General features: G+C 36.6%; 32 protein-coding genes, 1 non-coding gene and 1 pseudogene across 60 annotated transcripts in view; 18 read left to right on the top strand and 16 right to left on the bottom strand.

Moving 5' to 3' along the window:
• Positions 1 to 1237, top strand: part of LOC132702371 (uncharacterized) — a 4624-nt gene extending 3387 nt beyond the window's left edge. The window contains exons 3-4 of the mRNA XM_060670958.1: positions 673 to 1163; positions 1231 to 1237. Coding sequence (XP_060526941.1) covers positions 673 to 1163; positions 1231 to 1237 — 498 coding nt within the window. The remainder of the gene's footprint in view (positions 1 to 672; positions 1164 to 1230) is intronic.
• A 38060-nt stretch (positions 1238 to 39297) lies between these two features.
• LOC132702056 (zinc finger protein 41-like) lies at positions 39298 to 46070 on the bottom strand. Its single transcript, XM_060670467.1, has 2 exons — positions 45849 to 46070; positions 39298 to 40413 (listed from the first exon to the last, which is right to left on the bottom strand). The coding sequence occupies exons 1-2, from the start codon at positions 45975 to 45977 to the stop codon at positions 39772 to 39774; spliced, it is 771 nt and encodes a 256-aa protein (XP_060526450.1). The 5' UTR covers positions 45978 to 46070; the 3' UTR covers positions 39298 to 39771.
• Positions 46071 to 65359: 19289 nt separating this feature from the next.
• Positions 65360 to 81252, top strand: LOC132702336 (engulfment and cell motility protein 2-like). 5 transcript variants are annotated; one of them, XM_060670914.1, is made up of 13 exons: positions 65360 to 65619; positions 73919 to 74159; positions 74219 to 74481; positions 74547 to 74800; positions 74944 to 75135; positions 75329 to 75456; positions 75536 to 75626; positions 75718 to 75913; positions 75968 to 76087; positions 77610 to 77765; positions 77830 to 77993; positions 80825 to 80946; positions 81000 to 81252. In XM_060670914.1, exons 2-13 carry the CDS (start codon positions 74054 to 74056, stop codon positions 81197 to 81199), a joined length of 1992 nt encoding a protein of 663 aa, XP_060526897.1. In that variant the 5' UTR covers positions 65360 to 65619; positions 73919 to 74053; the 3' UTR covers positions 81200 to 81252. The 5 variants fall into 5 exon arrangements, 4 of the variants coding, with proteins under 4 accessions (XP_060526897.1, XP_060526896.1, XP_060526895.1 ...); XR_009618877.1 differs by lacking the exons at positions 65360 to 65619; positions 81000 to 81252 and adding exons at positions 68223 to 68424; positions 78103 to 78410 and having other exon boundaries at positions 80825 to 80910; XM_060670913.1 differs by lacking the exon at positions 65360 to 65619 and adding an exon at positions 68223 to 68424 and having other exon boundaries at positions 75332 to 75456.
• Positions 81253 to 81379: 127 nt separating this feature from the next.
• Positions 81380 to 82641, top strand: LOC132702072 (presenilin-associated rhomboid-like protein, mitochondrial). The gene has a single exon (XM_060670484.1). The coding sequence runs from the start codon at positions 81461 to 81463 to the stop codon at positions 82499 to 82501; it is 1041 nt and encodes a 346-aa protein (XP_060526467.1). The 5' UTR covers positions 81380 to 81460; the 3' UTR covers positions 82502 to 82641.
• On the top strand, positions 82618 to 85652 carry LOC132702071 (zinc finger protein OZF-like). Its single transcript, XM_060670483.1, has 6 exons — positions 82618 to 82867; positions 82921 to 83559; positions 83625 to 83958; positions 84644 to 84772; positions 84844 to 85028; positions 85080 to 85652. Exons 1-6 carry the CDS (start codon positions 82760 to 82762, stop codon positions 85272 to 85274), a joined length of 1590 nt encoding a protein of 529 aa, XP_060526466.1. The 5' UTR covers positions 82618 to 82759; the 3' UTR covers positions 85275 to 85652.
• A 111-nt stretch (positions 85653 to 85763) lies between these two features.
• LOC132702073 (small ribosomal subunit protein eS6) lies at positions 85764 to 86661 on the top strand. The gene has a single exon (XM_060670486.1). The coding sequence runs from the start codon at positions 85872 to 85874 to the stop codon at positions 86610 to 86612; it is 741 nt and encodes a 246-aa protein (XP_060526469.1). The 5' UTR covers positions 85764 to 85871; the 3' UTR covers positions 86613 to 86661.
• A 629-nt stretch (positions 86662 to 87290) lies between these two features.
• On the top strand, positions 87291 to 88118 carry LOC132702218 (glutaredoxin-3). The gene is made up of 3 exons (XM_060670720.1): positions 87291 to 87405; positions 87458 to 87886; positions 87941 to 88118. Exons 1-3 carry the CDS (start codon positions 87359 to 87361, stop codon positions 88116 to 88118), a joined length of 654 nt encoding a protein of 217 aa, XP_060526703.1. The 5' UTR covers positions 87291 to 87358.
• Positions 88107 to 89277, bottom strand: LOC132702217 (valacyclovir hydrolase). 2 transcript variants are annotated; one of them, XM_060670718.1, is made up of 4 exons: positions 89058 to 89277; positions 88742 to 88999; positions 88288 to 88694; positions 88107 to 88236 (listed from the first exon to the last, which is right to left on the bottom strand). In XM_060670718.1, the coding sequence occupies exons 1-4, from the start codon at positions 89139 to 89141 to the stop codon at positions 88143 to 88145; spliced, it is 843 nt and encodes a 280-aa protein (XP_060526701.1). In that variant the 5' UTR covers positions 89142 to 89277; the 3' UTR covers positions 88107 to 88142. The 2 variants fall into 2 exon arrangements, with proteins under 2 accessions (XP_060526701.1, XP_060526702.1); XM_060670719.1 differs by having other exon boundaries at positions 88742 to 88917; positions 89084 to 89277.
• Positions 89278 to 89358: 81 nt separating this feature from the next.
• On the top strand, positions 89359 to 93641 carry LOC132702216 (protein FAM91A1). The gene is made up of 12 exons (XM_060670717.1): positions 89359 to 89556; positions 89612 to 89696; positions 89751 to 89960; positions 90013 to 90197; positions 90261 to 90361; positions 90417 to 90576; positions 90631 to 90785; positions 90975 to 91328; positions 91617 to 92420; positions 92487 to 92709; positions 92773 to 92879; positions 93019 to 93641. Exons 1-12 carry the CDS (start codon positions 89482 to 89484, stop codon positions 93197 to 93199), a joined length of 2640 nt encoding a protein of 879 aa, XP_060526700.1. The 5' UTR covers positions 89359 to 89481; the 3' UTR covers positions 93200 to 93641.
• A 2359-nt stretch (positions 93642 to 96000) lies between these two features.
• Positions 96001 to 137827, bottom strand: LOC132701986 (uncharacterized). 6 transcript variants are annotated; one of them, XM_060670361.1, is made up of 22 exons: positions 137084 to 137827; positions 132831 to 133013; positions 128547 to 128687; positions 128242 to 128277; positions 125195 to 125377; positions 123079 to 123222; positions 122706 to 123020; positions 122336 to 122650; positions 121970 to 122284; positions 121268 to 121912; positions 120934 to 121214; positions 120580 to 120802; positions 117093 to 117224; positions 116773 to 116842; positions 116519 to 116712; positions 113633 to 113959; positions 107776 to 107928; positions 103205 to 103637; positions 102870 to 103075; positions 102274 to 102597; positions 98061 to 98292; positions 96001 to 96512 (listed from the first exon to the last, which is right to left on the bottom strand). In XM_060670361.1, exons 1-22 carry the CDS (start codon positions 137295 to 137297, stop codon positions 96374 to 96376), a joined length of 5205 nt encoding a protein of 1734 aa, XP_060526344.1. In that variant the 5' UTR covers positions 137298 to 137827; the 3' UTR covers positions 96001 to 96373. The 6 variants fall into 6 exon arrangements, with proteins under 6 accessions (XP_060526344.1, XP_060526341.1, XP_060526343.1 ...); XM_060670358.1 differs by having other exon boundaries at positions 116519 to 116842; XM_060670360.1 differs by having other exon boundaries at positions 107818 to 107928; positions 116519 to 116842.
• A 1709-nt stretch (positions 137828 to 139536) lies between these two features.
• LOC132701665 (2-acylglycerol O-acyltransferase 2-like) lies at positions 139537 to 143166 on the bottom strand. Of its 4 annotated transcripts, XM_060669757.1 has the most exons (7): positions 142525 to 142750; positions 141057 to 141133; positions 140630 to 140887; positions 140434 to 140570; positions 140114 to 140364; positions 139797 to 140034; positions 139537 to 139743 (listed from the first exon to the last, which is right to left on the bottom strand). In XM_060669757.1, the coding sequence occupies exons 3-7, from the start codon at positions 140878 to 140880 to the stop codon at positions 139586 to 139588; spliced, it is 1035 nt and encodes a 344-aa protein (XP_060525740.1). In that variant the 5' UTR covers positions 140881 to 140887; positions 141057 to 141133; positions 142525 to 142750; the 3' UTR covers positions 139537 to 139585. The 4 variants fall into 4 exon arrangements, with proteins under 4 accessions (XP_060525740.1, XP_060525738.1, XP_060525741.1 ...); XM_060669755.1 differs by lacking the exons at positions 141057 to 141133; positions 142525 to 142750 and adding an exon at positions 142872 to 143166; XM_060669758.1 differs by lacking the exons at positions 141057 to 141133; positions 142525 to 142750 and adding an exon at positions 142872 to 143164 and having other exon boundaries at positions 139797 to 140022.
• A 92-nt stretch (positions 143167 to 143258) lies between these two features.
• On the bottom strand, positions 143259 to 145272 carry LOC132701668 (protein kish-A). Its single transcript, XM_060669762.1, has 3 exons — positions 145102 to 145272; positions 144920 to 145029; positions 143259 to 144860 (listed from the first exon to the last, which is right to left on the bottom strand). Exons 1-3 carry the CDS (start codon positions 145102 to 145104, stop codon positions 144755 to 144757), a joined length of 219 nt encoding a protein of 72 aa, XP_060525745.1. The 5' UTR covers positions 145105 to 145272; the 3' UTR covers positions 143259 to 144754.
• Positions 145273 to 145442: 170 nt separating this feature from the next.
• Positions 145443 to 169578, top strand: LOC132701664 (ras GTPase-activating protein 1). Its single transcript, XM_060669754.1, has 13 exons — positions 145443 to 145942; positions 145992 to 146145; positions 146773 to 146911; positions 146968 to 147084; positions 147580 to 147791; positions 147849 to 147983; positions 148056 to 148223; positions 151648 to 151997; positions 157829 to 158020; positions 160299 to 160716; positions 162760 to 163251; positions 164244 to 168251; positions 169497 to 169578. Exons 1-12 carry the CDS (start codon positions 145635 to 145637, stop codon positions 164325 to 164327), a joined length of 2769 nt encoding a protein of 922 aa, XP_060525737.1. The 5' UTR covers positions 145443 to 145634; the 3' UTR covers positions 164328 to 168251; positions 169497 to 169578.
• On the bottom strand, positions 168250 to 168950 carry LOC132701667 (uncharacterized). Its single transcript, XM_060669761.1, has 2 exons — positions 168690 to 168950; positions 168250 to 168630 (listed from the first exon to the last, which is right to left on the bottom strand). The coding sequence occupies exons 1-2, from the start codon at positions 168715 to 168717 to the stop codon at positions 168332 to 168334; spliced, it is 327 nt and encodes a 108-aa protein (XP_060525744.1). The 5' UTR covers positions 168718 to 168950; the 3' UTR covers positions 168250 to 168331.
• On the top strand, positions 169239 to 170323 carry LOC132701666 (uncharacterized). The gene is made up of 3 exons (XM_060669760.1): positions 169239 to 169578; positions 169632 to 169842; positions 169894 to 170323. The coding sequence occupies exons 1-3, from the start codon at positions 169388 to 169390 to the stop codon at positions 170005 to 170007; spliced, it is 516 nt and encodes a 171-aa protein (XP_060525743.1). The 5' UTR covers positions 169239 to 169387; the 3' UTR covers positions 170008 to 170323.
• Positions 170324 to 170703: 380 nt separating this feature from the next.
• Positions 170704 to 177278, bottom strand: LOC132701941 (ubiquitin-protein ligase E3C). The gene is made up of 3 exons (XM_060670286.1): positions 176108 to 177278; positions 174530 to 175510; positions 170704 to 171767 (listed from the first exon to the last, which is right to left on the bottom strand). Exons 1-3 carry the CDS (start codon positions 177116 to 177118, stop codon positions 170862 to 170864), a joined length of 2898 nt encoding a protein of 965 aa, XP_060526269.1. The 5' UTR covers positions 177119 to 177278; the 3' UTR covers positions 170704 to 170861.
• A 29-nt stretch (positions 177279 to 177307) lies between these two features.
• On the top strand, positions 177308 to 180719 carry LOC132701944 (large ribosomal subunit protein bL33m). 3 transcript variants are annotated; one of them, XM_060670289.1, is made up of 4 exons: positions 177308 to 177441; positions 177499 to 177583; positions 179286 to 179389; positions 180578 to 180719. In XM_060670289.1, exons 1-4 carry the CDS (start codon positions 177432 to 177434, stop codon positions 180625 to 180627), a joined length of 249 nt encoding a protein of 82 aa, XP_060526272.1. In that variant the 5' UTR covers positions 177308 to 177431; the 3' UTR covers positions 180628 to 180719. The 3 variants fall into 3 exon arrangements, 2 of the variants coding, with proteins under 2 accessions (XP_060526272.1, XP_060526271.1); XR_009618835.1 differs by lacking the exons at positions 179286 to 179389; positions 180578 to 180719 and adding an exon at positions 177656 to 177897 and having other exon boundaries at positions 177315 to 177441; XM_060670288.1 differs by lacking the exons at positions 177308 to 177441; positions 177499 to 177583 and adding an exon at positions 179111 to 179228.
• Positions 180720 to 180751: 32 nt separating this feature from the next.
• On the bottom strand, positions 180752 to 203403 carry LOC132701940 (myosin heavy chain 95F). Of its 6 annotated transcripts, none has more exons than XM_060670282.1 (18): positions 203311 to 203403; positions 197046 to 197233; positions 195492 to 195565; positions 193407 to 193750; positions 189675 to 189882; positions 189383 to 189617; positions 189153 to 189327; positions 188404 to 188561; positions 187956 to 188344; positions 183430 to 183621; positions 183155 to 183379; positions 182746 to 182953; positions 182441 to 182682; positions 181933 to 182384; positions 181748 to 181795; positions 181211 to 181456; positions 180977 to 181152; positions 180752 to 180922 (listed from the first exon to the last, which is right to left on the bottom strand). In XM_060670282.1, the coding sequence occupies exons 2-18, from the start codon at positions 197224 to 197226 to the stop codon at positions 180774 to 180776; spliced, it is 3702 nt and encodes a 1233-aa protein (XP_060526265.1). In that variant the 5' UTR covers positions 197227 to 197233; positions 203311 to 203403; the 3' UTR covers positions 180752 to 180773. The 6 variants fall into 6 exon arrangements, with proteins under 6 accessions (XP_060526265.1, XP_060526263.1, XP_060526266.1 ...); XM_060670280.1 differs by lacking the exon at positions 203311 to 203403 and adding an exon at positions 203057 to 203231; XM_060670283.1 differs by lacking the exon at positions 203311 to 203403 and adding an exon at positions 202892 to 203010.
• A 109-nt stretch (positions 203404 to 203512) lies between these two features.
• LOC132701939 (bromodomain and WD repeat-containing protein 3) lies at positions 203513 to 218728 on the top strand. The gene is made up of 21 exons (XM_060670279.1): positions 203513 to 203779; positions 203834 to 203892; positions 203948 to 203977; positions 204029 to 204088; positions 204145 to 204364; positions 204421 to 204731; positions 204785 to 205284; positions 205866 to 206138; positions 206193 to 206337; positions 206401 to 206626; positions 206753 to 206852; positions 206907 to 207017; positions 207073 to 207235; positions 207990 to 208108; positions 208166 to 208319; positions 209727 to 209970; positions 210029 to 210329; positions 210388 to 210554; positions 210617 to 210756; positions 214078 to 214761; positions 217834 to 218728. Exons 1-21 carry the CDS (start codon positions 203716 to 203718, stop codon positions 218530 to 218532), a joined length of 4770 nt encoding a protein of 1589 aa, XP_060526262.1. The 5' UTR covers positions 203513 to 203715; the 3' UTR covers positions 218533 to 218728.
• A 3313-nt stretch (positions 218729 to 222041) lies between these two features.
• Positions 222042 to 228126, top strand: LOC132701943 (solute carrier family 25 member 35-like). The gene is made up of 4 exons (XM_060670287.1): positions 222042 to 222862; positions 225704 to 225942; positions 225994 to 226219; positions 227881 to 228126. Exons 1-4 carry the CDS (start codon positions 222619 to 222621, stop codon positions 228084 to 228086), a joined length of 915 nt encoding a protein of 304 aa, XP_060526270.1. The 5' UTR covers positions 222042 to 222618; the 3' UTR covers positions 228087 to 228126.
• A 5263-nt stretch (positions 228127 to 233389) lies between these two features.
• On the top strand, positions 233390 to 280478 carry LOC132701750 (hexokinase type 2). Of its 5 annotated transcripts, none has more exons than XM_060669923.1 (8): positions 233390 to 233645; positions 269735 to 269897; positions 269977 to 270332; positions 274574 to 274673; positions 274906 to 275098; positions 276421 to 276626; positions 276687 to 276913; positions 280370 to 280478. In XM_060669923.1, exons 1-8 carry the CDS (start codon positions 233622 to 233624, stop codon positions 280469 to 280471), a joined length of 1371 nt encoding a protein of 456 aa, XP_060525906.1. In that variant the 5' UTR covers positions 233390 to 233621; the 3' UTR covers positions 280472 to 280478. The 5 variants fall into 5 exon arrangements, with proteins under 5 accessions (XP_060525906.1, XP_060525904.1, XP_060525905.1 ...); XM_060669921.1 differs by lacking the exon at positions 233390 to 233645 and adding an exon at positions 240506 to 240674; XM_060669922.1 differs by lacking the exon at positions 233390 to 233645 and adding an exon at positions 248237 to 248380.
• A 4768-nt stretch (positions 280479 to 285246) lies between these two features.
• LOC132701777 (ornithine aminotransferase, mitochondrial) lies at positions 285247 to 310082 on the top strand. Its single transcript, XM_060669956.1, has 5 exons — positions 285247 to 285718; positions 305340 to 305564; positions 307205 to 307428; positions 307484 to 307991; positions 309734 to 310082. Exons 1-5 carry the CDS (start codon positions 285574 to 285576, stop codon positions 309901 to 309903), a joined length of 1272 nt encoding a protein of 423 aa, XP_060525939.1. The 5' UTR covers positions 285247 to 285573; the 3' UTR covers positions 309904 to 310082.
• Positions 289194 to 289311, bottom strand: LOC132702682 (5S ribosomal RNA). The gene has a single exon (XR_009618924.1). It is a non-coding gene; the product is annotated as a 5S ribosomal RNA (ribosomal RNA).
• A 134-nt stretch (positions 310083 to 310216) lies between the features above and the next one.
• On the bottom strand, positions 310217 to 342148 carry LOC132701773 (adhesion G protein-coupled receptor A3). 2 transcript variants are annotated; one of them, XM_060669951.1, is made up of 12 exons: positions 341770 to 342148; positions 341650 to 341715; positions 340648 to 340863; positions 339555 to 340590; positions 333960 to 334290; positions 329961 to 330199; positions 328929 to 329902; positions 325346 to 325586; positions 319947 to 320231; positions 316250 to 316400; positions 315809 to 316187; positions 310217 to 313356 (listed from the first exon to the last, which is right to left on the bottom strand). In XM_060669951.1, the coding sequence occupies exons 1-12, from the start codon at positions 341979 to 341981 to the stop codon at positions 313107 to 313109; spliced, it is 4380 nt and encodes a 1459-aa protein (XP_060525934.1). In that variant the 5' UTR covers positions 341982 to 342148; the 3' UTR covers positions 310217 to 313106. The 2 variants fall into 2 exon arrangements, with proteins under 2 accessions (XP_060525934.1, XP_060525935.1); XM_060669952.1 differs by having other exon boundaries at positions 319971 to 320231.
• Positions 342149 to 342468: 320 nt separating this feature from the next.
• On the bottom strand, positions 342469 to 343272 carry LOC132701781 (protein anon-73B1). Its single transcript, XM_060669961.1, has 2 exons — positions 342825 to 343272; positions 342469 to 342775 (listed from the first exon to the last, which is right to left on the bottom strand). Exons 1-2 carry the CDS (start codon positions 342972 to 342974, stop codon positions 342677 to 342679), a joined length of 249 nt encoding a protein of 82 aa, XP_060525944.1. The 5' UTR covers positions 342975 to 343272; the 3' UTR covers positions 342469 to 342676.
• Positions 343273 to 343919: 647 nt separating this feature from the next.
• LOC132701778 (RNA-binding protein Pasilla-like) lies at positions 343920 to 345420 on the bottom strand. The gene is made up of 2 exons (XM_060669957.1): positions 344761 to 345420; positions 343920 to 344691 (listed from the first exon to the last, which is right to left on the bottom strand). The coding sequence occupies exons 1-2, from the start codon at positions 345349 to 345351 to the stop codon at positions 344116 to 344118; spliced, it is 1167 nt and encodes a 388-aa protein (XP_060525940.1). The 5' UTR covers positions 345352 to 345420; the 3' UTR covers positions 343920 to 344115.
• Positions 345421 to 345480: 60 nt separating this feature from the next.
• On the top strand, positions 345481 to 352996 carry LOC132701775 (gastrula zinc finger protein XlCGF57.1-like). Its single transcript, XM_060669955.1, has 3 exons — positions 345481 to 345790; positions 345842 to 346594; positions 351397 to 352996. The coding sequence occupies exons 1-3, from the start codon at positions 345629 to 345631 to the stop codon at positions 351835 to 351837; spliced, it is 1356 nt and encodes a 451-aa protein (XP_060525938.1). The 5' UTR covers positions 345481 to 345628; the 3' UTR covers positions 351838 to 352996.
• A 131-nt stretch (positions 352997 to 353127) lies between these two features.
• LOC132701779 (alcohol dehydrogenase class-3) lies at positions 353128 to 356764 on the bottom strand. The gene is made up of 6 exons (XM_060669958.1): positions 356604 to 356764; positions 356302 to 356545; positions 356026 to 356246; positions 355126 to 355342; positions 353335 to 353740; positions 353128 to 353278 (listed from the first exon to the last, which is right to left on the bottom strand). Exons 1-6 carry the CDS (start codon positions 356619 to 356621, stop codon positions 353251 to 353253), a joined length of 1134 nt encoding a protein of 377 aa, XP_060525941.1. The 5' UTR covers positions 356622 to 356764; the 3' UTR covers positions 353128 to 353250.
• A 522-nt stretch (positions 356765 to 357286) lies between these two features.
• Positions 357287 to 365008, top strand: LOC132701780 (high affinity copper uptake protein 1). 2 transcript variants are annotated; one of them, XM_060669959.1, is made up of 5 exons: positions 357287 to 357595; positions 361653 to 361824; positions 361893 to 362116; positions 362529 to 362558; positions 364122 to 365008. In XM_060669959.1, the coding sequence occupies exons 2-5, from the start codon at positions 361660 to 361662 to the stop codon at positions 364321 to 364323; spliced, it is 621 nt and encodes a 206-aa protein (XP_060525942.1). In that variant the 5' UTR covers positions 357287 to 357595; positions 361653 to 361659; the 3' UTR covers positions 364324 to 365008. The 2 variants fall into 2 exon arrangements, with proteins under 2 accessions (XP_060525942.1, XP_060525943.1); XM_060669960.1 differs by lacking the exon at positions 362529 to 362558 and having other exon boundaries at positions 357294 to 357595.
• A 152-nt stretch (positions 365009 to 365160) lies between these two features.
• On the bottom strand, positions 365161 to 383480 carry LOC132701774 (phosphatidylinositol 3-kinase catalytic subunit type 3). Of its 2 annotated transcripts, XM_060669953.1 has the most exons (13): positions 383316 to 383480; positions 383077 to 383265; positions 382867 to 383023; positions 382657 to 382815; positions 382382 to 382600; positions 370744 to 370916; positions 368344 to 368468; positions 368130 to 368285; positions 367872 to 368071; positions 367599 to 367814; positions 367266 to 367535; positions 365554 to 366191; positions 365161 to 365502 (listed from the first exon to the last, which is right to left on the bottom strand). In XM_060669953.1, the coding sequence occupies exons 1-13, from the start codon at positions 383384 to 383386 to the stop codon at positions 365271 to 365273; spliced, it is 2805 nt and encodes a 934-aa protein (XP_060525936.1). In that variant the 5' UTR covers positions 383387 to 383480; the 3' UTR covers positions 365161 to 365270. The 2 variants fall into 2 exon arrangements, with proteins under 2 accessions (XP_060525936.1, XP_060525937.1); XM_060669954.1 differs by lacking the exons at positions 382382 to 382600; positions 382657 to 382815; positions 382867 to 383023; positions 383077 to 383265; positions 383316 to 383480 and adding an exon at positions 374811 to 375181.
• LOC132702070 (putative inorganic phosphate cotransporter) lies at positions 378735 to 382358 on the top strand. Its single transcript, XM_060670482.1, has 9 exons — positions 378735 to 378918; positions 379377 to 379516; positions 380355 to 380670; positions 380726 to 380946; positions 381217 to 381366; positions 381419 to 381551; positions 381598 to 381842; positions 382100 to 382229; positions 382279 to 382358. The coding sequence occupies exons 1-9, from the start codon at positions 378828 to 378830 to the stop codon at positions 382320 to 382322; spliced, it is 1470 nt and encodes a 489-aa protein (XP_060526465.1). The 5' UTR covers positions 378735 to 378827; the 3' UTR covers positions 382323 to 382358.
• A 381-nt stretch (positions 383481 to 383861) lies between the features above and the next one.
• LOC132702409 (RRP12-like protein) lies at positions 383862 to 394055 on the top strand. The gene is made up of 4 exons (XM_060671001.1): positions 383862 to 384470; positions 385904 to 387679; positions 389907 to 390605; positions 393104 to 394055. Exons 1-4 carry the CDS (start codon positions 383964 to 383966, stop codon positions 394049 to 394051), a joined length of 3930 nt encoding a protein of 1309 aa, XP_060526984.1. The 5' UTR covers positions 383862 to 383963; the 3' UTR covers positions 394052 to 394055.
• An 8999-nt stretch (positions 394056 to 403054) lies between these two features.
• On the bottom strand, positions 403055 to 405511 carry LOC132702411 (uncharacterized). Its single transcript, XM_060671002.1, has 2 exons — positions 405075 to 405511; positions 403055 to 403368 (listed from the first exon to the last, which is right to left on the bottom strand). The coding sequence occupies exons 1-2, from the start codon at positions 405139 to 405141 to the stop codon at positions 403157 to 403159; spliced, it is 279 nt and encodes a 92-aa protein (XP_060526985.1). The 5' UTR covers positions 405142 to 405511; the 3' UTR covers positions 403055 to 403156.
• Positions 405512 to 410222: 4711 nt separating this feature from the next.
• On the bottom strand, positions 410223 to 416114 carry LOC132702410 (glutathione S-transferase 1-like; annotated as a pseudogene).
• Positions 416115 to 419922: the final 3808 nt, after the last annotated feature.

Here is a 419922-nt window from a genome sequence, read left to right as displayed (position 1 = left end):
CTTTTTGATAAGTGACGAAGCAAAATTTTTAGAAGAGGATATTTTCAATAAAAGAAATGGATTCTATTGATCTGTTTATAATCCTCATTCCACAAAAGAAATGGGATTTCAAAGGAAATGTGGTTTAAGTGTTTTCAGTGTTTTCCTGCTTAAAAGATAAAAAGACAATGGATCGTTGAATACTCCAAAATATATTTTGAAGCATTTTTTTTTGTTCAAATTTTTTCTTATTCAAGTTAATGTTGATCGTTTCATTAAATTTTCTGCATGTTCTCGCTATAATGTAGTTGCATTGTCCATGCATAATAAATAAATTCAATAAAATTTTCAACCGATTTTATCAACAAAATTTGCACCACAATCTATAATGAGCAAATCTTTATTGAACTGTCTAGGGAAAAAGAATTATTTAACTTAAGACAAATATTTCGTGGCCTCTTAAAAGATGAATTATTCCACAGGAATCTGGTTTTCAGAGAAATTTATATCAAAAAGCAAACGATTTAAGTATACAAAAAAGATATTCTAAAAGACATTTAATTTGCTGTTGGAATATGTCATAATATATAGGATGTTCCATTTCAAAAATGCACTTTTCACCATATTTGTATCGCGTAAATCATAAATCATTAGTTTTGTATGAAATAATGTTTAAGAGGGTCCTGGTACCAGATTGTGAGTGATCTTTTCCCACCATCAGACAACGAATGGGAGACGATAACTGCTGAGGCAAATGTCGATTTGATCACTGAAGAAGAGGTGAAGGAAGCTCCCCAGAGCATGAAAAGCGGCAGGTCTCCGGGTCTGGACGGTATTCCTCCGGAAGCGATTAAGATAGTGGCAAACACTTCTTCTGAATGGCTGATAGCGATTCTAAATAAGCTGCTGAGGCTCCAAGAACTCCCAGAACTGTGGAAAGTGGTTAAAATAGCTTTGATCCTAAAGGCGGGCAAACCACCACAACTAACAAGCTCATACAGACCCCTCTGTATGTTAAATACGCTAAGCAAACTGTTAGAAACACTCATCAGAAATCGGCTCCAGAAGGAACTAGATGAAGTAGGTGGCCTGCATCCCCGACAATACGGATTTACAAAAGGCAAGTCCACGCTGCAGGCGCTGGAGGACATCATCGAGACAGCGAAGGAGTATGAGAACATGTGGTGCGTTCTCCTAACAATTGATGTTAAGAATGCATTCAATTCGGCCAACCACGGACTAATTATCCAGGAACTAAAGAAAAAGAAAATTTCAAAATACCTTGTAAACATCATATCAAGCTATCTGAAAGACAGAAAAATACTTTTTGATAAAAATGAAACCATGGATGCTGAGGCCGGGGTTCCACAGGGTTCTGTCTTGGGGCCGACATTGTGGAACGCCCTATATGACGTCGTATTAAACTTAGAACTTACTAGGGATGCCGTGACCATCGGTTTTGCCGATGACCTGGCGCCTGTTGTCGGCGCGGACTCTGACCAAATGCTCATGAGCAACACAAATGAGTGTCTGGAGAGAATAAGCTCTTGGATGAAAACGCACAAACTCATTTTAGCACCAAACAAGGCAGAGGCGGTCATTTTGAGGGGAAGACCTAAGCGAGATCACATAGCCTTCAACTTGAAAGGAGCGAGGGTGATCCCTTCTAAACCAATGAAATACTTAGGGTTAACCATAGACAGCAGAGGAAGTTTCAGAAAACGTATTGACTGTGTAACTGTGAAAGCAGAAGCAAAAATATCCAGCTTAGCCAGAATTATGCCTAATGTAAGAGGACCCAAAAGCGAAAAAAAAGCAGTACTGTGTGGCGCTATGCACAACATTATTCTGTATGGTGCTCCGGTCTGGAGTGAAGTGCTAACAGTCAAGAAATACAAATGTCAGGTAGAAAGAACACAAAGAAAAATGCTTTTGCATGTGACATCATCTTACAAAACAGTATCCCTAAAAGCATTGCAGGTTGTTGCAGGAGTACTACCAATTGACTTGATGGTCAATGAACGAAAGCACATCTATAAACACAAAGGCGGAGACCAACAAAACAAAAAAGCTACTGCACGCGAAAATGCACTAGACATCTGGCAACAAAGGTGGCAAAACGAGACTCTAAAGGCCCAATGGACCAAAAAGCTCATACCGAACCTGAAAATGTGGCTAGATTGCAAACCTCGTAGTACAGATTACTACTTAACACAGGCCCTAAGCGCGCACGGCTGTTTTAGAGTTTACATTAAGAAATTTGGCAAGGACCACACGGACCACTGCATATACTGCTCCGAGGTTGATACCGCCCAACACACCCTGTTCGAGTGTTCGAAATGGAGAGAGCTGAGGGAGGAAACACATGGCGCAATAGGCTGTGCGCTAGATCTAGATTCCTTTGTACCGAAGATGGTGGAAAGCGCAGAAAATTGGCGGGCTGTGAAAGATATGGTAAGAAGAATTTTGAGCGAAAAAGAGAGAGACGAACTTGAAAGACAAAAACAAACAAGGCAGGAACAAGGATAAACAAACACTGCTGGTTGCACCTGAAGATATGTCGACGACGGTTCCGGGTGTAACGATTGGAGCAACAGGGGATTTTAGTGGGTAGTCCGAAACCTCGGAGAGTCCCACACTACCATGACGCAAACCACCAAGCGCGTAGTGTGCATAAAGCATTTCCTCCTCAAAAAAAAAACTTTATTCAGGTAATTTCGACAAGGAAAATTACAAGAAAAGGCAAGCATGAGTGCAGCGCCCAGACGTATCTGCTTGCTGCTTGCTACACTTATCCTTAAATTAAATTTCAATTTAAATACCCACTTAATTATATAACAGAAAAACCTAAACCTACCTCTGTAAATAAAAAACTATTAACTAAAGTCGAGGCTACAGTAGGTACTGTAAATACCAAATTTTTTTTAAGAATTCTAGCAGTACCCAGTGGAATGGGGCAGATCATTATATAGTTTAGCCAAGTCGTAACTTAGATTTAAGTTATTCACGTCTGTTCTAAAAGTTATTTTTTCGTAGAGGTATTCGGGATATTTTGTCTTAATTATTTTGAAATAAAAACAACAGCGATGGATCAAGCATAACAAACCCGTAAGCCGTAAATAAACCTCAGGCAGCATTTTTGAATATTTTCAATACGTTGTAACAAATTAACTGTCAAACAATGCCCATATATGACATCACAGTGATTAAACAAGGAGAGAACAAGAGCATCGCATAATGTTTTTCTTAAGATTTCGAATTAGAATATGCCTTGAGCTATACAACCCTTTTAAACGGCCAATAGCCCTTGGCGTACAAGTCGAGATATGTTTTTCAAAGCAAAATTTTGAATCTAAAAGTAAACCCCAATTTTTTTGCCCCGCTTTGCAGTGGAAGAGTAATATTGTTTATTTTTAGGATTACTTCAGAAGCAAGACACTTAAACATCCACCGGCCGACCAAGTAGCATTATAGAAGGTTTTTTTGGGTTTAAGAGCAAACCGTGATCTCTGGAAATTCTGTCGATTCGTTCAAGGTCACTGTTGATATTTTGGCACTCAAGCTGCAATCGGGAGGGGTCAAAAACATGGTAGAGCTGCTTGTCATCAGCATATGGTTGTCCTTTGCAATACTCGAGAAAATCTAAGAATTTTGTTGTGAAAATAAAAAACCTTAACTTTAAATAGCATAATTTACATAAAGAGAAATCTATCTAATTATTGCATGACCAGAATTGATGGAGATGACAATTTTAGAGCTAATCTTAATTTGCAGGTGCCAAGTTATAAGTTAGCCAAAGTAGCTAACAGTCCTATGATTTTACCAATAAAACTATATAACAAGTTGCCTTTGTCCGTCAGAACGTTTTTTATTCTATCGAAGAATACTTTGATTGTAGTAATGCCGATCGCTCAATGTGATATACTTTGTGTGTTTGTACGTATCTGTTTTTAAAGTTTGTATTTTAGTGTTCTAATGTTTTTTTGTACTTGTTGACATGATCCGATACTTTTGTTAAAAGTCAATGGAAATAAACATGATTATTATTAAATTATAAAGTATTTAAACTGTATAAGAACCAATTGTCCGTAAAACAAATACATATTGATCTAGCAGTACTAAATAAAAAAGAACTGTAAATAAGTCTCGGTTTTTTTTCTTCTTATCGTCGACCTCGTAGCCTGTTCGATTTTCTGAGTTTTCAGAGGCTTTTCCCTCTCCTGGGTAGTCGTCGTCTTCAGATTGACAATTCTCAATTTCTTCCAGTTCATTTGCTGTATACGTGATTTCGGTAACAACCAGTTTAAATCCCTTGATTTTGGTGTTTGGATTCTCCGCGTTTTTAAACAATAGAGTCTTTCGTAAAAAAAAAACAAATTCGATAATTATTGGTGCCCGTTCACCTTTGCCAATTGCTAATTATATCTCCTTCAGTTATATCTGTTTGTCATAAGTAATTTAGCTTACCGATTGTATCTGCTCATTTTGGCCGATCCTCAGACCAAGGACGATAACATTATTTTTCATAACTTTTCTTTCAAGTTGTCTCACTTTCTTTGTAAACTTTTCCGTCTCGTCATTTACGTTATCGATCTTCACGTTGACTTTATCTATATAAGTTTCTATCTCCGCTTTTATCTTGCCGCCAAGTTAAATTTGGATGCTCTCTTTGGGAAATATTATTATGTATAAATCGCCGAATTTCGTTCCTTAATAAGTTTAAATATCCTACGGATGTTCAGTTTAGTTGGTAAAATACGGATCTTAAAATTCTAGATCTCCAGATTGTGCACCATACTTTCATGTATCTTCGTCACTGCTTGTTTACTTCAAAAACACATTTTGTATTTTCTAAAATAATGCATACTTTTTCGATTAAATATCACGGCAGACGTTGTAAATATTGATTCATCGGTCCAAAATATATTTTGAAATGTTATCTACAAAATGCCTATGCATCATTATATTGCAAAAGTCTCGGTTGCATCCAGGTAGCGAATCACCCCTTTAAAATCCAACCCCGCGCGAATCATTACATTTGCCATTAAGTGATATTAGGCCCGAAAACCTAACGACACCTCATTCAGTGAAAATTTACCCGTAATTACGACGAACCGAATAAATAGCAACTGGGATTCGGATACCACATCACAAGTGTTGACAACTAGTGCGTAACAAGTGTGTAACGGACAGTTACAATGAACTTGAACGGATCAATGACGTTTCCGATCGAGGACTTCATAAACGATGTTTTGGTGAGTACCGCTATTTTTTAGTAAATTAGGAGTTTAAAACGATTTTTTAAATACCCCTAGAGTCATGTGGGGCAAGACTGCGCATTTTTTTTTCTATGATCATAAAATTGTAATAATTGTACAAAATAAATTGAAATAAAAGTATTTATTTAAAGGATTTATTGATTTAACAATTACGTAACATGAAATTCAATTTACTTAATTGTAATTAAAGAAATAAAATAAAATAAATGTTAGTCAGAATGCGCACACTTACCCCAATATTGGGGTAAACGTGCGCAGCACTGCGGGTAAGTGTGCGCATTTGTAATAATTTAAACCATAACTTGTTACATATAGTTACACCATATTTAATTTTATAAATATTATTTTTTATCAATACTTATCATTTTTTACTTCATTTTTTATATTTATATATTAAATATATAATTTTTGACAAATACTGTTTTTACTTGATTTTTATCGAGAATAAGGCTTAGAGTAGTTAACAGTTTTGAATAGAGATAAATTCATATGAGATCGTTTTTAACGGATATGATAAAATCTTAATTATTAGAACATATATCACATATGAAAGCACCAGTTTCATAATGAGTGCACTGTTCATACCACCAGCTATGACATAAGCTACATTTAATCCAATCCTCTGTAGGTGGATCAACGTATTTTTCACCACACAATGCACAGTAATCATCATTTTCCTTAAAATCATTAATATTTTCTTGACTAGCCTTAACTTTAACAGCCTTATCTTTGCTAGTAGTATTCTTCTTTGTTTTTTTTAGAATTTTCAGTTCTATTTGCTCTAGCTATGCTAGTTGACGTGGGTTGTCGTAAATTCAAATCAGGGCGCCTTTTTAAAAATCCATACACCCAATCACGTCCAGCCATTTTCGACTTTTGATTAAACCGATGAGGAATATGATTATTTCAGCATACTCGTAGATCAATGTTCTTAGAGTTGTCATATTAAGACCATAATAGAGATCATCACATCTTTTTAAATAATTATATATTTCTTTTTCTTGCTCACTTGTGAAAGTTGAAGTAAATCTGTTCAGCTGCTTTTCTTTTACTTAAACCTTCGGCGATCAATCGCTTAGCAGCATCAAATTAGCAGCATCAAATTGATCACGGGTAACAACGGACCTGTGTGGAGCCTTCCGCTTGTAATTTCGAGGCATTGTAGTTTTTTTTTAAGAAATATATAAGTATAACCTGAAACAAATAACAACGAGTGTCAATACACAAAGAACTCACTATCGGCGTAAAAGTACGCATTAAAATATGCGTACTCTTACCCCATAACCGTATGCGTACACTTAACCCTAATCGCCTTTACAGATTTAGTTTAAAATTACACATTTTTGCGTCATTCTACCAAATTTTGATGTATAGCTGATAAAATTAGATATATAAACGAGCATAATTGGACATAATTAATACTAATTACCGCTACATAAATATAAAATTATTTGAATTCTAAATTGGAAAAAATCGTAAGAATAATAACCAAAATTTTTACTTACCAATATTACTAAAACTACGTAACTTTGCCAGACAAGACTCTAGTCTTTTGTCCAACGTTGTAGTGACTACTGAGGGCAGTTGATTCCCCTACTCTACTGTCAACGGTTTTATAAATAATAAGCCTGCGCACACTTACCCGCTGCGCACACTTGCCCCACATGACTCTACTACCTTACCACCTCAAAAAAGATAGTAACCCTGTAAGTACTGTATATTTTTAAACCAGCGAACATCTAATGAATTAGTGCACCTTTCGAGGGCGAAATAATAAAATAAAAAAACATTTTCATGATCCCCTCACTATCAGACTTGGTAGTAGGTTTAGGGCGATGGAAATGATGAAATTATTAACAATTAATCTGTGGTCAGTCACTTTTTTTGAACTATATCCTTCCTGCTTTCATGCAAAATGGAAAATACCTACAAAATGAGCTTAAACAGTCTAATACGGCTTTTTTTATATTGTTAATAAACAATGTCACATATTGAATAAGCTTCACTCATCAGCGAAACAAGTCAATTTATTTGTAAATTTTTAGTTTTTTTTTCAATTCTAGAAATATCAAAAAAGATCGATTTCAAATTGTTTAAATCATTTTTCAAAGTTAATTTTTTAACGAACTATAAGATAAATAACTCATGGAAAAATGGTTACTGGAAGTGATGTGAGTGCTAATTGTGAGTAGGAGAATATTCTAATTTGATCGATCCCGCAGAAAGAAGACGAGTCGCCGCAAGAGTGCGAAAGAGCCACTGCCAGCTTAAAATCCGCCAAGGCGAACCTTCAATGTATGAAATCGCAAATTCGTCGACGGTCAGCGACAGTAGCCAAAGACGTTAGGCACTATTTTGAAAACTGCAGACAAGAGCTCGCGAAACGGGAACATCAACTGCTGAGGGAAGTGGCGTTCAGAAGTATGGCTGCTCAGGAGGACCTCCGAGCGCAACTTCGTCGCGTCAAGGAGCTGAAGGATAGAGTGGGGGCCAGGGTTTCGGAGTTAAGGTCCGACACCCGCCTGTCGCTTAGAGAGCGAATGCAGAAATATGAAAGGATTGCGAATGATCTAAACGCTCTGCCTTCGGTGGAGTTCGATACGCGAGAGAAAGACACCCTGTTCTCGCCGCAATATAAAATTTTTGACGACATTAGAACGGCCGGGAGGTTACTGTCGGCGCCGACGTTGGATTATTTCGTCGTCCCCGCAGCGGAAAATATTCCGGGACTTGATGACGGCGCGTTTTCGGGCAGCGATGACGTCGACAGTTAGAGCTGAGATTCTGGAATACAGTGACTCACAAACCCCCCCACGTTTGGGATAGAGGCGGTCATCGTAGTGCGGACACAACATACTGTTTTGTATTATAATGACGACTTGTACTAATAGAGATAAATATAAACCTAGCCAGTTTTATTTTTGTGCCTAGAACTGCGTTTCAACAGTAACAGTAACCTCAATAATCGTATTATTCGCCGCCAAATAGGTTTTGACGCCACTAAGTTGGAGCCAAAACAATATAACTGGTGTATAACTAGAGAATAAAATTGAATTTCAAATGAATTTCCTTTTTACTTAAATTATGTTGGTCCTCAAAGTAATGTATACGTTCTACTTCTACGGAGTGTTTCGCGGTTCATTATTCTTAAACTTTTACCGCTAACGTTTTAGAGCGTCTCGATCTTATCCGGGTGACTTTTGTCCGCAATTAAATTACCTGCCGAAGGCAATAAAACTCGGGTCCGGTAGATATTAAAGAACAGAACATTAGGGACGGACTCTCAAAGGTTTTGGTAATAATATAGTTTTCTTGGTTTATTTAGGTGCCCAATTTATTACACTAAGGAAACAAGGACATTAAATATATATAATAAATAGGAATATCTATGCAAAATTACATTTTTATTCTAAACTTTATGACTAAATTCTATCAAAAATTTCAACAAATATCCAGCCTATCCAGAAAGAAGTCCTATAGTATTATATCCAAATACCTAATTGTATCCTAAAACCTGCATTCTACAACTAAATTAAATAGTTTTCTAAAATGCAACATTAAACAATATTACCATTACCGTTTAAAGTAAAGTGGCAGAAATGAGAACCTATTATCCTTTTGTTTACAGATTTACAGTTCAAATTAAAATTCCCTGTAGCAATAAGGATTTACTGCTGCCAACTGTCTGCTATTTATCTGCGCAGTGGGCGCTGGAATAACAATTTTGTTCAAAAAAAAATTGTTTGCTTAAAGTAAACTTTAGAGTTTTATAAAATGCACTGGTATAAGAGAGAAACGCTATTTGGTATGAAATGAAACACCACCAAAAAATTATACAGGGTGGAGGAAAAGACTGGAAGGCTTATTTCTTATTTGCATGTATGAGTATTTTAGGAATGAGCATTAGCAACTTGTGAAAAAGGGTAGGATCATAGAAAAAGTAACTAAAGAAAAAGTGAAGAATTCCTTATTCAAAAATGCTACTACTCGATGCAAATTTTTTTTTAAGTTATTTGTTTTTTGCTGTATATTACATTTACATTTAGATTGTAACATTTGTATTTCATTTGTGCTGATGACGTCCTCATGATTAAAACAATATCTTAGTGTATTTGTACCATGCGAAGTAGTGAAGTAAATTCTGTTAATGTTGGTCAACTGATTTAAAATAAACTATTAATAATATCCTTCCAATAAGCATTTTTCTAAAGCAAACAATCTAGTAGGCCTAGAGAAATAAATGCATAAACAAAATTTGCGCTGTATGCTGTCAGTCAGAACTTTGATATCAAAGTTTTTGAAACTTTGTATTTTGTATTGTAAATTGTATTTTTAAGAGATCTTTTATCTGATTTTCAATTATTTTGTTGAACGTAGTTACAGTGAATACAGTTTGTGTACTATACGGATTAATTAGAGAAAGGTAATTAAAATTTAAAAACTTTTTTTTTGTTAAAATTTAATTTGCCGCAGAGCTTATTTACTGCTTACATGCGTAAGATGTATTATTTAAATAAAAAACACTTTCTAACATTAAAATATTGCTTTTTGGTTTTAGATACAGTAGTGTCTGTAGAAAAAAAATATTTCAAAAACTTTTGCCCCAATTCGATTTTTTACATATACCTACTTAAAACTATTATATAAACGAAAATTTCATGTTTTATGCACAAGGTATTATGCAAAGCCTATTAGCTGAAGATTCCCTAGGGTTAAGCATTTTCACATTTTTCATTTGCTAACAGAATTCTTTTGTTACAGAGTAATCCAGAGCAAGTGAAAACATGGATCTTAAAGGAATAGATGTGTTTAATTTCTAGATTGATGAAGACGGTAATCATAGATCTTAAATGATAATGACGAATATCAAAAGCTCCAAGTTTGAAGAGTCTGCAGAAAGACAAATTAATGAAATTTGCGACCAGCTATACAAAAGGTGGAAAAAAAGTAATCTTAAGAGAAGGCTTTTAACACAAAACATAACATTAAAAAGTACTGTTCTTATATTACCGCAAGTGGATAATATGCAAACGCCAACAAATTCGCTGAGAAGACCCAAAAACTCGTTTTCCTTGTGTAGTGAAACAACAAAAATTAAGCAATTAGCAACAAGTTGCTAGAAAAATCAGTTAATTTGGGGAACAAAGCTAAGTTTAAAAAAAGACGGAAAAAGAGTCAAACTGCTTAAAGAAAGTCTCGAAACCTCTCCTACCTCAAAAATAATAAGCAATTGGAATATACAGAAATTAAAGCCAATTATACCATACACACCTAAAGTGTATACACACAAAAAAAAAATCGGAGGAAAAATTATGCTGTTATCAATTTCCTGATAACATTTTGGTAACAGAGTTATCTGTAAAAATTGAGTTAAAAGAGCTTTTGGACCATACTGTTTCCCGAATTATATTATTTCAATCAGAGGTTTTCTTTTTAATCACAAAATGGGGGTGTGACGGTAGCACACAGAGAATACAAGCAGTTTATTGAAACCGAAAATGCTTCGGATTCAAATATTTTTTTAACTTTACTTGTACCTTTGCAATTATTATCTTACTTAAAAATCGACCCGACCCAAAAAATAATTTATTGGCAGAATCCTAAACCATCGTCAACCAGGTATTGTAGGCCGCTCCACTTTTATTTTCAGAAAGAAACTCCTGCTTTCACAATATAAAAAGTAGCCTCTGTAAAAAAGAAATTGATGAACTAAAACCTACAGAGATGAATAACAACGGTCAAATTTTATCTGTATATCGGTAGTGTTATGACAGAGATATCTTCAAGTCAAGCCTGGAACATCTGTGAAGCAAAACCTAAAATAATGAACAATATACAACATATAAAAACTAGACCAATTAACAACGAGGCTCTTGATTATGGATTATTGGCTCTCCATGTGTGTGTGTGTGTGTGTGTGTGTGTGTGTGTGTGTGTGTGTGTGTGTGTGTGTGTGTGTGTGTGTGTGTGTGTGTGTGTGTGTGTGTGTGTGTGTGTGTGTGTGTGTGTGTGTGTGTGTGTGTGTGTGTGTGTGTGTGTGTGTGTGTGTGTGTGTGTGTGTGTGTGTGTGTGTGTGTGTGTGTGTGTGTGTGTGTGTGTGTGTGTGTGTGTGTGTGTGTGTGTGTGTGTGTGTGTGTGTGTGTGTGTGTGTGTGTGTGTGTGTGTGTGTGTGTGTGTGTGTGTGTGTGTGTGTGTGTGTGTGTGTGTGTGTGTGTGTGTGTGTGTGTGTGTGTGTGTGTGTGTGTGTGTGTGTGTGTGTGTGTGTGTGTGTGTGTGTGTGTGTGTGTGTGTGTGTGTGTGTGTGTGTGTGTGTGTGTGTGTGTGTGTGTGTGTGTGTGTGTGTGTGTGTGTGTGTGTGTGTGTGTGTGTGTGTGTGTGTGTGTGTGTGTGTGTGTGTGTGTGTGTGTGTGTGTGTGTGTGTGTGTGTGTGTGTGTGTGTGTGTGTGTGTGTGTGTGTGTGTGTGTGTGTGTGTGTGTGTGTGTGTGTGTGTGTGTGTGTGTGTGTGTGTGTGTGTGTGTGTGTGTGTGTGTGTGTGTGTGTGTGTGTGTGTGTGTGTGTGTGTGTGTGTGTGTGTGTGTGTGTGTGTGTGTGTGTGTGTGTGTGTGTGTGTGTGTGTGTGTGTGTGTGTGTGTGTGTGTGTGTGTGTGTGTGTGTGTGTGTGTGTGTGTGTGTGTGTGTGTGTGTGTGTGTGTGTGTGTGTGTGTGTGTGTGTGTGTGTGTGTGTGTGTGTGTGTGTGTGTGTGTGTGTGTGTGTGTGTGTGTGTGTGTGTGTGTGTGTGTGTGTGTGTGTGTGTGTGTGTGTGTGTGTGTGTGTGTGTGTGTGTGTGTGTGTGTGTGTGTGTGTGTGTGTGTGTGTGTGTGTGTGTGTGTGTGTGTGTGTGTGTGTGTGTGTGTGTGTGTGTGTGTGTGTGTGTGTGTGTGTGTGTGTGTGTGTGTGTGTGTGTGTGTGTGTGTGTGTGTGTGTGTGTGTGTGTGTGTGTGTGTGTGTGTGTGTGTGTGTGTGTGTGTGTGTGTGTGTGTGTGTGTGTGTGTGTGTGTGTGTGTGTGTGTGTGTGTGTGTGTGTGTGTGTGTGTGTGTGTGTGTGTGTGTGTGTGTGTGTGTGTGTGTGTGTGTGTGTGTGTGTGTGTGTGTGTGTGTGTGTGTGTGTGTGTGTGTGTGTGTGTGTGTGTGGAATATTTTTTACATGTGGCTTACAGACTAGATATCAAAAAATGGCAGGCTAGCTCGCAACAGGAAAAGGGCAGCGTTAAAGAGGGAAAGAAAAAGGGAAAGAAAAATATTCAGCTTAAATTTAGAACCGAAATGGGTTTGATTATCGATAAAGTAAAAGCAGGTGGAAATGGAACAGGTAATGATGGCAATACCGGTAGAAGATTTTTTGCCGATCCATTAGCCACATCGAAGATATTAGAACTAGACGAAGAATGCATCAGACATTGCTCTTGTATATTACAAGTCAGGTGATCAGGTTTTGAGATAAAGCAAAGTAAATTACAGGAATATGTGGAAGAGACTGCTAATTTGTTAATAAATAAATATCCATTTTACTACATGCCGAGCAGCGTGCATAAAGTCTTAATTCGGGGTGCATCAATAATTTCGGCTGCAATACTTACTTTAGGGATGTTATCAGAAGAAGCGAAGGAATCACTTAACAAAGCAGTACAGACAGCATTTTTCCAGAAAAAGGTAAAGAAGTGATACCAACCTTTAATATTTGCATTAAGAAGTTTACCCAAAAAAAAAAAACGTATTTACTTTCTGAAGCCTTGCATCTGCTGTTCATCATGGGCAAAAAATGAATCATCCGATTTCGAAGAGGAATAGCATTGTTAATAATTATTTTACTTACTTAATAAGTTCAACTATTTTTTTTAATTATTATTTTACTTGCTTAATAGAGTTTTGCGGCCTATTTTCTACAATAACATCGCAAATTCTCCATCCATAGTTTTTATTGCTAGTAAGAAATGAGCTTAAAATATGCGTATAAAAAAATAATTAACTTTTATGTCCCAAATCATAGGTGGGTGGGGATTCGGAAATTATAATTATTTATGGGCTTTGCTTACATAATCTTGATAATGGTCTTAATGATACGTTTGTGTAATTTTGTTTTATATAAGGCAAAAGTGAAACAATGTAAAACGATGGTAATGTTAATATGCATAAAGATACAAAGCAATTTCGTGTGTTTTAAACCAAGAGTTTATTTTACTAGGCATGAACCAGTGAGCGCCCCGTATGTTAAAATAGACTGTACGAGTCCAAAGTAAAAAAGCTAGCTTTAGAGCTAAAAAAAGCAATTTGAACTTAAGTAATTATTATATTTGATCTAGTTTTATTTCCAATTCCGATAGAAGCTGAAGGCTTATGATATATTAAGTTCCTGTTAAACCAGAAGACAATGCCAATAAATCAACCATGAAAAGTTAAGTTAGGAAAGTGTAATCGATTTTGCAATAGGTCTAACCGTTTAAACTCCGTAGACACTCAATTTAAAAATATATATCCATGAGATTAAATTAGCTGATAAAAAGAGGAACAAAATCAGTAGTACTTGGTATTTATTGATTTAAATAATACACTCACACTAAGAGATGGATTCGTGTATTTTTAATGTAATAATAGATCAGGGTGTTCCTTAATGGTATGCGAGGTAAGTAATCTGCAATAAAAATTAAAACAATACAAACAATACATAAGTAACCGATATTTATTTCGTATTTACGATAAAACACCTTTATCATCGGAGCCAAAATTGGAACTGCTACTACCAGGAAATGATCCTGTGTCTTCATTAAGTGGTACAGTTATATCAATTGTATTCTCTTTTTGATTTCCTGTATTTGTTATACAACTAATCCAATTTTCTTTGGTATAACTGTCTGCAGTATCGTCGTGCCTTTCCTCACCTACAATAGTATTATTAAAAAATGTTTTGCACTGAGCCCACACCACCACTAAATATACAATGGTAAGGAGACAATCTTAAAACTCGATGACCCATTTTAGCAATTATTTCGTATGTAGCATAAGGCAAGTTTGTTTTGTAATGTTTGACAATTTTTAACAACATTTTAGATCATTTTCTGGGTTATTAATCCGCTTACTGAGCAGCCAATTCGTAATTTCTACTTTTCTTGTCGAAGCATTTGGTACACTTTCCCTAGGTCTGGAATGATATCGTGCATTATCTATAATAATTAAAGACGGCCTCCCTAGTTTCGGTAGCAGTTTTTCAAAAATGCGATCCTGTTTTGTAATAGAAACTGCTGTAATTATCCTGTAATTGGTGCTATCTCTGTCGAGTTTACGAGACACTGGCACGTAAGTGGGTGGGTTTTGCCATTCTTGGTATCGAGTGGAAGCAAGTAAAATGCTGACACACTTTGTCTCGATTTTATAATCAACTATGCCATCGCGAATCGCACCGATCTATGATTATTATTAAATATCATCATCATCATATACATCATTTTAACCAAGTCGCTGCTGTTTTCCATAAATGCCTATTAAATTAATATATTAAATACCTCTCATATCAATTCATCATATGTTACATCCGTGCGCTACCTTGCACTTTACACAAAGATAATAACGAAATTTTTGCAAGAATATTAGATATTCTGTAAGTTACCTAATATATTCCCCATAACAGCCCATTTTCCCCAATGTATCATAAAAATTTACCCTCTTTTCTGGTATTATTTTACACTCTAAATTGGTTTATTGCATATGGGCCAAGCTGTCAATGAGTCCGAAGGGGAAGAAATTTTATATAAATTTTAATACTACCCCCCAAAACTATTTTTTGCTATGCTTATATAAATGGATTTGAGTTAGTTTGACTTCAAACAGAAGTTTTTGGGGTTTATTTTCCTTTATAAATTATTTGCAGTAGTGCCACAAAATATAAAAATTTTTTTACTAAAAGCACTTTAAAAAGAATGAATTAAAAGGAAATAATAGTTGTGATATGCTCATTTCTAAGTTTTGTTTCTAATACGTGCGACGCTGCCGGCTTTGAGGGTTACGTTTGTGAATAAATCAATACATTTAAAGACGTTTTATTGATAAAGTAGCAGAGACAGAAGAAATTTCATTTCTATTGTTCGGTGGACAACGAAGGAAGCTTAGATCGGATGAGAACTTATGGTTGTAGATGGTCGTTTCTTCCTAATTATCCGCCTCGTTGAGTCGTGCTAGATATGCCGGCACCTGGAAAACGGAAGACGCCTTTACAAATTAGCTGTTTGCGTCGCTGAAGAAGCTGGCGTTAGTATGCGTGACATTTCATTTCAATTATTCCCCAACTCGAGTGGCAATAACTGAGAGAAAATTCATGATGTAGTATTTTACGTAACAAGTCCCCAAAGGACCTTTTTTTTGGACGAGTAGGCAAATTCCAGAACGAACCACAGGCTTGAGAATCCCGTAAAGCACTTTCAGTACGGATTAGATGCTATATTTCTCTAAATCCGACTCAGTGTCGTACAATAGACAAATTATTACACTTTATTAACAATTTATAATCTGAAATTATTGTTAAGCAAAAAACATAAATATTATTTTTAATATAAAACATACAATGATTAGCATTGTTTATTTGTAACCAAGGTATTTCAAAATTATGTCTGTCTGTGTTAAACTGTCTATCTTTTGAATTTTGTCAGCTATATCAATTTTATTCTGACCAGAATCTTCAATGGAGCCTTCAACAACATTTTTTCGAATTTATCGATATCCATTTTAATTTATTTCTTTTATACTGAAAATTTTTTCTTCCTGAAGAACTCTGTTAATTTAAAATACTTGCTTATATCGATATTTTTTGTGGTATGTAGCATTGCCGTGAACATTAAATATTTGCTCCACGCAGATGATGATTTTAAAATTTCCGATTTTTCTAATAAATATCTTCACAAATCAAACTCTTGACTGGAACTTTCGGCACTTTTTTTTTTAAACCTCTCCTAAAGATGCCAACTGGGTTGGCGAAACGCGCGTCGAGTACGTAAACTTGAGTTTCGGTTTGTGGTAAAACGCGTTATTGTGTACCTTCACAAATGTTTATTAATTTCTTTGGCAGGTACTACTTTTCAAAAATTTGGTATGGTAGTAGGTTGAACTTTGCTTCTTAGAAAACCAATTGTCTTGTTTAAATTTTGGTTATAACATGTTAAGATATCTGTTTGTTTCGCTACCATGAAAACCAATTCAAAGGGGACTTACATTAAATTGAAACCGCCCGGAAGGTAACAAAGAGAGGCTCGTAATATCATGTTATGGAAAAGGTTTGATACAAGCCACTATACATTTTATGGAACCATTAGCTTTCAGGTAAATTTTTGGCAAAACAGCAGCACAAACGTCAACATTCAAGCCGCGGGTAAAAATCTCCGAAATCATATTCACAAAGCCATACGTTATATCACAAAAATTTCGCAGCCGTAGGTATCGAAATTAACATTGTAAAATAATATTTTCCACACCCTTGATAGTGTATTTTAGAGAAGGGAGTACAAAATTCATTTTTCTTTAACAGTTACGAAATAATTAAAAGTAATTCAAATTGTAAGCAATATTTCTTTATAAAAATATTTTTATTAGCTATAATGATCGCTCTCGTTTCCACTTCTACACGAAATATGTATTATTTTTAATTATGTAACATCATATTGAACTTAAAATTCATTTGGATCCTTTTAACTCGATGTGTTATTATTTGGGACACGACACTGCAGTGCTAATTTCAGTTCACCTGTTGCTTCGTTTTTTAAGTTCTTAGCGGTGCCTAAAATCAATAAATTGCTGTATTTTCCTGCCCACAAATATAAACACTTCCACTCCGCGTTAAAAAGATTTATGGATTGATATTTAAATTTGCTGATTGTCAGGGGAATCATATTCGTTAGAAAGAAAATGTTGAAATTCTTTTTTTATATTTTTGTTCGTCGATTTGCTTGATTACCTGCATTCCATATGCGACGAGGGTCAATATTGACAGTAACCAATTTATAGCGATCGTGGGCCCATAATAGTACGGGTTCAGACCGGCTCATAAAACGGCCTTCAACTCACACCGATAAAGAAGTGTTCCTCTGCCCTACACATTGTGTTCTGGTTTATACAATTATGGACATGGACATTGCACCGTATGGAGGGCACACACGTAACATAAAATTGCTAGTTGACATGTTACATGTCATATGAGGAGTGAAGGAAAAAAACAAGGAATGTCACGATTTGAAAAAATTGGATATTTAACATTTATGGCTCAATAGTTTTAAATTCAGGCATCAGTGAAACAGTAGATTCTACCAAGTACGTTAACTTATTTTAGAAAGATCTTTAAAGGCAGCAGAAAAACTTTAAAATATTGTTACCTATAACGAGAAATATTGTTCCTATTTGCCTGTTTTTTTTTCCCCGTGGCCGTATCACCATCCAGGTAACATTTGAGAGGTATGCGCCGCTCAGCTACAGCCGGAGCGGGAGTGGGTAAATTCACGATTTAAGTACCAACTTATAAAGAGTATTTTCTTTTTTTTTTATAGGGCGCCAGGTGATTTCTTTACTTATATACCCCTAAAAGCACTGACATCACCAAACCTAATTCGCACTGGTGACATTAGCTACGGTTATTACAAAAAAAAAGGAACAAAAAACACTCCATGACATTCAGTTATTCGATTTAATGTCGAAATGGGGGGGGAAGAGTTATCCGCCGCACTGGGATCGGTATACAAGATGGTAATATGTAATTACATTAAACAACTTTACACGTTTTATTTTCCTACAGCGTAAATAATCTCTCGAGAGTATAGACGAGTATAAAAAGAGGGTAACCCCTTAACGACAAAAAAAAGGAACCGTCAATAACCTCTTTTCAACTCATCGTTCAGGTAATATCTTAGATGTACAAACAAAATTATAGAACTCGCAATAAAACTTAAGTTGGGCACTACACCAGTCCTTTTTGTCGAATCGTTTTATTTCCTTTTACGTGTATGCGAAAATAAAAAAACAAATTCCACTACGTGGTACTTATCTGGAGTACGGACGTCGGTGTAGAACTCTCAGGTTAATTCCGAAGATTCCCGAAACTAAGGCGTTTGCTCTTCCCAATTTCCCGGATGTTCTAGGCGTACTATTATAATATCAACCAATACATGGCCTTTTCCGGATAAATAGCAACCTTCTGTTTCTCGTATCCGCCCGGGACCACAAAAAGCAAATTGCCAAAAAAAGAAAAACGCCTAAGAATGGAAAAGAAAAAAAATCAAGAAGTGATACGAATTGATAAAGATTCTACAACTACAATTTTATTTTTTATTGGTTTTTGATTTCAAGTAATTTATCGTATTTATCTCAAGAGTTTAAATTTTGAAAGTAAATCATTATGCTTTTACTGTAAAGGAAATTGACCTTTTTTTTTTCTTTATAAATGAGTTAAAATAAATTGTCCAAAAAAAACGATCAGAACAACTACCGAGAACTACGCACACAATAAAAAGAGAACTTACCTCGTATCAGCACAAAAAAACAAACCCAAAACACGAGACGTTTCTCTACAAAACCCAATATCTATTCAAGATAAGCTTTGGAACTTCTTAAAACAACCAGAGTACCACAAAAGTCGCCAAAGCGGGATGCAAAGTGAAAAATCCGTAAAACACCAGAATAACTTTTCTGTTCACTAAGCAACCTAGTTATGACTCGTGCAAAATTTAAGAGCGATCACCGCGGTCACGGCTTATCGCGCTGCCTTTTTTTCTCGGTGCGTCGTTCCTTTTTTTCCACGCTTTCGTATTTTGCCATCAACATGAGTTTACCGGGTGTCTCAAATTTCAAACGTAACAATATTCTTAAATGCAGAAAAAAGACTAAAAGAACATGGAACCTTCGAAAGTCACAATAGTGGGCCATTGGTTGCCCAAACTTACAAAAAAGCTGGTAATATTATAAGATGGAAAAAGAAAAAGAAATATTTCCTTACCTTTATGCGGACATCTGTTAAAATCCTTTCTAACAAAAAATTTAAAAGAGCAATGAAAAAATATCTGCTAGCTATAGGAATACTTTTGTTTTCGACAAAAATAATTAAGCCGTTGTCACGTTTTTTTTATACTAATATTCTATATAATTGTTTTACATTGATATTGCTTAGACTTTGTTTTGACAATAACATATAGCCTATATTTACGATTCACTAACATTATTGATATTAATATATATTGCGATGACAAAAACTTTAACTTATAAAAGTCCGGGTAAATAAAGTTGTATTTCTATTTCTGTTACTCCAATTACATACCAATAAAATCTATTGGGAAGATTGGCCGTGTAATAGATCTAAGCATCATGTTTACAAAATTTCATCAGCCTCATCAGATTTTTGTATTTTGCGGTAAGTATTAATTTTTTTTATAAAGGCAACGTTTCGGATTGGGAGTATGGCAAACTGTCTCCAGGTGTGAACTTTAAAAACGATTAGAAATATTTGCTGTCTTTGTTAAGCATTCAGTTTAATCCATAAACTGTGATGTGTATGTAGGTGGTGAAAGTTCAAACTCCACTTCTGGTAATAAATGAGTGCTGTGGTTTTCTTGGACTTTACTGCATTAATGGGGTTTTGATGAGCCTTGGATGCTCCCCAATAGATTCTATTTTTTTAGTTTTCTGTAGAGAAAAGGGACATTTTTTGACATACCTATTTATACCTATCATTTATAAAAAGAGTTTTAATTCACTCGTCCCATATTTTTGTCACATTCTGAAATGTTATTCTGATTGATTCCAAAAATGTTCTTTTTTGTACTACATAATACATAAAGCGAAACATAATTCTTATTTTGACCGCCTGCTGAATCGCAAAATATGTGCAAATGTTTTACTTTATTATCCATACAATTAGTAATAAAATGAAATAGGAACGACAACACTTCATTTGGCCCTTCATTTGCAATTCTTTGAGGATACGTATAAAAAATTCATTGTTGAAACTGTACATATGAAAATTGTCTCAGATAATAAACCTTCGTTGTCACGTTTGGCAATATTTTTTTGGTAAACGCTTTTTTTTAATTCTTGCTGGCAGCCCTTTTAAAACCATGGAACGTGTGCGCCTTGCGTTCATGAAAATTATTTTGAAATTCTGAAGCATTTCTTTCAGAATGCAGTATTCTCAATTTTAGCTGGAATTCGTCAAATGCTGAACATGTGTCTGTTCTTGGATACCCGAAAGTTAAACTTTGTGTTGAAAATTTCACATATCACATAAAAAACCTCAATGGCCCGAAATTTCTGTTTAAACTTGTTGAACATTTTAATTTTTTTCAGATTCTTGCAAGCTGTCATGAGAAGTCTTATTTTATGCTTCCAATAAATTTAATTTTGTACTTTTTGTGGCTGTATGTAATATATCAAAATTGTCGTCAAAAATGTGTTTTTCTGTGTTTAAGTGTGTAGCATAATTAGAATCTAGACTATTATTTTTAAAACGCTATTTTATGTTCGTTAATGCGTTTCTTGAAGGATCTACCTGTTTGTCCAATATAAACAATAGTCTAGATTCTAATTATGCTACACACTTAAACACAAAAAACACATTTTTGGCGATAATTTTGATATATTACATACAGCCACAAAAAGAAAAAAATTAAATTTATTGGAAGCCATGAAGATTAACAAAATGAGATATTCAAATGTATTGCTTAACGATGAATTAGATTTAAGTACCTTTCCTTTATTGAAGTTAAATTCTCGCAACAACATTAATTAAGGTTTTATGGTCATTTTGCGGTATATATAGTAGCAGGTAGTTTCTAAATATTACATTTGATAAAGACACGGTGTTGTCGAAATAATTGTCATGTCAAAATATATAATTTCGTGAAAATCTGAACTTTTAGTTCAGTTTTAGTTATATTTTTAAAACATTTCAGTCTGAATGGCATGGCATGAACATATCTTGTTTTTAACCAACGCACTCTTTTTTTTAAATACGCATATCTATCGGACAGTTTTAGTTTTTCCTTGCCAGTCTGCGACAAACAATAGACAAGCTCAATTGCTTGAAAAGTGAAACATTCCTTGTGTTTTCCCTTCACCCTTCATATATTAGAAAAGCGAGTGACGTCCACAGCAGCAGCGGTATGCGTAGTTACTTAAATAAACAAAAGTAGCCTCAATGAATCGTAAAAGGGGAGTTTCAACAACTTTTGTAGGATGAGTAGTTCTGACTTTGAGGTTAACTGGACCAAAAATCTAATAGGAGTATCCTGCCAAAGTCTGATGGATTTTATTTAACAACTGATATCACTAATTGTGTCCGAATTATGTGACGCCATATGATCAACTCCATTAATATTAAATAACCTAAATGCCTAAAAACGAATATTAGAACGCCGCATTCTACTCTACGTAAGTCTCCGACTAAAAATTGATAACATCTAGCAAGTTAGGTAGCATCGAAATTTGCTACATATGACTGATAAATATGTAACATGATTTACAGCAAGCGGAATGGTCGACTTCCGTTAGAATTCATAATTACCGTAAGATGTATCAAAAAATCTTTAATACATCTGCAGCGCAAAGACTTGCTGTCAAATTAAAAAAAAGGATCCAGTCGATTTTTCATATCTCAACCAAGTATTGAAAAATGCCCATGTATTTAGTGCACATTAATTTGGAGTTAATTGAAACAAATATTTTAGTCTCGGATGCAACAAGGAAGCGAAAAGTTGCCACCCCTTTAAAATTCGACCCTCCGCCAACCATTATATTGACCATTAAATTACAATTAGGCCCGAAAACCTAACGACACCTTATTGAGTCGGCAATAGAGAAAATTAATTCGTAATTAGGACGAACCGAATAAATAGCAAATTCGATTTGCATCCCACATCACAAGTGTTGACAACTAGTGCGTAGCAAGTGTGTAACGGAGTGTCACAATGAACAACTTCAACGAATCACTGACGTTTCCGATTGAGGACTTCATAAACGATGTTTTGGTGAGTATCGCCTTTTTTTTAGTAAATTAGGTGATTATAGAAGTACTGGTTGTTTAAAACGATAAAACTAGTATTTACCTTACAATTTTTTAAATATCTCTACTACCTTTCCACCTCATGTAGAATATATTTTTAAATCAGCGAACTTCTAATTTTCCATTTATGCCGAGGGCGAAATAAATGGAAAACATTTTCATGAACCTCACGGTAGAATTGGTAGTAGGTTTAGGACGATGGAAATCATGTGTGGTTGAGCCATATCCTACAATACCTACAAAGTGAGCTTAAACAGTCTAAAATGGCATTTTTTAGATTGCTTATAAACAATGTCATATTGAACAAGCTTCACTTCTCAGCGAAAGAAAATTTTTAATTAACTTGTATTTTTTTTAAATTCTATTAATATCAAAAAAGATCGATTTTAAATTGTTTTCTCGAATTTTTTTACCAAATTTTAAGACAAAACTCAAGTGATAGTTGATATTTTGTTTGTCTGATTTTTGTTTATTATGCAAAAAGAAGTTATTAAAAGATTAATTATGAAAAATGTTGGATATTATTTATTAAAAAAGAGGTTTCTTTGTTTGGGTTATGAGGCTCGTGGAATATGACTTAAAGGAGTGTCTTTTCTATGAACATTTTTTTTTCTCGAGAAAACTGTAGCTTCGTCTACAAAAAAACACCTTAATAGGTCCCAACAATCAAAATGAAACCAATTGACTTCTAGAACTGTTCTCAAACTGATACCAGGTCTCAGTTACAAGTAGCCCAAACAGTAATTACAAATATGCTAATTGTGAGTAGGAAAATGTTCTAATTTGATCGATCCGGCAGAAAGAAGACGAGTCGCCGCCACCATGCGATACCACCGAGGAGGAAACTCTACAGATCTCATCGGCCAACTACCTCGCCTGTTCATTGTACGTAGAGTGCGAAAGAGCCACCGCCAGGTTAGAGTCTGCCAAGGCGAACCTTCAAGGTATGGAATCGCGAATTCGTCGCCGGTCAGCTATGGTAGCCGAAGACGTCAGGGACTATTTTGCAAAGTGTAGACAAGATCTTGCGAAACGGGAACATCAACTGCTGAAGGAAGTGGCGTACAGAAGTATGGCTGCTGAGGAGGACCTCCGAGCCCAACTTCATCGCGTCCAGGAGATGAAGGATAGAGTGGAGACCAGGGCCTCGGAGTTGAAGTCCGATATCCCCCTGTCGCTTACAGCGCGAATGAGGAAATATGAAAGGATAGCGAAGGACTTAAACGCTCTGCGCTCGGTGGAGTTTGGTGCGGGAGAAGCAGACTTGTTCTCTCCGGAATATAAACTTTTGAACCGAAGGTTACCGTCGGCACCGACGCTAGATTATTTCGTCGTGGCTCCAGCGAAAAATGGTCCGGGACTAAATGACGGCGCGTCTTCGGCGAGCGGAGATTCTGGGATAGAGTCTTCGGCTGGGTGGGAGGTTTGAGGTAGAGGAGGTTCCTCGTAGTGAGGATACGGCGCTACGTGGGCGATAGTATTATATTGTTATTATTGTACTGTAACTGTTAGATATAAATATAAGCCTAGCCAGTTTAATTTTGGTGTCTACAATTGCCTCTAAGTGATAATAATAACCGCAATAATTTTATTGCTCTCCGCAAAATAGGTTTTGACGGTAGTAAGTCGTATATGGAGCCAAAACAACATAAATGACCAACTAGAGAGTATTTCCTTTTTACTTATATTACTTTGATGATCAAAGTAATGTAATATGTTCTACGTCTACGGGGTGTTTCGCGGTTCATGGTTCTTAGTCGACAGACAGACTCTTTTCGCAATCATCTTAATTCTTTGCGAACATCAATTAAATTTACTATTCAGAAAGAAAAGAACGGCTGTCTACCGTTTCTAGACGTCGTAGTACGTAGAAATAATGGTTCTATTAACACGCCTGTATATAGGAAACCTACCCACACAGGACAGTATCCAAATTTTGAGTCTAACCATTCTGAAGTAACAAAACTAGGAATAATTAAAACACTGTGCAAAAGAGCAATCCACAATATACAGCGACCAAGCATCTCTCGATGCCGAATTGAATAATATTAAAAAGGATTTGCTTCAGGACGGTTACTCCGAAAAATCTATAAACAAAATAATAACAAACTGTAAGCGGGAAACAACACCGGAACCATGTGAGGTAGATACTCTTTCTCTCTTGACGATCCCATACGTGAAAGGAATATCAGAAAAGATTATGCGAATAGCTAAACAATATCAAGTTAAAACATTAAAAAGTGTACTCACAAAAACAAAGCCTGAAACGTCGACTTAAGAGAAAGGGTGTATCTACCAGATACCCTGTGCATGCGGAGAGTCATATATTGGCGAAACCAAACAAGCTCTAAAAATAAGAGTTGAAGAACATAAGAAACATACAATAAAGGGTGAAAGGGAAAAGTAGGTATCGCAGAACATGTGTGGACCAAACAACGCAACATCCAATGGTCCAGAGCGCGGGTTGTTCACAGAGAGCAGCATTGGCGAAAGCGCAAATTTAAAGAAGCAGTTTTAATTAGAAACAATGAAAAAATCTTCAGCAATCCAAGAGTGGATATATCAACAATTTGGCAAGCTCTAATAAGACGCACCAATAGCCTTTTAAATAGTTGAAAATATTTTTTGATCATGTCTCAAATTCCGCCATGTTTTTCGGGCACTTTACAAATAAACATACGATACACACTACGTTTTCTATATAATTTAAAATAAAAAAATATAAAGAAAATTGCATGTCTGTTGAAAACAGTGAAATTAAAATGAACGTTTATTTACAAATAAAAAATTAACAAGTATCCAACAGAATATCCAGATCCCATAAGTTGTCTTCAGAATCAATCTTGTAACAAGGTAATTAAAATATATTATTGACATCACAAATACGACTTTAACCTCAAATAATGAATCTGAATGAATGAATCACAAGGACTTCGCTGGCTGAAAAATATAAAGAAAACAATGATGTAAGCTTATTTATATGAATAGCTTGAAAATTTAATTTTAATTCAATTATAATCTATAGCAGTATAGAAAAATTTTAACATATGTTCCGAACTAAGTATTCAAAGGGTTTCAAATAATATAGCTGAAAATATGGAGTATGAAAATGGAAATGCTGTAAATGTTGAAGTTACTGAAAAAAAGCGAAACAGATTTATCAACTCTGAATGTAACTTCTGTATTCTTATCAAACTCGTGTACTGCAGAAAATGTGTTTCCGTCAACTGTAACCAATGATAATCATAAGAGCTTAGTAACAGAGGTTCAAGTAGAAGACGAAATATCGCCGTGACCGAGGTGTTCAAACTGACATTAAAAAATTCACTAGTAAAAAAATTCAAGTGAGTCTACGTCAAGTTTCAGTGATGCATAAATTTGAAGAAAGTTTAAAAAGTGATATGAAGAAAAGTAAATTTTATACTAGTTTAACGTAAGAATAAATTATTATTTTACACAATTTTGTTAATCCGGATAACAAGAATGTCACAGGTAAAAATGATTAAGAGAAAAAAAGTAGCAATTATCATAAAAAACTAACGTCAATTCAACAGCTGATTTTCGTGCTCATACGATTACGTGTAGGCCTTTTAGTTGAGGATTTAGCTTTTAGGTTTGAAATTTCTACAACTTTAGTTTCCAAAACTATTAAATTTTGGATACAGTTTTTATTCGATGAATTTACGCGTAATTTGAAGCCATTTATGTTCCTGTCAAGAAAAAAATTCCTGAGACTCCACCAAACAACTTTTAAATCTCTAAAAAATATTAGAGTTATTGTTGATTGTACGGAATTTCAATGTCAGTCACCATCCAACTTCGAACATCAAGGAAATTTATTCTCTTCTTACAAAGTTCGAACTACTTATAAAGCACTAATTGGATGTACTCCAAATGGAGGTGTATGTATTGTAAAATCAAATATTTCTGATTATTTGGAGCCGGGAGATTTAGTTTTGCAGATAGAGGATTTACCATTCATGATATTGTTAAATCAAAGCACGCCTATTTGAACATAACACCATTTTTAAATGGCAGAAAACGATTATCGCCTCAAGAAGAAACGGATTGCTAAACAACGTATTTACGTAGAGCATGTAATTGGAAAAATTAAACAATTTTGACTGGTTCAGAAGGTTTTACCATTACGCTTACGTTCATCGATGTCTCAAATTTTATTCGTGTGTGCATGTTTAGTTAATTTCCAGCCGCCAATTATTATTGATTAGCGATTTAAAGTAAAAACGAAATATATTGTAACCATATTGTTCTTCAGTCATTTTTTACTGCGAGCTGGAAGGTGTCATTTTTATACCCGGAAAATTGTAAATAATATACATATAAAAACTTATATTACGGAACTAAAACTTTTTTAATTTTTAAATCTTATATTTTAAACAAATAAAAAATTAAATGTAAATAAATAATAAATAATTTAAACAATTATAAATGACTGATTGTATTCATTAAATTAAATGTAAATAGTTATTTTTGATTTTTAATAACTTCTTTGGTTTTAGATAGGTCAAATGGTTCCAAATCTCGTGGAATGCGCATTTCAAAATACTCCTGCGCTAAAATGTTTTGGTGAAAACTACTTATACGTTTTAATACTGGCTCAATAAAATTAGCATCATACTTAATTCTTTCAACGAGCAAACCCTTTGACGTCCATATTACAAAGTCTCACCATTGTCTTCCCGTCACAGCGATTTTTGTTTGGACTTCATAAAAATATTGGTGGTTTCTCTTCCAAAATCTTTGGACATTTAATTTCTAGAATTCCTTGTATATTGTTAGGTACGTCTGTCACCAGTCCATGTGGAGAAGCTCCAATTCCTGGAAATTTTGGATTAATCCACAATTTGAAATTTCAAATCCAAATTTCCTTAATGTAAAATAACAATACTTTTCCTTGGCAATCTCTTCATTATCACGTCCATACTTTAATGCCAAATTGTCAAAAATTTTATCAATCCATAAGTGGTATTTTATCCAAGTACAAATTTGCTCATTTTTCTTTTCGAAACTTAAATATTTAATTTTTGTACTTTCACCAATCATCGCTAGCCGACTGAACACCAACAGTCAAATCTCTGGGTACATCTTGATCATTAGATAATGAAGTTGTTAATTGATAGACCAGGGTACGTAAAATTGCTTTTCGAGGTAAATTCAGTTCATAATCATTGTAACTACGAGTTCCCAATATACTCGGACGTTGATTAGTCCCATGTAACATTTGCAACTCACGTGCAAAGTATAATGTTTTTTGTTTTTCGTGTTGTAAATTTCGTATGTCATCAATATTACTTTTTGGACTTATTTGACTTGATTATATTGATAGTCAACTTTATCGGCTACTTTTTTTTTCGATCCCTGATTCCAAATGCAAACTTTACATGTACAAGGTTCATTTTGTTTAGCAGTTTCTTTACATTGCATCAATAAAATATGTAGAAGAGCGGTAACGTGTGCACAACGTCCTAAACTTGATCCTTTACATTCACACGTCCCACATAAAATTTTACCATTTTCTGAATTTATGATAATCTTTTATTTGACTTTTCAAACAATAAATATTTTAAGACGTGATGGAATCAAAAAGATCTGTAACAGAATTACTGTCAACATATATGTGGTGTATTTGGCAACACCGCGGGCCGACCAAAAAGTTAGTCTCAGCCGGTGTGTCCAAGAGGCAACAACGTTTTCACGTGCGGTACCGTGGTAAAATAAATTAACCTTTATTTTTGTGATATCAAAGTGGAAGTAATTAACTTTACTGTTTTCTTTCGAAAACCCAGTCCACCGACATATCAATATAGCTTCCCTCTTTTTATAGGTTTCGCTGTACTGTAATCTAAAATTTTTGATTCATTTTCTTCATCGTCAGCACAAGAATCATAATTTTCTTTCTCTACTATACAAGATGAAATCAGATATTCATAGGTAGAAGCTTCATTAAATAATTTTGGCAAACTTGTTGATGGAAATTTTTGCCATACAATTGGGAAACTCAACAAAGGACTTTTACTGCTTGACGATTTCGTTGCTTGTCTTGTTCCAGCTTCAACCACTTTCCTTTGTCTAGGCTTGGATCTACTGGGAGACGGTTGCGAATTGCGTCCTTTACCCTAAAAGATTTACAATTAATTTTGGTGGTCAAAATTCTGAATATTATTTCCACCTTGAGGACGTCCATGACATTTTAACCATCGTCTTAATTGAATACAATTATGAGCTTCTACCGTTGCATGCACTAATGATGCACCATCAATTAATTTTTCATTTAATTTTATTGCTGACAGAGGTGATAAGACTTTTTGGCCGGCCATATTCAGAAAAAGTGCCCGAAAATTTCATATTCTCGCCGTTTAAACATGGCGGGCGCGCGGGCGCTGAGCAAACCATTAAAAAAACAACTTCACGCTTGACTACACCCGACTCCGTCATGGATGAGCGCCGTCGCTTAGTATATAAACCTTGTAGCAGCGTTACCAACCCTACTGTTTTATCAGTAGATTTGCTGTTTTCACATTGATGACCATGTTTTCTGTTTCATTCCTATTTTCTACTGTTTTTCGCGTTCAGCGCCACCTAATACACTACTATGTAAACATTTTTTGATAACCACTACGTAATAAAACGCAATGACAAACCACCACGTAATAAAACGCATTGATACTAGATGGCAGTATCTTCTTCATATTTTTATGCACGGGGAAATCCCTATTTACGAATAACAGCTACACGCCTATTGTATTGCGTAGTGTGGGTATTGTTTTATAGTCACACGTCACAACACCATGAACGGTTTCTTTGAATTGCGGCGTCTATTTTGAAAAAATAATAATTACAAAGTTTTTGATAAAATGAGTAGTGATTCATCGACTAGAAACAGCCCTAAGAAGAAAAATGTGAAATATGAACAGAAATTCGTAAATTCGTGGTTAAAAGGTGATAAGTTCAAAGGCTGGTTAAAGAAAAGCATTAAATGTGAGACTTATTTCTTTTGTTCTGCGTTTAATTGCGTCAGAAAATGTGATATACACGAAGTGTTAGGACACAAAGATTCAAATGGCCTGATTTATTGCTGAACATAATCTGTCTTTTAACTTAGCATCTCATTTGAATAAATTGATTTGCGCTGTAGGTCCAGATTCGAAAATTGCTGAACAATTATCTATAAGCCGCACAAAAGCTAGAGCTATTATTGTTAATGTAACTGCGCAGACAGCTGAAGAAAATATAATAGAGATGTTACAGAACAATTGCTTTGCATTACTTGTTGACGAAAGCACAGATAAATCTACGATAAAACATTTAGCGCTTGTCGCTAGAATAGTAAAATTAGATTTCAGCGTTGAAGATAGATTCCTGACTTTAATACCAATCGTAGATGGTACAGCAACAGCGTTGTATGGCAAAATAGTAAAATATTTTGTTGAAAAAAATATTCCTTACAAATCAAACATGATAGGCTTTGCTTCTGATGGCGCTAACGTTATGTTTGGAGATAAACATTCATTGGTCACTTAACGGAACTGGATAGAGAATGGATAGAGAATGGCGAATGTTAAGAAATGTCGATTTTTCTTTCGACCAAAACAAAACTCCCGATATTGTCGACTTTTGGAAACATGTACAAGAATTAAGAAATGGAGACGAATCTCAAACATTCCCTACATTGTGTGAATTGGTAAAAAAGCTTTTGTGCCTACCACATAGCAGCGCCGCGGTGGAAAGGTTATTTTCTGCTATAAATATTATGAAAACCAAATTAAGCAATAGAATATCGACTACAACTATAAAAGGAGTATTACACACTAAATCCGAAATAACTGATTGCTATTCATTTGAAGTTACAGAAAAGCACATGAAGAAATTCAACAAAAACATGTATGATTTTAAAAATAAAAATGAGTGTGAAAATATTGAAGATGAGGCAATTGAAAATGAAACTGGAAAATAATTTTACTTTGATTTTTGTTTTATGTTGCTGTGATTATAAATACATCAATTTATGTGGGTTCTAGTAACTAAGAAAGTTGTTTATTATTTAATTATAAGAGCGAAATTATGAAATCTGCCTTTTTTTCTTTACCTACCGCTTTCTACTGTTTTTTTTTAGGCGAGTTGTTGTTTTTTAGTTTTTTGAGGTTGGCAACACAGCCTTGTAGCCTTAGAATTAATTTTAGTTTACAATTGATAACGGGTAGTGATACAACTGTCCAAAACGTTGTGTAAGTTAAAAATAAAGACAATGGAAGTTCGACATCCTTTTAGTATTTCTACTGAATCAGTGTCTACCATCTTTAGCAATAGCAATGTTATGTAACATGTGTGCTCTATATGCGGTGCAATGTCCAAGGTTAATAATTGAATAAACAAGAAAACAATGTATAGGGCAGAGGAACATTTCATTACCGGTGTGAGCCGAGGGCCGTTTTATGAGTCCGTCGGAACCCAGCAATACTCGTACGTGCTTGTTTGGACTCGCGATCGCTTTAAATTAAGTTACCCGTCAATATTGACGCTTACGTGCAGTTTTATTTGAGAAATAGAACATCAAGCGCATATTTTCTTTCTAACGAGTGTCGTTCCCCTGATAATCAGCAAATTTAAACATCAATCCATAAATCTTTTTAACGCGGAATGGAAGTGTTTATATTTGCGGGCAAGAAAGTACAGCAATTTATTGATTTTAGGTTCCGCTGACAACTTAAAAAACGAAGCAACATGTGAACTGAAATTAGCACTGCATTGTTGTACCCTAAAGTGAATAACACATCTAGTTAAAAGGATGCAAATGAATTTTAAGTTCAATATACTACAGTAATTAAAAATAATACACATTTCCTGCAGCACTGAAGACGAACGTAGTCATTATAGTTAATAGAAATATCTTTATAAAGAAACATTGCTAACAATTTGAGTGCGTTAAAGAAAAATGTGGGTGTGGAAATAGTATATTATGCAACAAGTGCGGTAAACGGCATTTGACTCACGAGTTTAATAATAAGTTTACCGAACGTGTTGCGTACTATACCTTTTCTACGACCTTCAGTTTTTGGGTACATTTTCGCAAAACAACAAGAACACATTCACTGACATGACCGCCAGAATTGACAAACGTCAAAATTCAAAGCGTGGGAAATATGTCCGAAAACATCGGATTGCTGACTATTGTTGATTATTTCTTTCTACTCCCGTCTGTAAAATACCCACCGATCTAGCGTGCGGGAAGAGTCACTTTACCACGTCAGTTTCGTTTCCCACGGATCCGAACCACTTCGGACAATTCCGGGATTTTACCGCACGGGTTTGGGAGCAATCGGATGTTTTCGGAGATATTTCGCACGCTTTGAATTTTGACGTTTGTCAATTCTGATGGTCATGTCAGTGAATGTATTCGTGTTTTACGAAAATCAAATGCCGTTTACCGCACTTGTTGCATAATATACTATACTATTTTACAGACGGGAGTAGTAGAGTACAACGTCAGTTTCGTTACTTATGACTGCGAGCCACTTTGGACATTTTCGGGATATTACCTATGGGTTTGGGAATGTGTTTTCGGCGATATTTCCCCACGGCTTGAAGTTTGACGTTTGTCGTGCTGTTTTGCATAAATGTAGCTGAAAGCTAATGATCCTATAAAAAGTATAATGCCGTTTATCAAACTTCTTTCATAACATATTATTACGTGTCTCTCTTTGTTGCGTTCCGGGCTATTTCATTTTAATATAAGTCGCCTTTGAATTGGTTTCCATTGTAACGAATCAAATAGATACCTTGACATGTTATGGCTAGAATTTAAACACGTCAATTGGTTTCCTAAAATGGAAATAGAAAAAGCAGAACAATCATATATCCATATTGCAAATAATATGGAACAAATCATAATTAGAACAGGCGATGATAGTGATAGTGATACTGATATATTATGTGAATAATTTTAAGTAATTTAAATAGGTAATAAAAATAATTTGTAATTTTATTTTTATTTAAACATAAATACATACATAAATAAATAAATATTTTTTAGTATCTTTCCTAACAACACCCCAAATAATTAAATTCTAAGCAAAGTACGGACCTGTTCGGCCATATTTCATTCTTACAGCTTGCACTGGTCTTTCCTTAATTCGTATCAGTTAGTCACTTTCTTATATCTATGAACAGACTTTAATATACAGAATATAGAATATTTTTGCAAAAATTTCGTTAATTATGGCCGTTTTTAATTATTATAGATAATGCACGATTTCATTCTAGACTTAGTGAAAGTGTACCAAATGCATCGACAAGAAAAGAAAAAATTATCAATTGGCTACTCAGTAAGAGCATTAGTTACCCAGAAAACGATCTAAAATGTGAGTTGCTAAAAAGTGTCAAAATTTACACAACAAACATGCCGTATGCTACAGACGAAATAATTGCTAAAATGCGTTCTTACCATTGGATATTTAATACTATACAAGACCGAAAATGGTTTTTTGTTGTTGTTTTTTTAAATTGAGTGCAAAATCGATTACACCTTCCTGATTTAACTTTTCGTGATCGATTCGTTGACATTATCTTCTGGTTTAACAAGAACATAATAAATTATAAGCGGTGAGCCTCTATCTGAGTTGGGAATAAAACTGGATGAAAACCTAATTTGGGCGTACTAACAGTACCATCGCTTTAAATTCTTTCACATTTGCTTTTTGTAAAGGAAAATAACACAATCGTATCATTTAAAACAAAAGTGAAGGAATTCCTTATTCAAAAATGCTTCTAGTCCCTGCAAGATTTGTCTTCAAAGATTTAGGAAACAATTTATGCCATATTTTTTTTACATTATTTGTTTTTTGCTGTAAACTACATCTACATTTAGATTGTAACATTTATGTTTTGTTTTGTTAGAAAAAAAAACTAATAATTATTTATCAACAATATAGAAATAATTGCAGGGCCAACCTTAGGGGTTACATCTCCTAAAAGTTTTAACCAATCAAAATAAATTTTTTCGTCCAACTGCTTTGATAACGTTTTTATCGGAAATTCACCTTCATTGCCTGCAAGATTAATAAGTGGATATTTCCTTGACATCTACAGTGAATGGCCAAAATATGAAACAAATTCGTTAAGAAATTAGTTATTGGATTTAAAAAAGAAATGCACTAAATTAAAAACATATAATGATGGTCAAAAAGTAGTTGTCGATAGCAAATTCTTTTTTTTTCTGAGCAAAAGAAAGTGAATATGGCGCGTCTAAATAAAACCCAGAGGAGTAAAATTTCAATTTACATTGGAAATGGAGTCAAAACGAGAACTCGAGAAGAAAATTTGAGAGAAATTTTAACATTTTATTAGAAGTTCAGCTTTAAATAAAGATGTTAGCAAACGAACAACTTTGAGTGTATTAAAAGAAGAAAAATATCATCCGTACAAGATTACATTACAACAGGAGCTGAACGAAGATGATCCCGACGGCGGACTAGAGTTTTATGAAACGTCGTCAGATACTGTTTAAATGATAGGGTAAATAAACAAAATTTTAGGTATTGAATTACAAATAATCCCCGACGGATGAGAGAAAATCATATAAAAGATGCACACGCATGGGATTTTGAATAACAAAATTACCTTCATGGAACCCGATATATTACAATTTCTTCAAAATCCAAATCAGCCTGATTAGCATTGCAGTTTAAATTCTAAATGAATAATATTGCTAACCTATAACTGCCGCTTTAGAAAGATTACAGAAAACAAACATCAGATGTATTGAAGAAAATGGGGGACAAGTTGAACAATTCCATTTGTAAAATTAATTACTTACATATTGTATTATACTTACCAAATTAAAAGTTATAGAATATTTTGTAATGTAGCGTTTAAGTTAATAGATATTTCGAAAACTATTTAACGTACCATCGGGGGTTAATTATACGTAGTTAGTAGCCAATCCACCCACCTTATGTAGTTTAATAAACGTTCATTGTATTTTTTCTTTGCGAATAAAGCATTTTGTATATGATAAAATTGTCACTGTCAGTTAAAACAAAAAAACCTCTGCTTTTTGGCGACGACCTACTTCACAGCCACCTAAGATATAAATTATAAACTCTAGAATATTGTTTTATTTTTGAATGTTGCTTTTATATTTCAAAAACAATTGGATTTGAGCATAGGACATATTATACAAGAAATGTGCAGAGTTTTTAAGCGATTATATATTTTTATATGTACATACAAAAATATATTTTGCAAATAGTTTACTTGTGTATTTGACGGTTTTTTCCCAAATGTCAAGTAAAAAAAATTAAAGGAGGTGAGAGGGAGGACATTATAAACGATCACCCCATACAATATTACATTTTTAAATATATTTAATTGTAGTGGAATATTTTCGTAGTTGTCAAGATAAAGTAATTTTAGTGGGTTTAGTTTCCTTTTGTTGTATTCAACGAATGAAAGAGCACGCCCATAATCAGAGTTAAAGCTCCAAACCAGCGAAGTTTCCGCTCTAAGGAAATAATAATAATAATAATAATAATAATAGTAATGATAATATTTGCCTACTTTTTGTACTTCATATTTACATTTATCTAGTAGCAGTAAACCAAAAGCACAGCGCAAAAAAAGGAACTGGGAAACAATTTTCAAAAAGACCAAAGCCCAGTCCCCAATTTCATAGCTATTTATATTTTAACATATTATGATGCATACTGAATATATTAATTCATTAACAAACATAAAAACAAACAAACTGTACAGTATATTATTAATAGAAATTTACTTCGGCTAATTATCTTTGACTATTAGATTGATCATAAAGAAAAGTTTTAGAATTGTTTCTAAAAACGCGGGCATCAATTTCTTTATGTTATTGGGAACAGCATTATACCATTTATAGATACAGTAAGATCTTGCAAACAATGCTTTACGATGCAGGGGAGGAGAAATAAGACAACTATATCGAAGATTCAAAGTGTGGACCTCAGTCCGGTATTTTATTTTTGTACTCCCTTCTGTAAAATACCTAATTACATACCGATCTAGGGTGCAGGAAGCGGATGTTTTCGGAGATATTTCCCACGCTTTGAATTTTGACGTTTGTCAATTCTGACGGTCATGTCAGTGAATGTATTCGTGTTGTTTTGCGAAAATGCACCTAAAAACTAACGGTCGTAGAAAAAGTATAGTATGCACCACGTTCGGTAACCTTTTTAACTCACTCGTTTATTAAAAACTCGCTCCGCTCGTGTCAAAAAAACTGGTGAGTCAAATGACGTTTACCGCACTTGTTGCATAATATACTATTTCTACTCCTGTCTGTAAAATACCTAATTATATACCGATCTAGCGTGCAGGAAGCGGATGTTTTCGGAGATATTTCCCACGCTTTGAATTTTGACGTTTGTCAATTCTGACCGTCACCTCAGTCAATGTATTCTTATTCTGCGCTCCGCTCGTGTCAAATAAACTCGTGAGTCGAATGCCGTTTACCGCACTTGTTGCATAATATACTATTTTCGAAGAGATATGGAGGGCAGGCATTTAAAATTATATTATGGCAATGAAACTGTCGACATTTTTCCATTGATAGCCACTTTGCCTCACGGAGTTAATACGATATGCGATGACGACGCCTGACACCGTAGGTCAATCGTAAACACGACTTTTGCACTCTCTGTATTCTGGTTACATCTTCTTGATATCCAAACAAGGACCAGAAACCATCTTCATAATTAAAACGAGAAAGTACCAGTAAATCCATTAATGTAATTTTAAGGTTAGTTTTTAAAAGGTGACAACTGGGATAATTTTTTTAACTCATATAGGCTTTTTGAATGCACTTCTTTACGTGGGGCTTAAAAAATATTGATCTTTCACGCGTATTCAAAAGTGACGTTTAATTACTTCCTTAGATTGGGCAAATAACATAAGGTTAGATTTGGTAGCATTTATTTCGAGTCTGAAAATTCTTCAACGTTCTTGATATCCTCAACATAGGAATGAATTTTGTAGTCCTGTAAACAACGATTCAAACTGCATGTATATATATATATATATATATATATATATATATATATATATATATATATATATATATATATATATATATATATATATATATATATATATATATATATATATATATATATATATATATATATATATATATATATATATATATATATATATATATATATATATATATATTTTATAGGATGATTCTTAGGGTTTGGTCCACAGTGAACAAAACTCACAAATAATTATAAAACACTGTAATTGTCATTGACGTTTCGACCGGCAACCCAGGTCTTTCTCAAAAACTGCAAAACAAAGGACAAAAAAAGCGTCTAACACAGAATATCTTAAACAGTAGACATATACTAATTTAAAAATTACAAATATTACAAAAACAAATGACATATATTAGTCATACTCACAAATTTATTTTTTTTTTAAATGTCTATTATTAGCGCTGTTTGTGAAAAAGTACCACAACATACATCATTGCCAAAAACAATAACGTTCTTGTTTCGGCGTACGAATCACAAATAGAAGTGAAAAATAAACATTCATTGTATCTGATGTCTTTTTTTTTTCTCCCTCTTAGTTTTTATTTATTTATTTTTTTAGAGTGTACGTTTGTGTTACGATGGGAAAAAGCTCTCCTAATCTCGCCGCAAACTGCAAAACACTTAAAAATTAATAATGCTATCGCCCCAAGGATCTACGGCTTACCAAAACTGCATAAACAAAATATCCCGTTAAGACCTATTGTCTCTTGCACTCAGTCCCCTTTCGAAAAATTATCAAAATTCTTAAAAAACATCTTAAAAAACATAGTGAATGATAATGAATACTATATTAAAGATTCGTGGCAGTTTAAAGAAAAAAATAGCAGAATCATTCTACCGCATGACCACATTTTAGCATCTCTAGATGTAGTGTCCCTCTACACAAATATTCCTATCGATTTAGCTATAGACATAATAAATAAAAAATGGGACATGATCAAACTTCACACAGACATTCCACTAGACGAGTTCGTGGAAGCCATAAAATTAACTCAAAATTCGACCTATTTCATATATAATAATAAATATTACAAGCAGATTGACGGTTGTGCCATGGGTGCTTCTATTTCGAGTGTAATTGCGCAACTTGTTCCCGAAGACCTAGAAAAAACAGTTATTGACAAAATGACTATTAAATTACCCTGTTTCTATCGATATGTCGACGACTGTTTTCTAGCAATACCTAAAGAAAAGGGCGACCTCATTCTGAATAGTTTTAACTCATATCACACAAAGATAAAATTTACCATAGAATATGAAAAAGATGACAAAATTAACTTCTTAGACATGACACTAATACGCAAGGAAAACAAAATCAGAACGATGTGGTACACAAAAGATACATGGTCTGGACGATACCTTAATTTTCACTCCCAACACCCAATATCACAAAAAAAGACTGTTATTATCGGGTTGGCTGACAGAGCTATAAATCTATCTGATCCAGAGTACAGAAAAGAAGCTTTATATAAGGCTAAGTACACACTAAAACTAAACAATTACCCAAGTGCCTTAATTAACTCTATTTTTAAAAGAAGGATACATAAATTCTACAACAAGATTTCTGTTAAGGAAAACACACAACCATCAAAACGAAAATATTGTTCGTTGCCATACATACCAAATTTATCGGAAAAAATCTCGAATGTGTTTAAGGGAAGCTCTGTAACAATCTGCCACAAGGGTCAAAATTTGTTAAATAGGAATTTCAGTAAATTAAAAACACCAATACCCAAAGATAAAAAAAGTCACATTGTATATCAAATACCATGCAACGACTGTGACCAAGTGTACATTGGACAGACTAGCCAACTGTTGAAGAACCGCATCAATGGTCATAAGTACGACAAAAAAAACAAAACAGCCATCAGCAGCCATATAACGGAGAAAACACATACTTTAACTTCGATGACACAAAAATACTCGCTACCGAACCAAACACACAAAAAAGGGAAATAATTGAGATGATACATATTCAAAGGAATAAAAACGCCATAAACGCGAAAACCGACATAAAACACCTGAGTGAAATCTATTTCGAATTGTTAAAGTAGACCATTTTAATGCTCAGATGCTTCACTGCGTATCAGTAGATCTTAAACTTAACACAAACGTGCACTCTAAAAAAATAAATAAATAAAAACTAAGAGGGAGAAAAAAAAAGACATCAGATACAATGAATGTTTATTTTCCACTTCTATTTGTGATTCGTACGCCGAAACAAGAACGTTGTTGTTTTTGGCAATGATGTATGTTGTGGTACTTTTTCACAAACAGCGCTAATAATAGACATTTAAAAAAAAAAAATAAATTTGTGAGTATGACTAATATATGTCATTTGTTTTTGTAATATTTGTAATTTTTAAATTCGTATATGTCTACTGTTTAAGATATTCTGTGTTAGACGCTTTTTTTGTCCTTTGTTTTGCAGTTTTTGAGAAAGACCTGGGTTGCCGGTCGAAACGTCAATGACAATTACAGTGTTTTATAATTATTTGTGAGTTTTGTTCACTGTGGACCAAACCCTAAGAATCATCCTATAAAAAATATACAAGGATCCAAGAAAAGCATATTTTTCAACTATATATATATATATATATATATATATATATATATATATATATATATATATATATATATATATATATATATATATATATATATATATATATATATATATATATATATATATATATATATATATATATATTCGAAGTGTTTTCGGAGCGCGAGCATTGAAGATGCCAAGTGAGATTTTGGCGAAACGTCTGCAGGATTCCAGTCGGAAGCAGGATTCCAGTCGGAGTTCAACGAGCGAACGGATGATATCCCGGAATATAGTGTCATCATATATATATATATATATATATATATTAAAAAGGACAGGCGCTAATATTGAGCCTTGGGGTACTCCACACGGAATAATAACATTACTTGATTCTCCTTTAGATGTTGCAACAAACTGAAAGCGATCATTACAGAGACTACGCATAAAAGAGACTGCAGCACTTGAAACCCCCAAATGGTGCGGTATTGACAGTAGAACTTCATGATTGATTTGATCGAAAGCTTTTGAGTAATCCAGCAAAATAAGCGCAGTCATTTGGCTTCCGGAGAATGTCGTCTGTTATATTTAATAGTGCTAATCTAATATAATGAACTGTAAAAACGAACGTCTGCACCCGTCCCGGGTGAATAGAAATGCCGCGAAAATAACAACGTCGCAATTTATTCGATACCAATATTTACAACATTTGAAGCGCACGCCGCTGGTCGTCCTGGAATGTGATCGAGACAATCTCGACACCACGAAACGTCTCAGAGGGACTAGAAGATGAGATCGCGTCAAAAATCGCCGGCTCCGCCTTTCACTTCCACCCTCTCTTGCTGTTGCAGGTTTTACTCTTCCTGTGCGCTTCCAGCTTGTCTTTCCGGTTGAAGCTCTTGTTGCAGTCGACGCAAGTGAACGGCCGGTCGACGCTATGGGTCGTCCTCTCGTGCCTGTGCAGGTTCGAGCTGTGGGTGAAGGTTTTGCCACAAACTCCGCACGGATAAGGCCTTTCGTTGGTGTGAACCCGCTGGTGTTTGTTGTAATCGCCTTTGTGTGTGAACTCTTTATCGCAATGGGCGCACCTTTTAATTTTCTTCGATTGGGTATCGTCGTGAAACGAACCGCGATATCCGGTGGACGTCGACGCCTGAGGCTGACCGATTTCGTCCAGCGATTTGGGTAAGTGCTCCTCGTACGTCCTGGAGGACCACGGGCTGGTACTCTGCATATAACCCGACGAAGTAGATGGATGAAGGAACGAGGCGTCGTCGTAGAAGCTGGACGTCGACGGTCTAGCTCCGCTGGTGGTTTTGGTGTGTTCCTCGATACCCCTGAGAAGCAGCTGCAGGCCGTATTTGTTAAGGCATTCGGCGCATTGGCACCCGTAGCCGTGGTCGTACGGGTTTTCGTCGCCCATTTCGCTCGTCTCGGGTCGCTCGGACTTCGTCGTCGTCGTCACCTGAAACCGACATGTCAGTTTTTCGCGAAGCTGTTATCGACGATGGGCGTGTGCTTAAGCAAGCGATCCGCCTATGAAATGTTCGATAGTACTATATCTACGTAACGTCAGGTCGGGATTTTCCCGCGGCGAGAGTTGGTTGAAAAATTCCGCCCACAGCGGAGAGGCGGCTGAATAATATTTAAAACCTGGATCGCATCCAATAACATTACACCGTTATTAAGTTAAACGGCGATGGCGAAAAAACAAAACCGTCTACGAAAATATCACCGGATAATCCGCCAACGCGAGCGATCCCCCAAAAATTAATTCGGAAAATTTCCGAGCCATTTGGATGATGCATGCGTGCTCGGGTCTGGGAAACGGCGAAGCACAGCGGCTAAACTGTCTACGCACCGCAAGCGATGTTATAGATTTGTTTTGCTTTAAAAATGGGTTCTGTGAAGGGTGAGTCAACGATAAAGTTCGTTATCTCATTGGTTATGAGAAAATACTACACTTAGAGATTTTTTATTAACTTAACTAAAAAATTAATTACAAGAATAAAATTGATTATATTTCTACTAAAATATTTAATTCAATAATGCACAATTTTCCAAATTATATTCTTATTGGGCCAATAAAATTTTGCTGAAATGTTCTACAAACCGAAATTAATAAAATTTATATTATATAATTTATTCCCTGAACAATTCTTAACAACACATGCGTTTAGTATTAACTGGAATATAGAAATTATTGATAATAGATAAATTATTATCTGAATTGGGAGGGGAACATCTGGTGTTTCAGGTTATGTAGAAATTAAAATATTTAATATTTAATATCAAATAACCTATTGCTTTTCAAGTAAAAGTAGGTATTGTACGACCAAAAATATAGTGCATTTATTGCTTTGACGTTTCAAGTATTTTACAGCAGACCTTCGCAGGACCGTGGTAAAATCCATTCCAACAGATCTTTACTCTGCATTAAGTAGATCTCGCCCTAGATGGACCGTAACGAATATTTGTAGAAACTTGAAATTCTTATTTGAAACGTAAATGGACCGTTTTAAATTTAATTAAACATTGATGCTGCGGGGTATTTTCGAATAAGTAGAAGCGTTTAACATCAGGTGATATGTATCGTTCTTAGGAGTTTAATCTAAATTACAATATGGTCGTACATATTACGGAGGTATTTAAATGTGTTACTTCCAGTAAATACGTTTTGTGTACCTGAGCTCTGACCCTGCGAGGCTGTTTTCACTGAGCTCTGTTTATTTATTCTATTCTCTGTCTATTTATCTTAAAGGTAAGTTTGAAAATAATCATTCTTGTCTTGTGTGCCGTTTATTAACAACATTCCTCTTCTTGTAATTTTGTGTCTTCTGCATAGTTCTTCGATTTGTAAACAACAACAGTCTTTTTTAAGACATTTATTAGAATGTCACCATTAAACATTTTTTGACGGTTGCTGTTTTTTAACACTTTAAAATGTGGAGACCGTGGAATGAAGCAGATGTTTCCCTGTTAGAAGAAGACATGGAAAACAACGCAGAATTTGAAGGCGAAGTGGAGATGGTAGTCGAACCTAATGACAATTTAGAAGACGAACTACTTCAGCAAATATAAAACGGATCCATTTGCTAAACAAATTGTTTTGAATGTTTACAGTTGTATAAGAAATTCAGAAGGGGAATTAGGAGCAGCAATAAAAATAAGTAACATATATGTTAATTTGTGCTATTTTTTTATGTACAAATTTCAAGAATTGCTCGGCGAAAAAGATTGAAAACATACTGGAATGGATACGGGTAAGAGTCTGCTCGGCAGGGTGTTCTATAAAGAGCTGCGGTTTTGAAGTAATAAATAGTAGGGAAAGTTAATGACGGGGTCGGTTGTAAAAGCACTATAATTCTGGCCCAAGTATACCTTGTTTCTATTGAAGAAAATAAATTAAAGGTATGGGTTATTTTAGACCTCTGCTCAAGTAAAAGAAGCTATAAGTGCAAAAAGAGAGAAAGTAAGAAAATATGGCATAACATTACAACTCTTTGCCATTGTAGAAGCAACCAAAGTCACTAAGATTACACCTACATTGCTCATGCTTTTGCATATATATATATATATATATATATATATATATATATATATATATATATATATATATATATATATATATATATATATATATATATATATATATATATATATATATATATATATATTCAAGTAGCTAGGCGAAAAAACCGACCTGAACATAGCAAATTTGATTTTGATAAAACGTCGACTTTCGCTACATTTTGGTTAAATTGAATATTATTGTTCGCAAATTGCGCTTTCCTTATACCTTAAATTAATTTTGCATCGCTTGAAATAAATATTTCACTTTTGTTACTTTAACGAAAAGCTCTCGCAAATAAATAATAACTGTACCTAGTATACCTATTTTCTTTCAATAAATAAAGTAGAATTGTAATAATACAAACATATTTCTTGTAATAGTGTAAGAATTATCCTGGCAAATACAATTTTCTTGCGACAAATATATTTTAGATGAGATACGAATTAAAAAAAAATTATTCCCCGAATTCGAAAGGTCACAAATTCCGCATCCGTGTCCACTGTGAGGCAACCCTTAGTTGACCAGTCAAATTTGATCAAAATATTATAAATAAATTCTTGCAACTGTAGAGTGTTTAATAATAATATGTATATTATAATATGCTATTATGCATTTGTAATGTCCAATTTACCTATAACCCTCTTCAAGAAATTCCCGAACTGGATACGATTCGGGGAATCCCAATCCCAAAAATATCGACTCCATTTAGTTCTCAGAACGACGCGACGGCGGTGTAACGCACAACACAAATAAATATAATTTTCATTGTATTTTTAAAATTATTTTGACCAAGTGACTGCGCAATTGACACAAAAACATTTGAGTGGTCAAATACAGTAAATTAAAAAAAAAAACAAGTATGGATTTTCCTTAAGTTGAATTAATTGATATGATTTATATACTGGGTAAAGCGGAATAAAATACTTTATTGGCAGCAAGACTTTACAATGCGAAGTACTGGACAATCTCTTCAGTGTTTAATCGAAAGGCTTAATGCTAACGGTAGTATTGAATACGAAAAAAGGAAAATGGTAAATCGGAATACTACCATGAGGAAAGCGATCAGAAGCAGAAAGTTTATGTGAACACACAAATATTCTCTTTTCTATGTGGAACTACGTCAAGAACTCCTAGACCGTAATTTTGGACAAAGGGTAAACTTCCGCACCCTCATAAGCAATAGAGGATCATCTAAATTTGTTGTCTGAAATAACGTTTTTAGCAGGATTCCATTCTGGACACGGGAAGTGCAAAATCAAAATCATCGATCACTTAATGTGTGGTGGGGAATAAAACTTTAAATTTATTAGACCACATTTTTTTTCGCCAGCCACAAAATTTTTTGCAGAATGATTCAAGAAGTTGAGATCCAGTAAATGTAGTTTCAGCAAGATAATAACAATAATAATAATAAGCTTTATTGTATAACATATATAATATCCAATGGCAAGACAATTAATTCGCTAAAATATCTTTTAATGCCAAAGTAAACTGAGCCGGTGTTAGATCATTGATATCTATATCACTCCACATACAATTAAAAATGTCCATTGATTTAAAGAGTGACCTTCTAGACAAGAAGTTTTTGGAGGAGTTGGAAGGTGGAATATTGGAGATGTTCTGATTGTTCGCGAAGGAACGTGAAAACCGATCTGCGATAACAGCAGTCTATAAAAGATCTACATAACTTAAATAAAATTGAACTGACGCATAGTTCCTATGATCATGATTATCCATTTATATAATTTGATGTTTGTTTAACGATAAGCCTTTTTACAGATTGCGATTAAAATTACACGGAGCATACCCTGTTTAGGGTGGCCCAAATTGGTATACACAAGACAGACGAAAACTAATGTAGGTAAAATTATGGTGAAAAGTGTTCCCGTTTTAGTTTTTTTCGAAAATGTGCATTTTGAAAAAATAGCTGCAACTTTATTGTTATGGAAAGTTTTGTATTTCTATGAGAACATTTAAATTTTTAACACAGTTTCAATATAACATTTTGAAAATCAATACTTTATTGGTTATTGCGCGAGTCTTCTTGGAAAAAATAAAAGTTTTGTGCCTTGGACAAGCAGGCTTTGGACGGAGCAACCGTAATACAGAAAACAAATGCGTACCAGTAGTGACTAAAACATATAACTATCAGATAATATAGTGGCGCTACCATGATAAAAATTCGTAGAGAAACTAATGATTTTCGGCGAATGCCTCTACATTTCAGCCACTAACCTGCACTTTATTTTCTTTCAAAACAACGATTTCCACACTAAGAAAATACTGCCGCACAAATGCCACATCCAAACTTATTGACGATCAATCAGCGGCCATCTAGGCTGTTGAATACCGCATACCTTCTCTTTTTCTAAAGCCATAGTATTCCATTTATTTGAAAGAGTCAAATCAAGACTTGAAGTGCTAACAACCAAATTCACAATTTGATAGATTATTTGTTCGTGCATTTGTTTCCGGTATTAAACTCGCTCCGTCCAAAGCCTACTTATTCAAAGCGAATTTTGAAGAAGACTCGAGCAAAATATGAAGAATGCTATATTTGAAAATCTAAATTATATGCCCCACATAAAAAAAATCGATTTTTCGGTTTTTAACTAATAAACTAGTAATTTTAAAAATATTATATGTACATCAATGAAATCTGCGTAAAAATTTGGTTTGGAAATGTTTTCATAGAAACACAAAATTTTTCTTAACATCAGTTTTCGCCTATCTTTTTTTAGGAAAGGGAATGTCCCTTTTCAAAAGTTTCAAATTTTATTCTAATCGTTCATTTAATAACAACGATGTTCTTGTAGATAAACTATCAAAATGTTGTGACTTTTTCTCCAATTTAACCAATTAAAACGCGAATTCGTCCAACTCGCCCTCAACTTTGGTTTAGCCGAAATCATTTACATAGATTAGGATTGCAGTTTTGGCTTTTATGAACATAGAAATATTTTTTTTGTGAAAATATATAATTTCCATTTTCCCGCCTTTAAAATAGCCAGAACATTAAAATTGCCTTTTGCTTTGGATTTCAAAAGTTTTGGTTAGTTAATGTAAAAAAAATTGTAAAATTCAAAGCAAAAATAAATTCTGCTTAACTGATTTCGATTTATTCTAAAGTCTTCAAAATGTCCGAGTAAAATGAAAATGGTAAATATACCATTGGAAATATCCAACGAAAAATATTTCCGTGTTTATGTTTCACTGTGACTGATTTCGGATATTTCAAAGTCCGGAAATTGAAAATGCATAACTGACTTCGGCTGAAAGAATTTTTTCCAGCCTTTTATAAAACTAAAAGATAACTGGGTACTTACCGGTAGTACCACCTTATCGGCGTGATAATCCTCGAGAAAACACAACACCAAAACCGTCGATTTAGGCTCGCGACGACGTCGGGCGTCGTACATCGTACGGAACGATCTAAATAAGTCTGGTACCGTCATGCTATGGTGTTCGCGATAGTTTTGCCCGAATTTTTCGGAAGCGAACGCGTACTCCAATGACCGACGATGAATAAGGCAGAAAACCCGCCGGACTTTCTAAGATTCGAAGATGCGTTTGGCGCGTTGAGCACGTTGTTCTCGCGACCTCGTGCGCGACGTTGCCGGATCTACGATTTTTTCGGAGCAAACGGGGCTCGCGCTTACGAACACTTCCAATGGATAACGTACTAGCCGATTCTACCGTTGGCGACGTCGCCTTCGATTGCGTCACGATTTGGGGAAACACGTTGACGCGTCGACGGTGTTGTCGGTCAGCGGGATCCCCCATTCCATAGAAGTAAAAATCTGTGACGTTTCACACTAACGGAGACCCGTTCGCCGTACACGATGATGGCATCACGATGCGCGTTTCAATTGAAAGTGCGTCGGTGTTCCCGGACTACCGAGTCCGGGTCTCGCAGGAAATACTTATTCCCGTGAGAAAGAGTGCACAGGATGCCACACTTTTTCTACACTTTTGCATGGTATCTCGCTTATTTGTAATCATATACAGTTGCGGTTTTAGCGACACTGACGACATTGTCGTAGCGTTTTAAGTGTCTGCGAAAAATCGAGTGTTTGGAACCACCCGATATATTTATACAGGGTGTTCGGAAATTTGAAGGAAAGATTCATTTTTAAAAGATTTTTAATTTTGTTTTTAATGCAGTAGGCTTAACTCTCAACGAAAGAAGTTAGTTTTTATACACAGCCCTGATTTAATAAAAGTCATCGTTACAAAATAAAAGTGTTTGAGAAATCTGTCACAAGACCCCAGATAGCACACAATATCCCCAGTACATCCAGTCAATGTCCCATTTAAGTCGCATGTCCCGGGACATGTCGAGGACATTCTTAGGATATACATTAGAATATATACTAAGAATATACTGTAAAATACATCTCAGGGATATCCTCTGAATGGATAGCGTGTGGATTTACTGTACAAGATATACCTCAGATATCCTCTAAATAGATGGCCTGAGGATATCCCTTTGCGCCATAATGGGAACACTTGAATAAAAATAAGGGAAAAAAGTGAGAAACCCTAAAACGAAATGAAACATAAAAAGTTAAATTTGGAACAACTGAGAAGATACTTAGTTTTTTTAGATTTGTGGTGTTTTGGGAGACATTTTTTTTATTGGCAACGTTTTTGTTCACGTCTACATCGACGTCAGTGTTGCCAAGTCCTAAAAAAATCCGGAATCAAACCTTTAGAACCAACTGGTTTTTATTATTTTTGGACACGAACGAGACAAGAAACGGGTTTTTAATGAGAATACCACAGAAAATACGGATTCATCTAAGTAAAAAAATTACAATTACAACAATCCCACAGAACAAGATTATATTTTTAATTATATAGTATAGTTAGTGCACATCTACATCGACGTTAGTGTTGCCAAGTCCTAAAAAAATCCGGAATCAAACCTTTAGAACCAACTTGTTTTTATTATTTTTGGACACGAATGAAACAAGAAACGCTTTTTTATGAGAATACGACAGAAAATACGGATTCATCTAAGTAAAAAAATTACAATTACAACAATGTTAGAGAAAATTCCCCAAAACAAAATTATATTTTTAATTATATAGTATAGTTAGTATATTTTTTTCTTAAAATGGATGCAAGAATCAGCGCGGAAAAACAAAGTATTAATTTTAGGAATCAGCCTGCATAAAATACAATTATCACATTAAATTGGTTGTTGGGTTAATTCAAGAAAACGATTTTCCTATTTTGTAGGGCTTGTTTTCATGGCGATAATAGTTACCATCACGAGAAAAAAAACTAGGTATTTTTTTAGGTTGACAAAAAATATTGCATGAAAATAGGCTTTTACTGTCAAAGACTACAGATATATAAAACCTGTCTTTCTCAAAACTAGAATATTTGCAGATGCGGATAATAAGGCAAACACATCACAAACATCAAAAGAATATGAGAATTCAATAGCTGCTTTGCTGAAAAGAACTACTTTCACCAAAAAATAACAGAAAACCTGTGAAATATTAGTTATTCTTTTAGAGTTTAATGCAAGGTATAGTATATTATCGTATATTTAAGAAACTTTAGGTTAGATTGTTCTATATTTTTGCTATATTATGTACCTACAATTTTTTCATATCTACAATAGACAAAAATTTATATAAAGTTTATAAAAAAAATTAAAGTTTAAATATTAATTGGAAAAACTTGTGCATTTCAAATATCGCCTGATATTCCAGTGATGACTTCACCAATCATATCCAATGAGTTAATTCCATCACAGGCGAGTACCAAACACTGGGATACAATTTTTGTAGCCGTACAATCAATGGGACTACTGAATATTACCTTTCCAATTTTTCTCATAGATTGTTGGAAATAACCTAATAAGTAAGGTCCACTGGTATATCTATATCAACGTATAAACTAATATAACTGGATATCCTTAGTATATCCTGACAAACGTCTTATCTGATATACTGTGGGCGTTCCAATTAGTATGGTCTGTTCATAGAAAGTGACCAATTGCTTTTGAATTCAAGGGTGGTCATTAACATACAATGCAACAAGATTATTACCTTAAGTTTCAGAATTTAAATTCAGGTAAAATTGTGGTCCGTAATAGAAAATAATTTTATACCTACCCGTGTTTAATATTCTTTGGTTTGGTATACTACTTAGGTTAAGTTTATTAGTAATCATTCTTATTTCGTGTGTAATACAGCGTGTGTTGAATCGTGTGCGAATTATGCAAAATATGTGCGAGTCTAGTGTATCTCAGGAGATGCTCCCGTCCAAATGTAAAAAACACTATTCTATTGAGACTAAGGAAGTTATAAACAATGTTTATTTGACTCTAATTGAACGTCAGTCATTGGTGCCAGCAAGCAAGCATCTTAAGAAGAAATAGCCACATTGACGAAAATTCCAGCATTAACTGTATGGAAAATTGAAAATAATCCCAATTCAGCGAGGAAAAAAAGTAGCGATGCTGACATTTAAGTAGGTAATAAAAATAATTTGTAATTTTATTTTAGATTTAAACCTAAATACATACATAAATAAATAAATGTTGTTTAGTATCTTTCCTAACAAAACCCCAAATAATTAAATTCTAAGCAAAGTACGGACCTGTTCGGCCATACAGCATACATTCTTACAGCGTGCCCGGGTCTTTCCTAATTCGTATCAGTTAGTCACTTTCTTACATCTATGTATATCTTCGTATATCCTTGAGACGTCTTAAAGATGTCCCTTAAAACAATATATCTCTAGGATATACGGTATGTCCCGTCAGATATCCCGAGGATGTTTTATGGACGCCCTTTATGGACACTTTACCTAGAACATTTTTTTTATTTTCGCTGTATTTTATTTATTTAGACTGATATTGCAAATTATAACAGATTTCCTAAAGCAGAATTACAAATCCTCAGAAACTGTTACTCTTGTTTTAAGTCGATAAGTGTTATCGTTTGGCCACAAATCGACTATTTCATTCTCGGTTCGAAGTTTACCTGTAAATGTGATTTTACCTAACAGGACTTGATGAAATTTGAAAAAAAGTCATTGGTACGATTCGTTCAAAATTAGTTTCTATTAAAAAAGCCTATTATCCAACGGCTACTGTGATGGCCCATCAGGAGAACTCAAATACTGAATATCGCGATATGCATTTTCGCTACGGAAGAGGAAAGCACTATGGCTTTATATCGAGGCTTATCGAAATAGAAACGTTCCATTTGCTGAGACATACTTCAAAATGTGAATGAGTACGAGAAAACTTGCTGCTAAGTTTGAATGAAAATGATCTTCTGTCCCTTCATGTTTAAAGGGTTCCAGCGCTGTATTCAAAATTATCCGCAATTCTTCAATGTCATTTTGTTCACTAACAAGGCTGCATTCAGTGGATCATTAAAAACCCACATGCAAAAATTGAAGGAAAACATCAGCGCCGGTTTTCTTTAATTGCATGGACGGGGATTATAGGAGATAATCTTATAGGACCTTCTTTCTTTAACGGATTGTTTAATGAGGAAATGTATTTGCAATTTCTCCAAGACCAACTACCACCTTTGCTGGAAGAGGTACCTTTGCAGTGGAGACAAAACAAGTGGTTAATGCAAGGTGGAGTCCTACTCCATTGGCTGTACGAAGGTATTTAAACCAGGCATAGGTCGTCGCGGATCTCTAGCTTGGCCGCCTCGCTCACCAGACCTTAATCCGATGAACTTCCTTTTTTTTAAGGGAACTCAGTCTTTAATGTATGAAGCACCTGTAACAGATATCAATGATCTACGACAAAAAATAATAAACGATTGCGAAATCATTAGAAATAGGTTTGGCGTATTCTTTCGTGTTCGACCACATTTTGTAAAATGTATAAAAAAACGATTAGAAATGAATTATGATTAGCATTGTATACTGTTTAATTCCCGATTATAATTAATAATTTTTTATTTGGGAAAATGTTAAATGTATTTATGTTACTTAAATTAAACATGTTGTATTGATTTATGCCATTTTTTCCTTTTTATAATTTGTAGCGTACCGTTTTGAGAAATTTTAGTGACAGAGGTGCATATCGCAATATCCAGTATCACCTTTCTGTAAATTAGTGCGGTGTATTCGGGCCGAGAATGAAAAAGTCGATTTGTGGCTAAACGATAACACTTATCGATTTTTAAAACAAGTTTTGGGGATTTGTGTTCTAGGCAAAGTGCCCTTTAGTGACAGATTTATTTTTAAACGATGACTTTTACTAATTCGGGGCTCAGAATTATGACAAGCTATAACTCGGGAAATATTACAATTTCAAATTTTTGTTACATGACCTACTGTCTCCCATTATTTTACCACGTTGAATCTTTCCTCCAAGTTTCTGAACTCAACTTACGAACACCCTGTATATTATAAGAAAACCATGGGTGGTCCAAGTTTTCGAAGACTGAAACGCTTCAAGTTTTATAACATTGCATTCGAAACGTTTCCGTTACTTTATTTATAAAACCTTTGGTGCTGGTTACTTCAAGTTTTTTATTTTATTTTGCCATATATTACTGAAATTTTCTATAAATATATATAAAATGTGGCAAGCTATTCCATTTTTCGCTGAACTGTTGTCCATTTCGGGGCGCAAAGTGGAGAACAGAAAGAGTCCCTGGTCCTTTGAAGCTTAAATTTGATGAAATCTTTCATTTTTATATTTAGATTCAGAGTGTTTTCTTTTCTTTGACCAATTTGAGTGGCAGTACTAACTCTAGAAGATGCAATAAGCAAATAATAACTGTAGTTAGGATTCAGGAGCCTTTATTTTTAGAAGAAAGATTTAATCAATTTAGGTATCACTGTCCTAGCCCTAGTTTGGAAAAAAAAATAATTTTTCTATCATGGGTAAATAATTTTCGTATCAGAAGTTCTACTTATTACTGCAAATCCAAATCACAAACAAAATTACTGTAGTTTAGAAATTTGCTTATAAGCTACACCGATTGATGGCGGCAGTGGAAATTGAGCATTTTCGCAATTGATTCGCTTACAGCAAATAGAACTGGTTGTTTATTTTTATTCCAACGATTCCATTAAAGAATGGCACCACATAAATTCTAAACCACTAAACAAGTTATTCAAAATATCGAATTACAGAAAGACCGACAGACCCGAGGAGGTCCTTTTAAAAGTTATTGTCACCAGAAATGGCATACAGCAAAAAAGCGTATGAGTCCAAACAACATTTTTGTCAGTAAAATATAAATAAATAATTCTTTAATTTATCTCATTAATGACATACCGAGAAAATTTATCAATATAATAATCAATTAATAAGAGTGCAAAGTATATATGTCCTTTCACGAGTATCGAACTTTTTTATATTATTTTATTTTTAATTAAAAAAAAACGCTTTATAAAAACTGTGGGATTTTTAAAAAAATATATTTTATTATTATCATCCTATAATGCTGTAGTGTATTGTACCGTCCGCACCAATATGTAGTCCAGGCTTTCGGGTGCAAGTGTCACAAATATATCTAGTTTCCCGCCTGCTGCCTTGTACTTTACATTGTGGACTAAAATATGTAACTTACCATTTAGCAGCTCTTCTGTATTTAAAGATCTAAAGTCTGCCAAAAATTTTGGACCCTCGTCATTGGTTTTTTGTTTTGGCCCCATTGTGAAATTTTATATAATAAATATGCGTTGACACTAGACATTTCGAGTCCCCAGAAGAATAACTTTCGCCACTATTTTAAACACTTCCTCATGAAACAGTATTACGCTGAATAAGGATCTGTGCGGTCGACACTTCCCATAAATTTATTGTAATTGACCCACATATGTTGTTTTTTTGATAGAATCAGGTATAAATTTACGGTTGAGTTGAAGAGTACCTGTCAAATGAACATTTAGTTTTATCAATTCTTCTGCAAGCGGCAAGCTCAAAATTATACTGGGTTATGGTCTAATAATTTTTGACACAGATGTAACACTACCTTGTGCTTACAGGTAAATCTTCCGATGTCAAGCTTCCTTAGTACGGCAAAATTGAATAAACATATCCGGTGTTCGCATCCGCCATTACCTACATAAATGCGTATTCCCTATTTCGTAGGCTTGTTAGGATTGTAAGTTAAAAAACTAATTTTACTCTTAAATCAACAATAGATTCGTCTACCGATATCTCTGTTGATGGAACAAAACGTTCTTTCAATCACTTGTCCAAATAATCTGACTACTGACTTTCTGAGTTCGGGCCCTAGGAGAGATGGTTTTCATGCAAGTTGAGCATAATTTTTAATTTTTTTTCCTCTAAATATGCTACTAAAAAAAAGATTATCGTACAAATATTTAAGACAACCCAATAAATGCGATAAACTCTTCTACTGTAGTATCTACCCACGTTTTGACAACCTCTTCTATGCTATTTTATATCTAGCGTAGTTATTTGTTTGTTTCAATATTTTTATTATAAGCCCATCGGTAAAAAAGAAAAATCTGTGGGTTTTGTACAAGTATCAGGAATATGTGGTACTACCATTTTATCCCCAGAAGTAAATAGAATCCTGTCTGCTACCTGATCGTGGCGTTTGACGTCCTGCCATGGACCAAAATTACCAGGTTGTGTTATGTTCTCGTTTTCTTCACTGCTGCTTGAACTTGATGGATGTCTTTTAGTAACTATAATATCACTACCACTACTAGAGTCACTAATATTATCACTATCCAATCTGTCATTTTCAGGGCGTCAATATAAAAATCATCGTCACTACTTTGCAACTCATTTTCAAATTCATCTTATAAAAATTTCTTGTGTATTTGAAAAAGATTTTTTAGAAATATACACAGAACTTTACCCAATCGTGTTAGTTAAAAAACTGAGTAATATTCCAAATGCAAAAATGGTGCACATGCGAACTGAAGTGGTTGAAATATATACATAAACAGATATAAAATAAACAGCTTACGGTGGCACGTATAAAATAAATATCATGCTATCTATTATTTTTACTTAAGCATGCCGGTGTGGGGCTGACAGATCGACCAACCTGCTGTAATACACACACACACACACACACACACACACACACACACACACACACACACACACACACACACACACACACACACACACTCACACACACTCACACACACACACTCACTCACACACACACACACATACACACGCTCACACACACACGCACACACACACACACACACACACTCACACACACACACCCACACACACACGCACACGCACACGCACACGCACACGCACACGCACACACACACACACACACACACACACACACACACACACACACACACACACACTAGAAGACACAAAAGTGTATGTTGGTTAGTTTGTTAGTGCTGTAAGACCTAACCAAAACTATAAGTTTTTAAAAAGGGAATTTCACACACACACACACACACACACACACACATACACACACACTATAAGACACGAAAGTGTATGTTGGTTAGTTTGTTAGTGCTATAAGACCTAACCAAAACTATAAGTTTTTAAAAAGGGAATTTCACACACACACACACACACACACACACGCACACACACACACGCCACACACACACACGCCACACACACACACACACGCCACACACACACACACGCGCGCGCGCGCCACACACACACACACACGCGCGCGCGCGCGCCGCACACACACACACACACTCACACACACGCCACACACACGCCACACACACGCCACACACACACACACACACACACGCGCGCGCGCGCCACACACACACGCCACACACACACACACACACACACACTATAAGACACGAAAGTGTATGTTGGTTAGTTTGTTAGTGCTATAAGACCTAACCAAAACTATAGGTTTTTAAAAAGGGATTTTGGTGAACATGAGATCGTATGAAACTTGAAGGCATTGAAAAAACATAAAACTTTAACTTTTCAATTTTTCATGCCATAAAAAGGCTCAACTACGGAAGCAGGAGAGTCTTCTTCTGCTCGGATAGTAGGGCTGCACTCATGGCGCTGAAGTCAGTGCGTACGCGCTCCTTGTTGATAAAGGAGTGCAAAGGGGTACTGAGGAGGGTGGCTGAGGAGAGAAAGGTCACGTTGGTCTGGGTCCCGGGTCACACCGGTGTCCGGGGCAATGAGGCAGCGGACGCTTTAGCCAGGGAGGGCTCCTCGCATAGGCATATAGGGCCAGAGCCCCGCTTGGGGATCGCCCCGTGTGTGAGGCGGGGAGCTCTCGAAGCCTGGGCGAGAGACCGGGCCGCGGGGGGCTGGAGAGTTGCTCCGGGAATGAGGCAGGCGAGGCTTATGATGGATGGGCCCGCCCTTCCTCGGACCAGGGAGCTGCTTAGACTGACCAGGAGGGAGTGTAGAGCACTAACAGCGGCCTACACAGGACATTGCAGGCTTAGGAGGCATCTCTGCTTGCTAGTCATTGGAGACGACCCGGAGTGTAGGTGGTGCATGGAAGGGGAGGAGACCCCGTATCATCTGCTCACCGAGTGCCCTGCCTTGACATGGGCAAGATTGGGAGTCTTCGGAACGGCCCTGATCGATCCGGACTCAGTGCACGGTATTGGGCTAAAGGAGTTGCTGACCTTCTACAGGAGGGGCGGCATTCTGGACGCCCTCTAGAGCGGCCTGGGGGCACAACGGGCCCATCTGGTGGCCTAAGTGCTTGGACGCCCGCGAGGGCGCCCCCCTTTAATACCAATACCAATACCAATACCATGCCATAAAAATTACCTAGACAGTTTTCAGACTTTTTAGTTTTAACCCGTTTCTTAGCAACAACTTTAGAAAAGACCAAGGTTGCAGGTAAGTCAATTACCTGGCCGTCTACCTACAATACGACCAAGAATATAGTGCATTTATTGCTTTGATGTTTTAAGTATTTTACAGTACTTTAACCGCAGACCTTTGCAGGACCGTGGTATAACCCATCTCAACAGATGTTTGTTCTGCATTAAGTAGGTCTTGCCTGAGATGGGCCGTAACGAATACTTGTAGAAGCTTGAAATTTTTATTTAAAACTTAAATGGACCGTTTTCATCTTGATGAAGCATTGATGCTGCAGGGTATTTTCCAATAAGTAGAAGCGTAATATGATGATATGTATTGTTCTTAAGAGTTTAATCTAAGTACGCATTTAGGCACCTGATTATCGAGCTTTGACCCCGCGAGGCTGTTTTCACTGGATAATTCGAAGGGTAAGGGTAAATACACGGTATCTTACACGTAAGTTTGAAAATAATCATTTTCGTCTTGTGCGCTTGTCGATTAACAACATTCTTCTTCTTGTATTTTCGTGTTTTCTACATAGTTCTTTGATTTGTAAACAACAACAATCTTTTTTAAGACTACTACGTCATACGAATACACATAAATATTTTTTAGCATCTTACAATTAAACATTTTTTGAAGGTTTTAACACTTTAAATTGTGGGGACCGTGGAATGAAGCAGATGTTAGAAGAAGATATGGAAAACAACGAAGAATTTTAATATGAAGTGGAGATGATAGAAGGCGAACTACCTCAGCAAATAAAAAAGCGGATCCATTTGTCTTCGGATGCCAAACAAATTGTTTTGAGTGTTTACAATTTTATAAGAAATTCAGAAGGAGAAGTAGGAGCAGCAATAAACACAAGTGACATGACCAAAGTTCCGAAGTCAACTGTGAGAAAAATTGTTGCAAATGGAATAGTCAAGAGGAATTACGCGTATAATCTACGACCCTTATAAAGTGAACAGTGTTTTAACCCTAGAAGAACTGCATAAAAAAGGACCGACAGATTTAAACATTAATTGTGCTAAAGAGCTGTTGCGTACTTTTTTAAAGAAAATATATTTTCAGTTCCAAACAATTAATAAACGTCAAGTGTTAATGGAATCTCAATGAATTTCGCAGTGGAGGGTGGATTATTTAAATGCACTTCTTCAAATAAAGAAGAAATTATAGAATTTTTGTACGAAAATGATTTATGTTTCGAAGAGAGCTACACGCAAAAACAACTTCTGGAATTATCAAAAATAAAACATTTTAATAAAGACTACAAAGTCGATTAATAGGACAACAAAACGGACATGAAGTCTTGAGACTACCCCCGTATCATTGTATATTTAACACGATTAAGATGATTTGATCTGAGTTAAAACCGCATATAAGAAGAAATAACACTACTCTCGGGACCCTTGTACAATACTAGCCTATAGAATACGGCTAAGATCGCTGGTTTCCGTTTCAATTATGATTTATAACTGCAAAACTAACCTTAAAACGAAATAGGGATTATTAATTTGTTTGAAATGCGACGTGGCCTCGTATGGATATTTGCATTTTAAAGTTTTTTTGGCAATACAGATTAGATCTCCTACGGAGGTATTGATTGTAGTTTAATCTTTAATAGGATATTCAGATACAGACTCCACGTCTTCCCTGTAGCTTCTTGTCGCTGGTTTCTTTACGTCCATTTCATTTTTATGAAATTAGACGTTTGTTTTCGCACGGGCGGAGCAAGTGCTTATTAAACGAGTGAGGAATTTTGTTAGCGTATTGCACACACATAGTTTTGGGGTACATTTTTGCAACACAGGACAGAAACATTCACTGAGTGACGTCAGCGACCGGTAGAATTTACCGAAAAGATTCGATCTATCCATAATTAGGTATTTTAGACGAAGGAATATATATTGAAATTTGTTTAACATATTAGGGGGGCTGTTTATACCGAACGCTGAAAAAATTAAGCGCTCTGCTTTTCCGTTCGCCTCCAGGATTAAAATTGAGTTCAAATTATTCCTTAGTCTTCCGAACGGTGAGAAATTTACGCGCTAGTCGTTATGTTTATGTATTCTTGAAATTTTACTAAAATTTAAATTTAATTTGAAACGTCACCAGAAAGTGCCTATGATTTTGTATTAATGTTTATGCGTAAATTTTTTATTATTATGACAGTTGGTCAAAAACGGGCGAACGAAGTTCCCCCAATGGATGGGCCAAGCACGACATCGCTGTTTAGAGCAGCAGTTGTCAAGTGAACCCTGCTGTTTATCGCCGATATTCAATTTTAATATTCAAGATTCAGTTTTAATTATTATCTAATAACAAAAATAACAGGAATATAAAAATTGATTGACGTCGACATACCGTTGCCTTTGTAAAACCAAGTTTGCAATAGGGAAGCGGATATTCGACAATTAAATGCACTCGTTAGTTTATATTTAAATTTTAATAAGATTTATTAATACTACTGAAAAATCTTTTTTATCATTATTTTTGAAATTTGTATAATTAACATTTGTAACATCTGAAAATCACGTAAAAAATAATTCGTTATATACAAGGTTTACTTTTAGGTAGTCCTGAACATATATTATATTAAAATTTTGTTCAAATTTTTCCTTAGTCTTCCAAACGGTGAGAAATTTACGCACGAGTTTAATGTGTTAAGAAAAAGTCAAATTGTCAGAACGGCTGAATGTAACATTTAGAAGATTTGTTCCTAGGTACTGTATTGCGTGTTTACCTTAGAATATCGGGCGGTCCGGCAATGAAGTGCGGGCATAAATGTAAAGGAGTTATGCTCTTCAAACAGATAGTTTTTGATTGATATAGGTATATGTTCCTCGCGACTATATACGGGTTTTAGCACAAGTCTAGAGCCCAGTGACCTGTACGGCACTTATTTGCGAGAATTATGATATACAATATACAACATATATGTAACTGTCACGCAATCCTGTGAAGAAGTGTAAAAATTACTATTTAAAAACGGCTTGGGAATTAAATGGGAATGCTCGTCGGAACAAACACGGTCATCTCTCTCTCCTTTTAATTACTGACGTGCGCGACAGCGATGACGCAAATCGGAGGTTTTGCTGCGAAAAAAAAACGACCGCGAAATCCCCAGACTGGTACAGACAGAGTAGTTTCCGTTTTCCCGCTACCTTTCCGGATCGTCGCGTCGCAACGACGGTTAAAAATAGACGGCGAAAAAGATAATACCGCGACCCAAGCGCGAAACTGGACCAAAGAAAACAGACAGTTCCTAGATCCAGCGTCGAAGGTGACTAAAGCAGTCGTTAGTCATTACAGTTGACTTATGATAACATTTACAGCGGCAACCGCTGTGCTGCGAAGTGACACGCGAGAATCGGCATTCGGTAAAAAATGACGCATAAATTAGACATTGAGTTTGTACCGGGTAGCCCATTAATAAAGGACGCCGGCCATATCTCAGGAACAATTAGTCCTACAACTTAGAAAAAAAATGTTTATAGGTAAATTGGCCAAAAAAAAAAGCTGGAAATTATTTTCAAGTTCATAACATGACCGCTAAGGGGCGTAACCTCTATGTCAAAATTAGTTTTAACGTAATTTTTTTCTATCTCGTCGAATCAAGCGTGGGGAAAGGTTCAAATATTGGTTTAGACAAAATTGAATAACTTTTTTTGGGCTAATCCGATTTAGTTTTGTTTTAAAGAGTATTTATAGGAGCTTCGACTGGCATGTCAATATTACAAGTTGGTAGGAGGCGCTTTATATCAAAACAACTATTTTTATGAATTTTAAATATTGTATAATTGGATTGTATTGTATTGTATATTGTTTTCTATAATAATTGTATAAATATTTTCAGCTAAGATGCAAGAGCAAAAAAAAACCAGGAATATAAATAAAAATGTGTTTCTTAAACATATTTTTGAACCGTAGCCTAGTAATAGTCTACTAAAGTAAAATTTGATTTTGTCCTAATTTGTCCATAATAATCTCTAATAATCAATAATAGCCTCTCAATGGTAAAAGATATTTGAATTTTCAATTTGCCTGAGCTGATGGCAACACTGCGAAATATGCTTTTCCAGCATGATGGGTGCCCGGCTCATTTTTCTCTATTGGTTCGCGAATATTAGAACTTAACATTTCCCAATAGGTGGATATGCAGAGGAAGTATAGTCCCATGGCCAGGAAGGTAATTATAATCATAAAAGTAGCATTAGGTTTATTTATAATTTTTTCTCAATTTAGTTTTGAATTAAAGATATCGTCTATGCCACACGGCACGACCAACTACACGGCAGAACATGACAGAGAGAATAAGGACCACCATTCAAGGAATTTCAATGGCTGAAGTAGAGACCACTGTTCTTTCTACACAGAGAAGGCTGCAGTTTTGCATTGAGAATGAGGGACCCCAGTTTGAACGTTTGGGGCGTCATTAATGATTTTGTTATGTGTGTAGTTGGGTTTTGTTGTGTTAGTATCTTGTTTGTGTTAGGTTTTGTTTGAATTAAAATAAGTTTATACAGTTCATGGCGTTAGAAATCATAAACTAGAGCGGACGCAGCCCAGACATCAATTTATTGAGGTATTTTCTCAATAATTCTTTCTAACCTAATTCCCTCTCAATTATGTTTTATATATAAAATAAAATAAAAGTAGTATCGAACATTTATTATACATTGTCATCCCGTTATCTCTTGGTTATCTCTAATACTGCTTCTATTCTACCTACGTAAAAAAGTATTTTTTATTTATATCTCAGAGGGGAAAATCTTCGTGATGTTGACATGCCAGTCGAAGCTCCTATAAATACTCTTTAAAACAAAACTAAATCGGATTAGCCCAAAAAAAGTTATTCAATTTTTTCGAAACCAATATTTGAACCTTTCCCCACCCTTGATTCGACGAGATAGAAAAAAATAGTTCAAACAAATCAGTTTCCTTATCTAGAGCAGATTACGTTAAAACTAATTTTGACATAGAGGTTACGCCCCCTATAAATACAATAAATACTCTTTAAAATAGCCAAAAAAAAGTTATTCAGCTTTTTCTAAACCAATATTTGACCCTTCCTCCAGCCTTCACTTGATGAGATAGAAAAAAAATCATTCAAATAAAAAGCTTTCCTTGTCTAGAGTAGATGTCCCGTTTTTTCTAGTTTACAGTAGAGGTTACGCCCCTCGCAGTCATTTTTTGAACCTGAAAATAATTTCCAGCTTTTTCTCTTGGCGGATTTACGTATAAATAAACAAAAATTGTAGTACTAACGGTTGCTGAGATATATCCGGCGTCCTCTATTAATGGGCCACCCGGTACAATGAGAGTCGTTGTGGGACTTACCCTTACGTCCCACGGGTATATTGCGGCAGATCTAATAACGAATTTCTCATTACCAACGGCATTGTTTTCTTTATTTAAATGGTAGCACATCGATCAGGTAAAACGGACCTAATCCTACACGAAACAATGTGTTTGTTCAGTCTACATGTTCCCTTAATCGAAGGGGTTACTTTTGTGGGTGGTTAATTGACTAATTATTGTCAAAGCCACGCACGTATTTGCCCGGGTGATGTGTACGTGTCCCGAATAATTACGTATCAATCTATACATCATTTAATTAGCCCGCCCAAAACAGAGAGCAGCATCGCAGATTGTTAATTTTTCGAAGATGGTGAAGTTTGTAGTCAAGATACAAAAAATCTTCCTTTATCAATATCTGTAGGGTTGTCGAATTGACCGGTCAAATTTTTTTGTGTTAATTGACCATAATTTTTAAAATACCATGAAATTTATATTTATTTATATTCATTTATATTGTGCGTTACGTCGCCATCGCGTCGTTCTGGGAACCAAATTGAGTCGATATTATTATTGGGATTTGCCAAATAGCTAAGTATCGTATTCGGATACTCCTTGAAGAGGTAAATTGGACATCACAAGCGCATAATAATTTATTATAAAATACATATTATTATTAAAGAATGATAGATAACACTCTACAATTGCAAGATGTTGTTTGAAACATTTTTTGACTGGTCAGTTAAAAAGTGGTTAATTGACCAGTCCCAATACAATCGATTTGGATGAAATGTGTTGTTAGTTCCGGTACCAGATGGTAATTTTGAGTTCCGCTGACGTTTTTTTCTTAAAAATTAAGATACGAAAATTTACCAAGAGATTATCATCCATGTTGGTAATGAATTAGCGTCTTATCGCAATTAACGACATTTATCCGCTTTTAGAATTCTTTCCGTCACGTTTATCTAAATTTGCTCCATTTACATTTCCCTTGTTTTAAGATGAAACTACCATGGTGTGATTTGCAATAATAACTGTTCTAATTTTTAGTCTTATTATAGAGGCCAATCATTTATTTGAAACCTATAAACGGTATGAATGATATGATGTGTTTAATAATAATAAGTTTTCAAAAAAAAAAAACATAATATTCCCAAAAATTAAACGGAAGCTTTATTTTTTGAAATATTTATACACAATTACATATTTTTTAAAAACTGAAAGCCGAATAAGAATAAGTAAAAAATATACAGAGAGTCTCGTTTAAAAAATAAAATATTGTCCCAAGTGGGATCTCAAAATTTAGCTTCACCCTGTATCTCAAAAACGAAGTGAGGCGGAAAAATTGTGTTTGTTACGATTCCTTGCATTTGCAACCAAAATAAGCTGGACCAAATTTGACACTTTTAAAGGAAAACTCCCCTTGCTAAAAAAGATAAACGAACACTAATGTGGATGGTATCTGGTGCTCGATTTTTATAAAAAAATTATAATGGTAAAAATCGCGCATGAATATTTATTTCAGTTCTAGAGTTAATTGGTTATTAAAAAAATCGCTATACCTTTGTTGTTACGGAAAGTTTCGTTTTTCTATGAAAACATTTACAGACTATATTTTTTTATGGGACTCCCTGTATCTTTTTAGATCATTGAAACAACTTAAAATTTCCTTCCCAAAAATATAGCATACTCGATATTTTGCTCGAGTTTTGTTGAAGAAAATGAAAATTTTGAAATTTGAACAAGTAGGCTGTGTACACTGCCACTGCTTAACCTTCCAAGCAAATTTCAAAACATCAACGGCAACAGGCACGTGGCATGTATATGTTTTTTCAATTTTATCTAACGTTTGTTCTTGCTGGTCATGTTGGTGTCTAACTTTTGTATTGACGTTATAAAATTGTTTTTAACGCCTCCTATTTCTTGTAACTCATAGTAAGTTCATGTCTAGCTTTTTGACCATTTCCTCTAAAACTAATGATGATTTATTTTCTTTCAGTATATTGATCGTAATAAAAATTGTGCTCCCAATTATTTTTCAATTACAATCCATTTTACGCGTACCAGAATTGTTGAGAAATTTAAGAAGAAGACAGTTTTAACAGTTATACTAGTCATACCAATTAATTTATTTACTACAATTCCAAAACCTGAAACTTGGCCTAAATATCCTGCAAAAAAGAATTCTTAAAATTTAACCATAAACAAACATTCTACAGGAGCGAGGCTCACGCTATATTTCGAGCACCCTATATTCGAACTTCGTGGAAATAAGTATAGTTAGGTTTTATGTTGTCTTGATTAAGAATTCATTGACAGTTTATTTATAAAGAAATCCCTAATAGCTCTAGATATTCGAGATCAAAAATTAATCCCAATTAGACTTCAGGTTGATGTAATAAGAAACAAGAGGTTTTAGTGCGTTATTGACGGATTTATCTAAAAAAATAATTATCAAAATCAAACCGTAATCAAAGATTTTACAACTATGTACAGCCTTGAGCGGGACGCAAACGGTATTTCAAATACCGTGTATTGAAACATTATAAAAATTTTTGTTTTTAGAGATATTAAGGTAAACAAAAAAACAAAATGTAGGGATACACTATCAATTTTTTATCATATAAGCCTACATTATATATGTGTTTAATAGAATATCTTGTTCCAATTACAATGATGTATCACACTTTATATGTTAGTACACTAGTTTTTGACAAATCGGCAAAAATCGGAAATTTTTATATAATTTACAAATTAAAGTAGAAAAAAAATGACAAGACACACTAAAGTAAAAAATTCTTTAACTATTCTAAATAGTGCTGCTGTATGTGACCACCATTTTCCTGAACACATTTCTCATACAATCTAATTGTATGATGTTTTGCATTTGATTGATTGTCTCTGAAATCCTATGCCGAAGTTCCACGTCATTATTACAAGGAGTTCTGTGCACGTGATTTTTTATGTGTTCCCAAAAGAAAAAAATCGCCGTTTCCTATCCAACCCTTGGGATATTCCTTGTTAAGAAAATTTTTAACTTGCACAACATTGTAAGGAGGGACACCGTCTTGCTGCCATATAATCAGCGCTGATATATTTATTAATGAATCTTCTATATATTGTTCTATTTGGTGCTCTAAGAGTTGCAAATAATCTTGTCCAGTTAAGTTTTGATCTGTAAATATCGGACCCAAAATATGCCCGTCTATAACACCACAATATATATTAATTCATTGGTACCCCTGGGTTTTTATTTCATGTATTTGTCTAGTATTATTTAAATACCAATATCCTGTATTTTGTCTTTCTTGTAGTGAACAAACTTTTATCACTCCATAAAATGTTTTCAAAAAATTATTATTCGTGTTATGTCTATTTAAAAAATTCAACGAAATTACATCCTTTCAAAACTGAGTGGACTGATCCCCGAGAAATACCTGTCTCTTCATATAATCAGTAATAGAGGAAACTGGATGTGTTTCATGGAATCCTAATATGTTTGCCTTATTTTCTTCATTTAAAACATTATGATTCCGGCATACCTTTTTAGCATTTAATACGTTACCGTTTTCTGCAACCTTCTTTGCCAGCCTTGGAAATATTGAAGGAGCTCGCCGCTCTGGATAAAGTCTAATATACTGACGACGAGGTGAGGTTGGTCTTTTATTATTCAGAAAGTATACTTGAAGCACATCACTCTTTTCACGGATTCTAAATTCGCGAAAATAATTTTAACAATAATGAAAACGTTGTTTACTAATATGTCAAACATAAACATATCTTTATTTGTCAGTCAGGGCACTCTTTGAAATTATATAAAAATTTCCCATGTTTGCCGATTTGTCAAAAACTGGTTAACTAGTGGATCTCAGAGCGAGTTTTTAATAAACGAGTGAGTTAAAAAGTTTACCGAACGTGTTGCATACTATACTTTTTCTACGACCGTTAGTTTTTGGGTACATTTTCGCAAAACAACACGAATACATTCACTGACATGACCGTCGGAATTGACAAACGTCAAAATTCAAAGCGTGGGAAATATCTCCGAAAACATTCGATTGCTTCCAAATCCGTGCGGTAAAATCCCGGAAATGTCCGAAGTGGCTCGGCTTCATGGGCAACGAAACTGGCGTGGTAACGTGACGCTTCCCGCACGCTAGATCGGTGGGTAATTAGATATTTTACAGACGTAATGGTTTCAACCCTGAATAAAAGTCTCCCCAAAAACCAAAGCACTGATCTATTCGTCTACCTATTACAACATTGGCGTTCGGCCCTTCGGTGTACGTCGTACTGCCGTTCGTTCTTGCGTAGCTTGAACGGCATGCCGCCGCTCGTCCGTCCTCACTCAGCATACGGACTTTTGGCCGCCATATAAAAGATATCGCTAAACGCCCATCCTGCTCTGAAAGCATCCTTGCGCTATTTCTAAAATTTTAGAAACCAACAACAGAATTTTTGTAAATGCTACTATTTAAAGTTTAACTCATTACAGACAACGGGGTTGCTATTGTAACGTAATTTAAATATTTTTTTATTCAATAATGGGATTTTCATTATCTCTGTTTTACACTTTTTTTTTTTTAAATAATGGGATTGCCATTATTCCTCTACTTAATAATGCCATTATTAACCTCACTTTTTTTTAATAATGGGATTGCCATAATTAATCTCACTTTTTTTTTAACTTTAGATAAGCAATCAAAAAGTAAATAATTGTACGTTACCGACTTTTTGTGAATTCGTAGACAGCCATGCACGCAGTTGTTCGTAAGCAGCTACAGTAGTCCGCCGTCCTTGTTTTTGTAACGCATATCGGTCATTAGGTGGTACTGCACGTACAGTAAATGGTCCTCCGTGTTTTGGTTTCAATTATCCTCCGCCGACTAGCTGAGAATCTTCCACAGCCACAAGACCCTAGAGTCTCTGCAACGGCTTTGTCTGGATCAACAAAGTTATCGCTAGGTGACGCGTCTAATAGGAGCTGTTGAGTGGCCAGCAACCTCGGATTTCTGCCTTAGGTGAGTAACCTGTTACTGAATTTATATTATCTTCTATGACAGGAAGTACGACAGTCCATGTTTTTCTCTCCGCAGTCAAAATGGTTTTCATAGATATTGAATATGCGACTCTCTTGATGACTTCCATACCTACGCACATTCGAACTTCACCATTCTTTTTTTATGGTCGAACTATAGGGCTTGAAGTCTGTTCATAGATATAAGAAAGTGACTAACTGATACGAATTAAGGAAAGACCCGGGCACGCTGTTAGAATGAAATATGGCCGAACAGGTCCGTACTTTGCTTAGAATTAAAATTATTTGGAGTTTTGTTAGGAAAGATACTGAACAATATTTATTTATTTATGTATGCATTTATGTTTAAATATAAAATAAAATTACAAATTATTTTTATTACCTACTTAAATTGCTTAAAATTTTTCAAAATGTTTAATAGAATTTGCCCAACTTTTTGGAGGGATGTTAAAAACTTCGGTTTCTATAAGTTTGAGGACATTGGAGTTAACACGGGGAAAAACATTGTTACGAAGAATGGCAAATTTCAGTTGGTGCCAAACATGTTCAATGGGACTAACTATACAGTGGTAAGGTGGGAAGCCTTAAAACTGTATGCCCTAGATTTTTTGCATAGTTATCACATACGTATTCCTTTCGTACGTTCAAGCTTTGTAGAACCTCAATTAATTGCTTTTTGGTATAATCTTGGTGAAAATAAATGTCTTTTCTTGCTTTTCTGTCACATGAGGAAGGGGTTTTAGTCAACTGTCTACTGTAATAACTTGCATTGTCCATTACAATTACGCTATTAGGAGGAATGTTTGGAACTAGTTTGTTTTTAAACCAACTTTCAAATAAATCAGCGGTGGTGTCTTCATGGTAATCCAGAGAAGAATCTTTAATATTTTTCGCAGACAGAGTAAGTCCATTTGGAATCCAACCATCTTTAGAGCCAGCATGCAAAATATTTATTCTTTTAGCTCTTTTTAATGGCGCGTTTGTTTTACACTTATCAGTTGAGTCAACCTAACCCTTTTTTGGGGTATCATAAGTGTCGAACCAGGTTTCATCCAAGTAAACAGCCCTTTGTTGTTCTCTGTAAATCCTGATTTTTTCTAGATATTCCAGTCGGCATTTCCGAATTCTAAAAGATTCCATTAAAACTCGCCTTTTGTCAATTTTTAAAAATCTAAAACCCATGTGTTGAATACACTTCCATAAGGTAGTTCTGCCACATTTAACACCGGTTTCATTTTTTTCAAGCCTCCTAATCAAGACATCTAATGTAGGCACGCTTTGTTCCTCATATAACTGATAAATTTTACCCCGTATTATATCTTGATCACTTTCATCTACACTCGAGAAAGTGTCAGCATCGCTTCTTTTTTTCCTCGCTGAAATGGGATTATTCACAATTTTTCATACAGTTGATGTTGGAATTTTCGTCAAAGATGCTTTCTTCTAAAGATGCCTGCTTGCTGGCACCACGTTCAATGAGGGCCAAATAAACACGTTTATAACTTCCTTAGTCTCAATAGAATAGATTTGGGCGGGAGCATCTGCCGAGATACACTAGACTCGCAATTATTTTGGTTTACAATGGTTTTAAGTTGGTACTTTGGATGAACCTGGAAACTCTTCTCGCACTAGTTTTGGTGTTTCGTTTTTATTGCGACAAGTATCAGAAGTTCGACACATTATATGCGTTCGAATTTGTTGTAAGACAGGGCACCGTGTGTGCACTTGTCTTCCGCCATTTTTATGTCACACTATTTTCACTAATAATTCGTATTGCTTTTGCCACACTGGACACGCAACTATCCCACTTCTGATGTTAACTTAAGGGGAGGCGTAAGGATTTCAACCTTGAATAAATCCCCTGAATCAGCATACGTGACTTTTGGCGGCCATAAAAAAGATATCGCTAATATATATACCATACGTCATTTGGAAAAAAACATTTTGTGGTTGTGCCTTGATGTCCCTAAAAACAAAAAAGGTACAGAGAAAATGTAATCAAGATAAATTAAGCGCACGGTGTAGTTCTTAAGTGGAGCATACCGTATACATATAAAAAAAAGACGACCACTTCTCGTAAGATGGTATGAAAGCATCCCAAGTGAGACACCGAGACACCGAGATTAGTTTCCTCCTACAGAAAGGCTTTTCGACCACCCTGTACATAATAAAACGAATGGTGGTCAATAGAATCTAAAAAATAAATTAAAAAACGTCGATTTTTCCCGCTTTTAGGAATACCGCCCGCAAAAAGTCGATTAATTTTTTCCGACCAGGCAAAAACGTTTCAAATTTACAAACGCCGCCGGGCGACCAGTCGATCGACTTTTACCGCTCTTTGCGAACGAATCCGCGGGGTCGTTCACGCCGCAGGGAAATCCCAGGGGCAAAAATTCGCGCCCAAGTGTTGGAAAGCGTGTCGGCCGTCTTGGAAAAAAAAATCGGGGCGCGGCCGCTAATTCGTCTCGTTCGACGCGGGCTTAAGCAAATTTGGCGGAAAGATACCGCCTTATCAGTTGCCCTTAATCGCGCCTTATCGCCGTCGACAGCGCGCGATCGCGCGGCAGGAAACCGCGACTCCTGCCTGTTTTAATAACCTCGTACGCGCGAGCCGATTCGTTTATTGAAATCGTTAATAACCGTGTGTCGCGACGCTACCGAAAATATGACGGAAGTGGCGAAAATATCGGTCGAAAAGTTCGACAGCAAGGAGCAGATCCTGTTCGTCGTCGACAAGGCTCTCGGCCTTTTCGAAAACGTCAAACTCATTTGCAGGAAAACGGGACTGGTGAGTCACGTCGGAGAGCGATCGACGCGACGTTTGCTTTGCGATTTCGTTTCGCTTTCGGAGCTCCGGAATCGGTCTTCGCAGCGGAACAGCGAAAACGTTTTATTACAATTTTGCCCTCATTTCATTAATTTTGCTTAATAATAATAATAATATGAATAAAGAAAATAAACTCAACTAAGTTAAATTCCGATTCTAAAGATAATAATATGTTTATGACATCGTTATCCCCACTAGTCTACATTACATTTTACAATTTTAGATTCATTACTTCCATTTGGTCAATTTTTCAATTTTGCTTTCTAATAATAGTAATAAACCCAACTAAGTCAATTTCCGATTCTAATAATATGTCTATGGAAACATCGTTATCATCTCCACTTGTCTATATTACATTTTATTACAATTTTAGATTCATTACTTCAATTTGATTAGTTTTGCGTAATAATAACAATGACAGTAATAAAAAAAATAAACTAAACTGAGTCAAATTCCAATTCTAAAGTTAATAATATGTTTATGGAAACATCGTTATCTCCACTACACATCACATTTTATTAAAATTTTAGATTCATTACTTAAATTTGATTAGTTTTGCTTAATAATAATAGTAATAAAGAAAATAAATTCAATTTAGTCAAATTCCGATTCTAAAGATATGTTTATGGAAACACCGTTATCTTCACTAGTCTACATTAAATTTTATTACAATTTTAGATTCATTACTTCCATTTGATGAATTTTGCTTAATGATAATAGTAATAAAGAAAATAAACTCAACTGAGTCCAATTCCGATTCTAAAGATAATAACATGTTTATGGAACCATCATTATCTTCACTAGCCTACATTACAGTTTATTACAATTTCAGATTCATTGTTTCAATTTGATTAATTTTGCTTAATAATAATAATAATAATAGTAATAAAAAAAATAAACTCAACTGAGTCAAATTCCGATTCTAAAGATAATATGTTTATAGAAACATCATTATTTCTACTAGTGTACATTACGTTTTGTTGCAAATTTAGATTCATTGCTTCCATTTGATTTATTTTACTTAATAATAATAATGATAGTAATAAAAAAAAATAAGCTCAACTGAGTCAAATTCCGATTCTAAAGATAATATGTTTATAGAAACAGCATTATCTCTAGTAGTCTACATTACGTTTTGTTACAAATTTAGATTCATTGCTTCCATTTGATTAATTTTACTTAATAGTAATAATGATAGTAATAAAAAAAAATCAGCTCAACTGAGTCAAATTCCGAATCTAAAGATAACATGTTTATAGAAACAGCATTATCTCTACTAGTCTTCATTACGTTTTGTTACAAATTTAGATTCATTGCTTCCATTTGATTAATTTTACTTAATAATAATAATGGTAGTAACAAAAAAAAACAGCTCAACTGAGTCAAATTCCGATTCTAAAGATAATATGTTTATAGAAACAGCATTATTTCTAATAGTCTACATTACGTTTTTTTGTTACAAATTTTGATTCATTGCTTCCATTTGATTAATTTTACTTAATAATAATAATGATAGTAATAAAAAAAAATCAGCTCAACTGAGTCAAATTCCGAATCTAAAGATAACATGTTTATAGAAACAGCATTATCTCTACTAGTCTACATTACGTTTTGTTACAAATTTAGATTCATTGCTTCCATTTGATTAATTTTACTTAATAATAATAATGATAGTAATAAAAAAAATCAGCTCAACTGAGTCAAATTCCGATTCTAAAGATAATATGTTTTTGGAGATATCATTATCTCCACTGGTCTATATTACATTTTATTACAATTTTAGATTTAGATTAGATAAAATTGTTGTTACTGGCATCTCCAAAAAACCCAAAATGACCTCAACTTCCATCGCAAGGTTAAATGGTTCGATGAAGCCTATATGTATATTTTAGCGATATTTTTGAAACAATTTTAAGAAGAGAACGTCAGTAACAAGGAAAGTTTAGGTTTATCGTCCCTTATATTAGGAACAAAAGGGAAAACAAAAATAATTTAACAGCAGATTGATACCTAGCAACTTTAAATCATATACTGCATATACTTTCAGCAGAAATTTTGTTTGAAATTTTTGACGATCGCTGAATTGGTACAAATGGACCAGTATGATGTCCTCCGGGGTCGCCAGATCTCTCAATCTTGAATTTTTTTCGTTTTGTCTAATTTAAAAAACATTATTTGCCTTAATCCAGTCAATGCTAGAGAGCAGCTACAAGATGCAACCATTCAGGCAGGAAAATGGATATGATAATGACGAATGCTCTAAGAAGAATTAGCACTATGTGCCAATTGTCTGTTCGGGAGGTAACAGTTTTTTTTGTCATGTAGAAATTTGTTCATTTTTATCAAGTTTGCTAATATTATTAAGTTTATTAAGTACAGAATAAACAATAGTTATTCATTTTCAATTTTGTTTAATTTTCCTTGTGGGCACTTGAATACCTATAATTCCATGGCCAACTTAAGTTTTTCTTATGATATTGCAATTTTAAGGATTAGTTTTAGTCAGAAGTATCATTTTAAAAAAAGAACAGAATGTTAACTTTGAAAAAATACTATATTTGGGCTATATCTCGAAAACAGTTTATCTAAAAGAATTATTGACTACACCAATGCATCCTACTTAAAATTATCTATGTATATCAGTTTTGACTGCTATCTGGATTCCATCTCTGCTGATTACCGAGAAACCATGAGTTTACAAGGAATTTGAGACACAGAATACATCCAAACGTTGTAAATCACCGTATTTACATCGTGAGATAGTAAAGAGTGAAGAAAAACAAAAATACAAAATTCTAATATTGCTCATCAAACAACTTCCTGGAAAGAGAATTTCTAAAAGATGCTTTAGTATTTCAGCTGGAGCCTGGAACCTTGCGGTACTCCAGTCGTAATTTTTAAAAAGTTTGACGTCCTTCCATCGGTTTTCGCAAGGCTTTCAATATATATATATATATATATATATATATATATATATATATATATATATATATATATATATATATATATATATATATATATATATATATATATATATATATATATATATATATATATATATATATATATATATATATATATATATATATATATATATATATATATATATATATATATATATATATATATATATATATATATATATATATATATATATATATATATATATATATATATATATATATATATATATATATATATATATATATATATATATATATATATATATATATATATATATATATATATATACATGACAATTGTTTCGACAACACCGTGTCTTTATCGAATGTAATATTTATTTACAAACTACCTGCTACTATATATATCCACATATGACAATAAAACCTGACTTAATGTTGTTGTGAGAATTTAATTTTAATAATGAAGAGGTACTTTAATTGAGCAAGCAACACATTTGAATGTCTCATTTTGTTAATCGTCACAGCTTCCAATAAATTTCATTTTCTACTTTTTGTGGCTGTATGAAAGATATCAAAATTGTCGTCAAAAATGTGTTTTTCTGTGTTTAAGCGTGTAGCATAGTTCGAATCTAGACTATTGTATTTAAACGCTCTTTTATGTTCGTTAATACGTTTCTTGAAGGATGTATCTGTTTGTCCATTATAAATTTTTGGACATGATCCGCATTTCAACCTGTAGACACCTGATTTTTGAGATTTTGGACACTTCGTTTTATAGTTTTTTAAAAATTTTCCTATTGTGTTGTTAGTTCTGAAAGCTATTTTTAAACCAAATTTTGACAAATATTTTGAAACTTTTTCACTTGATTCTCCTATGTATGTAATTGTTTTAAATTATTCGTGTTCTGTATTAGGTTTCGGATAAAAATGTTGTCTGGATTTGTTTTTTATTTATAATTTTATCGATAATGGACGGATTGGAGTCGTTGTTCAGTGCAATTTGTTTAATGATATTAAGTTCTTTGTTGTAATTTTCTGTTGAGAGTGGCGTATTAAGAAGTCTGTGTATAAAAATGTGAAATGCAGCCATTTTGTGTGTATAGGAGTGATTTGAGCTGTTATGTATCACTGGGTCTGTGTGTGAAGGTTTATGGTAAATGGAAAAATCTAATTTGTTTTGTGTTTTCGTAATAGTTAAGTCTAAAAAATTAATAGAGTTTTCCTGGGTATTGAATTAAGGTCTGAAGATAATATTAAGCAATCTAATAAATCTTTCCGAGTGAAGTTGAAATCTACTAAATCTATCAAATCTATAGGTGGAATACTGGAATATACACACAAAATGACTGCATTTCACTCTTTTATACACAGACTTCTTAATAGGCCACTCTCAACCGAAAATTGAACAACGGCTACAATATATCTATTATCGATAACAACAACACAAACTCTATTTATCTGAAAACTAATACAGAACACGAACAATTTAAAACAATTACATACACAGGAGAACCAACTGAAAAAGTTTCAAAACATTTGTCAAAATGTGGTTTAAAAATAGCTGTCAGAACTAACAACACAATAGGAAAATTTTCAAAAAACAATAAAACGAAGTGTCCAAAATCTCAAAAATCAGGTGCCTGCAGATTGAAATGTGCATCATGTACTAAAATTTATATTGGACAAACATGTAGATACTTCAAGAAACGCATTAACGAACATATAAGAGCGTTTAAAAACAATAGTCTAGATTCTAATTATGCTACACACTTAAACATAGAAAAACACATTTTTGACGACAATTTTGACATTTTACATACAGCGACAAAAAGTAGAAAATTAAATTTATTGCAAGCCGTGGAGATTAACAAAATGAGACATTCAAATGTATTGCTTAACGATCAGTTAGATTTAAATACTTCTCCATTATTAAACTTAAATTCTCACAACATTAAGTAAGGTTTTATTGTCATTTTTCGTTATATATAGTAGCAGGTAGTTTGCAAATATTACATTTGATAAAGACACGGTGTTTTCGAAAGAGTTGTCATATGAATATACATAATTTCGTGAAAATCTGAACTTTTAGTTCTTATTTATTTTGATAAATGGATTTTCATCAAGTAAAAGCCACCTCAGTACAATGTATGGAATTCATTTTACAATTTTAAAGTGAACTGAAATTGTTAGTAAAGCTCTGAAGAAGCCAACAGAATGATTTGCGAAACGTCAACAAGTTCGACTCAATAACCGACGCAGGAGGAATCCACAAGTTTTGTAATTAGTATCACAGTAACCTGTAGAAGATTCTTAGAAAAAAAAGGAATACGACGCTATTGAAATTTCTAAATTTTAAAATGGAATAAAACACTTTGAAAATTTTGCAATCTTAAGATGGATTTAAATACTTGAAAGTTTTTTGGAAATCACCTTGAAATTTTAATTAATTTTCATAACTATAATTAATAATTGCCGCGTTTTGAATTCCCGCTTTCTGGCGAACCCGAGATCTGAGACGAGACGTTTTACAGCCAGAATCTCATGTTTACGGACTCAAATTTCTACCGACCAAAGACAATCCCCTGGCGACCCATTACATATCGGAAACAAACTTCGGCACAATCAAACACAACGACTGCCTAAAGGTGGTGTTTTCCATCAAATACATGACCCAACGCATCGTAAACAACCTCCACGACGAGAACGTAAGGCCCATATGCTTTAAAGACCTATCCAGGCTGTGCCTGGATCCAATATTTATCGAAGAGCTCGGTAAGACGCGCGGTACTGTGAAAGATCTATCTATGTTCACGACATAATGTATGTTTTAGTTGAGGAGGGCAAACACAAGAGCTTAATAGAAGAGTTCACCGACGCCATCCTCGAATCGGAGGAGCAACTGCCTCTCCTGGTAACGGTGGTGCACCTGTTCCAGAAGGGCCACATCGAAGACACGTCCCAAAATATATTGCAGAAGACCCTCAACGTTCTGAAATGTTCAGACACGACAGCCGAGGAAGCCAAATACTGTCTGTCTTTGCTGCAGAAGGTGCTCATCAGCAAAAATACGGCGTTCGACCAGTGGAAAATAAAGGTATTGCTGCGGAGGCGGTAAAGGTTGAGTAAATTGTCACCTCTTCATGTTTTGGTCGATTTCAGATAATAAGGGAAGTCCCGATCACCGAAATCGTTCCGTACATTTGGAGCGAGGACAACGGCGACCTCCAATACTCCGCCCTACTCCTCATCAATACCATCATCAAGTGTTGCAAAGGTGACAAGAAAGTGGCACTAATTAAGGAGATGAACCTGAGAAAGAACAGGGAAAACGTGTACAAACACATCATACTCAAAGGGGACCTGGAAAGGAACATGGAACACGAGCTCTACGTGTTGCAAACGTACATTTTCAGGTTCGTCAAATTGACCTTTTATTTTCGCCTTTCGCCTATAACGATACGAAGAAATAGTCGAGTTTAATTTTATATCGGTCGGACATAAATTAAACTGGGAAATACCGGATTTCAAATCGAATCATTTGCTTTTTTCCCACCAGCCTGCTAACCGAAGCGTTGCAAACTGAGATCGCGCTAAACGACAACCAGGTGTTCAACAAAGACGAATTCGAACTGTGCACGGAAGACATCAGACGCATTACAATTCTGATGGACTTCGACGAGGAAAATTTCCAAAACCACAACCGCTACTCGGTCGACAGTTTGTTTTTAAACAATACCAGCGATTCTAGGTATTCGTTGTTAAAATTCACTCAACTTCCCCACCCCCCTCCCCAACAGCCCCAAGAAAAAATAATACTTAAATATCTAAATCAATCCCAACCTAAATTGACAATGATTTAACGCGAAATTGTTTGGGTTGTCAGAGTTTCGCTTCACACATTTAGAAGTAACGAATTTTATGTTCTTTTAATTTAAAACTAGCAGGTTGTCGCTGGCATCATTCGCGACAGACGAGGGTTCTAAATCTAGCCACAGATCGTCGAGGAAAATCAACGAAATCATCGACTACGAAAACTTCAGCATTAACCAGCTGACGCTCGACGCCCTGAGTAAGTTTTGCGAAAAAACTGCTTCCCAATTCTCATTTCCCAATGCCGTGGTGTCAGGTATCGCTTAAAAAGATTTTAGGGCATTACAAGAAGTACCACTATAACAATTTTCACCAGTCGCAGATCGAGGAGAAACTCTACGAACCCGGCATTTTCGTTACCAGTGAGAGGTGAGTATCATTATCAAAGACTTTGTAGTTTAAACTGTTAGGTAGTAAGCCGTGGAACTGCAGACTTTTCGTAACCGGCCGTATCTTTCAGGATTGTCAAAATACTGGCGAAAATATTGCACGTCGGAATGGACCAGCCAGACGCCAAAAGCACCTCTTACCAACCGGCAGTGTTTAACTGTTCGCCAAGGACGCCGTTCTTCTTGGAGTTGTTTTCCAGGACCATGTGGCTCCTGTCAAAGACCAGGCGAGAGATGAAAGCGTCCACCATAACGGATTACCCGAAGGTAGACGCACAATCTCAGCCATTCGAAGGGATTTTCGATGCTCTCGATTTGCAGGTGATGAAAATTTTGGAGAAACAACTGAAGATGGCGTTAAAGAACAAACCCAAAGACTTTAAAGACCTAACCAATATGCTGTCGAACACATCTTTCAAGACAGTTGTCGAACAGGTTCAGGTAAATGCGAGTGGAGAGAACAAACAGATTATATTAAACGACTTTTTCATATTATTTTTGACCAAAATACTACCGAAGAATTGACGAAGTGTCAGCGGCCATGTTGGCTGTCGAACGACGCAAACTATTATTGGTTGAACGCGAGGTTAATGGCTAGCGCAGGCGCACATGAAATGCCCCACATATATACGTAGTAGCTACAGTGACTCACAGTTTAAATGATGCAGTCGCTAAAACAAAAACTAACCGGTTTGAATGTCTCTTGAGATCAAGTTAGTAAATATGCCTTACTTAGTTAACAATAAAGAATTAATTGAATTATATACAGTATTAAGGTCACAGCGTAAATGAAACAAAACAAAATATAATCAAATCAATAGAGAAAAACAACTGCATAATTTGAAATACTCCTGCTAATATTTAGTAGGGCCTCCCTCATTATCGATAACGGCTTGTAGTTTTCTGGGTATTGATTCATTTTCTAATATACTCCGGGGAAACTGTGTTCCAGACTCCAGCAATTTTTACTTTTAATTCATTCCGGTTAGATATTGGGACACTATTTACTTTTTTTTTAGTGTCTTAATAACATTTGGTCAGTTATAAAGCAACCAACCGATAATTGTTACAAATATTTAATTTTTGGGCACTAGCAACCTGCTGTCTTAATATATCCAAATACACATTTTGGGTCATGTTTCCTTCAATGAACCTCCACCCTGCTTTTTTCAATTTTAATTCTGATATTTTTCCATCGGCTCCAAATAAATTTATTTTGGTCTCATAGGCAAATATTAATGAATTCCAGAATTTCAAATCTTTATCAATAAGCATCTATTTCTTTGGCTAATGAAAGGCCTATTTCTGGCAGTTCCACCATGTAAATTGTTTTTTCGCAGGATTCGTCGACTTGTTTTGGGGTTACACCTTTATCAGAACTGTCTTTCCAGCTCGGCAGACATCTTTGGAGCACTTTTTATTGGATAATTTGATACCTCTCTTACAATCTATATTTCCTCACGTTTATTGAAGATCTTATCTGGAGCTAACCTTGATTTATTCTCGACCCTATTTTCGTTACAGTAACGCTCAATGATATGCTGAACAGTCGATGTACATTTATTTACCATTTTGGCTATGTCCCTTTGCATGTATCTATTTCTGTGATGAGTAATAATTGAATTTCTCTCAGAAATTGTAGTCCGACGACCCATTTTTTAAAAAATTCGTTTTACTGAGCAAAAACGCGTTTTAAAATGTCAAACTAAACAAAAAATAATTGCAGTAATAAATAAAAGCCTTGGTAAATTTCAAACTGATAGGTTTTGACCACGGTTAATATTTTTGCATCATTTAAGCTGTGACGTTAATATTGCATATATTCTTTATTGTAAACTAAGTAAGGCATATTTTTTAGAACGCTCTTTACTAACTTAATTTCAATAAGTTGTTTTTTGCCAAATAAACAAAGAGACATTCAGACATTTTTTAAACATAAAATAGTAGTCTGTTGTCTCCGCAGAGAGACAAGGAACAAGAGTTCAAAACCCTGCAACAACACAACCCGTGCGTGATCGAACTGAAAGAGAGGCTGACATTACAAAATCGCACTTTCGTCGACCAAAACAGGATACGCTGCCTGCTGGTCGGAGCGCATTTCCCGAAAGTCCTTGAAAAGGTACGAATTCGCGCTACCATCCCATTTGCGTATGTTTTTTATGTCTTGAAGCGAAACGTTGCAGAAAACCAGCGGGAACATTTTCGTGCAACTCTGCAGGAACGAAAAAGAGCTCGCGGTCTATAACATGAGCGACGTGAAAACCAACAAGATGGATTTTCAGGAGAAGCACAAGATAGAAGACATCACCCATGTGGTTGTTGGCAAAAATTGCAAACATGCGAACCTGTGAGTGACGTTGATTAATTTTCGCAACACCCTGTATATTTCATATTCCTGATATATTTCATGACCATTGCGCTATTTTCCATCCGAACGGCAATCTCCACCCAAATAGCACAAGGACATCCGCGAAACGTCCTAGAGATATGTGACGGAACATGGGGGTATACTGTTTCAGCTAAGGGACATCCTTAAGACGTCTCGAGGATATACGATGTTACTAATTGGAACGTCCACAGTATATCAGATACGTATGTCCGTAGGACGTTTGTTAGGACATACTAAGGATATCCAGTTATACTAGTTGAGACGTCATTAGTATATCCGACTGTGGGGATATAGGATCTTATATAGATATACCAGTAGACCTTTCTTATAGTTAGGTTAGGTTATTTCCAACAGCCTATGAGAAATACTGGAAAGGTAATGTCCAGTAGTCCAATTGGTTGTACGACTTCAAAAATTCTACCCCAGTATTTTGTACTCGCGTGTGATGGAACTAACCTATTGGGTATGGTTGGTGAAGTCATCACTGGAATAGCAGGCGATATTTGAAATGCACAAGTTTTTTCCAATTAAAGTAAAAGTGAAGGACTGCCGATTGACACCAATAATAAAACACATTTTATACACATTTTTTTCGATTGTAGATATGAAAAAATTGTAGGTCTATAATATAGCAAAAATATAGAACAACCTAACCCAAAGTATCTTAAATATAGGGTAATATACTATATCTTGAACTAAACTCTTGCAGAATAACTAATATTTGAAAGGTCTTCCGTCATTTTTTGGTGAAAGTAGCTCTTTTCAGCCAAGCAGCTATTGAATTCTCACATTCTTTTGAGGTTTGTGATGTGTTAGCCTTCTTATCCGCATCTGAAAATATTTTAGTTTTGGTTAGGTTTTGTATATCTGTACTTTATTAGAAAAAACGAGACTGATATCTTATAGGTTTAAAAAACAGATTTATAAAATCCCTACATCCGCCTTTTACGCAAAGGCTTGATTTGACTCTGATAGTACTCTCATGAAAGTGATCTTAGATGCTAATTTCCACGATGATGTAGGTATATATACGTTTATGTATTTCATTTCATTAAATACACAGCTGATTAAACTCTAATCGGTAAGATCTCTTTCATGCGAGTTTCCTAGTTTTTTTTGCTCGTGTTACTATCACCATGAAAACAAGCCTTAAAAAATAGGAAAAACTTTTTCAGAATTAACCATTTTAATATGAAAATTGTACTTTATGCAAGATGATTCCTAAAATTAATTCTTTGTTTTTGGGGGCTGATTCTTGCATCCGTTTTAAGAAAAAAATATACTAACTATACTATATAATTAAAAATATAATTTTGTTCTGGGGGATTTTCTCTAACATTGTTTATTTAAATAAAAAATTAGTTTTGTATGCCTAAATTTAACTGCTCAAAAAGCATGAAGAGAAAGTTAGTTTTATCTTAACTCGGTCCAGCAATCACTCCTTAAAAGAAGTATCAACTAAGCAATCGCCATAATATATAATTTATTTATATTATATTTACATCCTATTTATTTTTAAAAAACATAATATCTACTTACCGAATATTAACTTGGAAAATTTTCATTTTGAAAATTTATTCTTTTTCTTCATGCCGAACCAATTAAATTTTATTGCAAGTTCATTTGAAATCTGCGGGGTCAGAGCTTATTTTACAAACTCATAACTGCTGCCGCCTCCTGATCAGGTTAGAATTTATCAAATCTTATATATTACCATAAAGCTTTACTTACATGAGTTATTGGTTCTTCAGTAATAATAATACTAATAATACTAATAATAAAAACACCGAAAGCATATACCGTATACCGCCGACAAAAACAAGGCTGAAAAGATGGCGGACGTCGAGACGGAGAGAAGCCGACGAGACTCGAGCGAATCCGGCACGGCACGTCAAATGGGACCTTATAAACAACTATATTATTTTTACGTTTTTGTAATCTTTTTACTTAGGCAATCCGTATTTTCTGTGGCATTTTTATTAAAGAGCGTGTCTGGTCTCGTTCGAGTCCAAAAATAATAAAAACAAGTTGATTTTAAAGGTTTGATTCCGTTTTTTTTTAGGACTTGGCAACACTGACGTCGATGTAGATATGCACAAAAATGTTGCCAATAAAATGTCTCCCAAAAAAACTAAGTATTTTCCTACTCAGTTGCTCAAAATTTAACTTTTTAGGTTTCATTTTGTTTTACGGTTTTTCACTTTTTTCCCTTATTTCTATTCTAATGTTCCCATTATGGCGCACGGGCCATCTATTTAGAGGATATCTGTGGTATATCGTGTAAAGTAAATTCGCAAGCTATCCATTCAGAGGGTATCCCTGGAATGTATTTTACAGTATATTCTTAGTATATATGCTAACGTATATCCTAAGAATGTCCTCGACATGTCCCGGGACATGCGACTTAAATGGGACATTGACCGGATATACTGGGGATATTGTGTGCTATCTGTGCACACACTTAATTCGCTTTTCTCTGAATAGTTAACGGGATCTGAACCTATTTTGAGAAAATACTGCAGTAAAAAGAGAACAGTTCCATCGACACACTGTCGGCAGCCACGTTAAACGCCGCTATGACAGTCAGTGCATATTTACTATTTTTTTCATAGTAACTCTAAAAATTTCTCTATTATCGGCAAAGAAAAGGACTATATATATATATATATATATATATATATATATATATATATATATATATATATATATATATATATATATATATAGTTTTTCGAGTATTTTTTATGCTTCTTCTTCTTTTTTACTAATCACTATAATAATTATTGCAGTTGCGGCAACAGACCGGGTCTAGCATTTTCTGTCATAGTCAATCACGAGGAAAAGATTAAATTCATAGCCAAGGACGAAAGAACTGCCTGCCACTGGGTAGATGCATTGAATATACTAGCTGGTATGTAAGTATACCACTGCGCCAGCTTGCGCTGATATTAAACAACTCGGCAGGAAATACCGAAAACCTAAGCAAGTATTATGCGGAAGAACTCAACGAGCTTGTCCAGATGGACTTGAGATTGCAGCTGATGGACCTGCAAAACGTTATAATCCCGAAGACGCCGCCACCAGTACCGCCCGTCCCAGAGGATCCCAGGCCGACATTAGCCCCCAAACCAAGAGTCAAAAAGCAGCGCAGTCGCATTCTTTAAAATTTTTGCCATTATACATACTAATTTTAATGCAATCAAATGTAGAGTTTATATTGGAGAATATATGTCTGTTCTTTTTACGAAATTCTACTTTAAAATAGCCGGGAACCATACGTCACGCAAAATTTTGACGTAACCGCTTTGTACGGTGTGGGTTGGCTACACTGATAAATGTGATTGACGGTTAATAGGTTAAATGACCGGATTTTTTTATTTTAATTTTTAGTTATCCGCATAAACGAACCTATGTGATTGGAAATCATGGCATTAAATCACCTTGGCACAATATTAGAGCTTTGTTCTACGCGAACCGCATTGAGCTTGCATCGAGACCTGCAAAACAAGCTTTCGAGGAACGTTCGACATTTTCGCAAAAGGAACACTACAGAGCCGACTAAAACCGAAACAAAAGTCAATCCGGGCAGTTTGGAGACTCCATTTAGTGACGTGCACCTGGAGACTAGAGATTTGAGCGGTAGAAAACTGTGGAAACCGTTCTTGTTTACCGTGGGTTTTTCGGGTGCTAGTTTTGTGGGGTGCGCGATATGGGAGTACGAGAATATGAGAGCACACGCCGTCAAGATGCTCAAACGACCACTGCGGAACAATCCGGATAGTTTTCGCAATCATAATTTAGTGAAAATAGCTGATAAATGGTGGAATTCACTAACGCCTGGTCAAAAAGTCTTTGCCCCTATCTGTGCCATCAATGTATTGGTATTCTGTGCGTGGAGGGTGCCCAGATTTCAACCGTTCATGCTTAGATATTTTGCTTCCAACCCTGCTAGTAATCATCAGTGTTTGCCAATGATTTTATCTACATTTAGTCATTATTCGGGATTGCATTTGTTGGCTAACATGTATGTGCTACACAGTTTCAGTACAGGTGCTGTGCATAGCTTAGGCAAAGAGCAATTTTTAGCTCTGTACCTCAGTTCAGGAGTTGTTTCTAGTTTTACAAGTTACATGTACAAAGTGTTAACCAAACAACCAGGGTTGTCTTTAGGTGCTTCAGGCTCCATAATGGCCGTTTTGGGTTATGTTTGTACCCAGTACCCCGACACACGACTAGGAATTATCCTAATGCCTTTTTTTACTTTCTCTGCCGATTCTGCTATTAAGTTTATAGTCGCGTTGGATACTGCTGGGGTGTTTATGGGGTGGAAGTTCTTTGATCACGCTGCCCATTTAGGCGGAGCTGCTATGGGCATTTTTTGGGCTCTGTGGGGCAACCAGAAGATATGGGGTAACCGGGAACCTGTCCTACAATTTTGGCACTATCTGAGAGGCTCCATCAAGTAATTTTCATTGTATTCTAATTTATATTATGATGTTTTCAAATAATATTGTGATTATTTATATATAATTAAAATCCGAAATTGTTTATTCATAATTTTTACCCGAGTTAATTAGAATGTAGATATAGATATTTGAAATTAGCAATGCGCTTGGCCAGCCTCACCATGGCTAATGGAACTACGCCAATATGTAACACAACTAGAAAAGGAAGAGGGAACGAAACCATAACCTATTGCATTGTTTTCAAGCGTAAACTTTGCGATGAAATTGGATAAAATTTGCAGAACGTGCCTCTTTGAAAAAAGCAATCTGAAACCGTTATTCGAAGCCTACGTTCCGAGCATGGTGATGTCATTTGCGTCGGTTCAGGTACAAGAAAACTACAGTTTTACTAGTTATGCGTAGCGGTTACTTCGTTCCAGATGGTCCAGGGCGACGGACTACCGCATCAAATTTGCACCCAGTGCATCACAAATGTTAACAAAGCGTACGCGTTTAAACAGTTGTGCGAAAAATCTGATGCGTCACTCAGAAACTATGTAAACATGAACTACATGCCCCAGAATAACATTGTCCAAATAAATGAAGTCAGGCATGATATATTTGAAAACAACGAAGTTCTGCCACAGAATTCACTATTTCAAGATATTTTCAATGACCCTGAACAATCTCTGGTTGATAATTTCACTCAGCAAGCCAATACAGTGGTTTCAGACCTGGCGGAAACCATGCAGAGCCTGCAAACCATAGCAGAACAATGCTTGCCAGCCTCTTGGGAAAACGACAATCAAATATGCCCAATAAATGCTGACGAAACGTCCAACAACTTTAATTTGGTAGATAATTTGTACAAGTGTCAGTTCTGTGAGGATATATTTAAAGATGAATGGTCCCTATCAGAACATACTAAAAATCATTCTTGTCAGGATAAATATTTCTGCACTAACATTACCAGCGAGTTGACCAAGAGCATGTTGCTGGAGTATTCATTTGATACAAACTCAAAGGATAATTTCATGTTTGAGAATATCGAGCCAGCCAATGAGAATTTACTCTGTAGTGTAAGTTGTTTCTTACAAATGTCTCACACACTCTCCCAATACTTTCTTGATATAATTGACCATAGATATGTGACAGAACATTTACCGACCAAAAGTATCTCAAGAAACACCTAAAAGATATCCATTTTCTGGAAACCAGTTGCATCCAGGAGGAAAAGAAACACAACTGTACCGCCTGCGGCAAACGCTACAAACAGTATAAAGATCTAATGCTGCACATGCGCACCCACACTGGCGAGCGGCCACTAAAATGCGAGATATGCTCCCGTACCTTTGCAGTACCAAGCAGCCTGCACAAACATCAAAAAATACATAAAGAGAAGCAGTACTCTTGTAATATATGCGGCAGGAAATTCAATCAGTCTTCAAATGTCACTTCGCATATGCTGACACATTCCGGTATTGATTGATTAGAGTTCGCTAATGGTATACGTTTTTATGACATAATCCAGTATTTAAGTTTGGAAAATTTTTAAGAAGATTTAACCGCAGGCCTACCTCTCTTGGCTTTGTTTCTCTTTGTAAATATATTTGCAATTCCACAATAACATTTCAGAACCTTACGTCTGTACTTTGTGCATACAAATCCTGAAAGCTGATAGATTTTTATAGAGTTTCAAGGGTGAGATTCCTCGATTATTACTGGTTCATGCAGTGAAAAATCCATCCTTACTTTTAAAATACAACAGTCCGCATGGCACAGTTTTTGTAGCGCCAACATCTTAAAGACAGCCCTGGCTTGTGGTACAGGCCGCAAAAAGAATGGTCTCCTCCACTTTACAACAGCCGGGTCTTAAAGTTATTTCGAAGTCAAAACCATAAAAGGTCGTAAAAACGGTATATTGTTTGGAGAACTCTACTCCCGCAGAGGGTTATAAGGAGGTACCCCCATTACACTGATAATGCAACATTTCAATTTCTTAGTTTTATTACAAGTGAAGGCCACAAATACAAATTTGCAAACTATTTAATTAAATTTTGCTTAATATAAGGAAGCATCAGATGAATTTCGAGCATGGCATTCACCTTCTTATAGCCCTCCCCCATTTTGGTCGAACCCATTGTTACAATGGTATCATTTTAGGAGAAAAACCTCACATGTGCTCAGTGTGTGGTAAAAAGTTCTACACAAATACCAATTTGGAAATTCATAAAAGAATACATACGGGCAATAAACCCTACATATGTAGTTTCTGTGACAAACCATTCAACAGTAAGTAATTTTTTATACCTCCATATAACTTTGGAAAATTTTCATTTTTGCACATTACTAAATTTTTTTAGCCAGCACTCAGCTCAAAAAGCACATGATGGTGCATACAGGAGAAAAACCCTACACTTGCTGGCAATGTGGCAAGTCATTTAGGCGTAAAGAAACGCGAGACACGCACGCCCGGTATCACACGGGCGAGAGGCCTTATGCTTGTAAAGTTTGCAACAAGAAATATATAGCCGCTAGTCATCTACGGGTTTGTTGTATTTATGAGGGCGTTTCCAGTTGTTATCTTTTTTGTTTTTAGGATCACATGAAGAGCCACAATGATATACGCAAATTTGATTGCGTCATTTGCATGAAAAAATTCCTGGATCTGAAAACTTTGAAGAGTCATATTTTATCGCACACGGGTCAAAAACCCTACTCGTGCAAGTTTTGCGGCAAGTGTTTTGTACAAAATGGAGGTCTTATAACTCACATTAAATCATGTCATAAATAAAAGTTCTACTGCTGCCTCTGCCAGTGATTATCTTCAAATAACATGTTTCCATTTTGCCCACTATGTTTCTCAGTAGGGGAAACGGTTTAAAACTATTTTAGGCTAAGATTATTGCTTCAGCCCCAAAACAAAAATTGCCTTCAGAATCCATGTGAAATGCTTGGGGCACCTGAAAAATTCCAAAAAAAACAGTATTGCAGGAAATAGAAAGATGTATCCATGTACAGTATGTTTCTAATTTTACAAGTGATATTGTGAGAAAATATAACTTTTTCTTAAATGACCAACCACCCCTTTAAAATCAAATTCGAATTCAAGACCACGAACAATATGTTCCCACGGTTCCTCTTTTTGTTTATATTATTCAATATTACCAGTATCATTCGGCTGTTTTGTTTTGTTTCTTTAAATTAAATGCTTTTGCAGCTTAAGGAAGAAGAAGAGGAAGTTGCCTTTTTTTTACACTCTCGCGGCGAAACTGTAAACTATGCTCTGTCATTTTGTAACATGGTCGGCTAAGGCGATCCACGTGTTATTAAGTTTTAACGCAATTATTTTCGATTTTGTTATAAACGTTTCTTTAACAAATTTGAAATCATGAAGTTGAATGTGTCGTATCCCGCCACGGGCTGTCAGAAACTGTTCGAGGTGGTGGACGAGCACAAAATCCGTATATTTTACGAGAAGCGTATGGGTCAGGAAGTAGAAGCCGATCCGCTAGGCGACGAATGGAAGGGTTACGTGCTAAAAATTGCCGGCGGTAACGACAAGCAGGGCTTCCCCATGAAACAGGGTGTGCTTACTAACAGCAGAGTACGTTTGCTTTTGTCGAAAGGTCACTCGTGCTATAGACCTAGACGCGATGGAGAACGTAAACGTAAATCCGTAAGAGGATGTATTGTCGACGGTAACCTCAGTGTTTTGGCGCTGGTAGTTGTGCGTAAAGGCGAGCAGGAAATTCCTGGTTTGACCGATACAAATGTGCCCCGCCGTTTGGGCCCCAAAAGGGCGTCCAATATCAGGAAGTTGTTCAATTTATCAAAGGACGACGATGTAAGACAGTACGTAGTAAAACGTCCTCTGCCGCTGAAAGAAGGCAAGAAGCAGCGATACAAGGCACCGAAGATTCAGCGGCTGGTTACGCCTGTAGTGCTGCAACGCAAGCGTCATCGTTTGGCTTTGAAGAAGAAGCGCTGCTTGAAACGCAAAGAGGAGGCTGATACCTATGCTAAACTACTGGCTCAGAGGAAGAAGGAGTCAAAGGCACGGAAGGAAGAGCTTAAGAGACGTAGGTCTGCCAGTGTTAGAGAGAGCAGGTCCAGCACTCACAGTAAATAAATCTCTGTTCATATGAGAATTTATTACGATTAATAAAATATTTTGGAAATTTGTTGCGTTTTTATTTTAAAATAGTTTTTAATTTTATTAATGGTACTATAAAAATTGAGAATTAATTTTAGTCAGGGGTTTATATCTGGAAATATTCAATTAGTTTTAAAATTATCATTTAAAGACCCTAAAAAATTACACAATTTATTTTGGTTTAAAGTAACGGCAATAATTAAATATAACCACATTGCCCAATCATTCTTCTTCTTACTTCTATTAGCCAAAACTGGTAAGATCATTCAGCCACTTACAGTTTAACATTTTCTTTATAACCTGAAGGGTGTCTTAAATTAAAAACGACTGAACGAATCCATCACCCTCCAAGTGGAGTAAACTAATGGAAAATTCTTGCTTCGAAACATTCAATCGATAGCACAAAACGACCTCTCCGGCTCTCGCCAAGGGCCATCCGATCACAACCAGCGTGGAAGACAAAAAAAAACAGGCGGGCCGACAACGATTTCACACTTTATAACATTCATTAAACACTTACAACACTAAATCCATACAATTTCAAGTTTTTTGGGGACGATTACAGAGGATTCTGTCGGGAGCTAACGAAGGTTGACCCGCCATTAGCAATGCTCACGACAGAATCCTTGGCCTAATCATAGTAATCTAGCTCAACAGAAGTGAAGAAGACGAACCTAACCGCAATTCGGTAAATCATAAAATTATTCCAAGGATCGTTTAAAATGCCGCTCGTTCTAAAGGATGATAAATCGTTCATCGAAACCATAAAGTAGGTATTTTAGACAATATTACTACAAATAATCCACGAAGTGTTTTGCCAGGCAATTGAATCTGGTCGTCATCCACTTTGAAGCTGAGTGGGCTGAGCAATGTACGCAAGTTAACGAACTGTTGGACGCTGTTTCTAAACAAAAAGAATTTTCCAACGTGAAGTTTTATAGTTGCCCCGCTGAGGATTTGAGCGAGATATCATTGAAATATAAAATCGAGGCGGTACCGACGGTGATTTTATTTAAGTCTGGTGAGCAAATAGACCGCGTCGAAGGCGCAGACGCCACCAAAATAACAGAGAGCATTAAAAAACACAATGTCAGAAATGAGGTCAAAGAAAATGAGCCCAAAGAAACGCTGGAAGAAATGCTAAAAGCTTTAATTAACCGGTCAAAAGTTATGTTGTTCATGAAAGGCGACCGGGTCACACCGAAATGCGGATTTAGTAGGCAAATGATTGAAATATTAAACAACGCGGGGTGAGTGTTTCATTACTACGGTTTTTCAGTAGAATTAGTTTTGTGAAATTTTAGAGTTGCTTATGACACTTTTGACATTTTGACGGATGAGGAGGTGCGCCAAGGGCTGAAAACTTACTCAGACTGGCCAACTTATCCACAGTTATATGTGAATGGTGACCTTATTGGGGGCCTAGATATTGTAAAGGAAATGGTTGCCAGTAATGAGTTACAAGCCACACTGAATGGATAAGATATACTTTCTATTTATAACATTTTAATTTGATACAATAAAGTCTGAAACAATCTTGTTGAAGTCTTTTGCATACTTGAGGTGGATGTTGTGTTTGCCATCTGGATACCTGTGCAACCTGGAAACAGCACATCAGATTGAATAATTTGGGCTAAATTTTTGCACCTACTTTGCATTTTTAATATGATTAAGCAGGTACTCAGGGTGCTCATTGAGCACCATCGGATCTTGATCGCCATGCAAAATTAAAGTATCACTTTCAATCTTGGCAAGGCAAGACTTGCAAATATCCCCACCCCTCTCATGAATTTGAATCATAGTATCACACCAGTTATTCCACATGCTTTGCAATCCCCTCTCAGTATATAATTGAATTAGGGGTGCCTTCATTTTATCTGACCATTTGTTTAGGTCCCTGATACTCTCAAATGCCTCTATATCTTTGGGAACAACATAAGCATTTGCTCCCCACACAACAAGTTTGTCAACATTTTTGGGGTATTTGGCAGCCAATATGAGGCTTGATATGCCTCCATCACTCCAGCCGAGTAGAGAAAACTTATCCACATTTATTTCCTAAAACCATATATTAGAGTATAAAACCAATGGAGCACCACTGTAACCTTTAGGAAGTTATATGCAACCTCTGCATCAGAGGTATAAAAATCTAAATTGAACAGTCTATCTGGTGGTCTACTGTGTCCATAACCAGGCGGATCCCACGCAATCACCGTAAATTTATTCTTATCCAGCTGCTCAATTTGGGGCTTAAAGTCGCTCCAAATTGTACCCAGAGCCCCTGGAAAACAAAGAACATTTTTGGGACCCTCACCAACCTTCACATAGTTAATAGTTTGTCCATTCACGTGCACTTTTGACTCCTGCAATATTTTCATTTGTTTTTTATTAATTAAGTTTGGCAGTCATAGTACACCTTACTTTAATAGATGTAGAGAAATGTTTACCGGCCTTTTTTGTGGCCGTAATTTGGTTCCAAAGGCGGTTGTAGTTCGTAAACTTCATGATTTATTCATTCTGAACATAATTATTGCGACAGGGGTCATAAATTATCCATACAAAATTTTCCATTAAATACTGATAACCTTTAACCATTGTAGAAATTTAAAACATGGACATTGTACTTGCACCTGTAGCTCATTAAGAATAAATTATTACATCACAGAAATCGTTGGCCGAACGATCTTTATGAATGTCACTAATGGAACCAAAGAGGAAGAAGACCATAAAACAGGTGATAATTTGGTACTTCAAAAACCGTCATAAAAAATGTACACATCAACATGAGGTTTGGGCTTAATTTTTGAAAATTGCGCCGTGGAAATGTACTTAACTATTTAAAAAGATGATGAACCCCGAGGTAGAGGAACACATTAGGAAAAATATCACGTGGCAGAGGTTGCCAACCCATATCAAACAAGTATTTGACAAAATTGAGGGATACAAATTAGGATTAATTTATATTTCATTTGTAGATTCTTAATAATTCTTCTAAAGAATATGAACGATCTATTATCAATTTTAGCATCAAGAACCAACTCCGGTACCGGGGAAATTTAGGTAATTTATTAAATGCCTTCCCCGTTTCCCGAATATGTAATTGTTGCCTTTTAGTTCGACATGTGTTCAAAGATGAGAAGAGATATTATGAGAGAGTCGTCTCATATAGTAGAGAGCGTCTCATGTTGTTTCCATATCATCTTGCTGACATGATAGTTAAAGGTCTTAGGATTACACCTTTTAACTATTATATTTCCGTAGTGGAAAGGTTGATGCAGGCTGAAAAAAGTTACGATACCTTGCCAAACTTCACAGCCGCCGACTGTAAGTCATTAATCTTCAAATGTAACAGCAATGTTTATTATAAACATTTTAGGCCTAAGGCTATTAGGAATAGGTCGCAATGAGTACATCGAATTAATGAATAAATCGAGGTCTAACAGGGGTCGTTTGTTTGGGAGAAAAAATGTCAGAGTACTCTTACCCACTGTGCCCGTTAACATTCACATAGAGCCTTGGTGGAGGGTAGAGGTAGGCCTAATTTTGGAAGAGGATGTGAAGGTAATACAATTAGTGGAAGTGTGTATTAAATTTTTGAATTAATTTACTTTACTCACCTTTAAGATGGTTAATGAAGATGAATTAGCAGTTATTGATAAATTAATAGATTTGGGGTCACTGAACGCCGGTGATTTGGATTACCTTATAGTACTTAGTTTGTACAAGTAAATGAAAATTGCATTTCTTAGTAATAAGGGACTTGAAATTATAATTTTGTAGAAAAGGGCTTATTTATTTAGATGTTCCTATAACAGCCGTTGATAGGGTCAGGGTTCCGCCTTTACAAGGGTTTGTGATGAATCGCATTCTTGGCGACTACTTTGAGACACTGTTATACAAAATATTTGTGTCAATTGATGAACAGACAACTGTAGGTGAAGTGAGTTTAACCCAACTTTTGGGTAGGGGTGTCTTTAGAATGTCCAATTTGTAGCTAGCAACAGTTTTGGAAATAGAAACAGAACTTGTTAAGCAAGCTGTTTCTCTGTACTGTCGGCTCCAGTTTGCGTGCAAATTGGACCCAGAGACAGAGATTGAAAGATCCAGACGACATCCATCCTGGTTTGACCTGGTCATTTTTGCTAACAAGTAAGGGTCGTATCTTTAGAAAAATTTAAATTTATTAGGGCAAAAATATAAAAAAAAAAACGTTATGGCTAGTTAAAGATTTGCTTATATATGTTGCATTGTTATTTTTTGCCATTTTTATTTCTGCTTTCATCCTGCAAAATTTTAATAAATCAGTAATTATTTTTCGAAACACCCATTGTGAAACAGATCACGGACCGACATCACACCCCTAACATTGTCATTCACTGCCACGACCGGTTCCCCGCTCCTGGTTTCCCCCACCACAGCCGAATTGCCCTCTCCCATAAGTCCCGTGCACCCGTCTTCAGCCGGGAACGGCCTCCGGGTCGCTTTCCTGTTCGACTCCGCGCTCACGGCGTTCCTCATGATGGGCAACCTGTCGCCTGGTCTGAAACGACACGCGGTTACCATGTTCGAAGTGGGCAAGCTGCAGCACGAGTCGGTGGACAGTTTCTTGGCTGAACTGGAGAAAGTTTCGGCGATGGACGCAGATGGGGAGGGTGAGGCGCGGAGGTTCTTCGATCACGCGGTCATTTTGAGGTGATCACATCGCAAAGAAGACGTCTTAACGGATAGCAACAACTGAGCTGAATCAGTTGGAACCTATAATATGATTTAGTATCAGCTGTCGCTTAAAGTAAAACCACGACGACATACCTAAACAGCAAAGAAAAAAATGTTTTTTTTTAAATGCCATCTCAAACCGGACTTTGAGTTCGCCAATGTCGCGAATTTCAACCGACAAAAAGCAATGATCTGAATATAGATTCTGCTCCATTGTTGCTGACCGCGTAGGTGTAAATGAAAAAACGAGACTGTTCTTTGTAGGTCGACGATCTTAGCGCTGCGCAAAATGGCCGGACCTGGTCTGGACCTGGTACGCTTGGAGAGCCTAAACTCTCTCGACGAGGCCGCCTGTCAACGTCTATTGCGTCGCAAGTACCGCCTGCTGGTGTGCATGGCGCCTCTTGGTCGCGACGTTAGGATAGCGCCGGTGCCTCCGCCTCCCGTATTAGGCCCCACCCACCCGGAGATCAACAGCCTGTGGTTCCGGTTCTTTTTGTACCATGTAACGGGCTACGGGCCGCCGAGCCTGCTTCTTTCCAAGGGCACCGCCGTCAAGCAACTGCCGAGGATGTTTCTGGGCTTCACCAGGCTCCTGGTGACGTCGTGGTTGCATGAGCCGGCGGTGGTGCCGGTTGGCAATTTCTTGTACGTGAACGCGACGTTGCAATTTGCTCCCGTGTTAGTACAAGGTTTCGGAGTGCATCAGCCGGCCGAAACGAAAATACTGCCCTTCCCGTTTCGGAGTGGAACGCCCTCCAAAGCGTTCGACCCCAGCCCTTTGCCGAACCACCCTGTTTTATCTATTCTGGCCGAAGTTTTGGACCTGGAGCACAGCTGCGGTTATCTGACGTTCGCGAATGTAGGCGTCTTGGATTTTGGCCGTCCCAAAGGGGCGGAGCGGAGAGTGCAACTAAGAGGTGGGGGGAAATCGGGGGCACCGGGAGCATCTAGGACCCTAAAAGAGGCGGTCAGCGAGGAAAAACTGAGGACTCCTGTGGAATCGCATTTCGCTGTAACGCCCGAGGACGGCGCCAGCCGCTCGTCTCCTACCAATGGGTTCACCAGGTATCGATATCGCTCTTTCGGTCGATTGAATATGATTTTATTTCGTTACGAAATTTTTTGTTTCAGCCAAGATTGCAGCACCCTGCTGCAAGAAGAGCTCGACCAGCTGGCCATAAAAGAAACGACCTCGAACCTAGACCGGAACGATTCGGTCGAAATGCTGCTGAGTCCCACGGAGGAGCACGTCGGTATATTCAGTCGAGAGTCGCCGGAGGGCGCCACCGACCATGTAGTCAAGGGAAACGGCGAAAGTTACAAGTTACCGGACCTCCATGACGACAGCCACAAGGTACCAGTTTCGTTTATGGTGTATACAGAGTGTTATAAATTTAATTGTTAATTTTAATCTTAGATGTGGACTCTGTTAGATTGTCACTTCGGGGTGCCGCTCTTCGACGCCGACGCAAACACGAAAATCTGTGACGCCATAATTTCTGCCGGCCTCGCCGAAGCTGAGAGGTAAGAAGGGGTGGGGGAGCACATCAGGCGTCTACAGTCAAAATTTTATTAAAATTGGTTGTTTTATTTAATTTAGTTATGAACGTAAGAGTAATGTTTAAGTATGTGTGTGCCTGCCATTATCCTATTTTTTTTTCAGTTTAGAACGTTTGGCCGAGTCCAGTAAAAATCTGGGAACGGTTCTGCTAGATTTTATATCTCAGTGTCAATACATTCCGGGTGAAAACATGGAGATAATGAAGCGGGGCAAACTGGTCCCGTTGCCAACGAGGAATTTGGTGTTCGATAACGGCAGGGTCAGCGAATGGACGGGAAAGTGAAGTTCGTCATGTACATTCCTATCAAATACGCGAAATATTTTTATATTTTAAGGCAATAACTTTTTATTGTAATGGCCGGCGTTCGTTGTGTAGCCTTTTCAAAGCAATTTTAAAGGATTAAAACGCAATATGTTTGCTTAATGTATGCCGAAATCACAGTTAGGTTTCTGTAGAAATTTCTTATTTTAACGTACTTAAGTCGTGTCCTTTCGACAAAAAGAGGTTGTTATGTTGTTACCATTTCACTTTTTACCACGTTGCATTTATTTATTTTTGACTATTTCGGGGGCTTCGGTTGTGCTGCGGCGGTAGTTCAAATGTACCGGGCGGCATTTGGGAAGATTACATACTAATTTCTCCTGTCTAAAACGAGTATCGTCGCAGCTGTTGTATAGTATTGTCCTAAACATTCCATTTTTAAATATATTTTTTATTTCTCGTGGGTGTTTTTGTTTTTCTTAATGCACATTAAGTGGAAAACTACTAATTTGCCTTTATACTGAAAAGGAGCACTTTGAGTTTGCTTCGTTTGAAAAACTGATATAAAATTATGAATGTACAATTAATGAGAAAGATAGTAAATAAATTACAAAAGATGCTCAAAATGTTGTGAGTGATTCTGCAAAGACTCTCGAACTCTCGACTCATGTTGACGTGGAGCTCTTAGATATTTTGATATTCACCTCGCCAGTAAATTCTACTTTTAAGTGTACTCCGTAAAAATGTGCCGGGGATACTGAGATCTGGAGACCTGGCTGGCCATCTCACTGGCTCATTGTTCCTAATCCATCGGCCATCAAATCTTGTCGAAAGGTAATAAGCAGTGCTGAAACCACATGCTGTTGTAGTGGATCAAAGATAAATCATCCAAATAGTCTTCAAGCGTTGACGTCAAAAACTAATTCACTATTCAGAATGCTCATAAAAAATGAGGACCGGAAATGTTAACTTGGGAATTCCATGTTAGTTGTGTTGTGGGTAAATTAAACAAAGTATGTTATCCGTTTCGGCTTCTAATAAACTATATAGGTATAGATACGAAAAAGATGTTGTATAATACTAATTTTGAAAGTCATATTAGATATGGAATACTACTGTATGGGAGTTGCAGAGACATGGAAAAAGTATTTATAATACAAAAGCGTGCAATCAGAATACTTCTAGGTCTACAAAGTAGACAGTCGTGCAGAGGAAAGTTCAAAGAACTTAATGTCTTAACAGTAACTTCAGTGTTCATACAGGAGTGTGTCATGTACTCTTTAAACACAGACACAGGGACTGAAAATGGTCCTTATTAACACTGCATAAAAATATTCAACACCCTCCTGGAATGGATACAAAAAATTAGAACTGATAAAATCTTAAAGAAAGAAATTTTTAATATTCTAGTCAGAATGGAACCATACACTATGGAAGAGTTTTACACCAAGATCAGGAAATTGTAAATACTGTTATTTAGACGCTATTTAATGTATTTAAATAAAGATATATTATTATTATTATTATTATTATTATTATTATTAATATTTATGAATACATATAAAAGACTAAATCAAACTTGTGGTCAAATTTCTAAAAACTGCCTAGGGTTATTAATGCTCCAGATATGTTCATTGTTTCGATGGAATAGTCCACAATTTGTAAAGGTGCATCTATTCAAATCACATTTACTAAAAAGGCAGGAAAATAGGGTCTCCTTTGTAGCCCATTACAGAATTGTAATCGCCTTTCAGGATCACCTTGGAAGTTATGAATTTTGTAGCATTTGAAATGACTTTTTTTAGGTTTTTCCAAGCAGTCGTATGAGAACTTTTATTGAAAGGAATAAAATAATTTCACATTAATCTTCCTCATTCATTAGGTAAATTTTCTTTAGTTTCCTCATCCATTCTGTATCCATATTTTTGTCTTAGTTTTTCAAACAAAGCAAACTCAGCGAGATTTCTATCCAATACTAGTAATAACATAGTAATGCACTAAATATTGTCATCCACAGATTTGAAAATTCATAGCTTATTATTGTATGAAAGTTTTTGTTCAATATTTCGAATATGGCGACCATAAGAAAAAATAAAGTTGATGATGGTTTGAGAAAAACGACACGTCGGAAGGGATTTTTGACCTGGCCATGAGATGAAGCCTAAAAAGTTCCAATGCTAAGTTTTAAAATAAAGACAAAAAAATAAAAACGAAAACCGCCATATTTCCGGATGTAACAAAAATAACTTTAATTTCAAAACGAAATATTAATGAACTCACCGATGCGCAACTTTGCCCTAATTTAAATCATCCTGTACCTATTACCTTTACCGAGATCCTAATGGTGAGAGTTGCATTTGAAACACCCGGTATATATACATGGTCACCAACCCAACCCAAATATTGCGCCCATTTTTTAAAATAAAACACATAACGGGAGGTGAACTTGATGTTTTGCCCTCATCAACAAACGAGTTTTCTGGCGCCCTATATTTTATTCTTTGAATGTTGCACAACCAGTTTTAAATTATGCGCACCTTTCTGGGAAAGTTATGACCTTACAAAATTTTAAAATTCCTCCGCCCTCAACCAAAATAAAACTTTCTTGTACCATGGACTATCTTAATTTTAGGCAGTCAATATTAAATTTTGCCCATTTTCCTCGGAAAGCGGGCAAAGATAAGCAAATGCACATCGAGAAACTGCGATAGATTCCTACAATATCGATCGATTTTGACGTCGGAACGTTCCGTAAGGGTTTCCATACAAGTAGTTCAAAGGACTAGGGTCTTATAAGTGACAAAATTATTTTTTTACCGGCAGACGAGTTTCGATGGATAATATTTTATTTACAAGAGTATTTACATAATGGTACATTTTGAATTTATGCCGATGTTCCGATTTAAGTGTGGGTGAAAAATGTGAATCGTTACGTCAGTTCCGTCGGGAATGCTGTCGAACACCGCAATTTGGTCCAAGATTTTAACATCGATAAAAAAGAAAACGCGAAAGTTACTTGAAAAGGAGAAAAACAACAAAACCGGCGTTGTGCGCACCCGCCCTGTCGAAGGTTCCGCGACTCTCGACGACCAGTCTATTAATAAAGGACGCTACTTGCCTTCCCGTTCGATCGTTTTTGTCCGGATAACCCGCAACTGTTTTACGCACGATCTCGATGGGCACGCGCACTCGTTTCTAACTCTGTTTGTTGTGCGGCACTATCGCGGTGGGCGGCGGTTTGAAGCACTGAAGCAAGAACGCAGTGTAGATCACAAAGGCAATGCTCAGCGCGAGTAGCGCGTACATAAAGATGTTCAACTCCGGCTGCCTGTACCTGAATACGAAAGGAAAACACTATAATTTTAAACGGGCAGGACAAATTGGATACATTCAAATAGAAACTCCCCTTTCCTTAGGCTTTACCACCAAAATCACAATTTAGCGACGCATTTGTCTTCTGCATTCGGATGGCACTCTTCAAAGCCTACCTGATCAAAGTTCTAGTCTTTCTAAGAACACTCGAGCAAAATATCAACTAATTTTTGGAAAGGTAATTTTAAGTACTTTCCAATAATTTAATAGAGCATTTTTTCGGTTGTTAATTAACTATTAGATTTAAAAATAATATATTGAAGCCATTAAATTCTACATCAAGTGTTTTTGGGAATGATTTCATAGAAGTAGAAAATTTTGCATAACAAAAAAGTTACCGAAATTTATTTTAAATGCATATATTCCAAAAACACCCGAAACGGTACTACATACCTATATCGACATTACTTTTCGTCTATTGTTGGTTCAATGTTGAACGCCATGATCACAAATTTGGTCGTTCGTAGGGATATTCCGATACTAGTAAATACGAGTAGGCACTCGATACTTTTGATTCGATACCAAGTATTTATAGCATCGAATCAATCTTGCGATATTTACTCGGTATCGAAACAAAAGCACTTGGTATCAAATCGAATCAGCCTCAGCATTTAAAAAATTAAAAAAAAAAACGAACGCGTTGTCTCGCGCTAGCCAAGCCGAACTCGTCCGACTTCACTCGACCGAGCCCGAACCAAACTCGAGAAAGACGTACGCCCTTCATTTTTTTTCATTGTCAACCAACATAAATTGTCAAACATACAAGAGATTGCTTACGATTAATTGTATTTATTGTAATCATCGGTTTATTATTCCAATGCTATCATGGAGTTTTTTGTTTAAAGTACGTGTTTAACGTGACCTAAACATTTATAATAAAAGTTTTCTTTTCCTTCTTAATTTTGTTTTAATCATTGTCCTTCAACGTTCATTGTTAGTTTCCTTAAAATAAATAAAAATAATAAAGTGCTAAAAGTATCGATATGAGTAAGTATCGATACTTTAGGAGTATTTAGTTGAGTAGTATCGAAAAAAGATTTGAGTACTATCGAAATGAGAACATCCCTAGTCGTTCGTGCTTCCAAAATGATATTGGAATATTTGTTTTCAATAAAATAATAGACCATCCTCCGCCACAGATCACCCTACAAATCTATTTTACTCTACCGTCCTCTTCTTCTTTTCTGCCATTAGGCCATAATATACTATAATCTGTGAAACCATCTCTGACTTAACTAACCTCGCTTAAGCCTGATAGATGGCGCGACTCAAATTAAAATAAAATTTAGGAAATCCCACGACACTATCTCTTATAGAAAAAGGGAGTACCCATTTAAAAATGTTCAATTTGTGTGACGGTACTTGTCTTATAAATATAATATTAAACCTCAGATGACTTTATTTCTATTAACACCCGCATAATAATTTATTCCTTGATAAAGGACCACAAAAAAGCCGAGACGTAAAGTGACCCTTTTCGTCCTAGCTATGTTTGCTGATAACAACTCGCCTGTTCTTTCGTAGCCACTCGAGCACGTCACGTTCGGAATGTAAATCGCCTCGATAAATGCTGGGGAAACGCCTGCGGAAGTAAACGATCGCGGGCAAGTTGGTAACGCCCCATTTACGCGCGTAGCGGGCGTCCGCCATCTTGACGAAGGTTATGTCGAAGTTGTCGGTCTCCTGATCGATGTTCTCCAGCTTGTCCATGATATGTCTACTTTCCTCCGAGTTCAACTCGTCTAATAAATAAATATGCTTATGGGGCTTTAATGAATTCTTAACAATAAACAACCGTTAGAAAGCGTGCCATTTTATATAGGGTGTTTTCTAATTAATTGTCAATAATTGAGGGGGATTTTGACCCTATTTTAAAAAGAAAACTTTATATGGACACATGTCCTAAGCGCCTTAACTTTTGAGATATAGGGTGGTAAAGTATTCAAAAATAAAATATATTTTTTTTTATATCTATAATACACTTTAGATATTTTAAGAAATTTGGCTCACATGTAGTATGTATCAAGAGGCATTATTTAGTGTACCACATTTTTTTTAAATACACCACGGGTGTGATGGTACGCCACTGATTTCTCTTAAAATGAAAATTCTGAAGAAATTTAATTTCTTGATTTTTTTTCAATCCGATGTACGGTTTTCGCTTGAAAAAATAAGAACACACAACATAATATGCAGAGAAATTAGCTTTCAATGTCATTATTTTTTTAAGGAAATCAGTGGCGCTTCAACTCTTTTCTTCATATTGTCGGGCACTCTTTAAGTAAATCTCCAGTGTTTCTTATTAATTGGCAACAATCTCTTATTCCATCCTGCAGCTCTTCTACAGGGTTAACTGGGGTGCGGTAAACCAAACTTTTAAGATACCCCCATAAGAAAACTATTAAAATCTGGGGACCCAAGGGGCCATGGTTGAGGTCCGTCGCGATCTACCCATCGGTTATTAAATGTTTGACTTAAATATTCTCTTATCTTACTGCGACACTAAAGTGAGCAAGCACGGCGTCATGCATGAACCACATTCTGTTCCTAAGCAATATTAGCAAATCCTCTTCGAAAAATCGGCTATAATTAGGGCCATTTGGACTGGCTGGCAGAAAAAGAGTTCAATTAAGTCATTTCGAACAATTCAATTCGGTTATTATGAATATTGATTGCATTTCTGGAATAGTATATCTTGTTGAAACAAGAGGTAATGCGCAATTTTGTCCGAGAACCATTGACAAAAATTAACACAATGCTTGGACTCCTTGAATGCGGCCTAACCTCACAATGCGAGCCACATGCTACAAGTGTTCTAAAAACTGTGTTTTTAAAGAGCCGAAGAATACCGGAAAGGTTTTTGTACACCAGGGATTAAGAGTGCACTTACCTTGAGAGATCACGTCAGTGCCCTCGAGGTCACACTTAGTGAGGTGAAAATTGCTAGCAGTCAGAAAATCGACGAACTTGAAAAACAAATACGCGTGATTAGCGATGAGCTAAGGAGCCTAACAACAATTTTATCTGTACTCTGGAACTCAATACAGTGGGTCTCCATGGCAAGATTCTGCATGAGGTGTCTGAGCGGCAAAAGAGGTCGCTTAACTTGATGCTCTTTAAAGTCTCAGAATTTAAAGAAGAAGACGATTTGTCTAGAGCAAAAATGAGATCTTACTGACTTCCCAATTAATGTTGCTAGTGCAGTGAGAATAGGAAAGCGTAATAAAAACAGTCACCAGTCATTGCGCCTGACTCTAGGCTCAGCTGAAATAGTTCACAGATTGCTGATGAGTAAGAAAAATAATGGACAGAAGCCGCAAAATATTCCTAGAGGCTGACTTTACACCTGATCAGCGCTAGGAAGTGAATGCACCAAAGAACGTGTTGAAGGAAAGACAGCGAAATGGAGAATCTAATCTCTTTCTAAAATATGTAAACGGAGTTCCTAAACTCATTGCAAAAACCTAGACAGACCTTCTCATCGCGGATTGGCGGACCCCTCGTCCTTACTTATATACTTCCAAAATGTTAGAGGATTGCGCACCAAGCTTCAAGAGAATTTGGAGCGAACCTGGAAAGGCTGGTTGTAGAATACCCCAGTCATAGGGTTCCTAGGAGATTTTAACATGCCCAACAGTTGGTGGACCAACAGTTGCAATCCCTTTGGCGGGAAGCACGCATAGCGAGATCGTATCCACTAATCTACTATCTTACCTATGCTCCTACCACAGCCTCTTCCAGATAAACACAGTCACGAACATTAACGACAACCTTCTGGACCTAGTGTTCGCACAGGTTGGCGGAATTTTAATGGTTGAGGCGGACAGTGCCCTGATGCCCCTCTCCTTTTCCTTGCAATGTGATTCAGTACATTTCAACAGTTCTGGTCTAAGGGGTAACGGCCTTTATAGAGATTTTAAAGCAATGGAATTGGATCCAGTGACTGACTTTTTGTCTCAGTTCCAATGGGACAACTTATTTACGAACAAAACCCTTGACGATATGGTTAACGTGTTCTACGATATAGTTTATTTAGCTATCGATATTTACGTTTACTTAAACAAGTTTTCGGCTAAGAAGTTTCGAGTTTAGTTTTCCCCAGAGCTTAAAGAAACAAAAATTGAGAAGAAGAAATCACATAAACGACATCTTGGGACCGGGAACGTTAAGAATTTTTGGAAGTTCGTCAACAGTAAGTGCCAACTAATGAACTTCTACCGGAGCAGAAAGCCCATACATTATACATATAACATAAGGAAGGCAATAAGGAATCGTGACTTATTGGGTCTAAATCAATTCAGATTTTGGGCTTTATTAAGCGTTGTACAGAGTGTTCCGTCTCTCAGATTACTATTATGCTTCCTCGTGCTTCCAAACCTGGATTATTGTTCCTGTGTGTGGTCACCTTTGTATAACGTCCACATACAGCATTTAAACATAACATTGAAGGAGCATCAAGGAATTGAGGACGTCGATTACTCGGAATTGAATAACTCTCTTCAACTTCGTTTCGTCGCATGCATAAGGATCTCACCATTTTTTATAATCTACTGCACTCAATCGCTTTTCGGACCAACTTGACTGCTTTCAGAGTGCAAGAATATTTAGGAAAGAACTTAAAGACTGTCAGTAAAACTATTCCGTTGTCTGACTTCGGAATAGTACTGTATAACATTGTGTTGGTGCCTCACTACTGTTATATGTGTTCTTACTGTCGTGTCGACTAACTATATTAATATTAATATTTTGCAAAACCAATGTTTGTCATATTAGGGTAAGGTTTTCATCTATCTATTTCATTCTCTTTTATTTTATTTTATTTTGTTGTTTTCTATTTCGTTTGAATCTTATTTTATATTGGACGGTTGGCCCATTGATAAATAAATAAGTAAATATGTTATGGTTACGGGCACAATAGAAAATCGTTCAATGTTTTCCAAATCAAGACGTGGGAGATATTCAGATTATATTTAATTTTTCTAGTATTAATCGTGGTATTAGGAAAGCGCTCTTGACATAATCGCCTAGCTTCTGGCCCTCTCAAATCAGCCAAACCAAACATAAAATGCATATCTGCCAACTCCTCATTGGCAAATCAGACCATTCCTTTTTAAAATAACAATGCCGGGATATTTGAAGCACCAAATTAATAAGACGCGAAGAACTGAATTTAAGAACTAATAACAAATAACTGTCAAACAACAGCCTTGACAATAGAATTAATAATTCTTAAAGACAAAAATACACCTCAGAGTACTTCGTATTCGTACAATTAGTTAAGTAAGTAAATAATAATATTAACGATATTCTTATGACTATGCGGAGAAGAGGTTTTTATTTTTTTAAACTAAAATCGTACATCGGATTAAAAAAATCAAGAAATTAAATTTCCGGAGAAATGATTGGAGATGTGAGAATAATTTTTATTTTAAAAGAAAACAGTGGCATACCATCAATGTCTGCCAAAATAGACAGGCGAATTTCCATACGCCCGCCACTGGTGCATTTGAAAAAATAGTGCTTTTTGATGTGTGTGTGCCAAATTTCATTAAAATATCTAAAAATATTAAAAAAATATATTTTATTTTTGAAAATTTTGCCACCAGGATATGTGTTGATAAGAAGTTTACTTTCTAAAATAGACTCAAAGATAGCTCAATGGGTAATTGACATTAAATTAAAAAATACCCTGTATAGTGTTAAAATTACCCCCGTCTACTCACAGAAAAACACGGTGACGAACTCGTTCTCCTCCAACAACTTCTCGAGCATCTTCTTGTTGACTTCCTCAATTTCGTTTTTGATCTCGAACACGTCCTGGGAGGTGAGCCAATCGAGCACCCTGTCCGCCTGCGTCAGGTCACCGTCGTACACCATCGGTTTCTTCTTCCGGAAGTACATCAACGCGGGCAGGGTGTGCAAGCCTTGCTCCGCGGCAGCTTCCGCGCTACAAATTTTCACGAAATCTATGCCGAACAGGTCCGCTTCGCCATCGATCTGCTCCAGGTTCTCCAGGATCTCGTCGCACTCAGGACAGTCTTCGTCATCTAGCAAGTCGAGATAATAATAGTGCGCGAATGGAAATTGGGGGGTGAAAAATGTGTTCATGAGAGATTTTAAAATGTCACCTCTAACTCCAATCAGTTAAATATGCTGATACACTAATACAAAAGTACAGTTTCTATGGAACATAATTTAGCATTTATGACTACCATTTTATTATCACATGACGTGAAACGCTAATGCACGATATGCACATAGATCTTTCAATGTTTCAATCATAAAATAAACAGTGTTACAATAAATAAGGACAGCTTACAAAAGAAAACGGCCAAAAATGGCGACTCGCTCAGCAGCCTGGTCAGCATGCGTTTATTGACTGACTCTATCTCGTCGGCGAGTTCTCTATTATCGTCGTCGATGAGCCATTCCAAAACTGACTGTTCGTTCTGCAAGTCCCCCTCGAACAGTAGCGGGTTGCCGTTCCGAAAGTAAACCAGAGCAGGAAACGTTTTGATGCTGTACCTGATCAAGCGAAGTTTTAAGGGAAAAGAGAACTAAGTGAACAATAACTAAAATCCAAAACATGAGATACAGAACTCCATATAGAGGTGAAGAAATGAACCGTTTGACACACAAGGAGCGTCAAATTACCTTTTGGCCAGCTGGGGATCCTGGATTCGCACCAGGTGAATGCCGTAGACGTCGCATTCGTCATCGATCTGCTCGAGTTCCTCCAGTATCTGCTCGCATATGTGGCAGTTCTGCTTGTAAAAGTACACAGCCAGGTACTGGGTGTCTTCTACCATCGACTCGAGCATGACCCGCGTGATGAGCTCTATACGATCCTCGGTACTTTGCTGGATAAGCCACTGGAGTACTTCTTCCTCCTCCTCAAGGTCGCCCTCGAACACGCCCCCCACTCCCTTCTCGAAGTACATGAGCACAGGGAAATCGGTCGCTCCGTATTTCTCCGCTATTTTCAGGTCTTGCGTTTTGACGAACTTGATACCGTGTCGTTCGCAGTCGTCGTCGATGTTCTCGAGTTCCTCTAGGATGCGCGCGCATTGCTCGCAGTCGTCGCTGTCTGGGTTAACGAGATGAGTTGCAGTTAGGGGCGTGACAAAGTTTAGTTTCTTAAAGGGACAACTGAGACGTTGAAATTCTTTTGGAAAACTAATAGTTGGTATTGCGTCGCTCGGGAAAGACAGGTCGGTGCATTTGAACTATTCAATATTCCTGACATGTAGTTCTTATTATTCCTTCATATACCACTTCTATATCTCAATATACATTTCCTATACTTTCATATATGATAGGTAATGTAAGGCTAATGTGATTAATCAATTAATCAACAATCAACAATATCGATGAGAAAATTAGACTAATAATTTTCTATTGGCGCTATTTGATCCCCACGCCCCAGTTAAAGAAGAAAGCAAAGATTTAAAAACTAAAGATAACACTAATAAGAGAGAAGAGGGTATGATCTGTTGATAGATATAAGAAAGTAACCAATTGCTTTTGAACGGATTATCCAAGGGTGGTCATTAACATACAATGCAACAAGATTATTATTATTAATTAAGATAATTATTAATTATTAACTAAAGTAATAATCTTGTTGCATTGTATGTTAATGACCACCCTTGGATAATCCCATTCAAAAGCAATTGGTCACTTTCTTATATCTATGAACAGACCATATATCTAGATTCACAATGCAATTTAAATAAGTACAAACAAACTTGGGTTACTCTAAAATAAATTAATATTAACTTAAGTAGTTTGAGTGAGCCTGAAAAAATAGTTTATTATAATTATAAAATTGCATTACATTACAACATTATCAGAACAATTCTTTCAAAAATAATTTGCGCTTTTGTTTCGAAGTTACAAAAATTTCTGATGTTCATAAATATATCCACCAAATTAAAACAAATGCCAGTGGGGTTGACGAAATATCTGCAATTATGCTTAAATATTGTAGTCCTTGTGTTGATAAATATGTCACTCATATTATTAATTCTTCTATAAAGATTTTCATCTGGAAATCCATTACTCCCCCTCCCGATAGTTTTAATGACTTGAAAATATTTTATAATTGATTTAATCAAATATATAATTATATAGTTGTTAATAGAATAGTACCAGGAAGTGAATGCGGTTTTAACCGAAAATCAAGTACTGCGAGTGCTGCTCTTATAAATGTCATGGATGATATTGTCCGGGCAACTGACCAGAAACTGATGAGTGCCATAATGTTTTTGGTTTATTTGAAGGAATTCGATACGGTGAATTATATGTTACCAAGCTAGAGTTCTATGGATTTTCATCTAATTCGTGTAAGCCGATAGGAGCTTATCTTTCAAATCGATCGATCAAAAGATATTCCAAAGAAATTTAAAATTTCTCTGGGGTACCGCAGGGTTCGATTTTGGGTCCGATATTGTTTTTGATTTACACTTTCGATTTTTCAAAATCATTAAATTTTTACAAGGTTCGAGTATTGTATTGTTGTTTTAATTTTAATAATACCGCTGATAATCCAGAGGTTTTCATGATCTTACCATGATTAGTGATCTTTCTCGTACCCATAGCTTAAAGCTTAACCGATTAAAATCTCATTTAATGATATTTGGAAATAAAAATTAAGTTAACCTCCTAAAGTAAAATATTAATGTAATGTTAGATAACACTAAACTTTCCGTGATTAGTTCACTAAGGAACTTGGGAGTAATCATCGATAATGACCTACGAGATGTCTTTCAAAAGGCATACATGTCACTAAGAATTTTATATAGCAAACAGGGACATTTTAAATTTTAAAATAAATTAACAAGTGTGCGAGTCACTTGTTCTTATACATTTCAACTGCTGTTTTGTGATTTATGTTTTTTTTTATCACAGAATGCTTGTGTACGTTTTACTTTGGGTCGTCAACTTGGCTTGCAATGGAACATTCGTCATCCAAGTTTAACATAATCTCTATTCATCGACATTGCTAACTTCAGGTACAGAAACAAACTAACGATGCCACATCATCAGAGTGCCTTGTTTCAGAGATCCTTTACATTCAACCCAATTCGCTTCTACAATTCTATGTCACAGAAATTGAGTAACTTAAATTTAAATGTATTTAAAAAGAAAAGATGTACAACGAACATGTGCTATAAATACAAATTTTCTAAGTTATAGTTTCACTAATAAATGAATATACATTTTTATGTATACTTCAATAAACAGTGTGCAATTTATTAACTATATTAAGACTTCTATGTAGTGGTTCAGTACAGTAGCTATTGAAAGCTAGACTGGGCCACTATTGAGCTCTCTGGATAGTTTTTCTTGTTGTGAAATGCTGTTAATAGATATGTTGTTTCTTTTATTATTATTATTATTATTATTAATGTTATTATTATTATTATTATTATGTGAAAACTGATTTTAAAAGTTCTACAAGCAATGTATGTCATCGTCAGATTGTTAAAACAAAACAAAGTTAAATCGAAGTTTGAGACTAATTCACTGGTACAACAACGATCCAAGTTGCCCGCATGATAGATCTGGTTTCCAGTCAATTAGTCTATAACACTATTCTACATTTGAATAATTCTAATCCTCTAGACGTTAACAACCTAAATTCAAAATTTCTTAAACACACTGAAACTTTTTTAGCTAACCCTATACCTCATCTAATTAACCAGATGTTCGAAACTGGAATATTTCCAGAACAGTTAAAAATACGCAGGATTGTGCCACTACAATGTCCCCTATTACAGTTATCCTTATAATAGATAAGTTCGTCGAAAAAATCTTAAAGATCCCTTACTGAACCATTTTGAAAAGCATGAACTCTTGTGCAAAGAACAGTTCGCTCTAATAAGTCTTGTTGGGAGCATTGTCGAGGGCGTTGACGCTGGTGAAATGGCAGACGCCACCGAAGGCTTTTGATTGTGTGGATCATGGAGTGCTGATGCAGAAGTTCGAGTGGTATGGCATCAAGGGCATGCCTCACAGATTATTTCGCTTTTACCTGAGCGCCAGCCTCCAGTGTGTCGAAGTCAATGGAAGATTCAGTAGTTCTAGCTAGCTGCTGTTCATAGTTCACGATTTGCCTTCCCACATACTATGTAGTACTATGCGGATGATAGAATTCTCTTATCGCGAGCTAGGAATCCATATGAACCTAGTATTGATAGTGTGGCGCTGGGATGGTTCAGCTTACAGTTAAACGAAAATAAGACGAACCATCTTATTATCTCTTGTAGCAAGCTGCACCATTTAAATAATGCCCCGGTTAAGGTACTCAGAGTCTGGATCGATCGTTCTCTTTCCTGGAAAGATCACATTTGCCACAAACTGTCAAGTCAATTGCTTTTAATTAGACACTGAAACAAGTCAATCATCCCTGTCATGTCAAGACTTGCTTATTTCGGATTGTTCCATTCCCACTTAGGGTACACTTGTTTTGTGGGGCCCTGCCCATAAGGCTTTTCTTATGCAAAAAGAGCAATACGTGTGATTGCGAGTGCTATTGATCATTGATCATTCTCTAAGCTTAATATTTTGACCTTACCCTCACTATTTATTTATAATGTTCTGTTGTCACTAAACTTTGTAAAATAAATAAACAATTTGTATAGGATATTGCATTCTATACTGCAGTTGAGTACATCCCTGTTGCGTCACGAGTGTCTCCATAATACTAATTGGAATTTTTGTAGCTAATTCTTGTTTCAATGTTTACTAAATGTCTATCTGATATTGCTCTTTATGAATGTTATTAGAATGTGTTTGATCTTGCGTTAATTTGTTGTTCTTGTAATATATTTAATTAGTCTAAAGTCTATTATTATTGTTATTATTATTATGGGATATATATATATATATATGGAACTACATGTCAGGTATATGGAGTAGTTCAAATATACCGACCTTCGTGGCTTGAACGATACAATGCCTACTACAAAATCATGACAATTTGTGCCAGAATTGTCCCCCACCCCTCCCACGCCCCAACATAGTTAGGTAATATATGCCGTTTGATACAGCCCCAGTGTACAACTGCATACCTAAGCTAAAATGAAAAAAAAACACGCGCACAATGCGGCGTTAGCCTCCAAAAACGAAAACCCAACTTCACATTCAAAACAAGCAAATTCCAAGCCGTCTATAAAAAATAAAGAACGTGTGATGTTTCATGTGTCGTCCATAGAACTAACCAAAATCTGGGTTTAGAGGGGGTTCATTAAACTCATCGGTACCGTTTACTACGACTGCGGCCTCCTGAACGCTCTCTTCCTGTTTCTTCTGTCCCTTCCTGCTCCTGTGCTGCTCTTCCATTTCGTTGCACAGGTCGCAGAGCGTCTTGTTCCCTGAACATACCGCAAAGCGCAAGCGCACAATTCATTATGATTACTCTTCAATTTTAATTCGTTCAGTTACTCCGAGGTAGGCCTCATGCTTTGCTATACGATCAAAGGCGGCGCGGACTTTCTGGTCATCGGCGGCAGACGAGGTCGTTTTATTTGTTTTTGCAAATTAATCAGTCGAGAAAACCATGTTTCAATAGTATATTATGCAACAAGTGCGGTAAAAGGCATTTGACTCACGAGTTTATTTGACACGAGCGGAGCGAGTGTTTAATAAAAATGGCTACATTTTTGCAAAAGAACATGAATACATTCATTGACATGTCGGATAGAATTTACGCAAAAAAATATTTTTTTCTACTCCCGTCTGTAAAATATCTAATTATCTAGCGTGCGGTAAGCGTCACTTTACCACGTCAGTTTCGTTTGTCACGAATCGGAGCCACTTGGGAGATATACGAGATTTTACGGCACGGGTTTGGGAGCAATCGGATGTTTTCGGAGATATTGAATTTTGATGTTTGTCAATTCTGACGGTCATGTCAGTGAATGTATTCGTCTTGTTTTGCGAAAATGTACCCAAAAACGGTAATAGCGCTCCGCTCCGCTCGTGTCAAATAAATTCGTGAGTCAAATGCCGTTTACCGCACTTGTTGCATAGTATACTATATTACTTTCGCAAAATCGATGAAATAGATTCTTTGCGAAAGTATACGCGCTCCTCACTAAATTCGAGATCTCGGCAACGGTAGGTCCTAAAGGACCGCCATTGGAACAGAAATGATCAGCGTCGAAAAAAAAATGTTTTGTTATTGTCTGTCGGTTCTCTGTTTTCTGTTTCTGGACATTTCCAACTATAACTTTGAGTTAGACGGTCCAAATTTTGCTCGTTTTCAACCGTCCACAGGATGCAAAAGATATTTGAAAATGGCCGCGGTCGAAACTGGGCGGCCATCTTGTTTTTTTGTTTTTTCAATTTTGCACTTTTTTTTGGAGATTGCTATGGAACACGATAAGTAGCTGAAATTTGAAAATGTCGATTTCAAATTTTGTAAGCAAATAATGTTCGCTCCCTTGACGGAACCTATTGAAAGTGGGAAAGGAAAAATTGACGAAAAATTAACGAAAAGATCACGAGAGTGGGTGCTATAAATCCTTATTCTTCATAATTTTCCAAAATGTATAGGGTGTGCCCGAACTGAAAATTGGGGTCCCCTAATAATGGTAATTGATCATAACTAGAAGGCTGTGCTTCAGTTGTCACTTTTACAGATAAAACTTTTGTATTTAAAGTTTTAATATATTGTACAGGGAGTTGGGGATATTCCGTGCTATATTTAAAAAGGGTCTCTCAAATTTGCAGCTATAGACTTCAAATTTAGAAAATATATAAAAGTCCGTACTATACTATACTGTAGAAACTGGGCGCAATCAAATATCGCCAAGTATTTTTTAAAAATTTTGGAAAAATTTGTTTAGGTTATTTTGCCTTCCAGAAAAAAAAATGTTTTCTCGCAAACTATTAACCCGATCGTCAAAATTCTTAATCCCGGAATTGTGGAAGATACGGGACTATAATAGGCATTTTTTCGATTGTATACAGGGTTTTTCAATTTTAGACAAAAATCTAAAGACCCCAAAAATTGTCCTGTTCGTGAAAAATATGGCTAATCTGTTTAAACAGTATGGAAAGCTACAATTTTTATGTTTACGGTTTTCGAGATATTTAAAAAAATCCATATGAAAATCGCTATATCTCGCACTCAATCTAGAGGCGATGACGCAATTTACTTTTACGGCGTATTGCATAGTTTCAGAAAAGAATTATTTCCTCGAAAACCATTTACTCTATTGGAGAAATTCGTAGAGCAGGAAACGTGGGAGATCCAGTGTTATTTCGAACATTTTTTTAATTATATGGGCAAAAATTTTAAAAAATCCTGAAAATCTCAGTGCTTGTGGATAAATTATGTTAATGAAAAACGTCAAAAGATGAGATAATTTGGTTTAAAAAGTGTCATTAACTGTTTCCAGAGCTAGAATTTTCGAATTTCAGGAATCATACAGCGTGTGCGATATATTTGAAAAATGTATTGGGGAATTTCAATTATTGCCACAAATTTTTGTATTTACCTAATTTTAACATGACTTGGAAGTTCGGCAGGCGCTTATTTGAACGACATTTTATAAAGCGTGCACAATAAAATTACATTCATTTTGCGAAAGATCCATAGTGGTCCGCAAACAATGAGTTCCCCTAAAACAAGCCGCCAAGTGTCATTTTACCGAGTCACTTGCGTTTCCCACGGATCTGAGTCACTTCGGACACTTCCGGGTTATTACCGCACGGGTTTGGGAACAATTAAGCACTCGCTTTGCTGCGTTTGGCCCGTGGCTAAATAAACTGGTGACTCGAATGCCGTTTACCACACTTGTTGCATATTATAGTCTTATGCTGTACTATATGTTTTAAAATTTGCATTTTGTGGTCCTAGAGTGCAAGGTAATATTGTAATATTTGAAGATATTTGTCATTCATTTGTCATGTCATGTCAATAATTTTAAATAATGTGTCTGCTATTATAATAACTGTACATTAGAACATATTTTTTAGTTATTTTATGCAATGATTTCCCATAGTATGTTTTTTAATGCGGGAGAGTAATAAAATGAAAATTTGCAATGACTAGGATAATTAAATCATTTGAATATCGTGAAGTTCAGATAAGTTGCAATGGTAGTTAAGTATACATGATTATAATTATTTTCACCGAAGGACAGGCTAAAAAACTAAATAAAAAAACAACAAATTTGAACTGATTAGCCACCGTAGCTAATGAAATTCAGCGAAAGCAACCAATGATTAGTTAAACAAGATAGGCATTTCTTTTTTTAAGTGAATCATGCAGGGACAGCTGGTTCATATGCGCTGCAGTGGTGCAGAGCTCCCAAAAAATTAACAATTTACATGAAAATAATCATAATTAAATAGTCTAACTAAAATATGTTATTTTATCAGTAATAAAATTCATAATACTTCGCATTCGCATCGTCATATTGATAAAAAGAAAATTTTTTGAAAGCGCAATGTTATTATATATTTGCAAAATATTAAGAAGCCCTAGCCATTTTCAACCACGAACTTAATGACTTATAACCCCCTTGCATTAAAAATCAGAGCATAGTTGGTGTTCTTTTTTTTCTTAGATAAGTACATTATAAAAATTATTTTTTATTTAAATAGAAATAAAACGCACTATGTACCAAATACGTTTAAAAATTAAAAATATTTATAAACATTGAGGTGAGATTTGAAATACAACTTAAAAACAATAACAATACTACCAAAGTCTAGAGACATAAGAACATTTGAAGATATTATAACAATATTGGTAATTTATTCTCCAATGCTGATTAGTCGATATGATTGTTTTCTATTTGATATATACGAAATGTACCTTTGCCTTCAATTTATCTTGATAACATTTTAATTTGCCGTAACGACGCAACTATGGATTGCCAACAGCCCCGACTTAACTTTAATGTTTTTTTTTTATTTCGGGACACATAAAAAATCACGTACACAGAACTTCTTGTAATAAAGTCGTTGAACTTCGACAAAGGATTTCAGACACAATCAATCGGTTAATAGACAATCCGGAAACGTTACTAAATGCAAGACATCATACAATTAGAGTGTATGAGAAATGTGTTTTTCACTTTAGTGCGTCTTGTCATTTTTAGTGTTTTTGTTCTACTTGAATTTGTAAATGATTATTGTTGTTGCAGTTGAAATTATATAAATATTTTTGCCGATTTGTCAAAAATGAGTGGACTAGAATACAAAGTGGGTTACATCATTGTAATCGAAATAAGATATTCTATTAAATATACGTACAATATATAGGGAGTTCCATTTAAAAATATATTATGTAGACTTATAAGTCAGAAAATTGACAGAGTGCAAGGTAATATTGTAATATTTGAAGATATTTGTCATTCATTTGTCATGTCATGTCAATAATTTTAAATAATGTGTCTGCTATTATAATAACTGTACATTAGAACATATTTTTTAGTTATTTTATGCAATGATTTCCCATAGTATGTTTTTTAATGCGGGAGAGTAATAAAATGAAAATTTGCAATGACTAGGATAATTAAATCATTTGAATATCGTGAAGTTCAGATAAGTTGCAATGGTAGTTAAGTATACATGATTATAATTATTTTCACCGAAGGACAGGCTAAAAAACTAAATAAAAAAACAACAAATTTGAACTGATTAGCCACCGTAGCTAATGAAATTCAGCGAAAGCAACCAATGATTAGTTAAACAAGATAGGCATTTCTTTTTTTAAGTGAATCATGCAGGGACAGCTGGTTCATATGCGCTGCAGTGGTGCAGAGCTCCCAAAAAATTAACAATTTACATGAAAATAATCATAATTAAATAGTCTAACTAAAATATGTTATTTTATCAGTAATAAAATTCATAATACTTCGCATTCGCATCGTCATATTGATAAAAAGAAAATTTTTTGAAAGCGCAATGTTATTATATATTTGCAAAATATTAAGAAGCCCTAGCCATTTTCAACCACGAACTTAATGACTTATAACCCCCTTGCATTAAAAATCAGAGCATAGTTGGTGTTCTTTTTTTTCTTAGATAAGTACATTATAAAAATTATTTTTTATTTAAATAGAAATAAAACGCACTATGTACCAAATACGTTTAAAAATTAAAAATATTTATAAACATTGAGGTGAGATTTGAAATACAACTTAAAAACAATAACAATACTACCAAAGTCTAGAGACATAAGAACATTTGAAGATATTATAACAATATTGGTAATTTATTCTCCAATGCTGATTAGTCGATATGATTGTTTTCTATTTGATATATACGAAATGTACCTTTGCCTTCAATTTATCTTGATAACATTTTAATTTGCCGTAACGACGCAACTATGGATTGCCAACAGCCCCGACTTAACTTTAATGTTTTTTTTTTATTTCGGGACACATAAAAAATCACGTACACAGAACTTCTTGTAATAAAGTCGTTGAACTTCGACAAAGGATTTCAGACACAATCAATCGGTTAATAGACAATCCGGAAACGTTACTAAATGCAAGACATCATACAATTAGAGTGTATGAGAAATGTGTTTTTCACTTTAGTGCGTCTTGTCATTTTTAGTGTTTTTGTTCTACTTGAATTTGTAAATGATTATTGTTGTTGCAGTTGAAATTATATAAATATTTTTGCCGATTTGTCAAAAATGAGTGGACTAGAATACAAAGTGGGTTACATCATTGTAATCGAAATAAGATATTCTATTAAATATACGTACAATATATAGGGAGTTCCATTTAAAAATATATTATGTAGACTTATAAGTCAGAAAATTGACAGCGTTTTGTTTTATACGTCACTTGCCCTACATTTCGTTTTTTTGTTTACCTTGAACAAAAAAGTTACAGTCAATTAAAATGTTGTCAAGATAAATTGAACGCACGGTACAGGTATCATAAACAACCTCTCTGCGCCTTTTGTTTTTTAAACGACCAAGCAATGCAACCGACTTCTGTGAAAAATCGCACCGCCTTTTCAGCGACCTCGATCAAAAGCCACACGCACACGCACCCGCTCGCGCACACTCTACAGCTCCCTAATGCAAGCCCTAAAGGTACTCACAGAAATACACCGCGAGCGCGTCCTCGTCCTCGATCAGATTCAACAGTTCGCCGCCTTCCGAGGCCTCGATGACGTCACCTGACGGATCTTTCTGCGTCATCAGCCACTGCAAGATCTGTTGCTCGTCGTAGAGGTCGCCCGCGTAAATCACCGGCTCTCGCGAACCCGATTTGAAGAACAAAATGGCAGGCAACGCGAACACCCCGAACTCTTTCGCCATCGATTTGTCGTCGACCTTGACGAAGTTAATCCCGGCGGAATCGGCCTCGTCGTCGATGTGCTCGACTTCGAGCAGAACCCGGGGACACTGTTTGCAATCGCTGCTGTCTGAAAGAATCAGTCACGCAACAAATTTAGTAGGTCTAATACTCAGATGTATGGAAATACGGATACGTATACGCCAGAAACAATTCTAGATTTAACTCGTGGAAATAATGGTATACCCTAGTAGAGTTCGCTCGACGATATACAGTTTTTAGAACTGTTTATGGTTTTGACTTTGGAATAAGTTTAAGACCCGCCTGTAGCACATGCCAGGGCCATATTTACGATGTTAGAAAAAAAGAACTGTGCCGTGCGGACTGTTGTATTTTAAAAGTAAGAATGGATTTGTCACTCCATGAACCAATAATAATCCATCAATCTCACCTATGAAACTTTACAAAAATATGTCAGCTTTCAGGATTTGCATGCACAAAGTACAGAAGTAAGGTTCTGAAATGTTATTGTGGAATTGCAAATCTATTTAGGAAAATGTTCTTTGATTAAACTGTTATATTAATTCATATTCGTGTCCTTTTTTTAAATATTCAGTCCCTACTTGAAATAGCTCGATTTCAAGTTGAATTTGCCCATTAGATAGGTTGATCTCCTATGTTGAAAATACATTAGAAAGTCTAAACTGATTTCCAATTTAAGGGTTTAATATAATGACTCTAAAATATTTTCCTAGGAAAGCCATGCAAAATCGTATGTAGATAATTGTTTTATGATGGATGTTTTCCCAGTTCGCAATTGGTTGATTTGTGGGGGTTAGTGTAATCGAAGTTTTCGAGTTATTTTTATTCCGTCTTGTGTTTGTATGAGTAAATATCAACTTACTGTTATTTAATTGTTTTCAAGACTGAGGGCATTTTTATTGAAGTACCACATACATTTTATTACAATTTATTTCTTAGCAAATACTAACATTATTACTCAATTTTGTGCGATGTCCAGCGACGAAGAAATTGAGATTGTGGTCGATGATGTATTAAGCGTTGATGATGAACATGCGCCAATTCAAATGGATCAAAGACTCGGACACCTTTGCCGGTTGCTGCCAAAATCATAATTTTAATTGTGTTTCTGTTTCTAAAATCGACATCTGGGGAAAGTGTAGCCATAAAATTAGCGTCCGAGATAAGTAAAACACCGTATGCCACAGTGCGTGACATAGTTGTGAATGGTGTCCAATAAAGAAAAACGCGGAGAGATCGTGAAAGACGGTAATATATGATGAGTTACGTAGTGTTCTGAATATTGAGTGTTTCCAAGAGACTTTGGATGCATTCCTACCATCAATAAGAGACAAGTTTTGATGGAATCAAAAAGAATTTCGGAGTGGAAGACAAGATATTTGAGGGAAATCCAAGAAATTCTGGCTAAAAAGGTTCCCATCATATATTAAGATGAGGGCTGCTTTGATAGCCACGATACCGTTAAGAAATGATGGACTGAAACTCTACACAAATCCGTCAGCTTTGTATTCACGAAGTACCGAAGTACGGTTCTGTGGGTTACAAAGAGAAACCCTAGCGAGGTCTTTATAAAAATTTTCGAAAGGTAAATACTGGATTATGTCGTAAAAACGGTATATCGTTAGCGAACTATAACATGTCTTCCATCAACCAGCGTTAATGTTTTTTTTCAAAATTGTTATTTCTCTGCAACTCCAAAACTAACCAAAACTGGGATTCGATGGTGTTTAGTATTTTTCAAGCGACGATGCTAAAAAATATTGACAAAAGATAGTTAATATGCTCTTGCGTACAAAACGATATGACACAACAATAAACCAGTTCCTCTTAGGCATGAGCAATAAATTGACATATTTGTTAAGTTCGTATTTTTAGTGCAATGTTTTTGCAAAATATGTCCAAATCCCATTAAATCTTCTGGTGAAAATAGCGCAAAGTGCACACATGTTATAATCGTTCGTACTCAAATTCGAATGATCAAATCAAAAAAAGAAACGTATTTGTTTTTGTGTCCTCTAATAAGACCTAAGCGGCGTTCAACCTTAACCTGGCCGCTGACAGCTCATCAATTCGACAGGTTCCAGTTTAGATGTAACTTACGTCAATATGTTTTGGTGTGTTTGTGACGAAAATGGCGCAAATTGCAGGTTAGTGAATGAAATTTAGAGGCATGCGCGGTAAATGATTACCACTCTACGAAAATGTCACATTCGGGCGAGGCGCATCAGTTTTGACTAGCGCCATTATATTATCTAACAGCTATATGGTTTTTAGAAATGGGGAATATGATTAACGTTATACTTTTTCGTTCTAGAGGGCCCCAGCAATACCATATAATCTCGCCATTTCATGTCATACGATTCTTGTTAGTTTTGTTACTTTTTTTTGAAAATTATAATTGAATCATGATTTCTAAGTTTGTTTAGATGAACGATATGAAATTCGAGATATACATCGCATTTTATTACACTCGCCTCCACAAAAAATCGGCCACTAAAAACTGATTCCAACTAGTTATCGAAATTGTTTCCTTATTTAATAATAATAAGAAATAACAATTTCCAGAACTAAATTTTACTATTTTATATGAGTTTAATCTAGGATTGCCTTTTCCACACTTATTACCTACCACCGTGCGTATACTTACACAAAAAAACGGCGACGTAGTCCGACCTCTGTCTGATCTTGTCGAACATCTTCCTGTTGACGCGTTCGATGTGGTCCGTCAGCTCCATGTTTTCCGGATCGGTGAGCCAGTCGAGCAACTCTTCCTCGTCGTCGATGTCCCCGTCGTAGTTGATGTGCTTCCCCTTACGGAAGTACGTCACTCCCGGCGGATTCCTGAAACCGTACTTCTTCGCCATCAATCGGTCTTTCATCTTGACGATCTTGATGCCGTACTCGAGCGCCTCGTCGTCTATCAACTCGATGTGCCTCAGTATACGTGGACTTTCTGGGTCCTCCTCTTTATCTAAGAAAACGTACATGACCCGTTTTGAATTCCGATTTGAACCTCGTCGATTTACCGTCGGGAAATTTTAATAGATAAATAGATAGATAGATAATTTAAAAGTGCCTTTTAATATCTGATGTTGTTACGAACAACACATTTGATCTATGCGATGGGATGTAACGACGTGGTTGATTTGTTGCGGTATAATTCGTATCAAATATCGGATCGATCCGAAAGATTTGGCGGTCAATTCATGTCGAATACCTACAGAAAACGACTGCCAGAAATTCCTTGGTGTCGATGTACTTGAAAAGCAACTCCCTGTTGATCTCCTCGATGCTCTCGTCGTTTTTCTGATCCACCATCCAATCCAAGACCTCGTTCACGTCGAGCAGGTTTCCTAAAAGGACATCTTTCGATGAGCCGAGCGTCTCATTTTCGGACTGGTCGGAACGGCTAAGTTAATCACTTACCTCTCGGTACTACGCACCATTTAAGGGAGAAACACAGAGTCGACGAGTACCAAATAAAAAGTTTAACGATAATAGAAAACGATTTATTGCTGACGTCATCCTTTGGGTACTGTACAGTAAATAAGTACATGCGAGGTGCACTCCTTACAGGCAGTGACGTAATATCAATGTGCGTTGGAAAATACAACCCTGGACGATTTGTACACGTGGAGCCATTTAAGAGTCAGTTTTACATACAGGATTGTGTTTTCGGCCTCAAAGTGCCGCGCGGTCGAACAAAAACGAGAACCGCCGCCCAATTTGTTGTGACGTTATAGAGAATGGCTTTCTCGCAATCACACAAGCAGGAGGGTCGTTTTTATTTAGCCGCCTAATTTTAAACGTGCGGTGCAGATATATTTATATAAAAACGGTTACGTTACGAGTTAAATAACAATAAACTTCAACAATATTTACATGTCAAGCTACAGTGCCGGGTAACAAATGGATTATTATAAAAAGCTACGCAATCGGAGATACTGGCGGATTGCGATGCGATATTTTTTAAAGCTAACTGAGCAAGGCAGAGATATAGTGAAAAAATCGGGCAGGCATTTTGTCTCGAATCCCCCGTCGTACATCTACTTTTAACATTTATCTACAAGGGGACGGATCTACTTTTGTCTTTTTATTTATTTACCTAATTATTTAGATGGTAACGAACAAAAAAAAACACCAGTTGGTTACATTTTGTAAATGCCGATTAAGGTTCCATTTGCGTAAATATTTCCCTGGTAGTAATCAACACTCCCCACCAACTATGACATCAAAAGGGTTAAAAGCACTGGGTAAAATCGTTTTTAAAAATTTTGGGGTGAAATAAATATTTTGGGTCCGAGTTCTACAGTTTTGAGCACAAGCTTTTATATATTGTCTTTGGAGATTTTTGCGATTCGGGCCACCCCGCCCCGAAATACGTGCAGCTGCAACCCGAAAATTTCTCCGATCGCCTAAAACTACGATAACAGTCAAACAGACAACATAAATCTATTCCCAAACATAACAGAATTTACGAAACGTTAACCTAAAAGTAGATTCACGCATGCGCCTATAGAAGTCAAAAAAATTTCCAGTTTTAGGTTGTTTAATTCTAAAAAGAAAAATTGGTGTTAAATTAATGTTCGCGGCTGCGCGAATCCACCATAACACGCGTTCAGGAGAAAAGTATAAATAGAGAAGAAGATAGGTAGCGAGGTCAGTCGTAATGGACAGAGGTCCGCGCCCGGACAACACACGGTCTGTCCGTCAGGCTTCACCATAGAACAAAATGTCGCGTTGCAGCTATCGGTTAGGTTCACTACCACCACCATGTATATTTACCGGTGTCGAAGAATCCTTTTTTCTTTGGCGCTTTCTCTTTGCCCGGCTGGGTTTTCTCTTTAACAGGTGGCAACGGTTTCGCCGCCTTGCCTTCCTTCACCATCGGCTGTTTTACTTGGTGATTGGCCTTGGACACCTTGCTCAGCGGTTTGTCCGGCACTTTTGTCGTCGCCTGTTTCGTCGGCTTCTTCACCTGTTTGGTGGCCGCCGGTAATTTTGGTCTCTCTTTGGCCGGCTTGGCGCTCTTGGCAGCTTTGCTCGGACAACACTGGTACGGCTGGTAGGAGGCGTGGAGGGGGCTTCGGCCGCCCATGCCGATGTAGAAGCAACCATCCCCTGCAGGCAGAACATAATGTCAGAGTACACACTCGACTATAAAAATCATATAGAGTTAAATCAGAGGTGATCGATTAGAAGAGGCGAACTGCGTATTATAGGGTTAGTGTGTAGGCGGGACTGAGAGAGAGAGAGAGAGAGAGAGAGAGATAAAGAGTGCGTCTGACACTATGCGCTGCGGGCAGGGGCGTGCTCGGCTCAAACGCTTCTCAGTCTTCTGTCCCCCCCCCCCCCCCACTGCTATTAAGCGGCTATCGCTGCGAGTCTAGGGCGATCTACCGATCGGGAGTCAAGTGTTTCTATTGGCTCGGTACTGGGCGGGGTCACCATCACAAAAACCGACCAATCACCATGTAAGTGGTACACGGCTGAATATATAATGCGTCCCGTAATACTACGTCAACTAGTAACATTAAAATCTTGTCATCGCATTGGTGGTGTCGATTTATTTTTCTGCGTTATTTTGCCGAAAATCAACGAACGACCACTGACGATATTTGTGCTGCTTCGTGCTAGGTTCACTATTTTTCTATCACTTATCGTCCTTTTCTCAGGTAAAGAACTGGGCCTCGGTCTCTCATTGTAAACCTCTGTCTCTCTCTTGAAATCTCTTTGTTAAGTTCAAATGTTCCCCACTAGAGAGAGAGAAGAGATTTAACAAGAGAGAAATCTAAAACAGCGAGGTTTAAAAACAGAGAAGTTCAATCCTAGAGCCTGAGAAAAGAAGCGGAACAATTTCGAGATTTTTGACGAGGGTCCAAATTTTTCACCAACAGATTAAGAGACAGCCTCTCTCACTTATTCCTTTCAAGGACGACGCATTCCGAGATACACTATATTCGAATTTATATATTCGACAATTACACTGTGATCGGCGCGGAGACCACAACAAGTAGGTAATCAAATTTAACCTCAAATGTTCAGCAGCGGGCCCAGCTGAGCGCCTCCTCCTGTTTACCTGAAACGAATGCCTTTAACAATTGATCGCCAGCCTCTTCACTATCGTCGTTGTCGTCGTCATCGTCGTCACTATCGTCGTCGTCGTCGTCGTCATCCTCGTCTGTGTCATCGTTACTGTCGTCATCGTTACCTAAGGAACGACAATGGCACATGCAACCCCCGCAATGCGTATAGAAACACACCTCGCACGTCTTATTTAGCGCCAAGCCAAATGCTAATCGACCGATATTTTAATTTCGTTCGCGAATGATATGTTACTTTGAGTACTTGCGTGCTTTCTTGTGCGGGGTGCTGTAAAGGAGGACAATAGGTGCAAACACGAGGATCTTAGCGTTACTTTGGAAATACTGCATCTTTTTCTAACATTAAACTAGTGTATTTATCTTCCTATCCCTCCTCCCGACACCCCGAATACAAAAAAACAACGGGTGTGGCGAAAAAAAAGTTCTTACTTTTCTGTTCGACTAGCCATTCCAACACCGCGTCCTCGTCTTTCAAATTTCCTATAAAATACGCAAATATATATGAGAAACGGAGACTTCGACATCAGCAGAATCGTCGGTTATTTCTAGCTCGATACTCACGTATCAATTGCTGCTATCCGCAATCAAAGTGATCGTTGCTTACCGTCGAACATGATGGGCACTCCCGTCTCGTAGTACACCAAAGCGGGGAAACTGAATATGCCGATCTCGGAGGCCAGTTTTTGGTCCTTCGACTTGACGAACTGTATGCCCTGCTTGTCGGTATCGTCGTCGATAGTCTCCAACTCCTCCAGGACTTCGTCGCACTCGTCGCAATCGTCCGTGTAAAACAGGACCGCCAAATGTTCGACGTCGTTGATGAGAACCTGCAAAGCGCGGATGTTCGAACAAATTCATACGTCATTTTTCATAAGATAAAGGACTTGCACGACAAGACCACCGCGAGATGTCGCTTCCGCGATACAGACGCTGCTACAACCAAACATGTGGCTCTTACCTGCAGGGTTTTCCTGTCCACATTCTCGATCACATCGGGGGCGGCATCCCTCAGGTTTAAGACCCACTCCAATATGGCTTCCTCGTGCATCAGATCGCCTTCGTAAATCTCCCTGAAGCGGTTCCTGTAGAAGACGACCGCCGGCAGGACGGACAAGTCGTACTCCTGCTGTATACCCTCGTCGGATATCTTCACGAAGTCGATGTCTTTGTCCTCGCACTCGTCGTCGATATTCTCCAACTCCTGCAGAATCTTTTGCGATTTTTTGTCGCCCTCCTTGTCTGAAATCAATACTATCCACCATCCGTTTCGCTTTCACTAAGTCGCCACATACAGAAGTAAACGACGACGTGTTCATTCTCCGCCAAAATCTTGTCCAACATCTTGACGTTGACTTCCTCGATCTTATCCGGAATTTCCAGGGTGTCTTCGTCGGTTAACCAGGCCAAAACTTCGTCCTCGTCTTCGATATCCCCTTGGTACACCAACGGTTCCTTATTCCTAAAGAACACCAGTTTGGGGAACGTTTTGATCCCCTGCTTCTTGGCGAACGCCGTATCCTCAGTGGTCACGAAGATGATGCCGGTCTCGTCCAGCTCATCGTCGATATTCTCCAGCTCTTCCAATATGTCGTCGCACTTCTCGCCCTCCTCGCAGTTGCCGCTAAAGTATACGACCACGTACTCGTGCTCCTGGATCAGGTCCTCGATAATTTCGTCGGTGACTTCCTCGATGGTGGCCGTTTGCTTCTGTTCGATCAGCCACTTGAGCACCTCGTCCTCGTTCATCAAATCCCCCTCGTAAATCGACGGAATTTTGTCTTCGAAATAGACGAGAGTGGGGAGGTGGTCGATACCGAATTCTTTAGCTTCGGCGTCGTTGTCGATCCTCACTATAACGATCCCCTCTTTCTCCAAGTCGTCGTCGATGTTTTCCAGTTCGTTCAATACCCTGATGTCCTGTTTGTCGTCTTTGTCGTCTAAGCATCGCGATATTTAGTATTCCTGATGGTAGACTCACCTCGAAGAATACTTACAAAACAACACCGCCAGGTATTTCTGCGAGTCGATCAGCAGGTCCATCATCTCGTCGGTTATGTCGGGTATTTCGCTGTGTTTCTTCTGGTGTATGAGCCAGCCAAGCAGCTCGTCTTCCTTTATCAGATCGCCCTCGTACAGATGGGGGATGCGCTTCTCGAAGAATACCAAGCTGGGAATGTTGTCGATGCCGTATTCCTTGGCTTCGGCATCGTTGTCGATCTTGACGAAAACGATATTGTTCTCGTCGCACTCGTCGTCGATATTCTCCAACTCGGCGAGGATCTTCTGACTCTTCTTTTGGTCTTTATCATCTGGAAACACGTCTGTTTAAATAACAGTTGGATGGTTTCGTCGATACTCACAGAAGAGCACCGCGACGTGAGGCCTCTTGGCGATGAGCATGTCCAGCATTTCGTCGGTGACCTCTTCGATCTCGTCACTCTTGAGCTGATACTCGAGCCACTTGAGCACCTTGTCCTCGTCCTCGAGATTGCCTTCGTACAGAGTAGGAATACCTTTCTCGAAGTAGACGAGCGATGGGATCTTCTCTATGCCGTACTCTTTAGCTTCGTCATCGTTATCTATTTTGACGAAAACGATACCGAGCTTGTCGCACTCATCGTCGATGTTCTCCAACTCATTGAGCACCTTCTGAGACTTCTTGTCGTCGTCGTCGTCTTGGAAAGTATATGAGCCAAGTTGCCTACGCGTCAACATCCGAGGAATACTTACAGAACAACACAGCTAAATTTTTCCCTTCCGCTATGAGTTTATCCAGCATCTCGTCCGTGACATCTTCGATCTCGTCCTTCTCCAGCTGCTCGACGAGCCACTCCAGAAACTCGTCCTCCTCCTCCAGGTTCCCGTCGTACACGTTTGGGATGCCTTTTTCGAAGTAGACGACGGAAGGCAGGCTGTCCAACCCGTATTCTTCGGCAGCGTTGGGATCATCGATCTTGACGAACTGGATACCGTATTTGTCGCAGTCATCATCGATGTGCTCGAGCTCTTCCAGAGCCGACATAGACTCTTCATCACCGTGATCGTCTGCGGAAGAACAAATGGCTCGCGGACACTCCACGGCTCGTACAGCTAAAAGGCTTACAGAAAAGGACGGCAAGGTGATCGACGCTACTGATTAAAGTGCCGAGGGTTTTTAGTGTGACGTCTTCGATGATGTCGTCTTCGTCGCCGGTGCTCTTGTGCTGGACTAACCACTCCAACACGTCTTCCTCTTTCGTTAGGTCGCCTAAAACAACCGACAATCAGTAATTGTAAAGTTTTTAATTTTCGGAGATCGTATATGTACTTTAGAAGTGATATATATATATATATATATATATATATATATATATATATATATATATATATATATATATATATATATATATATATATATATATATATATATATATATATATATATATATATATATATATATATATATATATATATATATATATATATATATATATATATATATATATATATATATATATGACGACACTAGATTCCGGGATATCATCCGTTCACTTGTTGAACTCCGACTGGAATCCTGCAGACGTTTCGCCAAAATCTCACTTGGCATCTTTAATGCTCGCGCTCCGAAAACACTTCGAACGCGAGCAGTGAAGATGCCAAGTGAGATTTTGGCGAAACGTCTGCAGGATTCCAGTCGGAGTTCAACAAGTGAATGGATGATATCCCTGAATATAGTGTCATCACATTTTTCCAAATATATATATACATATATATATATATATATATATATATATATATATATATATATATATATATATATATATATATATATATATATATATATATATATATATATATATATATATATATATATATATACACACAAAACGGTAGTCGTGACCGGCTAGTTGAACAACAAATTTAAGTTAATTGGGGTATCGGTCCTGATGAGGGCTCAAATAAAAGGCTTTTGTGCTACACCAAGCTTTCGAAAATGTTTATTTTCTTCTTCAGGGGCTACAATATGAAAGCGGCTCTTAGTTATTTAATACTAAAGTCTTATAGTTAAAGTACTTACTGCTACAGTGCCATTATAGGCCAACACCAAACTCATCCGGATAACAGAAAGAATCAAATACGACCGTTAATTATTATAACCGAGGGCAGCCATCTAGACGAAATTGTTATTACATTTTATTTAAACGAATTTTACTTCAAACGCAAAACGCAAATGATGGAAAGGTTTTATTAGTATGACCACCGCCAGCCGTCCAGTTTTTTTCCCTTTCTTTTTTTTTTTTCTTTCCCCTTTTTGTTACCTCCTTTTTGCTTACAAGGCACCTAATGTATAGAGGCTTGGGACTATTTTTCTAAATTATAATTACATTGTGACGACACTATTATCAGCAAACGCAATTCGATTGACGGTTGGTTGTAAAGTTAAGACATTAGAGTAGATCACACTGAGGCCATCAATGTCAGATCTTTTATTGACCGATTTCGGTTCCAAGAAAATCTCCACCATTTCCAAAGTTGCTCTTTTGTTGTAGTTGCTTTCTTTATGGAGAATTTTTGTTTCAACAAAGTTAACATCGTGATCCATTTGGTTAGAGTGTGTTGCTAAGGAACAGGTGTTCTTATTGAGTCTGCAATCACTCTTGTGTGACGTAATTCTATCTTTAAGTACTCGCGATGTCTGTCCTATGTATACCTGATCACACTGATTACAGGGGATGCTATAAATTACTTCTATCGGTCAATCGAATTGCGTTTGCTGATAATAGTGTCGTCACAATGTAATTATAATTTAGAAAAATAGTCCCAAGCCTCTATACATTAGGTGCCTTGTAAGCAAAAAGGAGGTAACAAAAAGGGGAAAGAAAAAAAAAAAAAAAAGAAAGGGAAAAAAACTGGACGGCTGGCGGTGGTCATACTAATAAAACCTTTCCATCATTTGCGTTTTGCGTTTGAAGTAAAATTCGTTTAAATAAAATGTAATAACAATTTCGTCTAGATGGCTGCCCTCGGTTATAATAATTAACGGTCGTATTTGATTCTTTCTGTTATCCGGATGAGTTTGGTGTTGGCCTATAATGGCACTGTAGCAGTAAGTACTTTAACTATAAGACTTTAGTATTAAATAACTAAGAGCCGCTTTCATATTGTAGCCCCTGAAGAAGAAAATAAACATTTTCGAAAGCTTGGTGTAGCACAAAAGCCTTTTATTTGAAAGGGCTTACCTTCGTAGATGATAGGGATTTGGTGTCGGTAGTAAACAAGGGCTGGCAGGGGGGATAAGTTGTATTCGTCTGCAAGACTCTCATCGTTGATTTTGACGAAACCGATGCCCAGTTGGTCGGCCTCGTCGTCGATGTTCTCCAATTCCAATAGGACTTTCGAACACTTTTTGCATTCCGGTTTATCTGGAAAATTACCGGGAATATAATCCTGATCGATTCCATCCTAAATATTAATTAAAGAAATAAAGAGAATGCTCCAAATCTACCATTCTTTCGTTTAGCGAGGATATACATATATGTATATACATATATATAGATATATATCTTGTCTGGGAAAAAATTAATAATTAATTTATATGTAGTCCAAAAGTTTACATTAAAAAAATAAAAGGTTAAAAATTAGAATTACCTATTTATCTAATATGGACCTTTTGCAATTGCCATTGCATAATTTTCTTCCGAACACTGGAAATTTCCAGCCTAGGAACCCCAAGGGTACATAATTCCAAACTCAAGCTGACGCGACGATTTTTTTCAACATACCCCTTTTCGAGTCGGAATTTTACCTAAATTTCTTTCAACTTGGTACACTTATTATCAAAAGGAAGTTTCTTATCAAAAATCTGGTCACTGCGTTAGTAGTTGCTTGGCTGTTTTTCAAAATACGTAGAAGCGTAGAAAACAATGACATAACAATGGGGAAAATTACAATTTGTGGTTATTTATATCAGTGATTCAAAAAAATACGGGAATTCAACTAAAACACAATTTAAGGGGTTTCACACACGTCAACTTCAACAAAACGCCTTACAATTCGATATAATTGCATTTTGTCTACCCTTCCATACTATGTTTCTTAATGCGAGAGAGTAATATAATATAAATTTACAATCACAGAGAGAGTGGGGAGAGAGGGAGTGGGGGAGAGTGGGGTTCGTAGGAACTTTTGAATAATGTATGTATGTAGATACTATAGAAAGACAATTTTGGTCAATCAAAATAATCTCACAGAAATGCGATGAAATATAGTTTATCAGTAAATATAGAAGTAAGAAGAATATGATAAAAAAACTGTAATAAATAATATTAATTCACAACATCTACTATTTATAAATTTTAGCTGTAATGTTCCGCATAGTTAGTCGTTGGAGTCCATATAGTGTTTTCTGGCATGCTATCAGGTTCTCACTTACTCCGTTTTTCACAATTCACTGTTTTTTCTCCCTGTTCCAAGAGGGTTTCAACGTCTCTCGCTTTAAAAGTGGTGGCCTTTCTACAAACCCTTTCACTTCCGACCATACAAATTATATGGGGTATAATACACAGGCACAGCACCGTTATATATATATATATATATATATATATATATATATATATATATATATATATATATATATATATATATATATATATATATATATATATATATATATATATATATATATATATATATATATATATATATATATATATATATATATATATGAAAGCTTGCTTCGCACTTTTTATTTTTTTTCCTGCCATGTTCTACCAGCGGTATATCCTTTATTATTACCCAAGTTTATTCTTGTTTTCATTTCGAAACTGTTTTACTGCTGTCAAAAGTCTTTTGATCGTCATTTGTGTATTTCTCTTTTTATTGACCTGACGGGGCGTTTATCGTCATGTTGGCTGTCCAACTTCAGTCATTTTAACTATTTATGCAACGCTATTATCTTGATTCAGGTTTAAAGGCCGTCGTCGGTTGGAATTACTTCCTAACGTTTCGCTAGCACGAGTGGCGAGCTTCTTCAGAGGTCCTTCCATCTCCCATGTTGGACGTAGACTCGGACACATCGGAGATGGAAGGACCTCTGAAGAAGCTCGCCACTTGTGCTAGCAAAACGTTAGGAAGCAATTCCAACCGACGACGGCCTTTAAACCCGAATCAAGATAATAGCTTATCAACGGGCCGCGAAAGCCTTAACCAATTTATTTATGCAACCCCGAATGTTGAATTTTCGTGGAAAAAAAGACGGTCGTAGAAAAAGTATAGTATGCAACGCGTTTGGTAAACTCTTTATCTCACTCTTTTATTAAGCCAAATGTTTTTTACCGCACTTATTGCATAATATAATTTTTCTCATCTTTAGAAAGCGCAGTTTAATTTCTCAGCGACGAATTCAGAATCACAAGCCATTTTCAAAAACGAAATTTGCCAACGACTGCCCTCGACAATTGTCATGGTCACAATACTAAGCCCACTATTAAGTTTTACAGTTCAGTAGTGATCTCACATTAAGAAACAGAGCATATAAATAAATTTTCCCGATGTTTCTAGTGCAACCTCTATTTGAGAATCTACGTTTTGATAATTTTAGCAAACAATTTTGTTTATTTAGTTAACCGATTGTGCCAAAGAACTTTAATTGAGGCAATTAAAAATCGCCACCACCCCGTTAGCCCACGTCGTGGAATTTACACGAGCGAACATTTTTATAAGTCGAACGTTCTTGGCACGGTTTTAAATACACTATATTATACAGTCTTCCCATTGAGTAAATTTAGACTGCCTGTTTTCGACATTTGGACCATGCAGAGCCACACGTTGTGATTAAGACGAATATTTGGAAAATGGACGGAGATCGAAATACAGGGACTCTCACGAAAGGGGGGTGGATGCAAAAACAAAATGGCAGTTAAAAACGGACACCATACAACAATGAGACCCGACAAAACACACTTACAAGTGACAAAAGAAACCGACGGATATACTTACCAGCTTCGTGTAGTAATTTTTTGCTAAGTGCCTTTTAAAAAATAATAATTAGTTCAATCCTAAACTGGCAGCGTTGCTAGGATGCGAAAACGGTCAACTAACCAAAACTAAACATTGAAATTTTTCAGATTTAACGAGCAAAGTTATGGGCTCGAACCGCTTTTGTCCCATCCAATTTGTGGGAAAAAGTCACAAGTTTTACGAGATAGTAGAGCTGTTGGAAGGCAGTGACTTGTCTGGTCTCGTTGTTTGAGCGAGAAAGGGGCGACTTAGAAAAATATTTACTTACTAGCAGCCGCTTTGGAGCATGTGTCCACGTCCGGACCTGCATTGTTAGAACGGCCTATTAGTACTGTTATTCACGTCTATAACGACGACTCAAAATCAATATTACAGATTTCTGTTTCGACCGGACCGCAAGCGTAATTTCGGATATAACGAAAAATTTTTTTTTGAGGTTATTAATAGTAAACGACAGGTGGGTGATAATATAAGCAATATTTCTTCCAATTTTTTGGTAAATATTGCCTAAAGTGTCCCGCACTACCAGACCTTGGTGCCGAAGTTTCCTAAATTACTGATGTAACGACTTACAGAACAACACCGCGACGAAGTCTGTCTCTTGCACGATCTTCTCCAAAATCCTGGCGTTTACTTCCTCGATCCGATCGGGCAAGTCCATCGCCTCCAAACTCGTCAAGAAATCCAGAACATTCTCTTCGTCCATCAAGTCACCTGCGAAAAACAACGCCCTTTCTTATATTTCGTCTACGTTAAAAAATTCAAAACGAAAAAGTTGTAGCTTTTTTCATTGTTCAACTTTTAGCCAACAATTGCGCTTGAGTTAACAAGATTGCTTTCGACAAATCGTCGGTGGGAGGAGCAAGTTCGTCAAAAAGAAGTCGCTTCGCGGTTTTTTGTCAAAAATGGGACGCATTGTTTTTCTATCGTGCTCCCGCGGGTCACTATGGAACTTTCGTAAAATCGATGTAATTTTATTGTGCACACACTCTATATATACCTTCTTCCATGTCTCGCTGTAGTAATTTGTACAAATAATAGGTATTTGCAGTGAAAACTAACCCAAACTAACCAAATTATCCCTTTTTTATAGTTTTTCATTAACGGCTAATAATTCACGCCCATAATCGACACACATTAAAAAAATGCCGGAAATAGAGGTTATAGCGCTGGATCTCGCGCGTTTCCTGATCCAAGAATTTTTCCAGTAGAGTCATGTGGGGCAAGTGTGCGCAGGCTTATTATTTATAAAACCGTGGACAGTAGAGTAGGGGAATCAACTGCCTTCAGTAGTCACTACGACGTTGGACAAAAGACTAGAGTCTTGTCTGGCAAAGTTACGTAGTTTTAGTAATATTGGTAAGTAAAAATTTTGGTTATTATTCTTACGATTTTTTCCAATTTAGAATTCAAATACTTTTATATTTATGTAGCGGTAATTAGTATTAATTATGTCCAATTATGCTCGTTTATATATCTAATTTTATCAGCTATACATCAAAACTTGGTAGAATGACGCAAAAATGTGTAATTTTAAACTAAATCTGTAAAGGCGATTAGGGTTAAGTGTACGCATACGGTTGTGGGGTAAGAGTACGCATATTTTAATGCGTACTTTTACCCCGATAGTGAGTTCTTTGTGTATTGACACTCGTTGTTATTTGTTTCAGGTTATACTTATATATTTCTTAAAAAAAAAAACTACAATGCCTCGAAATTACAAGCGGAAGGCTCCACACAGGTCCGTTGTTACCCGTGATCAATTTGATGCTGCTAAGCGATTGATTGCCGAAGATTTAAGTAAAAGAAAAGCAGCTGAACAGGTTGGAATGAAAGAGAGTACTCTCAGGAAGCGATTAAAATCTGATTCAACTGCTCTAAAATTAGGAAGATTTACTTCAACTTTCACAAGTGAGCAAGAAAATGAAATATATAACTATTTAAAAAGAAGTGATGATCTCTATTATGGTCTTAATATGACAACTCTAAGAACATTGATCTACGAGTATGCTGAAATAAATCATATTCCTCATCGGTTTAATCAAAAGTCGAAAATGGCTGGACGTGAATGGGTGTATGGATTTTTAAAAAGGCACCCTGACTTGAATTTACGACAACCCACGTCAACTAGCTGAAAATTCTAAAAAAAAACAAAGAAGAATACTACTACCAAAGATAAGGCTGTTAAAGTTAAGGCTAGTCAAGAAAATATTAATGATTTTAAGGAAAATGATGATTACTGTGCATTGTGTGGTGAAAAATACGTTGATCCACCTACAGAGGATTGGATTAAATGTAGCTTATGTCATAGCTGGTGGCATGAACAGTGCACTCATTATGAAACTGGTGCTTTCATATGTGATATATGTTCTAATAATTAAGATTTTATCATATTCGTTAAAAACGATCTCATTTGAATTTATCTCTATTCAAAACTGTTAACTACTCTAAACCTTATTCTCGATAAAAATCAAGTTAAACAGTATTTGTCAAAAATGATATATTTAATATATAAATATAAAAAATGAAGTAAAAAATGATAAGTATTGATAAAAAATAATATTTATAACATTAAATATGGTGTAACTATATGTAACAACTTATGGTTTAAATTATTACGAATGCGCACACTTACCCGCAGTGCTGCGCACGTTTACCCCAATATTGGGGTAAGTGTGCGCATTCTGACTAACATTTATTTTATTTTATTTCTTTAATTACAATTAAGTAAATTGAATTTCATGTTACGTAATTGTTAAATCAATAAATCCTTTAAATAAATACTTTTATTTCAATGTATTTTGTACAATTATTACAATTTTATGACCATAGAAAAAAAATGCGCACTCTTGCCAGACATGACTCTAGAGTAAATAGTTTTCGAGAATTTTTTTTTTCTGAAACCATGCAGTGCTCCTTAATAATCAATGACGTCATCGCGTTTTGACTGAACTCGAGGAATAGTGCTTTTCAAAAGGATTTTTTAAAATATCTGGAGCAGTGTGTGTGATACACGAAAACCGTAAATACAAAAATTGTTACTGTTGATATGGCCTATAACACTGTTTGAACCGATTGGAAATATTTTTCACGAATTTTGATTTACGGTTAACAATTTATTCCCGAAAAGTACAATTTTCACGGTATTTTAGACTTTTGTCCATATAATCGAAAATAATGCTTAAAATATAAGTCATAGCCCTGGATCTCCCGCGTTTTCTGATTCTAAAATTTTGCCGATTGGTTGAACAGTTTTTGAGAAAATTATGTTTTTCTGGAAGACAAAATAATTAAAAAAAAAAACATTTTTCAAGTTTTCTGACTTTGCGGACAACCCTGTATATTTTTGAAAAATTGTAAAGAATAAGAGTTTATGGAGCCGTATCTTCTGCGTTTTCTGGTTCAAGAATTTTTTCGGTCTGTAAACTGTTTTCGAAAAATGATCTTTTTTGTAGACCCTTGCACACGGGATTTTTATTTTTTTCCCGACCTCCCAGCCCCCCTTCTTTCAATAAATTCCGTCACGAGGCAAAGCTGCATATATGTGCAAAATATGAAGTCCATTGCTTCAAATTTCAGATACTTATCGTGTTTCATAGCAATGTCCAAAAAACAGTCGGCAATCGCGAAGAAAAGATAGATGATAGATCGGATCAAGGCCATTTCTTATTAGCTCATGTGTCTCGTGGAGGGTTAAAAAGGAGTCAAATTTCAATTTTGTAAATCCAACGGTTCGAAAGTTATCCAGGAAAAACCAAAGGACAAGAACGGAGAACGGAGAACAGACAGACAAAAAAAATTTTTTTTGACGCTGATCAGTTCTTTTTTCTTTTTTCGCAGTTTTTTTGTTTTTCCAAATGAACTCTCGTTTTTGGCCACCCTGTATAAAATAGATGGATCGTAAAACGCTTCGGTCAGGGTCGATTCGCCAACGGCCTGTCTCAAACCACTCATCCTAAAGCCGAAACGACCGTCAAACATTTTACGACATGCCTACACGGTTAACGACTATTTTTATTTTTACTGATTCAGCCGATCGTTTTAAAAGAGACGTCGGCTGCTTCCCCTGGCAGCGTCTGCTGCCTCGATACCGCAGTGTCTTAATTCACTTTCTCATTGGCTGCGGCCAATTATTTCCGACGCTCGATTAGTATTTCGTTCGATAACGTTCCAACTATCCGAGCGAAATGAAAGTAAACGTGCACGCCTGCCCACCCTTGTGTGTGGAGGGGATAAATGTGGTTCCCACCAAGGGTAGCTTTAGGTTCACGGATTTTTGAAACGAATATTTTTTATATGTGAATAAATCTTTCTCTTATTGCCAAATCCTAAATTTAGTTTTGTAAAGAGAGACCTATTAGTTTTTATTAATATTTATTAGTATTTATTCATGGCAGGTATAATGAAAATATTCCCAGAGATGGCGTTATTTTGTGATATTGGAATGCGGTTTTCACTAGCCCCTAAACCCTCATTTGGCTATTTTTTTTGCAAAAAAACTGATATCGAGTTATAAATTTTATTTGCAGTAGCGCCACGAAACGCCCTCTAGCGACGATACAAGCAATCATCATTTCAAAAACTCTAAGTTTAACAAAATGCATTGAGCCATTCTGAAGTTATCGATTTTCATTTGCGAAATGTTCGCAACATGATTTAATGAACTTTAAGGCGGTGCTAATTTTATGTAATATAGAAATTCCTGGAATTTACAATTAATTTCCAGCCGCTGTAGTTTTTGAGATTTTTAATCTCAGGTCTTAGAGCTGAGTGCGTTCCTTATTTCAATTGGTTTTAATTGTTTAAAGTATTAAGTCTCTCGTTTTTTGCCAAAATACCTTGCAAGTAAAAGAATACCTTCATAGATGATCGGCTGCTTCTCCCTGAAGTAAGTAAGGGCGGGAAACTTGTTGATGCCATACTGTTTGGCTACTCGCTTGTCGTTTATCTTCACGAAGTCCACGCCGAAGGAGTCGGTATCATCGTCTATCTGCTCCAACTCCGCCAAGACTTTGTCGCAGGTCGTGCAGCTTCTCGTGTCTGGAACCAAACGGTAATCGTGTTGCTGAAGCTGTGGGCATTAGTTTTGTGACGCACAGAGTGACCCAACTTAATGAAAAAACAAATCCCAGGATGGTCGTGTTAGTTAAAAATATATTTGGTGTAATATTTTGGATCTCATAAATTATTAAAATACGAAAGTGGTTGGCAAAGTTTGTTGGTAATTTGAAGACGCCGGGTTGCAGTTTTAACTTGCAAGAAGACCGACAAATGGCTCTCCTTCTCCCGAATGGGTTAACACTTAATGGGAACCCAGATCCGAAGCGTTTTCTTTTAGCAATTGATAAATTTAGATTCAAAAAACACGCTCGAACGGCGCTGTTCAAATTCTGCGATACGATGCGAACGGTAACCTCGCTTGCCAGATTGTGCGTTTTCTCGGATTCAAACCAAACTTTATAAACAAACAAGATTATTACTCAAAGCCCGATATTCCACTATTTATAACATATAACGCGTGTAGGTTCCAGGTTCTGCGAAACTATAATGCGTTCCGACTGCGTGGATGCTATCGTTTTTTTTTTGGATTAATTCCAAAAACGATTAAAATTCTCGACTCAGACAATCGGGACGTTTCAGAATACTTGTTTGTTACAAATACCATAACAAAATGGCGGATATTTCTAAATCTAAATACTAGAAAATTTGCGTGGACAAAAAGAATTAACTGCGATTCCTTTTATAACAAATCTGGCTTTATCTTTTGCATCAGTTTTTAGTGTCAATATACAGGGTGTTCGGAAATTGAGTTCGGAAACTTGGAGGAAAGATTCAACGTGGTAACATCATGGTAGTAAGTCATGTAATAAAAATTCGAAATCGTAATATTTTCCGAGTTATAGTTGTTTTTTTAAATATAATTTTTACAGCGGTGGGCTTAATTGTCAACGGAATAAGCTGGTTTTTTACCCACAGCTCTAACTTAGTAACATTCATGGTGTTTCAGAAATCTGTCACTAAAGGGCACTTTACCTACAAACATATGTTTTTCCTGTATTTTATTTATTTAGATTGGTATTGCATAATAGAACAGACTGCCTTAAGCAGTGTCATAAATCCTCAAAAACTGTTCTTGTTTTAAGTCGAAAAGTGTTATCGTTTAGCCACAAATCGATTTTTTATTCTCGGCTCAAATTTTACTCATTGTCACAATCCGTTAAAAATTAGTTTGTAATAAAAGGGCTACTACTGTGGAGGCCCATTAGAAATATTCGAACACTGAATATCGCGATATGCATTTTTGCTATGCAAGGGCGAATGGAAATACAACATACAAGAAGACTTGGTGAAAGAGGATCCTTCAAACCTTATAATATCAACAAAGGGAGACCAGGGTATAAAAAAACCGTTCCAAGAGAAGAAAGAATACTTCAAAATGTGGACGCTGACCCGTCAACGAATACGAGAAAACTTGCTGCTCAGGACAGAACAGTTTGGAAAGTTTTGCATAAAAATAATTTTATGTAATAAAATTTTAGGAAAAATTCAAAATTACCCGCAATTCTTAAAGGTCAAAATATGCATCATTGAAAACCCATATGCAAAAATTGAAGGAAAACATCAGCGCGGGGATTATAGGAGATAATCTCATAGGACCTCATTTCTTTAACGGATCGCTTAATGGTGAAATGTATTTGCAGTTTCTCCACGAGGAACTACCAGCTTTGCTGGAAGAGGTACCCTTGCAGTGGACACAAAACATGTGGTTAATGCAGGCATTTAGAGGTCCACCCAAACCTTAATCCGATGGACTTTTTTTTGGGCATTTAAAGTCTTTAATGTATGAAACATCTAAAACACAACAGATATCAATGACATAACAGATATCAATGACATAACAGATATCAATGACCTACTACAATAAATAATAAACGGTTGCGAAATTTACATACATTTTTTAAAATGTATAAGAGAATGTTTAGAAATAAACGGTGAGCATTTTGAAAATGAATTGTAATTAACGTTTTATATTGTTTAATTCTCGATTATTATTATTATTGATTTTTTTTTCAAAAATGTTAAGTGTATTTATGCTACTTAAATTAAACATGTTATTGCATTGACTTAGGCCATTTTTTCATTATCATTTAAATTTGTATCATACTATTTTGAAAAAATTATTGCACGTCGCCTGCAGGTTAATAATGCTGGTCTGCATTTGCACTTGCTTTTCCGTAACAGAAATGCATATCTCGATATCCAGTATTACCTTTCTGTAAATTAGAAGTGAGGGGGTGTTCGGGCTAAAAATAAGTCGATTTCTGCCTAAACGACAACACTCATCGACTCAACACAAGAGTAAAAATTATTGATGATTTGTGATTCTGCTTCGGGCAATCTGTTCTATTTTGCAATATCAGTCTAAATAAATAAAATACGGGGAAAATTGAACAAAACGTTCTAGGTAAAGCGCCATCTAGCGACAGATTTCTGAAACACTTTGATTTTGTAACGATGCCTTTTACTGTGTGTAAAATACCAACTAATCATTAATTGAGAATTATGTCCACTGCGACAAGCTATAACTCGAAAAATATTACGATTTAGAATTTTTGTTACATGACTTACTACCATTATTTTACCACATTGAATCTTTCCTCCAAGGTTCCGAACTCGATTTCCGAACAACCTGTATAATAAGATATATTCTCCCCCTTATATCTCTTATGTATGTACATATTATAAAAAAGGCACTTTCATAACAAATCTGCGCATTGTATAGTCGAATCAGAGAATAACCTGGTATCGGAAGCACTCTATGTATCTTGACTTCGCTCGAATTCCGGCGCCATTACCAGTCGGGAGTACGGTGTGACATTATCGAAGGCGTTTATTTTTAAAGACTCAATTATTATGCCAGAAGCAGAACGGGAGCAACAAGATATCTGACCGATTTATTTTTACTCATCGGGCAGCCGGCGTTGCCGCCTGTGTCGACGTTTCGCCTCGGCAACAGGTGGCTCCTTCAGATTTCGGTTTGGTTTTTAGGGAAGCAAAACGCGAAAATAATTCGAGAGATAAAAATTGATATTTTTAGCTGCCAAAATCGATATGTAAAAAGAAGGTTTATAAAATGGCAATGGCTCGAAGTGGTTTGCCGATTAAATTCTATAAGAAACTCTCCCGCACCCCACTGGACTTAGTAGCTTGAATTCAGTTTGCTCAAAATTAGACAATTTTCAGCCTCGATGTTTTTTAAACAAAAGTTCTACGATATCGGCAAAATAATTAAAAAAAAGTTGATGCCAGTTATTTATCAGTATGGTTAATGACACAATTTTTTTTATACTAAACGTGAAGCAATGGTTCAAGACTGTAGACGTAATATTGTAATAAACAAGCCGCATTAATGGGCAATTATAGTAAATATTGCATTATTGGTATTAAAGGTGAGAACTTTACATATATTGTAATACAAGTTCATACTATTAGCCAATATTGGACAGCAATTGACAATATTGGTAAAGTATTTCCATCATATTGGTACAAGATTGCACGAAAAGCATTTAATAAACCAACGAGGTACGATAAAAACTAAAGAGAGAACAAATTTGTACCATTTGTTTCTTATTGTTGAAAATTAAGAAAAAAGGACGCACTTTTTGTGTCGGTTTGACTCTCTCCTGGGACGCCACAGGAATTTATAATTTTCATTTAATCCACTTAACCTTTTACTATCAAAAGTACAACGTCTAAATTTAAACAAAATCATCCAGAGCATTGTTAAGCTATATTTTTTAAGTTTGAGGCCGTGTCTCTTGAAAACTACGCACAAGCGAAAGGTCACCAATAATAACCGCGAATCAGGGATCCCTCTTTCCAACTCAGCCTCAAAATCTCCCAAAAATCCGCCAACAACGGCGACAGCGGCAACGTCGCGTGCGCGCCGACGTTTCGGCGGGCATTTGGCAATGAAACTCGCGTGGCCCGCACTTTTATTGCATCACATCCAATGCGCGGGAGGAGGACACACAATACCACTTTCCAAATGTGGATAGGATGCTCCCCTCGCTGCGCACACTTCACTGGTGGGGTAAGGTACTACTTACACCAGAACACGGCGACGTAGCCCTTGTCCTGGAGAAGTCTGTCGAGCTGTTTCGCGTTGACCTCCTCGATGACGGACTGGTCCTGGTGGTGAGTGGTCGTTGGAGCTCGCTTGGCCGCCACCAGCGCCACAAAGAGCAGCCACCTCCACATACTGCCGCCGTCCACTGACTGAGCGCCGGGAAAGACGCGTCGCGACGTCGCGCCCCCCACCATTTGCGTCGAAACGCGAGGCGAATAGAATGTCGGGGCGGGAGCCGTTCGACCGGGTACGCTTCCAGGACGACGCCGGGCGTCCCGAGGTCTAGCGTCGCGACGGTACCCGACTTCGATACCGACTGCGCCAGATAAGGTCGAGCAACGGCGCGACACAACCAAATGCTTCGGATTTTAATGCTGTGTGTTTCTGACAGTTTTAGAAAATTTCCTCCATCGAATTAACAAGATTGCTTTCGAAAAATCGTCGCTGGGCAGGGAAAATTCATCGCAAGTAGCTCGAATCAGTTTTTATTTCCAAAATAAGCCGCTTCCCGGTTTCTTGTATTAGAGGAACGCATTGTGTTCGCAAAATCGGTGTAATTTTATTGCGTCTTTCAAGTCTCGCCGATCTTCAACGTTAAGGCAAACTTTGTTAAATATTAAAATTTGTACAAATAATAGCATAGGACTAATATCGCATCTTTAATAATTTTCCCACAAAAACGGATATTTTTAGGATGTTTTAGGTTTTTTTGTCAATAAACACACCCTGTATATAATTCAAACAATGTTCGAAATGGAAGTTATGGCACTGGATCTTCCACGTTTTCTGGTATATGATTTTTTTCAATAGAGTCAGTGGTTTTCCAGAAAATACTTGTTTTCTGAAATCATGCAGTACATGGTAATAGTAAATGAGGTCATCGCGTCTAGATTAAGGGCGAGAAGTGGTGATTTTCATTTGTATTTTTTCAAGTATTTCAAACAGATAATGTGATAGACGAAAACCGTAAATACAAAAATTGTAGCTCTCGAAGTGGCCTATAACACTGTTTATTCCAATGGTCCATATTTGTCACGAATTTTGATTTACGGATCCGGATCTCCTGCATTTCCTGGTTCACAAATTTTTGCCGATGGGGTTAAAGTTTTCGAGAAAATAATTTTTTTCTGGAAGGCAAAATATACCAAAAAAAATTCCTTTTTACAATAGATGAAATGCGGGTATAGACTTCTACCCTTCTGCCAAATCTGAAATTGATAACGGCAAATTTAAAACACCTGTTAATTTTTGAATATATCACTTAATATCTTGAACACCCTGTACAATAGGTGAAAACCTTGAATACAGTACTACGTTGAGACCATTGAATGTGGTTCAGAATAGAATGCTTGAAGTGATTTACAAAAAACATAACTTATATCCAACAAATCTTCTCTATAGGGAAAAGGTTTTTGATGTTCGATCGTTATACATTTATATGGTTTGTTCTTATATTTATCAGAATAAAGTCTCTTTAAACCCAATCAATCATCTATCAATCACTAGAACAATAATGAATAGACAAGTACAGGTACCGATGCCTAGAAGCGAATTCTATAAAAGTTTTAGCTGTCAATGCGCCATGTAAAAGAAACTGATTTGCAAAACACGGTCTTTTACTTACCAGTTTTTTCAATTTGCAGCGCACCCTGTACATTTTTTAAAAATTATCAAAAATAGAAATTTATGGAGTCGAATCTTCTGCATCTTCCCTTTCAAGAATTTTTTCGGTAGTGTAAACGATTTTCGATTAATGACCTTTCCCTTGGTCCCTTGTAAACGCGATTTTTAATTTTTTTAAAATACTTCCCGACCCCCAACCCCTCCAATTTCAATAGGCTCCGTGAGGGGACCAATCGCTATCCGCTTGAACAATTTGAAGTCTTGGCTTTAAATTTCGGACACTTTTCGTGTTTCATAGCAATGTCGAAAAAACGGCCGAAAATAGAAAAAAATAGATGGCCGCCAATTTTAGATCGCCGCCATTTTAAAATAACTTGTACACCTAATGAACTTAAAAAAAGGAGCAAAAATTGAGCCACCTAGTTCAGACGGCTCGAGTTATTGAATTAAAACCCGTGACACAGAGAACAGAGAAACAGAAAAAAAAAGTTTTTTTTTCGACGCTGATTCCATCTGTACCAATCGATTTTTCGAAAGTAACTACCTGATTAGACCTCTTTTATGTAATTAGATTAGTTCGAATTATACTGTTAAACCCCAATAAACACATCACAGTCGTCATCGTCTGTGACATAATATAGTATGCAACAAGTTTAACAAACGGCACTTTAGTCACGAGTTTCTTTAAGCACCAACGGTGCGAGTGTTTAATAAAAGAGTGCCGACGAAGCTTAAACAACTAATTTCAATGGAAATGGAAAAATGAAAGTCAAGGTTTACAAATGTATAACAAAGTATATTTATTGACACAGAATACAACAAATTCTAATAAAAAAGGATTATTGGGAAATGGCACCGCCTACTCGACGATCAAATGTTTGTTGTTCGCGTCTTCGATGTAATTGTGCTTCTGTTCCTCGAACATTTGCACCAGGTGGTCGACGAACTTGGAATGGTACTCCTCTATCTCATCCGCGGACGGGTTCTCTATTTTGGGCACGTCCAACGGGTGACCCACTAAAATCGGTACATCAGCGGCAATGCCCTAGCACCCAGTTAGAAGTACTTGCCGACTACGACGATGGGTTTCCTCCTGGGCACTAAACCGAACGAGTACTGGAAAAAACCCCGACCCACCGGAACCACCGGTGCCAGTCCTATCCATTTCCTGAGCACCTCCTGGATCTTCCTCAATGTTTCTCCCTCCAGTTGATCGAAGGTGTCGGTCTCGCCGAACGACAGTACCGGCACCAACGGAGTACCGTTGCGTAGGGCCAGCCGCACGAAACCCTTTCTCTGGAACGAAACCTCAGAGCTAACAATGATGTTGGAACCAGTTTTATCCTGTGAAGTGGACATAAGTAAATTTACCGCAGACACTACTCACTTTCTTAAGGATGATCTTATATTGACCGGGTTTGCAGTAATACGATTCCTGGGCTCCGCCGGGCATGAGAACGCACACGTGGCCTCCTCCCGGATACCCGAGGACGTACTCTATGGACTCGGCGGTTGCGGATATGCCGCCCAGGGCGAGAGCCATTTCCCTGAAAAATGGCATCATGTAGTGCTGGGTGAGGGTGACCACGTGCTGCTTATGGCGGGGGAAGTATGTCTTGAACCCTCCGTGTTCGTTGACTAAAAGTTGAGTAAACGAAGATTGCTAAGAAAAACCGGCGATCTATACGTTCAAGAAAGTTTACTTACTGAAAGCGCATAGGACTCCCAACGACAACATGCCGTGTGGAAAACAACAAAACAGGTAGTTGCGCTTTTCGTCCAGCTCGACCCATGGCAGCCTCTCCATGCTGACGGGAAAATAGTCTTTCATGTACTTCCACCAACTAAAACGACAAACGTTAACCTCGACCTCCGGAACTATACCGTCTAGGGACGGACACACCTCCAGCTCTTCACCCATTTAATAGTCCGCCCTCCCCGCTCGCAGACTTTGACGTCGAAGAAGAATACCCACGTGAGATACAGGAGTGTGGCCCACCACAACCTGGTGAACAGCACCAGGTAGATGCTGAGGAAAAGGCACACGATACCGCCGAATATGAGCCAGAGGAAACCGACGCCAGCCGCCAGCGTCTGGAGGCGGCGTTCCAGCGGGACGTAGAGCGGAGCGAATTTCACCCCCGCAACCTCCATACCGGATCTGGAAAAAGGTAGACCTCATTGTTTCTGTCAAATATTTTCGCTTTTCTCATTTATATTTTTCTTTTAATTGTTTAATGTAACGTTATAAAATAAATTTTGTTGTCATTTTTACGATTTCAAATTCGAAGAAAAATATACATTTTTTCTTGGGTAAAATATTTTCATACCTCGCTATCTAAACAATTTTGTAAAGGCGCGTATAATATCTACCGGGTAGCCAAATTGGAAGGGCACTCAGCTCTATCTGGAAAAGTAAATATGTAATAAAGACAAGGGGTGTTATAGGGAAGTTTGTTGAAAGGGGCTATCAACGCCAAAGTGCGTTTTACAACCTCCGTTTATTTTTTCAAAAAAATTAAAAATGATATCACATTTATTTGTGCAAGAGATAGAAAAATAAGAGTCTAAGACGCTAGCAAAAACCGCAATTCCTAACCTATAAAATCCGTAAATGAAATAAACTCTGAATAATGTCGCATATTTGGGAATATTTTTAGCATACCTGCCGTTATCAAATCCTATTTGATTATTTTAGCAAAACTACATATAAAATTAGTATTAAAATATGATTGAATTCAATCTGTCCACACAAAATTCGGAATTTTTAAAATCCAAGCGCGCTTTCTGAAACAAAAGAGCAAAAAATATAATGGTGGCTTTTAGGTATCAATGATATGTCTCATTTAACCAATAACCTGCACTTTGTGTTTTTTGTTTTCTAAACATGATTTCCACACACTTAACTCGTTTTCCCAAAAGATTTCACGAAATCTAGGCATATTTTGAGAAAACGCGGCATCTGAACTTATTCGCCATCTGTCAGCGGCCATGTTGGTTGTTGAATACCGCAGAGTCTTTAGTTAAAAACGAGATTTTAAATCTCGCGCATGCGCAGGTCAAATGGATCTTCTCAAAAAAATTATAGTTTATTCATTAGATCCTGTTTTATTAACATAGGAAGCGCCTCCATATATATAGAGATCTGGTATGATCAATCATATTAAGACTGCGGCTATTTATAGAGTATTTTGGTGGCTTTATTGGTAAAAAAATGGTGCTTGCACCTGTAGAAGAAATACGTTCTGCGATTATTTTGAAAAGATAAATGCAATTATATTCGTTGAATCTATGAGTTGGAGTATCTTGCATTAAAACGGAAGATCTTAGTTCATTATTTCATATGCGAATGGATATTAATTATTATTGACATTTTAAATGTAATGTTGGGTAAATTTACATATATTGCTAAAAGAACGATTAGTATCTATGAATGGTAGGAGTCCTGGAAATATTCATAAAAAAGCCACATTAACGTGTTAGTTTGGGATTCAATCATATATGTATTTTGCTATTTGGCTACATGCTGTTGACGTAAAAGTGATATCCTTGCATTTACTTTTTTTTAGGGAAAATAAATTTTATTTGTTCTCATGTCACAAAACGCGCTGTAGCGGCCATATAAGCAATCGAAACCAATGCATTTAGGATAACGTTCATGGCCTAATAAAAGCCATTTTCTACGACTCGAATTTTGATAAAATCCGTTCAGCCATTACGAAGTTATTGACATTAATTTCTCAAAATGTTCGGACACCTCCCACCACTTTCCCACCCGGCGCATAATAATATACTTACCTATACCTGAACTTTTATGTATTTTTGTAAAGGCGACAGTTACGGAACCAACAAGTAAAAGTAAAGCGGGGTTTTTTATTAATATAAGTAAACAGATCGATAACGTGATCAATAAACATCTTATCGCCGTTGTTCGCGTTTCTTGAACTTTGTACGATTGTTTTTAATGAAGGTGTAAAGGTAACAGTACTTGATTAGAGGTCGCGGTTTTTTCGACTTCGACCAACGATGACCAACCGTGACACGGTTTTCAAGCGCCAAACTTAACCTCATTAGGAGGGAATCCTTTCAAGTTTTACAACGAATCCGCGGCATTTTTCATAATGCGAAAACATGGTATAACTCACCTTTCGAAATGCTGTCAGCAGAACCTAGTTCAAATATTTACATTGCCCGTCCCGCCGCACGTAACAAAATACTTAATTGTTTATATCCGATTTTAACACTCACGTTCACGTTAGATCGACGAATGAAATTAGGGACGACAGTTGGTTTTTTGATCCCGCCACTTCAGATTTTTTAAAAATTTTGAATAAAAAGCGCCGTCGTACCGAATCCGTGAGAACCAAGATAAAAATAGAACCACGAGTATAGTAAACGCGTCTGTTGCTCCTCGAGTCGAGTGAAAATGTGTCCGTTCAATTCAGTTAGATTGAACGACCCAAATGCCTTTTACGAGGGCTCGTCAAAGAGTTTGCCTAGATTATTTGTTCGCAATTTTCATTAATTACCTTCACTTCACCAACCTTAATCTCAACTTGCCTCTAACGTTGTGGGAATTTTCGAGAAGTTTTTAGTTTTAATAAGACAAATGGGTGAAAATTAAATATGAATTATTAATTATGACTAGGGCACTTCATATTCATTGTAGTGCATGCACTGTATAGCTACCCAATGCAAATAACTTAAATAACTAAAACAAGTTTTTTTTGTTATTCGAAAACGCCTGTAACATAATACATATGAAATTTAAACCTACAAAATGACTTAATCCATTAAATTAATGAACTGGTCCGTATTTATGGTCCTTTGGATGTGTTTTCGTCCGAAATGCATGTGTCAGAAACCGTACTTAACATCATCCATAATAAAATAACAATTTCTCAAAACATAACCGTCCATATCATTTTACTATGTAGTTCGGACGAGAACTCATCCAAACACCAATCTGTCCTTTACACCATTTTCATTGCATTTACTTAATTTTGCTTTGCCTTAAGATTTAATGGGATCTAGACATATTTTGAGAAAATACTGCTTTAAAATCCTTCCAAACTTATTGAGGATCTGTAAGCGGCCATATTGGTTGTTCAATGCCGCAAGGTCATTGGTTACAAACGAAATTTTAAATCTTGCTCGTGTGCATGTTGAATGGCCCTTCTCAATTTTTTTATGGTTGCTTCATAAGTTGCTATAGTATCAATATATTTCTATAGTAACAATATAACTCGAACCGATGTGTGCAATTTTGACGTACAATCCAATTTTCATATCCAACGCACACTGCGACATCATCATTATATGCGGATATATAGTTACTAGATACTTACATATATAGAGGAGCACCCTGCTATACTGAAAATATTGAGATAGGCCATTTCATCTGCGCACGCGCTGTCATTTTAAATTGCGTTTTTCACCAATGACCTTGCGGCGTTCAACAACGAACATGGCCTTTCACAGTTCGTCAATTCGACAGATTTCAGTTTAGATGTAACATTTTTACAGCAGTATTTTCGCAAACTATGCCCAGATCTCGTTAACTGCTGTGGTCGTTAACTACTGCAGTAATTTTGACTAGAGGTGCAGGTTTTTAGAAAAGATTACCTGCTATAAAAACTAGTAAAAAAATTTTTATGTCCAGTCGCTCCTAATATTTTTATTTCCAATGTGGTATCCAACTCTTAAATGTCATTCTTAAAACCGTTTTTAAATAACACTTCTTGACTAGTGTCAAAATATACCTTTCGGGCTAGCTCTCTACAGCACATTTTTGAATCAATCCCAAAAAATATATTTTTCCATATGTAGAGAACATTATATTAGTAATATATATTGCATTTATCTATATGTTACAACTAACAGAAGATTTTAATTTTAAACGAGCTAATATGTTAAGTGTTTAATAACTGTCAACTGCATAGCTACTAAATGCATCTTAAATAATCTTAAATAATTCTCAACTAACCACAATGAAAATATATATTTAATTATTATTAATTGAATATTGTCACTTTAAAAAAAGTATCGAAAACGCCATCGAAAGACAAGAGACTGCGATCCATGGTGATTTTCTTTCACCGATTCTTGCGCACTTCCAAAGTGTCTTGAGAATTCTGTAACAAAAAAGGAAGGACAACATAGTTTGGGTGCGCATTTGCAGTAATAGTGGTACCCCGTTCTTTTCCTGTCCAAAAGGTTTGGAAATAAAGATTTTACGTATGTGCAGGTACAAATTACGAGGAGCACTACCACTAACAAACTTTGGAGGTTGAATATCGCTGACTGAAACAAAAACCGTTACTGTTTGCTGAGAAACGTTACACTTTTAGGATAGTTCGGTTTTACAATACTTACCATTTTCTATAGTTTTAAAATAACAAACTAGCTCAAAACGGCTTGATTTTCAGTTTTCATAAATAAAGTAATTTGAGGTTAGTTTCACTCACAGGATACGCAGATATTAATTATTAATATTCTTCCTTTTTCTATATAAGGTAGTACTTTATATTTAGACCTTTGTACCATTTTAATATTTTAATTAATTTTGTAGCTACTTGAACATTTAATTTAGCGTGTAATAAACCGGACAGCCCAAACGATGCGCGAATTAATTCAAGCATCTAAATCCTTTCTCACAAAATTTTGATGGTTGTTTCTGATCCGTGACTGTTTCTGTCGATCAGTCGCAGACAACAGCGTTGCAGTGGTGTCCTGTCATTAAGCTGTGTGTTCCGTGCTTGCCACTTCTTGTTCTTGTAGAGTAAACACAAAAGTATTTCTTTTGAAGTTGTCCTCCAATTTTTTGTCCGAAAATATGAATTTAAATGACTCGAGTCGCGTACTTATAATTTAGTGTCCGTTATCAGCTAAAACTAAAATCCACTGCCATGGCTAGTGATTTGATAAGACAAAAGGATAAGCTAGGCTCCCCGTCGACAGGAAGTGACGACGGCAATGAACCCAATGAGCCAGTAGGAGCGCAGACTAAAGAGCCCGAGGAACCGGATTTAGGTGACTCTGCCCATTATGCCCCATCAGAAACTTTGTGGTACCATGGCAGGTTGGATAGGTACCAAGCCGAAGAACGCTTGTGGAATTGCAACAAGCTCGGGGCGTATCTTGTAAGGGAGAGTGACCGAAAGCCTGGATCATATGTGCTCTCTTATCTGGGGCGAACAGGGATGAATCACTTTCGGTAAGGGAAATTCTCATAAATACTAAAATAAATGTTTTTATTTTTTTAGAATAACCGCAGTTTGCGGCGATTTTTACATAGGAGGTAGACAGTTTGTATCACTGAATGATCTAGTAGGTTATTACACACAGTGCAGTGATTTGTTGAAAAGGGAGCGGTTGGTACATCCTGTAGCCCCTCCAGAACCTGTAAATGACAAAAAGGTAAGTTAATGAAATATTTTAAAGTTAATTAAGAGTTCAAGGTCTATCAGTCAAGTTAAGTAATTTTTAATTGGGGAAAATTGGGTATTTAAGAACAATTAATATTATTTACACTGTTAACTTCCTTTATTAAATTTTGTTAAGGATCACCTAAAAAAAATCTAATAAAACTAACTAGCCTAATAATAATAATAATAATATTTTGAGTTTTGAAACCTAAGTGAGATATTTAAATGACTTCACTCAGGTATTATAAGTGTATTCAGTAGTCATAGCAGAAACCTCTGTATAGTGTTGATAATTTTTTTGATTTAATAAAAATTGTGTGCATTATTTCAAAAAGTTAGCCACTCCATTAATTATTGGCTCAGGTTTTTTGTTTCTGTCGGGAGATAAGCTCCTAAGACATGCCCGGGTCAACATATAGCGGATCTATTTTTTTAAATTTAATAAAAATAGTTGTGAAATCAGATCAAATCAATATTAAAGTATGTTGGTGATTTTCAATTAGAGGTTGAGATGAGTACTTTGTGTCAAATTTTTAAATTCCATTTTTCAAAAACCATGAAAAAGTTTGGCAGAGTATAGTTATCCACTTGCATCTTGATTAATTCTGGTGTTGATCAGAGGGTGGTGGCAATATTGCCTTACACGAAAATGCCGGATACAGACGAGCTCACCTTCAAAAAGGGCGACATATTTTTCGTACACAATGACATGGACAACGGTTGGTTGTGGGTGACTGCCCATCGCACCGGAGAACAGGGTATTTTCTCAGTAGATGCAGTTAGAGCAATTCATTTTATTATTTTATCTATACAGGAATGATATTCCAAGAATTGGTGGAGGATCTGGACGACAGCATCGATCCTAACACGGTGTTTCCATGGTTCCATCCCAACTGCACAAAAAACGAGGCGGTCGATTTGTTGGTTAAAGGTAAAGCTTTGGTGTTTTATTTTTGAACGTCTTATGAAATTTCACCCTTATGTCACTTTAAAGACCTCCTTTTAATTTAGAAATAATGTTAGGAACTTAACATGTTCCTCAATTTTACCACACCCAATAGGATTGAAAAAGAGATTTAGGCCTCAAACAGCAGTAGTCATTGCCAAACTTCCCTATCCAACAATTTACTAATCTGGTGCAAAAATTTTGCCCTCAAGTCATTGACTCAAATATGTAAGAACCATATAAATGACTTTTTTGGTATGATGAAATTGTATATTGTCAATGCTTTGAATACAAAATGCACTTCATTTGTGGGATAACTGAAAATTCTAGAAAAAAAGTTGAGTAGGGAACGCGCTCTTAAAATGTTTTCACTGGGACTAGAAATTTTCTTTAAAAAAATGTGGATTGCGCCTGCGTAAGTTTTATTATTACCGTCGCGAGTAATGTGGCGATTGTGCATTAAGATTTCTTGTTCATTAGCTGGACCTGGTAGTTTTCTGGTTCGCCCCAGCGATAACTCTCCTGGCGATTACTCGCTCTTTTTCCACATCAATAATCAAATCCAACGGTTCCGGATCGAGAAAAAGGGTGTACGATACCTGATGGGCGGCCGCATATTCGAATGCCTGGATGCGGTCATCAACCGTTACAGAAAGGAGCAGATCGTCGAGGGCTACACCCTCCAGCACCCTGTGAGGACCCGTTCGGATCGCCAGTCGTTTGAATTCTAAGTAAATTGTTTTTTGCAGCTGGTGGTGGACGGCAGCAAACAGCTCGACTGGGTTCCCGAAAACCAAAAGGCTAAGTCGGACGCGGAGAAGATTTACGCTACGCTACGGGAATGTCGTGACCAGGCGGGCTTGAAAAAAATGAGGGGCATCAAGGTAACGCGATCTCGTGCCCGGTAGTTCATTTGTACCGATGACCGATCAGTCAAAATTAACCATTTCTTGCAGCACCAAGGGTACCTGCATCGCAAATCCGACAAAACGGTGAAAAAATGGAAGCTACTCTATTTCGTCCTGTTGGTCGAGGGCACCGACACCCACCTGTACTTTTACGAGAACCCCAAACGCACCAAACCGAAGGGGTTGATCGATTTGTCCTGCGCCTACCTTTACCAGGTGAGACTAGGCGAGAACTAGTGTTTGGCAAACTTTGATTTTTATTAAAAAAATCATTGATTTTTTTTATAATTTCGTAAGAATATGTATTTCCCGTTTTGTTTTTGTAGCAATTACAAAATATTTTAAAGCTACTATGAACAATATAGTACAATATACACACTAAGTATACGTCAGAACATACTTTTTGCAAGAAAATTTCTGTCGCGACCTGTTTTTTTGTCGATCTATAAATTGTCCTTGTCGAATATGTCTCGCGTATTTAGGTGGTGGTTGTCAAAGAAGTGGAATTAGGTAAAAACATTTAAATGGCTGGAAGAAAGGAAGAAAAGAAAATATATAGCAGTTTTTCATTAAAACAAGACATCCAAATAAATCTGCGTGTAAACCTATTTGTAAAATCTGCAAGGAAGAAATTCAAGGGATAGTTCAACAACTTAATGCACACCATGATGTTTGTGGTAATAAGGAAGGTAAATAACATTTTGTTTTATAATTACTTATTTCATTTTTATTTAACTTTCTATTCACAAAAACGTGTTCAGAAGAAATAAGGCATTTCTTAATTTAAAAATGTCATGTCTTTTTTATCTTTTCTTGCCAAAATTTGAATTCACGCATATTTTATTAATGTTATTGTTTATAATTTTTAGATACCTATTTTTATTTTTTGAGATACATAAAAAAGAGTATGTTTTCTTTATCTTATTTCTATATCTTAGGAAAGAATGTACATGGTGGGCACTTTAATAGGGGCCTGTACCTTTTCTCAGGAACTAATGATTTAAAAAAAAAGTTTATACAAAAGTTTTATATAAATGAATACTGCAAGTTGAAATTTCAGTCATTGCAGATTGTTAGAAGGAAGTCTTCTAAATATGTGTTTAAAATTTGATGAAGTCGTCATTACAGTCAGGCGTGGAACACCATATTTACTAGGAACATAATTTTGCATAAAAAAAATATGTAATCCCAATTTCTGTCTAAACTACACAAAATTCGAATAAGTATTTTCTATTAAAGTTACCTTTATTTTTATTAAGTATGTAGGGCCTTCCATTTAAAATTTTAAAATTAATGTGGGTCCAGCACTTATCGGTCACCATGTATTTAAAAAAAAATAATAATTTTAAAATCTAATTTAAACCATAAAACTTTTGTATAAACTTTTTTTTTAAATCAGTAGTTCCTGAGAAAAGGTACAGGTCCCTAATAAAGTGCCCACTCTGTACTCGATTTTCAATGTATTAAAAAAATGTTAACGCTATAAATTTAATAAAATCCAATAAACGCTTTACTAATTTTTTAAAGGAAAATTGGGTGTGTATTTGCCTTATCGTTTATTAACAATGGTACAAACTTATAAATTATGTTTTTATTTTCTTGTCGCTTGACAATTCTGTAGACCTACATCGTCTGCCTCGATTTCCACGACACTCACGATAGTCAAACAAAGTCCAAACAAAGAAAAAAAAAACAGAAAATCAACCTAATTCGTGTAGTTTTGTAATACAAACATCAACAGCTAAAAAAGAAAAGATTGACAAACGATGCATTGAAAACTCGGAAGTTAAAGTAAAAAAGCTTATTAAGACCTGGTTATACGCTGCCATCAAGAAATACGTTAACAAGCCTTTTAGATGACATCTGTGAGGAGGAAAAGGCAAAATGTTTTTCTTCTCTGTCAGGACAATGTGTGAATATGTCCATTGAAGGGTGGTAAAACGTCCACGATGAGCCAGTTATATGTGCAACAATAACAACTGAAAATGGACGAGCCCTTTTTTACGAAACAATTGATACTTCGGGAAAACCTCATACTTCACAATATTTTATGCAGCAAATATGGGAGAGAGAAAGATTTTGGAGGAAAAGACAGACTCAAAAGTTATAACTTATGGCTGCTCACCACATATTTTGAATTTACTGTAGTTTACATGTAGTCCTAATTGTAAAACATCTTCGCGATAACCATCTAGCTAGAATGGCGTTATGTATATATATATATATATATATATATATATATATATATATATATATATATATATATATATATATATATATATATATATATATATATATATATATATATATATATATATATATATATATATATATATATATATATATATATATATATATATATATATATATATATATATATATATATATATATATAATTAAAAATCTGGGAAGGAAACAAAAACCAAATTTGTTGCACCATTTACCAGAGGATGTCAAATATTGGGCTAAAACATGTAGCACAAGAATATTTAAGCATTTTAAACTAACCAATCAGTTGCTCTTGATATTTTGCAAAGAAAAACGCCACTATTATCAGATTTTAACTAGTTTTTGAACGATATTGGCATTAAAGATAGCTACTTAAAAACCCACTTTCTTGGAATGACAGTAGGTTTTTCTTATTCGTTCCAAACAGATTCTAGTCAAAATCGGCTTTTCCGACAAATATCTATCTAATACCGCTTCAAAACTGCAGATATCATTTTAAACTATTATTTTTTGATTCAAACAGTTACTTTTTTATGTCAATATCGTTCAAATACTAGTCAAAATCGACATTTTCGGCCTAAAACCTTAATAAACCAGCAGATATCGACGTAAAACCGCCATTTCTGAGTCAAATGATTGCCGATTTGGATTAGATTCTCGAAATCAAGAGGGAAAACCAATTATTTATTCCAGAACTAGGGGTTTAAATTCATTTCTGCATTTTTAAGGTAGATTTCGGTACAATAACAGGCTAAAACAGATTCTGACTGGAGTATAATCGAAATCGGCAACTATTTGTCCCAGAAAGGACATGTTTACATCGATATCTACTGATTTATTAACGTTTTCGTTAGAATGCAAAATAGAAAAAAATCACACCGGACTTTTGCCATTAGTAATAAACTTGAATACCCGCAGTTGCCCATTAAAAAAATATGTTTTCGTATAAAATAGTAATAAACGTAAATGGAATACAGTGGTGGGACATCACAAAATGATTAGCCAGAAATTGCGAAATAGCTACCAATAATAAAACAGTTCCTGTCTGCAGCTGCTTCCTCAGCATCAGACAGATATAAGGAACAGGATGGGGATAGAAAAAGGGGGGAAATTACTATATTCTATATTCAAATTATAGAACGAAAATGCAGAAGCATAAAATGTATATTATTATGTTATGTGTCTTATTTTTTTAAAGATTTGTGTTTTACTTTATATTTATGATGTTTTTATTATGTGCTTTTTGTGTTGCTCTCAACTAAAAAGATTTAAAAAAATTGGAGTTGGAAAAAAAATCAAGTGATTTAAATGATGATTTTAATCGTGACTTAAATAACTTGATTAAAATCAGTCCAACCCTGGCGAAAACCCAATAACGCCGATTTCTAACCTCATCGGACCGCCCCTGCAGGTGCACGACAGTTTATGGGAGCGCTCGAACTGCATCCAGATCGTGGAACGCGCCCTGCCTTGTCTAGCGACGGCCACCCACTTGGCCGCCCGCTCCCCCGAAGACTGCCAGGATTGGGTCAACGCGCTCAAGCCGTTATGCGTGCCCCAATTGAGCCGCGCCACCGCCAAGGTGCCCCGTTTGAGGGAGCTCCGATGTCTCACCCTCCACCTTCTCGACGCCCACAGATTACCTTACAAGTTGGTACCGCTGCCTTACGTCACCGTGCAGTTCAATAATCAGGTGCGCATCGCCCGCACCAGAGCTAAGAGTGGACCGGACCCCGTGTGGGACGAAGAGTTTGTCTTCGAGTAAGTCCGCCGAAAAGGTGTACTGGCGATCCATTTTTTAACATTTCTGAAAAAAAAAGTTAAAAAAGTTAAATATTAAAGTCTGTTCCTAGATATAAGAAAGTGACTGATAGGAATTAAGGAAAGACCCGGGCAAGCTGTAAGAATGAAATATGGCCGAACAGGTCCGTACTTTGCTTAGAATTTAATTATTTGGGGTTTTGTTAGGAAAGATACTAAACAATATTTATTTATTTATGTATGTATTTATGTTTAAATCTAAAATAAAATTACAAGTTATTCTTATTACCTACTTAAGATACTTAAAATTATTCACATAATATATCAGTATCATTATCACTAATTATTATTTGTTCTATATTATTTGCAATATGGATATATGATTGTTCTAGTTTTTCTATATGTTTAACAAAATTTGCCCAACTTGAGTCACATGAGGAAGGGGTTTTAGTCAACTAGCTACTGTGATAACTTGCATTGTTCATTACAATTACGCTATTACGAGGAATGTTTGGAACTAGTTTGTATAAATCAGCGGTGATGTCTTCATGGTAATCCAGAGAGGAATCTTTAATATTTTTCGCAGACAGAGAAAGTCCATTTGGAATCCAACCATCTTTAGAACCAGTATACAAAATAGTTATTCTTTTACCTCTTTTTGATGGCGCGTTTGTTTTACACTTATCAATTGAGTCAACCCAACCCTTTTCCAGGGTATCATAAGTGTCGAACTAGGTTTCATCCAAGTAAATAATTGGACTTTGTTGTTCTCTGTAACTCCTAATTTTTTTAAGATAAAAGACCATTAAAACTTGCCTTTTTTTTTAAATCTAAAACCCATGTGTTGAATACACTTCCAAAAGGTAGTAGTTCTGAGATACACTAGACTCGCACATATTTTGCATAATTCGCACACGATTCAACACACGCTGTATTACACACGAAATAAGAATGATCACTAATAAACTTAAAGTAAGTAGTATACCAAACCAAAGAATATTAAACACAGGTAGGTATAAAATTATTTTCTATTACAGACCACAATTTTACCTGAATTTAAATTCCGAAACTTTAGGTAATAACCTTGTCGCATTGTATGGTAATGACCACCCTTGGATAATCCCATTCGAAAACAATTGGTCACTTTCTTATATCTATGAACAGACCATACCTACTTATTTTTATGCAAGGTATATTAAAGTTATTTTTTACATTAAGGCCAGAATTAGCCATAATTAACTCAACACACATCCAAAGTGACATTTAAGCGCACTTATACATTACACATATACATTACACATACATACATACATACATACATACATTACACATATACAAAGAATCAAAACTTTGGAGAAAAAAAACTAAGCAGTGTTTTATGTACTTTTACTAGGTGAGGGCAATTGACCGCTTCTTAATTGACCGGTATATCATTTTTTAACTGAATATCTGAATCCGATACTTAGCGATTCAGGGAATCCCCATTTTTAAAAAGAATTTTAAGGGAAGATATAGAAAGTACTTTAGACAACGTCAAGATCAATGAATTAGCGGAAATTATATGGCAACATCATAATTTGAGAATATTTAAATAATCTAAATCCCAAATTGGGAATGAGGCACAATATAGCCAGCCAATAACCCAGTTCGTACTCTTCCAGAAACTTTTCTGTGGGGATATTTCAAAAACAAAATTTAAATTGAAAAACATAACTTTAGCACACCTTGTCTATAATTAGGTATCTAAAATTAATTGTACCGGCTATCCCATGTTGGGCACTTTTATGAGGTATCTCAGTAGTTATTGTTAAAGATAGAAAGTTGCGGTTTACGCGACACTGTGGTACTTTTTTGTGAAATTCAACATGCCGGCAACAAAATTTTTGAGGTACAGGGTGAAATCCAAAAGTATTGATTTTGGAACCACCCTCGTATCTCCGTTGCCTTTTAAGTTATCGCTTTAACCGTTTATTTGTTATGCAACAAACATATATTTTTTTAAATGGACCACCCTTATTATTATTTTTTACATTAATTGGAAATCATTTAAGCTTTTCAGAAGTATAACGTTGTTTTGAAAATTAAGCTCACAATTTAATTTGCATTAGAGGAGACAAAAGGTCAGTTCCTCTTCATTCTCTAGATATGAAAATTAAAACTTGGCAGAATACAAGGAGAATCAATAACACCATTTCTCACACAAAGGACAAAAGTTAAAGCCAGAATTTTTCTACAGTCCTCGAGAGTAGCCAGCCTATTTGTAATAATTTTTAACTTATTATAGTCCATTATTACATTAATTAATACGAAATATAACCCAATAAAAAGAAATCTAAAATTGAACGTTCCGGAGATCATGGAGGCCATCTTACAGATCCATTTGTACCTATCCATTTTTGAGGAAAGTTTTCATCTAAAAATGTTCTTCAAAGTCCAGAGTTATGACTTTTGGTGCACCATCTTGTTGAAGGTATATTATATCATTATAATATACTAAGCGAGTATTTTCGAGTAATTCTGGAATCACTTCCTCAAGAATGTCTAGGTACCTACGTGCTGTAAAACTCCTTCATAAATTCGGTAGGCTATTCATTGTCCCAAAATAAAACACGATACCAAAACCCCAGAGAGTCCTTGTCGGGCCCTTTCAAAAATTAAATGGTGGTGTTCTGTCTACCAGTTCCTCGTGTTATGGCGCTTAAAACTTCCCGAACTTGTAAAGTAACATTCGTCGGACCATATTACAAGGCTCCAAAAGGAATCGTTGAATCGTATTTGTTGCCAGTTGCAAAACTGCATCCGACGCTCGGCATCTCGAGGATGCAAATGTTGGACACTCTTGCATGCATCGATATTGGTACTCCTACTGTTTGTTCTTTGTGTTTGCAAGATGATGATGGCGTTGCTTCTATGTAACCTAATACCTTTGTTTCTATTTGCTCCCTGTTCTCCTTCAAATAATTTTTAGGACTTGGTTGATTAAGGGATGCGTGCCTAACTAGATTCAGACAAGCAAATGTATCTGGAGACGGTTGTAGTCTCTCTGGATATCTAATATAAACAAAACATATTTCTATAATATAAAAATTATACTGACTATATGCCTTTAAAAACCTTATCTGTGGTAATATGTGGAAATTGCCAAAGCTTCTTGGGCAATTTCATTGCATTGTATAAAACATACCAACATACCATATTTTTTAAAATTTTCATGCACTGGGAATAAAAATATAATTAAAAACTGACAGCCTCGTAATTTTTTGGCACATTTGCTTTTTTGTTTTTAGTAGGTGAGTCATAGCCAACTATCTACTTAATATTATAATAGCATAATATTTATAAGACATTATTATTTTAAAAAAATATATTTTCATCCTGTTTTTTCGAAACTAAGTAATAATAATAAGTTAGGTGTCTTATTTTTAGTCGATTTAATTGATTTACTATGACCTACTGCTACTGCTATAAATAAAAAATAAAAGAATTTTAAATGATTTCCAATTAATGTAAAAGATTATGTGTTCCATTTAAAAATATATATGTTTGCTTAATAACGCTACTGGATTATACGGAAGAAATCCTATATGAACGTTTTTTAAACTCTTCAGTAACTCATAAGACAACGGAGAAACGAGTCCCAAAATCGATAGTTTAATTTCACAAAAAAGTAGCACAGTGTCGCGTAAACCGCGACTCTCTATCTTTAAAAATAACTGAGATGCCCCCTAAAAGTGTGCAAAATGGGATACCCTGTACACATTAAACCTTATAACTTTTGTATGAAACTTTGTTTTCGAAAATGTAAAATAAAATAGTTATGGAAGGTTAACATTTATGATAATAATAATCTTTATCCATTTAGAAGACAATTTCATCGTGAGAACTATAACTATAATTATAATATGCAGTCAACTGTGAGCGGCTGAGACTAAAAATACAATATCATTGCAGAAGTCATTAAATAATTTCATCAACTGAGAGAACACGTTTAATCAAAAAATTGGTTCTTTTAGTTGCTAGGTGAAATACAGGTGACGCCCTTATAGTCTTTGAGGGAACATGGAAGTTTAGCTGGCTCAGCAACTCAGGGCAATCCACTAATGAATTGCAAAGTTTATATAAAAACTGAAATGAAAGGTACTTCCTACGATTCAACAGTGAGGTAACCTTAAACATTAGTAATAAGTCACTTTGTGGCAGTCCCCTAGCCGGGTAGAAACCATTTTTATGCAGTGAAGAAATTTCAGAAACTTTCTCTGTTCATTTTCAATTTGAGTATGTTGCCGCCTTGCAAAATCTTTAGAGTTTCTCACTATGAATCCCAGCATTTTGAGTGCACTTCCACAGACTTTATCGGCATGATTCTTTGTCAAACATTACACCCATTAGTTTGAAATTGTCACATTTTCTTAATAATACGCGATCCAGATGGTAATTAAAAGTTATAGTATTAGTTTTGTTTGAAAATGATATTGCGACACATTTATCTGTATTTAGGGGTAGGTTATTAGAAGCACACCAAGAACCAATAAGCTCCAAATCATTCTGCAGAGACACACAGTCGACCACACTATCAATTATTCTATACAATTTCACATCATCAGCAAAGAGCAAAATTTGACTATCAATATCAGCTACTATATCATTAATGAAAAGCAAGAATATCAGTGGCGCTAAATTGCTACCCTGGGGAACGCCGCTACTAGCCATGAACTTAAGCGATGAGTGACCGCGGAGCTACTGTACTGTATTCTGTTATGCAAATATGACTTTATGAATGCTGCAAAGTCATCACAAAATCCAAACATCCTTAGTTTAGAGAGCAGTACAGTGTGGTCCACCCGGTCAAAGGCTTTTAAATAGTCTGTGTATAGCACATCCACCCGCCTCCTGTCTTACAAAACCTTAGCAGTGAATTCTGTAAAGCAAGCCAAATTACTGATGGTGCGATGTTATCGATGCAGGCCTGTAGCATAACGAAAAACAAGGAACTTTACCAGGACCACAAGATACTTTGTTCTTAACTTGTACTAATGCTCTTAATATATTAATAATCAGTTAAGTGAACAATGGTAATAAATGCATTAGAACATCCATTCAACTGAGGGATCTGTGGTTGAGTATTGTAAACCCCCACAAAAACTTAGCAAACTCATTAACGATCTCTTCAGGGCTGTAAGTGAAAATCTCTGGCAATTCCATATTTGAGCGCTTACATCTAATAAACGACGAGAAAGAAGTCGGATTCTCTGTGACTGCATTTTCGGCCTTAAAGATGTAGTTTCTGTATGCGACATCAATCATTCGTTTAATGTCCGCACATATTGTTTTCTATTGGATTAAAACTGTCTCTGATTTGTTGTATTTGTGTTTTTTGAATAACCTATGCTTTCGCTTAATTGCCTTGATTATTTCGGATATGAACCATACCGGAAATGATCTTTTGTGGATAATAGGTAAAGGGAAGTAGTCGTTAAAAATAGTATACAATGTTTGGTAAAACTTGTCAGACCTCATTAACATTTTTATTACTTAGTAAATTTGACCATTCAAGTATGAAGTATGTGGTTGTAGAGTTTGTGGAAATCTGCTCCCCTGAAATTGTATTTGCGTTGTTGTAAATTGGTTTGAAGGCTTTTATTTTGACCACAATGAGTGGCAAGAACTCTTTTGTGACTGTACACTCGATATTGGACACAACTAATTCATGTAGTCTGTTGTGGCTGTTTAAACTGCTGTTAAGTTGATAAAAGCTAAGGAAATTCATAAAACCATTAATTAATTCTACCTTTGTACGTCACGTGTCTCACTTTCGTGGTTTGCATTTGTAGCGACGTGCCGTGCGACGTGGTCTCCATTTCGCTGACCGTTTTCAATAAAGGCAAGCGCGGCAAAGACACTGAAGTAGCCGAGCTCCACCTCGAACTGTCCGGGTTAGGCAACGGCGAAGAACGGGAGGAGTGGTACTCCCTTTCCGGCCTCACGCCCATGGGCGAATGGGGCTCGTTAAGACTGAGGACGAGGTAATTAATAATGATGGTCTATTTTCGACCAATATATGTCATTTTTCCAACCTGTCCCCAAGAAATAAAAGGGGATGTCGTTACATGATATAATAGGAGTTTGGGAAAACATTCGTAGGAAATCAATGAAAATATTCGGGCTTTGTAAAATGTGCGCTTTTCATGATAAAAACCCCGTATGAAATATATGGGAATATGGATATTAACCCGAATTTAATTAATATTAGTCACATTTTAAAAAATGGCCGATTTACATTAAGTTTCTGAAATATTGGCTATTAAAGTTTAAAAAAAAAAGCGTTTAATTATTAAGCAAGCGAAGTAGAGATGATTTTGTGTTAAAAAATTATCGCTATCGAGAGTCGAATTGCACACAAAAAGTATAATTTTTCGAAGATTTGTTGGGTATTACTAAAACTTTGAAGAAGAAAAACTTAAAAGTATTGGTTTCCATAAATTCTAGATGTATTCGTTTTTCGTTTCTGATCGAATTTGTATAACCAGCAAGATGTCGGGGGCCTCTGGACACAATTTTTTTCTAAAAAAGGACAAAATCTAGTAATTGTAGACAATTACTATATCTTATTCATTTTTATAAAGAACAGTATAATTTTTTTAAGACGAATCTAAATATCGATATCTTGCGGGGTAAAAAAATGAAAATAAAGAAGTGCATTACCTATCTGGAATGATTTTGTGGTTATTTTCATTGATTTGTTGTGACTTTATAAACTTTTGCAAGATGCCGCGAAGATTAGCAATCACAGCTAATAGTTTTGAATATCTTTTTATATTTTTTCAATTGGAAAAAGAACAAGCTAAAAATCCTAACGCAGATTGATAATGTAATAGGGAACTTGAATATATTTTTTATTTCTTTAATACATTTGTTTATATATAGAAATAACGCATACCAAATATCAAAACTCAAAACTCAATATTTAAGTTGCAATTAATAATACAAATTGTGACACCTGGCTATTCCTTTTAAACGATACCAAACGAGCGGTAATGATCGTCATACCGCTGCTTTTCGATCGATACGGCGTCATGTTATAGCGTTATTCTCAAATTATTGGCCGCGAATTATATTATTTACGTTTATTTTTGGCTCGTGTAAAGTGTTTGTATTTAGTGTGCTTTATATGATCACAGTGAAAGCAACTTGCATCTATCCTATTGCAGTCTCCGTAGGAATGGCTTCCAGATCTGTATAAAATAAAGTTTAAGTTATCAATGCCAATATACTTTAAAATCATTATTTCGTTTTTTTTTTTGTTGAATAATTTACATTTTATTTGATGTACCATTTGAATTTAAGAAACTAGAAAACTTTAAGCTGATTATAATATTAAATTGATTTAAAACTAATTGCTAAATTATCTATGAATATAACTTTTTAGCTTATAACACCGCGAACCTCAACAAAAGCAAAACTTTGTATGTAAAATATCACAATAAACACATCTACTAAAGGTAAATTATTAGATGGACCTTTTAAAAAATCGGCTTCGGACATGTTCAAAACTTTCTTTTTGATACTAAACACAAAATAACAAAAGCAAGCCACTGGATCGAGACTAAAATTAAAATTAAAACCACTAAGACGAACGTTTTGTCGTTGTTTAATGGCTTCTCTATTATTCTACCGTCCGGCTGGCGGGTAATCTAACGAGCGAATTGTCGTCACAACCGGTCATACCCAATAACAGCGCCTCTCAAAGAAGATTTAAATTGTACAATTTTTAATTGCTGATATTAGAACTACATAGAACTACACTTTTTTTGTAAACTGTGGTTCTTTTAATATAATAATAGTATAAACTTACTTTTATAAGCAATATTTTTCAAATTAAAATTTTGTTCAAGGTTCTTTTGAACGAGCTTCAAATACAACACAATTTAGCCACACAACAATCATAAATATCACTTTATACGTTTAGGTAATAAAATATTTGAAACCAGCGTGACATAATTCCAACTATAGTATCCAACGAAAATTCGAATAAATTATACTTTTTTCACTGTACCTCGTATACAAACTAACAGGTTCTTGATAGCAACAATAAGTTATTGCATATTTGCTATACTTTATGTCATTTCTCTCTTTTACACATTTTTAAAACTAATATCTGAGAAGCTAGACAAAGAAACTTAATATAAATTGTACATTTTATACTAAAACTGAATTAAATTTGGGTTAAGTTCATTTTCTCATGTATTTCATGCGGGATTCTTTGAATAACAAACGGCTCCGTTAAACCCGCCCCATCCACAGATACCTGCATGACCTGGTGATGCCCGGCGAGGAGTACAGCCCGCTGCAGCAACTGCTGCTCGAGCCGGGCTTGGCATCCGTCAAAACACTGGCGGAAATCTGTCACCTGGACCGCGCCCCTCTCGCAACTGCGCTACTGCGCGTCTTCCGTTCGGAGGGCAGAGAGACGGAGCTGCTGCGCGAGCTCAACTGCGCGGAGGTGGCACGCGAGACTGAGACCGGTACTCTGTTCCGCGCCGCCTCCCTCGCCACCACCCTCATGGACCTCTACATGAGGGCGGAGTGCGGCGGTTTCCTGCAGGCAGCCGTTCTCGAGACGGTCCTGCGCCTGCTAGAGAGCAAGCAGTCCGCAGAACTCAATCCGGCCAAGATGGAGTCGCTGGACGATGCGTGCGCCAACGCGGAGTTTTTGTTACAGGTAGGCGGGTTACATTTAGCCAGAAGCTACCATTATTAGCAACAGAATATAAATTAAGGTGTCTGATTGGCTGTTGCTCATTGCTGGGACGATTTGCCTTGTTAAACGCGAGTAGATTAGTTTGTTCTTCTTCTTTTCTTTCAGTATCATTTCCCATATGGTACGCTATCACCTGTTTATAGTAGTAAAACCTCTCCTGATGAGGGTGATGAGGGTGAGGGCATTCTTCCTTTTAACGTCCTCGTCGCTTTGCCTCTGGATCTTCTTCCCAGTGGTATATTCTTCTTTGCTATTTTTGACAATCTGTCGTCATTCATTCTGTTCACGTTATTCCAGAATTTTCTTTTTATTCTAACCCATTATGTCACATCTCGGAATACACATTGTTCTTTAAGGTCTTCATTTCTCACTCTGTCATATAGAGGTTTTCCTAACATGGATCTTACTGTTTTCATTATTAATGGAGCTTTTATATATCTTTGCTTTCCTCTCCATGTTTAGATATTTGTTCCTCCATATAATATCTTTTAGGCATCCAGAAGTGACGAGAAACTCTCATCATTTGTTCTTGTACTTTCCTTTTCAAATTACCAACAATTATTAAATCCGCACTCACATACGTAAATTGATTGATCTGTTCGATAATTTTCGTATTAATTTCTAATTTACGTTTTACCAGGTCTTGTATTTGGTCTTATTGATGTTTACTATCATGGTTAATCTGGAATGAAAAGGAGAAGTAGTTGTTGTAGATTGTCTTCTGGATCAGTGATAAGCACTTCTATTTCCTGCTGCTTTACCTGATTTCTTGATTTAGCTCCTTAGTATGTTCCTCAGAGGTTTATCAAAAAACAGATGCATTTCAGTTTATGAAGTTAGTTACGAAACCAACGCTTTGATTGTGTTTTAATAACTTTTGAAACAAAATAAAGGAGGACGTTACAAACTTGCATGGAAAATTGAAATCTAAACAGAAAATAACATATGCAATAGAAGGACGAGTTTAATGAAAGAGACCAATAATAATAAATATAATAATAATTATACTTCATTATAATAATAGAGATGGGGAGATAATTAAGATATTCATTATCCTAAGGTCAAGTAAACAAAAACTGATATAGAAGAAAAAAATAGCTAGCAGCTTTCTTTCTTCTATTTCAATCACATGTTTGAAACACTTTATGCCTTCTTGCAAGATGGTTTCAACGTCTCTCGTCTTTAAACTGGTATTATGCCGCGCTACAACCTTTTTTACTTATTCCCATAGCAATTCTATGGGTCTTAATTCCAAGTGATATGGCGGAAGATAAAGTACCGTTATATTTTATTTTATATTATATTTCGTACGAATTTCCATTCCCATTTCCAACAAACTCAGAAACAGCCATTTATAAGAACGAACTTTGTCGACAACCGCCGGAAAATAACTATAATTCTAATTTTAAACACTAAGTCTTGTCCGCCTACCTGTCACTCTCGGGACTCTTGACAATACCTACAATGTTACGCCAACAATGATCTCGCATTAAGAAACAGAGCATAGTATAATGATAATTAAATCGCACAGAAATTGATAGATATTTGATAAACTAAACCAAAACCATCCAAAACCCGAGTTATCCATCCAATGAATACATTTGTCCTTAGAATTAATATCACCCCATAGAACCGTTTTTTCTTCGGATAGACTTACTAGTTTGTAGCGAAAATTTGTTAGCAGTATGATGTTAATTTGTTAAGTAAATAAGAGTCACCGACAAGAAAAACAAAACAGAAATGTAAGTCTCAGGAAAGGTGACGCAAAAATGTGCATGTAGTCGAAACATACCGCTGATTTGCAGTGTCAACGTAAATTGTACCAACGATTAGCAAAAGATGGCGCCAAAATGCGTGTATACACAAAACATAGCGCCGATTAACAATGTCAAGGCACCTGCAATTAGCAATCATTAATCAGAGCCATTTATTTATAGCCTATTGCTAATCAATAGTAAATGCTGCCGGGAACGTAGTTTTAAGTTTTTCAAATTCTATGTATAGGTGCTGGACCAGGTGACGTTGTCGATTTTCACGTCCCCTGACGCTTGTCCGAGGTCGCTGCGCTACATCTGCGGCTGCCTCCAGAGGGCGGCCGCAGGAAAATGGCCGGACGAGCGGCTGGTGCGTACCCGGGTGGTGTCGGGTTTCATATTCCTCAGGCTGTTGTGCCCTGCCCTGCTCAATCCCCGCCAATTCGGGTTGGTCAGCGAACAGCCGAGTCCGGCAGCCACCCGCAGCCTCGTCATGGTGGCCAAGTGCCTCCAGAATTTGGCCAATTTGGTCGAGTTCGGAGGTAAGGAGCCCTATATGGAAGTGGTCAACCCATTCATACTGAAGAACAAGGAGCGGATGGTGGTGTTCCTCGACCAGCTGTCCATGGTCAACGACCCAGGCGATCCGCGTATAGTATCGAAACCGGACACCGCCAAAGAGTTGGCAACATTGCACCATATATGCGTCGCCCACCTCCCCGAGCTTCAAGCGGTAGCCAAGGTAATTTGAGTTTTTCGGGTAGTTTATGCTGAGTTCTACCAAAGGTCACGACATTTTCAAACCTGTCGCCATAAATTGTTTCTTGAATTTTTTTTTGTTGTAGCACTCAGGGTGGAAATTATTGCAGTGGCGTTGTGTGGGCAACTTTTAAACAATGCACTAAGAATTACTCATTTGATATTTTCGTAAACTCGAGATCTCGCTAACGGTTGTTTTTACGCGATCGCCATTGGTATAGAACCATTCAGCTGAAAAAAAAATAGTTTTTTGTCTGTTCGTTCTCTGTTTTATGGCTGTTTAATACTCTACGAGACACATAATAAATCAGTAAAAAATGGCTGCGATCGCATATCCGCGGCGGTTTTTTTGCCATTTTGGCTGTTAGAACAACGCTATGACACGAATTAAGTGTTCGAAATTTGAAGCTATCGACTTGAAATTTGGCACATTGAAATTGGGGTGACTGGAAAAAAAATCCGCGGGATACAATGCTATTAAATTTTATTGTTGACAATATTCAAAAAAGTACTGGGCGTGCCCGTTATTTGCAAAAAAAACTGAAAATTGAGTTCCCCATTTAATGAAAATCGACCATAACTTAAACCCGATATTTCAGTTATCTTTTCTATTTAAAGTTTTTTAAATTTGGTGGAATTGTTGTTAAATTCCACCCCCATAAGTAACCTGCAAATTCTGGGTACAATCCGTTTTTTTAATTAATTTTTTTTTGGTTTTTATTCCCAGTCCCAGAAATTTTTTTTATTGAAATTCATTGACCCAATTGGAAAAATTGGTGTACCGGGAACAGTAGTAGATCCGGCGCTATGAGTATTTCAAGGGCAAAAATCTCCAAGTTTCTGAGAACTGCCTTTTTTGGCGATGAATTATTAACGGTAAATGAAAAAAAGGGGAGCTCTTTGCTTTCGTATTTACCATTTTTTTATAATCGTATAATTTTGAATAAACTATACCGTCACGCATATCCGTCCCAGGTAAATTCGTCGATCAAAACGCTGGTGACCGTGACGGAAATGTTGGCCAAACACAAGCAGAAGTACTTGGAGATGATAAGATAGTTGATGTTGGGCCAGAAAAAGCTCGAACTGGCGTCGAAAAAGTTCCAGCAGTGAGCGGAGAGCTGCGATCGATAACGATATTTTTGTACGTCACGGACATCGACTTATTCGTAAGGAAGGCTAGACCCATTTAATCCCCTCCCCCACCTTCCTGCCCCCGCACTACTACTCTAAGTCGCGTGGTTTTTCTGTCATCATAGTGCCATATATATATTCAATCTACCACGGGGACACTTTCTGATCGGAATCTATCGGGAAAACGACACCAAAAAAAACCTACATATATCGACTGTAATGAACCATTCTAAGTCAGTTTTTTTTTATTATTAGTCAATGCGCTCGGGAGTTTTTGGACTGGTTATTTTAGTTAGGTTAGGTTTAGTTAGAAGTTGGTTAGTTATCCCTCCTTTTTTCGCGAGCTTCCCATTTTTTTCTGATCAAAAATTTGCAGATTGTGACCAGGGATTTATAAGCGACAAAAAAGTACCAAATTTGTGTTCTACCTTTAAGATCATAGGACAAAATGGTTTATGAGAAAAAAACTTTTTAAGCGTCCAAACACTCCCTAGTATGTTTCGTTTTTTGTATAAACTGCTACGTATTTATTTGATTGTTAGTACGTCATATTATATATTAGACTGTGTAATAGGTGAGGTGTATTTGTACTCATTATTATTCGCATTGAATGTAAACTTTTCTACCGTTTCGGTTCGTTTTTTAATAAAAGCCCTTTTTATATATCCTATTGGAACCATGACGAAACTTTTTTGTTTTACTTGGAAGCGTTTGCCTTTTTAGCTATGCGCAGTTTTTTAATTACGACAATCAAAAAAACTTTTCAAGCTTCTTTTAAAATCAGAATGTTTGTTCTGACCGTGATCGTATCATTCTCCAACGAATCTATATATAAGATGTTCCAACGCGACAGGGAACTACGCAAAAATCGGTAATTTTTAGTTGTTCAAACATTTTTTGACGCATCCAAGGTTTGTACGAAATTGAAAAACAAAATTAATCTACTGGAAATTACCTTCCTAAAACGGTTATCGTTGAAGAAGGTAATTTCGATACTAGTCAGTAGGAACTGCTTGAAGGGAATGGAATTTTCGTCCCAAGTTTTCTTTTATATTTTCCATAAAAATCTATTATAATGTTGGTGTCACTTACGTCCATTTATGTTCTTTTTTCGTTGCATTTGATGGACTGAGAAAATTTGATGTTTGAAATTGTATTATCATTGCACTTACACTTTCCACCATTTTCTCTCCAGACGGCGACCTCCACGCACTTAATTCGTTTTCCCAAAAGATTTGACGAGATCTAGGCATATTTTGAGAAAATACTGTAAAATTGCTACATCTAAACTGAATCCTGTCGAATTGCCGAACTGTCTGCAGCCATGTTAGTTGCTTAAGAACGATATTTCAAATGATCGTATATGCGCCTGTTAATTAAATGGATATTTTTTCATCGTGACTTCAAAAATTCCTGTAGAGCGCGATTCCTTATTAAAAAAAAGTGTATATATACACGTTTCGAAAATTTTCATTAATTTATTAATTTTATTTATGACGTCTCCTCTCCAGCCCACCACTGCTTTTTTTGTAACTTTAGTGTTTGCTGTTTGATTAAGCATCTAAAAATACAACTTCTTTGCCTCTTGCAAAAAAACAAGAACAGTTTTATGACATGTCACATGACAAAATCGTTTGGGACAGGTGCAAAATTCACGCATGTGCTTAAAACTAGTTCTACCGATTCGAAAACTACACTCGAACCAAAACATCAGGTTCAAACAAATCTATTTTTTTCTTATCCATCCATTGAAACACCGCTACATCTCACATTGTATAGGCTAGCCCGTTTTTCTTAGGACGCTACCTTATCTCAGGAACTATAGGGAATGGAGCCAAAAGTTAAATACAAACCTTTAATTTATTATAATGTTGTATATACAGGATGTTTTAATTTTTCGTGGGCTAGTATCAACTTTCTTATTATAAATGGAACGCCTGGTATATTCGTTTTTTAATTCTATAAAAATTTCTAGACATTTTTTGTGTAATATCCTATACCTTAGTATAACCGTTTCTGGCATTTTTAATTTTTTATGCGAAAATTGACGTTTGCGAGGCTTAACATATTTGCCCAATTCTTCATTCGGAAGCATTTTTTGTTTCACTTGAGTAAATTTTGCTGTAGACGAAGGACTCGAACAACGAAGTTCATAATAAATTTCGATATTTAATAATACAGGGAACGCGAAAAATACGATTAAAAATGAAATTAAAAAAATTGCCATAAAAAATTGTTTTTTAAATGGAAACCATCCGTTTTTATAATCCTGTCATATTTAGCATAAAAAATTAAAACAATTTTATATAAAGTTGTATTTTACATTTTTACTTTTTGAAATATTACCTTTTAAACATTTGTCACAAATAATATGCGGTTGCCATATAAATTTGATTAGTGTAAGGTGGCTATGACAGCTTTAAACAAAATAAGTGCTAGGATGCTGCTTGCGTATTATGTTTACCACAGACGAAAAGATTGATGTTAGAAAGTTACATACCCTGGCCCTTAGAGATTATATTAGAAAATTTCCATTAAGAATGCGCCCAAAAAAAAAAAGATCTTCGAGAGGATTTACGAACACTTTAAAATATATGGAACTTTGAAGAAAGAAAAAGATAGACGTTGTCATATTTTGAATGATGAAGAGCAACTTAATATTTTGTTGTATTTTGCAGAGACCCCTGGAGATTTAACCCGAATCTTTTAGAAATGCCATTATGTATTTAAAGACCCTTTATACTGCTTGTATATTATTATATATTAATTTTTTATTGATCGTTCATTACCAAAAAATATCACCAACGTTATCGCTTATCCTTGGTTTTATTTTGTGAAAATGATGCATACATCTTTGGAACTATGAAATAGCAATTCATAGTGGCAGCACTTGTTTTGTTTAAACGCCGTCATAGCCAGCTTACACCAACTGAACTTATATGGAAACAGCATATTATTTGTGATAGACAAAGGAAATATTTCAAAAAGTAATATTGGGCATATACAACCTTATATAAAATTGCCTTAATTTTTAATGCTAAATTATAACAAGATTATTAAAAGTGCGTGGTTTCCATTAAAAAAAGTTTTTTGGCATTTTTTTTTAATTTTATTTTTAATCTTATTTTTCGCGTACCATGTATCGAAATTTCTTATGAAATCCGTTATTCCAGTCCTTCGTCGACAACAAAATTTACTCAAGTGAAACCATAAATGCTTTTGAATGAAAAAATTGGCAGATATTTTGCAAACATCATTTTTCGCATAAAAAATTAAAAATGTCAAAAACCGTTAGACCTAGGTTTAGGACATTATACGCAATGTCGTATAGAATTCAAAAATGAACTAATATCCAGGTTTTAAAATAAGTTGAGACTCGCCCACGAGAAATGAAACACCCTGTATATACTGTATATTAAAATAAATTAAAGCTTTGTAATACCCCAATTAACTTTTGTATTTAACTTTTGGCTCCATCCCGTATAGTTTCTGAGATAAGGTGGTGGCCCACCCTATGGCTCACCTACCTACATTGCACAAGCCGTGTTGATCGAAAAGGTATTGGCAGCACTGCATAAACGACTTTACGAAACCCATGATATCATCGTAAACAAAAAAAAAATGAGTTCCTTAGATTTCCTAAAAGGGTAATAATTGCTTTTAAAACGATACGTTTTGTTTCGTGTCGCGATAGCCAATTGTGAAGCAAATGACGGATAGAAACACGACGCTACTTTTTGTTATTTACAATTGTGAGTGTTCAAAGCAATAATTTTGCACAACGATCGATGTTCGAGCAGGATGAGTCATTTCTCGAGGCGTTTCCACCGTGAATTCCAATCGTAAAAGGTAGGAACAATTGCCCGGGCGTTATGATAAAATTGTTTTAAAAACCGGCGTATCAAAATTATATTATTTGGATAAAACTGTCATAGCACTCTAGTCCTGTCGTTGTATTCCCAGTTGGTGTCTTTGGGCGCGTTGTTAGGGTGGATGTTGTTGTAGTAATATCCGTTCTTTGCGGTCGTTTTCGCACTGTTTAGTTTCCGCTTGCGTAACTCCAGGTAGGTGACGACGGCGACGCCCAAAACGCTCAGAAGGCATATCAAAGCAATCAAAATTATTCTGGCCAGCGTCTCTTCCACGAACAAGTGCACTAGCACGCCTAATATCACAATGAGGACTATGAGGATCACCGTCGCTATGACGACCCAAAGGCTCCTGCGATCTAAAATTATACCGGGCCTCGATGGCTTTAAAATAGACACGCGCATTGCTGCGACTTACCAATTACGGTTTTCGTTTTGGTTGCCATGTTGTTCTCGATTTATCGGCAAGAAACGAACAGACGCACCTATACATATTTCGCTCTAATTTAGTTGTTTACACTGATAAACCCTATCAGATGATAACTGCCGAGCGCGACTGACTCACGAGATGCTTAAGAATGCGTTCCGTTGTATTTCCATCAGTTTTTCAAGCTAGCTTTGTAATTTATTCGAAAACAAGAAAACGCCACTTGAATAATTTTTTCCCAATTGCCGCGTAGGACGTCGTCATCGCCGATTTCGTTCAGAGCAGTAATGATTTGGAATTTTATTGTACATCGACAATATATACAGTACGCGCATGCAAAATATTCCTTAATTATTTCTCAGTCTCAGTAAAGGTCAAGAACAAGACTTTGACAAGATTCTGGAAATAATCTGCAATTATGAATTGGTGTTTAGGAGCGTACGAAAAGTCGTTAATTTTATTATAGAAAATTAGTAAAATAGATAATTTAAAAATTCGCTTAAAAGCCGTATTTCGTATCAACTTTTGGTTCTTGAACGGCCCAGTTGTACTGTCAAATAGGCTGAAATCATTTAATTAAGAAGAAGCACCAGTACCTAACCTTACCACTTTTGAATTTGCGAGGGGTAGTTTCTCTTCTATCATAAGGTCTATGGTATAAAACAGCCGAACGGGTCTACCTGGACAGGATGGCGTTGTTAGAACCAATACTAAGAACTTGCAAGGCAGAACGGTACATCGATAATTTTCGCGAGTTTGGCATCGAGCCTTATGTTTTTAAAATTCTCGGTCACGAAGACTTGTCGGCGATCGGAATCGAGGACGAGAACCTTCGCACCGATATTTTAAATCATTTCGCAAATTTGCAAATTCCCACCGAGTAAGTACCGGGAGTTAACAGCAAGTGTTTCGTCGCTCACAATCGATTTTCAGAAAAAAGCAGGAAATTAAAATTGATTTGGAATATACCCTGATCGTATTGCATTTAATGTCGGTTCACCTTAACAAGCATTTCGAAATCCTTTCGAATATATTAAAACAAGACGAGGTTGACTTGTGTCACATCAGAAATGGAGGTGCGGTTCGCTGTTTAGAATCGTCTCTGCATTCCTTAGAAGCCAAAATTTTAGCACTAGAATCGAAGGTTTGCTTGTTTCACTGTAAATTACAAGAACTACAACCAATTGTGTTACAGATGCTGACACCGTATGACAACACGATCAGCAAAATGCGTAAAACATTCCTGGTAGTGTCAACATTTGGAATTACTATGTTGGTTCTTTTTGGTTGTGTAAAGTTTTTGCGATGATAACGCTTACATAATTTAATTATTAATAATTGTACGAAAAACGAATAAACATTTCTTTTGTTGATTTAAAACTATGCTCACCAAAAACATCGTGCTGACAATTATGATAAAAAATTTTCACTACAGGAAACGCAAGGTCATAATTTGTGGTTAGGTTTTAATGTACCTAAAGAAATTTCGCTTCCTGTCATTTCGCATTGGGATATGGATGAGTGACTAAGCAGTTTAGAAGTGTTTTTAAATTGATAAAAGTATAAGCAATCATAACCAATTTTATATGAAAATAAAGTTGTAGTAAATTTAAACTAACGTTGCAATTTCTATTGAATTTAAAGTGTATAGGGAGGTATAATTGGTATAATGATTTGTTCCATACAACCATGGAACAGATATAAAACAATAAACATTTTTTCAATGTTATAAATACATGTTTAAGATAAGTAGACCCTTCTGGGGCTCAATTTCCAAATTTACATGATGTTTTTGCTTTAATTCCGAAGATAGATCACTTTTTCTCGAGATGGTGTCTTTTTCTGGGGATTTAAATTAAAACTTTTTTCTTTCATTGTGTCGGAAAATCGTTTTGGTTAGTTACACACATCTTCTACAATTATATGAAAAAAAAACTATTATGTTAGTATGTACCTCAACGCAAAAATAACACGTCCTAAAATATGAGGAAAAAACACCGCTAACAGAAAACACCTATTGTAGGTAAATGGCCCGTGATTTTTTTGAAAAATAATTTATTTCGCGCTATTTACACGGTAATATAATAACAGACTGTAACATGTAGAACAATCATTGTCAGTAAGTTCACAGTAGATCTAACCTCACTTTGCACTTGAGGGGGTCTAAGACAGCTCAAAGCCTGCATTCTGTTCGATGGCTGCGAGTATTTTCGTCCGCAACGTTTCCTCCTCCCGTATCACGGGTATCTTCAGCAGATTTAGACAGGTACTAGCCGTGGGCATTCGGTTCTCCGTGCCGGACGACTGGATGCAAAACTGCGGATTGAGTTCCTTAAAACCGAGCAAGGGTGCCCGCGAACAGCTTGTCACGAACTTGAGCAGTTGCTTCTTCTGTAGTTCCGTGAAACCGTAAAGTATCTTCCAGAAGAGGAGAACAGTCGGGTGGTCTGAGGTGAAGTCTCCGGAGTAGACGGTGTGCGCGCGCAGGTCGCTGAGGTCGATCTCTTGGGTGTCTCCCGATACGATAACCTGCAGCTCCCGGTGATTGAACAGCTTCAGCCACGACAACGGCACGAAGCTGTTCAACCCTTCGCGGAACGCCGCGCACTGCTTCTTCAGCTGCGCGTTGAGCTTAAAGTCGGCCAGTCTCTGGATGTACTCCAGGCGGTTTTCGTTCACCACCGGGATGTTGCGACCGTTAGGTTTCAGTTCGACGATCGTCGTCTCGCCCAGGTCGTTGTTGACGGCGGTGAAGTCGAGTCCCAAATCGCTCACGTCCCCGTCGGAATAATCGCGCAGGTAGAGCAAGTTCCGGTAGAGGATCGGATCGAGAGATTTTAGATAATGGGCGCTGGCCCTGTCCACGAGCAATTTCGCCAAGAAAAATTCCGCGAGCGGAAGGTCGACGAGGATGTTCTCGAATATGGCCTTCCCCACCAGCCGCCCGATGAAGTTGTAGTGATCGGCGAAGTTGGACACTATCAGGTGGACGTTCGGGTTCGGATAGAGGGCGTTGTCGGCCGTCATCAGGAAGAATCCTCTGTTCGGGTCGAACGCGGTTTTCAGCACCTGTCGTGATGAAAATACGATTTAGAGCAGCGTTTCCCTACCTTTTCTGTGCCATGCCCCACTGTAAGATTTCTAAAATTTGTATGCCCCCATTTCTTCACTTAAGAAACGTAAATGATAGGTTTTTAGGAAGATATATAATATTTCAAAACATATAATAAAAAAGTGAAATTCAAATTCAAAATAATTTTAATACAGATTTTCTATATTCATTTAGTGCGATCCTTGCGCTTGATGCTTGCTGCATAGATATTTTATATTAGGTTCCAATTCAGTTAGCTTTAATCTCAAGTCTCCACGTTGTTTATATCCAGTCGATTTCTTTTTTTTTATCAGTAAATCATTTACAGCACTAAAGCCACACTCGGCTAAATATGAAGACGGAAACGGTAGTAAAAGGTATCTTGCATTTTTGGTTGCATTTGGGTATTTAGTTAAAGCTTTTTCACAAAGCCATGCCATCACTCCTTTTGTATAAAATTGCAATTCTGCGAGTTCTTGATACTGCATATTTGATATATCAGACAAATCCACTAATACTAGCTGCATCATCCATGTTTGGATTCAGCGGATAGAATATTTAAATGATTGACAAAGTAGTATCAGTTACTTCACATTTTTTGAGCCCATGAAACTGTTCAAAGTTTTTGTTGTTAATGTTTCTGATATAATTCTATATTGGTAATGAAACCAAATATGCGTCGACAAGTGTTTTATTTGTTCCTTGAAGTTGCTTATTTAAAATATTTTGTTTTTACAAATGCTCTACTATCGATTGTTAACAGATTGTCAATTAAAAAATCACTAAAAATATCAAATCAAAATTCAAAAAATCAAATATTTTCAAGCAGTTTCCTTTAGATAGCCATCTTACTTCAGTATGAAGTAAAAGTCTCACATGGTCTTAATTTTTCTCTTCACAAAATAATTTAAAAAGACGCTCAAATTTGGCACTAGCTTTATTACTACATGTAATAATTCATTTAGAACAGGCAAGATATTTTTGGCTACCAAGTTTTCCTTATGAATAACACAATGAACAAGAATCATTTCTGGATTCGCAACTTGATAATGGCGGCGCCATCTGCAGCACAAGATGTTATATTTTTCATTGGTATGTCATTGACATCTAAGTAGTTTTTTAACTTGTTAGACATATGTTCGAGGTAGTGGTGCTTTCTAATCTTTTAGAGAACAACATTTCTTCAGCAAAATGTCCTTTATCAATACATTTCTTCAGCAAAATGTCCTTTATCAATATATCTTACATAAGTTATCAATACTGCTTCACTGTATCTCAAAGTTGATTCATCCATTTGAACTGTGAGTTTTCATGTTTTCAGCTTTTCAACAAGTTGTCTTCGCTCATTTGTTTCTAAATGGGATAGGTTTTCCATCTTCGTTACCTTTTTCCATAACTGTTTCAAAAATGCTGATTTTGACGGTTTTATCGAATTCTCTACTATAGTGTGATCTTTTCCAGTTTTAGCAATCAATAAAGAAATTTGATAAATTGATGATTGTTAGTTTAAGTATGAGCAGTAAATAGAGACTTTAATATAGCACCAGCCTTAGCCTTCAAATGTGCCTCAAGACGACCTCGTTTCATTATATAAAACGTTTCTTACAATTATTACAATTACTTACCAATTATATGTATCCTATATATATAAATATATTTATTAAATCAACGATTAACTGATGGACACTCATTCAAATTAATACCAACTGATGAGTGAAACACTACAGAAGTTGAGTTGAGACGCTTAGGTTGCCGACAACAGCGTTGTTTAGCGAGTTTTTAAACATCCAGGGGTTCCGCACGGCAAGCGACCCACTCTGCGGTAAATCCCCGACGAAATTTACATGACAACTCTGATCACCCAATTGTTGTTGTTGGGAAGGTCAAACGAAATTATACCTAACAATTATTTACAGCAATTTTTTATGATCTTGCTTTTTGTTGTCACCAATATCTAGCATTGCATTCAAATAGCCCGGAGCAAAAGTGGTGGACTGTCTTCTGAAATTCACCCCGTTAATTACAAAATTGCCCCCTTGTGGGTCGTCGTGGACCCCACGTTGGAAAACACCGATTGAGAGAGGTTTGGTGGAAAAGGCAGAAAGATAAGAGACGGAGGAGGGATCATATGAGGCGAGAAGGAGATAAAAAAAACTTGGGTACAGAATGACCCGCAGAAAGGAGAAAAGGCAAAAATGACTCGAGGAACTGTTCAAAAAGATTAAAAGTCAAGAGAAAGCGCAAAGAATGGCATATGGAAAGATGGAGGACACAGAGTAGAGAGTGATGGAATGGGAGTAAAAGAAAAGAATGAAAGGAAGGAACTTTTGGTTTACGCATAGCCTTGAAGACCTTGTAACTGAGTATAAAGGAAACATTGCATTGTAGAAAACAAAGAGCCGCTGCATAATTATTTTTTTGGAAAAAAATAAACGAAAGTCGCAAAAAAGGCGGTTCTGGCTGTGTCGCAGCCTGCAAGCAAGATCTAGATATAATGGAAAGCAACTATTGGAAGATCTAGGAAAGAAAAATTGGAGATCAGAATACAAGGGGAGTTTTAAGAACTAATAGTAATAATAACTTCTAACATATGATAAAATTAATTGGTCCAAAGATCTAAAAATATGACATCCCAATTAGGGAACAGTACCTGTTGTGGAGTAGCTGGCAACATTACAGTTTTTGGCGACTGCAGACTTACTTAAGATTGCTAAATATGACTGAAAAAGGCAGTGATTACCTCGTTGATGAACTCTTTAAAGATACCGCCGCCGTCGATGCCGGCTTCCTCGAGACCGATATTGTTGACAAACTGAATCCTGAGGCGGCGCTTAAAATCCGTCTCACTCTTCGTCGAGATCTTTTCGAACGCGTCCTCATAGAGGTAGTTCCGCCTGATCACTATCGTGTTGTCGTTCATCAGTTGGTGGTATATCCGCTGGTAGTCGTTTTCGCCGACACTGTAGCGGCACAGGTCGCGCAGCAGCAGAACCCTCGTATTGAACGGTATCAGAAATGGCAGTTCTTGGAGGATGGCCAATGACCGCTGTTCTATGGTGGACATGGGCGGGAGGTGTTCATTTTCGTCCGCGTAGCTTGTCATGGTCGCCGCCAGCCCCCCGAACGGACGGTTTGGTTTGCAGAGGTAATTTTTCCTTGCCAGGTCCAGAGAAACGTGAAATTTTCTCCTGGTCCAGAAGCCAGACGGGCAGTAGTGTTTGCGCATGTCGAGCATGTACAGTATCCTCACACACGTCAAACACGCCCTATACAAGTGGGTGATTTCCAAGGTCGCCGTCACGGCGCTCGACCTGCACATGGGGTACGCGACGTCTATCAGATCGACGACGGTCTCTTTGAGCAGTTTCGACATTTCCTCCAGGTCCTGCTGCGAGAAGGTATCGCTCGTGTCGCAGTTCTCCTTGTCCGTCAGGTTTTCCGTGTAAAAGGTGAACACGTCGCAGAATACGGCCAGGACCGAGTAGCCGCTCTTCCACGTTACCAACGACGAGCCTTTCAACTGTAAATCGGTCACTTTTTTCCGAATGTCGCGCCACAGGCTGCCGAGGAACGTGCCGTTCAAGCCCAGCTTGTATAACAACAGGTATTTCCTGATGGAATTGTTGTAAACCAGCAGCAAATTTTGGCATAGTTTGACGAACGCCAGCAGCACGTCGCGATTGTCAAAATTCGCCTCAAAAAAATTTATCCACTTGCGCACCTGGAACAGGAGGGGAATAACTAATAAAATCATAACCGATCATACCCTACGCTAATGGTATACTCTATTTCTTAATGCGACAGAGTTATAAAGCATTATGCAACTGTAAAAACGCGGGCCCATCAGAGAGAAGTAGAGAAAGAAAAGAAACTGTATTAAAAGAGGATGAAAAGACCGCCAAAAATGAGCTACTGGAGATTGTAAATTTGGTTAAACCTCTTTGTCAACAAAATCGATTCAAAACAAAAGGAAATGAAATATTTCGCTTTTCGCGATATCACTGTAAGTTAAACCCCATGGAATTCGTATGGGCGCAAACAAAAGGGTTTGCTACAAACATAAAACCACTTTCACAATGCGGGATGTTTTCGAACCTTCTTGCCTCTTTACCAATCACAATAAAAAAAAGCATGCCAAAGTTGGAATTGTAATATACAGTTTTCTAAAACAAGAGAATAGCTATCCATTGTGTAGAATATACATTGGTGAGGACCACTTTTATCCCCTGTATATTTCATTTGTTTCTGTTATTTGCCAATTTTAGTCACAGACTTGACGGGTCTCCTTTGGATATAAACTCCAACATAAAATATTCACCTTTTCGGGTTTATTCAGTATATGAAGATAATCGGAAAGCAATATTTGCTGTTCCATATCTCTATCCTCGTCTTCGTCATCGCTGTCATCATGGGTCAAGTCCGAGAGAGGCTTTAAAGTGTAAATATATTTGCTGAGCGCGGCCAACACCTGTATGCTATCCAAATTGGGCTCGTAATTGTCTGGCTCAAGCAACAATATGCTGTAAAACAGGTTGTTACCACCATCAAAATCGTAACTATTATTTAAATAATTTATAATCTTCTCGTAGTAATTTACGTCCAGGCGTAGCTTCAGATACGGGAATAGGTTAAACTTGACGTTTGCAGTGATTGTGGGTTTGAGGAAACTGTTGCAAAACTCGAACATCACTAGATCTTGGGAGGGCCCGTAATCGTTTAAAAACTTGAATGGTTTACTAATAAGTACAATGATTTGTTCAAGTTGTGTACCTTGAACGCTGTCAAGCGCGGATCGTAAATATGTAAAGTACCCTTTCTTTATTAAGTAAAACACTGTCTGCGAATCATGAGCGAAAGCATTCAGTGCAGAGAGGGTCACGTCCAAAAACCGATGATCGAAACAATTTTTCAAACACAAAACTAGTAATCTCTTTATTGACCATGCGAAGAATGTATCCAGTTCCATTTGCCGTTCTACCACATCTTTTTGGGCCACACACTGATGGGCGAGCTCATACAGTCGAAAAATGTCCTGGTTTTTGTCGAAAAAAAATAAAAGTTTTGCTAGCCGTTTGTGTAACATGGCTTCGGAGTCGTACTGCTGCCTCTCGGCGTGTTTGACGCGTTTCCTGACTATGTAGCTCCGTATATGAGACTGTAGCAGTTTGGCACTTTGAAGTTTTAACCTTTGTTCATGTCGATTTCGACGCTCTTCTTGTGTTTTTTGTAATAAGACGTCTCTCGATAGTTTCTTGCTTGCGCCGGATAGGTTTTGTTCCGGTTTAGATTTGGAATTTCCTTCGAAACTGTAGTTCATTTTAAAGGCCATGCCGAGTTGAATTTAAATATAGTTAAACCACTCTTTTTTTCTGTTAAGTCGTACACCCAAGATTTCTTTAAAAATGTATATTGAATATACCAAAAGAGTTAAGTTCAATATTGACATAAACATATCACAACATTGAAAAACACTCAATCACGTTTTTGACTAATACGTCTGATATACGATCATACGTCACCGATCAGCTTGAAGAGTGGGAAAGCGATGTAAAACGATTTCAAATAAGTAGAAGAATTTGTGAATAACCGCCAATATTAAGCAACTAAGAGAATCCAGGGTTTGTTGAATTTTTCAAGATAATATGGTGTCAGGTAGACTAAATTTTTTATCGTTTCCTACCATGATGTAAACATCGAGTTTTATTGCAGAATTAATCGTACCTACGATCATTATGATTGTTTTATTCGTTTTAAATGCCGGGGTGATGTACTTCATACTTCGGGAAAGAAAAAGGTAGGTAGGCGATTAAGAAATTGTATTCACGAGAAGCTGTATTTATCCCTTTCGTTTTTTTTTTTGTCACAGACAAGACTTTCAGATCCAGGAAGCCGAGTTGCAGACAGTTTCAACCGCACAAACATAGTCAATTAATTATCTGTTAATGTAGCTGTACCCTCTCCAACAAGTGCATTATTTTTATAAACACTTTTGCACGGATATCGCTTTTACAATGAATCTTCTCGAGTATTTAATACTTTATCTAAAAATATTTATATATAGAATCTTGCATAAGGTCCTTCAATAATAAAGAGTCTCAAATGTGTTAATGGATTGTTTCAGTCTTAAATTGCAAATTATTGGTTCGAATGGGTTATGAAAACACCACATCTCTGATATTTGTATAACATTTATTTAAATATTAGGCGGTTTATAAATTTTTATGGGGCTTCCCAGACATGCATGTAGTGCACGTTAGCGTCATCAAAAGGAAAATTGTCCGCGTCAATTTTCAGATTTCCAACCCCAAAAGCAGCACACTCTTCCGACTTACTAAATATAGCCATAACCCTTGAATCATCGCAATAAGGAGACAGAACAGCTCTGCCTATTACATGTTTCGCCTTGTTATAGTGATCCACTTTTAAAACTTTCCAAATAAAAAAACCATTTGTTGAGATTCTATGAATCAACTCAACGTTTTCAAATTCCAGGTTCAGTTTTTCATTTAGGAAAAACATCATCGGAGAATCTTGAATGTCTAAAAATTTCCTGTAAAGGATCTTTATCTCCTCTTCATTTGATCCTTCGGCCACCTTGACTGAGACTGGGTAAACATGTTTGCGGTACAAATTAAATGTTTTGGAACTATATGTGTTACTGCTGGGTCCTGCAGAGACTGTGCAAGCAATTTTAAGCAAGTCCACAACCTCATTATGTGGATACCAAACATATCCATCTCTATAGGGTTTCCAGACAACTCTAGAATATTCGGCAGCCATTCCCGCCCCGTCTGTTTGTAACTCGCCCATGGCCGCAATGTAAAGCTGCTCTCTGAATATCATCTCTCCTGTTTCAAGAAATTCATCTAGCCAATGAACTTTCGCATTCCAAATTCTGCCATTACTTTTGCACCTATATATGTTCCAATATTGTTTGTTGCTTAAATTTAACCCTGCGAGGTCGTCGAATGGCAAAAAGGATAATATACGGTAGACCACCTCTTCTGGTAAATCTTTGGTTGATTCTGCAGTCAACATGTTAAAAGGTCATTCTATTATAGAACAAAACCTTTCGAAAATCGCTTCTATTACGCCCCCCACAAAGGGCATCTGTTTTATGATATTAAAAATACCTCGTAACGATCTGAAAAACATTTTATTTTTTCTTTTGGCCCCGTTCACAAGAATGTATTAAAATTGTTTCTTCTTGCAGGCCTAGATTAAATTTGTTTACGAATGGTTGGTGAAAAGTTTCTTCTTTTTTCCAACTTTTTTCGGGCAAACAGTTGCCCAGCCTCGGAAAAAATAAGAAGAAGAATTTCCATGGTTCAAAAATCGAAAAACCAAATATTAGTTATTTATTTATTGTGGGTTAACGTTCTAGATTATTCTCACATTATGTTTATAACAAATATCCTTTTAAAACGCGTAAAAAGCAAGTATGTTCGACTTTATTGTAAATTTCTTGAGTTTCATAGTTGGATACCTTGTTTCAGAGATATAATGGTACAAATGGAAAGTTTGGTTAGCGGTCACACCTTCAACAAAATCAGGCCCAGGTTGGCGGATAAACTGGAAGTCATTAGATTCGACCCCTACAGTAAGTTATTTACAAAAATATTGTTCTACCACAACCATAATGCTAGATGATTCTGGTGGCATTCGAATAAAAAGTAGATAATTTTTGTCACATACTACAGAACACCAGGTTCTCAGCTTTAGAGTGGGATTCCTCTGAAGCGTTAAACAAGTGCCGTCTTCATTAGGTATTTTGTCCTTTCCTTTGAGGAGTCAGTGGTACTCCATTACTAGTAGTAGCACTTTCTGATACCTTTAAAAATTAGGAAAGGCTGCAAATTATTGCTTTAGTTATCTTGAAAATTAGGAAATGGTACAGAAAATGATTAGGGAAAGGTAGTCTTAAACATAAGCTTAATTAACTTTAGGGTTTTATTGTTGGCTTGAGATGATGTGTATGATTATGTTACATTTTGAAATGTTTTCAAATAGAACTCCTGTTTGTTTTCAAAATTTATGGAACATTTTTGTCAAAAAAATTGACAACGGGAAAAATATGTTTTATTAAATAGCTTTTAATTTGTAGTTGAATTTTGGCATCTCAAACCTGTAGGAAAGAAAGAAATTTTTGTGACTTCCGCCATGTTTTCGGGGCACTTTACAAATTTATAAGTAGTACATACCTACAATTAGCTTAAAAAAAGTAATTTATAAACACTTATCTGCTGAGGTATTTATTAATACAAACTCACTCAATTCTTCAACTAATTCCGCTTTACTTTATTCTTGAGGACATCCATGACTCTTCAACCATCGTCGTAATTGAACACAAATATGAGGTTTTAGCGTAGATTTTATTCGATTTGTGTTGCATTCAGACTTTTCAATAGATTATGCCCTCACGTCTTCACTTCCTTCCCTGAAAAATACAGTACCTCTTTCATGGGGAATTGCGATAGTTTATTGGGCTCAATGAATTGAGCTCCTCTTAATCGGCGGCCCTCTATTGGAGCTTCCTCTTCTTCTCTTACCGATCCCTAGAAACTTTCATGTTGATGTCTTTTAAACATGGCGGATACGCGTGCGCAGTTATTTAGGTTTTATTGTACTCATAGTCAGACAGACTACCAGAGGAATCGCACCTTCAGATAAACTGCTAGAATGGCCCTCGCTGCCCCTAGAATAACCTCAATTCGCCAATATTACCGGCCTTGTTTTTTATCATTCCAAATTAGTTTTTTGGAGTTTAATTCCTTTCAAAAAATTTCAGTTCAAAAGGAAAGTGTATACAGGGAAAAAAAGAAGGTGCGCAGCATGTAGGGAGGTGTAGGAAGAAAATAAATATAATTACATTATTAAATACACTTTGTATAATTAAATTACATAATATATAAACTTCATAATGTAATACTGTAAAGCTAATGATTGTAACAATAAACATTAAGCCCCAGAAAACAAATATTGAATCACTTTCTATCTGCCATCCGAACGTATGGGTGTCCGCCGTTTTTCTCCCACTCCTTATTGAATTCGTTTTCCAATATTTCCGCCCCTCTTTTTCTGGTTAGTCCCGTTTCTTCTAGGGACAACTCGCACATGTGCATATCGTCTTTGCCTGTTTGAAAAACGTTTTGAGAGGTACCATAAAACAACCTAAATTAAGTATTACCAGCAACAAGTAGTATTGGCGGCTTCTCTGGATGCAGCTCCATCTGTCGGGCGACATATTGACCGTCAAAATGAGCATACCAGCAACCCCGCTTGTTGGGATCCCCGCCTGGCCTTAAGAAAGGAATTCTAAAGTAGCGCTGCGAGTTGTTGTCCAATATCGCCTTCTGGGGCAACCTGTAGTGTGAACAGTCTCACTTGCAACCAATGGAGCCTCAAAAATGAGCCTCATTACCTTGGAGTTTTAGCTGCTGACTCCATCACTGACCTAGGGGCCCTTTCATTCTCGTCCATTGTAGTTCTCTTCTTGTTCTTTGCCTTCCATGCGTGGTACACCTTCAGCCGACGATGGAACTCGTGCCTGCAAGCCTCTAGCAGTTCAATGTCGCAGGACGTGTTGATAGTATCACGGAGCTCTGAATACTTCCACTTGGATAGGTCATACTTGCCCTTTGGCTGCTGAGTCCTTGCTGTCTCGGACCTGTCGCAATAGTAGTTTAGTGGTTAAAAGATGTTTGCGGCTAAATGGTCTAGCAAAATACTAATCTACTACAGGTCTTCGCGTAGTTAATCTGAGGAATGCATAAAATGGTTACCTCCTACAAAGACAAGTCTGGATAATTATCAACTACACTACCGGTGACGTAGATATTTGATATTTTGCATTGGTATGGTTAATTGGTTTAATAGGTTAGACTAACTACACCAATTACGGAAGTTCCTTAGTGTGTTAGAAATTAGTGTGCTAAAAAAGAAAGAAATCAAAAGATACCTGTTCAGTTTGAACGATTGCCGCTGAGAGTCTGTTCCGTTCATCACGCTGCAATCGACGTGGGATTAAAAAAAAAGAGAGAGGCATAGATTAAGAGTGATTATATAGGTGAACGCATCCCCTCTCCCCCCACTGTCATATTTATACAATATTTACAACCCGCGGGAAGAAAACGCTCCACTTACTTCCGCGCCAACGGAGGACTCTCCTCGATCTGTCCGTTGCTCTCCTGCGCCAACCGCAACGCCAATTCGCGATCCTGCCTCTCCTGCTCGAGCTGCTCCTGATACCGCCTTTCCTCTTGTTCCACCTTCTGCTGTTGCAGCTGCAATTCCAGCGCTATCTTCCTGTCGGCCTCCTCCTGCCTGAGCCGTTGCTCCTCCTCCTTCTTCCGCTTCGCCTCTATCTCTGCCTTCTTCCTCCTATTATCCTCCTCTTCTTTTAGTTTCCTCTCTTCTTCCTCCTTGCGTTTTCGTTCGCGTTCCATCTCCTCCTGGATCTTCCTCAACCGTTCCCGCTCTTCCGCGATTTTTTGCTCCTGCACCTTCTTCTCTAGTACCGCCATCTGTTGATTGACTTTGACGAGAAGTCCATTGTACAGGCCTTCGACGGTTTTGGCGTCGATCTTGTCGTCCCTCTGGAAATAAGAAGAGTGAAGCGTGGGAGCGGCGAGGTGGTCATACCTCCCGTTACCTTGATCCTATCTATAGCCGACGTCATTTCCGACTTGAGCGCGTTGATGGCATTCGTTGTGGTCTCCTTGTCTTTCTTCAGCTGTCCAGCCACGCCTTCGATTTTCTTAAGCTTCGCGTCCAACGATCGAATGTTCTTGATGGTTTTGATTCTGGGGCCATACTTTTTCTTAACCAAGTAGCCCCTTATGTGCTTCTGCAGCAGTACGAGGGCGGCACGACGATACAAAATTTTGTTTTTCACTGAAACAAACGGACACCGTCCTTCGTCATAAAACGCCACACAGCCACCACACGGCGCCATACTTTTGATGACGGTCAGCGCGCAGAACTGCGCCTTGATCCACCTCGACTTGACTAGCCATTTTTTCACGTTGGCTACGATGGCCTTCAAGTTCTCGGGATCGGATCTCATGATTTTGTCGAACTCTGCGAATTTCCCGGGCCGGAAAAACACCCGCGTGATACCGAACTTAAAGTCCTTGTCCTGCAGCTTCAGGCTATGAAGCATGGCCTGTAAATCTCGGAAGTTAATAAGATTGGCGACCGCCGCGACGCATAATGGAACCAGTCCATGTTAAGTGTTGGACATGGGGCTCAACATTTGTTTTAAAAAATGAAAAACTGAATATTAGGGTAGTTTCAAAAACTCAAATTTTGTGTACTTTTAACAACAAAATGTCTGTTTCGTTCCACTGTGCGACGTGGCTAGTACCTCGCAGAATGTTTTCGGAGGCAGCAGCTTCAATTCTTTCGGCAAGTAGTCCTGGTACATCCCGTGGAGATCTGCGAACGGAGTCCTGCTCGGAAAGCCATGCTCCATGAGCTCCAAGACCGAGGTCATGCCTGAGCAGTTCAACTGCATTAGACACAGGCTGCCCTCGAACATCATGTCCACCATTTTGTTGTTCGGTTTGATGCAACGAATGAAATTCGTACCCTACGATTTTTTTTTAAATTTCAAACCAATAGGTAAGGCGAGCGACTTACGTTGTCGCGAAGTTTCTCCATCAGCTCCTGTAGTTGCGTTTTAAATTTGTTCCCGACACTTATAAAGGTAAGTTTACCTTTTTGCGCCATGGACGTCGCAAACAGGGTCTGGATCAATTTGCTTTTGCTGTCTTGGATGATGCCTTCCAGAGACGCGTGCAGAGCGTCATTGTTCTTGTCTATGAATTGTTTCTGTGGTAATAATTAAGGAAGGATAAAGTAACATGAGAGCTGAATTGCTGCAAATGTTTTTGATTTCAAACCACATTAAATACCTTTATTCCAAACACCAAATTACAATTCGTGTAAGAAAAATCGACCCCTTACAAAAATAGATTTTTTTAGTAGGTCCTAAAATAAATCAAAAACCATATGAAAATTGCAAATTATATATAAATTGAACATTACACGTCATCTGTACTATAAAAACAATTTCCTATTAAAAAAATTCGTAGCAAGAACTAACAATTTATACCATGTAGCTTATGCCAGTGACTTAGCAAACAATCCTGGACTATGTGCAGGATAAATTAAAATGTTGCCACCCCAAAATATTTAAGTAGAGAGAAGAAGTATGAGGAATTCTAAAATAAAAGAACTTTTTAGTTCGCAACTTGGTCTAGTCCATACAAAGCAAAATAAACATGATAGTTACGACACATTGTGAATATTTCACCCAACAAATCTCATTATCAATTTGTAACCCAAGCATTTTTGTGATACAGATCTTGGAGTAAAATTACACATTACACGTCATCTGTACTACAAAAACAATTTCCTATTAAAAGAGTTCGTAGCAATAACTAACAATTTATACCATGTAGCTTATGCCAGTGACTTAGCAAACAATCCTGGACTATGTGCAGCATAAATTAAATTGTTGCCACCCCAAAATATGACGCTATTTAAGTCGAGAGAAGAAGTATGAGGAATTCTAAAATAAAAGAACTTTTTAATTCGTAACTTGGTCTAGTCCATACAAAGCAAAATAAACATGATAGTTACGACACATTGTGAATATTTCACCCAACAAATCTCATTATCAATTTGTAACCCAAGCATTTTTGTGATACAGATCTTGGAGTAAAATTTATTAAAGCCGTTTTTTGGCTTTGTCTAGACAAAATTTGATTTTAACGAAAAGTATGTAACATGCCTCAACCGAACGCTTACAACATAGGTAGAAATTATTATTCTCAAACGCTGCCAAGTATCCGTTTTCCAGACCTGATGGATTCTGTAGATCATTGATAAATAATTCAAATAATAAAGGTCCGAGAACAGATCCTCGTGGGACTCCTAAGGTAGTATTTTTCCTCCAGGTCTGCATTTATATGCAATATATTAGTTTGCGCCCAGAATGGTAAGATTTAATCATATCAAATCCCTTTAGGCCTTGCCTTAGACCATCAAAATTCATCTTCGCAATCAAAATATCATGATCTACAAGGTCAAACGCTCTGTTCAGATCCATAAATAAACCAAAACATTTGTCATTTTTTACTATAGCACTATATAATTTGAGTGTTTCTACCATGTTGAAAGTTTGTAAGAATGCTTGTTAATTTAGAAAGAAAAATAAATCTACGATCATTCTTTTTGTGTAACGTAATAATTCTAGCTAGCTTAAATATCTCTGAAAAAGTCGCATTCTTCAGTGACATATTAAGCCAAGACGCAAGCGGGTAAACTTCTTCGTTTCCGGTAAGAGGTCTGAAGAACATTTTAATTCCACTATCTACATTTTTGTTTAAATAATTTTAAGAAAGAATATTTTGACATATTAATAATTAGTGAGGACAAGAAACCAAAAAAAATTGATTTTTTCAAAGAAACTTCCACAGGCTACTGTAATACTTTTCACAAAACTTCTGCAATGCTGCTGTGTCGGTTGTTGTTGAATTTAACTTGCTAAATTTTCGCCAATCATCCTGTTGGCTTCTTCAGAGCTTCACTGAAACTGGCTCGCATTTTACTCTGTACCTGCTTTTTTATTGTTTGAGGGGAGCGGAGACCTGAGTCGCGGTTAAGATTGTTAGGTTGCTTATAGATTTCTATAGACTCTCGGATTTTTCGTTGGTAGAAGAATTGATTACATGCAAGAATTTTAGTTTTGTTGAATAAAATTTTATGTCCATTTCGTGATTTGTATTCGGCAATTGCTGATAAGTTTATTTGTCTTCGTCTCGTTTGTGGCTCTTTCATGTTCTTTGAGCCTAGTTGATATTTTTCGCCAGGTCTCTCTCCAAGGTATTCTTTGCCGCATAAGCATGGAATGCTGTAAACTGGTGGCATCTCAAATGGAATTTTGTCTTTGACAGATCGAAGATGGAAGATTTTTGAACAAGTCATATAACGTCAAAACCAGATCTCCGGTTTTGACGTTATATTTCTTTGGCACTCTTGATATGTGGTCAGTAATGTTTTGAATGTAAGGAAGGATATCTTTAATGTGGAAATTATTTGAGAGAAGAGCAGAGGTAGGGTGCTTTTATTCTGGGTTCAGTGACTCGGGCTGAGATAGTTTTACGGCTCTGTAAACTAGAGAGTTGGTTAAGGTATCGGTTTGTGTGTGTAGGTTTTTTTTAAACACAATAACCCAATGTTAGGTCTGACTTTCTATTGATAAGAATATCTAAGATTGGGAGATTATTATTAGTTTCTAATTCAATGGTAAAACGTATGTCTAAGAAAATCTACCAGGAATTCTTGACCATGAGGCCGAATAGCAAAAACGTCATCAACGTAGCGTTTCCATAATTTTGGTTTTAGATGGCAGGTGTTGAGAGCTTTCTTTTCAAAGGATTCCATAAATATATTCGCGACGACTGGTGATAGTGGAGAACCTATAGCTGTTTCCGAAATTTGTTAAAAAATTTGACCATTATCAGACAAATATGTTCCAGACAAGCATTTTTCAATCAACGTGAGGTTTGGTTCCAGACTGTCGGGATTTTAATATATCTGAAATTTTGTTGAGAGTTTCAGGAATAGGGACTATAGTAAAGAGTACGAGGGCGGCACGACGATACAAAATTTTGTTTTTCAAAGAGTACGTCGAAACTAACCAGAATATGAAGTAAAAGGAATTAAGTACAAAACTATCAGTTTTCCCAGTTTTAATAAAGAAGATGTTGCTAGAGAATATGTTGCAGAACTAATGGTGCTGACAATAGGTCGAAAGGGTAATCCTAGTTTGTGAATCTTTGGAAGTCTGTAGAGACGAGGAATTATAGAGCCAAGAGGGGTGACAGACTTTTTCACTGAGTCTGATAGAGAAGAAGCCTTAATAACAGATTAAGATTTGCATTTCATAGATGACATACGATCTCTTTTAAGTTGACGTCATGGTCCGTCTGTAAGGATATCTGAAATCTTTTCCTGATATTTATTTGTGTTCATGACCACCGTAGCATTTCCTGTAACTGCTTTTAGGATTACAATTTAGAGATTTTAAGCAATTTAGGCGGTTTTGATTTTTTAAGTATTTTTGAAGTTTCAAATCGAAATTCATTAGCTGTTTGAGATGGCGTTTTTTTTAGGATAGACTCGACATTTGAAATTTGGAATAATATGTGGGGTAAGGACGGTGTTTGGTAGTTGAGAAGAGTTTGACTAGTGTTGAAGTTAGTTTTTCACATTTCTGAATGTGATTTTGGGTAGAACATAAACGAAGATTTATGTTTGAAAGAGTATCGAACTCGAATGGAGACAATATGAAAGCAAACATCACTGTCTTGTTCAAAAATCTCTCAACATCTTCGATACGTCAAAGACAAAATTCCATTTGAGATGCCAGGAGTTTAAAGCATTCCATATATATGCGGCAAAGGATACATTGGAGAGACCGGGCGAAAAATATCAACTAAGCTCAAAAAACATGAAAGAGCCTTAAGACTAAGACAAATAAACTCATCAGCAGTTGCCAAACACAATCACGAAACTGGACCATAACATTTTATTCGACAAAACTAAAATTCATGCACGTAATCAATTCTTCTACCAACGGAAAATCCGGGAGTAGAGAAATCTATAAGCAACCTAACTATCTTAACCGCGACTCAGGTCTTTACCTGTCACCAATATGGATATCAGTAATCCGAGACGGTGTTTATGCCCCTTATTTAGCTCCGCCCTTCTCAAAAAATATATGAGCAGGTACATAGTAAAATGCGAGCTAGTTTCAGTTAAGCTCTGAAGAAGCCAACAGGATGATTGGCGAAACCCTGGCAAGTTTGACTCAACAAAAACCGACGCAAGAAGAAGAAGAAAACCAAGCCATTATCTAAAGTAAATTAAGTTATTGTAGGGTTTGCCTTTTTTCCGAAATTATTATTTATAATAGACCAATCGGCCTTACTTTTATTAGTAGTATTGGCATTATATATTTCTTTTTGCAGCGCTCTCCGCCTTTTTGTTATTTTTTTTTGTACATTATGTTATTTCGTCACACACAGACTGCGCTGAGAATGTAGAATGTGAATTTTTGAAAGATGAAAAAGATCGATTTTATTTTTGTCACTTACTGTTTGGTAGCACACTGCTCCGGCAAAGTGCCTAATCAAAAAACCTTCGTCGTCCCTAATGCTCCGGTGCGCCTTCAACTTAGAAGACCGTGGCAACCCCAACCTGTACTCCTTACCCCATACTTTGTGCACGTCTTCGGTAAAATGGGCGTACGAAGGCTTAGGCAACTTGGACTCCTCGTCCAGCAGGGTCAGTATGCCCTTCGCCTTGGCCTCGATCAAGTCAATGCAGTCCTGATTATCGACGAACGTGATTTCCGGCACGCTAAGGCCCTCGCGCTTGTACAGCTCCTGCTCGAACTTCAAGATGCGCTCGTTGAAGAATTGCTGCAGCTTTTCGTTGCAGTAGTTGATGCAGAACTGCTCGAAACTGTTTACGGTGAAAAACTCTGGGGACGAAACGGGCGATATACAGAAAAGGGGGGCGGGACAGTATTGATGGACGTACCGAAACCCGCGATGTCCAGCACGCCGATGTAATAGCTGGACGCTTGGAACGGGATGCTTTGATTGATGCGATTCACGATATAGTCGAAGAGATTGCTGTAAATCGCTTTGGCGAGCGCGTCCCTCGCGTTGTTGGCTTCATGGATTTTTAAAGGCACCCTTAAATTACAATTACAAGTAACAGCCAGTTGACAATTCTTCGGAGCATTTGTGTAGGGTCGCTTGTCTTTAAAAACATAAAGATGATTTTTCGCATCATTCTTTTGTAACGAAAGATGGAACAAAAGGAATTTCTGTTGTATTTGTCGTGTAGCGCATTCTAGCAGCTACGTTACATATCGTTTCTCGATGAATTTGTGTCTTCAAAAATTTGGAAAGTAATCAGCTTTTAAGGAATGCTTAAAAATGATAAATAAGACCCAATGAAAAAGGACTACTAAGCAAAATATGATGAGGATGATCAGGTCCCGGCTCTTTGTTAATGTTCACATAATTAAGTTCAGTGAAGATTTGAGATACAGTAATAGAATAACTTAAAATTGTCGTCGGAGGACCCATTTCTTCCCTCAACACGCTTCATACAAACCACTCTACGTAAACTATTAGATTTTCGTTTAAAATTTAAAAAATTTCAAAAATGCTTTGTGTCGATGTCACATTGTTTGAAGAGTTTGACATTGGGAACGTTGATTTGAGAAGAACTTATAATTATCGACCGAGCTCTACTTACTCTCATACTACTCTACTTACATGATAACCGTCCCTTTGAGTCCGCCTCTGGCGCTTTGCATCACTCTCGCCACCAGAGCTTGTCTCAGTTCGGAGGGATCGATTTCCAACAACTTCGAGGCCATCTGCAGCGACTTCTCCTTGCTCGCGGCCACCCGGCAGCCTCCCTTGGTGTCCTCCGGATTGTCTTCGAATTCTACACATAACGCGGTATTATTTAAAACAAAAACAGTTCCGACAAGTTTTGGTACCGATGTTGCCCAAGTGTAAGACCGCCGCCACAGTGGTGTAAATCTGCAATCGTTCGCCGTCAGACATGCCGAGGCGCGACAGCGCCATGTCCAACTCCTTGAAATCGTCGACGTCATCGATGAGGATGTCTTTGAGCGAACCGGACTTGGTCTGGTCGGAGCTCTTTTGAGTCGCCACGAGCCTTTTCTCCGAAGATGGTTTCGCGAAGTACCTCGTGCACCCATTTTTCAGGTACTGCGTAAACGATCAAAAGACGGTTCGACGTCGCGATTCAATACGGAAAAGACTCACGTTGAAATCGTCGGGCTTGCTCAGGGCCAGTTGTTGTCTGAGAGTCTCCGGGGCGCCGGCCATGAGCATGTAAAAGATGTGGTAGCTACGCTCTTCCCCGTGTGGCGAACATATCCTGCTCTTCTCGAGCAGGTAGTGCGAAATATGACCGCCGGCCACTTGGAACTTTTTGTCGAAGTGGACCTCGATAAATTTACCGAACCTCGAGCTAAACACGAACATTCGCATTAATCTTGTTTGCCGAATCGACATTCAATCCGAGAGTGAAATTTGAATTGTTGTTTTTTAATTATTTTTTATTTTCAAAGTGTCAACAATATACAGGGTGTTATTGAAATGACATCATATAATATATTAACTGGCTGTTTACCGCATCCCAACTTCCACGCGTCTCGACGCGTCTTGATCGCTGTACATATCCTCTGTGAGACTTCTCTTTTGCATAGCTTCATCAATTCCTGCCTTCCAGGTTTTCCGTGGTCTGCCTCTTTTCCATCTTTTTTTGGCTATTCTGTCTTCGCTCATTCGAGTCTTATGTCCAAACCACATTAGCTGTTTTTCTGTATCTAAAAGTCTCTTTTGTACATTCATTCTTTTTAAAATATAGTCATTTTTAATTTTGTCCATTAATGTGGTTTTCCAGCATACATCACTTCTGTATTAGCTTCTACAAACGATAGAAATACTCGTTATAATTGGTATTTCGGAAAGATATGCCCAAAAATAAGTCGGGTAATAAGCTGGTCAAATCGTGTAAGCCCGCGTTTAATAAGTTTAAATATGAAAGAACTTGCCCTCACCGCACTTGGGCAATGTTGCGATGTTCTCTCTCAATTTTTTCCTGAATAATTATATAGAGCAATTCATATTTGATATATAAAAGTCCTGCTGAAAATAATCGAAAATAGAATATCCAGAAAATGCGAAGAACAGGTACATAATTCACAGTTTGACTTCAGAGGAGGCACCTCCAAAAAAGTCGCGAATACAATAAAACTATTGACTATCACAAATCATTTAATAGAGTCCAGAATACCAAACTCATATATTAACTGAACAACATTCAAACTTGATGTCAATGATATACTGGAACCAAACAGCCACTGTGAAAATAAACAAAACGGAAACAAAAAGGCGGCCTATCCAGCGAGGCAGGGTGCGTACATTCACCTTCAATTTATATTCACAGATATTTCATCGGTGCATTTGGGAAAGAGAAGAAGGTGTTAAGATGGGTGGTGAGATAGTTAAAATGTACGCTTCGCGGACGATGGCAGAATCTCTGGAGAACCTGCAATTACTGGTGAACAGGGTTAATAACGAAAGCATTAAAATGGGACTTACAATAAATACTATAAAAACTAGATTCATGATTGTCTCGAAAAACTCGGCCAATCAAGGTCACCTGATGATACAAGGAAAACTTATAGAGCGCGTGGAAAAATATAAATATGTAGGAACTTAACATAACTTCAGACCTAGACCGGGATCATGAAATAAGAATCAGAATCGAAATTGAGCGACAGTCTTTCTTAAGATTTAAAACACTTGCCTTAAACTAAGATTAAAGTTTATTGAGTGCTACGTGTGGACACAGCTACTTGTATGGAGTAGAAATTTGGACTCTCAAGGTTCAGACCATCAAGAAACTAGAGTCCTTTGAAATGTGGCTGTATCGCAGAACCTTGAAAATACTCTGGACTTCTGGAATTTCTAATGAGTGTTACAAAGAATTGGACAAATTAATGATTACTATCAAATGAAGAAAAACAGCTTATCTTGGCCATATTCTAAGAAATAATAAGTATGAACTACTACAGACTATCATGCAGAGGAACAAAGAAGAAATCCTGGCTAAGAAACAGAGACTGGACTCAGATGAGTGTAGGAGAACTGTTTCACGTTACGAGAGACAAAGACGCATTTAGAAAAGAGATCGCCAACCTCCGTTAGGGGATGGCACTGGAAGAAGAATTGATATTTCCATATTTGTTTTTTTTTATGGCATTAAGTACCTCTCTTTCTCTATTCGTATGCTGCAGAACCGTTTCATTCTTCACTGTTTTCTCTTCTTCTCTCTCTGTAAACCCTCATTTCGAAAACACATTATTTCAGTGAGGATTCATGTTTTCGTACCGAATTTGCCCAAGACATAGCATAGTATTGTTGGTTAAAACATTTTGCATGTTCTTAAATGTTGTTCTTTACCTGTTGCTAGTAAGACCGTGCATATCTTAAATTGTTGATCACGATTGCATTCTTCTGTAAAGATGTTTTCTACATATAAACAACCTTGTCAAAAATCCTCTCATAATATGCACTTCTTCAGATGTCTGGCCGTTAACTCTTGTCAGCTGTCCAATTGACTATTATCCGAATGTCTAGACCGTCCAGACCTATATCGTTCAATATAGTAGGTAACTTATTGTGTTGAACATGTGTCGAAAGCTTTTTTGTAATGCGGAAGCAAACATCTACATCCACGTTTACATCTCTGCGTGCTGTATGAGTGTCTTGTACCAAAATCACCTTTGAATTCAAACTGAAACTAATGTTTTCTTCACATTTGATGTATATTCCAGAATGAACGATTTTCAATTATTGCAGTTGAGCAAATTTAATTGAAGTGTGAGAGCGGTATTCACTTCTAAAGTTTTGTATGTATTTATGTATGTATCTGTATTTCATCTGGTCCACGAGCATTACTAATTTCAAATTCAAACCCCACAAAATATTTGTGTTCAATATTAGTATTAACACACTGTCTAGACCCGCATTATAAAGGATTCCACATTAATTAATTGTTAGCAAGGGCATTGCTAATAAGATAAATTCAAACCCCAAAAAAAATTGCTTTCATTATAAGTGTTAACAAAATTTGGCTAATATTATATCATAAATTCAAACCGCAAATAATAGTTTAATCCTACTACTAAACTACAAATTTAAACACCATTCTCTATTACTTCAACTGGGTAAAATCAATTCAAATTACATAAAAAGAATGGCTAATCAGCGATAATACTATTTCTGTCAGCACCGAAAAGGTTCGTTCGATAATTCAAAATAGGATACTTTAAAAACTTCTACACCAATCTTCAGTTTAATGTTTGACACAGCAGCTACAAAAACTTCCAATTCTTCTAGCTTTAACTTCATCCCTTACATTACATTGTAAGAAATAATCACAAACATTTTTATCGTTGTCTCCACAAATTCTCTTCTCACAAACTTTTATTTGCAACCAAAAAATAACTTCGAAAAATTGAAATTTTCAGCTTTTTGGCTATAAGCGGCACGCCTGTACATTTTTTTATTCCTGGTTCGAGATTTTTTTTTTAACAATTCGAGACATCCGTTTCAGTCCAGTTTTAATACGTTCCATCTGGGGATGGACCTCTAAATTCCTGCCGAATTTGAACTCGACAGCTACCAAATAGCATATGCAGCAAAAATATTTATCAGCATCGAGATGGCGTTCAGATTCATTAATTAGATTATATAACGTCACCAAAATAACACCATGTGTACATTAACGTTTTGATGCAACTTATATTAAACGCCATAGATGGCATGTCAAACGCATTATAGTTAACAACTATGGGAACAACATCTTTGAAACCATAATATTATTTTGAAACCCTGTAACTATAGTTTCGACACAAAAGCGTGTGCATAGCTCCAGCGGAATTATTAGTGTCACTACACCGTACGTCGGTGACATAAACGCACCTGTTGTTGTTCCTGGTTGTTTTGGCGTTACCGAACGCTTCGAGCACGGGATTCGCGTCGAGGATCTTCTGCTCGATGGGGCCCGCAACGCCGTCGCCGCAGAGGTACTTCAGCAGATGTTTGGTCGACTCCGTTTTGCCCGCCCCTGATTCTCCGGAAACTATAATCGACTGGGATTGCTTGAAGACGCGCATGTCGCGGAACGCCTTATCCGCTATGGCGAACACGTGGGGCGGCATCTCCCCTAGCGACTTGCCCCGGTAAGAGGCCACCGTTTTGCCCGAGTATAGTTCCGCGATGTCTTTGTACGGGTTGATCGCAATGAGGATGTTGGCGACGAATGACTTAAAAAAGAATGGGTTTTCATGTCTGTACACCCTTCCTAACAGTTATTACGCCCGCCCTAGCTATTGGCGGCGGGGGGCGGGGGGTGGGGGGTAATATTTTTTACAAAACTTCTGGATTTAAGATTTCAAACATGATTCATGACAAAGCTGAAAATTTTCGTTTATCTTCTACCCAGAAACTACTTCTCAACTACCAAATATACACACACATATATATCACACCAACTTTCGGACACACAAAAATCAGTTCTTGCAAAAGGTTTCAACTTCCAACACGTATTATCTCAAAAGAGGAAATCATTTCAAATGTCGAGTCTATCCTAAACAAACCCATCTCAACCATCTCAGCCATCTCAAACAGCTAATAAAATTCGATTTGAAAACGCAAAATCCTTAAAATACCAAAATCTCCTGAATCTTATATTCCAAAGCCTGAATGCATTGCTCTAAAATCTCTAAAATCCAATTCCCGATATCGCAATTCTAAAAGCAGATAAAGGAAATGCAACGGTGGTCATGAACACAAATTAATATCAGATGAATCATATATCGTCAACTTGAAAAAGATAGTACGTCATCTACGGAGCGCAACCTTAAATCTTATATTAAGGCTTCTTCTCTATCAGGCACCTTCCCTCTAAAAGCAAAATTATTAAAACGTGACGTTGATGATACTTTTGCTATTTTGCCACATGATCAAGAATCCCTACTAGATTTTCTTAGACATTTAAACTCTATACACCATAACATACGATTTACCATTCAATTAAGAACTAATAATAATCACCCATTCCTGGATATTCTTATCAATAGAAAATCAGACTTTACATTGGGCCATTCTGCTTACAGAAAACCTACGCACACAGATCGATACCTTAATGCGTTGTCACATCACCATTCGGCTCAAAAATAATCGGTTATCAACTCTCTTGTTTACAGAGCCCTAAAAATATCTCAGCCCGAGTCACTGAAACCAAAATTCACCTTACGCTTCACTACAAGCTTCCAAAGGCAATGAGTATGAAAACAGCCCCACACTTGCCACTGTTGTCCTTCCTTACATTCAAAACATTACTGACCACATATCAAAAGTTCTGAAGAAATATAACGTCCATGCATGTGCAGCAAAGAATGTTTTCATTAGATGCAAAACAAATTGTGAAAAATGTGTACGAATTTTAAAGTTCATGAAAGAGGCTTTAAAAGAAACCGCCAACGTACAAAAACGCCAATATCTTCGATAAATCTGGACAATAGTAAACAAGATATTAAAGATGAAACATTTATTTGTCAAATTGGAAAACAGATGTATAAATTAGCTACATGAAACTTGGTTCGATGCACACAATACAGTATCCAACATCCAACGGAGTTGCGCAAAAGTGCTGGTGTATTCGCCGATCAAATAACAAGGAAGATGAGAAGCAGTTATATTAGAAAAATAATTTTGCATTCGAAAAACGAAAGGATTGGAAATATCGTCTTGAAAGGCATCACATACTGTAAAGAATCATTTATATATAGTAAAATTTAATGAATCGAACTTGTTTTCCAAATCCAGAAGATAGTAGCCTGTGAAAGTTTCTTTGAAAAATTCATATTTCATCAATTTTGTTTAATGTAAAATATTGAGGCTGCCTTAACTATCTAGAGTCTAGATTATTCCAATCTGGTGAACACGCTGTTTTTATCGTGTCTAAAGGAAAAAAAAGAGGAAAATGTTACTAATACTACTCACATAAATTTTATTTTTGTAATATCTTGTACGTATGTTGTGTAGTAGTGAACCTTCGTTGAGGAACATCATCTCACCTAAAAATAATTAACGACTTGCAAAAACAGTTCAGGGGGTTTCCAAACAAAGAAAAATTAAAGGAAAAACAGCACAACCAATTTTTGAAATGTAAATTATTTAAATAAAAATTTGTACTGCATTTTTCGATATCGGGTGCTGATACGTATTGCCGATGCCGATAACCGACTTAACCATGCACTTACTTTGCAAGGTCAAAGTACCGTAATTTATAAAAATACAACACAAATTTTAAAATTGAAATCAAACTGTTCCCGCAAAGCAAGTCTTCGATGAGAGGTTTTTTCATTTTATTGCACTATGATTTGTTTCTTAATGCGAGAGACTCATAAATCGTTACTGAAATGAAAAACTTAGCAGTCTTAGCCGTCTCCAATATGATGATCGTCAAGGGTCCCGAGAGTGGCATATAGACGGACAGGTTGTTGACCTACCTGTGCCTGTGTTTAAAATTTGAAAATTAAAATTATAGTTAACAGTACATGAAGAAAACTGCCATCAGAGGAATAATACACTAATTTTATTTAAAAAAGAAACACCTACGGTGTACAAAATAATGTCTGAAATGGAAGAGGGAAGAGAAATTCCAGGGGTAAGAAGTTGTGAGATAGTTTAAAAGAAATCAACTTGCGTTAGGAAAGAAAAAAACTTAAAACAGAAAACCACTTTTAATAGAGAAAGACAAAATTATCTGCTGATTTGTTGCAGTTAGACAGTTTCAAAGGAAAACCAAGAGTATCTATTATAAAGGCCCAATGGAATAAAAAAATCCTTGGGAAAAGGTAAGATTAATAATAACGACTCACATTGGTAACAATAATGGAATTACTAGCATATTAGCATTAGCGTAAAATATTTATGGGCACAAGTAAAAGAGTTTGTAGTATAACAACACTTTGAAACCCTCATGCATGAGGGAAGTCAGGAGAGTGGACTGTAGGAAATTGAGTGATAACACACTGTAGTACTCATTCTCTCGACTTTGAATATTCGCAACATGAATTTAAATATGAAGTTGTATTGTTAATACTAGATTTATTTTTGAATAATATCTATTCTTACTTCTATACCAGTTTTGATTTAAATTTAATTAATATCTCAATTATTTGGCCATCTACATAGTTATAATCACGTATAATTAATATTACAATTATTTTTCTAATAAACTATATGCAGTAACGCGTCTGTCACATTGCTTTTATTTATCAAACTCGTCTCTCTATTGTTTACAAATTAGTGTAACTCTAATTTAGGAACGATTCGAGATATGTAAGGTCTTAAAAACTTAAATACGGAAAACTATCATTGTAATTTATCTTAACTTTACGATATAATCTTTAATTGTCTTACTCCCTCGCATTATGAAACATAATATATAAATTTTCTGGTCAGAGTATTTAACTCAGAAATTAACAAATAGTTGCGGCAACAATGGTGTAATTATCTAAAAATATGTGCATGGTTTAAACGGCCCCTCACAGTTATCGTCGTAGTCCCTATCCTTTTCGACGTAAGCCCGATAGATGTCGCTGAAAGGCAACGTCCGTTTGGCGTGTTTGGAGTCGAGCGGCACCACCTCAGCGCCATCGTTGGTTATTTCGCTCATCCGGGCCAAAACGAACCCCTCTGTGTGGTCACGGGCCCACACCAGGTCGTCCATGATTCAGCTGCCAAAAAAAAGAACGAAGGCATTTGACAATGAGTCGATCAAATCTGGTAGAGTTCAAACGAACACCTCGGGTTTACTTTATAAATTCAAATTGTCTCGCTTATTACGCGATCTAGAATGTAAATTTAACACAAATTTCCGATTTTTGTGGCATGCCCAAGTCGCTGAACACTTGCGAAACTCGCCTATTTTTATTATCAAATCTCCGTACGCAAATGTGAAATTACGAAACGTAAACGCTCTAAATCCGCGAACAAATAACCCGGACTCGCCTATAAGCAATCCAATTACGGTGGTTTTATTTCCCTAGGCTCTCATAAATTTTTTTAACATCAGTTTGTTTAACTTTAATAGGACAAATTTCAATTATTATTGTAAGGGCAACAGAGCAAGGTGTATATGTCATCTTGAATTTTAAAACTTGGTTTGTACAGTGAGTATGATTTTAAAGCTGAAATCTTTTTTATTTAATGCTCTTTGCGCTATCTCATTTTCTTATTGTAAACTTGGAGTCATTAAAAATGGCTGTCAATGGGTGCCGCGATTACGATTGCTTGTCACCAGGTGGATTTTTGTGACAATCGTAAAAAAATATATATTTTCTGAAAAAATAACGGTCCAATAAAAGAACTTAAAGCTAAAAAAAATTGGAGTTTGGGTAAACTTTCCTAGAGGGGGTAACATTTACAATGGACCACCCCTGTACTCTGCAATATTTTCACATAGGCGGCTGTGAACACGCAATGGCCAAAACCGCTGACACGGGCAGACATTATTTACGTCTGATTAATATTTTTGCTCTATATTGTAATTTAAATCGTTCACTAATTGCACTCAGACCAGGTGCTCGGAATATTTTGATCGACCAGAAGGTTTAATTTATGATTGTGATGGTAAATAAATCTTATTTTTTAGTTTACTTCAAATGTTTTGTAAAAATAATAGAAATTAAGTTATACGAAATTGAGGAAACGACCAAAATTGTCTTTGAGACTGACATGACAGTAAACAATAAAAAAGAAATACTTAACACTTAATACAAGAAGTGGTTAAAAATTGCGAGGAAACCGTAAAATAACACAGCACACGAACAAAAATGGTTGTTTTTTGGTTTTCAACGAATATGTGGCATTCCACAATCTGCTGGTGATTAGACAAGTCTCAGTTTAGATGCGGGTTTTTTACGCTAGGATTTTCTCAACATATGCTTAAATATAGTTACATGTCCTGGAAATTCGAGTTAAGTATGTGTAGAAAGGTGTTTACAAAGAAAAGTGCGAAGGTCACTCCCATCTATACGAAATTATCATAGCAGCCCGAGGCGCATCACTTTTTTTTGTCGCATGTAATATAGGATTTTTGGGTAATATGTTTTAGTGTACAAGTATTACAGGAAATATAAGAAAGCAATTAACCTACAAGTTGAATTTTTACTAGAACAAGCATAAGAAATTACAGTCTTCATTCTTGAAAATTTTTTCACTTAGATTTTTCATGTGCGAGTTATTTCAACCTAACCTAACCTATGAGTTTATGAAAACTAACGCCTTACGCCGATTTACGAAAAAAACAGCTTCCATTAAAAAAAATTGCATCGTATCTACAGGGTTTGAAGAACAAAAACGCCAAATTAATTACAGAATCATACTGACGCCGACGTGGGTGCTGGAATTCTGCGCTGCTTTTCCAGATCTTAACTCATTTTTTGCTTGAAAATTTAAAAGGATTTCGACATATTTTGAGAAAATACTGCCGTATAAATACCGCATCCTAACATCGACGATCTGTCAGCGGCCATGTTGTTTGTTGAAAGCCGCAAGGGCTAAGGGGTACTAAGTCAGAATTTGTCATTAGAGCTGCCATTGGTTAAAAACGAAATTTTAAATCTCGCATAACAAAAAACCGTTTCGCCTGCGATGCATATAGCGAACGCAGCAAAATAAATCAGGTGAAAGTAAAACGTCGAAATGCGACGAAAATCCGCGTCTTTGGTACGCTAAATGCGATCGAACCCGCGGTTCAAGGCAGTTTAGTGACTGACACTCAGTAGAATTCGCCCGGTAGCTGCTCGATTGGACACGGTTATTGCGTTCAATTCCGCGACGTTTTGACGCCAAACGGCCGGAACGCGATTACAATAATAAAGAAAATGACTCTGACGATGACCGTCGTTTTCTTTCGCTTTACGTCTATCATAGGCAGTGACTTTCGGACGTGTTATTATAGTTAACCGAACATCAGTGCATTCGCAATTTTCGAAGCAAGTCGATTGATAAGATATTAAGTAACTGACGAGTCAGGCTTATTTATGGCATACATACTATGTAATGGGTTCGCTTCGGAAATTGCGGATGCATGAATTGTCTGTTACTTATAATTCCTTTCGGACCTGGACTAAACGTAAACAAGCTATTCAATGGTTAGAGAAGCCATTGCAATGCAACATAATTGCCTCGTCCGCGGGGGGAAAGGTCTGTGACATACATTCCCCTCTTATTTTTCGTTTTTATAAGCAGACCAGACGTCCCGTTTTTGGTAAGGGTTTTGGATTGACATCCCCAAAACTCAACATTACAAATGAAGAAAAAAAAGTCCTCTCAAAAATATTAAGATAAAAGATGTACGAATATATAGGTTAATTGTTTCTTGCAAATTTTATTTACATATATTTTTGAGTTGTTGTTAAACCATTACTAGAACGTTAATATTAAAGAGTTCTTAAAAATGACTGTTTTGCGATACTAGATATTTTCCTGCTTTTCGGTTCCTAATGAAACGTTGAAATTAATATTCGATTACGTATAGTTTTCCCGATCCTGTAACCGATAAACACGTTGATTTACTAAGAATTCTATTCTATATTTCTTCCCGAAACACTGAGTTGTGTATTTCTCTGGAGGTAATCTGGGTCGCCCATTTGTGATGCCAACATAAAGAAATGATGAGGACATTCCATAGTCAGTTTAGATATAGCCTATTTTCGGCAGTTTTTTGCCAAAATGTACCCAAAATGTGCCAAAAAAAAAATAATTAAATGAGTGGTATTAGTGACATCAAATAGCTATTAGACCCACACAGCTCTTGCCATATAGCTATTAGATAATAGCCTGGCTACGGAAAAAATTGATGCGCCGCAGGAGGCATTGATATTTTCATAGGAAAGGGAAGGATTTTCCGCGCATTTTCTAACATATTTTGGGAAAATGCTGCCGTAAAAATGCAGCAACCAAACATATTGACGATCTATCAGCCGCCATGTTGGTTGTTGAATGACCCAAGAACATTGCATAAAAAGGAGATTCTAAATCTCGTGCATGCGCATGTTGAATGGACCTTCTGAAAAAAAAAAGTCAAAATTGCTTCCTAAGTTCCTCTTTTATCGGCATAGGCAGGGCCTCTATATATAGCTATACGGGCCCTGCCAATGCTGATATATATTCACAACCAACATGGTAGCTGACAGTTAGTCAATTCGACAGTTTTCCGTTTGGATGTGGCATTTTTACGGCAGCACGTTCTCAAGATCCAAGATCCCGTTACATGTTTCAGAAAAAATGAGTTAAGGGTGCGGTGATAGCTGTTTACTGTTACACTGGTAATAAGTACATTATATTATCTGATAGCTATGGGTCATCCTTGGTTGTAAGCATAGACTAAATGACCATAAAACTGTTGCCATATTTTCCATCGATAGAACGAAGCAAAATTTTCTCGATAATATAATACCTATACTATACAGTTGCCTTTTTTTTAATTTGTACGCCAAATAAGCCACAATCTGAAGTTCACAGCCAGAAGTCATCAACTAAGAAGGACAAACGTTTTTTTCGCATACAATTTTTAACGTGAGGTAATCATTACGACAAAACAATGAGCGTTTTATAAATGAAATATGGTGTCTCCTTGGATATTTAGTCTATGGTGGTAACCGTTCGTTGGTTTTCACAAATCGGGTCACAGAACGCGAGATGCGTTTCCGAATCGAGCAACCGTTTAGAAAACGGTTGTTCCTACAGATGTTTCTCGAACCTAATCGAGGTAAAGTGGGCTCTTACCGTTCGTCTCGTGTCAGAGACACCGTTAATGCCCGAGATCGCGCTTTGACCCAATTAGAGACGGTAACGTATCGCAGCAGGCTAAAATTTCCCTTTGTTTACAAAAATCGACGCTTACGAGCGCCGCCATAAAAAAAAAAAACGTTACAAGGCGTGATTCCGCCAGAGCGTCATTATAGTTTTCGACGGCGCGAAACGAATTTTCCGTCGATTTCCGGTCCAAAGCGGAACTCCGCGGGCCGACGACGCCCTGTCCCACCTTTTATGTTCTAAAAATAAACACGCGCCACCCTCGACCCTTTGATCTTTACCGCGAGCCCTAAATCGAACGACTGCGTCTGTTTTTCGTCTTCGCAAAACTCTATCCACTGTCGCTATGCGTAACCTTGACAACCGACAACAATTATTATATCAGTTTGCCATGGATGGCCGGTCGGCGATCAAGCGAGCCGGCTTTTGATGATACTCACGTATCCGGCGCCATATTTGAACCAATCTAGTTTTTTTTTTTTTTAATGCAACGCTTCAATAAATCGGTGGGGCCCATGTTAGTGTGGCACTAAAAATAGAAATTGTCCGTATGGGCGTGTATTGTAATCCCTGAACACAAGTGGAGATCAAAATCCAAAGCAATAAGGAAATTCACGTAAGAAAATACCAGATTAGATAAAAAAAAAAACGATTGATATTGACAAGTTTTGGATTAATTTTAAGCCGACCATAGATAAAATTTAAAGGTTTTAAGGGCGACAAAAAATCACAGACCACCGTTGCAAGTACCAAAAAAAATATCCATGACGAAAAAGAAGTTATGAGTCGAAAAACTATTGTCGTCACACATGGACTACATAAACTTTCGCCCAACTAAACGCAATGTTTATCAAAAAAAGAAAATTTATTGATACTCCTTATAGTTACCGGGTGTCATAAAAATGCACATGCAGACGTATCCCAAAATTCTTCTTTCTAGAACACCCCTATATATTTTTCGTTCGACTAACTTACCTTAATGGGTCAAACGTTGCCTATTTAAGGCGCTTCACAAAATATTATGCAACCCACTCACCAATTTTCACGTGATTGGCGCATTTCTGAATAAGCATCCAGTGTCACACTTCTCTCGTTAGTTTTTTTTTACTGCTTGGCCTTAAAAAAATACTACCTATCTTATACACAATTTTTATGCAGCATCTTTATTATAATTACTGATACAAAGTTAACGAAACAATATTTTTACTGTTTAGTTTTTTTTTATTTAAAACAAAATAAAATGAAATCTCAACAGCAAAAAATCGCGCATCATCTTACTCATTACCAAAATATTTAATGATTAACGAAAGCGTCGCACAGGTAGGCAATGTATCCACGACGCGAGACAAACCAATACGAGAATATAAATGATAACGCAATGATAACCATCATTCATCAGCGCTCTCGATAATTCGGATTTTATAGTTTTTTTTTTCCAGATTGTACAATTTCCAATTGGATTACCGAATTGGCGAGTATTTTAAAAAGCGTAAACAAATCGTCGTTTTGCCACGTTATATTGAAAAAATTTTTACCGTTTTTATTAACGCAATTACTTAAACAATTATTACCTTGAAAAACAGCTACATATGAATTCCTTGAAGCGAGGAAAAAACGGTATCTATGCATGAAACAAGCATTTTTTCGTGTTTTGGAAAAGATCGACGGACCGGCAAATTTATTTTTTTAAGCATAGAGTAGTTTGCCACACGAAATATTAAGTTAGATAAATTTACCTGGAATATTGCTTCGCGGACGAATACTGGTACAGCATACACAAAAACCACTCAACCACCTGTCACACAAACACCTACCCGCAACGTACCTGACAGCGATCTAAGTTCGAAGCTTGTTACTTTCAAAACTTTTATCTTTCTCTAGCGACGTTGCTAGTCCGTTCATTTAGTTTGCGACTACATCACATTTTACAGCAATAATGCTACATCCGACATTTCCACAATAAAATGACTTTTAATTTAAATAATCTCACCTTTTGAAAATCGAAATTTATGGACACAGTTCACGAAGACACAAGTGTTTCATTAATTAAGAAAACCCACACTCATTGGCAAACGCGCTTCACCATTTTCTTCTTCGTTTTCCAAATTATGGGTTTTTGACAGTACGGACAGCTTAATACAAATTCGTAATCACCACTTCTGTAAAGTAAACGAATATACAATTACGTACAAATTGTAAGTAACTTTGCGGTGATCGTTAAAAATTTAGCGATCTGTGTGCGTTAGGCGGTTTTCAACTAATTTTACCCTACAATAATAGTCTATGCATGGTTAAGTAATTTTAGAAGAAGATTATGACAATTCGTTAACCTCAATTTTGGCTTCTGACTACCAAATATTTACTTTTAAAATATAAATCTGAACACATTCTCGAAATGGATAATGCTAAGGCTAGGGTAAACACGTATAACGGGACAGAATATTCAAAATTAACGCCAGGTATGTTGAGTGGCCAACAAGGTACATTTTGGACAATAACACGTACGGTTTTAGATATTTATTTTCTAATCCAGAGATTTTTGTCGGCTGGGATCCTGCAAAAGACGTTTCAGGTAACTATTATTTGCTTGCATTGTAGTGTTTATGTTATAAATCCATTTGTTGTAGACTTTAAATGAAGAATTGGAAGAAAAAAAGGTAAATGATGATAGTGTCCTTTACTATTTCTAATTTGTTTTCTTTTTCAAGATTTTGCCTAAACGAATTGACTGGCTAGGTAGTCGACATGATAGATCCGTTGAAGATATGGTAACTTAATCCCCCTGAGTGAAGATTGTCAAAAATAAGTGTGATATGTATTTTAGGAGCAACAATATCCCTACATACACCGAGACTTTCTTTATTTCTTGTGCCGGCAAGCATCACTATCTCTTAACCCGAATAATATTGAGACCTCCATTTTAAGTTTTCGACCTAAATCGAAGAACAAAAACAATATTTTGCATAATTATAATCAGTTCTACAACTATGTCACTCATTTACATGGGGCACCTATACAGGAACTGAAAGTACCTTTTAATATTGGTAGGAACCTTGTCTTAACACTAATTGTAGTATTTCATGAAAAAATTAATTTTTAGTTAACTGCATTCAAGGTAGACAAGTTGCTGGACCCTTTACCAGACACCGTATTATATCACCTCGTTTTTATAAAAACCTACAAATCCAGCGGACGACTTTAGGTCATCTTTCTGCGGTTTATTGTCTGCTCTTCGATCATAGCGGGAGGTATATTATAACTGGGGCAGATGATTTGCTGATAAAGTTATGGTCGACTTACACGGGAAGGCTAATATCTGTATTTCGGGGAGCTTCTTCAGAAATTACAGACATTGCCATTGATCCAGAGAACAGTTTATTAGCTGCAGGGTCAATTGATAGGATTTTGAGGGTAAAATCCAATAGACTTTATCCTCAGAGACGGTGCATATGGTTCGCTTTAAGGTATGGAATTTACAAAACGGGGCTCCAATTGCGGTCCTCACGGGTCACACCGGTATGATAACGTCAGTTAACTTTTGTCCCACGGCGTGCTGGGATGTGCGGTACCTAATAAGCACAAGTACTGATGGTTCCATAGCTTTCTGGACTTATAATTATGACAATTTCGGAAAAGTCGAGTTTCGGAACACTCCAGTGCTTTATCAGGAAAAAATACGCCCGGGACAGTCACAAATGATATGTTCGTCCTTCAGTCCAGGCGGTACTTTCCTCGCCACGGGTTCAGCAGACCATCACGTACGAGTGTATTACATGAAAGGCGATGAGGGGCCGCAAAGGATTTTGGAGACTGAAGCACACACAGACCGAGTAGATTCAATACAGTGGGCCCATTTTGGCTTAAAGTTTTTGTCAGGTAGTAAGGATGGTACCGCTATTATTTGGTGGTTCGAGCGGCAACAGTGGAAGAGCATACATCTCGATATGACAAACAAATTGCCAAAGTAAGTGTGTCGGTTTACTTAGTTTTCAAGACAGAAAAAATCACATTTCTTAGATAGCTATCAATTGTCCACAACTTGTTTTGCCCAGCAGACGGTCTTTTTTTTAAATTTAGCAAAACACAAAAATCATTTACTAACTACTTTATAATTGCAGGCAAATAAATCCATTTAGCCTGTTTTTTTTTCTAGAATATTAAAGTTAATCCATTATATTAGAATTATAACTGCCGTAAAAATGCTACATTTACTTGGTTGGTCGCTGAAAGTCGTTACGTTGAAAACGAGATTTCAAAAGACCGCGCATGCGCATATTAAATTATTCATTTGAATAGTTTTTCCATCGTCGCTTCAAAACTTCATGTATAATCAGCCTGATGTATCTAGTAGCTATAGTTGGGTCTTATAAACTAGATACCCTTGTTGTTTAAAATGTTATCGCAATAAATATACAAAATAGAAACTAAATTATCTATTTCTGCAAGTGGTAATGGTAATAAGAAAATAAAATGGCTGTCATAAATCACGAAATTGTGAAAAATTGGCAAAAATCGATTTAAATTAATTTGCGTCGTTTGTTTCAGTGACACCGAACTGTCGGAACATGACGGTAAGAAACTCAAGGTCACAATGGTAACCTGGGATCGTTCAGATTCGTGGGTGGTGACCGCGGTGAGCGATTGGAGCCTTAAAGTGTGGGACGCGTCCACCGGCGAACTGGTTAAGGTTCTCACGGGACACAAAGATGAAGTCTACGTTCTTGAGGCTCATCCTCATGACGAAGACACCATCCTGTCGGCAGGGCACGATGGTCAGCTGTTCGTGTGGGACATTAAGACAGGGGAGATCGTGGCCAGGTTGGGATCTCACTGGCTGTTAGCGTACAGTTAAACTGAATTTTTCCCATACAGGTATTTGAATAATGTAGAAGGACAGGGTCATGGGGCGATTTACGATGTCAAATGGAGCCCCGATGGGAGTCTCATCGCCGCGAGCGACTCGTATGGTTATATTTTGACGTTTGGATTCGGAAGTGGCAATCCTTTTTACGATCAGGTAATAGGGAGTTGATCGGTGCACCCTACGAATTGGTCTGATGGTAGGATATGTCTCTCATAGCTGCCAAAAGAGCTGTTTTTCCATACGGACTACCGTCCCCTGGTGAGGGATCAAAATTACTGGGTTCTGGATGAACAAACCCAAGTGCCTCCCCATTTAATGCCTCCCCCTTTCCTGGTGGATATAGACGGCAACCCTTATCCACCTATGCTGCAAAGACTAGTACCTGGACGAGAGAATTGCAAAGTGGATCAGTTGGTGCCCAACATCGTTATTGGTACTGAAGGTAAGCGTGTGGTGTTTGTTATTGTTATTAAAATTCTTGTTTTGACGCACGCTCTCGTACTGTGAAGGTGGACGTAAGTTTAAAGCGTTTTTGTCGAATATTTGTCGAAAAAAACATGTTTTTAAGGTACTCAAGAGGTGATCCAGGATATACCCAGAAGACTGCTTGAGGACAGCGAGGACGAGGACGTCCGAGGTAACGCTGGTGGCTCTCACAGGAGTCAGAGGTAGATATAATTTATGACCCACATGTACACCACATATAAATTATAATACTTCAGGATAAGACAAAGCACCGGAGACTGGCAAACTGACCCGCACATGGAATGGAAAAAAAACGACCTCGTGCCGCCCTTGAAACCGCCCATCCTTGAGCGGGCGCAAGAAATAAGGTACATGTTGGTCTACAATTTATTGTTGTTTTATTGCCAATTAAAAATTCATTAGGGAGTTAACAAAAGAGGTTGAAATGAAAACCTATCAAAAGCAATTACGCCAGAGACCGCACATGATATCTACCGCTATACCCAGCAGTTCAAAAGCCAAAGATAAGAAAAAAAGCGAGCCTAGAAAACCCAAGTGTAAAAGGAAAGGTTACCAACCGCTGACGGTAAGTCTTTACGGGTAGTAGTTGTTTGGTACGCATTAGACGGACCCCTTCGTGTTCCTTCAGGATTTTGCTATGGCGCACGCAAACATCAAGCAATTCAATAAAAGTCAGTTCCCGGGACCGCAGTACTTGCGTGTTTTGTTTAAATTCCACAGGTATAACAAAAATTAATTGTAGTCAGCTTCACACCTCTTAAAAAAAAATTCAAACAAGTTACTTATAAAGCTAGAGTTCATTACAGGGTATCCTGTAAAATTTTAGCTTTTAAATATAGTATATATTTCTATCATCTGCTGAGAATCAGTTTTTCTGTGAGTTTGGCACTAGCTTCATGAAATTGACTTTTTCCTAAGACGCTCCACCTTTCTGGTGTCTTCTTGATTCCGCATATTCCGCCTTTCATCCATCACTTACAGCCCTTTCCCTTGTATGGCAAGTGGAGCGGTTGTATTCCCACCGGGATAATGTTCTAATAGTTGGGAACATCAGAGTTCATGGTGGATCAAGTAGTTCATATGTACCATGAGTCTCATAAATTTTTCTCGCACAGCAAGTTTAAACTTAAATAACGCTTTAGTATTTTTTTTTTCAAAGAAACTTCCACAGGCTCCTGTAATACTATTTACAAAACTTCTGAATTACTATTGCGTCGGTTGTTTTTGAGTTAATTTGAGTTAAACTCTGAGGCATTTCGACTCAAAAACAACTAATTCAGTAGTTTTGTAAATAGTGCTTTAGGAACATGTTCTATTAGGAGGAAGATTACGAAAAATATGACGTGGTCCCTTTGTCCGACGGGGATTCCGGCGATTCTTCCGGATATTCGGACTGGATGGAGGAGGAGGGCCTGCGGGAGAGCAAAAAACCGAGCAGGTAAATTGCGAGAACTGCAACAAAAAAGCAAACGATTTACGCGCATGTCCATAACAGGCCCAGCCGGAGGTCGGCGTACAATTGCCGGAAAGTGGACGACGACGACGACGACGACGACGACGAAACGGACGACGACACCACGGAAGACGAGGAAGAAGTTATAGAGAGGAAGACTTACAGTAGAATTAGAGAAAACAATAGCACTGCCAAGGTATGCGTGCTTTAAAATGTTGAGCGTCGGCGTTTTAATAGTACCCAGAAGATATTTACAAATTTACTTGCGATTGTTTAAAAATATTTGAGGGTATACTTGCCGATTGTCACCCCTCATTTTAACAACCTTATTATAACCGAACAGCATGGTTTTGTCAAGGGAAGGTCAACTGTTTCGAACCTCCTAAGTTATGGGCATTCGCTGTTGGGGGCCTTTGAGAATGGGTATCAAGTAGATGCTATATATACTGACTTTTCCAAGGCCCTCGACAGGGTTGACCATGGCATTCTGGTAAGGAAGCTCTCAGGGATGGGAACCTTTGGAGACCTTCTAAATTGGTTTCACAGTAATATCACTAACCAGAAGCCATCAGTTAAAGTTAAAAATTACATTTCGTTAGAGGCTGTTGTGACGTCTGGTGTCCCATAAGGGGGACATCTTTCCACATTCCTTTTTAATGTCTTCATTAAGAAATATTTTTCGCTTTTGCCAATTTGTTGCATTTGCGGATGATTTAAAGCTTTTTAAGGTTATAGCATCACCTCTTGACTGTCATCGATTACAGGAGGATCTTGATAGGTTTTCTTTGTGGTGCAGACAGAACAATTTAAGTGCAAAATTGTAAGCTTTAGCAGAACCAAAAATCCAGTAACTTTCACCTATCATTTGAACTCTCGAGAGACAGAACCTAGTTAAAGATCTTGGAGTGTGGCTCGATTCAGAGCTCACATTACATATCACATTGATTTTATGACTAACAGAGCTATTCGATTGCTTGGGTTTATTTTTCGGACTTTGAAGGGTTTTGAGAACATCTTTACGTATAGGGAGCTGTACTGTGCGCTTGTGCGTTCAATTTTAGAGTATGCTAGCATACTATGCAATTCACAAGGAAAGAATTGAGCGTGTGCAGCGTAAATTCCTTAGAGGGATAGGTTTTAAATTGAGAATGTCATTTGTCAATGTCATAAACTAAGAGGAGCTTATGAAGCTTTTTTGACATCGCTACATTATACAAAATCCTTAATAACCTGATAGATTTTCCATATTTCTCCTATTAATGCAAGAAATAAGGCTCTTTTTAATATTGATTTTCATAGGACCAACTATGGCATTAACTTGCTTATGAATCGAATGTGCAAGCTGACAAATATTTTACTCACAAATAACGAGCATATTGATTTATTTTCTGACTCTCAGTAGGTTTAATTCCAAAGTAAAGAAGACTGTTTTTAATCAAAACTTGGTAGTTTAGCAACTGTAAGTTTTGGTGTTACTATTTATATTAGGTTAGTAATAATAATGCAAATGCTATATGCGTAAATAAATTTTTTAATTTTAATTTTAATTTAAAAATAAGTTGCCTCCTTTGACTCTAAAGGTGTTAACAGACATGTCGGTTAGGTTTCGAAAGCATCTACATCGAGATGCAATTCGGTTGGGAAGGTCAACAACTCGTTGACGAAATCGGCATCGGCGCCGAAGGCGAATCACGTGAACGCCGCGTGCTCCACCAGCGGCGTATCGAGAGGACCCAAATTAAAAATATCCGAGCAATACAAGCTCAGCGAGTGGCTGTCCGAGACGCGTCCTCGAAAATCCCCCTACTACCCCCAGATCCAAGACGATATCGTCTATTTCGTCCAAGGTAATAGTAGATCGACGATTGGTATCTTTTCGAAACACAAAACCTCTGGTTTGTGAAGGTCATCAGTTGTACGTGGAAGCGGTTCGTATGAAGAGCGTCTACGACGTCAACCTCAAAGAGATGCCCTGGAGCACGATGCAGCTCAGAGACCATGAGTTTTGTCGCGTGGTCGACATACAGTACGAGATAAAACCTCCGAGGTTGTGCTGCTTACAATTGGAGTTGATGAACGACGAGTGTCGTTTGACCGGGAAATATTTGACGATACGGTACCACGACATGCCCGACGTTTTAGATTTCTTCGTCCTCAAGCAGACCTACGACGTCGCCATATCCAGAAGTTGGAATATCGGAGACAAGTCGGTCGACTCGCGACTGACCGTGGTAAGTTTGCTTAGAACTACTGCCCTTTTCCAGGTTTCGATGTATGATCGACGACAATTGGTGGATGGGCTCGATTTTGAACAAGTCCCCAGCGAGCGAGTTCTTTCCGGAGTCGTTCTTCATGTGCTACCAGATCGAGTGGACCAACGGCGAGCGCGAACGTATGAGCCCTTGGGACATGGAACCCATCGACGAACAAAGTAAGCACCTTCGGTATTCGAAACGTCGCGTCCGTTGACGTATCAGTTTTTGTGCGCTTCAGGGTTGCCCGAGGACGAAAAAGCCGCCATCCCCGTTCTCGACAACGAGCTGACGGCCATCCTGTACAAATCCACCCCCGAAGACTGGCCCAACTGCGAACGAAACACTGCCTGCAAAGCTATCACCAAGGGAATCACTCAGGTTTTTACTTTTATAAAATATATATTTTTTTGAGAGTTTGATGGTATAGATCGACACAAAAAAAACACGTATTTGCTTTCGTTATTCAAGGTCCCATAAAGAAATAATTGATAGGGCCGAAATAAGCATAAATTATTCAAAGAAACTTCCGCAGGCTACTGCAGTACTTTTTACAAAACTTCTGGATTCCTCCTGCGTCGGTTTTTGCTGAGTCGAACTTGCTGACGTTTCGCCAATTATCCTGTTGGCTTCTTCAGAGCTTGACTGAAACTGGCTCGCATTCTACCCTGTACCTGCTTATATATTGTTTGAGGGGGCGGAGCTAAATGAGTGCCATAAACACCGTCTCGGATGACTGATTCCTATATTGGTGACAGGTAGAGACGTGAGTTGCGGTTAACATTGTTAGGTTGTTTATAGATTTCTATAGACGCTCGGATTTTTCGTTGGTAGAAGAATCGATTACATGCAAGAATTTTAGTTTTATCGAATAAAATTTGACGTCCGTTTTCGTGATTGTGTTCGGCAACAGTTGATGAGTTTATTGGTCTTAGTCGTAAGGCTCTTTCTTGTTCTTTGAGCCTCATGATTTCTGAAACTCTCAACATCGTTTCATTATATTAAAATCCGAGAATCTTGAACCAACCCTTCGAACCTTAATGGAAAAATGCTTGTCTGGAACATATTTTTCTTATAATGGTACCATATTTTTGAACAAACGTCGGGAACAGCTATTGGTTCTCCACTATCACCAGTCATGGCGAATATATTTATGGAAGCTTTTGAGAAGAAAGCTCTCGACAACTCTATACACCCTAACATATGTTCTACCATTGAGTTGTAAATTAATAATAACCTTCCATTCTTAGATATTCTTATCAATAGAAAAGCAATACCTTAATGCATGGTCACATCACCATCCGGCACAAAAATCATCGGTTATCAACTCTCTTGTTTACAGAGCCGTAAAACTATCTCAGCCCGAGTCACTGAGTCCAGAATTAAAACACCTTACCTCTGCTCTTCTCTCTAATAATTTACACATTAAATATATTATATTAAAATACACTTCACGACAACCATCTAATGGTAGTGAGACCCACACTTAACACTGTTGTCCTTCCTTACATTCAAAATATCACTAACCACATATCAAAAGTTCTAAAGAAGTATAACGTCAAAACCAGATTTACCACTTGTCGAAAAATCTCTCAACATCTTCGATTCGTCAAGGACAAAATGCGGCAAAGAATACATTGGAAATACCGGACGAAAAATATCACAAAATATCACACAATCACGAAACCGGACGCAAAATTTTATTCCATAAAACTAAAAATCTTGCATGTAATCAATTCTACTACCAACGAAAAATCCGAGAGTCTATAGAAATCTATAAACAAAACCTAACAATCTTAACCGCGACTCAGGTCTCTCTACCTGGCACCAATATGGGAATCAGTCATCCGAGACGATGTTTATGCCCCTTTTATAGCTCGGCCCCCCTTAAACAGAAATCAGAAACAGACTCCAGAAGTTTTGTAGAAAGTAGGCATAAATTACATTTCTTACAAAAACAAGTGAATGAAAAACTAAATTTTTAGATTTAACTCAAGGGAGTTAAAACAAATAGTTTAAAGCACATCTGGATCACAGTGATTAGCTATTTTATTATACATTTTATGGATGGGTGGCATTAACATAGTGTTCATTCTTGCTGCTGCTAGGTCTAGCTGATCTATTAAAAAATTAATTTGTTCTAAGAGAGAGAAGCACATGTAGTAGTTTTAGGTTTATTCTTTTAAACGAAAGTATTACTGCTTGCATGTAATTCATTGTTTATTCCTATTCTTTCTATTTTAAAAACTTTCTTTGCACTTGATCCACCACGAGGATATATTTTGCGTATACTGGGAATCATATTGATGACGCATACCTCTAATTTAATTCTTGTCAATAAATTTATATTTTTCATTTATAAGAATAATGGTTCAGTCTTATGTACTATGTACACATGTCACTTCATAAAACGACTTTCTTCTCGGTATCGAGTTCTATTTCAATGCAAATTCGGTTAGGAAAAAAAATAAAAAGAAACTAAGTCAAACTGAGCGATCAGTAGAAAATTTTGGCTTTTGGAGGTTTTTATAAAATGTAAAACGGTTTAAACTGCCTGATGGCACCCATTTATTGAGAAGATAATAGAATTATCGTTATTCAAAATGATCGGAAACCACCAAAATCGAATTTGCTAAACGATAACTTGCAATCTAACAAAACAGCAAAATCAGGAACACTGTCCACGCGCGATAATCCATCTTGCATTATTATTTCTACCATTACCACCACTACCAGTATCCAATGTCCAACTAATAGTCATTCACAAAATTGCTATTGTGATGCAAACAGGCATTTAAACAAGGAACTAATGGATAAACAAAGGATTCAAGTGGGACCTAGAAGGAATTTTACGAATGTAATCCATGTATATAATTAAAATATCTCATTTTTGATATAAAAACAATATCTCAAGGCGCCATTATAAGTATTTTTTAAAATTGGTAAGGAGGGTCACGTGGATTAGAAGGCGAAACCCCGTTGGATGTCCAGCTCGGCCGCCAGACCCAACACCCCTGGACTTTTTTCTTTGGGGATATCTAAAAAGTCAAATTTAAGTTACAAAACCAAATTCAGTTGAAGAGCTGAAAGACAGAGTTCGAAATGTTTGTAATGGTAATTCTCCCAAAAACTTTGCATAATGTTAGGAACGAGTTTATTGACAGACTTTACTAATGTCAAAATGCGCAAGGTGCTAATTTCGAAAATAGTTCATAAAATGATGAAACTATTTATTTAATAAAACATTTGCACGCGTTCGTTTTACTGTCTTGCAAAAACTGATGAATCAAATGTTTTCAACATTGGTATGCTAATATAATTTAAAAATAAAAACTTAAAGTAGCGCAATGCTGTCATTTTCATATTTTCAGATAAACTTTTTATGCCAAAAATGAGATATTTTAATTATATACGTGCATGCCGAATTTCACCGTACGTAGACATTTAGGCGGGCACTGTGTATGCCTTTCGTCATCGTGTGTTAAAGAGTAGCGTTCATTAGCAAGCTATTGAGGGTTAATCTCATCTTCCTTTGTTGCTTAAGCTACTTAGTATTCTATAGTCTCCAGCTGAGAAATTCACAACGCGCAATCCACGCCTGCGTTATCATCGTCGGGTTGTCTCTATCGAACTCCTCCCCTTTCCAAATAAATCATTCCCTCGCCCACTTCACGACGGGCCGTGACAAAAAGCGCTTTATAGGTTATGGAACTGGCCATCGCGGAACCGTTCCTCGTTCCGGTGGACATAAACGTCTACCCGTCGTACGCGTTGATAGTCGAATACCCGATCGATTTGTCGACGATCAAGGCGCGGTTCGAGAACAATTTCTACCGACGACTGGCGGCCGCACAGTTCGACATCCCGTACATCGCGACGAACGCGGAGAAATTTAACGAGAAGCACAGCATCATCGTGAAACACGCGAAAATCCTAACCGAACTGTGCCTTAGGATAGTACAGAGCGGCAACAATCGTATCGACATCGCGTCGATCTACCACCAATTGGTGGACGGCTACGAGTCGCCCGGCACCGAGGAAAGCGACGACGACGACGACGACGACGCGACGGCTGCGACGCCCTCCACGAGCCGAACTTTGCGCGACCTATCGGGTCGGGCGTGGACATCGGCGGACCAGTGGATGACGGATGCGCGACACATTTTGGACGTCGTGTGGGCGAACGACGACGCGGAACCTTTCAGGACGCCCGTCGACATCGCCAAGTATCCGACGTACCAGCAGATCATCAGACACCCGATGGACCTGGGCACCGTCAGAGAGAAACTGTCTAGGAGGGCGTATAAGACGCCCGTCGAGTTTAGTTCCGACATGCGGCTCATTTTTCAAAACTCTAGGGCGTTCAATACCAACAGAAAGTCGAGGGTAAATAACCAATCATTATATTTCGTTTCTTAATGCGGAAAAATGAATTTGCAATGAGGGGATCATTAAACAGGGTACTTCAGACCTTAAGACTGTAAGCAGCGTTACTACAGCCAGTTTAATAGAAAAGTAAATATAATAATTATACACGGATATAATTACAGAGATAGGCAGGTAATGCGATATTAATTAATCTAAGATCAAGTAAGTAAAAACCACATAGCTACTAAACATATGTCTTGTCAACATTTTTTTCATTGTCCCTTCAAAAGTCAACATTAGCAGGGGCTCATATAGCTACTAAAGAGACATATAGCTACTATAGAGACCCTACCTATGCCGATACTACAGGAAGTCATGAAGCAATTATGTAAAAAAAAATGAGAAAGTGTGTGAGATTTGAAATCTTTAACCAATGCGGTATTTGAAAACCAACATGGCCGATGACAGATCGTCGATAAGGTTGAATGCTGTATTTATACGGCAGTATTTTGTCAAAATATGCCTCGATCTCGTTAAATGTTTTGGGGAAACGAGTAAATTCGTTGCAAGTCGCTGTTCAGAAAAAAATTGGCGCAATGTCCATGTTAGTGGGTGAAATGTAGAGGAAGGTGCGGAAAATCGTTCCCTTCTCTACGAAAATATCAGCAGCAGCGCCACTATATGACAGGACCTCAATGGGTCCAGACTAATTTGTACTTTGCGCCATTTTTATATCAAGCAGCGATCTCCACTCGTTTAACTTGATGCACACGCGTGAGGTTTAAAAATCTCGTTTTTAACCAATGACCTTTGCGATATCCGACAACCAACATGGCTACTGACAGTATTTTGTCAAAATAAAGCAAAATCTCGTCAGAGCTTCTGGGAAAACGAATTAAGTGTGTGGAAAAAGCTGTTTAGAAAGAAGATTACTCAAAGCATATACAACATACATACAACTTCATTTGTAAATTTTAGTCATCATGTTCCGGATAGTTACATAAAGTATAATCGTTAGAGTTCAGAGAAATAATAAGGGGTTCTTCAGGGTTTTCCCGCATGTTATCAGCTTCGCACATTCTTTCTCCTATTTCAGTCACATGTTCGACGTACTTACTGCATTTTTCACAATCGACCCTCTTTATTATACTTGCAAGAGGGTGACAAAGACCCTCACCTGAAAAGTGGTATTATGCTTTGCCACATACCCGTTTAGCGTACCAGTATGGCGGAATTAATAATGTAATTTTTCTGCCCAGAAGACGTGGTTATTTTTTCGAATTCTCAAATAGAGGTTGAAAAAGATCTTGCATGCTGAAAGTGGCAATTAGGATGTCATTATAGCCCGCTTTGATTGAAATTTAAATAAGGCGCCACCGGCAAATTAATTTTTGCTAGCAGTGTGAGTAATTATTATTGATGGTATTTTGGTATTTTGAGATTTTGAGTATTTTGAGAAAATACCGCTGTAAATATTCCGCGTCTACGCTTATCGGCGATCTGTCAGCCGGAATGTTGGTTATTGAATTACACAGATTTTAAATCTCGCACAAAAGCCTATTACGAGGGCTACCATTTATATTTCGGGATTTGTAATAAAAAACTATAAACTATGACTTTATGGTTTCTCAAAGTGTTCACCCTGATGATCAGTACACTTTTGCATTCGATAAAACCACTTTTCCCACATCCAGTGGAGCAACCCAAAACATGCTTTTTAACGCATCAATCGCTTCTTCTGGTGTAAAAAATCGTTGCTCACGTAATTTATTCTTAAAGTATGGGAATAAAAAAAGTCATTAAGTGCTAAATCAGCACTGTATGATGGATGGCTTATCAAATCAACGTTTTTAATGCTCAAAAAGTTTTTTGTTTGCACTGATCGGTGGGAGCTAGCATTGTCGTCATGGACAGTGATTCGTCTTTGGCGGTTGGTTTTTCTAATTTCTCCGAAGACTTCCGGCAAACAAATGGTTGTGTACCATTCAGAATTGACTGATTTACTTTCCACCAAAGAAACAGTTGTAACTTGGCCAGTTTTCCTGAAAAAAACAGGCTACCATTTGTTTCGAGGTGCTTCGCGCACGAACAACTTTTGTGGACTTTGTCTTATTCTGAAAAACTCACACAGTCGATTGCCGCTTACTTTCAGGTTCATATGCATAGACCCACGATTTATTACCTATCATAGACGTGTTTGGAGGCACCGCGGTCGTGTTTTTTTAGCATTTCCTTCGACCAATCAACACGAGCCATTTTTAAGCTGATATCAAATTGTGTGGAATCCAACGCGGCCAAATGTTCATGCAAAATTGTATGTATGCTGGTTCCACTAATGCGCAAAGATACCTCAATCTCATAGTAAGTCACATGACGATCCTTTAAAATCATTTTCCGCACTGCATCAATGTTTTGTTGGACAACCACGGATTTCACTAAATTCAACCTTAAGAAAACTACGACCACGACTGAAGCCCGAAAACCAGCGATAAAGCTAGATGGTGCTTTAACTCCAAAAGTAGAATTAAGTTCATCGATGCATTGTTCTTGAGTTAGTCCTCGTCTACAGATGTAAAAAAATATTAAGTTCCATTTTTAACCGCCACAATTTTTTTAATTTATCACAAAAAAACAAACAACACTCCTTCGCCAAAACCTAACCTCAAAATGTCAAAAACGTTAGTCGCCAGATGGCAGGAGAAGTTTAAGAAAATCCCGAAATATAAAAGGCAGCCCTCGCATCTCTTTACCTTCCGGTGGACATTTCTTCCACAAAAGCTTGCCTACCGTTTCTTTGCTTTACCAGCAATATATTCGAAGCTGTCTAAAATATTGTCGTCGCCAGCGGATAATTTTGGCTTTTCTCTATTAAAAGTGATTCCACAATTTCCCATTTCGGACATTATTTTGTCCATGGTCTGATGGTCTGATGGTTCGACCGTTGACGTTAGTCAGTGAGAATCAGTTAGCGGAAGCTCAGTTTTACTAATCCGCCATTTTCAAAAAGTAACTTTGCCAACAACTGTTGCAAAGTTTTACAATTCGATAACGATTTATAACTCACTGACATTAATAAATTCTATTTTGCAGATCTACACAATGACTATGAATTTGTCGTACGTGTTCGAGAGCAACGTAAAGCGGCTGCTGTCGAACTGGCGCTACTTCCAAAGGCGCGTAATATTTACTAGGTTTCCCGCGAAGCCGCTTTCGTCGTCGTCGTCGTCATCGTCGTCGTCGACCTCGAAATCCGACGCCGTGTCTGTGCGCAAAGTGGCATCCCCCGCGGAGGATAGCGATAGCGACAACACGCCGCTCGACGTGCTAAAGTCGTTGACCAAATCCGGCACGAATACGGAGTCTGACAGCGCGTCTGCGGGCCTCAAGCATCCCGTCAACGGGCGCAAGAATAATCCAGAGTCGGACTCTGAAGAGGGCTCCAAGACTGAGGACGAATACAAGCCGCCGAAAACGGCATCGTTCGATGAAGACGACGAGGAAGAGGAGAGCGAACCGCTTCGAAGGAAAAGCGGCCTCAGGCAGAGACCGAAACGGAATCGAGCGTACGCGCAGAGTGACGACTCTTCGGACGACGACACCCTGGCGAGTATTCGGACCAGGAGAAAGAGACAGCGGATAGTGGAAGACAGTGAGAGCGACAGCGACGACGGATCGGGTAACGGTGCGAACGGTTCGCGGTGTTTCGAGAGCGTGAGCAGCAGGGGGCGGGTCCGGAAGATCACCGAGAAGGCGGCCGCGTTCTTGAAGAAAGACAAAAAGCTGGCGTGATGTAGGGCGGGGTTTTGCGTCGGAAAGTTCCGTAGACGGTGCAAACGTTGTCGGAGGCGGTAGTTTGCGCGACTGGTGCGGCGCCACACTTAAGTTTTCGTAAGGTTTTACGTGATTTCGCAGTATCGTTCGTGGTGGTCACGAGTAACTCGCAAAAACTGAATTAAATTTAATTTTTAGCGTGTTTTCTTTTTATTTGTACAAAGTAAAATATTTTTTATTGACTGTCGTTTTATTTCCACCCATATTTTACTCCTAAGACAATACGTTTGCAAATACCAGTAAGTAATTACACAACACTTACAAACTAGTGAAAAAAAAAAGTGAGAACATCATATTTTGGGTGAAAAAACGATCATAAACGGATATACGAGGGCAGGGCGAAAAGTTTTCCGCCAGGCCAAGAGGTGGCGCCACTAGGTCTACTTTTGGAGCGGCGTCCTACAGTACCATTCCTGCCGAGTTAGTATTCACAGTTTCAGCCTAATCGCTACGTTACTTTGCGTTTGATTGTGCATACTTTTGGTGATAGTATTGGTATTAAAGGGGGGCGTCCAAGCACTTAGGCCACCAGATGGGCCCGTTGTACCCCCAGGCCGCTCTAGAGCAACTCCTTTAGCCCAATATCGTGCACTGAGTCCGGATCGATCAGGGCCGTTCCGACGACTCCCAATCTTGCCCATGTCAAGGCAGGGCACTCGGTGAGCAGATGATACGGGGTCTCCTCCCCTTCCATGCACCACCTACACTCCGGGTCGTCTCCAATGCCTAGCAAGCAAATGTCCTGTGTAGGCCCCTGTTAGTGTTCTACACTCCCTTCTGATCAGTCTAAGCAGCTCCCTGGTCCGAGGGAGGGCGGGCCCATCCATCATAAGCCTCGCCTGCCTTATTCCCGGAGCAACTCTTTTGCTTGAAAGGTTTTATACCAATACAAATTAAAAAGCGATGGATTCGACACTAGCAAACTCCTCCCCATCATATTTAACTATTAAGGGATAAGTTTCTGAATTTAAAATCGCTCGTGTGAGCGCTCCTGTGGCAGCCTGTTGAGGTCACAACTTTAAAAATGATTGAGAAAATCCATCAAATTTATAAGCATAATCCAAATGAAATTTTGCGTCGATTCATAACTGTTGATGAAACTTCGATCCATCATTACACTCCTGAAAATAAGGAAGAGTCAAAACAATGGCTGGCAAAAGGGAAGCCAACTCCAAAGAAGGCTAAAACAATTTATATTATATACATTGATTGATTGAAAAGCGTAAGACTACGCAGAGTTGTTGCAATGTTTGAAGCACGAGGTGCAAAATTAAACGATTTCATTTGGCGTAGAAGAAATTTTTGTTGTTTCATCATAATAACGTACCAGCGCATTCGTCGATTGTTGCCATATCCGATACCCACGAATTGAAGTTAGAATCGATGCCGTAACATCCCTACTTTCCTGCCCCCAGCGACTATTATCTGTTTCCTAACTTCAAAAAATGGCCTGGCGGTAAAAGCTGTAAAGCAGTATTTTGTGGAGCTTGACGAATCAACGTTTAAAACTGGTATAACCAAATTATAACACCGTTATGAGAAATGTATCAGTGTTGAGGGAGATTATGTTGAAAAATAAATCAATTTTTTTAAACAGTGTTTTTTGGTCAGGTCGGAAACTTTTCACCCCGCCCTCGTATATTGTTAAAAATAAACGAAAACAGGACAACCAAACAAGCCTCTGAGCGGTTTATTATCCGAGAGCCTCGAACTGAATGGCTTCCCGACAAATATTCGCTCGTAATCACCTCACAATAAACGTTTATAATTTATGTGTCATCGAAAAATTAATCAAAACTGAAAGACTCGAGACAAAATTAATTAAGAGGTTTAGAGATAAACTATCTCATGAAACCATAAGAACCTTTTTAATGCAATTGTACAGCCAAGTCCAAGTCAATTAGTTATGCAATTTTTTTTTGACGCTTATTTGCAAATCATGTATTTATTGCACCATGCAATTATGACTTGCACCCATATAAAACATACACATTCCTACTAGAAACAGAGAAAATTTGCGGATTCCAGACAATAGCTCCATTTTTTTTAAAGGGGGGCCTTGGTGCAAGTTTATAAAAGCCTCTTTCCTAGTAAAATTTTTGTATATTGATTAATAATAATAATAACAATAAAGAAGAATTGCATCGCGTTTTTTATTTTTGTTTTATTATTCAGGCCGAAGTGAGTAAAGTGAAGGTAAAGCGCTTTCGAGGTCTAGATGACCACCAGGTACCCGACGACGCGCACTAGGCGGTATGGCCGTGTTGGTGCCCTTAACTTTAAGTGGTCGATATTTTCCTATATTTCATTTTGGGTGTTTGGAATATTTATTTTTCACTCTCATTATTTATCGGTCTAACCTAAACAGTTGTAATTCTGTCATTCATAATATTGTGAACTCGTGGGGAACCCACTTGGTATATTTCCGAAGTGGATAGAACGCGAACCGGGAAAGATTGTCTTTATAAAGGCATTGGTTAGGTCGGATTTTAAGTAGACCGATGGTTTATTTTTGAATGGCTATTTTGTAGTTAATCTAGCGGGTCGCGGATCGTTGGTTTCCCTTTAATAATCAATTAAGTGATTGGATCATTCATTTGTTTGAAGCGCTGTGTTGTGCATTCTTTTAATATGTACGAGAAGTCTAACCCAACGTCGCCTCGCTCGCCATCAGAACCCGTCCTAGCGGGTTTCTATTTCTATTTTATTATATTATTTCAATTATTTCTTACGATCTCCGACATATGTGTAGACAGCTTCGAATTAAGCATTGTTCTACAAATTTTTGAATCTTGATTGGTAAATTTCAAAGAAAACCCAAATGTCGCAACGGCATTGGCATTGGATGTTTGTTTGAAGTGCTCAATAATATCAAATATAATACCAATTGTATTAATTTATGTATTCTCTTACATCTGGGGCTAAATTTTGTTTTATAATAGTTTTTAATTTTCTTGGTTATATCTTGCAAAAATTACAGTTTCTGTCTATGAGAGATTATACAGTTACAGTTAAATTTTCGCCACTTAGATTTTTCCTGTGCAATGTCTAGTATTTCATAAAGTTATATTTAGACTTTTAAGAGTCATCTTTTGATTGAAAACAAACCCTTTGCATCGATTTAGCCGCACAAATTCGAAAAAAATAGCTGTTAACTGAATTTACCAAATTTCCTGCAATTTAGTAGTAGTAGACACGTTGCAATATTTACATGTCCTGACAGGTGCATGTAGAAATTGCATCGTATCTACCGGGCTTAACAGTAAATTCTTGCAGTATTCAACTGGCAATTATTCTTATCTGCACTATTGTGATGTAACCTCAACAAGTTGATATACTTATCGATAAATTTAATTTACATTATTCACGAACATAACCGAAAGTTACTTGTTATCGGAGGCAAAGTTGACTATCCAACATGTTTTTTTTTGCAATTGCAGTTATCAGGTGACGTCTGTGATGATAAATATGCAATGTCAATGAGTCAATTGTTATTCTTTCAAGTAACCACATTATTATTACTTTTTTAACAATTGAATTGACGACACTTTGACGTTTTGGGTAGGTACTCCATTTTAAAAGCCTTTGCGTCAGTGTTGGTCAAATTGTTGCGTAATTCTCATCCATAATAAATTAGGTCGAGGTTACTAAACTAAACTAAACTTGACAGTTTTCCCAAATTTCGCGCTGCTCTCTGTTTTGTAAAGAATGCGATCTCCTCCACAAACTCGAGAATCTCACATCATCCTGCGTAATGTTTGAACACGGACCAAGGTGCGATTGTAGTTTGTCGCTGCGAATTTGGGCACGTGATAAGTTAGTCACATGCACAATTTTACCGCGAAATGATGTTTTACGTCCCGCATTTTCCGATCGTGTTCTAATTTCCAAACACTTTGCGTCAGCTACGCGCCTACCTTTTCTTTTTTGGGGATCGCACGCGGGCGCTCAAAATCGACAAAATTTTGAGGTTAAGTACGATTCGTTCGCGCGTCATTTTGAGCCGTACAGGGTGGCCCGAATCGCATTCGGTTGTTTTTCGATATGGACTTCGTCATCGGCGGAATGGCGGCCTGTGGCGCTTCCGTGTTTAGCAATCCCCTGGACGTACTCAAGACGCGCATGCAACTACAGGGCGAGCTCAAAGCCAGGGGCAAACACGCGCTAGTCTACCGCAACGTGTTCCACGCGGCATACGTGGTGGCCAAAAATGAGGGCCTGGGGGGCCTACAGAAGGGCCTCGGGGTCGCCATGTTCCTCCACGGATCAAGAAATAGTATTCGATTAGGTGCGAGCCTATATTCCATATGATTTTTAACTTTTTTTCGTATTAGCGGCTTAAACGTTAAAAATGTGCGTGAGATCTGTTAATGGTTTTTAAACCCTTAAACAAATTTAAAAAGTAACGTTATTTCTGAAGTTATGGCTATTTATAAATATTAAACGAGAAATTTGTATTTTAGAAAGTATTATTATATACTTAGAACGCATGTAGAACACAAAAGGTATTCACGTATACTTACCATATAAAAGTACTCCAGCAAACTTAAGTTTAAATATACATAACTTAAGTTTGACTTAAGGGTGTAATATTCCATTGCAAGAGGTAAATTTACATTTTCAAATTTCGTATGAAAATACATGTAATTTATTTTGTATTTAATTTTTTTATCAGTGTACAGGGTGGCCCGTTTAAGATATATATATATATATATATATATATATATATATATATATATATATATATATATATATATATATATATATATATATATATATATATATATATGAGTATGGGTCTATGATGCACCGTTTCGAACTTATTAGCGATAACCTTCGGAATTCAGGTTATGTTTAAACCATCATCAAAATAATGCTTTTATTTAGGCAATGATCAAATTTAAAATATTTCTTAAAAATGTAACTTTTTTCAATGTTCTTAAATGAGACACCCTGTATATCATTGGATTTTCGGATAACCACTTTAATAGCAATTTCAATTATATAACATAGTACCGTTTTCGCTTAATTGGCAATTATTTTCCAATAATACATAAATTCTTTTACATTCACAATTTAAGAATCTTGTAAATAATAAATATAGACCACATGTCTTTAAAAAATATATAGAAACTTGGTTGTTGAACGACACAAACACAAAATTGATATATTATTAATTTTGACGTTTTTGATATAATCATCGCAGTAGCTTTGAAAACAATAGTAATTCTCAGTTGTGGTAATACTACTGATTTTTTGACAGGTGTCAGTGTATTACAATATTGTAACCACACTTTTTCGGACTTTCACTATTTTCTATTTATTTCATTAAGTTGTATTCTTGTTGAGTCTATTTTGTATAATGTATACGAAGGAGGAAAAAGTTGACCGATTAGAATGTTACATCGTCAATAACAAAAGTCCGGCTCTTGCTCTTAGACCATATAGAGACAAGTTTCCCCATAGGCGATTGCTAGGACAAAAAAAATTGCCAAAATATACCAGCATTTTCAAACAAATGGCAATGTTTTAGTGAAAAAATGTAGGTTTTGGGTGAAAATATGCAGCTAGATATTCTTCTGCATTTTGAAAATACGCCAGACACCTCTACCCGGCTTGGTGCTTCAGATGTAGACGTAAGACGAACCACACTTCAAACATGTTTAAAAATTAACAGTTATTTGAATTCACATTAGTACAAAAGCTACAAGAAGCAGATTTTAACTTAGAACTCTAATTTTGCTATATACTGATGGATAGACATTTTTTAGATAACATATTTCAAAATATAATTTGGACCGATGAATCATTATTTACAACGTGTGCGGTGTTATTTATTAGAAAAAATACGCATTATTGGAGTTTAGAAAATAAAAAATGTGTTTTTGAAGTAAACAACCAGGGGGAAGATCCGTGAATGTATAGTGCGCAATCTGGATATTTAGAATTTTAGGGCCCACATTTTACCAACAAAATTTAACATCCGTACGATATTTAAACTTATTAAGGAACGAAATTCGGCCACTTATACATAATAATATTCCTCAAAGATAGCTCCCAAATTTAATTTGGGCTTCTTACCATCGAACTGCTGCAATCATTCGTTTTTTAAACGAAAATTTCAGAGAGTGGATTTGACAAAACGGAATCATCTCCTGGCCAGCTAGGAGTCCTAGTATTCTTCAAAACGGTGGACATATTGAAAAACTAATTTAATTAATTTTACTAGTAAGTAATATGCATTAGTAGTTAGTGTAAATTTTCTGTAATCATTTCACGTAGACATTTAAACTTAGAAATAAGGAATTTGAGAAATTTGGCAACATTGTGCAAAGCTTAACATTATGTTTTTAATATGACTTCTTAACAATGCTCTAAAACGGTTGTGAACAAATTGATAACGAGCTAATTCCCAGTCTCATATCTTAATAATTTAAATCTTATACCCAGTTTTTAATTTTATCTGCCAATTTAGCCAAAACGTTAAGTCAGAAACCCGTACTATTATATAATTGAAATTGCTATTAAAGTGGCTATTCGAAAGTCCAACAATATACAGGGTGTCTCATTTAAGAAAATTGCGAAAAGTATAATTTTGCGAAACGTCGCAACACCGCGTATTTTAAGAAAATATTTTAAATTTGATCATTGCCTAAAGAAAAGCGTAATTTTCGTAAAAATAATAGATGGAAAAGTTAATAAGCAACTCAACAATGATGGTTTAAACATGACCAGAATTCTGAAGATGATCGCTAATAAGTTCGAAACGATGCATCATACTCATCGTGCTCATATATATCGTTGAATTTGTCTTTGAAAGGACTATCCAAAAATGCAATAAAATGTAGGGTGTTCTATTTAAGAAATATAACTTTGTTTACCACCCTGTGTATAACAAAGCTAGTTTTAATAGCAACTTTTTTATTTAATTTTTTTTGTAATTCCCGTAGGCTTCGAGATAATGTATATGCCCCTCTTAAACGGACCACCTTGTACACTATAAGAAGTAGTTAGAACAAAAAACTGAAGATAGACGCTTGCTATTTCAAAACATGAATTTCACTCAGAAATATAAGTTGTTCGACTATCTAATGTTCAATTAAGACATTCCGATTATCACCCGACTTAGGCACGTATCAGTATCTAAACAGGAGGGGTTTTCTGACCGACGCCAACGGCAAAGTGGTGTTCCACAAGTGCGCCCTCGGTAGCGCCTTTTCCGGAGGTTTGGGCGCGTTCTGTGCGAGCCCTTTGTTCCTCATCAAGACGCAGATCCAGTCCCAAGCAGCAGAGGGCATAGCCGTAGGCCACCAGCACAGCCATCGCAACGCCGTCGCGGCCATTGGAGCGATTTACTCTAGGGATGGGGTGGGAATGTGCCGACGATGGCCCGATATAGTTTGATGCGTCTTTTTCTAGATAAAGGGCCTTTGGAGGGGGGCAAACGCGACGGTACTGAGGGCCCTGGTGGGCTCCTCGGTTCAACTGACCAGTTTCGCCATGTTTAAGGATTCCCTCAGGGAACTGCAAATCTTTCAAGCGAATCCGCTATTAACGTCGCTAGTGTCTAGTTTAGTGAGCGGCGCTTTTCAGACCATTGCCATGAACCCTTTCGATGTGGTCTCGACGCGCCTTTACAACCAAGGTGAGTTTATCTACTGGGATGTGCATAAAATGAGATTTCTTTAACCGTTTGTGAAGGACGGACGGGGTTTTTTGAAGCTCCGATAATTTTCGAACAGCTATCGCATAGAGGTCATTTTAATTTTATTAGGTGGTAATAAATCGGAAATCTGATATATACCAAATTTACCTGTGAGTTTTAGTCGATTTAAATATTTTCTACGCGTGAAATACAAATGAAAGTTTTATTGCAACATATAAGTATTTTGTACAGGGTGTTTAAACACTAACGCGTATTTCAACAGAAAAATATTATCCCAATTTGCTCCTTTAAAAACAATAATAAAATGTATGTTATTATTCTGTATTTTCTACGTCCAATGTAAAAATAACAGGGTATTGGCATAAAAAACGCTTATGTCAACAAATAAAATGTCCTTATTTGTTACTTTACAAACAATAATAAAAATTATATACCTATTCGGTACAACAGAAAATACATTTTATTGTTCGCTGCCATCACTGTCGGAAGTGTCACTATGTTCAGAGGCTGCCAAGTTAAGCTCTTGGAGTAACCTGAGAACGTCTTTAGTCAGTGCTTCTTTATTTGAACGCGTACCTCAGATAAAGATGATATGTATGGATCCGAAGATAATAATAGCCGACAAAATACATCGCTCATTGTTTTGCTCCTTGAAAATTTTCTTGAATATGATTCCCGGTACTTGCGAAAATCCTTATTGCGGGATTCAAGTGCCTCTTTCGAAAACATTCCAATAGGGAGAGGTGCTGCTTTTATAATTTGCGGCCCATGGATGAGTATCCTAACAAACAAATTGGCTGTTGCCGTGCAATACTAGGTAAACGCGTCCACGTCTATTTCATACCCGGAACACATTGTTGTCCATATGACATATAATCGGAAAAACTTTCTAGCGGTATTTCCGTCGTTAGTGGTGATATAACCCTGTTTTGGAATATCGACCAGCAAATTTAACTCTTCTCTTATTTTTTGTATAATTTCCTGTCTTCTCTGTTTAACGATACTATTCTCATCATCTTCTCGTATTTTCTTTATTGTTATTTTGTAGGAGAGATGCAGGCAACATTCTAAGCACCTTATCCAAGTATGAAGTGTTTAATTTTTTTGTGGTGTTTATACATATCAGAAAATAACGAAAATAAACATGAAAAGTTTGCGCACGTAAGTCTTTCACAGGTGAAATCGCAATTTTACAATTCGACTATTTCAAGCAAGAGCACAAGTCGAATATTGGTTCCACTTTTGTGGAAAAGAAAAATGTAAATGCGACACCAAAAAAACAAATTTCAAAGACACTCCATTCTATAGAATGTTATCTTTCAGATAAGTCCGAACACATACGTTTTCTGAAATATTTTTTTTACAAATTATTAATTCCTAAATAAATAAAAATGACCTCTGTGTGTCTGATTGGAACTTTTTTCCGTTTTAATGCTTCGCGATCCGCACAAGCCAAGTCGAAAATGATACCGGTTCTGCCATTACTGATAGATTTAAACGTTTGCACTAGCAACAATTTTTGTATTTGCCGCTTTCCCTTTTTGAATCGGGTCTATTAATTAGATTTTGTATAAATAAAGACCGCTCCTCGGAATTTCGGTTCGTTATCCATCCGTTATAGATGAGGAATATTGTTTCAGGCGTCAATTCGCAGGGTAAGGGACTGCTCTACGACGGTCTCTTGGACTGTTTCTTTAAAATTTGGCAAACGGAAGGTGTCTATGGATTTTACAAGGGAACGATCGCCAACTACATGAGGCTGGGGCCGCATTCGGTGGTCATTTTGGTCCTTTGGGACGTCCTCAAGGATCTGCAGAATCGATACCTCGACGCACAGGACATATGACGCATTTAAATATTTAAAGCTTATTTATTAAATTATTTGTTTGCCGTTTATTTTCATTGTTATTTCATTGTTATCCGGGATAAACTCACGGAGAAATTCATATACAATGAATGAAGATGACTAAATCGGAGACTTGTTAAAAGATCTCGAATTCCAGTTCTCGTTCTCTGAATTTGGCGGTATTGGGAATATATGAAGGAAATATGACGATATACCAGGAAATAAGGGGGAACATAAAGGAAATAAAACGAAAATCTCTGAGAATAATATTGGATTTTCATACCAAGCCCACAATGTAATACCCGAATCTCAAACCATAAAAAATGTGTTATTTCTTTATTCGGTAGCGTAGCAACTGTTAAGCACAGAACCGAACGGAAACAATTTAGCATTATAATAAAAGGACAAATATAGCAAAATTACATCGCATATATGCGGTAAAATATTCGCTAACGGTTATCGTCTCGTTTCCAATCGACATCCTCTTCATGCTCTATATTGGTTCTCTGTGGCTCACTCTATCGGGAATTAACGAATCCACTTCAACGATGCGTCCTGGTACACGGCTAATTAATCTATGGGCGGATAGATGGCGCTGAGGGTGTTTCTTGCAACACCCAGGTAAACTAAAATTTAACCCGGTATTTCAATATGGGCCATAGCGGCGTCGTGCTAACGTTCGGAACTAGGTTGTGACAACATATATCTGCACGAGTGAAACAGAGAGCGAAACGGACTTCAAGCAAACTAATAAAAATAAGTAAGTTTCTGTGTGCCGTATCTACGTAAAATTAACTCCAACATAATTATTTTAAGTGTAATTTACTTAAACATTTTCACAAAATACACAGGGTGTCGCAGCATTGAAAGAATTTTCGACACAATCCGCTTAATTTACGGTCGTACAAAAAGTATAGTATGCAACACGTTTTATTCTTTTTCTGCGACCATTAGAATTTGGGTACATTTTCGCAAAACAACACACTGACATAACCGCTAAAACTGACAACGTCAAAATTCAAGCCGTGCGGTAAAATCTCCGAAAACATCCGTTGCTCCTAAACTCGTGCGATAATATTACAGAATTTTCCGAAATGGCTCAGATCCGTGGGAAACGAAACAGACGCGGTAAGATAGCAATTTCCGCATGTTAGATCATTGTTTAATTGGGCATTTTACAGGAGGGAATAGAAAAATACTTTTCTTTATTAATTTTTGATTTTTCTTATTTACTTATCAACACACATAATAACATGCATTATTGCATTTTAAATGTACAATTTCTACATTCTACATTCATTTATGAAAATTGAATACCCTGCGATATCTAGAGTTTTATTTTAGATGTACAGGGTGCTCGGAAATTGAGTTCTGAAACAGAGGGCTTAATTCTCAACGGGATAAGCTGGTATTTTACACACCGCCCTGATTTAGTAAGTCATCGTTACAAAGTAAAAGTGTTTCAGCAGTCTGGCACTAGAGGGCACTTTACCTACATTTTTTTTATTTTCCCTCTATTTTATTTATTTAGACTGATATTGCAAAATAAAACAGGCTGCCTCAAGCAGAATCACAGACCCTCAAAAATTGTTAATCTTGTTTTAAGTCGATAAGTGTTATCGTTTAGCCACAAATCGATTTGTTTATTCTCGGTCTAATTTACCGAAAGGCGATACTGGATATCGCGATATGTATTTTTGTTACGGAAAAGTAAGTGGATACTTTATTAAGCTACAAGCGACGCGGACTAATTTTTGCAAAACAGTGTTATAAATTGAAAAAGTAAAAGAACATAAATACGTTTAACATTTTCGAAAATAAAAAGTAATTAATAATAACCGGGAATTAAACAGTATACAATGATAATTACAATTAAATTTCAAGATGTCTACCATTCATTTCTAAACATTTTCTTATACATTAAAAAAAATGCTGCCGAACAAGAAAAAATACGCCTAACCTATTTCTAATGATTTCGCAAGCTTTTATTATTTTTTGTCGTATATCATTGATATCTGGGGTAGATGTTTCATGCACTAAAGACTTTAAGTGATTTAAATGCCTTCTTACAGCCAACATTCACTGCAAGGGTATGGTCTGTTCATAGATATAAGAAAGTGACCAATTGCTTTTGAATGGGATTATCCAAGGGTGGTCATTAACATACAATGCAACAAGATTATTACCTAAAGTTTCGGAACTTAAATTCAGGTAAAATTATGGTCCGTAATAGAAAATAATTTTATATCTACCTGTGTTTAATATTTTTTGATTTGGTATACTACTTAGTTTAAGTTTATTAATAATCATTATTATTTCGTGTGTAAGACAGTGTGCGAATTATGCAAAATATGTGCGAGTCTCAGGAGATGCTCCCGCCCAAATGTAGAAAACACTATTTTATTGAGACTAAGGAAGTTATAAACAATGTTTATTTGACTCTCATTGAACGTGGTGCCAGCAAGCAAGCATCTTTAGAAGAAACGGCCACATTGACGAAAATTTCAACATCAACTATATCGAAAATTGTGAATAATCCTATTTCGGCGAGGAAAAAAAGAAGCGATGCTGACATTTAAGTAGGTAATAAAAATAATTTGTAATTTTATTTTAGATGTAAACATAAATCTTTCCTAACAAAACCCCAAATAATTAAATTCTAAGCAAAGTAACGGGTGGTTAAATTTCAAGGGCCGATGTTGATTTTGAATAAAACACAAACTATTTAGGAAATTATTGTAATTTTATTTTATTATGATATATTGGTATTACTCAATTATGTATGGAATAAAATATCTGCCAAATGGGCGCCGCGACCACGGCGGCACACCTCCATCCGATGGTCCAAATTTTCGATGACCCTGAGGCATAATGGAGGTTCTATGCCGTTAATGTGCCGAATTATCTCATCCTTTAGCTCTTGAATTGTTGCTGGCTTATAGACGTACACCTTTTCTTTCAAATAACCCCAAAGAAAAAAGTCCAACGGTGTCAAATCACATGATCTTGGCGACCAATTGACATCGCCATTATGTGAGATAACACGACCATTGAATTTGTTGCGCAAAAGAGCCATTGTTTCGTTAGCTGTGTGGCAAGTGGCACCGTCCTGCTGAAACCACATATCGTGCACATCCATATCTTCCAATTCGGGCCATAAAAAGTTCGTTATCATCTCACGATAGCGAACACCATTCACAGTAACTGCCTGACCGGCCTCATTTTGGAAAAAATACGGCCCGATGATGCCGCCAGCCCATAAACCGCACCAAACAGTCACTCTTTGGGGGTGCATTGGTTTTTCGACAATCACTCTTGGATTCTCATTCGCCCAAATGCGGCAATTCTGTTTATTGACGAATCCACTGAGGTGAAAATGTGCCTCATCACTGAAGATGATTTTCTTCGAAAATTGATCATCCACTGTTGCCATTTCTTGCCACCATTCTGCTCATTCACGACGTTTGGAATGGTCAAGAGGCTTTAGTTCTTGAGCCAATTGCACCTTGTAAGCGTGTAAATGCAAGTCTTTATGCATAATGTTTATCAACGACGAGCGTGAGAGGTGCAATTGTTGGGCACGACGACGAGTTGAGGTGGACGGCTCTTCAGCCACACTATCGCGAACAGCAGCAATATTTTCTGCAGTACGAGCTGTACGAGCATGCACTGGTGTTCTCACATCTTCTACAGACCCGGTTTGCTCGAATTTTTTCACGATTTTTGCGATTGTACGCACATTTGGACGATCAAATTGACCAAAAAAATCACGAAGTGCACGATATGCATTTTGATTTGAACGCCCATTTTCATAATAAGTCTGGATAACTTTAACACGTTGTTGGATTGTGTATCTCTCCATGGTTCAAATTGAGTAAGTCTGAAATAGAGAAATGTCAAATAAAATTCGGAAAAAAACTTGGCGTTTAGGTGTGGTTCACATTCAACATCGGCCCTTACAATTTAACCACCCGTTACTTATATCTATGAACAGACTTTATTTCTTCCACCAAAGGTAGTCCCTTTTGGAGAAATTGCAAATACATTTCCCCATTAAGTGATCCGTTAAAATAATGAGGTCAATTTTTGCATGTGGGTTTTCATTGTTCGAACATTTACAATGCCTGAATGCAGTCTCGTCAGTGAACAAAATGACATTTAAGAATTGCGGGTAATTTTGAATTTTTCCTAAAATTTGATTGCATAAAATTACTTTCAATTGCTCATCACCATCATACAGTGTTTGAACCCTTTGAACATGAAAGGGCCGAAAATCATTTTCATGTAAAACTTCCCAAAGTGTAGAGCAAGAAATTCTTTCCTGAGCAGCAAGTTTTTCCGTACTCGTTGACGGGTCAGCCTCCACATTTTGAAGGAATTCTTCTATTGCGGCGGTTCCTTTATACCTTGGTCTCACTTTGTTGATATTATCAGGTTTGAATGATCCTCTTTCACTAAGTCTTCTGTGGATGTTAATGAATCTCTTAGCAGATGGAACGTTTCTACTGGGATAATCCTCGATATAAAGCCTTCGTGCTTGATCTGCATTTCCATTTGCTCTTCCGCAGCCAAAAATGCATACCGAGATATTCAGTATTTAAACATTCCTGATGGGCCATCACAGTAGTAGTAGGATAAAAAGCTCCTTTAATAGAAACTAATTTTTAACGGATTGTGGCAATGACTTTTTCAAAGTTCATTAAGTCCTGTTACAAATTACATTCATAGGAAAAACTCGAGCCGAGAATAAAAAATCTATTTGTGGCTAAACGATAACACTTATCAACTTAAAACCGTTATATTTTGCAATATCAGTCTAAATAAATAAAATACAGGGAAAATAAAAAAATATTCTATATAACAGTAATTTATTTTGTTAATAAATGAAACATGTATTACATTTATTCAAATGGTATACTTAGTTTGTTTCAATTAATTTGTTGTAACAATACGTAAAAACAAGTATTTTTAAAAATCAGTTGGTATATCTATATTTTATATAAAACGTTAAAATTAACAAAAAACTTCTAAATAAACATTTTTTCATAGGTCAATTTTTTCACACAACAAAAAGGAAGCTAAAAATATTGCTTAAAAGGAAATACGGGAAAGATTATTTATTCAAATTTTGAGAGGTGGTTTCCTGCGGTGACTCGCGAAACTAAATTAAATTCGGAATTTTCTCGAACATGTCTGGTTGCCTACGGCGACCGACGTCTGCGTTTTGCACGGAAAAATAAAAGCCGCGCTAAAATAATTTTTTATTTGTTTGCCAACATAGTTGATAAATCCGCACGGTTCGTAGAGTTCGAGAGTCGAGTTTACGTCGTACTAAAAGAGACGCCGGGATAATCTAATCGGCGCGGACGAGATAACCGACTCTGAGGTGAAAATCTCGATGACCCGCGAAACTATAAATAATACGCGGCGCGTCCGTTTTCACTTGTTTGTTAGTTTAGGTTAGTAATTAGTTAAAAGCCGTCAGACGAATATATATTACGCGAGTAGTATTCGCGAATCAAACGACAGGATAGAATGACGAACCCCACGGGACCGACGGTGAGTAAAAGGGCTGTGCAGCATCTCCGCGAGGGGGCGTTTTCCGTGAGGAACGCGGGGTGCGGCCACGACCTTGACGCCCGGTATTTAGATCGAAATGTCAAAGGAGTAGATTGGAAAACTGTGTTATTACGTAAGAAGGCGTAGTCACGTTGCGTTTCACGTAACGCGTCGGATTTAGCTTTGGAAGGCAAAAGTCTCGGACATTTTTCAATGGGACCTTAGAAATTTTTAAATGTAAGGACATCATACATATATTCATGTTGGCTCGAGCTTGAATCATATATGCCGTGGTAATTCTTTTTATAGCCAATTTCGGTTTTGCCAGATAAGAATAAGGGATATTATTCCGAAGATACCTAAAAAAAAACAAAATTTATATATATTATATATATATATATATATATATTATATATTTAAAGAGATAAAAAATAAAGGTCACTGTCTCGTTGCCACTTTTCGACCTCTACAAGATAGATGACAGATTTATTTTTTCATATGGTCCGTGAGAAATCTACACCATGTATTACATAGCATTTAATATTTACGAATACAACGATGTATGACACAATATTTTTCCAAAAAAATTGAAAAATAAAAAAAATACACATGTTAATTCATCGAACAAAATAAAAACTTAGTACAAAAAAATTAAATTATAAAGAATGTTCAAACAAGTGACCCCATTATATTCCAAATACTTGTAAATGTCGAACTTAAAACATTTCTTAGCATATTATTATTGTAATGTTTTGAAAGGCTTCACGACCTAGTCTTCTTAGCCTCAAAAATTCGCTGGTAATAGTATATTATGCAACACTTTTTCTACGACCGTTAGTTTTTGCATCTTTGCAAAACAACGAGAAATACATTCGCTGCAGTAGCAGTAGATTTAGCAACTACAGTTGTTCGTTCTGTTTTTCTAAAAGACGTTTCTGGTTTCTGGATTTTCAGCTGCAGCTAACAATGCATTATTTACTTATTCCTCATTGCAGGCCTTATTTCTAGATGTTTGTACTCTCTGGGTGGTTATTTAAATACATACGCCCAGCTTCAACGGCGTTACTATAGCATAAATATACTATAACATTGTAGCATGTCGAATTTCTTTGACGAAAAGGCACGCTCCATTTTGTACAGCAAAAAAACGCAACAAGAACGTTAAAAATGGCATGTATAATAATAAACACAATAAAACAATAAAAAACAATAAAATTATGTTCTCAACGCCATCGTGTCCCAAATATCAAACATCAAAAACATTGGAAACTTAATAAAAACCCTTTTTTGTTATTTTAACAACGCGTCGTGCATCGTTCCTAATAAAAAATAAATAAAATTTCTAAACTCTATCTTGTAGACGTCACAAAGTTTCAACGAGAAAGTGACCTTTATCCTCTATGTATCTCTTTGAATAACACCAAAAACAAACAAAAAACAAAAACGAAATCCCAAATTTCGGTTTTAGTGCTTAAAGACTTAATTTAATTATACACCGATCTAGCGTGCGGGAAGCGTCACTTTAACACGTGAATTTCTTGTCCCATTGTAACATTTTTTGTGGGGAAAAATCGAGTACGGGCTTATCTAAATCGTAATAATACCGCTTAAAAATAACAATAAAACTGGATTCACTTAATTCGATTCTTAATCATATACCATAACCGCCAATCTTATCAAGCGATCATCCGCTACGTATATTACTATACTATATGACTATAAATGTTTATTGAGCAAACATTTTGCAGATATTTACGCAGCAAGTTTATTGCAACTAATATTAGAGCAATTTAAGAAAATCGTCCCACCAAACGTACTAAAAAGAGAGGAGGATTATGTTTATAAGACAGTAAGAGAGGTTAAAAGAGAGCAGATTAAAGAAACTTGAAAAAAATATGTGACACCACTATTTTTTTTTAGTACGAAGGAGATCCAAGTCCAAATCGCCACTAACACTTGGCAATATGAACATTTTTTTCGGTATTTACAGGCGACTGTATTTGTTCATCGAGCAAACATTACACACACCTTACCAGCAACTTTATTGCAACTAATAATAGAGCAACCGTAAAAACATCGTCTTACCAAAACGTAATAGAAAAGAGAAAGATATATTATTGGATTATGTCAATAAGACAGTAAGAGAGGTTGGATTAGAATTCCAATGTAATGTGTTTACCAGGGACTAAAAAGGACAAGTATTTTGTTCGTTTCCGATCCGAATGAAAATGAAAAATTTCGTTTTCGTTCTTTTCGTTCACACCCGAAAAATATCATTTTCGTTTTCATCAACCGAAATAAAATAACGGTTAAAACCGTTTTTTTTACTATTTTTATAATAAAAGTATGCCAACATGCTTTTTTAATTTTTATTGTTTATATTTGACAAATAAGTTACTTGTCATAATTTTAATCATAGCTGGCAAGAATTACTAAAAGAAAATTTAAGAACTTAAATGCAAAAAAATTTCAATCAACTGCATTTTAAGTGGTGATGGCATTTTTGCTTTTTACAAATATTAAAAATAAAATTTAGAATGAATTGTTTGGGACCGTTTCTGTACTGGAGAGGCACGAATCTGTTTTAGTTTCTTTCATTTATTCCCATTAAATTTAATTACTTGAAAACACGCACAAACTATGATGCAGTTTAGTGGTATGCCAATGACAGATTTTGTTATTTTTTTTTTGCTTCATATTTTAAATAATAATATTTGTTTCTTTTCTCTCTGATATTACTTTATTTCAATTAACTTTTATTTATTTTAAAAAAATTGTTACGGTTAATTTTTTGTTATTTGTAAATAAAATTATTATTATTAAAAATAAGATAAAAAAATTGTTAACATATTCATTTTATAGAAAAACTATATATGAATAATTCAGCATTCTAAAATAAATAAAAAAATATTCTAAAGTAAATTACAGGATAATTATTAATTTTAGTATATATGAATATATTTATATAAAAATTAATTGTAACTATTTAATCTAAGAAGCAAGTCATCTTCCAATAAATTTTCTTCTAAATTCGTCCTTTGATAATTTAAAATATATTTCAGTGCTGAAAATGCTCGTGCAACACTCACTTGTGTCATAGGTAACCCAATAATTTGTTTTGCAACGTTATACAATGCATTTAATGAAGTTTCTTTTGCTACCCAACATTTTAAGACGCCCGTATCTCGCTTTTCGCGCTGTTCTTCATAATAGCGATCTAACAACCGTCGAATATCTGCTGTATTATGAGATTTTGAAGAAATATTTTCTTTCTGTTTTAAAAATTGCTCTATTTCAACTTCTTCTGTTGAAGTTGACTCTAGAGATGACTCTTCAACGAAGTAGTTACTTTCATTTATATTTTTTAGAGCATCCCATGCATCTGAGATGTAGTTTTTAGCTATGTCAATTTGTGAAGTAGATAAAACTACTTTGAATCTTGAATCAAGAAATATTGCTGACATAATTATATCTTGATGAGTGCTTTTTCGTTTTTGTTTGGGGATTACACTAAAGTTGTTGAAAATCGGCCACAAATTTTACTTGTTTGCATTTTACACTTCAGCCAGGCAGAATAAAAATCTCCAGCCAATAAATGCGTCGTTTGGAATAATTTTCCTGTTTTTTTCGCAAGATTTAAAATGTTACAGATGTCTTGTATATCTGACCAATCATTTTCGCTTGAATATAGCTCCTCAGTGCTCCCGGCCAAGTCTCTACAAAAGTTTTTCAATAATAAGAGTCTTTCCAACATATCATGGGTGCTGTGCCATCATGTCGTACAATCTACAGTAGGTTTCTTAAGTTTCATTGTTTTAATTACAGTTAAAACATTTATTTTTCTTAATCTTTTAGTCAAAGTTCTAACTCTACCTATAATCGCTAAGTATGTATGTGCTGCACACCTTATATTTCGTAGACTACTACAGCTACAGCCGGAATTTGTGGCAATGTCACTTATGGAAGCATCTAGTTTCGTAATAAATGCATTACTTCCATTTTCTTGTTCTTCATTTTCTCGAATTTCATTTTCTTTTTATACATCATTCTTTATTTTCTTCTTCATCTGTGGTAGGTGGGATAGTTAGCAAAAATGTCTTCATGACAAAATTGTACATGTCGCTGCAAGTTTCCTGAATGATTTCCTTTTATTGATGTGTTGCACTCTTTGACTTTACAAGTTGATTAATTTGTTAGAGCATCGTAAACGAAACATTTTCGAAACCGATTCATTTGATATCGTCCCACTGTAAAAAGGCTTAAAAATATTTTTGTAATTTTAAATTATATTATTATTTTAAAATGTTACCTTTATATATGAATGATAGCAACAAGATTAAGACATACAAACAGAAACACAATACAGACTGATACCGACAATTGAATGTAACGAAGTTGTGTAAGAAATTATTGGATAATCTATTATCTTCATTCGGGTTTAAAGGCCGTCGTCGATTGGAATTACTTCCTAACGTTTCGCTAGCACGTGTGGCGAGCTTCTTCAGAGGTCCTTCCATCTCCGATGTTGGACGTAGACTGACGATTTCTCCTGCGCAGGTTGTATTTATGCCGATTGGTGGAGGGCTACTTGGCTAAACACTTGGCATCGCTGCTTCAACCACACGTAGGACACGGCACCAGTTACATCAAGGACTCCACCGACTTCGTGCGCAAGATTCAAGATATCAATATTGACAAAACGACATCCTTGTGAGCTTCGACGTTGTCTCACTGTTTACCAAAGTACCTCTGAAGAGTTGCTTGGACCTGGTGAACAGGATATTTCCTGTCGATATTTGCAAACTTTTTGAAGTCTGTCTGACCGGTAGCTATTCGTGTGGAAGGGACGGAGTGGCAATGGGAAGCCCACTAAGCCCGGTTATAGCCAACTTATTTATGGAACACTTTGAGGAAAAAGCGATCGAGACCTCAGAGTACAAGCCAGCAACGTGGTTCCGGTACGTGGATGACACCTTCGTGATTTGGAAACATGGTATGGACAAGCTCAACAACTTTCTGCAGCATCTCAACAGTCAGCATCCCAGCATCCAGTTTACTATGGAGACTGAAAATGACCAACAACTTGCATTCTTGGACGTACTAGTGAGGAAGCGGGGTAACAAGCTGGGCCACACAGTTTACAGAAAACCAACCCATACGGACAGATACCTGCATGCTCTATCCAACCATCACCCAAGTCAAAAGTATGGGGTTATCAGAACCCTGACAGAACGAGCCCGAAGGATTTGCGAACCGGAGAACCTCCAGATGGAACTTGAACACCTAAAAACTGCGTTCGAGGCAAATGGCTACAGTAAGAGGGAGATCGAGAGATCAATGAACTCAAGATCATCAAGATCACGGGATACCGAACAACGACCCTCCACCTCCCACGCATATCTGCCGTATATTCCGAGTGTCACCGACAGGATTGGCAGAGTATTGAAAAGACACGACATCAAAACAATCTTTAAGCCTACAAAGAAGATCCAGCAGACCATCAGGTCAGCGAAGGACAAGAGGGGCTCACTTTCAGCTGCGGGAGTCTACCGCATTCCGTGTTCATGCGGAAAGGTCTACATCGGAACTACCAAGAGATCAATGGGAACGAGACTTAAGGAGCATAAAGCAAGCTGCAGGCTAGGACATACAGAGAAATCTGCAGTGGCTGAACACGCACTGGGCAGCGGGGAACACAGGATACACTTTGAGACCTGTAAGTTACTAGCATCGGTCAACGGCTATCACAACAGACTAGTCAGGGAAGCCATTGAGATTCAAAAACACCCACACAATTTCAACCGAAAGGAGGAGACCCTTAGACTCAACCAAATCTGGAACCCGATCCTTAGGAACGCCCGAGCAGTACCGATCGATATCCCGAGACCAACCGAAGCGGAACAAGCCCCGCCCTCCACCAATCGGCGTAAATACAACCTGCGCAGGAGAAATCGTCAGTCTACGTCCAACATCGGAGATGGAAGGACCTCTGAAGAAGCTCGCCACACGTGCTAGCGAAACGTTAGGAAGTAATTCCAATCGACGACGGCCTTTAAACCCGAATGAAGATAATAGCTTATCAACGGGCCGCGAAAGCCTTAACCAATTTATTGGATAATCGTCAGGAAAAAATAATAGGGGAATACCATGGATATGTGAGTGATCACGTCACCTTCGGTTCTCCTACTCTATAGCGGAGCACTAGTGATGAGCGCGCGAATCTTCGGTAAACTAGTGAGAAATAGAAGCGGGAGCTTCCAGGGCCAACTTGACCCTTGCACCTTTCATATGTCTACTAGAAGTAGGTTACAAAAATACTGTGTCATTAAATCGGTTAAAACCGGTAACCGAAATTATTTATTTCGTTTTCGTTTCCGTTTTCGTTCCGTTCTTAGTTCTTGGTGTTTACAATGTTTACTGAGGAAATATTTGGCACGTACTTGTCCTGCAACTTTATTGCAACTAATTAGAGAGCAAATCTAAGAACATCGCCTCAAAAAACTTAATAAAAAGAGATGAGAATATGTTAATGGGCTATTTAGTCCACTAACACTTCAAAATTTGCGCATTTTTTTCCTAATGTGATTCTAAATATGAAATACTTATCGCGAGGTCAGAGCTCCGAGGCCTTGTTTGTAACGGTGCCAAAGAACGACTGCGCCGCCTTAACGACGAAAAATCAAAATCAAAAATAACACAAACCTCCTACTTAGACGGCGTATTTTTCAAAACGAGCCACATCAATTACGAGTAACCGCCTTGAATCGCTGAATAAGGCGTCAATTTTTCACACTTTCATGGGATCAATTAGACGTTAAATTGAGATCAAACGTTCGAAGTTCGAGGCGCAGTTCTTTCCCGATCAGTACCGTTCGTTCGGTCCGCCTTTTGAGGTCTCATTGAGTCGACAAAATGCGCATAAAATCGATTTTCGGGATTATCAATGATTTCGGCAGGGTGGAAGTGGGCACGGCGGTCCACGTTCGGTATGACTACGAGAGACACGTCCAAATGCACGTTGCCAACGAGGTACGTAGGAATTTCGATCTTGGGATTAATAAAAATCGCGCTTAGGTGAAAAAATTAAATTTGAAAAAAGTTTAGAAATTATGTATACAAACTATATACGTATGTTCACGAAATTATATATTGTGATTGTGATTGACATTTGATAAAGACACTGTGTTGTCGAAACAATTGTCATGTCAAAATATATAATTTCGTGAAAATCTGAACTTTTAGTTCTTATTTATTTTGATAAATGGATTTTCATCAAGTAAAAGCCTCCTCAGTTCAATTTTTGAAAGAAGCCGAAATTGGTTTCTTGGCTATTTGGTATTTTAAATTACTTCTACGTTGCCGAATATGTTCCCAACATTTGGTTTTTTAACAAATGTCTGCAAAATAAGGTTTTTCCCAAATTCATGAAATTAAAAACCAACAACAGAAGTCCCTATATACGTATGTACGTAAATATTACTCATTTCCTGGTAAAGTGCAGTGAATCAATTGGGAATCACACGTTTCCCGTATATCACACGTATTTACCGCAAATATATATTTTTAATAGTCACGCGGCGTGCTTTAATGCTTCGGTATTTCTAAAGCCGTAAAACATTGTCGCGGTTTTGTCACTACAATTGAAAAATACAAACTAAGTCGCACTTAAAATTCCGAGAAAGTTAAAAGTGTCGTTAAATATGCTCAAGAAAATAATAAAAATAATATTAGATACTTAGAGCTAATAATAGATGAGAATTCGAATCGAAACTGTGCGCTATACAATTTTTTAACCCCGCGTAAGGCATCTTATTCCTGTAGCTCGACTAATTCTAAATCGATTCAAATTCTGCAAAACAAAATAGCTCTCTTTTCATATGACAGATTGACCTAACGAATACAGAGGGTTAATAGCACGGTAAAAAATATAAAAGTATAACTCAAATGTATGTGAGGGTCATTCATACTTTTAACACTAGAGTACAGTACAATATTCATGTTAGAACTAATAAGGCTCTCTGTAATCCAGTTTTTCGGGCTTCTTCGGAGTTTAACGAATTACCAGAAAATATTAAAAAAAGGTTGAGTATAAATAACGGATATTCCTAAAGTACTTGTTAGAGTTTCTGGTTACGTCGTGATTAATACCAATATTTATGTTCTGTTACTGATAATGTTATTTACCAGCAGTATATTTCTTTTTGCCCTTGCCAGATATTTAGATTTGGCATAGATTTACAATGTCCTCGGGAACAGTTTTATCTGCACTATTTAAAGGGTTATGTAACACTAAATAATGTTGTTTTACAAAAAGATATACTTTCAAATTTCCGAAGGATGCACATAGATACTACGCTCAAATCGGACTTTATCTGTCTTGGAACGGAAAATGTGTGAAACTAGAAATCGCTCAAAATCCGTTCGATGTTTTTAAATGCTTATATAAATTCGATGGACGTGCGTTAAAATAGAACATGTAATATACATACATCCGATATAATTCAAACTCAATATAAATGGCGTATTCTACGCAGTCGGGATTTATTGGTATCACATGGTCGAATTTGCGATGGTAATATTAAAGTTTTATTGCCATTTGGCAATTGACGTTTATTTATAGCAAAATTGATGTAATTGACGTGATCTATAGGTATATACATATATCGATCCAAAAAATTGCAAATATTCTAGAGCCAAGCGATATTACGCCATTACGCACCGAAAACAATAAGCACTAACTTCCACTAAATTTATTATACCAAAAAAAAATTTCGATAAAACAACCAGAATCTGAAGGGTTTCGAAAATTAAAGTAAAATGAAAATTTTATTGTAATAATTGATAAGATGAGAAAAACGTATCGACAGGGGATGGACTATCATTACAACTAATATTTTCAAATATCATGGGACAATTATTTATTGGATTGTGTAAACGGTGGCCTTTCGATGACGGTCATCTGTTCTGTTACTTTTTTACTTCAAATTTCTAAGATTTTCAAACGAGACTTTTTAAAATTTCTTACGGATATTGTTGGCCAATTTTACTTCCGTTCCGCGACTCATTTAGCCAAGGTACGGATATCCAACAAATTTCTAAAATCATATAAACTCTACACTATTTCATCAACTCCATGTTTGGAACAATAGTCAGAAGACTTACTTTCAACACGATCCACTAGACGTTTCATAAATCCCAAGGTAGATGGCGCTCGAGTCATATAAATTCGGATTCAAAAATTCAAAAACAAAAATTGTTCAGTGTTAACTTAAAATATTAACCAAAAAAGTGTCATTTTTTTAAAATTTGATCATAGAAATAAGAATTTATGAGGTAATTAGTTTAAATCATTTATTGCGACAAAAAATTTATAATTTATAGATCAATTTTAGAAATAGATATGACATGGTACTAACGTCTAGCTAGATTTATTGTAGGTTTTCTCTCAATGACAAATTATGTTATAAATGTGGGTGCATTTGGACTTCAATTTCATTTTTTTTAGAAATTACTGATCAGATAAAAAAATATGCTGTTTGAAAGACAATTTAATATGCTTTAATACAAGTTTAAGTTGATTAAAAATATTTGTGCTTTTCAGGTTTACCATAATAATTGCACGAGTCAAATTAACTTTTTTTTATTACTTAAAACAACTAGGATTATTGACAATTAGCAACTCAATATTTATCTTTTAATAACGGGTATGACCCTTTCTTGCCCTAATAACATCACTCACTCGATTAGGCATAGATCTAATCAAGTTCGCTATTGTTTCTTGTGGAATGTTAAGCCACTCTTCCTCCACTGCAATAATAAGCTCTGGGATCGAGGTTGAAGTATAAGGTTTAGCTCAAATTCTCCGTTTTGGCTCATCACACAAATGTTCGATGGGATTGAAGTCGGGACTGCATGGTGGCCACTCCATAACTCGAAAACCGACTTCTGTAATGTTATCTTGCATGATCCTTGCGGGTTGAGGCCTAGCATTGTCAAGCATAAAAATGAATTCTTCTCCAATGTGGTCGACATATGGTATCACATGATCTGATAAAATATCCTCGATCTACCTAGCACCTGTTAAACCTCCTGTCCCTTGAACACGGCCGCCCCTACGGATGAAAACAGGGTCAGTTCGTGCGTCCATAGAAATTGCACCCCATATCATGCAGGAACCACCTCCATAAGGGCTCCGCTCTTCATTGCAGCATTCTGCAAATCGCTCTCTTGGCCTCAGGTACACTTTTTTTCGTCGGTCGCTACCAAAAAGGCATATTCTCACCTCATCTGAGAACAGAACAGACCCCCATTGGTCCAATGTCCAATTCGGATGATCCAGTACAAAGCATAGGTGTGCTTGTCGATGACCTGGAGTAGGTTTTGGACTAGTTGCAGTTGTTTTTAGGGTCGGGTTATTTTCCTTCAGTCTTCTTCTCACTGTCCACTGACTAATAGCCATTCTTCGAACTTGATGGAGCTGTTGTTGTACTGGAATCGCATTAAGGTGACGATTATTGTTGACACAATAATGCGGTCATCACGAGCCGTTGTAATTTGCCTTCTGCCTGTTCCAGGGCGCCTCATACCGTTGGCATACTCTTTGAACTGCTAAGCGTGTCATATGCAGTTGTCGAAGTCCACTTTCGATTAAAGCGATGACTTGATCGGCTTTTTGCGATATAGTATGCATCAACCTAAAACAATTAAACTAAAATTAAGCTATCCAAATGGTTAAAACCGAATAATGTGAAAATTCCAGTTGTAAAGGCCATTTATTTTAATACTATAACAAGTTTGTTACTATCACTGTAACTATTGCATGAACACGTTTCATTCGTTTAACCGTACTTACACATATAAAAGATCAGCACTCTTGACAAATTTAAACTCGTACTAAAGCATATTAAATTGTCTTCCAAATAGCATGTTTATTTTTTGGGTCAGATGAAGAGTTTCTAAAAAAATTTTAAATTAAAATCAAAAATTTACCATATATATATGATGAAATATGTTCATGATCATCTGATTAATACAAATTTACATTTACATAATTTTTTATTTACAGTAGCGGCATTAATTTTAACTATTCTCAAACAATTCTTGATAATTTTTAACAAAAGCATCTAAGATATATTTTTCAAAAAACACTAAGACAAATAGAGGAAGGTCGAAAACATTTACCTTTGATAATCGCGAAAAGGGGACGTCTTGAATTCATAATGGAAAATGCCAGGTAAGGTATTTTTCTACTATATTCGTGTTGTTTTACAAAAATGCATCCAAAAGCTAATGGTCATAGAAAAAGTATAGTATGCAACACGCGTGGTGAACTTTTTATAGCAAATGCCGTTTACCGCACTTGTTGCATAATATACTATTTTACTACTACGTTTTATCTCCTAAACGAAGCAAGATATGAGAAAAATTTGAGAGACGAAAAAGTTGTAGTTTTAGTCACTCTATCTCAGGGAAGTATCAAAATTAGTTGAAAAAACACTAATTGAAAAATAAAAAATGCTTTAACACTCTGTATGTTTTAAACAATGCATTTCCGGATCTACATTTATACGAACTTTTTTCATAAAATGATCAGAAAAATCGCCCACTTACTAATTAAATTATCACAAATCTAGTGACATTATATGTAGTAAATATTTGTAAAATTCAAAATGAAATATTAAATGAACCAAACAACTAGCTAGACATAAAAAATCGGAACATTTAATTTAATGTTTCTTTGTTTAAGAACACTTCAATGTAAACATTTTGCTATTATTCATGATAAGATGAATAAATAAATATTAGAGGATAACTGTACATTATGTATTCTACCAATCCGTTTAGAGGTTAGAACTCAATGATGTTCTACTTTGTGAAAGAGTTACTTGTTTGCGTTTTTTAACACTTTTAAGTCGTCGAACCCATAGTCTATCTACATAAAATTTTTATTAATACCGCAATACAACCATAAATTTGATAAGTTTAAAGATACTCAATAATTATCAGAAAAATTAATGACTGTAGGTTACGATGAAGTTCAAGAACTTTGTGATATTTTTGGTAACCCAAAAAATGTTTGTTTGTAAACAAGGCAATAACATACACAAATTACGCATTATTTTGTTTGAGGTTAGACTTCAATTATCTACTTGTTTTTTAATTTTATAAAGTTTTTAGATAACAAAACCTGGCGTTGGAGCGACTTCTATGGCACACGTATCGATTTTACCCTAAAACCGTTGTCGAATTTTCGTATAATACGGCCAAAAATATAGTGCATTGCTTTGACGGTTTAAGTATTTTACAGTACCTCAAACGCAGACCTTCGCAGGAACGTGGTAAAACCCATCCCAACAAATTTAAAAACGTCGGTTCTGTATAACGTCATGCTGAATAACAAATAAATAATGCAGAAAATAGTACCAGTAAATAAAACATATCGAAAGGATAGCTTATTATTTGCAACGTCCAAGCACGATCTCTTTAATGTCACCAAAGACAAAGACAGGGTACCATCAAAAATATGTTTAGCTAAACATCCAAATATGAGTAGTACGAAGTAGTGATTTTGATGTATATCTTTAATAGTTCTCAAGATACTTGAACAAGACAACGTGAAGGAGAATGAAGAATTTGGAATGCTTTTAAAAACCATCCATAATTTTTCTTTTCTGTTATTCTATTACCTTTTCGCAATCTACCCCCTTTACTCCTCGTCTCGTACTCTAAACTCAGATTCAAAATCGATACAATTTGTTTGGTCATTTGGTATCGGCCATTTGAATTTTTAGTTTGAGTCAAAATTTTTCAGCGAACTTAAACACCGTGAAATCCCGTAACGAGCAAATATCGTAGGTATATTGCGACCAAAAATATAGTGCATTTATTGCATTTTGAGAATTTTACAGTACCATAACCGCAGACCTTCGCAGGATCGTGGCAAAACCCATCCCAACATATGTTTATTCTACATTAAGTAGAATGGACCGTAATAAATATTAAGTATTTATTTATTAAGTATTGATGTTGCGGGGTATTTTCCAATACGTAGAAGCATTTATTTTAACATCACGTGATATGTATATGTTCGTATATATTGTAGAGGTATTTCACTGGATAGTTCAAAGGGTAAGGGTAAGTACCTGTGCTCTATTTATCTTACAGGTAAGTTTGAAAATAATCATATTTGTCCTGTGTGTCATGTTTTATATCTTCTACATAGTTCTTCGATTTGTAAACAACAATCTTTTTTCGCGGTAGATAAAGGTACGTCATTAGAATACAGATAAGTATTTATTAGAAGCTTACAATTAAACATTTTTTGAAAGTTGCTGTTTTTAACACTTTAAAATGTGGATACCGTGCAATGAAACAGATGTTCTCCTTTTAGAAGAAGACATGGAAAACAAAGCAGAATTTCAAGACGAAGTGGAGATGGTAGTCGAACCTAATGACAATTTAGAAGACGAACTGCCTCAGCAAATAAAAAAACGGGTCCATTTGTCTTCAATTTTTTTTGAATGTTTACAAAAACGTCAAAGAAAACGTGATCGCGGAAATATTTCAAGACCGGTTTGAAAAAAAAAACTGTTGCCAAAACTATCGCCAAATACTGTTATTGTGTTGGATAATGCCTCGTATCATTAAGCCCAAATTAGAAAAATTCCAAATACTTCTTGAAATAAAGAAGAAATTAAAGAATTGCTGTACCAAAATAATTTATATTTTAAAGAGAGCTACATGAAACTTCTGGAATTATTAAAAATAAAATATTTTAATAAAGACTGCAAAATCGATTCGATAGCACAACAAAACGGACATGAAATCTTGAGATTACCCCCGTATCATTGTACATTTAACCAGATCGAGGTGATTTGGTCTGAGTTGAAAGCGCTTACAAGAAGAAATAACACTGCACCAAAATTTAGGCATAGTACCATAAGCGTAATTCGGCAATAGGTAGCTAAAATATCAGTACAAAGCTGGTCTAACTGTGAAAAAAAATTAATAAAAGAAAAAAATATTTATCGAGAACGATTAGTAGCGGAGTTGATCATTGAACTAGGTGACGACAGTAGCGATAGTGACGATTTTTTAAGTGAACTGTATTATTATTATATTTAATGTTTTGTATATTAATAATGATACTATATAGAAATGTAATGAAATAGAACGTAAAAAATTGTTACTTTATACTAATTTTTTTATGTAGTTGCAAAAAAAAGATTGAATACATACTTACATTCCGCTTGTTAGTGTAGGTAAATAAATTCCTAGGACCGCCATGGAATGGTTACGGGTAAGGGTCTCCTCGGCCTGGGTTTTGGAGTAATAAACAGTAGGCAAAGTTAATCACGAGGTCGGTTGTAAAAAAAGTACTATATTTCTGGTGGAGATATAATCCCTTTAGCGTCGGGCCGAGAATCTCCCCCCCAACCAATTCGAACTGCCCCTGACCCCGATTATACGGGAACGCGGCTGGGAAGAATCGATCTTGCCGTGACGTCAGCGGCGCGTTCGAAAATTCTGGACTAGTCGGAGGTGTGTCCCCGCAGGCGTAATGGATGATGACTCGGGGTTGGTTTTGAAGGTGACCCGATCGTTATTGAGTCGCAAGGAAACGTTCGCTCTCACCGCCACGGTCTCTCACCTCGTTGGTGGTGCGTGTGTGTTCGACCTAAACGATCGGGATGAAACGAGACACCATCGACATGAATTACTTCCTCAACCCAGTGGTAAGCTCGTGTTAAGCTTGACAGTTCATATAAACGTTTCTTATAAAATGCAGGGTGGTGTCAAAAAGCATTTTTCTAATATCTTTAAACCTGTCGTGGTTGTTAACCGCGATAAGGTAATTTGTCATCAATTAAACGATAACCATAAATTCTATGGACTATTATAAAAGTCGATTATGCGATTCTGCATGAACTCATTAGTCGAGACTAAATGCCGGTGCGTTTTGCCAAACATGACTTAAACGTGGTAAGTTCTTTTCTACGCTACCTTGGTCGGAACAATGCAGTATTCATTGAAAAAGAAAAACATATAAAACGTCATTAGAGTTTATCTACAATGCAAAATTTTAAACTCATCTTCAATGCTGCTTCTCCTTCAATGCTTTGAGCTATTTCATTTTTGGTTAAGGCCGTATGAAAATTTTTGCACTCCTGACGGACTTGTAAACCATATGTTATTTTTAATTTAAAGTCAATTAAACCTGATTTACAGTATAACAATTTTTATGTATCCATTATTTGCAAATAGAACTACGTTTTGTCAAACATGACTTAAACATGATAAATTATTTATATTTATACTGAATATGTAGCAGCAAACCTGTCATACGCACTGATTAAACTGCAAATATTTTAACGTTGTTCTTAAATATGCGATGCTGATTGGACTTACGTGTTATAATAATTATTTTCTCTACAGGTGTAAAATTTTTTTTGTGGTTATCGCGCATCGTGCGAGAGTATTTTTTCGTCATTGTTTATATTAGGTCACGCTCTTTCGTAATGGAATTTCGATTTTTCTGGTATAAGGCGACGTGCTGCAGACTTAGCGATTTCTGCTATTTCAGGGGGAGTAGTACAAAATTCTTCTTTACAACAATAACAACATAGTATTTCCATAGAAACAGAAATATAGAGCCTATTTCGCAATATGACGTTTTATGCAACTAGTGTGGTAAACGGCATTTAAGTCACGAGTGACTTAAAAAGTTTACCAAACGTGTTGCATTCTATACTTTTTCTGCGACCGTTAGAATTTGGGTACATTTTTGCAAAACAACACGAATACATTCAATGACATGACCGTCAGAATTGACAAACGGCAAAATTCAAGCCGTAAAATCTCCGAAAACATCTGATCGCTCCCAAACCCGTGCGTTAAAATCCCGGAAATGTCCGAAGGGACTCGGGCCTGTGGAAACTCACTTGGTAAAGTGGTAAATTAGGTATTCACTATGGTTTTACATAGACTTTACGAATCTTGACGCATTGTATTCTGGTACCTTGTAAAATAAGCCTTTGACAAGTATAATCTTTTTTTTATAAAAATTTAGATCGATGCTAAGCTGCTGGAGACATTAGAAGCCCTAACTAATACTGAAAATACAGAAACTTATAAATGAAGCAACTATGAAAACAATTTTGAGAAGGTCCATTCAATAAGCGTGATTTAAAATCTCGTTTTAACCAATAACCTTGCGACATCCAACAACCAACATGGCCGATATTTTTACGGCAGTATTTTCTCGAAGATATGCATAGATCAGGTTAAACGTTCTGGGAAAATGAAATAAGTGTGTGGACATCGCTGTTTAATGAACCTGGTTCCCGAAATGAAATCGTTAATCAGTACCGACATCTGTCTTTAGCAGGCATCAAAATCAAAAGTAACTAACAGTAACAAAAAAAAATTAAGAATATTACATTAAAAAATTTGGGAGTGATGTTCACCGGCAGGCCAGACGCTTCTGAGGAAACATCTCGACCAACGAGATCATATAAAATCGAGTAATTCACTAAATGCTTAAATGCGTCCCAGATTGCCAACTTAACCGCTATTTTTGACAAACAAAATTCGGCCACTTTTTTAAGTGTATTTTTTGAGAATTATTATTTTTTGCCTATAGCGGTGAAGGTGTCCCCCGCCACGCCACTGGTGGTGAAAAACGGCTAGGTTGATGTAGGCTGTTCTAAAATTTAGGAAAAAAAGACGTTTTTCAGAAAAAAAACAATCTTCTATCACAAATAATGTGCCCTGTATGTTAGGAGCGGTGAATTTTTTCGTCCAAGGTTGTGGCAATTAAAATGTTGCTGGCAGCTTTTAATTCTGGTTTCGACCGTCGTCATTAACTGGCGATTTTAAGGAAATTATACCGTTATTCGGAACGGGGAAAAACCGAATTCGACTAATTTGGAGGTAAACCAGAAAATAAAATTTGTCTATCGAAAATGAAAAGCCGTTTTTTGACATTTCTTTTATAATTCGCTGTCCGCAATTTTATAGCGCCATCTACAGGGTTATTTACGAGCGGTCATTAACATTAAAAATGACATTTATAATGTGAAGGCGGAACACGTATATTTTCTTATTTCAAGATAATTTTAGTTAAGTCTGCCCATACCCACCACAAGTAGCACATAAATTTTGTTATTTGACTAAATAGTTATATATTTTCTTTATAGTTATTTCGTTTAAGAGCAAATGGCCGAATAAAGCTCGCAAAGCTCATCAATATGTTTCAGAAACTGACATATTTAATTAAAGTGCTTTATAGTTTTAACAAATGTGTTTAAACATGGTTTATTTTATAATTAATTTGTGCAAGATAAAAAAATATTATAGTTGTTCGGGAGATTTACTTTTCAAACAATCTGCATGTTGCGACGTTTTTGCGTTCCAGGCCACTTTAATGAAAGTATTTTACTATTATATTTAATGACGCCTGTAATAGAATAATTGAAACGGATAATAAAATAAAAAGCGATTTAAAATAGCAATTTTATCTTATGCGACACTCCTACATAACTTCATTAACACTAACCTATCCTTTTATGCTAATTCAGAATTCAGTCTACTGCAAAGCTGTAAAATGTCGAGTGGTTACATTTTTAATTGGAAATAACTTAAACGTAGTGGTAATTTCCGAAAAAGAACGAACTTTAACTTCATCTCAAGATATTATAAATGACATCATCATCAAGTTGGAATTTATCATTAAAATGTAAAGTCTATTTCTTATGAAAGACAACTAGAGCTTGTAACTTATGATAAAAGAAGATTTCACAGAGCTATACTTCCTATACTATACTTCTATACTATATATACTATTTGAATTACATAATTTCTAATCTTCAACAACAACTTTTATATAGGTAAATTATATACCAGAATTATGTCATAAAACTAATTTTAAACAGTTTCATTTTATAGGTATGTCGTAACGGATAAAAAATATTTAATTGAAATCGCCGTGTTTCCTATTGTTCAAATCGAAATAAACTTCATATTTGAGGCAACCATCTTTTCATAAATACGAAAAATCATACTAAATTCAATAAAGTCTATTAAAACTTTCGATTTTAGCATTGGATTTGGTTAGTGTGACAGAACGCCGCACAATGTTTATCAATTTAAAATATATTTTTTTCAAAAATGATAAATTTGCGCAAAATTGGGAGCGCTTTAAAATTTAAGCTACAAATATATATCTATGTCAGTAAAGTTGGCCTGGTAAGAGTACATCACAATCAGAGTCGTAATATAGTACATAAAGCTATTATATACCTAGCCACTTTAAGCGAAAGCATTTCAACTTCATCAAGCCACCATCAACCAAATAATTTAGGAGAGCATCATGAGAGCGTTTAACAAATCATTTTTGTAGGCATAAAAATAAAGATAATCTTTTCGTCATTTTTACAAAATGAACATGTTATTCCTAAGTTGATAAAGTCCCATACAACATATATTGTTTTTAAGTGAAACGTTTTTAATACTGCTATAAAATTATTTATTCTGCAATACAATACCTTTTGAAACAAACTTGTAAAATAATTTTATAGTACCGTCAAAGAACACAGAAATGTTGTTTAGGATCACCCGGGACCTATTATAATAGTAGATTAAAAAGTTTACCCAACGTGTTGCATACTATACTTTTTCTACGACCGTTAGTTTTTGGGTACATTTTCGTAAAACAACACGAATACATTCACTGACATGACCGTCAGAACTAACAAACGTCAAAATTCAAAGCGTGGGAAATATCTCCGAAAACATCCCAAATCCGTGCGGTAAAATCCCGGAAATGTCCGAAGTAGCTCCGATTCGTGGGAAAGGAAACTGAAATGGTAAAGTGACGCTTCCCGCACGCTAGATCGGTGGGTAATTAGGTATTTTACAGACGGGAGTAGAAAAAAACTGCTTGTAATTATCATCAAATAACAACTTTTATATTTTATATTATTTATATTATATATTTTTTTTTTTTGTATTTATATTATATAAATTATATTGAGAGTTGTTATATAGTAAGTCGTTATATAGACAATTTTCAGCGCATTTATGCTATTTGAGACAAGCTCTATATCTCTGTATCTACACTACTACTACTAAAGTAACTTAAAATTTTGCGTAGATTCCGCATCTGATAATCCATCCATTTTTCAAAATTGCTATTGCTTTTGGGTGCGCAAGTTATTTTTAAAATATACGTAATCATCTAGTACAGCCGGAACCCAAACTTGAAAATTTTTAATGGAAACTTCCGTTGCACATATCAATCGAAAATCTACGATAGATAAAACTGAAACGAGTAAATAAACACAAACAACTGCTTGGCCGTGGAATTCCCCTGTCAGTAAGTTGCAATTAGTTGTGTATCGATCGAATCACCTTTGCGTTGATAAGACAAAGAAAAAATTAAGAAAACACAATAAAAGATTAAAATACAAAGTTCAAAAGTTGCAAAACAAAATGTGTTGACATTATTTACCAACGATTTAGATTGCGAACAACTTCGGCAATATGGGGAAATATTATACATAACAATTGACAAGAATATTACTAAATAAATAGAAATATAAATAAAAAGAAAAACATTTATCCCGTTTATATTATACCTGGGCAACTCTTTGTTCCTCTGCAATGCAAGCAAACAGACTGCAACCAAAATAAAATAATCTATTTCTGGCTATGAGCCTATAAAAACAACGTTAAGTTTGCCATGACATCATGTATTGTACGACCAAAAATATAGTGCATTTATTGCTTTGACGTTTTTAGTATTTTACAGTACCTTAACCGCAGACCTTCGCAGGACCGTGGTAAAACCTATCCCAACAGATGTTTATTCTGCATTAAGTAGAATGGACCGTGATGAATATTTGTAGAAAATTGAAATTTTTACTTAAAATGTAAATGGACCGTTTTAAATTTGATTAAGCATTGATGCTGCGGGGTATTTTTGAATAAGTAGAAGCGTTTATTTTAACATCACATTATATGTATCGTTCTTAAGAGTTTAATATAATTTGCAATATGTTCGTATATATTATAGAGGTATTTGACTATGGTCCTTCCAGTAAGTACCTATTTATGTACCTGATTCTCGAGCTTTGACCCTGCGAACCTTTTTTCACCGGATAGTTCAAAGGGTAAGAGTAAGTACTTGTATTATTTATCTTAAAGGTAAGTTTGAAAAAAATCATTTTTGTCTTGTGTGTTGGTCGATTTTTCTTTTTGTATTCTTGTGTCTTCTACCTAGTTCTTCGATTTGTATAGTCTTTTGTAAGACTATATATTATATTCGCGGTAGATTAAGGTACGTCGTAAGAATACAGATAAGTATTTATTAGAACCTTACAATTAAACAATTTTTTGAAAGTTTCTATTTTTTAACACTTTAAAATGTGGATACCGTGGAATGAAGCAGATGTTCCCCTGTTAGAAGAAGACATGGAAAGCAACGTGGAGATGGTAGTCGAACCTAATGACAATTTAGAAGACGATCTACCTCAGTAAATATAAAACGGATCCATTTGTCTTCGGATGCTAAGCAAATTCTACTCCCGTCTGTAAAATACCTAATTACACACCGACCTTGCGTGCGGGAAGCGTCACTTTACCACGTCAGTTTCGTTTCCCACGAATCCGGGCCACTTTGGCGAAAATTATTGAAAACATACTTATATCCCGCTTGTTAGTGTAGATAGATAAATTCCTAGGGCGGCTCTAAAATGGTTACGGGCAGGGCAGGGTGTTGAATAAGGGGCTGCGGTTTTGGAGTAATAAACAGTAGGCAAAGTTAATCACGGGGTCGGTTGTAAAAGCACTATAATTCTGGTCGAAGTATAACCAAAGACATTAAATAATTTGCCAATCATTACCGATTATAATTCACTAAAATGTGCGAAAGTAAGTTCGCGGTCATTCCGAGCAGTTGTCGCGTTTGATTATTATTATTATTGTAACGTTCGGACTCTGGTTTTATCAATGGATAAAGTTGCGACAACTTTTAAACTGATAATTATAATCGATAAATTAATTAGCTGGAAATTCCCCGCCACTGGAAACTTTAGCGTCTGATTCATGTTATCTTGTGAATTGCGAAAACGATAATTACCAATTATTTCTCTATCAATTTTATAAAATTCCGATTCGGTTTTTATGTACGTATGTGTGTGCGCGTAGATCCTTCGATAAGGATTTTTGCGCGATCAAATAGCAATTTTTTTTGCCGGAAAGTGACGCAATAGTTCGATTTTTTCGTCAACCTTCAAGTCGATCTACAAGTCGATAATGGACCAACCCAATATTTGTGGGTATCGTTTTCTTTCCTAGTAACGGCGCCGCGTTCTTCGACTTTCACGTTCATCTTGCACCACGTTGGTTAATGTTGCCAAGCCTCGGCGCCTCGTTGCCAAACAGACGCAAACGTTCGAAATGAAATTTTGAGCGATATTATAGAATTTTTACACCTCCCACGAAATTTCGCCATTGTGTCGCTTTCTTGGTCATTAGCGAGTTATATCCTAATTTTAGATGACTCTAACCTTTTATTTGATAAAATGTAGAAATCGGTTGAAATTATTGTCGTTTGGTTTAAAATAGTATTTTCATATTTGTGCGGTGCCTACAAATTTGGGAAATAGAGTCCGTTTTAAGACATCTTATATTACTTATATTCACGCTGGTAATTAGGCGAGATGAGATCGGATATCCCGGTCGTCATTTTATCATTTTTTTAGAAGTTGTTCCAGTGTTTAAACATGTTAATTCATTGTATATCCGTGCCCATTGGAGGGTGATGGGTTCGTCCATTCCCTTTTCCTAATTCCTAATTCTAATGACGTTATTTTGAATTCAACATTTTTAGTTTTCGCTCGTTCTTTTTTGTTGACGTTTCGATAAAAGGGTTAGATTGAGTCCTGGGTTTCTTTCGTTATTTAAAAGATAAAATTGTTTTTCCGCAATGGAACATGTATTTGGTGAAACTTTCAGATGCGGAAAAACCACTTGGCATACATCACAATGACAACCTTATTATTAAGGAAAAAATGCAAGCGAAAAACCCCAATATATGCGCATTTATTTAAATGCATAAATTTTTCAGAACATATGCATCGAAATGAACAAAAAATGCAAATATGCATTTTTATTATATGAAAAATTATGAACTTTAAGTTATTTTAAATAAAGCCAGAAATATTTCTTTATAATTAAACCCGTACAGAAATACTTACGTAGTATATTGCAAAATACAAAATCTAAAATATACATAAACATACACAAACTAGGCTCGTTCGCTGTTTTTTGATTTTTTAAATTTTTTGCTTATAATAATAATAATTTTTTTATCTGCGTGAATCTGTAAAATCCAGAAAAGCAATAACTAATTTGGGTTTACATTAAAATAAATTAAAATACATTAAAATAAAATATTTAAGTCGAAAACTTTTGTAAATACATTAAAATTGTTAACATTAGCTACCAATTATTTGCTTAAATACTTAATTTATTTATCTTTCTATTTTTCGTATAAAAGCAATTGAGTAGAAAACTTTTATAAATACTTTTTTCTACTCTGTTCTGTAAAATACCCAATTAAACACCGATCTAGTGTGCAGGAAGTCACTTTACCACATGAGTTTCGTGTGAGTTTCAGTGAATGTATTCGTGTTGTTTTGCAAAAATTTATCCAAAAAACATTTGGTAATCTTTTTAAATCACTCGTTTGTTAATCACAGTTTACTACACTTGTTGCATAACATACTATAAAATTAACTTTACATTAACTACAAATAATGTGCTTGAACATGTCATTTGTTAAAGCCGAATGTTCCTTTTATACAAAAAAAATCTTTCTTTTCTTGTTATATATTGGAAAAAAAGTGAAAATATGATTAATACTTATAATTTTGGAACAAGCTGTACAAAACCATTTGGTGCCATTCCAAGTGAACTCCCGATTGTTCTTTATCCACGACATATGAAAGTTGGTTTCCGGCATTTTAACACTACCCTGGACAGACAAACACAGGCACGATTCACTTTACAAAACAAGACCACACCAGAACGTGTCATGTAGACGATATCAAAGATGCTAATAAGGGCAGGACAGGGTCTTTGTTTCGCAATAAAATGCAATAAATCCTCTATTATTGGACAAAATGCACGTTTTGCACAAACCAGACAAAAAATGCAGTTCCAAATTAAAGGGAATTCTTTTAATTTAGAAATAATGCAAGACCCACCATCTGCGCACCTCCTCCAACGAGTGACTCAAATATGAAACGAGCACAGAAATGACTTTTTGTATGACCAACTGGATGTTATCGGTGCGCTCGATGTTTTTTAGAATAAACGAGAAAGAGACTAGTCAAATAAAAATATTTTAATAACACCGCCTACGCTTTAAACTTCAATAACGGGAACTTTATCGGTTAACAAGGAAAAACGTTATTTCTCCTCAAGTCACAACGCCTGATACAAGGGATAACAAGGCGAAAATAAGAAGTGTAATGAGTCCCAATTTTTGCTGCTCAAAACCTGCATTTGCAGTAACGTTTGTTCTGATTTCCCACTTTCTTAAAAGACATTCTTTTGTTCCCTTACCCTTTGACCTTTTAATATTGACAATTCATATTTGAATCTAATTTGACTATCTATACCAATGCGTGTTCTGGATTATTCATAAAATTCCAATAAAATTTCCAAATCATCGGGAAAAGCGCGGATATCTAGCAACGTCGCTTAATAACGTGACGTGACGTATATCAGGTCGTCGATCAAACTTGTACGGACCCACTTCATCTTGCCAGGCCAAATAATGAACGAATGAACGAATAGGCCATTTGACACTGCGGAGGGGAATATTAAATATATTAACATCGTCGTAGGTCATGGACTTGCATTAATCTCATTTAAATAACATACAATAACCATAGAATAGGAACTTTCTGGCGCTTGACTGTATGGTTCATTTTGTCCATGTTCACAATCCATTAAACTCCCAAAATGATGTTTATTGTGAGAACTTTTCTTCTAACATTTCTGGGTTGCAGTTGGTAGTCTCGTTCTCACGGGGTTCCAATATCGGTTTCAATCCTCCAAGATAATTTCTTCACCAGTAGAAGACCCGGTCGGGCACAACGGCCTCGTACGTTCTAGAACTTACCCTTGCCGAAAGAGAGAGAGAAAGAGAGTAACGCGAGAGAGAAGTCCAGCCACCACACCTCTCGAGTCGGCCAATGGGGAAGCCCGCGCGTGGGGCTCGGCTTGGGGGCGCGCGAGGAGCTCCCCCTTCTCCCCACGCCGGCGCTATCGGAACGGTATTGAATGGCATTTCAACTGCCGGCCGTTCGCAGTCGTAATCGCGAGCTCTGTGAGTGTGTGCGTGGCAACGTGTCGCCGGAAAAAGAAGAGGACTCCGACATTCTAAGCGTATACCTTCGCGTCATTTTGCCGGTTTTCGGATACGTCCAGGACATCATGGGGTACAAGAGGAACGTGCAAGCACATCCCCTGGTACGTGAGCATCCCGTTAAATCGACCTCCGCGGAGAATTTTTCCCCTAATCGCAGGAAGTCGGTTTTTTAAGCGTCGCTGGAAACCGGTATTGGAGTGACTTTTTTTTCTCGAAGTGGAACTGCAAACGAGCCGGCAGGTTTAATTTCGGCGATACCTATCCTGAAAGTTTACGCGGATAAATGAAAAAACTGCAGTAAGCCCGAAACCCGCGCGTAAATACGAAGGTCAGCACCTGGGATATCTTATCTGCAGACGCCTACGTAAAACGAACCTGACGTTATTTATAAGCGATCCGGCACAATTCGCAAAAATGCGTGGCGTCTGGGTGACGTCACAATACACATGACTATTTTTTATTTGAAATAAAATTGCAAGATACATATTACCCTCAGTAACGAAGTTCCTGGTGTTCAACTGTCTCTAGGAATCTGTCACTTTTGGTTGGTGTTGGTTGTCGAATCGTGTTAGCTTTTGGTGCTAAAATGAGGGTCGTTTAATATGGTGAAAAGGCGATATTAGCCTAGAATTGTACTATTTTGAGACATAAACGTCACAAAACGTCATTCTTTATGAGATGGTTTTCGTGCCACGTTTATTTAAAAAAATTAATTAAAATAAAGCATTATTAATATATGGCAGTTGTAGGTTATGGGAGGAGATAAAGTCAATTTCGTAGGTATATTACGACCAAAAATATAGTGCATTTATTGCTTTGAGGCTTTGAGTATTTTACAGTAAAGTCTATTCATAGATATAAGAAAGAGACCAACTGATACGGATTAAGGAAAGACCCGGGCAAACTGTAAGAATGAAATATGGCCGAACAGGTCCGTACTTTGCTTATTTGGGGTTTTGTTAGGAAAGATACTAAACAATCTATGTTGTTTATATTTATATGTCTATGTTTAAATCGAAAATAAAATTACAAATTATTTTTATTACCTACTTAAATTACTTAAAATTATTCACATAATATACCAGTATCACTATCGCTATCATCGCCTGTTCTAATTATTATTTGTTCTATATTATTTGTAATATGGATATACGATTTTTCTGCTTTTTCTATATGTTTAACAGAATTTGCCAACTTTGTGGAGGGATGTTAAAAACTTCAGTTTCTATAAGTTTGAGGACATTGGAGTTAACACGGGGAAAAACATTCTTACGACGAATGGCAGATTTCAGTTTGTGCCAAACATATTCAATGGGATTAAATATACAGTGGTAAGGTGGAAGCCTTAAAACTGTATGCTCTAGATTTTTTGCATAATTATCACAGACGTATTCCTTTTGTAGGTTCAAGCTTTGTAGAATCTCAATTAATTGCTTTTTGGTATAATCTTCGTAAAATTAAATGTTATTAAACATGCAGTTTTGGATTGTTGCTTTTGTGTCACATGAGGAAGGGGTTTTGGTCAACTGTCTACTGTGATAACTTGCATTATCCATTACAATTACGCTATTAGGAGGAATGTTTGGAACTAGTTGGTTTTTAAACCAATTTTCAATTAAATCAGCGGTGGTGTCTTCATGGTAATCCAGAGAAGAATCTTTAATATTTTTCGCAGACAGAGAAAGTCCATTTGGAATCCAACCATCTTTAGAGCCAGCATGCAAAATAGTTATTCTTTTACCTCTTTTTGATGGTGCGTTTGTTTTACACTTTTCAGTTGAGTCAACCCAACCCTTTTCCGGGGTATCTTAAGTGTGGAACCAGGTTTCATCCCAGTAAATAATTGGCCTTTGTTTTTCTCTGTAAATCCTAATTTTTTCTAGATATTCCAGTCGCCATTTCCGAATTCTAAAAGATTCCATTAAAACTTGCCTCTTGTCAATTTTTTTCAATCTAAAACCCATGTGTTACACTTCCATAAGGTAGTTCCACATTTAACACCGGTTTCATCTTTTTCAAGCATCCTAATTAAGATATCTAATGTAGGCACGCTTTGTTCCTCGTATAACCGGTAAATTTTACGCCGTATTATATCTTGATCACTTTCATCTACACTCGAGAAAATGTCAGCATCGCTTTTTTTTTCCTCGCTGAAATGGGATTATTCACAATTTTCCATACAGTTGATGTTGGAATTTTCGTCAATGTGGCCGTTTCTTCTAAAGATGCTTGCTTGCTGGCACCACGTTCAATGAGAGTCAAATAAACATTGTTTATAACTTCCTTACTCTCAATAGAATAGTGTTTTTTACATTTGGGCAGGTGCATCTCCTGAGATACACTAGACTCGCACATATTTTGCATAATTCGCACAAATTATTCACACACACACACGAAATAAGAATGATTACTAGTAAACTAAGTAGTATACCAAACCAAAGAATATTAAACACAGGTAGGTATAAAATTATTTTCTATTACGGACGGCAATTTTACCTGTATTTCGAATTAGGTAATAATCTTGTTAATGACCACCCTTGGATAATCCCATTCAAAAACAATTGGTCACTTTCTTATATCTATGAATAGACCATATAACTTCAACTTTGTCGGTTTTGATATATTGAAATACAGCCAATTTCACTAACACTTATATTGAATATAATAATACTCGGATATAACTACCGCACAGGTCGATTGTCGCATCTAGATTCCAACTGTTTTTTCTAAAACCCGTATCGGATGATTACGTTACGGGGAATGCATATATCTATATCAATGAACAACTATTTGTTTTAAGATCAAAAAGGTCAATTTTTACCGTGTCGTAGATCAATATTCGGGGTGTTTCAAATGCGAAAAAGCTAAGGGGGTGATTCCTTGCTTAATATAAAGGTTGGTTTATTGTATAAACGTTGGGTCAAGAGACATGTCAAGCTACAAATATGGCGAAAAAATGTTTTTATTTTTTTTATCTCAAATATGAAACTAGATAGCAATATTTAACCGTTGTCTAACCACGCAGTGGTAAACCGGACCTAACCACGAGACTCCGCGACCAGAAAGCGTTAAATATTTGGCAATTTCCAGCGGCAACAATTAGATACGATAAAAAAAATAAGTATCATTTTTGACGGAAAGATTGAATTGCAAAAAGGTTATCCGTAATTTCTCAATTTAAATAAACCGGAAATGCAAAAATTCAGTCAGTATGGTTTGTTGCTTCTGGCAAAAAGGTTCGTACGTTGTTGAATTTGTTGAGTCTATTATAGTACGACCATATACTCCCCAGGAAATTAACAAAAAAGTAATGCAAACGGCAAGAGGCTGTGAACTAAAGCGAGAGAATAGAAAACAAAATACAAATGTTCTTAAAGATAGATAGATGATGATAATAATAATAGGTAATATTATGCAATGGTGGTGACTTTGTTTTAAACGTAAATTTCTTCGGTGACCGCGTGGTACCACTGCTTTCGAAATACGCACAAACCAGTTTAACGGTTGTGTGTTGACTTTACCGGGACTACACTCGCATAATTCTGTTTACCTTTTTGCGAGCTTGCATACAGGGTGAAAATATTATGATTGGGTTGAACATGCCTCGTACAAATGTCGCAAGGCGTTTCAAGTTTTAATTTTATTCTGAATTTGTACGTCAATTGAGAAAGTTTTTATAGAAAAATAATAAGTGACAGTTTTAGTTTTTTTGACTCGACAATTACGACTTTGAAACTTATTTTGACGTTGCTCCTGAAGAGCTCTAGTTTCACCGCATTGTTTAGATAAATTAAATAACTTTTTTTTTCTCACCTGTCGAGTTACAGTTGAAACTTAATGAAAATCTCAATAGATACTCATGTTTAGGACGGATTTTTATTTATTTACATTTAAAAAGTTTAAGGTATTTCTTCTGATTGTTTTTATAAATACGTAAAACATAAAACGGTACGGTGAACATAAAAAAGAATATTTAGGAATAACAGTTTTGGTACCAGTAATAAAAACGTCAAATGAAATTTCGGAATTGTCCACCATCTACCTCAATTTATATCCTCGTTTAAAACGGCTCGTTGTAAATACTTGTCACATCAGAGCTAGGGTACAAATAGTTTAAGTTTTCCTCACTTGTTTTACTTGTATTATCTGCCGAAATTCTTAAAAATAATTTTGTTTAGCTTATACCAAATCCTTCAAGTATGACCGTACCTACTGAACTAAATAATACGGTAAAACTAACGCTCTTTAGGAACAACGTCCAAATAAGTTTCAAATTAGTAATTATCATGTCACAAAAAACTAAATCTGTCACTTTTTATTATGATACATACGATAAACAAAAAAAAAATAAACTCTGAACCGGTGACATTTGTATGAGGCATGTTGAGGTCAATCATAATATTTTGGTTTTTAGTACTTTCAGATTGGTCATTCTTTATGAATCATCCTGTATATTAGTACGCGACACGGTTTTTTATAGATTGTCATTAAAATTTTGAAACCAAGGCTTTTCGTGAAAAAGTTGAAATCGGATTGGAGCACGGCTATATATGTTAGTTCGCGATGTTTTTTGCTTCGTTCGGTTTTAAATGAAAATAACCAAAACTAAATTTTCATATTCCGATACCACCGCGGCCGCTAATTGGGGGCAAAATGTTTTATGCACACAATGACGCAACGCGCACCTAGCTGTACGGTAGGAGGCAACAGTTCACCAGTTTGACAAACTACTGTATTTCACGCCCAACACCTTTACAATAATCTGTAATCTAATCAGTACGTTTTTAACATTATCATATAACCTCTTAATGTCGCATTCTTTGTATAAATCGCTATGCGACACCTTCAACTGCGTTGACCTATTTTATAGACCTTGCAGCGGAAGCAATGGAATAACAGTGTTCTTACCCATTTATTATAACCTCCGAGGAAGTCCCACTTGCATAAAAAATATGTGTATAACCTTAAAAAAAATAAGAAATACTTATTATTTATTTTGTATGCGGTATATATTAAAGATGCAGCTACCAAAAGTCACACAGAAACAGGTAGGCTAAGAAATATTTTAAGAAAATCAAATTGCTTGATTTTAATCTTTTTTGTTCCTAGCACATTTATTTTAAACTTTACAAACAAACAAAAAAGTTCTAATATTTAAAAAGGCAACATTAAAATTTAAAAAAGTAAGGTCTCCATTTCTATATGCATTTTGACAAACAAGCAGCTAACCGTTTTAACTCAAAATTAAGAAAATTCCGATTTTTAGTTGTTTTTAATAGGGGAGGTGGGGCAAGGAGTCCCACTTCAAAGATTAATCAATTTTTTTTTTCGTTTTCTCATCGAATAATTACAAATTCTGGTTATTTGTACATTTTTGGCCCATTGCGTAATACCAGGGGTAAAATTGACCATTTAATAATTCTAAAAAAAAGCTGTTCCATAGCATTATAGCCGAATCATAATTAATTTATTGAAAATGTATTTTTTTTTGGTAATTCTATGGACTTAGCCTAAAGTCATAGCTTTCAGCTACCAATAACAAATTTTTTAATCGCTAGAAAAATAGTTACTAATCAGTATTAAATATTTTTAATAAATAATTACAACTATTATATACAACATTATAAATACGGGGGAGTGGGACACGGCGGCCAGAAGCTTCGCCAAAATTTGGAAAAATTTAGTTAAATTTATTCAAAAATAAACCGCCTTGTAGAGAACACAAGAGTATTCCGAAAAAACTGTTTTTGAACCCTACAACTTTCGTATAACTTTTTTATTTGTAAAATTTGAAAATTCCAAAGAAGTTGTTTTTTCCAGAATATTCTATTCCTATTCTCTTATATGCAGTGCGTCCCTGTCTTTTATGGTCATGGTGCTGCACTGCATCTTTCGATCCATTATGTACGCACGTTTTCAAACTGCCCTTTTTCATAGGTAGTTTGGAGAGTTCCTGGTACTCAATTAATTGAGTTAGTACTCTCGAATGCCTCCTTGTGGTGCGCATCTGGTTAAAAGATGACTTGTAGTTCCCTCCCCTTCTAAATATATAAATATACCTTTTTTTTTGGGTTTTACTTTCTATACCATTTATTCGGCTCAAAAAAAAGTAATTGTTTTAATGCCAAAGTTAATATTTGGGTTCGAATTTTTAAGATGGAAGACTGTTGCGAGGAGACATTTGTCCCCGATAGAACTAAACTCGAATTATTTGTTGCTTTCCGCGTGCACCTTTGTCTTTTCGTTTGACGACTTGTTTTGTGGGAGACGCGACGCGACTGCTTTGTATGCTAATGCAACGGTACCCGGTCGTACATAATATATCATTCTAAGGCGTTTTAAAACGAAGATAATTTTTCACGCGATCGACAGGCCTTTGAACTTATTTCATACCCACCGTGGTTTCGATAGTCTGTAGGAGCCGGTATGTCATAGATTTTTAAAAGAAACATGGAGGATGCCACTGTGTTTCGTTTACTATTATTGGTATTGGTATTGGTATTAAAGGGGGGCGCCCTCGCGGGCGTCCAAGCACTTAGGCCACCAGATGGGCCCGTTGTGCCCCCAGGCCGCTCTAGAGGGCGTCCAGAATGCCGCCCCTCCTATAGAAGGTCAGCAACTCCTTTAGCCCAATACCGTGCACTGAGTCCGGATCGATCAGGGCCGTTCCGAAGACTCCCAATCTTGCCCATGTCAAGGCAGGGCACTCGGTGAGCAGATGATACGGGGTCTCCTCCCCTTCCATGCACCACCTACACTCCGGGTCGTCTCCAATGCCTAGCAAGCAAAGATGCCTCCTAAGCCTGCAATGTCCTGTGTAGGCCCCTGTTAGTGCTCTACACTCCCTTCTGGTCAGTCTAAGCAGCTCCCTGGTTCGAGGAAGGGCGGGTCCATCCATCATAAGCCTCGCCTGCCTCATTCCCGGAGCAACTCTCCAGCCCCCCGCGGCCCGGTCTCTCGCCCAGGCTTCGAGAGCTCCCCGCCTCACACACAGCGGGGCTCTGGCCCTATATGCCTATGCGAGGAGCCCTCCCTGGCTAAGGCGTCCGCTGCCTCATTGCCCCGGACACCGGTGTGACCCGGGACCCAGACCAACGTGACCTTTCTCTCCTCAGCCACCCTCCTCAGTACCCCTTTGCACTCCTTTATCAACAAGGAGCGCGTACGCACTAACTTCAGCGCCATGAGTGCAGCCCTACTATCCGAGCAGAAGAAGACTCTCCTGCTTCCGTAGTTGAGCCGAAGCACCTCTCTGGCCGCCATCAATAAAGCGAAAATTTCTGCCTGAAATACAGTGCAGTACTGACCCAGAGGGACCGACAAGCTTGATCCCGTTGTCTCGCAGTACGCTCCAGCTCCGGCCAGATCTCCCATTCTGGACCCGTCCGTGTACCAGACAAGTCCATCCCAGGAGCCGACTCTGCCCTCTCTCCAATCTTCCCTTGATGGAAAGAGAAAGGTCAATTTATCAAAGAAGGTCATCTCGGGGATCATGACGTCGTTCGGCATGCCCATGACTCCGCGATCCCCGCGACAGCCCTCTAAAATGTCGTACGGACCCCGATTGAAGGTTCCCTCCCTCCAGAGCCCGCAGCTCGCCAGCCTCACAGCTGTCCTGGCCGCCTCCATCTGCACCCGATCCCGATTTACTATTATTTATTAGTTTATTAAAACAAACGCTTTGTGCCAATTTATACGCACAAAATCGTGGTAGACACCTAGCAATATTGACGTGAAAAAATACATGTAGAAACTGCATCGTGTCTACCGGGTTTTAGATAATATAGTGACCCTAGTACGGTAGAAATTCATGGTTTCACCCACTAACCTGCATTTTGCGCCATTTTCTTTTTAAGCAGCGATGTTTCCTTAACTCGTTTGACAAAATACCGCCGTAAAAAAAACTACATAAACTAAAACCTGCTACATCTAAACGAAAACTGTCAGCGACCACGTTGGTTGTGCAACGCTGTTAGAAACTGATTAAAAACGAGTTTTAAATAACTGCGCATGCGCATAATAAATATTTTTTTCATCGTTGCTTCAAAAATCCCTGTATTACCTGCCTCTGCTGATTGGGATAATGGGCAACTTTTCTTATAATGTACCTTGGACCACATTTCACAAGTTTATTTCCCATTGACAAAGAAAATGTTAACAATTACTTTTGTTTAAAAATTATACCATCACGCCACAAAATCCCAGTAACCGATATGACGTAGGGCGTTACCATGGTTACCTATATTTCCTATTCGTTTCATATGTTACTAGACTGCTGTCCAGTAAGCAATATATAATAATATGTTATATTAGTGCTGGCAATGACTTGATCCATTACTTTTGTTTATGACCTGACTTTGTGAGAAACAAAAAAAAGTTCTTTCACCGGTTTTTGTTTATTATGAACGATATGAAACGAAGGCGGATAAAATGCTATTTTTTCTGCAAATAAATTTTAATTATAGAGAAAGCAGGTCCGCCAGCGCTGTAATAGACACCAATTAAAGTCAATGAGCACTTTTCCACGAAAAAAAAAAACGCTTAGGCAAAATTATAGAGCTGCTACGTAATCCGATAGCGGATATGTGTTGGGTATAGTTGCTCGTTCTTAGAATGCATCCCAGATAACGTTCTGATTATAAGGCGTCATCAAAATATTCATTTTCTCGAGTAATAGAGTCTGCTTCATTGCCCGGAAGCCAAACGTTTTTTCTCTTCCCTTTTTAATTGTTTTTTTTTTTGCGTTCGAGGCGAATTCGTTTTAATTAAGCGTTTAATTGAGATGCTGCTCGCTTAGCGCTTTCGACGACCTTAGAAAAACGCCTTGCCAAAAGCAAACAGGTCAGCCTAGTAATTATCTCGCGTACTCGATAAATCAGAAACACCATTTTCTTCTTATCAATATCAATGTAAAGAATGGCGATATATCATGTGATTAGGGGTCAATAAGTCGAAAAGAAATATGCGGTCATCCAAATTTTTAATCCAAAATGAGATAACGTATAAAAATAGGGATAAGAAAAATTTAGAAATAATCTGCAAACATTTATTTATGCATAATTTTAAGTATAACTTACTAATACTGATATGCGCATAAAATTACACACAAATAAATAACAAATAAGAACTTTTTATGTACATAATACAAAATATTATATTAACATACTAGTAGATAATATCAGTACCTTGAAATGCAGTTGTTACTTTATAAAATAGTATAATAATAATAATAACAATAATAATAATAATTTTCCAAATCGACAAATACAATGTTTATATAGGAAATTGTCAAAAAATAAAATAAAATGATGTATAATCCAAGACTACAAACAGTAATATATAAACAAGGAAAAACACTAACCGAAAGTACTCTTCTACCGAGTACAAACATTTAATCACAAGATATTCGTTTAACGTTTTTTAAAAGCACATATATTATCACACATTTTTATTTCTTTCGGTAAGAGGTTAAAAAATCTCACATCACTCACACTTGGAACTCTATAAGAATTATTATATTTTGCATAAGGAACTTTAGATCTTGTATTTACTGATTGAAACACGAACACATTTATCGAATCAATCAACCATTCCCACAAAATTATACCGTACCTAATTCTACTTGATCATAATATTTATGATTCTATTAAAATATTCTTTCAGGTTATGTAAAAAATAGATGTTGCCTGCCTCCCAACCCCGATATCGGAGAAGTGCAATGGGTTTTAAAATTCATGTTTTTATCAATGAATATTACAACAAACTTTAGATAATGTACCGATCGCAAATCTTCAGTACCTATGTGAAGCGAAAGGTCTCCACATGGCTTTTGACTACGATAGAATCTTATAAAAGATGTTTGTAGTGAATTAAGGACTAAGTTGTTTTTATTACAAGAGTTCACCTCACTGAAAGCCACGTTACATTTGTTTTCGAGACATGAGTCACATCTCTCATACTAGTCAGCAAACTTTTCAAATCTTTATCTTGAAGTCGCCAGAGCCGCGCAAACCCTCTAAACCTTCAATATACAAGAGGAAAAGTACTAGTCCTAATACAGAGCCCTGACGGACGCCCATTGTTACCATGAATGACTTCGACTTTATTTCAGTGCATACACCATCTGTTTTATACATTGGGTTAACATATTGTTTCCTATAAGATGATCTACACAATCGAATGTCCTACGGACCCCAACAGAAAACCCTCGCCGGACACTATAGACTTAACAATATCCTCCAAGAATAAAGTAACTGCTTGTATGGAGGATCTCCCACTTCGAAAATCGAACTGGTTATCGGGTAGTGTTTTATTGCTTTCAAAATACAATAAAAGTCGTTGCAAATAGTCCGACATCAATGACTGTTTCATACATTTTATTTTATATAGACAAAATTCTGATTAAAATTTTGATAATAGTTTAGATATATATCTGTAGCCATGTCACAATTATTCAAACTAAGAAAAAGGCTTCTAAGTCTTTCAAACATATACATGCTTCGGCCAGGTTTGCTATATTGGACTCTGCAATTGTCAGGTTCAGAATCGGAAGTACATGAACTTACTGTCATACCTCTTCTATGCAGTCAATGATGGTTAGTTCTTCAGTCCCTGTGACTACATTGCTGTCAATTATTGAAAATTGCTTCAGGTCCGAAACAGTGTCATTTCAGGTTGTTGTTGTTGTTGTTGTATTGTAAAAATAGAGTTGGTTAGAGTAATGTCCTTTCAATTTGGTCTAGCGGATAACCACTATCTACATACATTTTTTAAAAGATAACTTTCGTAGAGCATCTTAAAATTCCTAATAATGACTTGGTCTACTGACAGGGTTGTGTTTGGTGGAAGAAAAATAAGTTTCACATTGTCCAGTGCAATTTTTATAATGCAATGTTACCTATGATAAGCGGCTTTTCCTTTTCACTTTCCATATTTGCACAAACCAAAATTGTAATTCGAACTCTGGTAGTTCTTTGTTCCAAAACGCATCATTTTTCATGTCTTTGTTGGCAAACCACGATAGTAATGTCCAGTGACGTCTGCATTGTCGACATTACTTGGGGTGTACTCTTTTAAAATTGTCAACAACCTTCTCGTCCAAGTATCTCTACCAAGTGAAGTTTTGGAGTCACTTAGTCCTAGGCTACGTGCACTTTCAAGGACTTTAGCTTCAATTATGAGCCTTGATATTCGTAAGTGCCTTACAAGACCAATTAAAAACAATGTGGTCCACAGGAAGTCCCCTATATTAGGAAACTTTTTTTATCACCATTATATTCTTCCTCCAATTTCCTACCGTTCGAAATATTGATTTAATCGAGAATTTAATGTTAAGCGACAACGATTCATTTCATATTAAGAAATTTCAAGTTGGGAATTGTGTACGATCACCAACAGATGTTTTACTGTACTGTGCTGTAATTACCAATTGGTTTGTTTTTACTAGTTATGGTCTTTATGTACGGTACCTACATCCCGTATACTGTACCAAGTAAATTTATTATTTTCCATATATCGTGACGGGATAATCGAACGATACATCAAAAAAAAACTGACAGCAGCTTAGGGCGATAACGACTTAGCCTAAGTCTAATTGTTTCCAGAAATCCGGCTTAATTAAAAACGATTCGTTTTTCGATTGTCGTAGATTAGGGAAAAATGTCGGAACATGATCCTCAACAACGACACGCTCCGGAAGGTGGGCGCCATTTTTCTCGACAACATCAAGAGGGGACTGAAGAAGGAAACGCACTCCAAGGCCATCGTTAAGTGCTTCCCCACTTACGTTCAAGATCTGCCGGATGGAAGTGGTAAGACAGATAACAAAAAAAGGAATAACGTGAACAGCACTTTTCATATTACGACGTCACTGAACCCGGTTACTTTTAGAGACCGGGAAATTTCTGGCTCTGGACCTCGGCGGCACGAATTTCCGCGTGCTGCTCATCGAACTGAGTAAGGACCACTTCGAGATGAAATCGAAGATCTTCGCGATCCCGCAGCACATTATGCTCGGCTCCGGTGAGCAACTCTTCGACCATATCGCCGAGTGTCTCGCCATTTTCGTCAAAGAGGAACAGGTCCAACACGAATGTTTACCGCTGGGCTTCACCTTTAGCTTCCCCCTATCCCAGAAAGGCTTGACGGTCGGTATACTGGAGCGCTGGACCAAGGGCTTCAATTGTTCCAACGTCGTCGGCAACGATGTCGTGCAGATGCTCGAGGAGGCCATCGATCGCAGGGGGGTAAGTCCATAGAATAGCCGAATAGCCATTTTCAAAAATCTCGATCGTAAAGAAGAAGAAGCAAACGATTATAAGCAATTTTTGCTTTTTTGGCGTGAAGTTTTCAAATGTACTGCGGGGTATCTCAATTATTTTTAAAGATAGCGCGGTTTACGCGACATTGTGCTACTTTTTTTTGTGAAATTAAAGATGCCGTCAAGAAAATTATCATGGCCCTTTTGGTTTTGAGATACAGGGTGAAATTCAAAACTATCGATTTTGGGACTACCCCTACCCGTTGACTTATTGAAGGGTAAAAAAACGGTCGTATAGGATTTTTTCCGTAGAATCCACTTTATTTCTTACTTGCTCTAACTATTTTTTAGTTATGAAGCAAACAACTATTTTTTAAATGAAGCACCCAATATATTATTTTTCAATCATTTAAGCCTTTCATTATAAAGTTGTTTTGAAAATTAAGCTCAACATTTGCATCATGGCGGTGTCGAGCGTCGGATGCAGTTGGATTCAGCAATAGATATTTGCAATGAATAAAAAACAAAACTCTACGATTCTTTTAAGAGATTTGTAGTATGGTCCGACGAACGTTACTTCTTCAAGTTCGGGAATTTTTAATCGCCATAACACGAGCAACCGATCGACAGAAAACCACCATCTAATTTTTGAATGGACCCAACATGGACGCTTTGGGGTTGGGGTATCGTGTTTCATTTTGGGACAACGAATACCCTACTGAATTTATAAAAGAGGTCGTTCTTGAATTCCTCGAAGATATTCTTCACGATCTTCGGATCTTTCAGTTTTAGATTTCTTTTTATACGAGGACTCTCTTATATTTCGGGATTTTCTTAAACTAGTCCTGTCATCTGGCGACTAACTTTTTATAGGGAAGTTTGACATTTTGAGGTTAGGTTTACTCAGGTTTTGGCGAAAGAGTGTTGTTTGTGACGGTTAAAAATAGAACTTAATCGGTAGCATTTTCGTATAATAATTTTTTACAACTTTAGACGTGGACTAACTCAACAACAATGCATCGATGAACTTAATTAGACTTTTGGAGTGAAAGCACCATCTAAAAGTACTGTTCATCCCTTCTTTTCGGATTTCAGTCGTAGTCGTAGTTTCCTTAAGGATGAATTTCGTGAAGATCGTCCAAAATCGGTGGTTGTCCAAGAAAACATTGATGCAGTGCGGAAACTGATTGTGCAGGATCTTTGGGCATTAGTGGGACCAACATATATACCATTTTGCTTGAACATTTGGTCGCTAAAAAAATTGTTCGCGTTGGATTCCACACAATTTGACATGAGCTCAAAAAAAAAGGCTCGTGTTGATTGTTCGAAGGAAATGCTAAAAAAAATACGATCGCAGTGCTTCCAAACACGTCTATGATATCGTGACAGGTGATGAATCATGGATCTATGCATATGAACCTGAAAGCCCACAAAAGTTGTTAGTGCTCGAAGCACCTCGAAACAAATGGTAGCCTGTTTTTTCAGGAAAACTGGCCACGTTGCAATTGTTTCTTTGGTGAAAGGTAAAACAGTCAATTCTGAATGGTACACAACCATTGGTTTGCCGAAAGTCTTCGAAGAAATTAGGAAAAACTACCGCCGAAGACGACTACACGAGGACAATGCTAGGTCCCACCGATCAGTGCAAACAAAGAACTTTTTGAGCATTAAAAACGTTGATTTGATGAACCATCCACCATGTAGTCCTGATTTAGCACCTAATGACTTCTTTTTAGAAGAAGCGATTGATGCGTTTAAAAAGAATGTTTTGAAGGTGCCCGAATCGATGTGGGAAAAGTGATTTGATAATTGGTTTTATCGAATGCAAAAGTGTATTGATCTTCAGGGTGAATATTTTGAGAAATATTAAAGTCATATTTATTGCTATCTTATAGTTTTTAATTGCAAATCCTGAAATATAAAAGGTGGTCCTCGTATATGAAAAATGAAATATATAAAATAGGATACTATCCTGTAGCTGAATTTCGGCAGAAACTCTACGAAGACCAATATTTATTTAAAATGTCATTAAAAAAATAAGAAAAATTTTCGAGTTTTGCATTTGAGAAAATTTGAACAACCGTTTTAGGTATAATATTATGTTAATATTCTTTATAAGGGGTGTTTTTTTTCGATGTATAGAACTTTAAGTTGCAATAAAACAACGATGGATTATTCGATTGACATGAATTTTATTTATCCGAAAGATAATCTTGTGGCATTACATTTTAAATATGATTTCTGGCATATCACCGCCACAGCTGGCGCGGATGTAGTCCAATCTGAATGTCCAATTTTCGATGACTTTTTCCAACATTCGTGGCCGTATATCAGCAATAACACGGCGAATGTTGTCTTCCAAATGGTCAAGCGTTTGTGGCTTATCCGTATAGACCAATGACTTTACATAGCCCTACAAAAAGTAGTCTAGCGGTCTAAATCACAAGATCTTGGAGGCCAATTCACAGGTACAAAACGTGAAATTAGGTGGTCACCAAACGTGTCTTTCAATAAATCAATTGTGGCACGAGCTGTATGACATGTTGCGCCGTCTTGTTGAAACCACATCTCCTGGACATCATGGTTATTCAATTCAGAAATGAAAGAGTTAGTAATCATAGCTCTATACGATCACCATTGACTGTAGCGTTCTGGTAATCATTTTTTTTGAAGAAGTACGGACCAATGGTTCCAGCAGCCCATAAAGCGCACCAAAGAGTCAGTTTTTCTGGATGTAACGGTGTATCGACATACACTTGAGGATTAGCTTCACTCCAAATGCGGCAGTTTTGTTTGTTGACGTAGCCATTCAACCAGAAGTGCGCTTCATCGCTAAACAAAATTTGCTTATGAAAATCGGGAACAACGGCAATCTCGTTTTGGGCCCATTCGATGAATCTACGCCTTACTTGATGATGGCTTCAATTCTTGCACGAGTTGGATTTTGTAAGCACGTAAACCAAGATCCTTCCGCAAAATCTTCCATAAAGTGGATGGACACAGATCCTATTCCTGTGCTCGATGACGGATGGACTCATTCGGGTCTTGCTCAATGCTACGCTCTACAGCAGCAATAGCTTCTTCTGTACGCGCCGTACGGCGTCTCTGGGGATGCGAGTTATCAATAAGAGTAAACGTGGTGCGAAAACGTTCCATGGTTAATCGAATTAACTGTTCTGATGGACGATTTTGTCGACGATAAAATGGACGTAGTCCGCGATACGTATTCCGCACAGAACCATTATTTTCGAAATAAAATTGCACTATTTGCAAGCGTTGTTCAGGCGTGAGTCTATTCACGATGAATTGCCAAACCAAACTGAGAATAAATCATTTGACACCTGTTAAATCGGTCGCGATATTGAACAGTAATGCCAACTTAAAGTTCTATACATCACAAAACCACCCATTATATAATGTTATTTCGTATTAATTAAAGTAATAATGGACTACAATAAGTTCAAAATTATTGCAAATAGTATATAACGTATAAAACATATTTAAATAATTGAATATTAGAGTATTGAGTTTCTTGTATATTAATAATTGTTTACTTGGATATTGCTTTTAATAGATTAATCATGGCCTACTGCTACAAATAAACTAAAATATAAAAAAAAATTAAAATTTGAGCTTAATTTTCAAAACAACTTTATACTAATATATACATATTTCTGAAAAGTTTAAAAAATAGCCGAGATACTCAATAAGTATTTATTCTATTATTTTAAGTATTTTTCTGAAATCAAGAATTAATTCTATGTCATCCTGCAAGTTTATATTACTCTCTTATAACTATTACTGATGAACAGATTGCCAACGCCTCTTGGGGATTTTAAATATCTTTTTTTGTGGAATCGGACTAAAAAAATCCACGGGACAGGGATAAAACGGCGATCTATGCAAATTTAACGCTTAAACGGCAACTTTAATTAGGAGCTGTATTTTAGGACGTGTCCATATCCGTAATGGCGGTCCTAAACGACTCCACAGGCACGTTAATGTCGTGTGCCTGGCTGAATAGGACCTGCAGGATCGGGCTCATAATCGGTGAGTCTTGGAATGCCAATTCCAGACTGCAGAACCGAAATAAGAACGCATGGACTCGCGCCAAATAACTCCTCCCGCGTAATACTAGCTACCACGCGATAGCGTTAGAGACGTACTTCTTTTAACCTTCAATATTTTCCTTCTTCGACTGCATGATTTCCCCTTTTCTGTTTCTAGGACGTAAATATCGAGGTTTGCGCTATCTTGAATGACACTACTGGGACGCTCATGTCTTGCGCATGGAAAAACCGCGATTGCAGGATCGGACTTATAGTCGGTAGGTTTAGATTGACTAACATTATTGTCGTATGTAGTTCTAACCTCTATTCTTCTTATTTTTCTATTACAATATAACCACCTGACGAATCGACCATAACCTAATTTTCAAATTTAAACTATGCCTCAATTGCTAGTTTTTTTAAGTTATTCTTATTCGACGAAGTTTATTTAGACGTTTTCGACAAATCCACCTTGAAATAAACAAATACGACCGGAAAACGCACTTGCAGGTACCGGTAACAACGGGTGCTACGTGGAGAAGCAGGAAAACGCCGAGCTCTTCGACGAGGAAGACATGGGTTCGGGCAAGGTGATGATAAACCTGGAAATGGGTGCTTTCGGGGACGACGGCAGCATAGATTTCGTACGAACCGAGTACGACCAAGAAATAGACAGGCATTCGATCAATCCCGGCAAGCAAATGTAAGAATTGCTTCTTGAAGATATGTAGGAAGTTAGTTAATTTTTAATGGTTTATTTTTTTAAAGTAGTTTAATGCATATATAAACCATTAGAAAATTACCAGCGGTCTTGCTAACTTCTTATAGTGCGAGAATAAAGAATACTTTAACTTCATCGCGAATATATTATGGAAGCCTTTGAGAAGAAAGCTCTCGACGCCTTCCATCTAAAACCAAAACTATGGAAACGCTACGTCGATGTTATTTGGCCTCATGGTCAAGAATCCCTAGTAGATTTCCTTAGACATTTAAACTCTAAACACCCTAGCAGACGTTTTACCATTGAATTAGAAACTAATAACCTTCCATTCTTAGATATTCTTATCAATTGAAAATCAGACCTAACATTGGGTCATTGTGTTTACAGAAAACCTACGCAGCCCGATACCTTAATGCATTGTCACATCACCATCCGGAACAAAAATCAGCGGTTATCAACTCTCTTGTTTACAGAGCCGTAAAACTAACTCTGCCCAAGTCACTGAACCCAGAATTAAAACACCTTACCTCTGCTCTTCGCTCTAATAATTTCCACATTAAAGGTATTAGGCGTTCCATCACAAAATCCACTTCACCGCAACCATCCAATAGCAATGAAGCCGAAAACAGCCCCACACTTGCCACTGTTGTCCTTCCTTACATTCAAAACATCACTGACATATATCAAAAGTTCTAAAGAAATATAACGTCAAAACCAAATTTATCACTTGTAAAAACATCTTCTATCTTTCAAAGACAAAATTCTATTTGAGATGCCAGCATTCCATGCTTATGCGGCAGATACATTGGAGAGACCAGGCGAAAAATATCAACAAGCCTTGAGACGAAAACAAATAAACTCATCAGTAGTTGTCGAAGACAATTACGAAACTGGACATAAAATTTTATTCGACAAAACTAAAATTCTTGCATGTAATCAATTCTTCTACCAACGAAAAATCCTAGAGTCTATAGAAATCTATGACCAACCTAATAATCTTAACCGCGACTCAAATGGGGATCAGCCATCCGAGACGGTATGCCCCTCATTTAGCTCCGTCCCCTTCAAACAGTATATCAGCAGGTACAGAATAAAATGTGAGCCAGTTTCAGTTAACCTCTGAAGAAGCCAACAGGATGATTGGCGAAACGTTAGCTAGTTTGACTCAACAAAAACCGACGCGGCAGGAATCCATAAGTTTTCTAAAAAGTAATAATTTAAGCAAAAAAAAAAAAAATGCGATTAAAGTTTAAATATTCACCGGCCAAATTTGACATTTCAGTAACAATTGACCTCGTTTTCAGATTGGAAAAGATGATTTCTGGAATGTACATGGGAGAACTGGTGAGGCTGGCGTTGGAGAAATTTACAAAGGAGGGGCTGTTGTTCGGAGGTAAAGGGTCCGATATGCTGTTCGAGAGGGGGCGCTTCTATACGAAATACGTATCGGAAATAGAAAGCGACGAACCCGGGGTGTTCACCAACCAAAAGGAGATACTGGAGGAATTAGGTAGGCAAAGCGAATCCTCTCCCCAGAGGTCGCCCCTTACTTTTCGGTTCTCCGTTTAAGGGTTGAAACACGCCACCGAACAGGATTACGTGAACGTCAGGTTTGTGTGCGAATGTGTGAGCAGAAGGGCGGCCCATCTGGCCGCCACCACCATGACGACGCTACTGCACAAAATGGACGAAAAGAAGGTCACCATAGGGGTCGACGGGTCGGTGTACAGATACCATCCACATTTCCGCACCCTGATGATGGAGAAGATCAGCGAACTGTGCGATCCCAGTATACAGGTACGAAACCACTTTAACCACGTTAACCACTGCGCGCAATGCTGTCACAAATCGGCAGTAATCATGCGAAATCATCGCGCGATCTTGGAAGTCACTTCGGAAATTCAAAAAAATCTGCGAATTCATTGCGGAATCACGCGAAATCTTAAGCGGTTGACGACAACATCGCGCGTGGTGATAATTGATATACGCACAGCCGTAAGTTTTCTGTTTTATTTTTGAATAGGTCATCGATGACATTATTTTTTTTTTAATAATATTACGGCAGGTAAATGTAACAATATGTAGAAGTTACTTTACCGAACCGAAACCCTTTTGTTCTGCACGAGGTTTCTGTCCTCGCTGAGCTGGCCTTAGGACACCTACGTTATTCTTTGACATTCTTGACCCACGAAATTTGTTATTAATATGTCCACTCGTTACGGGATTTCAAGGTGTTTAACTTCGCTGAAAAATTTCGACTCAAATTACAAAATTCAAATAGCGGATACCAAATGACCAAACAAATTGTATCAATTTTGAATCGGAGTTTAGAGGAGCGAAGGAAGTAGATTGCTAAAAGGTAATAGAGGACAACCATAAAAGAAAAGAAAAATTGTGGATGATTTTTAAATGCATTACAAATTCTTCATTCTCCTTCACGTTGTCTTGTTGAAGAACAATTGAAGATATACATTCGGACTACTCATATTTGGATGTTTCCACTTTAGCTATACATATTTTTGGTGATATAAAAAAAATCATGTTTGGACGTTGCAAATAATAAACTATCCTTTTAATATGTTTAATTTACTAGTACTATTTTCTGCATTATTTATTTGTTATTCAACATAACGTTCTACAGAACCGCCGTTTTGATTATTATTTTTTTTTTGCTTTATTTTCCAACATAACCTCCATCAACACTGATACATTTCTCATAACGGTATTCCAATTCGGTTATACCAGTTTTAAACGTAGATTCATCGAGCTAATCAAAATACTGATATTCAACTTCGATAATTTCTTTGTTGCTCTTAAATTTTTTACCGGCAAGCCCATTTTTGAGATTGGAAAACAGGTAATAGTCGCTGAGGGCCAAGTCTGGAGAATAGGGAGGTTACGGTATTCAAACTTCAATTCATATATTTTGAACATGGCAACAATCGACGCTGGTGCGGTATCGTGATGAAACAAAATTTTTTTCTTTGGCAAATGAGGGCGTTTAATTTGAACCTCGTTCTTCATATGTTGCAATAACTCTGCGTAGTATTGACCAGTGATGGTCATCTTACCCTTTTCAAGATAATTCTCTCGCATCCCAAAAAAACAGTAGCCATAACTTTTTTTGCCGATAAATATGTTTTAGCCTTCTTTGGAGTTGGTTTCCCTTTTCCAACCCACTGTTTTGACTGATGAATCGTCGCAAAAATTCGTTTGGATTACCCCTAGAAAGCGCGAAGCTGTCGGTAGAAATATTTTTTCAAATCAGTTTTGGTCGAGTATTAGCAAACGCAGCACCCATCTTGCAAACACAGTTTTTCCATGCGCAAAGGTTTCGCGTTCAGCAGACAGCCTACAGATTTCAGCTATCTCCTGCACTTTCAACCTACGGTCTTCCAATACTATTTGATGGATTTTCTTAAACATTTTTAATGTTGTGACCTCAACAGGCCATCCTCAGCGAGGCTCGTCAGACGTGCTCACATGACCAATTTTAAATTCACTAAAACCACTGCTTAATAGTTGAATGTAATTGACAGGAGTCTCCTAGTATTGAAAACATCTCCTTCTTTAATTTGTTTTGGTGTAAAACCTTTCAAATAGAATTATTTTTCCATTTTCACGAATACAACGGAAGAGTCTCGCGCAATGTGGTCTCAAGAGCAACTGTAGAGACAAGCTCGATAAGAATGATACTCCAAAAGTAGGCCTAGTGGCGCCACCTCTTGGTCAGGCCGAAAACTTTGCACCCCACCCTCGGAAGTTAGGTAGCATAAAACTGTCACGAAATGATTTTTAAACAACAAGTTGAAATAGTGACATTTCGGTAGTGCTCGATAGTTTCATATTTTCGCCATGTTTCGCCTGCATTCTCGTAGCTAACTATGGAAAAATATAGAAACAGTATAGGAATTTTCCAATGAAAACACTTTTGATTGTTAATATTTCGAAATCTACAACTTTTTGAAATAAGCAACATTAAAAAAAAGTATAGCTATTTATTATTAAACAGCCTGTGTTTATTTATTTTAGAATATCAACCAGACTGCTAAAGTGCTATAATATATATGCTATGATAATATATATTCTATAATATATATGCTATGCTATAATATATATACTATGATATATATACTTAAACCTGCAAATGTTACATTTGACATAAAATTCATAATTTTTCTTGGTAAAACTTGATTATATATTATATGAGATATTAATTTTTACATAGAATATTAAATAATGTCATGAACCTTTCGATGAATTCAGATATGCCTTCATATATATAGTGTTTCAGTTGTTTGTTGTCCACGGAAATACAAAAAGTCTTTATATATAAAAATATAAAATTTTAAAAATATAAGTGAATCCAAACCGCCTTTAAGTTTTTTTTTTGATATCTTGTACACTTGTAATATTTTTATAGAAGTAAAACAAACATTTTCTTTTACAAATGTCGTCCAGCAGTCAATTTAAGTTATGCTAAATTAAAGGTATTTTATTTTAATAACGTCTAATTTAAATTTAACTTAAGCAATTTATAATAAATAATCTTTACCACATTTTTGGATTTGCGTTTTGTTTTAATTTGAATGTTTATTTTGTTAATTTTATTTTTAGCCGAATCTTTTTTATGTGATATAGTCATTCTAAAAGTTATCTGCAGTTAAAGTTCGTCCCTCATCATACCAAAAAACCGCAATTGGCACCCCGTCCTAGCCCTTATGATGGCCGACTGCGCGTAACGAATAAGTGTTTTAATGATGATAACAATATTTATTAGCTGTAATAATAGCGGTAGCTTCTTCCTCGCACCTACTCCCATCATAGAAGTTTAATTTGTTAGTCTTGGTAGCTTTGAAATTACGATAGCTTACTTTAATTATTTACCTGTGAAATTTACCATGAAAATATACACACACATAGACATTTTTAAAATTTACATCAGGCGAAATCGTGTAGAAATCGCAGATTTGCGTAACACTGTCACAATTTTTACCACAGTGGTTAACACATCGTCAATACTTTATATTATTTTTCAAAAATGATATGGTATACAAGGAATTTCATTAAAAAAATTCTACTTTAATGTCTTTAACACTTCTCAGACAATCTGAGTAATTTTAAATAGTATATACTATAACAGAAAGGAAAGGAAACCGGTTTAAAGATCTCAAAGACCTTGCAACATTAAATTTTTGAGTTTTTTGAAAAATTTTGTGAGTTTTATGTGACGAAAGTGAATATGTATTGCAGTTCGACCTGATGCTAAGCGAGGACGGTTCCGGGAGGGGGGCGGCGTTGGTGGCCGCGGTGGCGGCCCGCCAAAAGAAAAAGTCCCAGAAGCAGGCCACATAATGGCGGACCAAACGTCGTCGCGTACTTGTAAATATTATACAGAAGCCGAGCCGGAGGCGAACGTCCGCGGCAGCGTCGCGTAGCATCTTGTGTTGTTCGTTTTAAGGACAATTTTTCAGCGCTAGTAAAAAAAAACATGTTTTCTGTTCCTATAAAGACTGGTTTCCCTCGCCGTTAAGAAAGGCGCGTTTTCTAGTTAATGATTTAGCTTTAAACAGGTGAACTACTTAACAAGTCCCCCTTGTTTTGTTTTTAATGGAGGGGCGGCTTTGGTCTCTTTTTAACGCGTACCCGAGCGGCGACTGTGAGGGCCTGCCGAGCAGGTCCCTTCCACATAGAGCACTCATACTTAATTGTTTTTGATATATTATAGAAACATGATGTCAACGGTTACTTTTTTAAATATATAGTAAATTTTTAAATCGCGTTTGTGGTTTCATTTCGAAGGAACGGAAAAGAGGGAATTTACTAATTTACTATTCCCTAATGTGTCAGAGCTCTATCTGTGTTGGCAAACTCAACTACCAAAAAAAAAAACATTCAAGCGTTCTCAATAACTGCTGAATTTTCGAATTTTAAATCTACCATTTCAACAACAAAGATTAATCATACTAGCGTATTTACTTCTTTTTTAAAAGAGTATTCTTTAACCACAAGAAATATGTTAAATTATAGGTCAATGAAATAAAAAAGAAATTGAATGACTTATAAATGAACCTTTTTTAAAATTATAATTATTACATCTACAGTCTCTAGTTTCAATATTTAGGTATTATCTCGCACACAAATATTTTGATCTCGCACACTAATTCTGATACTTGTGAACGGCTAAAGTATTCACACGTTTTAGGGAATACCGTTTCTTTTAATTTTTCATTTTTCATTATGGCACACCGATTATTTGGCCTCTTTTCACTGCCTTGTTGTAGAGAAAGGGTCGTGTTAACCCGGTACTACTGGCTTTAATTCCTTATGTAACGCTTTTTTTTCTTAGAATATAATATAATAAACCCAATTAATAAATCGCAGCATTAAAAACATAAAAAGTGAGGTTAAATCGATGTTCATAATAAACTGGCCTGGCACAAATTATTAAGTGAATTGATAATCCTGTATGAACGTAACGATTACGATGTAAAGTTGTGATCAATTTGGCGAATTAAAACGACTTTAATTGGGGGTCTAGGCTTTAAAAAATGTGCCTAGCATTAGAAGATCCAAATCGAAATCTCGGGTATCAACTAGTGCGGTTTTTATCTTACCTGGTTTTGGTTCTTGATTGTCTGGAGTTTGTTGCTCGTAGAGGCACTCAATAAGTCATTTCGAACAACAAAAACTAATGTACAAAACACGGAAATTTGAACCATTTTCTTCGGTAAACTACTCACCACAGATACCTTATTTCCAACGTACACAAGCTAGGCAATAGTTAAAGTTAGTTGACCGGCCGACAGATGACGCGAACAGCGCATTTTACTGCGATGCGTAAAATTGTGACAGAGGAGATTATCTGTGGTTAAGGGTTTTTGACATTTCGAATTTTACGTCAAAATATGGTTGTTTGCTATTACTGATTTGAAAGTGCTAAATATTCATTAAACAGATATCTAAAATGGTTTCGTTCTGTTCAGTATGTGGAATAACTGGTTACGACGATCCTAACTTCAGTTTTCAAAGGTAAGTTATACATCGCGCAACTTTTGATATTTAGGAGCGTAGAACGTGATTGGCTGAACCAAATAATGGAAAATCCGTTGTATAGCCGCAAGTAGAAAACCAAACCATTCATTAATGTTTCTTTGTTAGCTGTCGATTTATACTCATTTTATGAATGGTCCTATCTTTGAATCTCATAACACGCGGGTCTATAATGCGTAGATTCGGCAAAAATGCGGGTAGAATTGTTTAATGATTTCTTAGTAGACCGATCTGTGCTCATAATCAGCTGATAATAGAGGCGTTGAATAAGTAACATGGTCTCTGAGAGTTTGTCAATTCAACCGTTTTCCGTTTGGATGGGGGTTTTTAATATGCCGAAAACCCGCTACGTGTTAAGGAAAAAGCGAGTGAAGCCTGGAAATCGCTTCTTGGAAAGAAAAGAGCGGGCGTCAAATTTTATTTGATTTAACTTTAGTTTCAAAGTATATTAAAAGGGTCCTCATATATAGTATAATGGTTTTAATAAGTATTTCAGAAAAGTTATATATGGTTCAGGAACCATATATAACTTTTTTTGGTTTGCCATATATTTGTTTATACGATAAATGCAAAATACTTAAATCCGATTAGTTTGGCCGTCAAACCAAAATGTTTTCGAAACAGGAATAATCCTTGTCCTTGTCCTCATTTAAACGGTTAATAAGTCTATAAAACTAAATACTACTAAGAAGAAAGACGAAAAATAAAGGGTGCAGGGGAAAAAAGATGAATGTTACGAAAATTGGTTTCTAAGAAAAACAGATTTTAAAATTTTAGGAATATTAGACTGAAATATATTTTTTAATACCTTGTTTAGATTTTTTACCAATTAATTTATTCGGCTTGGTTTCAATATTTTATAGCATTTTTTGAACTTTCATCTTTTTTATTCGTGAATCTTAATCATACTTCTGCAAAGTGGTTTTGCATTAGAGAAAGGAATTTTTTTAGGCACTAAATTCGTTGTTTTAGTAATTGCCCGATCCTACCTGATTTCATTGTCCAATTACGTAGGTCTACAAAATTAAACTTTTTAACAGATGTTTCTATTTTGAAAACTGATTTTATATATTTTGGATTTCAAAAATTTTATGCATTTATTTCTAAAATATTTTTTTTATTCAGTAAAAAAGTGAAATCTTAGTTTACTCAGACTTTTTTGAGTTTGTGTTGTTCAGGGCATATCCCGTTTTAACACCCAGCAGTACTCCGCCATCATCCTTATGCTCCATCTGCCTATTTATCGCCGTTCCATCTTCGCTACCTGCTCCAATATTTTAAGGAAAATACTTCAAATATAAATACACTTTCAAACTCATACTACAACCTAGACGATGAAAATATTGTAACATATTTTGAACAATACTTTGGTAGTTTTCGTCCTTAGAGTTCCCAAGAAACTAATTAATTACTTCTTCTCGATATTGGTCATTGTGTTTCGAAACTCCTTGTTTTGCATAATGTTCTTATCTGCGGCTCAACAAAAATACCTTTTTTTATCTCGGCATCCGATATGGCTGGAAATTTCTTGCACATATATTTGAAACACTGTCCATTTTTGTCTAGAGCTTTAACAAACTACTTCATCAAGCCAAGTTTGATATGAAGAGGAGGCAGTAAAACTTTTTTGGGGTTAAATAAGCTATCTCTTAATACATTTTTGCTACCAGGTGTAAAACTTGTTCTAGAGAACCATTCTATTCGAGTCCAATGTCTCTTGCCCGATTATCCCATTCACAAATAAAGCATGGAAATTTTGTATAAGACCCCTGTTGTTCTAGGAGCATATACAGCACTTTAAGGTCACCACAAAGTATCCATTGATGTTCTTGATAGTTTATTATCTTTAAAAGAAGTCCTAATTTTCATACGTTTCTTTTAAGTGTGCACCTGGAGCCGAGGCCAGTTCGTTACCATTGTGCAATAAAATGCCTTTTAAACTACAGAACCATTCTTCTTTTATATGCACATTTCCTAATTTCCAGTAAAATATTGACATAACGCTTTTTCGCGATCCCGGTAAAAGCTTGATGCGACGCCAGGTGCCAGTAAATGCTTGTGACGAAGTCTGGACGCTAACAATTCGGGTGCATCCTTTGGAAGGTTAATTAGAAATTTGTCTAATTAAATCATTTAATCCGGGTTCTTTGAAATCTGTTGTGAAATCTGAGTTATCTGGGTTGGAATTAGGTTGCTCTGATTCTGACGATATGAAGTTTTTTAGTTCTTTTGGGGCGGTCGGTATCGGTACATCAGGTCCATGAGGAACTGGTCGAATAGCAGAGACAGTTTGTTTCTTATTTTTTCTGTTGATTGTTGATTCCTAGCCTCCCGCCGTGCCATAGGAACACCAAAGGTTCAACATTTCTTCCCACCCTTTTGCCAGTTTCGTAATGCTTCCACTCAAACGGAACAAACAGTATGAGGAGCGCAGGACTTGTCTTGGTCACCAATTTTTACACCAAAATAAGCGTGGTATACATTTTTCACAAAAGAAGTCATAGTTTCCTTTTGCTTTACTACGACATAACTACCACAGATACAGATGTAACAAATTTATAGGTTCTGGAAAACTAGAAATACGCAGCGACGAAGATAACAGCCGCGAACACAGTAGCACAGCCACCAATACAACCACACTGCGCATAAGCAGGTATTGACGCTTCTGCTTCTGAGCCAACTGCTCTGCAAAGAAATCCAATATTATCCAGTGTTGCCAAATCATATTTAATTTCATAAAAATCAATTCATTTAACAATCATGCCTAACATGGAACAAACATATTCTTGTCTAAGGTATATTAATAAAATAACATTTTTAAGACATAGTGCGCTATAAAAAAAATGACTCGATAGAGCAAAAAATGGCCCCCCCCTAAATATATAAATAGCAAACAGCTTTCAAACATCAAAATCACTGTAGACCTGTGTTATTATCGGCGTTTGGTTAAATTCGACGCGAACAATGATAATTGTTGCGGCACCATTATATGGCAATAATTATTCTCTCCTTGGCAATAACTGCATTAAATGAGACATGACGATATCAGCATCGGCGATAAGGTCAACAAGTTTCGAGGCGAAAACATCATTTTAAGCGTAATTATAAATTGAAATATGGTTTCTATAGGCAGTGGGTTCGCCTCGCCAGTCCAAGTCGGCTGAAATACATCGACGAATCGCTCGAGTTTATCACGAAAACATTGCGTAGAGTCGCCGTGAGTGGTTGCGTTCGTATTGTTGCGATACGAGGAGATTTGAAAGCGCGAACTCTATAGCGACCGGAGATGACGAAAATAATCAAAGCGGAGATATAAGTGGTACCGAATGAGATAACCTTATAATCGGACGTTATCGTTTGAAATTGATTCGACTCAAAGTGCTGCCGCGGTGTCGCTGTGAACGATGCTGTCTAAATGCGCTCTCGCGGCCAGAACAGCGTCCAACGGATTTCGCAGATGGAAAAGCACCCGGGAAATCATCGAAAAAGAATCGAAATATGCCGCCCACAACTACCACCCCCTGCCGGTGGCGCTGTGCCGCGGGGAAGGTACGTAATAGCCGCGGTACAACAAATTTTCTTGGGAAATGGTCAATATATATATAATACTTCTTAAAAAATCACGTGTACTGCTTTTTCTGACCAACAATTTTTTTTATGTTAAAAAAATAAAACTTAATTTTAATGTTGGTATATCAATTTACATGCGCTTTTTCAAAGGTTGATCCCTTTAAAAGGAGACTATACCTTATCTCGAAACCTACGGAGGTTACAAAAAAGTTAAATTCAAAAGTTGTTTCTATTAAAACTACCTTTTGTTTTATTTTCCTAACCGTCACTTGTTTATATACAGTTTACATTTGCTTAAATAGAACAGCTTACATTTTATTGCATTTTTGGATAGTCATTTCAAAGACAAATTCAGCGATATATACGAGTTTGGGTCTGTGATGCACCATTTTGAACTTATTCTGCATTTCCAGATTGAGCACCATACTTTCACGGATCTTCGCCACTGTTTGTTTACTTTAAAAACACATTTTTTATTTTCTGAATTCTAATAATGGGTATTTTTTCTATTCTATAACACCGCAGACGTTTTAACTATTGATTCATCGATCCAAATTATATTTTGAAATATGTTATCTAAAATATGCTTATCCATCATTATATTGCAAAATTTGAGTCTTAAGTTAAAATCTGCTTCTTGTAGTTTTTGTACTGGTGTGAGTGACTGTTAATTTTTAAACATGTTTGAAGTGTGGTTCGTCTTACGTCTACATCTGAAGCGGCAAGGCGGGTGGAGGTCTCTGGAATATTTTAAAAATGCAGAAGAATATCTAGCTGCATATTTTCATCCAAAACCGTTCAACTCTTACTAAACAGTTCCATTTGTTCTAAACTGCTAGTAAGGGGTGTTTTTTTTTCTAATGTATAGAACTTTAAGTTGCAATAAAACAACGATAGATTATTCGATTGACATGAATTTTATTTATCCGAAAGATAATCTTGTGGCATTACATTTTAAATATGATTTCTGGCATATGACCGCTATGGCTGGCGCGGATGTAGTTCAATCTGGACGTCCAATTTTCGATGAATTTTTCCAACATTTGTGGCCGTATATCGGCAATAACAGGGCGAATGTTGTCTTCCAAATGGTTAAGCGTTTGTGGCTTATCCGCATAGACTAATGACTTTACGTAGCCCCCCAGAAAGTAGTCTAGCGGTGTTAAATCACAAGATCTTGAAGGCCAATTCACAGGTCCAAAACGTGAAATTAGGCGGTCACCAAACGTGTCTTTCAATAAATCGATTGTGGCACGAGCTGTGTGACATGTTGCGCCGTCTTGTTGAAACCACATCTCCTGGACATCATGTTTATTCAATTCAGGAATGAAAGAGTTAGTAATCATAGCTCTATACCGATCACCATTGACTGTAACGTTCTGGCCATCATCGTTTTTGAAGAAGTACGGACCAATGATTCCACCAGCCCATAAAGCGCACCAAACAGTCAGTTTTTCTGGATGTAACGGTGATTCGACATACACTTGAGGATTAGCTTCGCTCCAAATGCGGCAGTTTGGTTTGTTGACGTAGCCATTCAACCAGAAGTGCGCTTCATCGCAAAACAAAATTCGCTTATGAAACTCGGGAGCAACTGCAATCTCGTTTTGTGCCCATTCGACGAATCTACGCCTTACTTGATGATCGTTTGGCTTCAATTCTTGCACGAGTTGGATAAAGTGGATGGACGCAGTTCCAATTCCTGTGCTCGATGGCGGATGGACTCATTCGGGTCTTCCTCAATGCTACGCCCTACAGCAGCAATAGCTTCTTCTGTACGCACCGTACGGCGTCTCTGGGGATGCGAGTTATCAATAAGAATAAACGTGGTGCGAAAACGTTCCATGGTTAATCGAGTTAACTGCTCTGATGGATGATTTTGTCGACGATAAAATAGACGAAGTGCGCGATATGTATTCCGCACAGAACCATTATTTTCGAAATAAAATTGCACTATTTGCAAGCGTTGTTCAGGCATGAGTCTATTCATGATGAATTGCATCTGAGCACAACAAACCACTTGTTAAATCGGTCGCCATCTTGAACAGTAATGCCAACCTAAAGTTCTATACATCGAAAAAAAATACCCATTATTTGGCTCTCTATTGCCTGAGAGCAAGAGCCGGCATTTTGTTATTGGCGATGTAACTTTCTAATAGGCCAACTTTTTCCTCCTTCGTATACATTATACAAAATAGACTCAACAAAAATGCAACTTAATGAAATAAATAGAAAATGGTGGAAGTCAGTGATATTACCACAACAGAAAACTACTACAGAAAGCTACTGCGATGATTACGTCAATATGTCCTGATTAGGTCAAAATTAATATCAACAATGTTGTGTGTGTCTTTCAACAGGCAGGTTTCTTATATTTTTTCCATTTAAGGACCTTATTTACAAGATTCTTAAATTATGAATGTTAAAGAATCTATGTATTATTGTAAAATAATTGCCAATTAAGCCAGAACGGTAAGTCAGACCCCCTACTATGTTATATAATTGAAATTGCTATTAAAGTTGTTATTCGAAAATCCAATAATATACAGGGTGTCTCATTTAAGAAAATTGAAAAAAGTTTGATTTGGGAAACGTGGCAACACCCCGTATTTTATGAAAATATTTTGAATTTGATCGTTGCCTAAATAAAAGCGTTGTTTTCGTAAAAATAATAGATAGAAAAAAGTTTAAAAAGTTAGTAAGCAACCCAACAGTGATGGTTTCAACATAACCCGAATTCTGCAGATGATCGCTAACAAGTTCGAAACGGTGCATCACAGATCCATACTCATATATATCGTTGAACGGACTATCCAAAAATGCAATAAAATGTAGGGTGTTCTAATTAAAAAAAAAGTTATTTTGTTTTACCAGCGTGTATATAAAAAAGTGACCATTAGGAAAATAAAACAAAAATAGAAAGAATTGAAACAACAGCTTTCATATTTAATTTTTTTTTAACCCCCGTAGGTTTTGAGATTAGGTATAAGCCCGTCTTAAACGGGCCACCCTGTACATAATTTCAGTAGGAATTATATCGGTTAATAATAATTAAACAATATTCTCCCATCTATATAAAGCAGACAACTAGCCGCGATAATTTTTTTAAGTTTTACCCAAATGCAATTTTGTTTACCCACACCATTCGGGGTTGATAACTCCGCTTCCTGGTGATCTAACCAAATTTCAGGGCGTGAAGGTTATTAAACGGCAATTAACGGTAAGTAGTTCCGCGGTCAGTGCTACGATAATAACCTTTTATTTACCTATGAGACTTCGATGACGCCGAATGGAATTGAGAATTTTCAAAAATGATAAAAAGTACAAGTATATACTAGAACTGGCGTTAAATAATAAAAAATACGTGCGACCGGATCTGGTGTATAAGCGTTGTACGTAAAATTTAATTTCTTTAAGGAATAGATACTACAACCGGCGTTAAAAATGATAAAAAATACAACGGCACGCGGTGTTCCCAAGCGGTCACCCATCCAAGTACTAACCACGCCCGACGCTGCTTAACTTCAGAGATCGGACGGGATCTGGTGTATCAGCGTAGTATGGCCGTTGCATGTAAAATTTAATTTCTTTAAAGAACATATATTAGAATTGGCATTAAAAATGATAAAATAACGGCACGCGGTGTTCCCAAGCGGTCACCCATCCAAGTACTAACCCCGCGCCCGACGCTGCTTAACTTCAGAGATCGGACGGGATCTCATTTCAAACAGTCTTTATTTATTTACAGTCTACTATATCGTCAAAGCCATATTTACATTATATACAATAAACATATACAACATAATATCGTAAATAAACTATAGACTGGCGCGACACCCGCGTCGTCCGGCCGTGTTCGGGCGAGTGTTGGGGCCCTTTGGTCCGGCTTGAAGTCTTTTGGTTGACAGTGCCCTCCGGGTCCATGGCGCGTTTTGGTTACTTGTATCGAAATTCCAATTAATGCTACGACATAATATCAACGATAGCATTGGGTGGGGGGGGATGTTTTTATTCAATTGAAAGGAAACTAGTCTTAGTAAAAACCTTTTTTAGAAGAATTGATAGTGTTATTATATTCCAAAAATCGTCGAAGGTGTTTGCGTATGTACTTAAGTAAGTTGGTGGGAATGGTACAGCGCGAAACATGCATTTTCGTTTTGGGCGTGCCGAAGTGAAAGGAACAAAAATTTTAGTTTTTTGTGGTTTCGCGCTATGTATGTTTTTAATGCTGTTTGTTTGCCTATTGGCTTGAAGTAATTGAGGCGGGATTTGCGTTCGTTATATGTCTTCGTTGAACAATGGAAGATGTTGATAAATAAGTTTGTGTTGGTTTAGTCCGTCTATGTGTCGTCTATTTGTAATGTCTGTCGTGAGAGGCGATTGATGAATTTGAACTCGGAAGAATTTATCAGATATTGTGTTGATATAATCACGCAAGTGAGGGACGGACGGGATCTGGTGTATCAGCGTGGTATGGCCGTAGCATATTAATTTTCTTTCTATAAGGGATGTATAATGGAACTGTGTTAAAATAAACAAAAATACTGTACGCGGTGTTGCCATGACAACAGTGTCATGTGACCACTTGATCGTGATGATCTACAAAAAAAATTAAGTATACTTTGCCAGTTGGAGGTTTTCGTGCAATTAGATTTTATTGTGTGTGATTGAAATACTATTTTAAGATAATCTTTTTTTCTTTTTTTTTATTTACTTCAAAGTGTTTTTATTGCTTCATTGCTGCATGTCAAAGTCATATTTATATACTACATGCATTACTTTTTATAAAACTTCTGGATTCCTCCTGCGTTGGTTTTGTTCACTCGAACTTGCTAACGTTTCGCGAATCATCCTGTTGGCTTCTTCGGAGCTTGGCTGAAACTGGCTCGAATTTTACACTGTACCTGCTTATATGTTGGTTGAAAGGGGCGGAGCTAAATGAGGGACATAAACAATATGTCGGATGACTGATTCCCATATTGGGGACAGGTAAACACTTGAGTCGTGATTAAGATTGGTAGGTTGCTTATAAATTTCTATAGACTCTCGGATTTTTTGTTGGTAGAAGAATTGATTACATGCAAGAATTTTAGTTTTATCTAATAAAATTTTGTGTCCCGTTTTGTGATTGTGTTCTACAACTGCTGTCTTAGTCTTAAGGCTCTCATGTTCATTGAGAATACCTGATATTTTTCGTCCGCTTATTCCAATGTATTATTTGCCGCATATGCATGGAATGCTGTAAACTCCAGGCATCTCAAATGGAATTTTGTCTTTGGCGGATCGAAGATGTTGAGTGATTTCTGGACAAGTAGTAAATCTGGTTTTGACCTTATATTCCTTTAAAACTTTTAATAAAAAAATTATTTTGACATGACAATTGTTTCGACAACACCGTGTCTTTAATTTTTAATATATGGTCAGTGATGTTTTGAATGTAAAGAAGGACAACAGTGGCAAATGTGGGATTGCTTTCGGTTTCATTGCTATTGGAAGGTTTTCGTGAAGTGTATTTTGTGATGAAACGCTTAATATCTTTAATGTGGAAATTATTAGAGAGAAGGGCAGAGGTAAGGTATTTTAATTCTGGGTTCAGTGATTCGAGCTGAGATAGTTTTTTTTTTCTATCTCAGCCCGTGGGAATCAGTCATCCGAGACGATGTTTATGCCTCTCATGTGCGAGCTCGTTTCAGTCAAGCTCTGAAGAAGCCAACAGGATGATTGGCGAAACGTTAGCAGTCACTGCAGGAGGAGGAATCCAGAAGTTTTATAAAAAGTATTACAGTAGCCTGTGGAAGTTTCTTTGAAAAATACTATATACAATATTTCCAATATATATCTCGATTATAGACAACGATATTAAGATCCTTTCAGTCTGACTTGTAATACTTGTATTATCGGCGCCCTTCGAGTCTATGGCGCTTTTGAATTTCCTGTATCACAGATTTTAATTAATTCACTGGCATGATATCAAACATAATAGTACGGGGAGGATGTTTTTATTATATTGGAACTAAGCTAATGTTAGTAAAAACCTTTTTGAAAAGAATTGTGCAGTTTAGTTTTATCAAAACCCTAGGGCGCTGGAAGTGCTATCGCGGGTTTCGCGCAAGGTGCTATATATTTAATAGATTAGTTTGAGTCGTCAACAAACTATACAGAGTGTTCGAAAAAAATTATAAAGAAAAGTTTTTATAAATGTGGCTCCGAAAATGTTGTTTTCAAGATTCTCAGTGTTGAATATTAAAACTAAAACCGAATTTATTACAATATTTTTTACCCGATTTTGTTGATATATGGCAACGTCATTTATAATGACAATTTTGCTTTAACCATATAAAAATTGTGAAATCCAATGCCGTTGCGATTGTTATCTCAACGAGTATTATTGCCAAAAACATCTACTCCACTGATTTTTTTGCAATTTTTGTTATTTACTTTGAATAAACCACTAAAAATACAACTTTTTTGACTCTTGGGTTGTTTTGGTATCTTGTTTCGTTTCTGAGGAAACAAAAATTAGTAAAATTGACAAAACGTATTTTACATTTATTTTTTGAATTCTATGATAACAAAATTAATTCAAAAAATGACCACCATCAGCTTCTTTGCGGGCATGTAGCCTATTAGCAGAGACACACAAAACCGTTTTTTTTTTAAATTAGCACGCTGTATCTTAACAAACGATCTGGCAAACGTTCGGTAAAGTATATTGACACGATACGGCGATATAACAGGCCACAGGTTCTCTCAAATTAAACGAGATCTAGAAAAATAAGAACTATTGGGTGAGATGACGGCCCACAACTATCTCCTTGTCGGCGTTGCCCGCTGTAGCTCGATACGATAATAGTTTAATCGTGGGGACGCCTTCTATCTAATTATAATTCAACTCGCAGCAGCAAATAGAAATATAGAAACCGGTACCTGTCATAATGTGTTTCGCTACACATTTATTGATTTCGAAAAGACTTCACAGTATTGAACACTGGCCTGCGAAAAACTTTCTAATTAATAGCAGAATCGACTCCAGATAGGCAAACCTAAACAACATATACAGGGTGTCCCACCGGTAACATTGTTTATCTAGTATGGTGGGGGACAATCGCACATCGATATATCGAATAGTTTTTTTGCAGTACGCGGAAAATTCTAGACATATTTTACATTTAATGTCAAAAATGACGTTTGCAGACCGAACTACATGTTGACAATTAAAATAAATTTGAAAAAACTAGAAATTTTCGGGGAAAATAAAAAAACTGACATCCACTTCAGGTTTATTCGGATGTATCGGCATTATTTTAGTGCCACATTTTCAAGACCGTCTCTAATTTTGAGAAGGCCCATTCAACATGCTCATGCTCGAGATTTAAAATCTCGTTTTTAACCAATGATTTTACGGTATAAGAGTGGAGGCGGTATTTTTACGGCAGTATTTTCTCAAAATATGTCCAGATCTAGATCGACGAAGTTCACAGTAGGACACCCTGTATAAATGCTCTAAATAAGGATATACAGAATTATGAATTCATAACGGAAAATGCCATGTAAGGTGTCTTCGGAAAGAAACAAATAAATTGATAATCGTCTCTTCTAACTAATCAAAGATGTTAATTAGATTAGTTAGGCACTTAGTCAACAACTTTTTATGTCCAAGGATTTTAACTGTCCAAATAGATTTTTTTGTACCCGCATTTTTTATTTTTTGTGTCATTTAGTTCAAATTTCAATAAGGTAAATTTTCTGCGTTAACGTGTCAAAATCTTTCGAAATCTACTTTTTTAAAAAGATTTGAACCAAATACGTTTTGTATTTTACAGTATCTTAACCGCAGACCTTTGCAGGACCGTGGTAAAACCCATCCCCACAGATGTTTATTGTGCAGATCAAGCAGGTCTTGCCTGAGATGGACCGTAACGAATATTTGTAGAAACTTGAAATTTTTATTTGAAACGTAAATGGACCGTTTTAAATTTGATTAAGCATTGATGCCGTGGGGTATTTTCGACTAACTAGAAGTGATATGTATCGTTCTTAAGAGTTTAATATAAATTGCAATATGTTCGTATATATTACGGAGGTATTTCACTGTGATTCTTCCAGTAAGTACGTATTTATGTATCTGATTTTCGAGATTTGACCCTGCGAGGATGTTTTCACTATATAGTTCAAATGGTAAGCAAGAGGTAGCTAAACTATCAGTAAAAAGCTGACCTAACTGTGAAAAAACGGTAATAAAAGAAGTAAATATTTATCGAGAACGATTAGTGGCGGAGTAATGAAATAATAAAATTGTTACTTTGAGCTAATTTTTTTATGTACATGTTTCAAGAATAACTCGGCGAAAAAGATTTAAAAAATTCTTATATCCCGCTTGTTAGTGTAGGTAGATAAATTCCGAGGACGGTCCTTGAATGGTACGAGTAAGGGTCTCCTCGGCAAGGTGTTCTATAAAGGGCTGCGGTTTGGGAGTAATAAACATTAGACAAAGGCAATCACGGGGTCGGTTGTAAAAGCACTATATTTCTGGTCCAAGTATACCTAATACGTTATTAAGTAACAGAGAAAAACGAATATACAAAGAAGTGACAAAACTTGTCGGTACCTTGGATAACTGAGAGAAATAATTTCGTATAACGATTCGATACACTGAGAAAAAATTCTAACACCAAGGAAGTAATGATACGAATCCGATAAGATGCTCTTTAATGCTTTCTCTGGGAGAACAGTTTATAATCGGGAAATTCTTCAACAAGCTTCTATCCAAAACTCAAACACATAATTGATATTAAATGTTGATTATATTATGATGTTTATTATGAGGAGATTAAACAAACTAACAGTATAATTAATAGGTGTGAAGTAGTTAATCTATTTATTTCCTTGAAAAAGTAATAATTGTAAATCACATTAGGAATAGGCCAAATGTAAACAAAAATGGAAGTGCAAATGTTATTACTTACCGATTTATATCTTTCGGGAAAGAAAACAAAGCCGCACCTCCTTTTTGTTAATTTACTGATACCACAATACATTTTATGAATATTTTTACTCAGTTTGCAGGTAAAAATTCGACAGTGTCATTTTGTCATGGTCAACTAATGTTATATTCTTAGATAGAAAAAGGGTAAATATTAGAAAAGTTAAAATAAATCGCAAAGTATTAAAAATAGGCTTATGACACACTTAATAAGAGTTGTAGGTTTTTTTGCCATCTTTCAGAGAAAATGATATGTGTGTCATTTAAGAAAATCGAGATTTTTCAATTTAAAATGATCTAAATATATTCGTTTATTTTTAACGTCCTGTAACACCTAATTCAATTCCGTTGCATATATCTTTCAAAAATAATATATAATAATAAATAAACTATCAACATAACCTTTACAACTCTTGTGAAACCACTGGGACAATAAACTTTACTCTATTATTGAGTAATCCTCTAGATCCAGGGATATTTATACATTTGTTTACACAAAATATAACAAAAAACAATTACACGCAGCGAATAACCTTAACAAATTCTGCGTCCGGCGTCAGACTACACGACATGGGTTCGTTCTCCTGTCAATGTAAATATGGTCGGTACGATATGCGATGGCATAGCCGGTCATAAAACCAACAGAGAAGGTGCCTCAGTATATTATCTGCTTCCACTCGATACAAAGAATGGAAAACCCACCTATTTGTACTTCGACCAGAATTATAGTGCTTTTACAACCGACCCTTTGCCTACTGTTTACTACTGTTTGTTACTCCAAAACTGCAGCCCCTTGTCACCATCCCAGTACTGTCCTAGGAGTTTATCTACCAGCACTAACAGGCGAGATATAAGCATGTTTTCAATCTTTTTCGCCGAGCAGTTCTTGAAACAAGTACATAAAAAAATTTCTTACCAAATTGTAAACAGTCAAAACAACTTGTTTAGCATCCGAAAACAAATAGATCCGTTTTTCTTATTTGCTGACGAACATCTGATTCATTCCACGGTCTCCACATTTTTAGTGTTAAACAACAGGAACCTTCAAAAAATGTTTAATTGTAAGATTTTAAAAAATATTTATGACGTACCTTTATCTACCGCGAATATAATCTATAACCTTAAAAAAATCTGTTGTCGTTTATAAATCGAAGAACAATGTAGAAGACCCAAAAATACAAGAAGAATAATGTTGTTAATCGACAGGCACACAAGACAAAAATGATTATTTTCAAACTTACCTGTAAGATAAATAGAGTACAGGAACTTACCCTTACCATTTGAACTATCCAGTGAAAACAGCCTCGCAAGGTCAAAGCTCGAGAATCAGGCACATAAATACGAACTCACTGGAATTTAGATTAATCTCTTAAGTACAATACGAAAATACTCCGCAACATCAACGCTTCATCAAGATGAAAACGGTCCATTTACGTTTTAAATAAAAATTTCAAGCTTCTACAAGTATTCGTTAGGGTCCATCTCAGGCAAGACCTGCTTAATCTGCACAATAAACATCTGTGGGGATGGGTTTTACCACGGTCCTGCAAAGGTCTGCGGTTAAGATACTGTAAAATACTTAAAACGTCAAAGCAATAAATGCACTATATTTTTGGTCGTACAATACCTGCCAGTATTCAACCTTTGTCTATTACGGTGTCGTACACTGGACAGAGATAGCACCAATTACAATAGTTTCCACTACAAAACAGGGTCGCATTTTTGAAGAACTGCTGCCGAAACTCGAAAGGCCGTCTTAAATTATTATGGATAAGACACGATATCATTCAGAACATAGTGAAATTGTACCAAATGCATCAACAAGAAAAGAAGAAATTATCAATTGGCTGCGCAGTAAGCGTATTAATTACCCAGAAAATGATCTAAAACGCGAGTTGCTCTATGCTATAGAAGAAATAATTGCTGAAACGGGTCATGAAGTTTTAAGATTGCCTACTTACCAAAGAATTGGTGTGGGCTCAGTGCAAAATATTTTTGAATGAAAATAAGTGAGACAAGGCACGATAATACTCTTATCTGTTTTTAAGACAGCTTTTCAGACAGTTGTCAAAGAAAGTTGGATCAGTTGTATAACACATACAAAAAATATAATAAAAGAAACTGGACAAAAGATAATAATTGATATAATGGTACCATCTTTTGACGAAGAATCATTTTCTGGTAGTTGCAGTTCAAATTTTGGTTCTGTTGAAAATGTTTTATCGCAAATACCAACTATATAGGTGTACTTGTATGTTTACTCTCGGCAAATTATATTCTTCTTCTCCCGTCTATAAAAATACCTAATTACACACAGATCTAGCGTACGGGAAGCGTCACTTTACCACGTCAGTTTCGTTTCCTATGAATCCAAGCTACCTCGCACATTTCCGGAATTTTGCCGCACAGGTTTGGGGGCAATCGGATGTTTTCGGAGATATTTCCCACGCCTTGAATTGTGACGTTTGTCGATTATGACGGTCATGACAGTGTATTCGTGTTGTTTTGCGAAAATTTCCCAAAAACTAACGGTCGTACAAAAAGTCACTCGTTTATTAAACACTGATTGAAATGCCGTTTGCATAATATACTATTTTCTATTCCTTTCTGTAAAATACCTAATTATTCACTGATCGACAGTGCAAGTTACAAGACGCATCACCCTCAGAAACTGCCGACGCCGCACAAAGTCATAGCGAATAGAATTACACGTAAATGTAACAAACAACGGAACTCTCTTTGACCTAGGTAAATATATTAATGATATGCGTCAAAATCTTGATCCCTATCAACACCCACTCGTGAACGCATCTTAACGGAAGGAAATGACAACATCGATCAAATTTCAATGTTAGCGCAACCCGATATCGACCAATCCGAACTACCGAACTCACAACAAAAGGACTTATATTTTAAAAATACCAATTAGTTATCAAGCCGAGTTTAATTTTCTTCATTTATACTCCATACCTGTTCTGAAAAAGAGTTCAAGGCCGTAATTCCGCGTAACAAATTTTTTTTAAAAAATAAATTGCACTACGCAAACACAGAAAAGGAGTGCCATGAAGTAATAAATCGACTATATGTACGTAACGCCATTGACATAGAAGAGATCGATTAGAGTAGCCCCTGCACTGTCAAACTGCTTGATTCCGTTAAAGACACCGCCAATTGTGACCAAACAGAAATTAAAATTCGGCAGTTAGATGGAGCCGATCAATAGTTGTTTGTACTGCCTAAAGAAGAGCTCGTTAAATGCCAAAATCTGTTCGGTACATACTTGTTAACCATACCAAATACTTGTCAAGTTATTATTAGTTAAAAGACGATCGCCAAGAATCAAAAAACAGCATGGATTACCTATTATGAACCGATAATGTTCCTCGACTTCAAAGCCTCCGCTTGCTGCGTTAGCAAAATATGCCGTTCGCATCTAATAAAGAAGAGAGAAGTTAGCGAGGGAAAATGGAACTTCAAGATATTCAACTTCCCCGCCGACCGTGAAGTTGAATCTTTGACGGGAGGAGTTACAAGATGCATCACCCCCAGAAACTGCCGACGCCGCAGAATGTCGAATCTGCTTATCTTGCTTCAGCATAAAGTTATAAATATATGTAAAATTGTATTTTTCAGAGTTAGAGCTTCTCGCTAATGCATTAAATATTTTGTAATTATTAGAAATAAATAGTTTTTAAAAAACGGTCTTCCGGAGTTCAATCATTTAACTTGCAGAAAGCGTTACTTTAAACCTAAGTTTCTTGACCTTTGACTTATGGATTCGAGCCCCTTCGGACATTTCCGGAATATTACCGCACGGGTTTGGGATCAATCGGATCTTTTCGGAGATTTTACCGCACCACTTGAATTTTAACATTTGCCAAATCATGTCGAGAATGTATTCGTGTTGTTCGGCAAAAATTAACCCAAAAACTAATGGTTGTAGAAAAAGTACAGTATGCAACATATTTGGTAAACTTTTTAAGTCACTCGTTTATTAAGTACTCGCTCCTGTCGTGTCAAATAAACTCGTAAGTCAAATGCCGTTTACCGCACTTGTTGCATAATACACTACTTTTATTTTATTTTATTTTCCGATTTTTCTGGTATTGTTTTAATTTTATTACGTGGACAGAGTTTTCGGATATATTTAACAAATTATCATATTTTTTTCTGGTAGATTCACCTGCTTAAATATTCGCATATCATTAATGAAAACCTGAGCTATTATTGCCTAGAAAATACACGAATCCATTTCTGAGTATCAGCCTACTAGTTAAATTAATAAATACCAAGTACAACTAATCCGTTTCCCTTATTTCCAAGTAATATAATCGTGATCAGATAGACAAATTTTGAAGTATAAGTGGAAGCAAGATGAACAGTCTATTTTGTTCTGTCTGACTATAGAATAAATGAAGGGTGAAGGAGAAAAGCAAGAAATATCACCTTATCTTTATTTTGAGAAAATTGAATATTTAACATTTATGGCTCTATAGCTTTAAATTAGGCATCAGTGAAACAACATATATGTTTATTTACTGAAATTAAAGTACATTCTACCAAGTACGCAAACTTATTTGAGTAAAATCTTTAAAGACAACCGAAAAATCTTAAAAATATTCTTAAACGCAGAAAAAAAAAACGAAAAAAACAGGGAATGACCATAAGTCACCAGTGTGGGCCATTGGTTGCACAAACTTGCAGAAAGGCTAAAAGTGAATCATTTGTAATATTATAAGTTAGAAGAAGAGAAAAAAAATGCTTTCTTAACCCAATCACATACTAATAAATTCTACTGAGCATCATGTTTGCAAAACTTTATTAGCCGCATAGATTTTTTAGTTTGCGGCAGGTATCGGTAATATATCTAGGAAAAGTAGGATAAGCATAATAATATATTACTTTTACTTTTTTTATAAACGCAACGTTTCAACTTGCGAGTATTCCAAATCGTCCCCGGGTGTGAACTTGTATATGTAGGTGGTGGAAGTCCAAACTCCTCTTCGAGTAATGAGTGCTGAGGTTTTTTTGGACTTTACTACACTAATGGGGGTTTTGATAAGCCTTGGATGCTCCCGAATTGATTCTATTTGTTTAATTTTGTGCATATAAAAGGGGACATTTTTTTGACTTACCTGTCATTTATAAAAAGGTCCCATTTATTAACGATATGGGTTTTAAATTCACTCGTCCCAAATTTTTATCGCATTCTGAAATGTTATTCTGGTTGATTCCGAAAATTTTGTTTTGTGTACTACATATAATGCATAAAGCGAAACATCATTTTCATTTTGACCGCATGTTGAATTGCAAATTATGTGCAAATGTTTTACTTTGTTATCCATAAAATTAGTAATAAAATGAAAATACGAACGACCACACTTCATTTGCAATTGCAACTGTTTGAGGATGCGTATAAACACGTGATTGTTGAAACTATTGTAATTGTTCAGTTAATACGCATTCGTTGTCACGTTTAGCAATTAAATATTTTTTTGGTAGTTCCAATCGCGTTTTTTGCATTTTTACGAGGAGCCATTTTAAAATCATGGAACGTTTGCGCCCTGCGTTTATGTAAAGTAATTTGAATTGTTAATTTACAGCTTTCAAAGATTCTGGACATAATTTCCTATGCGTGGAACCATACATTCCTCGCTTGTCTTTTCCACACGTTCCTGTAGCTTTTAAGTTGTTCTGTAGGTATTCCATTTTGCCGTTACTTAACCGTGAATTGACTGGATTGCTTTAAAACACACGTTTAAGTCTTATTTTATAAGCAAAATAAGCATCGTGGAATTGTGCTTAGGCATTTTGCTCGTCGTTTGAACCCAAACGATTAAAATATGATAAAACTTGATTTCTTTCTGCACTGGTTATATTTCCAAAATATTTTAGTCTTTTACAGTTTCGTCGCGGCTCTTCTTCGTGAGACTGTAGTCTTAATTTTTATATAAATTCAACCATCCTTTCGGTTTTGTTCTTCTTTTTCGTACTATCACCGTCATTTTTACACTCATCACTATGAGAGGACATTTTTACTTGCATTATTGCGAACTCAAACTCAAAATACACAAATAAGACTTTGCCTCTCATACACATAAACTAAACGATTAAAATGGAAGTGCTATTACTATTACTATTTTACATACTACTATACAGGTTTAGTTTTTACCTACCAGTCTATGACAAACAATAAACAAGTATTATACCTTTTAAACGACACCATGTTGAATCGTGTGCGAATTATGCAAAATATGCGCGAGTCTAGTGTATCTCAGGAGATGCTCCCGCCCAAATGTAGAAAACACTATTCTATTGAGACCAAGGAAGTTATAAACAATGTTTATTTGACTCTCATTGAACGTGATGCCAGCATGCAAGCATCTTTAGAAGAAACGGCCACATTGACGAAAATTCCAACTTCATCTGTATTAAAAATTGTGAATAATCCCATTTCAGCGATGAAAAAAAGAAGCGATGCTGACATTTTCTCGAGTGTAGATGAAAGTGATCAAGATATAATACAGCGTAAAATTTACCAGTTATACGAGGAACAAAGCGTGCCTACATTAGATATCTTAATTAGGAGGCTTGAAAAAGATGAAACCGGTGTTAAATGTGGCAGAAAAGGGTTGGGTTGACTCAACTGATAAGTGTAACAAACACAAACACGCCATCAAAAAGAGTTAAAAGAACTATTTTGCGTGCTAGCTCTAAAGATGGTTCGATTCCAAATGGACTTTTTCTGTTTGCGGAAAATATTAAAGATTCTTCTCTGGATTACCATGAAGACACATTTATTTGAAAGTTGGCTTAAAAACAAACTAGTTACAATATTGTAGCATAATTGTAATGGACAATTATCACAATAGACAGTTGACTAAAACCCCTTCCTCATGCAACAATCCAAAACTACAGGTATAATAACGACATTTATTTTCACTAAGATATACCAAAAAGCAATTAATTGAGGTTCTACAAAGCTTGAACCTACAAAAGGAATACGTCTGTGCAAAAAATCTAGGGCATACAGTTTTAAGGCTTCCAACTTATCACTGTATATTTAATCCCATTGAACATGTTTGGCACCAACTGAAATCTGCCATTCGTCGTAACAATGTTTTTCCCCGTGTTAACTCCATTGTCCTCAAACTTATAGAAACCGAAGTTTTTAACATCCCTACACAAAGTTGGACAAATGTTGTTAAACATATAGAAAAAACAGAACAATCGTATATCCATATTGCAAATAATATAGAACAAATAATAATTAGAACAGGCGATGATAACGATAGTGATACTGATATATTATGTGAATAATTTTAAATAATTTAAGTAGGTAATCAAAATAATTTGTAATTTTACTTTAGATTTAAACATAAATACATACATAAATAACAGTTTGTTAGGGTCTTTCCTTAATTCGTATCAGTTAGCCACTTTCTTATATTTATGAACAGACTTTACCATATATTTTTAAACCAGCGAACTTCTAATGAACCTTTTGAGGGCGAAATAATAAATAGAAAACATTTTCATGATCCTCTCGGTATCAGACCTGATACTAGGTTTAGGATTATGGAAATGATGGCAAGTAGGCAACTATTTGTTTATTAATAATTAATAAAAGTTATAGCCTTTCTGGTTTCATGTAAAAGTGGAAAATATCTACAAAATGATCTTAAACCATCTAAAATGCCTGTTTGAACAAGCTTCACTTATCAGCAAAAGAACTCCTGAAAATTTTCATTTTATTTATTATTTTTTTAGTTTTTTAAATTCTACTAATATCAATAAAGATCGATTTTATCGATTTTAAATTAAATCATTTTTCAAAGTTAGGGTAAATTTTTCAACGTCCTATAAGATAAAAGAAATGATTACTGGAAGTGATACTTATGCAAAAAGAAGTAATTAAAAATTTGAATGTTGAATATTATTTAAAACTTCTCATACGACCCGATAAGCTTCTTTTGTTAGGGTATGAGGCTTGTTGAATGTGAACTAACGAACTGCCTGAAAATGTCTTTTGGATGAATATTTTTTTCTCGAGAAAATTGTAGCTTCATCCACAAAAATAATATCTACAAAATGAACTTAAACCGTCGAAAATGACTGGTTTTAGATTATTAGTAGATATCTTCATCTACAAAAAAACGCCTTAATAGTTGCCCGACATTCAAAATGAAACTTCTTCAACTGCCTTCAAACTTACTTTCTGATACCAGGGCGCAGTAACAAGTAGCCCAAATGCTAATTACAAAAATGCTAATTGTGAGTAGGAAAATGTTCTAATTGGATCGATCCCGCAGAAACCATGCGAAACCACCAAGCAGGAAACTCTCCAGACCTCATCGGCCAACTATCTCGCGTGTTCTTTGTTCTTCGAGTGCGAAAGAGCGACTGCCAGGTTAGAATCGGCCAAGATGAACGTTCGAGGGATGAAAGCGCGAGTTTGTCGCCGGGCAACGACGGTCGCCAAAGACGTGGGGGACTATTTTGATAATGTGCAGACAAGAACTGGCGAAACGGGAACATCAACTGCTCAGGGAGTTGCGTTCAGAAATATGGCTGCTCAGGAAGACCTCCGGGCGCAAATTCGTCGAGTCGAGGAGATGAAGAATAGAGTCGGGACCAGGTCTTCGGAGTTGAAATCCAACACCCGCCTGTCACTTAGAGAGGGAGGATGCAGAAATATGAAAGGATTGCGAACGACCTAAAGGCGCTGCACTCGGTGGAGTTCGATGCCCGAGAGGAAGACGTCTTTTTCTCGCCCCAATATAACATTTTGGACGACATTAGAACGGCCGGGAAATTACGGTCGGCGCCGACGTTGGATTATTTTGTCGTCCCCGCAGCGCAAAATAGTCCGGATCTCGGAGCGGAGATTCTGGGATACAGTCTTCCGCTTCCGACGCGGTGTTGTATTATAATGACGAATTGTAATAATAGAGATAAATATAAACCTAGCCAGTTTTATTTTTGTGAATAGAACTGTGTCCAAATAATAATTAGTGCAATAATTGTAATATTCGTCGCAACTAAGTCGAAAATAGAGCCAAAACAACATAAATAACCAACTAGAGAATAAAATTGTATTTCAACTGAATTTCCTTTTTACTTAAATTATTTTGGTGATCAAAGTAATGTAATATGTTCTACTTCTACGGAGTGTTTCGTTGTTCATTGTTCTTAGACGTTTGCGGCGAACGGTATATATAGTCTATCTTCATCGTGCTGGCTTTTCCCCCAATTATGGAAGTTACCTGCCGACGGCAATAAAACTCGGGTGCGGAAGGTATAAAGGACATAACATTAGGGGCATACTCTCAAAAACAAGGACATTAAATATATACAATAAATTCAACTTTTGTTAAATTAAAAAGTTAAAGGTACAGTGAACGGAAAAAATATTGAACAAATTCATTTAAAATTCAATTATTCTTATTCTTATGAGCAGAAGAATAAAAAACAAGAATTTTATTTAGTACCAGTATCGTTCTTAAAAGGTCACAAGCACATTTCTGTGAGTAAAGGCTAATTTGTAGTTAGCGACTTTAGATTTGGCAGAGAGGTAGAAGTTCGGACCCACATTTATATTCTTTAAATTAATTTAAATGAAATATTATCAATTATTTTAAAAAGAAATTTTTTCTTTGATTATTTTGTCTTCCAGAAAAACATGATTTTCTCAAAGAACTATTCAACCGATCTGCAAAATGTTAGAACCAAAAAACGAGGGAGATCCGGGGCTATGACTTTTATTTTAGGCATTTTTTCGATTATATACAGGGTTTTTTCAATTGTGCACAAAAATTTAAAATACAGTGAAAATTTTACTTTTCGGGAATTAATTATTTACCGTCTATCACACACGCCGCTCGAGATATTTGAAAAAAATACATATGAAAATCGCTGTTTTTCGCGTCCAATTTAGACGCAATAACGTCATTAACTATTGCGGCGGACTGCATAGTTTCAGGAAGATACTATTTTTTCGAAAACCATGTGCTCTATTGGAAAAATTCTTGGACTATAAAACGTGGGAGATCCAATGCTATAACCTCCATTTCGAACATTGTTTGAAGAAATGTCAAATATCCTAAAAATTTAAGTTTTTGAGAATAAATTATTGGCGATACATGAATAACCGTTAGAGATGGGATAATTTGATTTGAACAGTATCGTAAACTGTGTCGAAGAGAGTTTTCGTCTATAATACCGGGTGTGCGAGTATTTCAAAAAATATTATTTTAAATCGCCATTACCAGTACAAATTTTAATATTTACCAAAGTTTGCCGTAACATTGAAGTTCGACGAGATGTGAAAGACACTTTATACAGGGTGTATACACAATTAAATTACATCGATTTTGCGAAAGTTCCATAGTGGTCCGCAGGAGCACGATAGAAAAACATTGCGTCCCTCAAGGACAAAAACCCCGCCCAGCGACGATTTTTCAAAAGCAATCTTGTTAAAACAAGTTTTTGGGTAATTTATACCGGTTGCAGCACTCTAAAAACATATACCACAGCATAAAATTGACGTATATAGCGGAGTACACGTCTCCATATAGCTTGAATGTCGATCTAGATTGTTTAGACGAATAATTTCAGGAGTTTTCGTGTGGGACGCGGAAGGTAAACGCTACTTCGATTACCTCAGCGGCTATTCGGCCAATAACTTTGGCCACTGCCATCCGAAAATAGTAGAAACGTTACGACGGCAAAGCGGCATACTACATCACACATCGCGGGCCTTTTTCAACGATGTGCTGGGGGAGTACGCGGAAAAAGTGACCAAACTGTTCGGCTACGACAAGGTCTTACCGATGAATACTGGTGAGCAGCATACGGCGACAGCCATTCATCTTTCTTCGTTTGAGAAGTTTCAAATGGTTGTACTTTGTATCTCCCTTATTAATCCAGCTAAGTTATTTCTGTAAAAAAACTGTATTTTCCATGGAACGCTCATAACAAAGTTGTATTTGAAATGACTCTGACGTGTTATATATTTTTGAAAAGCTCGTAACAAATTCAAAAATGGTGTTCCATTAAAATACAGTTAATATATCAAAGTTTGGGAGTCTTAGAAGAAAACTGACAACACTACTGGATGTTACGTATTTTTTTTTTACGTTTTCACCTTTTCGATAAGATCACACACATATCCGAACTGCAAAGAATGTTTAGAAATGCAAAATGTCCAATATCACACTATATATAAAAATCCAAGAGAGCTGTGACGTTTCTGTTGATCACGAAAGTCGCAATTCGCTAGCCTTATTAATAACGTAAATGAACCGTAAAATTATCAAAAATAGGGCACACTCTACTTCCTTACCACACAGATTGCTAAAGGCATCGGCGTTTTTTTTTATGGAACCGCTTGTATATTATAGTCAAAATTCGTGCAGATGAGATAGTATTTATAAATAAATTGAACCTGGTTAAAATTCGCATAAACTTACAGGGCGTCCAAAAATTTATTTCATTTTAATAGGAACTTTAATTGCCAATAACTTCATTAATTTCAATTTTCGAATTTACCAGGGAATGTACTTTTTAATAACCCATCGAATCGTATTAGGAGGTGTATTAGTGTTTGATGTTTTCCGAGGTGTGCACAAAATAAAAATTTTATTCGCTATGCTATTCAGAAATGTCAGATAATTTATTTAGGTTGTCACTTTTGTCTCATTTTGTTTTACTTTTTTGTAATTGCTGAAATTTGTACAAATCAAAATTTTTCCAAGATATGATTTTTATCCCAGGAGAATGTCATCAATGCCAAATTAGTTGCCGCCAAAGCCCGTATAATCAACTTTTTCACGTTTCCAAAATTTGTAAAACCAATTAAGAAGAAGAAATCAATATTAAGACAAATAAACTCATCGGCAGTTGCTGAACACAATCATGAAACCGGACATAAAATTTTATTCAATAAAACTAAAATTCTTAACTCCGCCCTCCTCAAACATATATAAGCGGGTATAGAGCGGATTTCGAGTCAGCAAGTTCGATTCAACAACAACCGAAGCAGGAGGAATCCGCAAGTTTTATAAATAGTGTCAATATTATGGTTTCACTCATATTTATTTTGACAGTAGACTTAAAGATATATCATAAAGGGGATTCCATAAAAAAAAAAACATATTTGATAGTTTTAGCAATTTTGGGCCTGTATAATATGATGATATAATTTTAAAAAATTTATTTTGACTTTCATATTTCATTTCTTTCATTTAATAAAGATTAATTTATGCTCAGTCGAATGTGCATATTTTTTGCTCTCTTGACATAGCTCTGCATGCTATTAACACAAACGGACTAACTTATTAAAATTAGTTTATATAAAGCAAAATCTGAAATTAAAATATTTTAACAATATTTTCTTGTAAACTTTCCTCATTTTTTATAAAAATTATATACTAAAACCTAAATCAAATTGAAACCAATAAGAAAACATATTTATAAAAAAGGCGTCGAGGCGGACGACACGGCGTGCAAGCTGGCGCGAAAATGGGGTTACCGTAAAAAGAACATTCCCAACAACCAGGCGAAGATAATCTTCTGCAGTGACAACTTCTGGGGTCGATCGCTGGCGGCCGTGTCCGCCTCCACCGATCCCCAGAGCTTCGAAGGTTACGGACCGTTCATGCCGGGCTTCAGCTGCGTCCCATTCAACGACCTCCAGGCGCTCGAGGTAAGTGCGTGACAGGTTCGGCTGCGCACTAGGTCGAACGTTTCTTTCCGCGCAGACCGCTCTCTCCGACCCATTGGTGTGCGCCTTCATGGTGGAGCCCATTCAAGGCGAAGCCGGAATCAAGATTCCCGCCGACGGCTACTTGAAGGGTGTGCGCCGACTGTGCGACAAACACAACGTGCTCTGGATCGCAGACGAGATCCAAACCGGCCTCGGCAGGACCGGGAAACGTTTGGCAGTCGACTACGAAGACGTGAAGCCCGACATTTTGGTGTTGGGCAAGGCACTGGGAGGCGGCGTGTATCCGGTGTCGGCGTGCTTAGCCAACGACGACGTCATGCTGGTCATCGAACCCGGTACCCACGGATCCACGTTCGGTGGAAATCCTCTAGGATCGCAAGTGGCGATCGCGGCTTTGGAGGTGCTGGAGGAGGAAAAGGTGGCGGAAAACGCGAAGAAGATGGGCGACATCTTTCGGCGGAACCTTCGCGATCGCCTCAACAAGAAGGTAGTCATCGAGGTGCGAGGAAAGGGTCTGCTCAACGCTATCGTCATCAACAGAAGTGAGTGGGTTTCGGTAGATTTGGTTGATTCAGAGAGATGATTCTAAATGTCCCGAAAGTTTGCGGAGAAATAACACCCCATATTACTTCGCATGATGGAACAATGGAGTCAATGTTAAATGTTGGACATGGGGCTAAATATTTTTGTTTTGGAAAATGGAAAACTGAATATAGTAGTTTCAAAAACAAATGGCAGGTTTCACTTAAAAACCGATTCTTAGAAAACAAAAATTTGAGTTCTTTGTTAAAAACATTTATTGGCAAAATTTTGTATCTAGCTCCGTCAATGACTCATTATAAATTTTTAACTTAAAAAGTGTTGTATATATAAATCTAATCATTAAAATGATTTTATTTTATGAAATATAAATAAAATATATAAATTTTATTGAATAACTTGCAAGTTGTGTTGTGTGTGTGTGTGTGTGTTTGTGTGTGTTGTGTTTTAGATGTGTACTTGTCCGATGAGATCAGCATAATTAATTATATTTAATTATCGAAGAGTTACACTGAGTTAATGTTTTTGTTGGTTTTTCTAAAAAAAGGTTAAATGTTTATTGTTTTTCGTCGTATTAATGTTTAAGTTATACACGGTTTTACAGGTAAAAAGCCTTTTCTCATAAACATGTGTCCTACTTGATTTGTGTTCTAGACACAAGTGTCAAAGATTTTATAAAAAAATCGGTTTTTCATTCATTATTTAAAAATCTTTTTTCTGATTTTGATTAAACTTCGCATACTAATTTGCGTTAATAAATGACATCAAACAAAGTTGGCACCTACGGACGACAGATTGTATAGCTGCACGACACTTCGCTGGTGTAGAGTACCTCCATCATTGATCGACTCTTCATAAACTTTCGTTTTCATCGTAGCCCATACGAAACAATCCAAAGGGTTTAGATGAGGAGAGCCCGCAGGCCGACCATCTATTCATCTTTTCAGAAAATTGTCGTGCAGCCATCTTTGAACTAGTAAAGTGTAATATGTTTACTTTATCTCATCTGAAACTGCTTGAAAATCATTTCCCAAAAAAATTATCGAATGCTGAACCATTTAGTCCCGGAGGCAGAAAATATGTTGCGATAAGTAAGTTGTCCCATAAGGCCATCCAAATATCATGATATAAAGATAAAAAAACATTATTGCTCGCATTTTTATGTACAGAAAGATACAGGGAAATTGTTTTTATTTTTCTTTTCAGAAACAAAACTGGTTACGAAAAAAACCTTAAGTGGCAAAAGAATAGATTTTTAATTGCCTAATCTTAAACATACAAAAAAAGCAGTGGCGCACAAGAAGTCTTTTATTACCGCAAATTAACATGCCAAGTTTAATCAAAATTAGAATAAAGATTTCCGAATAAATAATAAAAAAACGATTTTTTTATATCAACTTTGACACCCTGTATTTCGAAATCAAGTTTATGGGAAAAAGTCTTATTTTCACCTGAAATAGCTTTTTAGATTATTTAGAGTATTTCGCATTTATATGCTTTTTCTTACCTTTACATATTGGAAAATGGAATACTATTGCTTTAAATGTCCACAAGCTAGAAATTTGACCATTTTTTATCGTCTCGTTAAATTTTCTAGAGTTGAAGTTGTGACTTGAATTTCAGTTTTTTATTTTTTTATTTATTCACTATTCCACAGTCAATGTGTTTCCATTTTATTATGCCCAAACTGTTAAATCAGAACATGGATGTTCCGCAATGTAAGCGACCGTGTGTCGATTTTCAGACTACGCGGATGCTTGGGACGTGTGTCTGAAGATGAAGGACGCTGGCCTGATAGCGAAACACACGCACGAGGATATTATCCGGTTCGCGCCGCCCTTGGTGATCGACGAGAATCAGTTGCAAGAATCGAGCGATATCATCAGCAATACAGTCAACAGCATCGAGCTGTAGCGCTCCGGAGGCGCGAGCGCGTCGATTTATAGGTTATGCAGGACCGCAATAAACTGCTTCATCGTGAGAGCCGCGAGTTTTATTAAAAAAACATTTGATCCATTCATATTTTTTATTACGTAAATATTTATACATAAATTCATTTGGCATTTAAATATAATAAATACTTCATTTGAAAACAGTCTTTACGTCCATATACCGTGGCTCGCACACCTACAAACTTATTTACACCTAAGGCCAAGCTCCGACAAAAATACTTATCAAAAATGTCGTCCAGTATCTCGGTAAGTTGTACTGCAGTAAATTGATAACTGCCTAAGGATATATTTTGTTCAATATCATAGTCGTATCACAGATTTTCGTGGCGCGTCGAGGAAGACGCCGGAAAATTTGACACGTGCGTAATGTCAAACGTACTTTGGGTGAATGCAGATCAAATTTAAATTCCACGCTTTAAGAACAATTATTGAGCATTTCACGAACACGTGCGCATCTGGTACGCGGCGTTACGAAAAAATGACGACAACGGGCGGCAGATCGTTACATATTTGAGGTTATGAACTCTGAACTCTGCGGGTTGCTTTTCAATTACGAGACCCTAACGCCATAACAAGCGAAATTTAATAACTGAGACCCTGTATATTATAATGGCAGCTGAGTCTAGAGGAAGCCCGGGGCAAAGCGAACCAAGCGAAAAATAAACGCGGCATTATTATTCGTTTTACTCGTTTTAAAAATTTGTTCTGTTAAAATATTTGTTTCAAAGTAAGTTTCTTGATATTTGTAACGTAATAAGGCGTCAGATATATGTAATAATGTTTATGCGGCGTCACGACCCTTAAATCCATTTGTTTAAAGGTGAAGATTCTTCGTTTCACCTGGTGAGTATTTGCTTTGCTCGATATGCATTTTTTAATAAGAGCTATAATTTAATTAGCCTTTAATAAACCTTGTGTAATTCTTTTTCTTGGTTTCAGATGGTTTATAAGTATGTTAGTAGGCAAGCTGGAACGAGGAGACCATGGCGATTGCGTTAACAAAAATTGGTGAACTATTGTGACAGATTCAAAGGAGTATGGTATTTCATAGGTTACGTTCAATAGGCAAAAAAGGAAAATTGGGCAGGTTTATGACAGTTTTCACCAGTACACAAGAGATTGAATTTAATAAACACATTATGCATATTACTTTTCTTCGTTTTAGCGAAATCCGATTTTTTAAAATTGACGTATGATTTCGCGGAAGATAATCAAATTAACAATCCGTTTAAAAATGGAAAAGCTGGTGGAGATGTTACACTGTATGCCCCAGAACCAACCTCAATTGCCTCACCTCAAGTAGAACAGTTTCTCAAGGATCCTGCACCCGATAATGATTGGGTGAATGGTCCAACATTCTTGCTTTGGCTTAAATATTTTGTGGAGATTGTTACACCAAGAGAAGAAAGAAAGTGCTTGCTACATCTGGAGAACCCTGAGCCCCATAAGTTTTATCCAGCTTTGGAATTAGTCACTTGCAATAACATAACCTTATTATTGTTTATCCTCCTGGACGTATCTGTCTACTGTCTCATATAGAAGTATTTTGAGCATGAACTAAATACATTTCAAAAAATCATTTTGATTGAATAATCAATCAATATGACATTTTTACACAGGCGCATTTCAAAGATTCCACTGACCAAAATGCAGTTAGTGGGTTCGGCAATACGGGCATCTATTCTTTAATCCTAACGTCCTAACGAAGATGACCTGGCACCAGCTTCCATTAACAGATCACCTCCAGGAGATTCCAGTGAATAGAAATGAAAATCACTCGCTGAGCTATACCTAAATTTTGTTAAAAAAGATACAGGTTCTTCGAATTCGTCTTTTCTATCTTTTCCTGCTCCTGAGCAATCTCTTGCCAAGACATCAAGTAGAACTACTTCTGAACGGTAGCAAAATCACATATTGCATTAATTAACAAAAAATCATCATGTCATCTTCTGTACTGTCAAAAGCACGCGTTAAGTCTCCATTCCTGTTGCATCAACTAGCAAAAATCTTAATATGTTTTGCCTGTTACTACACTAAAAATGTCAAGAGTGTCTTTGGGTGAGTCACAACAATATGTCAGCCCCCTTCATGTACGACCCGTTCCGAAAATAACTAACCACCATCGACTGGTTCTAGAAAATGAAAATCTCAAAAATCCTCAACTCCGATAAAAAAGGAGCAGCTTAAAAAATGCAGTGTAAAAGTTTCAAAAGAGAAAAAACAAGCACTGATTCACACAGACATCCAATAAGAACAAAATTAAAAAAATTGACGATGGTAGGCCATTAGCTAACAACAGTTCAGAAAAAGATTGTAACTGCGTGGATTCTAGGGAGCCATTGGAACTGGAGAACGGATCTAGTGCAGAGGCTGTAAACAATGAACTGATGAGCAATGCACTAATTACACTGGGTATTATGCACTTTTGAATTAGCGTTTGTTTTCTAACTTATTTGTATTACCACAATACACTTTTTGTTGTTTTTTATACAACGTATTTTTTATTTACTTTGCCATGCTAGTTGGCAAAGCGAATACATTTGTTTTTTAAGTTAGAAGAAAAAAGACAGTTCAGACAATTGTCTGGATTTAACATATTTTTTCATTCGAAGTGGATCATAAATAGCAGAATCTATTTTCTCTTTAAACATATCCGCTTTGCCCGGGCTTCCGATTAAATCTTGTTTCAGTCATAAATTCGGGAAAAACGGGAAATTGTCGTCAGATTTGGAAACGCGTTGCACGCAAGCTTACAACACCGGAAGCATACCTCCGATCAAGTTTTCAATCGCCAAGCAAATTTTGTCAGTCGTTACTTGTCATGAAACAACAACTGATTACATCTAATACACAATGCCGTCAATAGAGAGCGCAAAATGCAACGTCACACACAAGATACTTGGTTAAAACATTAGGAACGTACATCCTTATCCTAGAGCATTAAAAACTTAAATAAATTATTCTCGTTAACTTAAAAACATACTTCAGATTCATAAAACTAGTCGGAGCACCCGAAAACGGAATAAAACTAAAGCCAGACGCCAGTGTTGCCGTGTGTTGTATGTGTGTTGTATACGTTTGGGATCGCTCGCGACAAAAAAAAGTCTTTCATCTCTTTCGAGTGTTATTAAAAAGAAAAAAAAATACCCTTGCGCCCACCAGAACTTAAACCTTACTCTCGACGTCAAACGAACCACCTCCGCAGACCACGCGGTTTCTTTTCGAAGCGGCCCCGCCCCTGAGGGCGGAGTCATGTAGGAACGGGCTGGAATGGGCGCGTTGGGCGGGCACGGTCGCGTAGTCCCGCCTATAGCCCTTGGGTTGGACCGGGTCCCGCCTTATTTGCTGATAAATCTCGTCGATGTCCGTCGCCGAGACGCTGCTGGTTCGCGAAAACTCGGACGGAGAACGTAACCTAATAACAGGAAACAACTCTATTGCCCGCATTCAACAAATTTAAAAACCGATACAATTTAAGCCGCGGTTACCAAGACTCCCATTTACTGTTTTGCAGTAAAATCAAAATCTAGGCGAGCATGCGCGGATATTAACTTCAGTACGGAGTGGGTAAATCATATTTATTATGAGTTAGTAAAAGAATAATACCACTGTCATCCTTATAAAATTCTAAATCTTTTTGGCACATCACTTTTAATTGTAAGGCATCAAATAAGGGCGGAAGGAAAAGGAGGTGGCCGCCGATTGAAATGCTTGTAACATTAGTTTAACTCATTAATTATATTATTATTAGATAATATAGTGACCCTATAACGGTAAAAATGGATGCACCGCTGCAGAGAACATTCATTACATGCACAAACTACTTTTAACAAAATTATCAATGTAAATTCATTCATTGTTAAACAGGTATCTTATTTTAATTATTTGTTTAATTTAACTTAATAAAGGCTGTAAACCATCGAAAATTCGATAAAATTTTGTCATCTTGTTCACTACATGAAGGACAGTATAAATGACACCATCGAGTGAAATATAAACGAAAACGTGAAACAGTGTAGTTATTCATTTCAACTATTTTTGTTATTCGAATTTCACTGGCGGGCAAAGAAATTAGGTCACTCAGGAAATTACAATTTTTTTTGGAAAAAAAATTATCACTGAATCGTCGATCTCGTAGATGGAAAATTATCCATCCTTCTCTACCTTCTTTTCTCTATAACTGAATTTAACATTTAATAGGAAAATCTTATATTGGTTTTCATAATTTTGTCGGAAAACAGAAACTGTCCATTATAAACAAGGTCCAATTAATTTATATTTGTAACTAAAGAAACGAGTAACAATCAATAGTACTCAGAAAACCTGAAGATTAATAACGGGCATCTCCTCTTGCGTTTTTGACTGCTCTTAATCGACGAATTAAATTACGGATTACGTTCTGGTCGATGTTGTTCCATTCCTGCATTAACACTCTCTCAGCTCTTGGGCACTTCTTGGAGCTCGAGTATGTCTTTCACGACGTCTTTCCATCTCGCCTGACATATTTTCGATGAGATTCATATCTAGACTGAGTGCTGGCCAATCAAACCGCCTAATTCCAACATCATCCAGATATTGACTGACAATTTTGGTATGGAGTCTAGCGTTATCGTGCAGAAAAATGCCATTTTCGAACATGGTGATCATTCGGTATTTCCGTAATGTACTTGTGAACAGTCAGAGAGCCATTCGATACAAAAACGAACTCTGTGGGTGCTTCTGAATAGCTTCCCGTCCAAATCATAACGGAACCACCACCATATGGAAGTTTTTCATTAACACAACCTGGAGCATATCTTTCTAAGGGTCTTCTCCTTACCCTCCGACCTTCATCTAGCCCGGTGAGGCAAAAACGGCATTCATCGGAAGACAGTATTTTGCTTACTTTGCTTAGTTGATTTCGGGCAAAAGCTAATCTTGCTATTCCATGCTGTTGGTGCAATGACGGTCCTGTAGAGATCCTTCGACATTAGCATAAAGCCTTCTTCCAACAATTCTTTAGCCAATATTAATATTTCTAGTCTCTTGAAGTGGATTTTGAGGTCAAACAGAAGCTATTCCGCAAAATGGCGGACACCACAAATCGCTCATGCTTTTGGTTGGTGATCCTTCTTTCACAGGATCCTGGCCCTCTCAAGCCAGTCTCCTCGTACGGTTGGTATACATTTTGTACAGTTCATAGACACGTACCAACCATTCTTGCAGTTTCTCGTTTTCCTCGACCATTTTGTATCAATGCTATAATTTAAGCCACAACAATAGGATCTAAAGGCATTATGATCAGTTAAATACACCTAAGATCTAAAATATACCAATCAATCATAAGTTTTATGGAGATAAATGAACAATAAACTGGAAAGTACCTATTTGCGTCGAACTTACGTTATGTCACAAAAAATCGAAACTACGCTGATAATAAACTCAGAGGTAACAAACATCTGCATCCGCGTTTGTCGGAAATCAAATAATTCACTGCGTACTAGACCTAGATGATTTGGTGATAAACCTTTTTTTTTCTAATTATTTGAAATTTCTTGAGCCTCCTAAATTTTTTGCTCGCCCGTGAAACGTAACTGCGTCCCTGGGTAAATATATTGATGACAGGGTTAACAGATTTACGCTCATGGGCTGCACACTGAAGGTTTTGTTTACACAGATGTGAGCTATTATCGCGCCGCTTCCTCGAAGAATATTTTTGTTTCAGTCTGTTTTAATACATTGACCATGCCATACCGTTGACTTTATTACGTCGTTTCCGAATAAATAAGCTTTTTAACGAGACTTCGCCTATTAATTTCTTAAATCAGCCTATTAGAGCGGGATTTTTGGTCGAGATTTCCACCACATTCGCGTCGTCAAAGACTCACCGCTGCATAAACGTCCCCTTCTTCCTCTTCAGCTCGGCACCGCTCAATCTCGTCGTTTCCGACCTGAACTCGTCGATCTCCACGTACTGGTGTTCCTCCTCGTCGTCGTCCTCGCCCAGATGACTATTTTCCCGCCTCACACATACGTGTAAGGTCGTTTCTGGCGTGGCGTCCGCCCCTTTAGGGTTCGGGTCGCGCCGCACCGCCTCCTTCGGCGACACCGGCGACCCGGCGCCGTTCTTATCGAGCACGGAATCGGACACGGCACTGTCCGAACTGTACTCCAAAGTGCACTGTTGCGAGACGGTCCTCATTATCGTCTGCATGGGCGTCTCGATGGCACCGTCGAGCTTTTTACGACATTTGCGTCGGTACGGGTCTGCACAAAAGACAAAATTAACTTTCGGAGGCTGGACGGAATCAAATGATGAAATCACGTACCTCGCTTCCTGCACCGTTCCGAATTGTCGAGTGCGAGCTTTTCGAGAGGGAGGCCCTTCGAATCGCAGTCGTCGCTGTCCGAGAAGATGTTCGGGTTCCTTTGGCGCAGCGTCCGGCGCACCTGTTCCACGTGGATATTTGTGTTGTTCACCTATTTCGAGATTTTAAAATCAGCGCCGAATTACGTCGTGTTATGATAAACCATGCAACTACTAGATATAAAGGGTGTTATTGAAATGACATAATATAAGTCAACTGATTATGCGATCTTACTATTTTGTCTACCAACACACCCTGTTGGATTCCTTGTTAAATGTTAACAAGAAGATTGCGAATCATATAAATTCAAACTCCATTATTAGTGCTGATAAAAGTTTAATGTGTCCGAATATCATCCAGGGAAATCACAAGTTATACTCCAAACATGTTAAGGTTTACCTCAACAGCTCTTTGCTGGAACTCATTTACATTACAAAAAATCTATATGGTCATGGATAGCGAACTAAGGCCATGTTAGCAATTGTATTCGCAAAAACTTTTGTAATGTAAAACTTATTTATACCAAAAAAAATTATTAAACAACAAATTGAAAAAAAAGTTAGTGAAAGACGTACAGGGTGGTCCTTATACTCATATCTCGAAACCAACGGGCGTAACCCAAAAAAAATTAATACAAAAGTTGTTTCTATTAAAATGACCTAATTTTTTTTCCTAATCGTCACTTTTTTATATACAGGGTGGTAAAGCAAAGTATTTTTTTTTAATAGAACACCCTACATTTTATTGCATTTTTGAATAGTCCTTTCAAATAAAAATTCAACGTTATATATGAGTATGCGTCTGTGATGCACCGTTTCAAACTTACTTAGCGAGCATCTTCAGAATTCGTGTTATGTTTAAACCATCATTGTTGGCTTGCTTATTAACTTTTTAAACTTTTTTCCATCCATTTTTACGAAAAGAACGACAATAATCAAATTTAAAATATTTTCTTCAAATACACAGTGTTGCCACTTTTCTCAATTTTCTTAAATGAGGCACCCTGTATATTATTGCATTTTTGAATAGCCTCTTTAATAGCAATTTCAATTATATAACATAGTAGGGGGTCTGACTTACCGTTTTGGCTTAATTAGCAATTATTTTTCAATAATACCTAAATTCTTTTACGTCATAAGTTAAGAATCTTGTAAATAAGATCCTTAAACGGAAAAAAACCTTTCAAAAACATTCATATTCTTAATAAGTCTTTCAAAAATAAATAGAACCCTGCCAGTTGAAAGACACAAACACTAAATTGATAATATTATGAATTTTGACCTTTTTGTCATAATCATCGCAGTAGCTTTGAAAACAATAGTAATCTCTGTTGTGGTAATGGACTGACGTTTTGACGGGTATCAGTGTATTATAATACTTTAAGCGAATTTTCTTCCACTTCCACTATTTTCTATTTATTTTATTAAGTTGCATTTTTGTTGAGTCTATTTTGTATAATGTATAGGAAAGAGAAAAAAGTTGACCTATTAGAATGTTACATCGCCAATAACAAAAGTCCGGCTCTGGCTCTCAGAGAGCCAAATTACCTCATAGATATTGCAAAGAAAAAAAATATTTGCCAAAATATACCAGATATTTGCCAAAATATACCAGCAGTTTCGGACAAATGGAAGTGTTTTAGTGAAAAAAGTAGTGGATGAAAATATGCAACTAGATATTATTCTGCATTTTGAAAATACTCCAGAGACCTCCACCGCTCTTGCCGTTTCAGATGTAGACGTAAGACGAACCACACTTCAAACATGGTTAAAAATTAACAGTTATAAACGATTTAAATTCACACCAGTACAAAAACAGCAACTTAAGACTCGAATTTTGCAATAATATGATGCGTAGGCATTTTTTAGATACATATTTCAAAATTTAATTTATTTAGAAAAATTTATTAGAAAATATACACAAACAGGGGCAAAGATCCGTAAAAGTATGATGTGCAATCTGGAGTTCTAGAATTTCAGGACCCATACTTTACGAACAAAATGTAACATCCGTACGACATTTAAATTTATTAAGGAACGAAATTCGGCCACTTTTAAATAAAAATATTCCTCAAAGATAGCTACCAAATTTAATTTGGCAGCAAGATTGCGCTCCTTACCATCAAAGTGTGGATTTGACAAAACGGAACTATCTCCTGGCCAGCTAGGAATCCTTGTATTCTTCAAAACGGCGGACATATTGAAAAACTAATTTCATTAATTTTACTAGTAAGTAATATGCATTAGTAATTAGTGTTAATTTACTGTAATCATTTCACGTAGACATTTAAACGTAGAAATAAGGAATTTGAGAAATTTGGCAAAATTGTGCAAAGCTTAATATTCTGTTTTTAATACCACTTCTTAACAATGCACTAAAACGGTTGTGAACAAATTGATAACGAGCTAATTCCCAGTCTCATATCTTAATAATTTAAATCTTATACCCAGTTTTTACTTTTATCTGCCGATTAAGCCAAAACGGTAAGTCAGAAACCCGTGCTATGTTATATAATTGAAATTGCTATTAAAGTGGCTATTCGAAAAACCAAAAATCTACAGGGTGTCTCATTTAAGAAATTTGGGAAAAGTATCATTTTTGCGAAGCGTGGCAACACCGCGTATTTCAAGAAAATATTTTAAATTTGTCATTGTCTAAAGAAAAGCAAGATTTTCGTAAAAATAATAGATGGAAAAAAGTTTAAAAAGTTAATAAGCAACCCGACAATGATGGTTTAAACATGACCCGAACTCTGAAGATGATCGCTATTAAGTTAGAAACGGTGCAACACAGACCCATACTCATATATATCGTTGAATTTGTCGTTGAAAGGCCTATAGAAAAAATGCAATAAAATGTAAACAACTTTTGTATACTCGTAGGTATAGGCCCCCTTAAATGGGCCACCCTGTACATTACAAGCGCTAACTTTTTTTAAGAATATCAAATTCCGTTACGACACTCATAAGTTGGATATCCGTCACTCTCGAACTCGAACTCATTAGTTAAAGCTAAATTATCAAAAAAAAAAAGTCCCACATAATATTAGACAATTAACTGGTGCAAAATTTAAGAACGCTATTAGACCAACTATTAAGCATTTTTTACGAGTTGATGCTCATTCCGCCTGCTTGATATTTCGACCCTTTCCATCTCTTCCTTTTTCTTTGCTTCTGTTTAATTATTAATTAACTAAATTAAATGTTAAATAGAATTATAGGGTCATTGTAGTGGTTGTTTTGTAGGTCGTAAGTAGGTTAAGCTAGCTGCCTTAAGTTCACCTATTGTAATTCCCTGCAATAAAGCCTTTATTGTTATTATTATTATTTAGCGGTCATAGATATAGATAATCAAGGGAGATGTCAACGTGGTGCAGAAATAGTGACGGGCTAATGGTTCTATTTTTAATCATAGCGACATAGATTTCACGTGCGTCTTGAACTACGTCAGGTTTTTCTGTTTTTTCGAGGAAAAAAAAGTGTTTTTGGATATTGCTATTACAAAGAGTAATAGAAAATATGCAAAGAATTTGGCGGTGTGTCATAGGCAGTTTCTAGTTTTCTATGTTTTTGTGCTTTGTATCAATCACATTTTCCAGTTCCAGATTCACTAATTAGATTATATGATGTCAGTAAAATCACACCCTGCATATGCATACACTATCAACATATTGAGGCCGTACTTTCGAGTTTGTACCGAAGAAGTCGTGCCGGTCGTTGTGCTTGATCCGTACGGGCCTCGGCTCCGACATCACCGAGTTGGAGTCGCTGTTGACGTCGCGAGGGGGGCGGGCCACCAAATTATTCCGCTTCATCCGTTCCCGCCTCTGCTTGCGGAAAAATCGCCGGGCCGCGATTATCTGATAAGGATTGTAGAATATGTCAGCCGACACTGTCGGGTTCTCGATTATATGGGGCACCACGCCCGACCTATACTGCGCTTGCTGAAAGAAACGAGTACCTTTGACGCATCGACATCACCACCAAAGTTTCACAGATTTCTGTGTGCGGGGCTAAACGAAAATTCGTGTGCAAGCGAAAAACACAATCCTCGGAAAATGTTCTTTCATATAATAATAATACATTTAAAGTATAAGCAAAACAAATCGCATAACAACAATCATAATAAAAATTATTTGCACGGAAATAGGCAATGCTGAATTCAGCTTCCCAGAAAATTCCAAATGCTGTTTGGGCTCTCCCATCAAATTAAAAGTAGTAAAATACATACAGTAAAAGCTGTTTATTCGCGGTGTATATGTTCCATAAAGATCCCGTTATTACAGAAACCCTGAATTCCGTGAATTTATATGGGATTATAGGGGATACGTTCCTAGGTATAAAAAAAAAACAAATATATAAAAGAATCAATTTATTTGAAGTTTTTTGAACATTTTAGGCAATGGATTGAAGAATTTTGTGATGTTCTCTTGATTGGCAGTTTTTTAAAAGCTCCTTCAACTCAGACTGATACGCATTTGCCTATGAAAAATAAGACTTTGTTCCTGTTCCGTCCAATTGTAATTGTTTTGTTTTATTTTTCCTCTTTAATTTTTGTAATTCGAGAATTTTTGTATCGAGCAAATTGAAATTGGTTTTCATTTAATTAATTGCTGCGGTTATATTCTCCGCGCATTTTGGTGACAATCTCACTGGGTATATGGCCAGGAAAAACTCGTATGTCGCTTGGGTGTCGTACTCCGCTGTAATCGGGACTAGTACGACTCAGGTAGAGACCAACGTGAGAGCATTTTCCGCGTGCCAGAATTAAAATCTCGAGTGCCGTCAAGTATTGCGAAATTGTGCCGGTCAACAGCCAGAGCTACATCAAGGTAGGCCAAGAAGAAAAGAGATTGTCATTTTTCGTCTCGTTACATCAATATATTATTTTTTGAATCGCCGCGTTATTTCTAGCTTCAATTTAACAAAAAATACAGTCCATTGCTCTTTCTCGTCCAGTTCCAAATTAAGCTCATTTGCCACTCTTAAACCTTCATTGGGCGGTAAATTTAACATTTCCTAAAAGTCGCTTTCAGTGAAATCTTCATCTTGCGATTCAAGTAATTCCTGAATGTCAATTGACTCTATTTGTTCGAACCCATTGCTATTCCATTGGTAATTTCGGCTAAGGTTGCAGTCAAAGTTTGAATTTTTTTTTTCAGTTCTTCCAATGGCTCTTTTATGTTTACAATGCATTTTGCTATGTCAAATTTCTTTCATAACATTCACATCAGGATGACATTCCATATTATCCAATATGATTTTGAAAGTTCGTCTAATGTAATGGAGCTTAAAAGCTTGGATTATTCCGTCGTGTTAGGAAGTAAAAATATCACTTTTATAATGGGTGTTTCTTTTTGATGTACAGAACTTTAAGTTGCCATCACTGTTCAAGATGGCGACCGATTTAACAGCTGTCAAGTGATTTATTCTCAGTTTGGTTTGGCAATTCATCATGAATAGACTCACGCCTGAACAACCCTTGCAAATAGTGCAATTTTATTTCGAAAATAATGGTTCTGTGCGGAATACGTATCGCGCACTACGTCCATTTTATCGTCGACATAATCGTCCATCAGAGCAGTTAATTCGATTAACCATGGAACATTTTCGCGCCACGTTTACTCTTATTGATAACTCGCATCTCCAGAGACGCCGTACAGTGTGTACAGAAGAAGCTATTGCTGCTGTACAGCGTAGCATTGAGGAAGACCCGAATGAGTCCATTCGCCATCAAGCACTGGAATTGGATTTGTGTCCATCCACTTTATGGAAGATTTTGCGGAAGGATCTTGGTTTACGTGCTTACAAAATCCAACTCGTGCAAGAATTGAAGCCAAACGATCATCAAGTAAGGTGTAGATTCGTCAAATGGGCCCAAAACGAGATTGCCGTTATTCCCGATTTTCATAAGCAATTTTGTTTAGCGATGAAGCGCACTTCTGGTTGAATGGCTACGTCAACAAACAAAACTGCCGCATTTGGAGCAATCCTCAAGTGTATGTCGAAACACCGTTACATCCAGAAACACTGACTGTTTGGTGCGCTTTATGGACTGGTGGTGTCAATGGTGATCGGTATAGAGCTATGATTACTAACTCTTTCACTCCTGAATTGAATAACCATGATTTCCAGGAGATGTGATTTCAACAAGACGGCGCAACATGTCACACAGCTCGTGCCACAGTCGATTTATTGAAAGACACGTTTGGTGACCGCCTAATTCACGTTTTGGACCTGTGAATTGGCCTCTAAGATCTTGTGATTTAACACCGCTAGACTACTTTCTGTGGGGCTATGAAAAGTCATTGGTCTATGCGGATAAGCCACAAACGCTTCACCATTTGGAAGACAACATTCGCCGTGTTATTGCCGATAGACGGCCACAAATGTTGGAAAAATCATTGAAAATTTAATGTCAAGACTACATCCGCGCCAGCCGTGGCGGTCATATGCCAGAAATCATATTTAAAATGTAATGCAACAGGATTATCTTTCGTATAAATAAAATTCATGTCAATCCAATAATCCATCGTTGTTTTATTGCAACTTAAAGTTCTAAACATCGAAAAAAAATACCCTATATTTGGATGCGAATTTCAAGTACGCGAGGATGACCTGGTGCATTGTCCAAAACTAGGAATGCTTTAAAGTCTAAATTCTGTTTTTTTTTTAAATAAGTTTCAGCTTCAGAAACAAAACAATTTCGGGACAAGTCACAAAAAATTGCGCTTGTAACCCAGGCTTTCTTATTAGCACGCCAAAATACTGGGAGGTTGTCTTTGTTTTGATTTTTTAAGGCCCAACGATTAAACCATCTGTAAAGTATCAGTTGCTTAATGAAACAATCTCCAGATGCATTAGAACATAGCAGCAGTGTAACTCTATCCTTTGCTGCCTAAAATCCAGGAGCAACCTTTCGCTTTTGACATTCTCTTCCAAAACAGTGCACTTTAGCCTGCATTAAATACTTGCAAAGGTTTATTCAGCAACTGGGTTTGCAAGTTCTTCTGGATATCGTTCTGCTGCAGCAGTGCCCGCAGGTGCTGCTTCTCCAACAATTTTAATATTATGCAATAATTGACCCACCTGAAATTTATTGAACCAACTTTCCGATGCTTGAAGTCCTCCATCTACTATCAGGTTATATAAACTGAGAGCAAAGACAATTTGCCTTCGCCCGGACCATTAGACTATTCAGGGGCACCTTTTTTGGTCTTCGGTTCATAATGACAACGCTACTTCCATTTTTTCTATTGCTGGATCACGAACAATTTTCGCTGATGGTGAAGTTGAAGCTATAGACGACCTTATTTCAGAAATTTTTAAATTTTTAGCTGCGAGCATTGAAATTGGGTCGCATTTTTTTAATCCGCGAATAGTGAAAACACAAATGAAGAAAGAGTGAATAAAGAGCTTTTACTATACGTGTACTGTTAGTGCACGCTACAATAGAAAAATCGAGATATCAAACATATTAAGTGTGATGTATAAGGGTTTGGTCAAAGGGGCAGACATCAACGACGCGGACACAGTTTAAAATTGAAGCAATGTTATATGTAAATGATCTCTTACAAATCTCTTTTTGATGTTTTGGTCTCGTAAATATACTCTTTCTCCTCACTTCTAAATTATGTACAAAAAAAAAACTGTGATATGAAGTTTCAGTTTGCCATTCTGATCCCTTAGGTAAGGAGATGCGATTTTCTTCAAACTTTGTTTAATTTGGATTCACCTTTTCTCAGTTGTGTCGTATAGGATCATATAAAACGCAATCTGGAGCAAAAATTAAGCCTAGATTTGCTTTTATCGGTCACTGGAACAACCAAGTTCTTAATAAAAATTGGAAAAGAGCTTTTAGCATCTGCAACCGATTAATTACTGCGAAACTTTTGATTTGCCGGTACTGAGTTTCAAGAGGTGTTCACTCGAAATCTCAATATTCTCCTTAAATCTATATTAATTCTCGAATTGGCCAACTGCATTTCCTTACTCCTAAATGATAAGTAAATTTGTATGTCATCTAATGTGGTTATAAAAACTCCAACTCCTTGTAAAATGTGCTGGTATACAGCAGGCAAAACAAATTGTTTAATCAAATGTATAGAGGAAGAAACTCCCAAAAGAATGGCTTGTATAGGTGTTTTTACCTCTACAAAATCAAGAACAACCTTGGGTGTTGTGGTGCCTATCGTTTCATTAGCTTGATGGGCCAATCCCTTAAAGTGTCCTTGAAAGTAATAAAAAGCAGAACCTATAAAAGATGTCAAGAAGAAAGATAAACACTCAATTTGGATTTAGACGCGGAATAGGAACCTTTCAATTTCAAAGGGGTTTCGAACAGGTGCAACACACAAAACTTGTAGATCAACTAAAACACGTCAACACCGATTAAGGGGACATTAAGCTCATAAAAAACATCTATTACAACCAAACTCCTACAGTAAAAATAGACAAAGATGAAACGAATGAAGTCTCGATACAGAAAGGCATTAAACAGGGTTGTGTGATGTCACCACAGCTCTTCAATAGATTCGCAGCTTATCTGCTTATCTGAAAATGTCAATAAGATTATAATTTTTTGGTCATTATTGTTGTACGGGTTGGAGTCTTGGACACTAAAATATATAGAGACTCAAAGCATTCAAAATGCTTGATGGCTTGGACAGCACAACCTACCAATGCAGAAGGATTAAGACGCATGGAAGATAGAACAAAACTGATGTCCGTGGTTAAAGTTCGAAAAACAACTTACCTCAGGCACTTACTTCCAAATTAAAAATACACAATATTATATGACATCATGCAAGGAAGACTCGATAAAAGTAAAGGGATTGGTAGAAAAGTCATGTTACAAGACGTCGTGTAAAGAAAAAGAAGATATAGCCTCTATACGTTTTTTAAAGATAACACTTTGTTTCTAACAATCACATAACCATGGTTTAGCATATAAAACTCTTTACTGTAGGACTGTCAATTTCGTCATGTTTCCATGATCCATGGAAGTAAGATTGTAATAATAATAATAATAACTTCGAAAAAAAGGGCAAGTCCTTACCAAATTCAGGTTGTTGATCTTACTGCTTGTGGGCAACGAATTCCGATTACTGATCGAGTCGTTCAGGTCGTGTCCCTTGAACGAAATCGATTTGGCCCGGTGCGAGCTGCGACTCGACGACCTCGACGTGAAATGAACTTCGCTGTTGGGTCGAGGGGGTAGGGGCAACGGTTGGGCCTGCAACGTGGGCGACGTGTCCGACACGGTGTGAAACCGAAACACCCTTTTGTGCCTCATCCACCTACGAACACGACGACAAACAAATTTAATTGAAAACTGTGATCTATAACGAAAAAATTAATATCGCACTGAAGGCGGCTTTTTTGGCGTTGCTCTGTAAAATTATATTCGACAACCATTCGCCTCTTGGGATGTAGATGGCAGGACAGTATCGCTCCGGAAAGTAATACATTAAGTATTTTGTATACTGGGTTTCTTCCCACTTCAACAATACATAAACAACAAATATTGACCAGATTATCGCTAACTACCGAAATATTTCACGACTGACTGATTGAAATTTAAGTTAAGTTAGCTTCTTAATTGACTAGACAAATCCGATCAATATCTAGTAGAGTTTCGCTAATCCGAACTCTAGTAATAAGGACAAAATTAAAATGTTATTTATTTGCACTATGTATTCTATAATCCGAATTTATTATGTATTCCATAGTCCGGATCATGTGTTCTGTAAATTTTATGGTGTTCTCTAGGTGAATCCCCGACTTATAAAAAAGCCGCAAAAGACGAGTCGAAAATTTCTTAGAGGTTGAAAAGCATCATTTAGGGGTTAGTAAATGTTTACATTTTTTGTGTTAATAATGTGTATTTGGTGAATTTTTTCACTAATTCGGATTGTCTCGGTTTTTATTAATCCGGATTACCGAAGCTCTACAATTGCAGAGTGTTATCTATGATTATTGAATAATATATATTTTATAATAAATTTTTATGCGTTTGGGATGTCCAATTCACCTACAACCCTCTTCAAGGAATACCCAAATACGATATTTGGCGATTCCGGAAATCCCATAAAAATATCGACTACGTTTAGTTCTCAGAATGACTCGACGGCGACGTAACGCACAATATAAATAAATATAAGCAAAGGAGTATAAATTTAATTGCCAAATCCATGTGTTGACATTTTTGATTACGAGTTTTTGGTTTGGTTGAATTTTGTGCCCTTCTAAGCTTCACATTTTTTATAGTTGGCGACTTTGTAGTCCAAAATTGTTTATTTAAGAACAGTTTGGACTGCGAAGTGTACAAGATGCCAAAGCAGCTTAACAGTCCTTGCGAAGAGCTCGTCGAATCCCTGTTAAAATATCTCGATCGGGAATGCGATAATAATGATCTTTAATGTCCCTTACATGCTGTTAGGAAGGTGAGTTCACAAGTAGTTGATGTCGTGTGACCAAATGGGAATTTTCAATTTAAACTTTAGTTTCTCTTATGTTCAGCGCGTAACAGAGGCTTCAAACTTAAGTCTTGCCACTTTTTTTGATATTTCAAAGGCAGTTAATGAAAACCAAGTTTTGAAATCGCCTTCTAAGAGATGATACACTTCAAAAAGAGTCTGCTCAATATCAATGCAACGTAACACCATTCAACACTACACTAGGTATATGTTACCGTGAAAGTCCGAAACCCGGCGATTGTCAGGATATATCAGTGAATCTGAACAAGTTACTTGGCGTATGTCCGATATATTCATCGAAAATCATTATTTCTAACCGTCATGGCCTCTTGTTTTCACAGCTACATTTAGATGATGCTGTAACAGCGTGTATAGCTTTTTGAATTAGCAGAAACTGCTTTTCTTACAGAAATTTCTTGAGCTGAAATCTCTTCCACGGAAATTAACTTTTCTTTGCAAATTGATTACGGGTGAAAAGCTGCTTCAAGTGGCCATTTTTGTTTGCTAATTAATAAAAGTCTGAATCCTGGTAATCAATGGCTGTCTCTATCAAATGTCCATTTGATAAAGACACGAAACAATTGTGATGTCAAAATATATAAATATATAATTTCGTGAAAATCTGAACTTTTATTTGTTATTTATTTTGATAAATGGATTTTCATCAAGTAAAAGCCACTTCCGTTCAAGATAAGTTAATACATGACGTGAAGGTGGATTGGTCTCAATGGTATTTTGGTCATCCATGTCACTTACACCTGAAACATGGTCATCAATATCCACATAGCGCATAGTTCGGATATGACTTAGTCACTGCAATATAGCGGGAGAACCAAATCTTTTAAAAAAATGAAAAAAGTTATGACTTCTTCCGCTCTTTTGGTTTTCAACGGTCGTACCTGGGCAAACTTGGTCAATTAATCTTGCACTGTGTGATTGCAAATCTATCAAATCGACTTGACATCTAGAATTTAATTCGGAGCTCACCATTGGTTTTTCAAGAATACCATTTTTAGGCGCACAGTGTTTCATTTGACACTGTTAACACGAATTTAAATGGAGCATTACGACTTCATAAGCAATATTTTTGTATTTGACTTGCAATTCATGTGTGAGTTTCGGAAAGTATATTAAACAACTCTTTGTTTGTAACATAATACTGGATATTCGTTTCACCTGCTTTTAATAACACAATTAACTTTTGTTCGTCACTAGCTTATAAAATATAAACACGTTTTGAACGTCTATAGACTTACTAATAGCAGAAATTACTTTAAAAACGATTTTAGAGTACCTTTCTGCTACAAAAATAATTGTTTTCTCGTTTACTTCTTATTAGAGTATTTAACTTTTCAGGAAGTTGATCACTATTTACCACACACCGCACTTCACAAAAGCCTGTTAGGACCTGTCATTTCATGCATGTAATCAACTTTTCAACCAACGAAAAATCCCAGAATCCATAGGAACAAGCAATCGAACAATCTTAACCTCGACTCAGGTCTTCAGGTCATCCGAGACAATGTTCATGCTTTAACTCCGCCCCCCTCAAACTCTATATAAGCAGGTACAGAGCGGAATGCGAGTCAGGTTCACGGTAACATATACAAAAAGTAAGATATCTATAATTCTGTCTTGTTTCTTCTTGTAGACCCAACATGCAATACGGAGCAATTAAAAACCAAACGATTATTTGATGGCACTCGCATGTCATTGAGTAGACTGTTAAGCGAAACAGGTTTCAAATTTGAAAAAGATGATCTAATGCTTAATATTTCGAAAACATAACTATTACTTTGTTCTTATTGGGATTAACAAATGCGCAAACAAAACCTAATTGTTAATAAACATCTAAAGATCAGTTTCAGATGTCGAATCCGAGTCACTTCGGAGATATTCCCACGCCTTGAATTTTGACGTTTGTCAATTCTGACAGTCACATATTACAGACAACGTATTCGTGTAGTTTTGCGAAAATGTACCCAAAAAATAACGGTCGGAGAAAAAATAGTATGCAACACGTTGGGTAAACTTTTTATGTCGCTCGTTTATTAAACACTCGCTTCGCTCGTGTCAAATAAACTCGTGAGTTAAATGCCGTTTACCGCACTTGTTGCATAATATAGTATTATGGTACCGATTTCCTTAAAGAAAAATAGTCACCTGAACATCAGCAGCCACTGGTTCCGGACGTCGCTGCGAGCGAAACAATAAAAGAACAGCGTGAACGCGCTCAGCGTGATGCCGAATATGGCGTACGCGACGCTGAAAAACTCCGCCTCGTAGGGAACCGTCCTCAGGGGCGGCACGGTCGCGAACGCGCAGCTAAGCCAAGTCGTCACGTACAGGAAAAAGAAAATGACGTGCGCCTTGAGCTGAGCGGACGGCGACCGCTCGTTGTCCTCGGTGTCGTTCGTCGCCGTCTTCGACGAATAACTGCGCGTGCTCCGCGCGTCTCCCTGCGTGAAACTAGGCTCCAGAAGGTCCAAGTCGACGTGCTCGGTCGCCTGCGTGCCCTCGCTGAGGTGGCCGCCGTGCGAAAAGTTCCATTTGTATATCGCACACTTGATCAACAGGAACGTGAAGAAGAGAAAGAGGAGGAGGATAAGGAATGGCACGTAGAGGGCGCTCAGCGCGGGACCGGTGCGGAGAAAACAGTGCGACGGGGAAGAGTAGTGGCGTATATTGATCGCGGCCGACAGGCCGCACACTATCAGAGCTACGCCCCATCCTACGAGGTACAAGCCGAGCGTGGGTTTCCGCGCGACGGTCTGTTCCATGGGCATGTCGTCGTCCTGCAACATGACGCCGCCGTTCTTGCTGAACCTCTTGTACATGGAATTGACGGAGACGCAGATCCACAGCACCGAGCTCAAGGACAGGTAGTGCAACACCAGACCGACGATCTGGCACAGTTTCTGGTCCTCCGTCTGGTAGATGCCTAAGGTGTAGATGTAGCATAGCAGCGCCACCGACAGCCAGGTATTGATGAGGCAGTGTTTCGCGTTTCTTGGCATCTGGATCGCGGCGAAGCAGAACAAATACGTCATGACGGCCACTAGGAGTGACACGAAGAGAACGACGTTGCCGATATAGATGGCGGGGTGGCACAACCGGAAATAGCCGGGAGACGTGCTCTGCGAAACGACCGGGATATAAGAGGACACCTATCGAAAATAATGTGGGAGGGGTTACCATGTTAGTTATGTAGGCCGCGTCCTGCAAGAGACCGTAATAGCCTATCTGGTGGCAGATGAATGAAACGTGCGCATCGGTTTGCTTATCAAATTCGCACGGTTCGGTCGTCCATCTTTTCAATTCCGAATGCCAAACCGCTGGCGTGAACGGGTTGACTTCGAACGAAGACGACGGCGGCTTTTTTAACGTTACCACCACCGGACGGTCGACGTGAACTCGGGCCGCATTTAAACCCGCTATAAAGTACATGCAAACCCTACATAGCATTCGCAATCGAATGGCATATTACAATTAGCCAAATGGTGAATAAATATGATAATAAAATGAAAGAAGCAAGAGAAAACAATAAAACTATTTCAGTACACGTGTATCTATCTGGTGGCGGTGCCTAACGAGTAGAAGAACGTATCGTGCGTTCAATTTATCTAGCTAACATTTTAATTGGCTATAACTTTTTTGGGGGACTAAAAACGAGAAGTATTTTGTTCGTTTCCAATCATTCGTTCACACCCAAAAAACATAGTTTTCGTTTTCGTAAACCGAAATTAAATAACGGTTAAAACCGGTTTTTTACTATTTTTTGCAATAAAAATATTTCAACGTGCTTTTTTTTTTTAAATTTTATATTACAGTTTAATCATAGCTGGCAAAAATTACTAACGTAAAATTTATGTTTTTAAAAACTTAAATGTTAAAAATTTCAATCAACTGCATTTTAAATGGTGATGGCATTTTTGCTTTTTATAAATATTAAAAATTTAAATTTAGAATGAAATATTTAGAGAGGCACGAATATGTTTTAGTTTCTTTCATTAATTCCCATTAAATTTAGTTACTTGAAAACCATGCACAAACTGCTATGCAATTTAGTGGTGTGCCAGTAACAGTGTGTTTTTTTTGCTTTATATTTTAAATAATATTTGTTTCCAACCTTGCTTTATTTCAATTAACTTTTACTTACTTAAAAATGTTGTGTCATAGTTAATCTTTGGTTATTTGTAAATAAAGCAACTATTATTATTAAAAATAAGAGAAAAAAATTGTTAACATATTTATAGCACATAGCATTGTCTGTTGTTATACTGATATTCTTTTAATACAGTCAATACTATTTTGTGAAATGTACGAGGAAGCATCTCTTTCCTTTATCTCCCGCATCGCCAACGCCTTTAAAACTAGACAGTTATTATTGCCAATAAGTTGAACGTTGATTCCTAATATACTTCTATCAAGTCTACTTTCCCCATCAACTTTGAAAAATAATAACTTTCCCGTTAATACTGTCGTTAATTTTTACTTTAAACTTGAAGCATTTAACGACACATTTTTTTTTATATTTTCCAGGTTAATTGGGATTTTATTTTCTAGTCCAGCTATTATCAGATCTAAAATTTTTCGAAAACCCGAATCATTAAATATGCTGAATGGATGGCTGTAAACTATTACCAGATCTGTACATGCTTCCTTCAACAAATCAGGAGTAATGTTAACTGAAATATTGTTTTTTTGTTTTATAATGACATCTAAGGTAGGTTGGATATTTAGCCGCCTTTTTTAGTTGTTGCTGACGAATTCGACGATGGCGGTTGTGATGAACCTGCAGAAATGTTGTCGAAAATTTCTTTCTGACAAGATTTTACATGTCGCTGCAAGTTTCCTGAATGATTTTTAATTGTAAAAGGGCTTGAAAATATTTTTAAATTGAAAAATTCTATTATTACTTTAAAATGTTACCTTTATAATACCAAGTTAACAAGATTAAGACACGCAAACAGAAACACAATACAGATTGATACCTTTAACTGAACGTAACGAACGGGAAAAAAAAAGGAAATTTTTATATAATTTAAAAGAGTGCCCTGAAAAACAAATAAAAATATGTTTATGTTTGACATATTAGTAAACAACGTTGATGGTTGAATTATTGTACAAGTCATTATTGTTAAAATGGTTTTTAACGAATTTAGCATCCAACCGCAACTTAATTTTTGGAAACAAAACCCATTCTTCAAGCAAGCAAGCAAGGTAAAAATGATTCTGAATTAAAAATTAATGTATCTAACTTTTAGTAAAAGGTATTAAACTTACAATGAAAGATCATCAATGCTTGCATTCGACTTAGAATGGCAAGATAATTCAGGACTATGGTTGGAGTGTATGGACGGGGGGATGGGAGACGAAACTAAAGTGGTTTCAGAGTTTGGTGAAGGAAGTGGAGGTCAAGTCAGCGTGCTAGTAGATGGATTGTTCATTTGAGTTGTTGGGTAATATGGAGATTTAATAGGTGACATAGAAGTGGCTGAGGTGACTGATAGGAATGTGTAAAATGGGATTCATGTGGAGACTGGTGACGTGCAGAAGGGTTCTGATGTTGCTGTTGTTGGCTATGAGAATTTAATGGCAATCTTCGGTTTACATATTGTGCTACCTGAGAAGAACAATAGTGTAGTTCAGAGAACATATTTATCGCTTCACCGAGTTCTTTCCATGCATGGTTTTTACTAATTTTTTAAAAATATTATGGATGTTTTACAAGACAGATACTCTCGTGCATGTAGATAGGTGGTTTTTACAAGACTAAACAATTACAAAGTTCGACCGGTGCGGTCGACGAATTGCTCAAGTTTTCATCCAGACGCTGTAACATCAACGCGTGTCATTAGTTGGAAGGTTTCTTTGATGGTTCGCCAGTTTACCGACAACCGACGGCTCGCTGCGAGTAGTACGTTGTAAAATTTTGACACAGCATTTTGATACAGGATGCGGTTCAAACTGAACATCAAAGGTTAGGCGAGCAGGTTACGTTACGAGGTTCAGTTACCCGTCTGGACCCGGCTTTAGACTTTCTCCAGAGCGCCGAGCTCCTTCAAAACAGATATTTTCAAGGCTGGCAAAGAAATTTGCAGAAAACTAAGGTTTTCTATGAAGCACATCCAGTTTCCTCTATCACTAGAGTATATGAAGAGACAGGTATTGGAAAGAATATAAATATAATGCATTTAAATTTCGTAAAACTCAAAAACTAAGTGCAGAACAATGTCAAAGGAGGATGCAGTTTTGTTTGAATATTTTATATAATGACAATATTTTTTCCAAAAACATTTTATGGACACTACAAAAATGGGTCGTAACAGACAAAGTACGCGATATTGGTTTTTAAATAATCCTAGGCAAATACACGAAATAATGTATGGTGGGGTGTCATAGATGGGCATATTTTGGGTCCGATATTTATAGATCGAAAGTAAACTGGAGATCATTATTTGCAACTCTTACAGCACCAAATAGAACAATATATAGCAACAAGACGGTGCCCCCCCCCCCCCACAATGTTGTGCAAGTTAAAAATTTTATTTTCTTTACATGAAATATCCCAGGGGTTGGATAAGGAACGGCGGAACTATGGACCAGCCAACAGTCCCGACTTAACTTTAATGAATTTTTTGCTTTTCGGCAAAGGATTTCAGAGGCAATGAATCATTTAAGAAACAATACAGAAAATTTACTAAGACATCATACAATTAGAGTGTATAAGAAATATGTTCTTGTCATTTTTAATATTTTTGTTCTACTTTAATTTGTAAATAATAATTGTTGTTGCAGTCAGTCACGACACTCTTTGAAATCATAAAAAATTCCTATTTTTGCCGATTTGTTAAAAAGGAATGGACTAAAATATAAACTGTATTACATCATTGTAAAAATTACAGGTTGTGTCATTTAAAATTTGAAAGTTTCAGCAGTTTCTGGAAATGCAACCATTGACTACACATTGTCAAAAATTGGACAATAAGCCTATATGAACCCATCCAAATTTAAAATCGCCATCTCAAGACGTTTAAAAGTAATAGAGTGTTCCCACTTTCTTGTGTTACTCGGTATAATCCAAGTACACATTAAATTAACTAATTTTCCTAAATGACGCGCAAAGGTGTCGAAACGCACACGCGTCCCAGAATTTTCGGGAAGTCATCGTTAAAAATCTGGACGACTCACCGATTTTCAACCCCACCACCGCCGAGCTGATACCCTCTTCGTCCACCCGTTCGTCTTCGATGGGAAATAGCTTGGCGTTGCTGTGCGCGGAAATGATGAGGAAATAGTTTTCCTCCGTTTTTTTTTCGGCCTCCTCGACGGGCAACAGTTTTTCCGGCACCGCTATCGATGCTTCCATCATCTTGCCATGGAGGACGGTGGAGTCGCGCAGATCATTCGTGCTGCACGAAAACAAGGAATCCACGTGGTTCGCCGGGTTGATAAACCACGAACAATGCAGACCGGAGAAGACCGCTTTGGTGATTTGAAACGATTCGATCACGAAGTTTTCCTGGCAAATTGTACATGTCTATACATGTGGGTGGTTTATCTTGCGACACCACCATATCTCCAAAACTATAGGGGACTGAACCAAAAGTTAAATACAAAAGCTAATTAATTAAGTTAAGTTAATTAAGTTAATTAACCTTTAATTTATTTGAATTTTGTATACGGTTGGTGTTTAATTTTTCATGGGCGAATACCAACTTTCTTATTTTAATTGAAACACCTAGCATATTATTAATACAGCGTACGCGAAACATAAGATTAAAAAAGAAATTTAAAAAACTGCCAAAACTTTTCTTTATAGAAACTACCTATTTTTATAATCTTGTCACATTTAGCATTAAAAATTAAGGCAATTTTGTATAATGTTGTGTATTCCTATGATTTACCATTTCATAGTTGACCATAACCTTGCCGATGCGCTTATCCAAAGATTATATAAATGTATGTATGTATTATTTATACAGAATAAGACCAAGGATAAGCGATAATGTTGGTAATTCTTTTATTAACGAACGATCAATAAAAAATTAATAGCTAGCATATTTGTTCAATATGTCCTCCACTTTGAGCAATATAAGTAGTACTATTTAGAAACCCTTTATTCTAAATACATAACGGCATTTCTAATAAATTCTGTCCCATATAAATAGCTGATACCTTCTCTACTCCAATGTTTAAGTTCCTCGGCAGTTGACGGTTTGTGTTTGTAAACTATTTATTATTTTAATATTTAAGTGTACCCCATAGAAAATTATCTAGGGGAGTTAAGTCGGGGCTCCTTGGAGACCAGGCATAACTACCATTCTCCCCAATCCATTCTCTATGTGCATTTAAATAGGTGCTAATTTCTTGACTTCCGTGACAAGGTGCGCCATCCTGCTGTCAAATTTCGTCATTCTCTTTCAGGCGCTTCATTTTCAACAAAGGGATGAATAACATTTAAAAGCTCGAAATAGCGTTGGGAATTTAAATTCTGATCAAAAAATACTGGACCTCCACATGGGGCACTATACTTTGACATAAGTTCTACCTGATCTTGTAACTTCCATACTTTTTTTTATTATTCTTATAGCTCCAGTAATGGGTATTTATCCAATTAAAAATTTTAGTCATCTGTCTAAATAATATTAGCAAATATATTTTCTGAAAAGTGTCTCTCTATAAGATTGATGCAAAAATCTAACCTGATGTAATCCGGTTGCTCTAATTTCTGCACTGGACAGGTTTTATAGAACTTCCAGTTGCTTATTTGAAGGCACGTTTAAAGCGTTGTTCTTTGACATCCCGATCTAAAGGCGCATTTCGGGTTGAATCTTCAGGGGTTTCTGCAAAATGCAACCAAATATTAAGTTGCTCTTCATCATTCAAAATATGACAACGTTTTTCTTTCTTCGAGGTTCCATATGTTCTACTGTTGGTAAATCCTTTTTTTCTGGGAACCTCCTTAAAACTCAGGGTCCGGTTTTTATTGTTCGATATGTGACTTTCCAACATATCTTCTCCTCTGTGTTAAACGTGATACGCAGGCAAGCGAAAAAATTTAATTTATAAACAATAAATAAATAATTCAATAACGCATCAAAAAATATTTGAATTATGACAGTACTCAACAACAAAACCCGCGTCCAACGAAGCTACGTTCTAGCACTTGTTTTGTTTAAACGCCGTCATAGACATAGATCATTGATAGGGAAATGTTTAAAAGAAAATATTGCAAAAAGTAAAAATATTAGGCATATACAACCTTATATAAACTTGCACTAATTTTTAATGTTAATTATGACAAGACTATAAAAATAGGTAGTTTCCATTTCAAAAAAAGTTTTTTGGCATTTTTATTAATTTAATTTTTAATCTTTATTTTTCGCGTACCCTGTATTAATATGTATCGAAATTTATTATGAAATCCGTTATTGGAGTCTTGCAAACGTAATTTTTGACATAAAAAATTAAAAATGTCAGAAACGGTTAGACTTATGTATAGAACGTTATACACAAAATATGTCTAGAATTTTGTATGGAATTCAAAAATGAAGTAATATATCATGTGTTCCATTTAAAATAAAAAAGTTGATACTCGCCCACGAAAAATTAAACACCCTGTATATACATACAACATTAAAATAAATTGAAGGTTTGCAATACCCCCATTACGTTTGTATTTAACTTTTGGCTCCATCCCCTCTGAGATAAGGCAGTGTCCCAAGATAAACGGTCCACCCTATATGTTGGTCCTATAGAACAATCTACAGACTGGGACACACTGTTGATAGTCATATAATTATTATTCTTTATATCGTGTGTTACAATAAGAGCAACGGGAAGAAAAAGACAATCATAGAAATTTGAGATTAAAAAAAATAAATAAACAATTTTCGAGTTTTTGAAACGCCAGCCGGCTAGCGTAAATTGACATCTTTCTTATTATAAGCGTAGTTATAGTTTTAGGCTGAGCCGAATTCAAATCTATTTTGTTCACTGCCCCTCCTCCTATCCTCGAAAAAGATTGGTGTGGGGTGTTCGAATGTTTTTTCGGAAATAAACTATAAACATTAAATTAAATTAAATACATTAAATTTATTACAAACAGCTTGGAGAATGAAAGTACAAGAATATTATATAACACCAGACTGGGCCACAAGATACAGAAGATAGAATTGACTAATTCACTCTGCGGCAGAGAAGGCGCTAGGCTATCAGAAGAAGAGCGGGAAACAACAAAAACCGTATTAGTGGGACGAGATCGAATACGAAATATAAGAAAACCGGAAAATATACAAATATTTAAGTTCAAAAAATGTAGATGACAAATTGAGATTCAAAGAATCATAAGCAAAAGTACGAAGAAAGATATGCGAAAAAATGAATAATCAATGGGAAAAGACAACATCGCTCTAGAAAGCATAGTACGAAAAGCCAATACAGAAACACTGCTATTTAGAAACCAGGGACTCCGTCTAATACTGGCGTACGCAGACGACATAGATATAGTGGGTAACTCCGCTATCAATGTTAAAGAGGACTTTGTCAAACTGGAAAAGGCTGCCAAGCAACTAGGTCTAAGAATTAACGAAAACAAAACAAAGTACACAGAGTGCCAACCGTTGTCAGAAGGCAAAACAACCAACGACTAATTAAATTAGTGTGGGAAGAAGTACCGGATGGTAGAGGACCGTTGGGAAGACCTAGATTGCGTTGGAGAGACAACCTAACAGCAGACCTAAATACGCTAAACATTGAACAGGTCGAAGAAATAATGATGGATCGGGACAGATGGAGGCAGATTGTGAAGTCAGCCAAGACCCACCCTGGGTTGTAGAGCTACAGAGAGAATGGGAAAGGACATGCGCAAGACTCAATACATACATAGGAGAAAGGAAAAGTATGGAAAGTTGGAGACTTCTTGGGAACATGAGAACAGAATCCAGAAGAGACATACTCTCATCTACATCACCCCAAGAATGGAACCAATACTTCGAAATGATGCTGACGGAAGATAGATTACAATTTAAAGATGACCCAAATGTATACTCAAATATAGTCATAGAAGGATCCCCAATAAGAATAACAGTAACAGAGGTCAGGGAAGCATGTAAAAAACTAAAAAATGGCAGAGGAAATATCCCGTATCATGCATTGAAACATTTATTCCAAACATGCCTTAACACGTCGGCAGTACGCGAAGAATGGAAAATGTCAACCAATCACAAACAAGGAGACAAAATCAACTGCGGGACATAGCGGTTACAAGTTCCCTTGGTAGAATATATGGGAAAATACTTAAAAACATAATAGAAAGATAATAAGCCAATATGGAGGCCAAAGAACCAACAGGCTTTATAGCAGGAAAATCGACAATCACTAATACAACTCATAGAAAAGAAGGCAGCATTTAATCAAGAAGATCATCTCTTATTTGTTGATCTAAAAAAACCGTATGATAGCATAGCAATATCAAGGAGATCGAAAGTTAAGGCGAGTTATCCTTTAACAAAGGTCTTAAACAAAGTTTTTGCATGTCTCCAACGCTATTTAAACTTTATTTGGAAAATGCACTAAAGATTTGGAAGCGAAAGTGCAAGAATACCTGGAAATGAAAATCGACAAAGGCGGAACTCTGGAAAAAGCAACACTAAAGAGTAATGCCCAAGGAAGAAGAGCAAAGAATTTACAATTCAATAGTTAGAAGCATCATAACATATAGCTCTGAAGTATGGCCTCTGAAAGAAAAAACACAGAAAACACTAAGAGATGGACTACTGAAAAACGATATTATCGATCAAATTAGAACTCGGCAGCTAATATGGTATGGACACGTATAAAGAGTGCCATAATATCAAATTCCAAAGAAAATTTTAGATTGGAACTCTCAAGCAAGAAGGAAACGAGGCAGACAAGGCAAGAGCTGGAGCGAGGGAATCGATAGAGAAATTAGAGAATGAAGCCTGGAGGACGATATGTGGATGGATAGAGAAAAATGCAGATTAGGAATCGGAAGGCGTAGAACGTTGTAACCCGATAGATATATATAACCATAAACATTTCAAAAAAAGAAAAAAATTCGACATTGGCGCACACTGGTTCGAAGGAGGATATCCCTAAATATCTATTAGGAAAGTTTTGACTCAAATATTTTGAGAAGCATTAGAAAATACTCAAATTGATAACTACTCTCAATGCTATGGAACCTTTTACCAAATAGTTTTTGAGTTCGAGAGTTAAAGTGGAAGACCAAGACAAAATGACGTAGCTGTAAATAAATCGCGTGCTCATATTTAATCGTCTTATAAAAACAGATGCTTTTAAAGTATGCATTAGAGTTTTACATTTTTTTAAAATGAATAGTTGCTTTGAATTTCTGATTAAATTTGAAATTTTTCGAGAAAAAAGAGACTTTTCAATTTTTTCTTTTTTAATAAAAAATGTTAGGCTTCAAAAAACATTGCCAGAAGGTTCGCTTTTGACCATGCATTTCTTATGTGCTGAGCTGCACATTGGTCTAAACTGTAGTAGTACGACTTTATAAAACATTCGTCCTATTTTTTGCCAATTAAAAGAATACACTCAGTCACTTAGCCACCATGCTGCAATTCACACCCACGTGCCTTAGGCAAGACCACATTCCTAGCATCTCCTCAAATTAAACACGACCAACTTCAGCTGGATATGTTGAACAATTCTTAAGGTAAGAGGTTTTCTCCTCCATTTCGCACCAGTGTGTGACAGGAAAGGCGCATAAGTGACCTAAACAAACTACTGACGCACTTGTTGGAACAGGGTTGCCGAATTGCTGGTGGCTATCCTTTCGGTCACATTGACGAGTCGCTGGCAGAGCCCGTGCTCCTTGTCCGCCTTCCTCCAGTACGCCCACGGCAAATTCAGCAGGTTACTCGCCACGTCCATCAAAATACTGTTGGTATTCTCGGACGCGTCGAGACTCGAGTAATTCTCGATGGTGTCGACCGCGTATACCAAATCCATGACATCTTTAAATATGGTAACGTTCGACGTGAAGTTCTTAAAATGGCGAGTGCTTTCCGGTATGCTCGAGTTCACTCTGGAAAACTGCTGCAATATTTTCGTGTTGTCCGACACATACGAGCACCGGCTGGTGTTTAAAAGTTGCCAGGTGCCGTTCGGCGAGCAGCTGTACGACGCCCTCTGCTCCGACTCGTTGTAGTACAGATTCAGGGACTCGCACGGCAACTCGGCTGTATTATTCGAAATGGTTTTCGGCCACACATAAGTGCCTTTGTTATTCTGAGTCGTCGTCGTCGGACAGAATACGGTATCGTCGGAAATCACCACGATCGTTATGCTCTTGGAGTGATTACCCTCGCGGGATGTGTAGAGGCAGGTCCACACCCCCTCGTGAGCTTTGCGCAGCTTTTTCACGATGAGCGTGCTATCGATGAAACCCATGCTGTGCAAAAACTCCGTCTCGACCGAAACGTCGTTAAAATATTTTTTAGGTTTGGCGTCCAACCACAGCCATTCCAAGTTAGAGTCATCAACCAAGTCGGAAATAATGGGAGCGCGGCAATGCAGCTTTAGCGAGTCTCCGGCGAATACAATTTGGTTATTTCCGGGAGTCATGTCGATGAGGGGCAGCCCGTCGTGAGTGGCAGGCGATTTGCAGTGGATGTCCACTCCGACTTTGAGCTTTCTCAAAAAATGACCTTTAAATGACAAAGGAGAGGCGCATTTCGGGTTGGACACTAATTTCAGTTCACTCCGTTGGACAAAGGTTAGAACCCACAACAGGCCACAGTCGCACTGCAAAGGGTTGTTGGACAAGTCCCTAAAACATTTAAATGTGTTCACATTGAGAAAGTAAGTTACCAGATTGAGTACTAACAGCTGTTTGAGGTTGGAGAGACTGTTGAAGGTGCCCAACTTCAAGGTCGTGATAAGATTGTTGTTAAGTTTGAGCCTTTCCAAATGGTGAAGCCCCTCGAACGCAAGCACGTCTACATGCCGTAGGGAATTCATAGACAAATCCAGTCTGCGTAAATTGGGTACTTCGCGGAATTGGTGTTTGGAAAGTACGTTAATGTCATTACCGCTTAAATTTCTGCAATATTACGCGGTTTTAGCGCGGAATTTTGAAGTAACGATTGCGCAGCAGGCGGTGTCCACTACAACTGGCATTTTGATAATATAATATTAATATATTTATAACCAATAAAGCAATTTTCTAGCCTGGTATAGCTGTGGCTACTACTAGAATGTAGTTCACTAGCGTTAATAATAGGAGCGTTTATAATTTTTTAAATTTTCATAATTTCTGGTCATTTTGTTGATGTTTCCTTTGTCGGAAATAAAAATACTACCTGCTATGTTAATTGCACACTTACTATTTTCCAACAAATTTATTAAGCATTATTTGAATGGCTGAAATTAGTTGTTAGGTGTTTTTGATAAAACGAAATGTTAATTTAGAGCTGAGCATTGTAAAAGTCATTTAAAAACAAGGAACCCTTCCAAGAGGTGTTCCCCCCAACCTTTTATTACCCAAATGTGGTGTGCAGGTGAAAGGTTGAATAATAGATGAAATTGTTTACCATTAGTTTTGTCCCATAAAGGACAATGCCCTTTCCTAAATAAGTCTGTACAATGAATAAATACAATTAACAGATTGCTTTACATACCAGACTAGCAATTACAGAGACCTCTAAACTGTGGGCTACTGAGCCCTGCCATTTTGAAATCGAAACGATTTAAACTGGGGTCACAGGGTTCATTTAATTAAGCATACTCTTGGTTGGGTTTTGATTGCCAGTGTCGAAATACAGATACAGTTTTTGAATAATGGACAGCCTTTTGTCAAAGGAACATGTAAAAAACATGAAACACTTACAATTTCTGAAGAGCCACCAATTCCACCTTTGGTTGAAATGTCTTCAGACGATTGTTGGATAGATTCCTAATGATTTAAAGATAAAATTTACATTATTTGAAGGTTTAACTTGAAACTTACAGCTGCGAAAGCTCGTTGGCGAGATTGAGCAGTTCAAGCTGCTCCAGACTGGTAATTTTATTTGTCTCTCCACAGACCATCTTAAGATAGTTGGCCCCATCTCTTTGGGAGTTGACTTTGCACGTGCAATTGGCAGGACACAACCCGTAATCTGCAGAATTTACCTCTACTATAAACAACACAACGCACAAACACACCACCACAAATTTCATGTCTTTCCGAAAACTAGCATTATTTCTCCCCTTTACCCATGTTTTAAATGAGCTATTGCATTTTGAATCGTAAGCTATTGTCTCATGCAACTTTATTATTCACCATGCGTTCGCTTTTAATAGCTTTATTTCTAAACAATTCATTATTTATTGTTGACATTCATGGCGTTCACAGTATGGCAGTCTAAAGAAAATAGATTGGTCAGTCTACTTAGATTCTCCACTCGCCGCGCAAGCGCATTCCAGAAAAATAATTTTTGCTGTTTTTTTCGTGATTACCCTGGATTAGTAGTTATTATTGGAAAACCAATACCTAACCTATACAAAAATCGAAAGTTTATGGATACATAAGTATATTTTTTTTATAAAGGGAATTTTATTTGCTCTATTAACTTCATAATTTGTTTTGGGTTCCCCTTACCTTCAAGTAAACTAAAGGAAATAGTTTACCCCTGAAAAATCTTTTCATAATTAAACCAAATGAAAGTGACTTAAATCCATTTATAAACATTTAAAAGTTGAACTAGTAAATACATCAAAGACAGTACTAAACTGCAACACTGTTAATCAACTTATTAATTAACTGGAAAGCGGCTTCACATGTATAAAGGCAAAATCATTTATTTCCTAACATGCAGTTAGTTCCTATTAAACTCTTCCAAAGTCGCCAGGCATAGCACAGTCCCTGAATCCTCTTAACGCCTTTTCTTTTTTTCCTGCTTCCTAGTTCGGTGGTGTGGCCTGCGTGGAGTGTTCTGAGGAGTACTGTGCTCGGAGCTGTCGTCTTCGCTGTCCTGAAACCAGCAACTTGAATATCAGCATCTGACTGATTTACTGAATTACTCTTGAACCCCAGCTTGTGTCGTTAGTAGAATCGATCATAAAAATACAGGCGACCAAACAAACCAATTGAAATACGGCGCCTATAAACAGCATCAATCTCACTATTGTCGCGGTCATATCCTCGACCCCTATATTAATCGCCGCGTTCATTATTTTTCAGTTTTTTAAATAATTGTTCCACAATCAACAGTAGACCTACGCAGAATACAAAATTGATATCATAGGTTAGATTTTCACAGAATGTATAGAAGCCGATTCTATTATCTTCAACTGACCGCAAGAATACTTGTTAAGCTTCATTTTCAGAACCTCCTGGCTAGCATCTCTGATTCTTGCCACGTATCGAAGTTGAATTTAATTTTTTATGCTTTCACTGGAGGTGTTCGCCGTTTTGGGTTTTATTTGGGACCTTTGGATTTTTTTTGAATTTTTTTTCTGCTGGGCATCTGTGTGAAACAAAATAAAAAAATTCTGAGCCCATTAATAAAAATGGTGCTGGTTGTATTGATTTTCTCATTTCTTCCACTAGAACCTAATTTATTTCGTTCCATGTAATGGAAAAACCCAGTATCTGCAGGAAGTTTATTTCAGTATTATTAATATATATTACTTGGTCGAAAAGATCATATAATTACAGGTAATAGATATTACCCACTACAAAAAGGTAACGCTTTTAAATGAGACTGGTATATTCTTTTACGAATATTTCTCATTTCGCTGCCCATGTTCCCTTCTAGGTTTAAGGCCACCCATGGTTTTTAAACCTTTCTTATTGGGGTTATTATATTTATGCACAAAAACTTAATCTCAAGGGACCCCATGAACAACTGTCAATTGGTGTCTGCTTTTTGAGCGACGGGGTGGTGGGGGTGTCGCTGGTGACAGTGGACAGTTCCGAGGACCAGGCTTTAAGTACACATTTTTTCAGTCTGCGGAGTAACAGTTATGAAACCCTCCGGGAGTAGCAATAATTATCGACTTGCATACTAAGTTTTTTTTTTTTTTTCTCTATACTGCCGGGTGCATTAGTCAGGAATCTTGGGCAGATAAAAACAATAATACCTAGGTCACTTTTTTTTATAAAATTTTGGAACAATGATTTGCAAATTTTATTAAAAACTACAGTTACTTTAATGGATCATTAGGTAGGTGTACACATTGAGAGGAAAGGTATCCCAGAGCATGAACAATGGCATAAAAAAAGAATATCTGAAATATAGATCTATGAAACTAACATAAATTGTCGAATTTGAACTTATAATAAATAAAATTATTATTTGGAGGTGGATATTTATTTTCTCCTGAAGTTGCCACCCCTATTCATAGAAGAATTTGGGCCAAACCTATTAGGACCAGGCCCAAATGGCTGTGACCTATCGGGTCCACTACCACCCCCAAAAGGTGCAGGTTTCGTCATCAGACAGTCCTGAATAATTTTTTCCAGCGTGCCAAACATTCTATTGTCGCCCCTTTGACTTAACAAGTCCGTAATGTTGGCTATAGACAAGCCTCCCAATCCTAAGATCCCATATTTGGCCAGCACAGTCAACGCTGCGCATACTTCCATAACCTCCAATTCAGTCAGTCCACAACCTTTCAGCTGCATTTTTATTTGATCAAGCAGTTGAGATAGACCCCCCAAGGTGCTGTTGGAGCCTGCAGAGTTCAGGTTTATACTGAGGTTCACCCCTGAATTGTTCATGGGTTTATTCATCTGCATTTGCTGCATGGGCCCCATAGAGTTGAACGGGGGTCCATCTGGTGGCCTCTGATTATGATTGTGACCTGAGGGTGGACGATCAAAGTTGTTGTAAGAGACATTTGTATAATTTGTACTCTGTGGGTCCTCCATAATTTTGCCCAATACCTGTAACAATTTAGTAGATAATTTTTATATACAAAAAACTATCTGTTTGGGGGGGATATAATCACCTACCAAATCGCAAGCGTGCTTCATCTCGTCGTAATTACCGACGATGGTGACATAACGCTCATGCAAATTCATGTCGTTGTTCTTATGGGAAACTTGAACAAACGAACAGCCACTTTCCTCTTTAATCTGCCTGATGTAGGACCCTCCCTTGCCTATGATCATCCCGGCGGTGCTGTTGGGAATGACGATCTTTATTTGGCTCCCTTCACCATTGTCCCTCTGATTCTCTGATGATTTCTCACAGACCTTTTCAAGCACAAAGTCTATAATGTTCAGAATGGATTCCCTGTTACCAGTAACTAGGCAAATGCGCTCGTTCGTCCCGGGATAGAAATCGTGCGACTTAGACACCAGAACGCGTGCCCCGCTATCTTTTTGTATCCTTTCGATAGTCTCGCCGCCTTTGCCGATGATCGCGCCGGCCACTCCGTTTGGGACCAGCATTTTGAAATTGTAGCCGTCGTCCTCGTCGCCATTGAACTGTTTGCGTTTCCCGCCTGTATCTGAGTTTTGACTTATTCGGCGCTTCCGCGAACCTTCCTTTTCGTTAAAGCCGCGTCGGTTGGGCTCAAACTTCAATGAATCGGAAGCCATTTTATCTTGAATACAAACGCTAACGCAACGATGCACGCGAAATGTTTGGTTGTTACGTTGGGTGGCGCTTTTGGCAGTTCTGTATTTGGTCAGTGTCTAATCCACAGAATAGAGAAAAATCAATGAGCGATGTTGGTAATTACCAAGTGTCCTTAACTAATTTGCCCCACGTAGTTAAAAGCAAGAAAATAAGACTTTATGGTGGAAACGTTGTCATCTCTATTGTCTGTTGTTATTTTGGATAATCGGTGGTCACATTTAATTAAGCTGCATAAAAATGGCATGTAATATAACGTCGGAAATGATTGGGAAGTTATGTCGAATATGCCTAGAATCCAAGGACGATTTGTTTTCGATATATTCAAGTTTAGTAATCAATGCCCTGGAGATTCAGATACCGCGAATTATTGCTTCCCTAACCTCAGATACTTTAGAATGGGTTAGACGTTTTGGTTTTGTAAACGACACATTTTATACTCCTTATTTGCAGATATGCAATCCAGATCTACCTCTCAACATGTGCATGGATTGCGCCCAACTGTTGGAAAACGCTTACACTTTCAAACTGAAATATCAGTATAATGCAGAGATTTTAAAAAAGTACCTTTCTTCACCCCGCTTGTCTCTACCTTTGTCAGATGATAGAGGTGCGACCACTCCTACTGAGGACGTCTCTGAAACCGATCTGTTTGTACCCGAAAATGAAATGCAAATGACCAAAACTGAAGATAAGGCACTTGAAACTATGCACCCATGCCCTGTATGTATGAAAGAGTTTAACGCGTTCGACCTCAAACAACATGCACCGGTACACAAGTCCTTGCGAAAGTACATAAACGCGGCTCCGAAATTACCTAACAAAGTCAAATTTTACACAAACCCCCGTAACAAGATGGCCATGTTTGCCCAAAAACCCGTAATACATGATTGTCCATTCTGTGCCAAAAAGTTTCCCGGGGACGAATTGCGTCGTCATCTGCAATTGCACAGGAACGATAACCAGTTTGAGTGCAAAAGGTGCGGACGGTTTTTTCCAAAACGAAGGTATCTGTTACTGCATTTGCACACCCATGACAAGGAGAGGCCCTACGTGTGTGAACAGTGCGGCAAGGGTTTCATTGTGAAGAAAAATTACGACTACCATTTGTTGATGCATGATAACAAGTTCCCTCATGAATGTACCGAATGTGACACAAAATTCTCTAACCCGCTTTACTTGAAACGTCACATGGAGAGGCACAAGGTATGTAGGCCCAATAATATTGAACAGACAAGCCAACATCAACCATCATATTCTAAATTCTTAAAATAAAATATACATGAGAATCAAAAAATCCATCTAGTCAAAATAAGTTGCAAGTATTTTTTTTTCTATTAGACAATAGCTTAGAATCTTATAAAACCTCTTCCAACCTTCATATGGTAAGAGTATTAGCTTGAAGAGGTTCTTCTTCGTAATATATTGAGAAACTCCAGAATTAGTATCAGGAAAGGTAACACCAGCAAAATACCATAAGAATAAACTTGTATCATTGCTAACATAAGCGTTATTTTTCCTGAATAACTATACTTAGTGTCATCAACCTGTGGTAAATCTTTGCTTATGTTCCAGCAGCATGGACCTAACTTAATTCATTTCAAATTTCCTTTTCATTGTTTACTTGTTTTTAGAGAGACTATTGACAAAGTTTGCAGAATATATAAGTTGCTTCACTCTGCTTAAATCTATTTTATACATGTTTTTCTTGATGATACAGAGTATGTTAAATGTAATTTCCGATTGAAATATTAGACGGCTTCAATACGAGGCTTATACAAATAGTTTCGATGACAAAGTGGAATATTTGAAATATGTAACTGTATTTATGATTTCCTATTTTAAAAGTAATTGTTGACCATATTACTTGGTTGGATTTTTCTCAGCAAGAAATAAATATTAACAAACCATCGCTATTTGACTCTTGCTTGACTTGATATTGACAGCAGTAGTAGTTGGAAATTTAAAGCGAGCTGCCACTCTGGACGAGAACTATTACAAGGAGACGCAAATTTTAGATAAAGGGTTAGAAAAAAGTTAGGTAGTAAAAGTAAGTACTTCTTATGAGAACACTTAAAGTTATAAGCAGTATCTATTATTACATCTTTAAAGATAGTTCTTAAAAAAATAGAACTTTTATAGGTTGTGTAATATAATCAGCTTAGTTAGTTTCTTTACCTTACTTTTACGTACTTTTCCAAGTATGATTAAAAAACTGCTTTCAAATATTGTTTTTGAGATGGCATAATTAAACTATCAAACTGATCAACGAATCACATTAATTTATTTGTCGATTCCGCTTCTCCAGAGCAACAACAGCGGTGCGGGGAAGGCGGTAGGTAGGCGTGCCTCGACTGAGGCACGATATTAAGTTCCAAAAAATAGTGCAAACAGCTGTCTATTCGTTATATTTAGCCCTCCAATTTTTCTTGATAATCCATTTTAGGTTTCAGTTCTGGGTTTTTAAGCCTCAGATCCAGTTTTGTATAATTAATTAATATTTTTAGTTTATAATTTATTTTTAGTTATTTTATTATTTTTGCATAAACATTTAAAGAAAGCAAACTTGAAATAAAAAATTAATTGTCCTCAAATGGATGAGATTCACTAATACCATATTTTGCGGCTTTGGGCCAACTTCACTGAGACAGGGATCGTAAATAAATTATTATTCTGTAAACTTTGTTATAACGTCCTAATATCAGAACAGAATCACATAGCTATTAGATAATGTAGTGGCCCTAGTGCGTTAAAAATTGATACGCCTCGGGCGGCTATGATATGAGATAGCTACTAGAGATAATGGATGGCCTATTTATGCTGATAAACTTATGAAACAAACATGAAAAAAAAAATTGAGATGACACCTGCTATTACAAATTCGGGGGTTTGGCCAATAGGACCTTGCGACATTCAACAACTAATATGGCCTCTGACAAATCATGAATAATTTGGATGCGGCAATTTTACGGCAGTATTTTCTCAAAATATGCCCAGATCCAGTGTATTACATGACAAATAAATAGATCTTACTTGGCTTTGTGAAAGATTCTATCAAATTTGCTGTGATTTCGTGAAAGAGCAAAGTTTGTTGTGAGTGGGAGTTCTATATAAACCACCTTTAAATCTTTTTAATTATCTTATACATAAGGCAACACAGTGAATATACACATTCTTTTCCTTACAGTTTTGACCACAAACAGGTTTTCCGGTGGGTGGGCATTTTTATCAAAAAACACAAAAAAGTACGGAGGCAATCCCAAACACCAAAAATGAAAATAACCATGGCACTGGTATTCTGTGGCAATAGCAATGACTTGGCTTGGGGTTGCTAATAATGTCCGAAAAGATTATAGCCGCTTGCGGCACCTCAATTTTTACCGTTATAGAACTGCTATATTATTTGGTAGCTATTTGATAGAGATGGTAATGATCTTCGGCGCATGTCTTTAGATTTCATCACTAACCTGCACTTTCAGATTTTTTTTTGATAAATCGGCGATATCCACACATTCGTTTTCCAAGAACATTTATTGAGATCTGGACATATTTTAAGAAAATATTGCTGTAAAAATGCCACATCTAAACTGAAACCTGTCTAATTGGCGAACTGTCAGCGGCGATGTTGGTTGTTGGACGCCACTAGGTGTCATTGGTTGAAAACGAAATTTCAAACGACGCGTATATACAGTGTGTTCGACTTAAGAACTGTACACCTTTGTAAAATCTTTGCTTACGGGTTGATTTTTTCATGGATAGATCTCTTAAAAACCCACTAAATCGTTATGTTTCTTATTATATCTACCTGAAGTCATGGCAAATGGGACTAAATATCCTGGCCGAAATATTAATCACAGGACATTTGCGAATATTAGTGGATATTTTGGTCAGAACGGGACTGTCTCAAATTTCCAAAAACTGCGTCTGGAGATAGTTGAAAAAAAGCAGGAAAGGAGCCTTTAAATCCAAATTCCTGCATACTCTCGAATGTGGTGGTGACTGCGAAAGAAGAATCAGGTATTGCCTATCCTTGCCTACTATGTAGTTAGAAAATCCCAAGTTTCTGAACAATATTTTGTGCACTGATTAAACAACATTTACTACAAACGTTTCGGTTTCATCTCGGAATATTGGAATGTGGAGTAAAGAAAGTCCGCATTGGGTGATACAGTGCAAGAGACAGTAGTCTACTAAGGTGGAACGTCTGGTGTGGAATTTTAAACGAAAAAATAATTGGACCATACTTTTTTCATGAACGGGATCATTTTTCTCCAATTTTTAGAAAATGAATTTAGTCGTGAAATTGATGAATTACTCCTCGAGGATCGGTACAATTTGTATTTGCAGCTTTATGGTGTTCCTATCCGTAACTCGGCTGGTGCAAGGAATTGGTCAAACAAAAATTTTCCTATAGGTTGGATTGGACGAAATATTCCTTTTATCTGCTGGCCACCGTGAGCCCCAGATATCACGCCGCTAGATTTTTGTCTGTGGGGAACATTAAAATGTAAAATTCATTCATCATGACCGCAAACAAAAGAAAACCTTTGCGTTCCGATTAAGAGAAGCTTGTCGATAAGGAAAGGCGCATTGAAAAGTGCATAGAGAAACATGGTGACCTAATTGAAATAACTAATATTTAATTTCCATTTTGTTTTAAGCAATTTAGTTTTTCCCAAAATTTCATTTGCTGTTGGTGACTTATTTTTGTTATACTATCCTGTACATGCTATCCCATATTCCAACGATCACAGAAACTACTTTTGCCTTAATTTAATTGAAGAGATAGATATGTTAAAAGGAACGCTTAAAAGTCTGGAGTGTCTAAAATCAACTTTTCATCTTTTCAGTAGGCCTATCAACTTCATATTATTAAATTAATAATAATAATAATAATAAATTAATGGTCCTTGTTTTTTTTTAATGTTACATTCCACGTTACGTTACGTTAATTTCCAACTAAGACATTTTATCGGTTTGAATGAATAAACTAATTTTTGAACAGTTGGAGTTTATTCAAATACCTCAGACACTTTTCCGAATTTCATCAGTCATTAGCTTAGTCGTTCAAGAGAATTAGTTAGTCTCTACATTATACCTTTCGAATTTTATGGATTTATTAATGCTGTTGATTTAAGATGATACTACAAAATAAATGTCCCTTAAAAAGTCTTATTTAATATTATTTTTGAAATTTGTATAATTAAAATTTGTAAAATTTGGTAATTGGTCTAGTTACTTTTAGGCAGAATACGAATATGTTGTGATTTTCAATTTGCATAAATCTCTAAAAGTAGTTCTCGATTTTTCGCTTCACAAAACTGCATCAGTTAGTCGATGCTATACGAAAAAAAAAAAGAAAAACATTTAAGTAAGCTCCATCCACCAAAAAAAGAATTCTCAAAATTGAGCTATAAACAAACATTCTACAAGAGTAATGCTTAAGAGAGCCCTCGGTGTTTTGACCACCCTGTATTCGAACTTCTTGGACATTAGTATAGTTAGGTTCTATATAGTCCTGAATAAGAATTCGTTGACACTTTATTCTTAACGAAATCCCTAATAACCCTTCTAGATGTTTAACATCAAAAGTTGGTTCCGTTTTTGAGAGATCTATCCACCAACAAACATTGATACATTATAGGAATTGGGATAGTTGGGTTCTAAGTGCCCCCGAATAAGAATTCGTCGGCAATTTATTTTTTTTAAATGCCCAATAGAACTTCTTCATTCTCTCTCTTTTGTTAAATAGTCCAAGTTGACCATGCATTTAAGTTGAAGCAATAAGGAAAACAAGGTATTAGTACATTTTTCAGAGATCTATCCAAGAAAAGAAAATTATCTAAATCGAACCATAAAGAAATATTTTACAAGGGTGTACAGTTCTTAGACACACGTATAAATGGTCCATTTGAATATTGTTTTCGACAGTTCCTGTTTTATCAGTTTAGACAAGGCCCGTATGATCTAGTAGCTATATGCGCAAAATACATAGAAAACGTGTTTAGATTGGCAAGACGAAGCAGGACAGTGGTCAGTTCCCGTGCTCGGTGTGCGACCAAGACTTCCCCAGTCGAATAGAGTGCGCGAGGCACACGCGGCTCGTGCATAACATCAAGTGTGTCAAGTACATGTGCCCGATATGCGGAAAGTTCGTGGTCGCTCTCGGCACCCATATGGCTGGCCATACGGGCGAGAAACACTACACGTGCGAGCAGTGCGGCAAGCGTTTCGTCACACACCAGGTGCTCAAAAAGCACATCCTTACGCATTCCGGCCAGAAGCCGTTCGGGTGCGACAAGTGCGGCAAGTCTTTCACGCTCAAGAGTAACTTGCGCATCCACCAGAGGACCCACGCTGGCCAGAAGCGGTTCTTTTGCAATATCTGCGGTCGGGGGTTCCTCGAGAATAGTTATCTGAACAGGCACATCAAGTCTCACCTCAGATGATGACGTTATTGCGTTTTGTGCCAAGGCGATTAAAAAAATTTTACACACGTGGAAGTGTGAGAAGCCGAAAAAGTTTTAAACACAGTAATACCCTTTTTTTTTAAATAAAATTCCAGTTTTCATGTTGTTAATTCTTTATTAATTTACATATATTTTATATTCATTGCCTCTTAGATAATTATCAAAGACCTGTTTAAGGAATATGCTGGGTGGCCCGTTTATTATGTAGTGATCCCTTTAGCTGGCGGAAAATATCAAAAACACCTAGAGTTGTATTTTTGCGAACAAGTGACAACTTTATTTTAAATATAAGACCCAGTAGAATAAATAAATCTTGACTTCTCCGGAAAATTCTAGGCATATTCTATATGCTATACCGTTACCGACATATTTTGAATTTTATGTCAAAAGTAACGTTTGCAATGTACCTATCGATTTCTTCGAAGCCTTTGTAATATATTTGCCGTTAATTTTCTTATAGCTGGGGAATTTATTTAGTGGTCTGTGTCGATACTTAAAAAGTAAATAAATACAGGGTGATCGAAAAGTAATATAAAAAATTTTGTAGTTGTAGATTTCGTAATATTAGCAATAAAACGATTCTCATTATAAAAATGCTACAACGACCACAGTATAACTGTGGTTTGTGGTTACGACGAAACATAGAGAAGACAAAACAATTTAACACTGCAGAAAGGTCCCTGTTTGACAGTTTTATTGCAGCTAATTTAGTACTTTTTTATTGACTTAGTTATTTTAATACAAAAATTGGTATCCCAAGTACATAAAATGTTTTTCTAAAAAAAAAACTAAATTTTAATGTTCTCTTTGACATATAAAAGACTTGCTGATCGAGGGTACCTTATTTTCGGGTTTATAAAGTTTCGTTTGCAGTACTCTTGGTTACAGGTCCTTTGTAGAGTAAATATCCTCTTACTAATAGACACGTCAATCTTAGAGCATAATTTAGTTGGGGGTACATAATATAATTAAGGTCGGAGTAGTCCAACCCCTGCAGAGGCCTGGCGGGTAAAATAGTAAACTAGTCGGTAAGTTAGGACTAGGTTTGTCATCAGCAAACAATGCCATATCAATAACGGCGGTACCAGCAACTGAGCTTTTGCCGAAGTTTAGGCTGTATAAAATTAGTGCCTTTTTTTTGTACTGCTTTGAGTGCTGGTAGAGTGAAAGAGATGCATCCAAAATTCTTTAAATTGCAAAACAAAGTTCTGAATTCTTACATCCGGACTTTACTGTTTTAAGTTCAAACTTAATAAATTATTTTGGATTTCAATTAATAGATTGATTGGGAATCTTAGGTCAAATAATAAGCCGGTGCCATTTTCCGCGACCCTTTTATTTTTGCAAAAATTAGACAAATTCGGTAACTGAGGTGCCCTGTGCCATAATCTCCTAGGCGATATTCAACACCGTGCGAATACTAGAACAAACAAAATTAAGTCCCGTCCAAGTCTACGCCCACCCAAATGCCCTTACCTCTCTCCCTTGTGCATAAGGTGGAATGACTCGTTAATTTTATCGAACGGGAGGACGTGCGTGATAAACTCGTCCAGCTTCAGTTTCTTGGCGAGATATTCGTCCACCAGTTTCGGCACGCTCTCCCGACTCTTCCAGCCGCCAAAGGCGGTCCCTTTCCACACGCGCCCCGTCACCAATTGGAACGGCCTCGTACTGATTTCCTGTCCCGCTCCCGCCACGCCCACGATGGTCGACACGCCCCACCCTTTGTGGCACGACTCCAGAGCGGCCCGCATGGTGTGGACGTTGCCGACACACTCGAACGTGTAATCCGGACCGCCGTCGGTCAATTCTATCAGTACTTCTTGGATCGGCTTCTCGTAGTCTTTCGGGTTAATGAACTCGTTGAATCCGAAATTTTTGGCTAATTGGAAGGGATGTAAAAAATATATTTTGTTCATCTCATAAGGCAACGAATATTGCCACTAAAATACAAAATTTTGAAAAAGTTTCATTTCTGACATATGTATGTTCAATTTATCTTGATAACATTTCAATTGGCTGGAACTTTTTTGTTTTTAGAAATATAAAGGTAAAGAAAAAGCAAAATGTAGGGTTAGTAGTCAAGTTTTTTCCAAGTGACGCATAAAACATAACACTTAATAGAATATCTTATTCCGATTACAATGATGTAACACACTTCATATTTTAGTCCACTGGTTTTTGGCAAGTCGGCAAAAATAGGAAATTTTTATATAAGTTCAAAGAGTACCATGACTGACTGCAACAACAATGTATAAATTAAAGTAAAACAAAAACACTCAAAATGACACGACACACTACAGTAGAAAAAAAAAAACTATTCAAAATACTGTAGTATGTGACCACCTGAACACATTTCTTGTACACTCTTAATTGTATGATGTCTTGCATTTAGTAACGTTTCTGGATTGTGTCTTAACTGATTGATTGCTTTTGAAATCCTTTGCCGAAGTTCCACGACATTATTACAAGGAGTTCTGTGCACCACGTGATTTTTTATGTGTCCCCAAAAGAAAAAAAAAATTAAATTTGGTGCTCTAAGAGTTGCAAAGGATGATGTCTAGTTAACTTTTGACCTATAAATATCGCAACCAAAATATGCCTATCTATCACACCACACCGTACTTTAATTGATTGGTACCCCTGGGTTTTTATTTCGTGTACTTGTCTAGGATTATTTAAAGACCAATATCGTATACTTTGTCTATTACAACCCTTTCTTGTAGTGAACAAACTTTCATCAGTCTTTCATCAGTCTTATATTCTTTCAAAACTGAGTGGATTGATCCTCAAGAAATACCTGTCTTTTCATATACACTAGTAATAGAGGAATCTGGATGTGTTTAATAGGATCCTAATGTGTTTGCCTTATTTCCTTCATTTAAAACACCTTTTTAGCAGTTACTGCCAATTAAAATGTTATCAAGATAAATTGAACGCACGGTACCCAATGGTCTATCATGGGTCAAAGCACTCTTCCAATGGAAATTGTCTACTTTTCTCTACCTTTTTCGATAGTACATTGTTCTTATTTTCATATACAATTTTCTGCACTGTCCCCGTTGACTTTTGTAAATATTTTATTAGATAGTTAGATTAGATTAGATTAATAAAAGAAAAACACTTGTTATGAATGTAGGATCCAAAAAATGATATATTTATTTAATTTTAAAAAACACGACTTTGATAATATGTAGCCCCAAAAACGAAACTTTTTTAAATCCTTATAATTTTGCATGCCCATATACAATGAAACTGGGTACGCACCTACTTCGAACTTGCTCGGATTGAGGTCAACTCCAATTATCCGGGAAGCCCCGGCCGTTTGGCAGCCGAGTCCCACCGCAAGACCGACGGCGCCGAGGCCCCACACCGCGCAGATGCTGCCTTTCTCGACTTTGGCAGTGTTGAGGGCGGCTCCATAGCCTGTGGGCACCCCACACCCCAACAAGCACACCTTGTCGAGGGGTGCCGCCTCGCTAACCTATTATCCAACAAATATCCACACCTCTTTAATGAATTAAATCAAAGTAGAGGTAGTTATTTTAAAATTTTTGTACTGGCTAGCCAATTAAGAATCGCAATCTTTAATTTTAAATCCCGTTTTTTGAGAAATAATCTTAAGTTGGCACAAATTCGAATCTTTTGGTTTTTCCCTTAAGAGAAACAGGGTGGAGGGTGTCCGAACATTTTCGAAAATAAGGAAATAATAAGTCGATGACTTCAGAAAGGCTGCTATTAATTAATTAGATTTCTTGATTCGCCGCTAGAGGGTGTTATCAATAAAATTAAAATTCATTATGATAAAAAAATAAGAGTCTAAATTGGTAATGAAAACAGCATTTTGATATCTTTTTCCTAACATATAACATCAGTAAAAGTACTAATCCCAATTTTATATACAAATTTTCTGTAAAAAATCAACCCTCCTCGACCATCTATATTCTTTGACAATTAATTTATTCAAAATCCATGTAATTTTGTTAAGGTCACCCCAATCCTAATGTAATTGTGACCGCAGCAACTATTATTTTTCAGGTTGCATAAGAAATAATAAAGGAAACCTTGAACTCTAGAGGTCAAATCAAGGATTGATAATCTAGCAAATGGACATGTTTGATTAAATTTTGGACAAAACCTTAATAATTTCAAAGTCATCTTATCTACCTTTGTTACTGAAATATCGGCGACCACAGTGTATTCACTGAAGGTTGAGGTGCCCATGAAATGGAATACGGTTTTTCCATTGCATGTAAACCTGCTACTCCCGTCTGGCATGACCCCCCTGCCCTGAGTCACCCTAATTTTCTGGCACAAATTGGTTTTGGGCGACTTGCAGAACTTGCAGTCGTTACATTGCGGAACATATAAAGGAATGACATGATCACCTAGGAATTGCATCTCATATAAGCAGTCAATAAACTGGGAAAATTGAAAACTCACCCGGTTTGACGTTCGTAACGCCATCGCCAACGCTTTCCACAATCCCGGCCCCTTCGTGACCTAAGATGACCGGGAACACTCCTTCGGGGTCTTGACCGCTGAGGGTGTATGCATCCGTGTGGCACACCGCACTGTGAAGGATTTTTATTCGAACCTCGTGCGCTCTAGGAGGCGCAACTTCCACGGTCTCAAATTTAAGATCTTCTTTTGGGCCCCAGGCAACCGCGGCTTTGCACTTAATGACCTAGGAATGATGCGATATTACGTTCTTCATTCTATGATTGATATTGTAATGATATTACCTTACCAACCGTCGACATTTTAAGTTGACCTTCGCTCGCTTCGCAAGTCGCGACTAAATTACAAGTTAAAAGTGATAAAATGGACCTATAAATTTAAAAGCTCTAACTAGATAAAGACGGCCGGCATATTCTTCTTCCTTGTCTCGTCTCGTCTATGTTCCTTGTCCATATTGAAAGTTGTTTACGTTGTTAGCTTGGCAGCAAACACAAAAAAAGAAGCAGAACTTAACAAAAAATAATTCATTAGATAAGAAAAAGTTTGTTTCTATTGCATCTATAATCCGCTAATATTGTAGCTGTTTTTTTATATTAAGCAAACACAACCTAGAAGTTGGATTTAAATAGTATTTGTACAAGCTTTTACTAGACATGAATGGGTAGTTTTGAGTAAAAATATGTATTGAATTTTTGAAAATGTTTTCCTTAGAAAATTCAAATTTGATTTAAATATTCACTAATATTAGACAGGGCGTTTCCGTATTGCACATATAGTTGTTGAGTATCTAGTCAATCAGCCATACAGTGAATTGTTTAAAGGGTTGCCTGAGTGGGCGAATTTGACAAATTTGACGTTCTCTTAGACCGCGACGAGAAATAAACAAATCGGCTACCTTCGCCTGCCGAATTGAGTCAGGGAAAACGTATTCTACGTTGCCGACGATAGCCGAATAAATAATCGCTTTGGCTGTTCATTATCCCCACTGACATTATTTTGATTGCGAAAGTTTGTGGGCTTCCAGCTTTTCTTTAATATGCATTATTAATTAAAAATACTTGTTAATCGGCGGTGGTGTAACGTGTTGGACTATAACAAAGTTCGCTGGGAGGATGTCGCTCCAGAAAATGATCTAAGGGAGCTTTAACCTTAAATCTAAAGCAGTGAAAGGAACATTCCATTCCACGAAATTCCGCACGCGGAATTGCATAAACGTGTGGGAACTAACAGATTGTGGATTCCAAGACTGTTTTCTCCGAGTTTTTTTATAAAACGGGTATGTTATATAAATTGTGCTGATATCCTATAGTGAACAAGACTAGTTCAAAGATTTAATTTTATGTCTCATATCCTTTTCTTTTGGACCTACATAAGTGCCATAAATACAATTTGTTACTTTTGGCAATGTGGTATAAAGCAGGGATTTAAGTTTAAAAGGGTCCCATGTAGGCGATGGAACGTATAGCTGGACCTAGGGGAGTCTTGTGAGTTTCATTCGGAATGTTCAAAATTTTCATATTTTGAGTGGTTGATATTTAAGATGCAGTCATTAATAGAAAGCTACATATTTTTTCTGTGTGGTAATAGTGGAATTAAGCAGATTTTGTATAGTGTACATACATGTAAAAAAATAAGCAAGTAAAAGTCACTCTTGCTTAAATTGCATCTACAGTGCATGAAACATTATCACTTTATCAATTTTATATCTTGTATTAAAATCTCGTTATAGTTTTTTTCCAATTGTTTAGTGATGCAAGTTCCCAAGGACGAAATATAGTCATAAAAATCGTGCTTTGCTATTTGTCTTTTTTCTCGTTCTTTCTCTTTACATTCAACAACCAAAGTTTTTGGTGGTTCAAATACCCGATGAATTCGTCTGGGACGGTATAGAAACTGGTTGTAACGATGGTTTTGACACCAAGTTACTTATTGGCAGAGTATTTTATTATTTAAATTAAAATTAAATATTTTTTGTCCCAGGCATAAACAAAAACTCTTCCTCGTTGACGGTGCTTCATATCCTTTTATCAGTTGTTTTCCGCTTCCATAGTGTTGTGCATTCAATATTTAAAAAAAATAAGACTTATCGGCCAACCACATAGCCACTGTTGTTGATTAGATCTTGTCTCTCCCCGTCTCTTGTTGCGTATTCGGAAACGTTTGAAAAAAAGAACGCGATAAAACTAAACCCAAGGCCGCTAAAATGCTTTCGGCGAAACGGCCGACAATAATGGCATACGCAGACAATAGGTGCGAAATATTCTAATGCCCGTGATTGCGCAAAACTACGTCGAAATTTGTGCGATAAAAAAATTCGCCCGTGGGGAGCGATTGATTGCGAGTTTTATTACCCCTGCCGATAACATCTCGAGATTTTATATAACGGTTGGATATTATTAAAAAAAAAAACGCTTATAATGGTAAGAACTCCTCTGACTTTCGTCGCGTAATAATCTGATCGCTTTCAAGTAGGTGCCATTGAATTTGTTTAATTCTAAAAGGTACGGCGATAAGACGTGCACATTATGCATCGCTATCGGTAGTCTGTTATCTGCCGTGGCGTACATCGAAATGGTATGGACAGCGGTGAAGCAATATGCGTCACGTGAAGAAATTGGGGTGTCTGATAGCGGTTATGGTATTCGTCGCGTATATTCGCAGGTCCGTTTCGTTAGTACTGTCCGCGATCGACAGACCTTGATATAAAGTTAGGAATAGGTAGGGGGACAATTGAGACATCAAGCCGAGTGAAGAGTCATCTTCGTCTCCGCTTTTTTGCGGTTAGGTGGAATAGTTTTTGGTGAACTAAAAGAGAAACGGGGAATTTCAAACAAATGATTTTATTAGATATTGTTAAATGGCCACCATGAACTTCTTGACAATGTGACAACGGTTTAGAATCCGTTCCAAAACATTAATCAGGATATTTTCATTCATTTGTCTTATTTCGTATTTAATTTTTAATTTCATCATCTAAATTTTATGGTTTTTCCATATACACTTTTGATTTTAAATATTCCCAAAGGAAAAAATTGGAGTAATATCTGGAGATCTTACAGGCCGTTCTTTTGATCTCCTTCTACTAATCCACTGTTAAGGAAATATCGTATTTAAATATTCACGTATTTGTCGCGCAAAATGGGGCGGAGCAATATCCTGTTGAAACCAGACACTGCGAGAGTAGGAACTGAAGAAAAAGTAAGATTTTGATCGAAGCATCTATTTTTGAGGATGTGTATGATTTATCTATTAAAAAAAATGTGGCTTCATTCACTTAACAGTATCTGACGATGAAAGAATAAATTTAAGTTGCACATTCCGTTATAGTTTCACAAAACTGTATTTTGCGGTCAGGATCATCTTCGTACATATCCTGTAGTAGTGTAATGTTGAAGGGAGTAATACTTTTCTTCTTTTCATACCCGCAAAGCTGTTCATTGACTAACATTATTATTTGAAGCTATTTCTAAAGATTATCCTCAACTTCTCATTAGTTTTTGGGACTACCTGACTACAAATGATGTATTACATGTCCTTCCTATAAATTTTCCCTCTATTTTACTCAATAGGTGTGTAATGGATCATTCTGGATATTTTACGTTAAAGAAATTACAATTTTTTCCTTGAGTTTTCATTTTGTCTCAGTATCCAATTAAAATTACCATCTCATTTAGACGCATCATATTCACATTCTACACTGTAATGTAATTGTTACAATTTTCTGTTTGTCCGATATAAATTTTGGGACATTTAAACTTGTAGCCTCCGGATTTTTGAGGTTTTTATAATTTAGTTTTATTGTTTTTTAAACATTTTTCTATGGTGCTTTCAGTTATACAGGCAATCTTAAGACCAAATTTACATAGATGTTTCAAAATTTTCTTAATAGGTTCTTCTCCAATGTATTTTATTGTTTTGCAAATTTTGGGTTCGGTGTTTAATTTGGGAAAGATGGAGTTCAGAGTTATTTAAAACTGTTTTTTAGTTATAATCTTATCTAGCAAAGAGAGGTCGTAGTCATTGTTAAAATATGTCTGTTTAATAATGTTTAATTTGTAATGTTTTTAAGCAGTCTAGATAAAAGAATAAAAAGCAGCCATTTGATGTGTGTGAGGATGATTCCGGTTATTATGAGGGTTTATGATAAATGGAATAGTCTAATTTGTTCTGTAGTTTAGTTATAGTAAAGTCCAGAAAGTTTTAAGAGTTATCTATCTATGTATATGATTCGAAAAGGACTGTTTGTTCCAGTAGCACAAGCAAAAATATCATCTACTTATCTAAACCACCAAAAAAATGTTTTACTCAGAGGATGTTTATGTATGATATGTTATCCATGAAAATTTCTGCAAGTAGTGGACTAACTGGGTTTTCTATAATTAATGCTTCTATCTATCGTCTAAACAAACCATTAAACTATCTAACCAGTGTTGTCTTATGATCGGGTTGATTTGTCTCTGAGCGAGAATATTGTGTATTAAGTTTATTTATTACGTCAAACGGTGGAATGCTAGGAAATAAGAGTTTGGACGTCAAAGGAAATTGGAATTTCCTTAGGACAAATTTTAATGTCTTTAACCTTGTCGACTAGAACAAAATTTTGATAACATCTAGGTTTAAAGGTAACAGGATATTCAAAATTTTTTGTTAATTTTGTTGAAAGTTCAACTGATGGTGCTGTTACAAAAGACACTACAGGCCTAATTGGCATATCCTGTTCAAATCGTTCAGGTTTATTTAGATTCGAGTGTAAAGTTTATTTAATTCCTCTTTATTTACCACGTCGCATCTAGGTGCCCTCCACTTTTTTTCTCTTCCCAGCAACATGCCCGCAAAAGGAAACAACAGCAACCTCGCTGCGATAAAATAAAGCAAATAATCATCCTGCGTCTCATCGGTGTTCGGATTATAACGAATCGAGCGTATAATTTGAAACAATGACAGAGGTTGCTTTTTACAAGTTGCGAGTTTTAATATGTCGCCAGACTAAGTCGTCAACTTTACCTTATTTTTATAGTCGAATCTTATTCATAGATATTTTTTTAAGTAAGATTGCTTATTCCAGATATTTTATTTTTTTGAGGTACTTTCATTTTCTTGGGAAAATTATTTCCAGGCCGATTCGTATTGTTAATAGAGAACTAACCAAAACGACTACGAAAAAAGTCGCAACACTCTTTGAAGTATACCTCCAGTGCTTTCTTATTAAATCGCAGGAAGCTCTTATACGATCATGAAGCTCTTCTGCAGAGTTAACTAGGTGTGATAAACCAGACTTTTAAGATGCCCGCATAAGAAAAAGTCTAAACTATTTAAATCTATTTTGTTTTCAGACCCGGCATGGACGAGTCGCAGCACAACATGCACGACGGACCCCACGACATGATGGACCACACCCAGATGAACGCCGACCACTCTGGTCACGCGGGCCATCACGGTCTACACTCCGACCACATGGACATGAACGTTACAGGCTACGAGGGCATGCACGGCATGAACATGTGGGTGCGTGAGTTGGCAATGCGATTGGGTAGTTCAAATGTACCACCGAAAAATATCGTGACATTTTGTAGTTCACGTTTTCGACCAGCGGGACTGTTCTCTTCGAGCAGTGGTCGTTCTCGACGGTTGGCGGACTCGTGGGCTCGATGATCGGCATATTCTTCATGGCCGCCCTCTACGAGGGTTTGAAATACTACAGGGAGTATCTGTTTTGGAAAACGTACAACGCCCTGCAGTATAGGGCGGTTAACTTGCCGGACCAGGGATCGGTGCCCGACGACAATCAAGTCATCCAGTGAGTAGTATTTTCCTTCCTCTGAATTACGATAACGGAATTAGATTATGAACAGACCCTTTCCTATAGTTTACAGGGCGCTTCTAGGAACCCCGACATTATGATAGTAATCGACAATGCCATTAAACTCGTTGAAAATATTTGCTGGAGATTCATCAGCAATATCCCAGTCCAATTGTGAAGCGCCCTGTACGATAGTTGCATGTTTTATTAAAAAGTCATTGATCATTCAGTTTCGCAAAAAAATTAGGACAAATTTAGTTTTTAGTCCGCAGCGACAGCATTTAAGAACTTGCGTAGTACACTGTTTCATCGGGTGGGAAATTCCGATGGTGTTATTCGGAAATTGCCACTTGGGGTCGCCATTAATGTCCCGCCTAATTTCGTTTTTCATTTTAATTTCATACGATAGCGTTGTCGGAGAGGTCATTCACAAACAGCCGTAAGTTTTCTGTATTTTTGTGCCTCTTAGTCGATCGTAGTCACCCTAACTGCATGCCTGGTAGCATTTGCGCGGTCGTAGCTTTGGCTTTAGATTTTTACGTGGGTGTCGCACATAGGCGAATTTGGACGAAACCTCGAATTCGAATAAAAAAATTGATAAAAGGTGGACAAAAGTGAATAATGAATAACCATTTAATTCTTTTTTCACTTTTTCATTCTTATTTCACTTTCACTCGCTAGTGTGATTAGCAGTTGACCCTAAAGACCTTTCTTCAGTAGTAATAAAAAATATTACAAAGAATGTGAAAAATCAAAAGCCCTAAAAATTTGAAATTCTTGCTTCTGTAGCGTTTACTATCCTAATTCGACTTCGAAACTAAGAAGATATAACTTCTAGATTCCTCCAGCAATTTCGACTAAGCAAAAACCGCTGCAGGAGGAATCCAGAAGTTTTGTAAAAAGCATTACAGTAGCCTGTGGAAGTTCCTTTAAAAAATTAAGGAGATATAAATAAAAATATTTTGCGTCCCCTCTCCCATCCACCTACACATATGATCATGCCCATGACCTGATAAGAACATTATCAAAATTTCAGCCAACCACTAATCATATAATGAATTATAATGAAAACAGCAACTTTAAATTACCTTTAAAAAGAAGTTTGTTTTAGATGAAAAATTAATTTATAAAGAAATCTTACTAATACCTAAACTAAAACCACATTTTTGACCTAGTCATTTTCCTCAATAATATTCTCATCGCAATCACTTTTTATCTCTAGTTCGAGGAAAACTAAAACTTCTGTTGAATACTGTCAGAATTTTTTAGAATTATTTTTCATATTTGAAATTAGAGAATCAGATAATACAAAAACTTACTAAAAGTGATTCTTCATATTTTGTTTTATAATAAATTTTAGAGCATTGGATTCGTCATACCTTTCAATATGTTTAATTAGTGATTTCTGAGCTTCTTCACTGAGTTGCCCAATTGGAATCGTGAAATATAATATGATTTCAGAGCTCTGAAAAAGATTTTAGTGCACATAATTTAGCATATTGTACTGCGCATATAACAACATACTTTCTAGTTTGAAAACGGATTTTTTTAAAAGCTCTGTATTTGTCTCCAAACTACTTCGTCAATATTTCTGATTCTTGCACAAATATCGAAATTTTCAATAAAAAAACAACGCCTACCAGTTTGTACTACCAAATCCAGGCGTTAGCTTAACGACTATTTTTTAAAAATAAATCCTGAATTCAATTTTTATTTTGCGCTACTTTATCCTGGTTTTCTGCGATTTTATTATTTGACCAATTTAATATTTCATAAATACCACATATATAAATAAACTGACTGATAAAATAACTGACATATTCCTGAAAATATTTAGAATAATCCAGTGACTAGTCAATTAAGTTTTAATGGGGTTTACTAAAAATTCTTAGATTGGCACTTTTGATTATTGGCCGGGATTTCCCCGAAATTCGCCCGGGTGCGTTTTCGCGTTTGGAATTCGGGGATGATTCCAAATAGCTAAGGGAGAATTTGTTTCTAGGCCGACGATGTTGAGTAAGATCCACTTCTTCCAAACGTTCTTGCATATGGTGCAGATGGTGCTCAGCTATTTTCTGATGTTGATTTTCATGACGTACAACGTGTGGCTGTGTCTGGCGGTGGTGGCCGGCGCCGGAGTCGGGTACTTCCTTTTCGGCTGGAAGAAGTCGGTCATCGTCGACGTGACGGAACACTGCCATTGACGTCGGGTGGTCATAGTCAAGAGTAACGTTAGTTTGTTCGATTACGGACCGACATTTTGACGTGTCGCAACGGGCTGTGCCTCGCGAATTTTTTAAAACGGGCCGCCGCGCTCGCACTAGACGCGACGCCAACATAACCTAACTTTCGTCGACAATGACTGTATTTTAAAAGAAGGCTATAAATGTATCCTTTAAATAATAACGTAAGCAGGGCGGCGTCGCTGGACGAACCAAGGCCATTTTTTTACCGCTCCGAAATGCCCAACTGTTTTCCCGCTATTTTTTTTTTCTCGTTATCGCCGCGATCTAATTTTAAGATTATATCGACTTTTTTTTTAACGAATATTGTTGACTCCAGCGGCAAAAGGGGCCTCTTTGCGCATAAGTATTATTAGACTCAGTAAGGGATAAAAATTATTTTAGATTATTCTTCTTATCCGACGGCGAAACGCACAATGTGAGGCCGATGGTTACCTCCAAAAATGACACTCAAATCCCGGCTTGTTAGCTATAACACAGGGTATATTTTTATAGCGGCCGCTGTTACCGTGTTCGATCGGATATCGGGTATATGTCTCTTATTTTTTTCTCTTTTAAGTTGTTATTCCTATTAGTTCAGTTTTTCTTGGTTTTAGAATATTTATTGTAAAATGTGTGTTTATAAATACAAGCAATTTTGACTCTATTCGTTTACAACATTATTCAACTTTACCTTTTCCTCTCCATTTGGCGACGACACCAAAATGAAATACTATTTCCACAAGTGTTTAACTTTAGAGCGATTTTTCAAAAATTTTCACTTGTTAACTGCCCCTAACACGTTGATCACTCCCAAGTTCGCTCGGTAGCCGCTAGGCTCGCATGGTTTTTTGAAATCTCGGAAATAATTCTTATTTGCACGCAAAAATCACAGTGTTGCAGTACAAGGTCGATGCTTCGCGCCCACATCACTTTCTCATGTACTGCGTGATCTTGTGCAGCTGTTCGACGATGGCGGCCATCACCGCCGTGACTGACGAATCGATCAGATTCTGGAAATAATGGACGGCCTCCTCCTCGCCTAAATCGAGCATCAGTTTGTCCTGAACCTTCTTCACCGCTTTGTCCGGCTCCAGAGCGATGTCGGGCACGCTAGCGTCGGTCATCAGCGAGAACAGATTCAGCATGAGGTTCGCGTGCCTAAAAACAAGTACATGGCAACGCCGCAGACGCGTTAACGATAACGATCACCTGCGCAAATGCAAGAACGCCGTGTAACACAGCTTCCTAAACTCCTGGTAGTGTTCCGAGCTCATGCCGCCCATCGCCTCGACCATCTCCTTGCTCAGTTTCATCGGGGGCGGTAAAGGTTTCGGGTCGCGTCCCAAAATGTACCCGAAATCGATATGGAATAGTTTCCCGTCCTGCGTGAGCAGCAAATTGTCCAGGTGGCGGTCGCCCACGCCTAGGATGTACGTTATCACGCAGTAGCCGGCACAAGAGCGGACGTACGCATCCATGATGTCCGGCTGGATCTGGTAAGGTCCCGTCTCCTGGTAATGGTGTTTCCGGAAATAGTTCTGGATGCTGCCCTCCATGGCAAGCACTTCCGCCACCGTGACCGACTCGATGAACTGGACGAAACCGTGTTTGGTACTCGTCGCTAGCACGCGGTACGGTGTCAACTTCAGGTCGAGGTTTTCCTTGTTTAACAGTTTGTCCATCAGGGTTATCATCTGCAGTATGAGCTGGTCCTGTCTAAGATCGTCGCCCAGCTTGAATATCGCCATGTACTCGTTGTCGTCGCCCGTGTGAAAGTGCAATTTCGCTGGCATCATTGCAGACTTGAAAAGACTCGCCTTCTCCGGAACTATGCCCGTTATTATTACCTAAACGAACGGTCAGACGTGTTTAAATTTAAAAAGTCGTTACTGAAACGCACAGAATCCGACAACAGACAAAATAAAATTATGAGTGGAGAACCACCGGTCCCAACTAACATTAACCGCACCTTAAAGATTTATAAATACCAAAACGCTGGTAAGTTGGTTTGGTCCCAGACTGGAAGTTCAAATCGATTGGCAATTTTTTTTTGCGACCGGGCCGAAATTTGTATAATTTTCAGCTAACCTAACTTTATCGTCATTACAACGAAGAGCCCGAGGGATATTTTCCATTTATTTTTTAATTTTTTAATTGTTATTACTTGGAACTACTAATGACAGATATTTTTCAGTTTTCTGGCTAGAAGATAAAACAAAAATTCTTCATCACTTGAAGAGTTTGCTTCGTATTCCGACATCCAAAAAAAAAAAAGAAAAACAATCTTCCGAAAAGTTTGTGTTTTTTTGGTCACCCAGAAACTTAGCTGTCTACAGTTAAACAATGAAAATGCAATTTCTACAAATTTAATAAACTCTAAAAACACATAACCAGATTTATAACATTTTTAAATCACTAGCTGACAAATGGTTTCCACGAAAGTTTTTACTTAAATTAGCATGCCTCTGACATTCAGTATTACAGTAGCTACTATGAAACTTGAATTTTCATGGACTTTCAGAGACAGTGCTGTTCTTCCAACTTGTTTCGTTTGCACAAGTCCCGTTTAGTTTAATTCTAAACTTCTTCTAGACACTTAAAGAAAAACTTAAGTAAAGAACTAAAAAGCGAGGTTATGATTGGATAACTTAATTTGACATTTGCGCACTAATAGTTTTCGATTGTTCCTCCCGTTACCAAAGCGAAGTTTTTATAAATAATTTATTGCAAGAGAAATACTGCTATAAGACATGCAAAACGATAAGTTTTAAAAAGCGAACCTGGTGAACATGGGGTCGTTTTATGTTACGCACTTTACATAGATACCTTAATAAAAAAGGAAGAATAACGCATTTTAAGCAATATTCCCGAACCTTGAAGGCTTGCAAAATATGCGATTAAACAATGTTATCAGCTATTACCTCGGGGTCTAGAGGCAACGAGATCGGCTCGAACTTGGAAAAGTTGTACTTGAACGTGTCCGGATCGGCGAGCAGCTGTTTCAGCTTGACGATCTTCTTCGTTCGGTTCGCGTTTTCGCGCGAGACCGCTTTCATCAGCTGCACCAGCTTGTCTATGAACTTTTGCTGCTTCGCCAACATGCCCCTCTTCTTTTGCATCGACTCGGTGCCCTTCGCCAGCGTCTGCGAGAACGTCTTCATCACCGTCAAATACATGCCGCGCACCTCCTCCTGCGAAAACAACAATTCACGTTAGTCTTCTCGTCGTCGCTGCTAGTTTACTTCCGTAATTACGTCCTGCTTGACGGTGGTCTCTTGATCCTCGCATTCCAGCAAGAGGTACCAATAGAAGTAGTTGGCCAGCGTGAAGTTTTTACACGCCCTGTGCACCAGGAACGACGCCAGGTCTTGCACGTCGTTCTCCTCTTCCTCCTCCTCCTGCAGGGTGTCTGTGTTGCCCGAATCCGTAAATACGTTCTGAAGCAGGTTAGGGGGTAGACTTTGCGACGGCTAAAAAATCGGGTTTTGAGGAAAAAAAATGCGACGACTACCACTGGCTACCGCTACCAAATGCCTGTCGACTTCGATGACGCTGGTACCGTCGGTCGCCGTGAGGTGATCCTCGTGGGTGTAGCTCGACGACCGTTGCAACACCGATTCGCCGGTGATGGTGCTGTTGCTCTCCTTGCTGTCCTTCTTCTCCAGGTAGCTGACGTTGTCTTCGTTGAGAGGGAACATCTCGTGGCCCGACGATATCCTCTCGTATCCTGGAAAAACGTTCCGTGCGAAGGTTTTAATGTGGCATGGGAGTCTCAGACGTTTTACCTTCCTGTATCGACGCGAAATTCTCGTATTTTAACGCTTGCACGAGCTGCAGCAGGTACAACAGGATCTCGTCATCTGGGGCTTGCTGCAATCTCGAAATGGCGTAGCGGCGTACCGCGGGGTGGGCGAAATTCGGGCTCAGCAGTTCTAGCGCGTCTGCGGGCGACATTTATAACGAGTGAAACGTGAAAAATCGGAAACTCAAAATGTATACCCTCGACGTCCATTGGTTGCCAAATGTCCATCATGTGCAGCGCTTGGCGCACTTCGTTGGAGTGGTGCCAGTTGACGCATTTCAGGAACTTGGTCAGTGCCTTTTTCTGCGTGCTCAAATAAAACCTGAAACGTGTTAATTGTTAAAACTTGTTACTGACTAAGAAATCTTCGGATCGCCATATTCTACCAAGAAATTTCGATAATAACGCGCTTTCACCTTTTTAATTTCACTCTGTATCGCAGAAACCAAAACAATGGCAATTATATTGGAGGTAATTTTTGGTTTCACAAAAAAAAGTTGCTCAGTGTAGCTAAAACTGCAATTGGCATAAAATTTTGTGTAACAAAATGGAATACAGTGCTGCGAAACACTTTAAATATTGACAACGGCATATGGCGAAGCTACTTTGAGCAAAAAACTGTTTATAAGTGGTGCAAGCTGTTCCAAGATGGCCGAGAAGACGCCGATGGCGAACCTCGCTCTGGACGCCCCATCACATCAATAACTGATGAAAGCGTAGAAGAAATCAAACAAATGGTGTTAAAAATCGTCGAATCATTATTAGAGAAGTGGCTGAAAACGTCGGCATCGTGCTAAGCAATTTTTTCCGAAGTTTTGGGCATGAAAAGTGTAGCAGTAAAATTTGTTCTGAAACTGCTGAATTTTGAACAAATGGACCGTCGAAGGAGCATCGCAGAAAACCTGTTAAACGACTTCTCTGACGACCCTGATATGCTCAAAAAGTTCATAACTGGTGACGAATCATGGGTACATGGTTATAACGTCGAAACCAAAGTCCAGTCGTCCCAACGGAAGAACACAGAATTGCCAAGACCAAAAAAAGTACCTCAAGTTCGATCAAATGTCAAGTTTTTGCTTGCTATTTTCTTTGATTATCGTGGCGTACTACTTTCTTACCACAAAGTTGTACGGTAAAAAGTATTATCTTGAAGTTATGTGCCGTTTGCGAGAAGCAATACGAAGAAAACATCAGGAATTGTGGGAAAAAAATTCAAGATGCTGCTCACTCATCGTTGCTTGTGTCTAACTTTTTGTCAATATTCACCAATTCAAGAAACCTACAAAAGTAAGACGGTTTGGAATCGCTACAACAACTCAAGGTTATACCAGAAAGTGCTTTGAGGATTAAAAAAAAAAAAAGTTGGCACAAGTGTATTATATCTTTTTTTTGTTTATCGAATTCCACTCGCAAAGGACAAGCCTATGGTGCACTAGGTGACACTGCGAGGAGAAGAAGAAAGATGTTTATTGACTACCTTTGAACCTCTGCAAGTTTTATTCCGTTGGAAATACACTATCCGGAAGAGAATTCCATAAGCTTGATATTCGCCAGAAGTATGAGTTTTGATACACTGACGTTCGTGGGGTTTCGAAGTGGACTTTATAGCGATATGCTGATGCTGCCTGGCGAGTAGAACGACCAAACCTCGCTGTTGGTCGAATGAGCTCAGCAAGCTGGTCGGAACATTGTCCATGAAAGTATCTATAGAACAAAGATAAATCGCCAACCGTTCTTCTATGGCTGAGTGATTGCAGGGAGCCGATCAGTGCCGGATCGTCGGCAAGACGCACAGCTCTTCTCTGAATGGAGTCCGAAATTGCCAAAATATGCTTGGGGGCCGAGCTCCAAATATGAGAACAATACTCCATAACTGGTCTGACCTGTGCTTTGTAGAGAGTAAGAAGCTGTGCAGGCGTGAAATATCTTTTAGCAAGGAATGGAATCTCTGGGCGGCGATCTTTGCCAAACCAACGACGTGATCGTGCCAGGAGAAATTAGTGCTGGCAATAACTCCCAGGAGAGACAGGGAAGACGACGGAGGCAAACTGTTCCCAACCATAACAATGCCGGATTCCTGCTCATTTATGACTTTCCGAGTGAAAGTGCATATCTGGGGGGATAAAACTTAAAAGTCACATTACTCTTTGAACACACCACGTATGCAGTGTTTTACCATACTGCAATCACAAACCTTTCCATATTTTCCGGTATTAAATGGTGGCCCAAGGACGGTGAAAATTGATGCGTCTCAGACGCCAATGACTAGTCTCACCCACTAACCTGCCTTTGCTTCGTTTTCTTTCTAAACAGGGATCTCCACACACTTAACTCCCCTTTCCACAACATTTAAAGAGATCTAGGTCTATTTTGAAGAAATACTGCTGTAAAAATGTTACATCTGAACAGAAACCCGCCGAGCTGACCAACTGTCAACGGCCATGTTGGTTATTACTTATTGGTTGCTTGAAATGACAAGTGCTATTGGTAGAAAACAAGATTTTAAATTATCGCGCATGCGCGTATTGATTCAGCATAGGCAAAGCTTATATACATCTAGGATAAAAAAAAAATGATACAGTCACCAAACTGTTTACCTAAACTTCCATACGTAATCTTGCTCTTCATTCGACAGCTGCTGCGTCGCGGGATACGCTACGATTGTATTCAAAATGTCCCTGACGGCGGCATTGGGCTTGGCGTCCTTGTCATTATGGCCGCTCCGCAAGGATCGCGCGAGCATGTGATGCTTCCTCTCGACCAAATTCTCCTGCGGACAAGGGGGGAAATGGACGTAATCTGATCCAGGCAAACAAATAACCGATCTGAACCACCGCGACTATAAGCCCAGGACCAAGACAATATATAACACAATGTTCCATTTCCGGATTTATATCTACTTATTTAAAAAACTCAAACAAGGGCAACTAAAATAATGTAATAACATATCGTTTTAACAAACAATAACTATTATTTGTGAAGTATTTGAATTACAAAAAAAAGAAATAGTGATAGTAAGAAACAGAAATAATAATCTGCCTAGTAATCTCAATTTCGCGTAGGTTTTTGCCAAAGTGGTTAGTTGAAATGAGTCATCAAACGTTACGACAAATTTCATTGTTCTTGACCAAAAAAATAAACATTCTTTAAAGAATAGTGAACAATATCACACTGTTTAAACAAAATGGAAATATTTAAATAAAAATCAAAACCGGCGTCGTTCTAAGATTTCAAAAACATATGAGGGAGATCTTCGATCAATACAACAAGATCACATTTACAGTCATATTTATTGCAAGAATATTCTATTGAAATCGACTTTTCTAGGTATTGGAGCATAAAAATTCAGTCTAACGCTAATGGGATTACTATCTGACTGCCACAAAAAGAAAGTTAAGTTTCCTGCATCTGCAATGGTGTGTGGATGTATATCCTCGCGAGTTGGACTTCTTTTTTTATTTCAACACGAAGACATGCCAAGTCATGGTTTGAAGAAATGAATATTCCTGTTTTAAAATGGCCTTCGAGTAGCACGGACTAATCTCCAAGTGCCAAAAGAAAAAAGTACTTCGAACCTCCTCTAGTCCGCACTATTCCGGATTTAAAACCGAAGCAGGAATGATTTTTGCCCAGGTATTGTAAAACATGTTGGCACTGTAACCAATTTTTCAAAAACTGTTGGTCGAATTATTTTTATTTTTTTTTTTTAATTATTGTAATCAAAATAAGCAACAAAGAATTATTGATTGGGATCCAATACCATATATATTTCGTTTCTTAATGCGCGAAATCAATAAAATGTAAATGTGTAATGACAGGGAAAGTTTATATTTTCAGTTTTTAAAACCTACACACACCCCGAATCGTTAAATTACGCTTAAAGGAATGTGAGATAGCGGCGTTACTACGAGTATTTTATTAGAACAATAAATATAATAAAAATTATACATGTCGCAATTATAATTATACAGATAGACAAATAATTGAGATATTACCTATTCTAAGATGCAGTAAATAAAAATTTATTTAGAAGTAAGCAAAATATACAAAGAGCAAATGCAAATTATACTCATATCAAGTTCAGAGAAATAAGGGTTTTTACAGTGTTATATAAAATGTTAACAGCTTCCCGGATTCTTCTTTCGACGCATTTATTCTATTTTTCACAATCACTCTCTTTATTCTCTCTTGCAAGAGGGTTTCATCGTCCCTCCAAACAAATTTCGTACAAAAAGGTTTATTCAAATTTACAATCTGCAACAACTCTCTTTTCAATGTATCTTTCTGAAATTTCTGGTTATTTAAAATAAGCTAATGCAAAATCTTTTTTTTCCAAGAAGACCTAGGTATTTTTTTGGATTTTCTTGAGTGGTAGCTGGCACTATCCATGACTATAACAGATCCAGGAGGAATAGTGTTTTGAGGAAGGAAGCAGTCTTCAAAAACATTAACATTCATGTCTTCATGATTGTGTACAGTCCGCTTGATTGAAATGCCATTAGGCCACCATCGACAAATCCATTTTTGCTACCAATGTGAGTAATTACTAGTCTTTTACCTTACCCAAGGGTGCGTTTATAACAGTGAAGTATTCTTCCATGACAATTTGCCTCGCGCTTCCTGAACTTCTCTGTCCTGCCGCGTTTATCCTCGTGCACAAGTTGGTATGTTGTCATATTCGAACACATTTTAGCTATTTTTGCAACTTCGAATGTTGAGTTTTGGTGGCGAAGAGCTTTGAACACATTGAGAATAATAATTTTGTCCGATTTTCTGTATAACGAATTTCTCTCTCTGTACCGAAAGAAAAAAGGACACACTTAGTGAATAAGGCAAGCATGGGGAGTTAGCGAAAAATTTTATCTCTATATGATAAAGTTGCTGTAATTCGGGATATAGAACGGGGAGAAAACAAAAAATAAAAAAATAAGAAAGCCAAAATTTGAAGATTTGGATCGGGCAATGTTGAAGTGGTTCCTTAAAAATGTACCACTCTCTGAACAGCTTGGCATTATCGATTTCAAGGATTCGGAAAGATGGTTGGGGAAGTTCAAACAGAGATATGGTATAAATTATGGACAGACAAGTGGCGAAGCCCGTGATGTCGACAGAAACGTTACTAATGATTGCCTGGAGAAGACGTGGCCAAAACTAGCAGAAAAGACATTTTTAATGCTGACGAAACTGGTATTTTTACAAAATGACGCCAGATAAAACTCTTAAATTTCGAAGCGAAAAGTGTGTGGGTGGAAAACTTTCTAAAGAAAGTATAACAGCGCTTGTAGCTGTCAATGAGTGGGAGAAAAAAGAAAGCTAGTCGTGATTTGAAAATCAACTAACCCACGATATTTTAAGAACATCAAGCATTTGCCGCTCACTTACAAGGCAAACAAGTCTGCATGGATGACATCGCAAATTTTTGAAGAGGAGATACGGAAATGGGATGCAGAATTAGAGGGGAGGAAAATATTACTCCTCTTAGGTAACTGCCCTGCACATCCCCATATTCCAAATCTACGAAATATTGAATTGGCAGTTCTTCCAGCTAAAACAAAAAGTGTATTATCGCCGATGGTTCAGATCGTAATAAAAAGTCTTAAGAGTCAATCCAGGAAAAACATTTTAATGGAAATGAACGAGTCCGAAGACAAATTTTTAATTAATATGCTAGATGCAGTCAACTTTATTAGTAAAGCTTGGAAAGAGGTGATAGCAGAAATAATTCAACACTCCTATCGTCATGCAGGACTTATTACCGAGACAGAATGCGAACTGGACTTGGAAGATGATCAGCCACTAAGCGAGTGGATAAAGTAGTTTCAAACAACAATAACGTTTACAAGTGAGGAGTTGCAAGATTTTATGGTGAAAGATCAGAATTTGCCTACAACAGCCGACTTGACAGAGGAAGCCATATTACAGCAAGGAAGAAAGGGTGAGGAAGAGCACCAAGAGGAAGAAGAAGTTGAAGAAGTTGATCTGGGACCACCACCAACCATTCAACAAGCCATATATTCAGTTAAGCTGTTAGAGATATTTTTTATGTATTATACGGAAGATGACCCTCTCGAAGAAATGGTGAAAATATAAGCCAAAGGACGAGATGCATATTGCCATACTAAAAAAATTCAAAAGAAAATGACCGATTATTTGAAACATTAAACGTAGTTCTTAAACATTTATATAAAATGTTCCTAAGTAAATGTTAGAATATGTATATAAAATAATTAAATATTACAGAACACATATGCGGATTGTTATTTTTCAAGCGTTTATAACTCTTTATACGAAAAAAAAGCGTTTCTAAATATGGACGTATTAGTTAAATTAATAAATGGCAAGTACAACTGTTTCTGTCTCTCTTACTCCCAAGTAATATGATCGTGAATGTTAGTGACGACGGTCTTGTATTGATCAGATAGACATTTAGAACAACATCTGTTGAAGTATAAGTCGAAGCAAGATGTACAATCTATTTTGTTCGCCTGGCATTTTATTGCCGACTATGCCCCCAAAAATCGTACCGACTATATAGTCCAGCAGCAGCAAATTATCTTAGTTTTTTTTGTTATTTAAAATAAATAAGAATGAGTTTACAAATTCAGCATTGTGTTAGTATTTCTCCTTGGCACAATTCATATGCGACTGGCCTCGTATAACTTACATCTTGTCCACTAATACGTCGGATTTTCTCTTTAAGCGAGCAGTTGGTCAGGTCCTGCTCGCTGACCAACCTGGTTAAAATATCAATTTGTTCTTTCAGAGAATCGTTCTCATTCCGCATCGAGTGCCAGTGGGCGGAGCTTTCGCACTCCCGGCACACCCAGCAACGAACGTCGCGCACGAAGAACAAAGTGCAAGCCCTTTCGAAGCACTTCTTGTGCAAGTGTTTCGCGCACTTTAGACATTTGATGGCGCTAGAATTGACGATCTGTTGGTCGCACAAACGACAAGTCGGCGCGCCGTATTGACTTATACGCGGCAGAATTGTGGTCCATAGGCTCTGCCTGCGCGCCATCACCGGTCACGTTTTCCCAATTGTCACAGAGCCGACAGTAAAATAATTTTGAATTTCTTATCTGTAAGATTAGATCGACTCGCTCTTATCGCCGGTTGAGCGATATGCGATATCTTAAAATGTGGACGTGTATAACGAAATGGCAAGAATTACAAAATAAAAGGGCCAATTTATTGTAATACCGTGATATTTCGTTTGAAAAGAATAAGGATAACACATAAGTTAGTTATACTTTTACAAAACTTCTGAATTTCTCCTGCGTCGGTTTTTGTTGACTCGAACTAGATAACGTTTCGCCAATCATCCTGTTGGCTTTTTCAGAGCTTGACTGAAACTGAATTGCATTTTATTCTGTACTTGCTTTTATATTGTTTGAGAGGCGCGGAGCTAAATGAGGGGCATAAACACCGTCTGTGTCCCAAATTGGTGACAGGTAGAGATCTGAGTTGCGGTTAATATTGTTAGGTTACTTATAGATTTCTATAGGCTCTCGGATTTTTCGTTGGTAGAAGAATTGATTACATGCAAGGATTTTAGTTTTTTTGAATAAAATTTTATGTCCGGTTTTGTGATTGTGTTCGGCAACTGTTGATGAATTTATTTGTCTTAGTCTTAAGGCTCTGTCACGTTCTTTGAGCCTAGTTGATATTTTTCGTTCAGTCTGTCCACATATGCATGAAATGCTGTAAACTCCTGGCATCTCAAATAGAATTTTGTCTTTGACGAATCGAAGATGTTGAGAGATTTTTGGACAAATGGTAAATCTGGTTTTGATGTTATACTTCTTTAGAACTTTTGATATGTGGTCAGTGATGTTTTTAATTTAAGCACATTAGTTGAATATAAGGAACAATAGCAAGTGTGGGATTGCTTTCAGTTTCTCAGTTCTATTGGAAGGTTGCGGTGAAGTGTATTTTGTGATGCAACGCTTAATATTTTTAATGTGGAAATTATTAGAGAGAAGAGCAGAGATAAGGTAAGGTAAGGTGTAATTCTGGGTTCAATGACTCGGACTGAGATAGTTTGACGGCTCTGTAAACAAGAGAGTTGATAACCGATGATTTTTGGGCCGGATGGTGATGTGACCATGCATTAAGATATCAGTCTGCGTGCGTAGGTTTTCTGTAAACACAATGACCCAATGTTAGGTCTGATTTTCTATTGATAAGAATATCTAAGAATGAAAAGTTATTAGTTTCCAACTCAATGGTGAAACGTATGTTAACGTATAATAGGGATTCCTGACCATGAGGTCCATAATTTGTCGAGAGCTTTCTTCTCAAAGGCTTCCATAAATATATTCGTGATGACTGGTGATAGTGGAGAACCCATAGCTGTTCCGACGTTTGTTCAACATAAAAATAAAATAAAAACTAAAAGCAGAGGTAGCATCAAGTCACAAATCAGATCTCATATTGGACTAGGTTGCACTGAACTACACAAGAAAGGGTGCTAAAGTTTCGCATATTATACAGGGTGCAGATAACGACTTGAAATTTGGCAAGGGGGTAAAAGACTACCCCCATATAAAATGCAATAGGTCTTTAGGAAATAGTTTGTAAAAAAATTTGTTCTGTCATTTTGGCGGCCAGAAACAAATATTTTTGTTGAACCAGTAAAAGCGAGAGGTATATAACTCTGACCATTCCTAGGAGAATGTACCGCGCGTTTCAATTTATCTTGATAACATTTAAATTGGCTGCAACTTTTTTGTTTTTAGAGATATCAAGCTAAACAAAAAAACAAAATGTAGGGTGTAGTAGCCAAGTTTTTTCCCAAGTGGCGTATAAAACAAAACACTATCAATTTTTTAACATATAAGCCTACATCATATTTTTTTATATGGAACACCCTGCATTTTATATATGACTGACTGCAACAATAATAATTATTTACAAATTAACCTAGAACAAAAACACTAAAAGTGATAGGACGCACTAAAGTAAAAAAATTTCTGAACATATTTCTCATGCACAACATTGTGAGGAGGGGCACCCTCTTATTGCCATATAATCAACGCTGATATATTTAGGGGTAAATCTTCCATATACAATTTTCTATTTGGTGCTCTAGGAGTTGCAAATGATTTCCAGTTAACATTTGATCTATAAATATCAGACCCAAAATATGCCTATCTATGACACACACCATACCCCTGGGTTTTTATTACGTGTCTTTGTCTAGGATTATTTAAATACCAATATCGCGTATTTTGTCTATTGCAACCCTTTCTTGTAGTGAACGAATTTTCATCAGTCCACAAAATGTTTTTGAAAAAATTGTTATTCTTATTAGGTCTATTTAAAAAATACAAACAAAACTCCATTTTCCTTTGACATTGTTCTGCACTTAGTTTTTGAGTTTTACGAAATTTAAATGCAATATATTTATATTTATTCAAAACTGAGTAGATTGATCACCGAGAAATACCTGTCTCTTCATATACTCTAGTAATACAATATGTTTGCGTTATTTTCATCATTTCAAACATTATGATTCAGGCATACCTTTTTTGCGTTTAATACGTTACTGTTTTCTGCAAATTTCTTTGCCAGCCTTGGAAATATCGTTTTGAAGGAGCTCGGGGCTCTGGATAAAGTCTAATATACTGACGACGAGCTGCGGCTATTTAAAAAGTATACTTGAAGCATATCACTCCTTTCATGGATGCTAAAGTCGAGAAGAACAATTTTAACAATAATGACTTGGACAATACTTCCACCATCAACGTTGTTTACTAATATGTCAAACATAAACATATGTTTATTTGTCAGTCAGGGCACTCTTTGAAATTATAGAAAAATTTCCTATTAGTCAACTAAAATATAAAGTGTTACGTCATTGTAATCGTAATAAGATATTTTATTAAAAACATATATAATATGCAGGGTGTTCCATTTAAAAATAATTGAGAGTGTTTTACTTTATACGTCACTTGGAAAAAAAAACTTGGCCACCCTATATTTTGTTTTCTTTGTTTACGTTGATATCTCTAAAAACAAAAAACGTTACAGCCAAATAAAATGTTGTCAAGATAAATTGAACGCACGGTACATGGTGCGTCGGTCACGGGCAAAAACTAAAAGTCCACGAAACATGCTTTCTGGCGGTTTATTATTAGCTGTAAATGAAAAACCATGAAAAATAGGGCGATTCGTAGACACGTAGACACAACTTTTCAGTTACGCCGAGTGCTTATTGCATATAGTATGCACAAAATAATCCCGCTCATTTTGCCAATTGGTTCGAAGGAGAACAAACAAAAAAAAAAAAGCCCCGGACTGTGTCCTTATTTTGCGAAAGTTGTCTAATTAAATCTAACAACGTAAAGCTGGAACTTGTCTGTCGCAGACTTAGTATAGTTATACTTTATAGTGGCAACCCCACAAGCCTTACGAATGTGTCGAAAAGCATTCCTTGAAGCCACACACCCGACACACCAGCAAACTGAAATTTTTAAATAAATAATGCGATATCACCATTGTGAACGAAGGATCGTTTGTTTGCTATCCTTGCGTTTTGTCAAAACACAAAGAGATAATAGTAAATTCCGTGTTTGCGATGGCCTTAGCTACTCGACACGTCGAAAATCTAAATACGGATATTATACCAAACGTCATCTGTATGTTCGAAATGAAGATCTAAACACTTTGAATAAGAAAAATGAACAAAACGGGGGAAAATGGCCGCGTGGAAGTTGAGTACACCAAGGTCGAGCAACAGAAGTTGGAAACTATCGATAATAAAGGAAAAGGTAGGCAAAAACAGTACGCCCCGTGCTCCTAAGAAATATTGACCGTAAAAGACACAAAGTGAAAAAAAAAAATTTTCATTATGTTCCGGTTATATAGTGTTGTTTATGAGGGTCCAAAAACGGATTGCTTTCATTCTATTTTTTTAAATACTGGAAAAAAGCAAATAAAAATTGCTTGCCTTAGTATTTACAATTACAATCATAGTTACTTTCCGGCATTTGTTGGCAAAGTTTGTTCTTGAAAATAGCTAATGTTACTGAGTTTTTTGCTGCGAAAAGGATTAGTAAAACTACACTTTCTAAAAATGAGATCTCAAGTCAACATGAAATGTGTTTGAAGATGGCTTATTACACTCTCGCATTAAGAAAGTACGTATTATGTAATCAATCAACAATTGAAAATTGAGGATTGATTAAAAATTGATTATCAGGCAGTACTTAACGCAAATTTTCCGCAGTACCCACCATAGGAGTCCGCCACTGGCAGACCCTAATATTTTTCGCGCTGATTTTAATCGCATTCGGCATCAAGGTCTCGATTTCCGTGGCCATAGTGGCTATGATGGATCCTACCGTCAGCAGCAGCCCAAGCGTACCGGTAAAATCGAGTGGTAACCATATAGCTACTAGACATAGAGAGGCCCTGTCTATGCTGACAGTACACCAAGTTATAAAGCAAATACGTTTTTTTTTGAGGTTTATTCAACGTGCGCATGTGCGAAATTTAAATTTCGTTTTTAACCAATGGCAGCTCTAATGGCAAATTCTGACGTTGGACCCACAAGACGCCTTTCAATAAAGAAGATGGCCGCTGACAGATCGACCATGTTTGGATGCCATATTTTCCCAAAATATGTCGAAATCCTATTAAATTTTCAGGCAAAGAAGAAGTTAAGTTGTGGAAAAGAATTGTAGCACCCTCGTCGGCGTCAGTATAATTCTGTAATTAATTTGGCGTTTTTGTTCTTTAAGCCCTGTAGATACGATTCAATTTCTACATGAATTTTTTCATGAAACCTATTGTTTCTGATTTTTTTGCTTGTAAATCGGGGAAAAGCGTTAGTTTTCATAAACTCATAGGTTTACCCTTTATTGAAATAACTATGAGATGCTAAAAAATGTTCAAGAAGCACTTCCTATAGACAAGGGGTATTTCTTGTGCTTGTTCTAGTAAAAATTAAACTTGTAGCTTAATTCTTTTCTTATATTTCCTGTAATTCCTGAACAGTAAAACATATCACTCGTTAGTAGCTATTTAAGAATTCTGTTTGTTTGTTGTGACGCATGCGCAAAAGATCCATACCTTCTCTACGTAAATATCATAGCCACCTCCGGCGCATCAATTTTTGCCGTAGTGGGGCCACTATATTATCTTATAGCTATATGGTGGTAACACCCCCCCTCTCCAACGGTACCGAAGCAAAAAAAAATTTCAGACGTATCCGCAGTGGGACAACAAAAACGTCATAATGTCCGCGTTTTTCTGGGGCTACATCGTGCCGCAGCCGTTCGCCGGATGGGCGGCCGACAAGTGGGGCCCCAAACGTTTCCTAGTCGGCGGTATGGCCGTATGCTCCACCCTATGCGTGTTAGTACCGGCTACCGCAGCGTATTTTGGTTCTGTAGGCCTGATGGCCAGTCGGGTGATACAAGGATTGAGTCAAGGCTTTATATTTCCATCGACCCATCACTTTCTTAGCCAATGGGTCCCTGTCGAAGAACGTTCGCGTCTCGGCTCGTCTTTGTACGCGTGTAAGCCCCCGCTTGAAGCTTGCAGGCAATCGTTTTACGTTTTCTCCACTTGCAGCTGCGCTATTCGGCACCGTACTGGCCATGCTAGTCACTGGGTTTATATCGGGGAGCACATACGGCTGGCCAGCGGTCTTTTATTTGTACGGAAGCCTGGGAGTTGGCTGGTGCATAATAATGGCGATCTTCGGGTACAACAGCCCATCGTTGCATCCCACCATAAGTCAAGCGGAGAAACTGTACATTGAGAAAAGTTTGGGTCACACTGACGAAAAATTGGTGAGTTCTATCACAGGGCTAATCTAAAATCGACCTCCAAACACTCCAGTAGTGAAAATATAAAATTCATAAGAATATAAAACGTGGAAATAATATTTCATAATAAGTACGTCTCGCTGGACTCCTGTATATAACCGTTGAAAAAAACTGATATTGATATTTTACCAAAGATAGGCGCGACCGCGTTGATTGAAGGACAGAACAAGGTGAAGAGTAACTACTTGTTCTGTTTTTCAATGCACAATTCAGCACTAACTTCCCATGTTGCAGACCCACAAAACCCCATGGAAGTCGATAGCGACATCGGTACCATTATGGGCGCTACTCTCGTCTCACGTCGGTGATCTTTTTGGATTCTGGACGCTACTGTCCCAAATACCATCCTATATGAAGTACGTCATGAACTTTAACCTCAAAGAGGTAAAAAAATCTCTCTATTTCGACGACTGTGAGCTTAGTCGCTGACTTTCAGGATAGTTTCTTAATGTCCCTACCTTACATCTCCTTCACCCTGATCAGTGGACTATTCAATTTCACCTCGGATTTTTTAATCTCCCGGAAAATATTACCGATCGGCATTACGAGAAAAATATTCAATTCCATAGGTAAGCAACGCACTGAGCGACTTCACCCTTACCTTTCAACATTTAGGTTTGATCACGCCCGGTGTCATGCTCATCTTACTGAGTTACACAAAGCCTGACCAGCCGTTGCGCGCTGTAACACTCTTAGTGATCGGCGTGACGTTTAACGCTGCCACCCTTTGTGGGTGGAGCATAAACCACATGGACTTATCGCCGAACCATGCCGGCACCATGATGGGTCTCACCAGCGGTATATCGAATATAAGCGGTATAATAGCACCATTGGTAGTTCAGTTTTTGGTGGACGATGAAGTAAGAATCTATGCAATATTAAGTACAAATGTAGGGTGGCGCAAATTCTCATAGTCATATATTTATTTATATTTTACTTACTTACAAGGTACAGGGGCCTCATTATGAGTGCCTAATTTGAAAAGAAAGCTTTCCTATTTACTATTTTTAAATTTCAACAAGAGTTTTCCATATGTAACTTTTTCAGAAGAAACTGAATTAGCAATTCAAATTGAATGCAGTCAAATGTCAAACTCTAACATCAATAAATTTTATAGAGGGACCCCCTTCAGTGGAGATCTGTATTTTTATTGGCGTCTGGAGTTTACATTGGGGCAGCCTGTATTTTTATGGTTTTTGGATCGGGTGAAGTCCAACCTTGGAATCAAGATTCTGATGATGAAAATGGTAAACAAACTCACTTGCCAATTCAATATTATATTAAGGTTTTTTTTAGAAATGGAATCCGTTGAAATTACCGCGATATCAAAACCAGAATAAAAAAAAAAATGAGTTTCCAAAAATAAAACGAAAACATTAGAACATTGTCTTTTACTTACCTTTCCAATTTCAGGGTCAGGAATAAAAACAACGTCTGCGTTTGCCTTAAACATATGAATTTCCTCTCCATTCTGTTCGAAATAGACAATGTGATGCAAAATACCATCAAAATACATTTTTGGAAACTCCACTGTTAAGTACATGTACTCAGAGGACCTCTTTTCACGCTCATTAATTACTTCCAACTCTCTGAAGGTTAGCCTGTCTAACCAATCAACCTAAAGGCAGTTACTCATTAGTAAGTAAGAGAAAAGAGGGCCGCCTAACAACTTACCTTAGGTATATGGCCATTCCTATGCTTCTTTGCCAATTTTGATAACTTCCACATCTGATCCTTGGAATGATCTTTACCGTCATTGCCTTTACCTGGAGTTGAAGTTGGATACTTGCCATCTGCCACAACATTGGGCCACACCCTTAAATCCAACATTCCCTACAAAACCGGTTGAAGGGGTACACTTCTAATTTTGGTTGAAAGCATTACCTCCCTAAAGACACCATGTTTGCTGAAAAGTGAAACTGTGGTGCCTCCCACTGGGAGTAATTTCTCAGGGCCTCCGCAATCATATATTGTAACAGCTAACTGGGCAGTTCTGGGCACATCGCAAAATTCCAGAGGCAAAGCTAACCATTCGTTCCAACTGAAAGTAGAACTGTTTTCTACTCAAGAACTCACGAACCTATCACCCCTTACTTCCATCTAGTGGTGAACGCTTTGTATTCAGTGGTAATGGGTAGGGATAGAGGCTCATTATTGTCAAAAATTTGACATTCAACCATTAAGTCTGGACAACTATCCTGACACAAGCCAGAAAACCTTAATAAAGGGTCTTTTAACAATTCATCGTAGCTGGGTTTCTCTCGTTTGCCTTCCAAGGTGCCGCTATGATGAAGAAAGAAATAAAATAGAGTTGAAACCTTTTACTCACTCACATTTTAATTTCGATTCTTGAATTAATATCTGAACTATACAGGTAGAAAAATTTATCGCTCAGTTCCTCCATTGTTGCAAAATTGTCCTTAGCTAAAATATGACCCTCTTTTTGAATTTTTATTTATTTGTAAATAAGCTCAGCAGCCATATTCTTCATCTTTTTGGTTACCAATCTCATCTTCTTTTTTACTTCTAATAGCCAAAGTATTCAAAATTCCTTTAGGACAAGACGGGTCAGGACCATTCCATCATTCTCCAGGTTTGTTGGTTTTACAAAAAAGAACTTTTGACCGATAGCAAAGAAGGACTACTCCCGCTGACTAACCGTTCCAATTCGGCCTTTAACCAGCGTCGGCGGAAAAAAACAGCGCGGCCGACAACGATTACAACTTTAGAAACCTTCACAAAACACTTACAAAACAATCGCTACACTTTTGGAACCGATATCAAAACTTTGTGGGACGATTACAAAGGGTTCTGTGCAATGTTCACGACAGAATACGTTAAATACCAATTAGTTTTTTCAAAAAAGAAGAGGCAAAAATAGTAACACGTAACCTTAGTCTTGATCTATGGTCTTAGTTTTCTTGATATAAATAGCAAAATAACGTGCTTTTCCGTTGTATTTGTTGAAATACGTTCCTGTAATGGGAAAATTTCGGAGTAAACTCAAGGGGCAAGCTAAAGGCAAGCGCTGGCCGAAAGGTCAAAGTTCTAGTTCTAATCCGGAGACTCGCAAACACAGAGACCAGGCAAAGTCGCGATTTTTCCAAGAAAATCTGGGTCCCAGCAATCTGACCGCCTCTTCGTTGAAAAAGCACGATGCGTCGCAGGGACATGTGCCTCTACCTAATGAAAAACCGGACGTGGAAACCGATTATGATATGGAATCTTCCGCCGGTTCCTTTTCAACTTTTCAAAGTATGCAGTCGTTCGCGTCCGAGTGGTCCGATTGCAGCAACATGTCGTTCGGCAGGTTCATGAAAACTTTCCAGGTCAATTCCGCGCTTCACAAAGAAATGCTCGCTATTTTGGCGGCTATAACTGAAGTGATCAAGCAAAACGGCGGCAGCGAGACCTCTACAGAATATTTCTGTGCATTATTGACAACATTAGAGAGCGTTTACAATGTCGACGACAGAAATGAAGACCAGGTGAATAAATAAATATAATTCCAGCTCAATTCATTTACAGATATTTTGTAAATTTTATTATGATGTTGAAGTATGACTTCCCTCTTCACAAAAAATTTGTAATTGCAATGAATTCAATTCTTTAAAATGGAGGTAAAGTCTGAAAAATGAGAAGAAAACAGTTACTTATTCAATAAAAATTATCAGCACACTAGGTGTTACCTATGATTAAGTACCCTATATTTGGGTCCATAATGTGGGTCAAGAAAGTGTAAGAAAACTGTAGATTTTAGGATCTATAAAACGCTCGTAGTAAAGTTAGTTTTGGCATATTTAGCGTCGATAATTAAAAAAATAATTTTGTATTTTGGTAAAATATGCTTAAAGTCGAAATTATACCCATTTGTAATTTTTGATTATCTTTGTTTAACATGGGAAACCGAAAATTTGAAATAAATGGATGTGGATGGTTATTCATTTTTTATATGTCTTTATTTAAACATTGGTTTGTCCACTTGTCAAAAGTTATTTCTGGAAGTTTTAAATAATGACGAGAAATGGATACAATATTTATAATGTACAATCGCAGCTGATACTTTTAACATTGCCTTACTATTCTCAAGATAACATGATATTTTTGTTCAGCAAAGTAAATGTCATTGTCAATTAACAACCTATATTTTGAAATAATCAGTGAACATAAGTTTTTGTCAACAGGCTTGACATCATTACAAATGGGCATAAATCTGACTATAAATGCCATCTTCAATTTCAAGAGAGAAGAGAAGATCATGTTTTAGGAAAATGTGCAAATTTAATAAACCATCGGCAATAAGCAAGTTGCTATGCTTGCTGGTAAACTAAAAGTTTTCTAGTTGAAACAAACAAAAGTAAAATGTGTTTGATTAATTCAGTTAGTTCAGTCACATTTTATGTTAATATATGTACCTATATATAGGCTATACCAAGTTTTGTTTCAGTTCTATAATGAAGTGTTCTTAATATGAAACATTGAAGTTTCTTCAAAAGACAAAGCCATTGGTATTTTTCTTTTTCAAAAGTATCGTTTTTATAACCATTTTTTTTATTTTCTCTATATATATCCTAGACCTCACCACTAACAAAAATAAGATACTCTTGAACCCTTTAGGGGTAAAATATGCGTAATTAATTAATTTTGTACAATAATTTTATAATTGTACGAGTTACATTATTAAAGGCTTTAGGCTTTAGGTAGAATAAATTTAATTAATTCATTTACAATGTTAATTTTGATAAAAAACAAGTCTCAGAAAGCATCAATTTTTGAACAATTTAATCTATGTCATTCTTTTTGATTGAGCAGCAAGACTAATAAACTTTATTTTAGTTACATTTAGTGGTAAAAAGCTTGCCTTGTCTAATTCCGCGTCAGCTGCTCTAACACTACATCCCTACCCTAATATTTTTCCCAGGTAACGGCGGTGCTTTCGCTACTCAATATGGGCGTGAAGACTGTGCCCGAGCCGGTGCTCAGGAAAAATTTCAGCGACACGTCGCTGAAGATGTTGCACATTTTAAATGATTACTCTTCGGCGGAAAATAACATTATCATAAAATCGACTCTCGGGATCTTGGCCAGTTTGCTGCGTGCGCAGGAATTCGCCATCTGGACGATCCCGTCCACAAAGCAGATCTTCAACGCGATACTAAACTCGTTCTGCAACCATTCGAAGCCCAAGTGGAGGAAAGCCGCTCACCACGCGGTGATGGCGGTCGTTAAAGCGAATTATTTCGTCCAGGGCGGACCCAACCCGGCCGCGGACCAAGTGGCGGAATACTGCGAGCAGATCCTGGACGCTTGCTTGGGAGGCGGAACCAAAGTGCCGGTTTCCTCCATAGAATCGGGCCAGACCACCATCCTGCACACGTTGGGCTTGTTGAAGGAAACCGTGTGCAGTTTTAGCAAATCTCACATCAAAAAATGTTGCGAAACGATCCTCCGCCTCATGACGCTCAACTACCCTTTGGTCACTTCGTGGGGTCTGCAGGTGTTCCACGCGTTGTTTTCCGCACCGACCACGGTCGCGTCCGCCGACCTTAACGCCAAACTCATCCAAGCCCTTTACGACTATCAGCCGGGAGTTACCGACGTCCAACCGACGATGGCCTGGCTGCTGGTTATGCAGCAGGCGCACGTGCACTTGGCCGACATCGACGTCGCCGTGGGGTGCGGCGCGTTGCCGAAGATTTTTTCCACGGTCGCGCAACTATGGTTATCCGATAAGCAGGAGGTGACTAACGCTGCCACCCATACCCTCGAGGTATTGTTTAGAGACGCCATCGCTGCGGCTTGCGAGTCCCGCGAATCGGCGGCAAAGCACAAGAACCGCTTGGAGAAATGCTGCGACGTCATACATTCGTGCCTCAGTTACCAGTACCACGCGGTATGGAATCAGGTGTTGCACGTTATAGGGGTAATGTTCGACGTCGTCGGCCCCGCCCTTCCGGACCTGATCCGCGAAACGCTAAAGTCGTTGGCCGAGCTCAGAGACTCGTACAAGTTCCCTTACAACAACGAGCTCGAGTACGCGATGGGTGCGGCGATAAGAGCCGCGGGACCCGAGAAAGTGCTCGACGTCGTGCCGTTGAAAAAGGAAAACGGCGATTTGAATATTGAACGCTCGTGGCTGCTGCCTGTGCTGAAGGAGAACATCAAGTTCTCGACTCTGCGGTATTTCCGCGAGAACGTCTTCCCGTTGGCACGTTACTGTCAGCAAAGGTCCGCCCATCTCGCGCAACAAAATGACGGCATCGGCGCGCATAGTTCCGAGCTCCTCTACCTGCAACTGTGGAACCTGCTGCCTTGTTTCTGCAATCGCCCGGTAGATATTCGGGAAGAGTTCAAGAACCTGGCCAAGGTGTTGGGACACGCGATTTCGGACCGGAAAGACTTGCGACTCGCGGTGATGGCGTCGCTACGTAAATTGATCGCGGGCGCGAAAGAGGCGGGAGACGACGGCGACCTCAAAGAGCTCGCCAGGTTCGACAAAAATTACTTGCCGATATTGTTCAACGTCTACACGACGAAACCCATCGGGTCGGAGGAGGAAGGCCAGAGGCTGGCCGCGTTGGAGACCATCAAGACATACCTGACGATATCGAGGCCGGAACTGAGCAAGCAGCTGTTCGCTAATGCGCTCGAACGTCTGCACGCGTCCAGCGACGAGCCGGAGGACTCCTTCATCAAGGTACACAAATTCACAGATTACAAAAGCATTAAAAAATGAACTGATTAGTCCAAAAACAATAAGAATACAAGAAGGTTTTTATCCAGATTGTCTAAAAGTGTCGAAAATTATCCGCATATTTAATAATGAGCGTTGTGATTATTTCGGAAACAATCTTGATATCCAGAGAGCCAATTGGGTTTTAAAAAGTGTCAGTCAACAGCTAGAGTTATTTCTTTTCTTATGGAGAGTATGTTCGAGGGTCTTGAGGAGAGTAAGTTCATAGGGATGACTTGCTGCAAGCTCACCAATGCCTTGATCTGCATATCGCATTAGATCCTGTCAAAAAATCTATCATTTTATTGGATCAGTGGATTCCACTAAAAGCTAGTGAAATAAATTTTATCAACTGTTTATGGGGGTGAAGTTTCTGTTGGCGGGACCATCAATCCGCAGGGATTAGTGCTCTCACCTTGGCTGTTCTCAGTATAGATCAATGATATTGACAAGAAAAATAAAAAATATCCCTCTGTCAATGATACCACAGAAGTGCGTATGAATAAGGATATCGAAGGTATAGCAGACTTGGCTTGAATGGTTTGTTAGACATTCTAATACCTCTGAGGCAGAATAAATTGTTATTGGTCTAAAAAGACATAATAAAAATAATATGTGATCCTAAACTTTTATATTGACATGACTGCCAAAAAATTATCCAAGAAAATGTTTCTTTTAAAAAATCAAAAAACACTACAATACGTATCGTCTATCTCTCCCTGCTGATGTAAAAAACATTTGGATAAACAGAGTTTTTTTAAAATACCTTGTAGATATATATTGCATTAATTAGTTTATATAAAAGAACATTTAGATAAGAATCCGAATATAGTTTGACAGATATCAGCGCTTCAGCATTTTGGTCACGAGGTGGTGTCATTAGTTGCTCTTTCGGTTAATAAATTGAAGTGTTGTAGGTCCAGTTTTTTATCTCCAAAATATTTATTTTGCTAAAAACTCCTTCCTCCAACCCCAAAAAGTCATAAGCGAATCTCCACCGGCGAATGGTGGGCGAGAAAAAAGGACATTATCACTGTTCACACAATACCTTTCACTCTTATAATACTCGTTAACGAAGATATAAACCCTAAATTTCTCAGAATTGTTTTGCTTCAAAATTCCTCAATAAGCTACCAGATAATGTTAAATGTAGTGTTGGCGCTAGTCAATTGACCACTTCTTAATTGACTAGTCAAATTTGTTCAGTGTTTTAAATAACATCTTGCAATTGTAGAGTGTTATTGATCATTATTTAATAATAATATGTATTGTATAACAAACCATCCGTCTTCAAGGAATACCGGAATGCGATACTTACTGATTCGGGGAATCCCAATAAAAATATTCAGTCCATTCAGTGTTCTGAGAACGACGCTACGGCTATGTAACGCACAATACAAATAAATATAAATTGTATTTTTAACATTGTTTAGATCAATTGACACAAAAAAAATTGACAGATCAATTCCACAACTTTAATTAAATAATTAAAGATTTTCAAATTAAAAATAAAAATGTTTTTAATTTAAAAAAATAAATAAATACAAAGTACATTGACATACTTGCGTAATTTGTGTATTGTTATCAATTTAAATGTGGGTAAAGTCTGTTCATAGATATAAGAAAGTGACTAACTGATACGAATTAGGGAAAGATCCGGGCAAGCTGTAAGAATGAAATATGGCCGAACAGGTCCGTACTTTGCTTAGAATTTAATTATTTGGGGTTTTGTTAGATATTTATTTATTTATGTATGTATTTATGTTTAAATCTAAAATAAAATTACAAATCATCGCCTGTTCTAATTATTATTTGTTCTATATTATTTGCATTTGGGCGGGAGCATCTCCTGAGATACACGAGACTCGCACATATTTTGCATAATTCGCACACGATTCAACACACGCTGTATTACACACGAAATAAGAATGATTACTAATAATCTTAAACTAAGTAGTATACCAAAACAAAGAATATTAAACACAGGTAGGTATAAAATTATTTTCTATTACGGACCACAATTTTAGCTGAATTTTAATTCCGAAACTGTAGGTAATAATCTTGTTGCATTGTATGTTAATGAGCACCCTTGGATAATCCCATTCAAAAGCAATTGGTCACTTTCTTATATCTATGAACAGACCATAATATATATTAGGATGGCTTTAAATTAAGTTTTACTTTACGTAAGGAATCGATTTTGGACCTGATTCGGGCGCTGGTACCTTACCAGGATCACGACCAGATCGCGTTCCTTTACCGGCAGTGCGTCGAGTCGCTGCCCGAAATCAAAAACAACAAAGAGCAGAAGAAGGCGTACCGAATCCTCGAGCAGATATGCTCGAGCGACAGCAAAGGCTGCGTCCGGTTTCTAGCCAGCAATCGCGGTCGCGTCCAAAAGCTGTTGATGAAGTGTTTGAATACTACGGCCGTCTCCAGCAAAGGAGCGCGTTTACGTTGCTTGAACTACTTGGTCAAGGCGCAGGCCGACCCCGACGACAAACTGATCCGGTCCATCGTGCCGGAGGCGGTGATGTGTTGCAAGGACGTGAACGAGAAGTGCAGGCAGACCGCCTACGCGCTGTTGAACACGATCGGCGAGCGTTTCGCGGAAACCGACCGAATGCAGGAGTTTACGTCGATGCTGGTGGCCGGGTTGGCCGGGGGTGGGCAGCTGGTCACCTGCACCGTGTTGGCGCTCGCTTCGGTATTGCACGCTTTTTCGGGTGCCCTCGGCCCCGACAACATCAAGCTGATTTTGGAGAACGTCTGTCTGCTGGCGTCGTCGCCCAATCGCGAGATCGTCGGCTCTTGCCTCAGCTTCATTAAGGTTTATTGCTCCACGCTGCCCCTGTTGACTGTCGGCGCCTCTCTCGAGTGTTTGGTTAAGGTAAAAATCAATTTCACAACAAATTGTCTTCAGCATCTTTATAAAAAATTATAAAAATAGCCTAACAAAATTACGCTCCGTTTCTTAATGCGATAGAGTTGTCAATCATTATTGAAGTATAAAACTAGGTGATTGTCAAGGTTCTCGAGAATGGCACGTAGACGGTAGTTGTCGGCCAAAGTTTGTTCTTGAAAATGACTGAAATGTGATGAAAACTCTTCGTCACCAAACTCAAACCCAAAACTCATCATTCAGAGTTCCAAAAATAGTTTAAATTTGTTTGAATATAACTGGAGTTGGACAGTCAACAATATAATGATTTGTGCCCCATGATAATCGCGGCCGCATCAGGCCACCAAAGAGAAGTACAGGAAAGAAAAAAAAAGCAATTTCAGAAAAATACGATGAAAAACGAGCTACAAGAGGAAAATGGAATAAATCTCTTTGTATGCAATTTGTTGTTAAGGAAATCGCTTCAAAAGGAAATGTAAAGCTACTTCCCCTTCCTCCATATCCATTATTATTTCTCTGTACTCTAACGACTATAGTTTATCTGACTAGTTTGTACATGACGACTAACATTTACATTCCTGTATTGTAAATAGCAGATCTTTTTGTAAATAATATTTGTTACAATTTTTCTATTTTCGTATTATTCTTACTTCTATATAAATTTTATTTACACTTGTAATCATGTATTATTACTATTATAGTACTTACTATTACTACTATTCTAACTAAGTGCAGTAACGTCGCTGTCACATTATTTTCATTCAGCAAACTCGTCTTTTTATTATATGCAAATCGTGTGATCCTAATTTAGGAACTATTTGAGGTATGTAGGTCTTAAAGATGATCCCTGTCAGTGCAAATTGACATTTTATTACTCAATAGCATTAAGGAACGAAAAGTAATAAAGGAATATTATCAAAATCAAATCGAGCATACTTAGTCTGCACAAAAACTTATCTCTACAGACCTCGTTGAAATTGCGAACGCTATTAACAACCATTATTAATGTCTTTCATTTATTTTAATGCTTCTCAAAAAATTCAAAAACTATTTAAAATTCTGAAATTAAAAAGGGCTCCTGATGCAATAACATCTCAAAATCTAACATATCAGCAATTCAATTAACAAATGCATGGACAAAGTATATTTCTCAAAAATATTAAAATTTGACATAATTAAACCCATGTATAAGAAGACCTATGCATTAATATCTTCCAACTTCAAAATATTTGAAACTGCAATGATAAATGGAATAGTATATTTTTTGGAGAAAAATAATAGGCTTTCAAAAAATCAGTTGGGTTATTACACAGAGTGACTTGGGTGCTGTAATCGTTAAAAATTGGTTATAACTTGGTTGTCAGCTGGCCGAATTGCCTTATGATGCAGTGGCCAAAATAAGCGTAATTAAAAAAAAAACGTTAAATACATAGAGCACTAGACAACAACTATGCATTTTTTTGATTTAACCGAAGCTTTTGACACAGTATGTCAGGTTAAACTTACACAACGTGATTATGAAAAGCTATTTAACAGATAGTCTCGTCTATTACTTTTTGTAGTCTATATGAACGATATCTTTGACTTGTATGTAGCGAGCATTTTAGGTGGTTAACAGATTTTCTTAAACTTAAAGAATAGTTTGATTCTTATAGGTTAACCCTAAACGTAGATAAGATATTTTTTATTCCTTTCTCTACTTATCGGTCAGGAACCTCAAAGTTTTACAAACGAATTACGTTATCGTCTTTAATTGTCTTTAAGGACTATCTTAAACTTAAAGATTTTAAAATACTGATTTCACCTGTGTCAAAGGAGGGATGTAAACAAATTTAATTTTATGTAGTGGGGCACTCTTGCACTTTTCACGTTTTTTAGTTAAAAAAAAAAGTACTACTTATATTATAAGGTGTAAACATAATAAAAGAAATGTGAACTCGAAAGTCTACCACTAACAAGCATTGATTTGCTTTTATGGATTTAAACGTTTATTTAGTTTATTTTGTGAAATTGAATATTAAATTTTTCATTAAATTGTTATTAAAAAGTTATTTAAATATGTGTGTATTTTGTTATTTGGAATAAACTTCCATTTATTTCATTAGCATATAAAAATGAAGTGAAGTTAAGAATTTTCAACTAACAAGAAAAAATATAGTTCACCCAACATTCACATAGGACGAGGAGCGTAAATAATAAAGAAACTTGGACGAAAAGCTTAAGAACAGATAAGGTAATAAATCTCTTAAGGGAATTTCTAAACCTAATAAGAGTTAGAAATCTTTTTCATTTGACGTATTTCAAATGCAGAGTCTCAATGTTTTAATGTAAAAAATGTTACTTCAATTAGCTAAAAATTTAATAAAAATGACTTTCAATCCTTATGAACCAAATATGGACACATCTAATTCACAACAAGTGGGCAACCATTTCAAAAGTGAGCTGTGTATGCCCTATTGCTAATAAACATCTTTTATTTATTTAAGGGCTTGACGGACATGACCGAGGATTGCAAGCGGCACTTTAGAGTAAAGGTGCGTGATATTCTCGACAAGCTGGTGAGAAAGTACGGGTGCGACTCGATCACCCCGTACATACCCGAGACTGACGCGGTCATGCATAAGCGTCTGCGCAACCTCAGGAAGCTGAACGCGCGCAGGAAGCGACTTCGAGAGGCGAGAAAGGGTCAGGACGGCTCGGACAGCGATCGCGACTTTAGCGTCAACGCCAAACCCAAGAGCGTGGACGAGATCTTGGCCGATCTCGACTCGGACCGGGAAGACTCTGGTGACGAGCGCGAATCCAGGAAACAAACGGAGGCGTGGATCGAGGAGGAGCCAGAGACCATTGTGGACTTTGCGGATCCCGCTGTGAGTAACAAAATCTCGGCTACGAGGCCGCGGCCGCCTCCGCAGGAAGGTGGCAAGAAGAAAGACGCGTCGAAGGCGTTTAAGACCTCATCGGACGGCAGGCTTATCATCAAAGACGACTCATCGGACGACGAAAGAGACGGTAAAAAGTCGAACGTGGAGGTTATGGACACTTCCCAGTCCGAGGACGAGGCCAGCATAGCGGAGACGTTGCCGCTGTCCGACCGGAAGAGGAAGAGGTCGGGGAGCGTTAAGAGCGGGCTTAGCGCGGCCAGCCATCCCCCGATGAAATACAAGCCGGGAGGCGGCGGGATTCACAGACCAACAGGCTCGCAGGCTTCGGCGAAGTCGGTCGGGTCGGAATACAGGTCGAGGAAGGGGCACGGGGACGTAAAAAGGAAGGGCAAGAAGCTCGACCCTTACGCGTATTTGCCGCTCAAGAGGACAGCTTTGAACAAGAGGAAAAAGATGAAGGCGGCCGGCCAGTTCAAGAATATCGTCGGAGCGGCGAAGAGTGGCGCTCTAAAGGGGACTAAAGCGAAGAAGAATAGAAATAATAAGTGAAAGGCGTGTATTTATTGAGAAATAAAGTGTTTAATTGGGTTACTTGGGGATTATTTTTTGTATTAGGCATAACTACGCGACAACACACTTGTATCATACAAAAAGTAGTATATGGCTTGCGCTAGTACCATCTTGTTGAGAGTTTTCTGTTCTGAATAAAATCAAATTTATATGTATATAATAATAATAATTTGCTAAAATATTTCCTTTAAATTTATCTATGCTCTGTTTCTTAATGCCAGAGAGTATAAAATGTAAATTTGCAATGACAGAAACCATTAAACATGGTGGATAACTTTTCAAGATGCACTTCGAATCTTGCCTAAATTGCGGTGACTAATTTGTATATAATAGAAAAACTAATTTGGTGAATGAAGCAATGTGTTTGCTGTGTTGCTACAGGTAGTTTGTTAGAATAATAAATACAATAATTATACTTCGTTATAATTATAAATAATATGAAAATGGGTAATTGGTAAATTTTAGTCGTTATGTGCCGAGTAGTCATATGCAGTTCAAAAACACAATAAGGGACTCTACATAATTTTCTAGCATGTTATTAGCTTTCCATAATTTTCTATTCCGTAGGATTATTCAAAATTTTCATTTCAGACATTATTTTCTCCAAGGTAGGTATTTTTCTGATGGCAGTCTGCCTCATTTATTTTTTTGCTTATTCTTCTCTTCCTGTACTTTTCTTTTGATAGGGCTGCATTTATCTTCTTGCACAAGTCGGTATACTGTTGACTAAAGCACAGGTAGGTCAACTATTTGCCCGTCTACCTCCCACTCTCGGGAGTCTTGACAAAATACTGCGCCTATGAAATACGGTTAAGATCACTAAGTTTTACATTTCAATACTGATTTACATCACTCTCGCATTAAGAGACAGCATAGAATCAATCATTGCTACTTTGTGGTGTAGTGCCGGCCCACTAGCGACGCGTATCACTTAACAAATAGTTCATGAGGTTTGTATTTATACGCATAATCACACAACACCTCTCATCTCAGATAAGACTAAAAAGATACGGAAAGAAAAAATTCTCGAAAAAATGTTTTATCTCGATTTTATTTGTTCGGTCGGATCACTGTTGGACGAGTTTCGTATTTTACACGTCGTCCTATTGTCTCGACAATCGTAGAAAACATGGAAATGAATTGTACCACCATGCCCGAGATGGCGGAGTGCCAAGAGGATCCCAACGGCGCTTCGGACATGCACATGCACGGAATGGACATGAATATGTGGGTAAATATACGAACCAATGGCGTCATTATCGACAAATTACTCGTTCGAGTATCGATATGTAGGGCACCCATATTAAGTCTAATGAGAGCCTCTTTATAATATGTTATTTTTCAAAATTCTTCGGGTTTTCGAAAAAAAAGACTAGCCCGTCGAGACAAGTTTTAGTTAGTTTTTACCCCTATTTTGCAAAAACAAGCAAGTCGATATTTGGAAAATTAAGTTTAATTTTTTTCTGCATTTTGAAAAATTTTTAATTTTCATATTTGGCAATAACAATAAAATGTCTTAACAGATCATATCCAAATTTGCCATCTTTGCCTATAGTTTGAATTTTCCACTTCCGCTGTGGTGCTGTTCAAAAAATGGGACTTTGACGGTGTCGGCGGTCTATTAGCATCGATGGTCGGCATTTTCTTGTTAGCGTTCAGCTTCGAGGCAATAAAATATTTCAGGTAAGGTCCATTGCAATTTGGATGCATTTTAAGATGCAATAAATCATTCCTACTACTTAATTTATTATTGCAATTATCGCAGCTATAAAACATAATTCACGTGGTAACTATTTATCCGATAAATGTTGGGGGGAAGGGTGGGGTGGCTTAAAAAAAAATGTGCCGATAATTTGGATTTGGGTATCCGGGCATTTTTTAAATTTATTGATATCGGGTTAATTTATCATTTTTTGGAACTTATTGTAATATCAAGTGCGGCGTACTTACCTACGCTTCAAAACTGTGACGCCACATATTATCTAAAATTAATTTTCAAATTTGGTTAAAATTACTATACAGGTATAAACACATTACCTCAATCTTTTAATTCTTGAAGATTATTATTTTTATATACATTCAAATACAAAGATGTAGGTTGTTTCCAATCATGTAGCAACTAGATATATAGTGGCCTAACCTTAAGAAAATATACAACTCAGGGAAAAATGATATTTTCCGTGCCTCACACACTAATCTGCACTTTTTTCCTCGCTTTTAAACAGTTATCTTCGCACACTTCAATCGTTTTCCCAGAACATTTAACTTGATCCGCACATATATTGATGAAAACTGAAGTAAAAATGCTACATTTAAACTGAAACCCGTCCAATTGACGAAATGTCAGCAGCCATGTTGGTTGTTGACTGCCGCTGCGTCTTATTGGTAGGTTTGAAAACTAGGTTTGCGCATATTGAATGGCACACCTCAATTTTTTTTATCATCGCCTCAAAAGTCCCTGTATTATTCGCATTTACATTTGGTAGCTAAGTGGTTCCAATATAAACAAAAATCTAATCCAAAAAACGTCTAATGTAAATATCAACAACACAAGCATTTGCATCACAGCGGCCAAAGCGAAATACGATGTTTTTACATCCAGAGAGTCTTTAACATATTTAATTTCTATGTCAAAACACGATTTAAAATAAAAAAAAACTAATTAAAAAATAATATTATTTTTCGCGTTTCTATTATTATTTCAATTTTTTAACGTCTATAAATTTTAGAGACCAATTACACACGAGATCGCTGGTGGTACTGAAGAATAATAGAGGAGCCGGCGACTTTACGATTTTAAAGTAAGTGTATACTATACAGGGTTATTCACGGTGAGATCTTATTAGACGTTTATGGATAATGACTTACGGTAAAAACCTGAAATGTTGGTAACTTATGTAAGCCGATATGAGCTACCTACATAACATATTTTTGGCCATGCGGTATTGTGATAAATACTCGTAACGTATATCAACTTTCGTTTTTTAAATGGAACACCCTGTATATTATTACATTTTTAGATTGTGTAAAACATTCTAGAATTTTTTTATTCAGAAATTTGGCAACAAACAACCCGATATAAAATAATACATTTTTTTGCAACCCGTACAGCTAAGCACTTGAATTTTTGGTTGCGGTTCTCTATTAAATTGCTTTATCATAATAATATGAGAATTAACTTATAGCGTACACGGCGTTCATAAGATAAGGCCCAATTGGCAAGATATATTCACAGGTAAATGAGCAATTTATTTGCCATCTAAAAGTACCAAACTCCAAAAAGCAAAAAACCAAAATATTGCAATTAAAGCGAATTAAAGTAATCATCTTTCATCTAGGTGGCAAGCTCTAGTCGGTCATGGTGACGTTTCCTATAAAAAAAATAACTGACATGTCAAGATGCATCTTCATAGTTAAAAGGTGCATTTATTATACAAACGCAGATATTTTGAATTTGTTTTGCATTTGTGGTGCAAAAGATTTAATGAACAATATTCTCATTTGCCACCATTGCACAATGGACTCCGGAATAACAATTTTGGTCAGAAAGATAAAACATATGGTTTGTTTAAAATAAACTTTAGAAATTTATAAAATGTACTAGTATAAGACAGAAACGCTATTTGGTATGAAATGACCACCATCAAAAAATTATACAGGGTGGAGGAAAAGAAGAAAGCTTATTTCTTATGTGCATTTATGAGTATTTTAGGAATGAGCCTTAAAATATGTGTGTGGCCTAAGAATTTGCGAAAAAGGGTAGGATCATAGAAAATTAACTAAATGACACTAAAATTATTTTAATTAAAATAATTGCAAAGGTACAAGTGAAGTTAAAAAAATATTTGATTTCGAAGCATTTTCAGTTTCAATAAACTGCTTGTATTCAAGGTGACCTGTGCTACCGCCACCGCCCATTTTGTGATTAAAAATATGTCAAGATGATTGAGACAAAATAATTCGGGAAACAGTATGGTCCAAAAGCCCTTGTAACTTAATTTTTGCAGATAACGCTGTTACCAAAATGTTATCAGGAGATGGAAAATAGCATAATTTTGCCTGCAAAATTTTTTTGTATGACGGATAAACATCAAAGTTTCTTTCTTTTCCTCCTCTTCTGATAATTAAATAGTCACTTTTTGATAACTTAGTCTCAATTATCAAGCTAAGTGCTTCTTTACTTGTGTATGGTATAATTGGCTTTGATTTCTGTATATTCCAATTGCTCATTCTTTTTGAGGCTCTAGTAGGAGAGACTTCGAGACTCTCTTTAAGCAGTTTGTCTCTCATCGTCTCTCTTATCTCTTTATTATCTCTTTTTTCGTCTTTTTTTAAACTTAGTTTTGTCGCTCCAATTAACTGATTTTGCTGACAACTAATTCCTTAATTTTTCTTCTTCTAGTTCTTTCACTACTCGAGGAAAATGACTTTTCGGGTCTTCCTAGCGAAATAAATAAGAACTAAAAGTTCAGATTTTCACGAAATTATATATTATGACATGACAATTGTTTCGACAACACCGTCTCTTTATCACATCTTTATCACATTTGATAAAGACACGGTGTTGTCAAAACAATTGTCATGTCAAAATATATAATTTCGTGAAAATCTGAACTTTTAGTTTTTATTTATTTTGATAAATGGATTTTCATCAAGTAAAAACCACCTCAGTTCAATTTTCCCAGCGAGTTTGTTGGCGTTTGCATTTGCGGCAATAGAAGAACCTACTATCTATCTATCTATCTATCTATCTATTTCTAGTCTCATGAACGAATTTATTCAAACAAGAGTTTTGAAGTTTTCAAAATTTTAATTTGCAAACATCCTGTATATGTATATATGTATATAAAAATGCTTAACCCTAGGAAAACTTCACTTAATAGACTTTGGTTTGCATAGTACCTTCTCAATAAAACAAGAAAATTTCGTTTTTATAATAGTTTTAAGTAGGTATTTGTTAAAAAAAATATTATTTTTATTATTTCTTCTATTTAAATACAACATACATCAAAAAATTAAAAAGTTTTTGAAATATTTGTTTTTCTACAGACACTATCTATCTAAAACCGAATAAACAGGAAAAACGGAGAATGACAGAAAGCAATATTTTAATGTTAGAAAGTGTGTCTTTTTTTTTAAATACATCTTGTGCATGTAAGCAGTAAATAAGCTCCTCGGCAACATACCAAATTAAATTTTAACAAAAAAAAACTTTTTTAAGTTTTACTTACCTTTCTCTAATTAATCCGTATGGTACACAAACAGCATACAGTGCAACTTGTGTTTATGCATTTATTTTTCTAGGCCTACTAGACTGTTTGCTTTAGAAAAATGCTTACTGTAAGGATATTATAAATAGTTTATTTTAAATCAATTATGACCAAAATTATGATTCGAAAATCCATTGTGCAATGATGAGAAAAAGTTTAAAAGAATTGAAGCAAATTTTCGAAATCTACGAAGAAGGGAACTTCCACAACCTGTTACAAACTTAGAAGAAGATGAAACCAACTTTTTAGCATATTTTCACGCATTTCCTTATGCGTCTATGCCGAGCGCTAAAGATGATTCCGGCATATCTTATTTGCGTATTCAACGGATACTGAATATAATTACAAAATAATTACATTACAATTTCTCCCTCGTGATCACGCTTACGCGTAGAATTGTGTGAGATATTGGTCATCATTTTTCAACATACATTGCACAAATAGAGTAAGTAAGAATCATGTTTTAAAACCGATGGATAAGGCGTCTAGGTCCATGTAATTGGCCACCGCTTTCGTCAGATATTACACCGGTTGATGCCTATCCTTGGGGCGCTATTAAAGAAAAAAACTCCAGTTGGAACAATAGAAGATTTGGAACGCCCTGTTGAATATGCTTTTCAACAACTTGATCCAAACGAAATTCAAAGGGCAACAGTATCCAATGTTATGAAGTCAATCCTTGGATGTTAGTTTGGTGTATAACAGTTTCTATAAATATTAAATTTTGTTTGGCATATGTATTTCCTTCCCGGTTCATTGTTACAATTACTGATTTGAACATGCTAATAACGGAATATTAAGCTTATTTATGTCAAAGACAAATTTGTTTACGAAAAACGTCACCATGGCGGGCCAGAGCCTGCTACCCAGATGAAACGTGATTACTTTATTTCGCTTTAATTGCAAAACCAGTGAAAATAGATATACCATAGTTTGATATTTTTAGATGGCAAATTAATTGCTCATTTACATGCCAATATAAAATATGGGGTGTTTTATTTAAAATTCCAAAGTAACAAGGATTTTTATATCTTCTGGAAAAGTTGCGAAAATGATGTCTGTTCAGCGAGATCATAAGAGTTCGCTAACGACTGTCTAAATCAACAAAATTAACCGTTTTACAGGCCGAGGATGATGAGTAAGACGCACGCGATTCAGACGTTTCTGCACGGGATTCAGATAATAATCAGCTACTTTTTGATGCTGATTTTTATGACATACAACGCTTGGCTTTGTATAGCCGTCGTTTTGGGAGAGGTCAGCGGCTATTTCCTCTTCGGGTGGAGAAAATCGACTCCGATTGATGACACGCACTGCGGATGATAGTGAAAACAACTTTTATTGGTGTTATAATATGTCTAAATCGGGGGGATTAAATTTGGATAAAGATGCAGCCTAGCGAAATGTTGTTTCGAATATTTTGATGTTTTGATAACCTATTAGAGCCGCTTACTTTACTGATTAGTCTCGATAGACTTTTTAAAAATATTTTTTGTTAGTTTTTTTTAGTTTCGAATATTTCGGTAGCCATTCTAGGTAGCTTGATACACGAAATTTTTAGAAAATTTTCCGCTTTCTGCTGTGATATGTATAAATATTTTGGGGCTGCGCCAATAGTTTTCGAGTTTGTTATCAAAACGGAGCGTGTTAACCCCTTACCTTGCGTTTTCTGTTACTGCCCCTTTACTGCGTAAAATGTATCCAATCCGCTGGTCTAAGGTAACGAGCACGCACAAGGTTTAATTCTGGTAGTTACACTAGAAGAGCACTTAACCATTCGAAATACTACCCTTGGTATACCTAATATATAATTAAAATGTTGAACAGAAATTATAAAACCCAGGAATAACCTAGCAGTTTAGCCAACTAACTAAATTGGTTAGTTTATCATGTTAACCATATACAGTGCCGACTCTAGGATTTTGGCGCCCGGACACAGAACAGTAACCCAGAGACAACCAAAAGATGTTTACTATCTATCCGTCTAATGCCCGTTAAGCAGCTATGTGCTTATCCACCAACGGAATTTTACTCATAAACCACAAGTTAAGTGAACTTTCGAATTTTGGCCAGTTATTAAGGTAATCAATCGATTATTAGCTTCAAAAGTGAGGTTCGCTCCCAACTCAGGCTAAAACTTGCAGTTTGCGTATTTTAAATTATCATCGTACAAAACTAGGTAAAAGTTCTTGGCTTGTATGGAAAAATATGTGCTATTTCATGTCAACAGGGACTGTTTACTTTATATAAAAATTATTTCTTATTTTTAATGAAATGCTTGTGAACAATTATACCTTTGACATTTTTTATGACAAGTATGTTCCAAAATTTACTTAAAACGCTTTTCTTTTAGATCTGCTACTACACCACAGATAGTTCGCTGAAAGTAACCATCGGTTTTTAAACTCTATTAAAATATCATGTTGGATATTAGATGATTAGGGTGCATACGAATTGGTCACTATTACGTCTATTTTGTGACCTGCTTCTCGTGTGACGTCATATTATTTACGTTAAGAAGACGTTTTTTAAAAGTCTCATTAGGAACACTTCTTGTTGTAGGCGCTTCAAAAACATAGAGCTTTTCTGCAAACACTTACGTATTATCTTTTGCAAATAACTGTTCCTGAATAATTATAATTATGAAATATACACATTTTCTGAGTATCTAAACTAAACCTTGGTAACTTATCTACAACAAAACCTAAAATTTTAAATAAGAACACTACAAAAATAACATGTCCCGGAACGAAAGGGGAGACTACGAGACATAATTCTAGTTTCCGAGACTAGTCGCGAAAGTCCCGAAGTTAATCGCGAGACTCAAGATACATTTTTATTCTAAATAATGGTATAAAAACAATATCAAGAATCTCGAACATACCTGAAGTTCTTTGATGAGCATAAGTATAAAACTTTACGAGTAATCGGTGATTCCCCTAAACTGATTTAAGTGTACAGTACAGTACAAATAGTATACATTTTTCGATAAATTACGTCGTCGTTTTGTTTTCTCGCAAGACCGACGAGACGCGACGTTGCCAGCTTGCTATAATTATCTCGAACTTTTAAGGTCGCGTGATTTTTCTGTAGTCCCAGGACCAAAATTTTTGATGAAATCAAAGGATCATCCCGGGATTAAATTTTGGGACATCGCCTAGGCGAAGCCTAACAACATAGAAGTTAAGGATACAACAAAAACAGAAAGAAACGCTTTTTTACGCATGCTAAAGCAAAACTAAAATATACTCTTTGTATTATTTGTATAGGTAAATCGCAATAACCCAAATTCGACGCTTCTTTGACGTCGAAGTTTCGGAACAAAAAAGCTGAAAAACGGGTGGTGACGTATGTAGTTGCCTGCGAATTGACGCCCATCTAATAAGCATCAGAAAAAAATGGATCTAACAATTTTTATTGATTTATTTCACTAACATGATTAGTGTTACACACAACAAAATAAAATAAAAATTTATTTATATCTTATTTATTTCAATAGATTTCAGAATTATTGTATTAAATGATGTTTTATTTCCAGTGTGAAAATGCATTTTTTTTGCTTTTATTGACATAAAAGGCTCAAGAATTTGGCTTGCATCTCACTTAAAATTTGTTATAAATATATATGCAAAGAACACAATTAGTAGATGCACGTCTTCGTCGGAACAAATGACATCATTGATGCGTTGACGCAAAAAAAAATAAAGAGAAATTCAATATACATTATTATATTTTATAGACGTTTTGTTACATTTTGTTTTTTTCGTCCGTTTTTGTTGAACGTTGAAAAAAAATTCATTTCCTTACGGGATGATTAGGGTGCTCCATGTGACTGAGGCGGATTGGCCGCGAAATGAGCGAGCTCTTTCAATCCGCTCTCGACGATAGCCCACAGCTGCGGGTATTCCTCTTTATAGGTGTGGTACCACCGTTTTACTAAGGGATAGTCCGATATAATATTCGAATTGATAGCCTCCAAGCACATGGTTGCCGTCACTAATTGGAAATCTGCGATGGTAACGTGATCTGAGGAGGAAAGCGAGAAATACAGTTTCAATTTGCACCAAAAAATTATTGCCTCGGAATATAACACATTTTTGAGTCTTTTCTTCAATTGTTATCTGAGGAGGAAAGCGAGAAATAAATAGAGTTGTAATTTGCACCAAAACATTATTGCCTCGGAATATAACACATTTTTGAGTCTTTTTTTTAATTGTATTATTTTTTAATATTTTAATTTTATTATAAAACATTATCGGCTCGTTGTTTATAATAAAAGCATTTTTCAAATGATTTGATAAAGACACGGTGTTGTCGAAACAATTGTCATGTCAAAATATATAATTTCGTGAAAATCTTTTAGTTCTTATTTATTTTGATAAATGTAATGTAAAATGTAAAAGCCTCCTCAGTTCAGCAGCATTTTTCTGATTTCTGGCTTGATTAGAATTATAATTTGGGTATCTTCCTGACCATATATTTTTTGAAGTATAAAAAGAAACTGATAGAAAGATGAACATTTAATAAAATTCCGGTTTTTTTTTTGAAAATTTGACAATAACAGAAAACGTAAAAACTGCATCACTGAATAACTTGTAAAGAAAATGGTCAAAACTAGCTGCTTGCAGAGCAGAGTTTGTGAAATTGGGCAGCTATTGAGGCCGGAGGAAGACCAAAGTCTTACTTATAAAATAATATAATTTATTGTATGCATCTTTTAGATAAAAACACTGAATAAAATGCGGACTTTGTGAAATTGGGCAGCTATTGAGGCTGCAGCTGCATAAGACCCAAGTCTTACTTATAAAATAAAATAATTTATTGATAAAACTTTTAGGTAAAAACACCGAATTAAATATACAGTTTGTGAAATTGTGTAGTTATTGAGGCTAGAGGAAGACCAAAGTCTTAATTATAAAATGATTTTATTTAATGTATACACCTTTTACATAAAAACATTGAATAAAATGTCAGAAAAAGAGCAAAACTGTTTTCTTTTTGAACATACAAATCAGACAAAAACTTTTTTGGAAATAAACTCATTACCTTCATAAAACATTTTAAGAAGAAACGCTTAATACTTTTCAAAATTGCAAATTGCAATTTAAGTAAAGCAATTTAGGCAAACTTTACATTATTGCCCATTTTTTCTAAATTCTTTTTCTAGTAATATTTCGCAACATGTATAACAAGAAGGCTTTAAAAAAATCCACGGATGCAAAGCCATGTCAAAGCTAGTCAAAATTGGGCAACGCTTTTAAAATGTCATTATTTTATTTTTCTATTTTTTTCTGAAAGCCTTTTACTGACTTAAAATGGGTAAATACGTTTTACTAGATCGTTACAAGATTCCTGAGATCTGCTCGGACAAACTTTTATACTAAATAAATGATAAATTAAATACATTTTTTTGTAGACAGGGGTAAATTAGTTTTTATTTCTCCTGTAATTTTTAAACAATTCGAATTTTTCGCCCTAAAATTGAATTGGAAAAACTTTACTTCCGTGGTGTTTTAATATGTATTAAAGGGACCTAAAGGTCTCCAAACGAATTAAAGTTTGATTAGTTCCAGGATCGCCAAGGGATTGAAAAATTACACGGATTACTAGCTTTCCTGTTACATTTTCTTGAAATTAAAGAAATTATTAAGCACCAGTCAATTTTTGATTTATCCCTGAACTTTTTGCTATGATTTTGTGATTTTGTACTAGTAAACACGAAGGAAATGTACCTGATGCGGCGTATTTGGTGCCCGATCTTTCAAGGTACGTATTGAAGTTGTCCAGCGCGATCTTCATCTTTTTGAGACTCAAAGGCGTTCTTTCGTAGTTGAAAAAAATAGGCGTTAGCTGAAACAATTGCGGCGAGAAAATACACAGTTATTAGATAAAATAGAGGCCGTAAATGTCGCAAATTTTAGACACTAATCTGCACTCCACACAAACACCCTTCGCACACCTGAAATAATACTGCCGAAACATACCACATACCAAAAACATACCAAACTATCGAATTGGTTGAAAGTGATGATGAAAATGATGCTTGCTTCGGAAGTGCTTATATATAATCGTCAATGGCAAGGGTGTTCGAAAATTGAGTGCGAAAACTTGTAACAAACATTAGAAATTGTAATATTTTCCGAGTGATAGCTTGTCAAAATCCGTCACTAGACGGCACTTTACCTAGAATATGTATTTTTTATTTTTTTATCTCTTTTTTCGTCTTTTTTTAAACTTAGTTTTGTCGCTCCAATTAACTGATTTTGCTGACAACTAATTCCTTAATTTTTCTTCTTCTAGTTCTTTCACTACTCGAGGAAAATGACTTTTCGGGTCTTCCTAGCGAAATAAATAAGAACTAAAAGTTCAGATTTTCACGAAATTATATATTATGACATGACAATTGTTTCGACAACACCGTCTCTTTATCACATCTTTATCACATTTGATAAAGACACGGTGTTGTCAAAACAATTGTCATGTCAAAATATATAATTTCGTGAAAATCTGAACTTTTAGTTTTTATTTATTTTGATAAATGGATTTTCATCAAGTAAAAACCACCTCAGTTCAATTTTCCCAGCGAGTTTGTTGGCGTTTGCATTTGCGGCAATAGAAGAACCTACTATCTATCTATCTATCTATCTATCTATTTCTAGTCTCATGAACGAATTTATTCAAACAAGAGTTTTGAAGTTTTCAAAATTTTAATTTGCAAACATCCTGTATATGTATATATGTATATAAAAATGCTTAACCCTAGGAAAACTTCACTTAATAGACTTTGGTTTGCATAGTACCTTCTCAATAAAACAAGAAAATTTCGTTTTTATAATAGTTTTAAGTAGGTATTTGTTAAAAAAAATATTATTTTTATTATTTCTTCTATTTAAATACAACATACATCAAAAAATTAAAAAGTTTTTGAAATATTTGTTTTTCTACAGACACTATCTATCTAAAACCGAATAAACAGGAAAAACGGAGAATGACAGAAAGCAATATTTTAATGTTAGAAAGTGTGTCTTTTTTTTTAAATACATCTTGTGCATGTAAGCAGTAAATAAGCTCCTCGGCAACATACCAAATTAAATTTTAACAAAAAAAAACTTTTTTAAGTTTTACTTACCTTTCTCTAATTAATCCGTATGGTACACAAACAGCATACAGTGCAACTTGTGTTTATGCATTTATTTTTCTAGGCCTACTAGACTGTTTGCTTTAGAAAAATGCTTACTGTAAGGATATTATAAATAGTTTATTTTAAATCAATTATGACCAAAATTATGATTCGAAAATCCATTGTGCAATGATGAGAAAAAGTTTAAAAGAATTGAAGCAAATTTTCGAAATCTACGAAGAAGGGAACTTCCACAACCTGTTACAAACTTAGAAGAAGATGAAACCAACTTTTTAGCATATTTTCACGCATTTCCTTATGCGTCTATGCCGAGCGCTAAAGATGATTCCGGCATATCTTATTTGCGTATTCAACGGATACTGAATATAATTACAAAATAATTACATTACAATTTCTCCCTCGTGATCACGCTTACGCGTAGAATTGTGTGAGATATTGGTCATCATTTTTCAACATACATTGCACAAATAGAGTAAGTAAGAATCATGTTTTAAAACCGATGGATAAGGCGTCTAGGTCCATGTAATTGGCCACCGCTTTCGTCAGATATTACACCGGTTGATGCCTATCCTTGGGGCGCTATTAAAGAAAAAAACTCCAGTTGGAACAATAGAAGATTTGGAACGCCCTGTTGAATATGCTTTTCAACAACTTGATCCAAACGAAATTCAAAGGGCAACAGTATCCAATGTTATGAAGTCAATCCTTGGATGTTAGTTTGGTGTATAACAGTTTCTATAAATATTAAATTTTGTTTGGCATATGTATTTCCTTCCCGGTTCATTGTTACAATTACTGATTTGAACATGCTAATAACGGAATATTAAGCTTATTTATGTCAAAGACAAATTTGTTTACGAAAAACGTCACCATGGCGGGCCAGAGCCTGCTACCCAGATGAAACGTGATTACTTTATTTCGCTTTAATTGCAAAACCAGTGAAAATAGATATACCATAGTTTGATATTTTTAGATGGCAAATTAATTGCTCATTTACATGCCAATATAAAATATGGGGTGTTTTATTTAAAATTCCAAAGTAACAAGGATTTTTATATCTTCTGGAAAAGTTGCGAAAATGATGTCTGTTCAGCGAGATCATAAGAGTTCGCTAACGACTGTCTAAATCAACAAAATTAACCGTTTTACAGGCCGAGGATGATGAGTAAGACGCACGCGATTCAGACGTTTCTGCACGGGATTCAGATAATAATCAGCTACTTTTTGATGCTGATTTTTATGACATACAACGCTTGGCTTTGTATAGCCGTCGTTTTGGGAGAGGTCAGCGGCTATTTCCTCTTCGGGTGGAGAAAATCGACTCCGATTGATGACACGCACTGCGGATGATAGTGAAAACAACTTTTATTGGTGTTATAATATGTCTAAATCGGGGGGATTAAATTTGGATAAAGATGCAGCCTAGCGAAATGTTGTTTCGAATATTTTGATGTTTTGATAACCTATTAGAGCCGCTTACTTTACTGATTAGTCTCGATAGACTTTTTAAAAATATTTTTTGTTAGTTTTTTTTAGTTTCGAATATTTCGGTAGCCATTCTAGGTAGCTTGATACACGAAATTTTTAGAAAATTTTCCGCTTTCTGCTGTGATATGTATAAATATTTTGGGGCTGCGCCAATAGTTTTCGAGTTTGTTATCAAAACGGAGCGTGTTAACCCCTTACCTTGCGTTTTCTGTTACTGCCCCTTTACTGCGTAAAATGTATCCAATCCGCTGGTCTAAGGTAACGAGCACGCACAAGGTTTAATTCTGGTAGTTACACTAGAAGAGCACTTAACCATTCGAAATACTACCCTTGGTATACCTAATATATAATTAAAATGTTGAACAGAAATTATAAAACCCAGGAATAACCTAGCAGTTTAGCCAACTAACTAAATTGGTTAGTTTATCATGTTAACCATATACAGTGCCGACTCTAGGATTTTGGCGCCCGGACACAGAACAGTAACCCAGAGACAACCAAAAGATGTTTACTATCTATCCGTCTAATGCCCGTTAAGCAGCTATGTGCTTATCCACCAACGGAATTTTACTCATAAACCACAAGTTAAGTGAACTTTCGAATTTTGGCCAGTTATTAAGGTAATCAATCGATTATTAGCTTCAAAAGTGAGGTTCGCTCCCAACTCAGGCTAAAACTTGCAGTTTGCGTATTTTAAATTATCATCGTACAAAACTAGGTAAAAGTTCTTGGCTTGTATGGAAAAATATGTGCTATTTCATGTCAACAGGGACTGTTTACTTTATATAAAAATTATTTCTTATTTTTAATGAAATGCTTGTGAACAATTATACCTTTGACATTTTTTATGACAAGTATGTTCCAAAATTTACTTAAAACGCTTTTCTTTTAGATCTGCTACTACACCACAGATAGTTCGCTGAAAGTAACCATCGGTTTTTAAACTCTATTAAAATATCATGTTGGATATTAGATGATTAGGGTGCATACGAATTGGTCACTATTACGTCTATTTTGTGACCTGCTTCTCGTGTGACGTCATATTATTTACGTTAAGAAGACGTTTTTTAAAAGTCTCATTAGGAACACTTCTTGTTGTAGGCGCTTCAAAAACATAGAGCTTTTCTGCAAACACTTACGTATTATCTTTTGCAAATAACTGTTCCTGAATAATTATAATTATGAAATATACACATTTTCTGAGTATCTAAACTAAACCTTGGTAACTTATCTACAACAAAACCTAAAATTTTAAATAAGAACACTACAAAAATAACATGTCCCGGAACGAAAGGGGAGACTACGAGACATAATTCTAGTTTCCGAGACTAGTCGCGAAAGTCCCGAAGTTAATCGCGAGACTCAAGATACATTTTTATTCTAAATAATGGTATAAAAACAATATCAAGAATCTCGAACATACCTGAAGTTCTTTGATGAGCATAAGTATAAAACTTTACGAGTAATCGGTGATTCCCCTAAACTGATTTAAGTGTACAGTACAGTACAAATAGTATACATTTTTCGATAAATTACGTCGTCGTTTTGTTTTCTCGCAAGACCGACGAGACGCGACGTTGCCAGCTTGCTATAATTATCTCGAACTTTTAAGGTCGCGTGATTTTTCTGTAGTCCCAGGACCAAAATTTTTGATGAAATCAAAGGATCATCCCGGGATTAAATTTTGGGACATCGCCTAGGCGAAGCCTAACAACATAGAAGTTAAGGATACAACAAAAACAGAAAGAAACGCTTTTTTACGCATGCTAAAGCAAAACTAAAATATACTCTTTGTATTATTTGTATAGGTAAATCGCAATAACCCAAATTCGACGCTTCTTTGACGTCGAAGTTTCGGAACAAAAAAGCTGAAAAACGGGTGGTGACGTATGTAGTTGCCTGCGAATTGACGCCCATCTAATAAGCATCAGAAAAAAATGGATCTAACAATTTTTATTGATTTATTTCACTAACATGATTAGTGTTACACACAACAAAATAAAATAAAAATTTATTTATATCTTATTTATTTCAATAGATTTCAGAATTATTGTATTAAATGATGTTTTATTTCCAGTGTGAAAATGCATTTTTTTTGCTTTTATTGACATAAAAGGCTCAAGAATTTGGCTTGCATCTCACTTAAAATTTGTTATAAATATATATGCAAAGAACACAATTAGTAGATGCACGTCTTCGTCGGAACAAATGACATCATTGATGCGTTGACGCAAAAAAAAATAAAGAGAAATTCAATATACATTATTATATTTTATAGACGTTTTGTTACATTTTGTTTTTTTCGTCCGTTTTTGTTGAACGTTGAAAAAAAATTCATTTCCTTACGGGATGATTAGGGTGCTCCATGTGACTGAGGCGGATTGGCCGCGAAATGAGCGAGCTCTTTCAATCCGCTCTCGACGATAGCCCACAGCTGCGGGTATTCCTCTTTATAGGTGTGGTACCACCGTTTTACTAAGGGATAGTCCGATATAATATTCGAATTGATAGCCTCCAAGCACATGGTTGCCGTCACTAATTGGAAATCTGCGATGGTAACGTGATCTGAGGAGGAAAGCGAGAAATACAGTTTCAATTTGCACCAAAAAATTATTGCCTCGGAATATAACACATTTTTGAGTCTTTTCTTCAATTGTTATCTGAGGAGGAAAGCGAGAAATAAATAGAGTTTTAATTTGCACCAAAACATTATTGCCTCGGAATATAACACATTTTTGAGTCTTTTTTTTAATTGTATTATTTTTTAATATTTTAATTTTATTATAAAACATTATCGGCTCGTTGTTTATAATAAAAGCATTTTTCAAATGATTTGATAAAGACACGGTGTTGTCGAAACAATTGTCATGTCAAAATATATAATTTCGTGAAAATCTTTTAGTTCTTATTTATTTTGATAAATGTAATGTAAAATGTAAAAGCCTCCTCAGTTCAGCAGCATTTTTCTGATTTCTGGCTTGATTAGAATTATAATTTGGGTATCTTCCTGACCATATATTTTTTGAAGTATAAAAAGAAACTGATAGAAAGATGAACATTTAATAAAATTCCGGTTTTTTTTTTGAAAATTTGACAATAACAGAAAACGTAAAAACTGCATCACTGAATAACTTGTAAAGAAAATGGTCAAAACTAGCTGCTTGCAGAGCAGAGTTTGTGAAATTGGGCAGCTATTGAGGCCGGAGGAAGACCAAAGTCTTACTTATAAAATAATATAATTTATTGTATGCATCTTTTAGATAAAAACACTGAATAAAATGCGGACTTTGTGAAATTGGGCAGCTATTGAGGCTGCAGCTGCATAAGACCCAAGTCTTACTTATAAAATAAAATAATTTATTGATAAAACTTTTAGGTAAAAACACCGAATTAAATATACAGTTTGTGAAATTGTGTAGTTATTGAGGCTAGAGGAAGACCAAAGTCTTAATTATAAAATGATTTTATTTAATGTATACACCTTTTACATAAAAACATTGAATAAAATGTCAGAAAAAGAGCAAAACTGTTTTCTTTTTGAACATACAAATCAGACAAAAACTTTTTTGGAAATAAACTCATTACCTTCATAAAACATTTTAAGAAGAAACGCTTAATACTTTTCAAAATTGCAAATTGCAATTTAAGTAAAGCAATTTAGGCAAACTTTACATTATTGCCCATTTTTTCTAAATTCTTTTTCTAGTAATATTTCGCAACATGTATAACAAGAAGGCTTTAAAAAAATCCACGGATGCAAAGCCATGTCAAAGCTAGTCAAAATTGGGCAACGCTTTTAAAATGTCATTATTTTATTTTTCTATTTTTTTCTGAAAGCCTTTTACTGACTTAAAATGGGTAAATACGTTTTACTAGATCGTTACAAGATTCCTGAGATCTGCTCGGACAAACTTTTATACTAAATAAATGATAAATTAAATACATTTTTTTGTAGACAGGGGTAAATTAGTTTTTATTTCTCCTGTAATTTTTAAACAATTCGAATTTTTCGCCCTAAAATTGAATTGGAAAAACTTTACTTCCGTGGTGTTTTAATATGTATTAAAGGGACCTAAAGGTCTCCAAACGAATTAAAGTTTGATTAGTTCCAGGATCGCCAAGGGATTGAAAAATTACACGGATTACTAGCTTTCCTGTTACATTTTCTTGAAATTAAAGAAATTATTAAGCACCAGTCAATTTTTGATTTATCCCTGAACTTTTTGCTATGATTTTGTGATTTTGTACTAGTAAACACGAAGGAAATGTACCTGATGCGGCGTATTTGGTGCCCGATCTTTCAAGGTACGTATTGAAGTTGTCCAGCGCGATCTTCATCTTTTTGAGACTCAAAGGCGTTCTTTCGTAGTTGAAAAAAATAGGCGTTAGCTGAAACAATTGCGGCGAGAAAATACACAGTTATTAGATAAAATAGAGGCCGTAAATGTCGCAAATTTTAGACACTAATCTGCACTCCACACAAACACCCTTCGCACACCTGAAATAATACTGCCGAAACATACCACATACCAAAAACATACCAAACTATCGAATTGGTTGAAAGTGATGATGAAAATGATGCTTGCTTCGGAAGTGCTTATATATAATCGTCAATGGCAAGGGTGTTCGAAAATTGAGTGCGAAAACTTGTAACAAACATTAGAAATTGTAATATTTTCCGAGTGATAGCTTGTCAAAATCCGTCACTAGACGGCACTTTACCTAGAATATGTATTTTTTATTTTTTTTGTATTTTATTTATTTAGACTGGTATTGCAAAATAGAACAGAATGCCTTAAGCAGAATCACAAATCCTCAAAAATTGTTAAGTTGTTGTGATTTTACAGAACTTAATGAAATTTGTTAAAAATTGAAAGAGCTTATTATCTAACTGCTACTGTGATGGACCGTCAGAAATATTCAAATATTCAATATATGCGATATGCATTTTTGCTACGGAAGAGCAAATGGAAATGCAGATGAAGCACGACTGCTTTATATCGAGGCTTATCCCAATAGAACGGTTCCATCTGCTAAGAAATTCATCAACATACACAGAATATTTGAGTGGAGGTCAACCCGTCAACGACTATGAGAAAACTTGCTTGCCCTACAGTTTGGGAAGTTTTGCATGAAAATGATCTTCGGCCCTTTCATGTTCAAAGGGTTCAAGCACTGTATGAAGATGATGAGCAATTGAGAGTAGTTTTATGCAATCAAATTTTAGGAAAATTTCAAAATTACCCGCAAATCTTAAATGTTATTTTGTTCACTGAGGAGACATTGTAAATTTTCGAAATATGCATCAGTGGAACATTGAAAACCAAAAAAAAACATCTGCGCCGGTTTTCTTTAAATGATCGCTTAGTGCGGAAATGTATTTGCAATTTCTCCAAGAAAAACTACCACCTTTGCAGTGGAGACAAAACATGTGGTTAATACAAGATGGCGCTCCACCCCATCTAGCATTGGCTGTGTGTATGAATGACCGCCTCGCTCACCAGACCTTAATCCGATGGATTTCTTTTTTGTGGGCACTTAAAGTCTTTAATGAATGAAACACCTATTACAGATATCAATGATCTACGACAAAAAATAATAAACGGTTGCGAAATCATTAGAAATAGGCTAGGCGTATTTTTTCTAGTTCGACAGCATTTTTTTAAATGTATAAGAAAATGTTTAGAAATGAAAGGCGGTCATTTTGAAAATGAATTGTAATAATAATAAGTTTTTATTTGCGAAAATGTTAAATGTATTTATAATACTTGTATTAGACATGTTAATAGAAATGCATATCACAATATCCAGTATCACGTTTCTGTAAATTACAAGTGCGGGCTATTTAGGCCGAGAACAAAAAAGTCGATTTGTGGCTAAACGATAACACTCATCGACTCAAAACAAGAGCAGCAATTTTTGACGATTCGTGATTCTGCTTTAGGCAATCTGTTCTGTTTTGCAATATCAGTTTAAATAAATGTAATACGGGGAAGATAAAAAATGTTCTAGGTAAAGTGCCCTCTACTGACAGATTTCTGAAACACTTTTATCTTGTAACGATGTCTTTCACTAAATCAGGGCTGTGTGCAAAATAGCAGCTTATGAATTTTGACAAGGTATAACTCGGAAAATATTACTACAGTCGAACTTCGATAACTCGAATTTTTGATAAGTCGAACCAAATTGGTTGGCAATTGCGTCAAAAGTAGGAAATGCATGTTACTTTGTATTGATTACTCGAACTTCGATTACTCGAATATCTTGATAACTCGAACGAAACATTTGGTGCCAACTTCGATAAGTCGAATTACGACCGATCTTAACCTGTCTTTTTAACGTATCTATGCAAGCAGTTCAGTTTCTGTGCTTCCTAAGTTCACTTGTATGACTTAATACTAAGTGAAAAATACTGTCCCTATTCAATTTGCACATTACATTAAAGACATTTTTGGATTTTTGCATTTGTTGATATGTCATCAAAACGTACTTTAAAAGCAATGGAACGTTTCGAAGAAAACAAAAACAATAACATTACACTAATGGATTGTGTTGACGTAACTACCGCATGGAATATCGACGTTAAGCCTGAAACAATTTCCAATTGTTTTTAAAAAGCCGTTTTTGGTCAGTATTCTGAATGGGAAGAAGAAGATGAGATTCCCTTGATTTTCCTAAGTGAACGCCTGAAAGAAAAGAGTGAAGACGAAATACAAATAGAAATCGAGTTTAAAGCTTGGACAAACAATAGAGGTATAGCAGAAGGTAGCACCATCAACGATTTTATACATGTGGATGAGGATATTGTTACTACAGAGTTTCCTACTGATGAAGATATCATCAAGTCCTGCAGATCCGAACCGGTACAGTTAAACATCGAAGATGACTGCGAAAGTGACACGATGGAGGAGGAATTGGAAGATGATTCTCAGCAACCACCTTCAAATGAATTGGTTGAAAATTCGTTGATTGTCTTGCGTTCCTATTTGAAAACCAGTGAATACAGAACCGATTCCCTCTATGATTGTTTAAATAAAATTGAAGCTTTTGTTGAAAACCAAAATAAGAAATTCGGTCGTCAGTCACAAATAACTGACTTTTTTCCAGTGAAAGAGTAAACTTTAATATGTACATACATATGTATGTATATGTGCATACATACTATGTTTATATATACTGGGTACATATACAATACATTTGTATGTACATATATTATGTAAATACATACATACATATGTACTACTATTTCATAATGTTCATTTTTTGTTCAAAAATTACAGATATTAATAAATGTTCATTCACAAAAAAGTACATGCATTTGAAGTTATTGATAACTCGAAGTTTTGACAACTCGAAATTTTCATGCGTCAAATCGCAGTTCGACTTATCGAAGTTCGACTGTATTTCGAATTTTTCTTATATGACTTTCTACCATTACTTTACCACATTGAATCTTTCCTCGAAATTTCCGACCCCAATTTTCGAACACCCTGTATATCTAGTAGCCATATGCAAGAATCCAACGATCTGTATCTCACCGTATATTCCAAGATGTATCTGTAGTAAGTAGACAGATTGAAGCAGAGCCTGTGGTTCACAACTGCTCTTTCTCGTGCGTCTCTCGGATAGAGCGTCTCATCCTTCGCGTATTTATCCGCTAGGTATTGCAATATCGCGTTGCTAGTGGGAAAAACGAAAGACGCATCAAAAATTTAATATGCAACGTCACCAATTTACCTTTCGCCCAGGCAAAAGCCGTCGTCGTCCAAAACCGGAATCTCTTTTTGTGGATTGAGCTGCAATGAAGGTAGCATTAGAGCGTGCCAGCTGGTATTTTTTGTTTCTGTCACCTTAGCGAAGTCTTCAGTCATATGTTCTCCTAATCCGAAATCAACATTGACCAACTTGTGGTCGACGTCAAGATATTTGAGGCACTGCCTAACAGCCAAAGATGGAGGCCCGTTCGACACGATATACAAAGTAAGAGGCATCTTTGTTTGATGCGACCGGATTCGTTACTAATTTTTAATGCTTTGTCGGAGAGTATACAACAACGAAGCCGCTAAACGAAAGTCTTGGAAATTAGTACAAGGTCGTGTAAATTAAACCTCGCCGATACTACTTTCCGTCAGCGGTAAGCAGTGTTGCCAACCCTACAGTTTTAATTGTAGATCTACAGTTTTTAGGAGATTCTCTCAGTTTTTAGTTTAAGCCTCGAAATCTACAGTTTTCTACAGTTTTTATGCAAGATGCTAGCGTCATCTATTTTATTTTTTTTTATTTATAAAAATGAAACGGAAAATCAGGAAGACTTAGAAATTGAAAAGAACATAGTAGCTAGTGATACTTGAAATGTTACGACATTTAATTTGATTAAAATTTTGATAATTATACGAGTTTTCTTATTTTTAATACCCTCCATATAATGTATTCCATTCATACAATTATACAAAATATAATATAACATAAAACTGTAGATTTACTGTTTTTTAATTTTATATTTACAGTTTTCTACAGTTTTTTTCAAGCAAATCTACAGTTTTACTCTATGCTGGGGTTGGCAACACTGGCGGTAAGTGCGGTGACTTGGTAATGCGTGTTGCAGGACACATTTTTGGATCAGATTGGATTTTTTAAATGTTACAATTAACAGAGTTTTTAGATCCTACTTGAGTGGTATAACACATCTTATCGGTTGTTAATGAATTTAGCTGAAATTAACTGCTGTGTTAAAGACACAGCTATTATAATAAGTGGTTATTAATGGGAATCTACCAATTTACAAGAGCTGAAATGGTCATGTTCACGTTAAAGACATGGTCAGACAGTAGTATTCCATGCTTTTGAATTTGAATATTAGTATGACTCTCAACTGTCAAAATAGAAGCCATCAAACCAATTTACAACAATGCAAATATAATTTCAGGAGAGCAGGGAGAGCAGAGAAGTTTTACCAAACATTATATACTATTTTTAACGATTTTTTTTGTCTGTTTGTCCGTTATCCGTTCTTGTCTTTTGGTTTTTCCTGAATAACTTTGAAACCGTTAGAGCTACAAAATTAGAATTTACCTCCTTTTAACCCTCCACGAGGCACATAAGTTTATAGGAAATGGCCCTGATCCGCCCTTTTCGACTGTTTTTTGAACTTTGCTATAAAATACGATGTTCGAAATTTGAAGCAATCAACTTCATATTTGTCACATATATGCCAGTTTTGCCAGTGGCGGAACCTATTGAAAATGATGGGGCTGGGGAGTCGGTAAGTATTCCAAAAAAAATAAAAATCGCGTGTGCAAGGGTCTATAAAAAAAAATCATTTTTCAAAAACCGTTTACGAGACCAATAAAATTCTTGAACCAGATGACGCATAAACTTTTATTCTTGAAAATTTTTCAATAATATACAGGGTGCGCCGCAAATTCAAAAAAACTGAAAAATGGATCCCCCTATTATTATAGTTGAAAATTATTATTGAATTATTGAAAATTGGTTACCGAAAGACTATTGATTCAGATCTCACTTTATTTTATATTGCGATATAGCCAACATAAACAGCAAAAACTTTTGTATTTAAGGTTGTCACCTATTGTACAGGGTGTTCCCGATATTCCGTGCTAAATGAGAAATGTGTTAGGTCTCCTAAATTTGCAGATATCAACTTCAAATTTAGCAGAGAAGTAAAAGTCCGTGTCCACATTTAAACGGTAGAAATTGGGTGCAATCAAATTTTACCAAGTATTTTTTAATAATTTTTGATTTTTTTTTTTGATAATTTTAGCTTCTAGAAAGGTATGTTTTCCTCCATAATCGTTCACCCGATCGGCAAAATTCTTTAACCAGCAGAGGCGGAAGATCCAGTGCAATAATATTTATTTCAGGCATTTTTTCGGTTATATACAGGGATTTCAAATTATATGCAAAAATCTAAAAGTCCTAGAAAATTGTTCTTTTACAGCGTAAATTATTAGCAGCAAATCATAAATCGTAAATTATATGGCTAATGGTTTCAAACAGTGTCATAGGCCGCATCAAGAGCTACAATTTTTGTATTTGCGGTTTTCGTCTATCACATACGCTGCTCGGGATATTTGAAAAAATCCAGATTGAAATGGCTATTTCGGGGGCTGTCAAGACGCGATGACGTCATTGATTGTTACGGCGCCCTGCATGGTTTCAGAAAAAACTTATTTTCTCGAAAACCATTTACTATTTTCAAAAAGTTCTTTTGCCAGGAAACGTGGAAGATCCGGGGCTATAACCTCTACTCAGAACATTTTTTGAATCATATACAGGGTGTGTCGTTTATGGGCAAATATCTAAAAGATTCTAAAAATTTCCGTTTTTGTGGGTAAATTATTGGCGATAAATGAACAACCGTTAAAGATGGGATAATTTTATTTAAACAGTATCGTAAACTGTGTCGAGAGAGAGTTTCAGGTTTCATCAATTATACAGGGCGCGAGATATTTGAAAAAATATCATTCGACAACGCTATTATTTGTGCAAATTTTAATATTTACCGATGTTTGCTGTAACTTTCAAGTTCGACGAGATGTGAAGGACACTTTATACAGGGTGCATGCACGATTAAATTAAATCGATTTTGTGAAAGTTCCATAGTGTTCCGCAGGAGCACGATAAAAAAACAATGCGTCTCTTTACCACATGAAAGCGCGAAGCTCCTTCCTTTTATAATAAAAAGCTGCTTCGCGATCCGCGCTACGAACTTGCCCCACCCAGCGACGATTTTTCGAAAGCTATCTTGTTTCGTTGTGCGAGATTGGGCACATGTTTGGTTAAACCCATGTCTCTTATATTTAACATAGCCCTAGCAACAAACACCTTTCTGCCTGGAAGGAGACCAAAATTACTCCAGTCCTAAATAAGGGAAAAGCATCTGATATATCCAATTACAGGCCTGTATGGATAATATCGCCTTTTGTGAGAGCTTTGGAGATGTCGCTGCATACTAATATTTTCAACCAAATGAAACACTTGGTAACTCACAGAACTTGGTTTCTTTAAGGGTTCACTGCAGGTTCACGGACTTTTCAAAAGCCTTTGATCGGGTAGACCACACTGTACTGCTTTCTAAACTGAGGATGCTTGCATTTTGTGATGATCTTGTGGTATTCATAAAGTCATATCTGCATAACAGAATACAGTATGTGGCTCTCCTTGGTCACTCATCGGTTAGGTTCATGGCTAGTAGCGGCGTTCCCCAGGGTATCAATTTAGCCCCATGGATATTCTTGCTTTTCATAACTGATATAGTAACCAATATTGATAATCAAATTTTGCTCTTTGCTGATATTATGCAATTATTTAGAATAATTGATAGTGTGGTCGACTGTGTGTTTCTGCAGAATGATTTGGAGATGATGGGTTCTTGGTGTGCTTCTAATAACCTACTCCAGAATACAGATAAATGTTTCTCAATGATATTTGTTAACAAAACTGATACTATAACTTTTAATTACCATCTGGATAATGTATTATTAAGAAAATGTGACAATTAAGACCTGGGTGTAACGTTTCACACAAAACTCTCCTTTAGATTCATAGTGAGAAATTGCAAACTTTAAAAATGTTATACTATAGTTATGTGCGTTCGAGACTAGAGTACGGTTCAACAGTGGTGCAAACAATAGTTGATAAGTACATTATTTCATTTTTTATATAAACCTTGCAATTCATTAGTGGATTGCCCTGAGTTGCTGAGCAAGCTGAACTTTCATGTTCCTTTAAGGACCGTAAGGGCATCACCTATATTTCACCAGTAATACCAAGAACCAATTTTTTGATTCAAGGTCCTCTGTATCAGTTGATGAAATTATTTAATGACTTCTGTAATTATATTGACGTTTTTTGTCTTCATCGTTCACTGTTTGCCCACATTAATTAAACGTAAATTTGAAATACTATAATGCATGTTTCACTATTACTCT

The sequence above is a fragment of the Cylas formicarius genome, unplaced genomic scaffold (assembly GCF_029955315.1).
Source record: "Cylas formicarius isolate icCylForm1 unplaced genomic scaffold, icCylForm1.1 PGA_scaffold_5__7_contigs__length_24384050, whole genome shotgun sequence".
Taxonomy (NCBI): Eukaryota; Metazoa; Arthropoda; class Insecta; order Coleoptera; family Brentidae; genus Cylas; species Cylas formicarius.
The sequence above is the reverse complement of the archived record's forward strand: the minus strand, read 5'-3'. Positions and strand labels throughout refer to the sequence as shown.

Excerpts from the sequence above, each read along its gene's own strand:
- LOC132702056 (XM_060670467.1), bottom strand. The coding sequence starts at position 45,977 with ATGACGGTACCAGACTTATTTAGATCGTTCCGTACGATGTACGACGCC. Across the intron at positions 40,414-45,848 it reads CCGATAAGGTGGTACTACCG|GTGACGACGACGACGAAGTC; the intron begins GTAAGTACCCAG and ends TGTCGGTTTCAG.
- LOC132702336 (XM_060670912.1), top strand. The coding sequence starts at position 68,302 with ATGACGGAAGTGGCGAAAATATCGGTCGAAAAGTTCGACAGCAAGGAG. Across the intron at positions 74,801-74,943 it reads TTGCAAACGTACATTTTCAG|CCTGCTAACCGAAGCGTTGC; the intron begins GTTCGTCAAATT and ends TTTTCCCACCAG. Across the intron at positions 75,914-75,967 it reads CCATAACGGATTACCCGAAG|GTGATGAAAATTTTGGAGAA; the intron begins GTAGACGCACAA and ends CTCGATTTGCAG.
- LOC132702072 (XM_060670484.1), top strand. The coding sequence starts at position 81,461 with ATGGCATTAAATCACCTTGGCACAATATTAGAGCTTTGTTCTACGCGA.
- LOC132702071 (XM_060670483.1), top strand. The coding sequence starts at position 82,760 with ATGAAATTGGATAAAATTTGCAGAACGTGCCTCTTTGAAAAAAGCAAT. Across the intron at positions 83,560-83,624 it reads ATGAGAATTTACTCTGTAGT|ATATGTGACAGAACATTTAC; the intron begins GTAAGTTGTTTC and ends AATTGACCATAG. Across the intron at positions 85,029-85,079 it reads TAGCCGCTAGTCATCTACGG|GATCACATGAAGAGCCACAA; the intron begins GTTTGTTGTATT and ends TTTTGTTTTTAG.
- LOC132702073 (XM_060670486.1), top strand. The coding sequence starts at position 85,872 with ATGAAGTTGAATGTGTCGTATCCCGCCACGGGCTGTCAGAAACTGTTC.
- LOC132702218 (XM_060670720.1), top strand. The coding sequence starts at position 87,359 with ATGCCGCTCGTTCTAAAGGATGATAAATCGTTCATCGAAACCATAAA. Across the intron at positions 87,406-87,457 it reads TCGTTCATCGAAACCATAAA|GCAATTGAATCTGGTCGTCA; the intron begins GTAGGTATTTTA and ends GTGTTTTGCCAG. Across the intron at positions 87,887-87,940 it reads GAAATATTAAACAACGCGGG|AGTTGCTTATGACACTTTTG; the intron begins GTGAGTGTTTCA and ends GTGAAATTTTAG.
- LOC132702217 (XM_060670718.1), bottom strand. The coding sequence starts at position 89,141 with ATGAAGTTTACGAACTACAACCGCCTTTGGAACCAAATTACGGCCACA. Across the intron at positions 88,695-88,741 it reads TTGCATATAACTTCCTAAAG|GAAATAAATGTGGATAAGTT; the intron begins GTTACAGTGGTG and ends ATATGGTTTTAG. Across the intron at positions 88,237-88,287 it reads AATCATATTAAAAATGCAAA|GTTGCACAGGTATCCAGATG; the intron begins GTAGGTGCAAAA and ends TGCTGTTTCCAG.
- LOC132702216 (XM_060670717.1), top strand. The coding sequence starts at position 89,482 with ATGATGAACCCCGAGGTAGAGGAACACATTAGGAAAAATATCACGTGG. Across the intron at positions 90,577-90,630 it reads AACAGACAACTGTAGGTGAA|CTAGCAACAGTTTTGGAAAT; the intron begins GTGAGTTTAACC and ends TCCAATTTGTAG. Across the intron at positions 92,421-92,486 it reads CCTACCAATGGGTTCACCAG|CCAAGATTGCAGCACCCTGC; the intron begins GTATCGATATCG and ends TTTTTGTTTCAG.
- LOC132701986 (XM_060670358.1), bottom strand. The coding sequence starts at position 137,297 with ATGGTGGGGGGCGCGACGTCGCGACGCGTCTTTCCCGGCGCTCAGTCA. Across the intron at positions 128,278-128,546 it reads CTTCGTCGCGGTGTTGTTCT|GTCCGGACGTGGACACATGC; the intron begins GTAAGTCGTTAC and ends CTAACAATGCAG. Across the intron at positions 122,651-122,705 it reads AAATTTAGCTGTGTTGTTCT|ACGACGACGACGACAAGAAG; the intron begins GTAAGTATTCCT and ends ATACTTTCCAAG.
- LOC132701665 (XM_060669755.1), bottom strand. The coding sequence starts at position 140,880 with ATGGAGGTTGCGGGGGTGAAATTCGCTCCGCTCTACGTCCCGCTGGAA. Across the intron at positions 140,571-140,629 it reads AAATGGGTGAAGAGCTGGAG|TTGGTGGAAGTACATGAAAG; the intron begins GTGTGTCCGTCC and ends TTGTCGTTTTAG. Across the intron at positions 139,744-139,796 it reads GAAACCCATCGTCGTAGTCG|TGGGTCACCCGTTGGACGTG; the intron begins GCAAGTACTTCT and ends TACCGATTTTAG.
- LOC132701668 (XM_060669762.1), bottom strand. Across the intron at positions 144,861-144,919 it reads TTGGACAGGAAAAGAACGGG|AATTCTCAAGACACTTTGGA; the intron begins GTACCACTATTA and ends TTTTTGTTACAG.
- LOC132701664 (XM_060669754.1), top strand. The coding sequence starts at position 145,635 with ATGGCTAGTGATTTGATAAGACAAAAGGATAAGCTAGGCTCCCCGTCG. Across the intron at positions 146,146-146,772 it reads AACCTGTAAATGACAAAAAG|AGGGTGGTGGCAATATTGCC; the intron begins GTAAGTTAATGA and ends GGTGTTGATCAG. Across the intron at positions 147,085-147,579 it reads GGTCGATTTGTTGGTTAAAG|CTGGACCTGGTAGTTTTCTG; the intron begins GTAAAGCTTTGG and ends CTTGTTCATTAG.
- LOC132701667 (XM_060669761.1), bottom strand. The coding sequence starts at position 168,717 with ATGGCAACCAAAACGAAAACCGTAATTG. Across the intron at positions 168,631-168,689 it reads CAAAACGAAAACCGTAATTG|ATCGCAGGAGCCTTTGGGTC; the intron begins GTAAGTCGCAGC and ends GTATAATTTTAG.
- LOC132701666 (XM_060669760.1), top strand. The coding sequence starts at position 169,388 with ATGGCGTTGTTAGAACCAATACTAAGAACTTGCAAGGCAGAACGGTAC. Across the intron at positions 169,579-169,631 it reads AATTTGCAAATTCCCACCGA|AAAAAAGCAGGAAATTAAAA; the intron begins GTAAGTACCGGG and ends ATCGATTTTCAG. Across the intron at positions 169,843-169,893 it reads TTTTAGCACTAGAATCGAAG|ATGCTGACACCGTATGACAA; the intron begins GTTTGCTTGTTT and ends ATTGTGTTACAG.
- LOC132701941 (XM_060670286.1), bottom strand. The coding sequence starts at position 177,118 with ATGGCCTTTAAAATGAACTACAGTTTCGAAGGAAATTCCAAATCTAAA. Across the intron at positions 175,511-176,107 it reads TACTGAATAAACCCGAAAAG|GTGCGCAAGTGGATAAATTT; the intron begins GTGAATATTTTA and ends CTCCTGTTCCAG. Across the intron at positions 171,768-174,529 it reads TTAAAGAGTTCATCAACGAG|GTGCTGAAAACCGCGTTCGA; the intron begins GTAATCACTGCC and ends TCATCACGACAG.
- LOC132701944 (XM_060670288.1), top strand. The coding sequence starts at position 179,113 with ATGGTTCAAAAATCGAAAAACCAAATATTAGTTATTTATTTATTGTGG. Across the intron at positions 179,229-179,285 it reads TTAAAACGCGTAAAAAGCAA|AGATATAATGGTACAAATGG; the intron begins GTATGTTCGACT and ends ACCTTGTTTCAG. Across the intron at positions 179,390-180,577 it reads CATTAGATTCGACCCCTACA|TTCAAAAGGAAAGTGTATAC; the intron begins GTAAGTTATTTA and ends AAAAAATTTCAG.
- LOC132701940 (XM_060670282.1), bottom strand. The coding sequence starts at position 197,226 with ATGGACGACCTGGTGTGGGCCCGTGACCACACAGAGGGGTTCGTTTTG. Across the intron at positions 188,562-189,152 it reads CTCAAAGGGACGGTTATCAT|GGTGCCTTTAAAAATCCATG; the intron begins GTAAGTAGAGTA and ends TTGTAATTTAAG. Across the intron at positions 180,923-180,976 it reads GCCAATACTACTTGTTGCTG|GCAAAGACGATATGCACATG; the intron begins GTAATACTTAAT and ends TTTTTCAAACAG.
- LOC132701939 (XM_060670279.1), top strand. The coding sequence starts at position 203,716 with ATGGATAATGCTAAGGCTAGGGTAAACACGTATAACGGGACAGAATAT. Across the intron at positions 204,732-204,784 it reads CAATTGATAGGATTTTGAGG|GTATGGAATTTACAAAACGG; the intron begins GTAAAATCCAAT and ends GTTCGCTTTAAG. Across the intron at positions 207,018-207,072 it reads GAGCGGGCGCAAGAAATAAG|GGAGTTAACAAAAGAGGTTG; the intron begins GTACATGTTGGT and ends AAAATTCATTAG.
- LOC132701943 (XM_060670287.1), top strand. The coding sequence starts at position 222,619 with ATGGACTTCGTCATCGGCGGAATGGCGGCCTGTGGCGCTTCCGTGTTT. Across the intron at positions 225,943-225,993 it reads CGATTTACTCTAGGGATGGG|ATAAAGGGCCTTTGGAGGGG; the intron begins GTGGGAATGTGC and ends GTCTTTTTCTAG. Across the intron at positions 226,220-227,880 it reads GACGCGCCTTTACAACCAAG|GCGTCAATTCGCAGGGTAAG; the intron begins GTGAGTTTATCT and ends ATATTGTTTCAG.
- LOC132701750 (XM_060669919.1), top strand. The coding sequence starts at position 258,000 with ATGGCATTTCAACTGCCGGCCGTTCGCAGTCGTAATCGCGAGCTCTGT. Across the intron at positions 258,189-269,734 it reads ACGTGCAAGCACATCCCCTG|ATTAGGGAAAAATGTCGGAA; the intron begins GTACGTGAGCAT and ends CGATTGTCGTAG. Across the intron at positions 276,914-280,369 it reads TGTGCGATCCCAGTATACAG|TTCGACCTGATGCTAAGCGA; the intron begins GTACGAAACCAC and ends TATGTATTGCAG.
- LOC132701777 (XM_060669956.1), top strand. The coding sequence starts at position 285,574 with ATGCTGTCTAAATGCGCTCTCGCGGCCAGAACAGCGTCCAACGGATTT. Across the intron at positions 305,565-307,204 it reads GGTCTTACCGATGAATACTG|GCGTCGAGGCGGACGACACG; the intron begins GTGAGCAGCATA and ends TTTATAAAAAAG. Across the intron at positions 307,992-309,733 it reads CGCTATCGTCATCAACAGAA|ACTACGCGGATGCTTGGGAC; the intron begins GTGAGTGGGTTT and ends GTCGATTTTCAG.
- LOC132701773 (XM_060669951.1), bottom strand. The coding sequence starts at position 341,981 with ATGAAATTTGTGGTGGTGTGTTTGTGCGTTGTGTTGTTTATAGTAGAG. Across the intron at positions 340,864-341,649 it reads TTGGTGGCTCTTCAGAAATT|AAATTTAAGCGGTAATGACA; the intron begins GTAAGTGTTTCA and ends GTAATATTGCAG. Across the intron at positions 325,587-328,928 it reads CAGTGGCTGCTGATGTTCAG|GTGGATGAGGCACAAAAGGG; the intron begins GTGACTATTTTT and ends TCGTGTTCGTAG.
- LOC132701781 (XM_060669961.1), bottom strand. The coding sequence starts at position 342,974 with ATGAACGCGGCGATTAATATAGGGGTCGAGGATATGACCGCGACAATA. Across the intron at positions 342,776-342,824 it reads ACACAAGCTGGGGTTCAAGA|GACAGCGAAGACGACAGCTC; the intron begins GTAATTCAGTAA and ends TGCTGGTTTCAG.
- LOC132701778 (XM_060669957.1), bottom strand. The coding sequence starts at position 345,351 with ATGGCTTCCGATTCATTGAAGTTTGAGCCCAACCGACGCGGCTTTAAC. Across the intron at positions 344,692-344,760 it reads TGAAGCACGCTTGCGATTTG|GTATTGGGCAAAATTATGGA; the intron begins GTAGGTGATTAT and ends AAATTGTTACAG.
- LOC132701775 (XM_060669955.1), top strand. The coding sequence starts at position 345,629 with ATGGCATGTAATATAACGTCGGAAATGATTGGGAAGTTATGTCGAATA. Across the intron at positions 345,791-345,841 it reads CCTCAGATACTTTAGAATGG|ATATGCAATCCAGATCTACC; the intron begins GTTAGACGTTTT and ends CCTTATTTGCAG. Across the intron at positions 346,595-351,396 it reads GTCACATGGAGAGGCACAAG|ATTGGCAAGACGAAGCAGGA; the intron begins GTATGTAGGCCC and ends AAACGTGTTTAG.
- LOC132701779 (XM_060669958.1), bottom strand. Across the intron at positions 353,741-355,125 it reads TCCGAGCAAGTTCGAAGTAG|CCAAAAATTTCGGATTCAAC; the intron begins GTGCGTACCCAG and ends CCTTCCAATTAG. Across the intron at positions 353,279-353,334 it reads CTTATGCACAAGGGAGAGAG|TATTCGCACGGTGTTGAATA; the intron begins GTAAGGGCATTT and ends TGTTTGTTCTAG.
- LOC132701780 (XM_060669959.1), top strand. The coding sequence starts at position 361,660 with ATGGACGAGTCGCAGCACAACATGCACGACGGACCCCACGACATGATG. Across the intron at positions 362,117-362,528 it reads GACGACAATCAAGTCATCCA|CGTTGTCGGAGAGGTCATTC; the intron begins GTGAGTAGTATT and ends TTCATACGATAG. Across the intron at positions 362,559-364,121 it reads GAGGTCATTCACAAACAGCC|GCCGACGATGTTGAGTAAGA; the intron begins GTAAGTTTTCTG and ends ATTTGTTTCTAG.
- LOC132702070 (XM_060670482.1), top strand. The coding sequence starts at position 378,828 with ATGAACAAAACGGGGGAAAATGGCCGCGTGGAAGTTGAGTACACCAAG. Across the intron at positions 381,367-381,418 it reads TGAACTTTAACCTCAAAGAG|GATAGTTTCTTAATGTCCCT; the intron begins GTAAAAAAATCT and ends GCTGACTTTCAG. Across the intron at positions 382,230-382,278 it reads AGATTCTGATGATGAAAATG|AAATGGAATCCGTTGAAATT; the intron begins GTAAACAAACTC and ends GGTTTTTTTTAG.
- LOC132701774 (XM_060669953.1), bottom strand. The coding sequence starts at position 383,386 with ATGGAGGAACTGAGCGATAAATTTTTCTACCTGTATAGTTCAGATATT. Across the intron at positions 370,917-382,381 it reads CTGACCCTGAAATTGGAAAG|GAGAATTTGGTCGAGAGGAA; the intron begins GTAAGTAAAAGA and ends CCTTGTCCGCAG. Across the intron at positions 368,072-368,129 it reads TTTCGCGTCGATACAGGAAG|GATACGAGAGGATATCGTCG; the intron begins GTAAAACGTCTG and ends ACGTTTTTCCAG.
- LOC132702409 (XM_060671001.1), top strand. The coding sequence starts at position 383,964 with ATGGGAAAATTTCGGAGTAAACTCAAGGGGCAAGCTAAAGGCAAGCGC. Across the intron at positions 387,680-389,906 it reads CGGAGGACTCCTTCATCAAG|GAATCGATTTTGGACCTGAT; the intron begins GTACACAAATTC and ends ACTTTACGTAAG. Across the intron at positions 390,606-393,103 it reads CTCTCGAGTGTTTGGTTAAG|GGCTTGACGGACATGACCGA; the intron begins GTAAAAATCAAT and ends TATTTATTTAAG.
- LOC132702411 (XM_060671002.1), bottom strand. The coding sequence starts at position 405,141 with ATGAAGATCGCGCTGGACAACTTCAATACGTACCTTGAAAGATCGGGC. Across the intron at positions 403,369-405,074 it reads CACCAAATACGCCGCATCAG|ATCACGTTACCATCGCAGAT; the intron begins GTACATTTCCTT and ends TTTCCTCCTCAG.